Source organism: Drosophila erecta, unplaced genomic scaffold (genome assembly GCF_003286155.1).
Source record: "Drosophila erecta strain 14021-0224.00,06,07 unplaced genomic scaffold, DereRS2 tig00000092-arrow-pilon, whole genome shotgun sequence".
Taxonomy (NCBI): Eukaryota; Metazoa; Arthropoda; class Insecta; order Diptera; family Drosophilidae; genus Drosophila; species Drosophila erecta.
The window spans coordinates 11,859,310-12,413,540 of record NW_020825207.1 but is presented as its reverse complement, the minus strand read 5'-3'; the positions used below and the strand labels follow the sequence as shown (position 1 = coordinate 12,413,540).

Genomic DNA, 554,231 nt, shown 5'->3' with positions numbered 1-554,231 from the left:
CTTTAACAGAAGTGTATGCCAAATAAAACAACGGAGTTCCGCCTGCTTGCCCTTGTATCCTTCACCGCCCCTATTTGTGCCCCTTGCTGCCGATTTCAATACGAAAATCAATATATGTGTACATATAGGGGAATTGCATATTCAAAGCATACAGATTGGGAATGGTAAAATATGAGTTATGGCACCCGTTTGGCCCATTTGGCCCGTTTGGCCCGTTTGCAAGGGGCGTGTCCAGAGCTATGCGAATTTCTTTCGAAAATTGAATTTCAAATGAGTCGTAACATATAGAAATCGCAATTCGGCCAGAATGGTCCATCGGCAATTATATGGCCGGTGTTTCTCTCGGGCCTTTACAGGTTTTTGTGTGGAATTAATTACTTATAAAAAATGCATGGCAATGAAACCCGCATGCAAACAAAGCTCACGTAGTGAAAACATATTGGAGCGGATCGCAAAACAAGCAGATAAAAAATTAGCCACCGCATACAAAGAATTTACAATTGTCTGCGGATTGTGTTCCAACTTGCAGGTGCTGCCGGATATATAGGCAGTTGGGATCTGAATCGTAATCGGGATCAGAAGGGAAGGGGCAGCCGCGGCAGTTGGGGGAATTGGCATTATTGTTGCTCTATTTGTTTAACGCAATTGGCCAATCGAGCGCTTCAATGGCCGGCGCTTAACATACCCCAGGGGCGTTTTGGGGGGTCGTAAGCCCAGTACTGCCCCTCATCACATTCTGGCCACTGCACCCTTTTTTCCCACCGCCCCTGTGTCGACTGTTGTCATTGAGCATAATACCGTTATCTTTCTGTGACAGCAGCGATGTCGCAGCAGGGGACGCTCACACTCACGCACACGCGGCTGTGTGGGTTAAAGCCGGCAAGGATGCCAATGGTCAAGCATATTAAGCGGCCCCAAAAAGTAGGCAACGATTTTTGCGCGCTGCTGTGGACTTTTTATACCCTCTTGCGGATATTTAAGTTTTGCGCTAAAGCTTAAGTATAATGAATTATGAAGCAGGAATCAAGGGTAAGCATGTGTTCCTATATGTTTATATGTTTAGTCATAAATAACTAATTTTAAGTGGCACAAGAAAAATCACAGTTGAATCGTAAAGCCAGACATAGTATCTATTTTTATAGTATGCATGCAGAATAGATTCTCACAGCTTTAACTTGCTTTTGACTTGCCAAAAGGGTATCTAAACGTAAAGCTGCAATCATTGTAGCTACGTTTTGGCTGCTGGCGAGCCGGAAATTGTTAGTCAAATCGAGTTAACGTAGCTTTAGAGGTCAGGCAATTGTGATGCTGATGGCCATAATCTAGACATTTCACTTGTTTATCGAGCCATGTGGCCAACCAACCGATCTAAGCTCATTGGCCGCTTTGCCGTGGCAACCGTTTAACTACCATCCAGTGTCGATATAAAAGCCATTTAACTTATGCTCTCCTGCTTGCCTATACCAAGCTCCCCAACCCATCCGGTGCTCCACAGAATGTCGTGCCCAATTTATTTCGACCGCACCACACCGCGTTTACTTCAACGCTTATTAGGTTTAAATTTATTTTCAATTTGGTCTGTCATTAAATAATAATTTACGAGCATTGTGACAGAGCTACAGCGCAACAGAAGCAACAGAAACACCAAAAGGCGGCAACAATGACAATGGAGCCATTTCCTTGGGCGGCTGCACTCGCTCGGTAGACATTCGGTTTCAATTGCTTTACGTTCAATTTAAAGCCATTTGCTTTGTTGACCTGAACTCGGGATCTGAGACGGCGGGATCCAGGACCCTTGGAATCTCCGCCCCAGCTCCTGGCTGTTGTTCTGTCTGTGGGTACAGCGATTGTTGCTATATCCATTGTTGCTGGATCCTTGGCTATACGTACTATACTGCTTATCGACATCTCCGGCTGATGGCAGCATTTATTTGTCTTCGCCAATTGAATTTACGCGCCTGGCGTGTAGACAATCCCAATTGTGTAACCCAGATGGCAGATAGAAGTGCTCTCAGCCAACACCCCCAAAACGCAGGCCCCCAAAAATGTTTGATTATTTTGGAGCTTTAAAATTACCGCTGAAGGATTTTTTGCGCTTGTTGCCAAATTATAAACGAATTTGTTTTAGATTAATTGCGCGTAAAGTTGCAAACAACAGCGAATGAGGTGGAGTTGAAGAGGTCCTTGTCCTCCTCCGAAACAAGCACGCAAATTTGTTCGTTTTAAATGCGTCCCTGGCTTTCAGCATCAAATGGTATTATTTATTATTTTGCCGAGCATTGCGCCCTAGCCTAGTGTTGTTTTAAGGCTTACTCCACTGACGGTTTCCATCCACTTTTCCGTTTGTTGTCTTTTGTTTTATGTTGCGGAAAATAATCGGAAAATTTTTCCCTTATATAATGTTAATAGTTATCTCGACGCGGCCCCGCTTCTGTAGTATCTTCTCTGCCCAATTTTATTTTTTCCCATCTTGCTGCTATTTTTTGGTCGGTCTTTGCGCTTCAATTGTCCTAGACTGAGGTCCTGTCTCGTTTTATTTGTAATTTATGTAACTATTTCAGTTAATCGAGCGTAATTGATTTTATTTTGAGCTTTATTATGGCGTTTGGCGGTTGGCATTTTTCTCGCTTTTATTTCGCCGGCTTTGATGCGAGTTTAACTTTAGTTTTTGGGCAGCGCACAGAGGACCATTTGTAGTTGATTCACGATACGAGTATTTGACATCGGTTTGGCTTTGATGATTTGCCCGGCGCATTAAAGCAATTGCTGGTTGAATTATGGCATTATAGTGCTCCCTCGGACGGCATCTCTTCCATCTCCGGTTGGCTTCATTTCATAAATCGCCTGCCCAACTGATACTTTGCCCTTTGAACATGCACATGACTTCATATACCCGCTGGGCCATAAATATTTCCGGTTGCACTAAAAGGAAAGCCGTACATAGAAGGTTATTACAATGATTGCAAAAGCCAGCTACTGGTTTGTTATTTCATTTATTTGCTATGTTTAAGCATTTCGTATTTTTAAAGATCCTTTATTCCACTTGTTAGAGGAACATTTTGTTATGTGCACTTTTGGCTCATGTATGTTTCCAGTGTAGAATGCCACACCACTCTTTCCAAGCGGCCACGTCCCCTGTCAATAGAAAGTGCTGGACGCACTTACTGGCCCCCAGGCTGCTTAAATGAAAAGCAACTTGTGGCACTTCCCCACTTCCCCACCTCTCCACTCCCAGCTAACCACCATGGCCCCGACCGATCCGACCAATATCCTTGCTATGCGCAACAGCGTGAACAGTCGAAACAGAATTTGGCATTAGCCCCGTCCAGGTGTCCGTGTGTCCAGCGTCCTGCGTCCTGCGTCCTGCGTCCTGCGACCGGCGTCCTGGTGTCCAGGTGGCAAGTACTTGCCATGGATGTTGCGCCATATTAGCGCCGCGTGTCTGGTAATTTATGAAGCGACGGCGTTGGCCACAGCAGGCTGCCAAGGACTCGGGACCCGTGCTGTAAATATCTTTAAAAGGCGCTGTTAAAACAAATTACTGTCTGGTTGCGTGTGCCGTGTGCCGTGTACCTGTGGGGTTTGGCCACCCACTTGCTACCACCCACCTACCGCCTTTTGCTTGTGCCTCTTTTCGTGGCAAAGTTATTAAGCGAATTTCTGGCAGACGAGGAGGCATGAAAATTCCCGCGGGAATTTTCAACACTCCCCAAACTCCGATGTTGTGTGGATTTTCCGTATTGTTTTTCTTTAAGGGGTTCGGGGCCTTTTTCTTTTTTTCACGTTTGCATGCGTGGCAGGAGAAAGCGTAGAACGCGGAGAAAGTAAGCAATGCAGAGAGGGGTTGAAAGGCCAGACAGACAGCTACTTGACAGTGTTGTCAATTTCATTTTAAAGTTGTCCCATATGCAGCCATATTTTCCAACTGAGATTTTCCTCCATCATTTTCCACGCGGATGTTTTCAAACCCACCCCGGTTGAGGCACTCTGAATGCGGTTTGATTATGTTCCACGTATAGATGAAGTTGCCCCTTAAGCCTCCGGGGGATGGAAGTCTATTAATGGAAGGACAGCAACTTGAACTTGAGCCGCTATCGAGAGTAGTAACTCCTCCCCTCCTTCAGACACAATAAATTTAATGCAAATTACGAATTTGCGCCAAAAATTAAGTTAAATTATGCCAGAGACGCACAAACCCACACAATAAAGAATACCGCAGAATGCGCAGAGGCAACGCCCAGATAACTGCCGTAAAGACAAAGCCTGGAAAAGCCGAGGGAAACGGCAATTTTTTGTTGTTCAAATTCGCTCAAATTGAAAATGAAAAGTCAGAACTTGAAAATGATAATCAACGTCAACAAATTCTCGAAACGTCGGCTGGGAGTAGATGGCACGGCAGCAGTATGTATAATGATCTAATAAATTTCATTACCGCAACAATGACGGGGGCGAGAGCTAGCTTTTTATCTATTAGAGGACCATGTTGGGGGCGTTCATTTTGCGTTCTTGAGAGCAGGTAAGAAAGTTGGGCGCCCCAACTACGCTGCTGCTCACTTGAGAATCAAATTGGCGGCAGCTCCACCCTCGGAAAATGGGAAAAAGCAACGAGAAAAGGAAAATGGAAGTCGCGTTTGCTCACTTCAAACTTGGGAAATTCGCTACTCGGAACTCTGTCATCGAGCCACGAACTTTGTGGACTTGCCAATACCCGTTGTCGTCCTTTGCGTGCTCCTGCTGCATATGTCAGCAGTTTTCCATTTCATTTTTTGGCAAAGGATTCGAAGGTCCTTGCCATCGCCATCTCCGCCACCGCTCTTCAACTTCCTGCAAATGTTTTGTATTCATTTTCGTTATTTGGTTTATTGCGGAAATTTGTAAATTTGCTAAAGGGGTTTTGTTGTTAGTGAAGTGGCTCAGGTAAAAATAGAATATTGATATTGTTATGGGTAGCGAGTGAGTGCTGTCTGCTCTTGGCACTACGGGATATTCAATTGAGATTTCCAGCAGCATTCAAATTTGTTGTGGTGATTGAAGGAAGCAGCGTAGTGACGGTAAATTGTGTCCGATTTGTAAATATTTTATGGTGCTTGTGTCAGCTGCGAGGTATTCCAACGATCCGCTAGATAAATCAACTTTCTTGATTTTCACATCCAGCCGTAAATTCACTTCCGCTTCGAGTTAAGGCCCCTAATTAACCGACAAAACCGAACAAATAATCACTTCCTACCCCTGGCAGTAACTTAGAAAATCCCCCGACTATTTAGAAAATTTGTTGTACCCCGGACCATTAGCTGGAGTTCATAAATACATGGCCAGAAATTCGGGGAAAGGCCTAAAGGCAATTACGTATACTCCAGCTGAAAAAGACCGCCGTGGAGGGTGGGCTCCAGCAGGCCATAAATAATGCCACTTAATTGTTTTACAAAGCATAATTTTATCCTTTCGCAAATCCAGTGTTTTACAAACGCTTTCCAAAAAAAGAAAGTAGCAAAAGGAGTGAGGGAATAAATGTATGGCGACGAATGGCGCCTTTTCTTTTGCCGCGCCAGCTTAAATATGAATTAATGGCCAATAAAGATAATCTTTTACACATTCGCGTACGCAACGCATTAAAAGTTGAATTTATGTATCACACACACAGTTTCGCACTTTCCCCCATTTTACTTTGAGAAACTGCTAGCTGAGCATAGCATTTTTCAAAGAAATTTGTGTCTTTTCAAGCAAACGTAGGGTTCATACTTTCAAATATTTGTTTAAGCTTTCACCACATCACCTTCTGTTCAAGTCGAGTGATTATGCCGTCTGGTCAATAACTTTTCCCTTTCTTTCCGGCATCATTTGCTGCATACTCAATGTTATTGCCCATACGCAGTGTTGTACGCTAGGGAAAAGAGACATGAAAAAAGCCAGAAACCAAAGCCGCTCATTAATATTTCATGTTCGAATGCGAATTATTCAAAACAATGCGGAGAACCCAAATGAACGCGATGAGCATAGCAAAAATCTCAAACCCAGCCCGAAGCCATCAGTATTTTTGGAGTACTTCAAGGGATGTTTTGGTATCATCCTTATACCCATATACCTCCCGGATCCCCATATCTCTGTAAACCTCCCAACCGGCCATCCACTCACTTTGTGGGTCAGCAGAGATGACTTGGAATTGGACCTCGACCGTGGCTGTATCAATATTTGTGTTAATCTGTCATTTTTCGTCGTTTATGAATATTTGAGCTGGTCAGGAGGAGGTCATGAAATTTTCATGTGACTTGCGGATAGGTCTTTTCGAGTGTTTGCGGAAATGTGATGATTATTGGTTGAGCAAATAGAAAGACGGAAACGGCTATATTTTATTTGCACAACCTGGGGGCGGCATTTCGGTTGGGAAAATATCAAATGACCGAGGCCATTTATTAATTTTCGTCGGGCCGATGCTGTCACTGTTTGAAATTCTTGTGGAGCCACCGCACTTACTTATGACAATTTGCCTATCTCAATTTCCTTTCCCCAGATATCAACGCATCTAAAAGCCTAGTGCCACATTAAAATATTTTAGACATTCATTTTCCGCTGGCTGTCGCTTGACCAGACAAAAAGTCGTAAGCGGCCAACGCAAAAATAGAACATGAAAAATGGCCTTAAAAAGGCAACAAAACTAGTTGTTCCCCCAATGAAGCGGCAAGAAAATATTTATTTTATTTGGCAAATGGAGTGTGCAGAGTGGTCTGTCTCAGATTATTTAGTTTGTTTTTTGGGTTGGGCCGCAATGAAAAGGGTTAAGCAGGAGTATAAACAAAGGCAAGAAGGCAACAATTTGCATATTTTTAATATTTTTCTCTTTGCTGGAGCAGGAATATCGCCGAATAAATTTATGTGCATGCGTAGGAAACACTTAACTAAATTACTTTCAGCGTTGGCTCCTCAGAGAATTTTGTATTTAAAGGTAGGTATAGAGAATAAAAATATATCTTTAGTGGGAGCTTGCAAGCTTAATTTGGCAGGATACATTTTTTCATTACACAGAACGGTGTATAACATGTTTAAAAAATCGTCATGTAAATTGCTCACAGTAGTCTTTTAAAAACTACTAAAAACTGCATTCATTAATGTTTCTGTTGATAAAAAATCACACAGCAAGACGTTTTTCACGCTCGATTATGGTCAGCATAAAATTTGGTTGAGATAATATTTAATCAGAGCAAAAACATCGTTACCATGCAATCATATGCACGTGAAATTAAACCATTTAAGTCGTTATGTGCTGATATTTTGCAGCCTAATAAATCCCGCAGAGATGAATGCATAAACTGGCAATATGCAGAATTGATTTTGCAACAATTAAAAAGCGCATCATCAACAATCCAGAACACTTAAATATTTAACCATTTTTTCGGCCACTTATTTTTCAGTGAGTGAGAGCCAACTGTCGCCAGTGGGATTGCCATGGTAGTTTCGTTTCCATTCACTGCCACTTTTTGTGGGCAATAAACAAAAATTATTATGCTCAAATAAGCGTAAATGCGTGCAAAGTGGGCAGCGGAGGGGGAGCCGTGGAAAAAGGGCGGGAAATGGGTGGAAAAGGGCTTGCATTGTTGCCAAAAAGTGTTTGAGTGACGATGATGAAAAATGCAGCAAGGCAGCGACGTCAGCGCCGCATATTATGGGTAAAATGAAATGAAACGGAAGTTGCGAGCACTGAACACGTTTTATTGGCCCGAACCCCCCAACCCACCCACACACACTCCCTGTTGATTTGACAACAAATCGGAAAAACGGGAGGAATGGAAAACCTCGTCATTCGTATAAAAACGGTTGCAATGAATTTTTATAACCGCCAAACGGCGAGCAGGCAAATGAAATCAATCGAATCGAATGCAGTCAACAGTGCCGCAATTGAAATGGAAAATGTTATAAATCGAACGAGGTGTGGTGGGAAAACCCCTGCATGGCTGGGTTTTCCTTACCCACTGTTCATGCTCTCTGACGCCAATCGTTTAGCGCCTTTGTCTGTGATTTTTATTATTGTGCAAACTTGTTCGCCCACCCTCGCGATGTTTTCAGCGCTTGTCAGCACTGAAAACTCAGCTCTCTAATTGAGAAATGCTGATTAATGACGAGCATTCCCGCTTGAAGTGTAGCGTTGTGGCCATTTTTGTCGGCATCCTTAACCCAGAAGCAGCTCCGTCAATCATCAATCACAAATTATGTCTGGCCGCGTCACAAGTTGTAATTTCATTAGTGTTAGTTAGCCGATACTCCATGTCGGCAAGGCCTTCTAATTCAATTTATCAATTCATTACAGAGTGTCGCCGGCAATCAAGTAGACTTTTTAATGGCAACTTAATGCATAATCATTAAGCCGGGCAGCTGTGTTTGCCCAATGCATAAATATTTGCTGATATAATTTTTATGCCTACTCCCCAGTCGATGGCGATGGCCACTGCGGCTGGACATTAATGGACAAGTCGTATATTTCTGGGTATTGCTTCTCGGGCCATATTCAAAGTCACATAATTTTCCAATCAATTAGCTTTTGTATTGACTTTGGCCGGCAGCAACGGCAAAGGCCTGGCCAACGAACCCCCCGAAAAACTCAATTTGTGTTTCGAGCCCGAAAACATGCCGCATGTCGCATGGGCTATCGGAAATTCCTGATTTTCGAGCAACCCATTGACAAGGAGCACAAGGATGCAGGAGCACAACCACATTTGACCAGTGAACCCAGCCTGGATGCCTTGACTCTCGACCTTTTGGCCAGCCCTTTTCCATTTGAATACACCCCGGGGTCAGAAAGAGAGGGAGAGGTGGTGAATCAAAACGTTTTCGGGACATCACTAAGCCAACTGAAACACAAGTCAATAGGGAGACAGAGCGCCTCTAATTAATACTACTTGCCCAATTAATTAATACAGGTTAGCTTTAAGCCAAACATGACATCTGAAACCAACGGTTCGGAATTCGCATATAAATACCTAGCTATAATTGGCCCTCAGTTCGGTTTTCTCGACCACCAAGATGTGGAATTTATGGCCGAGCCCCGTGACACTTGAGCCCGCATCCTTCGTCATCGTTGGGGCAAAAATGGGATGTACAGCACAAGTGGGCGTGGCACTGGCATTGCCATTTTAAAGCCGCCTTCAACTAGCTTTAACGAGCGCCATCCGCCATCCGGCATCCACTTTTCCCCTTCGGCGGCACAGCGAACGCGAACCCAAGCCTCAAGCGTATTGAGTGTCATCGCAGCGAGCCAAATTGCAGAGCGATCGGTTGACAAAGCTGCAAAAGTCGCTCCAAGGACTCAGCTCGGACACCTCGGAAAGCAGAACGGGGTGCTGGGCGGGTCATCCGACCGACCCAGTGAGTGACCTCGGATGCGAATCAAGGTCCACACCCCCTGCCATAAGCTTAATTAACCAGCCGGGCATTTACGTGTTTGCTGCTGTTCTTTTGTGTGTGCGTGCGTTTGTTCCTTGGCTCGTAGTTTAGTTTACCGCAATTACAGCAATTAACACTAAGCAATTAAAGGCAACAACAATGCAAATTACGTGCAACATGCAAGCGCTCAACGAACCAACAGCAAGCACCATAGGAAAAAAACCCGGATGGGAATGCGATCGAAGAGGGAGATGCCCTGGAGTTGCACTAACTCGCAGAAATCAACAAAAAATATTTTGAATATACAAATTATGTACTTTTCATACCAGAAATATATTGTGCAGCCCTTATATTTTATGTGGTAATATACATTGGCTCATATGTGCATAATTAAATCAGAAAGTTTTATATTCCAAATTGTATTTCACATGGAGGTTGCTGTTGAAGAACTATTATATTTTTTGCTCTAAAAGGTAAATAAGGAGTAAGCTTTCAGCATTCAATCGGGTTTGCAGGGTATCAGAGCAAATAAACAGAGTGAAATGTTTGGCTACATCGGAGAGGCAGCCTCCGGCGTTGGCGGAAATAGTTGTATGTAGTTTTAAATTTGTGCCCGCGGAGACAGACAGTCGGGCAGTGAAAAGTGGAAGTGGAAGTGGATGGCGGGGACAGCAGCTGGCCGGGAGTGGGATCCCAAGGCAGGTGGACGGAACCGAGAGCTGGGCGCAGTTGAGGTGAGCTGGGTGGGATTTGCCCGGCGGATGGCGGATGGCGGATTGGGAATGGGGAATGGGTCGAGGACATGGCGAATGGCGCTGCATTAAACGAAGACCGCAAATGCAGCGCAGCGCTCTAATTAAGTTAAACCCAGACACTGGCAAACAGATGCCACACACTCGTGCATGGCTGTGTGTGTACGTGATGGTGGCTCCAATAATTAACTAACTGGCAATATTCAGCGGGGCCAAAATATAAGGCCAAGAACCACCCAAACGGCCAAAACCCACTCGGCAGTGGGAGAGCTGGAAAGAGGTGTTCTCGCAGACTCGACTTTGTTTACTGACAAGGACTTCAAATGGCATTGCACTTGAACTGCTTCTGCATATTTTTATTTCGAATTCCCAGATTGCAGATTGTTTGCATCTCTGTGCGCCTGCAATTTGTTGCCGCCCAGCAAGCAAATTGAATTAAATTTAAACAATTTCATTTTACTTCTGGAGTGTCCGAGAGCAAGTTGTTCGAGCCAAACTTGAGCAGAGACAACATAGTCATGTGGCAGTCGGTGCTGCCGTTGGTAATTTTAATTGCCAGCCCGCCCAATTCAGTTCGGTCTTCAAGTCCCAAAGTGGCAGACAAACATTTTTGCACCAGCTATGTGAAAAATTCCCCAAATAATTTGGATACAGACAACATTCAAACCAAATATATATCCTTACTGCAAAGTTCAGATCAATAAATATACAAATTATATATTGCTTATAGGCTACCAATGAAAACATAAATTGTAAATTTTCTGTCCTCGTTTTTGGAAAATGTCTAAGTTAGTTTTTTCCATTGATTCAAAAGGTATTTGCCGATTTTTTAAATATATTTCTCTTAGTGTGCCAGCAAAGTTAACGAGCTAAAAATATTCAAGAATTCGAATAAATATGAACAAAAGTTGACCGTTTGTTTTGGCTTCAATTGGAAAATGTATTCAGCTTATTTTATATATTGCAAATATTTGGAATCTATTCAGAGTTGTGCCCAGTACCATCTGCATAATACCCGTGTATTAGTGGATTTTGCGCCATAAAAATCCGTCGAAACGTGTGCGGGCATAAAAAAGAACGTTGCCACAATATGACAATCCATTGAATGACCATGGATCTGCCTCATATCACAAACAATAAACAGCCACAAACGCCAGCAACAATGGCACATAAAATTGCAAAAAAAAAAATATACAAAATATATAAAAAATAAAGTAAAGAAGAAAAACTAAAACAATGGCATGAGGGGAAAGCAGTCGGGGAATGGAATGGAAAAGAGTTGGCCAAAAAGTATAAATCGCCTGCCAGCTAAGCAAAATGTCACAGCCATAAATATCATAAAAAATATATTATCAAGCGACCATGATTTCGGAATCGCATGGAGGCAGGGTATACGCAATATAAATATGTGTGTACAGTGCTTCGGAATAAGAATTCTTGTGTTTATACACAGTACAAGTGTATGTGGAAGTGTTGGCTAAAAATTGTGTGTTAACAGGCACTCGGAAAAACTGCAGGCGGGCGAGAAGAAAATATTTTAATACGAGCAATAAAATTAGAACAAAATACGCACTAAAGCTAAATTGAAAAGAAAATCGTTATGGCTGACACAAACTGAAGGCCATAACCAAATAAATAAAACCAAACCAGTGAAGGGATGGATTTGCGGGGAGCGGCGAGGAAAAGCAAACCAAAAACGATTCGAACGCGTTAAGCAAAACGCGTTTTAGTGGCGCACACATACATATGTAATCAGCACGGCGGGAAAACTCTGCGAAAAACACATTTTATATGCTTGTTGTTGGCTTGCTAACTTTGGAACAATTTTCCTATTTTTTATTCGAGATTTCCACTCCGCACCACCCCCTGCTCCACGTTCTCTTACTTTTTAAAATATTTTTTCATGCGAGTTAGGGGAAAATAAAAGTGGCAGCGCAGAAAACTTCTTGGGTTTCCAATAATTTGTTGTAGCGAACTTGTTTTGCATGGTTGTGTGAGTGGGTTAGGATTTTTGTGGGTGTTGGCAGTATTCTTGTTACCCGCTTTACATATATCAAACAGCAGCAAAAACGAGGCGGGCTGGGAAAACTCTAACAATACAGCGGGACAAAAAGGAAAAATCCTAAGCAGTTTCCCAACAGAAGCAGCAGCAACAGCAGTTTGTAAAATATATTTTTATTGCTATTGCGGACACACACGCTTCACACTACAGCACACTACACACAGTTAGCAACAACAGGACCAGCAGGACGACTCCTTTGGCTGGTCGACGTTTTGCCACTGACTTCTTCTCGCCATTAAAGCGCTGCAAAAACCAACAACAAGAACTGCGGAAATGGCGGAGCTGTGGCATGCTTTTTGTCATATTTCACTGGCCGGGGAAAGAAGTAGCTAAAGCAATGGCAAAGCAAAAGCAGCAGCAGCAGGAGCAGGATCAGGACACGCATGTTGCGTACGAGGATGCGAGCACTTCATAAAAAACACTTTCATTACAACTCCAACGGCAACAAGCGCGGCACAGTGGGCATAATAATTTAATACTTAATAAGCTAATAAAATATTCAAAAGCCCAGAATTAGTTAGTTGCATATATTAATCTTACATTGATTAGTCAGAATAAAATTGCATTTTAATCGATTCATTTCAATGAGGCTTTTAATATATACAAATCAAAAAGTTATTTCGGTTGTAGTAGTTAGTTAGGTAGTGGACAAAGGAAATATTTATACGCTTTTTAACATTGCTTTACGCAACCTATTCCATGGTGCGTCATCTGTTTGGGTTCGGTTCCGGCCGGACTACTTACTACTTCAGCTGGCATTATTTCATGTGCGAAAGTCGCTGCGTGTTGTGTTTGCTATTAAAAATGTCAGCCACCGTGTGTGTGTGAGTGGGCTTGGGTGTATTGCCTGCAGCTGTAAAATGGACACTCACACGCACGCACACACACACACATAAGTGTGCTTGAGAACACGCTTTTAACACCGAAATGAACTTGTACGCCATGTTTATGAGCTGATAAAAAACAGTTGACCAACATTTGTGGAAGTGGAAATTGACTTTAACGGTGAAGGGAAGTAAATTAAGGATCTTTTTGGGGGATATGCACGGAGAGCAGTGAAAGCAGTATAATTTCTTAGTTTCGAGTGGCTACTTCCCCAAAGGACTCTCACCTACATCTGGCTGATTTGGCCTATTTACAGTCGCCAGTTAACATTGCCTTACAGTGCCATAAAAAGCTCAGCAAGGCGCCCGAAAATTTGGCACACTTTTTGAGCCCACTTTGCATTTCTCTTAACGAAGAGAGCAAAGCTGTGGGTAGAAGAGAGCGAGTCCTGCTGATTACAGTGCTCTAACAAATAGTTTAGTGACCCAGCTTAAACTATTTATTAAGGGTACTGTAACTATTATGAACTACTTTATTAAAATGAAAGCTGAGTTCATTTTACTCGATTTCGTGTACAGAAGATCTAATATAGCAATTTGATTGATGGATGGAGTCCATATCAACAGGTGGGTCTTTGATTGATAACTGAATGCTGCCGCTGAATGATTGATGGCAAGAATACTGAACGCAGTAGATTTGGCTATTGTTGCATCCGGAAATACATGTCTTAAGGACTGTACATAGAGATATGAACTAAATTAAAAATAAAAATGTGTTTACCTCAATAATTGTACTCATTCAGCACTATCTTTTTTTACATATATTAACTTTGCCTTGAATATAAATTCCTAATCCGCACACTTAAAACCGATGTAAAATTTAGCACAGCCAGCAGCTGATTTTTAGCACAAGCTGCGCCAGAGAAAACACGAGAGAAGCGAAATTGGCCGAGAGAGAAGGGCAGAGAAATGCCGCAGGCTAATTTGAAATGTAAACAAGATTAACCGCTGCCATAATCCAGCTGCAGTGATCTAGTATAGCAGTACATTGCTCTCCAGATGGACATGAATATGCCATACGCTAGCAAATTGAAATTTGGCAAATTATTTATCAGTTTCGTACGGCGGTGTATCCCGAAAAGCAACGGAAACTCCCCCAAAGTGTGCTATAAAATCGAGAGCCGCGCTAACAGAGCGCTGTTAGCGTGCAGCATCCACCACTTCGTGCCACATCTTCGGTCCGTTGAAGTCTCTCGATGTTGCTCTCGGTGCCGCTGCTCTCGGTACCGCCTATTGGGCGGCCGGGAGCGTTTTGGCGCTCGGCTGCTACCGACCCGCTCGGGCAGCATCCGTGCCGAGTGGATGTATTCCGCTCGAGCTTCAGCTGCTCGGCTCCAGCGTGTGTACCATAAAAATCCGTTCAGTGAGAGTTTGCGATCCCGCGGGTACGGTCGGAACTAACGGGACTTGAACGGTGTGCCGCGAGCAGAGTGCGAATGGAATTGCAGTCCGGCCATCTTAGCAAAAACATCCGAAACGCATCCGAAATGCAGCCAAAAATCAAGGCCTGATCCCCAAACCAAGCAGCATCCCAATCGGGCTTTTGTGTTCAAAGTAGATAGTGTGCCGCAAGCGAAACCTAAGTACAATGTGCTTATCCTAGATGTCCTGGATAAAGCCAAACTGAAAAGTGTGGAAAGTGTGTTCAAAGTCGCGGCCAACGAGCAACCAGCAACGCAACTTGTTCGCAATGTAAGCAGCTGTCAAATGTTGTTTCTATACCATTCCTTGCGTTGTCGACAAGCAATTTGTTGCCATGACGCTGAATTCGCGAATCAACGTTTTCCCATTTAAGAGATCTGACTCTGATCTGACTGCAGTGCCCCCACTTTGCTTTCAATGAAAATCATTGCCACGGAACGCCGCGCTATTGAAAAGCGCACGAAGCGCGCGTCATTCTCGTTTTGGATTATTTTGCTAGTTTACTGGGTGTGCGGCTGTATCTCGGTCTATATAGTGCGATTGTGGTTGTGTGTGTGTGTGTGTGTGTGTGTGTATGGTTGTGTTGGTGTGTGTGTGTTTCGTAGAGGAGCCGGCAGATAAAACGGTTTCTCCGCTCAACTGCTCGTTATATCGCCTTTTTCGGATTTCTTTCATTCGCTTGCTGAAATAGTTTTTTGTTGCCCCAAACGAGCTGCCCGTACAAATTGCACGAAAATTGTTATTGTTGAGCATTTTAGTTATTTATATGGTTAGTTCCATCTTTATTTTTTCCTCGCTTTCCCGATGCATGTGCCGACATTTCTCTTGATGTAGTGGCCCTGCAAATGCCATCATATTTCATTTCATGGCACTCGCACATAAGTGCAAAATTGCTGGCCTTTGCCGGCCATTAAGGCCCAGTGAAATGCTATCCATAAACTAATAGATAAATATGCACCACCCTCCCGCGCACAACGCCCAAGTACACATACATTTGTTTAAATTGCTAAATTGCTGAAGTGTGCGTGTAATGAAATTACACAGATGAATGCCACTTCAAAGCAAACTGCTGAGATCTGTGATGGTGGCCAAATTGAATTTGCACGATAAGCTGCAGGGAAAAACATTGATGGACACTGCGGCTGATTAAGATAAGCTGAACATTTGTTTCGGCAGAGGTGTGACTTTCTACTTGAGATTTCCTAACGAACTCACTGGCATAATCAAAATAATCAGATCGAAGCAATCAAATTCAATTAGATCACATAAGACAAGCTTGATGGCTGAACCAATTATTTAAATTATTTTCAATTATTATTGATTTGCAAAATCATAGAATTCTGGAATCATCATCGTGTTATTATTCACATACTTCAGCTTACAGTTAAAACAAATTCAAATATAATTCAGCTTGGTTTCTAATTTGCATAGTTTTGCATAACCATGCTCAAAATAAATAAATACATTTTTAATTGGCCAAATAACACATAATAAAATTACACATATGCTGAAATTCCACAAAAGACCATTGTTTCCATTGCGAACCCAATCCCGTTGTTCTGGTTCCATTCTGGTTCCTAATCAAACTCATTTAGTTGCTGTGCCGAACATTAATTACGAATTCTGACACCAATGCGACAGACTAGCACGCAAACTGAGTAGAACTGAGTAGAACAATGGCCATGCGATTTGGCGACAAAAGCCATCTATAAACGACACACGATGCAACATAAACAAAATAATTGGGGACACCGAAAACAAAGTGCATCAATTCGGAATGGAAATGCGAGCAGAAGTGAATTTTAATATGCAATTAATGCTGCGGACAGCTGGAGACCGAGTGTTTATTTGCATATCAAAACGCTTGCCAAGATTGGTGTGTGGATCTGTGGATCTGTGGGTGGGGGCTCGAGTGTGGGAGCGCCTTGATAAGGAGTGAAGGAGTGTCCTGATGCCTGGTTAATGCTGGCACGCACACAAGCTCACAGGCACACGGGCTCACCCAAGTATGCAGCACAATTAGCAGCCCGAGGATGGGAAACAGCTGTTTGGGGAGGAGGAAAACGGATGATGTTGATGATGGCGCCAAGTGTTGAACGCTCTGATTGCCGCCCAGTACCGCCTCACCCACACACACCCACACATACATAGATTTGTGCTGGCCATTAGAATTTTTAGTATTCATAAAATTGCACTTGAACCCTTGCGAAACGAGGCAGCCAGGCATGGCTTTTTATAGGCTCACTTAGCGCACATAAACCGCGAAAAAAGTGGCAGGGCCAGGTAGTATCCTGCTGCGAGTATCCTGCTGAAGGGCTCTCCTGGTGCACATACACGCGCAACCACTCACACACGTGCACTTATAGATGCTATAATAATATTGTAACTCTGCACTTCAAATTGCATTTTAATGCAAACACACTTCATTACATTACAAAATAAAGGGGGCGAGGGCGAGGGTGAGGGGGAGCGCAAACTTGCATGCCGGAAATGGAAAAACGTCGACACACTTTGCTGCAGCTGCAGCCGGAAAACTCACCGCCACACACACCAACACACACATGCACCCACACAGATGCACACGAACATGCTGGCTTGGCAAGTTTGTAAATTGAAGTGCATGTCGATCGTAGGTGGATGCCTCAATGGCGAAACTGGCACAATGCTCCCTTGCCCTCACACTCACACTCACACTCACACCCACACCCAAACTGAGTCACAGGCACACGGCCATCGAGGTTACGTATACGCAGCGTGTACTGCCTGGGAAAAACCCTTCACCTTCGGCGCTCAGTTTGCATTAGCTAATGTGACTCACATTTTATTGGGAGCGCTTTTTATTGGCTGCACACACAAGTTTTTATCCTTGCATAACCCATTCACTAAACTGATTTGCAAAAGTTTGGCAAGGACGTGGCTAAATGGATTTTGAGTGGCTCATATTTAATTTCGGGTTCGAATGTGTGCCAAACATTAAAGCTACTCTCGATGCGCAATGTACATTTAATAAACCCCACTCAGGCATTTGTTCCTGTTGGTTTTAATAAAAGCTTTCAACTCTCAATTTAATTTAATTAAATTGATCGCCAATCAAAACTTCATCTCGTATGTTGGATATTTTTAGATTCGATTTTCATATGAGCCCTCGATTTGGGGCTTCCGCTATGGAAATAATTTTACTCCTCTTCTGTTCGTGCTATGTTGACTAACGATTTACAAATATTTTCACTTTATCGCAATGGAAATCCATTTGCAGGCCGGGCCGGCAGTGTAAATAAATTTAGACAGATTTATTAAAGCCGCTTTTAAAAAACATGATTAAGTGGGCACTACACTGCTTGTCAGTTGCGGTTGTGAGGTTACAGCACTCAAAATAGTTTTATTTACTTTTTATTCAGGTCGGCAGCCAACTAAATATGAACTTTAGGGCGTAGGCTGTTAACTGAGAGCTGAAATAAAATTAGTGCAGCCAGCTAAAAGCATTTGCCCCCGTGATACTGCCGATAAAAATCCAGCCAGAGCTAGTCAATATATCATAAAAGCACGTCGCATCGAAGCCTCGATTTTGCGGCTGAATTTTAGCGATTTTACAGAGAAAGCAAAATCGGACACATTTCGAAGCATTTAAATAAAAACTTATTAATTAATTGGGAAATATATAACTTTTTAATATGACTTGTTTCGAAACGAAATCAAGTTCTATACATGCTCATTTTCGTCTCATTTCTGGGCAAACCGAGTGCAATGACAACTTATTTCTGCTAGTGTGTGTTTCCTGTGATATTTGAGCCAGTCTGTGTGTAGTCTAGAAACATGAGCGCGTACAGTTTCCGATTTCCGCTTTCCTGTTTATCGTTTATTGGGTTTTCGCAGCGTAAAAGTAAAAGCACTGCCAGACCGAAACGCCGCCGAGCGAGAAGAAATGGGCAAAAAAGAAGGTATCCGAAGAGAAATTCGCACTCGTTAGCTCCTCAGTGGGAAGCGAGTTCTTCTACTGTGGCACAGCCATCATCGTCATATTGAACTTTGATGCTGGCACGTTTCCCTGGCTTTTTGTCGGCATCCTCTGCCGGTTGCGCCCCTCTTAAGGATCTACACGCGCGGGTACATTGGCACATGTTTCGGTATACTAGCATCGTATCCATTCCTCAAGGAGTCCCAAGGAGTCCCAAGGAGCTTCCTCCGCCAGTTGGTCGTCGTGTGTTGTTAGTCATTGTATATGGGGGCACATAAATTATAACAAATATGTACGCAGGCGGCATTCGAAATGATTTCTCACTGTTCACGCGCTCCCGGCTGCGAGTTATAAATAATCTTTAATTAAAAGAGCCTCGCAGCGGAAGACAGAAATATGTTTTAAAATATTGAGGTGTACGTGATGTCGTGCGGTTGACAAAATGGCTAAATGCGTTGTGATTTGTAGCCGTCACGCCAAGACATCTCCAGGCACGGATACATTTAATTGCTTAATTGGTCCAAAGTTACAACTGCGCTGCATTCGATTGCGTAATTCGATTTGAGTCCGCAGCGCGAGCTAACAATGGCAACGATATAAATAACGTCCATTTGCAATTGCCATAAATATTACTACAAACAAATTAAGCCAATAAAATTTGTAAAAATCACATAAATTACATTTGCATGTTTATGTTTCGGAGAGTGCAAGTGTGTTTGCTGCGTGAAAGTGCAATGAATTTGCTTACAAATTTGCCAAACCGAAAATAAAGGCAATTAAATAAATTTCAGCCAGAGCAACGGCATCGAAAAACTGTAATTACCCAAAAATGGCATGGAATTGTATTTTGTTTTATTTTTATGTTGTAGTTTATTTCGTTTGCCTTTGTTTTGCCTTATTTATTGACATGTCAACAAATTCTGCTGACTCTTCCAATACACCATTCTCTGTCTCTCTTCAACTGCCGACTATCTCTCTCTCTCTCTTTGTCTATCTCACTCTTTACAGCGTTTGCGAATTAATTTAAATCGAAATCAAACAAAAATAAATCGCGCGAAAGAACTACATACGAAAATGCTCGCGATGCAAAGTGTGAAGTTCATCTGAGCCGCAAAGTAGGCAACACGAGTGCAGGAGCACCAGGACACCCCGCATTCACTGCCCCCAGAAACCCCCTCGTCCGCCCCTCACCACCCTCACTCTCCGCAGGATCGAGGGCTGGGTCGCCACCATGAGCAGGTCCTCCACCCGCTCGCTCTCCCTGCCGCTCTGCCTGCTCGTCCTGTCCGCGCTAAATGGCCCTGCGGCGGCGGCATCTCGTGTCCGCGTCAGCTCCTCGACCACCATGACCAGGAACATCGAGGAGGAAAACGGTGAGTGCTAGATATAAATATACTAGGATAGAAGCATACTAGGATACTAGGATACCAGGATACTAGGATACTGGATACTAGGATACTAGGATACTTGGCTTCTAGGATACTAGGATACTAGAATACTAGAATACTGGATACTAGGATACTAGGACACTAGAATACTAGAATACTAGAATACTGGATACTAGGATACTAGGATACTAGGATACTAGGATACTAGGATACTAGGATACTAGGATACTAGGATACTAGGATACTAGGATACTAGGATACTAGGATACTAGGATACTAGGATACTAGGATACTAGGACACTAGCATACTAGGATACTAGGATACTAGGATACTAGGATACTAGGATACTAGGATACTAGAATACTGGATACTAGGATACTAGGATAAAAAATATTTGATACCAGGAAATAGATATTCGTCGGAAAGCAAATATTTCAATACATAATACATACCGTAAATCCGATTTAAAATTAAGAATTTCTGCAGAGCCTCACCAATAAATATTTTAAAAAACTTCACTAAGCCCATACTTAAAGTGCAAAAATCAGCTACCCATCAGCATTTCATAATTTGAGTCGTAATTATTACAACATTAATAAACTCCAGAACAATAATTACCAAAATCGTTTATAATGAATAAATTCATTTCGCCTTTTAATCAAATGGTTTTTAAAATACATTTTTTAATTGAGCTTTCCCCAAAAACATTTATGACTGCATACCGGGTAATGATTTGCCAGTTTTATTTTAAGTAAATGTAAATTTAATATTCAAACTGCAGTAATAAAACTATTTTAATTGAGCCAAAAATTTTATGAACAATTTGCGACGGCAATATCGAACTGATAATGTGTCTTTTCCCTTTGAATTCGAAAGTTAATTTAAAATGAAAAGTTTGCTTTCCATTAGGCGTGTCTGTGTGCGTGCGTGTGTTCATTGGTGTGTGAGTGCGTGCTCATGTGTGCGTGGGGCTGACGCAACTTTTATTCAATCAACATAAAGTTTATTGTGTGTAAAGAAAATTGCGTTTGCGTTTGCCTTTGTGGGCTGACAAAGCGACTCTTTTGTCGCTGCATTATTGAGTAAATGAAATTTTCGGTTTTATGCCAGCAAATTATGCCAAATTGTTATGGATTTGAAATTGATTTCAAAGCGTGGCCCCGCAAATCCTTCTAAACGGAGTGCTTAGCAGCTGTTTTCCCGGGATACAAAAATTCCCAAGCTTGGCCACTTGCCTTGGCAAATAATAAAATGTGGCTAATAAATAAGCCCGTGGCAGTGGGTCCACTTCGGGCGCTAAACGAGTGTCGGTGAAAGCCGCAAAAATGCGAAACAAACTTGGAAAACTTTTCGGCCATCGAAAAGTTTCGGGCATAGATTGTACATTAGCATTGAGCCAAGTTCACAGGCCTGTCAGCAGCAAGAAGGAGTGTCCAGGTCCTGGAAATGGTTATCTATTGGTCGGTGCTGTTTCCATCTCAATTAACCCACAAAACAAGTGGGAGCCGTTCTTGAAATCATGCATACGCCATGTCGGCCGTGCCATGAACTGGCCAACCAGTTCCCTGGCCAAGTCAAAGTCAAAGTCCAAGTCAAACAAAATGGCACTGCAGCGGTTTAACGCCCGGGGTCTGGATGCATATTGTTCCACTTGCCTGCTCGGCCTTTTGATGCCAAAGTTTCCAACAGACGCAAATTGCTGGTTCGGGTCTTCATAAATTCAGATTTTATATGTTTTCAATTGAATTTCGTTGTTGCGCCAGCCAGCCAGCCAGCCAACCAGCCAACCAGCCAGCCAGTCAGCCAGCTAGATGAAACTTTCCACTTTGGCATTTTAATGTTTTCCAAGTTAACTTTGCCACACGCCACCACTTCCTCTGGACTACAAACATACGTAGTTCCGGCCGCTTGCCGCTCAAAGCTTGGCTGGTAAAAGTATTTATCGCATTTCTATGAAAACAACCTACTCAACATTTTGGCCAAAAACTTGGGAATTATGTTTGGCTTGCCGCTCCGATTTGCCGCTGTTGTTTTCGGTTTTTGGGCAAAAGTTTGCCAGTTGTTGCCGCAGCGCAGCTCTATAAATGCTTATTTAGAAGCATATCTGATGAGTTAAGTTTCGTCCCAAGTACTGCCAACTTCGATTCAGATGTCTATATCTGAGCTGGTGTTTGCGAACTTCTCGAAAGGATTTAACGCCAGATTTACAAGATTTTCATGTAAGTGCAAGGCAAGTTTGTCTGCATTGAGCAACTAGCGACAAGATATGAAATTGCTTTTCCAACTTCTTTTGAATCTAGTTATTGCAAGCCTAGAAATTATTTAAAACTTATGCTTTATCTTTCCATTGTCTCGATATCGTTTTTATTCCATTTTCCTTATGTATGTTTTTCACCTTAAAGCTAAGCAGGTTTATTTATTTAAAACTTATAAGATGTTTCTTTACTTAATTTCCTCATTGTTATATCACTTTTATTTTATACACATATTATTTTTGCTTTGTTTTCTTACAGCCCTACTTTTACTTTTAGCTGGTAAGTTAATGAACACTTAATTTGTTTTCAAACCCCGTGCCTCGTGCACCCTTAAAGTTATCCAAATATTATTGGGCTTTAAGCTGGGACAGCCCAAACAATTCGCCCATCAGATTGAGCGGGCATAAACGCGAGGGGCGGTGGCAACAGCTGCTGCCACGCCCACAACATGAATACAAACACGAACCACCAGAGTTAAAGGCATCAAAGCAGCTAAAAAAATCAGCTTTTGTAAGGCGAGCCGGGCATGGGAAAAGTCAAGATTTCGAATGGATAGCAATGGGGTCGAGCGGCATAAGCCGAGGAAATAGCAGAAAACCAGAAAACACCGAAAGTAGAAAAAATACCAAAACAACTTTCAGCTGGCCAGGGTCCTGCGTCCTGCGTCCTGCGTCCTTCACAACGTGTGCGTGTAGTTGACCGAAAAAACTTTCCCTCGAAACTTCGCCCGAGAGACTGAAAATTCCAGTGCAGCAGGAAGCGAGCTGACAGCGCGATGAATGACAAGCAGCGCCAGTTCAGTTCAGTTTGTCAAGAGTTTTCTTTTACTTCGCGATGCCGGCTTTTTTCCCTTCCCGTTTTTGGCGATTGGCTGTGAAGTCCTGGCCAAGAAGTCGTGGCCGCTGGTAGAGTGGCCTACTAGTCCGTGAGTCCGTGGAAGTGTTTCTTTGGCGGCTTCAAAGGAAAAACGACTCTCGAAAGATCCCCGAATCATCCCCCTCCATTTGTTGTGATTTTCGGCCTCTGTGCTGTCAGGTTTTCCTTTGCCAGCTGCCCGCCTTTTGTTTGCCCGGAAAACTGTGCCTGTGCCTGTTTGCCTTTGGCCACACATAAATGCGTGGCCATACTTCATTCATTTCATGGCTTGGCAAGGACATTTATCATCTGCCCCTCGAGTGCGTCACAAAAAGGCAGTGGCTGTGGCTGTGGCTGTGGCTGTGACTGTGGCAGATCCCCTTCGGCTCCATCTTGTTGATACTTCTATATTGGCGGGGCAGCAGAAAAGCAAACACCACGGCACTCGCACAACAAAAAATTGCGCAAATTTCAACCGAAATGTTAAATAGAATTCATTTTGCTTACTTTCAGCTCCTTCCCCTGACTTGGGCCGCATTTCCCCTGGCCGTTATTCATGGCACTTTTTATGCCCTCTTATCGCTCGTGTTATTTTTGTATATGAATTTCTGCGGTTACATTGAATAGCAAGGAGCCAGAGGGCAATTGCCGGGGTGAAAAAGTGGAAAATTTTAAGCCTACTTGAAATTTATTTGCACTCATTATGCCTGACAGTTCGCAGATATCAAGGCGGTGCGAAAAGACCGAGATAAATTTATTTCGGCCCGACCAGCAAGCCATTAAAGAGTTGGCACTCATTGTTTGGCTTGGGGTTTAGGCCAACAGAACGGGATCAGACTGTGAGCCTCCAAAGCTACATCTATTTTCAATACAATCCGCCCGCCCGACTCACTAATGAACAAATAAAGCTTAGCGGGCCAAGGAAATAAAACCCAGCCACATTAATAAATCAAACCGAGAAGCGAGAACAGCACAGCACAGAAATAATGCAAATGCCTAGCGACAGACGATAGAAATGACAAAACAGTTTGCCCTGCGAATCTCCATGTCTGACTTAAGAGATTTCCCCGCAAATTCCACTGGCTGCAGAAATGCCTGCGAAATGGAACATCATTTGCTATGTACAGAAGATGAGTTTCCCATATGCTCTTGGCCGACACCAGTTCCCTCCTGCAGCTGCTTCCTTGCCAAGCTGCCAAGTTATGTCTGCACTCCCCCTAAAATCAACACAAAAAATCAGACAACTCCGTTGCCCAGTCCGGTTGGCGAGTTTATTGTCGGCAACTGGCAACTATTATGCCATGCTAATCGGCTTAGCCCGATTCCGGACCAGGTCCGTGAGAAAGCCAAGGGCTCAAGCAAACAAGCTCTTCCAGCCGCCAAAAGATGTTGCCATGTGCCTGCCAGCCTGATTGTTCATTTGCCACACGCACTGCAAGCACAGAAAACAATTGCGGATTAGTGTGCACTTAAGTGTGGCAAAATATATTAGTCAGCATTCCATTGTTAGCCTGTAATTTGCAATTACTTGTTAGCATTAAATAATAACAATAATATTAGTTATTAGGTTGGTTGGTGTTTTAAGATCGGAAAGTAACCTACTCTCACACAGCCCAATCGGTAAATAATAGAAACGCATATATAAAGGCGTTCATTAAGATCTTTATATGTTCTTATGTTTTCCAGCCTGCGTCTTAGAATTTTCTCTTTCCCCGACGGAATACGCATTTTTCCCAGTGCAATTACAAAAACAGCAGCAGGAACTTAGGAGCGAAATACCTGCGAGCTTTGTCTCTGTGTGTGTTTCGTCCTCCGAAATTTGCGGCCTGCCCTCATTTGGCTGACAGCTTAAGACGGCAGCCATCGCAGATGGAACCCCAATTGTAGCCCATCCCTGGTGGCAGGAAAAAATCGCCTTGCCTCCGTGTGGTCGGCTGTTTGGGGGCGTGTGGGGGGCTTTCGTTAGCATTCCGTGTGGAATTTGATACTTGATTATTTGTTGCTGGCCTCAAGCGTGCATAATATATCAAAGTGGCGTCAACGTCAACTGGAGATTCGTATTTGGCCAGGACCAGTGCCTCCAATTCGTTGCCCTTGCTCGACATGTGTAGACATGCTGGGTTGTGCTGGCAGTAGGCCTGGAATCTTGTTATTAGTTACAGTTTAGTGTTGGCCGCATAATAAATAAGTAATGAATAAGCAGTTGACTCAGACGCAGGCTCTCCTTTACCTTCAACTGGGTCTGCCCACGGGCTCCTGTCAGCTCCTTCGTGCATGTCCTGTCTCGTTTCGTATGCTAAAGAGTCTGGCAGCTTTGGTTTTCGGCTCCTTGCTGCCTGGAACCCAAATCAGGACTTGCTCAGGAAAAATTCTCCGAAAAATGCCAAAGTTTTTCATTAATCTTTGGCAGTTGTTGTCACTGCTGAGGATTTGCATATTTAACTTATCACTGACTTTATAAACAGGCCCATTTAAAAGCGCTTTTTATGCCGGCAGACAGCAACAGATGTACAAACTGACCAAAGTATGTTAATATACTTTTAGACTCGGGAGATTGAGTACAAACTGCCACTAATAGCCTATTATTTATGTAGAAAAAAGCTTATTTCTTAGATATATAAATTAAATGAACAAGGCATCGTACTTGCACTTAAAGCCAAACAATATTTTCAATACAGGTACCGAGCTGAGGAAGGTTGTGTAATAGCCACATCACTTCTCATTGAGTTTCTTCGTAATCCCTGTGCACTTACACCAGGGATCCAAAGAAATTCCAGACAATTAGTGCTTGAAAATCCCACTCCTGGCTGCACTAATCATAAAGCTTGTGTCCTGTGCGTTTGCCTGGCGCACACAGATATAGACAAAGGACATGGACAAGGAGCTGCGGAGCTGCGGAGCTGGGGAGCTGGGAGAGTGACAGGAAATAGGCGGAGGAATAGGCCTCCTGCTGGGGGCGATCCTAAGGGCTTAAGGCACCAAAGCCACGTGATGCCATGACAAAGTTCCGCAAATGGCAACTGTAACTTGCAGTTGCACATGTCATGCCTAAAGGACTAAAGCCCTAGGCACACAACCACCCAAGTACACACACTCGCACATTCATAACAATTTGTCGGCCAAGAATGTAGCCAAAAATCTCGTACGCTATCTCAATTGTTATACAACATTTGGGGTCATTTGCATACAAAACCTAAATTAAAATTTGACCGAGCTGAATGGAGCAGCAGCTCGACTGCATATCCTTTTGATGGGGCATCAGAAGCAGGCTGGCCACATTGTACCATATACATGTCCTGGCAGTGCAATCTCGCATCCTGCCATCCCGGCATCCCTGCATCCTGGAATAATGCATCCATCCTGCATCCCAGCTCCCCGGGCCAGCTGATTATTAGATTCAGCAATCTGGCCGACAGTTGTTGCACTTTTCTAATTAGAGGAGCCAGCAGGCGAGGAGTATGGAGTGCGCCAGTCATAACAAAAGTTAATTAAACATGTAATTGTTGGCCCGAGCAGCAGGCAAAGATTTGCTTTGCGAGTAGATTGGATTTTCCGGGATCGAATGTGCAAAATGTTAACACCGCTTCGCTACAGGGTATTGCATAGTTTTGGCAACATTACCCGTCCATTTGAGGTTTCTGGCCGCTGGCTAACTGCTGGAAATTTGATTAAGTTACGTCGAGTGCTGAGTTTTCAATGGCCATTGTTTGGCGGTTCGGGAGAGCCGTGTGAACTAAAACTGAAACTGGAAAACTGAAAACTGGAAAACTGAAAAGCTGGAAAACTGGAAAACTAGAAAACTGTTCAAAGACTCGAGCTAATGGCTGCTAGTCGCTGTGCGGCGGCTCCTCGACAGCACAATAAAAATTTTACAATTCAATTTCGCTTTTATTTCTCAGATATTATGCCCTCGAGCTGCCGCGAGTCCACCCACTTCATATGCTCTCTTTATTTTATTGCTTCAAATTGTTTGTTGCCATTTCGCATTTGTGCCGCCCGGCTGCGCAGAAACATTTAACTTTGTGCAACATGACGATGAGGGAAAAAATGCGGCAGGAGTGCGGCGGAAAATGAAAACATAGCGTAGCAGCAACTAAAACCAACTATACTTAAAAAACTGAAACTAAAACAGCGCGGCGACAGCAAAAAAGTTGTCAACCCTCTTCGCTACCATGGCGTCGAAGTGGGCGGATGTGGCCCAAAAGTGGGCGTGGCGCACGGCTACAGTTTCTGTTCACTTTGAGCCGCAGCCGAAGGAAAGTCAAGTTACGCGTGACACTCTCTGGGCAACGGAACACGACCAAGTAGCTCGGTGCACAGGACATTCTACACTAAGCACAGAAAAAATAAAGGATATATATGTATAGATATATAAGTATGGAGGGATAGAGAACTCCGAAGCGTTGAGTAAAGAGTGGAGAACACCAAAAGCACATTTCAGCTTGAACTCCCACTGAGACCCGAGCGAAATGAAATTGCCAACGTGAAAGTGTAGAAAAATGCAGGCAGCGGGAAATGGGATTGAGGTCCTGGCGGGCGCTGGCCCCAAGGATCCCAGGCCAGCAACAGACCGCTCCTGTCGTGCGTCTGAAACCAGTTAAACTGCAAAGTAAACGGACAAAATGTTAAATCAAAGCCAAACAAAAGAGGCGTAACGGGCCAGCAACAAGGTGCCGCTGAAAAGGAGTTTAGACAGGTGGCAGCAACTTAGCTGCCATGCCCCGTGCCCCGTGCCCCATGCCCCGTTTTCCCGGGAGGCAAGTGGAAAGTTTTGCGTGCACTTTGATAAGTTGAGTGCGAATCGTGGATGCACGGGCTTCAACTACATTTCATCCAATAAATAGATAAGAAACACCAAAGCTTGAAAGCCGTGTATATTTTCCTCATCTTTTATCCTTGTCAAATTTAATTGTCGGAAACCTTAGCAATGAAAATACGAACTTTGCCATTAATTATTAAAATGCCGAATATTGTAATCAATAAGTTTATTATGACCCCAATTTAATCACCTTTGCACTGAACGAGAAAACTTTACAAATTTCATTGCACTTATGCATGTATGGAGTATCGAAATATGTGTCACAAAACGGCCTGCCATTCGCCATATGAATTTTTAACCGAGGAATTAAGGCTACTGTGGCATTATTAATGCGGCTTCATTATGAAATTGCGCAACAAATGATAAATCGATTAAGCAAATATTTGCCGGCACTAAAAGTGTGTATTTTTACAAATGTAGCCGTTGGCTTTTTGTTCCGGTTTCATTTGAGTGGCTGGTTGGGAAAGTAGGGTCTGGGTAACTGGGTATTCCAGTCCAGCCATATGCATTTTTTGTGCGTCATCCATTTTAATATTTCAACAAAACCAGAAATGACGCTGTAAAACCGACGCGGTTATATGTCAAATATTCCCCCCTTCCGAATGCATATGCATATGAATGCATCGCGGTATGGTTGAGTTTTTAAATTTTGCATGTAAATTTCATTGCATACACATGAACATTTATTTTGCTTTCTGCCCCAGAAGAGCAGCCAACTGGGAGCGGCTGTTGTCTGCTGCATTTTAATAAATTTATGATTTTATTTTACAATTTTTTCCACTGGCCAGCCCACCAAATATGTGTCATTCGCCTGACAATTTCCCGTGTACAAAAAGAAATACAAAATTAAAAGTAGAGACAAATAGATGGGCGACCAGCAGAAATCGAGAAAAATAGTAGAAAGGTCCATAAATAACGAAGCATTTTACTTTGTATTTGCTGAATGAGATTTATAAATGCGTTTTTGTTTGCCATCATCGTTGTTTCGCTAAATCGCGTAGAAATTTCAACGCGTTGTGCGGGCCACATTTCATTGAACGAAATGAAAAAATAATTGAAATATTTGCCAATCAGCGGAGCGAATATCGGCAGAGCGCACAGATAAGGCGATGAGCAGAATTTCCCAGGAATTCCCAATTGCTGTCTGCGGCACGTTAATAAGCTCTTTGTTGACACGCACACAAACAAGCATTCAGGACTCGAGTCCTCGGATTCCACGTGAGAGTATGTGTGTACATGCGTGGTGGTCGTAGAAGGGAGCGGATGAGGTTTGGTGTAAGGACCTTGTATTATCTGCGCCCACATTCTGCTGGCCCTTTCAGGCTGTCATCTGTGGCATGGCATGGGTCCTGGCGGGCTGTCGATTATCGAGTCGAGATTATTAACCTGTCAGTTTAGCGCTTTGTCTTCCCACTGCCGTTTGCCAAGCTGGTCCTTTTGGCCTGGCAAACATTGACAGCTGCACGGCATTAATGTAAAATACTTGCTTTGTTGGGTACAACAGTTTCGCCATTTATTTAGCTTCCCACATCTGTGAATTAAAGTGGCTGCTTCACCATTTTGCTCGATTCAATTTAAGTGAACTCCACTTTGATAGAGGCACTTTTACACGGACATGTGGAAGTACTTCGCTAATAATTAAATCAAAGCAATAATGCCAAGTCCGTGTTTACGCCCTACTTTCTTAGATTAAATTTAAAAACCGGGTAATTGTAACTTTTGTTTCGGCCAGAGTTCAGGGAATACTGTTTAAGGCCTTTGCTATACTAGGAATTTGTTAAAATGTTGTATCCGCATTTTTCTCCCGCTGGCTCATTTTAATCGCGTTCGCAAAAAGCATGTTGCGAAACCTCGACATCGCCACTAGCCCATAACAGTAACAGTAACAGTAACGATTGCCGTAACAACGGCAGCAGTTGCAGCCATGGAAGTGGCAGTTGCAGGGGCACAGCTCGTACATGGGTACATTGTAGCCAGGACATGGCGATGGCGATTGCAATTGCAATTGCAATTCCCGCACGAGTGCGGCTGCTTTTAAATTTTAATTAACTCACAGCGAGAAGAGTGGCAAAAACAAATCCGAAGGCCCGCTTGGCCCGCGTTGCCAAAGTCGTGCACAAAAAGTTATTATTTATTTCATGTTATTTCGTGCTGTTTCAACGCGCCATAAACGACAACGGCTGAGGCCACTGACTTGGCCAAAAAAGCAGAGGGCTGCTGGCTGGTTGCTGGCTGGTGGATGGACTGCAACTAGGCTGCTTGCCCATTGCCATGTTCATTTATTTATGAGCATTTTACACAGCCACTGCACACATGCACAACACTCACACACACACAGACGCTTTGAGAAAACTAGTCTGGAAATTATGTAAATTTTTCAGTTATTTTTCGTAAATTCTTGCTGCCGGACCGGGCATGGGTTTGGTTTAGGTTCCATCTCGTTGCCCATGTGCACCCGCCTTGATCCTGATCCTTTCCATTGTCGTGGCGGGGGTCAAAAGTTCAACTGCTGTTTCGTAGGTGGCCCTTGTCAACGCAGCTTTTGTGTCTCTGCCTAGAATATATAACCCATTTTTGGCTTTTCACAACAGCCAGGCAACCAAGCAACCAGGCAACCAGGCAACCAGGCGGCAGCAACAACAAATTGTCCTCGTCCTGTGGTCAGAGCCTCATGCAAAACGTTGCGCCATCCACATCCTGGTGGGCCAGGACCCACATTGTTGTTCAGGCAAGCGAATCCCGACAAGAGTTGACTCAAATTGCATTCGGTGTCCGGTCTTCAACGGCACAGGACCTACAAAAAACCATATCATACATATTTGCAGCACTCAGCAGCAGGATCAACTCAAGTTGAGTTTCATGGGTAGCTAAATTTAGTTAGCATTTTCATAGCCACATGTACCTTTGTACATGTACCTTTATGAGCCGTCAGATATGGGTTTGAAAAACGTGAAAAATGATTGAGTGCCCGCTGTTTGCGTTTCAAGTGAAGGCGGAAACAAATGAGACTTATCGGAAATATTTTCCTATTTGGGGCGCAGTAACTCAGCCTTAACCTTTACCAAAAACCCATGTCAAATCGCACACGCAGCCCCGACCAACGACGTTATCCATTTAATTTGCCTGACTTATTGTCGGGCGATCAAAAATAAATTTGGTTAAATCGAAATTAGAAGCACACAGCCCATAAATCTTCGCTGCCCGACCCGCGTCCATTATCAGCACTTAAACAGAAGGGCATGGCCGGAGTTTGTAAGGAGCTAATCAGGCGAATGCAATCTACACAAACACACACGCACACGCACACACACGCACACACACATGTTTCACGAAGTTCAAATGTGTGGGTTTGGCACACAGACACACCGCCACGAATTATTCATTTTAAATTGCAAAATTGTCTGTGGCCAAATCGGTTTTCATATGCTCTCGCCCCTTTGCATCTATTGCTATTGTTTCTAGAATTTTATTTATTTTTTTCAGCCGGGCAATAATAATAACAAAAACAGTTGTCGTTTATGGCCGTTTATGTGACTTTATTTACGGTCCTGTTGTCTGCCGCTATTTCGGTTTTATAATCTCTGCTTTTTGTGGCATTTTTAATTTGATATTTATCAATTTGGGTTTCATCTGCTCTTTGTGACTATTCTATTTCGGCTCCCACATAAGTATGCTGTCTGATGTTTTTAATGCCAAGCCCATTAATCTATTGGCCTGCTGAAGCAAGAAGTCCAAGAAAGCATCAAGTGCCATTTGACAACACTCGCCAGCATGGATATATTATTTCGAATCTCTTTAAATAACAGAAAAGCGTGTATTAAGGAATCCGTCGAAGTACGCTTTCCGTTCGCTTAACCACAGGCTTAGGTCACATCTTAAAACGCAATCTGGCAGTCGTTCATTGTTTGGCACTAGTTTCGCCCCAAATGTCATTCGGATTAAATTTGGCGTGAAAGTAGCATTTTAAAATTGTACAATATACTTAAGACGGCGCGCGGGAAAGGGATTCCAGGGACCCAGGAGCCAAGGACGTGGCAGGACTCTGTGTGAGCTCGCGCATAACAACGGGAAAGGCGCTCCCAAGCTCCTCGAGCTGTTGTGGCTGACATTAAAAGCAAAAGGCGCGAGTGAAGCAACAGTCAGGCGCAGGACGTGTCATGTAAGGTCCTTCCGTGGGGTGTACGAGTGTGTGAGTGTGTACGCATACCCACATGGATGTTTATGGGAGCCAGCACGTGACGGGCGGAGGAAAAGGGGCTCAGTGGAGCTCAGCGCTGGGGCTCAGTGGCGGGTTTTCCCTTCCGGCTTTTCTTTGTAGCTCACGCACTTTCCCTTAAACAATTGTTTTCACCAGTCGCCTTTTGTCTGAGCCGCTTTTACCCAGCACTTTTCCCTCACGGCCGTTTCGAGCTCAAAAGAAGGTCTCAGTTGGCCCATTTTGTACCTTCGACGTTTGCTTGGCCCAGCGAATCTGTTGTTTGGCCTCACTAACTGGTGCTTTCAGTCTCGGCCGGATCTCTGGTTAAATCTATGCTAAGGATTTAACACCGTTTAGATGTGCTCTCGGAAAAAGTACTTACGGAGTTAGCCAGGCCTAATTAATGCGCTTTTGCCTAATGATCGATTCGATTTACTCAGGGTAAATCACCGTTATGGTCGCCAAAGCAGATTTGCTTCAAATCCTGCCGAAATAAATCCGATCCGATCCGATAGCGAAAAATCTTTCAGGCGGTACACATCAAAGCAGTTGCCTAGTCAACCAAACAGCAGCAGAAAAATGGAATCGTTCCACCCCGTTCCCTTCAATAACCTCGCAGCTTTTCCGTTTTCCATCTGTTGCTGCCGTTGTCCTGACTTCCAGATGCAAATGCCTTTTCGGGGGATAAAGAAAACCCCAACAAATGTGGGGCTACTTTGTGTCTGATTGTCGGGCTGTGGCTGTGGCTGCGGCTGTGTTTGTGTGTGCGTCCGTGTGCTTGCGGGTTTATTTGTCTGCTTTGCGGATTTATTTTTGCGAAAAATAAGATGAAAATATTATGTCACGGCAGCCACCTTTTCCGATAACCATATTTACGAGGGCGTGTCGGCGTCGTTTGGCTCTTTTAAAACAGGCAGGCACGCAGACAGAGAATGCAAAGTATACTCGTTTATACATGAAATATAGGATCATATTTTGGCCAGCCATCAGCATTATTTATGCCGCCCACCGCCTACGTGCATTGTTTGGCTAATAAAGCAAAGGGAAAACAAGTGAAAACTCCCGAACAGGGAAATTTTCTGCCCATAAAGCTTCTGTATACCGGCCATGTTTTTAGAGCCCACCAGGCGGCTCTGGCAATTGATATAGGTCCGCCAATCAATGGCTGTTCGTTCGCAGAAACGCCTTTTCACACCTAAACGAACAAACACACACACACGACCACAACCCATGTTAGTTGTTTTTGGGCCACAACTATAGAATGTCTGCGGATGGATAAATCAAACTATGAAACAATTTTGTTCGAGTGTATACGGGTAAATACGCGAATTCGCAAAAGCAATGGTATCACATTTGTTTTTCTTTGCAGCCAAATCTGATTGCTCAATCATAGGCCACAAAGTGCTGAAATGACTTCTAGCTAAACTAAAAGTCGTATTTGCTCCTCTCTGAAAGCCAAAATGTGGTGCCGTTGAAAAACGCGTGTTGCGATACGCATACTAATGAACGTCGCGGACCGGAAGTGCGTGCCTATACGTGTGTGTGTGGGTGTGTGTGTGGGTGACTGAGCACTGACGACATTAGCGCCATTTTGTCGTAATTAATGTGCGCCATATTAGTTGCTATTTGGCCATTTTTCACACACACACAAGCACAAGCGTAGGCACTCACAAAACAGTTTTGTGGGAGAAAACTTTTGCAATTTTAGTTGAAGAATTTCGCACAGCTGCTTGTTTCCGGTGGCGGGAGTAAACTGTGTGTGTGTGTGTGTGAAAGCAGCTCCAAAAATAGCTAAGCTATCTGTGTGTGTTTGTGTGTGACCCCACATTCATCTTCCTGCTAAAGGGGCCACGCACACATGCCCGGAACATTTTGAGACGAGTTTTTATTGCTGGCATAATTAGCCGAGTTGGAGCAGGAGGCGCCTGGCCAAAAGTCAGAGGAATACGGCAACAAAAAGCCTCCAGACTGTGGTCGGCTGAATGGAATTTCGACGAGAGGTTGCTGTCCTTGAAACGTGTATCTAATTCCCAATATTAGATTGGGCGCCGGCAGATTTGGGCCCACATAAAAGATACGACATGATATGGTAGCGTCTTGTTGAGTGGTGGCACGGAAATTGCTTTCCTTGAAATAAGTTTTCGACTCTATAGTACATATAGGAATATATCCCGAATTAGATTCAATGACTATAAATAAAGTGCATGCTTTAGAGGAAACGCAAATCTAATACTGAAATATCACATTATTAGGCTGTATATTTCTGCATCAGTTTCCTCTAATTTTCCATTTCTGTTAACTTAAAAACCTTATATCTAACGTTTCGGAACCGAGCTGTGTATCTCGTTCAGTTTGCTTGCTGGCGCGGCCTTTCACAAGGTTAGTTAGCCGGTCGTTGGAGCCCTCTTCCGTTGGCCGCTTTCCCTTCTCGTCTGCGTATATTTAAATGATATGCTGCTAATGCGTCTGTTTATGCTTTATGTTGATGTTGATGCTGCCGAGTCTGCGGCTGTTTCTGTGTGCACGGGCCTATCCTATTTGACTTTATGCAGTATTTATTTGTGGCGCACACACACACTCAACACACACTCAGCACACAACACACAACACACAGCATCCATCACTCACACCAACGCCACAGTGTTTATGTTTGAGCAAACACATGAGCAGCAGGGCGAGCAATACCAACATGGGTCACATGTGCGTGGTGCGCATTTAATTTCTATGGCCGGAAGTTGACTAGACAGTTGACTGCCTCCTGTGTCTGCCACACACATACATATGTACAAGCATGTGCGCATATGTACATGTGTAGTATTTGTGTAAGCTGCTTTTTTTCCGTTCCATTTTTCCATCCCGAGCTGGGATTTGGCCTCGATTCCACTGTTCAGTTTATCAATATTTGCTAAAGGGATTTAGGGGTCGTGGAGGAAAACTCGTGCAAGCGGTGAGCTCAGCTAATTGCCACCGAACTCGTATTGGAATTGCATTTTTCCTTAATTCTTTAAGCTGACCGTTAGATTTTTCCCCTCTTTTTTTTCTCGATTTATAGCCACATTTACTGCCATTACTGAAATATGCTGCATCAAAAATTTGGTGACTCTGCCCCACTTCACGCCATAAATCAACGGGCCAAAAGGGAAAACTACTTAAAGCGCCATTACAACAAATTTAAAGCAATTTGAAACTTAGGCCAGCCCCACACGCCCCACACGCCCCCGCGCCCGTCTCCTGGCCACCATCATTTGGTTTCGAAAGTTGTGCCAAATAAAAAGGCCAACTCAGAGTGGAGAAATCCGAAAAGCGAGGACCGGCCGGCCGGACGGGCAAAAAGAAAACAAATGTTTTGGACACTTTATTATGCGCATTATTCACTGCTACAATGTTTTATCCTTTTTTTTTTGTTTTTTGTCCAACGAGAGAGCAGGACTGTTGCTCCCGTTGTGCTGGCGATTTCTAGTCCATTAACTTGACCCAAAGGTCCACTCAACGGGAAGCGCTTTAAGAAATCATTCCGTATAAATGTCAAACCGGGCCCAGGAGGTTTTGCCACTCAAAGTTGTTAGGCCAGCATTAGCAAAGTATTATGACTTGATGGGGCCCAATCCTTTTGTAGCAAGTCATTTGTGCAGCTGAAGGGCTTTTGGGTCGCAAAATGCAAGCGTAACCCGGTTTCCAGCTGAACAAGCCGCCGAGGTCTAGGCCTATCATGTGTAAAATTAGCTTATTCCGTTGGATAACCATAACCATAACCACCAGCTACTTACCAAGGTTCCAGCGACTTACTTTGGTCCCAGCCGCTGGGCACTGAAATAGATTGCTCCTGCCTTGCCTGTGTTGCATAATTCTCGGTGCGCTTAATGCAATTTTTATGTAGCCTGTGCATTAAGTCATAGTCAGGAGCCCGAGGAGGAGGACACATTTCTTTTGCCTGTTGGCGCATTAAATTTATATGGGAATTGCTCCGCCTGCCATATGGGACGCCGGGAAAAAATGTGGAAAAAAGGGGGTAAGCCCACAAACCCTAGCTCGACCACAGCTCCTGCCCATTTTGACTTGCTGCCAAGCATAAATTTTACAAAACTCAACAAATAACCCAGGGGCGGCAGGGATGAGTGGGTTGGCCAGGTGGGTGGAATATGGAAAGGAGCCGGCAGCGAAAATCCTGGACATTGCCAGGTTTTCTTTTCCGACGGCATAGCCATGGCTTTGCTAAATTTATTTTTGTGGGCGTGCAGTTTTCAATTTGGCAGCAGCCCGGAGCCGAAAGAATACGCAGAATGCCTGCCAAAGGCGTGTGCTCAGCAAAATCAATAAAAACACATTTAAAACCGCACCACGACACTAACAGGACACTAAAAACATGGGTCCTGCCCAGTGCTTTTTGTGTCGAGTCAGCGGAAAAAGAAACCGCTGTCCGATTGAGTCCGGTACAATGCTAATTCGGAGCGCGCCAAATCAACACGATTTTCCCAAAAAGGAAACGCTGCTGGGTGGCGTTGGTGCTGGGGAAGTCTCGGCTTTCCATTTCCCTGGCACAAATTACTGCCTGTGGGCGAATGTGGGTTCCATCGAGCTCTTCCACCACTCCACCACTCGCTGTGTTTGTCCAACACGATTGCACTAGGCCTTCCAGCGACTCCATGCCTTTCCGGCCGCACAACGTGGCGTATACGCATTGTCGCAACTTGAGTGGGTGCATATGCACTTAACTTTGGCGCTAAGCCACCCACTTTCGATCTACGTGCCTCGCTTTAAAAGTTGTGTGACCCATTTAGGGACCTGACATTTTAAATGCACTTACTCCCACGAGTTTGGTGCGACTCCCTGGCACACAAATAATAAAAGCATTCTCCATTATATATACGTGTATGCGTTGCAGCAGGGGCTTGCCAGGTATTTATGTTATGTTTGCAATTTAAATGTTTTTCCCCGCTCCGCCAGCTAGCCTTTCATTTGTGCTCATTAACATACTGAAGTATCTGCAGTTGCGACGACTCATTCTTTATCTTCCTGCAAAACTCTCGCTCTCTAGCATAAATACTTTCGTTTGTCTACGACGGATGCGGATGCGAATGCGAATGCGGATGCAGATCCAGATGCAGATGCAGATGCGGATGCGGATGTGTTGCATAGTTCGGAGTGCCATTCAATGGAGTATGCTGAACCACTTCACTTATTTATGCATTCGTGCGCACTTTTTCCCTGCCGCCGCTGACGTTGTAGTGCATTTTAATTTCGTTTGCATATGACAGGTAGTGCTCGGCCCATGCCATGCCATCCAAAGCCCACGGAATGCAGTGAGACTTTTATTCATTTGCCTGACGCTGCTTAAATATGCACGAATTCGAATGCTCAGGACTCACCTGGACCACCCCACCGCCCCACCTCCGAACACCCAGCTTTCCATGTTGGCTGCATGCGAAATTCATCGAATTCATAAAATGGATTTATGAAGAGCGCTCTCGATTCGCTCGACTCCGTCTGGCGTGGCGAAAATTCAAGAGATGCCAAAAACAAACTCGAGTGGATACATTAAGGCCTTGCAAATTTTGTGTAAGCATTCGAGATGCTTTTCCCAGCTTTTCCACATTGCACACACTAAACGTCTGCCGGTGATGGAGAACTCCAATGCTGCCAGCTGCAAATATTATATTTTCCCGATTCATGAGACCCTGTTTTGGACAATCGAATGTCGACTGGGTCAGTGAAGGTCATTCATCTTTTGATTTATTTTGCGCATGCACACACGGCAAACATATGAATTTAATATAATCACTTAAGCAATGGGAGTGAAAGGGAAAGTTTACTGACGTAATTGGGGCAGTATGAATTAATGCAGGCTGATGTAAAAACAGGTTACCTTTAGTACCATCGTTTGAGTATCATAGTTACATTTATTAATATTCTTTATGGCGATTTTTATTTCGCCCCTGAAGCTCAACATTCATCGTTATGATTCCTTAATATACATGGCAGATATAAAGGTTCGAGAGGACCATGACTTTTATAACCTTTTTACAATCTAAGAACCCATCTGGTCAATTATCCATATCGCGGCCCTTGTTAGTCCCAATAAAAATGATGCAAATTAATGAAACATAAGTCAAAACCAGCGTCGCACAGACATAAAATGCCAATCAAAAGCCTATCTGCGAAACGGAACCAGACAGTCGGGCTGCCCAAAAATATCTGTAGGTCCTGGCTGTTTTGCAGACCCCTAAAATGGCCAGGACATTGGCGAGGGGCACTCGAAAAGGCGTCGCAACGTTGCACAGTCAATTTGCGTTCGAGATTTATAACAGTCACAGTGCGTCGTTCTATGGAAACAGTTGACTCGGCACCCGGCCGCCCCCCTTTGGGCCGCCACCCATTTCCAGGACACGACGTGTCCTTGAAGCGGGCGCCCATCGAATCATCAACTGGGCCGCTGGTCTCGCTTCGCCATAAATATTTTTTGCTCGATCAAGTGTACTAATTTAATGTGTTGCCTTGGCTATACATGCTATGTACCTAAATGGGTGTGTGTGTGTGTGTTTATGCAAGCGAATCGATGAGTCGACTGACTTGACTGAGGCCCAAACCCCACCAAACCCCAGCAAACCCCAGCAAACCCCACAAACCCCTCTCTCCATGGCGCTATCAACGCTGGCAGGACATTCAAAACAAGATTTATGACAGGCGTGCGCTTGCTGGAAGATGGCAAGTGGGTGGTCCAGTGGGCGAAGTTGGAGTGGCAGACGGGCAACAATAAAATGAAATCAACGTTACGAAACAAGAGAAATGACAACGTTGCTAAATGGGCTTATCTGAGCGGCAAGCGGGCTGGAACGGGATGGCTCCTCGGACCGTGCAAAGTTTTTCGATTGTCTGCCGAGCCAAACTTGGGGAATTTTTCGGTTGAAAATTTGATTAATGTTTTGCTCCTGTGACTGACGGCTATTAACAAGGAAGGGATATCCAGCCCCAGCGACTGGCACCAGAGTTCATGGCTCTTGAGTGGGTATGTGTGTGTAGGAGGTCATGATTTGCCGGCTGAGATTTATCATTTGGGATCCTATTAAAATGCGAGCAGAGCAACAAGCCATCGGGGTCACTTAAAAGTCGATGATGAGTGTTTGTGGCATTACGGCGGAGAAATGTATTTCGGATTACATTGGGGAAATCGCAAGTGCACATCAATAGCTTCAAATCAGATAGATACATGCAATGTCAGTCGAAATTATGACTACTTCAGGCAGCAAAGTACGTGAACTTATTACCACTGCGCCCGGTTCCGTATCCTTGCGATCCTTTGAGCGCGTTAAATTAAAGCTTCTTTGAATATCCTTTTCTTTGTACGCCGCTCTTATGCAACATCCTTGCATGCAGGCGAGCGGGGGCAGGTGCAGTTCAAAGCAATTTCAGCGCTGAAACAAAAACCCGATGCTCCCAGAGCTCTTTTCCCGTGTTAATTATGTGTCCCGTGCAAGTTTCGCGGAGCATTTGTCTTTATTATGGGCTGAGCTACAGCCAGGGCGCCTGGGCCTCGGGAAAAGATGCCGGCTGACTACCTGGCAGCAAGGACATCTGTCGCAGCTCCTTGCCAGCCCGAGCCTGTCGCCTTTATTATCATTGTTATGCCCCGCTGCCGCTGCCACTGCCGCTGCTGCCATTGTTTTTCTGCGCTGACATTCGGGCGGTATCACATACAATGGCAAGGGGACTTGAGGGCGGGAACGACGGGCAGTGGAGCATAAGCCAGGTGAGCTCAGTGGAATGGAGAGCCAACAATACATCATGTATGCAAAATGATGTATGCATGTAAATGACGACGCCGACGACGACGACTACTGATACTACGACGCACAAGTGTTGCGAATTAGGCCAAGGAGAAGCATTAATAAACGCATTTAGTGGGCGCTGGCGTACGCGTCGTATGCGCAATGCCCAAGAAAAGGCAACATAGTCATGGGCCAGGCAATGGAGGAGCAGGAGCAGAGGAGAAGAGTAAGCTTAGATAATCGCAGGCGCACGAACAAGAACCAGATGATGATGATGATATAGACGACACATGCAGGCTTATAATTTGCACGTGGCAGTTTCCCCATCCTTCTGCCTTTTTTCTGTGTGTGTGTGTGCTTATTGTGTCACTGAGCTTGACATACTTTCCACTCAGGCAGCCCCCACTTTTATTTTCCCCCTTGCAAGTTTATCATTTGCAGCCTTAGTTATGCATAGTGTTGCACACACACACACACACACAAGCACACGCTATCCATGGCCAAGTCATCATTGTCGTCTCTCAAGTTGCTTGCTCAGTTTTCTCCAGCGACTTGAGCCCGGAATACTGCTGAGTCGTAATATGTCAGCCTGTTACTTTTACCCGCCTAGTTTTAAGTCTGCTATGCCCTAAGGAGAGTGTGAATGGGGCGGAGAAAGTACTGAGGGATGTGGAATGTACTCGGGCGATGCGGTCTCATGTGTTTGCCACATTTCACTGCATATCTTAAGGCGCGTTGCAAGCAGTTCATTGCTGCCAGGCGGCATCGTTTTTCAGGCTCATTCCGGACACTTTCTACTGCCGAAAGACCATTATAATTAAGGCTGTTCCCTCCGCCTCCGCCGCCTCATCCTCCCCCAGCGAGTCCTGCGAGTCCTGCGAGTCCCCTCCATTCTGCCACGCATAATTAACGTATAAATTACTTATAGTGTGACGTTAATAATCCGGGCGTTAATAGATTTTTCCTCTGTTTTTCCGGCCCATTTCCATTTGTTTATTCTGGCTAACGCACACGCAGGCGGCCAGCTGTGGCTAAAACGGAACTTGCCGAGGCCTAAATTATCGATAATCAATGAATTTGGCCTTTTATTGTGTTTTCCCAGTGCCAGCCAGTGTGTGTGCGTGGTAAAATAATTGTTTATCGAAATAATGGAAGCATTAATTTCCGCTTTATTGCATTTGGCTTTCTGTTTATACTGGTACCTGGGACTATATGTTATGTCGACCCGGCCCAGCACTACTTAAGCGCAGGGATAATTAAATATTCAAGGACCTCCAGCTCGGCACCCTTCCGAGCTCTTTATTAAGACCCAGATCCCAGATCCCAGCCCACATACGCACACGCATGGGAACTCATTAAAAGTCCTCACTCAAAAGTCGTGTTGCTGCCCTGTCAAACATTTTGTAAACAATTTAAGTGCAAAATCATGCGACAAACTATAAACCAACAAGCCGCAGACCCTCCTCCTGCGCCCTACTCCCTAACTCTATAGAGGGGGCGTGTCCAACGACTAATGAGACCCAGAATAGGGCAGCTCTGCCCCCCTGCTCGCCCAGCCATTGTCGTTCAGCCGTAAGGCATTTGAAAAGCAAACAAATAGACATTAAAAAAGGCAAAACCAACAGCAATAATCAGCTGAAGGTCTGGCACTCGCCCACTCTTCCTGGCTATTCTCACTATTTGTGAACTGAACTGAGCCGAGCTGAACTGAACCCCCGACAAATGGCACAAAATTGTAGAGGTTGACGTTTAATTTGCCACTTTTATTAACAGCGCTCATATTAGGGACTCATTTATCAGGTCCGCTGTCGTGGTTGCTGTTGTTATTCTTGTTGGAGCAACAAAAAACAAAATGACGTAGGGGAGTGGGGATGCTGGGGATTATACCCTCCACCAACAGACATGACACAGTGTAACAGTTGTGGGAATTATTTAATTTAGACACTGCGCCCAGACCTTCTGCAATGCTCTTGGAAATAGGAGGTGGAACGGCACAGTGGAATGTTTCGGTGAAGGCGTGGGAAAATTTGATAAAATTCACAATTTACTACTTACAAGCGGGCTCAGTTTAAGGTGTTCCTTGTGTTAGCTGACTAACCACTTTTGGAAACGGCGCACCTTACTTTTTCCAGCCAATCCTGTGCACTGACAACCCATCGAAGTGCCAAGTGTTTGCCCAAGTTGCGCCGCTGTTGCTGCCATTGTACAAAGAATCCCAGAACTGGGAGCTCCCATTTAACTGGCAAGTTGTTTTTGCACTCTCATGATGCCACTGCTGCAGACAAGGACTAGGATGCTGAGCTCCAACAGGAGGAACAGGCACAGGCACAGGCACAGAACAACTCCTAAGCTATTGCTTTGAGCCCGAGCCGGGCACAAATTAATGACAATGACTCTGAGCGCTGGGGCAGTGGAAGCATGGGATGCGGAATGTGATGTCGGCATCCATGTAGCCACTGATTGTTTGGAGGTTTCACCCACCACCCCAACCAACTGCTGTTGCTTTTCTACTTTTTCAGTGTTTTGTCTGCATTTGCACTGACACATGACAGAGCGTTTCATTTGTTGTGCGAACAGTCGACCATGACACGGAGGAAGTGGGCTTCGATGCCTGGCCAGGATTAGCGGGCGAGGGGTGGGCATTGCATGGCAGAAACCGAGGAGTTCAAGAGGCAGTTATGAAGTGTCGGCCCCACCTATTCCATAGTTAATTAAGAGAGAAGTGGACTGGCCGTCCAGTCACTTAGCCACCTATTAGCCGCTGCAAACGATTTGGCCAAGACACGCGCGCGCTTAAACGTGGTTAACGCTTCATTTATGGGTATCGCAACCTAACCAATGTAATTGGCCATCCGCTCACGTTTGGCTCCAGTATCCACGAACACACATTCGTCATCGCTGAGCAGAGGATGGCTAATTTGCCGACTGGTGTGCATAAATGGTTAGTGGTTGCCGGTGGTGCAACGAGCCGCTAATGCCAATGTGCATGCCAATTGGCTGCGGCCGCTGCTAATCAGCATTAAGCTGCGGCACATGTCGCAAACACAACCGACGATGTGCAAACGTGTGGACTGCGCTCCTTATGCGAATTAAAAATTGAAATTAAAAAACTCCCCCTGCAGCCGCGAAACGAATCGGTTCAATGGCCAAATATTTGCTGCTCGCCAACAGACGCATCATCAAAATGTTTTTCTTGCCGTATTTATGGCTGTGCAATGTAACAAACACATCATAAATGGGGCACAACACATACTTAATGAAATATTTATGTGGCTGCCGTGTGCGTGTGCGTGTGCGTGTGTGTGTGTGTGTGTGTGCAGCAAGCACATATTTGCCATACATTACGCACACATTACGGTCTGCTGTATTTGTGTTTATTTTACTCAGAGGAATGGATATGAATTTTTTTGTCCCTGGTTGGGCGCCAAAAAATGGAAACAAAAGATGTTGGTGGAAAAAAATGTACAGCACACTTTGCTGCGCACTTTGAGGCCAGAGGCCACTGCTCTCTACGGTTACATATTTTTTAATATATTAGCTAGGAAAATATTATATTATATAGAGGGAAGATTCATGCGCAACGGCTGCCTTCGAATGGGCATGTAAATTTTATTTGTTTTTTACGAGCGCATAAATCAAAGAAAATTGTTTTTTACAAAAAATATATGTGCGTTGCCCCTTTCAATGGCCGGACATTTTATACATTTTATGCGGTCGGCGACCCTTTTCTGCAGACATTTTGACAGAAAGGAGAACTCAAATCCCGGAAAATCTGTCCTGAAGCTCCATCAATCCGCAGCCGACCAGCTTTGTATGCATTGAAGCCACCTACGATCAACTGCAGTCGATGGATATCCAATCAATAGTCGAGTATAAAATAAACGCCTTGCGGCGATTTCCATTTGAGAACGTACACGCATCTGGCATTTTCATCTGTGCGGCCTCATTTTGATTTTTCCTTCTTGTTTTTCCAAAAATTGATTTCATTAATTTCTAATGCTATCTCAAAATATACAAGGAACAACACCCGCGGGTCGTTTGCACAATGGTAGAGGAAGAGCGCCAGGAAAACATCAATGGAGTGTAAAAAATACAAGGAGATGGTCTTATATATTTCTTCACAGAAATGAGGGAGAAACGAAAAAAAACGCCGTGCTCAACAAATTATATGAAAACGAAATGAGCAAAAATTATATTAAATATAAAAAGGAAATCTGAGAGATAAAGCATAATTTAGTGAGCAATACATCAGCCGTAACCTACATTTATGTGAGATAATCAATAACGTAATTATTTTAATTGGACTTTAAAGTGAGATAAAAACGGGAAGAATATAAAAAAAAACAGCCTTGTGTATTCGGTTGCACATTTGTTTTTCGACTCGGAAGAACAGGATACACATACAATTAAGAAGTAAGGACGATTCAAAGAATTAAGTATAATAAGATAACCATGCTAAAGATTTCATTTGGAAATTCCGGGCGCAGCAATTACGGAAGAGAATTCATTTTGGGGTTTTCACTAATTTCTTTGTTTCATCCATTTTGCCTCTTCACAGAACCAAATTAATTTAATGCTGTAATTTGCTTGGCTTTTTCATAAAGATACTGCACATCCTTGAAGGCAATTTCCATTTGTTCTCTGCAACGTTTTCATTATATAATTATTTCCACACGCTCACGTCGGCACGTTGAATTACTTTTTTTATCAGATACACCTTCTTTTTTTTTTTTTTTGGGAGCCCAGTAGAAAAACTAAAACTAAACCTTGGCTAAGCATTTGTCGAGTCAGCAACGCATTACCCGATCCCACTTTCAGATAAAAGTGAAACCAGCGACACGTAAATGGTCATGGCCTCATACACAAACACACGCACACAAACGTAGAAACAGGACCGAAGAAACAGGACTCACACACACACTCGCACACAATCACTCTAATACACGCAAAGCGTTGGCACCCCTTTCTTATGCAACAATTTTCGAACGTTAGCTGAAATCACAGACTCTCAGATTTTCCGACGGCACAAAGAGCCGGCATAATGGCTCCGGCGGATTGGGAGAGAATGGTGTCCGGGTAGGTGAACCTGAACCCCGTGGACCCGCATAAAAGGCTCTTGAAATGCAGGCGGCCCTTTTAAGTATCTATAAAATGAAAATGTTTATAGAAAAAGTGCTCAAGTGACTTGATTTGTGCATTAAAGATATGTGTATAGGCTCCACCACCTGACACGGAGTATTTCCTCGGTCATAAAATGCAAGAGATATCACTAAGCCCGGTGCCACGTGCTTGTATCTCGCAGATACTTATGCTCTGTGGCTGGGATAATGTGAATACGAAAAGGGTAGACCAGCACACACACACACACACAATGGCCACTAAAATTCGGCCGTTAAGTATCTTTTAAGGGGCATCGGGACAGGAAGTGAAAGTTTTCCGTAGTCAGTCAGTCTGTTACCCAGCCATTTACTGCATTTTTATGTGACCAGGGGCGGATTGGGACCGGCATATGTAGATTGGCCTGGTCATTGATGGGTTATGTAAGAGCCTGTTGTGCGGCCAAGATCCATTTAATATGCTTTATATATGGAATGTAGAATGAAGAGAACTCTTTTAAGTTGAATTGGTTCTTTGGCCAAGAAATAAAGTGAAAGCCATTCGTTATCTGGATTCATGCGAGTTCTGTTACGATGAAAAAAATATTAAACAAAATTGGTGTTCTATTCTTAAAGGAGGAATTGAATTAACAAGTTAATAAATAACGTTTTCAGCTGAAGAAAGGAGTGATGTAATTACATTGTGTAAACAATTCCCTACATCGGGGATATAAAAACCTAACGATCTCTGAACCGATTTACTTTCCTATTGAGGCGACAGTCCTTTCCGTAATGCCATGGCTTCCCACTTGTGTTAATGGGATAAAAATTAAATTTAATATAAAATTCATTTGCCGAAATCAAGGAGAACAGAAACGACTGCTTGTTACATTTCTCGGACTGGCCGACCACTTTCAATAATTGCCACTTTGGCGCACATTAAAGTCAACTTATGGCGAGAATTGACTGCTGCAACAGCCGAGGCCTATCCCCCCCCTGATGGGCTTTTCTGCCCCGATTTTGCCCCACCTAGAACGCATAATCATTATCGTTACAGTTTATTGCACATTAAAACTGCGCCGAGCCGCCTCCTCCGTCGCTCTCTTGCCTTTATGCCACTTTCTCTGGGCCAAACACTTGGCATTACATAAAGCAAATGGCCATAAAACGGAGCAGGGAACATGGTTAAAAGGACGGGAAGAACAAGTCGAAGGAGCGGACGAGAAACACAGACTTGACCGACTCGTAATTGTCACCCTCAGCGCCTTTTGTTGAAATTTACACATGAATAGTTGCCGGACCTCCTGCCAGTTGGGAATTTAATTTAATTGTGACTGAAATTTGCTTCCATCCTGAGCACTTTTTCTCCATTCCACTCGTTGTGCTTCAATTGCATCTGAAATTTTTATTTGATTTTTATTTCATTTTTAAGTACTGCTCCCAATGGTGCAATTAACAAATGGGCTTTAGAATGATTTGCAGTTAGCTAAGTTTACGAGTTACGGAAACCCTTTGGTTAACTTAAAGTAAAATCCACACGAAACCAAACCCCTAATCCAATAAAACGGGGTTAGAGCTGTCACGCTTATTTTATTTGATAGCCCCATGATTTTAGCAAATTATGCAAATGTTTGCACTTATTTGAAACAACATTTTTGTTACTCATATTGAGTCGCACTCGCACTCGCAGTCGTCCTCCTCTCCCTTCTCCTTCTCTTGCAAATATTGACAAGAGTTTTTTATTTAAATTTGGCTGCCAATTTCTTGGCAGGAGTTTCCGGCAATGTCACAGCGCTGCCCCACCCCTCCAAGCCCACTCGTCTGCCCCTCCAACTGCCACGTTCTGTGCATATTTTTGCCAAATCAGCAAATGTTGCCGTTGTCAACTGAGTTTTCCCCTGCCATGGCTCGATTCGCAGATTCCATTTTTTCCCAACTTTTTTTAGCCGTCTTCTCTTCCGTCGTCAGTGGAGCCGAGCGGAGCAAATGCCACTAATATGAAAGCAAATTTGCATAATAATTTTTGCCAGATTCTTTTCTCGCTGGCTGCCGTCATATTTAAGTTGAAATTCCTCTAGTTTGACATTGGAATATTCCCAGTTCTTCCCCTCGTCTCTTTAATGTTGTTATTTCTGTTGCGGTCAAGCTACTTTGCCACTACTTATTAAATTAATTGAATTTAATGGCATTTAATAGGAAAATTAATTAAAATGCGTTATTTATTATGGCCTATTAAATGGATTTTTTGCCTATTCCGCGGCAAAAAGGAATTTCTTTTTTTGTGAAATTCTATCTGCGGCTGGCGTTTTAAATGTCAACTGTCGGCAAAAAGCAAACTTTTTCTTCGGTTCAACGTGCGTTTGTAATTTGAGAGTTTGTGAAAGTGCACAAAATGCTTGCTTTAAAGTGAAATACAATAATATTATTTGCAGAAAAAATGCGATGTAATTAAATCATTAATACTTTGTTTAAATTAAACACTACTCGTTATTTTTTTAATGAGAGAAAAAAGATGAATTCAACTTGGGGTATTGAAAACAAGTGACACTCACATCGACCGATGTTATAGTTCATTTATTTGCACACCTTACGCCTGTTTGCTCTTGGGGCCATAAAAATAATTGGCAATAAATGCGCTAGGAGGCAAAACAAAATGCCAATTGCCAGAGACCAAGAAGCCAGCCAGTCCGGAGATGAGGAAACCCGGGAAGGAATAAGAAATCAACACATTGCTTTTAATTAATGGAAGCCGCCGAGCACCCACATACGCAGGCAGTCACCGCTGGGTTTTTACGACTTTCCGTCTGGCATCTGGGAAAAGCATGAAAATGGGCGGAAAAATCGGGTGGTGGAAAAGTCACCGTGTCGCTTGTCAGTTTCAAGTGCGTTCAGTTATAATTTTATGTGCAATTAATTTGCCACACTATACATGCGCTTAATGCGATTGCTTGTGTGCACGTGAACCAACTAATGAGGCAACTTTTTCCCTTGCTCAATATTGGTGAGCTACTAAAAATTGTTTAGCTAAAACCAGTTTAATGGTCGCCGTGTTGCGGCCATTAATGTTGATGGCATTTTTATAGTTCCGGGCGCTGCGAGAGAAAAGTTATACTAAACGAAATCAAAGTAGAGCAACTTTCCTGCAACTGGGTTACAATTCATTCGAACACTTTGCATTATTCAGGCCCGGGGTCCGACACACAAATCGAAAACAAGTGGACAAACGTGGCCAAAATGGCAAATTCCGACGCAGATTGCCACGCACAGTATTCTGGCCAATTTCACGATTGATTTTTGCTGTGATGCTGCGAAAGGGGGCAAGTGGATGCTGCGTTTGGTTTTAGCGAAAATCTCTAATTAGCTAATTGCTATAATTAAATGTTTTGCCAATGCTCGCATTTCGTTTAACTCAGCACGGGGCAATGCAAATTCTGAGAGCTGCCACCGCATCGTTGAGGGTGTGCGTCTGTGTGTTTGGGCCACGTCATCATCGTTGCCATCATTGGCAGCATTGTTATTATTGCGGTTGCCCTCGTTCTTTGGCATTGGCTTGCTCCCCACCCCACCCACAGCTCCCTCCCTAATGGCAAATCGAACATATTTGCATATGAAATGAGCGAAAAATCGAAACATGGCGGCAGCCAGACCCGGACCATGTCGTATCCCTGCGGAAAGAACCGGGGAGCCCGGGGAGCCCGGCGATTTCCGGCTTAGACGGCATCACATTTTAAACGACTCTGCATGGAGGCGACCCCATACCGCACAGCCCCAGCTGAATCGAAAGTCAGGCAGCTAAAACCATTTATAATCATTATAAATTATGCATTGCATTATCGCTGCCCGAGCCGTCATGACTCGCTCAGCTTGGCCTTTCCCCAGCTGATTAGCAACTAATTCCGCAGCGACCACGCTGCGTATGAGCAATGTGCGCCGCCTGCAGTTGACTGAGTTTTGATTTGGGTTCACAATTAAATCATCTCTGGCGGTCAGTGCATGAGCGGCACATTTTTTTTTAAACTGTTATAACTTTGTTTGGAGCAGGCGAAATTGTTGAGCCTACGAAATGCAAATGAGTTAACAAGTGAATTTAAATGAGATACAAACAACGGCGGAATTCCGTGACGAGGGACCGAGTGGAATTGGTCGAAAAACTCGTAACTCGTGGGCAGACAAAAAGGGCTAACAAACTTTTGCGAAAGAAAATGCTTTAGAAATTTCATAGAACAGTGAAATTAGACAGGCTCTAGCCCAATCTTATAAAATTTAAATTAAAATCAGACCAAAATACGTTGGTAGAACGGAACCCGGTTGTTTCGGAGGCCGGAACCGAAATAAGCCTGAGCCGAAATTAATGTCAACTTCAAACAGTAATCTCTCGCTTTCTCGTCCCGCGCTTTAAACAAAGGCGGCGAAATATGAGCGCACAAAGCAACTGAGAATAATGAAAAGGCAAACGAATCTTAAGTGCAGGCCAGAAATAACACAAATAAATGCCGAGCAAAAGGGAAATTGTTAAGAGCAAGGACTCGGAAAATAAGCCAAGCCAAAGGACATAACTCAAAAAATGGCTGCAAAAGTAACGCACACACACACAAAAAGACAGCAAAATAATGGAAGGCGGCAAAATGAGGAAGAACAATCCCGTCTTGAAAGCCGAGCGAAATTAGCATAAAAAAAGGATTTGCTCGCTAATTTCACTTTAATGTGAGAAGACGAAGGAAGAAAAAGGCGCAGGACAGCGATGAAGACGTCGCGCCCATTACGTCACTTTTATCTCGCAAAACCCCCTCATCTCCATCCCCTCATTCCGCCATTTTGGCCCGTTCTCTTCGCTTTTATTTATAGCATTATTAGTTGGGCCAAGCGAAAGATCGCAGCGTGCTCCCCGCAACTTGGCTTTTTGGGGGGTCTGGTCCAATAACAAAGTGCTAATGCCCTCGGCTAATTATACATCATTTGTTAGCCAGTTTTTTTACATTTCTGCCACCACTTCCCTGCTGCTCGGGCTGATTCTTTCCGTTTCCGTCTGCTACACAGGAAAAACTGTCGTCATATGTTAACGCAGTCTAAACAATCAGAAAATTCACTCTTATAAACACATTTAATTGCTTGAAAATAAACGAAGAATCTAGAAACTACAACAAGGTTCTAGAATTAGGAAATACAACATATTTAGTTAAAGGTAGCGTATTATCGCATGTAATTTCTTAAGATAATTAAAATTATGTATTACCTTTAAATAAGGATAGATACACCATAAATGGCTCATGATTTTCCCCAGTACATTTCGAATGTGACACCACCTAATCGTTCAAATTTTTTGCAGGACCTCCCGTGCTATCCGAGTCCATAATGGGCACGGTCGGCCGCCTGCCCTGCAACGTCACCCCGCCCATTTACGAGGATCGAGTGGCGCTGGTCATCTGGTACAAAGTTGGCCTGAAGACTCCCATTTACAGGTGAGTGCCGAGCGCTGTTCAATCCATTCTGCGCCCGCATGCGGCTGGTAGGTGGGAATGGTGGGCGGAATTCAAAGGAGGCCCAGAAGTTTGAGTGGCACGGTTCTTTTTTTTAGAGGCGCTCTTAAATCTTTAAGCCGTCGTGTCAAATGCAGAACCACAGGCCGCAGACCCACCTGACCGCAAACATTTCAACCACACACACTCAGACAGACACGTTGGCACGCACGGGTCCATAAATAAACAAAATTGATTACCGCAGACAACTTTTGACGCACTCAACCCGCTCGCCACTCAGCCGGCAGAAGAGCCAGCAACAAACACGCCGACAGATGAGGCGGGAAATTGGATCGGAAAAGCGGGGACGGGGGCGTGGCGGAAAACGGAGACCTGCACATGTCAGTTGCCGTATTTGCGGGCAATTTTCATTCTGATTTAATGGCGGCTAATTAGACATTTCTTTTTTTTCTGTCCTGTCTGTTTTGGGGAGTTCGTCCATCAGGCTGCAGGCCTGAAATTAGCATAACTAGTGAATTATACACAGAGGGCGGGTGGCAGCCACTCAGCCAGGCTTCCAGGCATCCAAAAATCGAGGGAAACTTTCTCGACAATCCCAGCTCGCTGTGCTCCAAGGTTACATTCGGCAGCAAAACTTTTTCAATTATTCATGTCTGACATAATGTCGCAGTGGTTGGTCCTCGGCATTCTAGTTTCGAGTAGCTAGTATCTAGTATCTTGTATCTCGCAGATATACACGACTACATCAAAGGAGTGAAACTTTAATTGGATTCATCCGAGTTCGCCGCATGTGAGCAGCCAGTGCGCCAGAGTCTTGGTGATTAGCTGATTGCCAGGCTGCCAGGCAGCCAGGCAGCCAGTTGGCCAGGCCATTGACATGCGGCCAAAACTAATTGAACTTCGGGCACTTCAAGGACTTGCAAATGACTCGAGCGAAAGTAGTAATTAGCGTTGCATAACGACCGCAGGAGAAAGGGCTCCGACGAGCGGAGCTCAACTCTTGTTTGTAATTAAAAACCACTCAGCAAGTAAATTAATCATAAAAAGAAACCGAGTAGCCAGTGCAAAAACCACGCCCAGTGCGAAAATTAAATTTTCCCCCAGCTCACCGACAGCTCAATTCCGGAATCCGTTCGTTGTTTTTCATTGCCCAGCTGACATCTGATGCCTCGGCGTCATGTTTTCCGCCAGAACCTCATTATCCGGCCCAGTTTCAGTTCGTTCAAGTGTGCCATATGTGGCGAGGAAATCAAAATTTAAATGCAATAAAAAATGCTAGCAGTTGTAGTAGAAGACATATGGACCTGCGGCTAAGATTGACTCATGCGCAAACAAATTTATGGCGCATTGGTACTCGTAAAAGGAAAAGCGATGGTTGTAGATCTAATATAGGTGCCATTGGCTGAGCTGGAACCCAATCGCCAACTCAGTTCGCAAGTCGAAAGCCTAAATGTTTAATTCATAAGTTGTGGCCTATCACTAGGCAAAAACACACAAATCGGGCTTCAAACTTGGCTCCCTCGGGCGAGGATTACTTGGGATCTCAATTAAAAGCGTCTTTCGTTCAGTTAGAGGGACGTAAAGATAGAATATTACGCCGAAACGTGCATAATTAACTATGTGTGCCCAGCTCCCGGACTAAAAATGCCGAGAGGAAAGCTTTAAACCCAATTAACTTCGCCACTTGGCTAAATGTTGACCCAAATCAGGCGCCGCCCGCTTTCGAAACTTTTAAACCCAACTCGGGCGAAATCTCGCGGCTGGGGAGGCAGAGCAGACACTTTAAGACCATTGATTGACCACCAAAATGAGCTCGTTACCCCGAGTATCCGCGGAAAGAAATAATCAATAATCGGAAATTTCAAGCGAAAACAATAAATTACAGCGAAGTGGGCGGGTGTGTATTATTAATTCATTGCTGAACCCAATTACGCTGTTGGCGATACAAAAAACAACTTTCATCGTGGGGCGTGTGGGCGACTTTTGTTTTCCATTGGCTCGAGCTGATACACAGGAATTCTTTTAATTTCCCACTCACACACTGAGAGAAAACCTGAGGCCAACGCAACTTAAGGGGGTTCTTAAGTAAGCTAGGATAGCACAGGATACTATTGATATCCTGCAGTTTCATTTATTTTCGATTTTAGATGCACTTCTCGTAGTGTACGCCTTGATTTTCGTCTGTTTTCCCATTTCAGTGTGGACACACGCGACTCGAACTTCGCCCAGGGAACGCACTGGTCGGATGAGACCTACCGGGAGCGGCTCTCCTTCCACGTGGAAGGACGTGCTGGCACGCTGACCATCAAGTCCACCACGGAGGACGACACGGGCGAGTATCGCTGCCGCGTCGACTTCCAGAAGAGTCCGACTCGCAACTCCAAAGTGAATTTAACTGTCATAAGTAAGTATTGAGCCACTCGCTCCTCTCTCCTTTCTCCTTTCTCCTTTCCCTGTCCTGTCTGTTTGCCCACACTGTGCGGGGTAGCATAATTGAGCAGCTAATTTGTGCAACGACATATCCTTGGTCCGGGTTCGGGTCCGGGTCCGGGTTCTCCAGTCCTCAGTGCTGCTTGGTTCTGGCCCGGCCAACCACGGCACTCAGCTCTTGGACAAACACATTAGTTACAGAATAAGACGCCAACTATATGTTCGGGCTGCCAAGTTTTCGCTTCTTTTTAGCTACTGCCTCCCCTTGTGGCACTCTGCACTCTGCACTTGGCAAACAGATTTTAAAGTGCCAACTTGGCGAGAAGCTTAAACGTGGCTGGTTAAAGCCGCTCAAGGAGGCGAAATGGCAGGCCAGCGAGTGCAGGGTGCAAGTTCAGAATTGAATTCCTTGCCTTTTAAATGGATTTCGGCTGGGAATTGGGTATGCAGGGTATGCGCTGGCAATGTGGGCATTTTGACCGACCAGCAGTACCTCGTAAAAATAGTAGGTAAATATTTAGATACAAACTTCCAGCCGAACAAAAGTACATTTCCATTTGCTGCCATATTTCGAATGCAATAATCTAAGGGGCAGCTTTAACCCGAGCCAGAAGTTTCAATTTGGAGCTTGTTTTTTGCGCAACTCCGAGGGCAATGGGATGTAGGGAAGTAGGGATACCTGTGCATTGAGGCGGGCGCAACTGCAATTTACCATTAAAATTTATATGCGTTTCCAAAGGCGTTTAGCTGAAATATATGGCCGGCGGAGTTGGCCTGGCCGAATATTGTTGGTAAATAGTTGCTGCCGACGTCGCTGCTGCTAGATGAAGCGCAAAGGGCTGGGGGCGGTAGGGGCGGCAGGGGCGTGGCCGTGTTTTACAAACTTCTTGAGCATGTTGAACATGCTCAGTCTGTTAGTGTGTGTGCGTGTGTTTGTCTGTGACATGTGAAGCGTAAAACCATGGCAGGATTTAGAACTTTGTACGTTGGTTGGGAAATTGCAAAAAGGGAAAAAGGAGCCGAGGATAAAACTTTAAAGAAGATATTAGATTAAAAGTTGCCCCAGTCCGGGGTGGACAGTTGGGACAACTTGCCGCTGCTTGTAAAGCTCGGAAGGGGTAGGAAATTCCCAGGACCTGATCGGGCCAAGCAAATTTGCCAGCAAAGCGATGATAATGGGGTTGCTGCCCGGCTCAAAATAGTTGGCCAAGTTGGCTCACCCACATAGCCAAAAATAATAAGGCAAGAGCACTGCAGAGCAGTCAAAACAATGAAAACGCCAGCATGGGTAAGTCCCAAGAAAATGGGAAACAAAAATTAAAGCTCCGCAGGGAAAAAAGTTGAAATTCCTCGCTTAACTTCGACTGCACCTGCCCGAAGTTCGTTCCTTTTATTTTTCACTTTGCAAAGTGGCAACAGCATAAGTAGTACTTTAAAGCAGTGACAGCCAAGCCTTCACGATGAGTTGACAGCCCAAGGAGGCTTTCAGAGTCGATATCGCATATCGCATGTCGCTCGGCGGCGACTTTGTGGGGTGCAAGGTGCAGCCGCAATACTTAAGAGTCTTTATACTTTCCTCATTTCAGTTCCGCCCGAGTCGGTGATTATATTGGACAGCAAGGGTGTGACCATCGAGGATCACACGCTGGGTCCTTACAACGAGGGCTCTGGGATAAACATCACGTGCGTGGCCATCGGCGGTAAGTCCTTGCTGGTTTTTATACCCTACATATAGGTAAGATGTGTGTGCGTGTGTGTGTGGAAAAGTGTTGACGCTGCAACGCTTGTGTCTGACAATTAAAAGTGATGAGCGTGAAAATGCAGGCGAAAGATTTTCACATTTTATTTAATTTCCACCCGCCTGTCGGCTGCACGGACACGAACGCGTACTCAAACAAGGGCTGGAGCTGGAAAAGCAAAGTGCAGACAATCGGTAGCTCGGGAGCTCACACAATGCCCACACAAATTGCATTGAGAGCACTTGAGAATTGCTAAAAGCCAAACAAGACAACAAATGAAACAGCGAAAGGCACTTGAATACACACCCACACACCCACACACGCAGCCCACAGCCCACAAACACCGATTCATATAGACCGCACAGCACATACAAGTATGCCCAGTGAAAGACACTCATCCACTCCTTGCACTTGTGAGCACATAAACAAACAGAGGACCGGCTAAAATGCTAGCAGCTAAACGCAGAGACAACTCCAAGTCTAAGCCGTATGGCAAACATATCAGTTGCACACACAGGCACAGTCACAGCCACACGCACACGCACACGCAGAAGGACACGTTTCCCACAAGCCCGATAATTCTTTCCTTGTCCGGGCGTCTTGTAAAAACTCCCCAATGCTCCTCCGCCTTCCACAGGTCGGCCGCAGCCGAGGGTCACCTGGCTGCACGGCAACACCGTCTACAAGAACGCCAGTGTGGGCCAACCCCTGTCCGAGCGGCGGGTGGGCAATACCCTGTCCCTGCCGCGGCTGGAGCGCCGGAATCTTCACATGCAGCTAACGTGCCGGGCGGAGAACAATAATTTGACAACGCCAATTATCAGCAGCGTCGTCCTGGACATGAACCGTGAGTACGCCCTGGCCCCGGGAGTCCTTGAACACCCCAATCCTCCCCAGCCCAGTTCCCCCGTCCAGTTCGATTTCAGTCCGGGCCTAACTAATTAAATTCTATCGCCTTCAACAGTGCGTCCCTTGATTGTGAAGCTGCAGGGGGAGAATCGAGCTCTGTCGGCGGGCAATTCTTATCAGCTCAGCTGCGTTGTCATCGGAGCACGTCCAGCGCCGACGATTACCTGGTGGAAGGGCAGCACCCCCATGAAGAATACTCATGAGATTGTAAGTGGAAGCGCAGGGCAGCCGACCAAGTTCGACTTGCATGAGGTCCTGTAATGTTTTCTTGGAAGCCACTTGGCTCAAATATCTGTGACAGTTGTCGAGCGCGACTGATTGAATTTCTTTGTATGTGTAGAAGCTGAACTAAACTGATAAGTTGTTTAAAGAATTTTCTGAAAGTAAAAATTTAAATTAAAGTTTATATAAAATATTCAAATTGCCAAAGAGGAGCGGTGTGACGAAGATTGTTTCAAGCTAGTCAGGCTCATCCGTCCGCTACCCTGGGCAAAATGTTTATAAACATGCAAATTTGAAATGCCTGTCAGCCCTGTTAATGGCTGCCCCAGAGTACACTTTCCATTCCCCACCGAGACAGCGCCGTACACATGCTTTGTGGTAATTGAAGTTGCTCGAACGGCAGTCACGTAGCAAGGACCTCAATTAAAAGTCACCCCCTATCCATATGGCAGGACGTGCCAACCCTTTGCGAGTCCTTTGTCTTGGCCAACTGCTCAGCCGCTAACTGATTGCCCCGATCTCTCGCCCAACTCCTCCTCTTATTTAGGCTACACCGGACGGAAATCTTACCACCTCGGTGCTGACATTCACGCCCACCATCGAGGACCGCGGCAAGTTCCTCTCGTGCCGCGCGGAGCAGAGCATGATACCCGAGTCCGGCATGGAGGATGGCTGGAAATTGGACATTTATCGTGAGTTTTGCTTAATATTAATATTTAATTCGAAGGGCCAAAGTTTTTAATGAAACCGAAAGCATAAAGCCGGCGAGCAGCTTTAAAATCGCTGTACGCCACCTCCTCCAAACCTCTGCATTATAAATATACATATATATATATATGTATGTAGTGGTCCATATTTTTCTTCGATTCTCCTCAGCTGCGCAAGTTTTGGCAAATTAATTTCCAGCGGCCGCCGGTGAAACTTTTCCACAAAAACTTGCGAAACTTTTTAACCCGCCACAAGCACCGCAACGCCGCCTGCAAAGTCATCTTTACGCTTTTACAGTTTTCGACCTGTTTGCACAAAATTTAAATGGCAAAGCCACCGCCGCTCCCTTCGTCACTCCAATGAAGAAGGACGAGTTCCGCTTCCTGTTTGCCTTGGGAGTGCGGTTTTGTTGCTTACCTTTTAACTTTGCCACTTTTTGCTGCACAGCCGCCGCCCGAACTCGATTCGATTGAAATATCTGGTTCATACTCCGCGAAACGAGTTCTTCGGAGCGAGGGGTGCACTGTTTGCTCAATTTGATAGATTGCTTAATAAGCTTAATTGATTCGCATTCGCGAGCCAATTTCGAATTAATCAAGTTAAAATGTGGCAAGGCAAACCCACCCACGCGCCACCGCCGAACGCCAATTTGAAGGCCTAATTGCCGAGTTGGCCAACGGAAAAAGTATAATCATAAACAAACAAGCTGGCACGGAAAAAATAGAAGAGCGAGTTGAGCGAAAGTGGGGAGTGCTGAACATTTGAGCAACTTAAATTGGCTAATTTGTGCGGCTTACACAGTAATTACATCTTTGGCCCGGCGCTTGCGGAATTTTATTTGCCTGCCAGGTTTATTACTCATCTGGCCAGGCGATTTAAAGTAATTAGCCACCCCGATGTCATGGCAGCAAAGTCTCCTTTCGTTGGCAGCAAGACACAATGACTTCTATCCAATTTTCACGCTATTTTCATTCGCAGACATACCGGTGGTGAGTCTGGAACTGGGAACCAATTCGCTGAACTCCACTCTGCGCGAGGGAATCGATGTCTTCTTCGAGTGCAACATCAAATCGAATCCTTGGATATACGAAGTTAGCTGGCGGCACAATGTAAGTGACAGACAGATGCCATACTACACGCGATTCACCTTCCATCCCGCAACTTTCGAAAGTAAATTGAACACCCCACTGCTTTTGCCAACTCGCGGCTAATTTAATACGACTTGGGGCACTTTCGGGCCCAGGCAAGCAAGCCTCTTAACAGCAGCAGCGGTATTATTATTATCATTTTCATTATATGCCATACATACATTAGCCTTTGGCGGCTGGCTGATCGAAAGCCCAGAACTCCGGCCGCAATGGAACGCATAATTGTTGCATATTTTAGGGCTGCCAAGGGCCAAAAAACGGGAGTCTACTCTACGCCCACACATAGAAACGAGCACACAATTTATTATTGAATTACTGGGCTGTGAGCGCACTTAACAATTTATGCAGACCGGGCCTAATTTATGCAGCAGCCAGCGGGTCTTCAATCAGCAGTCCCGCCCTCCGGCCGGCGGGGCGTATGCGCAATGTAACGCCACATAAAAGTGTTATTAGCTTTGGGAAATGAAATTTATTTCAATTTAGCAGTTATCGGTAAATTGAATGCAATGCAATAAATTATTGCGCCACACACGAAGGGGCGTGCAATTCGGTATTCGATATTTTCCATTTTCAATTTACCTTTCACTTTTCACTTTTGGCTTTCCATTTCAGGGCAAGATCCTAACCAACAACCCAGCCGAAGGCATCGCCGTCTCCAACCAGAGTCTGGTGCTCCAAAACGCCAGCCGGGCGAGAAGTGGCATCTACACCTGTGTGGGCAGCAATCGGGAGGGCGACGGCGAGAGCAATCCCGTCCAGCTGGACATACGCTGTGAGTAGAATGTCCTTCGTCCTTCGTCCTTCGTCCTTGGCCTTAGCTGCAGTGTGTTAATTTACATAACAGCTTAATTAAAACGAAGTGGATCTTTTGATTGCAATTTGTAACTAACACGTTACACAATGCAATTACAGCAGGACGGACAAGTATCCGTCTGTCCGTCAGTGTCCGTTTGCGACTTATCCTGCCAGAGACAAATTGAATTTTTCCCGTAAATCAGACAAATAAATCAATTAAGCAGCAACAATGCAGCCACAAACGAGGCGACAATGCTGGCATTTGCTTTAAATATTTAATTGTGCAAAATCCAGGAGTGCTCGTCGTTTTCGTCGATTGAAATGCTCCTGCTCCCATCGAGCGAACATCAAGCTCAAGTTGGGCGAATGTTTTTCTTTAATTATGCAGATAGCCATGCAATTGAAAACGATGTCCTGCGCTTTGTCTCCTTGCAGTTGCTCCTGTTTGCCGACCTCGCCAGCGAATCTCCTACAGCTCGGGCCGACATGAAACCGTCAAGGTGGCCTGTGAAATTGATGCCAACCCCGCGGAGGCCACCTACGTTTGGAAATTCAATGCAACTCAGGGCGAAACAGTTGACATACCGGCTTCGCAAGTGGCCGTGGATCGGGGCCGGAGTATTGCCCATTACACGCCCATGACGGAGAATGTAAGTCCACCACATCAGACCCATGTCCATGCCCATTCCCATTCCCATTCCCATACCCATACCCATTCCGAATCCGTATCCTGGTGCACTCCTGGAGGCCATATAAATCAGTCCGTGGCACGCCCTTGAGGGCCAGCACATAATTTTCCAAACGAGTTGCGGTTTTGAATTTTCAATTAAGGTTGAAAAGGTGTGTTGCCAACGGCGTTGCCATCGCCGCAGTGCATGCATAAATTAAGCCAACGAAATGCATTGTCACTCAACCCAGCCCCTTATCCCTGCCCCACCTGCCCCAACTGGACCCCCATGCCGCCGCATCCTTTCACCACCCACACTCGTACTGATGCCGTGTTTGCGATTTCTTCTTTGCATTGCCAGGACTACGGAACGCTGCTCTGCTGGGCCACCAACGAAATTGGCGATCAAAGTGAACCCTGCGTATACACAATATTCCCAGCAGGTGAGTAGCAATCGGGGATGGGTGATTCACCTGTATGCTGGGTTACGTGCCTTGGTGCCGACAGCTTTTGGGTCAGCCAGGGCTTAAAAGGCTTATTCGACACTCAGGGAGGTTTATTATGTAATGTTCCCAATTATTTAAATTGAATTTATTATCAAACGTTTGCCAAAATCCGTCATTTTATTCATATTGAATATCGAAGTACATAATGTTCAGCCACAGGGTATCTGCAGGTCCATCAGCAAAACTTCCAGCCGTGGGCTAGAGCTTTGCTTTCAGCGGTTTCTGTTTTTGTTTATGTTTTGTTTTGGGCCTTGGCAAGTCCCGCTGTGCTGATTTGTCGATGACTTTGGCACTTTGGCGCTCCGCTTTTTCCGGCTGGATTAGGCAAACTTGCGCTGCGAGTTAGCTTATTGATTTTGAAGAGTGTGCGCATGCAAAAGCCGTAGACAAATGCTGGGGGTGCCGACAATTTGTTGCTTGATCTGCCACTAAGTCGGAATAATAAATACCGCCTTCTGCTTCTCCGTCTCCTCGCTTGCAGGCGAGCCGGATCCGTTGCTAAACTGCACGGTGCTCAACCAGACATCCACGGGCTTCCAAATCGAATGCATTGAGGGCTTCAATGGCGGCCTGCAGCAGGACTTTATAATGGAGGTTTACATGAACGGAACGACACGACATCCCAAAATTTCAAAATCAAAGTGAGTACGCCTCGAATGCCGGCACTGTGCAAAAGAAAAAAGGGGGCAAAAACCAGGAAAAAGAGGCGGAATGGACACGGAGCAATCAGAATCACACGCCGTGTGACTTCTGCATTACAACAAGCCCAACGAGCCGTGGCATCGAACAGAACGCATGGCCATGGTTACGTTTGGATCCAGGGATCCATGGCGATGTGAACATCCTGCAGCTGCTGCTCCTTCGCCGAAACCCATTTGTCCTGCTCTTTGCTCTGGCTCCGGCTCCGGCTCTGGCCTTTTTTGCGGTTTCCTCGTTCTTGATTTGGACATTCAAATATCGATTCAACTTCGTTGCAGGCGACCGTACTTTGAGGTAAGCGGACTGGTGCCCGGCATGGGCTACAATGTCTTCCTCATCGCCAACAACAGCAAGGGCCGTAGCAACGCCACTATTTTGCAGGTCTACACGCTGAAGGATCCGGAGAAGCAGACGGGTGAGTTTAATCACACGGGACTCACCCAGCGAGTCTCCCAGTTTCGAGAAGCAAATCCCACCTACATGTGGCCCCAGTGATGCGGGCTGTCCTGCCATTCTCCTCTCTCTCTGTGCGTTTGCAATTTCATGCATGTCCTGGTCCGAGTCCTTGCTCACTGCCTATAAATTAATTGGCAAGGGCCTGCACTTACAGCTGCTTCATTTGTCTCCTAGTTCCGGCTCAAGTTTTGCTAACATTTCTTACCCTTATGCCTTATTTCAAACTGCACGCTCTATTTTAGTTAAAATAACATTCACTAAGTCCTTCCAAGGACTTAGGCCTGCCTATCCCAAATCAAAATCAAAAGCGACAGCGACCACGACCAGCGACTGCGTTTGCGATGAGGATGAGTTCCTAGATCTGGGCAAGGGAATTAGCCACGACGAGGGCACGGACGCTGACCAGCAAGAAGGTAGCGGTGGACTCTCCTTTTCTATAATTTTCTATTAACTATTTACACTTTAATTTGTACTACTGCCTTGTTTGCTTATTACTGTTTGATTTAATATTAGTTCAATGTTATTATTTAAATAAGAATTTTCATTTGAGTTATGATTTGTTGTTATACGTAGTTTTAGTTATTAAATATTTATTTGTGTTTGTTTCCCTTAGCCGTCTGAAATAATATGTTAGTTTTATATTTGCTGTAATTAATTGCCACTTACAAATTTTTCGGTTTATAGCACCATTAATTCACTTTAACAACTTCACCCCACCAAAAAAGCTGCACAAATAAATCCGTATGCCAAATGGTTTTATTTTCCTGTTCCCTTTTTATGTTGGGTCACTAAAAATTCTCGACATGCCGACACGGACTGAGACCGAAATTAGCAACCAGGGGTTGGCGGTGGAAAGCGGGTTGGATTACAACTCGCAGATATGCACAAATACACAAATACACGCACACATGCACCCACACACATGCAGCTCATTAAGGCGGCACTAAATTCAAGGCACGTGCCACAGAAACTGCCACCGACAACAGCAACAACAGCAACAACAGCCACAGGACGAAGACTGGACCAAGAACGGAACGTAGTTAGCAGCTCATAAAACAATGCAGTGTCGCTGGAAGGACGAAGGAGAATGGCGGTGCACAGAGAAAAATCCATAGCTGTCACAAGAACCACTTTGAAAGGTGCCAAAAAGTAGGCGGCACAGAAGATTCGCTGCACTGCAGCATACTTAGGCTCTTTCACTCGCGACTCGATTAAATCACTAAGTCACATGAAGTACAACTCGTTTCAAAGGAGCTGTGCCTGCTCTCCGGTTTTTATCTGTGCACTTAGGGCAGTATGTAAATGGAGGAGCACTTGCTTATCCTCCAATCTCTGGTCTCTTTCCGGTTTCCCCTTTTTTACTTTCCCTCACTCTCTCGCAGACCTCTCGTTGGCCTATGCCCCCGTCATCGAGGACATCCGGCCGTTCCTCGGCATTCTGGCCGGCATCGTGGGCAGCATTTTCCTGGTGGCCCTCATCATTGTGATTGTGGTGCGTGTGCGCGGCTCTTCGGGGCGCGATCGCAATAATTACTCGCATCCGGGAAGCGGCGTCGGCGGCGTGGGCGGCGTGGGCGGCACCACCGGCAACGGCGGTGGGCTGGGCGGCGGTGGCGGCGTCGGCGGAGTGGGCGGCACCACGGCCAACGGGAACGGCAGTCTGGGCCTGCTGGCGAGCAACAACAATGGCAGCCTCGTCATCGGCACGCTGGGCCACAATGGCGGGCAATCAGTGCAGGATATGCATCGCATCGGCCGGGAGACGTGCCATGTGACGAGCAGTCTGGACAGCATCGACAAGAATCCGGACATCATACCGCAAGGTGGGTTGGGTGAGTTTCCACAGGTGGCTTCGATTATAACGGTCGCCGAGCTAATCCCTAATGCCCACGGGGCTGAATCCCATTATCCCTTTCTTATTTTTTTTTCTTGCAGACGGACACGACCTGGACGATGAGTGGACGACAAAGGGTCATGGTCGCACTTACGCCACGGCGGCGTTGGCCGAGCAGAATGCCGTGATAACCTCCGGCACCTATGATCACCTGATGCCCACGTACGCGGTGGTCGACAAGAAGACAGCGCCGCCTCCCGGCCATGGCCAGTACATCCAGTATAATACACTCATTCCCGTTAGCAAAATGGGTGCTTATGCCAATCAACAGCAGCAGCTGCAGCAGCAGCCGCAACAGAAGGTTAGTTAGGGACATGGACCCCGACACCCTAATCCACTTCCTCTGGCGGGCACCGGAGATACCTCGCCTCCATCGCAGCTTTAATTTATGACCCATGGACGGCAGGCCAGGTGGTGGTCACCCCTTATTGTTTCACTTGGTAACAGCCACCACCCACATATTTCTGGTTAGGTGGTTTTTATAGCCAGCAGCTTGTTCCTTTGTCTCTTGGGGTAACGATGAAATAGTTCATGATAATCGCAGCGCAGTCTCTTAAAGGAAGCTCCCACTTGAAAGTTACAGGGATTCTGTTTAGCAGCATCTAACTAATCTTCGGTCGTATTAGAATTAGATAAAAATTAAACATTAAGATACAAATAAGTTGTACAAAAAGCTAATGGGGCTGAAAAGAAAACTATTTGAAACTACCGCACTCTGTCATTGGAGAGCTACAAAATATTGCAACTGACAAAAAAGGAAAAGTTTCTTGTGAAAAACTCCTGAAGGTCGCCAGTGGAAAAAGAAGCGAAACAACAATGGCTCTGATGGGAATAGAACAGCATCATCTGCAGTTGTACGAGAAGCGAGGAAACCAACATAATTTGAAAATCATTTAAGTAGAAATTTCTCTGTGCCAGCCACGCCCCTATTCGCAGGAGCAAGAGGCAGTAAGCGATAGCTGAAGCTCCGAAGGCAGCCGCAGCCGCAGCAGCAGCAGCTGCAGCAATATAAATTTTCCATTTGCGAATTTAATAAAAATAAGTTGCAGGCGTACCCAGCGCCATTCGAGACTGCGGAGCAGCCACCGCTAAGGAGCCAAAGGATGTGCGCATCCTGTTTCCAGCCCCGCCGCCCCTTCGCCGGCAACCTCGAAATGCAATAAACGGCCAAGTGTGTGCACTGCCTCGCCGCTGCTTCTGGCTGGAAAATGACTGCTAGGGGCAGGGCCAGCAGCCGGCAGACACATTACAAACAGGCGCCGGATGTGGGCGGTGTCTGGCCTAAACAAACAGACGGCCAGCAGCAGACATAAAGCAGTCAGAAGCGAGCCGTGAGTTCTGGCTGATGTGTATTAGCTTTAACCTGCCCCAGGTTATTAATGGCATGTCACTTGGCATGTGCTGCTTGGTATTCTCTGGGAAAGCATTTGACAATACCGCAGATTTTTAAATAGCACTGGGATAATCATTGACATTTTCCAGCAGCTTAGTGGTTTGGTTTGCTTTGCTTAGAACGGCAGTTTCGATTTTGACCACAATGAAGATGGCGTATCAAATACAATTTCAGACAAGCTAATAACTAAGATATGCTGATTGAACCTCTCTGTTTTCTGCAAATTTCTCCCCCAGACTGAGCTCAGCTATAGCGAACTAAGCGCTCCTCTGGTCAGCGGCCCGGTGGGCGTCCAGCGGATGGCCCCCTACTGCAGCGCGACCTTGGGACGGCCGGGCAGGCAGGCGGAACTTAAGCGGGCGGAGCCCAACATCTACTCGCAGGTAAATGTGATGATGGACGACGAGATTCTGGCCGACTTGCAGGCGGCCACAGCCTCCGGCAGAAGCTATGTGGCTGGAGCCGTGGTCGACAATGTGGGTGGAGCGCCCAATCTCTACGTTCAAGGCTATGCGACGCGTGTTTAGTTTGTTATGATTTCGTTATTTACCTAGTGATTGGTTGTTCAAAATAAACTTAATTTATGCCACTCATCTGTATGATTTGTGCAGTCTAGTTTAATTACTGCAATATTTGTGGGCAGCCACAGAAACAAATTATCATCCGCCCGATAAAAAGCTGACCAAATCAATAAACCTACGTCCCACGTTTGAACAAAAAAATGTTTCGTCCGGCATGCAAAATATTTATCTTCCATCGAAAAGCAATTTTGGTTATTACACATACGCACCGTAGCACACAGATGAAACCTGGCTTTAGAAGGCACAGAAAATCGGACAGACGTAGAATAATGGCGAAGGAATACCCTCACTGAAAGCGCATAAAATATTTGATGGAATTTGACCAGAAAATTGAGTACCTGGGACTCCGAGCCCAGATTTGCAAAGAACTTGCCTGTGAAAGGTAAATACATAAACTTGACAGATACGACAGCAGAGGAGCACATTTTTCGAATTTGTCTGGCCATGGCAGACAAGTTGTGTTCCGATTTTGTGGCACACTCCCATCGGGACTTTTGCTCTGCCCAGACTAGATCTCTTTGTTTATCCGACCAGCTTTCATTCCCCTCAATTATTGAAAAGACTTGAGTTACGACCAAGTGTAGGTGGCTATATACACATGCAGGCTGGACAGCTAGCAAATGCACTAGAACAGCCATTGTGTTGTAAGAGAACTCGTTCGTTGGGAATACAAACCAAAACAACGATTAATGCAACCACATGAGCGCAGTTCTGGCATCCATTTCACAAAATGACATTGTTTGGGTTTATTGTCATTTATGGACGAGTTTTACACGACATGCTCTTGGCACTCGAGTGCTTTTCCATGCAGTCCAAATAAGCAGCCTTTGATATGCAGCTAATACCTTGGCTATTATTTATTCGAACTATTTTTAGTTGGATTTCTTTCTGTCGCACAAACCCTTAAACGAACCGCGTTATTACATATAACACAATCTTTTGTTACCGCACTTAATTGGATATTTTGAAGTCTATGCCCCACACACTCCACTTTGAATGGAGCAAAAATTAATTCACCAAAATCCCGTTGTGCCCATTAAGAGTGCAACGCCAGCGTGCCCCGCCCGGCAACACGTTAATTACGGAAATAAGCATATAAACATGCGTCGCATGCTCGCGCCCACAAAGCCAGCTCGCAGAAACACGGGCCACCGATGGGCCAATTATTGTAGTAGCTCACCACATAGCCAGCCTCTTGTATGCCACGGCAACCATGTTGGCTAAATAAACGCCTGCCGCGATGTTAACTATCAGCAGCACGGCGAGGGGTAGGTGGGGGCGGTGCAACCGCAGAGTCCGCGACGCCTGCAATATGCGTGGTGAACCACATATACATATTAGCACACAGGCCACTGGCACACTTTTCACATTTACTACACCATGTCATTAAATGGCGGAAAATAATTAATATTATGTTTCAGTCCTGTACAACCAGTTCGTTCAATTTGTGCGCCAGAAAAGATTCATTTTCGTATTGTTTCGCTATGTAAATAAGGACTAGAAGTTTCGAATATTTTAGAAAATTAAGAAAGAGCTGCTGCTAATTAGTTGGCGCCCCACCTGGGACCTGAAGTACCGTGGTTTATATATTAGCTGTATTTAGCTATGCTGCACATTGTCATTTACTCTGGCCATCGATCAATTACCTTTGTTTCAACCTTCGGGCTCGCAACTAACTCGCAGCATATAAATCATCACATGACTAAAACCTCATTACCACTCCTCTGCCCAACCGCCACAGATCGATCTGGCACATCATCCCATGCCCATGTACTCAACGAGCCCGATGTTTGGCACGAACAGCACCATCACCGGAGTCACCATGTCGCATCCATCACAATTGGCCACCTTCTCGCCGACGCCGCCGCCGCCCATCTTCACCCACAGCATGGTGACCACTGGCGATGGGCTCCTGCAGCCGGTGACGTGCATGGGCCTGGTGGCAACATCTTCGGCAGGGGCATCGGTTCCTGGCCCGCTTCCACTGCCCCCGCAGCAGCAACAGCATCAGCATCAGCATCAGCAACAGCAGCAGCAGCAGCAGCAGCTGACAGCGGCCAATGGCGGAAACGGAAGCATCGTCGGCATGGGCATGAGCCTTTATGGCAGCGATGTGGTAAGTGTCAGTTTGATGTACTTCCCCAATTCCTGGACGTTCCAGCTGCTCCTGCTTGATAGCGAACCGGTCGTCAAGGCAACTCTCTCGCCTAATGTCCAAAACGTTGAAAGCATCAATATGCAAAGTGGATTTGGGGGCAAGGATTTTTGGCACTGCTTCTGGCCTGGAAAAGCTGGGGAAACGGTAGCAGGAAACATTTATCTTGGCCCCCGAACCACCAGCACCGCCAGCACCTCGGGGCCATCTTTTGTGCCCAATTTTGTTTTCGTTTTTCCCTTATAAATGGCAGCCGCTGGGGCGGAAAATGGGTTTTTGCGGTTGGACCGATAACTGCTGAAGTGATTGCGACCGCCGAAAGGGTATTCAAATGTAGAAAATTACGAGTGGAAACTGCTCCGCCTGCAGATATTTAACGCCTAAGTGGAACACGACTGAACAACTTCATTTTGGGTCCTAAGAGATCTCCCCTTTTGGTTCGCTTCCTATCACAATATCCCATACATTACGCTCCTTCAATCGATTAGCCCGCCCAGTGCGTCATCGATCAACAGATGACTCACAATCGCCTCATTCCAGTGACACTGCAATTTTCTGGCAATCCATAACCTTTGGTCCCCCAACAGACAACTTTAAACTCGGCTGAAGCGAGAGCGAGCTAGAACTTTGACGTCATTTTCAATGGGTTCAAGGCGGTAAATGACCCCTGAATGTGCTGCAGGATAATAAAAAAATCTAGCCGCCTGCTGTCCCGCTCCAGCCGCCAGTGTCCGCCATTCATTGTCTCTGTCCGCCGCTTTATAAATACCCCATTATGTATACTCCCAACGCAGCAGCGCAGCAGCGCAGCAGTGCGTTCGTCCTGGCCCTCTGCTCCTCGAATTTGCTGCTAGTGGAGCAGGCCAACAGGCCTTGGCCATTGCATTGTCCCTGCCGATGTTCGTTCCAGCAAAAGAATTGCGTTTTTACAACAATATCATGCCAAAAGGACACTGCGGTGTGGCAACTTTTGACTCTAATGATTGCAATTATTATGACCCGAATAAGAAGAAGAGCACCAGGAGGAGATGGAGGGAGTGGAAAAAAGCGGCAGCAAAACAACATCATCATCAAAGGCAGCAGCGACTGAACTCACAATGTTTTATTCCACTGCCATCTCGGGCATTTTTTGCGTTGCCTTTCCTTGAGCTGCTCCTTTCGCTTGTCACTGATGTGGCCCTTGTTTTTCCCGGATTGGGCTCCCAAAGGCGGCCCAAACCAAAACACTTCGGGCCGTGTTGGCCCAGGGGAGTTGGACAAAACAGAGAAAATGGCTGCGAGACTTGTTGGTTTCGTCTTTTTGCGCTTGTCTTGGTTTTGGCAAAACCAAATATTACGCATACGCAGCGTTTTTGCTGGCACACTCTGCTGGGCAGGGTGGCGGGAAACTTGAATTTGTAATAGCTGTGAGTACTCAAATAATGTGCGGCTCATTAATTTTAAAGCAGCGCTCTTTAGGACTTCTTGCCCCGAGCTGTCTCCTGTTATTTACTTGGCTAAATACGGTTTTTGTCTCTGCGGCAAAGTGTCTCATCTCGACCCCAATCTTCCCAATACCATTTCAGGGCAAGCCCCAGCTGCTGAAGACCGTGCCGGAGGAGGTGCACCATCAGCTGAACGGAGAGGACATCCTGATCGCCCAGGATCGCAATCTCGGATCGGGAACTCGCTTCTGACGCTAAACTGTGGGTCGGGAGGAGCAACTAATCTGAAGTCAGAGCCAAACAGGGAATGCAAATCAAAAGCGAGAACTATGAGAAACTACAGAAAAATCGGGGAATAATTGGTAAACAAATTGACTATAAGTTGTATGTGATGAGCCAGAAAAACCGCAATTGAGTTGATTTTAAAGCAGAGGAGAGCTGCCTTAGCTAGCACTCTTTTAAGAAAGCAAATAACATTATACGATGATACCAAATGGAAGGCAAACCCTGTAAAAAGATAACAATAAACTGTGCATGTAAATTGTTCGAGGCAAACGAGAAGCTCAGCAAAAATCCATTAAGCCTAAGAAGACGTGTAAATTACGGAATACAATTAACACTTATAGCTATAATTGGAACTAACATTAAATCGAATTGTTAATATATTTTTAAACAACAGCTTTAAGCGCCAAAAGAGAAACATAAACTTTTAGCTAAGTAAACGAATTCATAATTGTTGTTGACCTTAGTTCGAGTAACCTAACTCCCATTAACATTTAGCTTGTAACTTGAGCGTAACTAAGGCATTTACAACATCTAAATCAAATTCATCTAGCTTTAAGCTCCAACTTAGCATAGTTCAAATTGTAATAAAAAGATCATAAAGAATTTAATGAAACACTAATCCTAAGGTAACCGATTAATGAAGGATTCATAAACGACTTAAATTAGCAAATCCAGTTTGCATTTTATACGTAACAAACTACGAGAAAGGAAATCCGAACAGGTTTGCGAAGAAGCATACAAATCCCTGGGAAAGTAAAATTCTAGTCTAAGGAGAAATGCATAACATAATAAAATTAAAAGGCTAAGCAACTGCATGTAAAATATTTAATTGAGTACTAGGCTAAAGTTAATAAATTAAATTTAATAAAATGTACGAAAACGAAATCGCACGTGTACTGATGGCAATGGGAATCCTCTCAATCCAAGTTAGAACTTTTGAATATATGTATCTATATCCAGAAAGAGTGGCTATCAATGACATTGGAAGGTAGGTGGTAGCTAAATGCAGGTTAGCCAAGATCGCTGACCTCGTCTCCCCTCGACTTCACCGTTTTGGCCACTAACTGGAGCACACAGGATGCTGCAGCAAGCTGATGTTTTCAAACACGAGGGCGTGGCAGCGGGGGGCGGCGCGGGGCGTGTCCTGTGTGCTCGGGACTGCCTTGTAGCCAACGGTAAATATTGACGGGCCGCGTGAGCAAACAAAGGGACAAGCGGAAGTCAAGCCGAGCGACACAACCGCAGAGGAACAATAACAAAGGCAGCCTACAATCTGCATTGAGTACAGCAGCAGCAGCAGCAGCAGCAGCAGCAGCAACAGCAGCAGCAAAGGCAACAGCAGGCGCAGCAGCATCAACTAGTTGAAGCAGCAACATGGCCGATACAGCTCTCAAAAATTGTCGGCCATGTAAATTTTGTATGCGAAAGCACTTAACACTGTTTTCGCTTAAGCAGCGCAAACACCGAACAAGTTAGTGGCGGAACAGGAAACTGAGTTAGATGATAGTCACCGGCATTTATGAGCCGGTAAGCAGGCCTACATGGAAAGCAAATTATGCAAATTTCGACCGCATCGCCGCCGCCGTTGATGACTTGTAAATTTTGCGGTTGTTCCGGAATACCTGTTTAGATAGCGAGATATGCCATACATGCCGAAATCTGGGCATAGGTACACAAGCCAGCAACGCAACGCAACGCATATGTACAGATCAAATATTTGAAGCTCAAGACGCCGGGCCGAAATTGAAGTGGACCACATGTCAGGCCGCAAAGCCACAGAAGGGGTGACCAACATGGCCGTAAAGCCGCCAAATTGAAAACAATTAATCAAAAGCGGCACATAAATTATAAATTAAACGCCTGTTTATGCTCATTTCGGAGCTGAGACCATTTCTATGAGCTCTCAGCCGCTGAAGGCCATCAATCAGGCGATGGCAATAAAGCGGCAATCGAGCGGCTGGAAATCATGCATCCGTTGGCTGAAAAATGACGCTCAATTGTTTCCTAAATCATAAATAAATATTAAAAATCAATTTGAATGCGATTTTTCTACCTCTGCAGCACGGAGAGTTGAAATACAGCCGCAGTCATAAAATAAATAAATACATTTAGAGGCAGACAACAATACTGGGAACACTCCCACCATTGTTGTTGAAATTTTTCGTAAGCAAAAACATGAAAACAAACGAATTCAGTAGCAAGAAACTATTATCGATACTAAAAACTCACTGCGAATATTTTGGCTAAATCCATCCATTGTTCAATACTTTCCAAAAAGTTAGGTTGTTTCCATACCCGTTGATTTTTATTACCTAAATTAAAAGTTCTGACACAAAGAGTTTTTTACTGCCCTTTTGCGACTCCGCGATGATAGATGATGAATAGTTTCGTCACAAAAGAATTCATGTATTTATGCGACATTTGCGTTTAATTGATTGTTCGAAATGACAAACGACTTTTCGTCTGCAACTCGCTTGATTTATGCCCCGACGAGCTAATAAAACTTTACTGCGAGTCGAGTTGTGCCAAATTAAACCAAAATGCCCCGCAATTAAGCGAGTTCCTTTTTTTGCCCCTCGACACACTTAAGCCGCCATTAATGCAGAGTTGCACTGTGTTGTCTGTCTGTCACTGCAGTGGCCTGATTTATAAGCCAACACTTACAACGCAGCAGACAAGGATCCAGATCCGGATGACGATGGGGATGGGCGTGTGAGGATGGCCACCAGGACGAGGACGAGGATGAGAGCGAGGAGTGGACGCTTGCTGACCACAGAAACATTTTCTTACCACTGATTTATTTACATTTAAGCAATTTCGTCGCCATCGTTGTGAAGTTTCCAGACGGAAATTCGCAGCATTGCATCCGGAAATTGGCAACAAAATTGGAGGGGTGCATTGTCCTGACCCCCCTCCCGCTCCTTGCCCCCTTGCCCACATGCGATCCTGCCCCATTTACCATTTACCATACGCGAGGACCAGAGAAGATTAATGCCGGCGCTTTTATTGTTCGGTCAGTCGCGTGACCATTTCGTGCGATTTATATTGTAAATAAAAGTGACGAAGAAAATAAGGAAAATTTAAGCCGATGCTGCGCTGCAGATGTAAATAAACCGCATGAAAGGAATAGTGTAATGTGCACACCTTTTTTTATAGAAAAGCGAGTTACTGCGATTGAAAACGCTGTTAACGAATTGATGGCGGAAACTAAATCCGACACACGCATTGATTTGTTGGCCATACAAATTTCCAAGCCCACGCTCAAAAAGCTGCCACTAAGCCTTGGCCTATAAAGCATAACAAATGTAGGCAAATTTTGGGGCCAACGAATGGCGACACCTTTGGCAGAAAAGGCCTAGGAAGCAGAGCATCGCATTTGAAGGTTAAATAAATTGCTGGATCCAAACATATGCCCCAGGACCATAAATATTTGGGCTACGGAAGTGGGCAAACAAAGAAGGGTTTATGGCAGGCGATGCGGCAGTAACAAATGCGTGTATCCATTTACATAGAAAGTACCTGGCGTCGCACATTTCCTGCCTTACGCCGGATTCAGTCAGCCGGATTCCCGCCTCCGGTTAATATGGCGGCGTCAAAACAACATTAAACTCGAACCCGGGTAACCGTGAACCAGCCACCGGAAGTGTGTATATAACATAACCCACGCCCGCACACACACACACAAACACACGGAACACACGGAACACGGAACACGGTGCGTATACGCAATAAACGTAAAATGTTTGAAATAGGGGGAGGTTTCATGCCTATCCCGTAGCTGTGATTTCCCCTTTGGACGTTCACCTCAGAGGCAGCAAATTATTTTTTTAGTACTTTATTCAATGCGCATTAGGCGCGCAGCCATTCAGTTTTTTCTGCTCTTTTTTGCCCCTGCGAATTTTGGTCGTAAAATGGGTGAAAAGGTGCGTGAGCTCTGGATTTTCCGGCTCCCCGCCAAACTACCAACTAATGTGGACAGACACTTAATTTATGTTGAATTTTTTACAGCTCAGAGTGCCTGCAATGATTATGGAAGAAGTTTGCCTGCGATTTGTCAGGCGGCACGTGCCGAAAAGCTAAGGAAAATGAAATGCTCGACTTCGAAAGGGTAACTCTTTGCTGGCGATTTGGGTTCAGTTGTTGACTAAGGAAATGCAAAAGAATTACCCAAATATATAAAAATCATTGGGAATTGGGCGGCACACGGCGCATTCCATGACATAATTAGATCTGTCGCATAGATTGCCAATTAGTATTCATTATTGTTTATTTAAGTTCTTGAAACACTTTGTCAACTAATTAAAATATTGAATGCCCAAGCCCAAAACCCTTCATTTTCCGATGGTCCGAGTGATAAAATGACAAAGTTTTGACCACAAAGAGGTGGCTTTTTACGTGTGGGCCAATGGACAGCGCATCAAGTGACTAATTGGCAGAGTGGAAAATGATTTTTTTTGTTCATTTTCATTATGGTGATTGAATGTTTTGAACGGCAGCCAATCGTTGATGGTCGGCACTAAATGAAATGCAAATTGCTTCTTTTTTTACCAGCATGCAAACTAATAAACATAATATTTATGGATTTTATCGAATTTGCCGTTTGTGCACGCTTGAAATTTGGTTTATTAAAAAGGGCTTCATAGATAATTAATAAATTGCGCATCATTTGCAAATTGCAACTGGCAGGATCATGCATGGTCAGATAGAAAAGACATTTTATATTGCTGACCAGTTGGCAGACCGCTGTGGTTGAGTTGGTAATTCAAAATGATTTCATTGACATTCATATAATTGCATTTAAGTTTTAGTTTTAATATATATTTAATTATGTTGCGTTGGCCTTTTAAGGGCAGCCAACCAGCGTGAAATGCAGCAGGCAAAAAGCAATGGTTAATTTATGCAAAACTTTCGTTGCTGGAGTCTCGAAATTACAGCGTGTTTTTATTGTCTATAATTACTCGATGTGAAAATGTTTTCGCAATTATGGGAGAAGAGAAACCTTGCAGATATTTTATCGCCCTTCTTAGGTCGAAAGCGAAATGCGTGCTTTTGGCCAAATTACAGACCCAAAAAGTTTCACAGCTGGGCGTGGCGACCTCTAATTGGTTTTTGATTTCGTCTTTGCGAGAATGCCGAGCCGAAAAATGTTTGCGACATTTGCAGCACCGACAACTAAATTGCTTTAGGAGTCTTGCACATGCCTACCATTTGTGGCAAAGTTTTCTAGGCAAATAACAAAATTAACCAGAAAGTGGAGCCAGTGGAGCCACTAGCTTCTTTCCAGCGTAAGTGTGCTTTGGAAACTTGACTACGCTAATATGTCACTTTGTCGTGGGCAAAAGTTAGCATCCCTCCCTCGCACCTGCCCATGCACTTTGGTCCTTTTGGCTCAGTTCAGTTTTGAGCCAGCCGCCTGGATAAGTGTGTGTGAAACCAGCATCCTTGCCGGGAAAGGATGAGGAAGGCAGACACGCTGCGGTTGTTGCCCTGTACCCCGCTTCACATACACGATTCCACATTAAACTTGCAGCAACACAAATTGTCGCTTACCCGAAAAGTCTGCATCCACAGGTAAAAAGTGGCACCTCTAAAAGCTTCAGCTCAAAGACAACAAATAAATTGAATTGAATCCAGACGAGACGCGACGACACGAGCTCAAATGAAATTTTAAGAAATTGTGAGGAATGAGGAATGCTATAAGGGCTGCTTCCTAATGGAAGAAAATGTTGACAAATTAAGGCAAACTCTATGGGAGAGTTGGCCAAAACCAGCTTCAATTTTGAGATCATCAAGCTTACACATCGGCCGCTGTAAATATATTTGTATACTTTTGAATTAAAAACGGTTAGCTACTATGTTATTTAAGTTAAGCTTCTGCACTTGATCCACGAATCCTATTAAACGTATACATTTTTCATTTTGTTCACTCTTACATCTTGGCTGGAAAACGAGTTAACTTCAAACGCTTTCGCTTTTTAAAGCAATTAAAATGAGTTTATTAAACAACGCAGCAGCAATGATATTGTATATTCAATATGGAAAAGCTTTATTGCATCCTTGATTCTTTAAAATGCATTAAATTAAATTGCCAAGCAATCGCTTTTAGTGGCAGGCAGATAACGTCTGAAATCACAAACACCCACACACATGGCCTGAATGAATTTGCAGGCAGCTCCCTTAGGTGTGCAATAGTTTTTGGCCAATCAAGTGCAGCTGGAAACTCAGGGCCTGGCTAAATCACTTTTCTAGCCTTTAAAATGCAAGCAGCGGTTTGTTTATTTATTTTACATGCTTTTCACACCCACATATGTACACACACACACACTCGCACACTTCTGGCACCTTTTTGATTATAATTTACGACTAAATGCTGTTGCCGGTGGGTGGGAGTGGGTGGAATTCTGCAAACTTTTCTCTGGAGAAAGCGACACACAGAGATAGAGATGACGAAGGGACGGGGAAGTGGAGTGGATGTGGAATAACTTCTTCATATTGCAAACACATTTACTCGGCAGTTCTTGCAACTGCCAAAAGGTGTGCCTGTGTCTGTGTGTGTGCGTGTGTGCGCGTGTGTGTGTGCCTGTGCGGTAAAAGTAACTTTTAAAAGGCAAGCAAAAAGTTGCCTTTCCTGGCTTTCGGCTGGCTTGCTTTTATTTTTCGGCAGCCAGACCGCACTGCCTTCCACACCCACCCAATTCCCAACTTGGCTACATTTTATTAGAATTTAAAATACATGCAGACGCCATAAATTTTATGAGTTGATGCGACAAGCGAAAGTTGCAGCAAAGTTGCCGCTGCTGCGCTGCTGCTGCTGCTGCTGCTGCTGCAGCCGTTTTCTGTGCTGTGCATAATTTATGCTCATTAAGCGCAAATGCAATGCTGACCCACATAGGCAATTGACTGCACTTACAGCAGCCCAGTGGCATTCGCATTCCCAGAAAGCCAAGGAAAAGCGGAGAAGAAGGATGCAGGAGCTGCCTGGTTGGGCAAACGGATTCACGCTGGAATAAATGCCTTTTACTGTTTCGGTATGCAAACTTTTTCGCACTCAAATTGCAGCAGCCGCAGCAGCAACGCAGCAGCAGCAGCAGCAGCAGCAGCAGCAGAAGCAACAGCAGCAACTGCAGCAACTTTCACACATTTTCGTCTTCTGCCCTTTTGGCTGGTTGCACATTTGAATGCCTCAAATTGTTTGCTGTTTTGTTGCCGGCCTGGCATTGTTTGAGTGCCGAAGGACGAAAAAGAAAGCTGCAATTTTTTGTGGCTCTTTTCTGTGCCGCTTTTCCAACACCCAACCCCGATGCCAAAACTTGCCTTTGTTTTTTTCCGGCCTTCTTCTATTTTTGTTATATTTTGTCACAGGCAAAAGCGGAAGAGGAGCTGCGCCCGACTCGAATGAATTGCAATGAAATTTTGAGGCTCACTCCAGCCGCCATTGCAGCGAATTGAATTTGCACAGAGATGGGGGTCAAAGGAAAAGGGGCTGAGCGGGGTAAGCACGGGGGATACACTTAAAAAAAGGCAGTTATACACTGAAGAAGTACGAAACGTTCGCAAAAGTGAGCTGAACCTCGTTTCTTATGATAAAGTATGTCTAAATGCAGGAATTTAATTTTTCTAAATTTAATCACACTTTTGTATATTTTTTTAGAGTGCACTGGCTGTTATTTTGGCTGCCTACCAGCCTGCCAGGCAGTCGTCAGTCAGATGGGGAACTTTTGTTGCGGCCTGGCGCCAAGCCAGAACGGAAGTTTGGTGTTAGAAATCGAGCTGCAGACGACTCCAGCGGCCACTCCCCCTTTTTCCGCAGCGCCCGCATCTGTTTTTCTGAAATGCCTGCCATATGCATCGCAGAACGGCAGACGTAATGAATTTTCGGCACTTTCCTTGCTAATTTTCCAAGTAACAGCGGCAAACAGCAGCCGAAAAATGGAAAATTCCTTCTATATTCTTTCTTCTTTTTTTCTGAGCTCCCTCTCCTTCGGTTAAGTTATTAACATGACTATATTAACACTCAATTTGTGGTCATTGGTGAGTTGTGTGTGTGTTATTTTTGGCAACAAGGGGTGCAGTTGCAGCGATTTCATTTTATTTGCACACACAACAGCCAAAAGCCATTCAAGGCACGCAAAGAGTAGAAAAGAAAGAACCCGAAAATGGGGTGAAGTGTTGAAAATTATAGACATGCTGGCATTTGTTTAAATAACTCTGCCACCTCCCCCCATCAATTCCACAAGGCCGCAGAAAATTGGCCACCAAACACCGTTGGAAATTCAGACCTCAGACAGGCTGCGGACATACTATGGAACCCCCATTTGGCCCCGCCCCCTCCCAGCGCCACCTCTGTGCCACTGAGCGGCATGCATTTGTTGCTGTTTTTGTTGGCGGTTTGGAGGTGCCACTGCTTCTGTTGGCGGTTTGCTCTCGCCGGTTTTGCATGCTGCTTTTTGCAGTTTTTAACGGCAGTCAGTTTGCGGCTGACGTCGTCGACGGTTAATCTCGCATGGAAAATGTGGCCATGGAGGTAACATCTGTTGTTCATATCGGTGGGGCAATTCCGTCTCTTAAATGGCAAACATTACTCGTAAAAACAAAGTTTAGCTGGGCAGTTTATCAGGGTGAATATTGCATTGCTGCTAAATTGATCTGCTTAAAGTAATGCAAAATATGCAATAAAATAATTATCTAGAAATCAAGCCCAGACTCTTTGGGCGGCTTTTGTTCGCCAGGGGACAAGTTTTCTTGAATTTCCCTTCCTTTGAGCACTCTCAATTCAATTTTCACGTTAATTACACAGAGTCAAGGCAGCCGCGCTGCTGCTGGGAAAAATAACACAAAAATGTTGCTTCAAGTTGCCACTTAAGTCAGCCAACAACAATCACCAGGGCGCACCTGTCCACCACCCAAAACCACCCAAAACACCCAAAACCATCCAAGTCACCTACTGAGGGCAGCCGGCATCATTGCTTTGTCCATTCATTTCGGAGTTTTGAGTGCCTAAAAGGCATCAAAGCAGCGCTGAAAACTACGGAAAACTAATTGCAACTACACAAACAGAAGAATACACAACAAACCAGCAACAATTATATACAAAATTGAGGCTAAAAAACTTTATTAATTGCAAAAATTCCCCCCAGTTGTATAAAATAGTTGAAATTGAGACAGCGGCAAAGGGTGAAGAATGCGAATGGGGGTAAGTTGGTGTTTGCTGGAGGTGGAAAAAGTTGACAACTTCATTTACAACGTTTGGGTCGCCTTGCCACGCCCCGCATCCCAAGATCGTTCCGGCATTGTTGCTCGCACCTACTTAACTTTTAATTAAAGCAAACAAAAGCCAAGACGGTGAAAAACGGGGGTATGGTATGAAATGGAATGGAATTGGTTGGAGTTGGAGTTGGGGGACGGCGACGTAGAAATATCAAATGACGGCAAGTGACAAAAACCGTAAAACGAAACGTGCAAATAAAATGTTGACTGTTGTAACAAAAGCTGTCTAAATTAAATGAGGCCACCAAAAAAAAGGAGGAAAAATGCAAAAACTCCAGCCGAAATGGAGGAAGGAGGGGTTATAGTGTCCTGGGCTCGGTCATTGTCACTTGTAAGCTTTTGTCTTTGATGTCAGTTCCCATCGCAAGTCTCCCTGCTCAGCAATTTGCATATCATGATATCAGCTAAGACTTACACTTGGGAAATTCAAATGACACCTCCTCACAGCAAACACGTCTGTGTGATAGGTGTTTTTGCTTAAATAGTGTACTAATTTTTCGCTGGGCTAAAACAGCAGACAGAACAGGGGTACAATTAAAGCTTATTATCACAACAATGCGTCAGGGTAAACATTGGCTTAATAAATATTTCGAGCATTGTAAATATAATAACAAAAACATTAAATGATCCTTTGTTTTGGGTTATGTAGAGTAGTCAAGCAATTAAGCTGGGCAAATAAATGCATTTATTAATTGATTAACGAATCAAAATGGAACAAAAACCAAACAGAGCACCCCCTGAAATGGAATCCCATCAATTTCTGCAAATTACAAAATATTAAACATATAATAATGCATTCAATTAAGAACTAATAAGAGAAATTAATATTGCCTGGAGTGCTAATAAGTTAAGCGGTCAGCCGCAAAAACGGGAAACAAAGACTGATAAATAATTTGAAAAGATTAATATTTAAATGCGTTTAATAAACAACTGCTGCTGGGCAAAAGCAATTATAAATTTCTATTTAAGCAAATACCAAACTATATATCAACCATGTATGCACACGAGTATGTATGTGCTTAGCTGCATTTAAGCCCTAAGGTGAATGAATTGTTAAGCAACCAAACCAAAGTTGCCCTGCCATTGATAACATCCCTATTATCAGCCAGGACCCAAAATCATATCGCTTATGAGCTAATTACCCATACGCCATGTAGCACATCACGCAATATTGTCCTCGAAATGTCGAACAAATAACGAAAATGAAAATGGCCAACCGGAGTGCGTTGGTGTGCGTGGGTAACGTGTTTTCTGCCACGAAAACAAAAATTTTGTTTGTCTGCCACATGAAAAGATACGCAGAGCACACAGACACGGAAAAGTTATGGGCGGGGGAAAGCGGAAGATGGAGAGTCACGGCCGCAGTGCATGGAAATTAAATGGCGTGCCATTTCCGTGTCGTGACTGTCATTTCCGCTTCCTGTATTTATACAAATCACAAAGTAAGCCAAAAATACATGCCGAGCACGAAGAGCGTTGTGTGTGGTGTAGTTGTTCTTGGTGCGCTCGCTTTTATGGCAGTCGAAAAGTTGAACAAAATAAATGAACTTTAAATGTCTTTATGGAAAGGACAACGAACGCGCGGGCATGAAACTTAAAACGAATGGAAGTGAAATGGAATCAAATCAGCGACGAACGTGGCCCCAAAGGATACGCATTCCGCAGGACATAAACCAACTGTCAACGTCTTTGACGAACTGAAAATTCGGAGCAACAGTGAGTTGAACTTTACATACACATTTATATTTTATATGCGCATTTTATATGGCGAGGGGAACAACCCAAACGTGTCAAACAAAGCCAACGTGAATATAAAAAGCGAACCGCTTAATTAAATTGTTTGCGGGTATTAAAATGGCAAAAAAATAAAGGGGGAAGGGCGCACGGAATGAAAACTTGAGCTGGCAGAGCATGCGGGTCAAAAAGAGTGGCGTAAAGGGCGCGGAAAATCGCGGAGACACATAGAGATAGAGCAGAAATGGAAGGAAAATGAAAAAGGTCAAAGGCTGTGCGGAAATCTCCATTGTGATGCCTTGGGATTAGCTTGTGACTTTCGAGTGAATTGTAAGCGTGTCAAAGCGTGGCGAAAGGATTAAGCGAAAGGATTATAACATCTCAACTAAGGAGCTGCCGGAGGGGAAACCCCCAAGTAAAGCCCAGAGGAAATTAGCGAGTGCACATCCAGACATATGTTCAGAATTGGCTTCTCTGCCCAATGCGCTATCCAATATTATTTAATAAAAATTTAAATAGGATATGGCATAATTCAATTTAACAGGGAAAACGTTTAAATTAAAATCACGTTAAAATAAGTCATTTAATAATGAATCACATTTTTGTTTTTAATTAAATGTCTCACCTTAGACGCTTAAGCTTTTAACATTATGCATACAAATAAATAATCATATTCAGCAATGTGATATTTTTTAACAACCACCAAAAGCATAATGGGCTTTAAAAAACACAATTAAAAACGGCAGGCTCTGATGAAATACAGAAAATTCAAAGAACTACAGTATTTGCACAGTATTTGCATCAATTAAAGCCAAATAGTTTAAGCTTTATTTCAGCGAATTGAGGTCAGCAAAGGTGCGCGTGTAAAGCGCAGCAATATTCAGCAATTAATTGCATTGACAGCATTATGAAACCTTTGCTCCCGATACAAACTGACAGCTCCAGTAAATGCCCAAAGGCCCAGGCAACACGACGACCCCATATAGTGGGTACTAGTAATGGCCATCACCGGCGGCTTACCCCACCACCCCAACCAATCGTCCTTTGCAGATTCTCCTGTCACATGTTGCTGCGCGGCAATATTGCAATTAGGTTAGCATAAAGCCACAGCGTTCCACTCAAACAATTATGAGAGCTGTTGGACTTTTATTTTAGCCAGAGGCCGACTACCTGGTGATATGCACTAATGTCTTTTTAAATGCTTGTATTCAGGGCTGCGACAGTAATGTCTTTTAGCCAATAGTTCCACTTGAAAAAAGTTAAGGCAGTTTCAGTGCTCCCAAGTAGAGTCTTTTAAAGAAAGTATATTTTACTAGTGCAATAATAGCAATGAAATAGTTACCAATTTGGTAAACAAATAAGAGTAGTTTTAATTAATAATAGGTAATAGATGAAATGCCCTTTAAAATGTACTGCATAATTGCAGAATGCGATTGGCACTTCCCTTGGCATTTCATTGTCGCAGCTTCGTCTTTGATTAAATCAAATGGCTTCGCCTTGCGGTTGCCCCAGGACCTGCGGCCCTTATCCCTGTTAGCCATGTCCTGTCCGTGTATCCTGCTGCTGCATTCCTCGCCACTGGCACCCCACTGCGTATGAGGAATGGCTGGCCACAACTTATTGGCCCAGATAGCGGCAATGGACATGCGATGCTGGCGAAGTGTGGGCGTGGCCGGGCTTAAACCGCAAAAAATAGTCTACAAAAAAGAGGGGGGGATTAAAAAATAAAAAGAAGCAAGCAGTCTCGGGCCGCATAAAAATTGTTAAATGCCAAACGCATCAGTGGAAATCCCTCCAAAACCCCCTCCACTCGCACCTTTCGAATGCGGCAGCAATTTGGCGCAGATATTGTTTAATTTATTGCATTTTACAGCGCTGGCTCCTTTTGCTTTTTCCGCACGTTGTTGTTCTGCTCGGCAGCTGGGCATCAATGGCAAACAATAATGCAAGGAAATGGAGATGATGGGACCCAGGGCGAGGTCAAAGGGCTGCCCGCCTCGCGACTGGCAGTTTAAGCCTTTTGACAAAAGCATTTTCCGCCCAGTTGGGGGGCAGACTGTCCCAAATGTCCTGGATGTCCTGCTACTGCTCCTTCTCCTGCTGCTGATGCAGTTGAGCCGAGCTGGCCGAGCTGTTTGAATTTTTATGAAACTGACAATACGACATCGATCATTGGGGCTTCACAGCACCCAGAAACGACGACCACTGCAACTGTAGGACTCGCGGAGTACAGAACGCAGGACGCAGGACACTGTCAGCATTTACCGCAGCCGCCCCATGGAAGGACATTCGTTATTGTTTTTCATTTGGACTTTTTTGGTAGCCGTGCGTCTGCGGTGCCCGGTTTTTTGCGGACTAGCCTGCCAATGCAGTTATATGGCCATAGTAATTATTCGCACTCGCCTCTCCGCAATTTCAGCTTTGTTTCATGCTTTTTGCCAGTTTTTGTCTTGATTTTTTCAGCTTTCCAGGCGGACAACGCTTGCAACTGCATTTAATGTTAAGTTCAGCGGGTTTATTTTGCACTTTGGTGAACTAGCCAAAAATGTGTGTTAAAAATTCAAACACACATCATTTGGCGCGTTAACTCATGCATTTGTGTGCGTGTGATTTATTGAGTGCTCTCTCAGCCAGTAGCTGACAGGATTTATGGCACTCTTAGCGAGGCCACTCTGTCATAATCCACACACACGAATGCCAGGCAAATGCTCAATGGAGCGGCTCATTAAGTTGATTGAACGCTCCAATGTGGCCCGTACTTATATGCTAATTTCAAGCTGACGCTCGAGCAGTGAGAACAAAAATACCGAAAAACAAACAACAGCTGCAAAAAAACAAAATAAAAGTTGCCTGCGAGGTCGAAGGGCAAGCCAGCGAACAAGCTCATGGTGAAAGTGCCAGGCCGAAAGGAAAGCTAAGGGAAAACACTCTCTCTCGGGGGCACACACACACATACCCATGCATATTCAATTGGACAAGTGCGTGTAATTGACCCAAATTGTGATGAAATTGCGCCAAAGGAGCACTTTCAGTGAGTGCGTTCAGCTCAAGAGCTCGGTCGATTCGATAGCCGAAGGCAGACCAGGAGAAAGTTAAAACTTCCTCAACAAGCAGTTCCAGTTGGTTCTACATCAACTAGACATGAGGATATTTGCCAAGTAAATCAATGCATGTTAAAAGTTGTAATAGGGCTTTTATGCTTACCGATAAAAAGGTTAACTTGAAATAGCCAAATAAAATTAAAAATAAAACAATTTCTAGATTTAAATGCAGATTTTTAGAGAATTGCGACAGAAACATTTAGAGGTATGCCACTTGAAAATCCGATTAAGATAAGTTGAGTTATGGAGTTTAGAACTTCAGTCTTTGGACATTCTTTAATTTATTTGGATTCCTACAACATCATACATCAGAAAAATTACAAAAAAATGTAATACCAAAAATTTTCTAAATTTGGCCAGTTCGATTCGGCTATTACTCCTGATCAAGTATATAATATATAATATATATTTTTTATGGTCGGAAACGCTTCCTTCTGCCTGTTACATACTTTTCAACGAATTGAGTATACCCTTCTACTGCACGAATAAATATGTTAAAACTAATATACTTCTAGCTTTCAATAATTTCTAAATTGTTGGAGATATATTTTGAATTTACTTTTAGAGTAGTGTGGCTAATAAGTCTCGTAACTGTTCAGTGTACAAATCAACAAGAGGATGAACGCAAACAAGTTCGTTTTTAGTCTTATTGTTGGTATTTTTCCATTCTGAGCAGTTGACCAATAATGGCATTTGTTAATCTTTGACTGCCAGTTGGGAAAGTGTACATTGATAATATTACAAAAGTTTAAAGCGAAAACTAAAGCTACTGCTGAGTGGAGGATGCGCCGAGAGGGTCGCCTATGAAATACCCTAACTGCTGATCGATTCAACTCGCGAGCCTTATGATTTCAGAAATCTTTGACTGGGCTTCAGGACTTGCCGGACAGGGCATTTGAAACTTTTGCAAGTTATCAACAATTACGCAATAACAGAAAGTAAACTCAAAGTTGCTGCTGCAGCAGAGCGAGGCAGAAATACAGAAATAAAATAAATAAATGCTGGCAAAGCGAGCGCAAGAAGCAAAGACAAAGGATCTGACGGGCAAAAACTGCAATAAAAAGCAGCTGCAAGTCAGCGACAGAACATTCTGATGCTCACTGTCCGGACTCATTTGCACTCAACTGCAGCTGCCTGGTGGTGCTTTATTTGGGGGCTCGGATGCCCAGAACGGGTTAAATGGGGGGGGGGGGGGGGGGGGGGTGCAGTTTTGGGGACAGCTTAAGCACTGTGACAAGTTTTAAAGCAACTTAAGAGCAAAGTTTTGCCAGCTTTTTCGGCCCGCTGCTCGCAATTTGGAGTTACCTGCAGCAGCTGCGACTACCTGGCAGCTCCTTTTGTTTGAGTTGCTCCTCGGCGCTGAGGATCCAAATGAAAGTATCAAATTAAAATGCGCTCCGGCAGATGAGCAGGATAACAAAATAAAAGTCGAGGCAACGGCTCATGTCTGGGCCTTCTCGTTGTTTGAGTGTATATTGGTGACTGTTGCGCTCGAGCAAGCAGCACAAACTTTTCGCAGTTAAGCTGCTCCATTGTTTGGGACCAACTTAAACAACAAGATACAAAATGCATAGCTACAAATATTCGAATTTCTGTTTTATGCACAATAAAAATTAGGCAGCTATAATACTTCGCCTGCTATCTCGATTTTCTGCCCATTTGCTTGGCATTAATTTTATTTGCAACAAATGGCCAGGCGCATTTTTGACGAGACCAGCCAGAAAATGTTGCATTACCTGAAAGTGCTTTTCCAGCCAAACGGAGCTCAACAATTGTGCAGTGTGGGCTCAGGTTGCGGGGTGTCGCCACATGTGGCATCATTCAGGGCTAACGATCTGGGAAAATAGGGAAAATCTACGGAATGGGCAAAAATTGTGTGACAGACTGTCCGGGAAAACGAGTGATGGTGCAAAAAAGGTGAAGCGCCAGCCGTCAACGAGTCAACAACTAAACGCATTCGGGTTAAAAAAGTGGCGACCGTTGTCCGCTCACCCAGCCCTTTCCCTTTCCTGCCCACTTCCGCCCACTTTTAGGGTCGCGGACTGTTGACACTTGAACGCTGCCCGCTGCAGTTGTCGCATAATCCACACAGTGCCCCTTTTTTCCCAGTGTGAGAGAGTGAGTGAGTGTGTGTGTGTGGCGAGCCATTTCCAGTGGCGCTGCAGTGGTATGCCCCCTGATATCAACACGGATCAAAGCGGCCATCTTTCTTCTGCTGCACACACACACGCACACAGACACACACACACAGACACACACAGACAGCGCCGCACAAACACTGATGCAACAATGGAGCGGGCCACGCGTAAAGCTTATCATCAACGCAATGGCCAACTGGCGAGGAGAGAAGGAGAATACAGGAGCAACAGCAGCAGGAACAACAATCAACAACAGCATTTTGTGCTGTTGACACTTTGGATTCGAGAATTTATGCAACTTAAAAGCGGTCAAGTTACGAATTTATGCATGCCATGCATTCACTCCACCAGACAGAGATGGCAGCAGCGGGCCAGAGAGAGAGGGCTGGCTGCAAGGAGACAGGGACAGACAGAGGCTCGCTCAGCTGGAGGGCTGGCTCGCACACCATATAAATATGTGTTTGCATGCACTTTTTTTTTTCTTTGACGCTGCTGGTACTGCTGATGCATAAATTGAGCAACATCTTCTTGCCAGCCCCGAAAACGCCCCCAAAAATCCACCGGAAAATGCCCCATCCAGACATATAGCCATGCAGCAATCGGGGGAATTGCCCAACTGACACTTGCTGCTTACAGCCGTTTAACCCGCCTTTCAATGGGTTAACGCTCTTTATGAGCGAAATAAAAATTTCGCTGAAATTATTTGCATTTTGTTGCCCTGCATAAATTGCACTTCATTTTTGGGAAAGAAAGCAGCAGAAAACCAAGCGGAAAGCGCCATTAAATGCGGAATTCAAAAAAAAGAAAAATCCCCACAAAGTTGTAAATAGTTAAAGGTTCTCAAAAAAGTTGCCGATGCTTAAAGCGTTGATCTTATTTATAGGGATTATATTTGTAATGGCAGCAGATAGCGCACCGAAATTAGGCCAGGCTAAGAGCCAACCAGTCCGCTCATCTGCGGCTACAGCCACTTGACCACTTGGATGCTGGTCCAATCCTACTCCATGCCACACCCACTGAAGGAAATGCGCCCAAGTGCGGCCGGCGGTGCTCATCGCTCGCATTACATAATAAATTCCCAGCTTATTTGCATAGTTTTCGAGCGGCGGCGGCAAAGAACAATGCCCACAGCCCGCGTTAATGGAATTCCGTAATAAATTTCGCAACTAGCCGGCCAGTGGGGGCCAAAAACACCCGTTTTTTAGCTTGGCCATCCAAGTCGACAGGCTATTCAATGACTCGGCAGCTCTCGTTTTCACCCTTTTGTCTTAGATGGGTTTACGCGGAAGCGCTGCAATTACAACAAGTGCCAAATGCACATCAACAACAGAGCTAAAACCAGCCAGGGAATCCGACTCCGAATCCGTAGCCGTATCCGTATCCGAATCCGAGTCCAAATCCAAGAGTCCTGCGAGCGGGGATGACGCCGCTGAGTTTTCAACAACTCAACGACTGGCGGCTGTCGCCGGAAGCGAAAAAGTTGAGAGCGGGGAAAAGTGCTGCTTCTGTTGGAAAAGCGGAAGCCGGCAGCGCAGTAAAAGTCGCACTACTTCTGCGGTTGTCAGTTGTTTTAACAGCTTTGGGGGGGAGCGGGTTGCTTAGATTGCCACGGAAATGTGCCGTCAATTTACGCCAAGGGCTTTCCACGCTTAAAGCCCCCTCCGCCCGCCAACCCCCCGTCCACAACCCCTTTGATTTGCACTTTAGGTTTACGGCGAACATTTTATAATTGCCAAAAGGTACAGCTGCAAGTCAAGAGATGCTGCAGATTCTATGCTCACTTTTTCCCAATTCCTTTAAGTCTTCAAGCAGCGAATCGAATGGAGAAAATTGAAAATTGAAAAATACTCGTCATCAACTGTCGAAAACTTATCTGATATCATATATATATTTTTTTTACTTCCCGTTCTCCTTTCCGTCGCCAACAAGTTTTAAATTAACTTTTAGCCTGCTGGGGCACAAGTTTTACTTAAGTCATTCCAATTTGATGAGTGTATTGTGAGAATTCTTTGACAGTTCCGACTGCAATTTCAATTTTTGGCATTTCGTACACAGGAAGATATAATGTCGACTATTTGAGTCTAAACTAAATACTATGTTATCCTTGGCTTTGTTTTGAAATCAAAATAAATATTAAATTCTAGTACAAAGATTATGTTACAATTCGCGCTATAGACCTTTTTTTTAGCCATAAATTGTATGTGTTCGTATGGGCTTATTTAGTAAGCAAAATAAATATTATAAAAATTGCATATTTCAATACAAACAGAGTTGGCCTTGTTAGTTATAGTGCACTTCGTTCGCTGGTCATCCTCTCCTATGTTTAGTAAAGATAACCATTTTTAAATCATTTAATTCCTTGAAAATTTGCATACTTAGTGGTGTTGCGTATTATTTATGCCATGTGCTAGTAATGAAAATAAATCGTAAGTAATTTATTCCAAGAAAATTTGCATTGCTGGTTGCAGTGGCCCTCAGGCGCATTTATGGGCTATCCTGCTGGCCGGTTCACATAAACACATCACCTACCTGAGCACCTGAGATGATAAGGCCGCACTAAGTGCACTGACGGGCTTCAAACACTCGGCTGCAGGATGACCCAGACTATGGATGCGAATTATTACAAGTGCCACAGGACGAGGCGACAAAAATTATATACACACACGTGCGGCGCATAGAATGTGGACGACAGCCTGCCTATGCAAACAAAAAGGGGAAAAATTGTTGAGATCCTGAGCGAATGCGAGGCGGAGGCGGGAGGCGGGAGGCGGGTGAAGGAAGCACATCAATCACAAAAGAATTATGTTGGGGTAAACAAAAACATTTGTCATGAAGCGGCAGACAGAGTAGAAGTTGGGGATATGAAAAGCACAGACAAGGGCTTCAAATGCCAACGGATTGAGGACATTAGCTGGCATAGTAGAGGCTGGAGGAGAGGCCAGAGCTCCGGAGATCCCGAGATCCCGAGATGCCAGTAGTGTCAACTGTGGCTGTTGCCCAGGCGGAGGGGAGGAAAAAAGAAATCAACCGGCCACATAAATCTGGTCAGCTCAAAAAGGTGAATATGTGTGTGCCCGAGTTGCTGGGTGGGGCAAAACCTTTTGAGTAATTGCACACATTTAAAATTCTTTTCACACGTTTGATGCCAGCGGCAAGGAACTCGTTGGCCTCGAGCAAAAAGGTTGGGCTCAAGAGTTGCCCAGCTCAGGGGTCAACATTCGCCCACCTATAGCAAATGCAGTATTTATGCATAATTTCACAAAGTGCATCGCCGAGTTCGTTTTGTTTGTGCTCGCCTATTGTGTTTTGCATTAGAGTGTGTGCTGCTACCCTTTCCCCAGGACAAAGGCTAAATACTTGCTGGCAGTTATTAAATTTTATGCATCTGCAGCAAGTAATTTGAGCTGGCGCAATTTGAGCTGGCAGTAGCCGCCACGCCCCGCACGTTTTGGCTAAAAAATTTGCATTTAAATGAGTTTGGCCCAAAGGCAGCGTATCGAAACTAAATATTTTCCATGTTTGCTTGCCAGCCAGTGTGGAGCAGGTTATTTTTACAACTTATGCAACAATGCACACATGTACGCAAATATTTTGCCAGCCCCCAAGAAAGCGAAGCAGTTGAGGCGCATCCTGCAGCTGGGAGGTTATCGTAAGTCCTTTGATGCACCAAGAGCACTTTGGGATGCATCTCGCCTCGAACTTTTCCTCTTAAAGTATTAAAGTGCAATTGCCCCGCAGTCCGCTCTCTGCATTGGCCAGATGGCAAATAAAAGGACACAAATGCAATAAGAAAACATAAAACAAATGAATAAATGTTTACAAGCCAAAGGAGCACTAAGTGAAGACAAATTGTTTTTGGCAATTTGTAGCTCCTTCCTGGGATTTTTCTAATATTTCCACAAATTACGTACACAATTTCTCGGACTTGAGATCCAGATGTTGCCGAAATAACAAAATTATTAAGAATGCACACAAATGAGAGGCAGAGAAAGGGGTCCAAATTGCTTGCGGCCTGTCTGCACTCAAAATTGGCTCGAGTGTGGATTGCAAAAGTGACCAATTTTATTTGCAAGCATACCATACTATATTATGTGGCATGTTGCCGGCAGGAAGTGGGCTTGCAGTCCGTTTACTGTTCCAATGACCTTTCGACATGAGCCAGTCGAGCGGACAGAGGCAGCCAGCCGGAAAGCAACGAAAAGTGGCACAGTACAAAAAACAATGCCAGCGCCGTGCGAGGCGGCTGCGGACTTGCTAATACCTCGTAGAAGCCCTGTTTATGCTTAACACATACCTCCTCATGCAGTGATTCTTATATAAGTTACTAAGTTACTAAAAGTAAGTTATTTAGTTACTAATGTAGCGAGAGCTACAAAACAAGGTCATCAAAAATGCGCTACAATTATGTTCAGTTTTTAAATTTTAGCTTTAGCCGTCTTATCAATGCTAGCCGCAGTTCCAGGAGACCCACATCTTTGGGTCGACAGCATAAACGGCGACCTTTGACTGCCACAGACGATGGTCGTGGGGAGTGGTGGGCGGTGGGCTGTGGCTGAGTGGGCGGAGCTGCTCTATTCATTTGGCCCGACGACTGGGCGCTCTGCGTTGATTTCCGTTTGCTGCATGTAAGAGTGCAACTTGAGCCGGCACTTGCACTCACTTGAGAGTGTGTGGGTGGCTGTGTGGTGAGCGTGTGTGTGGAAACTAAACTGTTGCCATGTGACAAGTGGCAGCTTGACGACAACAACAACAGCTACAGCTACAGCAGCAGCAGCAGCAGCTACAGCAACATCAACGTCAGCATCAATGACGCTCGGTGCGCACTTTGCCGCAAACAAAACGGGGCAGCAACATGCACCTGCTGCAGCAGTAACAGCAGCAGCAGCAGCAGCAGGAGCGAGTGGAAGAAAAATGACGAGGACCATGAGAAGGACTTGACTCACTGTTGTTGTTTCAAGTTAAAAACTGTAGAAAGCGCACTCAAAAATTGCCACAAAAAGGCTGCAGCGGCAAGAGCAGCAGCAAAAGCAGTCACCCATTTTAGCACTCAAGTAATGAGTCGCCGTCTAGTGTTGTTTAACCCATGCCACCGAACTCGGCAGACAGTTGCAGTCAAGGGGGTTAAGTGTTGGAATTTAATACACAATGCAGGCAGTCACCTGTGCGAATGTTTATTGAACCCGTGCAGTCGAAGTTGAACCCAAAGGCTGCTCAAGGCGCATGAAAGCCAAGGAATAGAATCATTTAACACGAAAATCCGATTATGAAGCTCGTACGGACAAAGTCAATATCCTTGTATTTATTGAGTGGAGAGAAAAATATACCACTTCGATTTGGTGAATTGTCAATGCAGCAACAATTGAAAATCATTTGAAGCCTTTCAAACGACACACAAAAGAAATTGATTTCACTTCTTCATTTTCTCTTCATCTTTTTGCCGGCATTGCCTCTTGGTTGCCATGAGATTCGATTTAAATTTACACCAGGACTTGGCATTGACGTCATCACAATTGTGACATCTTGGTCAACGGCTGGGAATAAAATATGCATGGCGAAAAGGGACACCAGTGTCGTAAAGATATTTATGTATCGTACAATTGAACATTCCACAAGGACATGGCTCAAAGGCTGAGGCGTCCGCCCTGATAAGTAGGCAATAAAAAGCATGCATAAGTGTCCCAGGTTGTCAGTTCAAAGGGATATGGTAACCTGCCCGAGAATAATGAGCTCTCCATCCCCTAAAAAGTCGCCGGTCCACCTTTGACCCCATTGGATACATGGGGGGTCACTTCCAGCACATTAACCCTCAAACTGGCTTAACTAATTCTCTTTCGACTCGGCAATTCAATTAGCAGTAAGTCCATGGACACACACGCTCACAAACGCTCACAAACGCTCACAAAAAAAGGACGTTTTAATCGAATTTATGTGGCACAAAACGGAAAGGGGGACAGTTAATAGTTCTGCCTTTGGGCCAACAAAAGGCTTACCTCAAGCCAGCTAGATAGTCAACCAGCCAGCCGTGGGCGGATTTATCTATTCTATTTTGTAATTTTTAATTTCACAACTAATGCGATTATTCACGGCTGACGGACCAGGCTGGCAATAAAAATGGCCAGTGTGTAAGCCACGTTTAACACTCGGTTTATTTTTAGTTAGCCAAACGCTTTCTCCTCCATTCGCCCTTCACATCCTCTGAAAATACGCCAAAACTATTCGCACACGAGCTAGCTCTAAGCTCCAACTTTAAGCCCTGCGATTGCTGCCAAAAAAAATGGACTAGCGATTTTTATACGAAGATTTGGCACCCTTTTGTAAACGAAAAATGGAACTGGAATAATAAAAGTTGTAAAAATACCTGCAGAGCAACAGCGTAAAAGCTTTTAGACTGCGGAAAAAGGATTAATAATGAAAGTCAATATTGTATCTATCTTACCAAAGGTTCTGTAAAAAATCGAGAGCTGTTTCTGGGTTCTTAGCAATACTTAACAAAAATTGCCAGACGTTTTGAGCTAATCATATGAATCTTCTGAACTATTCCACGTGTAGGCTCATTTGCTTGGGTGCGAAAATTGCGACCAAATGCAGCGAGGCGTGCAAATCTCACGGAAAACTATGAAAAAATGGCGAAAGTCCAGCATAAACAGAACTCATCTGGGAGTCAAGCCCCATTCATTGTCGCCGAGACTGCGAATTAAAGCTGTGAGCCGTGCCCGATCTCGGTTATGAGCGCTTAAGGTCGTCCATTCCACGCTTAACATTTAATTAAAAATTTTGTAATTACCGCCGGGGAAGTGGGTTTGCCTTGCTCTGCTCCGCTTTTCACTTTGCTTTGCCGCTGGCCAAAGATGCAGCTGTCTCGAGCGAGTAGGTCCTTTGGTCCGTGGCCCTTGCATCTTCCAGGATGTGAGCCCGCTTCCGCGACTTTGTTTGTCTTGGAGGAGCGATTCACAGCCCAGTGGTTTCGCGAACGGCTCCTAGCTGGCAATGCTTTGAACTTGGCAGCTGACTCTGCTGCTCTCCATTTCAGCTAATTGATAAATGTAAACCACTTAGTGGTTCTATATCCCGAAACGAACGTGGGAAAACTGGTCATTGTCGTTAGAAAGCTTCAGGATTTCGTGCCTTAATTTGTTGCAATGTCTTGGCGAAGTCAAAGTCTCGGCTCAGTTGCAGAAGATGCCTCGGTTATGCTATTGCTACCCCATCGTCTTCCCTTAGCATTTTACGCATTTTTCGAGAAATTCCATTGTGTTGCTGCACGTGCCAAAATGTATTTGGGCGGCATTTGTGGGTGGGCGTGGCATCAAAGTGCATGCAAAATACGTGACATGCATATTGAAGTCAGTTACTATTTATTTTTATTACGCAAAGCAGCCAGAACTTTTTACACATATATTTTCACTAGTTTTCCTTTTGTTGTGGCAACTTTTCCGGAAAGGTATCAGCGGCAACAGCTGAAAAAAGAGGGAAAAGAAACTTCACCAGCTCCCCCTGACATGTTTAATAAATGGCAGTAGCTGTCATAGTAAAGTCAGAGTCTCTTTTGTAACCTTCATTGAAACTTCACTGATGTGAAGGTTCAATACCGCTTTTATGCGAGCTCATTACATTTTAAAAAGTCTGTAATTTGATTACCATTAGGCAAAAATAATGCCAAATTTCTGGAGTCCACAGAATCTGATTTCTTTGCGAACATAGACCTTGTTTCACGTTGCCATGCTGCATGTCGACCTGTGAATTATGCAACTGCTTATCGACCCAAAAACATTTCACATGACTAATTAGCGTTAAAGCCCGTCCAACGGAATCAAATTTTGCCCAGAACAGCGAAACCACGTTTCATGAAAATGCGAAATTCACATTAAGCCTCAAAAATTGATGGGCTGAGAACTAGGAAAAAGCATCGCAATTATGCAGCTGGACTTGACAGGAATAGAAGCGACAGGCCGGGTCAGCCGAGGACACAGTTTAGCACCTAGCTAGGACCATAAAAATTTGTAATTTTCGCCAACACATATTTCCTTTTTGGCAACCGTCCAAAGTATGCAGCGTGAAAGGCAAGAGGGCCAAAAAAAATTGTTCAGGCCGTAAATAACCAAAGTAAACAACGCGACAAGCGGTTTGGCGGAGAAGGAGCTCGCTGGAAAAGAGCAGACAAAGTCCCGGCCGCAAAAGCCAAAACTCACTGCGAATGTGAATATTCTTGGAATTTTCATTTGTTGTCTACAGTTGCATGGGGTTGCATAGTTAGGAATGTCTTTTCTCCAAATAGAAAGCCAAAAAAAGAAACTATACCCAAACCGAGCCGAACCAAACCAAACCAAACCAAACCATTCCAAGCCAAAACCCATTCCCTCCCACTGTCAACGCAATTTGTCGCTTTGTGTTGCTCCTGCCGCTGCAGTTGTCGCTTCATTTTTGCAACAAAAGTGTTGCAAAATATGTTGACAGGAAATGTTATGCGAATTTCACTGCGTACAAAATGAAATTTACGTGGAACTTTACGCTGTGTGTTTAGTTTTGCCGGAAATGCTTTGCTGCCTGGCCTTTTAAATTTGTAAAAGTAAATAATTGCCAATTCAAATCAATCACTGGGCCCGAGCTCAATGCAAGTTGATGCAGCTCCGAGTTTTGAGACTCAATTAAATGCACGACGGATCGTATACCGATCTGATTCATATTGTATCCAGTAACCAGTTGGCCGCAATTAATTAGCCAACTACATACAGATAAGCTAGTTGCCATAAATTAGCCGCTAGCCAGTCTGTATAAAATTCAGAACCGCTTTTCTGCGAGTAACAGTTTATCGTCAGGTGCTACGGTGCTAGGAAAACCCATGTCCGTATTATCTTGAAGCAGATTCTGCGAATTGTTTGATTATGTTCAAGCTAGGATTAATATGTATCTTGGCCGTCAGCGTGGTCTCCATACAGGTAATCAATCCTGAGAACGGTTACCAAAGCAGTTGTTACCAAAGTTTGGTTTTTTTTAGAGTCTCTCACTGCTGGAGGAAACCAACTACGTGTCGGATTGCCTAGCCAGCAATAACATCAGCCAGGCTGAGTTCCAAGAACTCGTAGATCGCAACAGCTCCGAGGAGGAAGATCTCGAGAACACCGAGCGGAGATACAAGTGCTTCATCCATTGCCTAGGGGAAAAGGGAAATCTGCTGGACGCCAATGGCTATTTGGATGTGTCTCGAATCGATGAAATTGAGCAAGTTAGCGATGAACTGCGGGAGATTCTCTACGACTGCAAGAAGATCTACGACGAGGAGAAAGATCACTGCGAATATGCGTTTAGGATGGTGATTTGTGTCACGGATAGCTTCGAGCAGAGCGATGAGGTCAGCGAGGCGGAAAAAAATACAAACAAATTAAACGAATAATCGAGCAAAAACTGGTCAAGCAACTTAAACGCATTTGTTTAAGGCCAGTGGGAAATTCGCAATCAACTATTTAGTTTCATTTCTACAATGTTCATCTACAGACTTGTATTTCTTGCGCCTCTGATATTAATGTTCAGCTTAGCTAAGGTGGGATATATATTTTTATTTGCCTAAGCTTTTCCTTAATTTGTGACAAACTTTATAGGCTCGCCACCCCTTTGATATATTTCACTGGAATTGGAAAGACTTTCAGGAGTGCCTACAAGTTAATAATATTACTATAGGGGAATATGAGAAATACGCGCGACTCGAGACTCTGGATTACCTGCTCAACGAAAAAGTCGACTGGAGGTACAAGTGCAATATTAAATGCCAGCTGGAGAGAGATTCAACGAAGTGGTTGAATGCTGAAGGTAAAATGGACTTGGATTTGATGAATACCACCATTGAGGCATCTAAATCCATTACCAAGTGCATGGAGAAGGCTTCCGAAGAACCTTGTGCCTACAGTTTTAGACTGGTGATGTGTGCATTTAAGGCCGGCCATCCCGTAATGGATTCTGAATAATTGTATTTTATTTGAATTTGTGGCATAATACACGTTCCACACATAACCCACAAAAAATGCGACTATTTGAAACGAATTTGTAGAGTTTTAAATTAACCAAAATTCCACCTCAATCATGAAAAACGCCAGTCAGAATCGACACGTAATTGTTATTCCGAGTTATTTATTTTAAGTGAAGCAAAGTTTTCGCATAATTCAAATGATCTTAAATTATATGTACAAAAACTGAGGAAAACGCATATTACCTAACTAATTATTGATTTATTGATATTGATCCCACAAAATTGTATATACACATGTATAATTTCCAAAAACAGGTCTTTCAAGTTATGGCAATAGTTTTAAATAAGTGGGAAAGTTGATCTGAATCAGTTCAGTCTGAAGCTAACAATGTTTATCACTAGACTTGCCATTTTTGTGCTACTTATCGTTTCGATTAGCCAAGCTAAGGTTAGATACACCAACTAAACAATACTTGATTTACAAATAAATACCTTTTAGGAAAGCCAACCCTTTGACTTCTTCAAAGGAACCTATAACGATTTCACCGATTGTCTAAGAACCAATAATATTACCATTGCGGAGTATGAAAAGTTTGACGATACCAGTAATTTGGATAATGTCCTCAAGGAAAATGTCGAACTGAAGTACAAGTGCAACATCAAGTGCCAACTGGAAAGAGAGCCAACAAAATGGCTAAATGCTCGAGGCGAAGTCGATCTGAAAGCAATGAAAGCAACCAGTAAGGCAGCGGCATCCATATCAAAGTGCATGGAAAAGGCTCCCAATGAATCCTGCGCCTACGTCTACAAATTGGTAATATGTGCATTTAAGGCTGGGCATCCGTCATCCGTCATCAAGTTCGAATCATATGAGCACATAACAGAGGAAACCGCTGGGCTAGCAGCCAACCAGCAGGACTATCTGGATGATTACGATACCCTAGATGTATAAAATCAAATCAGTGTCGCCATAGTCAATACAATATACAATAATTTTAATTTGCGGGCTTATTAGCATAATTAATTAAAATTGCACGAGGCTTGCCGCAGGGCGCTTAAATCAAATCAAACCTATCCGAATGGAATCCAATTAATTGCTTGACCTGAAAACACGCAGCAGGTTAACACATAACAATAATAATTGATTCGTTGCAAATCAGGTAGATTTCTACCATCTGATACCGTGAGCAGAATCTTGCCATAATTCTCAGGACCTGAATCCGATTCGTGTGTGTGATTTTGTTCCGTTCCCGAGCAGGAAAAAACATTTTGCCCCACACAATGCGATTCCGTTACAGTTTTCCACGGGGCGTATGAGTGTTTATTTGTGTGTGACTTTTTGTCGCTTTCCTTTGTGCCGGCAGGCGAATGCAACGGAAGTTGTCATGTTGCATTGTTGCAGCTGCTGTTGATGCCGCTGCCATTGTTATTTCGTGAGCACGGAGCTCCGGGGATCGGGAATCGGGGATCAGGGCTAGGCATCGCCTGAAAGAAAAGACGAGCGTGCAACGCCCACACACTTGACTGCTCCGCTCTGCCACCTCTCGGCTTTCGATTGTCAGCTCAACTTAACGCCCGTCGCCGAGGGGCGTGGCACATTAGTGGCAACAGCACGGCGATACAGAACACAAAAAAAGGGAAAATAAAGCGGAGAACAGAAAAACCAGCGAATACATGATTGTCAACACGCACACTCCCAACGACCGGGGCAGCGACAACACGGCGTATGAGTAATATGTCTGGCTGCCTCGCTGGCGGTGCTGCCTGCACCATGTCAACATGCAAAACAACAATGGGGCGGAAGTGCATTGTAAACGTACCGAAAACTGCGCCCCAAAACTGCCCCCATGTACCGCCAGGAGTTCCCACCTCTCGATGGGTGAGTGCAATTATAATTTGGTAAATCGACGGAAGTTCGGATAAACATACGCAAAACGTTTGCCATCTCTGGCCGACAAGGATGAAAAAGACGAACATGGTTCAGCCCGCAGGCCAATGAGTTTTTCCGTTGATGATGGGAACACGTGAAAATATTTGGTATGAACTTGGTATGTAAAAATATAGGAAAATACCTCAAATTAATTGCAAATGTATCAAATGTATGTGGAAGTTAAGTAAGTGAGCTTGAGTAAATAGATAATGGAGTGGAAAACTTTGAATGAGCTCGAAATTCATCTTTATCATTTACCACCTAACAAAGGTATTGTAAATTGATTTATAGAAACTTTTTTCTAGATGCACAAAAATTTAAAAAATAGTTTTCTTCTTTATCTATCTTGTCCTTTTTAGTTGCCAAAAAGATACATTTCTTGCTCATATTTTTTGATCCTATCAATAGCAGTTGCCGCTTAAAGTTGAGACCCCATCCCCACATGCTCCCGGTGCAAAAAGCAATCTAATCATACCCACAGCTCCCGGCACACATGCCAGAAATTAAATTCAACGGGCAAACTTACACTGTGCTGCATACTTCAGCAACTGCCAATAAAGTGCTTGGCGTGAAGCAGTCCAGAGAAAAAAGCACTGGAAAAACAGCGAGGAAAACTTATACCACCTCTTCCCTGCCTTCAGATTATGCCGCGCTACACTTTCTGTTGCTTCGAATGCGCTTATCAAAAGACACACACGGCACTGACATGCATCCAAAAAAAATTGAAGGGGCAGGGATTCGAATGGAGTGTGAGTGTGAGTGGAAAAGCAAAGAGTCGGAAAGGCGACGAGGCGGGGCGCTTAAGTTTTCCACTTTTTTTAGCTGCGTCTTTACTTTGGGGAAAGCGGGTAAGGACCCTTTGCAAGTTCTGCATATGACTGCAGACACGTCTTGAAGACCCCGCGACACTCATCCCCGAGCCCCCCGCACAAGTGGAGGGTGTAGGTGTGGGAGTGTAAGTTGATTTATGCCACTTTATATAGTCAGCATGCGTATGGGTATGCGTACACAAGGAACAAATCCAACTTGGTATTGCAACAGATACTTTGTCGTAAATTACCAAAAATTACATGGATTTTTCATTGAATATGTGAAAGGAATTTGGTATTACTTTTGAACAATTTATAAAGATGCCTTAGATAGTTATGACACTTCAGTTACTGCATACTTCAAGACACCGTTGTATAACATTTCAAGATTGATTTCCCTTCCAAGCCACCTCACCTTTTCTTCGAGTCAGCCCCATATATTTTTCTCAGTGTCGGTTTGCCGTGCAGTGTGTGCACACGCTGCATAAATGATTTATGGGCAACTCTCGCGACAGTTTCGTTTCGCTTTCGTTTGCAGAGTGCAACAAAGGAGCCGCGGAGACGCAGATAGCCAGAATGGAAACTGTCGCATAATAAATAATTATAATTGTATTTTTCTTTCCGTCTTCCCGGTGGGTTTTGCACGGCTCTTTGTCTTTTGGCTTTATCCTCGTAGGTGCCACACGCGCATTAATAAACTTTATAAATATTTAAGTTGAGTGGAGCGAGGTGACAGTGAGTGGAAGTGCGGGTAATTGAAACCGCCGCAGATGTGGCCCAGATGTCTTCCGAGGTCGGACAGCTGATAATGGGTCAATAGAGAAGGGCAGGCCTGGAGAGCCTGCCGCAGTATCGACTCCGTATATTTCGACCGCTTTCCTTCGGCCGGGTAAATGCTTGGCAACTCGATAGTGGGTCAAAGAGACAACATCAGCCCAACTTCCGGCAACTTCAAAGTTTGAGCTTCCTGCTTAGCCACCCAAAAATCTTTGCTTCCTCAGTTGGCCTTTTTCTGTATTGTCATGAAAGCGAAATGCGCTGACAGGAAACGGGAAGTGCGGCTCATGCAACATTTATGAAGGGTCCACACTCCACACTCCATACTCCCTTAGAAGAAGGACAAAAACTAACAATGGACCGCCCCGAAACAAAAAGATACAGCAGAGAAGTTGACGCGTAAAAATTGTCACAAAGTGTAAATAGAAAATGAAATTGAAATGCCTCGCCGAGATTTAATTAAATTTCTGGCCGGTCGACGAGACAAACAACGAGTGGCCAAAAGCTGCCCACAAATACCCAACACATACTTGTATACTCGTAAATAAAAATAAAATTTGTGTATGCACTTGTGTTAGCCTGGTATAAATATTTGAAAAATCTTCGCACATAAATAATTTCATTTAAATTGCATACATAATTTGCAGGAGGCAAATCGGTAAATATTTCAATATCATCGGCTATGGAAAGGATTTCTCCACACTGACTGTGCCAATCAACAAACAACTTTTGTTAGACGACTTTGAATGCATCCATCTCGGCCAACAAACGAATTTCTTGTGCTATTCGAAGTTTGTATTTTCTGTCATTGAATGCTGATATCAAATGAATTCGTTTATTTGTTAAATTTGATTTCTGGAGTATTAAATTCTGGGAAATCAGTTCGAACAGAACGTAAGTTAGCAGTAAAAGTGCGTGCAGTAAAATATAAAATAAATATGTGAAGAATGTGAAAATAGAAAGCTACGGCCGGGATGTTTAAATAAAATCTCTATTTGCATTTATTATAATCAATTTGTAGTAACCATATAGCATAAAAATTGAAGAAAACTGTTCGATTGCTTTTTTAATCCTATACAGTAAGGCAAACTATTGACTGCGCTCGGCGTCTAACTTAAATATGCCTTTTGACTGCAGCTTGATAAATTGAGCAATCCGTTTCTATGAATTTAATATGCTTGCGGCCTCGCCACGGGTACGGAATATTAAATAAAAACCAATAAACGTTAAAAGCCTTTGCAGTGGGCCGTGGCCATAAGCCACCTGCCAAACCAGGTCGACCAAAACCACGATCCTCCCTGCACCGATGGGGATGGGGATGGGGATGGGGATGGGGCCCAACCACCCCTCGATTCCTGAGGACCGATTCCCCTTCGAGGCTGGCCATGCGCCCGATTAAATGCATTTAAATGTGTTTTCATCATAATTATGCATATGCAAACATGACTCGACCAGTGGCCACTCTATCGCTGAATATACCCGTATACCCCCTGCTCATTCGACTGCCTATAGCGACGGCCATTGGCATATGTCCTGGGTTTTCCGGCAGCTTAAGTGCTTTAATGGCTTTAATTATGTTGCATGCAATTATTGTCCATGTCCCGGCAAGAATGATCTTCATCATCGGCTTAATAATGATGCCGATGCTGCTGTTCGGAAGCTCCTGGCCACGACCAAATGCAGCAAAAATTATATAATTAATATATGAAAAGCGAAATGGATGAAGCTTCTCAATGCCACAACACCAGCATCGTTTTCGCCTGCTGCCTGATGTACGTTTATGTAGCAAGCGGAAAGCAGATGCTGCGCGCTTTGCTTTTGAGCATAAAATTCAATCGCTAAATTATGCAAATATTCCGCAACTGCGACAATCGGCTGGCGCACGTTACGTATACGCAATGCCGGACGGTTGAGTGTGGTTGTTTGCATGCGTAAAGAGGTCGCCGAGTTCATCGATGCCGATTTTACTGCAATTCCGTTTCCGCTAGCCGATTTTTGGCGCAGATGCAAGAAGGCCCCAAAAAACCAACGGGATGAGGTGTGCATACATATAGACGTACAATGCCAGAGGAGTTCAACTCAACAACAAGAACGAAAATAAAAAAGGCTGTCTTTTTCTTAGGAACCCTATACCCATTACTGCAAAAGTGAAATTGTATATTCCAGTGCAGAATATAGTATTTAGCCTCTTCGCTAGTAGGGCTGCAGCAAATTTAAATTAGGTTTTACAAAATGCTTTGCCTTATGGGTAACTTTAACTCAGCGCTGAGTAATGGGTATTGGTTAGTTGAAAGCTGTTGACTAACAGAAGTTTTTTGCGATTTTTTCGCCACCTCTCCGTTTTGCGTAGCCGTCAGCTTTTGGGGTCGCACAGCAATTTTATTTCGGCGACGTGACAAACGCAATCAGCGTCAGTCATATGTGTAAAAATGTTTTCCGCTTTACGCGTGTATCTGCGCTTTGCATGGAAATTGCCGAACCGAAATATGGCCTAAAGTACGAAGTTGTCTGCCAAGGGATATAGCTTCAACTTTGGTGACCAAGAGGGCCTTTAACTGTTACCCACCTTGTCTAGCCCGTTTCGGTGCCCCTCATTAGGTTTGCCATTCATCCGAAACCTAATTTGCAGCACGCCAAACTAACAAAAAATCCATTTACTCTTTGGCTCCATTTGCGCCAGCTCTTGCCACGCAGAAACTATTTTCAAGTCCTGGGTTTTTGGACTGCCTGCCATTTGGCCGCAGGAGTCGCACATTGAGTTAATTAAAGTTGTACATGGTAGGCGCAATCAAGATGAGAACAAAAAACACATGTGGCCGTCTCAGTGTGTGGGTGTGAATGTGAATGTGCATGTGTGTGTGTGTGTGTGAGTGTGTGTGTGTGTGTGTGTGTGGGCAAGGAAAAAGGCCAATACAAATTGCCAAAGTCAGAGAAGCAACGTAGAACTTTTTTTGAGGGCTGAGAGCAAATGGCAATTTATAAAATCCTTTGAAGTGTCGAAAATCAGTAATTGTAGTCAAAGTGCAAATTGATTGCCCGCCTCTCTCCCTCTATCCCACTCTCTCTCTCTTTCTCTCTCACTCTCTTTCTCTTTCTATCCCTTCGACACACCCTCGTGCCCTCCCGCTCTTGTGCGCCCGATTCGTGCCGAAAAATCAGTGTGGCAGACATGTTTTATTGAGTGTAATTTGTAGTTGCAAATTAATGGCCGCACTTCACTTTTAATTAAAATGCATCAAGAAGAGAACTAGAACAAGGCAGCCACGGGACAGCATGAAAAAGTGTGCGATTGTATGCCCCCAGAACAAAATTAGCTTTTAATAAAATTCCTTGGCTACATATGAAAGAAAAGGTTCGGTTTATTTTCTTATAAGCTCACGAAGAATAAACAAGGTATTTTCGGAGAATTTGCTCTCCTAATGGACTTCGTTGCATGATATCCTACAATTTTAATTCCTTACAATTAAGTGTAGGAAGTGTACATAAGAAGTTTATATGAATGCACTTACAAAATGATTTCAGCTTAATGCGACACACAGCGCTGTCGTGAGCCTCAGAAATGAGTAGAAAACCCTTTTTCATTCCAGTTAAAGGACTCCGTTCAATATCTGAATCGTTTCAACTTTTCCAAGATTCCCACGAGAACGCCTGCACTTAATTCCGACCACGTCAATTTCCCTTCATCAACTCCTTTGACGCCTGTTGCACGAACGGGCCGTTAAAGGATGCAACTGCGTCGAAGTTTTGAATAAATTTTCGCCATTTGCCGCCGGCAACAGCGGGAACAACAAGGCAGCTCGACTGCGCTCTTTGCAACGCCGCAAGGACACGGATGCGGATGCGTATGCGGATGCGGACGCGAATGCAGACGGGGACAGCGAGGCATCATCAATTTTGGTTTTCGAGACTCATCAATAAAACATAACAGCAGCAAATGGAGACACATGCGACAATGCACATCCTAGAGTCCAAGGGATATGGATACCGATGCGTCAAGGACCGGCTCTTGATTCCCTCTGCAGCTGCTGCAAGTGCTCAGATAAAAGCTTCGCCCATTGATTTGGTCAACAAGTTTTGCTTTCCTGCTAAGAAAAAAAGTTCAGTTGAAATTTTTACTTTCGCCGAATATATTTTGAAGAGGAGGTTGCTGAACAGGTGAGCATTTCTTTAAGAAACCCTTTTTCCTGGCCCTGACTGCCTAGGAAGCATTTCACTACCTCACGGATCTGACTTCGCATCTGACCCCTTACAGTTTGCTGAAGTATCTTTATTGCCTACATTCAAGTAAGTTAAATGCTGCAAAAAATGTGTGCTTCTAAACTCCAGAAATACTATTTCCCGGGAAGCAATTTAAATTACAAAGTCTATAAATGGAAAACAATATAACATTCGGCTTGGCACCACGAATGGTGGGTATTTAAAGAAAGGCCTGGCAAGCAAAAGGATGATCTCCTTCACACCCTTAGGTCAAACCAAGCATCTTGTCTCGGTTCCAGAGACATTGGCCTCCGCCCAGAAAACTTTCTCGACTTTGAGCAGCGGAATTGAATCTTTATTTCCACTAGAGCTCTATCCCTCAGTCCATGATGATGTTGACTATGGGTATGTGCATCAGCTTAACGGCGAATCCAATCAAGCCCATGATGAGGAATCCCACGCCAATGGCAATGCTAATGCGCTGGAACTCGTGACGATCTGGTTTTGTGCAGCGCTTGTAGAATCGCAGCGAGTTCTTATAGAAATCCGAGGACGGAAGCAACGAGGTCAGCAGATCCTTTATCTTGTGTCCAATGCCTCCCAGAGATTTGCACTTCAAATCAGGTAGGAATTTGCAGACACCCCTGGGGATTTAATAGTTGAGCTCGAAGCTGAGTTAGTATCTTATAACATAGCTACCTCTTGGCACTTTTGATCTTGTATCTGCGGCGACGAGCATACAGTTGCTCCATTTTTAGATTTCCTTGTTTTGCGCCTGACATTTTTTCGTGCGAGCGTTCGAACTAAATCTGAAAGCCTGTTGAGATCGACTTGAAATTCGGTCCTAATAATTGGCAGCTGTTGTGCCGAACATAGCCGCCAGCATTGTTAGCACATGCAAAGTGTAGCAACTTGAAATGGAAAATACTGGCCGGTTTACACACATAATCAAACTTTACGCAAATTGTTTGCCAGCTCTGGACACACAAGTACGAACATTTTCGACTAGTTTTCCTACTCCGGCTGAACAGAGATTGTGGAGCAGCTAGGTGGTTGGGAGGTGGCCGGGTGGCCGGGTGGCGGTGCTGGATGGCAACTTAAATGCTGCAATTTGTTTCACTGCCGAATCGTTGCTGTCTTCACTTCAAGCTTAACTAAATGCAAAGGGAGCCAGTCGGAAAATGCTCCAGCTCCAGCTCCAGCTCCAGCTCTAAGCCAAAAATTGCCCCCCCTTCTGGTCTGCCGTCCCACTTCCTCCTGCATCTGTCTCTATCCATCTCGGTGCGTGGAGAGCTGGTGTGTTGCTACGGTTTGACAGCCTTGGCTTCAGAGATCCCCAGGACAATTCACTGCAAAATTGGTAGACAAAACTGTGCCACAACGGGCTCCGGTCGGACTCCCCTTCGGCTCCACCAAGTATGTATACAATTACACTGCCAAAAATATCAATAAATTGATGAACTGTACTCCAAACTGTCTGTATAATGAATAACACAACAAAGTTATTGAAATTGTGTGCTGATTGCCTCTCGAGCAGGAAAACACAGTCAGCACTGAGAGCAAATATGTGTGGTAATATACAATTATTAAATAATCAGTTCAAATAAATATCTTCTTCGATTTAGGCACCCATTACCTCGCCCTGTGTAAGCATACGGATATGAATGTGGCAGCGCCATCGCCTGTGCGCCTGTGTTTGTGGGTATTTATGATGGTGTGCGTGCTTGCCGGTTCAGGCATTGCCATTGAGATTGAAAAATGTTAAAAATTGCTTTTAAATGCCGCAAAATACAATTTATTATTCAACAGGGGCAAACGCCAAACACTGAGCACAATGTGCGCCCAGGGAGTGGGCGTGCACAGGCGCCCCTTTTCAGGGATTGTTGTGTGTGGCGGGGAAGTGTGGCAGGGGGTCAGGGCGGTCAGGGGGCGGGGCATGGCCAGTGTGCGTAGGAAAGCTCAACAGTGCCGACTGCTTGGCTGTAAATTTAAATAAAGCCCACTTACACACACACATACACGCACACGCACACAAGGACGATTGTTACTGCAGTTGTTTTGTTTATTACGCATACGCACTGTGCGCCGACCATTGAAGTTGGTCATGAAGCGCAGCGAGGCTTGCGGACTTTCTGGGTCCCCGATTACCCCGATTTTGGGATCAGCTGTAAGAGATTTTAAGGCCGCACTTTAAGAGCCAGCACCACAAGGAAATCGAACCGTTCAATTTACGCTCCACACTGCACAGTCAAACCATAAATTCCCACGCAAATTCGTCTCATTTCACTTGTAATCCAAGAGCAGTTAACACACTTTTGTGTAGGACTAATTGTGGATTAGAAATGGCATCTTGGTTGGTAACTTTTTTCGGTTTTTGCTTTTTCTGTTTGCGGTGGCACTTGAACAATTTTCCATGTGCTCCAAAAACTTTGGCAATAAAATTTGTTTCAAATTGCTTTCGAATGGGGACATCGAGGGGAACGAGCACGAGGAAGATGGCCAGCACATCCGGCGTATTCTCTCTCCATAGAGCACCAAAGTTGTCAGCGGGCGAATGACCAAAGTGCACCCAGAGGGCCAAAATAAATATCAAATATATTGAGAGGGCGAGGCAGTCGCGCAAAAGTTAATTACATTGTGTTAACCGGGTGGGCCTGGGTTGGGTTTTTGCGCCGTGCTGGGCTGGGCCAGGGCCTAATTTTGTAATTCTCTTTCTGAATCATTTAACCATGAAATTGCCTGCCCTGCCACGCCCACCGCCGGCCAGCCCATTCCTGGAAAGGACTAACCAAATGATAACCCACAACGCATTTGCTCCTCGTGGATGTCAGTTCAAATGTGCAAAATTAGCCTTTCAACTGCCAGTGCCACGCCCCCTTATCATAGTCCTTCCATCAGGACGCCTTCAAACTCGCTTTTCCGCCCACAACTCCCCACCCGCCCTTGCTCAAATCCATTTCAATTGGCCCTGGGGCAACACCGCCATGTTGACAGCTGGCACGCAATTTATAATGAAAAGTTTCCACTCGCACATTTTGGATTGCGGAGCTCACCTATTCCAAGTCCGATATTTCCCCGATTCGTGTTCATTTTGTATTTAGAAAATCACATTTTTAAACAAATTGATGCAATTATACTTGTGGGCGCTACATTCGCATGCAGGTCAAGGAATTAAGAATGGGCCTGTCTCCCTGATTAATTTTCAGTGTCTTTTGATGTGTTTAAGCCGCTTTTGCCCGAGGCCCTTGTTGAAAATCGGTGGCCGAATGGCAAGAGTAAATAAATTAATTAAGTTTCAACAACTCTTAATCAAACAGAGTTGGAAGGAAGCTGTGCTTAAATTCTTACACTACGAAACGAACTTGAAACGCTCAGTTTCATACATGGGCTCCATACAGCAAATCGATGACATTTTGCGGTTTTGGCCAAACCGAAAACGTATCGGGGATAGAAACCATCATAAAGATATAAAACCTGCGCAATGATTGCCAAAAACGGGACAGCCACAGCCACAGCCATTACCAATTTTTGTGCTTAACGCTTCAGCGAGCAAATCACTGGCACAGACAGATAGACATGGCATAGAGATACGGCTTCGGTTAAAGGATGCAGATGCAGATACAGATACATTTACAGATTCGGATATTCGGAGGCAGTGGCAGTCGCAGGGCAGACTCATAGTTTTAGTTCCGTTTGCCGTCCCTCTACTTATTCCATCAGCATGTCATCATGGCAAATCAGAGGACATGCAACATTGCATAAAGATTTGTCACAGCTCAGGCTCACAGTTTTCCACCCGGGAAAAATGGCAGGCAGGCAGGCTGCTGGCAGCACAACAACCGATGGAAAACTTTTTCAGCCCAGGAAGTGAAAGGCGAACGGGTGGCTTGGGCGCCACGACTCAAATCGCATTTTCGCATGCTCAAATAGGACAAACTGTGCTGAGGACCCGGATGCGAATGCGGATGCCGAATCCTGAGCAACTTGCTGCAAATTCAATTTCGTCTAGCTCGATTGCATTGCGGCGCATTGCTCGAAATTCAACTGGAACTGGAACTCAAACTCCAGCGCTCTGGCTCGAAACACCACTGCTTTCAACTCCAGTCCCATCGATTCGCATTGCATTTCAATATATAAATATTTATACACAGGCGAATTTGTGCACAGCTGAGCTGCCATCCCAATGCACTGCGAGATTTGGTCGCGATAAAGGGCCCAATTCCCCGGGCATTGGTGGTCGATTTTTCACAGTGCAAGTGCTGCTATAATGAAGATATATGAAGCAGTTTCTATTCTCCTTTCACGAACCCCGGAAGAGAAATGGTCATATTGTCCCGTCGATGTAGCTGCATCTGCTGTTCGAGCTTCCCGGAATCGTTTAGTTTCACATTGGCCGTGGTATCTGGTAGCTGGTAGCTGGTATCTGGTAGCTGGTATTTGGGATCCTCGTTCCCTGGGGCATTGCCTAATATCACGACATTTGATGGCTGCCTTGCGCTGTATAAATCATGGCTAAGCCCTTATGACATATGCTAAAATTTAATTCCCCACCAGAAAAGCCCATCCGTTTTGTTTGGCCAACGTGTGACAAAATGATTAAATGGTTAGCCGGAATAAGGGGCTTCCAGCCCTGAGCTTTGGGCCATTGTTGCGGCCGTGACATGGCGAAATTGCTGATGATGTTAACGATGCGATTAGATGAGTGGGTATTTTCCCGAAACGCGTGTGTGCCCAAGACTCAACCTGTGGCAGTCCCTCAAAACTGGCAAAGTGCTTTGCCAAAGTTTAACGAAATTTGAATATTTAATGGGTATAATTTGTGGGCGATTTTTAAGCCATTAGCGAGTTGTGTGTGCACTTTAGAAAGTTTCTATCGAAGATTAACCCACATCAAGTGTCATTAAATGGACCACAAAACAGGCTCGAATTAAATTTAATATAAGCATGAGCCTGCTTTATTTCCGCTTCAGCCTCATGTGCACTACACTGAAGTGCAATTTGTGGTGCACTTAGCCAATTCATATGCTAATTATGGGCTATAAATTTGTTTCCTGGCCGTAAATCGTTCAGCTTGCCGCTACTTTATGTGCTCATAAAAAACACTAGACCATAGAACGCCTCTTGCCTCCTTATTGGTAAAGTTTTTCCAGGTGCTGCTCCGGCCCCAACTATATAGACAGACAATTTCCTTATGAAATGAAAATAAACATGACATTTCTGGGTTTATGTACTTTTGCAGCTGTGTCTTCGACTTGCCTACGGCGGTAGGTTCCTGCTCCTGCTCCTGCTCCTCCTGCTGCTGCTGCTGCTGGTTTCTCCGGCATCTGGCGACTAGGCCAAAGGCCCAAAACCACCAAGAATCCGAGAGCATCCGTGCTACCCGCTCAGCTAGCATGGCTATGACTGCTATAAAATGTCATCTTTTATTATGGCAAAGGCTCAACTGGCGCAGACTGCGCCTAGACCAAGGCGGAATCAGAGATGTTCGTCCCGCTCCTTCGGGCCCCGGAATAGTGGCAAACAATGCTGCCTCCTTCTGCGTCCTCCAGTCCTCCAGACCTCCAATCCTTCGACCACGCCTCCAAATGTCTCTGGCTTTATATCCAGTTTACACGCTTCGCTACACATTTTCCCGCAGACAGAGGCAGAGACAGAGACAGAGACAGCTAGAGGTAGAAAGGGACAGGCATAGGGACGGGGCGATGTGGCAAGCCAAGTCTCATGCTGCGAGTTTCATTTCCGGTGCGACATTTTGTTACAAAACTTTATTTTCAATTTGTGCACATATTACACCCAGCATGCCACGCCCTCTCAACGCCCCCACCGATCCGCTGCTGGCCCACTTATCTGGCTTTTGTTTTTATTTTTAGTGAAATTGTTCTATTTTGGCCATGGCAATTGCCTTGGCCAGCCGGAGATCCGCAAAGCTGCAAGTGTCCGTGTCCAGGTCCGTGTCTACTTATCATCTTCCGGGTGCACAGGGTTCCAGCTCGGTTTTCACCCCAGCTCTGGACTCTGAGCTCTGGGCTCTGGGCTCTGGCTGTTGATTATTATTACAAGCATTATGACCGGATTTCATTGGGAAGGGAATGATGCGGGGAATGGGCATAGCGATGGGGACATAGACAATGTCCTGTCCATGTCGGTGCCAGCTGCTCGTAATGAAATTAGTTTGTCACTCGTCCACGAATGCCAAGGATTCTCGCTGCAAATCCTGCGTCCTCACTCCCTTCGTGCAGTTTATGATTTCAGCTGGAGGCGGGAAAAGTGTCTTCATCAGCAGCTGAGCGCTTTCTTTTTTGATTGCTTTGCTTTGAGGTCAAGTGCATTTATTCCATCATTGTGCTTATAAAATTTAATATTGCAAAAACAAAAGGAATACCCCACTTCCTAAGTTAAATACCAGGGTTTAATATGTATATTTTCCTTTACTTTGGGCTGACCAACATTTAGGCAACACAAAGCAGCTTATGAAACAAATAAGCAAAACACTCTTAGGACAAAAGGCCTTCTTGGAAATTGGCTAGTTACTAAGCGGATTTACCTGAGCAGAGGGAATTAATTAATATATTTTGGCACCCACATCAAAACAGAATGTCAAAACTAATTTGCGCCTGAAAAAAGATGATTAAAAATTAACGAGATTGGGTTTTTGGGGTTTGGGGTTTGAGTAAAAGAACAGTCCAGCTCCCCAGCAAGCCATCAACCCAACCGGATGATGAGCTCACGTAATCAATCAACTTTGATTACGTTCAAGAGGCATAGGCATATGACCCTCATAAGAAGGCCAATCCGAGCGCTTTTTTCCCTTTGGATGGACAGTAGGTTCCTGCTGATTATCGACAGTTGGCTGGCAATGCTTTTCGCCATCCAAGGAGGACAAAAATCAATATGTCTTGATGTCTGATAAAAGTGAAATAAATGGTATGGCCCGCTAGGGAAAGTGTCAAATGACTAGGATTGCTCGCACGCACATTGAGTTGAGCAAATGAAAAGTGAAGATGTATGATGAGGCCAAAGTAGTGATCAATTGGCTAGCTGCTAGCTGAGCCCAGTTTCCCCCATCTGACCAATCGGAATTTGCCGTCTCGGCTTTCCTTTTTATATATATTATTTGTTCCAACCAAGCCCACCTTTAATGCGGGACAATAAATACGCTCTTAAAAGATAAATAAATCCGTAACACTGGCACCAATCACTGTCAAGGACCAGGACCAGGAGTCCTAACCGCATTTCACCCTAGGCAGGATAAGCAGCTTAGCCTCCAGCACGCACCTATGGCACAAGTTTAAAGTCAACAACAACCAGAAAGGAAAACAGCGTCGGAAAAGCCGCAAGTGGAAAAAAGATACCAGAAGGGCGGCATTTTTCCGACTCTCGTTCAGGTGAAGTGAAAATTACCAATGATCGGGAAAGCCGCAATGGAATGGGACAAACGAGAGCAAAGACCACGGATAAGAAGGAAAGCCATGACTGCAGTCACTTCGGCAGAGTGAAAACCTCAAAGAGTTAAAGGACATCGGGATTGGGCAAGACCCAGTGCAACAATGCCATATGGCAACCTGTGCAACCAAAATTTAATTAACTGACCTGCCAAATGGCGGCCAGCCAGCCCAGGAAAGTGTTCACCAACTTTAAATGCTAACTGGAGCTGCATTCTTCACCTCAAATGGAAAGACTGACAGTTTCCGAGAGCATTATCCACTAACTTTGCCTGCACAGGGAAATGTAACTAGTAATTAAAGCATTAAATGCAAAAGCATAAAATAGTTAAAAAACGTGGCCATCTAATTTATTTACACATTCCGCACACAACAAGCTAATGAATTTCCATCATTTTTTAACCTAGGAAAAAACTCAATTTTTTTTTTGCGTAGGTGCTTTAAATTGTTACTACCTTTTATTTATAAGCATTAAAGCGTTATACTGTCCATGTAGACAAGCTTAAAATAGTTTCAATAAATCGCTGTGAAGGGAGCCCATTTAGCTCATTTCCGCATTTTCTCATAAATTTCCCTGCAGATACACCCACTTCACACACTCGTACTCTCACATGCAATACACTCAACTTGGCCGCTCTTCCATGTCGCGAACTTTTATTAACTTGGCCCGTTTGCAGTTGCCCTTTTCGAGCTTGTTTGCACTCGAGCTTTATTGGAAAACGGACAGCGACGGGCGTGTCTACTGGCGGCTCATTAACTCTGATTCGGTTCTGCTGGCGTCGCGGATACAATTGAAACCAAAAATCTCATTTTGAATGCAATCGAGTGATGGAATCGGCTTTTTCGAATTGCCCGGCTTATCAGCGATTGGCCAAATAAAAAGAGTGGCTTCATTAAAACGCAAATATCAAATTTGCAACAATCATTCCGCGTCTACACGCGAATTTCATGTGTACATTGTGCCCTCCAATCAAGAGTTGGGTTTCAATTGCAGCCGCAATTACGCTAAACAAAATTACGTATTTGTAAAATAACAAAATAAAGAGCCGGAGCTCCATTCGCGTTTGTGTGAATTTTCGCAAACCGCAGATATAAATTTGACTGATTTTCATCATCGAGGCCAAAAAAAAGCGGATAAAATTCAATTGATTGGCTGGGCAACAAAATCGACTGCGAAACTCCATAATTCCAAATGCTTTTAATGGTTAAATGCTAGAGTCCTCGAAAATGATACAATCATTTTTGGCAAATATGCGGCAGCTCGCACAACAATTTTGTGAACCACAAGGGGCAAATGGAGTTTACATAAATATTAAATTCGTCTTTCCGGATGAATCAATCCCGCTGAAAAGTGCCCACTTGTTTGGCAACATCTCCACATCGGCCATGCATGCTCAACAGTCCCCATTAGCAGCTTTCCAGGATAGCTACCAAAAAAAAAGTGGGGGATGCACACTACACGGCTAAGCACTCGACATACACACTGTTTTAAGCAGTCCAGCTGCATTCGTATCCTGGCCAAGCCCTTCTTTTTTGACCAGAACAATGGCCTGGAATCCGGAGTACCTCCTGCACCGGTTGGCACTTGCATGAGGCACCCAAAGGACTTCCCCACCAAGTACCAGCCACAGATGCCCCTCCCGTTTCCCGAATTCACGTTCTATCTGCGCATAAAGCAACACTTTTCCAATTTCCGGCTATGCGAAACGACGGGAGTGCAGCCAAAATCGGAGCAGGGAACTGAAATAGCAGCGGCCAAGAAACAGAATGTATGGCCATTTAGCCAGCGGCATTGTAATAATTTCAGAGCTGACAGCGTGATCCAGAACGCGATAGAATCCGATACACAATTAAATCAGTAACTAAGATCCCTCTCGATTTGTAACTTTCCTATGGATATTTTTTAACCTAGAACTAATACACAATAACATGAACTGTAAATAAATGATAGTCCTTAGATACTTTGTATTAAATGTATACAGTTTTCAACACTCCATAGGCCGATGGTGTCATTCAACTCGCGATGAAAATCCGTGACTGCACCATGGCATCGCTGTAATAATGCCCATTTTGGCTCCTTTGTTGGCCAATGGCCGGCGTGGGGCATAATTCACACAGCGCACGAATTCATGGCCAGGATCGCAGTAGAGCTCATTATTAATGAGCTCAGCAATCGAAAATGCGTGTGCACCCTTTTTGCACGTCCACATCCTGGGGATGGCGATGATGCTAGGGATGATGAGGATGGTGAGGATGGTGGTGTTGGGATGGTGATACTGATGGCGATGGCGACTTTCTAACAATATGCAGCACTCTAATGAGCAGCCGCTTGAGCATAAGGAAGCGACGATTCCGCGGATGAGACGAGGCATTCCACCACTTGCGGTAATGGTGCCTCTGCCACTGGAACGCTTGTAAAGTTGTCGAGTAATTAATTTGTTCAATGGCATGCTGGAGGTGTAAGCGAAACCATTTAAAGTTGACGACGCCAACGACGCCGACACTTGAGAATTCAAAAGCAACTACAAAGTGGCAAAGTCCTCAAGGGCTGGCAACCAGGAACGCCAGAGGGATATGGGGAAACTAATACTAGTGTATGCCCAGCAGAGTATGTATCCGGCTACGTAGAATAACGAGGTGGGCTCGAGGAGTTTCGATTGAGGGAAATTCGTGGGGGGATAGGGCTTTTCCTCAGACATCGAATTTGGGAAAGCGACTTCTCTGGATTTCTGTTTCCTTTCGATGTCATAATTTACATACATACATGACATTTTACATGCATGTAAATGTATTTACATTATTATGAAAAATTCATACATAATTTACATACTTTTGTCAGATGAAATACCTTAATTTTAGGAATAATTCCCTAGGTGAATAGGGTGAATTAGTAATAATTCCGACGTTCCTTGTCCATCACTTAATGTATCTGCGTAATGTAACTGCCTCACCCCAAGCCTTTTACTTGTTGTATAACGGAGCCAGCACTTACGAGTAATTAAAGCGAGTACTTGACGACCCACCCTCGTAATATCTAGTACTCAGCCCCCGCCCGTGTGCGTGTGAAATCGGAAGTGGATGCCAGACCCACGCCCCAAGTAGGCAGCCCCACCCGGCTGTCCTGAGTGGAACATCTTCGAGTCGCAGTCACTGGGTTTCCTCGGCTGGGCGACAGGTGCTTCCGCATTTGAATGTCAACGGAAACCGCAACGGTACAACTTAGATAAACGTTTGCTCTTTAAATATGTGCGCAATGGCAAAAGGAGCCTTGGGTGGTGTTTGGAAACGGGGGCCAAGTGGAATTGGGGGCGTGGTGGAGCGGATGTCTGAGGGAAACTGTCCCCGTGTTTGAGCAACTGAACTTATGTGTAAAGCTGGAGCTACATGCGAAGTGCTTGTGGTCCGTGAAATGGGAGCACACATATATTGGATGGGGCATCCGATGGGGAGCAAGTGTGAGCTATGACAGGTGTATGCTTGGATAGATCTTGGCTTGGCTTATTGCTTACTCTCCAGATATACACGAGCATGAGCGAGGGAGTGCTAAGGTGTTTGCTCTTGCAGGAGCTCAGTAAAATTGATTATGGGAAATTGAGATGGATAAGCAAGGACTGTGTCGAAGGCAACCAATGAGGACAACATAGGACAGCTATTGAGATAACCTCAGAAACATAATGTTTTAGCTTTGAGTGCACTTAAAGCCAATAATAGTAATGGAAAATGGTGTAATGAACACTTATAACTGCAAAATTCAAGTGACTAAGCCGCAAAAGTTAAGAAGAACTATCAACATCATTAGTAATCAGCATATCCATCCACCAATCCGAATATTAGTTCGGTGTACCCTAAAGTTTCAAAAGCAAACATGGGATAATAATTATAATGGCCTCTGGAAAACGTACAAATGTGAAATATGAAATATTCATTTGAAGCAACATTCACATTTGTGCTCTGCATGAAAAAGGCTTATTGGCAACTTTTACGAATATTAAATTCGGCATTTGCGACAAGTTGATCCATCAGAAAAAGCATTACATGCTCTCAGCAATGTACACCAAATTATTCAGAAAAATATTGTATCAACCCGCTGATTAAATTATGCCGAACTGATGAATGGAATTCCTGCAGCGACAATCCCTTTTTACGTTTTTGCTGTTGGCTTCTGGCACGCAACATTGACAGTTTCAAAAAAATTGATTAAGTTTTAAATCAATTTTCATTCAATTTAGGCAAATACCAAATAAATTAAATCACGCCCGAATAAATAGCCAAGCACCTGACAGCCCGAAAAAGCACTCCATGCTAAACTGCTAAAAATAAAATCAATTAACAATAAATGCAAGCAATTAAATTCAATGCCGTTTGGGGCAGGATTGACATCGTATGGTTTTTGGGTATGGTGCAGTAAAGAAATGTTTGCCACAGATAAAAACAGGCCACTTAATTAAGCCCCAAACGGGTGTGAGAGTGCGCTTTTGGCCCACATTTACACTGGCCGGCATGTTTTAAGTGCGAAACAGTGTAATTTCATGGTAATCAGTCTGGGACCTGGCCGGCATCTAACTGCCAACTGCTCGTACTACACAACTACACAAATTTCCGGCTGTGTGCACAAAGCCATTGGGAAACCGATGGTAAAGATGGAAAAGGGCCAAAACCGAAGCTGAGCACTTGGGCCAGAAAAATGTCAGTTTGCAATTTTCTATGCCATTTAAAATAAATGAAAATTGCTCTTCATCCGCTGCCCCAACAGCTACTTCTACCTCTACCTCTACGGCATTTCGTATTTTCGGTTGTTTGCCATGGTTTCGGCCATCTAGCGCGTGTTAACGTAAATAAATTACACACACATACGAACAGCGAGGACGAGATACAGATACGCAATCAAGTGGTCAGCGGCATGCAGCTTATAAATCAGCGCCAGCCGCTTGGGCGCAACATCAGCAAACATTTGGAGGATAGATGACCCCGGCATCGCGACCCGACCCGCATTGCGATGGACATGGACAGCTGAATGAATGAACGAATGACCGAGTGAGTGGACGCCCGAATGACTGAATGAATAGATTGAGCGGCCAGCTCCGGATAGATTGCTTGTATAAATGTTCGGCTATTTAGTTTCGGTTTGCTGTGGTTTGACTTTGCTTGTTTTCCCAGTCCCCAACCCCAACCTCCAATCCCCAACTCAATCCAACCCATTCTCATCACCATCCACATTTTTTTGGCCAATGCTTTCCGGGCGGCGGTGCGCAGAAGTTGATGTTGCGCTTTTGTGTTTTAATGTTGTTTCTGGGACAATTGTCAGTCCGGCGAGAGCAGTTGTCCGGGTTGGTTAGCTGAATCACTTTGTTTGACATATCGCAGGGCAATTAGGAATTAACTACCATCTGGTTTGGCCGGTCCTAGGATAGAAGCCGCTTTAAGTGCGTTCCCGGGAAACCAATTGCATCAAAATTTCGAAAGCTCCCATTGGCGCTTGGAAAAAACTTATAAAAATCACAAAACTATTTCCAAATTGAGGTAAAACTAACTTATGACAATTATGATAAGCTCCACCGTTGGGACTACTGAAATAATTAGTTACCAAACTTTGACTAATAACGCAAACGTAGTTAGTAAATGTTCGTTGAGCACTGGAGCATATTTCTAGCCTAAAGCCAACATGGTTAACATTGCGTCCTGACTTTGGGGCACTGACAGCAATTGACTGTCTAAGAATCTGCCACCAGAAGGACCTCCTCTGCCTTTGCCTGCAACGCAAATGCCAACGAAGGATGCCAAGCCTGTGCTTAGGTGAGCGGCAAGTACTTGCATACTTGCAACCGAAAGTAAGAGAGGACTGGCAACAATGCCGCAGGATTGCTGTGTGGCCAACAAGGCGGGCGGATCATCTGCATATATTTATGTACTCGCACAAAGGAGTCGTTGGCCCAAAGAAAACCGCACACATGTGGCGAGGTTGTAGATTAAAGCACTTCTTTATCAACCCGCTCCATTCTTGAGAAATATTGCTATGCAAATATTTGTATTGCATATTTTGGGGCACGCGGCCGAATTCGCGGATTGCAGGGTTGGATAACAAAGTGGTTTGAAAGGGCGTGGTTGCATTCGGAATTTTCTTGAATTCTTAAAATACGTATTTTATCAACTCCAGTTCTTGTAAGTCAGATTAAGTCTTCCACGAAATTGATTTACAAATATTTATCATTATTTTCACTGCAAGCTGCGACCAGTTCGTTTTAAAAGGATATCATCGAATTCAAAATGTATAGTAATAAAACGAATTTCATGGTTATACAAAGTTGAAAGCTCTTCGCCCAACAAAAGGTCTCGTTGCTTATAAATGTTGCTGTGAAAATATTTTGATTGCTCACTTTCAGGCACGCGTCAGAATTTTAGTTCTGTGGGGGATGCACTGTCGGGAAATTCACAAAACCAAAACAAAAACAAGTCTCAGCCAGACGAGATAAGCCTTAGATGGTGGACTACAAAAGCCGTGTTGAAGCCTCAGTTCGCGGTAAATCCAGTTGCTATCGCCATGTCGCAAGTCTCAAAGCTAGCAGTCTATCTGCTCCTAGTCGCAGTTTTCATGGGCGGCAGTCTATCCTACGATGTGCCCAAGGCCACCGTCAAGGTCAACTCACCGAAGGGCTTCGAGGTCTCCATTCCCGACGAGCCGGGCATCTCGCTATTCGCCTTTCACGGCAAGGTCAACGAGGAAATGGACGATCTGTCCGATCAGACCTGGGCCGCCGATGTAGTGAGCTCCCGAAACGGACGCTGGACATTCCGCAACCGGAACCAGCGACTTCAGCCCGGAGATGTTCTGTACTACTGGACGACGGCGCGGTTCAATGGAGTCGACTATCACAACTACAACCAGAGGCATGTGGTTGGGCAGGGGGATTCCCAGAAAATCGACGTGAACGGCTCAAACGGTGGTCACCAGCCGATTGTAGCCAACGGCCATAACACGATCAACATATATGTACAATGAACTATGCTTGAATAAAAGTGTTTATTGTTTTAATCACTCAGCCCAGTCACTAGCATTCTGAAAAGTCAACAAAGTCAGGCTTTCAGGTCCAGTTTTTTTAATAGTATTTTTATTGAGACTTGAAGTCGGAGCTTATTCTATGAATCTTTAATCCCAATATCTTATACCAAAACAGAGAAGTATCAGCTTTGCATTTAAGAATCTATTATATTCCAAGTAGAATAAAGTGATTGAAAAATTCGATTGAAATATGGGACATATTAACAGCTTTGTTGGCAGAATTATGCAGCAACAATGTATTTCCATTGCATTGCATGGTTTTGTTTTTACCCATTAGGGCTATAAATCAGGGAAACACTTTGTCACAGATACGCAAGTAAGTATCCGGATCGTATAAATCATACTGAAAACTTCCCCTGCCCGTTCATCAAGCGTGCTTAAGGTGCGACACCCAAAAAAATGTCCCTATATATCGAAGAGATGCAACCGGGGATACCGCAAAAAATGCTACACGGATTCGGCCAGGTATGAAACCGAACCACCACCCACTTCACCCCCACGTCCATAAGCAACTACACAAAAGGTTGCACTTGGACCATTTAACTTTCCCTCGAGGCTAACAGCAAGCAGATAAAACTTTTTGCCATCTCAGTTCCAGTTGAGCTTCTAGTTATTTGGAAGTTTTCGATTCTGCGTGTGCTGAAAGGTTTTCACTTCCAAGTACCAGATAGGTGTGGCTTAATCGCCCTGAAATTGGCCAGAAGTAAATCCATAGTTCTCCTTCTATGAAGTTACTTTCAGAGAACCAATCCTTCTTCCCTAAAACGAAATGAATATATATAGTGCACATGGACTATTAAATTATTATACCCGTTACTTGGGTAACTCGCCAGTCGGGGAACCCGACTATTGCATTCTATCTTGTTCTAATGTATGATGATGTAGAAATTGAAAAATACTGAAATATACCAGGGTCATTTCGAGTATGTATAGTATGTACATATGTATTTCCAGTCATGTATAGTATTTTTAAAGATGTTAACCATTTTTCTTATCCCACATAACCATTACCTCGTCCGCTCTGTTTTGTGTTGGCCTAGCCTGCCTTGCGCTTGACCTGGCTCGCTGACCGCTTTCAGCCGAGAAAGTTGAGTGCTAACAGATACCTAGGAATTAGAAAATTATATAATATAGCCATTTAGGTGGGGTGCTTAGGTGCTGGCCAAAATACTCGTAAATGGAATGGTAAATATATCATTTTATGCCTGGCCAGGCCATTTGTCACAACTCATTTGCAGTGCATTAAGCATTTATGCGGCGAGGTGCTCGTAAAGCTATTCCACTTTTTTGCAATCACATACCGGTATGTACGAGTATATGCATGTAAATATGTACATATAGCGGCCATATATACAGGTGGACTTGTGTGCATTTATGTGTGGCATGTAGGTAGCGAACTAAGTGACGCTGTCAGCAACATTTGCGGGCAGTTCTGCTCTCATTTTCTCATTTCGCTTGGCGCAAGCTGCCAGCTAGCGGCAAGATTGTGGCAGTTGCAGTTGCACATGCCCCATTCGTTGCACCACCCATTCGCAGCACCCCATCACACGGACATGCTTTATTTAACGCCCATATACACGCCTACATCGGGCAACGTTTTTCACATGGAAGGCGCTAAAATGACTTGTGACGACAACTTAATGCGCCAAGTGGGGGAAAATATATATACACATGTACTTTATATGCCGCTGCAAAGTGACACATACTTTTTTAAAAGACCCAGGTGGAGAGCACTTAATGTAGTACTTAAGCTGCTGATGCTTGTGGCATTTAAGCATTATTGAAATTTTATTGATAACACACAAGTGGATGACGTTATATTAAACGTTATGACTGGAGCGACTTATTAATTTTATTTTATTTTAGTTACTTCTGTTTCACTGGTTTCTTACTGCCTCCGACCAAAACCACTTTCATTTTGTCTGATGCCTCCAGAAACTAATCCTCCTTGATGTTGGGCCAGAGGACCACCTGTCTTACCCCCTTCGATTAGACCGCCTTCAGTGTGATTGTTTGTCAGTTCTTTGCTCCCAATGGGGCCTCCAATGTTTCCTCCAGAAATCAGTCCTTCATGTTGATTGCGGTTGGCAACTGGACCTCCAGTATTACTGCCAAATGTTCCTTGGTTGCTGTTAAAAGGACCTCCGCTATTGGCACCAGAAATAAGTCCACCGCTGGTAAATGAGCTACCAGTTTGGCCAAAGGTTCCTCCACTGCTTCCGCCGGAAACTAGTCCTGCTTCTTGATTGGTAGCAAGTTGGCCTCCAGTTGCGGGCCCGTACTTGCCATAATTAGCCACTCCAGAAATTAATCCTCCTTGTTGACCAGTACTTTCGAAAGGACCTCCTGCCTTTCCACTATTTATCAGTTTATGTTGTTCTCTAAGCCATTCTCGGTATTCAGAGCTATAGTTCCTGTAAATAAGTTGTGCCCAACTTGTTTCAAGCAACAGCATCATCACAAGCAAAAACGACCTCATTGTTAAGCGGTGAAACAGATGACTGATCTGCCTTTTTCTACGATCAGTCAGTGAAAAAACAAAAATAAACCAACCATACAAACAGGGCTTAGCAAACAGCGCAATGATTCAGATAACCCATCAATCAGCAAACGACTTCACAGAATACTTATCAGTTTTGAAGCTTTACTTGAGCTTTTGCTCCCGGACGCCTTAAAATCATCTTTAAATGTCTTGCAAAGATGTTTGTTAAAGAGTAGAGCATTTTTAGAAAAATCAAAAATCATTTAAGCTGGTTTCGTGACCCAAAACTCATTGTGAAATACCCTTTCACCTATAGTTGTCTACATAAACAAACCTTACACAAAGACTTTAGCCATTTGGTGGTTCTTCGCGAGTATACTTGTATTACATTTCAGGCGTCGACCCCCATAAATCGCAATCAGGAAACTTAAAGACAGCGAACGTGTTCGCGTTGAAACTATTTCAGGAAAATGCGGGCGTCATCTAATGGGTAAAATATGAAGCCGCCGCCCAACTCTGGAAAAAGGTTTTCCGGTGCTGGACGAGGAGCCGCGAGTAGGAAAAAAAAGCCGGCAGAGTGGCAAATTAATTATAAAAGATTCCGCTGCCACCAAGTTAAATATTTTTGCTCAACTTCGGTTCAAATTGTGGGCGGTCGCGGGGCGTGGCCGTGGAAAATAAGTTGCCAGTAACTTGACGCACATTTGTCAGGTTTTTCCCGTGCAAAAGGGGTTAGTGGGCGGTGAATTGGGGAGCTGGAATGGGAGCTGCCAGTCTACAGGTGTCTTTTCACAAGCGGAGAGAGTGGAATTTTCCGTGAGGGTTTTTCAGTTTGAGTTGGGTCTGGGGGAGCTGATATATGACTCTTTGAAATTAGTCCAAGTGCAAAATGTCCTGGAAGGAATAAAAAATTGAGCAAAATGGAGAAGAATTGCATAACTTTTTCAGGCTGTTGTCGATGATGTTTTACCTGCGGAAGGTAAATGTGTTCAATCCGGATGTTACCGAGAATCCCATTTTGCATACATCTCTGTCGAAGAGAAACCAAATTCAAACAAAATACCAGCTTAAAATGGGAAATAACATTTGTTGTATACTTAAGGTGATTCTCATTTTGTGTGCTGTTGTTTTGAGTGCTGTTTTTATGACCCAATTAAACCGTATACAAAATTAAAAAGTAATATATTGCAATACAATCAATTCATTAATTCAATGCCTGCTACGTCTTCACTACTTAATCTAAGCCGCCTAAATCTCCAATAAACAGCAAACTATTACTAGCTTCCATCAAATTAGAAACTAATTTATTAGTTTATTGGTTCAAAATGATTGAGCAGATTGCCTTAAAGCTTCCTCTCTACACTCTATCATCAAACAACCAAATTAGGTAGCGTGTAAATAAATTTGCATCTTCAGAATGTAATTTGATGGGTGTACAGTTGAAAACACTCGTGTTGTTGTCCTGGATCATAACAAATATATCTGTGTATAAGTACATATTCGTGGGCTGTGTGCTCAATTAGCATTAATGAATGCTCTTCCACCCTTGCAGGTAATGCCTATAAAGCTCGCCAATAATTGAATTAATGTCGCTTCGCAGAGGCCCACTTTGGCCCAAGTTGTTGTTTACTTATTAGGCTAATTGTGTTCGTTAGGGCCACCTGCCTTGGTGCAAGTACTTTAAACTGGGAATAGCTACCCTTTCTGATTGATCAAATGGACTTTCCGTGTCTTTAGCTCCCCTATCCCCTAGCTCATCTAACACCGTTCTAACAATGGCTCACGTCGCAAGTCATCTGCAGCAGCCCAACATCGTCGTCTGCATTTCAAAATCGCACACAAAACATTTGCCAAATGCGAAAATGCAGTCAAAGTCGTGCAAAATGCAGTGTCCTCTAACCTGGCTCACCCACCCCCAATAGCTAGCACTCTCCTCCCACCAAACTGACAAATGTACACTGCGAAAAATGTTGGAAGCTATATATACGAACTGATATTTTACTGCACCCCTCAGTTTTAAAATCTCTAGAGTGAGTATCTGCAAGGACTAAACTAAATTTCACTTTACGGCAGGATCATTATAAATAGCTTTCTTTAGCTATTAGCTTTTCCCTCCCCTGCATATCATCAATATACATTTATTTAATTTAAATACTCTTAAATTAATTTTTAAATACTTTTAATCAATTATATTCTGTACATACAGGAAATCATTAATTTCAGTGCAGTCGGGATCACCCAGTGAACACATTTTTTTGTGATTGTGCAGTCAGCCGTTGATAGAGACATTGAGGGGCGACAGAGAGCGAACTAGAGGGTTAGAAAGAGAGGGAACGGAAGATAAAAAGAGACGGGGCGACTAACAGAATGAGCGAACAAATACCTCTAGTGCTATTTTCTATTTGTGCTTTGTGGAAATGTTTGCTGTTGCTGGCGCTGCTAACGCTGTGCAATTGTTGTTATATTTAGCATCGCAGACGCAATTTATATAAAGTTTAATTGATTGGAAAATCAAATCGATTCGATTCGCACTGCAGCAGCAGAGCAACAGCATCCACAACGGACGCACATTTGCCTTTGACCAGGCGCAGATTGTTGGGGAATCCCCCGGCGAATCCCCAAAATGGAAACCGACATCCATGGGCCAGCATACTTGTACAAGCCGTATTTCAGACTCAAAGTCGTTTATCTTGCCGCCGTTTGAGTACATTTCTGATCTCGGTTTTGCAGTTGGGCTAATGTAAGGCGCACATAAATTGAATAAAGAACTGGCGTAGGTGGCAATAAAAGCCAGAGCAACACATTTAGGTTAAATTAAGCTGCTTAACCTGCACTTGAGGGCCAGAATTCGATTACAGTCTCGTCGGGTTGGGAAATGCGGATAAGAAAAGGTATCTTACTTTAAAATCCCGAAAGGCTTAGGCGTATTTATGAACTTCTATCTATTTTGTAGTAATTATTTGATAATTAGGATCGATATATTTTGACAGGACTGAAACAATTGGCTCTTCTGACCACCTTACTTGTTCCCAGTGATGGACGAACTTTTTGCAATGACATTTTATTTTCCGCTTTACAATTGCTTTATTTTAACAAAGTGACTCCTTCAACAGTCCACTTTTCCAACTAATCCATGGCCACTCAAAAAGCAGCAACAACGAAACGCTTGTCATTAACAAACAACGCAGTACCTGTTTAATTTTTATTGTGAAACTTGGCTCGCCGAGAGCTTAACTTTCCCGATGCACTGCAGCTTAGATAGCGATGTACATATATACACCCACTCATCCACGGTAAACCCACTCGACGCCGGGGGACAGTGGATAATGTCAATGGCCGGGGATACGAGGTGGGACCGAGCAGTTCCACGATATGTTTAATGGCAGTAGCAATGGAAAAAGTTTTACGTATAGCAAAGCAATTCAATTGAAAATAATTAGAAACGTAGCCACATGGCGAAACTTCTTAATTGCCCGACTATTGTGCGTCTGCACTCAAATAAATGTCTACTTAGTGACTTAATTATTTGCAGAACTTGATTAATGTCAGCTTTATGCAAAAAGGGTTTGGACAAATAAGGTTTTCCAGCTTACATTTCTTACTAGCTTGCGGTATTTCACTGTGAATTTCTTTGAGTGTATTTGACAGTGGTGGCTCGATGGCTTCAATGAGAATTAAAAGAGTGCAAAGAACAGAAAATTGCATTATGCATAAGCCGCTAGAGCTTAAGCCATTATCGAACCCCTCCACGTATCCAAACATGGACAAATAAGATACGAAGAATGCCAAAGAGAGGGGAAGAGAGACAGAGAGAGAGAGAGACTGAAGCAATCCAAGAGATACGATTCGAATAAGAGATAGAGCGCTACTTGGCTATAGGAGCCGTATAAAATAAGTGTGTCCATATAATGCCCCATCATTGGAACTCCTCGGCTTGACCATGTACCTCTGTCAACAACTCTGGGTGCTCTTGCTCTGGCTGTGCTTCGCCTTTCTCAGCGGTGAGTGGTGTTTCCATATCTATATCTGTATCTATTTTTATAATCCCACATTTGTCATTTGTGAAGTTCATGGCGTGCCATGGAAATGGGGACCTTCCTCGAATTCTGGACCCCATGGCGGACCCGCCTGGAATGGCGGCGAAGAGTCCACCGACAATATAGTCATCCATTCGAAAAACAACAAGTGGCGTTACTGATTTTAACCAAGTGGTAGGGCGTGACCACATCCAAGTCACGCTTCATTTTACAGTAAATCTATGAATAATTTTACAACTATTTTGCTTTGCAAACAATTTTTTGTCGAACCGTACTCGACTTTTATGCAAATACTTCATTCATTGTCACACTCAATTAAATATAGTCATTTCAGTTGTATAACTATGTGTCTACGACATATAAATAAACACCTTTACTTTGCTATATGCCCAAAATGGGCACGAGATTAAAAGCCTTGCAATACACATATTCATATGAAGTTTATTTTTATTCCGATTTTGGAGAAGTTACGTGAAAACGAAATAATATGAATATAAAGTTACATTATAAAGGTTCTAAAGCAATGTAAAAAGTTTTTTAAAAATAGTTTGTGTAATAGAACTACAAAAATGATAAGCCATACGGCTTGGTGATAAGTTTTATGGGAATTTTTCAATTTTTCTGTGGCTGAACGTCATAACAAAGTCAGCACGTGCCTTATAATAATTTGTTGCAGTACAATGCAAATAGCACCGCGCCGAAATGTTCAGCTTAGATGGCGAGTACGCGTACTTCTGGCCTGGCTAAAACGACTTCTCGCTCCGGCACACTTCTCACTCTCTCGATCCGCCTAAATCGGGCGTAAATTGGCAAGCCGGTGACGAGGTGACTAAGCCTCTCTGTCGCCCAACCGCAAGTAAACAAAACAAACTCGTCGGTGGCAATTCCCGGCAGACTGCACCGCTGACCTCCTCCGTCTTATCTGTTATTGCGGGAGAGTACTGTCAGTGAGAACCGATCTGAAAGAATATATAGAACGACTAGGCGCGATGAGCCGATATTTGATGGGGTAGTATAAATAGCTGGCTCTACACTTGGCATTGGCATAGTCATTGCAAAATGCCCTCGAACACTGGAGCTTGGATTCTACTGGGCGTGCTGGCCGGCATCGCCTCTCTGGCTAGCGGTAAGTATATATACATAGATACTTTTTTATTGAGATACTTTTTTTTCAGTTGAGATCAGTTGAGATTCAACTCAAAATGGCGTAAAGATATTAAAATACTAATTGTTTTACTTTTATAGCTGCAAATATACAGCGAAATGAAGACCAGACGATTCATCAAAGCAATGGGAACACCTTCCTGTCAAACGGAGCTGGGCAAATCATTCGGGGACCCGATGGCAGAACAGTTTTGATTGGATCCGATGGGCGCAGGATCATCACCGACGCCGACTACAGTGATTATGATATGCCGCGGGATTATGACTACAGTGGAAACTTTAACAACGTTATCATCAACGGTGGCTCGGGATCCAGCGTATTTCAGAACAATGGACATAGCTCCGCCTTTGGAGATTGGAGTCAAGGAAGTTACGTCAGCAGTAATGGACGTACTATAAGGGTCATAAATGGTGCCATGGAGCTGAATGATCACGGACAGGTGTACACATTCAAGCCAAAAGCAGCCGGTGTTAACGAAAAGGAAACTGTCACCATCAACGGACAACCGGCCCAGGTGGAGTACACCAATGGCGATATAGTCGTCGAACTGGCTGATCACACGGTGATTGCCAAGATTGGTGAACGCACTTTTGTGGGCGATCGCGAATCCTTCGACAATCGCGATAAATTAGAGGCGGAGGCAAAGAACTATGCCGCACGTATCCACCAGCAGGTGCAGGACAATATCCGGAAGACCATGGAAGACATTCAGAGAAACCTTCAGGGTTCCATGGGCCATATTTTCTACTAGAGTCCAAGTAATCCTACACGAGTCGCTCGTAATAAAGCGCATTTGCAGCAATTCTCTTGCCTTTAATTCAAATCTGTGCTTACAAGCTAAGATGTTCTAGAAGCTACTGCTCAGAGTGTAATCCAAGTGCAGGAGACCTGAGACATGAGGGGTTTTTGCGCGTAATCTTCCCATTTAACCCACCCGAGGCCACAAACGCGTGGGTGGGTGGGTCAATTACCGGGAAATGCCGCTCCGCATCGGTTATGTGATTGATTAGCGGGAAACTCAGCGCATCGACAGCTTGGGGCTGCCAAATCCAGATGGTTTCTAAGGGCGTGTGGCAATTTGAATACAATTACCTTGCTTGCGGCGGTGTTTATGAACAGTTCTTGGTATTTAAATGAGGGAATTTCCCAAACGAACCTTGGTAAATACGACCCAGCGAACTCTCATACACTTTGTTGGTTTATCCCAAGCTAACTTAATAAATTCTTAATTAATGGCCTTGATCTTTTGTCCGCCGCAAATCGACTAATTGCAGTCATGTATACATTTACCTATTTGTGAAAAATGCTCTTAATTAAATTACGGCTGGCGCAATGAAATTTCCCCGCATTGTGTATTTTAAATGCGTATTTGAAATTCAACCACAGAAACCGTTTAGAGCCTTAAAGTGCAAAAAATACAAATAAATCTAACTTTCTAGAACATAAAATGTCACGCACACGCCTTGAAAAACTTGACATGTTTGTGGACAGATATACATCTAATAGGCTCGTTATACTAACAAAATCGTTTGACCATTGACTTTCTATTGAACTCATTGCGATAAAGAGACAGAAGGAATTCGGACCAGAAGATAGGTCTAAATTTACAGTGTCTATTCCTGCGTTTTCTAATGCCAACCACTGGCGATATTCGGAACAAGATCGCTCGTCAAGATACGAAAATGAGCTTTTCGCTGACCGAACCACAGTGGTCCGCCTGGTGCGCCGCCTTCTACGAGTCTTCGCTGAATCGTCTGGCCCAGAATGTGTGCACCGCCCGGGATCCCATCGCCGTGTGTCTGCGATCGGAGGCGGACTTGGGCTCCGAACCGTCGGGGGTGAAAGCCTGGCAAGAGATCGGACCACAGGGCAAGGCCACCACCGGAGGTCCTGGATGGATTTGCACGGGCCTGGACCTGCTGCGGCAGGAGATGGACAGGAAGCTGCCGCTGCCACTGGACTTTGAACTCTCCGCTGCACATCTGTTTTTCTGGCACAAGTTGGAGCGCTGCAACTACTTCCTGTGGACGGTGGCCGATCTTCTGATGCGCTGCGAGCCGCTGGATGGGCGCTGCTTTCGGAATTTCATGAAGAACGCAGTTCCAGACGGCGGCAACTGGCAGATGTTCGTCAATCTGGTCAGGAAATACGGCGTTATGCCCAAGAAGTGTTACCTCTCCACTCAGCGAACTCAGAGAATGAACCTCATACTCAAGAGTAAGGTGGGTACAGTGGTTTGTACTGAACATTATGTATATTTGCCTCGCTTACAGCTCCGTGAATATGCTAGCATGCTGCATGCCCAGTTCACCTTCAATGGAGACGGCTGCCATCTTCCAGATCTCATTCAAGCCATGATACCGCACCTCTTCAACGTAATATGCATCTGCCTGGGCGAGCCTCCCAAGGTTTTCACCTGGTGCTTCTACGACCACAAGAAGCGCTACCAGTGCCTGAAGGACCTGACATCGGTACATTTTTACGAGGTTATGGTGGCGTGTACGGTCAAACTGGACGCCTTTGTCTGTCTGGGTCACGATCCGCGAAACTCATCGAGCTACCAGAGCAACTACCAGGTCAGCCACAGCTCGAATATGATGGGCGGAGAACCGCATAGGTATAACAACCAGTCCATGGACGTCATCATGCAGATCATAGTGGATTCTCTGGAGGGCGATAAACCCGTTTGGTTGGCCTGCGACCTTCGTAGGGCAATCAGTTCAAAGTCCGCGGCATTCAGTCTGACATCCCATAAATTTGATCTGATATTCGGCTTCCATGTGGGTGGGTCACTCACCAAAGCAGAGAGACTCAAGTACAAGGATTCCCGACGGGATGCAGCCCTGCTGCTCACATCTGTGGGATTGGACTCCATGAAACAGCCCGTACAGTTTCGCACCATTAATGCTTCTGCGGTGGGCGAGTCCTCATCCAGCGGGAGTCTTACTGAACAGGATAGGGACCTGAGGGATACGGAGGCATTAAAGAAGAAGTCGGCCAAGAGCCAGGGTAACAAATTGGACGCCGAATGGTTAAGGGAGTACGCCTTCGAGGTGGTGGTCCACGAGAAATTTGTCCCACCGGGTGTTTTACATGCCGCCAGGATACCCAAATGGAAGGAGCTGCCCGCCTGGGATCCCATGGGCGCATTGCTTAATTAAAACATTGCTCAAAACCAAAAACATATCTTTTATTAGCAGTGCGACACAAACTGCCATTATCTTCTATTTAATATACGTGAACAACTTTTCTATTTCAATTTGCTTACAAAATATATCCGACTTAGGCAAAACTGTCTCTTATTATTATTTGGTAGTTATTTCAAAGTGTTCTAGTAAAGCGGTGAACATTTCTTCAGACTTCGAGCTTTTTAAACATGCCAGCAGGAAATATAACCAGTTATGCACGCTTGCATTTCGTGTTATGTCGAAAATAGTTGTAGTACACGCTGAATTAACATAAGTAGCGAACAATTCAGTACAAGCACTTTTAAAGTGCCCATTTTTGAGTTTCCTGTGAACTCTTGTGCCAGCCACCAATCGCTTGAATAAAATTATTTGAAAAGCCCGCAACGTTGTGTCCTTTGTGGCAGTTGTTGTCATCGTCACCGAGGCGCGACCTTCACTAAGTTTTTCGGGAATCGCTCCTACGTGCCCGGCATCACTAATTAGGCATTAGGGATTTCCCGGGCAGAGTTGTTGGAGTGGCCAGCAAGTCGGCGACTGTTTTCAACTTAAGGGATTTGCTCTAAGGAATTTGCCTTGGCACAAAAAAAATAACAACAAAATTAATCTTTGACTTAAAGGCCAGGCGTCCTAATTTTATTAAATTCAGTTACAACTAGCTTAAAGTACGGTCTACCAGTAGCGACCGCCCTGGTTGTAGTACGGATAGGGCTGGGCATACCCGGGGTACTGCCTTGGAGCCACCTGCTCCACAATCACTGGCTGCACCACCACGGTCTTCGGGCGGAACAGCTTGCTCAGCAGATGACGTGGCCCGCGTAAGCTGTTAGAGATTTGGTCCGCCGATGTCGGCGGATCTGCTGCTGCGGCCAATGGAGCAACATGCTGCATATCAACTGGCACAAGAACACTTTGATCGTCGTTATCAGGAAATGCCACAACCATCGCAATGGTCAGGCTGCACAGCAGAAATATGGCCACGAATTTCATCTCAAAGTGAGTGTGTTGTACGATCTGTAGACAAATGTAAACTGATTCCAGAAAAGCCTGGACTCGCCTTAAATAGGAGGAATTGATGGCACAGGTAGAACAGGTTTTCTGTTCTACCTGTCACAGGATTACGGCCCATCAACCCAGAGCAGCTGCACTAGGCGATTAGCCTGTTGAATTCCCAGTAAATGATACCCTATGGTTTATGGTTATTGGCTTAAGGAAATACGGGTGTGCGTGCTAGTTTTTGGAATGCTCTAAACTACTTTTATTAGCTTCGATGTGGTTTCCAAATACATGCACAAACGCCCAACTTTATGCTTTACATTCCAGTTACTTTAGAGGAGAAACTGTGGTGGTGGTGGAAGGCCATCCGGTGGTGGCGGCATTCCGGGTGGAGCCTGACGACGTTGCTGTCGGATGAGGAACAGTCATGGGTTAAAGATCGCTCCACTTAGTTGGACTGGCGATCTGTACTTACCCTGACCTGCGAAGGTGGCTGATTGTCATCAGTGGCCACGAGGCTGCCCTCCAATGCATTACGAAGGGACTGAAAATATGTTGCAAGTTACACATGAAAGCCCAGATTGATAGATATCCAAGGGTTTTAGACCAATGACTTTGTAAATCACTTTAGAAATATCATACACGGGGTGGTTAAAAGCACATTCACAAGATTCCCTACTTTCATCTACATAATCTCTAGTTTTGATGTAGACTACTCGATTTTACTAAGTTCTTACTCGGAATTTCGGAGGTGGTGGCGGTTCGTGGCCATGCAGGAGGCCGGATTTGATTTCGGGGACATGGCGCCGTGCCTAGAAGTAGGCATTTAGCGAAATTTTGCATAAGGAGGGCTAAATTGTGAATGCGCCGCTAGTGGACTGCCTCCTTGGGATCTAGTTCCTTCATCTGTTCTGGCGCCTTTAGTTTGGGTTTGGGGCCAATAGTCTTAGCAATCACTGGCCTTCAGTTTGACCTCTTCTTTGTGTACTCACCCGCCTGAACAAACCGTCGAACTTTGGTTCCTGCAAGGAGAGACGATTAAGCCTGTTGATAGGTCACTAAACCACCGAATCCTACCTCTGCTCCGCTTGTGGCGAACCCATTACTTGCTTCGACGAGGACCAGTACCACCAAGCAAATAAATAGGAAAACAAAAAACAATAGCTTCATTTCCGAGCTGTCACGTTCTTACGGCTCACTAAAATGGTTTGGCTTTTGCTGCAAGTTGGACTTCTTTATATACCCCGTAAATCTGAGGGCTGAGCTTAATTGCCTTGTTAAAAGCGCTATCCAGAATCTTGTAAAGTTGTGGGCGTACATGTCACGCAATAGAAAAAACACGTTTATAGCGTATTGAATAATTATTGGCCAAGATGCATCATGCACATATGTATGTATATCGAAGCAGACAAAGGTACCGCTTGAGCGGGGAACTTATGTGATAACATGATGAAATAATTCTATTTCACTGAGAGAAGTTATACTTATGCAAAATAAAATGTAATAATAATAATGTAAAATAAATAATAAGTAACGCTTTTAAGTATCTTTAAGTTAAGTAACTTTGATTTAATTGAAAGCAGTGTGTGTAGTAGATTTATCTCTGACATTGTTGCATGTTTTTCTCAGTGCAGTTTTAGATTGCAACCAGTCAAGGTGTTACAGCGAATTCGGTTTACAGCTGCAATCTCCGTGTTCCGGCATTGTTGGCGTTACAACGTTATCCAAGAATCTGGTGCCGCATCCGCTTGGCCACGCCCCTCCTCGCCGCCCACACGAAGGCGACAAATGATGAAGCGTCTCGCGCTATTTTTCATTATTTCCGCTTGTAAACGCCACAATGCGTCCACGTTTGCTAAGCTTTGCATAATTCGGAATTATAACGCGCTTTGATGTCGCCGCTGGGAGCTCGCTGTCCTTGTCCCACGCCGCCTCCCTCTCGCTCGCTCCTTCGTCAAGTCAAACAGAAGTGCAGGCGACAACGCTAAAAAACGTCAACAGGAGGTGATGAATGGGGCGGGGGGAAGTTGCTTGAAAAGAAAGTACAAAAATAAATAAGCGCACTTTTTTCTCATTTCCGTTGCTTACTTTGACGTGTTTAGTTTTTGATGTGAGCACTCGCACATCCTTCGAAGGAAGAAAAAGGAGTGCACTCATAGAAAACAGGTGTGTTGCGCTATTATACAAGATATATCACCTTTAATGCTTGTTTCAATCATATTTTTCAACAGCTAACCAGAATAAACCACAATTAATAAGGTGCTTGGAACAATTTCTTATGCATTTCAAAACTTACATGTTTAAGTGCCAATGTTTTTAAATAAAATAGTTTTCAGATCCAGAGTTGAGAGTTTTTTAAATTCAAAAATGAGGTAAAACATTTTTTGAGTGTGGGAAGGAGATAGAAACAGCAGCGACAAGGCGTCTGATTAAATACAGCAGGAACAGGGATATCGTTCCATCTCTGTTTGTCCTGCAGCACTTATTGTCTCCCTCTCTCTTCCACTCGCGCGCCTGCCATCTCACTCCCTCAAGATATGGCTGTCTCTGTCGCCGGCGCTTCCTCTCTTTGTCTGTGAGGAAACTTTTCTCATTAGAAAACTTTTACTATTTCCGCTACTCAACGCCAAACGCAAACAACAAACGACAAAAATACGAAAAACATAAAAAGTGCCACGTTCGAAAGTCCAAAATGCGTAAATGTGCTGTAAATAAAATGTTTGATGCGCCGCCTAAGGCGCCCAAAACTCGCCAAATGCATATGAAAGCGATCAAAAATGTGAAAATGCAAACGCTCATTTTACACATTTTAAAATTAGCTGTGAGCCAATATGTTTATTAAAGCAGAACAAGCCAAGTAAATGCGATTTGTAGCACTCAAGTTACAAGTGTGTGTGACAGCCGGAGCAAACTATACTCGTACATATACATATACATACATATACATATACATATAGAACAATATCGAGAGCGGAGAGAAATAGAGGCGCCTAAAATTTCACTTTATTCAATTTGCAAAGCCAAGCTGAAAATGCTGCTTGAAAATCAATAAATCAGTTCGCTCGGCAGCTTACCTCAGTTTCAATTGAATCAGGTTTTGTTATTTGATTTTACCTTTTGCCTCCGCCCTGTGGGTACCCCTCCCCAGTCCCCTCCCTGCGCCCACCTCTGCTGGCGCTGCTCTTGTTCTTCCCTCTTCCGGTTTCCTGTGCTTGCAGCGCATTTCCTTCAAGTACTTCGCATTTGCTCTAATTTGATTTTGAGCAGCAGCTTCTTCGCCTCGCTGTCAGCTGTCATCGCGATTTGAAATGCTCACCCGTTTTGAGTTGCGAATATTGATTTCGAACCGATGCTAAATGCTGCACAGGAAGTGCCTCTGTGGGCGAATTTCAGGGCAGTAGCTAATTTCAATTTGTCGGTAATTGTCGGCTGTATGTAAGGGTTTAAGTAATCGGGCGATCTCTAAAAACAATTCGCTTGCTTCTTGATGAATAACGATCAATGCATAATCAGCCAAATCTTACAGATAAATAGGCTTGAGCGCAGCGAATTGCATTCAATTTTCCGTAAATGGAAAATATGTAGAAGTTCGGAAGCACTTTACTATTGCAACATAAATGGCATGAAGGGGACTGAAAAATTCAATTACCACCCAGGCCATTAGTAGCCCATAGATCTGAATGCTGCCATTTAATGCGCCATAAGTAGCCAGTGAAATTAATGCCCCACTGCCCCAATTGACAAAGTGCCTGCCGCCAAGAGGAGGAGGCATTGCGCTAATGCAAAACATAAACCAGCCGCGCTGCGAGTCCCGGTGAAATGTGTTTTAGTTGTCGATGCATATTCGCCAAATAACCAGCTCCCGATGCCCTATTGCAGCAAACCGACTGGGTAATAACTTCAACAGGGCCAGTTCAACTACGGAAAGCTGCATCACGTCGCAGGCAAACGAGGGCATCACGAACCGGATAATGATCAACGAACTGTATACGTTTCCGCAATCGTAGTCAAATCGACAAACATGCACTATGGCAGCGAGTGCAGCTCCTCCAGCTCCTCCAGCTCCTTCAGCTCCTCCAGCTCCGCCAGCTCCGAGCTCCTTGCCTCTTCCTCCTCACCGGTCCCGTTTGGCTCCCACTGCTCCTCCAGCTGCTCCAGCTCCTCCAGCTCTCTATTGCCGCTGTCACTGGGGACTACTCTGCATCGGAATGGCATCGAAGGCCGAGGAGCTTTAGGGATGTTGCCCAAGCGGCTTATGCCGCTTCGCTGGGCAATCGCAGTGCCAACAACTACACTGGATGAGAAATTGTCCGCGAGCAGACAACATAATATCGATATAAATTAGCTCTAATAAAGTGATAAATCATAAACGTTAAAAATAGCGTACAGCAATTGCAACAGTATTTTACTCTCAGATTGACACTCCTTCCTTCTTTTCCGTTTACAATCAAATACAATTTGCATATTCGAACTCGTAAGGAAAACCGTTTGTATTTTAAAGAATTTTTTTTAATTTTGAAATAAGCTCGCTTTTTTGCCCAGTGAGCGGTAAGCGAGTGGGGAACCAGGAGGTGGCCACCGATTCACCCACAACCCCTTCCCAGCTGGGATGTTTTGCATTATTGATAAACTGCTTTCTCGTAGTCCTCATCGTTGTCGTTGTCCTTGTCGGGGCAAGAAATAAAGCAGCGGCAAAGAATATTTATGACACTGCCATGCCCCAGCAAACACTGCGAGAAATACATGCATACTCGTATGCATGCCGGCGACTATTGGCAGCCAGCGGAGCGGACAGACAGCTTAGCACGCCCCAAAGCGCGAAACGTGTGGGGTATTAAGCGTTGAAACGTGTGTAACAGGCTTCCCTGGGAGCACCTTGCGATGATAATGGATCTCAAGCTCCCCATTTCCACCTCCTTCGATGCGAAAACAAATGGCGATGGCAGTCATAACTGATGGATTGATTAAACTATTTATTAGGTATTAGGTATCAACACATTTTGGTCCACTGCGCATCAAACCGGGTACCTGTGATGCTGAAATCACTTCCTTTAAGCCTCAACAACACCCGAAATGTAATCCAAGTGCTTATCCAATCATTATTCTATCTATCCAAAGGATCTGCGTCGGCTTAAAGCTCAGTTTGTGAGATATTCTCTGATCCCGAGACTTAAAGCTCAAAAATCCGGATTTTCAACAAAAAAAACACAATTTTGGCCAAAACAAGCGATTTTATGGTCCAAATGTAGAATGTTATACCTCGTTAAACTCGCAATCACCCGCCTAGTCAATTGGCATTAAAATTTGAACATTTAAATTTTTTTCAAATTTTTGCCAATTTTGATGATGTCCCTTATAAAAAATGCAAAAAATGGCCAAAAAAATATTTCTTGGATTTCGTACAGATTGTGATATGGCTCGTTAGCTTGGATCATTGGCTGTTAAGAAAACACATTTTTTTAGGTTTATGAACGTTTTTGGCCAAGTTATGAATATCTGTCATGGCCATAGCACCGATTTTTCGGTATTTTTGGCCAAAACAAGCGATTTTATGGTCCAAATCTTGAATGTTGTACCTCGTTGAAGTCGCAATTACCTTTCTATTCGATTGGTATACAAATTTGAAAATATGAAATATTTGCAATTTTTTTTTTTCCAATTTTGATGAAGTAACATCTTTAAAAAATGCGAATAAAATTTTCAAAAATTTTTTTTTTCAATTTCGATCACACTGTTAAATGGATCGTTAGCTTGACTGCACGAATTGCCATTAACTTCATTCGTATAATATTAATTTATTTTCAATAAGTACACTTTGAACACCTTTCAATTAGGATGAATTGAGAAAACAAGTCTATTGAAAACTTTGTACTACCGTAAAGCACCAGTTCGAAATTCGATTTTTTGTTTTTGCCATTTTTAGCTACCAAAAAGGAGAGCAGCAAGCCAAAGAACAAGGCGCCAATAGAGCGTTTAACGGCTGCTACGCAATGTTGAGGAAGACAGAAAATTATAAAGGTACCGGGTGCCGGCGTTGCAGAAAAAAGGGGCGCTGGGCGTGGCCGGGGGTGTTCAAAAAGCATTTGCCAGACCAATTTAGCGTGGCTCCAAACTCTCAACTCGGCGCACAGTGAGTGCAAAAAATGTGTGCTCGTTGCGTTGTAATTGCATTTGCTATTGCTTTGTTGTTGCTTGCAAAAAAGCCACCGCAACGAGGCGAGCGGGATCTAGAAAAAGTTAACGAACGGGCACAAAAGACCCCCATACCATACCATAGTATGCCATAGCGTACGACATCGGGGAGACACCGTAGGAATACGGGGATAGACCCAAAAAAAGGGGCGTAGCGCGAGGGCGTGGTCCGTGGACAGTGCGTCTCTGTCTGGTAACGCACACATCACGTAGCGAAGTTGCCGCAACTAAAACTTCATCAATTTGCCTTGTGAATCCTTCGAAACTTTTTGGCCCCATGTCTGCCGTGCGTGAGTGCAAGTATGTGTTTGGGTGGCTATAAGTACGAGTACGTACGGTTGCACTTACAGCTGCTGTTGAAACATTAGTGGAGCACTCCAAGTGATACTGAAGCTAGCATAAACTAGGAATCTATTATCTTATACGCCGTGAGCGAGAATTGTAAGGATATGTAAGTTAACACCTTTAAGCGGCGCCAGAGTGGCATTTAATAAATCAATCCTTCGATTAGAATAGTTGCTTAGACTGCACATCTTATTTGTGGCCATATATGTCATTGGAAAAACTTAATTTGCAATTTCAAATTTAATTCTGATTGTACCTATTTTTGTGAGCACCAACGTATAGCAGGACGTGAATTGCGGCCAGAGCATAAAGCAAATTATATCGGTTGGTTTGAGAGCGAGCTTCATTTTACGCAATTTTCAGACCATCGCATTGCTGTGCCCAGCGTTCCATTTGGCCATTAAGGCCTCGCATTTTATTTATGATTAATTACAGCGTTTAAAAGTGCATAAATTTGCATTGGATAAAAGTGTTTTTACTAACGAAAATAATTAAACACGTCACAGCCACAATGAAAGCGCTGAGTGGATAAAATATGAATTTACATTCCTTTGATTTTAATATCAATTGACTTGATTCCTTTTTACTTCATCATAAATTGCATGCTAAAGCGATAAATATTGTCTTTAAGTTGTTGATTAATAAACTTATCAACACTTGTTTAATTTTATACAACATTGTGATTTGCTGAATGCAGCAATTCTATATTATACATTATTTGTCAACTAAAAGATTAGCTGAAAACCAAATGATCAGATTACAATAGAAAGTTCATAAACAAGGGTTCCAGAAGAGCTTTAAGCTTGGCCCCAAACATTTCATGGTTCGAGGGGTGAACCTATTTATTGTCGTAACTGTTGACCACATGAGCTCCGTCATCCTGTCGATAGCCCAGCCCGTTGTAGACCACGTAGGTCCAGAAGTACAGGGTATCGCCATGGTTGAGCTGTGTCTCTCGATCTCGGAACGTCCAGCGTCCCCGCTTGGCTTTCGGAATATCCCTTGCCCATCGCCCAGCCTCCAGGCCGTCGAACTCCTCGTTCAGCTTGCCATGGAAGGCAAACAGGGAAATACCCTCCGCATCCGGAATGGAGACCTCGAATCCCCTGGGATAGAACACGCGCACCTGAGCCGCAGGTGCCTCGTAGGCGCGGCCAAAACCAGTCGCCACCACCAGGAGCAGAAGCAGGAGCAGCGGAAGTGGTGCCATCACGAATCGGAATGGAACGTGTTGCGGTATCGGACCTCCAAACAGAACTAAACTCGATGAGCGGACCTGCCTTCAAACGCTTATCAAACAAGCCAGCAACTTTGAGCTTTCAGTAATCGGAACTTTTCTTACTCGCACCAGTCGTAAGATCATCAATCATCATCGACTGCTCGATGCAAAATAAAAATAGTGAAATATCTTTCATTTTATTGTAGCTATTTTGCATTACTAAGTGAAGAATTCGATTCGGCCGCTAGCTTCACCGCCCTGAAGCAGTTGAAGAGTCCATACGACAGCTCACACAGATCCCTCTCGTCACCGAATTCTATGCGGCAATTTATCAACTCGAATGCCACATACCGCCAGTCCACAACTCCGGATTTCAAGTACTTGTCGATCTGCACATCCCCGTTTTGATCAACCAGTCCCAAATCCAAGAGGACGCACGTTAGATAGCACTTGTGCGCCCGATCGATTGGGGGATCTGGCCAGCTCTCCATCACTTTGTGGGCTTCAGTCTCCGATAGCGCAGCTTGTGAAGCACACGGATTAAATACTGCAGTATTAGCCTGGTCAAAGAAATAAGCTCAAACATGTCTTAAGATACATCATTCAAAGCATAAGCCTTACAAGAACCTTGCCGCACAGAAAGAGTAGCAATAAATACGGTGTTGGTCGGTCCAGCATACTTGCTATATTCGTAGAGAATCCCTCAAATCGAGTACTTATAACAAACCCAATTGAAGCAATTAAATTGCTATATAATGGATAATCAGATGTGTAATTGCATACACATACAGCGACTTAAATTACCACTATTTAAATTGATAAGTGACTTATTGATAAGCAATACAGCAAATGTAATACAAAGAGAGCACTGTGTGGCAATGGCATATATAGTAGTTTCATAGATTCTTTTGACAATAGATTCTTTTGACAATTCTGGACTTCACACTTTAAATTCCGTATGTTAATTATTAACATGCATTAATTTTGTAAGCCAAAATAAAGTCACAAACTTATGATTTATAGCAATTTTTATGAGCTCATTAATAGTTCTTGTCTTAAGCAATTGAATACAGCGAACATTCGCTCACAAAAATCTTCTTCTTTTCTAAACTCATATCGGCATCGATTTATTTTAGGTGCCACCGCAAACTCATCAATAACCCCGGAATCGTAGTACTTCTCCAAAGTTATTTCGCCAGAGGTGGATACAATGTTGTAATACTGGAAAATGCAGATCACATAGCACTTGTGTGTCCTATTTACGCTGCTCAAACTGAGATATGCGGGCCAGTCCCTGAAAACCGCTTCAGCCTCATCTTCGTCTATTCCATTGGTATGCGGGCACGGATCGTAAAACTCGGAATTACTCTGAAAGGGGGAGTTGTATACAGATTTTCTGAGCAGTACTTATACTTGCAAGCTGATATCTCAACGTAAAAGCTACACAAAGTAGGAGGCTCAAAGACACCTGGCCAGACATCAAACTAGTTGAAGTTATCGTAGGAAACTAAACACTAAACACGTTATACTCTCATGATGGCCTACTAATCAACTTGAATGAATCGCAAAACATTTTAACACAAAGTAAAAGTAATTAAGTTAATTAATTAAAATTATAAAATGCCATCTGATCGTATGGTGTTTTTGTGTACTTAACAAAACGCAGTTTATAAAAATCGGATGTTGCAGAACAAAAAATATTATACAATTGTTAACTTATTTTTCCATACTGTCTATTTCCCCCTTTCACTTTAGAGGAGCACATGATAAACTGATATTGTTGATGTTTCTGGAAACTGGCCGTTTATTTTCATATCATTCAGCAGACTGGCTCAGCACAGCACCTCTTATGGATGGTACTGACCATCCTCGATCTCTCCATGCTCGGACTGGGCGGCCAGTGCCAGACGCTGTGCCTCCTGTTGGCGTCCAATGGCCGCGTGCTCGGCGGCGATCCGCTCGAAGGCGCTCAGATGCTTCTGGGTGGCATGTGCAACGGCGGCGCTGGCATGCGGAGCATTTTCTAGTGCCTACAGAGGTGTGGAAGACAATGCACCATTACAAACGATTTGGGGCCACACCTGTGCACGGAACACTCACAACTTGGCCTGGTGTGTGGTTGGCATGCTCTTGCGCAATTCTATTGTAGGCTGCGAAATGCCTTTGCTTGGCTGCCTGGACGGCGGCACTGTCCTCCAGCTTGTGGCTCAGCTGAGGATGGAAGCCGTGCTCATCCGCCACATACTGCACGGTGCGCACCTGGTTCCTTGGGTCCACATAGGAGAAAGCGCCGCGAATGACACCCGATCCATCAGACACCTCAGTATGCTGGCGGTCCACATGGCCGGGAGCTCGACCAGCCTGGTAGCTGAACACATACGGACTGGCTGGAACCTTCGGTTCCGGGGTGACCAGATGGGACACATCGGCCTTAGCGGCTCCCAACAAGCAAACGACCTTGACATGCAAGCAGGAAGAGTTGTAGTTGAGTAATATGTTGTGTAGTCGCACACTTACCAAAACTATAAACTGCTTCATGGCTGGGTTGTGTTGCCTCTCTACTCAAGTTGCGATTGGTAACTGGCGGTGACTTGGACAACACTTCGGTATTCGCAGTTCGTAAGAGCCAAAAACTGGTATTCGAAGTGCCGAGATGCGCGTTTTATATGCCACTACGATCGGCTAATCCACGAATCCGAAACTTGTTTTTACATTTTGCATTCATAAACAAGGTAATTTGACATTAAATTTGAATTAACTAATTATTTTTCGATAAGTAACATTTTGAGTTTTTGGTTAGTCATCTGAACTTGAGAATTAGCAAGTTATGGGCGTTTAATAAAGCTAATTTACAGAGTTGAAAAGTCTTATACATTAGATTTGTTATTAGTATATATGGGATACGTCATAACTTAAAAGTAGCAGTGGTTTTGACTATTATTTCTATGTAGTAATACAGTTACAGATTAGGCTAGACCAGCTCCTCAATTGTCTGCGATATCCAGTCGTCATAGGCGGAAACTTTAGTGTAAATGCCAGGAAACATGGCGTTTGCGCAGCCGAATCCCCAGGACACAATGCCGTAGAGTTTCAGCTGGCCATCTAAATATGTGACAAGTGGACCTCCCGAGTCTCCCTGGCAGCTATCTCTTCCTCCCATCTGAGTTCCCGCACAGAACATGGTGTGGGTTACGCTGCCAGCTCCCAAATAGTTTTTGGCACACTGATTCTGTTCACTTAGATGGACAACTGTGTAGCGAAGACGATTTTCCGGCTGCATTTGTGAGATGGACTTACTGCCCCACCCGCTTACAAAAAGCTGGGCAGTCGGCATTACGACGTCTTGATTGGTGGCCAAGCTAATGGGTCGTATATCCTGGCTATAGACAAGGGGTTGCTGCAGCTGAACAATGGCAATATCATTGTTCATCCTCGTGGGCTCATGGAACTTGGGATGCGGTATGATCCGTTGGACGCGTATATAGCTGCCGCCCTTGGTCCAATCGCTGGATCCGGCTCGAATCGCGTAATATTGCGGTTTGCTGTACTCCAGCACACAGTGAGCAGCAGTCAAGATGATGGTGGGTGACAAGATGGTCCCACCGCATGCATGGCGGGTGCCCAACTGCAGGGATACTTGGTGCGGGAAGAAGGTGATGTGCGTCTCCCAGCCGCCGACAATGCGGCCGTCCTGTCCGCCGTCCGTGGAGTTTTGGGCAGCCGTCGTCCAGATTAGACATAGAGCAACTGCCAGTCTCAAATCCAAGCTCATCATTTTTTCTTTGCTTGCCAACTGCGATGGAAATCAGTGTAGTTCAGGTCTTTTATACGGGAACTCCAAGTCACACGGCTTATCTTATCGGCAGACCCAACTCTTTTTGGTGGCCCCTGACCTTCTGGGACCTATCTTACGGGATTTATAGATATTTATGGATAGATGGCTTGGGACAAACTAAACTGACGGCGGAGGTCAAGGGGGCTGCTAGTGTCTAGGCTTTTGCTCTTCCAATCATCTTTCCATGGCCGTCACCTGCTCCTTGAGGTAATCCAAGTGGTTGACACTATCCTGCATCACATCGTACTGGTAGCCCACGTGCTGCAGGATCAGTGTCATCTTCTGCAAATTCTGGTGGCTATAATCCGAGACCACGTCAACTTGGGTGAAGTTCTTCAGGGTTTGGTGCATGATCTGTGGGTGGAACTGGTCTATTAGTTTTCCTCATCCAAGAAATACAAGTTGCAGCTCACCTCATTGCTCTTGGAACCTCGGACTACTTGGCGGGCCACAGAACCTATTGATCATCCAAAACATAGACTTCATATCGATTTTACTGAGAAAGCAACATTGCAACTTACCCAAATTATTCACATTCACACCCACGCGGGCACACAATCGCTTCTTGGAGTCGTCGAATAAATGCCGGGCACTTGAACTGGTCGCTGAGGCCATTTTATTTATGGTTAAGCTTTGTTTAAATGTTAATAAACTCGAAAAATGTAAACAAAGTCAAGGTAAAACAGCTGAGATAGATTACACCCAATAACAGCAGTGTGACCAAGGGCACCGTAAGCTGTTAAAGTAAAACATTGCGCTAGCCATCGGTGGAAAGCTGTGCTAAACTGTTAGCGGGGACAGACACCCTAACATTGGGAGACAATTCACGTGGAGAAAAAGTTGTAGAGTTTACAAAACAACGTTGTAGACTTCTAATGCTTCTTTCGGAATAAAATACTTAAATCCAATTCATTAAACTGGAAAATATGCCATTAATATAAATCTATGTTTTCATAGCGTGTTTTTTAGTAATATTTTTATTTATTTTATTTTTATACTTTTTATTCATATTCAATCAAAAATCATTAAAATATTAATATTAAAGTTTTAGTTACACATATTCACCGCTGACACTTATTACTACTATCTTACCAGTGTCAGGAAATATTGTGATGCCCTATTTTATTTTTTGATTTATATTTATTTTACGGGGATTGCGTTCAACAGATTTTCGGAGTTAAAATAATTTCTAGTGATTTCCCATTTAAATAGGCAATTCCTTGGAAGAAACCTTCCTCCACTTGCTGCATGATCCTTGGAGCCGCTCTGCATTCCAGGATCCCGTCGGCAGGATGCTGAAGTCGCGACACACTGACGACAGAGTGGAATGCACTGAACCTGACCCTCCAGTTTATCCTGGCTCTCATTCGGATTACATCCACTCATATACATAGTATGTAGATTTCCCCCAAAAAACTATCCAGAATTCCATGCTGGCTGGCGCCAAAAGGCGTGTCGCTAATTGCCCCTAAACGTCGGCATTAGGCGCCAACTTTAAAAACAGGAAGTAAGTGGTAGGAGTTGGTAGGAGTTGGGGCTGCAACTGCGATATTTCTCCCACATTTGGCCACTTAGTTGCCACATCGTAGCTAATAATAAAAGCTAATTAAGCGATTCTGTGCCAACACCTGTAGTTCATTTCGACCCACCAGCTCCATCTCCATCTGCCCTAATGACAATAAATTGCCGCTAAATGTCAGCAATAGGCATGCGCATCTGCATCACCAAGCGATAGTGATTCCACTCCAGCCTGGACTAGACCGCTTCTAATTAATTTATGATTTTCCTCACCGCATTAATCTCCCTCGGATGGCGGCGTCTCGAGAAAATGTCGCGAGCCCCAAACAAGACAACAGCAAAAAATGGCATGCAGATGTGGCCACAGAAACTGGAAGGAGGGGCATCGGTATCCCCACCATATAGACTGTTTGGGTTATTATGTGGCATTAGGAGGGCTCATGTTCGGGTTAGACATTTGTCATAATTACCTCAAATATATCTCCTGTACATATATACCATCTCATACACGTATGTATATACCATTTCATTTACCTGGCTGTAGAAGCTCTAGCTATAGATCCTAGATTTTAGCAAGCATTTACTCGAAATTAATTTCTTGGAAATTAATTAAAACATATGCTCATGAGTTGGGCCCATAAATCTGCCGCCACAATTATCAGTTTCAATTTGTGCGTAAAACTGTTTGATATCACAGCCCAGACTGCCGATGTCAATTAGTAGAGTCACTAGAGTATCTGCACCCCTTTCGCATTGGGGGATGGGGCCAATTTTCCGCCACTCGAGGGGAGATGCCATCCCATTTGGCTCGTTAAAATGCCGCCACAATTGTTGGAGATCGAGGAGAATCCCATCGATGCGTTGAGGTGGCAACACAGCGCACTCCGCACACTCGAGATACAAATAAAGGCAGAAGATACAGATGCAGCCAGTCTCCAGATCTGTCACTCAGTCCTGAGTAATTACACCAAATTAATTGCCCGTGGTTGTCAGGGCTCACATTGTCTGCTAATTTTTCCAATTGCACTGCTTTTCCTTTAATTGCCGCCATCAGCAGCCCATGAATCCGAATTGATTCAGCATTTGATTCGAAAATAAAAAGAAACCGAAGCACAAATAAAACACTATAAAGGCACGGAAATCCGAGAAGAGCACCGGAATCTGGTTGATAGTGTCGTAAAAAGCGAAACACTCCTATATGATTTAAGCTGCATGTTTTGTAAAAATCTAATTTGATAATTGGTCGTAATTTATGAGTCTTGTCTGCTCGCCTGAAACATAAACACACCACGGAATGACGGAATGACGCCTTTTACTCCTCGAGCTCCTCCCCAAGCATGTTTCTCAGAAAAGTGCACCCAGAACTGGGAACTCACTCACTTCCCATCCCCGAAACTCCGAATTCGAGACGAGCGCACATTAAATTAATAATATGCAGTTCATTCTCTCTCATTTTTTCTTAATTATTATTTATATCTGTCAGTTTATAAGGCGTAGGCTGCTTTTCTGCCTTGCCCGAGCAAGTTTTATGAATGAAATTAACAGCATAAGATGGGCGGAGGGGCTGAAATTCATCACTGATATTTATGGCGGTCTTTTGGCAGGATAATGCAATCTGCATTTAATTTCCGCATTAAGAGATACTCACGAAAATGTTGTAAATTAGTGTTTCGTTTTATAATTGTACAGTTTAGGCCTTAAAATATCAATTGGCACCTTATTCATAAATTATATGTATTTACGCCACCTGTATTGAATGGCTTTTTAAGATTGGCTTTGAAATCTCTTTTCAACGAAGCCCTTCAGTTAAAAGGTTTCATATTTTTACAACTAGCTCTAATAGGTGCTCACACAAATTAGCTTCGAGGCAAACAAATAGACAGCCCAACGAATTAATCAGGATACGATTTCCCAAGGAGTTCAATGCTCGCCCGCAAAAGGAGTCCCAACTTCACCTTTGGCGTAATCCGAAACCACAGGAATATCCGAGAGTCAATGGCGTGGGAGTGTCACCGATCGCCGATCGAGATACAGATACAGATACAGATACAGATGTTAGTCCAGAGCAGCCCGATGATCGATGGGCCAGCGAGGCCGCAGTTAGATGTAGCTAACACCCCGCAGGACTTGATGCATCATTAGCGGGGCGCGATGACAAAAAGAGGGCACAAAAAAGACATCGAGATTCCGGCCGGAGGACGGACTGTTCCACGCGACTGGCAGTGCAACTCCGGCCGTGATTTATGCTGCGTGCGCCTGACAAACACTCGAGAAGTGATGATTTATAATGAAGATGCATGCTCGGTTATTAATTAAATTCTGACGCGACTGCGCTCCATTTAACGTTAAATGCGATCCTCGAGCGAAGCGATCTGGTTAGGCTAAGGTTATGGTTGGCGTCTTATGCAATAGCCGACCAAAGGCCAAAAGATCCTTAATTGACTCGAAATTGCAGTACAAAGGGGTTAAGGAATGCAAAATATGTCATGCAGAGAATCCTAGCGCTTATACATATCTTTAATTTATAATATAGAGCCTTTTTACTAAAGATTGAATATCCAGAAATGTGATTATATTCATTTGGGCAGCTCAATATAGTAACTTAACCCAAAGAGCCTTCTTACCAAAGGTAGAATATAATACTGTATCATTTGCCTTTTTTATTTCCCTAATGATGCTAATGTTCAGTTTGAAGGAAATGCCTTAAGTAAGACTCCATAAATACCCTGGGAAGTTGGCAAGTAAGGTAGCCAACAAATTGGTAAATGCCTAAAAATGACGAAGTCGAAACAAAGTCTGCATTCTGTCTGGCAGTGGAATTTGAAATATGGCAAGCAATAGTCGAATATTCATTAAGCGCAATTATGAAAATTAAGTTGTCATTTTGATTTGAGTGCCCGCGACACTCGGGCATGCGGCCTCATAAGCAGATCTAGATCCCCCCGCATGCGCATCCGAATCCAAACCCGAATCCGCATCCGAATCCCCGCCAGAATTCTCATTAAATTAAATCAAACTGACAGCTCTCGGCCGGCTAAATGGATGCCCTTTCCCCCATTGCTCTCGCATCTCGGCGACTAATTAACGTGTTTTCAGATATTTTGTTCAAATCGCGCCTGAATAATGAAGACGTTATCACGGGGCATCCGCGTCCAGGAACGACACCCTGTAGCCCAGCAGATGACGTGGAGTTGGCTGCTGGCCAATTGGAAACTAGTGTCAGCCAGGCCGCCGGCTAATTTCTCAGATCCTCCCCTCCATTCGGATCCGCAGTGCCCCTTTCCACATTTCCACATTTCCCATACCCCGAGCATCTGAATTATGTGTTCATAATTTCGAATTAATGAAACTTTTACAGGGGGCTTGGGATTGGCATTCATACAAATAAGTTTTAAACTCACAAATGTGAAGGATACTATGAAAAATCTGTAAGGAAACCAATTTCGCAATTCCATTGAATATATTGACTAATATAGTGAGTATATGGATAAGGGGTTTTCAAAGTAAGTATTTTTCAAATTTAAATATTATACCTAATACACTTTAAGAAAGTTTCTCAGGCTAATGGAAACAAATGACTTATTACACCCATTTTTCAGCTACAATCTGTTTGACAAGTTTAGTTTTTTATTTTCTTGATAATCCCAGAAATTGGTTTATTCCAGGAGGATTCTGGGAACATTTGCATAAATGCTTGAAATGCTGCATTGTTTAAATGAATTATCCCACAAGAGGACACGTGTCCGCACACCAAAGCACTAAAACCAAATCCAGTCATTAATCACGTGAATGAAAAATATGTTGGCAAACGTATTAAATATATTTAGCAAGCCATCGAAATATTAAATAGCGCTACTTGTAGACAATTAGCCAAAAATTATGACTTTTAATCACGGGCAAGGCGACAAGAACAATTTCGAAAACGAAGAAGACGGCGAGGAACGTGAGCCACGCCTTCCTCGCCAACATTTCACACATGTTTTAAAAATAAACGAACTTGTGTGCCGTCTGCTGTGAAAATCGGATAAGATGTATCTGTTCCACTCTGTCCTTCTGGTTGGCCATACAATGTGAGCGGTTGAGAGACGGATGATTTTAGGCTCCGCCCCGCCAGGCGATCATCTTGAAAAATCGGCCAGTGAGCAGGATGCTCGGAATATTGAAATTAGTTTTCCGTAAGATCTCGACGCGCGCTGTTGCCTCCAGGACTTGATTGCGAAAGTATCTTTGAAATATAGATCGCTCAAATCGGTGGAAACATGAATTCGCAATCGGCAGTGCGTCGGTATCCACACAGTTTTTCCATCGAACAAATTCTGGCCAAGCCGGAAATGCGTAGCTCCACCTCCTTCGAGGACTCGGTGCAGGATGAAAGTGGCCGCGGTGGCCATTGTGTTGGTCTTTCCCGGGTGTCCAGTCCAGCCACATCGAGTTGCCTGGAGGATAACATGGACGACGGCAAAAGTGATATCGATTTGGCCTCAGATGACGGAAACGGTGCGTATGATCGATATGCTAAACAGAGGAAAAGCAATGAAAACTGACGAGAGTTCTAGTTTTCTTGAATTGGATATGGTATCTAAAAACAATAGAAGAACTATACACTAAAAGATACACTAAAAGATTCATATCACCAGACTTAAGTGGTTTTAAATGCAGAATTATCAAGTATAACTTACAAGCTCTCTTTATTTACGCATTGTAAAAAGTTTCAAACAAGACAGTACTATATAAAAATTCCAAATTTAGACAATTTGCTCTAAGACATCATTTACACCTCGGGAGAATGACCCATAACCAGCTTAGCACCGCCGTTCATTATAAGATATATGCAATATGTTATAAATATGCAATGAGTTTCCCACCTGAACGAATGAGTGCTTATGGCTGAATGATCTCATCTGTCATCCGTGCGATCAAGAAACAAATGATCAGAAATTAGCTTTTGGGTGACAGGGAATGTGCCATCCATAGCCATATCCACATCCTCGTCCACCGCCACCGCCACCAACGCAGTCGACTAATGATGCAAGTGTCACAAGCGGACAAAGAGCGGTGGCGATCTCAGAGGAGATATTCCTCCACCCGTAGAGAAGGAATTTATATGGCTATTTGTTTGCGGTCGGCCAAGAGAATGTATGCCAAAATGGCCAATTAGACGCCTTGGCTAAGTGAAATGCAACAGTCGTATTCGCGACTCAGGGGGTTTGCGGTGCGATGGGGCATCCTGTGTATGCACAACCGTGCCAACGGATCGACAAATTACAATTAGGCGAAAATAGTTGGCACCGCGTGCGCAGGAATGGCCGCTGTCGGTAGCAATAAATGTCTATTCTGGCTTTCGATTTCACACCTTAATTCCATTGCAGGTCTGGGGGATGACCGCAAGAAGCGCCCGAGAACCGCCTTCTCGGCGGCCCAAATCAAGGCGCTGGAAACCGAGTTCGAAAGGGGAAAGTATCTTTCGGTGGCCAAGCGCACGGCCCTGGCCAAGCAGCTGCAGCTCACAGAAACGCAGGTGAGCAGAGGAATCCCTTAAAAATGTAACAAAACTACCAATTGCAAGCTGCACTTAAGGATACAAGTTTGTCAATCCATCCGCAAGAGTTTGATAGCAGCCTAAATCGATCGTATCCAATGGATACATTCTGCTTGCGTCTTGAATAAGAAACCAACTTTTGTTGTACTTTGATTGCAGATCAAGATCTGGTTCCAGAACCGCCGCACCAAGTGGAAGCGCAAGTACACCTCGGACGTGGAGACGTTGGCCTCGCATTATTACGCCCAGCTGGGCATCGGGGGATTGGCCAGGCCCATGGTGGTTGGCGATCGCCTCTGGCTCTTCAGCCAAACGCCCTCGGGTCCCACGCCCATTCAGTCCATCATGCTGAATGGCAGTGGCTCCGCTGCTCCCATGGCCTCGGCAACGGCCACGGTGGCTACCGGCTCACCCATGCGTCCGTATCCGACGAGCGGCGGCATGCCGCCGTTGCCGGGTCCCAGTGTGATGGAAAGTGCCCGTAACGCGATTCTGGCACGTGGACAACCCTTGAACTTCGCCCTGCCCTTCGGCGTGGCCAAGCCACCGGCGGGCGGTGTGCCTTCAGCCAGCTACATCCCTCGCTGCAAGCCGTATTCGCCAGGCTATGTGGACTACGCGGCGTCACTGCCCGCCAACGAAAGCTATCTGCAGATGAAGTACGCGACACTGCCGCCGGAAACGGAAACCGGCACCTCCAATGGGCTGGCCGAACTGGAACGCGTCTTTGGGGATGCCAATGCCAACTTTCTGCAGCAACGCAGCACAGCTCCAGCCGCTGGAGCAGCAACATCCTATGGCCACGAGGGTTTGGGCCAAGCGCAAAGAAGCCGCAGGCCCACGCAATCGGAGTCCGAGTGCAGCGACATTGACTGCGAGCATCTGGACGAGGATGAGGAGCCACCTGCTGCGGAGTGAAACAGCGACTCGTTATCTTTAGAATTTATGTTCCGTACGTCTTTCATACACAAAAATATGCTCATACAAAGGGTAGTCATAGGGGGTAGAGTAGGTTGGGCTGTCTGTGTAGATTCCATTACAACTAGCTGAGAGTGGCACACTTTCAGACCTGGCCGGGATTACTGGGGTACCCCTTGGGGCTCAGCGCTGGTCTAGTTTCTGTTCTGGTTCTAGTACTAGCGCTAGTTATTGCTATTCTATGTTACATTGTGGGTCGGGTATTAAGGGGTATTCACTGACTGGCTCTCAACAATTAATAAATGTTAATTAAATAATCAAAAATCACAAATATTACACGTCTGTTGCCGTTAGAACTCTAGTTGGATCAACTTAATTGCTAGAAATTACACGCTGCGTCTATAACTTAACCATTGCTATAACTATTTGCAATTTAACACGATCAATTGAGAGAGGGGGAAAAAAAGCTGTAACAAAAGCGAACGACACTGACTTATTTACAATTCATTGCGTTGCTCGTGTGGCTTGTGTGCTAGAATGGAACACTTTTGGCTCGTGCCACACACAGTTCGGTTGACTACTATACATAGTGGAGACTCATTTGATTTGATTTTGTTACGCCAACAGTAGGTCCGTAGGCCAGGGATTCAAGACTATCTCCAAGTACTCCTGCCTACGCGATGGCTGTGAACAGCGTCTACTGTTCGGGGAGATTCCGTAGTTACAACTTAGCTAATTGGTCAAATAAAGATTAAACTTCATAGGGCTATTTTTTGGTATTACAAGCACACGGAGCTCGCTGCGTGGTAATGGAGGTGGAGCTGGCGGTATTCCGTCCTTAGCGTCGTTAGCTCCAAGAGAGCTCGTAGCCCTTCCAGTTGGCGTTGGGTGCCAAGTGCACGCGGCGTTTGTTGTAATAGAAGGAGACGATGCCATGGTAGGCTGTCCGGGGAACACCACTCTGTTGGCATTAGGAATCATGCAGTATTAAACACGGTTTCTAGCCAAGAGATTAATTGATCTACCTTGAAATCATCCATGAGCCCCAGCATCTTAGTTGTCCGCTTGTACTGCTCCCTTGTAGTGTATTGAATGCGAACTGGACCCTCAATTCTGTAACATCATTGGAATTATATTGCAATCATAGTGCACCTTCTTTATATAAACTCACCTGATCAGGTTTCGCCGCAGCTCGTCGTACGTAACAATAGGATACGTATAAACGCGCCGCAGAAACGTGTTATCGTAATTGTCCTGAACATGAAAGGGTTGTTAATGCGATGAGGCAACAATGCACTAGTTTACCTACCTTCAGCAAGTAGCTCATATTCATTTTAGTAAACTGCACAAAGTCCTCGCTCAGTTTAATGTGCTTCAGATACTTATCGAAGAACAAACCGCTGTGGAAAAACAAATCATTATAAGCTGACACCTTCCAATCAGTGCTGGTTATCTCTTACTTGGATACGCCTATTTTTCCAAACGTGCGAGTGCGCGATATTTCGGGCCTGATGCACACGCGATCTTTGCGCTGGGCGGGATGACGTATCCAATCATCCCAGAAGCTAGAACAGTTAATGGGCAATTAGCGATCGGCTGGCAAACGGCACAATTGCCCCACTCACGATTTGGGCCATTTGACCGAGAGCTCGGCCCACAGCTCTTTGGTGAGCATCCAGCCGAGACCGGGGAAGAAGTCGGTGCGGTAGAGCAGCTCCGGCTGTGCAGCGTCCACAACAGCAGCCTTGCCGTTGTCATTCCACGCGGACACGCACCACAGGCTGGGGTCCTGCTTGAGCAGCTTGTGCGTGCCCAGGAAGTACTCGAAGAAGTCGGGCGCCACGTTCAGATCGTCCTCGACGATTATGACGAACTCGAAGCCCACGGCGAAGGTGGTGTTCAAGGCCCATCCGTAGTGTCTGGCTATCTTGTAGTAGCCCTTGAACTTCTTCTCCTTCGGCAGCACGGTGATGTCGCTGAGATCAGGCTGCTCGATGAGTGTGACCTGCTTGCCATACGAGAGAATTGTCTCCTTGGTGGGCTCGTCGCCGCAGTCCTGCCGTAGAACATTAGCATAAGAGGGATTTCAATGCGGCAACTATAATGAAGACCAACCTGGGACACGATAATTGGGAACTGCTCAACGCTGGGCCTGTACTGAACCAAGTTGTCGATGCACTTCTTCACCGACACCCGATTGCAGGCGAAGACCAGGACTGGAAAGACGGGCTCGCCATTGGCCAGATATGTTTTCGTTGGAATGCGCGCCGGGGCCACCTTGGCCACATGCTGTTCGGGCAGCTCCGCCGAGATTTCGGCGGCCACGATGCTGATCTGCGGCGTGGATGCCACTGGCGGCGGTTGCTTCGCCAAGTACTTTAGCTTGACGAACTCAAACACGTTCTTGGCCAGATGGTGGCTCTGCAGACTGGCGTCGCGGGCCTGTGAGTTGAGCCTGTAGGCCTGCAGCGCCTGATGCCGGCTGGTGTGGATGCCCGTCTGGCGCAACAGCAGGTAGTAGGTGGCATAGGTCCACGTAACCAGAAACCCAATTACCAACAGCACCTTGCGCGTTCGCATCTTCTTGGGGGGGAATTGGTGGGTGTATGTGGCTTAGGTGGTGCCGTTGGTGCTGGTGGTGGGCGTCTGCTGCGGTGCGTCCCTACCGCTGCAGCGGCATTGGCGATCGGATTTGGATACGGATTCGGTGGGATTGGAAGCCCTCGGCTGCCCTTCCTCTACAGCCGAGCACCCGTGTCGAGCAGCCGTGTCCAACAAGCGTGTCCAGCATCGGGCACGGGCACGGGCCCAGCTGGATACCTCGGCATCTACTGAATATGTATGACTAGCAGTCGCTGGTCACACGTCACACTCCAGCGACCGCCAAGCTGGCAGATTTCGCCGATTCTCGGCAATTCGGATTCTGATTTGGATTTGGATTTGGAATCGGATCGAATCTGTGTGTGCAAATCGAATTGCGGATGTGTTACACGCTCAACGGATACGCTGGAAGTTCGATGGGCTTGTGCGCCGGTTGGAGTGCAGAGGTCGATTGCCTGGCTGCCTGCTCCAGCTTCCACTGACCACCACTGGTTACGTGTTTGGCCGTAATTTGCTTAAATTCAAAATGTAAACCATTTCGTGAAACGCCAGCGTTTTAGAGATGGGGGAAGTGTGGCCCTCTGGCCGATACTATCGGTGTGGCACGAAATAACGCACTAGCGCGTTACAAAGGAAGTCTCAATAGGGGGACTCGCAATTACATTGGCGCACATTTTGAATTTTAATTTATATTATTTTATATTACTTTTTAATTGCATTGTTTGTTGCATATTTGGGCCTACGTTGGAACATTGGGATACTTGGGAATGTGCAACTCCAGTCGCATATGCCTGCGCACTTGGCACTCGAGAAATTCCTGAACATTCCGCATTTCCGGCTGATGGCATTTCTCGGCATCCGCTTTTTTGTACATATCATTACGCAGATCCTTTAGAAAGCGACGGGGTTCTTCAACCAGACGGTTTCTGTTCTTAACAGGCACCCAAGAAAAATCCTTTTGGTAGCCCGTTGAACGGCACTGCGGCTTCAAGGGCTTTTTCGAGTCCATAATGTAGCCTTTCATATAAGAACCATTATTTAATTGCGCTTCAGTAGCTTCCATTGCCAATCTTTGATTTGCAAGCACGATCTGCATGCAGATGTGGGACAGTACACATATCCACCAGATCATTCCAACACTTTTCAGCTTATGCTATAAATTGAACGTAAAGGGCAAAGGTGCATCGATCAGAGTTTCGTTTAATCAATTAATTCGTTTAGTTTAGTCGTTAATTAAATTAGCTTAACAGTTACACTTAGGAGACTAGTAGGTGCTTATGAGTTAGACCGAGCTCTTCAAGTTCTCCAATATATATGCATATTTATATATTTATATGTAAGTGTTTTATGTGTATTTTTATAAGAATCACTGTTGTCTGTCTGTTTCTGTTTCTGTTTCGGTTTCTGTCGCAATGTCGCAATGTCGGCTGCCATAAGTCGTTGAAAACCTACGCTACGCATACATTTAAAGTTAATTACGTTCCGTAAATGGCAGTTACATCAAGTATAGGTATATTTTAGTAGTTAGGTAGTACATTAATATTCCCTCCTTCGTTCATTGCCACTGCACGCAATTCCGCCCTGATTAGCATTCCTCGCACTCGCACGTCGTTCACGCCTTAAGAGATTTACAACTTCTACATCAGCCGCCAACTCAGTGCCCCCAGAATCGTCCACAGAGTCAGCGACAGGCCGTTCGATGCGGCTCCCGTTCCCGATCCGGAACTGAGGTGTCCCAGCTCCCGCTCGTCCACCACAAAGGCGGGCTGGGCACTGGCGAGCGTCTGCTCCATGGCAAAGTTGCCGCGGCTATTCCTGGCCAGGCGTTGGTTGGCCAGCTTCAGCTCCCTGAGCTTCTCCTCCAGCTGCAGGACCTCATCTGGCAATGGAAAGCATTCAATGATTATATGGGTTTTGTGTAGGTAAGTAGCAGAAACCAAAGACATCAGCACATTACTCACTCTTGTTGACACCTTCGATATCCTGGACCTGCAGGAACATGGCCAACGAGATCTCGTAGACCTTGTTCGCCGAGCTGATCTCCCGCTTGCGCCGACCGAAGCCCACCTGGTTGTTGGAGCACTGGGTACCGAGGCACTTGTCCAGACACACGTTGACCGTGGCACGGAATTGCACGTACGACGAGTCGGGGAACTTGAAGGCCTTGAACTTGGCGCTTAAAATGTCGCCGTCAATGGTGTTGAAGTTCTCGAAGAGGTACGGATCCACTGTGCAGCTGAAATGGGCAAAAGGAACATTATTGAAGGCATTCAGTTCAGTGTATTGTTTTGTGCAACACACCCCTTGAAGATCAGCGTTTCCGAAGAGGTATGCGTGTCCGTCACATCCAAGTAGTTCACACCCAGACCATAAACAGGTGCAGAGTCCTCATCCAGATTGATTTCCATTGTCAAAGGTGTGCCCTGTTATGGCGAAAGGTATCAGATATAAGATTAAAGATATCAAGATTAAGTTAGGTGGTATTAGAACACAAGTTTTACCCACCGACTTTACTGTCAAATCCCTGGTGAACTTCTGACCATCCTGGCTGACGCCAATTGAGAGTCGTGGCTCTGGTGCCCGCTTGGTCAGCGACGTGGTGATCTCCAGATCCCTGCAAGCAAATCGATTCAGTGTGTTCCCGATTCGAGGTCTTAATGAGCGGCGGGGAAGGACCCCGCCAATAAGGTAGTAAATCAATGTCGGGCAACGAAAAACAAACATTGTATTCGATCTGGGGATCAGGGGATCAGGGAATCAGGGGATCGGCGGAAGGCAAGTGCTGGCAAAAACCGCAGACCCAAGACTTTGGAGAGGAACCCCGACACGCCCCGCAATTAAATTGACTGTGGGGTATTAACGCATGTGAAGCCGCCGGCGTCGATTTGGCGGCTAATTACCTCCTGGTAATGGCAACTCTTGGAAAAGTCCAAGAATGGAGAGAAAGGGAGAAAGGAACGGGAAAGGAGTGGGAGGAACGGGAGTGGGATAGCTTTGATTTATGGCCCTCGGTTGGGTCTAAGCCTGGGCCGGACTGGGCATTTAATATGCCATAAGCTTTTGCATAGATTGCCCATAAAAATGTGCATAGATGTATTTTGCTTTTATGGGCAATTAAAAGTAGGGGAGAGAGGACGCACTCAAATCCGGAGCGTGCCTGCCGAGGGACTTACTCGGGTTCCTGGAATCCCGCCGGCAGCACATCCCGCTTGACCAGGCCGTGGATGCCGCCGCCACTGGACGTGGAACTGGACCCGGTGGTGGCATTCATCATCACATTATAGGCGGGACTGGCGGTGGTGATGCACTTAACGCTGACAATCTCCTTGCTGCTGGCTGACTCGATGATGATTTTATGGTAATACACCTTTTTGCCCTGGAATGGAATCGAAGACCAAGAACCATAGCTAGGGTATTGCGTCTCAGCAGGAGTGAGTGGCGTTTCCTTACCGTTAGCTGGTTGACCATCCTCGTTACTCCGCACTCGTAAAAGTCACTGAGGGAAAGCCGAAAAACGGCTAGCGATCCATCGATTTGCGGCTGGCATCGCTCATCCGGATATCCCTTCAATCCCTCCAAATAGATCTGAGGAGCACTCTGATCCTTCGATTCCGCATCCGGTAGCCCGATGTCTACCCTCATCTGATCCTCCGAACAGTGCACCTTGTGGGAACCTGAAAAACGAATATGAAACAGAATTGGTTACTTTATGTATATCTATGCAGCCGACATTCCACATTCTGTGTATGAGAGTATATTCTAAAAAGTGGGCTAGCATGTCGTCCAGTAATCGGAGCTGGACTGGAATCTGGGTACTGGACTGGCTAGCCGGACCACGCCCCCTATCATCATCATCGTCGTCGTCGGACGTTGACGAGATGGACCCGGCTAGCAAACACAAAACAATTGCCAAACGTAATTGCCATGCTGTGAGGATCAAGTTTGTGGCTTAAGTCTTTTGTTTTTCCTGCACTACTACACGTGGATAAAATAATAATCAAATTAACCAAATTTTCTCTATAATTGGTCTAAACATACGTTATGATGAAATCATTATTTGCCGTTCTAACTTTCTCTCTTAGTAATAATAATGATGACAAGACTGTATGTCTTTAAGTCTTTAGGAGCAATGAAAAATCTGTAGATTATGTTCACACTTTTTGTTCGTATTTATCTGAGTGTACCGCTCTGCGTTGCCCATTATCGAGGTGGCTTAATAAACCCGCAGGGCTACTTTCTGGGGCCGGCGGAAAGCAAAAACTTGGCATTAGCCCCAGACACACTCACACACTGCTTTGGTTTAGTTTGGTGGTGGGCTTTGACTGTGGCTCTCGCTTTGGCATAATTTTAGTCCGGGCCGGGCAATCAAATTCTTATTACCTTCGAACATGTGTAGTATGCCACGGAATTATCGGCTTAAATGCTTTGCCGACGAAGCCATTTGTTGTGCAGGATTTGGAGCTGCCTGTGGGGCTGCAGCATTGGCATTTGTAGATGGCAAAACTAATTTAAATAATTGACTCTAACTACTTAATCTCATAGTAATGGCCGCGGCAAATTCGCTATTTCTGGGCGGAATCCCATTGGTAATACGAGCCACGGACATGCGATAATTTGGCTTAATTAGCCATTGCGAGAGTGAAATCTTCACTCCAAACAATGAGACCGGGCACTAAATGCGGAACAGCGCTAGCCGAGGCAATTAAAAAGAGCAATGGAACTGCAACGGCCCTCGTTCTCCCAGTCAGCCAATCGCTTCGCCCCTTTCTCCTCCGTTGGGGCAAACGCCTTACATTACTCCGCAGTCTGCGACTGTGTAATCTGAGCAACTGCCTCAAGGTGGGCGTAATGCAAGCGGCGCCCAAAGAAATTAAAATAAGAGTCTGCCTGCCCACAAACGGCAGCTTGACTTCCGCCAAGAAACGAGGTCTGTCTGTCTCTAGAGGATACAAAAAAATAAAAAGAGCGTGAATGGGCTGAAAGACAGGAGGAAAGCCGCCAATAAAACAAATACCACGGCAAGGGCATTAATTGAGTATTAAGGACGCCGGAGATGAGGCGTTGAAATGGTCTGATGGACTCTAAATTACACACAGACATGGCAGCAAGCCATTCAATTCCTCCGAGCGGATGGGATAAGATGCAGAGTGTGACTGGGAATGGTAATGGGAATGGGGATAACTACGGAGTAATTTAGTAGTGGCGAACAGGTTGCTATGTTTCAAGTCGAGTAATCTGTGGCTCCGTAAATATTAGTTATTTCATATATATTCCTAAATTAAAATACGCCTTTGTTCAGTTTCCTCAATTTGAAAATTTGTATAGATTGTTGCTACCAACTGCGGGCAATGCCCCTCTTCAGCTTTGAAAGGAGTGAGGGAACTCCACAAGAAGATGACCAGTCTGGAAAGGTGGAAAGATCCACGGTTAGAGCCAAAGTCATGTCCAATAAAGTTGTACCCTCTTAAAATTGGCTAGTGGGCAATGCGGCAGACTTTGGACTGCAGTCGGAATAATTGAATTTCAGAGTATATTGGCCCTTGCCTGGCTTTTTCGCAACTTCTTTTATTGAATTTTTATTGCTGGCCGCTGATTACAATTTATTTGACACCGTTTTTATGGGGCAAGCCAACTCGTGAGAACCCTAAACCGCTTCGAGACAAAGCCAAGACCTAACCCACATTCGGGAGGAATCGCCGTGGAGCAGTTTTTAGGGGGCATTGCAGCACTTGAAATCAGATTGAGTGCCAGCCAAGTGGGAGTCCGGATCGAAGACTGAGTGAGCGAAGGCATTAGCATTTAACCTGCGAACATGACAAATCAGCAAAACGTGCCACATGGGCCACATGCCCCGCCGCCCAATCATGTAAGCAGCTTGTCGTTGCCGCAACCGTTGAGCGTAGCATAAATTTCCATTAACAATAAATTTAAAAGAAATAACATTACAGCCGAAAATGACCCGTAGCGAAGTTCCCTGGAAAACTGGCATCGAGTATGGGGAGCATGAAATATCACGGCGGAGCAGCGGCAGCAATTCGGGGAGTCATCAACAGGCGAACATGCCTCGAAGGCTCGAAGGCAGATAGACAGGACAGCCAAGTCAGCACCACTCTGCCAAGTGGCTGGCCATCCCATTCCATCGCAAGCTGTATACGTATAGACTCCTATCGCAATCAGCAGCCACGACAATGTTTTTGGCCCCAGCTCTCGGCTCTCCTTCAAACAATTTGGCAACAAATGCGCGCGCACAATCAAATGAATGCACAAATCAATAAGACAACAACTGCTGCAACAGCAAAAGCAAAAGCAACAACTACCGACAATTGCAGCGTGCAAAATCGTTTACAAGCCACGCCAAGTCAACTCGAGCCGATGATTCCAAACGCCGGCGAATAGAACGAAGTTTGGGCCAAAATAACCAAATCATTGCCATGCAAATGGCATCGTTTTGTGGCTGAAGTCATCGCCAGCCTCCCCGGCTTTTCCACTTTTTCCGCCGACGAAGAGTAGTCGTGAAAGGTGGGAAAGACATCTCCTCCTGCCACTGCCTCGAGTGCACTTTGTCCCCACTCAGCTGGCCTACACTGGCAGAAAAGTCTGGGCGGAATTCTAGGCCTTTTACGTAGAAGAGAAGAGAATGAGTTTCTTTCTTGAGTGCATAACTCCAGTTTGAGAAGAGAATACCTTTATTTCCAATTGGCGATATCTAATTTTTTCGCTCAGTGTAGCCTTGGGGCAGGGGCAATGTTGCAACAATTGTTGCCAGGGCCAATGTGTGCATGTGTGTGTGTGCTTCGTCTGGGATTGCAAGTGCAACTGCAATTGCAATCGCAATTGCCATGACCATGGCCACGGCAAGATTATGCAATTGTCTGACTCGGCGTCGTCCCACCCGCACCCTGGTAATCTTCCTCCGCCGCCTGTGTCACTATGGCAGCCCCTGTGTGGGATTCCAGTCACGTTTCTGGCTGCTGGTGGCGGATGAGGATCCGCGGATGAGGATCGGATCTGGGCTGGATCGGAAACTGGAAAACCGTTTTCGGGGCTCCTCCTCGCGAAGAAGTGTTAGGCCTGGAGGCGTCTCTGGCCACTCAGCGGGAAACGCGGGAAGGAAGGCCCATTCAATGGGAGGAATTAAACAAGCGATTTGTCAGGTGGGCTGGAAGGGGCTGGTCCTGGATGGAGTAAAGTGAAAGAGGTGGAGGTGGAGGTGCCATTTGTGACTTTCACATTTATGACAAGACTTCTTCAGTTGATAGCGCAGCGCATTCGGGCCCCACATACACCCGCGTGGTATCTCGTGGAATTACTTGGCCTGAGCCATGCCACTAACTTGACACACACGACGCACGATTATCATCAATCTTGGGCTGGAGCCACAGGAAATACTGGTAATTTTCCCGATGCCCCTGCTCCATGCCATTTCCCCCACCAAGAACTTGGCTTGCAGTTAGCCTCATCATCCTTTTCAGTGACCAATTACACTTAACGGCCATGCATACAAAATAAATTAGAAAACCTCAACTGCAGCTGGGTAATGGCATGGGTAAATGCCATACAGTTGTTGGAGTTCTCCACGAGGTCAGCGCCAGCCGCCTTGCTGGTGGGAGTTGTCCGCTCCTAATGGCTCCCCCAATATGCTAAGCAGTGTCAATGTGTCAATGTTGCCGCGTAAATCCATCAAAATGCGACGGGAACTCAATAAAAATACGGGTTTAGCCATTGCTCATGCACAGCAGGAGGTGTGGTGCTTATGTGGGGGGGTATTCCTCTTTCGAGTGGACACGGACGACAACCTACTGCAAATGTGATAATTGCAAACCATTTAGTTGCAGCATTAGAGATACTCTAGCAGAAGGATCGCCTTCTCTACCAGGAAATCCATTTCGAAGCTCGTGCACTTAGAAAATGTCTTTGGGCATTGGCTTAACTCGTAACTAGATTCTGGTTCTGAAATAAAATTAGTAAAGTTAACAGCTGGCACTCATTGCAATAGGATTATCAAAACAATCTTCTGAAAACCTCATAGACTAATCAGTTTGGAATATTATTACGCCTCCCCTTTCTGTTTTAGTGCTCAAACAATCAATTTGGCTTTTGCTATGTCAAATCTGAAAGGATGGTTTAAACTGTGGAAAGGGTTTTCCTGTGTAGTTTCCCGATCTTGTCGTGGCCACTTCGTGTTACTCCCGTGTGTAGAGTGAATACAGTGGCAGTCAGTCGTATGCGACCGGCGCAAATTGCCATTGGTTCCATCTCTCGAACTCTCTGTCAATGGCGTCGTCTTCGTCATTATCGGCCGGCAACTTTTTGTTTGTTAATTGTTTCCAATGACGCAATTGCTGGCTGCCATTTATAGAACTGCGATTCCGTCAGCTGATTGCGTCAGTCGTGGTCGTCGTCGCCAGCGTTCCACACATCTTGGCCACTTCTGCGCCGGAAACTGTGAGCTCCTCCACACATTAAGGCCAAAGACTCAGCCAATGAGTTGCGCTTCGCGGGCTCCTGTCTCATTTGACCGCTTAAATTAGAGGCCAATCGATCACTGGGCGGACGGAGGTGGGCGCAATAAACATGCCTGACAACTGGCCGCACATTTGGCCATATTTAAAAGATGAGATGCAAAGCGCTACTCCTCCGTCTGCTGGTTGCCAACTTGTTGCTTTTAGCCGATTTGCGGGAACGGTAAATCTTCGGCTACCACAAACTTTGCCTTGCACTTGGCGTGAACATTATGCGCAGCTGGCTAATTAAATTACACAACAGCTTGGACATGACTGCCGAAGCAGCCGGCGGATGAACAGTAAGCAAACCTGGCCATGACTTTGAGTTTGTGCCCAAGGTGGCTAGTGGCTGGTGGCTGGTGGATAGTCGAGGTGGATAAGCCTAATGCTCAGGCGGCGTCAACAGATGTAAATGTAAATGTTGCATGCAAAAAGCTGCGCCATGCTGCCACCTCATGTGGCATTGTGCAGACACACGGAACATGAGGCATGACTGCGCTGCTAGGCCGGATGGATGGGCCAGCTCGCCGGATCTCATCTCGGTTTTGGCCAGCAACATCCAGCGGCTCCTCCATTTCCTTCAGCTTTTGGTTTTTGCTAAACTTATTAATTGCCAAGGTGAGAGGCAGACGGAAAATCAAGTTGGCTGCATCTGCATCATCTTGTTACGCGATGCGGCTTCATGGCCTGGCTCGAATTAATTTGGCCTTGTTAGCCCGGCTTGATGACAAATGCGTGACGTAACTGTAAACACGGTGGGGCCTTGGCTTCGGCTCCCTTTTTTATGTTAAGCTCCCTTGACAATTTGTCGCTGTTTCCCCGTCACGATCGGTGTTCACCTGTGCCCGGGTGCAACCAACCCAGCACAGTGGAGCCTCCTTTGACGGCTGAAAACGTGAGCATGTGCCAAAATCTGTTGCATAGCTTCAGTTTCATGAAATTGCCTGTCTTAGTGCAATTTCAGCTGATAATATTACAAATTATCATTACTTTTAGTTCTCGCCATTCGTACTCGGTAGCAGCATTGCCAACATCCACTGTACTTCAATCTCCAGCCCATTCAGTCATTCTTTCGCTTATTTACACATTTTTCAGTTGGCGGCGCTTCAGCACTTGCTAAATTGTTGGTTTCCGCCTTGGCCGGCACTGTTGGCCAACTCCGCGCCCGCTCCCTCAGCTGCGGTGGTTTAAGCCAAATTGCTGCTGCCAACAACAAGATCAGAAGATCAGAATCAGCTTGGAACTAGAAACGCGGGAAGAACAAGCTGCATTTACCGCTAAGAAGTTTTGAATGAAATCGAGTGGCATTGTTTCTACCCTATTGAGTCATTTTGCTCAGAGATGCAGAATGCGTTTAAGGTCGGGTAAGGGGATAAAACCGGGGTAAGAGTGGGAAAATTCTGGTTAATGGGCCTTTACGTGCAACCGCTACTAACTATGGTAACTGTATAGCGAAGACAAATTAATAAGAAAATACTTAGAAGAGACTCTAATCATACGAATTAATTCAATTGCCAGCACGAGAAAGTGTTGTTCTTGTTGCCGTTGTGATGTGGCTTTTGCTGTTTTTACCATATTAATCGCATGAGATGGCCGAGAGCAACGAGCCGGGAGAAGTTTTCTTTCTTTCAGTGCCCGATGCGGCATTTAATTGCCATTTCTTTTTACGTAATCAGCCCGGAGCCCGATGCATTTTTACGCTTAATTGCCCATAAAAGTTGTTGCCGCTGCCACAAACGAGAGTTTCATTGCCGCAACGCTCAAACTGCAAATCTCATTTATCAAATGAAATTCCATGCGATTCCAATCTGACACATTTCTGTGGGCGATGACACACAAAAATATTTGTTAGTTTTATTCCAGCCGAGCGGCCATTAATCAAACGATCTTGGGCCCAATTGAGGATCGAACAGACGATCGGCAGACAGACACCTATTGAACCCTCCAACCCAATTGCTAATTGTGGACGCGGCCAACAGCTCTCACAATTATCGATGGGGTCAAAACATAAATCTCCTCGGGGGTTAGGCTAATCAACCCGTGCGGCAAAGGTGTCCGTGGCAGCAACGAAATGGAAATACCTTGTAGTTACACTGTGCGAAATGCTATAGCCTTGGTAGCTGCCAAAGAAATGGGGAAATCCAAGATACAATTTTGAACTGAGCAATTATATTCTCTCTATAAAATTATGGAATCCAATGAAGAAAAAATTGAAATTACATTAGAATTTTTATAAACATCCCAAATACTTGAATTTACGAGTATAATCAGCGGTACTCTATGAAATTATATTCTTTTAAGTGTGGGTTGTGAAAGTTTTCCGATATAAAAATGTAGTAAAACTGAAATATTTTTTTTAGCACGCATTCTTTGATTATCGGTCATAAAGCCTCTTCCGTTGAGGCCGCTTCATTGGTACACCTTTTTTACAAGTGTTCCGGCACACTCGCAGATACTCGCACATAGATACATACATACACATATTCATATATGGGACAACCGACTGACCAAGTGACCGCCAGCCAAAATAACAACAACTTGGAAATTTATTGCTGCTGCAGACTGGGAAAGCTGGAGGATAGGAAGTACACATACACACGAGTTTGTAGATGCAGGATGGGCTATTTGAAAGCGGTAATATTTTACTTAGCATGGCAGAGCCTTAATGCCCAAAATCGTTACCCGTGGGCGTTGTCTTGGTCACATTTGGGCATTGGCCACATTTACCAACTGCGCCGGCTGCTGGAGAGGATCGGGCGAGACGGTGTCGTGTTTTGGCCCACACCTGCAATTGACATTATTATTTGGTTGCGTGTGCCGACGACAACTGGATGCATCCAAAGAGCACACACACACAACACAACAAAGGAAACAGAATGCCGAAAAGGGAAGAGTGGGCCAGGCTTGATTTATAATTGTCCAACTGGGTTTTTGGGTAGACATTCCATTCTACGCATCTTGATAAGTGCGTAGTTTATGACCGGACTTGCGGGTTAACTTGCATCTGGCCACGGTCATCGCTTGTCCGCCGCTTGCTACAAACTTGTTGAAAGGCACTTGGCCATGCGGCATGGAGCGTGGTGCATGGTGCATGGTGCATGGAGCATGGAGCATGGAGTACTCCTTACCGGCGGAGATCGCATGCCTGGCCATCTGGCCACGTTAATAACCGTTTTTGACATGCCAAGCGGCATTATTAACAGCATTTTCTTCTCCTTTTATTTATATCTCTCGGCCCATTCGCCTCTTCTTCACTTATTTTGTTTGGATTTGAGTTGGTGTGTTTGTCTGCGGCGCTTTTTAATTGCGGGAACGAAAGGGAGGGAGATGCGGTCTGGGCGACATTTTAATTGAAATTCTACGGAAATACCATGAATGAGTGCTGTGGCAGCTAAGGGTATAGAAGATCTACGGAGAAATCTCTGAAGCTCGTTATCTCTTCGGTTTGGAAGCCCCGCTGTTCAAGGCGAAACCGCAGATGTTATTATGCGTCATCTATCTTCAATCTAAGTACAATTTGCCCTTGAAAAAAAGCGAAACCGTTTCGGGAATGGAATGCAAAATAGCCTGCTTCCTGGATGCTCGAGCATTTGGCAGTTGGGGGGCGAGGCAATTGCTTGATTTGACCGCCGGCTAACTGTCTTCGCCCGCTGCAGCTTCCTGGTGGTTTTATTCCTAATGTACTGGGTACTTTCATTTGCAAAGGGTATATTGCAATCGTGCAATTAAATGCTGCAGCATTACTTGCAGCAGTACTTTTGCATATCTAATGGATTTACGGCACATTAAGTTAACAATTTTGTGCCGTGCAACCTTCCCACACCAGCACATTTAAATAGAGGTTTTATGGCACTAATAACTTTAACAACCACTGATTAACCACTTATTAAATTTGAATGCTGCATCCTCGGTTAATATTTTTAAGAATAAATTTTTGCTTGTTTTCAGTTAGCTGTGTACTATTCAAAGTTACTTATTAGTGGTTATAGTTATTTTTAACTATTACACTATGGGACAGAAAATTGTGCAAACAGCGGGTATCAACAAGTCTAAAAAGGCCGTCCTTGACGACCTAACTTGTTCATTTTTGGGATATGCATCTTGGGCATTTCTTTTCAATTACCAAGCCACCAGCCCATGCGGTAACCGCCCCTCCCCTCACCCCTCCCCCGGCCCCTTAGCTGTGGTTGCGGTTAACTCCCGCTTTGCCATGTAATTTGGACTTCAAACGCATTCACGTGTTGCAGTTGATGCTGTTGTTGATCTTTCCTCCTTTTTTGTGGGCAGCTGCAGGCGCATATCAAAAGACTTGGAACACGAACTGGCTTCTCGTTAGCTGAGGGGCCGAGAAGCCGGGAAGCCGGGAAGCGCTGTTCCTCATCGCTAGCACTCTGCTGTGAGTTTGATCCAGTTCATTTGGCAGTGCGCAATTTTACAGTTGCCCGCCGCATTCGTAAATTGTGTGTTTGGCTCAGATTCGACGGAATGGCATTCAATAAATTAATTAACAACATTTTTTACTGATTTTATCACACCGACACTGTTTTCCATGCACTGATGAGCTCAGGCACTAAAAGCAGAAACGCGGATAATTAAATGGCAACTTTTAATCAGGTTAGCCGAGAGAATCTCAAAGGCGGGCGAGATAAGAAAATAGAAACTACATAATGACATTAAAAAGTCGCCTTATTCTAGTCTTCGCTTTTTAATGCTGTTGTTATTGTTGTCATTAAAAGACAGCCATAACAACAAATACAGCGTTAACTCTCTCTCAGTTAAAATTTTCTGTTTTTTCCTTGCAATGTCATTGACTTTGGTGCGTGCGTGTGCAAATTGTGTTGTGAATTCTGGCGGAGCCACATGCGATGAAAGAGGCACAGGTACAGTGGATACTGGTGAAAAGGAACTCTTCAAGTATGCCGAAAAATTCATTCAAATATTGTAGATAAGCTTAATTTAATATGTATTTAAGGTCATAAATATCAATACTTTTTGTTATTAAATTTATTAGAACTTCACTTTTATTAGATCAATTATTTTTCAACTTTTAATAAGATACAAGTATATGCAGAAGAACAATGTGCCCAAAACTGAATCCGTCACAATTTGATTCACTCAATGGCAGCATATTAGGTAAATTTTTATAAGAACAATATTTGGCTTGATGCTTTTACCCCTTTCGCAGTATTAATAACGCCTTTGAAAGTGCCTGCTTTGCATTTAAAAGAAAGACAGTCGGTCAGTGACTCCCTCACAAAGAGCGACAGCCAAAGGTCCAGGAAAAGAATTCAATTGAAAACATGTAACAAAGAAGTATATAATTTTTTTGTTATAATGCGTTATAATGTGTTATAATGCGAATCTAACCCCAGAACTTTGGGTGATCAATCTTAAAATGCCCGCACTGCAACAGGGTATTAACAAAGAAATGCAGCAACGCAGAGTTGGACAACAAATAAATATGATAAATTTGCCACATGCAGTTAGACATGCAATTTATCATGCGGCGCGAATGGGCGAGCGAGAGGGGAGAACGCTCCCCGTTGTTGCGGGTCAGAGCGTCTAATAGATTAAATAAATTTCGCATAAATTATGCAATTGTGGCAAGCCATAACTCTTGTTGCCCGCCCGCCTGAGGGGCCAGCCAGCTTACGCACTTGGACTCGGCCTATTCGACCATTCTGTTCATACTTGTGTGTTTTTCTTTTCTTTCCTTTTCGCCTTATTAATTTCCATGTGGAGCTGATCCTGTTCTGGCGCTTCTCAAGATGCGGCTCCGTTAGCCCGGTCTGTCGGCTGCGTTTGAAACGCTCGCTACGCAACTTGCATTTTGCATTTCGCATTCGGTAATTAAAAACCCAACGAGCCGCTTGGTGACTCCAACTTGGCTCTAACGGTAAGCGGGCTGCCCACCAGGATTAGCTACAGGTTTTCTTTCTTTCATTGCAGTCGCACTCGCCAATGCGCCTACTACTACCACAACTACTACCACTGGCCATCATTGCGCTGCTCCGGATTTTGCCCCCGGGGCAGCTGAAAATTTACATAATATTTGCTCTAGATTCCATCTTGTCCCCCCGGGCGGCTTTCACACGCATAAACCACAAGTCAGTCCGAGATCGGAGGCATCTGCCCCATCTGCTGGCGGCTTATCAGGCCTCATAAATATGTTTGGCCATGCCTTTGGGCCTGAGACGCTTGACAATTTCTGCAAAGCGTCTCTGTCTCCGTTGTATTTTTATTTTTTTGCGCACTTTTGGTGAGAAATGGGAGCGGAAATTAATGACCGAAGTGCTGGAATCTTTGGCATGCCAGTGGCATCAGGTGGTTTTGCTCTACAGCGTTTTGCGAAAGTGGTTCGCAGATTGAAGAGTGGCCAAAAGATAAGTAGTTGATCAGAGATCTCATGTCGAAAGTGGCTATTTTTATATTTTTCAAGACCTGTTTTACAGAAGTTATACCGCACGGTATACGAGTGTCAATTAATAAACATTTTATTACCTAGACGCGAAAATATCAACTTGATGAGCGGATAAACAGATAAAAACTTGTTGTTAATAAAAGATAGTCGTCCATTAAAATAATAATTAACGTATCAGTATATAAAGTAATAAGCTTTAAGTGCAAAGATGGTGCCAACTTTGTAGTAATTGTTAGAAAAGATTAAATCAAATTTTACAGGAAAAAAATATTCAAGAACTTCATGTGGGAAATAATGATACTTACGGATTTTTGCTCTTGCAAGTAATTACACTTAAGAACACATACACTACACTCACTGCTCGACCGGTAAGAGAGATTACATACAGACATACATACATACATACATACATACGTACATACATACATACATACATACATACATACATACATACATACATACATACGTACATACATACATACATACATACATACATACATACATACATACATACATACATACATACATACATACATACATACATACATACATACATACATACATACATACATACATACATACACTGGTACATACATACATACACTGGTACATACATACATACACTGGTACATACATACATACACCGGTACATACATACATACACCGGTACATACACTACACATACACTACATTCACTGCTCGACCGACAAGAGGATTACTTGGACTACTTTCGACTCGAAATTAGCAGACATGCCTTACCGCCTGCGCTAGAACTAGTTGGGAATTATAGGGCTACAAGACGAAATTTTTCCTGAACAAATATCAAAAGCGGCGATAACTTTGTGTTCCGACAGTAAGTTAAACATTCTTCAGGCTTTAATTAAGACAATTTTTACTACTTTATGCAAGTAACACATACACTACATGCATACATACATACATACATACATACATACATACATACATACATACATACATAGATACATACATACATACATACATACATACATACATTTATTTTTAACATTTATTATTTCAAGTCGACTCGAAGGTCATATAAATATACGACCCCATTACAATTGTAATTTCCTCCCCGTGGTGTTCCCTGGGTACCAAAAAATAAATATATATTTCAGATAATTAATAATAAAAATATTTATATGTAAACGGTAGCTAATTTGAGAATAGATACTAAAGAATATTAAAACAACTTCTTAAAAAAAAATAATAGTCACGGCATCAATTTTTAAATAATATTTAGCTCATATTACAACGAAATTGACCAAAACATTAATCAAATTCGTTTCTTAGATCAAAATTGATTTGGGACCGAAAATCGTCCTCAAGCACAACTATTTTGTTTACTGTTTTCACTCACACAAGCAAAAATAAATAAATAAAAATAAAAAAATAAAATAAAATAAATAAAAATAGAATTTTTTTTATGCTCAATTTTATGCGAGCAATTACTGCCGCTACCAAAAAAGTGGCTGCATAGTGCAAAACCAATGTATGGCCGTTACGCATCTTATTATTGTAGTGTCTTTGGTTAAACTAACCACTAAGACTTATATCTATTTGGTGTCTTCATTATCTTAAAATAAGCAATTGGATAAATATTCAAGAATTTCATGAAGGGAAGTGCTATACCTTATGTGATAGTAAAATTCCTCAGTTAAACTAAGCGCTAAGATTTGGTGCCTTCATATAATTTTAGTATGCGAATCGCACGCCAAGAGCCCAAACTGCCAGAAAGTGTGTTTGGCACTGTGAATCGTCGATATAGTTCTCGTATCGTATTGGACCTCGCTTTGGAGTCTTGATTTCAGTCACATGCCGCAGGCCTTTGTCTGGAGTTCCCATAAAATTATTCAGTTTCGCCTTCTTAGCAGTCATGTCCACATGCAAAACATGCAAATTTGCAGCAGTTGCAGTTGTTTCGCTCGGTTTTATGTGGCCTTAGTTATTTTTTTGTTCTTTTTTTTCTGTTGCAGTTGCTGCATCTTGGCCTAATACAATTAGTCTTGTGTAATACGCATGCCTTATGCGCTGCGAGCGGTTTGCCGGAGGAGTGCCGAACCCGTTAGTGGTCGAGTACATATACAGTTATCGGTTGCACCACCAATGCCGCCTCCCTTTCTCCACTTTACGCAATTCGCGCCACACGCCACACATGTGTTTCGGAGTCGCCACCGATTGGCAATTGCCTTTGGGGAGCGTTGCGCGAATTGATTGTGGCCAAAACGGTGGTCGAAACGGCAGCAAAAGCTGAAAGCCTTTTAGGCCGACTCTTTCTCTCTGTATCGCTGCAGTTGGATTTTGTCAGATTTTGCGTTACTGCTGCAACATGTTGCCAAAATGGTCAGTGGATAACGGTACACTGCAACAACCAACTAAGCTAATTAATGCCAAAAAATAACAACAGAAACTGAAAAACAGAAAAAAAGAGAAAAGCCTCAATTCTGAAATCCCCAAACCCCCAGCCAATGCAAGTGAAGTTGTCTTTGTCTCGTCGCCCCGACAATCCGATTATTATTCAATAAAATGCGCCGGCGAACAAAGAGATGGCCAGCACTTGATGACAAATGCCTGGGCGGCCTGTGTTGGTAACCAAAGGCAGCAACAATGTAAAGAATAAAGGGCGCTCCGCGTACTTGTTGGCCAGGCCAACTAACCAACTTCAATGGGCTGCTCCCAGTTTGATCCTGGATTCTTGGTGGGGCCCTTAAAGCAAGCCGCCTCTATTCGATTTGCTCGTTTTGTTATCGCCAGCTTTTAATCTGCCCATTGCCGCGAAGGTCTTATCCCCAGATCCCCTGCTTCATCTTGGCCACGTTTGCCCCAGAGTTTAGGCCGGGTTCCCCTTTTCTTTTTTCCACCTAAGCCGAAACGGGCAAAGGCATTGTGGGGGGGGGCAACTGCACAAGGCATTGTTACAAAGCCGACGACCTTAACCCCACGTAACCTTGCTGGAATTTGCTATTAAGTAAGGGGATTACTCATAAGTGTTGTAATTGAATTGGTCAAAAGTGCAACATGAATTCACTAATGTGGTAGGCAGAAGACAGAAGTGGAGTTTGAATATAAGTGTCTTGAGGTTTCATTACTCCTTCCTTTATTTTACTTAGATCGCTCACTTCGACCCTTGCCCTTTAAAAATTCCCGAACTCCTTGGTCAGGTTCTCTATTTGATCGACATAGATCATTAATCTCTATTTAAGGCTGCCCATTTAAAGCCACCTCGATTAGATAAACTTGTGGTCGAAATTTCTCTGGGTCAACGGGAGCACCGAGTGCCATTAATGGGTTAAGAGCTCGGTGTGGCTGAGGGACAGGACAGGTTGGTGGGACTCAGACTTAGATTCAGATTGTGGTTCAGGTTCAGGAGCATCAATGCAGCAGACACGAGTCTGCAGCCGAGGCATCGAGGCTCGATTTTATTAGCTTAGCAAAAGGCTTTGATTGTTCTTGTTCCTCGCAATGCTCGGCTGCTGTTATGGCCTGTTGCGCTTGTCTAGACGGGCAATTTTTCACACACACAGTTGTTGCTGGCCGGGCCAAGACACAAGACACAGACATTGGGGAGCTGGACTTGCTCTAAAATTGGCATTTTTCGCACACATAAGGCAAAAATGTAAAGCGAAGTCAAGTCAAGAGACCGGGCCAAAGCCACATCTTCGGCCAAAGTCGAAGACCAAGTCGAAGCGGTTTATTTGCCTTGTGTGGCATCAGCTTCATCATCATCATCAACGTGGTCGTCGTGGTCATCCCATGGACTCCAGCCTTAACTCTCCGAGCCCGAGCGCCCGCTGGCATAATGTGGCGCAGCCTGGACATGGTCATCCATGGAGTCCCGACTCTTTGGTCTGTGGCAAGGCAATTTCTTTATTATTACGAGCGTTTCTGTGGTTGTCCTTTTAGGCCGCCTGTCACAGATCCGCTGATCATTATTGTTGCTCCGTCCGCACAGTACATATTCTGGCCTCCTCCGCCTGCCTACAATGCAATGTCAATGTTTTGTCTTAATGCGACAATGCTCGATCGCTGCCTGGCTGGCTGGCTAAATGTTTGACTCTCTGTCCTGTCTCGCATGTTATTTAAATGCTGAAGGAGGGTTGGGGATTGGCAGCCTCCCGGGTAAACAATTTATTATATTTATATGGCCAGTTCATACGTTCGTTCTGGCAATAAATTAAGCGATCTTCGACTTAATGTGGCGGCAGCACAAGGTCGCGTGTGCTTCTTTTTATTCCCAATCCAGTCAGTCAGCAATTAAGCGGTTAATTGCAGTTCGATGATTTGTCAGCTGCCCCGTAGAGGGTGGTATATGAGTGGAGAATGACTGCCCGCTTGGCTAATCGCCGGGAAGGTCAGTCCCTCGGTTTCATCAGTATGTGCACTCGAGTGCGAAGTTCTCCACTTAAGCGCTGACATCATCCAGTGGCAGTTCCCCGGAATTCTGAGGCCAAGAAAATCATTAGATCAAGCAAATATGTGTAATCACTTCTGAATCCATCTATTTTTAATTTGCATTTTAAATATTAAATAAACGGCATTGAATGAATATTACTAATTGCTTATTATTGTTTTAAACTAAACAAATCTCAGCTCAACAAGACAATGAACTCACTATAGATTGAACGGTTTGGTTGGTTTTTTTTTTGGAGTCTGAGTCAGACTTTTACTTTCCCTAATGCAGACAAACAAAAGTTTCGCTTTAGTTAAGCCAGCCACGCCCCCTCAGCAGCCCCCCAAAGCCCCTTATCATCCACCGCAACTGCTGTGCAAGTTGGCAAGTTATAATTTAGCTTTCAGCTTTGGCTGCCGAAGAACGTTGAGGAGCTGAATCTCGGACTCTCGGTCTCGCTTGGTTCGCCCGTAAATTACAGCCTCGTCTGCACCGTTTCTATATGTATATTTATATATATACATATATATTTATTTGTTTGTTTGTAGTCCAGGAGAGAGAGATGTATTCGAATCGACTTCATGTATTTTTAGGCTGCATCTTAATTCCCAAGACCAGTTCGCCTACACAAGTCGCCGATTGTCGCCCGTTTTGGCTGTATTTCGCCTTTAATTCTTCATTTTTCTCGCGTAATATTTTTTTGCAGTTAATTCTCCTTTCTGATTGCCTTTTAATAAGACAACCCCAGCCGATTCTTGACCAGTTGAGTGTGGGCTTTATGAGTGCTGCCCCTTTTTTCGCTTTGTTTGAGTATTTTTCTCGTCGATATTATCTACTTGGCTGGGCCGTGCTTTGTTTTTTATTTCTTTGTATTATGTTATTTTTTTTTTTATTTTGGCGTGTCATGTTGCCTTCCCAGCACTTGTGTTTGTGTAGGTGTCTTGTTTGGTCTTTTGTTTTTTCGCCGCGCTCGCTTGATAGTTTGTTTAGTCGTTTGTTGTCTTGGCTGTGTAAGGCAACTTGCAGGGGCAGGCAAGTTAATGAGTAATGGGTTAGGGCTTTCGAGGAAAATATCGAGGAATATATGCCTTATACCATTTAGCATTAATATATGGCAGGAAGCGTAAGAACGAGTGAGTGAATCATGACAGGGCTGCGCTGCCAAACATAATTAAGTCGGCGAGTTCGTTGCCTCAGTCTTTAGTTTTTTTTTTTGACAAAAAAAGCTCCAGCACGCCCCCGACAAAACTGAAGATCGTTTTATTCGGCCATCACTCCAAATGGCCACAAATTGTGTGTGTATGTGCACTTCACGACCAAAAACGAGGTCACTTAGTCGGGTTTTCAGCAAAATAGGGAAAAAAATAAATACTTTTTGTGTTTCATTGCGCGAATGACATCATGCTGCGTTGTGGGAGCTTCTCAAGCTTTAAAGCCTTGCACTCCCAGGCCTCAACTCTGATGTTTATATTTAAATTTTTGCATATAGAATTCAAGCAGTGCTTACCTTTGGCATGGGCTAATCCGCAGAAAAAGGCCGCCAGCCACAGAGAGCGCCACATTTGCATTGGGAGCAGCATTTTCCAAAATTTCCGGATCTAATTGGTCGGGGGGTAGAAACGGAAAGACAAACGGCATATTATTACAAGCATTTCGAACGAACTGAAGCAACGGCACATGCTCCACAAGCGGGCCAGCATTTTATTTGTTATTTGTATTCTCGGCCTGGCCTTTTTGACGTTTTCACAGACACAATTCATATAGGTACATATATACAGATATGTACCGCAAACACACACAGCGAGTTATTATGAAACAAAGCCAGAAGAGAATGCCCGTCAAGTGGCTTGCGGCGACCGCTCAACAAATCAAAAACCAATGACAACGGCAAATAAAAAACGAAACGACCCGCGAACCACACACATATCACACAAATTCACACAAAACTCGGAGCGGGTCTTACTTGACGGCTGCAATATGGGGAAACTCGGAAATCGAGACTCGAAACCACACCGAAGAGCACACCACACGTCCAAGCTGTTCGCTAGTCGCCAGGCAACTGAGGCTCAGCTCGGCTGCAACTTCATTAGCTCGGAATTGGGAATGGAATGGCGAATCGAGAGAGCCAGCCTACAGAGATGCTGACTCAATTTCAGGAGAAGTCGGCTTAAATGGCGAAACCTGCAAGCCAGGGGGAAGCACCTTATATTAACCAAATTGTAATAATATAATTACTCAAAACAAATATAAAAAAGAAAAGTATGTATATAATGGGTAGAGCACGTGTTCATTTTTACAAATTATTGTGAATTAAATCTACAAATATATTAATAATTTGATTAGGATGATAATGGTGCATAATTATTTACCACAGTTTTAAAATGTTAGCTATAAACTAGCTAGGAAATCAACTCTCTTAGGCATCAGAGCGTGGACAGTGGGAGAGATGCTAAGGTGCTAGCTATCCCCTGGCTGTTCACAGTGCATAAATAAAGCCGGCAATTACGAAAGTGCTACATTACAATTTATGGTTATATTTGAGTACGTTTAAAAAAGCGGCGCCAAAATAAACAAAGTGCCCACTGTAAGTCGTTCTCTCGCTGTGAGCATCTCTGTCGCGCGGCGAAAAAGAGAGCGACTTTTGCAGGCGAAAAAGCTCAAATCCAAGAGGCTGTAAGATACGGTAAAAGGATCGCTCTCACTTCCTCTCTTTTCCGCTCTCTGGCAGAGATAACAATCAGCCGGTAAGTTTTGCTTTTTTTTTGTACCATGACAAAAACTGAGAAATTGTGGGAGCAAAATCTTACAAGCAATTATGCAATCTCGTCTCCGGATTTTTTGTTTTTGTTGCCATTGTTTTTGTTGCACTCGCTATTGTTGTCAAAACAAACATTTATGTAATTGCGCTCGCTGTCAGCACGAACTGCCGGTTCTCAACAGCCACAGATGAGAACTGGGAAGTAATAGTTTAAACCCAGTTAAATGCAACAGATGTTATGGATATTATTGCTATATATAGCTATACCTATGTACTAACGGTACTTACACTTCCGCCAAAAACAAAACCGTTCTTCTGCTGGTCATCTACTGCATTTTCCAGAGCCCAAGATGCAGCCCGTGATCCCAATTTCACACCTCTTGGTTTCGCGCGTGCTTGGGCATTATTCATGATGCTCCCACTTGTTAGTTTTCCAAACCAATGGCCATCCCATCATTAAACGGATAAGAAACATTTATTTGTACATATACGCTGGCCATGGGCCCTCTTGAAAAACGGTAAATGACGTGCAAAATAAAGGCAACCAGCCGAGCGCACTAATTTAATTTGCTAAATTCACCAAAAAATGTCTTATTGCTACTTAGTTGCACCACTTGTAGGGGAATATTCAGCTCTAGCCTCGTGTAATATAAAGTGAAGCACATATCGTTATAATTAAACACTTGGCACTTGCAAAAAAATTATTCTCCGTTTCTCTTTGCGCTCAATGTACCGATCTGGCAACTCTGTGACCAAGCCAAAAGAGGAATGGAGAAGAACCGTATCAGCTGTCATCTCGCTCGCACATAACGGAATGTGCATTTCCAAGAAAAGTCCAAATTGATTATATAATTTTATGATTTCACAGATATTCAAGTTGAAACACTGGACATTTAAAGGGCGGGAAGTGTGCAATATAGCTAAGAGATCAATACATTGACACACGACCCGTCCTGCAAATATTTGTGTATTTGCAAGACTTTTTGATGTAAGTCCTTGATATTTTCAGGCCGGTGAATGTGCAATATATTCTAACAAGGAAATATTGACGCAGATACCGTCCGAAAAACTATCTAGGGTTAGGGGTTTCAACTGTTTTTACCGCCTATAACAGTATTAGTTTTTATTTAAAATGTTTTGTTTAAAAGTAATCCGGCCGTCTCAAGTGCAATACTAGCTTAAAAAAAATGCAGAATTGCTCCTGGTACGAACCGAAGCGCTTCAAACTTAATTCACATAATCAATTATATAAATATGGTAATTTTTAATATTTGGCAAATGCAAACACTTTCAGGCTGGGGAATGTGCAATACTCAATGTTAAAATCACAGTACTAGCCCACTCCACAGCCGAAAATTGTTGGCTACATCGACTTTGATCAATAGTTTTAAACGACCACTCGCGACGACTTTTGGAATTTAAATGCTGGGGGCAAAGAACGCGAAGAAGATCCCGAAAAATAAAATCACAAAACGGGACAAAGTGGAATGCAGAAGTTTAGAGCGGGATGGCAATAGGCAATAGGGGAGAGAGTAGATGAACTTCAAATTCTCAACACATCGAGAGTTCAGCTGCTGCTGTGCTCTACAACATTCAAGAGAGAGAATATTCAAAATGGCGTCCACGCGGGATATCGAAGGAATTCACAAGATACACATATTTTTGTACATTTTAAAATTTTGTTGATTACGCTTTAACTTAATCTTTCAAACTATACTACATCAGCAATAGAAACGCCTAGATCGCATTGTCCGAAAAATTAAATCCTAAAGCTTTTTCATAAATAAGTTATATAGTAAATTCACAGAAAACACCGTTTTTAGATCATCGGTTAAGTATTTGGAGGTTATGGCAGATTTGATAAAATATCACAATTTTTACAATTAGTTTATTCTTTACAACTAAGGTGTTTGTTTTCTAAAAATACAGTAAGCCGGTTGTGCACATTTTGTCAAACTCACAAAAGTATGCATAACAGACTTAAATATTTTTGGAATACTATAAGTTGGGTGGCGATTTAAGAAGCAGAATCAAAACTTTCCAAACTCTGGCTTTAATACGACATTAAAATAAGTACTAAAGCAAGGAGTGGGGAAAAGCTTGAAGCTGCAGTGCTAGTTTGGTACTCTCCGTAGTCATGTTTCTCAAAGTACCTAGTACCAGTAACGTGTACTTTACCCAAATAAAAATTACACCTGGCTGATACTATGCACTTGGGAAAATCAGGTTCTGGACATTAAGTTACTTACCAGGAGAAATGGGCTCCATCATCGTCGACGGTCAGAAGCGAAAGAACGAACTGTCGAATTCCATTGAACTCGAAATGATATTCAAGTTGAAACACTGGACATTTAAAGAGCGGGAAGTGTGCAATATAGCTAATAGATTTATACATTAACACACGACCCGTCCTGCAAATATTTGTGTATTTGCAAGCGCTTTTTGATGTAAGTCCTTGATATTTTCAGGCTGGTGAATGTGCAATATATTCTAACAAGGAAATATTGACGCAGATACCGTCCGAAAAACTATCTAGGGGTAGGGGTTTCAACTGTTTTTACCACCTATAACTAGTATTAGTTTTTATTTAAAATGTTTTGTTTAAAAGTAATCCGGCCGTCTCAAGTGCAATACTAGCTTAAAAATGCAGAATTGCTCCTGGTACGAACCGAAGCGCTTCAAACTTAATTCACATTATCAATTATATAAATATGGTCATTTTTAATATTTGGCAAATGCAAACACTTTCAGGCTGGGGAATGTGCAATACTCAATGTTAAAATCACAGTACTAGCCCACTCCACAGCCGAAAATTGTTGGCTACATCGACTTTGATCAATAGTTTTAAACGACCACTCGCGACGACTTTTGGAATTTAAATGCTGGGGGCAAAGAACGCGAAGAAGATCCCGAAAAATAAAATCACAAAACGGGACAAAGTGGAATGCAGAAGTTTAGAGCGGGATGGCAATAGGTAATAGGGGAGAGAGTAGATGAACTTCAAATTCTCAACACATCCAAAAATCAGCTGCTGCTGTGCTTTACAACATTCAAGAGAGAATATTCAAAATGGCGTCCACGCGGGATATCGAAGGAATTCACAAGATACACATATTTTTGGCACACTTATGTACTTATTCACATTTTAAAATTTTGATGATTACGCTTTAACTTAATCTTTCAAACAATACTACCTCAGCGATAGAAACGCCTAGATCGCATTGTCGGAAAAATTAAATCCTAAAGCTTCTTCATAAATAAGTTATATAGTAAAATAACAGAAAACACCGTTTTTAGATCATCGGTTAAGTATTTGGATGTTATGGCAGATTTGATAAAATATCACAATTTGTACAATTAGTTTATTCTTTACAACTAAGGTGCTCGTTTTCTAAAAATACATTAAGCCGGTTGTGCAGATTTTGTCAAACTCACAAAACTATGCATAACAGACTTAAATATTTCTGGAAAACTATAAGTTGGGTGGCGATTTAAAAAGCAGAATCAAAACTTTCCAAACTCTGGCTTTAATACGACATTAAAATAAGTACTAAAGCAAGGAGTGGGGAAAAGCTTGAAGCTGCAGTGCTAGTTTGGTATTCTCCGTAGTCATGTTTCTCAAAGTACCTAGTACCAGTAACGTGTACTTTACCCAAATAAAAATTACACCTTGCTGATACTATGCACTTGGGAAAATCAGGTTCTAGACATCTTAACTTATTTACCAGGAGAACTCGGCTCCTTCATCGTCGACAGTTAGAAGAGAAAGAACAAGCTGTCGAATTCCATTGAACTCGAAACCTTTGCGACAGTGTTGCAAAATGACATTTGAAACTATGCGGGAATGGGCCGCACTCAAACCAACGTAGCGAATAAGTGTGTTACTGCGTGTGTGTTAAAGCACTTATTTTGAAGAATACATCCCAAACATAACCTCACTTTGAAGAATAAATTTGTCCTTATTTCATTAATATGTTACTGCAAGCCTCTAGAATTTGTGCAGTTTCTCAAAGAAAATGAAAACCCATTTATACGGAAAAAAGCTTTGTATAAAAATTACATTACAAGGAAGCACTTAAAAGAATTTGGTTTTTTCTTTGATACTAATACCATTCCGGTGATTTGTACTTCTTATTTATGCATGGGTGTGTGTATGCACTCAATTGTAAGAAATCACTCAAAAATATGCATATGTATTGAATCAAAACTTTATTATTACTAGTATGTATGTACATCTGCATATGTACATATTTATGATCGACAATACTAACACCCATTACCCAACAATCTAATATAGCCTGAATTACATATATTTATTTAAACACTTGCTCTTTTGCTTAATTATCATTATAATGATATCTTAACAATCCAGTATAACCCAAAATACGTATATAATACACATTTAAATGTCCTCTTTTTTATTTACAATTTCAATAATACGAATTTATTGATCAATAAATGTACATAAATAAGCACCTACACAAATTTTACCCATGACACACATACATAAATTTGTAAGTACATATGTATGTATGTACACATTTCCATATCAAAGCTTCATTAAGATAATAAATTCATAACGTAATATTATTTGTTTATTGCATTTATGTTTGTCAACAATTATTCATTGTTCTTAATTAGGTCTGGCTTAACCTTATCGTACTGAGACAATTGCTGCTCCATTATAGCACTCAATTTCAGTCGCTCGTCATGAATATTTTGCAGGCGCTCACGATGGGCATTGCTCTTGGCCATAGCAATCTGAAATTTAAATATTTATTAATGTTAGTTTTTACTAATTAGATAACAATTGAGGGACGAGACTCTAAAGGCTTGTACAAAACGTAACAGCATGGAAAATACGATACGAAATATGAATGAAAATGATAAACTATAGAACTGAAACTATTGAACTAAGGAACTGAACGGGTCTTTCTATTTAGGCCGTCAAAATATTGAAGCACTAGTGCAGAGTGCTACCCTTTTTGGTTTTACGGATGAACTGATATTAAAGTTGCACCTCAAGCTCTTTTGCCTGAGAGGCCAGCTGCTGCTCCATGAATTCCAGGCTGAAGTCCAAATATCGCATGCGCAACGGACGAGTGAGTTCATCGGGGGCCGCGGTGTAAAAGTTCCTGTGGAATGCAATATGGTATGTGAAAAGTGAAAATGAATCATATTTGTAAGCTGCGCATGTACCATTCCTTGCCCTCGTAGGCATCAAAATGCTCCTTGAGCATTTCCAAAGTTTGCAGCTTATTTGCCACATCGTTGCTGTCGAAGAAGCATCGGTTCATTTCGACCACAACCTTGGTCATAAGGCTGCGAGTGCGATCTACGATACTTTCGGTGTCCAGAGCAGAGTTTTCGTGCTCCTGGTAAATGGCATCCCACGCTTGCAGATCTGAGCCGCTAAATACAAAACATTTTTAATATTCGTTATCAGTGCAACTATGTCTGCCGCTTACCTTAAGTCGGCGAAGATTTTGTTAATCGCTTCCTCGTAGGCCAGTTTCACCTGGGGTCCAACACTCTCGTGTCGTTTAAATGCGGCTTCTGAGTCCTCCATCAATACTTTGTAAGCAATTTCAAATTGTAAACAAAACAAAAAAATGCCACTTGGGTGTGACCAGTTGCAACTTTCTGCAGAACACCAAGCCGATAATAACTTATGCTGATGGCGACAACCCTGTTATCGAATTATGCGGTATTCGCTGTTATAGCTGTTAGGACGCGCTTGGTACATACTAGAATATATATAGACAACTAAAATAAATAATTTTAAATATATCAATGTCTATGCTAATTCTTGATGTAGTGTTTTGATGTAGTATTGTGTTTTGTCCATTCAAATATAAAATTCTAAAATACTAAGCAACAGTACATCCTAGAAGATTGCATCGCCCTCCAAACACATATATCCAGCAACCCGAATTTAAACCTTACAGACATCTTAAAAATTACTTAAATTTCTGAAAAAAAGCAAACATAATCCATCTACTGAAAACTTTCTCTCGTAGTACAAATAGCAAATCTCCGTAATCCCCCAATTGTTAATCACTGTATATATATTGTAAATAATTGTAAATATTGTTGTAACAAATACTGAAAGTAAATATACTGTTGAAGTCCGGCTGAAAGCCCCAGCAGCTATAGCCGATAATCTATTGAAGCATAAGTTTAAAATTTTTTTCTACAACGTACAAAACAAAAATATTGTGAGCAACAGTATACTGTACAGTAAAGTCAGTGTGAAACCTCCGTCCTCGGTCTGCACATATCGATAGTTAGGTATCGATGACAGGGTGATACGCCATTTTCCAATTCCTCTCTAAAATTTTGTGCATTTTAAGTCAGCTCTCGTGTGTTTGTGCTATACATATTTTGAATAATATTTTACCAGCCAGCGTTTAGTGGCGAACAAAAGCGTGTTGAATACCATTTGGACGGTTAAGTGATTAAGTTTCGCGGCATCAGCGTATTTGCAGCTGAAGAAAAACAAAGGCATCCCGATAGGTGAGTTTTTCTTGTACATTCTTTTTTTTTTGTCTTTTGCCTGGGGGACGCAAATGAAAAGCGAATTTGCGAGGCAAATAAACCAGGCTAAAAGCGGTGTGTGTGTATGCGTGTGTGTGGTCTTGTGTTTTCCTGAATACATATCTGCGAAAAAGATTCCCCAATACATGCCAATTTTTCATAGCATTATAGTGAGACTTTTAACTACACCCCCCAATTCGTTCTTTTGGCTTCGGCGCTTCACTTTTACAGTTTTTTTTTCCTTTTTATTACAACCACCGGGGCGCACAGAAATATTCCTAGCTCTCTCTCGCTCTGCCGCCCGTCCTCTAATTCTCTCTCGCTTGCTCGCACGCATGCCGGCTTTTACTTAAAGTACAGAGTCGCATAGTTGTTGTTTTTATCATTGGCCCCTCCGCTTTGGTCGCTTGTTTTGTTTTTTACATTTGCCTTTTTTTCTTTTTACTTTCTTCCCTTTTTCTTATATCTCCACGCGGTTACACCGGTGCATAAATTTCATTATAATTTGCCGAGATAAAATCAAAACAAAATAGTTTCGTTGCTCCGAAAGTAAAACTCCCACGCTACGAGACGAGTTCAACGCTCGTTGGCTTTTTACAAATAAGGAAAAGGCCTAACCTATATTTTATTCATAGTTTTTAGCATCAATCGATGAGGTACGTAGAAAACGGAGAAGCAGAGGAAATGGCAAAGAGCGGCTAATGAGAGAGACAAATACAACAGCGAGTTCAATGGGAGCTAACTGTTGTCGTTGTTGTTTTGCTTGTCGTCTGGGTGCAGCTTATTACCACCTACTCGCCTCCCCCTCTTCCCAGCCGCTCTTCTCTTTGCCCCCCATTCTTTAACTGATTGGTGTTTGCAGCTTTTTAACAACAGTTCTCTTCTTCCGTCTGCAAATCTTACCAGCAATTCTGCAGGTCGTAAAGACTCGACTTTTGCTTTTCGTTCTTTGGCGATTGTGACGAATCTCCTTTGTCTCTGCTTAGATTTCCAGTTTTGCGCAAAAAATTCGCTTTTATTTGCCTTTTTTGGCCGAGGTATTTTTGTGTTTCTAGCGTTTATTTCGAGTGAAGCAATTCCAAAGATATTTCGCGGTAATTTGCACGCGTTCGTTGACATTGAACTGAATTCTCACGTAAACGGTGCTGCCTTAAAAATCGGTCAGCAAACAAATACTAAATAGTCTTGTTTTATAATTTAAATATGTGTGTATATATGGTATGAAAAAAAGTAGATAATCTTTCGTTGCTAGGTTTTAAAATCACTTCAAAATTTCTTTGACACCAATATTTGACTTGCGATTGGAAGAAATTTCTGTGACACACCTAAATAGTTTGTTTTGTTTATTCTCTTGGTCTCTCTGTACTTTTCAACCCGCAGATTTCTGGCCTTTTAAAATTTGGTCAACAGCCATGGAAATTTCACACATCTCAGCATCATGTTAATGTTGTTTGTTTTTAGTTTTAACTCACAGTAAAACAAGGAAATAATGTCTTGCATAAAATTAGTAGTCTTATCAATTTTTTAGGTACAAAAAATTGAGAAACGTATATTCAGAACGATAGTATATTCATAAAAATAATACGCAAATCATATTTATGAAAGCAAACTTCTCATAATTTAATTGCATATAAGGAGAAGTGTCTTCCACTAATTACAACATTCTGCAGTAAAATGTTTAAATGCAGTAAAATGTGGATGTAATTTGTGTCAGTTTGGCGGTAACATTTTCAGTCTTAAACTTCTATAGTTTTTTTTCCAACTATTATTTAGGTTTCTTCATTAAGTTTATCTATAATTTAACGAGTACGCAAGAATACAGTTTTAAATTTCGTATTGCTTCACCATTTAAAAATAGTTTTACGCATGCGAAAATCGTTGTAATTTTCATTATATTTCATTTGCAGCTTATTTATCGAGGTTTTCAATTTGTCATCGTTAAATAAAGAACATGACAAGTAAGTATCGCTATATTTTTGTTTAATTCAAGATGACAAATAGCGAAAAATCAAATATTTAAATGTAATATATGTTATCCATGTGTGTTGGCCTATATTCTCTACATGAGTGTATATATTTCGCATTTCTTATTGTCATTGGTAGCTTTGCGTTCTAAATCGCTCTCGGAGAATAAAAAATGTATGTTGCTTGCCATATTTTCAATGCAATCAGCCCAGCATGGGCAAACGAAATAAATAAAAAAAATAATATTGTGGAGTTGCAATTGTACAGTAATTGGTTGTCGGATGTAGGTCGCTTTGATGTTGTTGATTTCCCACATGAATCTGTTTCCTGGTACAAATAAGTGCCACAAACATCTCGGTTATGTTGCCCGCATATACATAGGTGAATTCCTAGAATTTATCATCTGTTTATATGGGTTAACTATGCTGGTTGGTTGCCCAGAGAAATGCTTATTTTTGAGCTCACAAGTGTCATTCTTTGGTAAAAACCTTCTCCCTCCTCAATCGCATTCGCAAAACATGTTCCACTCAATGATTTTCGATGGCTTTTGTCTCAAATGACAGACGAAAAATGCTGTAGAGAAGAAGCACAAATATTTTTATGCAAATCGCAGTACAAAAAAAAGAAGAAAAAATTGCCTTAAACACGTTTTGTGTTCAAGCGAGTTTTATTGATTTTCAAACCTTGACGTGAATTTCTATTGCTGCAAGGCAATTCTTATATTTCCAATTAATTAGCCAAGAATGGATTGTCGAGAGATGCAGTTGACAAACGCAGCAATAGATAAAGCCAACGCAATAAGGGAAATAATGAAGTATGGAGCTGCGACTACAATTGGAGTGGGAAGACAGAAAAGTACTTTTCAATCGAAGGCTTTTAATAATGCAACAACTTCAGGGGTTGACCGATTGAGAAGAGGATGGGGAGGGGAGGAGTGCACTGAAAAATATTTTCCCATTTCTCGCAGTAGTTAGAAAATGTGAAAATTGTGCTTTATAGATAATCCTTTACTAGCGATTTGCTAATAAATATGGCTTTTCATTTATGGATTCGGCTATCTTGATTAGCAAACGTAAGTCACAAACTTTTTCTTGTCGTGCACCACCCAAAGACAAGTCGAACTATAGTAATCAGACTGTGGAAGTTGGACGAGAACATAAATGAACGACTGAAGGGAAGCCAGCAGAGCAGGACAGAGCGGACTAGAATAGAATACCATGGGATAGACTGGCGGAGCAGCAACCACTACATGGCACACGCCATAAGCACATTAGTTATTAGCGCAGGGACCAGCTGAACTGAACGCCCCACTATGCCACCGCCTGCGTCCGATTTGTGGGGGCACACGCGATGGGGGAAGTTCAGTCGGGCTGCTCGCTAAGCACGCTGACATGTCCATAAAAGCCTTGAAGTGGACAGGCCACAAAGCACAAACAGGACACACACACATACAAATACACTCGCAGTGCGGGGGCGATGAGAATTGTCAATTGTATGCATTTCCGTCCATGGTGCCCAACTTTCGTGGCCATATCCTCAACCTGATTCCTTCCTCTGGTTCCGGGCTCTGCTTTTCCCTTTTTCCCTATGTTTTTTTTTTTTTTTTTTTTTTTTTTGGTTAGACATGACGTCCATTAGCTGTTTTTCCGCTAAATTATAGAGTTGAAACGCATACACCCAACGCCCAATTACGCTGGCAAAATGCACGGCAGGATGTGGCAGGAGCAAGTACGACTTTAGGCGTGAACACAGAGACACGTGTGTGGATACAAACGTGACATGAATTCCTTCAAATTAATATTACCTATCATATATTTATATTGACTGCTTGTTCGAATCTTTTCTTAAATATATAGTAACTCATCTGTAAATAAAACTAAAAAAATTACTTAAAAGGGCTTAAAACATTGTAAAATTGCTTGGTAGGTGTTTTATTTTGATACATGACACGATAAATGACACGCTAGATACAGCGTACTTAAAGTTTATTGGAATTTATACACATGTAACACACATGTGCCATTTTGAATAACATTTCATAATCCAGGTTAGAGAACAACCATTTATAGGGCTTTAAAAAATTACACGTTGTAACGCTTTAATGAGTTATATTGATCAATTGAGCTTTTGGATCAGGGTATACACTTTTCACTTAGCTGAAATTAACCTTTCTCAGCTTATGTTTCTTGCATTTTGGTGGGTAGCCACAAACCGCGTTTTCGTGTGGACTGCCACGTCTCGCTGGACATAAACTCTCCAGCGGTTCCCCCCGTGCCTTTATCTTCCTACCATTGTAGCTGCTGTGTTTGCGTTTTTGTGGTCAGCCAGCCCACCTGCGTATTAGTGTATTGGCCTGGGGGGAAATATGCACAAAAAAAGGGGAAAAAAGTTCCAAGCACTCACCTGGCCGAGCAACTTAAATTATTGTCGCTTATTGTGGCTGGTGGGTGGCATTTGGGGTGGTGGATGGCGAAGAAGGGTGGCTTATGGGTGTGGGTTGGTTGGTTGGACGCGTGTGCGCTGTCAAAAGCTATTTGAACAGGATGTGGACAGCAATCAAATGATTTTCACATAATTGTGTACCTGTCATTTATGTCACTTTCAGGAATGCGAACAGCTTGCTAACTTTTTGTTCCCTTGCTACCATGCCTCCATTGCAATGTCTGCTCCTGGGAGGCTGCTAGGTGCCCAATTTCTGGCTGGAAAAGTTCTTCTATCGCTCGTCTAACCACACCACACACACACACACACTCGCGCAAACTGCAATCAAAAGGTGCTGATAAGAACGGAAGCAATCTTCGATTCTTTTCCATTTTGAAATTGCTCTTCCGGTCTTAGGGCTGCCAATTGTAAATGGTGCGGTCCAAGTGCTCTGTCACTGAAATTACCCTATAATTAGATTGCCAACCCATTGGGAACGGCTGTTAATACTCCCAGTGCTTCATTGGTTATTACTTTGGGTGGCCCCATTCTTTGTGTGGCACATGAGTCGTTGGGGAGGGGAGTAGTTCATCTTGCAAGGACTGGAGTTTTGAAATTATTGCAATTTACCTGAATAATCCATGTCTATCAGATGCACATGCAAAGTGCAATGAAGGCCCCTCTAATGCCACGTCATCGTGGGCCGCCCACTTAATGATATTTGTCCAGGTCAGCGCAATTTGTTGCATTTCACAGGCATTTAGTCGAGGGACTGGACCCTATATGGCGATTGCTCTATCAATAGTTAAACGATTTGCTATCTTAGACAAACGGGTTCCGCCTCTTATTGCCTCAACTTCGCCAGCTCACTCCACTGATGATCCGTTTATTTAGCCCTTAAAATATGCATAATGTGAAAACATCAGCTGAAGTTCCCTCGAAAAGGCACATATAGCTGCAAGAAAACTGCAGTCCCCTTGCGCCATTTAAACCCCTGGTTATTAGACTAATGTCGAACTTAAAATCCAATACCCAGTCCTCCAACATACATGCATAGAAAATTACTATACAATTTGTGGCTCTATATGATATATAAATACCTTGCGGTTGGGGTAGGAAAGGAACGAAATTTATATAATGAATCCATATCTCACATATGTAAAGTTCCAATAGAGAACTGCACTTTCCTCCCATGATACCAATATTTTGTATCCGTATATAGGGTATTCGCCCCCATTTCGTACATAGGAACTTATCTATTCTATGGTCCGTATAGAGTTTCTGTTATGGTCAGTCCAGTACAATTATCCTGGTTGCCTAGCATCCGGTGTCCAAAAGCGGTAACTTCCCCCGTTTTCGGTATTGTCACTTGATTTGTACGATTTCTATTGGTCGACGATTTCCGCTGTCTATATACGGATCCTATAGCTTCCGATTGGCCAGCCCTTGGGCATTATATGGATGGGTTTTCCGGTATAAATAGCCCCAGTTCTGGTAAATTGAGTTCATTAGTTTTCGTACAGGACTCTCGGGCGGTGCTTTCTGCACTGGCTCTATTCATTTGGTTGGATCCTCAGATCCACGGTGTTATAGCACTAAAAAACCAAGTCTGTGAAAGTGAGAAGCAAATCTATAAGATCTCCGCCAACAATAATTATATTAGTGAAACATTGTGATATTTTTGAAAACAAAAGAAGGTAACTTGGTGTCAAAAACCACTATCATACTTAAGTAGTGCATGGGTTTTCTCATTCTCACCTTATATTTCTGGTGAAAATCTGTCAAATTTAATGGCCAAATTCTACCGATTACGATTGCATCACCCTCCAAAGGCTTGATCAACTCCGATTTGAAGGTGGCTACCATTTCTTTAAGCTCTGCCCACTCACTCTTCAAATAATGTACTACACCACCTGTACTTCAAGTCGAGTCAAATTTTAAGCCGCCTCTTGAGCCCTCGAAAAATTCATTTAATCTTCCGAAGCTGCTGTTTGCTCATTGTTATATCGAACAGATTTTTGACAACTTAACAGCAGCTTGGACAATTGGCGTTTTGACATATGAAACCACAATAAAACCAACAGATGTTGAACTGATTTTTACTCATCGAAGTGAGAATACTCTGCGATCAGAAATAGGTTTAAAATATTTCTTTCGACTCTCTATATGATAAATATCGCAACTTCGACTGAAATCTATAAATGCTTGTGTACAAGCTGAGATACTCAGTTTTAGGGAATGGAAACAAAAAGTTTATATACCTGAGGTCCCTGGAAATAATGAGGGATTTCAACTTATTGCCGTGGGCGGTCCACACAAAGGCGAACAATTGTTGAATCCAACTCTCACCCACTGCCCCCAGCTCCCTTTCCATAAATTTATAATTTTTCGTTACAATTCGTATTGTAGTTGCGCATGTTGGTTTGCTCAATTATGCCAGCATATATAAATCATACATGCAGTGCTACACAAGAATATTTTTATAGAAATACTATATATAGGGGTTTCGTTGGAGCGTTGGTTGTCTGGCATTTCCGCTTACTGGGCTTTTAGGGGGCTGAAGTGCGGCACAGGGCGTATACTTGATGATTGATGCCTCCCAAATTGGAAGTGCAACGCGCGGGCCACCGAGATGAATCGCAGCCAAGTGCAGCTGCGGCACGAACCAGATCGGATCGGCACAGAGCTTAGCTCTGAAATGGAAACTGAATTAAATTGTTATTCAATTGCGGTGGGCAAAAAACGACAACAAACCTGCGACTCACCTCATGCCTTCTCTGAATGTGTTCATCAGTGATGCCAGGTCTTCAAAAGGCCATTATTAATTCGCTAATTTGATAGATATAGCAGTAGTATCATAGATATTCCACAGATTGTTCGTAAGAGATATACTGTTAACCTGCTTACTTTGGAATAAAACAATGGGTTTCTTAGTTTCTCAACTAAACTTCAATATCTAGCCAAATGAACTGGTAGCTAAGCTGACAACTCTGTTCGGCCCACAACGATTTACAGATGCCGAGAGTGGTTGACTCGAGGCAGTGGCAGTTCGATTTTATCTGCCAGTTGAACCGAAACTGGCCAAAGATCAACATAGTTGGCTAAACAATTGCGATATTAATCGAATTCCGAATTCCGCCTTTCCGATTCCAGAGAGACTGAGAATGAAGCGTGAAATGAACGATGCAGGGGAGGGACCACAGGACCAGAAGCGCAATCGCCGCAACGAGGAGACCGTTCGCATACTGATTCCGAGCAGTGTAAGTTAATTGCTGTCAAATAAATTTAAGTGGATTACCTAATGCCTAAAGGCCTTTTTTAACGAACTATTTTATGCAAATTATTTTCTATCTTTTATAATTTAACAGATTGCTGGAGCTGTGATTGGCAAAGGAGGACAGCACATTCAGAAGATGAGGACTCAGGTACTATAATAAACACATGAATCCCATAGTCAGCTCAAAACAAAAAACAAAAAGATAGACAAACAAACAGCATAATTCACTATTGAAGCGTCAAGTATTATTTACAATTGTCTTATTTGTTGCACCACAAATTAGAAACTTACAAGCGAAAGTAACCAAATCGAACCCATGTCCCCAGTGAATCCCGAAAGCCTCTGCCTCTGTCATTGTGTGTCTCTCTAGCGAACTCTGTCTCCCTCTCTCTGTCCAACTCTTTCTCAATTCTCTCGACTTTGCCTCTGTTAGTAGCCGTCCAATTCTCCAGCTCGAAGTGAAGCTGGGAAATTCCCGAAAACCGAACACAAAACCAACACCGAATCCGAAGAGAACCCTGTCTTTTGCATCGGTATGGTCGCCAAATTTCCCCTTCTCTACTTCTCTCTCTTTCTCTCACTTCCCCACTATCTTCGTCTCACGCTCCCTCGATCGATCTCTATGTAGGCGGAGGTCCTGGAGAAACCCAAATCCTAGTCGAATACCAACACGCTTCTCACTAACTCGGGTCCCTGCACTCGACTAACGCTCTTTCTCTAATGCTATCTCTTACTTTCTCTGTTTGGCTTCCGTGTTTCGAATCTCTGTTTCTCTTTATTTATCGTTTCGTTACTGAAAAAAAGGAACATTTGAAATACAATCTTAGGGGAATCTAATCCATGAAGCTTGGATGCAATATGTGTAATATATACTAAAGGCGCTTTATTTAATCAAAATCTGGACAAAAATTCAGTTTTTTATATAACTCAATAAGAAAAGAATATGAAAATAAAACGATAAATTTACACCGCTAATTAACCTTTTAACTAAATGAACAATTTTCTCTCTCTCTCTCTTCTCTCTCTCTCTATTCTTGCGTACACCCCATATGTAACCAACAAATCGATTTTGAATTCGATTTCGATTTGAACAAAACCAATATATACCAAACTGTCGTCGGTTCGCACGTCCAACAAAAATCTTCAAACGCTCATCTGAATCGAATCGAATCGAACCGAATCGAACCGAACCTTATCGATCGAATCGAACCTCAAACCAACCAATCAAACGCCCGCCCGCCCGCACCATCACTCTGCACCGCTGGTCCATGGTCTCTGGTCTATATGTCCCACCCGGGTACTGGGTAACCTCGGATCTATATCTGTATCCGTATCTGAATTCGTATATGAATCCGAATCTGAATCTGAAACTGGCCTGGCCCGATGTCGAAACTTGAACTTGAACTCGAACCCGAACCGAATTGCACCCCCTGTTGCCGTGCACTATGCTACAAAATCTGGCTATAATATACGCCTATATCTATATATATTCAAATATCTGTATATATACGCGTGCGAATTCCCATTTCCATGTGCCATGTGGGTTTGTATCTGTGTGGGTGACCTCCCCCCCTCCCTGTGTGAAATGCCTTTCTATATATGAAAATGAAAACGGCGAATCAATCAACCGATATACAATTACTTATACTAAATCGCCCGTCCATCGACCAACCAATCGCCCGTCCGCCCGCCTATCTGATTGCCCGCCCGCCCGTCCATCGACCGAAACTGATACCGATACCGAACGCCCGCCCGCCCATCAACCGCCCGCCTGCCTGCCCGCCCGTGTCTCCAAATATGTGTGAATAATGTGGGGCACAGTATAAAGCCACTGTGTCTGTCGACGATTCCCAAGGCCCCGAACGGTAAACCACAAAAAACTTTAACCTTTTACCAATTACTAGATTATAATCGCATCTCTTCAATGCATATCCTATACTCGTATATTGTGTGGACCCACAAGCACCGAGCCGAGTGGTACTCGGGTTTCGTGTTTAAACATAGCCTTAGCCCATCTAGATCTCTCTGTACGTCTTGTATGCGCTAGCTGTACCCATCTATAAATAAGTACATGAACATTGTGATGTGTCCTACCCCCACCCTCCCAAAAAAAAGAAAAAAACTAGAAAAATATCAGGCACTAGGTGTCTCAATCCGTATTTGTAGTAGTATTGCAACCAAGCTTGCCGCAGTCTAACTAGCTCCGTCTCTTGATCTCGCTCTCCGGCTTATCCTAATCCTAATCGTATACTAATCCGCAATGCACCTCAACTACCCCGATTAACCCATACCAAAATGCACGGCCTATGGTTATTTTTACCGAAATCGGAAATCAGCCCAGAGCCAAGGGCCAATCCGCTGGCCTGAGATCATCCATTTGTCCATATCGAAATCCCAGCAAGCGTCTTGTGTGTCCTTGTGTGGTATTGTTGTTTTGATACTTGGCAACAGGGACAGAATCTCACTTGCTCGCCCTCTTGTTCTCTCTATCTCACCGAATCTCTCTGCCCAAGTTTGTTTAATGGACCCCGAAGTTAAACAGAAAGAAAGAAAAAGAACACAATGTTAGACCTTAAATAATTTTCACTTAATGTTCTACTCTAATATGCGTTTCCCCTCACTTCTTTCTCTTTTTTCGCCAACACTCACTATAAAAATCAAAAAATCCAAACAAATTTCTATGCACGTTTAATCGCTCGAACAGAACCATCCAAATATCGGCGGATATAGAGTCCACATTGGAGATTATCACCGAAATGCTGAAATACTTTGAAGAGGTAAGCGATGTTTTGCCATTGCATTTGTGCTCAAGATTGATAACCCCCCTAATTGTTCTTCCAACAGCGCGACGAGGACTTTGATGTGCGCCTACTTATCCATCAGAGCTTGGCCGGCTGTGTCATTGGCAAAGGTGGACAGAAGATCAAGGAGATCCGCGATGTGAGTAACCTAATGCAATATCCCTTATCCCATAAACTCTAGTAGATTACTAAGAACTGGGCTTTAATGGCCTGCAACATGGTAATAAGTTTAGGGGAACTAGAAATATAAAAGAATAGCATTCTATATTAGTAATTAGTATTAGATATATGTTTAGGCTGTATAATTATAATGTTACAATTTTTATCGATCGTGTAATTTTCATACGAACCAACTATTACATTGCGGTCTGAGTGAGCCGGACTTTGTTGTGGGAAACGACAGCCGATGGACAGACTGGGGACGTCTATTACAAGACCTGTCACATATTGAGGTCCCCGATCCCAAGGCTCTTGCTGATTACATATTTAGCTCAAGTATTTCCGCTATTTCTGATGTAATTCCCAGTTGTGCCTTCGAATGTGCGGCGTTCACACGACTCTCCATGCCATATAATGCCAGTGTCCTGCGGTCAACTGACATCGCCAGCCAGCCATGACAAATGAAGGCTAACTTAATTGGGCCTATTATGAGCGAATAGTGGGAACGAGGGAGGAGGGACATAAGTGCAGAAGGAGATGGAGGTCAGGACGTGAGGAAGCCCGCATTGTTAGTGGGAATTTGTGACATGTTTTTGACGATCCCGAACGTTTGCGGCAGTCACGTGAAGCCGAAACCCGTCAACATAACTTTGCGCTTGGTTAAATCGAAAACTTTATGCGAGTTATGCTGCTGCGTCCTGGCATCCAGTTTCGCCGGGCTCCGTCCGCACAGGTCCTTGCTCCGTGGCAACGACAGTAGAATGCATTTCCATCAATGAGTGTACGGTTTGGAATGGCGTTCAGTTGGGGAATCTGTTGCTGACGTTTGTGCCAAGGCTTTCATAACGCACTTGTCACTTTGGCAGCCTCTTCACTGGCAAATACCAAACGGCAGGTGCGAAGGGCAGGTGGGTTGAAAACGGTTCCCGGACACGCCAAACGCTTTTCAATTGCGCAATTCGCAATGTGAGGCTCGCTGTGCAGGATTGGGGTCGATTGCGAAGTGTGGGCTGCGATGGAGTGTGAATCAATTGGCGAACTCTTGGGTTTCCTTGCACCTACACCTGCATCTGCCCTTTTTTCCATCCGCAATTTGGCTTGGCTCATTAATTAGCGACGACAGGAGGGGCTGCATTTTAATTGGAACACTATCCTGCCCAAGCCGCCTTGGATTAAAAGTGCCTCCTACTTTCTGTTCTGCGCTTGCATATTCATACTTTTGCGCTGCTGCGCTGTTTTTATGGAGGTCAACAAGTCCGCGGCGGCAAACAAAAAGCTTACGTCTGTATGTTCCACAGCACAGCATCGTGCCCTCTTTTCGTTCTGTTGCCTAAGTTGCTGTATTGTTATTATGAATTTCTTAGACGAGACTCGCAGCTCCTTCGCAGCAGCATCCTTGCAGCTGCCGTCCGCCGCTTTGATGGCCACAGCAGATGATCAGAATGGGCAGAAGAATACTAAGTTTGTGCCTCACCGACTAGCATTTTTTGCCTGTCTTTGAATTTGTACCTTCTTTTTCTTTTTGTATTTGGTCCCCTTTCGGTTGCGTCTTGGCTGAAAAAAGGAAGTCGTCCTCGTTACTTTACTGCCTTCTTCGTTGCGGCAAGAACAACATGGGCAATGGCCACAACTGGCCCTGCAAGCAGCTGTTTCCTTTCCATTTGGCTTTATCCTTCTGCCGTTTCCCGCTCTGAGTTTCTGACGAAGCCGGTTTTCCTCGCTTGGGGTTATCATAATTACTTCCCCAGGCTGAGCTCGTTCTATCTATTTAGTTCGTTTCTCCGCTTAGCTGCGCCTTAGATTAGATTATTTTTAAAACATTTTCCCCCAATCTGGATCCAAAATTGTCGCATTCCTTGGACATGTGTGGCCGATATAGGCTCACGGTTCATAGACAACTGTTTCGTGTTTCATGTTGCTGCCCATTAAAATGTTGTCCTGTGCCAAGGAGGCAGGAGAGGCATCTGTCAGGGTCTCACAATAATGAGCGACAGCTGCTTCTACTTCGACTCCACCAGGCAGGCTGATCCTGCAGCCGTCGTCATCCATTGTGTGTGTGCGTGTGCGTAAATCCGAAATGCCCTAAAATGCATTTGAGGACTGAGCGTGCCATTGGCTTTTGTTTCAGCCCGCTTGCCTGCTTTGCCGTCTGGCTGCCTGCGGCTTACATTTGTTGCTTGCTCGTCTTCGTCTTAATGAATGCCAAACAGGTGCTACCTACACACGTATACCATGCCACTCGGCACTGGGATATAGGGTGCTTCTTTCCATTCGATTTGAATGTAGAACCATATAGGGCTTCATAATATATAATGTTTCGATCTCACTGTTAGTGCATACAGTATTCGATTCTTTGTTGGCGTCCTTAATGCTACTAAATTGGAGCTCTAGACTCTAGTGCCGTTTCTCTACAATTTAATTAAAAAGATAATGACTTTAAATGCGAGTGAATAGCACAATCTTGAATACCTTCCTTGCCATGGTAAGAAAGGGCACCCTTTTCGTAGGCATTCCTTGAATTGCGGCAGCTGAAGCGAACAACGAGTCCTGGCAGCGACATCTGGTTTCCTGATAGTTTCTTATTTTTTTATTTTGGCAGCCAGCGCGATTTGTCGCTTGGGTTTGAGTTGGCTCTGGGCTCCCTTTGATCATTTGATTAATAAGTTCCTAGAGGGAACTTTTGTGGGGCAAACGGAGAGCGGCGGCCGTGGAATTTCGTCAATATCCGGTTCCTTTTTACTGCTTTCAAATTAGTAGTTTGATGCTTCCTTCCGACTTGTTTGCCGCATCCTTGACTGCGCCCCTACATAGAATGCTCAACATTTTCCCGATGGTTTTTTCCCCTGACACCAACAGAAATGTGCAGTAGCTAGGTACTGTGTTAGCTTTCACATATATATGCATATATAAAACAAAGTACAAGTAGAAGATCTAGATTTTGCCTTAAATTTAAACCTATAACTAATATGTAACTGATATCCCTACGGTGAGCGTGGTGCTTCAATTACGTTCGCTTCCTTCTTTGCTTTGCTAGTGCTTCCGTGTGTGCATAGGAACGTAAAAGTTTTTTAATTGCAGTTGTAGTAAGTGAATTTTGATTGCCATTTGCAGTTCTTCTTTCCGAAAGACGCTTTCTATCTTCATCCTCTTGTGCTGGCAGCTCTTAAGCGCTTTACTAAGCTCGCTAGAATCCTTTAATGGAAGAGAATCCTGCTTATAGTGGATGCTGCATATATGATTCGATCCCACTTCTTTCATTTCTGTTCTTCCTTATCAATCGTAGGCGATTTGTTGTTTAATGGTTGCCCTTATTTTCACTCGAAAACTTGCCAATATACACATATGTACGTACATAGTTATGGCGTGTTGTTGGATTATGCTCATAACATTTGCTTTGTTTTTTTTTATTTTTTTCCCATCTGCGCATGCGTTTTGAAAAAAAGAATATAACTTGCCGCAGAGGGTTCTATAGTTTTTATGACCTGTTTGTACAGCAATAAAGTTGAGAATTTAGTTGAGCGGGAAGTTTGACATTATTTCCTGTCGATAGTCTATTATTTCTATACACTTTCCAAAGAAACAATACTCAAGATTGGTATATTATTTGTTTATCTTCTAATTATGTATCTAACATTGGAACTTTTTGATTTAAGAAAAAAAATCTAATCTCTAGAAAATCTCAAGATTTAGTTCTCATATCAAGAGTATGCACACTTCGAGTTTTTGAAGATGGTATCCTTTCCATTTTTATTCCTTTTTGTATATATATATATTTTTTTTTGAATTGAAGAGAGCTGAATACACCGGTTCCGTTTCGCTGCCAGCGGGAGCTGAGCAGCAGCTGTCCCAGCAGCCTGCGTTTCCTTTTTGGCCTGCCGTGACACACACACAACAACAACAAACGCCGCAGCCGCAGGACGAAGGGAAGAAGCAGAGCGAACTCTGCCGCAGTCGCTGCTCTTGCTCTGTGTGTGTGTGTGTGCGTGTGTTTGTGTTCATATTCCTTTCTGCCTTTCATGGAACTGTGGACTCTGTGCCTGTGTGCGAGTGTTTTCATTTTTTTCTCTCTGCCTGCGTCTTCTTCTCCTTACATGGCAACTGGCAATCGTTGAACCCAATTAGTTCGACATTGGCGCTGGTCGGGAACGGTCCTCGTGCTCCTGCTTCTGCTCCTGCTCCTGTGCCAGCTCTCGCATCCAGAGTCCTTAAACTCGCGAAATATATATAAGTTCCCGGCCTGACATAGATGTATGAAATTTCGCGTAATGAAATCAAAGAGCGTTTGGAAACTGTGTACGGTGAATCTTCTCCTTACATGGCGACCATCAAAAATTGGTTTAACGAGTTTCAACGTGGTCGCACGTCGGCTTTTGATGAGCCACGTCCAGGTGCCCCGAAGGATAACGTAACAAAAATCCACGATCTCGCATTGGCAGAAATCGCCCAAAATTAAGGTATATTTTTAAGCAATGGAGAGATCGTACTACAAAAATGATATCGAAAGTTGGTCGCTATTTAATGTAAAGGAAAACTAACCCGAATTAAATGAAATAAGTGCGCGCTAAAAGTGGATAGTTCAAAAGGTATACAACAAAGTGATATTTAAATGTAAAGCAACAAAAACTGGTGAAATTAAACTAACACTTAGTGCCACCATTCAATGGCAGTCCTATACATAATCTACTATTTAGCTCAGTGGCGCCACTAAACGACAGTTTGTCGAAACTCTAGTTGCCCCCCGTTGGGCGCCAAAAATATTAAAAATACTGTTTGTTTATGTGTTGGGGTGAGCTTGCTTTTTTCTTATAGCTGTGAGCCATTCGTTTAGCTTTTTACATTATATTAGCATTTTAGGCGAAGTCCAAAAGTATGCTATATTTCGTGATCCACACGCACACAGCTATAAAGATAAAACGAGGAGCAGATACAGTCCGTTGTCATGTTTAAATTTAATAATTTTTGATTCACTGAATGACCACTGACATGGAACATGGTCGTCCTGTGTGTTTATACACTACCCTGTGTGACTCAACGCAATTCCCCTGGCCATTGAACAGGCCCCAATTGTGGGGCAAAAGGCTGCCGCAGGGAGCGGGGGGTATACTTCAGAATTTTGATGTCGCCATTGTTGTCTGGAGCACACGCAACGAGTTTTGTCGCCAGGGAGAGGGGGGCAACATGACGCAGCCTTTGGTCATTGCCACACCACACTCACACAGCACGCAATGGGCTTAGGAATGATGCAATCATCAGACGGCCAGGCAGAAATAAAAATGGGAAACGCGTCCAGGCGACCGGGGACAATGACGAACTGGAAAGGGTCCAGAGGAAATGGCGGATTCGAAACGGAAGCGGGCCTCCAAACACATGCACTCACACTCGGAAATCAGTGCGAGCCTCTTGTTCGTCCCCTCTTAAGTGGCTATCAAATTTCTCATTTACACTTCCGCCGCAGACAGGGAAAAGAAAGGCAAGACGAGGAGCTGGAGATGGAGAGATATCGGAGAGGATATCAAATATGTAGGGGGGCAAGCACTTCCTGCCACTTTACATGCAGAGCAGGGCAAACAGCTGCCCCGAATCCTGAATCCCTATGCCAGCGCAGGTAGAAACTATGTATGTCCAACATCTGCCGCGTCGTTGCTTCATGCTGGTTATAAGCCATTGCTCGCTGTGCCAGGATGCAGGACACAGAACACACACACACACTTGTGCAGAATTTTGGGTCAGGACCCAGGGGCAATGTCATGGTTAAATTGATTTAGGCTCGGTCTTTACTGGACCTTGACCAGGATTTGCAACGCTCAGTGTGTGTCCTTTTGTTCTAAATTCTGGGAAAATAAAATACTTAGCCATGTAATACTCAGTTTTCAAAATGGCAACAATAATACATTTTTGTTTCGTCCGTAAATCTAGTTTTTCTAGGAATATATTGCTGCTACAGAACACTGCAAACAAAGAACAAGTGTTAGGCACCTGAAATGAATTATGTTAAATTTTTAAAACGTTAGAAATATCCTCTATATATATAATAAGATCACAACTTACATAAAAAGTTTTAATTAGTGTACTAATTTATTTCCTTTCATCGAATTTTACAGCGCATCGGCTGCCGGTTTTTGAAAGTCTTCTCGAATGTGGCACCCCAGAGCACGGACCGTGTGGTGCAGACCGTGGGCAAGCAGAGCCAGGTCATCGATGCGGTGCGGGAGGTGATCACACTCACCCGGGACACTCCCATCAAGGGAGCGATACATAACTATGATCCCATGAATTTCGACCGCGTATATGCGGACGAGTATGGTGGCTATGGCACTGGAAGTGGCAGTACACGGCCCAGCCAGCGTGGAAACAATCGTAACGGCGGAGGAGGAGCCGGAGGTGCTGCCGGCGGAGCAGCAGGAGGCAATGGTGGTGGATTCAATGCTGGCGGAGCACGCGGCAATGCTGGCGGACGTGGCGGAGCTGATCGCTTTGGCGGCGCCGCTGGTGGAGCTGTGGCAGGTGCTGGTATGGGACAACGCGACAATCCGTTCATCAACCCGTGGGCCAATGGCGGTGGCGGTGATGTTGATGGTTTCGGCAACAGCGCTGGTGGTGCTGGCGGATTTGCCGGAAACAGCTTTGGGGGTGGCGCGGGTGGACCTTTCGGTGGCGGTAGCTTTGGCAACAACGGTTTTGGAGGCGGACCCAGCGACTTCGGCGGAAATTCCGGCAACTTTGGACAGACCCAGGGCACAAACAGTCTGCCAAGCCTTGGTAGCTTCAGCCAGAACCAGGGTGGTACCAGCAGTCTGCCCAGTTTGGGCAGCTTTGGTCAGAATCCTGGCGGACCCGGTGGATTAGGCAATGGACTGAGTGGTGGTGCTAACAACGGCGGCGTTGGAGCCTTGGGTGGAGCTAATGGAGCTGGTGGCTTCAATGCTGGCGGTGGAACTAACGGTGGGCCGAATGGCAGTCCAAATACCGCGACAAATGTGCCACAGGGTCATGATCCCAACAACACCACACAGGTCACCATTCCGAAAGAGGTGGGTGTCCATATTTTTAATTTATCGAATCGAACTAATAGGTTTCTTTGCGTTTCAGCTGGCTGGTGCCATTATTGGCAAGGGAGGTGGCCGCATCCGTCGCATCCGCAACGAGTCCAGTGCATACATCACCATCGACGAGCCCCTGCCAAACTCGAACGATCGTATCATCACCATCTCGGGCACGCCCAAGCAAATACAAATGGCCCAGTATCTGCTGCAACAGAGGTTGGTGTCGCAATCAGACTAAGAAGTATGCACCTCCTATCATTTGTCTAACCACCCCCACAATAACACTCTAACACCAACAAAACCTGGCCCTAAACCAATGGCAACGCGTGATTAATTTGGAAAGTGGTGTCTGCATTGTGTCCCAAGTGTTAAATTAAGTGCTTGATCGTAACCCCATCCAAACTCGTTATTAACTAACCGATTGGTCCTCCTGGGAGTGTATTCCGTATGGAAGACTAGTGATTTTGTTGTTTGGTCTTTGGTAATAACAATAAATCCCTTGTCTTCTTACGGCGTGCATTTGTGCTCTTCATTCTATCGATGGTTAACCAATAAAACTAAACCCGGCATTGGAAACTCCTCAACTAAATGCGTTCCGTCACAAAGAAAAAGCATCCATCGCGTATAACTATTTCACCCAAAATCGAAATACCCACTACCATCCCATCCGAAGCCCACCGACATCCACATCCACACCCACACCTACATTCATTTAGCTGTATCTGCTGTTCATTAAAAAGTTCATTAATTATGTTTTCCTTTGGCTTGCTGCCATCCTGCCGCCGACTCTTCTCATTGCAGCGTACACGAGAATGGCAGGCGAAACATTTAAGTGGGCAACGACTTGAACAGCCAGCTGCAACAGCAATAGCAACACCATCGGCAACAACAAATTCAACAACAACTACAACAATAACCATCGAGAAGTGCTGCGTTTCACGTTTAAATTTAAATTTACTAAAAGGAAGAACTGGCGAAAGCCCAGGGCGAGAGAGCATCCTCCAAATACGAAAGAAATTTATGTATTTCTTCTCTAACGTTAAGTGAATATGCCCCAAATGAATAAGAAACTGGAACCGAGTTGCCCCAACCATCAGCGCCTGCATCCCCCCATTCATCCTCGTCGTCACCAGTTTGCTATTTGGGGGAAAGTCAACCTTAAAACTCTGTATGATAAGAAGAATGAACAAATAAAGTAAACATAAACTTGATCCCGTCGATGTTTGCACATTGTACGTTGTGGGTACTGTTTGTATAATAGGGTTTTATTCACATTATAAACGCTTAAACAAAAACATTAAACATTTTAATTCAAGGTCGTATGTAAATTATAAAGTTCATGCATAAGGGGCAACGTTGCGTTTATGTAATAAATTATTAAGCATTATTCGGTAGATGTACAAATTAATTAAGAGCTGATTTTAGGGTTGGTATTACTAGGCATTTTTTAGGACTAATGATTAGAGTCTAGAGTATTTACAAGTTCCGAGTGCTGCCTTGACAAATGATTGAGCAAAATTATAGTCATCATCATTAAGCTTCGCCATGATCAGATTATGTCGTGAATGGCCAGATTGCTGGATCGCCTGGTTTTCTATTAGCACCTGTATTATGGATTTTGTGATGTGGTAAACGTTTGTTAGGTTTCCACTTAAGTGTAGACTATAATTAATATTGCATTTCGTTTGTGTTTGTTTGCGTAGAGTGCCTCCTGCCACACGTTCAGAAAACCATGCCAGCGTCCGGTCTAGCGACTCAATTCCGCTTGGACGAGTTGATTAAGTATTTACAGCAGTGCGTCAACAAATGTTTCTCGCCGGACGAGGATGAGGAGTTGTTATTGTTGTGGTGGTGATGGTGCTGCGGTCCGCCCAATTCACGCGTGTATATGTCCAGACCATACTGACCCTCCTCGGGGAAACTGCGGCAATGGTGGAAGGGAAAGAACGGAGTTGATTGGAATGAGGAGCTATTAAATTTTCCATTTCCCTGTGCACTCACTTAATGATGAACGTGACAATGTCGTCCAGCGTGCTGTGAGTCACATACTTGGCCAGCTTCTTCTCCTCGATGCCATTCTTATGCAGCGTGGCCATAAAATCTGTCAGCGGACGCGACATGCGAAATTGCAGGTCCAGGCTGCGTCCGGCGAAGATAAGAGGATCCTGCAAGCAAACAAGGCACTCGAATCAAATCACCCGGCGCAATAACCAATCACACCCACCTGATGCGTGATGGGTATGAGTCCAAATAGGCGGGTGGCCTTCGTCGGACCCCACTCGCCACTGGCGCAATCCGGCAGTGGCACCATCACCGTTTGCAGCTCCTCGCAGCATATCTGAAAGTAATGGAGCACGTTGATAACTTTATGACTAATGGGAAGTGTACTAGAAATTGATATTTAGGTGATTCCATTCCTTTTATATAGTTTAAAGATGACTTAAAGATCTTGTTGGAAAAGTTAATAATACGCACCTTAAACTTGCACACCGACTTGAACTTCATGGGCTCGCCGGTTAGGTACTCCTGCGGCGTGACCGCATTGGCAAAGATGTCCAGCAGGAAGGCGCCGGAGCATGGGGCATGCACCCGGAAGGCAACGATGTTTCCAATCACCGACTGCATCACGAATCGCTTCAAGGAGACACCATCATAGGAGAGTTCCTCGTCGCTATCATAGAACTTCAGATTGTAGTGGAAGATCAGACAGCTCTGCATATCCGTGGGCATGGCGATGCGCACGGTGGCTGCTCCAGTGTCATCAGTGAACACCACTGCACCATAACCTTCGTCCGCAAAGTGAAGGCCGTACCGGAAGAAAAGCGAGCGGACGAAGGGCAGGTTCTCGAACTCTCTGAGTGTAATGGGGCGTTTCAGCAGCTGCCATTCCTCCTGCAGCGGATAGAACTCGTAGATGAACTCCCGAGGGTCCGTGAGAAAGTAGTGATCGTCGTATTCGTAACTGCAAAGAAATTCATATTTAATATTCGATTGAAAACAGTAAATTATATATTTTATTCACCGCAGACTGTCGTTTTTGCCGCGACCCTGTTTGGGCGCCTCCTTGGCGTTGACCAGGTGACGTGCACCCCAGTTGCACTGAACGAAGCGCCAGGCGCCAGCCACGTAGACCGCATTCCAGGAGTTGCGGAATCGGGAGTCCTGGAACTTGACACCGGGCTGGTAGCCGGCGCTCTTTGAATATCCCTTGATGACGACGCAGTGGAGACCAGCGTAGCTGCACAGTCGCTTGAACAGCACATGGTAGCTCTCTGTGCCGTACTTGATGCCACGGAGCAGACCCATGGGCGTGTCGCCACGCAAATCGTCATCGAAGTGCATGGCGTTGAGGTTCTTCACGGTGATCCAGCGGAAAATCGTGCGGGCCTTTTCAATGTCCGTGGTGCAGCGTCCAACCAGCTGGCGTACCAGGTCTGTGAAAGTCTTTTGGTCCTCCTGGGCCACCGAGATGGCGATGCGATCGACGTCCTCAAACTCAATTGGATCGGTGTAGATCTGGAATTTGCTGACCGCCGGCGGTGCTGGAATCGGAGCATTTAGCGGATACTCGACGGGCACGGCGCCCTCGCTGAACTCATCGTCCAGGAAGATGCTCTCGCTTTGCATGTACTCTGATCGGCGGGCGCTGATCAGCTCCAGCATCTCGCTGGACTGGCGATCCACCAGTGCGGCGGTCTCGTACCGCTCGTGCTCCAGCATCTTGCGGGTGATGCTCTCCTTCTTCTTGCTGCGTCGCAGGGTCATGTTCTTCTCGAGGTCCTCCTTCTGCTGCTCGTGGCGCATCGTCAGGATGTTGGCCTCATCCCGGCTGCGACGTGAGGTGGCCAGTTCCTTCTCGAACTTGTGGGTTAGGCGCTGCAACTCACGCTCCCACTCATCTTGGAACTCGTCCTGGATCTTGCGATCCTCCTCAGCCCGCTTGCTGGCGAACTTGCGGTAAAGGTCGTCCTCCTCCTTGCGATGCTTCATCTCCAGATGAGCCTGCTCCTCGCGAGCCTGTTAGATCGTAGAAAACATGGAGAGTTAAAAGATGTGTTTCAGAGAAAGCTGCAGTTTCGTCGATTGCATTGCTAGCGATTCGTTGTTTTTGCAATGCTTGGCTTGTTAACTTGGCTAATTATAATGCCACGCCTGAGCTGCCACGAGCCCGGCTCAATGTCCGACATTAGGCCCCCAACTCCGACTGCAGTTGCATCTTTTACGGCCCAGCCACCTCCCCTTTTACCCTCCCACACAATCGTTGCACTACGCATTGCGTGCACCTATGGATAATTGCAGCTCTTTGCATCGATAATTGCATATTGCGTTCGACCAACCCGCAGTTTAGCCAAGCATCAAGTCACTGATATATCTATGCTGGGTTCTTTGACCAGTTGAAAAAATAGGTCATAGCCTGTATCATTTTTTGAATATATCCCAAATAAATTATAGTTGATTGAATTTGCTTGAAAAGGTACTTCACAACGCCTTTAGCAAAAGTCCATAAAAGTTACAAGCGTAGATGCAAATCTAAAATAGGTTTTTATGAGCTGAAAATTAAAAACATTTTAATGATTTACCCTCTACTACTGTAGCCAAAGCTGTCTAATTAGCTGCTTTATTTTAGATAGTTCAACTGCTGTTTTAGCTAATTGTGGTAATAGAAGGCTTCGGCGATCGTTAATCTACCCACTGATGGTCTACCATCATCTGAGTCATATGTGTACAATCCATTCAATTTGAATCACCGATCTGCAAGCTGCACTTGTATTCATTTCCCTTGCTTTTGACCCATTCTTTCTGTTGTTCGAGGCACTTTCAAAATTATGATTTCCGCATAGGAATATGTAGCACTCGAAAAGCATTTAGCACCATGCAAACCAACAACAATGTGTAATTAAATACGAAATTTCAATGTCAAGTTCAAACAATAACTAGAAAACAAAGGCTTAAATAGAAGTAATAATAAAGTAAAACAAAACCGAAAAAACAAAATAAAATGAAACACCTGAGACTATACGGTTCAAAGGCCCGGTGACAATGGTCAAATGGGATGTAGCCGGAATTGCGTGAGCGGCTTTGAGCGGATTTTAAATATGACCATAAAAGAAAAGCCAACAGTTATGCGACGCCCACGGTGACAATGGCAACAAAAAAGAGCGAAATATAAACAGACAAGAAATCAAATCAGAGCCAAACGAAAACGAAAGTCCAAAATTGTGGAAATTAATTATTGCGCAAGCGCGGCCACCGACCAAAAATCCCATATACTCGTATATGAATAGAAATAGCAAAGTAACCAAAACAGAAACCAAAACAGTGGCATAAATTGTAAATTGGCAAAACTCCAATCTTTTAGCTATGAGGAAGTGTCTGCGTTTGCGGCTGCGTGAGAGTTTTTATATGGAATTGCGGCGCCAAATTACACGCCGATTACATGGCGTTTAAAAACGCGTGCATTGCATAAGGGCGCCAAAGAGGAGCGTATGGTGGCAGTACCACCGATACCACCACCACCACCACCACCACCATCAGAGATTGGGAGAGCTATAGCTATAGCTTCAGCTCCGCTCCACTCTCCACTAATCAAACAAAAAGCTGCTGCCGCTACTTTCACTGTGCTGCGCATAATTTAGATTTAGCAAACGGCAGCAGCAGAGCAGCCGGAAAAACAAGTGACGCCGCCGGCAATTGTGACGCTGGTGGATCCATTGTCTTGGCCGTGTCTGTGCCGCTGCACTGGCCATGACACAGTCGCGTTCAGCGTAGCAGCACCGAAATATAACCTAACATTTGACTTAAGAGGTACCAGGATCGTAATTTTCGAAATTTGGCATCTTAACTTCTTTTAAAACTTACTGAAGTGCATTTGCCACTCTCAGCGATGGATATGAAATCTGAATCTGAATGGATTTATAATATGTTATTTCCAAAACATAAGACATTAATTAATGGATATACAAGCTTTAAAGAATCTATGTCGAGTTACAGCTCTTACTAAGATCGTGAATTACGACTGTTTCCAAATATGATGCTTCAAAAGTGTCAAAAGTCGCTAAACTATTTCAATCGCACCTGTTTTGGGAGTCAAAACTGCCAATTTTGCGAGGGTGTCGTTTATAGTTCGTGTGCGAGCGAGTGTGAAACATGTACATACGATTTTTAATGATCGCATGCAAGCGGTTTTTCAAATATCTTTCGTGTACGCTGTCTTGCGGCGTCTGTTGCTGCGGTGTGGGCCATCAGACACCTGTTCAGCTGTTCGAAATTTGTTAAATTGAGCGTTGCAATAAAAATAAAAATGTTTGCTGTTGTCTCTGCCCGCGGTGGTGCTACTTGCTACTTGGTGGATTGGTGGTGCTGGGAAGTGGTGCTGGTGTGCTGGTCAGTCGCGTGTGGCATTCTCGAAAGTGAAAGAAAAATCCGTTTTCGGCATTTGCAATGGCAGGCAGTGCGGCGAGTGTGAGTCAAAGAAAAGCAAAACGTGTGCGATTTGAATTTCGTTTTTACGTAAAATGCGATTATAATGCTTTCACCCGAGCATCAGGCGGATAGGAGATTACCATTCCAGTCGAGGCAAGTGCCAAGTCATGGATAAAGATGCGAGCACCGATAAAGACCAGCAGCTTTTGGCCAACCAGTCGGGCTTATAAATTATAATCTGGCCGAGAGATCATCCCATCACATGGCGCGCCACCACTAACTAGATCAATTTGGGTATCACATTTATCCGTCTTAAATTTTCAACTTTGCATGCCAATTTCGAATTTCCCAACCGTTCAAAAAAAAGCACTACAGGTTTTGTTGCAGATGTTCAATAATTCATTTGAATGGCAAAATAAAGCATATATATCTTTTTAACCTGCCGTGACATAATTATAGATCTGATTTTCTATCGTAAGCAAGTAAAGTTTCAAGTAAACTATTCATATTTATCTTTGTTATGGATGTGAATTTTGTGTAATAGTACCGGCAAAACTGTATCTTCAGACTCGGCTACTTGAGCAATCCCACACAGCCAAGTGTAAATAGCACACTAGCCTACATAACCACGGCGGGCAGTGCATTAATTAAGCCCAGGAACATTGCACAACCGCTGAAGCTTGGAGAGAATGGGAGATACACACTTGACCAGCTGGCCCCGCTAGCCACTTAAAATTTCATTAGATGTTCTGCACTAAATATGCTCTTAATTTGCGGCCACTTGGCTCCGCATCTCGGGAGATGGCTCACTTCCTATGATTATTGTTAGTTGTAATCTGAAGGATATTGCTTACCAGGTAGAAGTCAATCGGCTTCTCGCGCGCCTTGTTGTAAGCCTTTTGTATCTCCGTTTGTTTGAGGGCATGGGCGATGTGGAGGGCACTGGCATCGAATCTTCCGTATTTGTAGTCGGAGTCGTTCTGCGACGGAGAGCTGATCTCCCGGCCACCGTAGCCATTCGGCGTGGACTGCCGGGAGCCACCCAGTGGGCCACCTGCCGAATTGCCGCAAGGCCAAACAGTTAGCCAAGTGGCGAGTCCATAACAGCCCCCATACTCACCATCCACCTCGCTCCGTGTGCCCCGGATCTGCTCGTTCACGAACTTGTTGGTGCGCGGCGCATTCAGGGCCTGACGAATGCCCACAGAGGTCTGATCGAGATGGCCGGGTCCGCTCTTTGGTACATGTGAACTGCAATAGACCTAAGGCGTAGGTGGTTTCGAAGATTATTAATGGTTGCACATATCGGTGGGACATTTGATATAGTACAATACTTATCAAAACAATAGTCTTATAAATTAAGAACTTCAAAAAGTGCATTCATTGAAGAAGATTTATAACTCACATTTTTTCCCATTAAACATCGAGAAAGAAGGAAATGCCCTTTTTGAATCTTGTATTTTAAATGCTTCTTTGAAGTCATGGGTTTTCTTAATGAGCACAGATAATTATCTTCAATTAAAGTTTCCTTACACAAAAAGGAATTTTCAGCTGAATCATTTTAGGAATGCATATCTCTAGTGTCCAAACCGAAACACCCCATTAGCCTTATTGGGTTTCGCTTTGAGTGCGTGAGCAGACCTCAAAAGTCAGTCGCTTGCAAATGCAATTTTAGCCACTACACCTACACACAGCAGGTGGCAATAGAATATGAAATAACGAACACGGACCTGAATACAGTGCGTTTGGTGGTTTTAAGACAGGTCAAGGAACCAAATGCATAAATTATATAAACATTGTTGGGAAATACGACATCTGTTCGGCCTTGAATAAAGTTATATTGTGAGTTTTAATAATATCACTATAAATATGACACAATACTTATATTTTTTGGTTTTTAGTTAAATATCATTTAAATAGTTTATATAACATATGTGAGCTGTATGATTCCCACGACTCACTGGCTAACCGCATAGCTGCGAAACGCACTGTACATGAATATACATACATACTACATAAGTGAGTTTATAGGTAAATATTTCATATGAATGACAGACCGCAGTGACACACATTTGCGCCCCGGCAAGGTGCAATAACAAAGTTATTTATTATGCATAGGCACACAAAAAGTGTCGTTCGAACTGCAATTTTGCATCTTGCAGCTGTGCAAATATTTAGACTGACGCGTTCGACGCTTAAGTCTTTCGTTTTTGTCGGTCCGTCTACGTCACTCTCGTTTGCCGCTGCTTGTGGCGATGCTTGTGATGGCACTTACCTCTTTGTCATCCTGCTTGTGCTGATTATTGAAATACGTCTTGAGCGTCAGCTTTGTGCCGCAGTGTACGCATTTGAAGCAACCGGAATGAAAGAATGTGAAATCCTTGAGCGGCCCCACACGATCCACCTGATAGACGGTCTCGCTGCAGCGCAGGCAAGTCGACTCGTAGAAATTTGGCCGATACATAATGTTTTTGCGTCTATGTATTCCTCCTGGATTTTTCTTCTTTTTTGTGGCAGCTTCCGACTGGTTTTCGGTGGACCTGTACCTGTTGAGTTTGTCACTTTTCTTTTCGTCTTTCAATTTCACTTGGCGCGGAATTTACGAGTATATTCTGCTAGTTTTTCGAGTTTGCAGTTGCTGATTCTGGGGGCGACATCATCCGCTCATCCTCGTCATCCGTCCGCAGCTGGCAGAAGCTGTCCAACGAAAATGACCGAAAATGATTACTAGCTGAGTGGGAGATAGAAATTTCCTATTTGGGCTGCGATAAGATTTTTCGGCCACCACCATATCAGGTTTAAAAAACAAAAATTTTGATTCTGCGCAGGCGTTTGTCATCATGCGAGCCAAAACTTTCATTTATTTTGGCCATGGGCAGATTATTAATGAATTTTAATTAACTGGACACGGTGGACAAGAGTTTTTGGCGTTTTTCACCGGCAAAGGGTTAAAGCCGTTTCGCCTTGCCATTGACCTGGCTTGGGAATTCGAGCTTGAGATTGCCTCAAACGTGCCACAATTGAACTTGAGTTGCTGCATTTGCTGAGCAACTCGCTCGTGCAGCTTGCAACTGCCGCCTGGCAGCGGCACAAAAGTTGCATTTTCCATTTGATTAATTGACGCGATTGTTACTGGCAGGTTTCCTTTCGGTTTTTGTCTAGCTACAACAATTAAATTGAAGTGGAAAAGCAGACTGTGTGAAGGTAAGTGTGTGCGAGCAAGTGCATGTTACTTTAATTGAAATCATTGTTGTTGCAGCGCCTGTTGCTCTGACCAAAATTAAAACAAATGCGGCTCAGTTGCGCAGACAAAGCCAAAAGCCGCAGTCGAACTCAAAGTCATCGTTTTGCTTTCTTTTCAAGTTTAATGAACGTTGAGTCCGGGCGATGAATGGTGGGTGTGTTGGGGATGAGGGGTGGCAAGGCCTTATGATTAGCACCAGTTGCGGCATCGAAGGTTGGTGATCTGTGGATTGCATGCCCCATCGCAGCTGCAGCACTAATGGAAAATGGTAAGAAATTGAAATGGAAAAGGGGGAAATGCCAATGCAAATGCGGCGAAGGCCGCCAAGAGATTTTGTAACACAAAATTATTTTGATTGGCTGTGAATTAAATTTTGTTCCGCTTATGAGGTCTGCCTGTGATCGACCACAGCGAATGTGAGGCAACAAATTGATGTGTGAATCGAGAGGGAGATTTGTGCCCTTAAAGACCATAAACTCCACCGATGAGTAACCTGTCGATAATCTCGTCTACCTCTTTGGCCACAGCCCCCGCATCAATTCGAATATCAATCAACAACGCCCACATCGAATGCGACAAAAACGGCAGTTTGATCTCTTGATGCGATCATAATCGGTGTGATTGAATGGTCCAATTACGCTTAGCGTCTGACATAATTAGCGTGTAATGATAATTATAATGGACAGGGTTACATGGATAGGCGAGAAGACCCTGCAAATGGGATGGGACGGCTTTGACAAAACGCCTCTTGCGACTTACATCACCATATCACAACATCACAATATCTTTCCATCATCCCATCATGCCACCATGGCCACTTGGGTGTGACTAAGAAGCTATGGAGTGCAGGTAACCCGAGAAGCCGCATAGAATTTCGCACACATGCCTGTGCTCCGTGCCAGTTTTGGGTTTCTTTTCCACCTCAATGCGGACGAAACGCCATGCGAATAGATTATAAACATAAAAAATGAAATGACAAATGACAAAGCGGTCACAAAAACGAAAGTTGCTCTGCATGGGCAATTGTTTGGAATAGAAACATTTAAATAAATTGATAAGCAGTCGGAAGCATTTGCATCGGGCGAACAAGTTCGTTGCCTAAGTCTTAAGTTTTGATGTCGTATCTCTGTTGTTGTTTCTTCTATCGCTGGTATTGCTTAACGAAACGCTAACAATGACAATTAAATAAATACCAATAATAACAGTAAACTGCTGCAGCAACAACACAACTATAATGAACTTGAATTGGCATAATTGCCACCGCTAATCACATTAAAGCCAGATACAAAGATTTGATAAATGCAAAGAAACAACAGCCAAGCAGCAAACAACACGACAAACAGCAACTGGTTATTCAGCCTGGCAGTGAAACAATCATAGGAATTAAAATAAAATGCAAATGATTGCGTCACTTTGGTTCACTGCAGAGCAGCGATATGAGGAGAAATATCAATGTAAAATGTGACAATGAAGCTAATGTGAATAACTAACAAGTCGAACAGACGAAAGGTTCCCTTTTTTAGATTACTGAAATAAAAATAGATATTTGAATTACCCAAGTATAGGTATTTTAATCATTTGAAATTACGAATAATAGAAGGATTGTCGCTGTACTTTCATGCGAATTATTAGAACTACACAAATGTAAGTACTTGTCAGATACGTTAGACTGTTTTCGAAAATTGTGAGAATTGCTTGGGCAAATTTGAGATAAATCAAGTACATACTTGCTTTTCTGTGCCAATTTCAAAGTCGCTAATTGAATGGAACAATGAATTGCTTTTAGAAATCGCCCATTTCGCTGGCAATAAATTAGAAGCACAAACACCAAAAATAATTTATGAGCTAGTCACAATAATTGGAAGCCACATACGAAACCCGTGTAGTTAAAAGGGATGGAGGGAGGGTGCAACCAGCGTCCATGACAGGTGGTGTCGCCTCACCTCACCCCACCCCCCGCCTTTGAGCCACCCACCCCGCCCATTTGCGTTTGTATTGGCCCATGTGTGTGTTTATGCCGTGACGCAGGCGCAGCTTGGAATTCAAACGTCAGCCTGCAATCTTTCACTTTTTTTCGTGTCTGCAGCGGCGGCGTCGGTTGTTCCAGTTTTTCCGTAGATTGTTTCCCCAGCATCGCTATTATTTTTGTTATTTTCGCCTAGATTATACACACGCGATGCATGGAGTGCTTATTCTGGGCCCTTTTTGACACACTTCTTTGCCGTTTATGTGTATTTCTATTACTTTTACGCATATATGCTAAACAACTTTCTTCTGCTGGTTGCAAAGGGGCGCGCTTTGTGCAAAAGTATTTATCATAAATTTTACACACACGCAGGCGCACACCAACACACACACAGAGCGATAGCCCCAACGAGATCCAAGCGCACACATTGCATACACACACAAAAACACACGCATACACAGACGTACAAAAAGGGGAGAGCAGATTGTTCAGTTCGCAAGGTCCGGGAATCCGGAATTCCAATTCTGCGCTTTATCACATTTTCGGCATTTCTTGTTGAGCCTCCAAAAGTCTCTTCTTCAAACAGCAGGTTTCGAATATTGGGCATGTAACGAAATTCATTACCAAACACACACACACATGCACGACGACACACACGTTCGCGTTCACTCACACTAGCACAGGTTTCGAGCCGCTTTTCTGTTTTTCCGTTCCTTTTCCGTTCGGTTCGAGCGCGATCACGATCGATTTGAGACTAGTCGCTTTGCTATTCGCGGAATGGAATCCGCTCTGAGCCGAGCTTTACTGGGGAAAGCTTTTGCATAGCTCAAAAAAGCTCGCATCGCAAAGACAACTGCGCATGCCCACCACTGCTATCGATAGCTGACTAGGGCTCAGCTTTTGTATGACCGTAATCCAGCTAGTTCTATCGTAGAAAATATTTTACATAGAACACCGTTGGAAAATCAATCATTTTGAGCTGAAATAGTTTTGTATAATGTACACTTTCTAGCTACAGCTATCGTTTCAGCCTAGCTTTTTATGTTTTTCCAATTTTTAAAAAAACTATCTGCAGCGATATATCGATAGTTTGTATATCGTGGTATTTCCACCATCTTCACCTGCGGTCTTACTGGCTGCAACAACTATCGAAAAACGATAAGCCCCGATAGGTTGAAATTAATAACAAAAGAGGGCAAAAGGGAAAACGCAAAAAGTTATGGGGAACCAATTGGCAATACAAATGAATAGCGATGAAGACGACGAGCTTGACTCTTCGGACAACGAGCTGGACTTTAATGTGATCAACTTTACAGTGAACGCCATGGACATGGAACTGCGCACCGATTATTGCAGCAACGACATGCCAGTAATAAGAAGCAAGCCCGATATAGTTAAATTTCAGGTAACCATGAAATACCCCAGACAGCCAGATAACAATTGAAAGTAATTGGTGGCTCACGCAACTTTCCAGAAAACTGATATGTACAAGGAGATCCGGGCATCGAGTGGTTTAGTGAGCAATCCGGATAATCGCTGGAACCTGGTGCACGCCCTTCAGCAGCGTGAAAATGGGATGGCATCGCCACACAGCGCCTCGTTCTCCAACAACCAGCAGCGCTACATTTCCAATCTATACATACCAAACAAGAAGGCCACGCGCCTGATGTCGCTGGAATCAAAAATCTATGTGACTAAGTTCAATCGCACGGGCAGCAAGTTGCTGACCGCTTGTCAAGGTCAGCATTCATGGTTAACGTTTTGGGTAGCATCAAACACGATTTTAACAACTTCCAGATGGCTTTGTGCGCATCTACGATGGCGCCAAGGGCACATACCACCTGCTGAATCGCATCCGAGCCCGCGATGTCGAGTGGAGCATCATGGATGCGGATTTTAGTCCGAATGGCGAGCACTTTGCCTACAGCACCTGGTCCCGCTCATGTAGGTAGTCCGCCAGATCTGCTTATCCACACTAAGTTGTTTTCCCCTTCAGTTTTCATCATGCCCGTTAATGGGGGGGAAGACGACTGCCAGTGGATCGATGTCAATGGACTGCCAAACCATCGGTTGGCTATCTTCTCGCTGCGCTATTCACCAACGGGCGACAAAATCATAGGGGGCAGCAATAATGCCACGGTCATCGTGACCGACATTCGCACAAGAACCACGCAGATCCTGCGTACCCACCGCATGCCCGGCAACGATGTTAATTCGGTGTGCTTCCTACACGATAAGGATCCAAATGTGATAATCGCCGGTTGCGACGACGGCCTCCTAAAGGTCTACGACCTGCGCACCTCCTTCCGTTCACGGGACCTGTCCAAGTCTGTAGCCTCTTTCATCGGTCACTACGATGGCATCACCTACATCGATTCGCGAAACGACGGCTTCCATGTGCTGTCCAACTCCAAAGACCAAAGCATCAAGATCTGGGACATGAGGCAGCCCAGTAATCTGCGAAATCGCAACCGCGCCAGGCAGCAGCATCTCGATCTCACCATGTGGGATTACCGATGGAACCGCGTTCCGCGGGAGTGTAAGCTCTGGTCCTTTTGTTCTCGGTGAATTCTTAATGCTCACGTATCTTGCTTGCAGTTTACAATCCCCATAAGGCACTAGATGGGGACACCAGCATAATGACCTATCGCGGTCATCGAGTTACCAAAACACTGTTGCGGGCGAAGTTTTCGCCCATGGAGCAGACAGGCCAACGTTACATTTACACAGGCTGTGCCACAGGACGTATTATAAGTGAGTTGATACCTTTGACATGCAGTGTTTCTCTGATTTTCTTTTACAAGGCTAAAACACATTTTCTAGCCAGTAAAATCGTTAAGTATTTTTAGAAGTTCTCTATCTATGAAAAATTTGGTTGTGAAACCAAATGCCATTTTAGCATTTCCGACTTCAACGATAAATAAACATAAACCATATAATTCCATATTCTTCCAGTTTACGATGTACTTACTGGTAAGATTAAAGAGGCTATTGAAGGTCATAGGACTGTGATAAGAGATCTGGACTGGCATCCAGAACGCTCAGAAATCGTGTCTGGTTCGGTAAGCTGCTAGTGAAGAATTTTTCCTTTGAATGCCCAATAATGCATAACGAATTCCCTGCGCAGTGGGATTCCCATGTTCACCTGAACAACTTCAGTCGGAGCAACGCCAATCGACCGGTAAAGCGATCCCATAGCTCGGATCAGGACAAGAGGCCATTGAGACGATCACGCCGCTTGGCGAATCGCAATGTAACACCAGACTAGTTGTAATTGCATTACATTATAAGCTAGTAAGATCCCCTTGATATTACATTTCGTTACATTCATTCATAGTGGCTTGCGTAAGCGACGGAAAAGAATATTCACCACAGTCGGGCCGGATATTGGTTCTATTAATAAGACTGAAGAATATGTCACTCACTTGAAATGTATAGTTCAGTTTAATTAGTAAAAGTGTTATACATTACTTTAAAATGTAAACCATGAAGCTTACCAACTACCTACTTAAGTTGTTTATGTACAAAACAATCATAATAAGAATCACGTTGAAATATATTTCGTTTGCTACAACTAAATTCCTTGAAATGCCGTTCTCTTCTTTACCGCTCGAATGCTAGTTTTTTGCACTCTTACCGGATATTTTATATGCTTTTCACTTTTAAAATTCTCAACGGCTTTATTTTTCCAAAGGTTACGGATGCGCTTTTCATCGCTAAGACAATTCACCACATTCAGCTCGACGTTTTCGCTCATTCCGTAGCCCGCGATCTCGCCAAGCGTCGAGTTGTTAAATGCGCTCATGTCAAATAAGTAGAATTGGTCTGCACAGAATTTAGAGATATTAAAATAATTAAATGATTTTAGTTTTTCGTGGATCTCTTCCAGGGATAAGAGGTTTTTAGGCAGGACTTCATCGGCTGACTCAACGCTTTTATCGCCGGACATATTATTCTCAGCACTTACGTCGTCCCCATCTTCTCCTCCAGAGTCCTTGGAATTTCCGACAGCCGCCTGCACGGCGAGCGCAAGTGAGCTAATCTCCAGCTTAGCCAAGGGCTCCTTGGAGGCATTTGATTTTCTTTTATTTTTGGTTTTTTTTTCAGTGGCTTCTTCAGTGGTTGGAGGTGTTTCTACTGAATCTTTCTCATCGGTATCCTTGCTTCTCTTCTCCTCGTTGGACTTTTTTTTCTTTTTAGTAGGAGCTTCGTCTGTCAAATCTATAGTAATTTCTTCCCGCCTTTGGCTGGCTTCTTCAGTGCTATTAGATTTAATTTTCTTTTTGCTAGCATTTTCATTCGCAGCTTCCGATTCATTATTCCCGCGTAAGACATCATCAATTATAATTACTTCTTCGGTTTTCTTCGACTTTTTCTTTTTTTTCGCAGCTGGTTCTTCTAACAAATCTTCTGAAATTTCTTTGTTTTTATCTTTCTTCCTTTTCTTTTTTTTGTCACTTTCTTCGGCTTGTTCATTAATTTGTATTTCTTCTGCTGCTTCCTCCTTTTTTTTAGACTTCTTCCTTTTTGAGGAAGTGTGTTCACTTTGTTCAGTGATTTCCTCCAACTCAACACAGATATTGTCAGATTTCTCAGTTTCATCTAGGGACTCTTTCTTTGATTTCTTCTTTTTCTTAATTTCTGGAGCGCCCTGCTCCATTTTTTCCTCTGCAATTGGTGATTCATCAGTCCCTTCTTCGCTCTTAACTAATTTCTCCTCAGCGAAGTTGTTCCTCGATTGCTCCGTTTCATCCTGAGATGATTGCTTTGATTTCTTCTTTTTCTTAAGTTTGGGAGCATCCTGCTCTATTTCTTCTACCGCAGTTGGTGGCTCGTCAGTTTTTTCAACGCTTTCAGTTTCGTCCGGAGACGAGTGCTTTGATTTCTTCTTTTTCTTAGGCTTGGGAGCAACTTGCTCTAGTTCTTCCACTGCAGTTGGTGACTCTTCTGTTCTTTCCTTGTCCTTCTTTTTTTTCTTTTTCTTGGTATGCAATTCATCGTTCTCTGCTGAAGTCTGTTCGAGCTTCTCATCATGTCCATTGGTCTGTGGCTCATTACTGTCTTCAACTTGAGAGCTAGCCCCTTTCTTTAGTCTATTTTTCATGGCCTCCATTTTCTGCTTAAAATAATCAGTAGTCGACAGGCCAGTGATAATTGTTTGCACGCCAGCGAAGTTGGGATTTTCCTCTTTTTGTTCCTCGGGTTGCACAACAAGTACGGGTTCTGGATATCTCTCGACATCCTCCGTTGGCTTTTTGCCGAATATATTGGCTAGATCCTTTTCGCTGTACTGGGCCAGGTCTTTGCCTCGAGTGAACTTCTTGTAGTGTACTCGAGCCCTGCTCTGTTTTGAGCGTTCCTCCAGCGACATTCCACTGGTGTTCTCCTTGAGTTTCTTCTTTGAGGGCTCCTCCGGTTCTACGGCTTTAAAGCCAAAACCCATTGGCCTGGCTTCCTCTTCGGATTCCGGCTCTTTATCATTAGCACCGCTATCATCGCCATTTAGCGCCTTTAGCAGTCCATTGAATCCATCCTCGTGAACAGTCCACTGGTCATCTCGCTGCTCGAAACCCAATCCTTCTGCGTCGTTCTTGAAGCGAATGCGCACAAAATCCTTTTCGCCGCTCAGATTGGCGCCCAAGCCACTGCCCTTCGTCCAGCCCATCTTCTCCAGCATTTTGGTACCGAAACGATTTTCATCTGGAAATTTCAAGAATTTTGAAATCACCATCCACATTTGAATTTGATATGCATACCTTCATAGAGAGCCTTGCCACGCGGACACAAATTGTACCTTTTGCGCCGTCGTGGTTCAGCCAGCATAGCCATTTTTATTTAAAATTGCTTTTATTCCACGTTGTTTTAAATATAATTTTGTAAAATTAACAAAGATACAATTCGTAAAATGCGACTGCCAACACGTGCTATCAAATATCGATAACAAATCCAAGCAAGATATATCGATAGCGATTGTCCAAACAGCTGCTCGGCAGGGCTAGGGATGAGAGTACGCTATACGCAAGTAACAGGTGATTAACTATCGCTCATCGCTATCGGGTGTCATTTATAAATTTATTATTGTTGCTCTTGTTTAATTGTTATTATTTGCTAATCCTCGAGTTTTCAGTGTACTGATAATGGATATAAGCGCGGATGTGGATCAGATAATAGCCCAGGCTCCGGACTGGACCTTTGCGGGCGACTGTGCTCTCCTGGCGCTGATGAAGCGCATTTCCCAGGTCAGTTTTACATGCATACATAGATAACAATCCAATTTGATAAAATTCTTGCAACAGAATCTGGAAGAAAGGGGCGAAAAGACCAGCCGCAATCTGAAGGACTTTGAGACGAGTGTGAAGCAAGTGGATATCTCGCTGAACAATGCCACCAACAGCCTGCGATCCCTGCAATTTGGAAATCAGTTCGTGGAGTATCGGGTGGAGGAGGTGGATGACGCTGATTTGGCCATGCCGGAAGAGAAGAAAAAGAAGGTGCAATAGGCGATGGAATTTACCACACTGCTGTGTGCTGTGTTTTTACAGATATTAATATGCTTGCAGCCAGAGCTGCCGCCTAAGAGTTCCGAGGAAATGGCCAAGGAGTTTCTGGAAAACAACCTGCGCATGTTTCGCAAAAACTACGAGCCGGTGACCATAGAAGTGCCCGATTCAGATGATGAGGATGGCCCCGTTCACTCAACGTAAGTAACTCACTTCACTTGTGCTCCATACTAAAACCACTTTTCACAGAACCGTTTTCCGGGCTAAGAATCCCTATGATGCGATACCCCTGCCCTATATTATCGGCACAAAAGAGTGGCAGGAACACAAATATGCCGGACTATATGACAGTAAAGAGAATAGTGAAGATGACAGATCCGAGGAATTCTCGTCTAGCTCATCGGACGAGAGAGAAACCGAGTCCAAAAAAATAGCAATGCCATCGAACAAATTAGAGGAACATCATCTATCGGACTCCTCTTCCCTAGCCTCGTTTGCCAGGGAGCCAGCAATTGTGTCGCCAGTCATTAAGCCTGCTGTTCAGGTAGCAGAGCCTGCCATCAGAACGCAACCCCGTCCTATTATAAATAGTCAAAGGAACACCCATGAAAGGGACATGTTTGCTGCACTCCGGCAATCGCCGCCTAGCGATGATCCACCATCCACATCATCTTCGCCTACATCTTCACCAGCCTTTAGGAATCCATCGAGTCGCCTTCCAATCGCGTCTACTGCATCGCTTAGTTCCAGTAGCAGTAGTCCTGCCCAACAGCCTCCAAGGCTTTTCGACGAAGCTGTATCAAACCAAGCTCCAAAGGAAACTGAGCTCAAGCCAAGCCAAACTAAGCGCATGCCAGTTAATCTTTTTAATGACGACGAGTTTAAATCATTCATGTCCGAAATCGTAGACAAAGTCCAGTCAAAAACAACTAGCAGCTCCGGATCCCCAGCAACGACAATTTCAACGAAAGAGCCACCCAAAACTATAAAACCAATTGAACAATATCCAAAACCAGCGGCTCCAAAGCAGATTGTTGAGCAATCAGTTTCGAAACGTGTTAACCTTTTCGACGACAGTCCCCCATTGAGTCCAACTCCAAGGTCAGAGCCTGTCCCTAATAAAACTGGAGCAACTGGTGCCATCCCAAAACAGAGTTCAGTCGATGAAGATAACTCGCTTTTTGGCAGTTCTTCGCCCATGCCGAAAGAAAATCCATCTAAGAAGCCAACGAAACCGGTTACTAAATCTCTATTTGATGATGACTTGGAGGACGACGACTTCTTAAGCTCCTTTACACCCAAAGCAAAGCCACCAGAACAAAAACTGCTCTCTAAACCAAAGCCCTCTTTATTTGATGATGATGATTTGGATATCGATGATATATTTACGAAACCATCTGCTCAGCCGAAAATGCTCTCTGAAAAAGTAGCTGGAAAGACCAGTTTGTTTGAAGACGATGATCAAGACGATGTCACTGATTTGTTTGCCTCAAAAAAGACAAAGGAAATTCAGAAGGAGACGTCTTCAGGAGTTTCACCCGCCAAAAAGCTCGAAACACCTGTAGCTTCAAAGAAAAGTCTGTTTGATGATATGGAAGATGAGGATTTGTTTGGAACCCCAAAGGCTAAGAATTTAATTAGAAGTGAACAATATAACGATCCTGAGCGAATTGAACGTAGCGGAGCTTCAATAGGAAAAGATAAGACACAAAATGAGATTGTACAACAGAAATCCAAGAATGTGGAAACTAAAGAAAAGCAGCTTCCACTAATAGCAGAAGATGCATCTGTGCCTATTCTAAGAGATTCACCTCCTCCCATGGAAGTTAAAGAACAAAAGGCTGCTGGAAAAGAATGGAGGCCGGTTGAAGATGCTACATCAGCTCCAAATAGTCATATAATTAAAGATTTGTTTAGTGAAGATTTAACCGACGATGAGTCATTCCCTAGTCCTTCAAATAATATGGCTGAGCCCAAAAGTGCTAGTGAATCTAAAGAATTTAACAAGCCAATTGAAGAAAATACGTCGGAATATAAGGAATATGTATCCCCAGTGAATCCTCCTACAATATTATCTACCAAACAAATCGATTTGTTTAACGAAGATTTTAGCGATGATGATACATTTCTGAGTGCATCCATGTCTAAGAATAAGCCAGTAGGTGCTACAGAAACCGATGAAATTAAAAAGCCATCTGCGGACCAGTTGGTGAATGAGATTAAGCCAGAAGAATTAGCACAGCAACTGCCAGAGAACAAAATAGATGATACAACAGTCGTCGATGAAAATGATGAACTTATGCCTGAAGTGCTAGGCAAGTCTGAATTAGATGAGCCAGTTTCCGAAAGTCCTCCACCAGACGATCATCAAAGCAACGAAGATCCCATTATATCGATGGTGGCCGACGTCACTAACAAAACATCAGCTGATACAACATTTACCCCGAGAAAGCCAGCGGATTTGGCTGCCGCGCAGCAAATCATGCAGACTTATTCGAACCTCTTTTCCGACGAGCCGCCGGATGACAGCGAATTCTTCCAAACGCTCGGCAGCAGCGGCCTCAGCAGCTTAAGTGCCTCAAAAATCTTTGACAGCGAGCACGACTTCTTCGAACCCGCTCTTCCAAGCATTCCCAGTGCGACAAAGCCATCTCCAGTGACGCCTGGAGATCAACCATCTTCGTCATCCGACTACGGTGCCATGTGCTTATTTAGTGATGTGCCACCCGAAGATAACGATCATGGTGAAGAAGCGCAGAATCAAGCTGAACCTCAGAAAGACGAATTCGCGTCCACCACCCGAATACACACAATCTTCTACGATGATTTTAGTGAGACTGCAAGGGCAGGAGCAGTGCAGCCAGCACCCAAACGGTTCACTTTTGATGATGAGCCACCGCAAGCGGATGAACCTGATCGTAGTCAAGTTGAGGAGAGTCCTGAGTTGCGAAATCCCACTTCTCCCGTTAAAAAGCTTAAAATGCCTAACATTAACATCAATGTTCATGCCTTACTTCCCGGATCTGGAGGCGCGTCAAAGCTGCTCAGGAAAACAGAATCATCGAGTTCCGAAAGAGACGAACCTCAAGTCCCATTACAGATTGAGGTGTCGGCACCAAGTTCTGCACAAACCACTGTGCCTTCTCTAGACGGTGCCCTGCAGCATGTGAACAAATCTCGCGCTCGTGGACCTGCTAAAAGGCGACCTTCGACCAGGAAGGGAAGAAAGGAAAACTATGCCAAAAGCTTATTGGATGCTGGACACGATGAAGGCCCAACAGCATCGACCTCGATTCAAAGGAGGACCTCTAAAGATACCCCGGAAGTGGAACACTCTGAGCCCAGTTCCATTAGGGCACCTCTTCCTCAGCCTGTTAAGCCTGAAACGTTGTTTTCAACTCCAGCACAGCAGATTCAGCCACAGCTCCAAAGACCGCCGCCATCTACTGTAGGTGGCTCATTTTTGGACAGCCCTGATGAAGATGATTCCTTCTTTAATTCAGTTCCGACAAAGACGATTGAGGGAAAGCAGGGTTCTGACCCGCCTAAGTCATATCGGTCGTTTTTGGACAGCCCTGATGCAGATGATCATCTTTTTAATGATTTTGAAAATAACATTGCTGAAGAGCGGCCGGCGGCATCACAAACAGTTTCTAATGAGCCACAAGTAGATAGGCGGAAGTTGGAGAAGGCCTTGCCGCCGCCAAAGATGGCAAATTCTTTTTTGGACAGTCCAGATGAAGATGATTTCCTATTTAATTCAGTCAAACCAAAGGCAACTCCTATAGCCCAAAAATCACTTGCCCCTGCAGCAGAAATCGTGAATGCTTCTCAAAAAGTCACAACTGCTCCTACAAAACCAACAAATGCCAAGTTGGCTGCAAAAGAACAAATTAAACCCAAGTCACAGGCTGCGCCTAAACTGTTTGATGATAGCGATGATGATGATGATCTGTTTGCCAATGCTGCTGCGTTACCTCCTAGTATCCAACCCGCCAGCAAGCCAACCCAAACTAAACAACAACCCAAACCAGCGGCGACTTCCCTTTTCAGCAGCGATGATGATGAAGCCGAAGTGCCCGCGAAGAAGTTGCCTGTTAAGAAGTTGCCAGTAAAACCAAGCAAAAGCCTCTTTAGCGACGACGACGACGATGATGACCTGTTCGGAGGAAGCTCCACGTCCAAAGAAGGTGCTACCAAAAAGTCCAAACCCGTGACCAGGACAGCAACTAAACCAGCAGCCAGTAAAACCGCCACGTCTACTGCTACCATTCCCTCAAACTCCGGTGATAATCCATTGGCCGATCTGCTTGATTTCAAGTAAAAACAGTTACGCCTTTTATTACAAGTATGTACAGTTTTTGATCTGTGGATGGTTAGACTGTCGATCAGAGTATTGTTATCCGTATTCCTATTAACTATGTATAATAAACAATGAATGTCAATGTCCATTTGTGGTCGATTCTTAGAACTAGACTTGGGTATTCGTTGTAACCAATACGCGAACATTTACTTTATACGCCTGCTCTTTGCTTTTGGATATTTGTTTGCTTTAGAAATATCCATTTCTACATTTGAGAAGTTCGATACTATTACAGTTTTATTCATTTTCTGTTTTTATTTGCAAATCAAATTATATCCCCACGGAGTCTCCTATTTAGTAAATTTTAATTGCAAATAGGTCGCGTTATTATTCATTTAGCAAATAACAACTGAATGCAGACCCATTTTAGCTACATATTGACTTGCGTATAAACTTGCTATACGATTCTCCCAGTGTAACGTTAGTCTACGAACTGAAACTGAGTTAGTTTGTGGCTCTTTGGTCGTTATTCCGAGGAATCTCATTCTAGATCGAGCATGTCCTACAACTAGTGAGCTTAACCTAAACGCTGACTGATGATCGATTGGGATCCGGAACCAAATCGGACTCAAAGAGCCACATCGCGGTACTTCCGGTAGTCGTCGGATTCGTTGCCCAGCGACAACTTGCTGTTGGCCGTGATGTACGGATTGGCGTAGTTGGCATAGCCGAAGCCCCCATAATACTGCATCTGCTGGCTGTGCGTGGAGCCACGTCTCTGTATTGGTTGGGCCAGCACGGTGCCTGCGAATCCGCCAGTGGAACTGCAATTGGATGGCCTGCGGTAGATGCCGCCTGGCTGTTGGTGGTGCAACTGCTGCTGCTGCTGCTGGTGCAGCAGCATGGCCAGGTAGTACTGCTGCTGTTGCGTGTAGTTCTGGAGGAGATTGTTCCCGTAGGCGGTCAGATCGTTCTGCACCTTGCTGATCCCATCGAGGTTTTCCAAGGAGACGCAATTCCGGGACAGTTTACCCGGTGGTGGCTGTTTGTGTGTGCCGCGTGGACGATGATGGCTCCTCTGCTGCGCTGGTGGCGGCGTCAACTGCTTGGGTTCGATGGAACAATATATGGGATCGTTGCTGGTGGAACCAATCAGGGAAGGCGGCGATGGTCGGTGCGAGTCCTGCAGATTGTTCTTCAAATCATCGATGGTGATGTTGAAGTACTTGGCGTTTTTGTCCTCCGTATCGAGCACATGTCGTGGATTGTACATTCCGGGTAGAGTGCAGCGCAGATCCATCAGCGACTGGGCTCGATGACCACCACTTGCTCCACCAGATCCGCCGCGTTGCATCAGTGTGGCATTGTTGAACTGCTGCGCCAAAGCGGGTGCAAACATGCTGGCATTGAATTCGTTCTGCGAGCCAAATGCCTGACTGCCCCCACACTGGTTGTTCATACCCAAGCCCATTCCTGGTCCCAGTGGCAACTTGGAAGCTGTTTCATCGCACAGCTGGTAGCCGGCATTCTCGAATCCACTCAGTCGCTGGCTGGAACGTCGGGAGTCCGCCTTGGTTATGGGTACACTGGGTGCTGGTGTTTGCAGGGAAAGCCTGGTTGCCAATCCCTGTAGCTGACTCAACACCTGAGTCTCTCGTCGCCACCTGATGCCCGTGGGAATAACACAGATCAGAGCGAAGCAGTTGATGATGAGGCGAATCAGATAAGAGGTAAGCTCCGTCAGTCCGTGCACAGATTGCAGTCCCTGGTGTTGATGTGATTGAAATATTATAATCGTATTTAAAACGGTTTAAATTTTAGGATTTATAAATTAGTGGCTTATAAACATCGCAATAACATGGGACGCTTAATGTTACTTTAAGAATTCGTTGTGCTTAAAACTAACCTTTTAACGGTGTAAGGATTAGCCAAAAATTCCACTTACCCAGTGCTGTGTGGTCATGATCATGACAAAGACCAGCTCTGGAATCGAGAGCAGACCGATGATGCCCGACCACGCGAACAATGGCCAGCAGAGTCCGCTGACCAGGCCGTGGATGAGGATCGTGGTGGCCACGAACATGACGAAGTAGAGCGAGCAGAGCGTGTAGGCGGCGAAGGGCAGTTCGCCGTGGGCCTCCAGTATCCAAGAGACCTCACACGAGAAGGCACCCAGATAGACGATCTGTGGGTAAGCGAGATCGCAATGGGAAGAGAAATGGAAATTAGCCGAGATTCGCAGAAGAAAAGCGAAAACATAAATCAGGCGATGGCAGCCAGAGATGTAGATGCACAAAAAACATAAACATAAAAAACCGGAGACAACTTTGCTCCGCAACCATCCATCAATCAATTAATGAGCTCCCACCTCTCCTCCCTCATCGAATTGGCCGGCTGTCTGGCCTGTCAACTTGGTCAGCAACAAAAAGAGATGAAATTTTTACATTTGCGCAAAAGACGATTTCATTTCATTTTCACTTAATGGAGCAACAAAGTTTTCACGCTGATAACGGTAACGGACAGTCGGTCCGACGGACGGACGGACGGACGATGATGTACTTGTAGTCGGATGGAGAGATGGAGGCGATATGGTGATAGTACCTGAAGATATACTTACCAGCAATAGAACCGCCACCACGCAGCAGATAATGAATAGATTCGCCTTTATGAAGCGCTCCATAATGCGATCGTTCCAAAAGTTTTGTATGCTATTGCCGCTGCCCGGCGGCCGCTTCTTCAATGAGGACGGCGACTGCTTTTCACTGGTCTTCTGATAATTCATTATTCGTGTTATTCGGTTGCGGTTGTGGTGTAGGAAATGTGTGAATGCGGTTTTTCGAGAGAAATTATGCTGCAAGCGGAAGGGGTGGTCTTGGTTCCCCTTTTGAAAGGAGGAGGAGGCCAGTGGTGCGATACGATGCGATGCGATGCGATGTGTTCTAGTTCTTGGTTTATGTTCGAATGGGTTTCGAGTCCAGACCTCTTGTGGGTTGAATGAAAGCGTTAAGCGGCCCAATTGAGCGGTGTCATGCTAGGTTGGTGCTGAAATGAGAATTCCGAGATGAAATGCGATGAGATGCGTCCAGTTCGATAGAGCACGGAACAAAAGACATAGGCAACGAACTTGTTTTGGCTGCTACACATATGTACGCTCATACAAACCAAGACACTAACAAGCAAACAAACCACCACAGTGTAGCACTCTCAGTCAGTCGACTAACGGACTGTGCTATATAATTTAGAAGATTTTCACTTTTCTACACGGCCAGTTCGTGGTCCAACTCTTTTGTTTGTTCGGCCGAGCAAATATCTGACCCTAAACAAATGGTGTCGCGTGCTAGGAAGGAAGCTTCTGGTTAAGCGCTGACTGAAACTGTTTACCCTGTTGCCAGTTACAAGTCGCCTTATGTCATGACAACTGAATTCACAAGCTCGGCATTAGCAAACCTATTAATCAATTACACTGTGCTGCTAAATTTATTTTTACGACCTAGTCGCTTAAATTAGCCAACTAAACTTAAATTAAAACTTTAAGCTACTTAGCAAGGATGTTAAAAGCAAATGAAAAATTGAAAGTGAAATGCATTAAATGAATCGTAATGGGAAATGTGAGACAATTAGCAACTGGAAGGTATTCGAATGATTTATTTCAACTCATTAAGAAAGCCGATTCAGTGGGCACTTGTAATGAAAAAAACCAGACCAATTATTCCATTGCCTGGCCCACGAAATCGTGTTGTTGAGTGTAAACAATTGAGATGCCTCGCCAACACATCACCCAGAGGCGCGGAGCCCAGTTATCCGCTTATTGGGATACGGTAATCCGCCCATAATAGACAGCGTCATCAAAATAGAGGCGACGAACTTGTCGGCTCAATGTCGTCAGCACGCAGGTGCGCCGAGCTCATCGTGCTCATCATGGTCTGCGATTATGATGATGATGAGGATCATAGTCATCGAAGGCGTATCCATGGGTTTGGCTGTGTGCTCTTGGTCTTGCGTCCCAAAAAAGGAGCGACGCACCGGATATGCGCACCTTAAGTTTTGGGGCGGCAACTTGCCCCATTGACATTCCGCCGACGTTGCATGCCAAGAGCCCGATCACCAGCTTTTTCCTGAGCTACTGTGGATGTGGGTATGGCTCTAGCTGTGGCTGTGACTTTCTTCAATGGCCGGAAAGAATTGCAAGCCAAGTTTGTTTTATTGCTAATTAGCTGGACACACTGATTCTCGCTGGGCTGTCCGGTTTTTCGGGGGCATTGCTGTAGTAATATTTTAAAACGGGTTTTCGGCGGCGTTCGAACACCATTTATTAGCACTCAGCGCCGGGAAAAGGTGGCAAGCGATTTCGCAGCGCCCTTGACTGAGTGCCACACCCATGCGTCGAGGATTACGAAATTATGCAGATACAACATAATTTCAGTGAACCCGCTGGGAGCGAAAAAATGCGAGCAACATTTCAAAATATTTTGCATTGTCTACCCCGCGTCTCGGCCAATTAAATTAATTTCATTTCATTTCGTTATTGTTAACCATGCGAGTTCAATAGCATAAGTGCAACAATGAACAACAGTGTATGCGAATGCATGAACAGGCAACAATGCAGCGGTAAAGTTATGCAAATTGTTATTATGAAGTCGCAGCAAAATCGAAATGGAATCGAAATGAAAAGGCAATCCAATGCGTTGCCGTTATGCTGCGCCAGTGCGTTTCAAAATGCAATCATCTATTATGTGTTTATAATATGGGTATGGATATGGACATGGATATCCAGCAAATGTATCGATGCGCTGTAAAATGTACCTTTCACTTCGCATTTTGATTGTTATTGCAAGCGATCCATCCATCCATCCCAAGCAGTTACAACAGGCACAAGAAATACCAAAAACTAAATGAACAATAAGCGCGGCTCGTAGAAATTATCAGTCAAGCAAGAAATGTTTTCTCAGCGACGCACTCACACACGCGGCCAACGAAATCGTTCAGCGTTGAGTCACCACAGCGTAGTATAAATTTTTAAAAGATTCGAAGCTGTCGCTCATGCAAATTGCGTCGCCCGACCGACGACGACTTTAATGGGGCACGTAAAGCCACACACAACAAAATCACCGCCACCACCAACTAGCTAGTGATTCTTGGCACTTTTACTGCGCGCACAAATTAATTAAAGAGCGCAGAACTCGTTTGTCAGCGTTTGTCTCATCGCAAAAGCGAAATGTGCTCGCATGCAATTATATTTTGATTGTTATTTAATTGTACAACGGTTAGGCCACCAGCACCAGGTCAAGTCAGAGTTGAGGGACGTGAGAATGGTCGATGTCTGTGGGTCACTCACTCCGTAACGTGCCGCGCTAACGGTACGGGTCGGCTACACTTTAAGTTGGCGCGCTTGCAAACGGTTAAAAGTGAAATTCGAAAGACTGAGGAAACGAACTTCGCTCGCCGAACGACTCTGCGAGCACTGCGTCGGCTACGGCGGCTGTTTGGCAACTGAAGAGCACAACAGCGCTTCCAGCACAGAGCTCTGGAGTTTTGCTCCGGCCTGTCGTTTGTTGATTTACATTTTTCTGTTGGTTTCGTTTGTTTTCGCTGCCGCGGCTGTTATTGCTGCTGTGCAGCAAGCTTAGTCGCCCTGACTCTTGTTCCAACAATTAAAACTTAATTCCAAACTGGCAATGATGCTGTCGGCGGGCTGGGGAATCCGGCCATTTGCATAATTTGATGCCAAAGCCCAGACGAAAATGAGGCCTAACGGTCATACTTTTGTTTGCGCCAGCTTTTACGCCCGATAACTGATGGTTACTGGCCGCCGGAACAGCAGCTTGTTCTAATTAAAGCCCGCTGGGGTTTCTTTTTCTCTCGTTTTCGTTTATTCAAAATTCAATTTGTGTGTGTTTGTATTACTAGCTATTGTGCCGTTGATATATGTATCTTGTATAATTCCTTTCACGAGGGTAAATTAAATTAAAATAAAAGTATTCCAAAGGCAACTAAAATTATTTTCAATTCCACTCAGTCTCTGGCTATCTAGGTATGAAAACTAATAACATTCATGGAAAACATTATTAAATGCCTAGCTAATAGATAATAGCTTCATGATTGTTTCGGGGTATTTCAAATGAGTTACACTAGTACAGCCTGTTTCAGCTAAAACTATGCTTACAAAATAGTGTTGATTTAAGGCTTAATGCTCGGCAGTGGATCCATTGTGGATCGGCTCATTGGGAGCACAACCATCAAGAACGCCGCCCAGCTGGCCAATCCGTTTGATTTGGTCCATTAGCTCTGCAATTTCCGGAGTGCAGTTGCGGAATTTCCTTAAATATGAGTAGCCGCGCAGCATCTCATTGTCCAAAACGCATCTGTAAAGTATTTTAGAAAAGATGTTTAAAAATGTATTTGAAGTTTACATTTAGTCACTTACATCAGCGCTGCCGCCGCAAAGTTGCCTGTCCCCTCCAGATGCTCGAGCCACTTGTTAATTATGGTTTTGATCAGGGGATCCGTTGCCGGCAAGCAGATGCGCGCATGCACAAGGGCCTCTTTATAGTACTCGTTGGCCAGGAACAGATTGATGGCTTCTGACTGCATTCCCAGGCTAAAAAGATACGTAGCTGCGTGCATGATGAAGCCCTTTTCCTCCATCTGCTTGGCATAGGCGCGACAGCAGTCCTGCCAAAGTCTGCAAAAAATAACGACTAAAGCGAAACAGATTTTTAATAAAAGCGCGAATTCTTACGTAAAAGACACAGAGGGAGCCACCGAGAGATGCCATTCGGTGAGCGTCTTGTTGGCCATATGTTGCTCAAGCTCCTCGCGCAATTTGAACGTGGACATGGCCAGGCAAAGTGGAGCTATATCTTTGGTATTTGAATGCTTCAGATTGGTCACTAAAACAATTTATATACATGTCGTTAGAATTTTAAATGCTACAAGTTAGTGGGCTAACTCACACTCGGTTGCAATTAGCTCCTTGGCCATCACCTTGGTGCTAAACAGCTTCGACATGAGCACCGACTTGTCAATCTTGGCAGCGTCTTCCGTAAGAACAATGGCGAGCTTCTCAAGGGCGCTTTTGTTGAGCTCCTTCTGGGTAAGGTAAAGACAGGTGCGGCTATGCTGTGGGTAAAAACGTCGTTGGGTTTCAGTCACTTCAGGACCTTATTGATAACTTACTGTCAGGAAACTGTCAGGTGTCTGTTCGGTCTCCAGCTCCTTACATTTTGGGCACCCCTTGGTATTTCTATTCTTTTGTTCTTTGTCCAAGCTGAGTGCTTCTAGCATCTCTTCTACGGGAGTTTCGTTCAGGCATTTATCATTGGGGGTATTATCAATAGCTGCAGTTACAGACTCTAGGATTTTCTTCTGATCCTTGATAGCTCCGTCAGCTTGGAGTTTCATCGCTGCTTTGCGCTGATCCCGCCGCTGTCGTTTCTTTTCAGCCGCTGTGAGAACTGGAGCGTAAGGCTGAGTCAGCGATTTGCTGGCCCACTTAACGTTTAACAGAGCATCCACCTTGGGGCAGATGCTTTTCTCATCGCCTTCCAAGGCGTCCTTGATGTCAATTAGCTCCACGGAGAGTGCTTTTCCCGAGCACATAATGATATTCTCGTTGGTAGGCAAAAGCATTCCACACCACATGGGGCAGTGGTAGGTGATGGTTAGCGGCGGCTTCTCCGGCGCGTTGCAGTTCCACAGGCACACCTTTCCCTCGATGTGGAAGCTAAGCAGCAAGTGCTTCTGGGTATGGCTCCACTTGAGCGAGGTAATCGACGCCTTCTCCGTGTTTGCCGTAAATGTGTGAAGCGTTTTCCAGTTGAGCTCCGTGGGCTGGAACTCCATCACGAAGACGGATTTATCATTGCCTGACACTGCAAACTTATTGCTGTCCAGCGGGCACCAGGCTATATCGGTTACATACCGTGGAAATAATGCGGATTGGCGGATAAATGGTGTCCACGACTTCTCCATTCCCGAATCTCGCTCATGAAGCTGCAGTAGGCCATCATCGGTGCCAACAAAAAGGAACGAATCGCGAAAGCTGAGGTAACTTGGTCGAGAAATGCAGTTCACAACTGTGGCCTCTGTAAGAAAATAAGAGTGGTATATTTTGTAATTAATTTTCAAATATACTTACAACTCTGTTCGAAGAAAATGGGCGATCTTTGATTAGAATTACTTTCAAACCAGTTGAAGTTTACTTAAACAACAATTAAATCTGGTCAGAATGACGAAAAACTGTTCTTGTGGTCTTTTAGGTCCGAACTCAATTGTATGACCATTGTATTGAATTGTGGGAAACAATCAAAACAAGAATGCTATAGTCGAGTTCCCCGTTTATCAGATACCCCTTACTCAGCTAGTGGAAGTGCAAACGAGAGATTTCAACATTTTTTTGAAATATCGGTAGAAATTGGGGAAAAAATAATAAAATAATAAAGGAAATTAAATAATTTTTTATAAAGATATTGAATGAGATCGAGGCGTTCATACGGACAGATCCACTCGGCTATTGATCCTGATCAATAATATATGTATATACATACATACTTTTTATGGTTATACTTTTTTTTAAATTTTGTTGACTTTCTACATAATAACATCAAAAAATTTACAAAAAAAAAATAAAAAATATATATTTCCAAATTTTAATGCAGATGTTTAGAGAATTGTGCCAGAAACATTTAGAGGTATTCCACTTCAAAGTCCGATTAAGATAAGTTGAGTTATGGAGTTTAAAACTTCAGCCTTGGGACATTTCTTAACATTCTTGAATTTCTACATCATGACATCAGAAAAATTACAAAAATATTAAAAAAAAAAATAGATTTCTAAATTTGAATGCAAATTTGTAGAGAATTGCGCCAGAAACATTTAGAGGTATGCCACTTCAAAATCCGACTAAGATAAGTTGAGTTATGGAGTTTAGAACTTCAGCCTTAGGACATTTCTAAATTTTTTTGGGCGGTAAAGTGGGCGTGGCAAATCGATAGAAATTTGCAAGACTAATAAAAAATTAAAAAATATCCAAATATTTTGCAAAAATTTGGGCGTGGCAGTTTTGGGCGGTTTGTGGGTTTTACTCTACGTGTAACGGGTATAACAAGCTTAAAGGTCTCAGAAATTAAAAGCTCAATGGCATGTGTAATTTGCGCTACTTTAAGAAAAAGAAATCGATTAGGCGTAGCCAAGGGCAACAAATATAACAAGTATCAAAAACTTAGCAAGCAATCACGTTACACACTTCCTTTCATCGAAATAAATTAAATTGTTCTGTTTTTTAAAATGCCGCGGCACAAAACTCTAGTGAGCATTGGTCATCGCCTTATGAAGCGCTTCAATCAGTTGGATCTGCGGGTCGACAAGGAGTTCATCATATACATGGTTCATCTGCTGGCGAGAGATCGGCGCAAAGGTCTCATTAAGTGCAACCTCAATAAGCCCACCGCCTGTGCCATTGAGTCTTTCGTAAATACAATTGTGGATAGCTATGTCAATTCGAAAGATTGTACTATGGCCAACATGAAGATGGCTTGGGTGATGAAGAAGGGAGTGACCATAGACCTTGAATACGTCAAGAAGCAGTATGAGGAAAAGTTCCAAACGGAGCTGCAGCTGCTCATCAAGGATATACTTCAGTATCCAGAGACTTGCAGTAAATTGCAGTTGGACCAGCTCTTCGCAAAGATGCAGGTCTTCATAGTGGTCTGCTACAACCTGGGCTCACCCAAGAACCATGTTCTGCTTAAACTTACTGCCCAGGGTCTCAACAGCGTCATCGGTCGAAGCGACCTGCAGAATTATGTGCTGAAGAAGAAGTACCATCGGCTGGAGTATCTTCAACGCTTGTCGGCCACCGTGGGCGGCATTGTAATCTATAACAACGATGGTCCAGATGGAGATCGGGAGAATGTAAGAAGTGGTACGTGCATATAGGGGAAACCAATACAGATTGCAGTCTTTAATTCCTAATTCTGTATACTTCTTAGTGGTTGATGACCTGGAAATGGCCCAAAAAAACACGGAAGCCGCCTTTGCGGCCAGTATGGGGAAGGCGGTAAAGATGCAGTCCACTTGCCAGGCGGCCCTTGATGAATTCATACATATAGATCATAAGGATGAGACCTTGACCTACCGACTGCCCCTCGAGCACCTAGATCGGCTTAACCAGTTTTCGGTGACCTACTTTATGCTGCACCGCTGTCTGACGACTTTGAACGAACATTACCAGAAGACAGTGTACCTAATTGAAGTGGAGCAAAAGCGTTATCAATGCGTGATCTGCAAGATTGACGATACCCTATCCATGCGCACCGCCATTGATTCGGAACTCATATTTGTAAGTGATGTATTCATTTCTATAAGAATAGCTCTAATTTCGTTACGCTTTCAGCCGCACTTTGTGTACCTCTCTCAGGTGTGGGGCAATCTGAACAACTTCCTGAACCACATTGTCGAACTAAACAAGCTTAGAGAGCAGGTGGAGGCATTGGTTGTCGACGACTTGATGACCTTGGCAAAGGCAACAATTGCCGAGCTGCAGGCGCTTAATAAGCGAATAAAAAAGCCTAAGGTCTGCACATTTGAGGAGCGCATGGATGCCGTGAAGGAACTGCAGACCGATGGCAACTTTTGCAAGCTCAACAAGGCAGATATAAAGGAGTTTTGCTCTCTAGCCATGTGCATTACCAACGGCCTGCTTATGCCGGCCCAGGTGACCAGAAAACTCTGCTCCAACGTGGACATTACTTTTGGTTTTCGGGACCCAAGATACGCTCGATTCGCGGAGCTACGATTTGAGCCTTTCATAGCCGCCTTCAGAAAAGTGGTTTTCAACAATGCTAACCTAGCCCTGCTGTTCAAACTGGACGATGCGCTGATAGAGCAGGAACTGCAGGATGTGATTATGGAGCCACCAAAGCAGACAGACTTTGAGTGTCAAACAGAAATGGTCGTCACCAACGACTTATCGCCTGCCAACTGGATAAACGTAACATGGAATGCGTGGGATTATCACCGGGAGACAATCCACTTGGCCAATATACGTAAGCAGCAGACCAACGACTCGCAGACGAATATTAGTTACGGAAGGCGCAACGCACAGAATCAAACCTACAATTGTCGGCAACATAAGTAATTGGGTACAAAACATATACTCACCGGTTTTGGATTTGCTCAAGTCGAAAAACCCTAAAACACGATTCACGATAAAGTATATAAAGTGGTCCTGCCACACCAGGGAGTAGACTTCTTTCTTGTGCGGCGTCCGTAAGTGGGTCTTCACTTTCATGCGCTCCACATCAAGGATGCCAACCTGTTGTTGAGTTAGGTATTTAGTTTCAGTAGCTAATAAAACCGATATACTCAAAGCCATACCGTTCCATCGAATGTGCCAAAGGCCAGTTCCAAGCAGTTTGGACTCCAAGCCAGGCAGTAGACGTTGCTGGACACATAAACGCTGTCGATGGGCAGGCAGCTGGTGGAAAGCTTCGATATATCAAAGAAGGCCACGCGGCGATCCGAACAACCCAAAGCAATTCTAATCGAGATACAGTTCAATAACATCTGAGCTGAGATTATAATCACATTAGCTTACTTGTTCATATCATCTGGGCACTCGGCCATCGCTCGCACTCCAAATGCCACTGTCCCGTAAAAGGCAGCCAACCGGCCCGTTTGAGGATCCATCATTCCAATCTGGCGATTGTTTCTGCACAGCCATATCATCTCTTTCCTAGAGTCACAGGCAAAGGATACAATATCTTGCAAATGGCAGCTGTGGGATTTGTCCTTGCTGATCTTGTAGCGAAGCATCTTGCGGTCAAACTCCACTGACCAAAAGAATAACTGATGGCGGCTCAGGGAAACAATGACCTGGTCGTTCAGCCAGTAGACGTTGTTAAGCTTGCCTGAAAAGATCACAGTCAAATGATTACTTTCAATGGTTGTTCCCTTCCACTTACCTGCCGCCTTGCTTTTGCTGTAGTTCTTGCCAGCATGCGCTCCCGTATTGGTATTCCAGATCATCATCACCTCATCTCCATCAATGGACACGAGCAGCGTTTCCAGGCGAGCGCTGTTCACGGAAGTCGAGCTTATGGTCTCCGTGCTGATGGCCGGCACCACATGGAGATTACTCTGGGGCTCAGACTTGGTCTGCGGTGTTCCTGATGCATGCACCTCAGCCTGGTGGTAGATGTGATGCAGCACTTCTCTTTTGGGCTTTGCTGACTCGCCATCGACGATCACGGCATCATCACTGGACGAGCTATACTGGATGACTTCGAGGCTGCCCTCGGTTGAGTCACTCGCATCGTTCTTGTTGCTAATGGTGCTAGCATCGCTTAATGGACCCGTGGGCTTTGTGGGCTCGCAGTCCTTCAGGGTGACCTCCACGTGCTGCGTTTTGTCCTCCTGGCGACTGGCCAAGAGATCCGCTTTCACACTCTCGCAGGCTTCAACGAAATCCAATACAGCGGCACCGGCTGGCTTCTCTAGGCCCACAAATCCGCCGCCGGAATCTTCAGAGGACTTTCGGCGGTCAGGTATAGGTGCTCCAAACTCACACTCTAAATGGTCAAAGTTGTATATGTCGAAGGGGTCGTCGGATTCGGCAGCCTTGGATTTGGTCAGTGGTGGTGGCTTTGACTTGGGTTTCTCCTTCTGGTCCCCATTGCGGCTTCGCCACTCTTCGGCTCTGGATGCCAGATCGTTGATGTGCTCGTCCTGGGGAGCAGGCACCTCCCGCCAGGTCAAGCCACAGATGGGCGCTTTGTGGCCGTGAAACTTGTAGACGATGTTCATCTTGCGCAGATCGCAGACCAGCACATTGCCCATTGCCGTTCCCACGGCAAACAAATTGTCGTTGTAGGGGGAACAGCGCACCATTGTGAGCTGATGATTTCGGGGCGAGATGAAAGTGGGACGACGGCAGTAGGTGTTGGATGCCACACAATAGATGACCAGGTCGCTGGCGTCCATGGATAGAATGTTACCGTTGGCCAGGTAGCTCATCAGCACGGAATTAGTAGTGTGGTGCACGCCACGCACATCCCGCGCCTCGTGCTGGTGCTGATGAGCCTTGTGCCCGATGACGGCTTCGCCCAATCCGCAGTCCCACACCTGAACACTTAAATCGTCGCCCACCATGGCGAATGGCTTGGCCGGACCGCCGTTGGCCACGCCCCACATGGGACTAACGTCCAGGGCCAGGATGTTGATCCGCGTCGACATGGTCACCACTTGGGGCTGCTCTCCGTTTGCCGGAGGAGCGGATATGTAGTTGATGCAGCGAATGCCGGCGTACAGCAAACCGCCGTCGGGAGCGGCGGCCGCTAAAGATACGTTGCCCGGCGGCGTGGGCACATTGTGGTACATCACCTGTGAGTTCATGGCGAGGAATAAGGACTTGGCATCGGCAGGATGAAGGAATATTTCCCGCTAACAGTTGGCGTCGTTAGGGGAAAAAAATTCGCCCAAGTTCGTAGTGTTAGAAAGCTTCGATAGCTTTGCCAGCGCTGCCACCTTTTTGAAGAGGAGCATGCACGGAAGTGAAGTGAATTATATTATTAGAAATACAATTTGTTTTAAGCTATATAATTAAAATATAACTCTGTTACTTGTGAACTTAAATTTGTAACACAAACGTAGATCTGATTTATAAAGGTAATTAAATACTATAAATAAATACTTAATGCTGCAGAGCCTAAAAGCAGAGGGAATACTTTAGCTTTAGTATATTTAAATTACCCGCTTAAATTACGCTTTCTGTCTATCTGGTAACTCTGCTAGACTCCATTCCCTGTGAATGGCCACCAGCAGGTAGAGAAGAAGAAGACGCACAATAACAACGCAAAAAAAAAAGGTAGAAAAATCTAGCAAATTGTAAAAGTAGCCGTGAAAATAAAATATAGCCAGCAACAATGGAAGCAAAGCGCGAGAGAAAGTCATCCCTGGTACGTACATTGAAAATATACTCGAAGAAGATAGAAATCCCTCATAGGAGTGCGATTTTCAGGCCCCACTTTCGCCGTGTCCCATTCCGGATATAACCGATGACGATTTGGTGAGCATTTCGGTGAGGGATCTCAACCGGACCCTGAAGATGCGTGGTCTGAACCGCGAGGAGATCGTCCGGATGAAGCAGCGCCGGAGAACTTTAAAGAATCGCGGATATGCCGCCAGCTGCCGCATCAAGAGAATCGAGCAGAAGGACGAACTGGAGACAAAAAAGACCTACGAGTGGACGGAACTGGAGCAGATGCACGAGGACAATGAGCAGGTGCGCCGTGAGGTCTCCAACTGGAAGAACAAGTACAAGGCGCTGCTGCAGTTCGCCATTCAAAACGAGATTCCCATTCCAAGCGAGCTGGAGGGCTGCTGAACGGAACGATTGCCCAGTCACATTCCTGTTTCTGTCAAAATTTCAATAAACCCCAAATGAAAACACCTGTAACTAAAGTACAATAGCTGGCAAATACCCTTTTATAATAAAAGCAATCTGAGGAAGAAGCCTTGTATATCGTTCGTTGAAGCACCCTGTATTCAGCATAAACAAAACTCGTGTCGGCGCTCACTGCGAATGCCAAAAGATCCGGAGCGCACAAGGAACTCGGCAAAAGGCTGGTTATGTATTCATCTCGATAGCTCCACGCTCCAACCAGTTCATCCATGGCATTTCGCTTCTTTGGCAAGTCCTTGCTGTACGCCCTGCCCCTGGGCGTCACTTTCCTGGACTGCGTTGGCTATGTGGCCAGGGTGGATGGTGAGTCGTCCGCAGTTCATCCGATCTAGTGTCGATAACCCATCCCCACGACTTTCCTCAGGCATCTCTATGCAGCCCGCTCTCAATCCAGTGCCGGATGAAAAGGACTATGTGTTCCTGCTCCGCTGGGGCACCCACAATAGTCAGGTGGAGCGCGGCGACATAATATCGCTCATTTCACCCAAGGATCCCGCCCAGAAGATTATCAAGCGCGTGGTTGGGCTGCAGGGCGACGTGGTTTCCACGCTGGGCTACAAGCACGAGATCGTCCGCGTTCCCGAGGGTCATTGTTGGGTGGAGGGCGACCACACGGGTCACTCCATGGACAGCAATACCTTTGGGCCCGTCGCCCTCGGCCTGATGTCCGCGCGGGCAGTGGCCATTGTGTGGCCACCAGAACGCTGGCGAGTGCTGGAGAACGAGCTGCCACGGCGCAGGAGGCCCATACAGGCCTCTAAGAACACTAGCAACTACTACAACTAGACTGACCATCTGACGGAGAGCCTGCGCCGAAGATAGTTCCAAGTGTGTACATACAGAAATAACCATATATTTTATAATCAATTGTTGTGTTTCCGCATGCAAAGCGAAGTAGGATGTTCCAAAGTAAAAATTAAAGTTAAAAGCCAAAGAAACTGGATTACTTTTTAAACGAAACAATTATAATTTATTTGGATAGCTACTAAAGTATCTTTCGCGCCCGGATGCCGAACTCCTCCATTAGGCTGAGCGTGGGCTTTAGAGCGACTCCGGCCCGCACAATTTCAAAGTAGCCAGGAGTGGCCAGATCAATGACCGTGGAGGCCAGTCGCCGCTCCTCGGTCAGTCCGATCTGACCGGCATCAAAGACGGCGCCCAATTGGGGCCAAAGTGAGCGGAACTCGGACACCTGTAGACTGCTGGGTGCACTGGAGCGATTGGCGCTGGTGAGGGCTAGGGGTTGTTCGTGCCACACGGCGCACAGGTCGCGCATGAAGTTGAAGTCCGGAATGCGTATGCCGATCTTGGAGGTGCTGGGATTAAGGAACCTGTTGCTCAGCTGGGCCGTTCGCTCGATCACGATGGTCAGGGGGCCCGGGAGCAAACGAGTTAGCAGCTCGTCGCTGAGATGGACAGCCTGACCAAAGCGTCGCAACGCCTCGATGTTGTGAACGCAGATGGCCACGGGCTTGTGTTCATCCCGGCCTTTAATCTCGTAGAGCCGCTGGATGGCTGTCTCGTTATTGGCATCGCAGGCCAGGCCATACACGGTATCGGTGGGCAGGGCAATCACCTGTCCACTCAGCAGGCACTGACGGGCCAACCGGAGAGCAGCTTCGTCTCCCACCGGGCAAACTGGAGTCCTCAGCTCGCTCGCTTGGTGCTGCATCCTGCTGGATGTGTGGTGATGTCTGGATGCGTGGACAAGACGAAGGAGGTGCTTTTGAAGGCGGCTCATTAGTCTCGCCAGGTGTGGTTGCACTCGTGGTTGCAGCACTTGTAGAACGTGGTCATGGGCTCATCCGCCGACCGCGTCTGCATTTGCATAAAGTACGCCCGCTTATGGCTGCACGTTGGACACTCTGCGTCCGTGGAGTCCACGTTTTCCCACGCCGCCTTACCGCCCAGAACGTGATCCACCTCCTGCAAACACAAAACGACCCAGATATTATCACAAACACAGCAAATTGCATCATCCAGTGGATACCGATCTTACCTTGAGGCGAGGAAAGGTTTTCGCGGAGATCTTGCGCCTGATCTTCGATATGTACGGGCACGTGTTGCACGTGAAGCGGTGGCAATTGGTGTCCTCCTCAATAATCAATATATTTCCGCACGACGGGCAAAAAAACAACATAGTTTCGGAGAATCCGAATCCGCGTTGTTTAGTTTTATTTGATTTGAACACGTTGAGTTCTCAGTGTGGCCGTAACGAAGTTTAAGTATACCAAATCAAATACAGCAAATATACTGCAACATTTTAGCGGTTTTAGTTAATTAAAATTGGTTTGTTTTAAGACAAGCGAAAAAGAATACAAGTTTATTATAATTTATAAATCATTTGGAAACACTGTTCACATTAGTGGCAATTTTCATTTTATACATTTATTGTGTTGCCAGCGCCTATTACGTAGCCCTAGAATATACTAAATGCCGGCGTTAAAGTTATGGTATTTTTAATGTTGAAATGTACGTATTTTCCAGCTTCCTGTTTACGGCCATACTAATAGCATCTTTTAAGAAATTTTGGCCGTTTTGCGACAAACTGTTAAAATAAACATTTTTTGCAAGACATTTGAGTAGAAGTTTCTTATTAATTAAGAGTAATACATCATGTCGGCCGATGTGCGCGATATTCTGGACATGGAGCGTGCCAACACGCCCGAGGTGACGAGGGATTCCTTTCTGGCCACCAAGAAGCGCAACTTTGAGCGGTAAACAAATGCAATCAAATGAGTGTTATTCCTTTATCAACAAGGTTTTCTATCATGTCAGGACCAAGACTGCATCCCGTCGTCCGGAGGGAATGCATAGGGAGGTGTTTGCCCTGCTCTACACAGACAAGAAAGACGCTCCGCCTCTCCTGCCCACGGATACCGCTCTGGGGATCGGAGCAGGCTATAAGCAGACGAAGGCCCGCCTGGGAATGAAGAAGGTGCGCAAGTGGGAGTGGGCGCCGTTCTCGAATCCAGCGCGCAACGATTCAGCGGTTTTTCACCACTGGAAACGGGTCACGGACAATTCCACCGACTATCCGTTCGCCAAGTTCAACAAGCAGCTGGAGGTGCCCTCGTACACGATAACGGAGTACAATGCCCACTTGCGGAACAATATCAACAACTGGAGCAAGGTGCAGACAGATCACCTGTTCGACCTGGCTAGACGGTAGACTCCTCAACCCATATTTAGTAGCAAAAATTGTAAGCCATTTGATTTGTAGGTTCGATCTTCGCTTCATTGTGATGGCAGATCGCTGGAATCGTCAGCAACATGGAGCCAAAACGGTAGAGGAGCTCAAAGAACGCTACTATGAGGTGATAGCACTGCTCGCCAAAGCCAAGAATCAGACGAGTGAGAAGAAAGTATTTGTTTATGACGCCGAACACGAACGGCGCCGCAAGGAGCAACTGGAGAAGCTGTTCAAACGTACGACACAACAGGTAGAGGAGGAGCAAATGCTGATCAACGAGATGAAGAAGATCGAGGCGCGTAAAAAGGAACGCGAGCGCAAGACACAGGACCTGCAAAAGCTCATTTCACAAGCGGATCAGCAGAATGAGCACGCATCGAATACGCCAAGCACTCGAAAATACGAGAAGAAGCTGCACAAAAAGAAGGTTCACCAGCAGCCGCGTCCCTCCAAGGTGGACTCGGTGGTGAACGCCATAGAGATCGGTAGCAGCGGCATCAAGTTCGCCGACCTGCGTGGTTCCGGCGTTTCTCTGCGCTCGCAAAAGATGAAGCTGCCGGCAAATATCGGCCAACGCAAGGTGAAAGCCCTCGAACAGGCCATTCAGGAGTTTAAAGTTGGTGAGTTAAAGCGTTATAAGACTCGCTGGCTGGCGCTAATTGGCTTTTTCTTTGTAGATCCCGCTCCGCCGCCCACGGAGGACATTTGTACCTCCTTCAACGAGCTTCGTTCCGATATGGTATTGCTCTGCGAGCTTCGCACCGCCCTGTCCACCTGCGTCTACGAAATGGAGAGCCTCAAGCACCAATACGAAGCCGCCTGTCCGGGCAAGGTAAGTCTCCAGACTACAGTAATGGCACCTGAACCAAGGTGGCTAATTGGTTTTCCCCTAATCAATGCAGACACTGAACATACCGCCCTCACTGGTGCCCATCAAGACCGAAGCCCTGGACAATAGCACAAATTAATTAAGTTAACGCGGCCCGTTTCCACTCAGATTCCCCAGACGCCGAAGTGTGTGCGGCGTGCTAATCATTGTAACCCGTTTTCCACTGTCCATATTTGTGCATTTGCGCTACTCCCAGTCCGCATGGGGAAATAAATGGATAAACAAGAAAATTGTTTTGCGGCACACTCAATGTGAAAATCAAATAGCCCACGGCCAACGATGGCCAAGCAGATGCCATGTCGAGTGTGAGAACTTTTTCCCCAGTGGTTGATTTATTTTCCAGCCAAGAAATGCTCGCTTAGTGGCTCTTATTTGGGTTAGGCCAGCAACAACACGGTATGCGATCTTTGGCGAGCCGAAAAAGAGAACCGAGCCATGTTCAATTCGACAATGCCCGATGCACGATGCCTCATGCCCGATGCTCGATTCCTGATGACTGCCCACACAATTCGGATGTAGATGCAGAGGCGGAGGCGGCAGTCCATTCATCGGACCAGTATTTGTGAATGAACCGACTGCGAAGGCAAACACAACACCCAGACGAACCAAAAAACGAGAAGCGGAGAGGAAAACGCATATGAAATCATTCTGTTGGCGGCTCGACCTGCCTTACCTGAGCGTAGGCCGCTCAGTCGAGTTTCAGACGTCGTCGGGACCAGTTCGTGGCTGTTGATTGCTCCTACCGTTTTTGTGCTTGCCGCATGCAACTCGAAGAGTACGGCTCTGTGAAAATGCTAATTTAACCAAATACTCAAGTGGTCGTTGGTGACGTCGGTCGGTGGAATTGGATTGTCCGCCAAGCGCTACCTGTTCGTCTTCATCATCATCGTCCCTATCCCAGTCGCCTAAAACTCTGGGAATCCTGCCGGGGGCAAGACAAATAACGCATCCGTTTCCGGTTCTTTCTGTTGATTGTTACCTACATATACATACGTACATTCGTACATACCTGTCTGCAGTCCCTGTCGTTTTTCATGAATGAAATTTTAATTTCGTGTGTGCGCGAGTGTGTTTGTGTGAGCGGCAAGTCCAGCTTGAGCCCGAACTCCAGCGGTGTCAACTGACGGCCCACCGATCGCATTGTCATCAGTGCACCGTAAAGATCTTTATCGCATTTTGAGTTGAGTACAAACGTTCTGGAGCACAGGGCGAGACCCGTCTGTCGGTTATCAGGTAGAAAACGGAAACGTTGCCCCGGCCAGGTTAATGCGGCTTATTGTTCTATGAACGCTGCCGGCACCATCGCTCTGTTTAAGTTTCGCACGCTGATAAAGAGGACCTCGCCCATAATGCGGCCAAAGCTCAGGTGAGTCGTGTCGCTGGTCTCTGCGTTAATTTGATGGCAAATAAACATTTATGTCGCTCCATATAGACAGACGCCCACAACGATTTATGCGATAGAAATCAAAGTGGTCTGAATACATACCATATTACTTTGTGACGAATTTTTAAACTCTCTCTAACAGAAATTAGCACCTTTTAATCTAATAATAGCCGCGGACTCGAACGCAGGCTAATCGCGAACTTGATTCAGCTGCGGGCTCATAATAAACTCGTATTAAAATTCAGAGATATAATGATTTCGATCAGCTCAAAGTCATTTACCGCCGCCCAACGCATGGCACTTCCGTTGTGTGCGTTTGTCTCAAATTTCGTATAACTTCACGGGCTAATGTTTTCTCAATTCACCTGAGAAGCCCATGCAGTTCGAGAGCTCAAGAGGAGCGAGACAATCGAGGAAACCCACACACGGAGGCTCCACTGTTTTCCCCGCTCAGTTTACGCGCAATTAGCGCTTTGTTGTTGCTTCTCCAACCTCTTCTAATTTTATATAACTCATCATTTTCACAGCGGGCAGCTCTGGATGTTCGCGTTCAACTTACGGCGACAATGAAATAGGCAAAGGAAAAGACTTTTTTATTTACATTTCATTTTCGAACGCCCACAATAATAACGAAAGCGGAGGGAAGACAAAAAAAAGATTGCTCATAATTAATGTTTATATAATTTTTTTTACTGCTTTACATGCGGCTCATTAGCCGCCTGGCTTAGGCTTTGGAATCCACACACTCGGTTTCTGTTCTTCTTGGCTTGACATGGCAAGTTCGTTGCCTAAGTCTTTTGTTTCGCCAACCGTGGGCGACCGCTTGATGCGGGACAAAAAATGTATATATCTCTATGTATATATATATATATAAAGCCAAGGAAAAGAGATAAAATAAGAGACATTTGTGCTACTTACTTGCTGCTGCTGCTGTTGCTGTTGCTCCACAACCAGTTGCCAAATTTGGCAATGGGAGCGCAACGACAGCTGCCTACTGCCCACTTACTTTTTGTGCTCAAAGTGTGTCGCTGTCATCTGACGATCCAATGAGCTAATGTTTTTGGGCCCCCACATCTCCACCAGCAGACAAGGGAAAGAGATGATGATGCTCTGCTGACTAAGAATGTATGTTATGATCTTAGGGTTTCGCTGCTTTTTCTAGCAGTGCATGCATATCTTATACAGCCATTCACTTAGCATACTCCTCCGCAGCATCCGAGCAATTTCTTGCCATACAACTTTGGTCTGTCTGGCATTTGCATTCGTGTGTGGGCAGCTAGCTGTTGGTGTGGGCTAGACCAAGATCTCCGGCGGTATCTATCAGCCAACTGATGTCGCATAATATATTTAATTTAGTTTATTTCGAGCTAAATTTCATGCCATGTCGGCTTTCTTCTCCTTCAATATTTTCCCCAACATTTTTATTGAGTTTTGATATCGCGCCAGCAGCGATTTCCATTTTATTGGCTTGCTGTCTCTGAAGACTGTGTGTTTTGGCTCGACTTGTCACGGCTTTCCAAATGTCGCAATTAACAGTCGATTTAGCATTATGCACATGCGTTGGCGGCCTTCTCGTGTCTCAACTGGCTCTCTGAGGTTTGCGTGGGCTGTGAACTTGGTTTCTGAGGTACGTTGTTGTCTCGGATGCGAAGTTTTTCGGGGGAATGCCGAGGAAAGTTACAAAAGAGCCCCAGGTTTTGGGTGGCACGTATCTCTATGGACATGGTATTTACACCTATTCATATTTTTTGTTGAATTAAGTTTCGCTTGCACTCAATTACAAAGCGGCATGCTTGTCTGTTATAAATAAATCACTGACTTTAATTGGCTGCTCAATTCTTGGTGCTTTCCTTTGAAGGAATATGAATTTGAGCTTAATGATTTATTCCCCTCCTTTCTGATAATATGATGTTTCAGTTTATTATATGGCATGCCGAACGTTAAAAATATAAAAATGCTCTTATAAGCATTAAGTAAATGAAGCACCGGCAAGTGAAATGAGCTGCAGGAGCGAACGGACCAGAGCCCAAACAATGTCCATAAATTTTGAGCTCAAATTGCTTTTAGTTGTTCGCAGCGGCTGCCGTCGGCCATATTCATATGCAAATGGCATACAAAACAAAAAAAAAAAAGAAAAAACAGGCATACTCGGATTTAAAGACATTTTGGGCCAGAACGGGGCAACAAAAATCCAATTTCATTTAAATTAAACACAGCCTGCTCCAAGTTCATTCATGTTCATGTTCAGACGGAGGCTGCGAGGCCATAAAGTGCAAGATTTGGTAAATAAAATAAAAATGCAAGCCGACAAAACCCGGCTTAAGCCATTCCGAATGGTTTGTTTACCTTGCCCCAGGGGAAATCGCTTCGCTTCGTATCGGATCGGATGGGATCGGATTAGCCAACTGTTCGTCCCCGACGGATTACCCATATTATTTTATTGTTTAGCATTTTGTTTTATTTCACATATTGGCCTCATCTGGCTGAACAAAAGAATCAACTTGCAGCCACTGCTGTCACTTATTGGTTACTTTGTCCGCGATTTGGTTAATTGTTCGAGTCTCGGCACTTTGCCGACCAGCTACCAGCTGCCCACGTGTATGTGTTCAATTAAAAAGTAATTTGCCCAGCACAGGCAGCTCGACAAACAAAGGCTGAAACGGCAAAAACAGCCAAAACCAGAGACGACAGCCAACCAACCAACCAACCAAACAGCCAGCCACCCACACGTTTCCGTTGACTTGTCGTCGGCCCACTCTTAAAAAATAATACTCACTAATTTTTCTCGGATTTGTTGCTTTTGTTAGCGCCCCTCCATTTTTTTGTCGCTTACAACTGAAACAAGTTTGTCAGACCTGTGATTTGCAGTTCGCTTTGACAATATTACCAGCTATTTGAAAATACCAGCGAGCTAACATTAAGACAGATGTTGCTGGAAGAGAACATTTTTTTAGGCCTTGGTGCTTAAACTATTTTTAAACTATTATTTTGCTTTCTAGTAAAATAATAATAAATTTGATTTCTTTGATGTTTTGTTAGCTTTCATGTACACAGAATTTTAGCCCAGGTTGAGCAAATAATATTATATATTGGTGTATATGCAAGCCTCAATTTATAATTATCAGCTCAGATTAAAAGCCGACAGCTTTTGCCACCGCATGAAACGAATGTCAAATAAACTGAAATGAAAAGACTGATAAAGCTTTGAGTGCAATTATTCGAGTATTGACTCAAAAATACGAATGGAAATTTAATATTTGAGATCCTCGTTCGAATGCCAACAGCATCCGTTTCCGTCTTAATAGAGAGACGCTGGACTCTTTAGTCATTTAGGGACTGGTTTTTGGGTCCTTGAAAGGGGAATGGGATTTGGGACCACGATACCAGGACACCAGGATAGGCATCACAATTAAATCCCTTTTGCGGCCTTCTCCACACAATTTGAGTTTTCTGTTTCCTGTCCTTTTGTGTCTACTCATTTTTACCTTTTTTGGCATGCTAAATACCAGGCAGACCACAATTGTTGATGCTGGTGTGGCTACTTCAGTTTCGAAAGCAGCTGTTTCGGTTTTCCAATTTTATTTCTTTCATTTTTCAGACCTCACGTCTGTGGCTGCCACTTTTGCGTGACATTTTGACCTTTGGCTGGCTTTTGCAGCAACTTTTACTATTTTCATGCTAGGCATAAATTTCATTTGCCACACACATACACACTCATTCAGTGTGTGCCTCATTTCGATGCGCTTTCAACACTCGAACAATGCCCCAGCAGGTTGATATTCAATATGCCCCAAACCAAGCCGAAATAAAATAGGAAAGAAATAAAATAAAATAATAAAAAAAGGCAAATTACTAATTTCGCCTTTGGCCTAAGCAACATGTTGCAGTCATTATGATTAGCTACATGTTGCCCAATTTGCTGGCCGCAACAGTTGCTGCTGTTTTTTTGCTCGCTCGTTTGCGGTTAAGGAGTCTTAAAAAATAAAATATATTACGAATAAATAATTAGGCAACACAATTGCAGCTGTCGCCAAATTGCGCTCCACACTTTGCTACACAGGAAAAAATATAGCTTGCTCTACGATGCATTTTCCACAACAAAACTTAATAAAAGCTATTGATTATTATTTTTTGGTATTAACATTTAGCTGTATAATTACCTACGAAGCTCTAAGAGCAACTACCATTCGTTATCTACCTACCTACAATTACTTTTAATCTTTTTTTTCGGTTTTTTTTTCCCATCTATGGCCAAAGAAGGCGAGTTAACGAAAAACGCGTTTTTAATTGTTCAGTGGCTTATCGCATGTTTTGGCCTTTTTGGGAGCTGAAAAATGTTTGGCAATGGTGAGAGGAATAAATACAAGAAACAAAATAATAACATTGCTGGTGTGCCAGTTAAGCCTCAAATTATGTGCAAAATAAATAAGAATCGTTTTTTGTTACGATCCGCGGCCGGCCAGCAAACGACTGAGATTTCCAATCAGCTTCGAAGTTTGCGGCAAGTTTTCAGCGTCAGCTGCACTCACACCCATTTCGCGGCATCATTATCATATGGCTGTATCTCTCGATCTTCATGCAGCATCATCAGGCAGCTCAGGCGTTCCGTTCCACAGAAAACGTTGCAATGCCGTTACCAACGCAATCCATTTCCAACCATTTGGCCGTGCTTACACCCATATACCATGCCATATACCATACAGCATACACATTATACCATCCCATGTGTATACCAGAGGGTTTATTTCCGTTGACGTGCCTTAATTTCAGTCAGTTTGGGTCTGGCTCTTGCCGCATTTCAGTTGTTCCTGGTGCTCGGCTCTCTGTTTTGGGCTCCGATGATGATAATGGCCATGTTGATGACTATGGCGCTATGAACCGAGCGCCTACACAGCGAGCAGCGCTGATTTCGAGCTCGCAGTCGAGCGGGTTTCTCAGCTAGGATGGCTTGGCACTAAATTAAGGCAAAATGTTGCTAACCAAAAACTGGATTCTTCTCTAATGTGCTGATGTTTATTCTGCTTAGCCCAATCAAAGCAAATATAATACAAATGAAATCAGTTGCAAGCTAGCCCGATTGATTCTTAGAGTGCATTTCGAATTCGCCTACAGCCCGCAGGCGATGCGGATGTGTGGGAGCTGACAGCTCTGGGTCCAAATGAACAATCAGCCCGAACTGGCGTCTCCAGTCTGCACACATGGAGGTGATGGCGCCGGAGGGGCTCAACTGGTTGAGGCGGCTTGATTAGCGAGTCCGTGCTAAGTCTGAAGCTAAACAGACGGCAAGTTGGCCCGTGGATCTCGGCAGACGGATATGGGATGTGTTTTGATTCGAGGCAGTGTCCAATGCTCCTGCTGAGTCACTGGCGACAGGTCAGCGATGGGATCTCCGGGTTCCACGATCATCGGAGGGAGGTGGGCGGCGTGGGGCGTGGCATTTTATGCATAATTAGCCACACTGAGGACGGGTAGGAAACCAACAGAATCTGGCTGGGGGACAGCGGAAATTAAAGGCACTCAAACGTTTCGAATCGTTGACCAGTTAGCGTGACAGAGGTGGAGTTGTGCTGAGCTGCATTTTAAAATATTTTTATTGTTGAGGATGTTGCCGGTGTATACGCAATGGTCAACACAACACTTGACTTGCTGTCGCTGCACAGAAAGAAATGCTTATGTACTATTTATGACAAACAAACAAGTTAGGTTTAAGAACAGCCAAGATAATATATATTCAATTATATCACCCTTTGTCACCCATTTGAGGACAAGTAATTCCCATTTACTTTCACATTACGAGAAATATCCTGATTATTGTTCTCGGTGTGTAATTGAAACAGCAAAACTCGGATTTATGTTGACCACGTACATATGCAAAGCGCATTCTAATGGAACCGGCGAGCCAATGTTTCCTCTGGTTATGTTTGGCCATTGTGGTACAAAGTTACGCTCTGATTTTTGAGCCTCCACCTGTTATTGTTTGCCCTGGGCTTTGCACGGTTCCCTGATGATCCAATGGTGATGCCCTGCGGTGCGTTGGCAATTGTTGGCCAGAAACGGAAACGCCGCCTTTTGTTGAGCGGAAATGCAAAATGATATTGTTCGCCGGGCGGCGGCGAGAACCCTACTTGATATGATTGACTTTGAATGGTATGGCATGGTATCGGGTTGCAGTCTGTTGCACTGCAGCTCTAGACTATCAATTACCACCCAGTTGCAGTCGCAGATGTCATTGGAAAGTGCCATCTAGATCCCAACGCCCAAACAAAATGCCAGGTCGCCCACTTGGCAGCCCTCAGTCTCCGACTTGCGCTGTATGTGTGGGCATCAGCCAAGAAATGCAACTCCGACCAAGCAATTATGCAAAGCATTTATGTACATGTACACAGTTCGTTTAAGTTAGATGTTCAAGTAGCACATAGGAACCCCTATTCAGCCCGTGATGAATCCACGGGCTGATCGCAGCGGAGACAGGCTGCGCAGGTTGCAAGCCACGCGGAGATTGGGCAGATTCTGAGGATTGCGGCAGAAGCGATCCCAGCCCTTCCAGTATTTGAAGCCCTCCCGTTCCTGAATCATTCTGGCGCAGGCGATGTCGTCGCTTATGTCATCATTGGAGAAGTCTGCCAAAAAGGGAGGATTAGTGAACTTCTTATAGGAAGCAGGAACCAATTTTCCGAAATATAATGAAATTTAAGATACATACAGGGTAACCAAATGAAAATTGATTGATTGAAAATGTGCAATTGCTTCCATCTGTTTACATAATGAATTATTATTGTGCTATAATGTAATCTTACCTTCACATTTCATGTTGCACTGCCCTCCTTTTCGTCCTTCGGTGCAATAATCCCGGTTGTTGATTTGGAAGAGGCCATAGTTCTTGCTTTCGTTTCCCTTTTTCGTTACTTTTGTGGTGTCCAGGTAACTTTCGTGTTCTACCAGACAGATCCCTGACAAAAATCGTACTTAATTCAATCGGTTTCATCTTGGAAATCACTTACAGTTCGAAATGAAAGTCTTGTCGAAGTTGTAGTTCTCCACTAGAACTCTTGTTAGCTCGCAGCGCTGGTATTTTTTGGATTCTACTTCCTCAATTCCCAGCTGCAGTAGGATCAGCACTGGTACTATCCACAAGATAGAAGTTTTCATGTTTAACAGATCTACAAGGAGAAGGCAACATCGATTTTACTGTAGTTTTCAGTGTAGTTGACTGCGTTTTATGTATGATCCTCATTATTTATGGACATACTTAACTCCTCACCCAAGCAGTTCAAAGAGTTCTGCTGTTCGTATAAATTTATTGTTTTTATATATGCCCTTGCCCATTCCAAAGCTATATGTAGCTGATTTCGGTTTGATTATTTAAGAATCTTTGAAAGTGTTGAAAAAGCAATGGCCAGTTGGCATTCTTAGTGCAGATGTTTTCACATGGCATTTCTTCTATTTAACACCAATCATTATGTCTAATAAAGAGCGCTCACAAATTACCATTATACACGCATTTGCTTACTCACACGCGATTTCAAAGCCTTAATTTTTTTGTATCTTTATAATTTTTATCGGTGTGTACACAAAAATTTCAGCCATTCTATCTGAAGATATGTCTATTACGTTTGTTTACGTAAAAGAGATTTATAAAGTTAATACGTATTTAGTTATCAAAAGATTTACATCACTTGTTGTCAATTTTCATGGAAATCATATTTATATTATAATTTGTGGCTTAATATATGAATATTACCTGTTTTCTTTTTAATTAACAACAATTTTGCCATAAATTAGTATTTTTTAATGGACTTTTCTGTTTCAGTAGAATTGCCATGCTGATTACGTGTAAGTCAAGTCATTAAAGTAAGGGAAATTATGACATTTGTATGTAAATAATTAAAAGTATGATTTATTCACAACAGTTAAGCTTGTCAAGGTTACAGAGAACCCGAAAAAACTCGAAATAAATTCAACGAAGTTTTAAGTCCTCCTTCATATAGAAAACCCACTGTAACCACGTTTCACTTTTTATTGAGATTTTCATGCATGCAAATGTAATAATGAGTTTGAGTTACTTCCTCTGGCAAAACACTTTTACTTCAGCAAACAGTTTGTTTACTTTGTTTACCTAATTAAATCAGAACAACAGAGTTCTCGGCAGCAGGAAACGAGTTTGTGAGGGGAGCGCGAGTATCTGTATCTGTATCTGTATCTGCGTCGTCTTACCGCGTTTCGTTTTGGGATGGCGTGCTTTCAAACGCATGTGTCTGTATGATTTGCACACCCGATCGGATCCGATGAGAAGCTAGCCCGCCGGTGTGGCGCTGCTGACCCGAGAATAAGTACTGAACGCCCAAGTATTTCTCAGATACAATTGCGGCTCAGTTCGCTTTCGAGTCGCGGTAGTTCTCTCCCAAAATCGCCGATCGCAGAGCACCAAACCAACGAAATGAATTTGCGCGGCAGTCTGATACTGCTGATAAGGTGCTCGCTTGTCACGGTTGATATGCCTCCTGAACTCTCTGGCAAATCAAGTGATTTCGAAAGCATCGGAGAGGGTTTTGGGTGGGTCCGTATGTCAAAAACCCATCGCAATAATTATGAATGAAAGAGTTCATCAATCGAAGAAGCCTGAGTTCGATGATCCATACATATGCGTAATTTCCCTTTAAAAGATACTACAGCGTTTTATGAACGTGATCTAGCTAGCTACTATGTTTATTTTATGAGATTAAAAGGCAAACGAAACTTATTAACAAGTATTGTGAAGAACTTTTGAAGGTAAAAGGGACATCCACAGTTGATTTGTCTTTTATCAGTAAAAAAAATAGTATAAAATTTCCTTATTCCCTTAATACACATATAAATATGAATATTCTATTAATATTCGAATTTTGCCAAGGGTGATTGATTAAAACATTGGAAAAACACAATTTTGCGATTGCATCGTGCTGCCGCTGGTAGCGGGAATTCCTGGAAATGCTTTAATCACGCGATTCGGAAAATAAATACACCTTATTAAAAGGGATTGACTTAGGCTTTATGTGAAACTTTAGCAGCTATGAGTAGAGTTAGTTAAGGCTAAGAGCGAGTCGAAGGCAGTCCTAGCATCGCGAGACATCGGGCAGCGTGCGCCCACGACATTTGCTCATCCATCCGGGCCAGGCCTGAAATCCATGGCGGTTGAAGATCTGCATGGCACATCGTGAGTCATCCGAGATCTCATCATTGAGGAACTCTGCAGCGGACGGGAGGGGTGACCATAGTTATCCGCACATTATATATGTGGGTGTTTTGGGGAATGCGGACTCACCTTCGCATTTGATGTTGCAGATTCCTCCACGACGACCTTTGCGACACCAGTTTTTGCTGTTAATCTGCGAAATTGCGGATCAGCGCCGAGCGCTCTAAAACATGTATATTCGATAAGGAACTTGAGTTGACCCACCTGGAATAGTCCATAGCTGACGCTCTGGTTGGGCAGCTGCATGGATTTGGATGTACTGCGTCCACTCTCCGCTTCCACCAGGCAAACCCCTTTGGGGAATTTCAAATGGTCATTCATATGCCTCCTTATTCACTTAATTGAGATACATTTACTTACAGTTTGATAGATAACTGCGGGGAAAGTCATGACGCAACAGCTCCTTGGCCAATTGACAACGTGTCAGCAGCTTGGACTCGGTCTCCCACTGCGAAAGCAGGAGAAGATTGAGCACCAGGACGAGCGCACCACCTTTGGGCAAGTGACTGGCCATGCTGGGTTATGAGGGGCTTGGACTGATGGGGACCACTGCTAATCCTTTTGGGTTCGTGGGATTGTAGAGCGCTTCCCTCCGCGGCAACTGCGAGCACTGGGCACTTTGCTGCGGAATTATTTCTACGGCACTGGATGCGTAGCGCCCGAAATCTGGGTTTTTAAAGCCTCGCACGCAGTTTTTGTTTTCTTCTGGAAGTGGGAGGCGACATTCGGGAGCGGTCTGGTGACATGGAAAAATTGTGCGGGTTACTCATCAATAGGGATACTCGCCAGTTTCAATATAAACCATGTTTGTACAAATTTTGCTTGGCTGTCTCGAAATTTTCTTCCTGTTTGGGTGCTTAAAATATATGAGTTTATATTTTATAAGCAGGTAAGATTAGTAAAAAGCGGCCTAGTTTAGCTCTCAGTGCATTCAATAAATCGCTTTGATTGCGTTAAGCTGTAAATTGGCAAATTGTCTTGCAGAGATAACAATGGGAATCTTTAGCCCGAAACGCATCCACTGGATACTGGACACAGATGCACTGTGTGGGTGTTTGTGTGTCAGAGTGTCAGTGACAACTGCGGCTTGACCTAAAAACGCATGATCTGTTCATGTGCGAGGAGAGCAAGTGCATCCCGCCCAGCAGCCAGGCAGCCAAGCATCCAAGTGTTTTCGTTTTTCAATGCTCGTCCGACTAATTTCCATGAACATTTTTCCACTTACAGTCCCATTCTCATGCTCTTGCTGCTGGGCACTTTGGCAGCGGCCAATGACCTCAAGGATCTGCTAGAGGACAGCACCACCAGTTCCAGCAGCAGCACCACCACCACCACTACCACCACCACCAGCACCAGCACCACCCCCTCTCCACTTTCCTCGCCCACCACGCCCACCGCCTATGTAGTTTCAGCGGCGGCGGTTCCCGCCCTTGTTTCCTCGAGAGGCAAGTCCAAGTCCACATCCGGAAAGTATGTGAACAAGAGCTCGCCGAGGAAGCGCAAGGCGGAGCAGGTGTCCTCGCTGCCGCTGCCCGTGGACGATGCCCTCATGGAGTGGAAGTGCCCCAACATCACGGGCACCCGGAACGCGGAACTCGAGTGCGGATGCGACCTGCCCCACACACTTCGGTGCAACATTGATCTGCACGGCTTGATGGTAAGAGATTCTTTGCAATTTTCTATTTCTACAGTTAAATTGTATATGATTATCGCCGTAATGCCCATGAAACCCTTCTGTTCTTATTGTAAATTGTATCGATAGTACAGCAGGATTTCTTCTATTGTTCGTATTGGATTTAGTTAGCGTGCTATCTTGAAATTCTTAGTTGTATATTTACCTGTGATTTCAGATTCGAATGCACCTATCTTATCAGTATTTCTAATAATATTTTTGAACTATACTTGGATGTAACTAATTTAAAATCACGTATAGGCAGTGGAATCTTCAATTGACTCCGTGGCGCAACGGTAGCGCGTCTGACTCCAGATCAGAAGGTTGCGTGTTCAAATCACGTCGGGGTCAAAAAGTTGATCATTTTTTGTAGAAACACATAGCATAGGAATATGAATGAAAAGGCGGAAAGTCTGTGCAAAATATGATATTTTCAATACATTTCATTATAGATGCAAGCTTTAAATATTTTCAGAATGCATGTGAAATATATCACCTTTGACCCCGACGTGATTTGAACACGCAACCTTCTGATCTGGAGTCAGACGCGCTACCGTTGCGCCACGGAGTCTAGTTAGGCTTATTTTCTAAATATCGCTTAATAAATAACTATTCTTATAATATAAGTAATATACTAGTATTTATAGGGCACTGATAGGACACCCCCCTTTTTTAACCGTGTTTCTAACACCATTTCACCTTTTACAGCTGCTGGCGGACCGGCTACGTACCTCTCCCTACTCCATATCATTGCTGGACTGTTCCCTGCGCAACGTGACCTTCCTGAGCGACGCGAAAATCTTCGACAATGTGTCGCTTCACGGACTAGTAATCTCGTCCGGAGAGATCAAGCGGGTGCACAAGTCCGCCTTCCTGGGCATCCGAGGACCTCTGCAGGCACTCGGTCTGCCCGGAAATGCTTTGATGAGCGTGCCCTGGAACGCCTTGTCCACGCTGAGCGCCTTGGAGCGTTTGGATCTGGCCAATAACAAGATCAAGGCCCTGGGAACGGCGGACTTTGTGGGATTGACCAGCTTGGTGTATCTGGAGCTGAGCAACAACCAAATCTCAAGCATATCCCAACGCACGTTTGTAAATCTTCGAAAGCTGGAGGTGCTGAAGCTGGGCGGGAATCGATTGGGTGACTATGCCCAAAGCTTGAGGTCCCTGAGTCAGTGCCTCAGTCTGCGACAACTGGATTTGCAGGCCAATAACCTGAATGGACCACTGAGTGAGCAAACGCTACCCGGAATGAGGAACCTCGAGACCTTGAATCTTAATCGGAATCTGATCAAGAGCATCCAGAACAAGGCTTTGGCCAATTTCTCGAGACTGGTGAGCCTCTCGCTGCGTCACAACCAGATCGATGTGCTGCAGGATCACGCCTTCTTCGGGCTGGGTGCGCTGGACAGCTTGGATCTCAGCTACAACGGCATCGTGGCCATCTCCAGTGCCTCGCTGCAACATCTGTCCCGTCTGACCGTACTGGACCTTACCCATAACTTCCTGCGAGCACTGACCTCGGATTTGATAGCACCGCTACCATCTCTCAGGGAGTTGCGATTGGCGGGCAATGACATATCGATTGTGGCGAGAAACGCCATGGACGGAGCCAGGGAACTGGAGAGCCTACTGATGCAGGAGAATCCCCTGTCCTGTGACTGCAGCATTCGTCCCTTCGCCGAGTGGCTGCAGGAGTCGCAGCTCCATTCCAGTCTGAGTGCCTCCTGTGTGACGCCGCCGAGACTGGAGGGAGCTCCTCTTCTCCAGGTGCCCGTGGAGACGCTCAGCTGCGACATGGACAACGTGGAGAAGGATAACGCCAACATCATGCAGCACCTGGAAACGTTGGCCAAGCCGAATCAGACATCGCCTATCAAGGATTTGTCTGAAGAGGTCAGTATTATTATTTTGTACTCTTTACTTCATTGACTAACGAAATCACCACAGATTATTCTACATGAGCTGCACTTCTCGACGGACTATGGACTGATCCTTACATGGCTACTCAATCTGAGCAAAAAGGACTATATGTGCGATGCAATCTTTGTTTATAAGGAGGAACACATTAACGAAATTCTAATAGACAACTCACCGGTAATTAGTGTGGATAAGCCAAACACCAAGAATCTTTTCTGATTCCATAATATGATTCCTTGCAGATCCATTGCGAGAGTAAAGTGGTCAATGGCCAGAACACAGTCAGCGTCATAGTGCCGGACAGTTCCTCCCTGGAAATAGGCGAGAGGTGAGTTGTTCGCCGACCAATAACCATATGAAATGACTAATGCTGTGCATGTTCCGTGTAGCTATCGCTTTTGTTTGGTCATGATCCAGGAGAACAAGCCAGAGGCGGAACTAAACATCGGCTGCTCCAATATCACCCAGCTCGAGAGGAGCAGTCCAGGCGCCGTTCCCGTATCCCGACAGTACCAGCGACGTCCCTACTACACCGCCAATGAGCTTAAGCCCGAGGTGGTGCACGAAGCTGGCGAGGATTACCAGGTGAATCAACGCCGCTTCAATTCGGTGTTAGGAAGTCAACCGCAACAAACGCAGCAATCGACTTTGCTGCACAGCTACACAGTCATTGATTCCCTGAATAAGAGCTTCTTGCCCGGATTGGGTCTTGGCGTGCTGGTCACCTCCGTGCTGGTCCTGATCTGGGGAGCCACGCGAATCCGTCAGAATGGCGGAAGCAATGGAGGCAATGGCAGGAACAGCGATAGCATCGACAGCAACAGCAGCAGCATGCACAACAATAACAATAACAGCAGACCGGGCACTCCGACGGCCACCACCTGTTACGCCGCCTCCGATCACATAGCCCGCCTGGCGGATGCGGAAAATGGGACGCGCTACCTCAAGCTCCAGGCCACGACGAGCCTGTGAGGCGGCACGAATCCAGATGCAGCAGGATGTTGCTCCTGCCCACTCAATAAACCATGTGATAGTACAGTACCGACTGTACCGACTCTTGAGTAGTTGTAAACGATATATGTTATATTTACGTAGACCTAAGCTACACTGCACTAATCCCAATAGTTGGCCCACACTAACCCACTTGTGCCATAAGCTAATCGATACGCATCCCTAAATTCCCATATATCTATGGAATAGTTACAGTTGCGACCAAATGAATAGTTAAAGTAAAGTGAAATCCGTATTGAAATATATTTAAAAGATGTTAAATTAGGTAAATCTAGAATTTTAATAAATATATTGATTCTTATTGTGAATCGGTTGTCTACTTTTGACCTCTACTGTAACTAACTCCGCAATCGACGACCCTTTACGTCTCATCCAGAACTAGTGTTAACTTAGTGTTACGCCTCCTTTATGTTAGCAATGAAACTCGTAAGTCATGGCCCTTTACAATTAGGGCTTTAATAATTTATTAACAAATTCAAAGCACACAGTAGGAAAGAAAAACATAACATCAAGTAAATAAACGTGAAATGAGAAATGAAAGCCAATTGCAATGGAATTGGATTGGGGTTTCTAAGGTCAGTTGGGCAATTTTTGAGGCTTCTATTTTTGGGCAGGTTACAGCCAAAAGGCCGAATAATGCTAAGTGGGCTATTAACCCCACAACCGTGACGTCATGTATGGCACGAACTTCCATATGCGTGGTGGAGAGAACCGCCGTCAGCGGAATTAGTTAATTCCCATTCAAATGAGCTCATAGCTGGCCACATCCCACATCCCACACCCATGGCCATGGTTCTTGGGGGAGTACAACTCCACCGGGCGCATGCATACAGGGTTCTCTGCATGGCTCCTTATCAATCAGTGCTGAATTTATCGACATACTCGTATATGGAATTTTTAATGCTTATCCAGAAATCAAAGTTGACAGGGAAAAAGCTGGACTGTGAATGCCCCCATCCTCCATCCTCCATTCTCCATCGCACTGTTTCTGTTGTGGCCATCCGCTGATATGGCGACGGTCCCTCGGCAGCGTCGCTCCGACTTTCAGGCTGGCTGGCTAGTTGGGTCAGTTGTTCCGCGCCAGCCGTCGGGCGACAACAATGACCACTCGACGACGACGCCAACGTGACAGCATTTATCGATTTTCGACAGTCCCAGTGGAGGAGCGCTAGGAGCAGTAGTCAAGAAAAAGTCCTGCCTCGCAGACCCACTGGGTCGGATTAACGGCCTTCACATGAGCATGCTAGGATTTGTCTACCTGGTTCTCATCCTGGGCTGGATACTGATCGTCTTGTTCCTCAAGTGCAAAAAGTCCTTGGCCGCTCCATTTCGGTTTGGCGAAAACTACACCGATGCCATCGCCGATACGGGTAGGGTGCTTCATTTAATAGACGGCTAATACTATATACGAGTAGGAAACGCATTTGGTAGCCAGAAAATCATTAGTGGCATCAGATTAGCCGATATAATTGAAACTACAATTCATTACGTTATCGAATAGGTAAAATGACTGATATATTGTCTGTCTGTTAGAACGTCGACCATCGGTCCACGTTATCCAGTTGCAGCACGATGATGTGGAACGCGAGGATCACTATATGAACAATTTTCATCAAAACACGGAGAATCTGCAGCGGTACTCGCATCGCTCGCAACGGTCTACGTTGGAGGAGCGCACGATCGAGAGGACATATCCCACGGATGCGGTAATAAATCCTGCCTATATGCACGACGAGGACTACGTGATCAATGGTGAGCTCATATCCTTTTCCGCTTTTCCCGCTAGTAAGTAACCATATGCTATGTATTTAAAGCACCTCCGCCGTCCTACGAGGAAGTAATGCGCCAGCCGCAGGTGTATCCACAGGTGCGCCACAACAACCACAAGATCAGCGATGCTGACATATAGCCTAGTTAACCCGATTATCATAATAGCATAATTGCAAATATGCGCACTTTGTCTTGGTCAGCTGTGATTTACATATTTGTTTGGTTTTTTATTTCATTTGCACCTAAAAAACATAATCAATTGGATTGATTCAACATAGGTGGCCTGCGCCCTCTTGCACTGCGAATAATAGTAGTTTTACATAAAAAATGTACAAAATGATTTTACATAAGTATGATTAATAGTTATGATTATGATTAATGATTACAAACAAACAGTCAGTCCACGTGTGCAGTTGTTACAGATTGTAATTGTAAATAAATTAAGAGTGAAATATACTTAATAAAATGTGTACAAAAAATAAAACATTCACCTTTGCATTCTTGTTGCTAAGTTAAGTCGCTAAATTCGATATATATCGTACATACAGACACCAAAGCTTGTACATATGGATATATAAATGTGTTCCAACGTGGCTTATTGTATTCACAGTTCTAATTACTTCAGTTACGGCTCATGCCTTTGACTATCTACGGCAGCACCTTGTGCACGCTGTGCATCTGTATAAAGGCCTCCAGCTGGGTGGGTATCAGACCCTTGAAGTTTAGCCTGTTGGTGGCAATGGAGCGTGCGGACAGGCACTTGAGGCTAGTGTGGGCATTCTGATTGGCGTGCAGTCGATTGGCCAAGATAGCTGCAAGTCAAATTTTCAGTAATGGGGTCAAGTGAGATCCAATTGTTATACTTACGCAGCTTGCAGGCCGTGGCCGCTGTCTGCCCAGCCGCATTCACTGCATCCAAATGGGCTCCTGCCTCAACGAACAGTTGCAGAATGCGTGCCATCTCCGCCTGGCGATCCTGAGAGGTGTTTACCTTGGTCACTAGGATGTGTAGAGGGGTGTTTCGAGCCGAATCCACTGCGACCACGGAGGCGCCGCAGTGTACTAGAACCAGAGCAGTGGCATAGCAGGGAAATCTGTGGTGGCAACGAGTAGTATAGTCAAACATTCCAAGGAAGTCCCTTTGTCAATCTAAACCCTACCTGCACAGTTCATTCGTGTAGAACTCGTCTACGGGCATCACTCCATTGACTGCGATGTGCAGCAATGTCTGTCCATCCTGCAGGCGAGTGTCGTTCTGTATGAACTTGCGTACGACCAGGAATAGCTGCTGGATGTGTTCCTCGTCAATGTTTTGATCCTTCTTGCGTCGCGCCAAATGGGTAACGATTTTGATTAGATAGAGCGCAGTAATGCAGTTCTGATTGTTTTGATCCTGCCATAGACTGGGGCAAGTGTTGGGCTTGGCTTCCTTAATTTTAAACTTATTGTTCTCGATCTCCTGCTGGCACTTGGCCAAAACTGGCAGAACGTGATCCAACGTAAGATTGTGGTTCTCCGCACGCAAAATCTGAGCGAAAAGCTGGGCGAACCGTAAGAGGTCCCGATCTACCGATACCTAGAAAAAAGAAAACAAAGATCAATCGTATAAACAAAGACCGGAGTTCATGAAGGTCAAACTTACATTATTGCGCATTCGCAGATCAATGGCATAGTTCCAAAGCACCTGGCACTGGTAAAATCTGCCCTGATCCGCCATCACAGCTCCTCGATAGATAATTGCCTGAGGCAACTCCGGATTATTGCGGCCCAGTATGCGTTCCCTAATGGCCAACGACTCCATGTGGATGGAGTGGTGATTAAGTTTGATGGCATACAATTCGGGCAGGTTTTCAGTCTCAAGCCAATTGTCGTACGCGGGCACTGTGGGCAGCACTTTCTTGCGGATAACACCGCGTGGATTGCTGTACCGCAGCTGCATAGCTCTCAGTAGATAGCAATAGGCCTTATTCACGTCGTACTTGGTTTTGTCATTCGCATAGGTGGCTCCTAGAAGCTCCAACGCTGTAATCTGCTCCTCTAGGCTCATCAGTCCTGGGCGTTCGATGAACGCTTCCAGGACATCCTCATGGAGACGTTCGGCAGCCTGCAAGGCGGGCGTGATTCCCAGCTCATTCTTCTTAAGTGTGGCTCCATGGTCCAGCAGGGCTACCACCACGTCCAGATGACCGCTTTCCGCCGCATAGTGCAAGGCAGTGGCACCACACAGCGCCTGATCATTGGCCCTCGATCCATTCTGAAGCAGAGTCTTTACCACCAAGTGGTGACCCTTGTAGGCGGCAATCATAAGCGTGTTGTTGTTAAACAAATTCGTGGCGTTCACGTCAGCGCCATTATCAATTAGGAATTCAACGATGTCCAATCGACCTGTGGAAATATTCCAGTTAGTATCACTTCCATATTAATGTATGAAATATACGGAAGAAATTCATTATTCTTAGCACATCCGTATTGTGAGATTTTTGATGCTAACCCTCATAACAGGCCGCTCTCAGCGGCGACGACTGCGCCTTGGTATTATGATTGATGGCCGCTCCCGCTTGGACGAGCATTTTGACTATCTGCAGATGCCCCATTCCGGCAGCCACCCACAGAGCGGTGGCTCCGTAGACCACCATTCCGTCGAAGATGACATTGCACTCCCGCTCCAAGTCCACGTCGTAGTGCGACAGCAGGGTCTTGACGAATTTCACATTGCCCGACATCGCGGCCATGGTCAGCGGGGTTAGCGATTGTCCATCCGGCTGATCGAAATTCTGGCGAGGAAAATATAGAAAATATAATATTGGAGGGGCCAAGGAAAACTTTTGATGTGCGTGCGCAGCCGTTTCACAGTCAAGGTTGGACGAAAATAGTGCGTCGCAAGTGAAAAACGTGAGGAATAAGATCTCTGACTAGACCATGCACACTTTCATTGTTCTTTGTGCTTTAAATGGGCGAAATTCGACTTGGGAAAATCCGCAATGCAGGCCAAAGTCCATATACTTGGCTACTGCGTTGCGACACGGAAACAGCAACATCTGGATGTGGGTCAAGAAACTGCTGGCCCGGGACACTCACCGCCGGATACGTGATGTAGTTCGTCACGGGCAGCGTGTCGTTGGCTCCTCGCCAGAATCCTGCTCCTGGCCAAGCGGATTCATACCAGCGCTTGCGAGTGCTGCAATTAGTTTGTGAAAAGCCATTTGATTCGGAATCAATTCCAGCTAGATCTTGGGCATAAAACCCCTCTATTACCGATACAGCTCCGCGTGCATGGCCTGGAATGTCAATTTTAACTGACAGCTGCCTGGGCAGTGGAGTTCCGAGCACCGAAAAACTCGATAAAACTTCGTCAGGCTCACGATTCCATTCTCAACCCTAAGTTTGCATACGATTCACGCATTTTTGGGGTTGAATCGCAGGGAGAGGCACCGATAGATCCTGCGCAGGGCCAAACAGCTGTTCAAGGAGAGAGGTCCTTGAGGGTTTGTTTACCGCCCGCAGCTGTTTGCCTGCATTCCTGCAATCCATTGCAGCTCGAGGGAGAGAGAGAGAGAGGATAGGGCTATAAAAGAGGGGGTGGAAGCAAAGTCAACCGCAGTGCTACACTGGACAAAAAAAAACTTGGTCCATCGGCACTCTATTTATAAAAAGGGCGCTTCTAGCTTTTATAGTTTCTGAGATCTCAACGTTTCTACGGACGGATCAAGTGATCAAGAATGTACATATGTATATACTTTATAAGGTCGGAAACGCTTCCTTCTACCTTTAACATACATTGTTGAAGTATCCCAGCATCAAAAGGAAAACAATTGAGGTATTCTACACCATTCTTTTTCAAAAGATCTTCTAACCTATCTACTGACCTACTAAATCTCTAGTAGTTGGAAAAAGTGAAGGTTAATCAATTCCTTTTCAATTACTTATCTTTTCTTGTACTTAACATACTTATCAAAAACAATGTGCAATAAAAGTGTACTCCATTGAACTATTTATGGAATCCATGGCTTTCCCACAAAGTTCGATTAGATTACAACGCAACACAAAGGTGTTGAAAATATTTTGTTAATGAACAAATTAATAAACGCACATTTCAAACAGACGATTTCAGGAAACTGCAAAGCATTTGGATTGGCAGTAGGCCAATTCCGTGTCCAGATAGCCACGCCATTCCTGAGTAATTGGGTAACGATGGACCGAGTGTCATCCACTGATATCCAATTAATTGCGACAGTGACTTTCGGTGCCTTAAATAGGATTTTGATCTGTATTGTTCGGTCATTAATTGAAAAACTTGCACCATATACTGTTGATTTCGCTTGTGATTTGTTTGTCTTTTTGGCAGGCAGTAAAGTTATAAACACAACAGTGGACACTCGCATACAATACAGACCCAGAAATTTCTTGAATTTTAAAAATTTACACATGAGTATATGAAAATAAAAGTGTATCGATTAATTCCTTTTTTGCGTTCTATTCAAGAATGTTTATTTATTGAAGTTTTGTGGGAATTCCCGAATAATGTTTCGAAAGTTCAAATTTGTTAGTCTCGAGCTTAAAGGCTTGGTAGTTGAAAGAACCTAATATCAAGTTCTCCGTGTTAGCGGGTGTTACCTGTGGCTACCTTTCTCTCACTCTCTCCCTTGTTCTCTCTCATAAACAATGACAAACCAAGTAAATACCGAAAGCAAAAAACCAGCGATGGAGCGTATAGATTCGCTCTATGCGGCAGCAGATTTGTTTTTACATATAAACCGAATAATACATATACGTGCGGCGGCAATTTTCATTAATGACGCAGTAGTAAACTCTGGCAATTACGCAAAAAGCCGTTCCATCCCATCGAGTACTCACTGTATTCACCAGGTGGGTCTGCACCGCCCTGCAGCTAACAGAATTCAAGATCTCGACGAAGCTCAACATCTGGCCACTGCGGGCCGCCAGGTGAAGGTTGTTCAGCTGGGAGAACCGCAGACGCGGCTCTTGGGGGAACTTGGCCCGGATCTCCTCGGATATCTCCACTAGCATTCCGTGGGCCATGTTAAAGTATCCAAAATCGGGCGGATAACCGTCGTATATGGACGTGTGCTCCTCGTCAAGAGGCGCCTCTTCTGCGGGATCGACCTCCATTCTGGCCGAGAAGTAGTAGATGTTGCACTGATCGGTGATCACTGATCACCAGGTATAAAAGCAATCCACTAGCGCACTCTTTCCAGGCCAGGCGGCAATATGGTCACACTTAGCGGTGCACCTGCGAAAAGGAAAACAGTGACTACGCGATAGGCCGACCATTATTTACTATCGTTCGTTTATTCGCGCGTTTTTGCGGATATTACATTTGTTTGTTGACTGTAAATATGAAACATATATGAAATACAGCTTGAAATAGTGAGTTACATCTACCACCCCTTATTATTGAATGTGCGAGTAAGGTATTGAATATGTTTTGTGCGTGCGTGTGCGTGCGTGCGTTCGGTTAACTGTTTAGATTGCTATATTTTGTATATTCGTGCATTTTTCTTAGCTTCAATGTGAAAGTTTTCTACATTGGACACGGCCTGGATTTGTCTTGTGTTAAATTTATAGTGTGGTTTGACAGGCCTGTCCAATGGAAAATTTTCATCGAGGCGTTTCTTTGGATCATATTTTTCCAATCGCCCATTCTGGTGCGACTTTGTGCATCGCTTCGCATGGAAAACTATGCCTAAACGCAGCAGCCAGTTCCTCATTGTACATCATATCCTTCTTCTCCATCATTATTTCTTGCATATCAGCTGCAATGTGTGGATATATGGTCTTGCAGCATCCTCCTTATACTGCACAATGTAGTTTTCAAACGTCTCGATTAACAATTCACTCGTTTCAAAAGTGGCAATAGAAGCTGTGTCATCACTATTCAACAGTCACTGTTTACGTCACAGTGACGTTCACTCACACTATCGATCACTAACGTGCTCGTGAGTTTTGTGTGCGTGTGGTGTTCAATTCCTAAATTCCGCGTTGTGTTCACTAGAAATTTGCTTCCACTGGAATTTTAAGCTTGTCTGCACTAGATCTTCAAAAAGGAAAAAAGTTCGTATGTTGTATTTTATATCTTCATTCCTCGCCCTTGTCTTCTTGTGTTTTGATCATCCATTTTTCGATATACTGAAAAGACAAAATGTTAGTTAGGAAACTCAATCCCGAAATTCCTAAAGCTTTTAGAAAAGCGCCGATTCCAATGATTAGCTTAAGCGTTGAAAATTTATAATTCTTCATTTTGATTATATGTATGTAAAAAATTCATTAAAAATACAAGCAAGTGTATGCAATTCATAAAATTAATCAACAATCTACATGAGAGCTTGGCCCTCGTTTAACTACAAAGCAAATAGCAGAGGCTTCTCTACCAGGTATTTACTTTACGGATCCACCAGAGCTGGATTTTAGTTGGAGGCCGTGATGGCCACCGGTGTTGGTGAGGGTTGTGCCACGACCGGGGTTACGGCAGGTGGAGCGGTATTGTTGAGCTCAGACTTGGAGGAGGATATATCAGCCGCCACCTTGAGCCCATTAGGGGTCGCCCCTAAGCTTTGACGCGAGTTGCGCTTACGCTGCGTACGAGACTTGTTTGGCGATGGAGTCTTGGTTGTAGAGTCTGGCACCGAGGAAACGCTACGCGACTTGTCGCCTCCTGCTCCAAACTCGGCACTAGCCGAACGGGAGCTGGATGGCATAGCGTTCTTGACTGTCTGGCCGGCATTGCGTCGATTGCGGCGACGATTGCTGGTGCTGTTTGCCTTGACAACCGGCTTTAAGGTGGTCTTCTTGGGATCAAAATAGCTGTCCAGAAGCTCGAGCAGCTCCGCCTTGTCCTCGCTCTTCAGCCTGCCAATCGACTGCAGGGCCATGTCCAGGCCCTCTGTGGCATTGTCTTCCCAAATGGCACTTAGTGTGTTCAAATCGAAGCCATTCTCGGCCAGCACAATGCGGAACTTCACGGCACGCACGCGATGGTACAGAGTGGTCTTAAAGTAGTTTAGGAACACCGGACGGAAGGAGTTTTGGCGCTCCAAATTCTCGTTCTGTGTATCCAGCTCCTGGACATCGGAGCCCACCAACTTGGCAAATGGCCGTATGGCATTAAACATATTCTCCAACGACTCTGAGCATTTCGGTTCCAGTTTGCGGTCCGAGTTGCTCAGCTGAAGGGCCACATCGAAGGCTAATTTGGCACGAACACTGGCATTGCCATCAAACAGATCTCGTTCGACCTGAGCGCCGTTCTTGCCAGATTGCTTGTTGCTACCATCAATCACAGTGCTGTCCCTGGGGGATATCGATGCCGAATCAGACACTGTACTAGATCCGGATCCCGATCCAGATGTGGACGCAGAACAAGCCGCGTCGTCCTCCTTGGTCCTGGACAACATATTGTAAAGCTTGCGCAGACTGTAGTGCTTGATGTTGGCATCGCCCAAAGAAGCCTTGGCCAGGTTGATGCCGTTTGCGAAGGCCTTCACCGACTTGGTAAAGCGCTCCAGCAGGCTGTACTTCTTCAACGACTCCAGGATCATGTAGGGAATGAACTTGCGCTCTTCGTGATAGATAAGCACAATCCCGTCCGAGCTGGGACCCGCCTTGGCCTTCAGTTGCTCAAGCCAGTTGAGGAAGTCCTTGAGGGCAGCGATCTCAGACTTGGATTTGATGATCTGTAAGGATATTGTGTGCGGTTTCGTTAGTACTGCTTTCCGACTACGCATGTCACTATTTATTGGACTTGACTCACCTTGTAAGTCTGCATCGACTTCAGCATACGATAAAAGCCAATCGAAATAACACGAACTTGATGGCGCTGACGCGCAGCTGGATTCAGATTCATATATGGCATGATGTACTGCTCGAAGTGGTCGGTGGGTGTATAGGCGGCCAGCTGGACAATCTGTGGGGTTTAACGGAAGTGGGGTTAGGACCGAACGACGGGTTGCACGGCAGGCGGAGGCACGCAATTTACATACCTCATCCATTAGACGACGTCCAGTGGTGTCTATGTCCACGCCCACCACGATGTAATTGCCGGCCGGCAGTTCTTCCTTAAGGTCGACAGGCGATGAGGATTGATCGGCGACGGCAATGGCCACTCCGGCATCGATATTATCGGCAACCATTTTCTTATATGATCTGCGGAAAGCAATCTTGAAAAATCGAAAATTAAAATTAGCTGACTCACTTAAGAAATTTTCAAGGAATTGATTTCCTTTGCAAATCGCGAACCGCTTTCACTAGATTTTCGCTACGAAGTGAAGGGCAATGCATTTTCGGGAGTCTATTAAACCCGAGCTTCTGGAAGAACTAACGGTCTTCTTCCAGAAGCGCCATCTTTAGCACACACATGTGTATGTGTGCATACATATATATATATTCTTTCCACCACACTTTGGCACTTTTCTTTTGCACTCACCTTTATTGAACTCCTTCTTCGTGCTGGTTTCGATGGGCTCTTTCGCTTTTTACGAACTTTTTCCTTTATTTTTCAAAAGGTTAAAGCGAAATTTGCTTCTGTTCGACGAGCTTTCACAAATAAGAAACAATTCGTACGACTAACTAAAACGTAATGAATTATTTGCTGATGCACCCGACGGCCTAGGAAAATTGCGCAAATTTGACATATGCACAGCCTGCTAATCGAAATTTTTGACTTAAGTACGATGGGTTAAGCAGTTGCAACTTGGGGACATCTTGCCACAGTGCCCACTGTGCACGCTTTATTTTTCTGCAAAATATTTGTACCCTTTCTATAATGAACAATTGTATTTCAGCAAGTTGATATGGTTTTTATAATAATTAAGCCGGCGAAATTAGTGCACAAACAACAAATATTTGGACTAAAGCGCAGACAAGAACTGATAAGATGCTCAGGGCTGACAAATTTCAAATGTTTGCGGCAGATAAGCCATCGATATCACTATCGATATATCGATACCTGCAAAGCAGTGGCTACCCTGCAGCCCTGGTCGGCACACAAACAATAATCAGCTGATGCCATTGCTTATTTCCAACAACTTGCACCGAAAAAGTGAACAATTACCAAGAAAACAACGCACACGGTGACCGAATTATGCTGCTGTAACCACCCACGGAAGCAGAAACACAACGCTCAAGATAAAACCAGGCGAGATAACACAACGCACAGGTGCCAAACATGCTGTCCTACATAAAGCGCAAGCTCTCCGAATCCGACGGCGGCGCCAGCTCGGTCGCAACAGTGACGTCGTCGTGCGGCGGCGATAGTGGGAGTGCCGGCGGAACGGGCGGAAGAGGAAGCGGTACGGGCAGCAGCAGCAGCAGCGCCAGTATCAGTAGCAGCGGGCGCAGCCAGAACGCCGACGAGTTAGTGCGCAAAACAAGCCAGATGTCGATGGATGATGAGGCTATTGCCTTCGGGGAGGACGCACTGCTCCATGAGCTGGGCTACAAGAATTCGACGGAGCTGCAGGAAACCATCTATGGTTCGATATTTAAGGGCAATTTTATTCTGACAGAGTTATGTAATTCCCCATGTCGTTACACAGATCTGTTGCGCGGCATTCGCGATCCCGAGAAACCGTGCACTTTGGAGGACCTGAACGTTGTCTATGAGGATGGAATCTTTGTGATGCCTCCCACGCGCTCGAATGTCTCAGTTGTACGTTATTCGATGTCTTCAACTTAAGCCATAATCTAATAATTACTATTTATAATATATTAATTATTATTTTATCATATTTGTTCTGGCGAATTACAACTCTGTTTACATATTTTGAAAGCATAACGACTTAGCTTCAAATTGCCCCTAAAATTAATCTCATTGCTTAAAGTCGTATAGACTTATAAAGACTTATAAATAGTCATAAATCTGTTGTATAGGAATCACTTTTAATGAATTAAATATACCTTTTAAATTATTCAGGTACGCATCGAGTTTAACCCCACAGTGCCACATTGCTCGTTGGCCACTCTGATTGGACTCTGTATACGCGTGAAAGTGGAACGTGGACTTCCGCACAACATAAAACTAGACATATACATCAAAAAGGGTGCCCATCAAACCGAGGAAGAGAGTAAGTTAGACAAGCTAGATACTATCATCTTATATGTTTTAATTAAACTTTTTACGTTTCCCTAGTTAACAAGCAAATCAATGACAAGGAGCGCATCGCTGCGGCCATGGAGAACCCCAATCTGCGGGATTTGGTCGAGAACTGCATCAAGGATGAGGAGTAGCTCTCTTTGCCATAAATTTCTGTAGTTTAGGAATTTTTTGAGGAATGTCTAGGATTAAGTATACCATTAAGTAGCATCAGGGAGTGTGTGCTTAGCATTAAAGCCCTTTAAATCTGTTAATCGCTGGTGCGTTGTGATTCCACCATCGATTGCTCAACGTCCTATCTATTTTCCCGCGTATGTTTACTGATAAGGTTCCCGGGGCCCAACAACTCTCATTGTTTACATTCGGCCGGAACGATATGGCCGTCGGACATTCGGCCAAAAGAAAACCGTGTGCACAACGGTGTCATGGCGGGTGAATGAATCGAATTCGGATCGATGGACCGGCCATGTTGGGCACAAGCAAGCGTGCACGTCACACGGACTTATCAGCTCCAGAAGAGTAGAAAATGTTTGGGGCGTAACGCAGGGCAATCACCTGTCGTTGGCGCTGTTCAGTTGAGTGCATGACACACATTCGACTCGGCTAATTTCTTTGCAACTCTCCGGTTTCAGTGAGCACTTTGTTGCCATGACTGTCGCTGTTTCTGCTCCAATTTGCATTTCCGGGGTTTTCCATTTGTTAAATTGCACTGCACTTCCGCTCACACCGCTTCACCCCGCTCCCCCCCAAAAGGGCAAGCCATAAATATTAAGCAATATCAATTAGTTGCTTGGCCTCGCGCTCAGATGCTTTAAACTAATTTCCAAAGACTTAGGCAAAAAAACATCCCCACCAGCAATTAAAACCATCTGGCGCAGCGAACTTTTTGCCATGACACCGCCGGCCAATATTCACGGAATGGAAGCTGGGCGAGACCCTTCGTGTCCCTTAGGCGTGCTGCTGTCTCAGAAAGCGAGGGAAATATAATAAAAATGAATGCGCAGACAAAAGCATATTGCGAATATTACGCTAATTGGCGACTGCAATCAAAGCGGGCCTCGGCCCGGACACGTTGGCCGGAGAAATAGGAGTGTCAGCCACTGGCAGATGGCTCCTTCGAGCCTCCCAGCTCCGTGTCGCCAGCGTGACCATGACCGAAGCCACCGGAGCACGCTCTGCCCCCAGCTCAGAGATTTCAGGTGAGCAGTAATTGGAAGCAGACTGGTCTGCCACTTATTTTATAACTATGTGTATATAGGATTTTGCTCCGATCGAAGAATATCCGCTTAGCTTAAATACAAAGGATCGATTTGAAATAACTAATCATTAGAGCATGGTTTACTTATGCACATTTTAATTTCCCTTACTTGATTCTATTTGAAATCATAGAATGGCTAAGAGCCATGTGATGTGGGTAAGACATTTAATAACCACAAGGTACACGTGAGCAGAAACTTGGGACAGAGTCATAATGACTCAGTTCGAGTGTCAACTGGGAAGGAACTGTCCCAGGAAGGAAAGTCATGGGGATGCCGACTGCGACAGAATTTTATGTGCGAAAAATGCATAATTTATTATGTTAATGCATATGCATTTAAGCCAAGCCAACAACTGCAGCAATTCCCCAGGATTTGCTGACCGGCAATTGTCATTTGTGCAGCGGTCAAAGTGACCCATTTAATCCGGTCTGCAGTGCCCTCCCAGTGCCACGCCCACCGCTCCCGGGTCGAGTACATAAGTAGGCAAATGCAATGAGTCCGACTCCAAGTCACAGTGGCCCGAAGACGAGAGGCACAGATTGCGGCCACCGAGATTTCCTTCCGATACGCAATGCTGTTAAATTGTGTGCCATTATTATGATTGCCATCGTGACGGCGGGCATCCGGACGGAGTGCACAGGATGAGGATGCCGGAGCCACGGCCGGCTGTGGAGTTGCATTCACACATTGTTCGCCCGATCCGGGTCTCCGCATATGCCATGTATTTCATTATGGGTCCCACAAACCCATTTCATGCCCCCCGGCTCCTTGGATTGCAGCAGGTTGCCTGTGCGGGTATGCCGTCTCCTCAGTCCAGAGCTGAATTCGCAATCTGAATCAGCTCAAATGAATTGAACTTTCTTAAATCATAGTGCAGCCGGTGTGTATCGCAAATCATATTACGGAAATATTATCCTCTTTAATACAAAATCGCCACTTAGTGCCAACACTGAAATCCATATAAGGAGTACTACGTGGTCGATTCTGCTCACATCGCAGTTCCTGTTTTTATTTTTCAGGTGGCGCACAGCTCGCGTTGTTGCAACCAATTGTTGTAATGGTTCTGGCCAAAGCTGTTGGGGCGCAGCTCCTTGAAACCGGAAGTAACACTCAATGGCGAACAACCGCCTACGGGCTTACGGGGCGTATGCGCATTATGCAAAGTCCTGGTCAGTGGTGAAGCCCCTGCCACAGCCAGAAGCAGCCGCAAATGTCTGCGGGTGGGTGGGTGCTGGCACGTTGGCCATTCAGCAGCTGACAACTTACGCATCAGCAGAGACAGCCACGAGCATGGGGATGGGGATGGGGATGGAGGTGGCATGATTCCTGCTTTCGGCCATCCAGGCACCGGGTGAGCTCCGTCTGAGCCGGAGAAGGTGGCGCAGAAGGGGATTTTCTTGTTTGCACTGCTATTAATTTCTGCTGCACTCGACTCGCCATTTATTTTGGGCGCACAATGTGCCAGCCCTATGAGTTGTCCTCCTGCTGCCTTCTGAGTGAGGTTTGCTTAACCCACTGGTTCTTAAATTTATATTGCGTTAACATTGTTAACAGTGCTGCCAAACTAAGTGAACCTGGAAAATAGTTTTGAAATCATTAACGCATCTTGTGAAGTATATAATAATGGTTCGATTTTTAGTATAAATTGCTTGACTTGACCCTAGTTGGTGCTTCGTGGGTTAAAGACGAGGGCCGGAAGGGCCATCGAGGATGAAGCGCCTGCCAAGCGGAAGTGGTCGCGTGCGTTGCATCCTGTCGGCAATTATGCCGCAGCAGCAGCAGCAGCAGCAACAATTACAGTTACAGCTGTTACCGCTACCCGACTGCCCCGCCACACCCGGCAAGCCAAAACCCCTTGTTCGCCCGGTTGTAAGCCATTTTAATTGCTTGTCTCTTTTTAATTTTCAGCTCTTTTGTTGCACTTCACCCTTCGGCCGCACATCCCACCTGGCATGCATTTATCCCCATTCCAGACTATATATACCTATATATACCTACATATATGTGTGTATAAAGCCTTTGTCTGAGTCCTTTCTTGGCCTCAAGTTGACATTTTTGCTGGCCGTGCTGACTTCTGGCCAAGAGGTCGCCGCTCTTTGGATCCCAGCTGCCGAGGGCTTTTTGCTGTTGACCATTTGCCATTTGCCGGAGCTAACGAACTAATGTTAAATGCACGGCAAGTGCCATTTGAGCTTCCGCCAGCTCATTGGCCTGAAGACGCCTGCAACAGCAATTAACAAAGGTGCAGGACCTCCACCTGCTCCACCTGATCCCTCTGCTCCTCCTGCTGCCCCTGCTGCCCCTGCTCATGCTGCTCCCCCTTCTCTCCTTGCAGCGGACAATTGTTCCGGATCCGGATTCGGAATGGTGTCCGATGGCAACTAAAACGTGTGTAATCAGAGCATAATTGTCTAAAATAGCTCCACATTGGCCGGCTCCCATGGAATGCAGCATTTGCTTGCCTGCTCGAACACATCGAAAATCGATTAGGTTCTTGGGCGAAATGGAGCTCAAATCGTTCCGAATAATTATTCATTGATGGGTTTGCCTTGGACAAATTGACATTTAATGTTTAAACTTAAAGATGCATTTAAGTGTATATAGATTTTTTCATATTTACATGTTTGTTCAATTTCTATTGCCAATTTTAAAAAGGAATTTTTAAATTCTTGTTTTAAATTGAAAATGTAATTAAACCATAAATCAGGCAAGTAAATTCTTTAATTACGTTTTTACTCTGGTTACTCACCTAATTAAGGGCTTTATGGTTTCAAATTAATTGTGGCTTTATATAACAAGCTTTTTAAAGCACGAAGAAATTTTTTAACAAAAATATTTAACTTGTAATATTTTGTCCAAAATGTTTATAGAACTGAAAAACCATTTATATGCGCTTTTTCGCTGGGTATATTTAAATTTTGGTTCGCAATATGTGAGTAATTGGAGTTTGAAAACCTTTGAACTGATTTCTATTCCCATTGGTACTATCGCACAACCAATGTGATGGCCAAATTGTTTAATCTAAATTCATAACGTGACACAAACAGGGAACACAAAACAACAGAGCACAGATTTGGCTGACATTTTGCCTAAATAATTGATTTCGAGCCGAAAGCAGAAAGAATTGCAGCCGGTTTTCGCTGCCATGGACGATGAAAGCTGCTCGCTAAGTGGCGTGGCAAATAAAATGATTTAAATATTCAAAACAGCACTCCGCAGCCCGCAACCCCGCAATGCCCCACAAACTGTCATTCGACATGCAACAATTTTTTGTACGCATCGTAAAAAAAGCAGAGCGAAAAGTTAAAATTTCTTTTACGGCCCAAAACCGACTCTAATCCACTTTGGCCAACAATTTTCGGCCGACCGCAGGCGAAAAATAAATGAAATCATGAAATAATAAACTAAATTAGGTGCGAATTGTGTTTGGCCAGTCTGACCTGTATTGCCCCCATATATACAAGCATATATATATAAATTCAAATTTACATATTTTCCACACTTCCTGCTTTACTTGCATGCCACTAAAACAATTTCGCAGTGAAAGATGCGAAAAATTGAATTTCAAATGCATAAAAGTGTGAAAAACATGTAAGTGTTGCGGGCCACGAGACGCACAGATATTCCTGCAATTATAACTAAGTAATTAAATAATTAAATGCCAGCCTGGGCGACTGGAACTGTAACAAGTTCTTCAGCAAAAAGGCAGCAGTCAAACCGAAACAACAACGAAACTAGGCTACTCCTCCTGCAATTGACTCCTGGATTTCATAGCTCCTCCCTTTGGGGGGCTGGCTTGGAAATTATTATTGTGGCATTTGTATGCCAACCTCAGGCTCGTATATAACTTTCAGTATGTTGTTCCGCTCACACACAAACTTTTATAATAATTTGCGCAACAAATTTGAAATTGTAATGCCGACTCATTAGAAAGTTTTTCATTCGAATTTGTTGCCTTTGCGGCGACTGCCATCGTCTCTCCTACCCGCCCTTCCCTTCGCTTTTCTTCCTTCCTTTTTTTTCATTGCTGTCCTGTTGTTTTTCCATATTATTTCTGTATAATTTTTTACTCTAACACACTCTATAAAATTGGTTACACCATGGAAAAGGCAAAGGACGAGTGTGTTTGTGGGTTGGAAACCGAATCTGTGCCAGGATGCGCTACAAAAATTCGGCTTATCAGTTTCTTATGCTTAACGTTCACTAACTACATTTTTACAAAATTTCAATACCAATAGTTTTTATGGTGTAGCTGCTGCTATTCCCTAAAGTTATAAAATATTAACAAAAAACAACAATGTTGCGAAATGTAATATTTAAATTCCATTACTTTTATTCTCCGTGAAGAAGAATGCTGTATATAAAATTATGAACTCCTATTAACTTTTTACAATATTTGTATCAGCTTGTCAGGCAATTCCAAAGTCCCCAACAAAATGTAGGGCACTCTGCTCATTGTTTTCTCTGCCTGGGGATTAGTGTCAAGTTATGCCTATGCAACTTTTCGATATTTGGGCAATTGCATACGTATTTGATTGGCCTTGGCCTTGAAAACGGGTTTTGAGTTCTGCATTTGTTATGCAGATTGAACCCGACATGTTTTAGAATGGCCAACATTCGACCAACTATTTGCCCGGCAATCGAGTCGCTTCCTGAATGAACAGGCATTCGCTTTCGGGGATTGACAGTAGTCAGTTGTCGGTTCGTTTTCTAGTTAATAAAATTGTAATTAGTTGAAACTGCATCTACGACGGCGAGGATGCCGCATTTGCACACCTGTTTGTAACATATGTATGTGCATTTGTAGGCAAATATGGGTGTGTGATTTTAATTACGGGAGGCTCATTAGCATTTTTCACTTGTTTACTTGTTTGTTTTCGTGGCTGCCGACGAGACAAACTTCCTCTGACGCTATGTGAAATCCTACTCATTGCATTGACATTGCCGAAATGCAGCGTAAAACGAGGAGGAATGGCGTGGTCGGGAGTCTCGACTATCAGATACCCGCTAAACAATATCCAAGCGCGTAGGTATCTGCGGAATCTGTATTTATATTCGCCCAAAGACTCGATTACCTCCTATTCCATTTCGCTTCCGTTTATTTTTTGGATTAAAATATGAGATATATCAGTTTGCTGCAAAAGAATATATTTACATAGTGAGAAAAATGGTACGTAATGGGTTTACAATGAGAAAATCCCTCAGAGAAATCCCAGTTATGAATTTCCAAGTTATTAATTTGGGAAATGCAATCACTGAGCCCTTTGCTTAAGTAGTCCATTAACGGCTAATTGAACTCCTCGAACTCATCCATTTCGAGTTCATATCTGCGGAATATATGTACAGATGCCGATACAGACGTACGAATACCGTGGAAAAATCGCCGTGCCACCATCGCCAACGCCATCAGCGGAAAAGTTCAAATAAACAAAATGTTATTGCAAGGAGGAGCAATGCGCAATGCAGTGGCTGAGCAAAGAGGCGCGGTGCAAAAGGGGTCGAGAGGGGCTCAAAGTACTCTTACAGTTGGCATACAAAATTAGCAACTTTTTTCAGCAGCGCCAGTTGCGCGAAGACGAGGCGGAAGATGGAGCAAGGGCATAGTTTTAATATGAATTTGCATGTAAGATTAACGATGGCAGTGGCGCAGGATTCTCGAGGGAATCCCCCAGCTGCCTGGTGGCTCCTTGGCTTCAGCCTCCATTCATCTCGTGTTCATCTTGTGTGTTTTTGTTCCTCGGCTAATTGAGTTCTTGAACTTGGCGGCTGTTGTTGCCATGCTGGCTGTTGTTTACGCCATTACAGACCCACTTATTATGAAATTGAGTTGCTCGAAATGGCAGCCGCACATGCGACAGCCCATGAATAATGCAATTATTGTTGCAGATGCCGGGCTGTTGCAGCACCACCAACACCTGCTTAATTAACTATTAATGTGGGCGTCTGCACCTGTGATGCCCAAGCCTGGCTTTGACAAATGGTCATGTCACGCGTCTCGGCCTGCAATCTCTGGCCAGCTCCAGGATCCACCGCCAAGAGCCATGAGTAGCCATGAGTTGCCATGAGAAATGGCAAATTCATTTACGCGACGCTGCATTTCCCACGCTGCTAAACGGAAAATGCAAAATGAACGGGTGCCAGGCACCCGGAGTTTCTGGGTTGGATTGCAGAAGGCAGAAAAAAAAATAACCGCTGGCATGTACGTGGGGCAACATCAGCTCTAACAAGTGACAACACCCAACTCATTGCGCCAGGACCGCCGAAAAGGAGAGGAAATGCCTGGAAAATTGCATTTTGAGTGCAAATATTAATTTCAGCTGCCGCCACAGCAACATACAAAGGCTGAGGCAACATCAGCAGCAGCAAAGCAACATCGCAACCAGCAACATCACACTGGCAGAATTCAATTGCAAAAAACATTATTGTGGCAAATAAAATAAAATAATAAATAGATTGGTGTGAACTCCTGACTTTAACAATTTCGTTAAATTCTAACATCAATTTGTACAAATATATTAGTAAAGTGAAATTCCATCAGTTTAATCTTTATTCGGAAGTGCTTATCTACTGGATCGTGTATTTTGTATGTGTAGCTGGAAAAATTGTTGCACCATCAGCAGTTTTGGTGAGAAGTTGGTGGCGCCTTCAAAGCAATGTCCGGGCAGCAGTTCCATCTCCGTCTCCTGGTATTTGTGTTATGTAATTTTGAAAGCGTGGCCAACATTTGCTAAAACGCATTCCGCAATGACAAATGCATTGCATATCCTGCAGCGAGCACAGGATCCTTCTTCCTCGCACGGCACTTAGCTTAATGGAGCAGAGCTGCTCGGACATGTGGCACTGTGAGGCGAGTGCGGCATCCTTTTTCACATTTCCTCCGGGTGCGGCACGCATCTCCAGCTTAAACGAATTAAAATGAAAGGCGCCAGAAGCATAAGTCACATGCAAAGCTTGACCAAGTGTGGCGGCATCTGGTGGGGGAAAATGGCTCAAGGACAGCTGTGACCCACATTTAATGGCTGAACTAGTCCTTAGACAAATGCTGGCTTCAATTTCCCGCCGGATTTCGCTTTCGAAACGAACAAAACAACAATATTTTTTCAATATTTATACTGCCTTAAATGCGGCATTGCACATTGTTAGCTTCAAGTTATTAATATTAACTAAATGCATTTGCGGTTCCCATGCAAAATATCAATTGAATCAAAGCCAAAATCAGACCACAATCCGCAACAAAAGCTGGTGTTAATGGTGTAATGTTTTTCAGCACAACTGAATTGCCTTGAATACAACTGCGCAAAGTTATCCAGCATCTAGATTTCATTAGTTGAACTCCTCCTGCACACATTTGGTCCAACTGGCGTCATCTTGGCTGGGATTCAATTAAAGACGACTTAGACCACACGCACCCGCAGTGGCATCCACTTGGGGTCCCTTTGGAGGACATGGCCAGGCGTGTTGCAAATTGCATGCCGGCTTGCTCTGCAACAGATTTGCGCGGTGCAGCACACATTTTCGCTTGCAGCGTGCTCAATGTTGCGCATACGCAACGTGTGCCAGATGTTGCTGCAAAAGTTTAGGACTGCCGCCAAAGGCGAAAGGTGGGGAGTGGCAGTCGTTGAGAACTACTCGTTAGACGTTGACACAAAATGTTATTTCACTTCAATTAAATGGAGGCGAGTGCGCGAGCTCCCAAAGGATGGCGTCTAAGCCATTATGCGAACTTTGTGTCGGTGAATATGCTCCTAAATGCGCTTGTGCATTGTCTGTCAATTTGGCAAGTGCCAGAACCGCGAAACTTTCTTAGCGCAGCTTTGCAGCTTGTTGCGTATGTATACAAGCACTTTTGTTGTCTGCAAAAGCATGTTATTCTATCTGATGCCACCCGCTTACGTAATTACGTACGGGAGCCGGAAAGTTTTGAGCGCAGCATGCGCTTTCAATTTCCGCATTCCGAAATTGTTTGCCAAAATCAAATTCAAATTACAAAACGATTTTCGCTTCTGCTGCTGGCACTTTGCTCTGTTTCTATTTGCGGGCCCACTGCCACACCTGACTTCTCCATTGATTTCGGCGCAGACATCCGGCGGATGTGTTAATCTCAGATTTTCCCCATCTCCGGGTCGTAGCTCCGGGTTTGGCGCTCAGAAATTATTCCTAAACAGCTCAACGGCATTTTAAAGCTGCGCCTGCAGCGGCGACAAAATGCGGTCTCCTCGTCGGATTGCAATCGAATTAGCCACGCCGACTTGTCGCTTTGTCGACTCTGATCGCATTTTGTGCGAAACACGCATGGCAAACTGCAGCGCCAGTTGGCATCCTTTGGGGATACACTGGGAGAAATCATAGAGCGGACTTCAACTAACAAAAATGTATCTACATTTTATTTATTTGAATATCTGTCTAAATATTGAAGCTCGAAGAGCAGGCTCTATTTATTTAGGCAGCTACAATTTCTTAACCTGTTGAAGACATATAGTAATTGCATTTATCCCACTTTTTTTAGCGTGCATTGGGCGGGTAATGCCGCGATTTGCCCGCCTATATGCGATATATATAGTATTGGGTACCATGCATTCTGACATCTGGCCAATTACTCTGAATTTTTGGGCGAAGGCTTTGTTTGGTTCATGGTCTGGGTTAAGCGGGTTTGATTTGGTTTGGCCGCTACTAAGCCAACTGATTTCCATGGTCCGCATGTGTGGAGCTTATATGCGTTTGGCTTGCAAGGAAACCAATTGGCAAATCACAATATGGGCAGTTAAATTAAAGCGCTCTTTCAACCAAATGCATTAAATCAACGCTTTATTGATTGCTGATTGGGTGTATAGTTTCTCGCACTCGGCTTCGAATATAAATAGAATCAAAAGGCCTCTTAAATTGGACACATGGAAATCCAATCTATTTTGCCAAGCATTGAACTCAGCGTTGAAACTGCCAAAAAATATTTTGTATATATCTACATTAAATACATTTTATACTAGTCATCTGAAAAATGAATCTGTGCTTGTGCAGTGTTTCAAGGAAACTGGCACAAAGTGGCGCAATTAGAGTACGAATTTGGAGGTAACTTGCTCCAGGGAACATATTAAAGGCCTGCTTTTAAATTGCTTGACAAAATGGCTGGCCAAAAGTGGCCTTAACCCCTAACCTTTTCATGCATTTTTCGCCCAGCAAGCAGCACAAAATGCTCATAATTTGCTTGTTCCTTTGCACTTGAATTAGACGTGCATGTGTGTTATTTTCGAGCCATGTCCTTGCAGCTGCGCGGCTTGAAAAGTCGTTTGCTTGGACTGTGCAAACAAAATGAGCGAGCAGCGGAGACTAGTAAATGCATTAATGGATGGAAAAATGTCCCACCTGGACCGCTCCTTTGGCTCCTTTGCCGCTTTATCTCCTTGCCACGTGTGAGTGGGCCAGGTGCTCTTGACATTGCCCCGAGTGAAAGGAGGAGGCTTCAGTGTTTACGCTGCCACATGGCGAATGCTTCAGCCTGGAGAGTTCTCCTTCTCGTGCTCGTCGTCTTTGATTGCGTGCTCGTCTCGCTGGGATCAGATATGTATGTATATAAAGCATATACAGTGGAAGACTCGTCTTGGGCTCGTTAAGTGTCGCCCCCTTATGGCATTTCATGCTATTTTAAATGCATTTGAATAAATAAACACTAGCACGCTCGTAAAATGTTTATTACGTGGGCAAATGTTTGTGTCTGGCCTCATTAGGAATGGAAGCCCAGCGGTGTGGGCCCAATGCGAATGCAGCAACTACAGTTCGCACTTAATGCATTTTTAATTTAAAGCCCCGACACCGTAACGCACATCCCTGAGACGTTACAATTGCATCGGAATTGCTTTAATTGAGTGGATTTGCATGCAAAATTCGAGAGGCAAACACAAACCGATTCAATGCGTCCCCAAAGGCAATTCACTATGGCCCCGAAGTGATTTCACCTCAAGTTGTGGCCAGAACGCGGCAGCACAACTCTTTTCACGGGAGTGCGAGAGTGAGCTTTAATTGATTACCCATCAATTATGCACATTTCGCGGCGAACGTGTCGTATACGCGATATTTTAGTTGGTCGTTGATTAACTCGCCGTTGCAAATATTTGGCGGCAATTCTGTTCAATTGCTTGACTCCCACTCCCCCAAAACTGCAACCGAAGTTACTGAATTTGCATACGAATCCTTTGTCTCCTTCCTCCTATGGCGCTGTCAAATGCTGAGCAAACAACATGGCCAAGATTCATGTATCTCAACTTCTGCTTGACACTTTAAGTGGAAGTTATGCAAATAAATAAATACGGATTGACAGGGAGATAAATGTAATATATAGAGATAGCATGACACACGACGCTTTCGATGGAGTGTGAGCAAACAGACAAAGGCAATTAAAGAGTGTTCAAACACACAAAGCTATTGACAAAACGCCTCGAGATGCCCGATTCCCTTTATAAAGTCAGAGTGTGTGTCAGCCCGCTGGGTCGCATAATTATAATGAATCCTTTTGTCAGCCAACTTAACCCTAATTTGTGCCAGCTCACACTATCCATTATCTCTGGCTGTAAACACATTGCGTTCGCCATTTATGCCATTGTGATCCGCATGCAGGTGCGAAAACAGCTAGAGTGGCTCATACAAAAAAGTCGGCGCCAGCTACGTCTGCTAATTAAGCTCCGAAATGCACAAATTCAGAAAGCCGAGGTGAAAAACTCAACTCGACTATTTCTGCATTGTTGCTGCGACTTTTGTGCGCAAAACCGAAGCAGATGCTGCCCGAGCTTCAGATTCATCCTCATCCACAACCACATCGCCATACTCATTTTAGTTTTTTTTTTTATTTTTTTACATTTTTTCTAGCTGATGCGGGCTGCTCGCGAGTTGTGAAAGCTTCAGCCCTGACCACATTTTAATTGGGCTAAGCACACGCCATGTGCTGCATGTGTGACGTGCTATTAGTGAAACTTTTAAATGAGTTAGTTAAGTAAAGCGGGTTACGTTATTATGAGTTTTTGGTTCGGACATTACAAAAGCTTGTCAGCTCTGCCAGCTATGCCAGCTATGCCAGCTCTGCTCTGCTGGTGCTTCTACACTCTGCCATTCTTCGGCTGCAACAATATGCACGGGGGGCGGTATCCTTGTCGTGGGGCAGAAAGGAACTTGCAGCATGTACTTTAGTTGGGTTGTGGGATTATGCACACCTCGAAGTTGTATGGCTTCTTGTAAAACCGAGGGAAGTTGCTATGCGATGCAGAACAAGTTGGTGCATCATCCGGCTTACACATTTTTGCTAATGAAATTGTTTTTCTCCAGCCTTTTCTATTGTCTTATTTTTGTAAATTTAATGCACTACGTAATAAAGGTACTTAAGCCAAATTATGTGGCGACGAAGCTACTGAAACGTATAACTGCAAGAGGGACGATTGTCCCAGAATCCTTTTCTAATTATGCCAATGCTAAATATCTTTTTCATGCCGTTTTTAACTTGCGAAATGTACGAATACTATTCCCAATACAATGCTAAATGTTCAGCGGCACAGCGCACTCGATGTTTTTATTGGTGAAATCATTCTGGTAATTATATGTCCAAAGTGGGTGCAATCAATTTTCAATTAGTCGCATGCAATAATTCCGCCAACATTTCTTGAAAGGCAAAAACGTTCCGGATTGCCATTGGTAATTATTGCAAATTATATGGTGCTCCGGACATTTGTGTATAAATGCGCATGTACTTATACAGGAAGGATCGCAGTCATGCCAATCGAAAATACTTGAATACGGCAAAGGAATGCGGCGGATGGAGAGCGAAAAAATATTATTCAATTACGCACCATATCCAGGACAATGGTTACGACGAGCATAAAAGCAGCCTTCCCATAAATACACAAAGTCTCCCTTTTCAGCCGGCCGCCAATGTGCTGGCCATAAATCGACGAGGTAATAACATTCGAGAATACTCATAATAGTTTCGTTCCCAAGCGAGTGAGTGTTTCAACTATGATTTTCGAAATGAAATCAATGTACAAGTCCGTCTCACCAAATGAAACAGTGGGCCTGGAAATGATTTCCGCCTTGGCATAATCGATACGAGCCGCATGCCTCCCCCAATTAGCTGGGTGACTCCCCAAGAGACTTTCACCTGGGCTTGGACTGCAGTGATAAAACAGCCGACGCCCCCCTGAAGGAAATTTACATAAAATTCAAATAAAATAAAACGACAAACGTAATAATCATTAGTCGGCTCTCCTGGGTGCAGTCGACACAGGACTCTGGGCACTGGACACTGGACACCGGGAACTGGACACAAGATGGCTGCATCTGGGGGCTTGGAGGAGGAGATGCTGACTTATTTATGGAGTTTCCATGTTAACGAGCCACTCGCAGTAAATTAATTTAGTTCCTGATAAATATTACCTATGGGTCGACCGTAAATTGGAGACACTTTAAGATATCTAAGGTTCCCCAACAGCTATGCCGAAATTTGCTGTGTATTGGTTTATTATAAATATTTTGTTGGTGTTTTAGGCCTAGAAGAAAATGGGTTTGCCATCATAAACGATAGTATCTGTATTGGAAATGTCGCAAGTATCTTGAAGCAGTAAACTCCGACTGTAGCACTTAGAATCCAATCCATTCCTGCAGGGCAATCTTCTGCTGTTCGATTTGCTCGCCCATCTTTTGGGTCATGGCGAATTGGATGAGGATAAGCAGGTAATTGACCAGAATCGATGTAAACTGTTTAAATACAAGTAATTAGGGTTTCGATTAACAAGTTCTGCATGCTACCCACCAAGCCGATAACTTTGCGGTCGAGCACAACATCTAGGCCACTGGTGAATTGAATCTTGGCCTGCATCCGCCACGACATTAGGGACTCGACCAAGGGTCGCAGCGAGGACTTTTGGGGGTACCAGTCATCCAGCTTCTCGACGAGCCGCAGACATCTCCTTGCCTCGTAAATGGTTCGATCGCAATAGAATGGAGCTATCAGGAGCTTGTAGAGCGGTGGGATCATACACAGGGCCACATATCCGAGCATTCGATAGCTACTGCTGTTCTCCTCCTCATCCTGCTGGCCCATGCCCACGGACTGACCAAACAGGATGTACAGCTCACTGGTGCTGATGGCCAAGTCGTGGGCCATGGCTACCCACAGACTGAGGGCGTACACCCTGTTGATCTCCTGGACGAGATAGTGCAGCTCCTGGATCATGGACACCACCTGGCGTATGCGTAACTCCTGTACTTGCACCTGCGGAAATCGCCAGTTGAGAAATTCCGGTTGGAGCAGTTGCTGGAGCAACCGCAAACGGATGCCCAGCATTTCGGCCAGGGTCATGTGCACATAGCCCGTAAAGTGGGGTCCTCCGGTGACTATAATATAGCAGAAGGCGAAAAGCAGGAAGAGGGCTCGATGACCGCTGGCCACTTGGAAGGCGGCACTGATGATGGATATCAAATAAATAATGGTCACTATGCCCAGCAGGGCTATGTTCTTCCTCAGCATTTTTCTATAGTTCAGATTAGCGCCAAAGTCGCTCATAAGCCTGGCATCCAAGGCAGCCAATCTTTGATAGATACCCAAGTGTCGGCGTGCAAATACTTGCAGGGATATCACAGTGACCACAAAGACCAAGGTGGACATTACCAACTCCATGACGGAAATGCTCAGAACCAGATCGTCGGCCTTTGCCAGACGTTCTCGTACATCTTCGGCTGCCAAAAGGGCACTCAGGGATCCAAAGAGACAGACCAACGCTGCCATGGCCACCGACATGGAATAGATTCTGCTTGCCCGACTAATCCTAAAGTTTGATCCCCGTATGCCGAACCCATTGCATCCCATAAGGAACTGCAGCACGCAAATGAATCCGGCACAATCGAAAACGGTTTCCGGTTCGCGGAAGAAGTACAACACGGCCATCGCACTCAGTTTTTGAAGCAGAACTAATGACAATTCCATTCCGGAAAAGCCCAGATAATATCCACAAGATAAGGTACTTCAAAAATCCAAGCAGCACAAGCTACGCGGTACAAAAGTGCACCTAAAGAAAATCTTTTACCAACTTTATTTAAAAAGCAGAATCCGAGTAAAATAATTTACTTTTATTCAGACATACATATTTTTATTGCACATAAACAAGTTTTACCATCCAAATATAATTCGTTCTATGTCGAATTTCCCAACATTTTTATGCCCTACATACAATAAGCTAATGACGAGTACTTAGTATTAGCTATTTTTATAAATGAGTGGCAGCCATTAAAGCAATTCAGTAATTAACTTGATTACTTTTGTGATAGCTTTTGACAAGTGCTTTCCCAATTTACAAATAAAATTGAGTTGTTTTCTGGTAGACGCGGTAAACAAAATAAACGTGCTATAGGAAGGAACTTAATATTTCTGTTTTGCACTCTTTGAAAATGAGTAGTCCGTTGAGTTGCATCCATTTGCAACCACTTGATGCCACAGGAGTTCCCACAATTAGTTACCACATGACAAGGAAAAATCATTTCTAAGATTTCTCAATTGAAGAATAAATGTTTCATTTGATTTGAGGTTGCGGCCAGTTGGTATTTTTATAAATATGTTCAAATTATGTGAGTTGCTACAACACGAGTAATTTAATTTCTGCACATTCGAGAAACGGGTGGAAGAGCTGTCAGATTAAATGCCATAATCCTATGGATTATGGCCAAGCTGGAAAAGTTGTTAATACCCGGTGACAGAGCTCAACCCTTCGAACTGGGACAGTTCGGTGATGTATATGTACGAGTATGGCATGATTTACAGCCTTCGGAGGAAGGTGAAATTAAGCGAGATGGGGGCCAGAAGATGCAGGTGGGCTTTTTGTTGCCTTTAATTAATAAAACTTGATTAACGGAAATTTTTATGATTGTCCAAACGGTAGCAGGTGGCAATCAATCATCGCCTTCGCGCCCGTTCACTCTCACTTCTCTTAATTATTTTGCATTAAATATTTATGAAATTCCCGAAAGAAAGTCGCGCAAAGGACAATTCGGTGGGGAAGAAGTGTAAAATTAATTAGTCAGTGGCCGGTTGGAAAAACGTCAAATGCTTTGCAAATGACAACCAAACGGCATGGAGTCAGTTAATAAATTGTTTGCTGCACATTTGTGGTTCAGCGCACAGGGACACATATGTACATAAATGAATTCGAACACAGAATTATTTATGCGCAACTGTTGATTTTCTGGCTGATTAACCTCTGGGCGGCTTAACTAGGAAATAAATCGTATAAATGAAATGCACCATCAAGGGCCAAATGATGCTCGAATGCTCTGCATTGAATGTGATCAAAATCCATACTATAAACTATATCCACCAGTCGGGGAGTCCTTGCATTGCTGGCTAGAGTATTTCCCTGTAATTAGTTCTGTTTTTTTGCAATTTATATTTATTATTTATCAACTTTCGGCTCAGTGCTCCGCCAGTGCAGCCACATTTGCATTAAGAACAGCAATTACCAAATCCAATCGCATCCAATTGAATTAAATTGACTTGGCTCGAGGGCCGTGGTCCAGTAACTTTTAGGCTTTTGCCCACACTTTTCTACTCATTTGTCCTTGTCAGGACTTCCACACACTCGTATCCTGACAGCTGGTTGCCTGAGTGATGGAGCTCCGGATTGACTCGCCGAAATGTCCAAAAGTAAAACAACACGAGCACCAGTCACAAAAAGGGAAATCAAATCTCCGCCCATATGGATTCAATTAACGCTAATTTAAAATGCCAACATATCTGGAGAGGTTTTCACAGAGGCGAACAAATAGAAAATTCCCCGTCAGTTTTCCACATGACCCCCGTCAAAATTTCGGGTTTGACACTCCAAAGGGCAAAATCGACAACAACAGAAAGGACAACCTTTCGCTTGATCGAGGGCAATAAATGAGTCAAATCAAATTTAGATTTTAGGATGTGTTAAAAATGTATACGATAAGGTGTTGCGAAAAATTCAGTTCTACCCAACACCAGTTAAATATGTGTTGGTTTCATGTTTAGAATTGGTATAGGTACAGATTTATTATACCCGTTACTCGTAGAGTAAAAGGGTATACTAGATTCGTTGAAAAGTATGTAACAGACAGAAGGAAGCGTTTCCGACCATATAAATTATATATATTCTTGATCAGGATCAATAGCCGAGTCGAACTGGCCATGTCCGTCTGTCCGTATGAACGCCTCGATCTCAGGAACTACAAAAGCTAGAATGTTAAGACTGAGCTTTCAGCTTCTTTCCAAAGATATTTTTTTAATTTTTTTGTTAGTTTTGTTCATTTCTATCGATTTGCCAAAAATAGCGTTGCCACGCCCACTCTAAAGCCCACAAACCACCCTAAACTGTCACGCCCACCCTTTATAACAATTTTTTTTTTAATTTCTTAATTGTATTCGCAATTTTTACCGATGTTTCAGAAAATAATGAAAATTCTCTTTCGCACTTCCACCAGCTGAGTTACGAGTATCTGATAGTCGGGGAACTCGACTATAGCATTCTATCTATTTTTTAAAATTTTTTGTAATTTTTTTGATGTGATGTTGAGAAATTCAAAAATATTAAAAAATGTCCCAAGGCTGAAGTTCTGAACTCCATAACTCAACTTATCTTTATCGGATTTTGAAGTGGCATACCTCTAAATGTTTCTGGTGCAATTCTCTAAAAGTCTGCATTCAAATTTAGAAATTAATTTTTTTTTTTAATTTTTTGTAATTTTTTTGATGTCATGATGTTGAGAAATTCAAAAATATTAAAAAATGTCCCAAGGCTGAAGTTCTGAACTCCATAACTCAACTTATCTTTATCGGATTTTGAAGTGGCATACCTCTAAATGTTTCTGGTGCAATTCTCTAAAAGTCTGCATTCAAATTTAGAAATTTATTTTTTTTTTAATTTTTTGTAATTTTTTTGATGTCATGATGTTGAGAAATTCAAAAATATTAAAAAATGTCCCAAGGCTGAAGTTCTGAACTCCATAACTCAACTTATTTTAACCGGATTTTGAAGTGGCATACCTCTAAATGTTTCTGGTGCAATTCTCTAAAAGTCTGCATTCAAATTTAGAAATTTATTTTTTTTTTAATTTTTTGTAATTTTTTTGATGTCATGATGTTGAGAAATTCAAAAATATTAAAAAATGTCCCAAGGCTGAAGTTCTGAACTCCATAACTCAACTTATCTTTATCGGATTTTGAAGTGGCATACCTCTAAATGTTTCTGGTGCAATTCTCTAAAAGTCTGCATTCAAATTTAGAAATTAATTTTTTTTATAATTTTTTGTAATTTTTTTGATGTCATGATGTTGAGAAATTCAAAAATATTAAAAAATGTCCCAAGGCTGAAGTTCTGAACTCCATAACTCAACTTATCTTTATCGGATTTTGAAGTGGCATACCTCTAAATGTTTCTGGTGCAATTCTCTAAATGTCTGCATTCAAATTTAGAAATTTATTTTTTTTTTAATTTTTTGTAATTTTTTTGATGTCATGATGTTGAGAAATTCAAAAATATTAAAAAATGTCCCAAGGCTGAAGTTCTGAACTCCATAACTCAACTTATCTTTATCGGATTTTGAAGTGACATACCTCTAAATGTTTCTGGTGCAATTCTCTAAAAGTCTGCATTCAAATTTAGAAATTTATTTTTTTTTAAATTTTTTGTAATTTTTTTGATGTCATGATGTTGAGAAATCCAAAAAAATGAAAAAATGTCCCAATGCTGAAGTTTTATACTCCATAACTCAACTTATCTTAATCGGATTTTGAAGTGGCATACCTCTAAATGTTTCTGGTGCAATCCTCTAAAGATCTGCATTCAAATTTAGAAATTTATTTTTTTTTAATATATTTGTAATTTTTTTGATGTGGTGATGTGTAGAAATTCAACAAAGTTATGATATGTCCCAAGGCTGAAGTTCTGAACTCCATAACTCAACTTATCTTTATCGGATTTTGAAGTGGCATACCTCTAAATGTTTCTGGTGCAATTCTCTAAAAGTCTGCATTCAAATTTAGAAATTTATTTTTTTTATAATTTTTTGTAATTTTTTTGATGTCATGATGTTGAGAAATTCAAAAATATTAAAAAATGTCCTAATGCTGAAGTTCTATACTCCAAAACTCAACTTATCTTTATCGGATTTTGAAGTGGCATACCTCTAAATGTTTCTGGTGCAATTCTCTAAAAGTCTGCATTCAAATTTAGAAATTTATTTTTATTTTTAATTTTTGTTGATGCTATGATCTTGTTTTTCGTTGCATTGCTTACTTAATTTAAGTTTGTTTTAATAAGAAAAAACAACACGTTTTGGATAACTTTGAAAGTTGTAGTGATTCCCAGAATTTAATTTCTCGGACTGATTTTGAGTTGCCTATCAGTTTAAAAGGTGGCAGGCGAGTTGGCATGACGACGTAGCGATTTGTAGGCACTTGCTCGACTGAGTGGGTCCTAATGCCGCTCACAATTAAATTAAATAACACCATAATTAATTACTACCCACGCACACACCCCGCCCTCGCTCCCGCACTCGAAGGACTTGATTTGCTGGCCAAGAAGGTGCTAATGTCCTGGCCCATTCATTGTGGACTGGATGGTGTGATGGTGTGCGTGAGTGAAATAAAGAATGATTTATGGCGGTAAGCTAACTAACGTTCAGCACCACGCATGTTCTTGTTCTCACAATTAGACGCTGACCCCCAGTTGAGAAAAGTGGGCGGGGTCTGGCTTGGTTGGGGGTTGGGGCTTGCCCCTTTGAGAAGGGGCCATAAATCGCATCGTAAATAAAGCAGCAGCATCACAATGGAGCCATCAACTTTTGATGCAACTTATAACCGTATTTGGCCATAACGGCGCCAATGGGCCTGCATTGATTGGATAAATCGAGCATCCTTAACCGCGCCCCATCAGCCATCGCTCGAATGTCCGCCCATCAAGGAGCAGTGATAACGTGTAAGTTCCTGGTCGTCCTTGGTCCTCCTTGGTCCTTCAGCACAGCGACGTTTAATGTTAACGAGCGAATGGCCGTGGAATAAGTGCACTCCTTTCCTGACGCCTTTATAAATTGTGTTATGCATAAAGTTTATGCGAACATAATACGTTGAAATATAAGTATATATACATAATATATATTTTTATAGTCAAGGGTTATCATCGCGGCTGCTTTATCTCGCTCAACTGCTGAAATATGCGCCTCTTCCTTGCGCCCGCAATCTGTGGCACATCTTTTCCATCTTTTTCAGGCTGCATGTTCATTTGAGGCGGTCGAACTCCTGCTGCACAGCATAAAATCCACCCAGCCATGCCACATAAAACCAGCGAAAAGCGCTGAAATTATGGTGCCCACTCATTGTGTTGCAGCTTCTCACCTCTCCGAGCGAATGAGTGAATCTGCAACGCCGCAAAGTTGCACAGATGCCCCGCATTCCATTCCATTTTTTTCCATGTCAGAGGGGCTGCTCCGACATCGGTTTATTAGTACGCAATATAAAAATATTTTTACAAGGCCTTCGACTAAGCCTGAATGACTAAAAAAAGTACAGAGATGAAAATAATTAATTTATTGCAAATTCTAAACTAAACTAACTAAATTATGATAAATTGAAGATTTATAAAAATGCTGATGATAATTAAACATTTTTGTCATTTTTAACTATAAACTTTCTATACTATTCATAAAATCGACTATGTTAGTACTATTCTTAGTAAAAAAACAATATACTTTTTTTTGTATTGTTTTAATTGAGAATGATAGTGTCCAATTGAAATAGTTTTGCAGCTCTAATAAAAACGCATAAATCGTATTGCAAAATAATACTATACTAGACACGGCTTTCAAAATGTGCACGTTTCTGTTTGGAATAAAAATAAAATTAATTATTTATTTAGGCATTTATCGCTAATCCGTATTACAAAATAATTGGAAGCTTTGTATAAAAATGCTGTAATTATATGAAATTAGAAAATCGCCACTTGCAACGCGGGTACCAATTATTATACAAATCCCGCGGTTGGCGCTCCGTTCCCGAAGAGATGCCTCCAGGGCAGGCAATCCGATTATGTTGCACGTTCCAGGGCGGCCGGGTGGAACTTTACTTGCCACATGACGACTTTGCAGCCGGAGCCCGACGTGCGTCAGAACTGATTAATGAGCTGCAAATGATGTTATGCGCAACGGCCGCTCTGCCAGGGCGTAAATCAGGAATAATCGGGCGTGCCCCAACAGGAGTGGATTCCGTGTGGCACTGCCACTATACCACTGCGTACTATATGGGGTGGCGGCCCTCAAAATGATGCTAATGATGGTGGTGATGCGGCATTGTTCGCGTGCGCAGACAGCTTGACATTCATCGCTTGCATCTCACTTGTTGCAATGCAACAGCTGCTTCAGCTGCATCAGCTGCTCGGTGAGGAGTGAAGAGTGAAGGAGGGCAGCTCCATTATATCTTCGGAAGCTAAACTCGCAGCCACCAAAGGGACAGAGCCACACACTTGCCCGTCAATTGGCAGCTGTCGGCTTTAAGCCATTTTAAAAAGAAAATGTCTGACAAAGCTGCAACTAAAACTTTTTATGCCCCACTTTGCTGGGCCATTCACAACTTGTACGTGGCAAATAAAAGTGCACCCGGGGACCGGCTGCGTATCGCTTGCCAAATGGGATAGACAACACTCCCTTCCCGGATCCGAAATCCGAAATCCGAATCTGGCTTGGCCTGGAAACAGATTTAAGTATGCAGTTGTAAGCCATAAAATCAGCTTAATACTTCCGTTGAGCCACCAAATCTGAATTTATGGTCGACACAAGAAAAGCGCGCAAAATGGCAGTTCGGTGGCAGAAGTCGTTTCGTGAGATATCTTATCTAATAATAATAATTTAAGGCGGATATTTAATATAATATGTAAATGATAAATTATGAAATTTATATATATATTTTGAGATAACATAATAATCTTATAAATAGGGTATTTTCTCAGCTCAGCTTAAACTAAAATGCCCCGTGATACCCTATCGAGGGTGAAAGGCTTACACACGAAATCTGAGTTCTAATGGGAAGCAAAGTCATCTACTGGGTTACATAAGATATTTTCTGGGTTCATATGGTAGAGAGCACCTTGTGACACGGTTCGATTAGCAGGTCAGATGGCCACGAGAACCTCTGTTGTTGTTTCGCCTTGCGGAACTCAAACCACGGCGACCTGCCATCCAGCCTGCTTTCTTTGCCTCTTTGTCGCTCGTTTGCCAAGTTTCCACATTCATATTCATATCAACCAAAGTGAAAGTGCTTGATTAGCAGAAAAAATAAAGAAATCACCCTGCTGATGGGTGTATCCAGGCATGGGCATGTGGGTACATCTGAAATGACTGATTGCCTTGCCTCTTGTCAGTGATTAGTGTTTATGTTTATGCAAATCAGTTCTAAAGACCTGGCCCGGGCATAAATATAAATCAATGCTGAGCTCAGACCAACTCAAGTTACCTGCAGCAAGATGAGCAGCAGCCACAAGTGGACGAGGTTGCTCCTAATGGGCCTGATTGCACTTTTGAGTCGCAGTGCCAGCGCCTCGGGTATCTATGAGGAGCTACACTAACATAGTCCATTACCTAATGAATTTTTATGCAGCCAAACAGGTGGCACTGAGACCCCTGGCATCAGCAGAGGTTCGAGCTCTGGAGAACTCGATGGCCAAGGGGCGATCGGTAGTCAGTGGCCTGGCTGGCCTCACCGGCTTCGTCCTGGGCTTGGGAAAGGCCCTCACTGGGGTCTTCATCTACGATGTCATTACGGCCAATATCACCGAATCAGATGACACCAAAGTCTCATCGAACAGTGGTTCCTTTAGGGAAGTTTGCTTCAGCACTGGCAGCTCTAATTCGGATATGACCTGCCTAGTTTACTATACACATAACGGAAACTAATAAATAATTACTACGAACTTTTTAAGTTGGGATAATCAAAAATGGCCTGAATTTATTATTAATTCATTGTAATTTCGATCACCACGTTGTCTGCGTTATTAAGTCGTAGTAGACACGAGCCCTTTGCAAAATGATTCTGTTAATGGATCTTTTAAAACCTGTTTGGGGTCGCGGCGCTGCCAAGGGTCAAATGGTTTTATTTTCGGCGGAATTTGGGGGAATTTGCATATGCGAAGCTCGAAGAAACTTTCTTTGCTTCTCGTCACAGATAAAAGTGAAGCAGAACCCGTCGGCCGTTTCAGTTGGATTTCTACGCGATTACGCGAAAGATCTTTGAGAAGATGAAGTCGTTTGGGAACTTGACCTTTGGCCTACTCGTCATCCTTATGGCATGCCTTACTGTTCGCTCGGAGGGTGAGTTGTGAAAGTGTGTTTTTTGGAATTTACTTGATCACTACTCCGGAATTCAAAGAACCGAATTGACCGAAAATAAACCGTACCCTGCCTGATTTTTAGCTCGTCGCCTGGCTCTGCGTCCACTGACAGGAAGGGAACTGAGAAGGGCTCTTAGAGAATCCGGATTCGATGTGGATTCCGCAGCTGGAAGATCAGTGGCATCCGCTTTGACCGGACTCAGTGGATTCGCCCTGGGCATCACAAAGGGCATAGGTGGCTCGATTCTGTTCGATGTGGTCACCTCGAACGTGACCATTGATTACATCACCAGTCTGCTGAACTCCACTGCCTCTTCATCGTCCTCAAGCAGCAGTGGAACCGCCCAGGAGATCTGTTTCAACAGTCGCAGTGTCGACGGAGAGGTCATTAACGGCAGGAGTAATGGCTATAATGGCATGGATGATGACGCAGAACCTAATGGCGAGTGGAGGCAGACCGATGGCTCTGTAACTTCCGTTAGCTCTGGCACTAGTACTGCTCCTGGTACTGGCGCTGGTACTGCTCCTGGTACTGGCACTGGTACTGCTCCTGGTACTGGCACTGGTACTGGCACAGGTACTGGTACTGGCACTGGTACTGGCACTGGTACTGGCACTGGTACTGGCACTGGTACTGGCACTGGTACTGGTCCTGGCCCTGGCAATGGCCTCACATGCATTGTCCTGAGCAAGGAGGGTTCCCGTCGCCGGCGTCAGTTGCGGATCCGTCCAGGAACCTTGAGATCTGTGTATCCGGAACGCCATCGGCAGTCACTGAAAAAGTACAGCAGGCAACGGGTTTAGGGCATAGGCCCTAAACTTACTTTAAGCTAACTTATTTATTGATTTCGATTAGTTTATTAAATTTTAATTGCTCCGCATTCCATGGGCCTGGGTGGGCTGGCTTCATTAATGGCCGAATGACTTGGGGAAATCTTGGATTGACACATTTATGATTTGCTGACATGCACTCTGGGTTTTCGTCCGAAAACATTTTACAGGGAAAGTGGACTCGCCGACGAGCAGCGAACATTCATATGTGACACACAGGCGGGCGCACTGAACGAAAAGGGGGCTAACTTGGTTGAGATGAGAGTTATTGGTTTGTTTGCAGGGTATATTAAGCCTGCTGTATAATTTTAAGTATTTATGTGTTTCCTTATCTCTAGTTTGGTATTTCTCTTCTGTTGTATAAACATAAAAAACGTATGTATTTTTCTTGGTGCTGCCATTTGCTGCGTCACGCGTATCGCGGTGGCAGAATGGTTATTAATACAAGCTGAAAGGCACGCAGCATGCCACACCCACTCCGAGTCCCCCCTTCCCGTCCTCTTACCACCTTCCCAACGCCTTTGGTCCTTATGTAAACATTGAAATGTCATTGACGTCGAGGGCAGCCGCCCGGCCACATAAATCCTCCTTGGCCACAATTTATTAACTTTAACACTGGCCAATGTCAACGGCCTCCCCTGTCCCCCGTATCCACCCGCCTCCCCCGCCTTCGCCTATTGATTTGGATGCGGAATTTATGTGGATAAAGGACCTCAGCCCCGCACTTCCTCCAGCGAACTATTAACTTTGAATCTTCTTTCACGTCGAGTAAATTGCAGTGTTTATGTTATTGTCTGATCCTTGGTCCTGGCGATGTGTCTGTCATTGCCTAGGCAGGAATTGCATTAGGGACCATTTATTATTTATGTAAATGCGTAGAACTTCTGTCATGGCCTGGAAAAAGTGCCCTTAGTGATTAAAGTGCGGCGAGTGTCTGGCAGCAGCAAACTATTTCTCGAAGAAAATCAAACTCAAATTACCATATCTCTGCCCCTTTTAAAAGACCATTCAGACTCTCTCTGTGCGTACATATGCCATGGACAGTAGAACGTCTATAAGGTGAACTCAAGTCTGAGGGAAAGGATAAAAGTCGAACTGCAGTTAAGATGTGCTTTAGATGAATGCAAGCCTTATAATTGTGCCTCAACTCTAAAATTGGATAGAAATATATATATTTGTGTATGTAAATTCAACACTTGCAAACACGACTGTGTGTTTGTATATTCATGAACGAATCAGCAGCAAACTACAATTATTGTGCACTTTAGTATCGCAGAGAAAGCCAGCCTAATGACCGAGGCCGTGACCCCAGAAGGGCAGTTGCTCCCCTCGAAGCCCCGGAATCCCCGGCTGGAATTGCGTACTAAATGCGCTAAATTACTAACTAAATGCCGCAAGTGCCGCCCCTGGGCATGGCTAGAATTTCACAAATGAACGCCCTTTTTGGGTGTTGGCGGCGGGGGGTGGGAAAATGGCCGGAGGGGTGCTTTTCCAAAGCCGAAAAACTGAAGTCAAAGCAACAGCAACAGCAAAAGCAAAAGCAATAGCGAGAGCCGACAGTCGATGACATTTGAGCGATAAGGGAAACTGTTGTGTGGCTTACTTGCTGGCACCCCAGTGATTTTCTATACCATCTAATGGGGAGTTGGGCGTTGGGCCTGGGGGGTCAGAGGTCGAGGGCAAATGTGCTGCTTCTTGTGGTTGTTGCTGGCATTAAGTATGCAGGCGTGTGAATCGTGAAGGCGGCTATACAAATAGTAAATGCTAGCCGTCCTTTGAAGGCATCCACAGCGCTACACTTGCTTTTTACAACATTGAAAATTGTTTTAAATGTTAATGCCGATGCTGTTGGGCTGATACTAAAACCGGGAGGTGTGGGCGCGGTGTGCCAGAGTCAACAAATAATTGAGATGTTTTCCAGAGTGTCATCGCACACGCACGCTTTTTTATCCACCACCACCGCCCCCAGAGGCCATCCAAAGTGGGTGGTGCTCCCCGGTGGTCGAGAGTCAGCTGTTCCGAGTGCGCGCACTTGTGTTAAATTATGCGGGTTTGATTTTTATTGCACAGCCGCTCATTTCATTCTTTTCCCTTTTGTTTTTTCCCATTTGTTTTCCTTGCTTTGGTTTCCTTTGTTTTATAGGTTTCCCCCAAGAGGGTGTGGGCCGCAGGATGCCCACACCCACTGCCAAAATCAAAACCATCTCGAAAGTATAAACAAGTTGGAGGAGCCCAGCGGAGTGCCGAGCACGCGTGTGTGTGCGGCTGTAATTTGGTCATGCCTCGTTGCCCCAACGAGCTGTTGCTTGGCATTTCAATTAATGGCACTTGCCACCCTTGTATCTCCTCCCATCCCAGCCCAATCCTGCCCTCCGAGGGGTCAGCTCTTCCGACGCTGCACTCCTAATGAAGCCGTCTGAAGCCAGCGCCAGCTCCAGCTCCAGCTCCAGCTCCAGTTTCATCAGGAAACCAGCCGCAACCCCATATCTGCCACGAAGTTGAAGGTCTCGCCCCTTTTGGGTTGTTGTCAATGGGCGTCGAGATATATCTAACCACTACAAGAAAACGATACCGTGTTGTATATGATTAAAGATTACAATAATAGTTACGCATGGGTTGCTGTACTTCAGTTGCCATGACCACTTAAATATACGTGAATCACTCTAGCTGTGACTATAATTTTTAAGGATAACTGGAGCGTAGTGTTACAGACCTCTTTTTGTTTGGGGAAACGACTACATTCATTTTTTTGCGTGTACAACTGCAACTCCGCGGCGACACGTGACCGCAAGGACATTTGTTGAGCCTGGATGTGCCGCATCGCACGTCTTAATAGATTTTTGATTTGTTTGCTCACCCCCAGCTGGCAACTTAGCCTTCCCCATTCCGAGCCCAAGCCCGGATCCATATCCGAATCCGAATCCAAATCCAATTGTGAGGCGGGCGTGCGTCTCTGATTGGAATAATGATTTGGCAAGCGAAGATTGAACATAAAGCGAGCCAGATTTGTCGAGTTTTTGGGGAGTTACTTGTTTTTGTCAATATAGAAAATCAATAACGAGTATTTACCCATTGTTTTTGCAGCTACCGTTCGGTTAAATCGGACGAGGGTAATTCAATAAAGAAATCACGCAGGATGGCAAGAATTTGGTAAAATGGAACTCTCAAAAAAGGAAGATTAAAAGCGAGACCTGAAAGTTTGTCTATTCTTTATTTCTGGCCAAGAACAGGGGATGTTATTGGGCAACATTTTACAAATTGTTTCAATTAAAAAGTTTACTGATTTTGCTTTTTCGCCTTTTACTTTAGCTTTAAGCGGCTTGCGTTTGACACGTGCCTTCACCGCCACGCCCCACGCCTCTTTCGGTTATCGAATGGAAGTAATCGCTTTTTGGGGCGCTAATTGCGGCGACCTTGCTTGTGGGGTATTTATAAGTCCGCAAGTTGATTGCATAATACTGGCAATATCTGTACGACTTTGGGCAGCGGGCCAGTCGTAAGCTGGGAAAGCCAAAAGCTGGGCCAATCAATTAAAAATAATCAGGCGGAAAAGTTGTGGCCAATCTGCACAAATACATATTTCACAGTCGTTAATTAATTTAATTGATTTAAACGCTTCGGCTCGACCAGTCGCAGGGGCAGTTGGTGGGGTTGGGGCTGCTATCGAGTGCATTTGATCTGTTTGTTTGCACAAAATTAAATTGACTTGTAATTAAAAGTTTCGCAATTGATTGAAATTCTCGTGTGTGCTTTTCCTTTGTGTTCGCTGGGTGGCTGTGACTAAAACCGCTTGAGGGAACTCGCAGGAAATAAACAAAAAAAAAAAAAAAAATGTGGGAAAAAACACTGAAAAGTGCTAATTAGGAGCATTAATTAAAAATGCATTTTTTGCTGCTCAATTGAACTGCAGAGAACGTGGAAGTGAAACTGTCTTCACACACAGGACATTTTCTCTTTATGCTTGCGGTGTATAAGAGCGGATGTATAAGAGTATTCTTAACTGACCTATGGCAGGACATTTTTACGCGTTTTGTTTAGTAACTTAATGGGAGTGGGTTTGAATAAATGTTCTATTAAAAACAAAAAACCAGTTTTATTTAATCCCAATATGTAAAAATAAACTGAATTTTTAAACAAATTATATTATATTATATTATATTTTAAATGTTACCTGTCAACGAGCAAGAAAACCATTTGTATTAGACAGTATCACAAAGCTGCTCAAGTAGAAATATCTGTGAAATGTTCCATTTGATTCATTCTGCAAATGCGAAATTAGCTTACATAGTAAAACAATTGTTTACAAGTATTTCAATGCAGTGGCAATAGTGCTTTACTACCTGCCGTAAACAAACAAAGCATCTTAATGGCTGCAATCCAAAGTTGCTTGGTAATTTCGTGCTCCAATAATCCGGCTGAAGAGAGCGGCCCTGCAACGGCAGCTCTCTTTGCTCTTAGCCGCCAAAGAAAAAAAGGGCAGCTCTCTGTGAAAGCGGCCCGAGTGCCGAAGTGAGCCGAAGGCAAGGCGTTCGTTATGTGGCCATAGACGCCCGACCACCGATTACCAGTCAGTTCCATCCTGCGACTCGAAGGCGAAGCACGCGTTGCTTGATTTATGTGCGCGGGTTGTAGTCCCAGTTAATTCCTGTTCAGATATAGTCCTGTGTGGAGGGTTCCGAAAAAAAGGGCCTAATGAGTCCGGACTTTCGTGTTAATGGCGAATTAATGACGGGCGATTAAAATGCAGTAGCCACATGCATGGGGCGCCGTAATGAGCTGAACCGAGCGACTGAGTACAGTGAAACAGTGCCATAAATTAGAGGCCCCCCAGAAAGTGTAGCCTACTTAGCGGCTTTTGGGCTTACGATCTGTTTGAAGTGTTCGTAGACCGTTAAAACCTTTTACCCGCCAAACACACACACACACACCGCCCACAAGAAAAGTTGTTGTGCAAAGCTCATTTCGCAGCAGATTAAAAAAATAAAACAAAACCAAAAAAAAAAAAGGGCAACTCTCAGTGAAAACGAACCAAAAATAGGGCCAGGCGGAGAAAGTACTTTCATTGCTCCCCAGGCAGAGCTTAACCGAGAGTTTTGCCGGGCTCTAATTTGACGGAATCGTTAGTTGACCAGTGACGTTCAACCCCCAACACCTCCCCACCCCCGGAATCCGTTTGGCCGGATCCGGATCGCGTGCCGACTACAAGCGTAATAACAATAAACTTGCGGATAACAACCACAGATACAGATACAGCAGCAAAATGTCCCTGCCATCCAGAGCCAATTTCGGATTACTCAACTGGCTCATCGGCTGGCTGCTGCTGCTGTCGATGGTTTTGTTCAGAGGTGAGTTGTGCGTCGGGCTTTTTAATTAAATAATCCAATTTATTTTCATTTAATTTCTAATTAAATTTAATTTGTTTGCGCCGCGCTCTGGCCCATCCAATTGCCCCCATGCCCGGCTGTAACCCGAAGATTTTCCTTTGTCGCCTAGGATTTCCCGTCTAATTTCCGGAAAACGAGCGAGTTTCGGTGGCTGGGGAAGCGCGAGAACGCGAATTGAAAATTCTTTAATTTTTGTGCTAAGAATTTTAATTTCGCCACAGCGTCGGCAAAAGTTTTTCCTTTTGTCTCTGGCGCAAGTCGAAAGGTGAACCATTTAATGCCCATCTGTGTGTGACCCCCAAAGGTGGGGAGCCCACAAAATGAAACATTATACAGAGAGAAAAACCGCTTTTCTTTTTAATGCACCTATAATATATGTGTGAAACACTCTTTTTGTTTCTATAGAATAAGATGTTGCATTTTTATTTGAGTGAACAAAGTCACACTTTAAGTCTATTACTCTTTTATTCATTGATGTCAAAATATTTTAACCAAACTTTCAAAATATTTGTAAAAAACTTTAAATGCTATCATTGTTCTCATTCAGTAGTCAGTAGTACATATAAAATCACATACTAGAGCAGTTAGAAAACGCTGAGAAGACTAGTCTTTTACAAAAAGTTATTTACAAAAGAAGATATATGCACTTAAGTACTCCGGCTATTTGATTTTCGGTGCAATAGTGACCACTCCTGGCCAGAGTCGCAGTGTTGTCCATAGTGTGGGTCCTAGTCCTAGTTTCGCAGCCATCAAGGTTGGTCCAGAGACCAGCTGAAGGGCAGGAGGATGAATGGCGAATGGCGAATGGCCGCAGAGTGCGAATGCCACATGCAACGTGTGGGATGGGCAAACGGTTTTATATAATAGTTGCAACAGTGGGGCAGCAGTTTCACTTTCAATGCGTCAAATGAGAAGCACGCGCATGGGATGCCCAGCGCCACACAGATAGAAATGTGGGAAAATAAAAAGTAAATATGAAAAATAACACATACTAACGAGCGGCAGACACTTGGAAAATGCTGTTGAAGCTTGGTCATGGCCGAAATGCTTCTGGCTGCAGTTGCTGTTGCTGTTGATGTTGTTGCTGCTGGTGCAGCAGTAGCAGCTGCGTTGCATGTGGCATGTTGCAGTTGACACACGAAACTATTGCCATTGGGCTTGGCTTTCTGGATTTTAGTTTTTGGTTTTATACGACTTTTTGCTGGTTTTAAGTTTGCACTTTTTAGCTTTCAGCTAGCAATTTTCTAGTTTCCGTTTTCAGCTCGCCGTTTGTCATCTCTGAAAACAGTAAATTGCATTTTTATACAATTTTCCATCATTTGACTTGGCAGTTGTTCGTCTGGGCTTTGTAATTTTCAAATGAAATACTTTCCGAGTGCAATTCACTTTTGAGCAAATTGTTTCCTTCGCTCTGCTTTCCTTTGACTTGGCTGCTCCTTCGTCTTTTACCCGCCTATCTTGTTTGCCCATTGGCATCTGTCTGGCTATTTCATTTGGCTAAAAGCTACTTGACGTTGGTTAAGCGCAGACAAACAGACGAAATATCTCATCTTGGCAATTGCAAAAGAACCTGCAAAAAAGGCAAGCAATCAAAAAAGATTCCTATCGAATTACTGGGCTGCATTCTTTTTCACAAGATTTTTATTGGTCTTGCTCTTTTTTTATTTCTGACAAAGGTGGTGATTATTACTGGTCATGATAGTTATTTCAAATGCAATATTTAAATTAGAATTAAAATTAATTTATATTAATGTGGATTAAAATGAGCATAAAGGGCTGGCTAAAATGCCAAAAGCTAAAATGTGATTTCTCTCTATTTTAGCACGGAAAACTTGACAATTGGGCATATTCATTTTTTTAAGTAGCAATATTTTAAAAGTGAATTTTCATATTTCTGATTATTTTTATTGAAAAAAATATATGGTATGCATATTGGAATTTATTGAGGCAAGTTTTGCGGAACGCTGGGTGGCCGTTTGATTCGTTTTTCTTAAATTAATTGACAGGGAAAAACGCGATAAATGCATGCGCATATTTTCATAATGAATTCATAAAACTTTCGATCGTGTCCTTTCGCGGGCTCCTGTTATTTGGTTTGCTGGTTTATTAATAAATAAATTCTACCCTTGCGGTTTGGCTGTTTGTGTGTGCGTGTCATCCTGTATGCAAAATTGCAGTTATTTGCACAGCTGTTTTGCCATTTAAGCCAAACAAACGATTTTGCCCTTTTTCACCAACATTTCACTAGCTCGCATGTGCCGTGTTTTTTCCCCAGCCACTATTAAGTATTTTTGTAAATATTTTCCATGTCGCCAAAAAGGAAAAACAAAATGAATCAATGGCAAAAAAATGATAATAGTCGACGTGATTTTCCGTTGAGTACAGTTAATACAGAAGCAATGCCGATTTACCAAAAAGAAATATATATGTATATAATTGCTTGTGGGGTTACTCGACGTTGGCACATTATTCAGCGGTGTCAGACTGATGAATGAACCGACGCATTGGCCCAGACAAACACCTAGAACACGCAATGCCAATCCATCCCACTGCCATCCAAAACCATCCATTTCAGTCGCTATTATCCGATGAAAAACTCAGGAGGCGGCGCCTCGAAGTATGCAAAGCACATACTCAAGGGTTCGCAGGATCTGTTTGCCGGCGGGTACAGGTTATTCACACAGGCAACGGCGTGAAAACCCGCCGGATTTTTCGAGGCCAACCAACCAGATTTTTTCTTTATCTTTTTTTATGCGTATAAATATAAACATACTTGTTTTTTTTGGCCCGAAAGCAGCTTGAAGGAACAAACTTTGCCTGTTGTTGATTTTAATGGCATATGGCTTTAGAGGAATTTGTGATGAATGCGTGGTTAAAAGTTCCACCGGAAGGGCACTAGACTATGTTTTGCAGAAGATGTTTAGAGGAAAACTCAAAGGGCGTCATTAATCATTTAATAGACCACGGTCCTTACTTGAGGATGGTCAGGGATTGCAGAAATCTGGAAGTCATTTATTAAAGTAATTTATTTACGTTACAAAGTAAAATGTAATTGATGCATAAAACCTATTTAAAGCCTTGCTCAACTTGAGAAACTTTGATAAGTCCAAAATCATATGCTAACTAGAGCATGAACAACTTACTTTAAAATACGATTAGGTGCCTTAAATAATTATAATTCGAATGTCGGTAGCATGACATTCACGAATAAATACGTATTCGTTGTCAAGCGAGTTTCAGTAGTTAAGCAATTAGGCTAAGTATTGTCAAATAGTTTCTTCATTAAGCGGCTGCCTCAAAGTTTTTTCGGGCCAACAGATGAAAAGTTGCGCAAGTCGTTGACAAGGAGGGTATATTTTTTTTTAGCCAAATCCACAGCTTTTTCTATTATGATTCCGTTTCTAGGCAGGTCAAACCGACATTATTTTTTACCGCTGCCTTCGTAACACTTATGGATTTGACATTTATATGACAGCCAAGGTTTTCCTGTGTGCAAGATTGTTGTTTCTGCTGCTCGAGCCCCTTGAGTGTGTGCTTTGTTTTTTTTGAGGTATTCGTCAGGAAAATAATATATATAAATGAAAATTGTTTTTATTTTTACTCAATGGGAGCGGGCGCTTCCCGGTGGGTTGGCATCCATGTGCGTAGATACATACATGGAGCATTATTTTTTGATTCACTTGGCACAGCGCTTTCTTGCAAACTCAACTATTTCGGTCACGTAACTTTGGAGCACAGTGGAGAAAACTGAATCAGCCAAGAAAGAGCAAAATTTATGCATTTGATTTCAGCTAATTTTCAGAGTCCGAGCATGGCTGCGAATGGCTCTATTTTGTTTATCGCTGGCCAAATTATATTCTGACATAAATTAGCCAAAACTAGAGTGCTTTCTCTTCCCCCCTTCAACCAATTTCATTGTGGGCCTGGTTTTATGAACGCCAAAACAGCCTTGAGCCAGAAGGCGTGGCTATTAAAAACCACTCCACAATCGAAAACTCTTTAGCAGCTGTGCTGTCTCCCAGCTCTCGGCTCGATTTTAAAGCCTTTTGGCCAAAGTGCCAACCCAAATTGCACAGAAGCACTCGCAGACAGACAGACAAGTGTCGTAAAAAGGATATACACGCTATAAGTTTCAAGAGCGAGGGGTCTGCGGCACCGAAGTTGTCGATAAATCCACAGGAGCACAATAAACCAGTTGCGCGGCTCTAAAAATCGTGTAGGCCTCAATGGTTTTCCGAGGAAAATTCGTTTTATTAACACCGGGACACGTCACACGTGCTGGGGACAAAGTTTTCACCACTGCTGTTTTGGGCTGTTGCTGTTTTTCCCGGGGCGTGCCAGTAACCTACATGGGATGTTGCCTTACTTTGAGCCGCCTTAGCTTGAGCCTCGGTCCTGTCTTAGCCGCTTTTATTAAAAATTCCTCACACAATCGAGCCGGGGGATTGGGGATACAGGGCTATGGGTGTAATGGGTGTAATGGTGGGCACCGCTTGCTTGGGAGATGCCGAAATAAGCATGTTTAAGGCAACCAACTAGCAGGAAACAACCAACAATTGTCTATGCTGCCGCTGGTGTTGCTTCTGGTGTTGCTGCCACTTCGTGCTTCCTCCGATGTAGCAGTTTTATTGCTTTGTCATTCCAACATATTTCACACAGACACATCAGCAGCGGCAAAAGACGTTGGCGGCATCGTCGACATTTCGCAAAACTGAGCCGCATTGGTTGCTTATCCTTTCGCCGCTGTATTTTCGGTGATACCCTGCAGCCAGACGATGGGTTAGCTGTGGGTATATGCAATAGTTGGGTGTTATATTTAATTCTTATAGTATTGTTTTAGTAATGCAATCGCATTTCCGTGAGCTTAACTTCCACTTAAAATAAGTAAATTTATCGCGTATTTGTAAGCACTTTAACTATTTTTTGTATTCGCTGTAAGCTGCAATAAACTGCTGGTAATAAATTTCCAGTTGAGTTTACAGAGTAGTAATTTCAATAAATTGCGCTGGCGCAATTTATGATTATAAAAGTTTATCGATCATGACTTACCAACATAATAGTTATGAATTTGCAAAGCACAAATATGACTTAATTGCGTTGAATTTATATTTAACAAATAACGTGTTCACGAACAGTTGCTTTTGAATTGTTATATTTATTCAATGAATTGAGACATAGCTTTTCACACTAGCGGCATTTGCTTAGGTGGTCCACAACTTTAAGGGGTATCAAATAGGCCACATTCTTAGTGCGGGTCCGCTCTACTTGTCCCTTATTTATTTGCTGTACATGTCTGCCTCAGTGGATTGTTATTGTTGCTGCAGCCTTAGTAATGTTGCTTTTGTCAACAGCCTTTGGCGCCCGAGGAGGGACTGACGCATTTCTCATGCGCTCGCGCGTGTCATATTTATTTATTTCGCCTTGAATCGTCCCTTTTGGGTTTTTTTTTTTTTTTTTTTTTTTTTTGTGCCGCACATACGAACCGTTTGCAATTGTGTTGATGTGTCATTTCCTTTTTTGAACTCTTATATAGTCAAAGCGTTTTTCATTTCCCGTTTCCTTAGCCATTGTTGGCCAAAAGTTTAGCACGCCTCTCCAGTTGATTTCGAGTCCTTTGATATCCAGGAGTGGGTGAGTGGGGCATCCGCCTCGAATTGATTTGCTCCACTCGAGGAGCTGGTGGGGAAGTAGGGCGGTGGGAAAGTACAGCCCACTTAATTAAACCAGCCGAAAAGCGGGCCAAAAACTTCACCCGTTTATCCAGCTGCGAACACGAATTGACAGCCAACTAACATTTATGGGCGCTTGTCATGTTCTACATTTTTATGGCTCGGTCTCGGCAATTATGCGCATTTGCTTTTCCTGAAAAGCGGAACTCACTCTCACACACACACACACACGTTCGTTCCAAAAAATAAAAAATATAAAAAAGGAATTAATGAAAATACAAGCAAGCAGCCAACCAACAACTGTTCCATATTTGGTTCACTGAACTCAAGCATTTGCCTTAATTTTGTGGTGTCCTTTGGCGAAAAATGGAAACCCGAGTGGTAGGCTAACTGGGATACCTCAAGACGACTCCTTGCTTACTCTTCAAAACGCAACTTTGCGTTTGGTTATTATTTAGTACTCATTTCCGGCTAAATTTAAGAGGTTGCCAAAAGTACTAAATTTTTTTAAGATTAGTGAATTAATAAGAGATAATAGCAGTTATTTATATTTTAGGATATGATTGCAGAAGACATTTTTGGGCAGGCCTCCTAGAGCGTAATACACCTTTTCCGAGGGTATCGACCTGCAGTGCTTGTGAATATGCAACACTGCAACTGCGTGCAGCTGTGTGTGCTGTGTGTATTCGAGTGCATTGGCAAGTGGCCAACAGTGGCAAAAACAACAACATAGTAACAATTGGGTGGGCTGTTAAAAACAGCAGAAAGCAATTAAACTTGGTCACGAAAAAAGCGAGCGAGCGAAAGACGCTGCGTATACGTAATAAATGATGCTTAAAAGTAGGCAAAGGTTGCCACTGCACCAACATTAAGCTCTCCAAATGCCGAGAGTAACAAGTCGAGGGTATGAGGCAGTCTGGAGCAATTACAACTTTGGTGCTGCAACAAGAGATTATGGGGCCAACTTTCGCACTGCCAGCTCGATGACCCCGAAAATTTGCTCAATTCTTTGCCAGCCCATAAACATTTGAATTTCATATCGTGTTACCCCGGACTATATAGGCTATATAGGCTATATGCCAGCGTTCTTTCTCATTGACATTCATGGCCGCCCATCTATTGAACTTTTAAGGCTCGCTGGCAAAATGGCCTTTTATGTGCGTTTGCTTGCTGTCGCCCGGCATTTTGTGCACTTGGCCATCTTGTTTGCCGGGTGTTTTGGGCCATCACGCTGCCTGGTCGCAGTAATTAAGCCGCCTCGATGGCTGATCAAAATGGCATCGCTCGCAGACATTTTCAGTCCCGCCTGAACGCGACAATTTGTTGGTCTCTTTTTTTTTATACCTTTTTTTTGTGGCATTTTGGGGCAATGTTTGCTTTGGGCTGAATTCCCATAACGGCCGGCCGTTTTTGGGTTTTCTCTCTCGTTTGCGGTTCCCGTGAATATTAAGCTACAATACGTGGCAGTTTTGGCGGCTTTGTTATCTGAAACTGCTGTGCTTTGACAGCTCTCTGAATAATTCCGAAAAATGGAGCTAACCATTTAAAAAATTTACAACTCTGCCAGCTATGCGTGTAATTAAAGCATGCCCGAAAAGGAAATGGCCTTTATCATTGGCCTACGTCCAATGGGTGCGGCAGAACCTGCAAATTATTAGAGTAAATATTGGCAGGACTGCGCAAATATGGAATGTTGCCGCCTGACTTTTGATATTAATTGCACAAACAACTAATGACCTAGGCGAACGATTGGCCGTAGGCGTCTTGCTTTTGCCGGAACCTCAATTTGGTTTCAATTTGTTGCCACGCAATGCGGCCTCAGTTCCGACTCAGTCAGGCCACAATAAATTACGGCATTAAATAAAGTTTGTCAAAAGGAATACATACTTGGGAAGAATGCTTTGGTCCGCATGTAGCAGCTCCTCCGCCCTCCGCCCTCCAGCTGCTCTCAATCTGATTATCCCTTGGGCCCGATGGGCGTCGCTGAATGTGCGAGTGTGCGTGCGACCTGAAAAATTGCACAATTTCCAAATACACAGGACACACACTTACAAATTGGGGCACATATGTTAAATTTCACAGGGCCCAGCGGAAGGCAGGGCGCCCGGCTACGTGCGGACATTAGATGGCTCTCCCAGGACGACCTCTGGGCGATCCCCCAAGTCCAGGACAGTGCGTAGGATGGATTTGATAATTTGCTGGCCGGGCCATAAGCAAAGCTTAGCTAAAAGCCAAGCGAATGGCCCCTGGAACGGCCTATGATGTACAGCCCGAGCTGTATGTGTGCCAGCCCTTCTGTCCAAACTTAGAGCGACAATCTAAAATAATTTCAGCTTCAGCTGGCCAAGGGGATGGTGGAAGCTGCCCCTTTTGCTAAATGGTTGTCCTTGTCCATGTAGCACTTAAGCCGCATTCCATTATCAGAGCCCAGAATTGTCTACACGTGTTGCAGGCTCAAGCCGCTCGCAGGAATAGGGGACTGGTTCCCAAAGGAACTGGTTTTAATTATATTTTGGTTTGATTCCGGAATGTGTGATTAAGAGTGCCACGAGTTCTTCAAATAAAGCAAAAGTCATCCACTGCATTTTGGATTGGTGTGAAATTCGAAAATCTGAACGGATACTCAACACATCGTAACATGCTCATGACTTTGTTAGGTACCACATGGCGTATGCTTAATGATTGCCCGCAATACTGTGCCACACGGGAAAAAGGGAAGTCGCAATTGCTATTATTACGCAGTTGCAGGAGTCCTGGATGCAATACGTTCCATACACTGGAAAAAACATGCATTGAAAGGCTGTTTTTGCTAATAAAATCGAATCTAATTGATTTACTTGTGGGAAATTTGTTAGGAACCTATGAAATATATACAAATAATAATTAGTTGGAGTCATTTCAGCAACAATCATGTTTTTTGGACACACACAATAAGTGTCATACCTCCTGTTCCAGTTATTACAAAAGTGTCAAAGTAAGATTTTTAACTCATATTTAAGATGTGTACATCGTGAGCCAGAACCAGAACTTAATAGTGTGCTTGGCCAGTGCCTTTTGCTCTGTGCATACGCCACAATGGCTGCTGTGGAGAAATCTGCAAAGAAATGACAGGACTGTGCAGCAGGAGCTGTCAGCTCCTTTTTGGCTCGTATGTGCAGTTATTAATTTTACTGCAACGACTACGTTGGGTATGCCATTGGGCATCTGAGAGAAGGTGGGACTTTAGACGCAGTTACAGTTTCATATACCCGGCAGGTCCTTGCATTCGGTAGTTCTTGCTGCTGTTTGCCGCCATGGTCGCAATTATTTTTAATTATTTCTGCTGGCAACCACAAGCTCGTTGCAGGTGCAGCTGCAGCTGCAGATGGAGCTGGAGCTGGATCAGCTCTGATGTATGCTGCAAAAGTTGTCAGGCAGTTAATAAGCTGACTCTTTTGTGGTAGCTGGTAGTAGCTCAGTAGCTGTTGCAGCCGAGAGGCAATTTGCAGTTGGCTTAACATGCCTCGATGGCTGTTGGTTTCATGTTCTTCTGGCTGCGGCTGCAGTTGATTCTGGCCTGAAAGTTAATTTGTGTGTGCGAAAGTTTGCTAAGCAAATGTTGACAGTCTCTTTATTTCTCATTCGTGCCTTCCCTTATTTCTGTAGTTTATTTTTCCTTTTGCTAGCAAGGCACAGACGTCACAGTTATGTGTGGATCATTTAATAACCTTCTGAAATAAAAATCCAATATGGGACCGCAGACTAATCCCACTTTGGCTTTTAGCTGCCACAAAAGTCGCTTAATGCGCGGGCAGGGAATCGCGCTGAGTCTGCTGACAGCTTTTGCAGCGGCAAAAGTTTTGCATACTTTTCGGCGCATTATATATTAATGATACATTTGCCAACTGTCTGGGTCCGCGGGGGGCTGCCATAACTGGAGGAATGACAAAAAATTGCGACCATCGCTGCTGACTTGTCTCTTTTGGCCGGCTCATTTCGCAGTCCTGCATCAGTCAGTCAGTGGCACATTTTATAATCCACAATGATTGATATCACAGTGTGTTTGTGCTTCTGCGGGGCTGAAGGATATGGGAGGCTCGCATTATGTGCACTCACTTGACGGAAGCAGCGAGACAAACGAGAAAACAAAGAGCCAGCGCCTAAAAGCCAGAAGCACGAAAAATATCGCCACAGTTAAAATGTCACAGTAAATTCATATTCATTCATTATGTTAAAATCCCCCACGGGACAAGCACAAAAGGTCCACGGAAAGTGCACAAAAACACAGGCGCAGGACGAGTAGGACCCGCACACCAACACACATCCACACACACCCATGTGCATAACATAGATTGTATATGACAAAAGTGTTGAGCCAGAGTCGGAAGAGCGCTGCGAGTGTCGCATTCATTTTCATTAACCCGTTTTTAGGCCTGGCCCGGGCCACTCCCCTTGCGGGCTCATCCCTTCTCCATTCTCCCCCGCCCGCCTCCACCAGCTGATGAATCACTTGCCTAAATCTCCGGCATTCCTGGCAGCAGCATTTTGTTGCTGCTTTTGTCATGTAGATGCATACTTATACACTCATTGAAAGCAAAATCCCCACCTAAATTTGGCACAATTTAAATGTGTGCTACTAAGAACGGTAGTCCTTTCATATTATTTATCATTTGTGGCCACAAAACACAGATCAATTCCTTAATAAGGCGACTAAAGTTTGATACAACATTTGTTTAATCTAGGCGTGTTCTTGGCGCAGCAATTAAAAACTGCTGTTGGGCAGCACAAAAACAATGTTTTTTTACTGATTGGTAGGGGGAAGTAGGGAAAATCCTGTTCCTTGTGTGCATTAGGTGGAGGGAAACACGTCGGCAGGCGAGTTTTCCCGTTTAGCATGCCTGAGAGTGTGACAAGTGTGCCATGTTGCAGATAATTGCTGGCTGTGTGTGCGTGTGACACGATTTCGTTAATTCCATATTCGAGTAGTGAAGGAATCGATGGGTTGGGCATCGATTTATTGATCCCTCTTAAAGCAACATTCAATTGCTATGCCTAAGGCTGGAAGCCGAATAATTGAAATGCAGTGAAGCAGCGAAACGTCGAGTTGTGTGAGTGTTTGCTTAGCTTAATCATCTGGCGGGCATCTCTCTGTGTGTGCTCCGCATTTGTGTGTACTTTTGACTTGGGCACACACCTAATTGCTAAGCAGATACTCAGATACACACAGACTTAGGCACGGGCGGAGAAAGTCGCAGCTGCCATTAACCAATCAAGCGCAAATTTGCCAAGGCACTCGGGCATTGAGATCCTCATTGAGCTGTGTGCGGATGTCAGGTGGTTGCCGTTGCCGTTGCCGTTAATTAAATCGCTCAGATAGAAAATTAAAGCAACAGATGGTGGGCTTTATGCCGGCGAACAGATCGAAATTGTATGCGACAGTGCAGCTAATTAACATTTTATACTGCAAATAAGAAACAAATGAATCTCTGTTGATTTGCGGCTCTCATTGAAGTCGAGTATACGCGGCGTATACGTGATGTGGCCACAGTCGCCCCCAACTGTCAGCGTAAATATTTAATATGCTAATAAACAACCATATGGCATTTCATTAAATACATTATCATAAAAAAAATTCCACACGCACTCTCATAATTTCATTATCACTCCGTAAGAGTTTTTGCTCGAGAAATTCTGTTTAAAAGCAGAAACAGAAAAACAGAAAAAGCTGGGCGAAGAAAGCTGTGCAAACAGAACCGTCAGAATAAAAGATGGAGGTGGCATAATAAAAGGAGGAGAACCCCCTCTTAGCCACATCACAAGCGTGTTGGAATTTAATTCCACTTAATGTTGTTGAGCGAGTCAGATTTAGGAGTTCGCAAAGGGGCTGCATTGAATGTGGTGAAATATTATTCATTTTTTGGGTTAGCCTTTGCATTGAATTAGCATAGATTGTTCATTCCGGCACAGGAAGTGACCCAACTGTAGTGGATTCAAAGGAATCCGCCACTCACACGCGCCGATGGAAGAGTATCCCATCTTTTGTTCCCCCCGCAAGTATGCAAATAATAAGCTGGATAAGGGGAGTGGGAAAAGCGGCGGCAGTGGAAAGGAGAAAAGCCTCTCAGTGGCAGCTTTAAACAGCATTTTCAAATAATTTTCCAGGAATGAGGCGCCCAGCAACCAGCGACAAAGAAAGATCCGTTTTACACATCCTACACTTGTAATCATATTTTTTTTTATATTTTTTTTTTATTATAACTCGCCCTTCCGCGCTCAAAAAGGATTTATTCTCGTGCTTAACTTGGCTTAGCTGACGGTTTTAAATGTAATTAGTATGCATGTTTGCATTTCGTTAGCGCCACCGACCGACGACTGTGAACTTTTCATTATAAATCACGCTCGCATAGCCACGAGCAAAGGATACTCCAGTGTATCCTTGTATCTTGGTATCCTTGCAGGCATAATGATTGCCAACAAAAAAATGTATTTAAATAAATTTTAATTAAAGCCGCTACGCAATCTAGAATAAATAAAAGTAAAGCGAAATAAGGCGAAAGTGAAAGTAAGACTTTGGATCTCAGACCGAGGCGAATTTTCTGGTTTGCTAAGAGGCGAGAGGCGTGCGATCTTGGGCAGGAGCAGGGGGCGTGGCAGTGGCAATGGTTGCTCTGTTGTTCTACTTACTTTGACTGATGAAGATTTATGCGGCAAAGTCGAGGTTATTGCTGTGGTTGCCAAGGTGCACAAACCCCAGACGAGTCAAGACGAGACATACAGGATGTGGCAATTTGTTTCGAGTGCCTCTCCCTGTCTCATTGGCAACCAGGTGGGCTGGGCAGGGCAGGTGCAGCTGGCTGGTTTGGGAGCAGCTGTCAGCCACTTACTGCCAACAAACCGCGACAGTGACAAATTCAAAATAATTTCATTTTCTCTTTATTTGCACTCGATTATTCATGGGCCCGACCGAAAGTGGCGTTTAATTAAATTTGACAGCATCTACAAATTTCCATTTGCCAGTTATGAGTTCACAGCCAGCTTGCCTATGCTCACATCCTTGAGTCCTTCCAGTTTATCGTTTTACAAGCTTTATTCCTCGATCGAGTGCACTTACGAATTGTGGCCAGTTATTTTGGGCACATATTATTTAATATTGTTTAAGTGGCGTTAATTGTAATAATCAAGTTAATGCTGCTTTTTATTCTCATTCCCCATACAGCAGTTAAGTGGTCATGGTTCTGCATGGTATGTGGCTGAAATAATCAAACGCATAGTCTGAAAAAATAATTATAAATTGAATAAAAATATGCATTTTTTCTTACATTTTTTTGAATGGTTCAGCTCATGTTCAAACATGCGAATACCTGGCATTATTTGCCTACTTGTGCAGCTACTGTTAAGAAATAAATACAACATTAATATTTGTTTGATATAAAACGTCTCTTACCTAAATATAATTTATATATACCCATTGGGAAATGGTTGGATGTTAAGTAGTACACTGCTTAACCCGTTGTTGTGTAACATAAGCGAAAAGCGCACTCGATACCGGAAAAGTGTTGGCCAAGCAATTTGCCATTTGGCATCGGTTGTTTCCACCCTTTTTTTTGCTTCTTTTGGCGTTTTTCTCTTTTCTCGATTTTTGCTTGCCCGCTGCAAATTGCAATTTGTTTGTTTTGCCTGTTTTGGTATAACCGGCAGTTCTCTAGGGTTTCGCCCTAATGAATCCAGATTATTAATGTGCTCTCGTATTTCTTCACTTGATTATACATGTAATTTGCGCCCAGCTTTCGCTTCGTCCATTTGGGTCCTTTTGGTGGCTCTCCTTTGCTGTTTACTTATGTTTTCCTTTGGTTTACATTTCATGATTTCCCATTGTCAGTATCCGCATCCTGTCGCTCCTCCGACCCCATGCCCGCTTCGTCCTGTCGTGTCCTGTTTGCCAGAATGTAAACAAAAACTCGGCATCAGAAACAAAGTGGACACCGACAGCAGCTTATAAATTAGTGACTGACTCAATTAATGAATGGGCCAAATGAATGGAACTTCTGCTCCACTGGGGCGGTCCAAAATCCTGAAATGGCAACAAAAAAAAAAAAAAAATAATATATAGTGAAATAGAAACGGCTCAGGCGGAAAGTAAGACTCACTTAAAGACGTTCCAGTTTTACAAATTAAAACGCTTCCGAGAACCATTTAATTGACTTTGGGGGCCAGTATTTCTACGCAGTCCCAATGAAATTTCATGAAAATTTTAAATCGCTTCTCGCTTAGCCTTCCGGCAGAAGTCTGTTGCAAGTCCTTGCACAGAAAAAAAATACTTAATCATTTAAATTGCATCAAGAGCCAGCCAGCCGGGCAATCCAAATGTATTTAGCCACAGAAAGTATGCCACAGCGAATTCCGTCCGTTGGCCATAAAAAACACAGTGCAATTCAAATAGCCGCAAGGATGAAGGAACCAAAGCCAAGGAAGCCAAGGAACCGGAGTCAGAGAGATAAGTAAATCATGCAACCAGAGGCAACTAAAGAGAGAAAACAAGGATAAAGGCAAAAATGTATATAAATAAGTTTTCTATTAATCATAGAAATAGCCGGCAACAATGTGCCTGCTAATGGCGAAAATTTTATGGCTGCCCTCCTAAAAGTATGCAACATTTGCGGGCGAAGGGTAGCTAAAAAGGACTCCAAAAGGTGTTTTAAGTGCAACGCGCTGCTGGCTAAAAGTGTTATTACATTTTCTGCTCAAAAAGCCAAGTAATTAGTTTGGATATTCAACCCTGGGGCAGTGACTCGAGTTTCCTGGACGCACTTGCACGTTATCCTTTCGAAAGAGTGGACTCCGTAGTATCCTTTTAGTGCTTCGACCAGGCTAATGAATAAGAATGTGTCTGGCCCTGTGAAGGCGATAAACGTTTGCTGTGATTATTTGATTGGAAAGACATAAAAACCCGGGACCAGGATGCGAGGATACGTCTGCATGTGAACACATCCATTACACACACACTCGCATCCCTCGACAGGCATTTAATGGTCACTTTTATGGATACGCACTGCATCGCACACTGCCTGTCATTGATCGCCCTTTTCGTCAGTCATTAAAATGTTTATGCTCCTGTCCGTCGTGGCCTAATTGAAGAACTCTCGAGTTGGCCTTCAGTTCGGTTCGCTGGCCTTAATTAGGTTGTAAAACTTTAATTACGACTCGGCGCAATCAGCGCAAATCATTTGGAATTTATACCTATGGCCCAGCTCCCAAATCTAATTTGAATGGCCATGGACTGAGTGACAATCATCAGTCCCTGTCCGCGGATTAATGAAATATTCAATTCCATGGTCAGTTTCTACGGGGCTCTGAGTGATGAGCAGTGCTTAAAGTTGCCAAATGTGTTACTATTAAAGCCCGGTGCTCCATCAGGGCGTAAAATCGATTTCGTGATATATTAGACACACACATCAACGTTCTAGACACTGGATCATGTGGAGTTTCGATAGTCGTAGTCAGACGGAAAAAGCCGTGGGCATAAATTGGATGTGTGCCCAATGCTCGGCGAAACTCATCAAAATGCAAAACAAAATACGCAAAAGTAATTCCCATCTACATGTAGTTATTTATTTTCTCATATTGCCACAAGATGTTCCATCCTAGCATCATTTACTTTAATTGAGCTGAAGGCAGAGGAGGCGGCAACTCGAATAAGTTTGATGGACCAAGTTTACTGGTCCCACATCCCATATCGCGGGTATTAGCTAATTTTTGTGGGACTTTGATTGCTTTGGAAACTGCGATTTAAATGATGTCCCGGAATTTTCAAATTTTCCAGCGCGCATGGCTTTCATGTGGCTGCTGGCAATCGAGTGCTTGACAACGGGAGCAGAAGTGTAGTGACAGTATTCACCGTGGCACTGTCCACCGCAGAACGTTTTTGGATTACATATAATTAAGTAAACTATTCAAATATGACGCATACGCCATGTGGTTATGCATCAATTAGCGGCGCCGACTGCAGTCAAGCATACATAAATCAGACATCGCGCATACGCCACGTTGTCACGACTGATTTAAGTTCCCTGTCATGACGCTTAACCACCGAACAATAAAAGCGGGTGAGTTGGCATCACGAAATCGCGAATCGAAACTTTCCTACTTTCAGTTGGCCCACTTTGCATTGCAGTTTCGGCCAAGGACGGTGTTCGCGTAAATTGACTGGGCTTGACTTTAATCCCTCGTTTGCGCTCAATTACTTTGGCCAAGTTAAATTGGTTTTGTGTCAGACAGCCAACTAAGTAAGGCTCAGAGCGGCTTTGTTTCTGCGGCTTCTTTAAATTTGGATTTTAGCAGTTTGGATCGCAAAAATTAGCTATTTAGCATGCAAGGCACTCATTTAATCAATTATTAAATGTGTTGATATTCATAATTTGTGGAAGCCTGCAAACTTAAATTGATTATCTCAAAACTAGTGCACTTTGCCCGAGTTTGATGAACATTAAAATGAGCAACGCACCTGATTAAGCTCACAATTTATAAATTATTGGACTAATTGATGGAGTGTGCTCAGTCATAATAAGTTTGTGCCGTATTTTGGCGCAAACTGTAAACAAAAATGGTTAAATGTGTTCAGTAGAAAAGCAAAGTTGCTCCGACGAGTATGATTACAAGTTTCTAGTTCAGTGAAACCATAAAGATACAACCACGACAATAGCTGTAAGTACAAAATCAGGTTTGGGTCTTACGCTTCCTTGGGTTAAATGAGGCTTTTCTCCTTAACTAACAAATCTGGTAAAGAACTTCAATTAGTGGCCATAACAAATGAGTTGCACTCGCCCATGGTTGTTGCTCCTGCCGTAGTAGTTTTCGTGGTTTTGGGGTTATACAATACATAAGTTTTCTGCAGATGAAGGACGAACGCGGGCGGCACAGGGTGCTAATTTCCAACTCCCGGGGCATATTAGTTGCTGCCCCATCGCCGTTGTTGCCAGGGAAATGATGTGGAAAATTATGCGGAGCATGCCTCATGCAAATTATGATTGTGTTGATTATGACGCATTAAAGCTAAACGAAGCAGGGACTTTGTTTTGCAGCCCGGCAGCAGGAATTAGCATACAGATTTTCATTGGCGACACGTAGCCCTATTTGAAGACTTAAAGTTTTCCATTCCATTCCGCTTTCCTTTGTCCTGTGCTTTGGTGTTGATGTCGCAGGCCAGGCATAAAATTACAAAGGCCTCCTGGAATGGCACACTTTCAGGCGCTTTTATGGTTGCTAACAAGCTCATGGAGCTCATAGAGCAGACCATTCCATTCCCATTCCCATTCCCGGCCAGACGGACCATGGACCGAGCAACACCAAAGTGAAGACATTAGCAGTGAGCCGGGCAAAGTAACCCAAAAATGAAGTAGATCCCGGTACAAAGGAATCTACGAGCGAACTCTGAACCGAAACTAGAAAAAAGGAAACAGCTGTGCAAAAAAGCAAAAAAATACACTAAAAAACTGTTCGAATCTAATTTCTAAGTATAGGACGCAAAAATATGTTCATTTGGGTTAAATACTACAAAATGTTATGATATGCTTTTAAAGTTTGTTTAAATTTGTTTGTACTTATCGAATTTCGTAATATTTTTCTCTGTGCAGAAAGCTAAAACACACCACTCACTCCATTCCCAGGATGGAGAAAAAATGCCGTCATTTGCATGCATTGTCAGGCGCAGGTTTTTGGGGCTGGTGGGATCGGAGGAAAAAAAAGGTCAACTTGGGTCCCCAAATTGGCACAATAGTTGCGTAGGTGTTGAATTTGTGACCGGACTATGAATAAGCTTCTTGGCCGACAGTTTTTCCTGTTTTTTTCCTGTTTTTTCCTGACTCTCCTCCAGCAAACATATTTATTTCCACACTTTCATTCGTTCGAGGCGCAATGCGTTCATTGTGTAGTATATAGTGTATAGGGTGTGACCCAGGGACGAGGCGAAAACAACAATGACACTCAATGCAAATTGAATAGAAGACATGAGCAAGGACGAAGCACCAAGGACTAAGCATCAGACCAGACCCTTCGGACGTGGCGGGATGAACGGAGGCCAACTTGTTGACTTTTAAGCCCAACAGAGTCGACCATTAACTTGAGAGTTTTGTAAGTAGATATATTTACGTGGCATTTCGCCTCTCTTGGCCTTAAAGTGCCGCCTCATTGTGGCGGAATATTTAGGAGGAGATTTCCACCGAATGACGAAGCAGTCAGTTCCGACCATTGAAAAACACACACGAATATGTAAAGTAGCTGTGGCGATAGACGAAGTACAAATCAATTTGCATTTACATTCGTCTGATTCCCATGGAAGGCCTAGCAACGCGATTATTTTCCGAGAATCATTGCCAGAATATTTCTATAGAAATGAAAGAGTAACATCTGCGTGAGCTAACAATTAATAATTTCCAACGAATTACAAGCAGTAAAATCAGGCTAAAGTAACACCCTGTACAGGTATATTTTAAATTTAGCGTGAAAATTCAGCCTTTAATTTCCGAGCTTAAAATATCTTCAAATATGCCTACTAATTACAATATATTTTTGTATATATTTTTAAACTTTACCTAGCAATTAAGTTACATTGCTTGGCGTCAAGCAATAAACTCCAAAATTATGGCTGTCATTTACAAGCACTTTTCCCGCTTCGCGACAATTTTTCTGTAATCCCGCTTTCCTTAGAAATTTATTTCGCTTTCACTCTGGCCAAGCGGCGGTAAAAATTTCAATAAACGCTTGTGCCATTCATTACAATTTATTCGCGGGATTTTGTTATTATTTTTGCAGGCAAAGGAATTTCAGAAGCACCGACGTACATTTCTTTTGCATTTGAGCAGAAAGATCCGCCTGTTCAGTCAGCTGACAGATATTCAGCGTGTGCAAATTCAAGCCGCACACTAAACGAATCAGGGACGTGGCCGCAGGAATCCTTCGGGGAATCCTTCGTGGAACCCTTCAAGCTGTCTTAAGTCGGGCTGAGTCTATTGTTTCGCAAAGAGGATGTCACCGACAGAGCCATGCGAACTGCAAGCGCAGTAAATCCATTTTCAGTCGTATGTAAGACGAGAAAAGAGTGCGGAAAAACCAAAAGAAGTACAGAAAATCAAGTTGGGATGGGTGGATGGGTGGATGGGTACCCAAGGAAAACCTACCGATTTCCCCCATCGTTGCCAGTTGCAGCTGAATATTTTACGCACTGATTAAAGCAAACGAAAGTTTGGCATTGCCATTTGCATTCCCCCCATTCGCGACTCGCAGGGGACTTTTCCCTTCGCGTGCATATTAAATGAGATTTTCGCCGCTTTTCTTTCGCTGATGCAGCATCTCGTTGTAAGTTGTTTACTTTGTCGGCGAAAACTTTTCCAGTGTTAATGTGCCTAACAGTTCGGGGCGACAAAGGGTTCATAAACATCGCGTGCTAATGAGCAGCACTCGTGGCATCCCAAAGATGCACGAGAAAGTCTAGACGAGGATATATATTGGGCATAGACTAATATTGAGCCGCAGTCCCACGGACCAAATAAAAACGCCATAAAAATCACTCATACGCTGTGCTGTAGCCCAATATTATGTGGGCACAAACGACGCACACAACCTACGTCAGATGTCCTGGCAGTGGGCAAGGAAGGAACACAGCGAGAAATTCGTGAAAAAATTCCAACAGCTAATGTTTCCTACTATAAAGCTGGTACTTAAATTGAAATTAAATTTAGAGTAAAACTGCAATTTATTTCCATGATATTTTCCATGCACTCTTAAACAATGCCTAAATTTAATTTGGTATTTTACCATTGATTCGATTTCAACGTAAATGCATTGTTTAAACCTAGCCCAAACGTTTGCCAAACATATTTATACAATATTGTGTACCATCAGTGCAACAACTCATTGTGACCAATTTAAAGCACAAATTAGAGGAATAACCAATCACTACTACAGTGCTCGTGTGCACGACTGACTGGTCTTATCGACCAGGCGAAAGCGGCTAATAAAATGTGTTAAATTATGACAGGACACTGCCGCAGCGAGTGAGATAGAGAAAAGCGCGGCTCACAGAGATACAGCACTCGCATAGGAATTGACCAAATGGCAGGGGCCAGAGGGCCAAAGATCCTTGCTGGCGGCATTTTGTTAAATTAAATCAGAGCGGCTGGCAAAAACGCCCGCCCTATATAGTATGTGGTGTTGGCCCCCCTCCGCAATGAGGCAAATAATCATGAAAAAGTCAGCCATGGCAAGGACAACAAGGACAACAAGGACAACAACAATGGCAGCGAGCAGAGATAACCATAAAAGCGTCGCCCAAAAGTCTGCAGTACTTTTTGTGTGCGACTAAATGTGTGTGTTTTGTTTTCTGTGTCCTGCCGCCTGCCCTAACTTTTGGCCTCCAACTAACACACACTCACACACAGAGAGTCCTGTAATAGTGGCCCGCATTGTATTGTTTCCTCGTTGGCAGTTTCACTTGGGGAAAACTCGGCAAAGTTCAATGCCTCCATACAATGCGATTCGGTATTGGCCCTCCTCCACCAGAAACTAGAAACCACCTTCCGACCACCAACCATTGCTATACTTGAGTGGGCCACTAGTTGTGAATGTCATTTTTGCATTTCTGCTTTGAAGTTAACCGGACAATTTTCAAGGCAAACTCGTACTTATTTTGGCCAACTTAAAGGCAATAGAAAAATACGGAGAGGGATCGCTGTGCCATGGAAATGGAAAGTCTGCCAAGATAGAAATCAATGCCAGGACTTGTTTATTGTTCAGTCAGAACACTTTGTTCGGCTGACTTGGTTTTGCAATGGAACTTGGATTTGGCCTGGCAAAACTGGGGAAGCAGAAACTATGTCATTGCCGGGTTAAGTTAAAGTTGCTTCATCTTCTACCATTGGCACTGTGTGGTTTCATATTGGCTCCACTTGGAGCTGATTGCTTTGAGCTCGATTTGCGGGTTCAATCAGAACGCAATTAGCTCCATTAGACTAAACCTGTCTCTGTGTGTTGGCTTATCGGCGGGCAACTAATCAACACGATATCCAAGAGGGTCGTTCTATAGGTTTTGGACTTACGACTTTGTGTTTTTCTCGAATTTCCAGTCAGAAAGACATTTCAAGGAGCACATACTAAATGCGGGACATGCAAGCAATGAAATGACATTTTTGTGTATTCTCTGACATTTATTTCCCAGTTAGATATGACCAGTTTATATGTCCTGCAAAACATTATTGTGCATGGTCCATACATGTAGACAAGAATTGATTGAATTTATATGGCAGCTTCTTCTGTCGAATTTATTTGTATTGAATTCGGGAAAATATTTAGTTTTTAATGTATGGAGCATAAATAGCAGTGCTTAAAGTAAAAGTTATCATGGCCCGTTTCATAGCATTATGCTACATAGTTTGCACATCAGTTCTCTGTATGATTGCCTAAGATTCCTGTGTATCAACTCTCGTTACTCATACGCCACGTTGTTCAATTATGGCCGCCATCCGCCATCTCTCCGCTCCCCGACTCCAGCTCTTTCTGCCCTTCTCATTGGCATTCGGAAGCATAATTTATGGGTTGGCAAAGCGTCTAGGCCATAAATTAATTGTCGCGCCTAAGTGCGCACAATGTCGTCTGAGCACTCGGATCGACAGAATGGAGGCAAACTAAATAGAAAATTGCCAGCAGTGGAGGACGGACATGGCCAGTAGGAGAACGAGAATGAGAACCAGGAGGTTTCGTTGCAGGGACAAGGTGAAATATGGTTGCGTTTGCCAGCTATATGGCAAACTGCAATATGCCAATGATAATTGCTTGAACATTACGCATACGCCGTGTGGTCAGGCTTTATGGTTTTATCTTCGCCATTAAGTGTAATCAATTTTTCGAAAGGCGTTGGCCAGCGAGGCAACAACAACAGCTCGCATTCCTTGTCGGTTAACCAATATAGGATTTCATTCGCAGACAATAAAGCAGCTGAAATTGTTTTTACAATTGCTTTCCCTTGCGATTGCACTTGCCAATGCGAAACGGAAAACGGAGTCAAATCGATTCCGATCATAAAGTGTGTGCCCTGGAGTGTGGCATGTAAACAGACCAAACCCAACCAGAAGATTCTCAGCTCCGATTAATGTCTGTATTTAAGTGAAGCACACTTTGAGGCGAATCTTGCTGAGCTCAGCTGCGGAGCTCCGACGTGGGAACTTGCCAACGCCAGCAGTTGTGGCCCTAGAAAATGATTATGTGTGCTGGTGGCGTTGTCAACACGCTCAAGGGTGCAGCATGTGGTCTCCAGAAGGAGCTATCTGCTCACCTCTGGAGCCTTAAACCAATTTCAGATAATTTCTGACTTTTATTTTTCATTTGCTCAACGATATCGCCCCTTGACGAAGCATTTACGACGACACATCCGTCACTTGTCGCCGCATTCAGCGGGCGTTATCTGATTTCGTTTCCGATTTTTTCCGCAATCTTCTTTTCTTTTTGTTGCAAATTTTTCGGGTTTTTCTGCGTGACATGTGATGCGCATGCAAATGCGAAAACGGGCGGTTTTTAAATGAGGCACGCAGTCGCTTTTTTGGTGGCTTGGTGGGTGGCTCGGCGGTTCATCATTGCAACATTTTCATGGGATTTTGCGCTCATTGAAATGCGACAATGTCGACAGCGCTGTCTAACGAAATTCTTTCCGTTTTCCACGAGCTGCCAAGAGTCACAGTTTTCCACACACACTTTGGCCCAAAATGTCGCCGCGCTCACTTATCGTGCCTCATTGTGAGTCATGACCGCCTGCCTGCTTTTATAGTTTGGCCCGATTTGTATGCGTATTTGTATTTAAGCATTCATATGACCACATTAGCCGGCCGGCAGGAGGGGGGGAAACCGAAAGCGAAAGAAATATAATCATAAATTCCAAATGCGGCACTTATAATGCCAACTGAGTGATGAAATGGCTGGGCGGAGCTAAGGAAAGTGGGCTAAAGCAGACATTGCTGGCCATAAAAATGGCGACATGCGCGAAAAAACGTTGTCGGCCAAGACTAACAAGCTTCAAGTTTATATAAAAAAGAAAGGTCCCACAAAAACCGCTCTGCTGAAATAATATGCCCAAATGAACTCGTTGCCTTTGACTTTTGGTTACTTTGTGCATATTCAAATATAGTTTCCCCCTCTCGCTCTGATTTTATAGCCAATATTTTTCTGTCGAATTTCATTTGGATTTAATTTGTGCTGGCAAATAGAGTGGCAAAGTGTCAGGAGCAATTTGCTGCACAAATATTTTGCCATATCCACTCGCTCGAAGCAAAGCGGAAACACTTTGCCAGCATAATCGATAGTTGAGCATATTTAAAGGAGCTCAGCCTGCATCCTCGCCGCTCCACACATTTGTGAGCCAACTGGTGGATGAGGAGGAGCCCCGTCAAGTGTATCGACTGCCACTCAATGCTTCAGTGCGATGTCAGTGCAACTTAACCTTAAGTGCTCGGGATCATGGACAATCCAAGGCTGCCTCGCTACTCCACGAGGAGTCCTGACTTTCGTCTCCTGTCCGCTTCAGCACACACGATGATGTCGGGCTCCAGTTGGGATTAACTAGGCCAAAGATATTGTCTTTGTCTAGTCAATAAGTTGCTGTCGTTTCAATACAAACATTTGGAATTTCTTAATTACACTAAGCAGCGTTTTTCAGCTGATAATGTAGATTTAGGTAAATTGAAAATGATTTCAGCTTATATGCTGTAATAGCTAATTTTCTTTGGATGCCTTCTAGCAATCTCACGCTAAATTAGGCCGGGTTACATTTAATAGTTGGGCCATCGATTTTCGCTAATTTTGATTTATCCTCAAGTAAAATAGCCCCCATAAATATGCATATGTCGTGCTACGACCCCACACAACCGCAAATATTTTCCACCACATTTGCTAATTTTCGGGTTGAAAAGTCGGCAAATATTTTTGGTCCTTTAACCGCAGCTCAGGGATTTTCGGGATGACAGTTTCGAGAGAGCCGAGTGCCCAACCCATGCATCATGTTAATTTGCTGGCGCCGAGCGTTTTTGATTAAGCGCACGCTTTAAGGCTAAAACCAAAATCTGACAGCCGCCAGCTGCCGTTTGGTTCCGCTGTTATCGATGGCCAAAGTGGGCCAAAACGACGGGACAAACAAACAGGCTAACAACAAATTGGAGGCATCGACAAGTTGGACCCGGCATTTCCTGGCGGCCGCATCGTTAATTTTCACAGCGTGAGCAAATTTTCCATGCATAAACTTAAAATTAGCACAGGGTTCCCTATCGCACGCAAAAATGAGTGGTGGAAATGCTGTGTGGTTGGGGCCCAAAAATTGTGTGAAAATCTTCTCGCAGCTGCCCATAAATTGCATGCTCGCTGATAAACAATAAATTAAGTTCTGTTTCAGACCGGCCTTTCTTCTTTCCCCAGCGCATTTTCCGCTTTCCGAATTTCCCACGCTTTTCCACGCCATTTATGCGCCACGCACGCATACGTGCAACATTTCTAAGCTAATTTTCGCCAGCTTTTGATACCCTGTTACCTATCTGTGTGGATTGCGGGAGGGGTGCCGTGCTTTAGGGTATTACTGGGTAATTAGCCTGTGTAACCAATTTGAATGTATATCTATTTCGTTTACTAATCAACTAATGTTTTGCAATTCTTTTTTTAACATTTCATTATTAATATTTTTGGGTCTGATAGGATGTAATTTTTCGAAAGAAATATATCAGAACTATAATTGGTAACCCTGCGTTTGTGGAAAACGAGGAAGGCCGACGTAATCCTAATAAAAAGCTGCTGCTTTTAATCTTCTTATGTTGATTAACTTTTCCTGCATCAAATTATCTTCTTGTTTTTTAAGAGCAACTCCGCTTCGATTAACGAACGAAACTTTTCGCCAACGTTCCTCTTACATTATTATCTATCCTGAAATGTTTTGCATATTGCCCGAAGATGGAAAGCCGCACGTACGCAAATGTTGCGGGTGCGCATTAAATTTAACTTTGTGTTCGAAATTTTTCAAAAAGTAAATCGTAAAATTTGTCATGTCCCGGCAGCCACCAAAACCATCCAGGCCACCCAAGCCACTCGAACCACCCAAACCACCCAAACCACGCAAACCACCCAACCACCCAAACCACCCAACCACCGAACCACCGTCAATGCGGTGGAGTCGATTCATGTTTTCACGTTGCTACGCATGTGAAAAGTTTGCGTAGGTCTTTTAGCTGCCTTTGGTGAAAGAGTGTGCGTGCCCCGGCGAAAGTTTTCACTTGATTTTCTTCTTTTCCTTTTTTTTTTGGCGCGTGCGGAAACGGAAATGTGCAACAGCAGTTTTCCTCCGACTTTGGGCGATGGATGGAGGCATTTGATTCCTGGCTGCCAGTTAGAGTTCAGCTTGGAGTTCGATAAACTGGCGCCAGCAGGAGTTCGCCTCGTATCGCCTCATTCAATTATTCGTATTCCAGTTGGCTGCATGCGATCTGCGCCGATTTGTACAGGGCTTTGATGTGCAAAAAGTTTGTGCCAGCTTTTCTTCCTTTGATTCCTTTAAGACCCATCTGCCTCCGCGTTGCGTATTGATGAACTTAGTTCCACCGTTCCCGGTCTCCCCAACGACGTTATCTAACTTGGCTCTTACTGCTAGCTGGACACAACTTTTGCCCAGCTTTGACATATTTAGTGGGCCAACTTCTCCCTGACCATAAACTTGTCAAAGCGTGCTGATGACCGGAAAACATTTTTACCATCATAATTAGCATCTTTGCGCTTGGCGGAGAACAAATGGGCACATAATTGCTCACATACTTTGTCCGAGCGATATTTTGTGACAAGAAAAGGAGTCTTCTGCGTACAGAGATTATCAAAATAAACGAATTGGCATTAATTTTCTGTTTCAATTACCCCTATAAACTAAGTAAAGGTAGAAATATGCATAAATTGATTAAATTAGGAAGCCGATCGAGGCTTGGCTTCAGTTGGAACTCCCAAAGGACTTGACATACTTCATTTTCCATCCAATACAGTCTCAAACACTCACGCACCAGCAAACAAATGCCGAAAGAAATAAAAAAGGGAATGTACAAGTATAATTGTTTGTTGGGGATTTTTGGTGCCACACACATATGTAGGTTGTATCCCTCACAGGCAGCGTTCGTTTATTTGTTTTTCTGCTTCGTTTTGAGCACAATTTTTATGCGAATTTTATTACTTTTCAGTTTCAGTTAGGGCTTTGGCAGCCACCAAAAGTTGCGGCTATGCTGGCAGCTCGGGGCATTTGAATGCCGCGCTAAAACCAACAATACGTCGCTGCGTATGTGCAAATGAAAATGAAAATAAATTTCCATTTGGCACAAGTTTTTACGCCGCCGCGTTGTTCGCACCATTCCACTGACCTCCATCCCGTTTCTCCTCTTTTTTCCTCCCTTTTCTAGGCTACAGCGCCGCGTTGGCCCCCACGCCGCCCACCACGTCGACAACTACCATCTCGCCCTCCAATCTGCTGCCCTACTTCGACTTTGATGTGCCGCGCAACTTGACCGTAACCGTTGGCCAGACCGGCTTCCTCCACTGCCGCGTGGAGCGGCTCGGCGATAAGGACGTAAGTAGAAAGTGGCAAGTTTGCTGGAATCGGGGATTCCGATGCCTATTTTAAATGCTCTTTCGGGCAATTGTTTAATTTTTGCTAAACTAACAAGCCCAGCCAAACAAGTCAACCCATTAATGATACCAAGCAATTACACTGGCCATTACAATTTAAAAATATTTCACAATTAATTGCAGCACATAGGAGCTATAAAAATAAGTTCTGTCTTAAACAAATATTTCCGGCATTACATCATTGCATTGGGTAATTGAAAAGTTAGCAGCGTGCGTATTTTTCGATAATCCTTAGGCATTTTAAATGTTTATTGCGCTAATTGCAGCAAGCAGCTAAGTAAATTAAGCTGCATATTTAGCATGCCTAAATATACAGTTTGTAATTAAACAAAAACCGTGGCGAATACAAAAAAATATTTATCAAAAACCCAACAACTCGAATTAATTAGCTTTTAGTGCACGTGCATTTGTGGGCCAATGGCATACATATCTGATAAAAAAGGCGAAAAGCAGGGTGCCAAAGTCAATGGCTTAACATATGGAAATTGTGCGAAATAAATGAAAATTCCGTTTGGGATTTGCAGGCACTCAATCATTCTGCTCCGTGATTGCCAAACCATTGGGGTCCGGTTCCCTTCGTTCCGTTTCGTTTCGGTTCATTTTTTTCAGCCTAGTCCATAGCCAAATAAATGATTGAAGGTCGCAGTGGGTTGTTAACCCGTTGCCAAATATGGCCCATACGCAAACGAGCCGGAGGTTGGAGTGCCTGGCCTAATATGTCAACTTCAATGGCACATTACGTGGGCGGCCAGCTCGCATCTCTTAGCCAGGATTAGCCCTTTTTTGGCCAGTCGCAGGGCCCTACTACATACAGTGACCCCGAGTGGTGACAGATAGTCCAATCACTCAAAATTTAGGCACTACGCCGGGTCCTCGAACCAGTGTGCATTAGCCAGCAGGACTCGGCCTGTTATTAAATGGTATGCCTGGGCAAGGGGAGGATACGGGGGGCTTAGACCAAATTACCGGGTGATTTCGAGGCTGCACTCGAGACTGGGAGAAAAATGGCCAAACAAGACAGGCGACAACCGAGCTACGTCCTGTGGGAGTTGTCTTCCTTAACGAGTGCTGCATTTCCCCTGCTGCCCCCTGGAAAATACACGCCCACACGCTGCCAAATAGGCTGGGTGGCTCGCTCTAGCAAAATGACTAATTTATGAGCCATCAATCACGTGACTGGCTCAGCCATCATCCTGGTGCGTCCGTGTTATCAGCTTTAATATACCCGCTTTAAGGTGGCCGAGGTGGGAGGGAAGTGAGCCCAGGCCGGAAACCGGAAGTTGTGCGCCTTGGAGGAAGCAGCCAAAGTGCTGGCACGAACCGGAGAACAGGAAAACAAGAGCACGAGTTCCTCCAACGGTTCCACCTAGGGAGATCATTATCATCATCATCATCATCGTCCTCATGATGGGGCCACTCACTCAAGTTTACCCATTTATTTCGAGCTCTCATCGAGAGAGTTAATTTGTGGCATTGAAACTACATTAAACAAATGACAAGCAAACAACGTAAGCCCAGCTAAATCCTTGTTCTTGAGTCTTAATTACTCGCCCAGACCTTTCTCCATGCTATCCATCCTGATCCCCTCGAGACCCAGTCCAGTGCTCGTCATTGCCCTTTCAGTTGCCGCCATCCGGTTGCCGTTGTTGCTGTTGCAACTGATGCTGCTGCTGCTGCTCCTCGTCCTGTTTGTCACTCTCGCGGGCACTGGCGTCAGCAATGGACTCCACGGTGGCCGCCACCACTGCGGCCAGGACCTCGCTGTCCAGCCGCGTGCCCCATTTGTGGGCCAACTTATCCTCCGCCTCCTCCTCGCTGGAGGTGATCACGATGGCCGGCGAGGAGCTGGGCACTGGTGCTTCCTGCTGATCGTGGTGGGTAAACATGGAGGCTGTCGTCGAGGCCGTCTCCAAGTGGAATGGCCGCAGGAAGCGGCTTGGGTTGGGAAACGGTCGTCGGTTCTCCAGGATAAGTTTTATGTCCCGCGCAGACTGCCACCAGCTAAATGGGTTAAAAAAACACATAACACATGGGCTCATAATTATTTGTGAAAATAAAATAGGGATCTATTATCTTACCGATACCAAGGAGTCAGCTGGGACTTGATCAGCATGTAAATGTTGGCGAAGTAAACGGTGATCTGGGGGCGGTCACATGAGATAAGATAAAGCGGAGCAACTGGCTGCCTGTCTACTACCGTCATGAACAGGAAGAACAGCATCCAGGACTTGGTCCACAGCTTACTCAGTCCCCAGGAGTGGGTGTGCAGGGCGTAGTACTGGATGCCCACCAGCAGGGTCCCAATAATTCCAAAGGCCACCAGCGTCAGCAGCGAGAACATCTGGCAGTCCTCCTGCAACGCCCTGCGACTCATGGCCCTCGAGTACCACAGGCGCAGCGACTGCAGACAGGTGTACCTGCAACGGAATCTGGAAAGGTGCACAGTCCGCCGAGCAACACAAAGCCGCTAACAAAGCTGTGCTGGCAATTAGGAGGAGTTGCTGCCACGGAGCACGGAGCACGGAGCACTGGCACATTGAGCCACTAAGCCAACTCAGCTGATTAAAAAGATGAGAGCCGCAGGCGTCTTTTATCCGCTGCCGCTTCGAGTGGCAGCTACCAAACAGCCATCTGCTTAGTACACTCGCGAAAAATACCTCATCAAATCGAAAATTATTTTGATAATGAAATCACTTTGTGGCCGCGCAGCCCTATGAATTATTTAAGCGAACTCGGAGGGGATTTTGCTGGCATGTAGCGACTATATGAGGATTTCTGCGAGTGTGCTACTTGACTTACCGCAGAGTCTGCTCCGTATTGTACTGGAACTGGCACAACTCGCAGGTGGTGCAGCGCGATGTGCTAATCCAACACTCCAGGCAGTGCACATGGACATATGTCAGCGAGCCCTTGCACAAACACGGCGACACGAGTCTGCAAACAAATCGGGGGCGGAAAAGTCGGAAGTTTCAGTGGGCGGGTGTGGCAGAGTGGGTGGCAGGCAGTGGCAACAATGAAAAATCAGGGGATTAAAGTGACAGCCAACCAGATAATCAGGGATAAAGTGCTCGATGGGGCGACTGGGGGGAAATGGGAAATGGAAAACTGGGGCGAGCTGGTGGCGCTGTCTGCAGTGTTCGTTTTAATTATTAATATAAATAAATGCATTCGCTCGCGGGATCTCTACTAAATGCATTAAATGTCGTGCAATTAATTTCCTGCACAATTTGCGGCTGCACGTGCGTAATTAAATGGAAGTTACAGCACCCTGAAAAACGATATTCAAATGGTATACATATACGCGTATGTATATTCAGTGCCAATTGGGGATTATTTTAATTTTCTCATTTATGAAAAATTGGAGACGGATCTTTGATACAAGTTTACTTTTTGTTAAAACCCATAATAGCAAACTGTAAATTATGCATGCATTTAATCTGCTAGTAGTGTTTGGTCATAAAAGGAATATCGTTCTACGGGTAAACTGACTTATCCTGGCATCTGAAATGTTACTCACTGTTCGGGATTATCGGCATTGTGACAAATGCGGCACACCAGCGATCCCACCGAGGGCATCGACTCATTGGATGCGGACTCGTAGTTCAGGTTGTTGCACTGGGTGGTTCCATCGACGCAGTGGCGCAACGTGGCAATGGAGTCCGTGGCCACGGGCTTGGTTAAGGATGTGGAATAGGCGGAGCAGGAGGCGGCGGCCAGGGCGGCCTCGGTGCTGGCCAGAGGATGATTTGGGTGTGAAAGCTTCTGGAACTGGACGTTTGGCTTTAGGTCCAGGGAGCAGGCTGGCAGCTGAGGATCCTCCGCATCCGTAGTTGTTCCATCCTTGCACTCAAAGCACTGCACCTTTGGCCAGGAACTGATGCGGGTCTCTACCACGATCATACCCGGAGGAGTGTCATCGGCACTACTGGAGGACAGTGCCTCCTCAATCTCCATCTCCAGGGTGGTTTCTGGCTTAAGGTCCGCAAGACTCTTTGTCGGATTAAGCCTTTGGCCACCGGCATTGGCGGTGATATCTGCTGGAGATCATTGAAATGGATGCACTTGTCATCTGCACTTGGGATCCTACACACTAACCACATATTTCGCACTCCATTCTTTGATCGGTTCGACGGTTTTTGAACATTGGGGTACCGAAATTAACCAAAAATTTTAATACATCTTTCGTAGAATATTGAAGTAGCTTTTGCTTTTCTTTTGATTTGTTTTGGATGGAATAGGTATGGTTGTCAATTGTTTCAAGGAGTACTTGCTTGTATTATCAAATATTTTGCTACGGATTATTTAAAGCACTTTATATTATTTAAATTTAATATTTCGCAGTTCTGGCTGCCATTGAACTTAATCGATTTTCAGTTCGATGAAATTTGTAGACTATTTTTTAATGAAAGATGCATGCCGTAATGGAGGCAGTTAAGCATGCGCTGGCTGGAAAACAAACTTGTCCCGCAGCCGAGTTGCCCACATTAATTGTAATTGACAGACTGGAACCGCGCTGTCAGTGCCCACGCAAAAACTGGCTTCCACGGGCAGCCCGCACCAAGTGGTGCTCCTCCTCCGTAACCTCCTGCGCCTCCAGTGCAGCCATAAACTCAAAATTGAAAGTGTAACAGTTACGGCAAATAACTTTGCCGGCGCTTGGCTTCCATTATGCGCCACTCCACGCGGAGGAGCAGGAATCCTCGGGTAATTTATGCCCCTGCCGTTAGTTCGTTAACCGTGAGTTTTCCGGGCAGGATGGGTGCCATTTCCATATCAGCTGACACTGCCGTCGCCTCTCGCCTCTCGCTTTTCGCTGTTCGCTTTTTGTGTGCCATGTTCCACCAAACTCAAGGATACACTTGAATCCTGGCTGAATCCTGTAAAATGAATTAAGTATTTAACAGCGAAAAATAGTTTATATCTAAAAGTTTTCGCTGCCTTAAAGATAAACTCTGGAGTAACATGCTATTCCTTCTGTCGAAATGTGGCTCCAAAAAACTGAGTACAAACTTCTGTAATTGGCTGAAGATATAAAGCGTTCTTTTGAGATCTGCAGGGTATTGAAAGCTATATTCAGCACTAATTGAGCAATAAATACCAGGGTATTTAAGTCTTCGGTCCACAATGGCAGCATTCTGTACTTGATTTTCAACTGCCCCTGCCGGAAGCTGCCGTGGAATCCGCTTGTTCAACTTGACTTCACAGGATTGTCCGTTCACTGTTGATTTATTACGCGCCGAGTGCCGGCAACGTTTTCATAAACGCTTTTCCACGGCTACATCGGCGAACATGAGCACAAGCAATTTACTCGTGTAATACCAGCGGCATCGAGCGGGCTGAACAAAAAAAAAGAAGTATATTAAGCAAAGTTTTAGGCTTTGTGAAAAGGCAGCGAACCCTTTTTAATGGCGACCTTCGTTCGCCGAATTCGGAGGCGAAAAAAAAGGAGAAGAATCAAAATCTGTTTACAACTTTGTTTACAAAATGCTGCCATTGAAGTCTTCATTTGTTTATTGTCCTGGTCGCAAGAACAACAATTTAATTTGGCTCAACTTCATTAAGTGCAGACCCAGTAATTTGCGAATTTAGGAATTGGATCACGCTTTCCGCTGGGCTTAATGTAACTTTTCACGCCATTTCCTAAGCTCGGACAAAGCCAGTGTGGCAACAAACTTACAACTGCAACAGCAAAAGCAGAAGCAAAGGCAAAAGCTATAGCCATTGCAAGTGCAACTATTTTTGGCTCCGTCGAGTTTGGCCAAGTCTAAAGTCTCTCTTGGTTAGAGACGCAGAAAATGCGTCAGCAAAGTTTTTAATGTATTTTCGCCAAGTTTTCCACACGCTCGCACATACACACACCACACATACACACATACACACATACACACACCACACACACTCACACACAGACTGTGGCAACCTCAGCTGAAACTTCTTTCATTTGGCATTTTCCTGTAAGATGACAGAAAAACAAAAAGGGAAAGTAATGGCTGAGGAGGTGAGTAGTGGTGCACGTAGAGTGAAAGTTTCCGGCCGCAGCGAACGCAAAGTGTTAAATAATATAAAACTATGCTTGTGGTATTTATTTAAACCTAAAGACATTACGAAAATTATACCCAGCAAAGTTTCAACACTCACGGGACTGCTCTGCAGCAACCTGTCGTCCCTCGGTGGAGATTTCCTGGGATTGGGACAACTTCTTGACAGGGGATATGGCTGAGAATCGGGTCGAGAGTCGTCTTGGCTGGCGCTGCACAACTTTTCACTTTTGACTTTCGCCGCCTTCAGCTTTGGAATTAAATATTAAAGCGCTGGCCTGGAATATCTAATTGAGCAACTCCGACTCGGGCGCTATAAAGCTGCCATTCGGATAGTTATTTTATTTTTGCCGCCTGTCGCGTCTACAGTTCCATTTGATTTCGCTTTACGGCGTGCAGAATCACAATTGCCTTGCTCGGAGGCCAACACGGCATTACTCATACGCACTGTGTGCCGGCGACAATAACGAACGGGTAAATCGCTCTCAATGTTGCCGAGATTTGACCTTTTCCCTCCTGCTGCCATCGAACGGTTTAATTTACATTTAGCCCAGACAATTCGCCAATGAAAATGGGGGGCGTAAAAGCGGCAGTAGCTCATAAAAGTTTTACAAGCGAATGATTTTTATTTTTACGTATTACGTGACCGCTTCCAATAGGCTGTGCCCCGATTTAAGTCCCGAATCGAATGAATTTATTAGATGGCCGCTAGTTTGTTACTATAAACACCCATTACTGTTTTTCAAATCAAAAGCCCAGGGGCTGAACAATTAAAATTATTAACGAGGTAGCATATTTTGTACTTTAATGTTGACAGTCGGCAACATTTAAAGTTTCCGTGCGCTGGAGTGGGGCCGAAAACTTTTTCCATGTAATTAAAATTGAGTATCACAATAGCCGGGAACAACCAGAGAAACTAAGGTCGTCAAATAAATTGGAAACAATGTGCCAAAAAGGGCACAAAGTGTGTGGGCGGTGGGCTGTTAGGAAATCACAGGCCGCTTTATTTGGGACAGAAGCGGAGACACAAAATCATGGTTAATGACTTTCCCCAAAAGATTTTCCAGCCAAGGACGAAGGCCAATGCGAAGGCAAAGGCGCTAGGCAATCAAATGAAAATGTAATTCAAGCAATAATAAAAATGCTACCAAATAAAGGCTGAAAATGGCGTCAAAGCTGTCTCATTGCCCGTTCGAAAAGGATTGAAGGCTATTTGAAACAATTGGAAATCGCGCTGAGCAAGCAGCTTTCTCGAAATTGGACCGACCTACTGACCTACGACCAGACTGGCTTAAAGAGTTTCGCAATTGTCAAGGGCCATTTGTATGAGAATCTTTCATTTCCTAGCAACGGGGCGTATACGTAACATTGGCCATTTCACGCTCAAATGTATACGGCTTAAGCGTGCGAACTTTTTCTTGTTTTTCACCGCCACGACTGCGCTTTGTTTGTTTGCTGATTAAATGGCAGTAACAAAAAGCAAAATGTTAAAGATTAACCAGCACCGGAACACCAAAAGAAAGTAAAAGGAAAGTAAACTTTGCGCTTTGTCTTCCATTGTGCCACCTCATCCACCTCATCCTCCCAAACCCCTGGGAGTGTTTGGGAATAACAGCAGACAAAACACGTTTAACTCACTTGCGAGAAAAAACTTTTAAGTGCGGAATTTGTAATGCTCCCGAAACTTTTGCCACGCGGCAGCGGTCCAACTGAGAAAAACACTTCATTCCGATCCCCTTTCCGTGTTTTCTTGTAGGTCTCCTGGATACGCAAACGTGATCTGCATATACTCACCGCCGGTGGCACAACCTACACATCCGATCAGCGTTTTCAGGTAAGACAGAATCCCCATCCCCATCGCCCCCAACCGGTTGGAAACTTAAAGTTTTCCGTGTCCTCGCCGCAGGTTCTGCGACCCGATGGCTCCGCCAATTGGACACTGCAAATCAAGTATCCGCAGCCACGTGACTCCGGCGTCTACGAGTGCCAAATCAACACGGAGCCCAAGATGTCCCTGTCGTACACCTTCAACGTTGTGGGTGAGTAATGGCCACGGTTCTTTAGCTTTCTTTGGACGGGGTAAACAACTTAATTTTCATTTTCCTCGGACCGTTGCACAATGTCTTACAACAAATAGTTTTTTTGTTTACAGGACACAGCACTTTTATTTTGACCTAATGTAATTGGTCTTCTGGATGTAATATTTATGTAGCTCACTTTGTGGCTTCATTTTTACCTCACAAGCTGGGTCGGCTGAAGCATAGTTTGAGTAATAAAAGTTTAACTGCAGTTGTAAATAACATTTAATCCCCAGAACTTGGGCTCATCTAGCTTAGAGATGTGCAACAGCTTGTGCTATCTCATAACCATTACCAATGATTCACCTCCGGAGCCTGATAATCAAAATTTCGACCATTATCCGGCACTGCAAAGTAGGCCAATCGAAACGGAAGGAGAGGGGAAAAGAAGACTGGCTTGAAATTGGTCACAAGCCACCGAAGTGATTACCTTTATGGGCTAAGCTATTGAAGCTCTCCAGCAGTTTTGAGCAAGCTATGCAGGCTTCCAGGAGCTTAGGCAAGCCATACAATATGCATGTTATTTTGCCAGGACCTCCTCCGGAACGTGTGAGCGCCGCTTGGAGCCATTCGGGCCACCCGTCGAGCGACTCAGCCAGCTTCCTTCCAGCATAAGAATGCTGCTCGAGATTATACAATTTTCAATTCGATTATGTGCAAATTGGCTTGCTGAGCAGAACAATTTGGTGGCTAAACGTGGGCGGGTGCTTGCTGCTTACCTCTTTTCCTTGCCAATTGGTCGGGTAATTAGTGTGCACTTGGGTCAGAAGCGAGCGAACCCTTGTCACACATCAGAAACTGGGTTGTGAAAGACGTTATCCTTGGCAGCACACTCGCCCGGCCGAAATATGTGTAAGCCTTGTTTGTGGGTTTTCGGCTTCGTTCCTGTTCGGTGCATTTTTATCGCATTTAATATTAGCAAAATGCATTTGGCTAAAAGCCTCTGGTGCGGAAGAATGCTCTCAATGAGCTTATTTGATCTCTGATTTGCACGCCCCCCCCACCCCACCCCACTCCAAAACGCTCGCCCGCTTGTTTTAGCCACACCACATGGCCAAGCGACTTTTGGCCAGTTTAAAATGCTTCGGTCAGGGCCCGACTCGGTTATGAATCTTTTAGTGAGTCCGGGAACGAGAGCTTTGAATATATGTTTACACGCATGCTGGACCAGGCACACTACCACTATCTACACGTATGTGAGCAAACTTGACAGGCTGACAAGTCAGCTTCAAACACTCACAGAGCCACATAGACAGACACATAGAGTCATAAATATTACATTTGCGGAAATGCAAATGACTGCGAGGCGGCTGCATATAACCGGCCACGCCCACACAACGCCCAGCAGCCTGGGATCCTGGAACTCATTTGAATGCCCAAAAAGAAATGTGCATATAAAATATTCGACATGCCACTCACGCGGAAACAGCAAACAGCAAACAGAAAACAGCAGGCCAGTGCGCACAGTGAAGTGAAAAGCATTAAAGCCACAAAATGTCTATTGCCAACATGGTAGTTCTGCAGCTGCATGAGCAAAAGTGGTATGAAATTATCACTTAGGTGTAATAAAAGAGGCCAAGTAATTTAAAAGTAAACGCTTACTCATTTTTCACACTTAAGCCATTTACGTTCGCGTTATGGTGTCTCCACTGTGCTGGGCTATGCCGTCATTGTCGCTGCAAACAAGTTTGTTGTTATGCCAGAATTTTTATGCGCTTATGCAAATAAAAAATTGTGCACTAAAAATTCCATAAATTTATGTTTTTTCTCCCACGGCTGCTGTTTCTTTTCGAAGCCAGTGAAAATTCTATTACACGCCATCCCGGCGAAAATAAAAGAGAAATGAAAGTGGAGAACGCGGCGAATGATAAACAAAACAGCGCCAAGTTGACCAGCGGCATCATAAACATAAATCGCCTTCGGTCTGGGCCATGCCTTCCGCCCACCATTCCACCTCCGCCCACTTAAAACCACCCACATGGCAACACTTCCCCCAACCCACAGACTTCCGCCTTGGCCGCAATATTTTTGACATTTTAATGCTGCAGCAGCCGCTCCAATTGCTTAAATTACCAACTTTATGTACTCCAGAAAAATGTAGCTTGGCCACCACCCAGTAGGTGTCAAAAGTGGGAGCATGTTTATATGCACATAGATAGCTCCGCACTCCAGACTCCAGACCCGACTCGATTTAATTTTGAATTTAAGGCAAATTACCAAACACGCTGATAAAGCGAGCAAATTGTAAATTAAATTATGTGTCCCTGTCCCACTCAAGCCGAGTGACAACAAGAGAACAGGACCCAACTGACAGCCCAAGGACGAGCAGCAGGATAAGTGCTGCTGGGGCGAAGAAAATAAATCGAGGGAGCCGAGGAACCGCAGCGGACCGACTTTGCCACACTCTTGCCCATACTATCATAATCTCATTATGCATAGGATATATCTCCGGCCTTCTAACATATATGGTCCCATTTTACTATTGAAATCTTAAGATTAGTTGGAGAGATTTTAAAAGAATTGAAGCATATACACTCTTGCCCATAATAACGACTCATTATGCATAGGATATATCTACCAGTCTTCTAAGATATATGGTTCCATTTTACTATTGAAATCTTAAGATTAGTTGTACAGATTTTAAGAGAATGGAAGCATATGAGGAAAACGATTGCGTGAAACCCAAGTACCCCGCGGGTAGCGCATAATAAGAAAGGTGTTGTTGATGCTTCTGGAAAAATTTGTTTACCAGCGTGAATGTAATCAAGCGTAAACGCTACCTTTCTTAGTCGAGGGGCTGGAAAAAGGGGGAGTGGAGAACAAATTGCACAGCCAGCGGAAGAGCTGCAGCCAGCCGAAGGATCTAAGGATGGGAGATCTGGGGAGCAGGAATTGGAGGTAATTTGAATGCGTAGCTGACAAGATGGAGATGCCAAGTAGATGGCTCATTTTGGGCACCATAAACCAACACTTTGCCTCGCTGATGCTGTTGACATTAGCAGCCAGCAAATTGCATGCAATCAAGCGCAAATAATAATCCAAAGCATAAGCAACAGCAACTCGAGAGCAATAAACAAATTCTGTCTGCAGGACTTCATCCCTTTTAGAACGGCGTTTAAAACTCACATTTACCCTAGGGGAAGATACAAATTAACTTTAATTGCCAAAGGAATAAGACAGATTATTAATGGGTTTTAAGTTCTATTCGGTTAGGAAACATATTAAAATCTTAGCTATAATCCATTTATTTGATTGAAAATCACAGCCCTTAAAGTATTAAATTTTAGTTACTTTTAATAAATTGTTCAAAGAAAAACCCTGAAAATTCACAAACTCTTGACACTGAAACGTCGAACAACTAAACCGATAATAACTTCCACTGGGACACTTTCTTGGGAAGTGGCTTTTATTATTTGGTTTTTCCTCAAGCGGCACTAAATTAGTTTCAGCTCGGGGAGTTTTCTTTGGCAGCTTCAATGGAAAAATAATTGTGTGCCCCAAAAATCCATTAACGTGGCCTTGCCAAAAACAAAGAAATCGTTATAAGCCAGAGTTTGCAGTAATACTCTAGAGCAGAAGTTCGGCTCTGCCACCCAATTGTTTTCTGGGGTTAATAGACGAAAGCCAAGAAAATGTTGGCAATTATGATGCACATTGATTGCTCAAGAAGCGAGCACTTGAGCCGGCTTAAAAGTTAAGCGATTCTCATTGTCTTTCCAACGCCAAAATGTTGTTGCATTGTCTTGGGCCTGACCCAAATCGCTTGCAAATTGCGAAAACATTTAACATTTGCTTAGGGTGCACAACAAATGGCCAGGTGAGCAAGTGTCCGTGCGAATAGAGTGAAAGAAATAAGTTTTTATAAGGACGAGATAGCAAGGACTCGGCCCAATTTGCCCGGCAATCAAATGTTTTGCTTCCCATTTCGTTCATTTGCCGCTCAAATTACATTCTACAGCGAATGCCTAGACCAAAAAATGCCCTAATGATAAATTACTCAGATATTGCCGAGAAATAGGATAGGCGAGCTGTGGGGGCGGGGGAAATGATTAATGTCTCTGCAGCAATGTCGAATTATTAATAATAATAATAATCACAACAATGGAGACTACTGAAAAGGCCGAAATTTGGGACTTCGTAGGCAATGATGATGTTTTGGCATTTTCATTTCGCCGTTTTTTTGTGGAATGAGGGTTCTTGAATGGCACGGCCATTCTGACAGGCAAATGGAAATGGAACTGACGGGGGGCGGAGTACTTCATCAATTGTGCTGGCAATGCGGCTGACTTTTACAAATTGAATTTGTTTATTTGATTTGACAATTAATTCCGAGCAATTGCACGTCCACGTCCGATTAATTGTCGGCCCAAAACCTTAAAGAGCACGGCCCACTTTGATATTGTTTTCCGTGCAATAAATACCGAGAAGTTGCTACATGTGTGCAAACATGCATCAACACAGGCGAAGGGTAATAAATTTTTACAGCTCTGCTCCGCAAACGAGAGAGCAGAAGGATTCCGCAGCAGGCTGCTGCGATGCAGCGGCCCCAAAAAGTATGCCATGTTTTGTGCCGGGCCCACAGCAAAGTTCATCGCTCCAAATGTTTATGGCCATATAGGCTTATGCGCATTTTATGCACGAAATCAAGAAAAATGAAAATGCATTTCCCGGACCCCGGACCCCAGACCCAATGCCCACGCCCAATCCCTGCTTGCCTCGCTTGCAACTTTCTGCTGCGGCTGCACAAAATTCTCCACTGTCTGAGCCCGAGCTGGCTGTGTGTAAACAAGGCTCGGCAAGGACTTTGTTTGCCAGGATAGTGCTGGGTGGGACGGGCGGGCAAAGGACGACGCGGGCGTTGTGACTTTGGCTTGCGGCCAGGAGTAGACTTTGCAACTTTTCGGGCTGGGTCAACAGCGACCAGGTCTAATGAAAACTTCAAATAGCCGTGTGGGTTGACTGACTGCCTCGTCTTCCATCTCGTCTCCCATCTCATCCAAATGCAGCTTGCCAATTGCCCGGCCCACTTAATCTAATTATAGTTAAATAACCAATTTTCCAGAGGACCTCCTCTCGAAGCGATTCCCATTTATTCCGACTGTCATGCGGGTTCGCACCTGGGCGAAACTAAGATCCTTTGGAAACCCCCACCCTGTGGGAACCACAGGCGCTTTGTCAGCTGCATGTGTCTTTGTCTGTGTGTGAGTGTGAGTGTGTGTGTGTGTGAGTCTGGGAGGCAATAATTTTCGCAGGCACGGCTCCTTGCACTGCGAGGTTGGCAAAAGTCATAGACGGTTAGCTTTCGCTGCCACAATTGTTTTGCCAGGTACACACACATCCGTACATATGTACAGGCTATAGAGTACAACAACGGCCATCAGCGGCAACAACATGCCTCACTCGGCACTTTTGCCACCTTTTTCCACTTTTCTCGCTTTCCTCGGAACCCTGGGACCTAGATATATATGTGCGGGTCTATAAAACACCCAGATAATCGCCCAGCATGTTCGAATTCCATTTGGGGTTGGCACTGCTGCCTCTTTGTTTTGGGGATGTATATTACTTTTTCTACTTGGCATTTCATTTAGATTAACATTTTTGGAACGCACACCTCTGCAACTGATTTAAGGACCGACTTAAAGCTTGGCTGCCGAAGGAGTTATGGAAAAATCATCAGGCTCACACTTTTTGCCACTGCTTTTTGGAGCATTCAAATTTCGTTTTGTTCGCTTTTTGCCACACGATTGAATGGCAGGCAGCTCGCCGCAAAGCTTAGCCACATCAATGGGAATAAGAGTGTGTGTTTCAGCTCGATACAGATGTTCCAGTTGCAATGCGCCCCCTCCTGTTTTGGCTGCAATTTATTTCACTGGCTCTGCGGTTGTTTAGGGCCTCAAAAGTTCTCCTTTCCAGCAGTTTACGACGGGGAAAGTGGAGCAGAAGCGAAAGAGTTGGCGCTCACTTTGGGGAAAAGCTGGATTTTGAGTTTGAGGCAAGAGCGATTGGGAACGCGATCCATTAGGCCGACTGTCAGCCATCATAAGCTTTAAGTACAAATCACATTTAGCGGCTGCCCATGATGATGTTACTCAATTGAAATCATTGACGCTGCGACAACAAAAGGCACTTCAATGGTTGACATTTTGATTTCGCGGTCCAAACGGAAGGCAGAAAATTCTTTCCAATCTGCCAGGCTTTTGTCTTTTTTTTTTTCATTTATTTTTTTGCCAATTCCGCTGAGAGCGGTGCCGGAAAAATCAGCTAGCTAGCTGCAGGTATCAGCGCAGTGCCCGACTGCCTTTTATATGGCATAACAAAAGCTTATCGCCAGCATAATAGAGACACGCGTCTGTGTAATAAAGTAGGGACCAGGCTCGGCAGTACCCACACTTGTACACTGGCAGACAAACGTGCACTTGGACGTTATCATTAACATTATTATTATTATCATTGTTACGGCAAAGAGGGAAGAGAGTGGGCTTTGTGTACTGGCAGCCAAAGTGACTTTTTCTTTTCTCGTTTATTTTGTTTCATTTTCTTTGCAGAACTCAAAGCGGAAATCTTCGGGCCCAGCGATCTGATGGTTAAGACCGGCAGTGACATAAACCTAACATGTAAAATTATGCAAGGACCCCACGAGCTGGGCAACATATTCTGGTACAAAGGTGCGTATGCGTAATGAACTTCGCCGGCCTGCACCTTGGCCCATTTTGGCGCACCTCCACCTCATTTACGCAATTCAATTTGCTACTCTTCGCATTACAGGCAGCGAAATGCTCGATGGCAAGAGCGAGAATGAAATCGACAGCTCCCTGGCCCGGATTCGCGTCGAGGATGATTGGACTGACGGCCTGACTTCCAGGTATGTAACGACTCAACATTCCACCATTCCACCATTCAGCCATTCAGCCATTACGCTATTCCGGCATTCCGCTTGGCAAACGTGCAAATGTGTGCCGAGCATTTCAGTTATTTCGCATTAAAATACCGCCTCACTTAATTAAGGACAGGTACCCACCACTCGGCATAGGGTAGTTTAAAGCCCAGTCGAGCTGGTTTGTTATAGGCTGCAGTCCTGCAGCCATGTCCTCACCAGCCGGCTGGGGAAACACGGACCACGACTTTGAATGACATTTTGAGGCCAAAGCGAAGGACGAGTCTCGGCCAGAGGACCAAACGGCAGTCTGGCTCTGGAGAGCATCGAGGAGAATCTGTGCAGGGATATCCTTACTTCTCTTTAGAGTGGTTGGTACTCCTTAGAGAGTACCTTTCTTAGAAATGAGTTTATTACAAATAGGTAACCATTACAACACATAGCTTTATAGTTACGATTGACCTCTTGCAGTGTGGTATCATCTGGTCCCATCACTCCACTCCTTAAGCTCATCCCTTCGCTGTGTGTCTGAGTTGTCCGTGTGCGACTTTTAATTTGCTTTCGTTAAAGTCACAGCTAAGTCAAAGCCGGATTTGAGCCCGGAGTCTGTGGCCGATGTAGCTATTTGCCCAGTTTTAGTTTCCGCCACGCGATCATTGCCCATTTATGCTGTTAACTAACGACGCAGACGACCATAAAATGCAGGTGCCGTCGACGGAGATGGAAAGGGATTAGAAAACGTTCTTGGAAAGAACTGCACTGTCAACAATTCCTTAACCTTTTAATAAAATGTTTAATATAGTGTTTGGCTAAGAAATTGATTAAAAATCTGGCTAGCTCATAAATGGATTTATTTATGATATCCATGTTAACAATTTGTACTGTTCTAAAAGATTTTGACATGTCAGAAGATAGAAAACAAATGTGCAGAAAATGCTGCTACCTGAACGAACTCAATGAAGTGACAGCCACTAATTAAGCTAATGCATGATAACTTTTAAACATTAAATTAACCAACAAAATATTTTCCCTCAATGCAAGTAACTTTGAAATAGAGTCAGTGGTGGAGGCAGCTCGGTACACATTTTGCTATCGCATAAAGTAGCAAAAGTTTTGTGCTTTTTGTTGAAGTTTTTTTGGCTCTGGCCGTTTGGCTGTGCTCCCCACCTTCCGTGCACTGCCATTTCCATTTCAGCCACTGCATTTCACTTTCTCTATGCTTTCTCTTCCCGGTGCTCCACCCTGCTCCACCCGGCTCCACCCTGCTCCATGGCACAGATTAAAAATCAAGCGCGCCATGCCCGGCGATACCGGCAACTACACCTGTGTGCCGACGGTGGCAAAAACCTCGAGCGTCTATGTGCACGTAATTATTGGTAAGTAAGGAGTGGCAGTGCAACAACGGGCTTAGTCCTGCTGGTGTTTGTGTGCTGTCAGGGAGTTTTGCATGTTTATGACGGGAAGTGGAAGTTGCCTGTTAGCAGCGGCACATTCGCAATTTGTAATGCCAAGTGCAACGGGGGGAGTGGCCGCGCAGTAATTGCATTGCACCAGACTCGGCGAGAAATTGCTGTTCGCTTTTTATTTTTTAGATTTTTTTTTGTTTTTTTTTCGTTGCCTTTTCCACATGTTTGTATTTGTGCAGCAGCACGGAAATTATTTCTAGTTGCCGCTGCAGCAAGGAAGTTTTGCTGCAGGCCAATAACACGGGCCATGTGTGCAAAGTCGGCTGAAAAGGGGGTTCGGGGATTTATGGCAGCAGCTTGTGTGCTCGAGAGATCATCGAGAACTTTAACAACTTTGGCTGCCAATGTTTTTCTTTGGCTCTAACGGAAAGTGCATGCATGCCAGCTAAGTGCTATTATTATAACTGACGAAGAAAAGCCCAAACAAAGCCAATCAGTGATTGTTTCGAACCAATTAATAGATGAACATATAGACTACGTGCTATTCCATTCGTCGAGTTGAGCATTCTGTCAAGTGAAAGCTAAAGGCAATCAATATCGATTGTCAACAGATTTTTTGCTCAAGCATCCAGTAGAGTTGCATTCTTTTGCTTTAAGCTCCAGTAACTCGAGTAATGTACTGAAATATTCCAGGAACGTGTGTTGTAGGAAATATTCCGCCATCCCTAATTGCCTTTTTGATTCTGCTCTCCAACAGGCGAACATCCTGCGGCCATGCAACACAATTCGAGTAGCAATAGCAACAGCTTCTACTGCGGCATCTGCTGCATGCTGCTGAGCATTGTGTCCTGCTGCCTACAGCACTTTTATGAAACGGGGTGTGGATATCTTCATGCCACGGCAGCGGTGGCAAAATCCGCGGGAATGGGGCCCCCGAAGCGAGGAACGCTAACGACCAGCGAAATAGGAATAAATGCAGCAAAAGCTGCAGCAGCAGCATCAGCAGCCTCAGCAGCAGCCGCATCTGCAGCAGCAGCAGCATCCACATTAGCAACGTGCAACATGTTGAGAGAACGCCCAGCGGCAATTCGGTGTCTGAGATGAAGGAATAATCAACACGCAGCGAAACACTAAAAAGGCAAAAACACAATTACTCACACACACAACATTGACACACATATTCAAGGTGATTTAAGTTTTCTATGTATCGCATGGGGGGCTCAACCATAAGTATTATATTTACGTACTTGTAAGGATTGCACTTAGTGGAAAAGCAAACATATTATCTGATAAGCGAACCAGTATATAACAACGTTATATCACAAAGAGTGACAGCTAATCCCTGGAAAACTGAGAAAACCTATGCATTTTCGTGGGGAATCATACTCTACGTGATCTCCGACTTAGAGGAACAAAGGCTACTTAATTTACATTGTTTTGAATTGGTCCATTAACCAATCGAATAAAAGGACGCCCCAAAATCACATATTATTACCAAACTTGTTTGACTCCTGGACTGCCTTACAATGTCTAGAGAAATGGGTGAAAAACGATTGATCAAAACCAAACATCCGTCTTCTAACCATATTCAAGTGTAAGTTGTCTGTAAAACTCATTCCTGCTACCCAATATTGACTGCACACCCATAGCAAAACCCTACACACCTCTTCATTATGAAATAAGACTTACTAGCTATAAATACCCCGAACAGTCGGATTATCGACCAGAGAGCCAGTACTTTGGAATCACAATAACCCCACTTCTATGCAATCTTTTACTGCCAACTAACTCGCACTCCACAGTAGCCCATTGCATCAAGTTGTTCGATGGAAATTTGCTGTAAATAATTGCCATTCAGGAGAAATTTACTCAAGAGTACTTGGAGCCATGTGTAAGCCCAGCCAATTGAGAACAAAAGATCGTTCTGTGTTCTATTGCTTTGCACATTTATCAGTTTTAGTTATTAGCTATGTTTAAGTACGATAATGGATGTATGTATAGCCGATAAGCGGATAAATTACGGGAGCGGATGCTGAATTTCATCCATCAGTTCTCAAAAGTTGGGGATTAACCTATTTGTGTCTGACCCAATTGTGGGTGAAGCTCGTTTAATTGTACATAATTAGTTTTGGCTAGAAACAAACAAACGAAAGAAACAAATATAAATGAGGGGGAAATTTAATATTAAATGCAATTTATAATTGTGCTTATCGATATAATTGATATGAATGCATTGCGAGTGTGCAGGCACTGTAAATAAATTCATTAGTAGACGAAATTGTAATTTTAATTAACTCTTAAACGATATAAACAGATAAAACCGATAAATGCGATTCGCAGGCTGGGAACCGCCCTAGTTGGTAAGCCGCACACTGAGGCAAAATTGGCAAAACTCACACGCAAACCAAATTAACTAAACCACACTAAGCATAACACAATTCAAATAATAGTAAAAGCTAGTTAAATTTAACACGGAGCCCAGGACTCAGAGCCCGCATCTTGTAAATAGAGTGAATGGATAGTGAATTATTCGGAATTAATCGGAATTAATCGGCAGGCGATTAACTAAGCTAAATCCGTTGAGTGTCAAGTATTACTGTCGGCTCCAGTTGATGGAAAATGAAAAAAAATCATTAAAACAATAACGAAACCCTAGCAAATACGTTATGTACAATTGTATGTCACAGCAGTGCAGCTAACAAGTATACATACATATATAAGCCAGGTACTCTCAAATCATTTATATGTGTGCGTATCCATAGGTACCCTACTTATGCATATACAGATAGGATTGTTTAAACGCCACATCAAAAACACGGACACTGCAGGCGAGAGTTTTGTGAAATGAAACCGAATCGATTCAATAAAATTATAATTTAGAAAATTTAAAATCCCTCGTTATCCTGTGTGGGTCGGGCATGGAGCTATCATTTCGTCACTCATGGAAAATACATCAGAATTATCATTACCATTATTCAACACTTTCTTAATTTCATCTGACTGCTTGTTTATGTGAGCCACAGACTACACTAAATTGTGGAATTAGAATGAATTATATTTATTTCATTTGCATTCCCATGCTCCCTTTCGAGAATCAAACACATATTAAGAAACTAGAACCAGATCGCTTTTGACAGCTGAGTTCGCCAGAAAAACCAGTTTGTCATAGTTTTGGGGGGAATGCTAGTAATGCGTTCATTGACTCTCGGCATAATGTATTCAAATGGAATCATTGGTTAGATGTCGCAAACGCTGATGTTGATGTGATGGGTGCCGTCCAAAATTGATTTAATTGCAATTCGTCTCCAAATGTGGCGGGATTGATGAACCGTTCGTTTCTTATTCGCCTTGATATTAATATTAGCGAAAGGTATAAATAAAACCAGAACTGGGTAGACGCATTTCAGTCCGTTATTGTCCAGGTCTAAGAACATGCTGCAGATGTCACTATCGCTGCTGCTGTTTCTGGCGCTTTTTGCCAGCTTGGAAACAGGTGGGTTCTTTTCCCAGCACAAAAGCTTATTCTAAACAATACGAGTATATGTCACAGCACCACCTTCCCCATCTTCATCTGGAGTTAAGCAGGAGCAATATGTGCGGGTATATGAAATCAATGAAGACCAGTACCAGCGGGTCTTGCAGCTGACCAATGGCAAGAATGTTATATCTGAGGCCCGGCTGATCAACGGAGGCTTTGCCACCGTGAGTGATACCTTGAGTTCCGGATGGAACTCTCTCCTGCGGATCGTGGGCCTCACCACCCTCAGCAAGCCCGACGAGGCCGAGAAAGTGGAGTTCGATGGTCAGCCCCTGTGTGTGATCAAATCCCGAGAGGGAGAGGGCAGGGATGAGGATGCGACCTCCGCTAGAAGCTCGGCCAGGGACATCGAAGACGACGAAGAAGATTCTGCCATCCACTGCATAGTGGTGCTCAAGAAGGATGGCGAGCTTGAGCTCCCCACCCAGGATCCTTACCCAAATTACGCCCACTATTGGAACAAAGCTGAGACGTCTAACCCAGCAGAGGAATCCCCTCTTCTCAAGCAGTCCTTGGAAGTTAGTAAGGAGAAAGAGGCAGTGGAGACCAGGACACCAGCTCCATTAAAAAAAAAGAAGGTCAACAAAAGCACCTATCCAAGGGCGGGCACTTTGAGGGACGACTCTGATGGTTTCCGGCAATATGGTTACCCTCCACTGCCGCCCCAATATGGAACTCCCTATCCGCCACCTCCCTCCTATGGCGGCTATCCCTACAGTCCCTATCCAAGTCCTCTGCCATATGGACCCCAACTTCCGTATGGACCATCCCCATATGGACAAGCTCCGTATGGACCCCAACAACCCTATGGACCCCAGCCCCCCATTGGTCCCTACAGTCCGCAGCCCTATGGACCCTATGGATATCCCTACTTGGATCAGAACCTGTTGGCTCAAGTCAATGCCATTGAGGAATTAGAGAAACTCGAGGCCGAAGATGACCTGGAGGAAGATGAAGGCTCCTACGAGACTGAAGATGAAGATGACTATCGCTATAAGAACCGTTTATACCCCTACAATCCTGTGTACCTCCAAAAATCTTATCATAACTAATAAACAAGACAAAGTAAATACACATTTTGGCTTTATTATCCAAGTAAAGAGACAAGTCTGGGACTCACTTTAGTTAGGCGTTTCTTAGAATATATCTTCTTGAGTATCTATGAGTAATTTCTCTGTAGTATCGGTCTCCTTTGCAAGCTCGAAAAAAGAAATTATGTTATCATTCAATCAGCAAAACTAGCATAGCTTGTCGTGTTTGGGTAGAAAACTCATTAATTAAACGAGTTTTGGGCAGGGCGAGATCATGATGAAGAACTGGGTCAACGCGTAAATTATGGAGATTGGAGTCGATTAGTGCAAAGCGCTAACTGTATATGAGCAGTTTGGGTTGATCCATTTAAATAACAATGCCGAAAGGGAATTTCGGTTCGTCAAGTCGTCAAGTCGTCAACTTGTCGGCAGAGAAAGACTTTTGAAATATATAAGCAAGGGAACAGAGCAAAATAAGCTTATTCGCAATCGCCATGAAGTTCTTAACAGTTCTGGCGGTGATCGTTCTCTGCGCAGCTGCGGCCCAAGCTGGTGAGGTTTTCAGATACTTAATCCTGGCAAAAGGATGCTAATGATCTCTAATGATCCACATGACAGGCTCGAGTCGTCCGCAGCTGGTGCGTCTGCATCAGGTGACTCGGCAGGAGTACAAAGAGCTGCTCCGGCTCGCCCAGGGCAAGGAGGAGGTATCGGAGGCCCGTTTGCTCAGCAGCTCGATTGCCGGCATCAAGGGATTGGCGTCTGGCCTCGCCGCTGGCAACTTCATTCCAGCTATCTTCAGTTCCGGCTCCAGGGATCAGCCCAAGAAGGGACGTCCGCTCTGCGTGATCTCCACCAATGACCTGGACCAGGATCAGGAGCGGCGCTTGGGTCGTGTGGTGAGCATTGAGTATGAGCCCAATACCGACTCCAGCTCCGGATCGGGATCGAGCAGTGGAAGTGGCAGTGGTAGTGGAAGTGGTCATGGCGGACACGGTGGTGGTCACGGCAGTGGCCATGGAAGCGGACACGGCAGTGGCCATGGAAGCGGACACGGCAGTGGTCATGGCAGTGGTAGTGGAAGTGGAAGTGGTAATGGAAGTGGCAGCGATGACGACGACGATGATGCGACCACTGTCAACTGCATTCTTGTGGTCAATGGCACCGACTTCACTACCACCACAACTACGCGAAAACCAGCTCACGGAAATGGACAAGGGAACGGTCATGGTAGCGGACATGGTAGCGGATATGGTAGCGGATATGGTAGTGGATATGGCAGCGGACCCAGGCCAGGTGGGTATTACCCACCACCTCCTCCGTTCTATCCCCCCTACTACGGCTACCCACCGTACTATCCACCCTACCCCTACCCACCACCATCTCCAGGATCCCAGAAGCCACCGCAAACCGGCGGAAACAGGCGATCCGTGGACGACGATGAGGAAGCGGGTCGTCTTATCGATGCCTACAACGGATTCTACCAGCCTGAGGGATTTAGTCCCAGGAGTGGAAAGTACTCGAAGGTCAGCCAGGATACCTCGGCCTATCAGCCAGCCAGCTATCCCCAGCAGGAGTATGCCAATACCTATCCCAAAGTGGTGCGCAACTACGGACTGACCCATCCGTCTCCTGTCTACGTGCGATCGCCACAATTCGAACAGCAGCAGTAGAACAAGTTGCACTTTTGAATAAAATGAGCTAAATTATTAATTACGAAAGCGTTTCCATTGAAAGTTGGGCTCATATTTACACGCATTTTTTATAGAGTGTATAGAGTGCCCTCAGCTGTAGTGATACTTGTGGATTAAAGATGCTTTAATCGAGTCAAACGCATACATGTGTAGGTTTTGAACACATTGCAATGCATTGCTGGTGGGGCAGAGAGCCATCAATAGCAGACGCATGTGCCTTCATAATTGGACTCCGAATTGAGTGGCAGTATCGCTCATTTGTTGCATGTTTGTGAGAGATGTCCCACACACATAGTACGTGCGTGTTTGATCAAAAGTGTTACAAGGTCCTGCCACTAACAATGCCAGAAAGAAACGTTGATCTAGGCAACACAACAGAGCCACCGTGTAAACAAGCAGCATTACACTTTCCTCTGCCAAACAAACACACGCACATAGGAGTATTGGGGCACAACGACAATTGAAAGTGTAACACATCGTTGCCTTTTGTAGAGCTGCTGCTGCTGCTACCTCTTTGCTGCAGTTGCACGGGAAAAAAATAAAAAATATTGTCTTGGCAAATGGAAACAGCTGTCCAAATAAAACAGATCAGTTCTGCAGCTTTAAGCGCCATGCGCACATTGAAAAGAGTGCATGTTATTTGAGTTTGAACTGATTTTTTTCGGTGCACAAACTGATAGTCGGATAGTGACACACAGTCATGCGCTGGCGAAGGACAACTAACGCACAGGCATAAAAGAGAATAAATTAAAGAACAACTCAAAATAACCGCGGGGCAATTGGCAGTGGGGCATCGCATGTGGGCGGAATGGGCGTGGCGATTTGAACGCCCGTTCGTGAGTGCATCGATGGCAGTGGGGGATAGTGGGTGGTGGAATAGGGTGATACGGTCGCCTTTGGCTTCATTGCGATTTTAGCCTGAGCCTGTCAGGCCGCAACGACGCCACGCCACGCCCACTGTGCTGCCTACGCCCAGCCACACAGTGTTGTGTCTATGCACTGCAAAATAATTACTTTCATATCCTGCGGCAATTAAATTCATTTAGTTTGCCACCAATCTCCCCAGCACTCTGATTAAGACATTCATCCCGCTCCGCATTCAACGGCTTACGCTTGTGGCTTTTGAACCCAGCTCATAGTCGCCACCAACCACCCGTTGGCCACCCGTTTTGGCCACTCCTCCACGCTCCTCCAGTTCGGCCTTCGTCTGACCAAGCAACTCTAAACTATGTCAACTGTTAACTTTTCCTTTCTATTTTTGCTATTTGTTGCGCGCTCGTTGTTTTTGCAGCCGCTGGCATTCCGCTCCTTTGGCCTGCATGTTTTTCAAGGACTCTACATAGTTTATCCAGCAACATCAAGCGCACCCACGCACACACACACACACGCACACATAAAGGACGAAAATGCTTGTAGCTGCCATTTTGGACATGGCTGAGTTGAATGTAAGCAAATTGCTAAGAGCCCTGCAAGTGTGCTGCTCAGACAGATACAAAACCAGAACGGAATGGCCCTAAAATTGCTGTCCTCAAAAATGCAGTAAAGTGTTGCCAAAGAAGTTGTTAACGCCAATGGAAAATCGAGGCATGCGTGACCGATTAGACGTGGCCTAAAGTAAGGGGTAATGTTGTGGAATTGAAAGCAAAATAAAATTGGCCTTGATTCAAGTGGAATTTGTTCAATAGTAGATTTTAATTATTGATAATATAAAGAAAAAGAACTGCAACTATTGATATCAATTGTTTATATTCGATCTCAGACACAAATATCTATAGTCGAATAATTTGGTGATGTTGAAGTTATATTTAAACCAATTTGAATTTCAATATTTATTATCTCTCATTTATATTCAAAGGGTCTTCCAAGCCAAAGTTTGCTTAATGCACGGCTGTATTTATATTTGTGTTTGGTTTTGGTTTTGGACCTCTACAAGTGTCTATTGCATTGATGAAGATGAATTAGGTCTTGAATAATTTCTGGTGGCAAAAGTCAGGCGGCGTCCTCAGCGCCTCGTAATCATCTTCATCGTGTAAATGTCAATTTAACGGAATATTAATGCAAGTACGCCATTGCAAAGAAACACCCACACCCGCTCACACACACAAACACAACCACCCACACCCACCCACACATGGACAAGCATACGTCTTCGACAGCAGCGGAAGTGCGCACACAAATACACGCTCGAGTGCCATTTTGTTAAGGCGCAAAAATTGATAAGTGCCTTGTGGTTACTGCGGTCTTTGGTGGCCATTAACATGACGCAGGGGCATGAGGTGTGTACACTGTGCACCCAACATGGCACGGCACCCACACAAGGATAATAAAATGTGCTCCATGAGAGGCTGCATGAGCAGAAGGGCGTTATTTGCACGTCAATCAAACATGGCGTCAAATAATCATTAACAAACTCACGCACACACGCACAAACAATGGTGTGATTTAAGGATTTTTAAGGAGTGGCTTGCATGTGATAAGTGTGTGTGCTCACGTGTGTGCGTGTGTGCGTGTGTGTTTGTGTTTGCTGTCATGTAGTTGTCCCTGACATTGGTTTTGCTTGCTGTTGATTTGGTGGCTTAACTGATTTGTGGTTGCCGAGGCTTCGGGGAAGCCGCCGCATCTGGATTTGCAGATAAATGCCACATTGGTTGGCATTCAACAGCGGAAAAGGGCCATAACCGCTTGAATAAGGCCTTGAAATTGCGTTAGCACATATACTGCAATTAAGAACGAGAGATACGAAATGTTTGCTGTATCACTTTTGAAAATAAATCTATTTTTTCATACCTTTTAGCACATTTTAAAGTTCGTCGAACAAAAGGCCTACCATTCGTACTAAACTGAAACACAATTTGAAATTTTTTGAAGAACACACTGGTTTTTGGTGGCTGCACGCCTGCCGTTGGCATTTAATAATCACTTGTCAACTTGCGCAAGCTGAAAGCCCCGATTGGCAATTTGGTATCGATTCCCCATGCCTTCCTCGGCCCTTTTTGGAGCACTAACCAGTTCACCTGGCCCACCTCGAGCTCGAGATGGAGCTGAAAACCTGAAACGTATGTTCGCAGCACTAACGAGCTGTGATTTTTCTTGCCATCAGCAGGGCCTGAATGGAGTGACTGCAAGTCAATGCGATTGGCGTCAATTAAGTGCCATAAGCGACACAATAAGCCGTCAGTCAGTACGTCGGTCCTTTGGTCCTTTGGTCCTTCAGTCCGCCATCCGGCCGGAGTTTAACGCTCTTCAGCTCACTCCGGCTTAGTTGGGCCTCGGCTTTTGACACACTTTCGAGCGGCAGCAGTGGCAGAAGCAGTAGATTGATTGGCGCCACTCAATTGGCAACCTTTTTGGCCTGGTCTCTTATAGTATGGTATGGTATAGTACGGTATGGTGTGGTATGGTGTGGTATGGAGTGGTATGGTGTAGTATGGCATGGTGTACCCGCTTTGGTTTACCGATGACTTCATGTGCAGCATCGTTACACGCATCGCTTACCATCATCCATCGGCTTGCTTTTTCCTCCGACAAGCGATTAGAATAAATTGCAACAAGCTGGCAAAACGACAGGCCTCCAGATTGGGTGTTCGATGGTTTCTGGTCCTGATTCCAATACCGATTCGCATTCGCACTCGGAGTCCGATGCCGATGCCGATTCCGATTCGAACTCAACGGTATGCATTTGACACGAGTGCCGATTTCTGCCTCAATAATTTACCCAATATCTCAATGTGTATCTCAAAAGTTCTCGAAACTCGAGTGCGTCAGCATGGGCGGGTGAGTGTAATCAATTTTAGTGGCAACGCAAAGTTTTTCAATGCGCTGCCATTCAATTAAAAATTTGTGCAGAACTTTATTTTGCTGTTAAGTGGCAATCTACATGCATTCCCTCACTCTTCATCATATCCACTATACGTGTATATAAATGGGTGTGTACTACTGGGGGTTTACCAAACGAATATGTATATCGTTTGCTGGTTTTCTGCATCGCACATCGCGCACATCTGTAAATACAACTATAAATGGCTTTGAAGAGTTTCTCTTTTCGGCTTTCTTTTTTATGGTTTTGTTTGGGTTGATTTATGTGTACATGCCAGTCAAATTGATGAATTGCCTTTGAAAGACGATCAAATAAAATCACAAGCGTTGCGAAAGGGGCAAAGGACCCAGCCCTATAAGTTGTGCGATAAATTTCAGTTTCAAAATTTAAGCAATTAATTCCATTGCAACATTGCCAATTCTATGAAGATTGCCTAGTTTTATATTTATTGGTTGAGTTTAAGTAATAGCTTTTCACCCTGCTGACATGAAAAAAGTTCAATTTCGTTTGTGGAAATGAGCCATAGCTGGTGTCTGTTGTTTTGAAGACAACAAATGTGATATTCTATGCATAAGTTAATCAAAATTTGTTTAGCAATGCACAAGACCAGCTCGCACACACATAAGCCTCTTGAAAAATGACATCAAACCGAGATAACCTGGATAAGAAGCAATAGCAGCAGATGACGACGAAATTGAAAAATAATAACAAAAAGTTACCCTGGCAGCCGTCGTTGTATCTCGGTATCTCAGTATCTTGGCATCTCGGCTCTAATTTAATGCGATGAGTTCTCGTTGTACTTTTTGTTTTTAATTTATCCTGCAGCCCGCAGCACTTTCCCCACCTGCCATTTCCCCATTGACTTTCCCCATTTTCCTGGAGCACCTGTCTCCATTCGAGCTGCTGCCATTATTCAATCTGTTGGCCGTCATAGTTGCTGATTCTACTGCTGCTGCTGTTGGTGCTGTTGGTGTTTTTGCTGTCGGGATCTTGTTTGTGTTTATGTTTTAATAAAACAGTGCCATCCCCCTGGTCCTCACATCACCCATCACCCATCACCCATCACCCATCACCCATTGCCCAATCCCATCCCGCCCACAGATGCTGGCAAAGTCAAGAGTAAGTCATGAGTAAATCTTATTATTTTATCCTTTGTTATTGCATTCTCGATGGCTTTTCCCGTGCAGGCTTAGGATTTGGTCCCTGGTTCTTGGTAGTTGGTACTTGGTGCTTGGTGCTTGGTACGACCCCTTATCCTTATCCTTATCCTTTTCCCAACCCGCCCCCTGCCGCTGTTATCATAAATCTGCATGCTGGCGAGGCATGTTTCGACTGCTCCGAGTTCGGCTCTCAATCCGATCCCGATGCAAACAACGTCATATGTCAACTGCATCAATATTTGCATTTTGATTGAAACTTACAAGGAGGCAAAAGTCTGTCCCAATTTGCATATCCTTCCCTGCCAATCTGGCTCCAGCTCGAGTGCTCTCTGCCAACATTTCGTCCCTAATCCCCGGCCAACAAGCAGCTTAAATGGCTTTAAGATACGACTGCTGGTCGAAAGGGCGACTAGTCGTTGGCTATTTATGTCTAAATTGGCAAATAGCAAATGGTCAAATGGTGATGGCCGAAATGCAGTTTTGCTGTTAATTTCACTTACAACGCACATTAAATGCAGACACTGCAGCCGGAGCAGCGGCAGGAACATGCTGCATCCTCAATCCTGCAGCAAAGCCACCCACAGGAGCCAACAAAAAGCTGTTTGTCCATAATCAGTGCAAAGTGCAGTTGCAGTCGAATTCGCATGGCGTGCGAATGGGGGAGTCCCCAACTTTTGGCCATTTCGGTTTTGCCTGCCAGTCGTCGCCATCGCAATCGCCATCGCCATCGTCATCGCTATCGTAGTTGTAGATGTCGTGTCGCTCCCATTGCCGTTGTTGTGCCAAATTAGGTCAAAATGCGTTCAATTCCGCACGAAATGTCAAAATAAACAAGTTAGCCAACGGCTAAATAGCCTGCTTCCCATACATCCGACCAAGAACCCCATCGGTTATTCGCTTTTCCGGAAAAATCTGCAATCCAATTGTAGCACAGTGCACAGGCACAGGAAGATAACTGAACTGATAACCGAAGTTAAAGATGGTGGAGAAAGACTATTAACGTAAAATGGTTTAAGAACAATTATTATGAACAACTATGGATAGAACTTAGAACTCATACTTGAATCATTACCAATTATACGGGCTCTCCACTCAATCGAATTCAGCCTCTCTCGATCACCAGAGTGGCTTGCTTAATGGCCAGATCGGATTACGCAGCTGCAGTGAAACTGTATTCAGGGTTCTTGGCCAATGAGCAGGTATTGCAATTAATTGGCACTTGCATTTGGCAGGCATTCAAATGCCCAAGTCGCACAGCCTGGAGGAGAATTGTGCAAAGTGGGCGCATTTTGGAGGATGAGACAGACACATGGCCAACAATAGTGCTATAATTTCGTTTAATTAAGCCTGGGTCAAGTCCCTGTGCCCCCAGTGCCTGTGTGTGTTCAAGTGTGTGTGGGGGTGTGCGTGTGTGTGTGAGTGCGTATTGCATAATGCCAGGACAAGGGCAAAGGGGAGGAGGTTTAATTTGGGAAGGCAAATGCCGGGACAACAACAGCAGCAGCTGCATTTCATTACAATTTTTCAATTACTATTAACTTGATGCGGCCTCATTACAGGACTCTGCGTCGCGTCCTTTCCCTTTGGCTGGTTTATCGTAATTAATTTTGCGGCTTCTGCTTGTCTCCTGCTTCCCTCCCCCTCTTCATTCCCTACCCCCTACCCGCTACCCTCTACCCCAGTGCTCCTTGGCCTTGGGCAGACATTTCATTAGGAAAATTGTTTATTAAAAAATAAATAGAATTAAACAATAAGCAAGAAGCAAATGGCCAGGACGACGCTGTCGTCGCTCCAACTTTTGCCTTGCATGCAAAGTCACGCCCCCTCCGCCGCCGCACGCCCCTTTTTCAGCCTCTAAGTTGCGCTTATCACGGAGCATAATCATAAAAAGTTATGCGCTCGCTAATTTGATTAATGGCATTTCCTTGGCCGCAATCCAAATTCATAATGACTGTGCTCGGGCTAGGAAATTATTATTACTTCTAATTACAACGAGACAACTTCATTAGGACAGTGTTACTGCCCCGCCCCCGGGAAATCCAGGAAAAAAAACCAACGAGTATCCGTATCCGGCTGGACATTAAACCAATCGCATCTGGAAATCAACGGACGTAAATCATGAAATACAATTACCGTCACAAGCCGCTGTTTACTAGCTGCAAAATCAAATCCAACTTTCGCGGCTTTAATTGTTTCATCGCCCGCCATCGCGGATAGGTAACTCAATTAAACTCAAACAATCACTACCGTCGAAAGCCTGTGGCCATCGTAAATTCAAACAAATAGGCACACAATCGAGTTAAATTTCGCTTCGAACTCCGTTCATACATTACATTGGATTGCATCGAACAATTCCAAAAAATGTGCGCACAAACTGTACTTTTCATAAATTTGTGCAAACACTGGGCAAAATAATCACCAACAGCTTACTTTCAGTATGTTTAAATAGTCGAGTTTAAATATTTCGATTTCATTTCATCGACATTCCATTCGATTTTTATTTCCGCTCTATAGTTTGGAAAAATAAATACAATTATTTTTAGCTGTGGAGAATGTGAAATTGTTTTTTATCAAAAGTTTAACAAAGTTAACTCACAGTTTGATTAAAACAACTTTATTGTTTATTTGTTAGTACCAACCGAGCGGCTGAACTTAAACGAAATAAATATCCTTTGTAAATATAGGAAATAATATTGGGTTTGCTTATGTGCTTATCGCGTGCTTATCGAAATCACTATTTAGAAAGTCAATTTCGTAATTGGGCAGGAAAAACCTTTTAGCTGATATTAATTATAATTCATATATTGCGCCCCAATTGGAGCCACGCAACACCACAAATGTCTAATAGCATTTGAATTCCCGCTAAGAGCTCAAGCGGAACAAAGTGTTGCAGCAAACAATTGCTAAGTTTTGTGTCATTTCCGGTGATTGGATCAGCAAATATTTGCATGCAACGCTACATGTCCACACAACTACTGCTCGTCCCGCAATCCCTTGGCCATATATTAAACATGAGGGTAGGTCGCCTAAAATAGCCCCAAATTGATTTTAATTTTTTTTGGGATATAACCAAAATATTGATCTTCCTTTGGGTGGCGGTCTAAAGTTGTTCATGTTCGCCGTATTCATCCTTGGAGGATAGTAGCTTGAAATTATTCAGCTGTACAGTGAAGCACCCTACCCAACCGAATGTGCGTTACTTCAGGAGCAGAAGGCGAGTGCTGACAAAAGCTGATTATTATGGCAATGACAAGCATATTGGTCACGTTAGCACGAATGGCCAGTGTGCGGAATGGCTGGAATGGACAGTGGCATGCACTTTACAGGCTGCCCGGTCCCGTTAATAACTGAAACGTGCCTCAAAAAGACCGTGCGGCATTATGGCCTCGATACTCCCGGCTCGCCTCTATTTGCCTGCCGGCTGCGATTGTCAGTGACCATCATTGTGACTCTATTTGGAGGGGTGGTGTGGTCACTGGTCAGTGGGCGGTTAAACAGGAAACTTCAGTTTTTTGTTTCCTTTTTTGTGCTCCTTGCGATTTGCGTGCGAATTCCTAGTCCCCAGTCTTGGGCTCCTCTCACGTTTCCCCACTTACTCGCCGTCGGCCGAACAGCCGTGATTATAAGTATATAAGTATTCCGCATACGCCCTGTGTACTACACAACGTGCACTTAATTGAATGCCGCCCTTAAGTTCCATTTCATTCCGCCCTTCTTCGCCGCTAATTGCATGCATGACTATTGAATAAGTGTTCCGATGGCGTTACGCTTCGCCGGCCAAGTCGGGATCTAGATGCTGATTGATGCGCTGGAGCAGCCCAGCGGGGCACATAATAGCATCAGCCATAAACCCCAAAGCCAGCTGGGGGACAAGCAGCACGGAACCGATGGCAAAATTGCATAATTAATCATGCGCGCATAAAAATGTCCTCTGCTGGGGGCTGGGGGCTAAAGGCAGGGGGAAAGCGTGAAAAGCGGCAACATGTTGCTGCTGTCCACCCACTAAGCGCCCACCAAACATCCACCGCCACTGATTTCCCCCATTTCCCAGGCGATCAGGGCGAAAAGGGCGGGGAAAAAGTGCAAGTTTGGCTTGGCTGGGGTAGCATTGCAACGTCGAACATTTACAAACAAATCAAATTTGCATCAGAATTTCATTTATCTTGTTTTGCTACTATTGTGTGGATTTTGTGCTCACAGTCACTGGAGGATCAGGATGCGGGGCAATCGGGATCGAAGGAATGGCTGGCAACTCGAAGCACTGGAGGCGAGCTACAGCATAAAAGTGAAATTGCATTTGGCCAGTTGCAAAATCAGGAATAACAAGTGCAATTGCTGTGCCAAAGCAAATCCGACTTCTGCAATGACCTGTAAAATAGTTTGGTACATTGAATATGAGTTGAATTTTACATAACTGCATGGTGCGCTAATATACCCCATTTTCTGAACCGCACTTGTATAGGTATCAAGACTTGCCGAACTTTAACGATTTCTTCCCAGTTCCCAAGCTTTAGGGCCAACCCCATGTACTCGCCCACTGGCCGGCCATTTATTAATGTCAAATGTTGTTTCTTTGCATAGGGAACAATGGGAAAGTGGCAGTGGGATATGCAAAAAACTCACATAATAAATTGAGCCAGTGTCCAGAAATGACTTTAATGAAATAAAACACTGTGCGCCGCATCCGGACTGGTTTTTCTATTCTATTTGTGTGCAACAAAGTTAATAACCGTTTTATGAGTCTATTAAAAAGGGATAATCGCTGGGTTCAGACGGATGTCTGGGCCTTGTGCATGGCACTTATGTAAATGGTTCCACAAACACAGAGAAGTGAAAACAGAAACTGAGGCCCCCATTCCACATACAAACATCATCAAGTAGAGCTACGGACTCTAATCGCTTACCCTACCCATATGAGATCCTCTTATTACCAGGCCGAAGTAACCTTTCCTCCTTTGAACCCTGGGCCCGAAGAACCAGCTAAAATAAATAAACAAGTTAAGCGGTCAAACCCTTCGGGGAGGGCAACTAAAAAATTGTTTTTTATCCGCCGTCCGAGCCTTTTTAATGATTATACACTGTGTAAATCAAACCGCTTGTGAAAGGGACCGAAAATTATGTAGATTAAGCAGCTACATAAAAAAGGGTTCCACTACATAGTATAGTATGTGGTTTTATACATATCCGTGCCTGTGTGTACGGGATAGATATTATTTATGGTGATATGCGCCCGACCAACTGGCAGCATAATAAATTATGAAAATGCCACAAAATCTACATCGAACTTTTATTTTATTATTTTTATTTTTGGCCAGTTACAGGTGGAGCTTGTTGTGGTCTAGGTAAATGGCCTTTGTTAATCCTATCTACCCTAACTGCCCGGCAGAGGAGAAATCAATAATCGTGTGGACAGCAAACAAGGGAGCATTTAATTAATTGTGTGCCTTATAAATGGCCCTCGAAAACGGATGCATGTGCAGCAGCATGCGGCAAGTGCCAAAAACATCCGCTCCCCAATCCCGTTCTACTGGTTGCGGCGGAAAAGTTCTTAAATCTAACGGCTACCAAGCCAACATCCCCTTCCGCTGGGCATAAATAACAGCAAAAGTCGTTGCCCGTTCTGCCAGCGGCAATTGAGCAACACGCATACGCCGCGTACGCCCAAAACTTTGCACCAGCTGCCACTAAATATTATACATAAATATGCACGTATGTATGTACGTACGCAGAGCGCTATATCTTTGCGGCCATACATCTGCATATGCATGGTGTAATCGGAGAGGAGGGCCCAGGACACAAACAGGACCCTCAGACACTTCCGCCAGCAGCAGGAGCGGCAAACTCCGGACTAAGTTGGTAACCACTTGGCTTCTGCCTAGCGAGGGTGGCCACGAGGCAAGCCAATATCGCTACACATGAACAAAATGACTGCTCCAATCGGTAAAAATTGGAAAGAAAACCATTTTCATAACTTTATTGATTAGGGAAAACAGGTTATTTACAGATCATTTTTATCACGAAGAATTTAAGGAGAATCACTGCACTTAAACATCACCAATCAATTATTAAAACTTAGTAAGCACAATAATGTTTTTTAATTTACTTGAATTTTAGTGTAGGAAGACGTATCTTGGAATTTCAGCATACAAAAGACCCGGCCTAATTAAGTTCCTACTATTTTTCGAGTGCAGATTTCATAACTCCAGCCCGCCCTGTGTGCATATGTTTATGTTTATCTGTTCTGGGGCCCGGACCGCAACGTATGCTGATGTGAAAAATATTACTTCCGCCACTGGGTTTTGGAATTTTTCATGCCTCAGCCACTGGGGTCAACACGAAGCCAGCGAGCACGAGCGACCAGGATCTTCATTTGATAACCGGAAATGAGGACTGCAGACGGGCTGATGCCTGATTCCATTAAAAAGCCCCGGCTCAAGGATTCAAGCATTCGGAGAATTGGGGGACTTGAGGTCTTAACCCTCGCTTGCGGAGCCTGTTCCGGAATTACCTGCTCTGCGTAATTAAGAACGGTTCGACAGTGTCCATTTGCTGTGAGCATGGGGTTACATGTCAATATGTCGGCAGCTGCAAGTGCTCAGAATGCGGCTAGACAACATAAATCTGGCCAATTGCAGGGCCAACAGCTGCAACTGCAGCTCCTCTACTGACTTTGCCCCGTTTGGCCCGTTTGCACATGCCAAATGGTTGTGTTTGGTGGGATATGTGTGCTAGTCCTGCCAGCAGGCGAAATGGGTCTGCCTCAGCTGGGCCATGTTGGAAAACAAATATTGCAGTTGGCAGCGGAAAACAGGGGAAACAAGCGAGTTCCGTTCCCAGTTTGGCAAGTGGCTGGAAGTTGAGTTGTGTTGGGTGCTGCCAACCAAAAGTGACTGGGAATCCATAATGCCAACGCTCGGCTAGCGTCACACATCCAATCAACCAATTAGATCGAAATGCCCCCGGACTGAAGTGGCAATTTCCTCGTTTAATGCTCTGATTAATTTGGAAGTGGAAATCGTTTTGCCCATTCGATTGAATCAAATGTTTGTGGATTATCTATTTGGATTTGCAAATTCATCAAATTGGCAGCCATTCGCCGGCCGTCCGTTTCATTTGCGGCCCACTCTGTGGTCACTCGGGCATGTCCGAAATGCATGGCGTCCACTTTGCGGCAGCCAATTAAATATGCAACTTTTTGCTGCCACCTAGACGCCGAAATGCACACGCACACAGCGATAGCTCGATATATTCACGCTGACAATGTGGCACGCACTAAATTGCTAATTGACATGTAAACGCATCGATTGCACATCAGCTGTGGCAGCAAATTGATAAAAACACAGGCTGCAGCAGCGGCAGTGGCAGTGGCAGTTGCAGCTGCAGCTGCAGCAGCATCATCAACCATAACGACAACGGCGACCAAACAATAACAATGAAAAGTGGATATAGAAAATTTAAAATTCAATTGTTGTGCAAATTGATTTCAAATGTCATATAAACGTCAAACTTTTGCGCAACTATGATGCTATTTTTTATACTCCATCCCTACATCTGTGTGTCAGTGGTTTTGCAGCCCCCGTCCGACCGACCACCCAAATTCCTTGCCTGGCCATTTGACCAGTGGCCACTCACTAACAAGCTCCTGACCTACGGTTATAGTTGGATAAATGGTTCGACCGGGAGCTAGTGTAGCCATGAATTTGGCCGAGCACCAATCAATAATCACGTTTGCTCCGGGTCTCCGCATCCAGCTTCCAGCATGGCAACATGAAAAATGACGAATGCCGATCGAAGGTGGCAGGAAACTCCCGCAGGAGAGGATGGGCCAGCAGCCAATGGCCAGATGACTTTGATTTACTTGCCCGGCACCGACAGTTTGACACAAATCCCATAGGACGGGCTTTTTATAAAATCCATCCCATTGCGAAGGTGAAATTTTGTTCGAGCTTAGGCCCGTTTCAGCTTTACTCCTTTAGGTTGTTATAGAGCAATAACAAAAAGATGTGACTTATTTTAAACTTCTAGAATCCGACTTAAATTTTTAATTGTTTAGCTTGCTTAGGACTGAAAGAAAAGTACATGGCTTACTGCATAAATGAGGCTGCCGGGTAAACAGAATGTCATAGAATACCTTTTTTATTTGGGAAACTTTGGGGAGCCCCTAGATGGCCAGTCTATGCAATCTTAACAAAGTGGGCAGGATTCCTGGATGCCACGATGTTTTTTTAATTTTTCTGATGTATTATGTTGAAGAAATTCAAGAAAAATTAAAAACTGTCCCAAGCCTGAAGTTCTATACTCCATAACTCAACTTATCTTAATCGGATTTTGAAGTGGCATACCTTTAAATGTTTCTGGCGCAATCCTCTAAAAATCTGCATTCAAATTTAGAAATTTATTTTTTTTTAATATTTTTGTAATTTTTTTGATGTGGTGATGTGTAGAAATTCAACAAAGTTATGATATGTCCCAAGGCTAAAGTTCAAAACTCCATAACTCAACTTATCTTAATCGGATTTTAAAGTGGCATACCTCTAAATGTTTCTGACGCAATCCTCTAAAAATCTGTATTCAAATCTAAAAATTTTTTTTTTTTTAATTTTTTTTTGTAAATTTTCCGATGTATGATTTTGTAGAAATCCAATAAAACGAAAATATGTCCCAAGGCTGAAGTTCTATACTCCATAACTCAACTTATCTTGATCCGATTTTGAAGTGGCATACCTCTAAATGTTTCTGGCGCAATTCTCTAAAAATCTGCATTCAAATTTAGAATTTTTTTTTTTTTTAATTTTTTCTTGTAAATTTTCCGATGTAGAAATCCAATAAAACGAAAATATGTCCCAAGGCTGAAGTTCTATACTCCAAAACTCAACTTATCTTGAGGGGATTTTGAAGTGGCATACCTCTAAATGTTTCTGGCGCAATTCTCTAAAAATCTACATTCAAATTTAGAATTTTTTTTTTTTTAATATTTTTGTAATTTTTTTTGATGTGGTGATGTGTAGAAATTCAACAAAGTTATGATATGTCCCAAGGCTAAAGTTCAAAACTCCATAACTCAACTTATCTTAATCGGAATTTGATGTGGCATACCTCTAAATGTTTCTGGCGCAATTCTCTTAAAATCTGCATTCAAATTTAAAAAAATTTTTTTTTTAAATTTTTTTTTGTAAATTTTCCGATGTATGATTTTGTAGAAATCCAATAAAACGAAAATATGTCCCAAGGCTGAAGTTCTATACTCCATAACTCAACTTATCTTGATCGGATTTTGAAGTGGCATACCTCTAAATGTTTCTGGCGCTATTCTCTAAAAATCTGCATTCAAATTTAGAATTTTTTTTTTTTTTAATTTTTTTTTGTAAATTTTCCGATGTAGAAATCCAATAAAACGAAAATATGTCCCAAGGCTGAAGTTCTATACTCCAAAACTCAACTTATCTTGAGCGGATTTTGAAGTGGCATACCTCTAAATGTTTCTGGCGCAATCCTCTAAAAATCTGCATTCAAATTTAGAAATTTATTTTTTTTTAATATTTTTGTAATTTTTTTGATGTGGTGATGTGTAGAAATTCAACAAAGTTATGATATGTCCCAAGCCTAAAGTTCAAAACTCCATAACTCAACTTATCTTAATCGGATTTTGAAGTGGCATACCTCTAAATGTTTCTGGCGCAATCCTCTAAAAATCTGCATTCAAATTTAGAAATTCATTTTTTTTTAATATTTTTGTAATTTTTTTGATGTGGTGATGTGTAGAAATTCAACAAAGTTATGATATGTCCCAAGGCTAAAGTTCAAAACTCCATAACTCAACTTATCTTAATCGGATTTTGAAGTGGCATACCTCTAAATGTTTCTGGCGCAATCCTCTAAAAATCTGCATTCAAATTTAGAAATTTATTTTTTTTTGATATTTTTGTAATTTTTTTGATGTGGTGATGTGTAGAAATTCAACAAAGTTATAATATGTTCCAAGGCTAAAGTTCAAAACTCCATAACTCAACTTATCTTAATCGGATTTTGAAGTGACATACCTCTAAATGTTTCTGGCGCAATCCTCTAAAAATCTGCATTCAAATCTAAAAATTTTTTTTTTTTAAATTTTTTTTTGTAAATTTTCCGATGTATGATTTTGTAGAAATCCAATAAAACGAAAATATGTCCCAAGGCTGAAGTTCTATACTCCATAACTCAACTTATCCTAATCGGATTTTGAAGTGGCATACCTTTAAATGTTTCTGGTGCAATCCTCTAAAAATCTGCATTCAAATTTAGAAATTTATTTTTTTTTAATATTTTTGTAATTTTTTTGATGTATGATTTTGTAGAAGTCCAAAAAAACGAAAATATGTTCCAAGGCTGAAGTTCTATACTCCATAACTCAACTTATCTTAATCGGATTTTGAAGTGGCATACCTCTAAATGTTTCTGGTGCAAGCCTCTAAAAATCTGCATTCAAATTTAGAAATTTATTTTTTTTTAATATTTTTGTAATGTTTTTTGATGTGGTGATGTGTAGAAATTCAACAAAGTTATGATATGTCCCAAGGCTAAAGTTCAAAACTCCATAACTCAACTTATCTTAATCGGATTTTGAAGTGGCATACCTCTAAATGTTTCTGGTGCAATTCTCTAAAAGTCTGCATTCAAATTTAGAAATTTATTTTTTTTTTAATTTTTTGTAATTTTTTTGATGTCATGATGTTGAAAAATTCAAAAAAATGAAAAAATGTCCCAAGGCTAAAGTTCAAAACTCCATAACTCAACTTATCTTAATCGGATTTTGAAGTGGCATACCTCTAAATGTTTCTGGCGCAATCCTCTAAAAATCTGCATTCAAATCTAAAAATTTTTTTTTTTTAATTTTTTTTTGTAAATTTTCCGATGTATGATTTTGTAGAAATCCAATAAAACGAAAATATGTCCCAAGGCTGAAGTTCTATACTCCATAACTCAACTTATCCTAATCGGATTTTGAAGTGGCATACCTTTAAATGTTTCTGGTGCAATCCTCTAAAAATCTGCATTCAAATTTAGAAATTTATTTTTTTTTAATATTTTTGTAATTTTTTTGATGTATGATTTTGTAGAAGTCCAAAAAAACGAAAATATGTCCCAAGGCTGAAGTTCTATACTCCATAACTCAACTTATCTTAATCGGATTTTGAAGTGGCATACCTTTAAATGTTTCTGGCGAAATTCTCTAAAGATCTGCATCCAAATATAGTTTTTTTTTGTAAATTGTAATTTTTATTTTTAATTATGTTGTAGAAATCGATCCTTTTTTTGAACGAGCTAAGGCCGTTTCAGCTTTACTAGCTTAGGTTTTTATAGAGCAATAACAAAAAATATGTAACTTATGTAACTTAATATGCAACTTTCAGAATCCGTGTCAAATTTTTAATTGTTTGGCCTCACTTGCTCAGGCCTAAGAAAAAAGACTTACTGGCTTTCTGCATAAATGAGGTTGCCGGGTAAACGGAATGTCATAGAATACCTTTTTTATTTGGGGAAACTTTGGGGAGCCCCTAGATGGCCAGTGTTTGCAATCATAACAAAGTGGGCTGGATGCCTGGGTGCCTGGATGCCACGATGTCTACCTGTCGGGAATAACAAAAATCTGGCAAACTTTCATTTTGCGACCGGAGTCAATGTCGCATGGCGCACTTAATCGTTATTAACGCCAACATTTTGGGCACACGTGTGTGAAAAAAATCATCATAAATCTGGGTGTATACATATATGTGAGTGCGCTGTGCCTCGAAAGGGCAGCCAAAAATTGAAACTGAATGGGAGCGAAGTGAAGTGAAGTGGGGCAGCATTGCAGATGAGCGGAATCACGTGCCGCAGATTTTCCGTCGCACGTTGACAGTATCCGGAGTTTGCAGGACTCGGATCTTTTGTCTTCACCGCGGGGACTGCTAAGCAGCAATTGGCTTTCATTAGAGCTACTAGACGCTGACGGGATTTGTCAGACATTTGTCAACTTCGGGGCATATCAAACTTCTGGCAGCACATCAGATTTCCCTGCTCCTGGCAACGAACTTTCCTTTTGTCTGCCTTTCAACTGCTCGCCATAGGAAAGTGAAATTCGCGATAAATTTGCGGTCCACATACGCACACGTGGCCAGGTGAAATTCAGGGGTGTGGTTGCGCCCAAATTGTCCCGCCATGGTTACTTTTTCGGCAACCGGACCAACCAAAGAACAGTGGTTCGAAGTCAGATTGGGTTGACCTTACCATTTTGCCAAAAGCGTACTTCATAGGGCTGAGAAACATAAAGTAAATGAAAAAAAAGATAAAATAAAAAGAAATACAATATATATATAAAAAAAAACCATTGTTTTTAATTCGGTTAGTTTGGATAACAGCAAAATAATAAGTGTAAATGAACGTACTTTTTGTTTTGTTCTTATAACTTGTTATGATCTACTCATTGCAGTACATATTCATTTGCTACTGGCGCGCTTCGTTACTACGCAAGACAGGCCGTTTTCAATGACTTAAAATTATTTCAATTTTTTTCAGATTTGCAGAACTAAAAAACACAACATAAAATATACAACTAATTAAAAAAGCAGATGAAAGAAAAACTTGTAATGTGCGATAAAAGTTATAGTTTTAACAACGCAATCCGTTACAAAAGTAGATCACAAGGGACATTAATTCCTAATTATGGAAATGATTTCTGCTCGAGTGTCTCTAAACCCACGGTTCCGGGTTTTGTGGTTGACTTTAGTTGGCTTTCGTGTCATTGGGCGAGTGTGAGCCGGTGTGAGCCGTTGTGATTGTGATTGTGTTTGCGAATGTGGGTGTGAGCCGCGGCGACAACTTCATCACTCAGTGGACGCGGTCGCAGCTTGCGATGACAGTTACAAATTATGATTGATTGGGGACAAATTCACCCGTTCCTCCACCGATCGGACCTCCTTCGGCCGATTTCCCTTTTGGACAGTCGCTGTTCCCCGTTGCCGCCATAAATACGCATTAGAATTGGGTTGCATAAATTCTGGTATGGAAATCTGTTGGAATTTATTGCAAGCGTTTTAAATAAATTTAGAGCATCACTTCATAAATAACACAGCTCGACATTATTTTGCTCCGAGACGAGACTATTAAAATGTAATGCCCAAACGGGGCATTTATTAAAACGAGTACTCCTGCTCCACCTCCAATAAGCCAGCCCGGGCTGAGCAATCATAAATCATCTGACCAGCTTCTTCAATACAGCACAAGACAGTGGACCAAAAGGTAAAGGAAAAAATATGGCAACACAACACGAGGAAGGAAGCTGCAGACTAAAAGATACCGGGCAAAAAAAGTGCCACAAATCTTTTGTCTAGAATTAGGTAATTTGACCCAAGTACAGTATAAATGTTTCGCTCCTTAAAGCCGTTTTAAAGTTGGTGTAAGTGCTATCATTTGAAATATTATTTAAATTTCTTGGCCCCCTGCTAGCACACAATACAGTATAATACAGTATACCCGGGCATTTTTCGATTTCCGAGAATGAAAAGAAGTCAACTGGCTGCGAGCCCATTACACGCTCGCTTGCTTAGATAATTGACAACGGCGATACAAGGGCGTCAAATTTGGCTGGATGGTGTGTCTTATCCTGCCGCTGGTTTAATCACCCCGAAAAAGGAATTTGCAGCGCAATAAATCAAGCTGAAATAGTTCTCAGTCAGAAAGGACGGATGTTTCAGGGAGCGCCGAGCTGCTGGCCAAATACCCAATAGGGGCCAATCGCATTACAGAGCTCGACGCTGCTGATAATTCTCAATAATTAAAATCATTTAAGTTTAAGAAATCCTTTTAGCTGACTTAACGGACTCCGGCACGGGGCACAAATTGAGTTTCGCACGTTGTTAATAAATCATAAATTGCCCCGGCAGACAATGCTCTTGCCTGCTGCTCCAGCTGATTGCGAAAGTTAAATGAACTTAAAGTTTCTGCCCGTTTTTGTGTTCTTTGTGTTTTTAAGCCGCTTAGTGGGGCGTTCGACTTGGCCCAAAACTTGGGCTTTGCATATTGATGCCGCATTAGGCGGCAAAAGTTGTGGTTGTGCTGTAGCAACAAGTTCTGCGGATATACATAACTATAGAATGCTGCGGCAAGACGATAAACTGTAACGCGCATACGCACTGTGTGCCGCCTTGGGGCAGGCTGCACATTGGCATTCAGAAGGCGTCTGTCGCAGATACAGATACAGATACAGATAATGATTCGGATACAGATACTGGAGGGGGTGTGGGCAGAATAGATAAATAATGGAACGGCCAGGGGGGAGACTTTTATGCCGGACATAAAATTGCCGCCTGCATTTCGGTTTCGATATGTTTGGCCATTAGCTTTGTGTTGTTTTATTAGCCATCGAATCCGTGCCACTGTGACTACTGCCATTCCTGACATGGTTCTGTTTGCTAACAATTGTTCTTTCGCTAAATCAAAGTGTCGTTTGTTTGCAGCATGCAAAGGCCACGCTGCAAATCAAACACAATTTATTCGCCACAAAGGGGGAAAGTTTATCGGCACTTTGATTCAGATTCCGGCTTGGAATCGCATTTTTATGGCTTCATTTTGGCTTTTGCATAACAATTAGCTGGTCGACTACAAATCGGATGCCTCTGCTCAATGTGCGGAAAGTGGAAAAGGAAAATGATCAGAGGCGAATAAAAGGCATGTTTATCCTTTAATAAAAATCATTCATCGATGAACACTGGCATCAAATGCGTGGTATTTTTTTAGGTAATTATGATCGTGAATTTTAGGTGACGCAAAAGGCAATGGGAATATTTATTTGGCGCATGAACAAATTCAGTTCAGGCTTGAAAATATAAAGGATATTTATAAAAATTGTGTCTAAACATGCATGATAATGCTTTTATTGTTTGCAAGTGCTAACAAAAACATACTTTAAATACTTAAATTAAGTTTTTGCGAATTATTGTTAGCTGTGTACTATTTTAAATATATATCTAGCAATAATAGAGAAACAAATAAGAAGAAACAATCATAAATATTATTTTTATTGTACCACAACAATGGTGTGTTTTATTATCAATGAAATCACCATATTTGCCAATACCCAAACGAATCGAATACACGATTGCAGCCAAAAACACTCAGATTCACTTCAAAGGGGATTCCCCCACCGAAAAGTCCTGTTAGACGGTTGGAGTACCTTATCGAGGGATATATTCAGGGAGAAATACAAATATCAAATAAACGACAGCGCAGTGAACCGCGAATGCTGCAAAATGTGCAAAAGCACACAAAGAAAATTGCAATAACAATTGGGTGCAGACGAAAGCTGGTAAGAGAAAAAAAATAATGCACAATAAAATAGAATTATTTAACGAAAAACAGTTGAATTTCGGGTGCTTTTTCTGCTTTTCTCCGTTCTCGCTGCATGGCATTTGCATAGAAAAATTCAAATTAAGCGAAAATGTGCAAAATACTGTGAATGTATCTCAGTGCGTCTCCCTCCCCCGCCCATATGACTGTCTCTTTCGCTCCCGCTCCCCCCAATTATTTGGTCAGGCAAATGCAACAAATGAATGGTCAAATAAGAGCTGCACAAAGAAATGGCCAGCTGGAAATGAGCAGCCGAAGCAAAGCAGTTGACAGAGAAGGAGATAACATGGCGCGAGCGGGACGGGGCATGGACTAGAGCGAGATGGCCTGAGATAAATAGCGCAGTCGAGTGCCTAAAGTGTTCGTCTAATGACAAAGCAAATTGTGTGCATTTGCTGGCACAACAGCAGTGGCAACAGTAAAAAGTGCAACCGAACACAATGTAGCAACTTGAATTCGAATTGGGAAAGTTTAAAGTTTGCTGTAATTATCAAACTGCAATTTCGATTGAATAAGCCTCTTCCGTAAGCCAGCCACAAGTGCGAGTGGTGTATTCTCTCCCGCTTGCATGCTCTGTCCCTTTCGCCCTCGTCCTCTCACCCAGGACACGGCAAAAATAACAATCAACATCGCTTGAGTTGCATCTCGGCTAATTGTTGTTGCCGTTTGAGCTGCTTAATTAAGACGTCGACGACAGTAGCTCCTCTTCTGACCTTCTCTCTCCCACTACACTGCAAAATAAGTCACTGCGATTGCTCATATCTCAAAGTAAAGTAATTTGGCATTTTAACAACACATTTCTGAACTTGCGCTTCTACACAGGGCTTTAAAATTAAGATCGAACTAGGTTTCTTATTTTCCTATAAACGAAGTGCTGAAATATTATTTTCGGTGCCCTGTGCGTTTTTTACTCTGGCTATCCGCTTAACGTGCACGGCCTTTCATTGTTTTTATTTGCGTAGGCCAGCTCCGCAACCCCATGCACATCCTCATCCGCATCTGCATCCGCATCCGCATCTCCATCCGCAAGGCAAGTGTCTGATGCAAGGCATTTCAACGTTAACGGATATGTCATCGCTTTCTTTGGCCCTCGACCCGATTGAAGATTCAAAAGTGCCACTCAGCTCCTGTGGGAGTGGTATTGTAACTGCATCTGTTTGACACACTTCGAATTCAACCGTCGATGCAATTTCTTTTCGGGCTTATTCTTTTACAAGGTCCATCGCAGTTCAATCGCATTATCGCCACGGTTCCCTTATTATATCACTCATTTGCATAAAATCCGAAGCGGCTCAAATTGCATTTAGACCGAAAATCGGGCCAAAAAGCTACTGTGGCTTACACTGCTATTTAAAGGGGCTTAATATATCAATTTAGTATATGAAGTGAAAGATCAACTAATTGCTGAAAGTGGATAAGCACGATCTACAAAAGTGGGTCAACACCTACATTTTCCAAACAGTTTTTCGCAGCGCACTTAGACTGAAGGAGCCAAGCTGTATCAGCAGTTTTCCCCAGCTCGCTCTCTCTTACCGACCTTCCTTCACATGCCAGCACAATTGCCTTTGTCCATCTTGGCCGGTTGTCATCTGGCTTTTTTCGCATTTCCCTGTCTGCTGGCCGTTTTTGCCCAGCTCTCGATTCCGTTTGCATTACGTACCGGGCACTTGGTGCTCCGTTTTTCTGCGGCCTGCATTGTTCGAATGTAAATTCCGCTGGCTTGAGTCCGCTCAGAGTTTACGGTTCGAAGAACTAAATGTCAACAGTTTTCATAAATCTGCCACTGGTGGTGGACATCGTCAGCTCAGCTCGGGCTCCACCAGCCACGCCCCCAATACCCATTCCCATATCCATTTCCAGTCCCGTCGTCCGGAGTTCGGACTTGGTCTACTCAAAGTTATCTTAAGTGCTCCGAGTGGAAACTGTCAGCCGTTCTGTTCTGTGCTTGTTTGCTCGCTGTTTGTTTACTGCTAGCTGACTCTTGGTCAACTGTTTTTGACAAGCTCTTTAATATAAATCACTTTGCCGAATGGTTTTTCGAATTAAATTTTCAATTTTACCCAGAGCGATTCCCATGCTTTTCCTAAGCAGCTAAATGCTCTAGCCATGCATAAATCTGTGTGTCTTGGTGCTTGATGTCCTTTGCCAGCAAGTCGCTCTTATTATAACTTTGTTTTCAAGTTTTTCTTTATTTTTTATAAAGGTGTTATGGACGTACTAAATAGATAAAAAAAATTGTATCCTGTCCAAACAGTTTAGTGTCAATGAGGTTGATCGATCAGCTTAATGAGAATGATTTATACTTTTTTAAAGAAAATCAGCATTTTTAATTAATTGTTTTAGCCGAACCTTGGGAACTTAAGAATATTTCAAAATCAATGAGGGCTTGTTTTGCATACTCCGGAATTTCTTGGCAATTACTTTCCATTAGCTGGGCATTGTAATGCTAACCACAACTTTCAACTTTCGCTGCTTTTGGCCCAGCCGCCGAAAACACAATTTGGCCAAGGCTCGACCGAGGTGGCACTACAATGATATTTTATGGCACAGCATTAACTTGGCCATTGACAGGTCCAAGTCTACACCATTGTGTCTTGGCCAAAGCCAAAAGTGCCGTTGCTCGGAATTCGATTCCGGGAAACCAGTTCTCAACGACAGTGAACCATCCATTCCATGTCCATAAGATGTTTGTTTTTAATCGCGTCGAGCATCGATGGGGTTCACTGTGTTTTCACATTCCTAGAACATTGCCAAACATGAATCGTCAATGCAAATTAGTTGCGGAGTGACCCAAATCGGTTGGCCATAAAATTGGTCGAGAGGTCCAAAATCGGTTTAGTCGTAGCCAACGCCTAAAATATGTATTAGCTAGAATGAAGCTGCCACTGCTGCTGTTGCTAATCCAGTCTTGTGCCCTTGTGGCCAGAGGTAAGCCCCGGAACTAGTAGTGTTTAAGTGAAAGTACAGTGCACACTCACCCCCAACGAACCCGTTTCCGCAGCCACTCCTGCCAGGCACTGGCGTCGTGCACCCGCCCATGGAGTCTTCAATGTGGATGTCTATGCCTACAACAAGCCTCGGATGAACTTGGTCCGTCGCCAGGCCAGCGGGAGTCGATCCACTCAGGATGCTCCTCCACTGGATCACATGCTGCAGCAGATCTCCCACCACAGCAGACGATCCTCCGAGCAGAGGTCCCACTACAGGAACCTGGACGAGGACACGCAGGTCCTGCCGATGCCACTTGCCAGCGAGCTGAACAAAACAATTGAGAGCCCGGCCATAAACATGCAATTAATGCCTCTGCAAATGAACTCGGCATTGCACGCACGGGAGAATTTATACTCGAACGAGTTCCATGTGCAGAGTGTAGGGACCAAGAAGATAGTGCAATTGAATACCCTGACCAGCGACCATGAGCGTAAACCAGTCGTCGAAGAAGTTATGGCCCAGAAGCAGCAGGAGCAGGAGCAGGAGCAGGAGCCGCTGAAGGTGAAGCTGACACTGCCAGAGCTGCCCGAGAACAATGCAGAAGAAATCGAAGTCCTTCCTGGCAGGAGCAAAGTTGGAGAAGTAAACGCCGCGGGGACAGCTCCTGCGGGGGAATCGGTGACAAGTGTGAAGAAACCCATGGCCCCGAGTGAGACAATTATCGATAAGCCATCGACAGGAATGCAGCAGGTTGTCAGTCCGACGACAGAGGAGAATGCCGGTGACACTGGCACAATGGCCCAGTCCGGCCAGATAAAGAAGGACGAACCGAAAGCCAGGCCACCTCGTCCTAAGAGCAAGCGGAAGCAAAAGCCAACAGGAGCACCAACGTCTAATGAAACTGAAGTAAAGATGACAGCGAACCGAGTTGTCACTGCTCCAGTTCCTGGTGCTGTTCGTCCTGGAACTAACCCCATCAGGGGACCAGGCTCCGGCCCTTTAAATGCGAAGCAGCCGGCGAAGGAATTGGAAACACAATCACTATCGCCGGAAATCAGCACGCATCGTCCTTTGACAACGAAGAGTAGGGGCAACGGCAAAGGCAAAGGCAAGGGTAAGGGCAAGGATAAACGTCGCCAGGGCTCCCAGAGACGTCCTGCAATCGCTGGCGTAATGGAGGAGGAAATTGAAACTACGACAAATTGGTGGCAGATTCTCCCATATGCGGAAATTAGAAAATTTTTGAATACAATTTACGATACCATCGCCGATGATGGCGACGACGAACGTGCCACGCTTGATGTGTGACACCAGAGTATTCGTTTCGACTTCGTTGGACTTGGGGTTTATAGGGGTTCCCCTTTTAGTGTTTATGGAGGGTCCGACCTAGTGACGAATTGAATTTCCGCTAAGACTAAGCTTGAAGTACTGATCAAATAGCAAGTAAGTCCAGCTGTAACTTGATTAGATTCGATTGGAATAACTAGAAAGTAAAGAGAAAACAGAAAATAAAGATTTTTGAATCCATTAGAGGTGCTGTACAATAACTATCCAGCCACTTCATTGATTTCCCCACCTTTTACCAACTTTCCCTTTTGATGCAAATCTCTGCCCCCATTAATCATCATAACCATCATTTCACAGTCATCAAAGCCACCATTTAATGCGGCGTGATGGGTCAACAAAGATGACTTAATTAAAAGTCCCCCGATCAGAAACAATAACTCGGCTGGGCACTTAAAAACCCATCCATTCATATCTGAATAAACAAATAGAGAACTTCAGAGCCCAGTCGGCATACTTCTAGCCAAACAACGCGCAGACAGCTTAATGGGCATTAGACCCCAGACCTGTGGCATTGCGGGTTAAAGTTGAAAGTGGTCGAACGGCTTCCATGCTCAGGCCAAAGAGTTCACGGCAGGTAAAGCGTGAATCGAGTCGACATTAATGAGCTGCGAATTTTTTTATGACGGCGAAATGAATTTCACAGTCTGGCTGCCTGCGTCCAGTGAGTCAGCCTCAATAAATCTTGGCCGCTGATTGATTGAGCCTAATGAGAGATGATTATATAAGTGATTAAAGCACATTTATTCATTTCGGATATTTATTGAACGACCAGCAAGATAAATTTCTGTTTACTCGAGTGATTAAAAGTGGCTCGTCGCCAAAGTTTTCTTTTTCTCCTCAATCTGCGTCTGGACTTGGGCTCAATCTCTGCCAGAATAAACAGCTGTGCTCCACTGACTTTGTGGTTCAATTCAAACATTTTCTGACCAGCCGTTGGAAGTGGTGGTGCTCGGGTGGTGGTGCTTTCCATTGTCTGTGCAAGGGGCACACTGAATGCGTGGCCTTCGTAGAGATGCAGTTGCCAGTCACACAGATTCGGAGTCAGGCTGCACTTCACGGTGGAGTTGGACGCAATGAGATTCGCCTGGGTCACATTCATCTGACTGAGTTGCTGCAGTGCCTCATTTTGATGCACTGGGGCACCTTCGCACCAGCGCAAGAAAGCGCATAATTGGAGTACAATAATCCACGGGTTCGAGCGAAAGAACTGGACGGAGCTCATTTCAATTTCACCTACCACTTGTTCAGGAAGCCAAACTTGGACTGGTCTTACAAAAATTGATCAGGTGGAGTGGAGCAACTGAAACCAGTTTGCTTGAATAGGTCCGCTTGGAATGTTGTCATCTTTGTCATGTCAAATGATTTATCAATAAAGTTTATCTTCGGGTAATTTTTGACCTCAGGCAAATGAATGATGTGAATTTTTGCTATTACATTTGTGTATCTAAAATGTTTTTTTCCTGTAGACTGTGTATATATACTCGTATAAAAACAACTTGTTTTTCTTTCATAAATTATAAAGAAGAGTAAAATTGTTACCATCTTTTATTGAGGCTTATTTTAAGGAGTGTAATTTAAAGTCACAAACATTATTAATGGTTTCTACGTTTATTTTTTGAAGGATTTTCTTCTACTGCACTTATTAGGAGCAAAGGCCTTCCATTTTCATCCGACAATCTTACGAATTGAGCTTCTTCGGGCTTCGTGCACAGGCGCGGATAATAGAAGCAAAGAGAGGTGACTGAGTGGGGCACAGTTTCAATCGATAGCTTCTTTTCCGGATATAACACGTTACTGGACTTGTTTACTAGGTGCACTGATTTGCTAACTTGGCATATTGGAAGTTGAGGGAACGTTGAGCATATAGAAGGCTCTGTTGTTGGCTCCGTTGTTGTGTCTGTTGTAGAATCTGTTGCTTCAGCCGTTGTGGTTTCAATTGTTGGCACCGTGGTTGCAATGGTAGTTGTATCGGTTGGCGATTCTGTTGTTTCTTCAGTTGTTGCTTCAGTTGTTGTTTCTTCCGGCGGTTTTGTAGTCGTTGGTGGGTTTGTTGGTGGGTTTGTTGGTGGTTTTGTTGGTGGGTTTGTTGGTGCCTTTGTTGGTGGCCTCGTTGGAGGATTAGTTGGTCGATGTGTCGGTGGATGTATTGGTGGTTTGTTTGGTGGCACATAAGGTGGGTATGGGTAAAAAGGTGGCGGTGGGTAAGCCAAGGGATCATAGTATCCATGTAACGGTGGCCAAAAATCTTCAGGAACAGGTCGTTCTTTCTTTTTTTGATAACTGACATGGCCCGTGGTGGAGGTGGTGACTCTTTTTATAAGTCCTGCAACATCCCATATTGGAATCCGCACTTGAACCTGAAAGCCGGTGGCGCACGTGGAAAGCCAATTAGGTCCTGGTGCGGCCAGGCAGACCCAGATTATTAAACCTCCAAACAGCTTCATGATTGCAGAATACTGAGGTGGAGCGTTGTAGGTGTAGAGTCTTTATATATTCTATGATGTTCCATAGAAGTTGTGGATTAATAATTACTGACCGCTTTCAAATACGAGTATAAGATAAACAAATCGAGCTCTGTTCTTTATTTTACTTTCGGTAGTGATAAGCTCGAGATGTATCAGATGGCTCCACTAACGACATTAATTATTTACTACATGCTTGTCTTGGACGTAATCTTCGAATCTATCTTGTAATTGATTTTTTCTCAGTCATTACCTATTCGTGTCAGATTTGATTTTGCTGCATGGCTGTCTTCAACGATTTGAATCTGGAACGGATTCTTCTAGGTATGGATGGTACTGATAAAATAAACTAAAGCGTGTTAATCGGTTTTTTCTTAATAACCTAAATTCAATGAAAAGTTTAATATTATTTTATGGTTACATATTATATATGGCTACCATACAATAAATAATAAGAACAACCATTCTTACACTTTCCGTTTAATACGAATTTTTGTTCGCGTTTTGTAAAAATAAGTCAATTTCATCCGCATTTACTTAAAAATGCTACTTATTATTATGGGTTCTACTTATAGCACGCCACAAAGCAGGCAGCTTTTGAGAGTAAGCGGCTCGTCCCTCGAATGACGAAATCAACAATAAGGGTTTTCCATATTCATCGGCCAGACGTACAAATTGGGCCTCCTCCGGTTTCAAGCACAGGCGTGGATAAAAGTGGCACAGCGAAGTAACGGACTGAGGCATTGATGTAATCTGCAGTTTCTGCCACAGTTTCAGCGATTCTGTGGTTGGTGGAATAGCTGTGGATGTCGTTATACCGATTGTTGTGGACGTCGGAATTGCTGTGGAGGTTGACGCAGAGGACGTAGTCGTAAAGTCCGATGTGGAGGATGTTGGGATCGCAGTAGATGTTGTAGTACTTTCGGTTATTGTTGTGGGAGTTGAAGTACTTTCGGTTGATGTGGACGTTGGAATTGCCGTAGATGTTGTAGCTGAAGCAGTAGATGAACTTGTGGTGTACGAAGTAGTAGAGTCCGATGTTGAGGATGTTGGGATCGCGATTGATGTTGTAGTACTCGCAGTTGTTGTTGTGGTTGTTAAAGTACTTTCGGTTGATGTGGACGTGGGAATCGCTGTAGAGGTTGTCGTTAAATCTGATGTACTTGCAGTGGATGTAATCGAAGAGTCTGATGTGGAAGATGTTGGGATCGCGGTAGATGTTGTAGTACTTTCTTCTGTTTTTGTGGATGTTGAAGTACTTTCGGTTGTTGTGGATGCTGGAAATGCCGTAGATGTTGTAGTTGACGCAGTAGATGAACTTGTGGTATACGGAGTCGTAGAGTCCGATGTTGAGGATGATGAGATCGCGGTTGATGTTGTAGTACTCGCAGTTGTTGTTGTGGTTGTTGAAGTACTTTCGGTTGATGTGGACGTGGGAATCGCTGTAGAGGTTGTCGTTAAATCTGATGTACTTGCAGTGGATGTAATCGAAGAGTCTGATGTGGAAGATGTTGGGATCGCGGTAGATGTTGTAGTACTTTCTTCTGTTTTTGTGGATGTTGAAGTACTTTCGGTTGTTGTGGATGCTGGAAATGCCGTAGATGTTGTAGTTGACGCAGTAGATGAACTTGTGGTATACGGAGTCGTAGAGTCCGATGTTGAGGATGATGGGATCGCGGTTGATGTTGTAGTACTCGCAGTTGTTGTTGTGGTTGTTAAAGTACTTTCGGTTGATGTGGACGTCAGAATTGCTGTGGAAGTTGTGGTTGAATCTGATGTACTTGCAGTGGACGTAGTCGAAGGGTTGGATGTTGGTATGGCGGAGGTTGCTGTACTTGTTGATGTTTGACAGGATGGGAGATTAGGGAAGAATACACAAAGTGATGTGGATGTTGTGGTACTTTCCGTTGTTGTTGTGGACGTAGGGGTGGATGTGGATGTTGTCGTCGACTCCGTTGCCGAACTTGTAATCAACGTTGTCGTAGAGTCTGATGTTGGGATCTCAGTGGAAGTAGAAGTAGTTCCGGTTGTTGTGGACGTCGGAATTTCTGTTGAAGTTGTCGTTGAAGATAATGGACTTGCAGTGGATGTCGTAGGGTTGGATGTTGAGATGGTGGTGGATGTTGTAGTTGTTGATGTCTGACATGCTGGAAGATTAGGGTCGTCTACACAAAGTGAAATGGATGTTGTGGTACTTTCAGTTGTTGTTGTGGACGTAGGAGTGGATGTGGATGTTGTCGTTGACTCCGTTGACGAAATCGTAGTGGACGTTGTCGTAGAGTCCGATGTTGGGATCGCGGTGGAAGTTGAAGTAGTTCCGGTTGTTGTGGACGTCGGAATTTCTGTTGAAGTTGTCGTTGAAGATAATGGACTTGCAGTGGACGTAGTCGTAGGGTTTGATGTTGGGATGGCGGTGGATGTTGTAGTTGTTGATGTCTGACATGCTGGAAGATTAGGGTCGTCTACACAAGGTGTTGTGGATGTGGTGGTACTTTCAGTTGTTGTTGTGGACGTAGGGGTGGATGTGGATGTTGTCGTCGACTCCGTTGCCGAACTTGTAATCAACGTTGTCGTAGAGTCTGTTGTTGGGATCTCAGTGGAAGTTGAAGTAGTTCCGGTTGGTGTGGACGTCGGAATTGCTGTTGAAGTTGTCGTTGAAGATAATGGACTTGCAGTGGACGTAGTTGTAGGGTTGGTTGTTGGGAGGGCGGTGGATGTTTGAGTTGTTGATGTTTGACAGGCTGCGAGATTTGGGAAGACTACACAAAGTGATGTGGATGTTGTGGTACTTTCGGTTGTTGTTGTGGACGTGGGAATCGCAGTGGATGTTGTCGTCGACTCCGTTGACGAACTTGTAATGGACGTTGTCGTAGAGTCAGATGTTGGGATCGCGGTGGAAGTTGAAGTAGTACCGGTTGTTGTGGACGGCGGAATTGCTGTGGAAGTTGTCGTTGAATCTAATGGACTTGCAGTGGACGTAGTCGAAGGGTTGGATGTTGGTATGGCGGAGGTTGCTGTACTTGTTGATGTTTGACAGGCTAGGAGATTAGGGAAGAATACACAAAGTGATGTGGATGTTGTGGAACTTTCGGTTGTTGTTGTGGACGTGGGAATCGCAGTAGATGTTGTCGTCGACTCCGTTGACGAACTTGTAATGGACGTTGTCGTAGAGTCCGATGTTGGGATCGCGGTGGAAGTTGAAGTAGTTCCGTCTGTTGTGGACGTCGGAATTGCTGTGGAAGTTGTGGTTGAATCTAATGAACTTGCAGTGGACGTAGTCGTAGGGTTGGATGTTGGGATGGCGGTGGATGTTGTATTTGTTGATGTCTGACATGCTGGAAGATTAGGGACGTCTACACAAGGTGATGTGGATGCTGTGGTACTTTCAGTTGTTGTTGTCGACGTGGGAATCGCAGTAGATGTTGTCGTCGACTCCGTTGACGAACTTGTAATGGACGTTGTCGTAGAGTCCGATGTTGGGATCGCGGTGGAACTTGAAGTAGTTCCGGTTGTTGTGGACGTCGGAATTACTGTTGAAGTTGTCGTTGAAGATAATGGACTTGCAGTGGACGTAGTTGTAGGGTTGGTTGTTGGGAGGGCGGTGGATGTTTTAGTTGTTGATGTTTGACAGCCTGGGAGATTTGGGAAGACTATACAAAGTGATGTGGATGTTGTGGTATTTTCCGTTGTTGTTGTGGACGTGGGAATCGCAGTAGATGTTGTCGTCGACTCCGTTGACGAACTTGTAGTGGACGTTGTCGTAGAGTCAGATGTTGGGATCGCGGTGGAAGTTGAAGTAGTTCCTGCTGTTGTAGACGTCGGAATTGCTGTGGAAGTTGTGGTTGAATCTAATGGACTTGCAGTGGACATAGTCGTCGGGTTGGATGTTGGGATGGCGGTGGATGTTGTAGTTATTGATATCTGACACGCTGGAAGATTAGGGTCGTCTACACAAGGTGATGTGGATGTTGTGGTACTTTCAGTTGTTGTTGTGGACGTAGGAATCGCAGTGGATGTTGTCATTGACTCCGTTGATGAACTTGTAATCGACGTTGTCGTAGAGTCCGATGTTGGGATCGCGGTGGAAGTTGAAGTAGTTCCGGCTGTTGTGGACGTCGGAATTGCTGTGGAAGTTGTGGTTGAATCTAATGGACTTGCAGTGGACGTAGTCGTAGGGTTGGATGTTGGGATGGCGGTGGATGTTTTAGTTGTGGATGTTTGACAGCCTGGGAGATTAGGGAAGAATACACAAAGTGATGTGGATGTTGTGGTACTTTCGGTTGTAGTTGTCGACGTGGGAATCGCAGTAGATGTTGTCGTCGACTCCGTTGACGAACTTGTAATCGACGTTGTCGTAGAGTCCGATGTTGGGATCGCGGTGGAAGTTGAAGTAGTTCCGGCTGTTGTGGACGTCGGAATTGCTGTGGAAGTTGTGGTTGAATCTAATGGACTTGCAGTGGACGTAGTCGTAGGGTTGGATGTTGGGATGGCGGTGGATGTTTTAGTTGTGGATGTTTGACAGCCTGGGAGATTAGGGAAGAATACACAAAGTGATGTGGATGTTGTGGTACTTTCGGTTGTTGTTGTCGACGTGGGAATCGCAGTAGATGTTGTCGTCGACTCCGTTGACGAACTTGTAATGGACGTTGTCGTAGAGTCCGATGTTGGGATCGCGGTGGAACTTGAAGTAGTTCCGGTTGTTGTGGACGTCGGAATTGCAGTGGAAGTTGTGGTTGAATCTAATGGACTTGCAGTGGACGTAGTCGTAGGGTTGGATGTTGGGATGGCGGTGGATGTTGTAGTTGTTGATATCTGACACGCTGGAAGATTAGGGTCGTCTACACAAGGTGATGTGGATGTGGTGGTACTTTCAGTTGTTGTTGTGGACGTAGGAATCGCAGTGGATGTTGTCATTGACTCCGTTGATGAACTTGTAATCGACGTTGTCGTAGAGTCCGATGTTGGGATCGCGGTGGAAGTTGAAGTAGTTCCGGTTGTTGTGGACGTCGGAATTGCTGTTGAAGTTGTCGTTGAATCTAATGGACTTGCAGTGGACGTAGTCGTAGGGTCCGATGTTGAGGATGTTGTAATTGTGGATATGGTAGTTGTTGATGTTTGACACGCTGGAAGTTGGGGAAAGACTGCACAAATCGGTGTTTCAGTTGTCGTCGAAATAACCGATGTCGTAGGAGGCTCTGTTGTCGTTGGAGCGATTGAAGTTGATGTCTGTGTGACTGACGGTGTTGTTGGAGCTTGGAATGGACCTGGATCATAAGACCCGAAAGGTCCGTACGGGCTATAATATCCATATGCATAACGGTCATAATTAGCTATGTTTTGGAATGCACTCGCCCAATAGCTATTATAATAGTTATTCAGATAATCGTTGTATTCGACATTCTGTTGATTGTTATTCTGCTGGTGAGATGGGCTTTGACTATTAGTGTTTTCTGAGTTGGTTCCGATTCCAGTGAGCCTTGAAAATATTGTGGAAGCATCCCACACTGGTATCTTTATCCTTATTGATTGGCCCCATGCCTGACTGACTAGAATGAGTAAAAAGCTGGTGGTATTTAATATCATTCCGAACTGGATTTAGCGGGCACTCTGGCTAGCCTAGTACTGAAATGTTAGAGACTAAGCACCTGGCGTTTTATACAGAAGACTGATGTCGTAAAATTAAATTTACAGCATATGCAAACAAAGGAATAGATAAAACTAATTTTATAAATTGAATGTCTTTTAGAATTCGTAAGATCATGCCTATGCTTAATAAAACTTCTAAGCTAACGGTCGATGCTCGGTGGCGCAAATGCTAATTAGTTCTTATAAGTACCTCTTACCCGCATTTATTATGTGGCTCTCATTTGTGTTGTGCTTTTAGTATGTGAAAAAACCATTCGCGGATTCTTGAATCAATTATGTAGCAAAAGAAGTCCATTAGTAGTGCGGCTAAATTTGTTTTGATTTTATTCAATAAATTAAATGTTGTTTGTGTGAAATACACCAAAGTTCGTTATCTATTTCTTTCCCTCGTAGTCGAAGTAAGGAGATGGAGGAGCCCTGCGGTAAATGTTGGGATATGGAATATATATAGGCTCAGACTGCGCCTCAGATGATGCCACTGCGGAGCCACGGACGTAGATCGGATTGGAACTGATGTGGTGCAGATCGTAGGGATTGACCAGAGGGCTGTGCACATAGCGGAAGGGCAGAGGAGTGGTTTGAATCCGCCTAGTCTGCACCGCCGTTGAAGTGGTGTCCGTGTCTGGGGGTGGCACAGCAGTGGAAGTGGATAGAGGTCCCGGTGGTGTGGGTTGGGTGGACACGGCGGTCGAGGTGGTATCGGATCCTGGAGGAGTACCCACTGCTGTGGAGGTGGATGGAGCAGCAGTAGATGTAGGAAGGGCGGTCGATGTCGTTGGAGCTCCCGTAGAAGTAGGAATGGCGGTCGATGTGGTTGGGGTTCCCGTAGAGGTAGGAATGGCCGTGGAGGTCGCAGGCGTGGGCAACGTAGTGATGGGAGCGGCAGTGGTCGAAGTCACTTGATTGTTGTTAAGGCTGGCTAAGTAAAGGCTATACAAATACGCGTTGTAAGCCGCCTGAGCTTCGTAGTACTGCTGCCATTGGCTGCTGTAATACTGATTCAGGTAAGCTTGGTACTCCGCTTGAGCATTGCTGTTGCTTGAGGAACCAGGACGTGAGCCACCTCCTCCACCTCCTCCTCCACCACCGAAAGCGCCACCACCGAAACCGCCACCACCGCCTCCTGTTAGGGCCGACACTATGCTTCCCACGGTGTATACAGGAAAGCTGATGGACTGACCCCAGGCTTGGCCAGTCAGCAGCAAAACCAATCCTATGGCTTTAAAGAACATTATGAAGAGAGTTCCTACGGTGCTCCGGTTAGTTCAGAACTAAAGTGAAGGCTCCATGATGCGCACAGTTTTATACAGTCCGTCGGCTGTCATAAATTGGATGGCGACTGAGACCTACATAGGATTGGCCTGAAACACGATCTTCAGATCAAAATTCGATATGGGCTTGGTGAAGACCCAAAGCAGTCATTTGAATTTTTATGGTTTTGGGCAGCGAATTCACAGAAGTGAACTGAAAGCGTATTTCACATAACTTAGAAGACTAATGGGCTATCATAATCAGCAAAGTTCTACATAATTGACCTACTGCAAGACAAAGCAATCTTACAAGCCATCTTTCCCTATGATTATTATTTTCTTTATCGATAATCACCGGTTAATAATAGTAATCTAGGCAACTCGATAATAATATGGCGTAGTGCCATATATAGGTCTATAGTAAACGTGTCTAGGTGGAGGTCTATAATAAAGGGCCGTGCTTTGCTGCGGATTCGGAGCCGGACGGTTGGTAGTCCGCTGCAGAATTTTATTAGCCGGCTGCTCGACATCATCCAAATCGTATTTGATGCGCGACCCGTTCTTGAAGTCTATGTAGTCAACGTCCTCATCGGTATCAACTCCATCGGCATCTTTTTCAACTGCAGGCTTTCGAGTGGTTGTACTGGCCTGAGCAATAAAGTCTGACAGAACAGCGGGCGAAAGTGTGGCGGATCCTGGCTGCTGTAAGCCCAGAAGAATTCCTTGCAGGAACTGCTCTCGTACCTCGTTGTTGGATTGCTCAGAGTTGGGTATCTCATCGGACTGGGGCTGCGTTATGATGGCACTGTTCGCAATGGCCGGTGTCTCATCTTGAGGTCTTAGGAGGGGTATCTGCGGCTGGCCTGCCGATAGCCCCAGAAGATATAGCCAGGGTAGCACTGTTCGAGTCTGCTCCTGCTCTGGGTTCACATCACTTGCATTTGCCAGAATGCTGGCCGCGGCCATTGAACACAGGAGAAATCCGATGTGTTTCATATCGAAACACGGTTGAGTCCAAACTAAGTTGGTCTGCGCATTGGGCTTACATATTTAGCAAATGTCTGTACCGCAAGATATAGAAATGCTAATTTGGGTTCATTAATAAGTGGGCGATCAGAGAAATCGATCGCGTCTCTCTTAGTTTTCTTTATTTTCGTTGCTCTGTTTATCTTTTTTATTTATTTACTGTCGCTCAATTTGAGCTGAATTAACAGAAAAGATATATTTGTGCTTTTAAGTGGGCCTGTTTCGTTATCAAATCTGATTTTATGTTTTGCTTTTGCACTGATGAGTATAAAATCTTTAATCTAAAGAAATGTACATGAAATTTCCGGTTTTAGATTCTATACTAAATGATATCATTGTACGATATTTTTTAGCCATAATATTGGTTGTAGGCGGCTTGAGCCAGATATAACTGCTGCTATTGATTGCTGTATTTATTAATGCTGCTGGATTGATGAGGATGAGAGTTAAGAGCGCTTCTTGAGATTTGAAGGACCAAATCTTGAAGATCTATACGCAATATAAAAAGTAGGCCGACTGTTTTAATCGATTTTTTATGTTTAATTTTTTAATTCATTTTATTTATATTTTTGTTTGGTCTTCATTTTTTTGTTGTTCATATTTTGTTATTCAGCAGAACCGCAAGAGATTTCGGGCCTGAAGCCAGCTCAATATTTTACGTATGCCGGGTTATACTAAAATAAAATAAAAATTAAAACCCATCAATTGAACTGTTATAGAGCTCGCTTACCAGCAAGTCATTCTCAAAAACCGGGATCCTGTAAGACTGCAAATTGGTCGTCTGGGATTGGGTGGTCAGCAGATTCCGTACCAAAATCCGGCGTGGAACACCCTGTCGCATAGCCTTAACTCGTGTCCCGGGCAAAACCACTGGAGTCGCAAAGGACCGATAGGCATTTCGGTATTGAGGCTCCTGGGAGACGTCGTTGAAGGCTCTGGAATTCAGGTTCACAAACTGGACATTTGGCTGGCGACCAAACAGAGACCTTAAGAAATTCCGAAGAGGAGTGTTGCCTGAATTTCCGTTGCTCAAGTTACTGACAAGTTGGAAATCCTGGCTGGTTGCGTTCGCACTGATCGTGAAATTCCGTTGAAATCCGTTGCGAAAGAAATGTCTTCCGTCGAGTACTTGAACCTGGGACGAGGACGGGTATATTACTTGTAAGCCCGGTGCTCCATAAACTTGGTAATCTTGTCCTGCAATCGTGTAAGCTTGGAGCAGCAGAGTGAGACCAATCAAAGTGGCTAACATGACGGAGAGCTTCGATACGCCTTCCTAGTTCCAGAGTTAAATTTCAGATTCTGCCAGGCAATGTTGGTTGCCAGCTCTTATATAATCAAGGGCAAACACTTATCTAAATTGTAATTAATGGATCGATATTTGGGGTCGAACGCTTATAAATTGAAGTCGATTTGGCTGCCCAAGAAATATATCCAGGTGTCATCTTGTATCTAGAAGACATATATTCTGACCACGAAAACCTTAAAGATAAAGTTTTTGCGGCAACTATTTGTAAGTGACCTCTCTCATGAAGAGAACGTTTACCTGTCCGCTTGGTAACCAAATGATGTATATGATAACATTTTTTCTCTTTAAAGTATCGCCCTCTATAGTTGTAAACAACTTTCTTTGGATCATTTATGTTTGACATGTTTTTATTGCGCGTATTTTCATCGGCACCAGTGAAGTTTATTCAAACATCTGCCACAAAGTAATAAAATAGACTTAATCGCTTTTGAGATGGACAGTTGGCTTTATGCCAACAAAAATGCTGAACCGTTAGCTGGCTAACCCATAATGCCGATCTCAAAAAAAAAGATAGCAACTTGTTGGGCGTGTTCTGAGCTGATTTAAATAGCTAAACTAATTTACATGCTAACTTGGCAGAAGCGGTGACTAGACATTTTCGCAAAAGATTGGACTTTTTACCAAAAAATCATTTGAAAACGTTTGAGAACTGGGTTAATGTTAAACGGAATGCCTTTCGCATTTCTTTGGACAATGTGGCAAGTATAAAAGCTCAGCTGATGGCATCTGTCAATCAGTTCAAAGTGAACACCCTCTCCATCATGAGCACCAAACTGGTACTCTTCCTGTGCGTGGCGCTCTGCGGAGCCATGGCAATGGCTGTTCCCATGAGGGAGAATCTTCAGGTGGAGGACAGCCAGGAGCTAACCAGCGTGGAGGAGAACGACGCCGAGACATATCCATCGACGTGGGGCAAGATCTTTGACGGCGAAGGCAGCGCGGGAAACCTCATCATCTCGTTCCCCCACACCACCAGTACCACCACCAAGAAGCCTAAAACGAGCAAGCGGCCGAGCTCCTCGTATCCATCCAAGTACCCGTCCTACTCGCCTTATCCACAATACTCACCGTATCCATACTCCGGCTTCTATGGACCTCCCCCACCACCGTATCCGTATCCATATCCGTATCCGTATCCCGGATTTGGCGGACATGGCGGACACGGCGGTCAAGGCGGACAAGGCGGACAGGGCGGACAAACCGGCGGACAAACCGGCGGACAAACCGGCGGACAAACCGGCGGACAAACCGGCGGACAAACCGGCGGACAAACCGGCGGACAAACCGGCGGACAAACCGGCGGACAAACCGGCGGACAAACCGGCGGACAAACCGGCGGACAAACCGGTGGACAAACCGGCGGACAAACCGGCGGACAAACCGGCGGACAAACGGGCGGACAAACCGGCGGACAAACCGGCGGACAAACCGGCGGACAAACCGGCGGACAAACGGGCGGACAAACCGGCGGACAAACCGGCGGACAAACCGGCGGACATTCCGGAGGACATTCCGGCGGCCATCACGGTGGAAATCCCGGGTTCCCATTCTACCCACCCTACTACCCGCCCTTCCCATACTACCCACCCCCACCACCACTACCACCACCGAGCGATGACTCCGGTGAATCCAGCGAGACTCCCACCAAGATCTGCAAGAAGATCCTCGGCATTGGACTCGTCTGCACGTAGTCGATAGATCTTTAAACCGACATTTAAAACCAGCTCAATATTTATTTATTCATAATTTATTAATCGAATAAACCAATTGGCAAACACTCAACTTGTTTCAGTGGGATTGAAAATGTTCTTTTTAAAAAACACTTTTCTCAAAAGAAACCAAGAGAACCATTTCCTATAAAGGGTAAGAGGTGCTTAAGACTTGCAACTGAATTGAAATATTAAAAGAATATATGCTCAATAAAACAACATTTTCATAGAGTTTACATCTCAAATGGCTTATTAAAGTTGATTGCAACTAAATTTTGAACATCAATGTAACATGCCCCGCGATATTTCACGCTTGTCAACTTGAAGACGTATTAATTTAGAATTATCCCACGGGATTTATTCGAATTGTTACAAAATCTGCATAAATATGGATAGGCTGTCAGTGGGTTCAACGTTTCGTGTCGCCACAGGTGCCGTCGAGATTGGTTCCTAATTGACAGCGACAGCCTCATTAACATGATTGTCAGCCAACGACGTATCTGAGTTTAAGCTTTTATTTGGCTGGCGATGAGTATTTTCCATTCCCCCGAGACATTCTTTACACATTCAAATTCCATTCAGTGGGCCAGCAAAGTGAGATGAAGTCGTAAGCAGGCCGGCTGATGACTTCATTGCCAGTTAAAGGTGGTCGCGCTCATTATAAAGATACAGATAAGGTTCGAACCTATTGTTCGTTGACGTCTGTCATCTAATAGTCGGCTTATTTATCGGGATCTTGTGCGCCGACTTTCTGGCGACACTAATTAAATGTCCGCCAGCCATTACCAAACCAAAACAGATCCCAGGCAGGACAAACAAAACATCCAGAAGATGGCGATAGAAGGGCCAGACTAGTTAACCAGTTCCACAGCTCCTCATCTCTCAGTGTTGCGTGTTCCGAAAATCGTAAATTTCGGATGTTGTTAAAAAAGTTTTGGCAGCGGCATAAATCTGCGGCCAACAGGACAACAGCTTCCACGGCGAAGTCAGTTCACTAACGAGCCAAAATCGTTCACTGGAAATCCTTGAGTACAGAAATAATGCCTATAAATATGCCGAAGCAGTTGTTGTCTGTGCCCGGCCGTGCCCTTTTGTGAGATTCAATTGAGTCAAAGGCAAAACTTTTGCCCAGCCATCCAACCAACCAGCCATTGGAAGGTCAACAGAGCAATTTGTTTTCCCGAATATGTTGTGGATAGAGCTCCGATGGAGGAGCAGTCCAGGCACCGAGGTGGCCCACAATTATGAGTGTTTGCGATGACTCGGGGCTATCCATCCATCCCTGCCAATCGAAGAATTATAGTTATGAAGTGCCCAGCACAGCCGGGCACAGCCTGATTGTTTAAACAATGTGCGTAATTACGAATTTCTATTGGCGAGTAGTAGGTATGGCAATTACACGCAGATTACCACGTAATTTATGAAATATGCAGGGACAAATAAAATACTATGAAACACGTACCTCGGACCCCATAAATAAGCCAACCAGCCAGCCAGGCTTAGCCAGCTGCCCATAAACTATACGTTTTCCGGGCTCGTTTCGCCTTTCAAATGTAAATATGTATATTGTATGTGTATGGCACCCTGGTGGCCATAGTATCTCGGCCAAGTGGCAGTTCCATCTTGACTGCGAACCACTCGTTTGAGCTTGGCAACCGACGGAAGTACTTGGAGCGGCGGAAATACAAATGAAGTTAGCCATATCAGTGGAGCTTACTTAGCCAGCATTTTTATGGCGTTTGGCATTGTTAGGAGAACTTTTCGGCTCAAAAGGAAAACTCAGGACTGGCGCATTTTATGCTCTTACAGGCAGTTATTAAAAATGTCCTCTTTCCAGAAGCCCCGAAACGTTCTTCAATTAAATGCCCTCCAAACCGGACATGGAACTTGCGGGCACAATTACAGAAATTATATACATTTATTTAAAACAAATTCGTTCGGCTGCACCAGTTTGCTCGGTTTATATATCCTATGTATGAATGTACGTTTGTATTTCAAATTTAATTTGCACTCAACAAATAAATCGACCGACTCTCCTTCAGCCAACCCTCATCTCATCTTGGCCATTGTTCCCGACAATAGACGTCTGCGTATGGCTTTTCACTTTAATTGTGTGAAATTATTTTGAAAAAGTGTTTCGCATTTCATTTTGTCCTCACCGCCGTTTTTGTTTTTTTAATGCTTTTTTGCTTCCAGTTTTTGTTAACGATTCGTTTAGCACAAGGCCATATTTATTTGAACGGCAGCCTTTTAATGTCGATTTTTATTGTGCGTTATATAGACACAAATTGCCTACCCAAATGAGACAGAGAAAAACAATTTATGGATACATATACGTTTTTCATAGATATATGCCCGGTATATCAACATGAAGATTGATCGAAAATCTCATCAAGTACAATTCAAATTTGGCCAGTGCTCTAAAAGGCAATTGAAGCTTTAATTATGCCCCAACGCCGAATGGCGAATAGGTGAACGTTAATTAATTTTGCCGCCCTGATCCAATCATCTTGTTATTCTCCCGCCCAAGGCAGTGTTTTATACACGTTGGCCATCCTTGTGGACCATTAGGCCTATTTTCGGTGGCCGAATTTGAGTCAAAAGTGATTGTAATGAGTTTTTGATATTCCCTCGTTGGCGTAAATTCCCCTTCTTTCTCTTCTTGTCAATTTGAAAAAAGCCTCCGCTCCTTCCAGCGTCGGAATGTCCAACATTCTGTCGAAATGTCAGGCTCGGCCACAGTTGGCTGTCAAATGGCAACAAGAATATACAGTTCTGCCAGTTGCTGTCGATGTAATCAAAATGTGGCCGAGAAATCAAAGTCATCTCGGATAAATACTGAATTAAGTATCAGCTGAATATCCTGCCGATGGGGTGGCAAATTAAAGGGCCGTTCAAGCCCATTGGCTTGAGAGCTCCACACCAAATGGTTTCTTACGCGAGACAATCGAGTATTTTAGAAAACACGGCGCTTTGGGGTTTTGTTTTTGCTCAGGACTCGTGGCACCGAAAACAAAAACCAAAGTGCGGCAAAGGCGCCAAAGCGAAAGGCACACACACACACACACACACATAGACTTGTGCACATCTAGCAGCACGCACACAAAAACACACTCAAGGTCCTTAATGCCGCGTGGTTTTCCTCTTCTTCACTTTCACTAGGGCCCTGCTGCTTCTTTTTTTAATTTCTTTAAGAGCTAAACAGAAATGGCGAAATAAGCATAATTTCAAGCGCCATAAAAACAAAGGCAGGAAAAAAATAAATTCACACAATTTGAAAAACGCAAACACTCAACACGCCAGCCAGGCCAGACTTCAGCTGCTCAGCTCCATATCTCCATAGCTCCAGCTCCATCGGCTGCTCCTTTTGTAACCTACACGCAAAGAAACAAAGTTACAAAAATGCTCTCCAATTTGGTGTACAATTTAACAGGTATGTTTGCCAGCTACTCTTAGTTGAATCTCGCACATTTTCTATGTAGCTTCATATATATTTCATATATTTCCTCTTTAATATCTAAAATTTGAATGAAGATATACTTTTTTCTGAGTGCAGACAGTGCTCCTGCAGCTGCTTAATGGCTTTCGCCCTCTGAGTGTAGGTGTAGGTGTAAGCGTGATGGTGTGTGCTTGTGTGTGGTTGATGGCCAACATTCTTGGTTTCCCTCCAAGTTTTGGATGAGAATGAATTAAAAAATGTTTACGACTCGACCGCTTGATTTTCAGCACATTGGTGAAATGGCTGGTCAAGAGAAAAGCGGAAAAATTCTGAAAACTGGATAACTGGAAAACTGAAACACAACAACAACGCAGCCAGTGCCATAACCAAAAGAATGCGCAAGGGCACACCTCTCCATTAAAGCCCAATCTGCTGCGAGGATACCAAACCGACCGAACGAAACCCAAACCATTGCAAGTGTGTAAGTGTTTGTGGTGACGGTTTTTGGGGCTACGCTCAAATTTCCCCATCAACTGGACAGCTGGGGTTCGGTAGCGGAAATTAATTGAATTGGCTACGGTTCGCTCTCAATTAGAAGTGTCTAAAAATATTTGAAGCCACTAAAAGACAACTCAAACAACCCACATGAAGTGGAATAAATTCGAGATAAATGTGGCAATTTTAATTATTATTTTTGAAGAATCTTAAGTGCGGCCCGAAAACCTCTCAATTGAATCAACTGCTCTTCAGTTTCGATCCAAATACTCAACAGTTTTTATTGTTTCGTGCTCATCGCTCAGCTTGCGACTTTCTTTTTACTTTCTAGCCGCCGTAAAGTTTTAATTATTTCATGGCACACTTGAGGGCAGCGGCCGAATGGCCAGCATGTGCGGTAAATGAGGCTAGAATTTCCAGCTAGGAAAACAATTCAATAATTGGCAATCAGAGGGGGAGATAAATGGGATAAGCCTGAAAATTAATATTGAGTAACTTCGATGGCTGCCACACGAACTCGATAAACAAGCTAATTAGTTTCTGCTCTTTGCCAATGAGATTGTAATTAGCGGTCTGCGCTACTGCGACTCTATGGGGTCCAAGTGAGTAAATGGATGCAGTGCTGCTGGCAGAACTCTGAGGCAAGGATGCTTAACAAAAGTACCCGCAACCAATAAACGGTCACATAGACCCACCATGCGTCCTATTGGAAGCCGCCCACTTTGCCCACAGAATGGTGAATCGTGTTGCAAGTGCAACTTAATTGAGCGAATTGGGCTGTTGGGGAATCGGGATAATCGGCTGGCTTAAAGGGGTGGCGCCTCCAAGACCGCCAAACAAAACGATACAAAATGCACCTCTATAAATTGCGAGGCCCACATGCCGCCCCCTGCGGCAGTTGACAAATTATTAGCGAGTTTTACGAGCCATGCGTGCGGCTTTGGCTTAAATTTATGCGGCATGCGGCGTTACAGGTAACTGCTCTTCAGTCTATTAAATCAGTGGCGGAAAAGAACTGAACGAATTATTTATGGCGCGCATTTAGGCAGTGATAAAATATGATAAATGCCAAGATCCTAGTGCCACTGCAGCGTCTCACCGCCATTATCTGCGCCCCTCAGCTACCTGCCACATGCATAATTTAAGACAAATTGACTATAAATCAGGACGCCGAACATTTTCGGTTCGCTTTGCCACCTTAAACGAATAATACGCAAAAAATGTGGCAGCCGGAATATAGAAATCGACATCGGCCCGAAAGCCAGCAGCATCTGGACACAGGTGGCACAACAACAGCCACATTGGGTCGGGAGGATGCGGCATCAGGAGGTGGCAGGATGCGGCATGGCCATTGTGATGCCGCAAAACAAGCGCAGACGGTCAGACAATTCATTCGAAAATGTTTTTATAAACACAATGCTCTAAGCTAAATGCAGGGTTCGTCGGTTTCCGCAAATGAAAATAATTAAATACTTGTGTAATTGAAAACGTAATTGTCTTTTGAGCGGAAAAGACCGGCAATTAATCTAATAGAAGTTCATCCTTAACCGCTTTAATAACATTATATTTTAGAAATGTATTTTCAACCATAAAAAGTCACTTGAACCACATTTAATATAACTCTTAGGTGTCCAGAAAAAATGTTCAACTTTAAAGTATCTTTTTTGTGGGGATACATATATTTATGAGCCCTAAAAACTCAAAAGTGAAGTCCTACTTCGTTGCAGGTTAGCTGAGTGCCATATCGACACTGCAGGGGTAAAACCATTTAGAGCAGGTCCTTTATTGATATAACGAATACATACGAGTATTTATATTGATTTCGCGATGTGCAATTTAGATTTATTTTAAGGCAATTTGATGGCCTATGAAGATTTTATAGTTCTGTGCGCTGCACTCCTTGTTTGCCGTTTTTGCTTGTAATTGCTGTGAAAAAACGTATAAATCTGCCGAAAAATACGTGGAAAAATGATTTTTCAGAGCGAGGCACGTGTGTGTGTCATGTTTTCCCGGAGCCTCCCCCTCGGGAATTCCGCAACACCCGCCGGAGGCCGCAGCAGCTGTCCCCTGCACGCAATTAATCACCTGGCAACTGGCGACCCCGCAGGACGACAAGCGCTGCCCCGAAATTCAATTTCCTAGTCCTCGTACCGATTCACCTGCATTGCACCATGGGAAAAGCCGGCGAAATTCCGCAGCACTCCCCAGATTTATGCTGAACTCCATCTTGATGTAGCAAGCCGATTGAATAGCATTTTACTAGTAATTATTATTCATTAAAATTATTCCTTGACAATGGAAATGAATTTAACTTTAAATAAATAGCCAAATAGATAAATACGTTGAATTCATGTAAATTGAACTGCAGAATTCACTCGATTAAATTGCAGGAATATCAAATATCTTCATTTCCGCTTGATGGATTTTTTCCTTATTTAAAAAAAACTCTAGAGCATACTGGTGCACTCCTGTCAACACGAAATGTTTGCCCCATCAACACATTTATGCCCGATTCCATAGTCCATAGTTGGTTGATGCAGTCGAGCCGAGGGCCACGGAGGTGGGTAGGGGAAGGAAGCTTGACTCGTTTGCCTTTCAGAGTCTGCAAATGTCTAAAGCCGCTAAATATGAGCACAGTTCCTCCAGCTTCTCGGCCACTCGAGCGGGTGAAGCACCTTTTAGACAGCAGCCAGGCACTTAATTTTGCGCACTTTTTAGCAGTTGCCAAGCAGGGCCAAAAGGAGAAGACCTGGCCCAAACCAGCAACCAAACCGGCCAAGAAGCTGGCGCGTCAGTCAAAGTGCAAGTGGCACTTGTTGCCACTCCAAACGTGCGGGCGCAAAACGGAAGCCGCTGCCAGAGGAAACGTTCTTCTACGGAATTTTCCCGCCATACCCAGCAGCCGCCCACTGGGCCACTTTTTATTCTCCAGTTCTTCAGACCCGCCAGTGGAAAACTAACCCTAATTGCATCTACGCTGCATGGCCGACATTCAGTTGTGGCGAACTGGGGCTGGAAAAACAGAGAAGCGAATATATTTTCGGTTTTCCCAGAGGTAAGTTTGGCTCACACACAGATATTGTGAATTGTAAATAACAAACATCTCGTGTGGCACGGCAATTATTTGCACAAAAAAACATTCAAACAGGAAAATCATATGAGCTTTTTGCTGACAAGCCAAGGGGAAAGATGGACGCTCAAGATACTTCCTTATATAGCGTCTGGTTACTCTACAAATTAAAAGTTCTGGCCTCGTTGTGGCTCCCCAAAAACACTGTATGTTCACTCAGCGAAAATTTGTACAAATTTCAGGGAAAAGCTACATTTGACATCCGAATAAAGTACATATTTTTTGGTGCGATTGGCTGAAAATACATTTTGTTTTATAATTTTGTAGCAATAAGTAAATCCAAAAATGTAGCTCAAGACAGTTTCTGCTCTACTGGCATTTCGGTTGTAATTTTTCCGTTCCCTGAAAGCATTTTTCATTCTGTTCAAATGGTTTTAACTAGGAATTCTGATGGCCACAAAACCCATGGCAATTTGGTATCGTCCTTGAGTCCCCGACATATATTTCAGGCATGGGTATTGGACGAAGGCCATGGAGCGGCGAAGAGTTCATAGGCCTGCCTCCACAGAATCAGCATTGTGTGCAAGGATATTCTGCAGCAGAGTGTCCATGTGTTTGTGCAATTTCCCAGGGGAAATTTATGTAAATAAAATAACGAATAAAATTTACAATATTACAATCATGTGCAGTATATTCGAGCCTGCATTCAGAGCCCGGCCTCCCCTTTCCGACTTCCATTCATTCATTCGTTCATTTGATTTCGTTACGATTCACTGGAAATTGTGCATTGCAAGAGCGCCCCTTTTCACTGCTTCATGTATACTAAATGCGAGTGGGTGTATGGGTCCCAATTGGTTTGCTTTCTCGAGGGAAAGCGTGGGAAATCTTACGCCAAGGTCGCCCAAAGGATGGTAGTCAATATCTGTAAGTGGGTGTAGGAATAGTAAAGCCAAGTCAATGTGTACTGGAGTCCCGTCTAGACGGTGACCTTAAGACTGGGTAGCAATAGTTATGCAATCAGTTTGATGGCCCAAAGAACAAACTTTAATTGCTCCGAGGCAGGAAAAGTTTTTTAATCATGATTTTGCGCATTTTACAGATGTGCGTGCGGGTATATTTTTAGACAACACCACCCACATGAGTCGAGGACTAGGAAAATTTCACACCCAACTAGATTTGTAATAAGTAAAAGCATGAGCATCGCTCTTTCCCTCGAACGCCCGTCCAAATGGATTAGAAACAACTTTGTCTGCGCCAGAGAGTATGCAAAATTATTGAAATTGAGCATTCAATTTATTTGCAAATGGCTTGCCATATATATTCATCCAAACGAACAGCTTTTGCCTTGTTTTCCGTTTGCAGGACTCTGCTTTTTACCGCACACAAACACACACATACAAGTGCGCTGGCAGCACGGAAAAGTTTAAGGATAACTGAAATGTACGCACGAAGGCGCCAACATCTATTAAGCTCCGATGGAGAAAATAATACATTATACATATCCAATATATATACACATATATTTGCCCACAACCTAAGGCTCCGTGTGTGTGTGTAAGCGCGCGGGCAATACAATCAATAATTATTTCCATATCATTAGATGCCAGATCGCAAAATGAAATGCAAAAGCAAAGTGTACGAGCCAAACAAAAAGTCGTAGATTCCTCTTTTATATTGGTTATCGAATCACGGCGCAGGGCTAACTGGTCTCCTCTAAAGTTGAAAATTATATTTTTCTTCTTGTCGGTTCCGCCAGCTGTTCATATATTCCGGCCGGAAAAGCTAAAAACAATCACTGGAATTTGTTGGCCAAATTGTTTCTATTAATTTTTCGAAGTAAGCTGAGTGCGTTTTTTCCAAGGATCCACATCGATAGGGGTCCCGACTTTTGTTTATAGCCTTCAGACTAATGCCTCACACATGTGTGGCCGTCGTCAAAGTTGGAAATTTAAATGAACCGACAAAATTAGGTTCGTTTCCAATTAAGCCAAATGCAACCAAAAGCCAAGAAAGAAAGCCCGCAAACAAAGGGAAGAAAATAACTTGATTTTGGAAAGCGACAGTGGAAATACCACTTGTTGAATGTCTAAACATTATTTATTTTTAATTATTTCAATTACATTATTTGGTGTTAATTGTGCAAGACAATTGAGGCAAGACAACTTTAAATGTAAGCAAGTCAGAAACTAATCCAGAGTGCAAGCTAACCATGTGCAGTAAATAGATCAGAAAACGAACATAAAAACGATATCCCTGCAATCTCTAAAAGTACCTCATACAAAGAGACGAGAAAACTCTGGGAAAACCCATAAAAACCAGTGAGGAAAGCACGTGGCAACCGCCAGCGAGAAAAACAATCTTAAAAAAGGTGAATATTTTCAGAGATTGCGTGCGAGTGTGTGTATTTGACTCTCTTGAGGCGACAAAAGTGCGGAAAAGCACATACATTTGCGCACATGTTGATACATTTAAGCTGATTTTGCAGATGATTAAAATTGAATGGCCGAGAGCGAAGCACTCAAGCAAAAGGTATTTACAAACAAAAGACACATGGCGTATACGTAATCTTGCGCACGGTTCGCAACCGATAATTAATAAACGAAACCATTTTCTTCGCGGGGCAGTGCGCTTTGACCCCGATTAATCAAGTTTGACTTATGAGGCAGCTGTAAGGTGCAGCGAGCACTTGGCTTACGGCCAGTCATCCAGTCACATTTAATTGGGCCAGGCCAAGAGAGCCATTTGCCGTTCAGCGAAAGGAAAGCCAAAAAAAGAAAAACAAAAAAACAGGGCACACAAAAAAGGCTGGCAATTGCACTTCGCTCTCCAGCCCGATTAAGGATCATTGGCAGCAGGCAGCAGTCAGCAGGAAACTGGCAACTGGCAACTGGCAACAGGACACGAGTTCCCGCCAGCAAAGGTAGAAGAATAATTGTATGTATAAATAATTGATGGCAATAAACGGAACGGAGAAAAGTGCAGAACGACCGCAAATGAGCGCCATCGAGTGTCGATGTGGCAATTGTTTCGCATTTGCTTTAATGCCCCCACACAAAGAGGGCCCCATTAAGGGGATAATACAGTGCAGATTCGCTAAGAGGTGCCCCTATCAAATGCCCGAATGGCCCTCGGCACCTATCGAGCCTTCACTCCCGGCATAAACAATGCATTGAACCCAGTTTGCTTTAATTGACAACATCGTTTGCAGCTCGTATTCGAAATTATTTATGTATGTGCAGCTTTTGTGCTGTAATTACATTGTAAATTAAACGTTCCGAAAACCAAAGTTTTGTGCAGATGGTGCAAGTACATTTTAATGTCAATGAAGTACAATTGAGGGCACAGCGATGGGCCACACAATGCAATACTTCACATTGGTTGTAGGTTAATGGCCAACAGGATGGACACATATGAGCCTTTCGAAGTGCATGTTTAAATAAGAAAATATATATATCAAAAGCCTATCTTGAGCTCCGTTGGTAATATCTTCTATATATGCCTTTGAAAAACAATTCGAATCAATATACCCTGGTGCGTAGAACCCCACGAGTAAAATCAAGGGGGAGTCGCAAGTTTACAACTCCACTTGACTTGCTTGTAAGAAGCTGTTTGCGACATGCTTGTAAAACTGTTAACACACCAAGGCAATAACAAAGCCGGAACCAGACACACACGCACACACAGATACACACCGGATACACACCCAGCACAAAGACACAGGCACCGCCCACCATTTATGGCGCGTGGGCGTGGTCGTGTCATTAGAGACGCTCAATCTCTGTGGCCTGTTTGCTCACGAGACGCAACACAAACACTTTGATTCAATTTCACTGAGGCGACGGCAACTCTGTGCAACTGCAACTGCAACATCAACTTTGCAACACCCAACCACCACCCACACAAGGCCACCAAAGGCAAAGAGCGCCCACGCCACCCACTGTTCGGAAAATCGGGAAAAGTTTCGGGTGGCACTAATGCAAAATTTAAGAGAGCATAAAATGCCAGCGAACGGCACGCACAAGTTAACAATCATTTAATTTCCATGTTTCAAATAACTATTTCGCCGGCGCAAACTTTCGCCTGCCTGATAAACTGCCATTGCCACCAACTTCTAATTACGAATGCAAAATAATTGGTCTGAACCAATGGCTATGCACTCGGGTTTAAGCCACCGGCAATTCGGTGGTCTGAACAGGTTCTATGCCCAGAATTCTGATCAATGGAGCTTTCTTTTCCAGCAGAATCGGCCAGCGAAATAGTTCAGCGCAATTCTCTAGTTCCATTGTTATGTGGGAACTGTTGCCCGAATTCCAATAGCCCAAACTTTACAATAGCGATTTGCACGAAAATATGGTTACAATTGCGTAAAAGTATGCATGATTAGTTATAAGAGTAATTAGTAACTTACACAAACTACCCAGCAAATTCCAGATTTTTAAAACCGTATTAAATACTTATTGTGCATACTACCCATGTAATTATAGCGAACTTAAAACTTGACAAACTCTTTTGGAATATTTAAGAGGCCCCTTGATTAAAATCAACTTGTAACACGCTCTAGCCTGGCATACCCGCACAAGTACCCATTAGGCGCTATACCGCGCACAAAACACAGCAAAATCGAATCCATCTCCATGTAATTGCATTGAATACTCAGCACTTTATTTGCTCAGCCCCCCGTCCAGTTCATTATGGATACCGATGTGGATTTTCATTGCCTCTGCACTATTTTTATTTGGCTGATGGTCCAATGGGCCAATGGGCCGAGGGCATTCATTTCGGTTGATGTGGCCACAGTGCGGAACATACTTCTACAAGCCAGATAAATACTTATTGCGATAATGAAGCCGAACAGCACGAACAGCACAACGAAAATGTTTAAATAATTGCACCATAAATTGGAGAAATATAAATTTCGCAGCTTTTGTATGAAATGATGATACATTGGAATAGGGAAACGGACATGGCCCGCATATCTCCATCAATTAGGACAAAGCATTCAAATATACACCGCTTCCCGATGATTATTATTATTTTTATTGGAATGGTTATGGGGCCATAAGCAGAACATGCTGCACATTCAATCCGGAATCGGGCGATGGTTCATTGGATTGCCCAACTTTGGCATGGGATATTCGAATTTAGTAACTGATACGCAGGCCCGCAAAAATGGCCACATAACCCGGGTCCAGTTATAGCAACAGGGCCCAAAAGAAAGCCATAACGGGGCAAAAGAGAATCGTTTCTTGGCGAAATTGCCACAATAAATGCTAAAATGTGATTGTGCTTTAATAGTGCCGCCTTTGTCTGTGACTTTCACAGCCACCAGGGACATATCTACACACCATATGCAATATAGAGCACATATGGCGGTGTGTGGTGTGTGGTGCTCCATATGAGCCTGCACTAGACAGCACGTGCCAAACCAAGAAAAAATATCAGAGAACTCGTCGTGGCTAAAAAACTTGTCTGACTCCTTTGAGTTTGCTTGTCACTGACCGAATCGTTGGCGCCTACATATGTATACAAGCCACTGCCAACATTTTGCCGTCTTAAACTTTTATTCGCTTGCGAGTGGGCGGAATGCGTATGCAACTTTAATAGACCATCCGTCCAAAGGAATTCGAGCCAGCATGGAGCATTGCCTGATCCTGGGACAGCTGTCCTTCACCGTTAGCTTTGACACAAGGTTTTGTGCTGGCACATGCAAAGGGAATTCCTAGCTGTGGCTAAAACTGTAAAAGCCGTATTGGCTAGCAGAAATTATTGCAAGAGCTCCGATAAATTATTTACCCAGACTAATTTTCGTAAATATTGAGAAATTGGCTAGAGTGCTGCACTATTTTGGTGCTTGATTTCTGTGATAGAAAACGAAATTACATATTTACTAATAGACTTTCTGCAGAAAGAGGTACACAACTAGAAGCTGTGGCATATATACATCTGTAAATATTTGCTATACATGATTTATTGTTTGCTTTGTTAAATTGTTAAATTGCATTTCATATTCAGAAAGTAGAGCATTCGGTATAGGCTAGATTCTGGCCCGTTCTGGCTTTTCTCAGGGCATCATCCTCTATATGAATGTCGGCTGTCAATAACCATTGTGGTGTTCATACATCGCTCTTGTCTAGCAAATTGGTTCAGTGGATTAGTGGTGCGGGTATACGAGTATATCTGTCGTTCTGAGTGCGAGTGTGTCTGTCATGGTGCTGGGATATTGGGACATGCCTCTGACAGCGCCACAAAATGGCGATCCACTCCCACTCCCACTCCCACTTCCAGTGCCCGAATCCCTGGCTGGATATCATAAGCTCGGCTAAAGGCTCTCCGTTTATTCTTTTAAGTGGCAATGGCAAAAAGGAAATAATTGGGCAAGCCAACACTCCCCAGAAGCCACATCTTTCAAAATCTATCAAAATCTCGCTTGTGTGCACAATGACTCAGGCTGACTTTGGCTTTAAAAGGTCTTGGGGAGTGAAACGAAATCGGGTATTTGGTTCACGCTCCATTCCATTTGCACAATTCACACACAGCCGTGTTAATCCGCACTAATTTGTTGGCCATAATTCACTGGGCCGGCTGAAGGCGAAAGCCAAATCCGTATTCCCTGTCGAATAGCTGAGCCATTTTCAAGTTGCCCATCCTCAGCTCCAGCCGCTCAGTGTTTAGTTTGCCATTTACAGTGTGATGGATATCATGGAAATTATCCTTTTTAATTGACAGCTGTTATGTGGATTTGGCCAGCCTCAGCATAAAACCCTGATTACGCGCTAAATTTATTTTTTGGCCAGTCCCCAGCCAGCCCGTGAAATGTAACCGGACTCGGCAGGACTGCGGGGGTTGCTCATTTTTATGAGCGTAACTTCTTGTTCTTGGATGTGGTTTCCAGCCAGCGCCGAATATCCTTCGGAGCGCATTAGGCTGGCCATTCCTCTTGTTTCACTTCTTCACAGGCGATACTATCGCCGGCATAATGAAGGACCTACACCCCCCTCCTCCCGCCAGTACCCCCCGCATAAATAAGGACCTAGTAGCCATGGAGAAAGCGGAACGAACGACTGGGAATCGGGCAGCTCGGTGGTTCGGCAAGGATACAGGCGAGGCGACGGCGAAGGACAACAATGGAGACAACGCCGGGGATAACTAAGCCGGGCGGCCTTACGTGCGCAGGATTTAATCGATGGACTTAGTTTATTGTTTTCAAATTGAAATTGCAAATTCAAAACGCAACCCGCGACACTTGCCAACCTGCCACCCCCCGCAATAAATTGTGTAGCCTGTCCCCAGCGAGGCGAATGTAGCCAGCCCCCATAAATATTTCGCATTTGCCTCATCGCTGGGTTATTAAATTCTCTAAAACTGAAGTTTGAAATTGAATCCTTTTAATAAAAAGTCCAAGGGGGCGGTAGGGGAAAAAACAACGGAGAACACGATGTAATTCAATTCCAATCCGAAGCCGAATCTTGTGCCTGATTCTGCTTTATGGCATCCCGGCCTTTTCCGGCCCACAAACTCATGCCAACATCGTTGCTTTTGGGCGCCCGTGGCACACCTTTTACTTTTATGGCAAAACAAGAAACTTTGCTGCTTCACCAGAAATATTTTTGGCACAAATTTCGAATGTTGCATAAAAACTTTGGCTATTAAATGAAAATAGAAATTGCCTGCCTGTAAAATCAACTTTTTCCGAGCATTCATTTAGTAACAACATGTTGTTACTGGAAGCTGTGCTCTAAATAACCAAACTATATAGCACCAACTCCGCATAACTTTCCTTGGCAGCGAAGTCTGTGGTTGACTGACCCCTGACGACGGTGTGAACCAACGAAGTACAAACTTACTCTGAAATTTGTCTTGTTTGATCATCAAATTCCAAGCTAAGAACTTATAAGTTTCCCCTAGGGTCCATATCAAGTTTAAATTTAAGTCATCAATAGTATCTTTGTTAACATGTGTCATATAATAGCAGGTCAGAAGGCAAAGCCTCCGGTGTAGGCACATTATCCATGTAAGCTCATAATATTTTACTGAGAATTTAATAAGCTCAATATAATCACTCAAAACGAGCAGTACATTCTTAGTTTCTGACGACATCAATCGGTATTTGGGTGATTACGGCCAGTGTGTGTTGGCCAATACCACCATGATGGGAAATTCGACTAATAAATGTTGTGATTACCATTTGTCTTGTGTCAGTTTCATAGATTTCGAGAAACACAAAATATTTGTCGCTTGACGGCACAAAAGGATATTCCCTTTGCGTGTGTGTGGGTGGGCCTTAACAATTTATGGCCTAGTGATATTTCAATTTGCCACAATATATGTGGCTACATTAATTTTGCTTTGTTTCCGATTGCAACTTTGTATTCAATTATCGCAAACGGCAGACCAAAGCATTTTTCGATGCGAAGAGAAAATTTCCCAGCTCCTAAGGACTTCACTCGCTCTTTGCAGCTGCGCAACTTTCAAGGACTCGACTCTTACGTGGCTTTGAACAAATGAGCTTAACTAATTTCAATGCACATTTATTACCTGCCTCGGGGTAATTACAAATACCAAGGGTGTCGTTGGGTTCCGACCAAGTTGTGTCCTTGAAGTCCGAACCTTCATGGTTCTGGACAGGCTTCTGCCAAAAAAAAAGCCGAAGAAAACTTTTACATTATTCTATCAGTTTTTGCAAGGAAGTGTCCCAGGTACGGAAAAAGGCTATATGTGAGCGCCTCGGGGCAGCATTGACGACGAAAGTTTGCCACAAAAAAGAGCATACTTTTTTGCCGAATCGAACTCTGTTCGCCTCAAGGCTCCGCCTGATGACAGACTTAACAAGCATACGCACTGGTGACCACGACACCTTCCACGCTGGCTACGTGTGCAAAATTTAGAGCTTAGTGCGACATGACCTTAAGTGTCAATTCATTGAAAATTTATAATTCTCCAGTCGACCATGAGCCATGTGAGTGTGTTTAACGTGGAATTGCACGGAGGAAAACGTCAGAAAAATAAAAAAAATCTTCCTATTGAAGTTTGCTTAAGTATGAGCTGTTAATTCTTTTGTTCTATTTCAATATTAGAGTAGTTTCTTTTTTCTGTTCTAAACCTACTGGTAATCAAGGCATGTGAACTCAAGGAGAAAAATGTTGCTTTCACATTGTGATTGTTTTCAAATAATAGATTTGTCTTATGCAGCATTTTGAACCATTTCAGGCAATATTTTATTTTCAATTTAAAATAAAACTGATGCTATATTTTGTGTGAATTTTCATTGGCAATTCATGGCGTATGATTGAAGTGCTTTCTATTCGAATTTATTCACTTGTTTATTTCTGTGGCTTACGCTCAATTATGAATGGCCTTTTAAAAATTCCTTCTAATTTGTTTAGCTCTGAATTGGATTTATTGATACAGCTCGCAAAGATACAGCTGGCAACCAATCAAATGCAAATGGAAATGTTCAACATCTCAAACAGCTCATGATTTTCCCGTAACATTTGTCACATCCTTTGCCGCCTGGGATGAGCGCCAGAAAATTACCCAGTGCAAAAAGAGCCGGGTAAATATTTTATATACCGAATACTTCCACTCAAGCACTGTTCCGTCTTTATCTGCATCTCATATCGGGTTCCACGCCCACGAGTCTTCACCTGAAGCGCCCACAACTATGCATCGCAGGTCGCGATGACAAAGGCGCAGGATTCGCGGGCCGAAGGATGCAGGCGTCCTGGAGCGCTGAGCAAAAAAAATGGGAAAAAATCCAACCTGCACGGGGCAACGTTTTGCGGCATTTGTGCTGTGTCTGCTGGCTTGCCAGTGCAACTTATGCAAATTTATTGGAAAATACTTCGTTATTTTTTATTCCTCAGTTCTTTTCTCGCTTCACTTTGCTGCCGAGAGAGGCGTTTCTCTTTTTGCGGCATAACTTTTGATACCCTTTCCGCAGAAAGTATGTGAGCTTTCTTGGCCGTTGAAAACTTGGATAGAATCCTATAATCCTTATCCCTGCCTGCAGGTTGCTGTAATTTAATTTTCATAATGTACTCTAAATTTATAAAAGATAAGATTAGATAACCATTAGCCAAGGCTCCTGCTGAATGCGTTTCCATTTAGCTTTAATTGAAACATTGGCAGGTGCCAATTATTCAAGGGAATAAAAATGTCACCTTCTGAATCGACGGCCCTTCAATGCACTTATTCTCCCAGCGTTATTCTGCATTTTATTTGTACATATCTGACGTCTTTTGCAGTTCGTCTTCAATTTTATTGTGGGGAACCGAACCGAATTGTGGGCGTCTTACATTTATTTTCCATTTGGAATGCAAGTTATTTCGCCACGCAAGACAAAGGCAGCAGCCATTTCTTACGAAACGGCTTTCCGTCCCCGTGGAAAAGGTGAACTAATGGGCGGAGGGCAGCCAAGTTTTCACTTTGACTTTATGCAACTGCACTTGCAAAAGCATCTGCATCTGCTCTGCATCTGTATCTGCATCTAGATCTGCATACAAATTCGCTTCTAAGCCAACCTAAGGCAATTAATCAAGTTGATCTGGACTTTGCAGAGCATCTAGCTCCTCATTTGCTCCGCTCATTGTTCTGTGCTGTGCCATCATTAATTTGTTGGCCAATTGTTTGCTCTGCTTCTGTTGCTGCGCTACGATTTTCCTCCGATTTTCCCCCTTTTCCTCCGACGCCACCGCAGAATTGTTTACAGCATTTTGCCTTTGTCATTCTGGCCATTTTCCGCACGACCGAGCAAACTATTTGTGCGGCCTTTTTATTTCACTTTCTAATATGAATTGTTCTGCCTTAAGCTGCTTAAGCGGCTGAGATAGAAATGGACTCGACGATCGAGGATTGTTCGAGGTGGATGGATTCGCCGGGTGTTCGGCGTAATTAATTATAGCACAATTCATTTATTTCCCTTTTATATGCGCCTTAAATCTAGGCAACATCTTAGAAATGCTGTCAACAATTTCTCTCGCAGTTGCAACTTTTAGATGGTCGTTAATTAATGTGAAGTGGTGGCGCGCATACAACTTTTGCGAACATCATTTGGTCTAATGTGAAAAAGTTTGAGCCAAAGGCAGTGAAAGTGGCTTTATAACTGCTAAAAGTGTTCGAAATTTGAGTACTAGTAGCATGTTCCTGTGTAGTAGAAACATACATTTCTGAATTAACTATTAGATTAAGTTCTGGTTCCAGCTTTTCTGTAATCTAGTTTCTGTTCATCCAGTTTCACGTGTATTTCTTAATTGTGTGTATGTATATTTTAATTAGGTGCACTCGTAGATCCATTGGCGGGAATTCCTCTCCCAGATAAATCTCGAACCCTTCCAAAAGGACTCTACCCAATTTGCTTTCTCTGCCTACTTATCAAATCCCTCATTGACCTCAAACTTAGTAAATTACCGCATTTTGAGGTGATGCAGGACAACGAAGGATGGAAATTTGGGGCTTGAGCTGTGTGGATTGCCCCTACACCCACCGCCATAGACGAGGACATGGAGACGGTAATTTGCATAAAGTCGGAGCCGGCAGATGGAGTGAATGTTGTAATTTAATTAGCTGCCACTTCCACTTCACTCAGTGGTTGGTATCAGTTGTTGCAGCCTAATTGAAATTGCCTGCACTAATAAAGAAGAGCACAGGTGACTGCATTTTGTTTGCCGTAGATCTTCGATTGAAATTCCTCAAAAAAGATATGCAGTAAGTGAGTTGCCAAGTTCTGACAAACAAAATTGGAAAATAGCTTTTGACTGCGCGCGGCATCAATCAAACGTTTGGCAAGTAAATCAATCGATACGTCCATTGTCTGTGTATGGGAGCATAGAAGCGCTAAATCACGTATACGACGGGTTGTACCATGTTACCATCGCCGTTCAGTTGCGAAACAATTCATCAAAGGGCTGGCCAAGTATTCGCCAATTGCCAGAACTGTCGACTCTCTTTTGGCAATTAGTTCTTCAGCAGCTCGAGCTGGATTCCCAAGCGACGAAGTGCCCATTAAATTATCATAGAAATTCAATTAGAGCCCGCGGTGCGAAGCGAAGCGGAGGTTCCCTTTAAACGATTTCGTTGGGGGAAAACCGGGAAATATATTTTAATGATCCGCTCATAAACATTCGAGGCATCCGGCCAGGTAAGCAATCGATCATAATACAACTTTTTGGTATCGCTGTTAAGCTCTTACCGGGCATAAAACTCACATTATACTAAATATCTAATGACCAGAAGGTATGCAAACCGAAATTTATACGCTTGCGGACGCCTCAAAATTGCTGCAGCGTGCTCCATTAGCGAATAATATGAATGCACCGCCAAGCGCTAAACTTCCATCGCAAGAAGCTCAGCTTTGAGTGCCCAGAAGTATGCTATTAAAATTATACCTTGCTAAAGGGCGAAATTACAAGCAAGCTAACAAGAGCGACGGCCACATAAAAGTTTTCCATATTAATGAGCTTTACCGCACCCAAAAAAATAAACCGCGACGAACACTGAACGCGTTAAAATTGCTGAAGTGGAGGAGAAATGATGGTTTTCCCGGTTGGTCACCATTCCAAGGGGATGTCATTGACTGAGCCGGGTAATGGAGTTGAGTGAGTTTTCATAAGCCATTTAACGGTCTACAAAGCCGCTGTCGGCGCAATTTGCCAGCGAAGAATTGGCCAAGAGACGCGGCAATGTTGATTGGATCTGAATGGGGTCATCAACATATCGGAATGGCATAAAGCTGGCCGCGAGCTACACGAATTTATGGTTCAACTGAAGGTAGCTAGGTAGCTATTAGGTGAATGAACGAAATTGCCAGTTTATGTAGATAATTTACATTTTTAGGAAAAGTATTTGCAAGTTTTTGATCCGTCTAGTAGTAACAACAAATTGTTTGTTAAATTAGCAGTGGCTAAACAAAATGCGTTTTAAATAGAAACTTCTGTTGTTTTAGTCCTTATTCCCAAAAATATAAAAGGTATGACTTGCCCACACATACCTATTTCAACATATCTGTCGCTCTCTTTTGATAAATAAAAAAAATGGTTGGTAAACGTCTGATATCCATTTTACTTAAATAAGTACATTTGCAAATGGGTAAGTTCGGCCCTAAGCTATGGGAATATTAATAATTACACAAATGGAACACTAGACTTTGCTCGTCCAGTTTTTCCTTTATTTACCTACGGTTTTCGGCCAACTCAGGGGAAAATTTGACAAGCAGTAAGAAAATGAATTTTATTTCACAAGCAGCGTCCACATGCAAATTAAGGCCGATGTAGATGTATATGCATCGCCCGATATGTATATTGAATATAAAATGCCGTCAAGGTTGCCCTTGCTCCGATTTCAGAGGATGGAAAAGGCACTATCCTGACCTCATACGTTGGCTGCTATTTAAGCAACGTAACTTAAAATAATCGCACTCATATATAATCCGAGGCATGCAACTTTCAGTTCCCGTGCCAATGCCACACACACACACCCACACAGCCATCCGTAAGGATGTACACACACACACACAGTTGTGGGTGAGAGGGAGGCTGCTCCTCCTTAGCATAAGTAATAAATGTACTACGCCGCATGAGAGAAATCGCTTGGAATGGCAGGAAAATAAATTATCGAACTTCGATTTCACTACTCGTCCTTTTCCCGGCCATTTCCCGCTCTATTTTCAATTTGTATTTTATGATTTTGTACGCTTTTCGGTCTAAGGTTGTAAAATTGATACGTAAAGAGAAAGGCGAAATTTCAGCTGAGCTGATAGTTTAAAGGATATTTAGCTTGAATAACACACATGTCTGGGAATTTAATGTGTGTAACCAGATATTCCATCGCCAGATCTGGGCTATGTTTGCCAGTTGAGGGCCTTTCAGGTTAGGCAAATATTATTATTTTCCCTCGCATTGGATTTCAATTTCTGTGCGGTCCGGCAAGGTCACATCGCCAAGCATTTAGAAGTCTTGTAGTATTTTTCACAAATTGAACAATTGGACCTGGGATCCAGCTCAAGGCTAACAAATTGAGCGATGTCGCCTGCACTCGAGTCGGATTCAATTTGTGCTGCACACTAATGCGAATATGCTCGCTTGTGTGATGCTGGTATCCTTTGTGTGTGTGTGTTTGAGTGTGTGTGTGTGTGTGTGTGTGTTCGGGGTCATGTCAAGCTAACGTTCAACACCGTCTCATTAATCATGCTGGCCACACACTCACACAATCCTACTCGCACACAGACAACATGTGGCCTCTTTCTTTGTGTGTCTGTGGGCTGCAGCTTTTCCCGCTTTCCCGCTTTCCCGCTTTCCCGCTCCACTTTCCACTTTCCATTTTTTTTCTTTTTGATTAAAATTCAACTTTTGACTCCTGCATTGTAATGGCTGACATCATTTGCTTGCCACTGCTGACCACCTGTGTCCGCTTTCCACTCGCAGACAGACACACAAAGTGTTGGCCTGTGGGCGGTGGCACGGACTTTGTGTAACTTCTCAGTTTGGTAATCTTTCAACACAAACATGGATTAGGCACTGCATGGGTGGACTCGCAAATACACTTACTTTGATCCGATTTTGTAAAACTGGATGAATTAACTGTATTGGTATTTTCCCAAATGGAATGCCTAAATAAGTTTTGTTTTGTGATTCGTGCCAAAATTTGTTGCTTCTCTTTGTATTTAGTCACTACAAAATATTCACTTATTTCTTTATACCATTTAAGCGTTTCTGAGTCCAACCACACTGTAAATATATCTGTGGTTGTGTTGTATAATAAATCATAACATTTCATTCAAATAAACCTGATACAGACAGCAAAATCCCATCCATTTCGTTTTCAAACTCGAAGGGTGAGCAGTTGGCTTATTAAATGATTTTTATTTAATCCATGTTGAGTAAACGCACCACCTAAAATCCAATCAATTACTCACACGCTTCGCCTTATAGCTAATGCACCCGTCCTGGTGAGGAGCATCTAAAACAGCCGGTTGGCCCAGCTTTCCATTTGATTTGCTCTATTCTTTTTGTTGTTACGGGGCGCAATTTTAACTTTCCGCCTGCCGTGTGATATTTTCGGGACTTGGCGAATTCATTTATTTAAAAAAAGAAGACCTTTTCGCATAAAGAATTCATTTCGGCTGCCTACTTCTGGGGTCGCGGTGGGTCCGGCATTGTTCAGCTGTCACGTCCGTCATCAGCATCAGCATCAGCTGTCGGGACCCGGACTGGAACTCGAACTCCAGGCCGTCCTCGGATCCGGATGCGGATCCTGACCATGTTTTCAGGCCCTCCTTCTGGACTGGTGGCCTGGTGGCCTGCTGGAGTGGCCTACGTGCTGCGAACACTCCGGGTGTTTGTGTTTATGTGCGGTTCTAATGTTTTGTTAGCCTTCATTACATGCATTCATTTCTGGCCAGGCCGTCGGCTCACTCAAATTGCCATCAGGAACGGACGAGATTGTGTGCCGTTTGCATTTGACAAATGACAAACTCCAGCGGCCTTCGTGCCACTGGACCCCCAAACACGATGCCCACCGCCCAGGCAAAATACTGCTAATGATGTCATTAATTTTGCACAATTTTTAATGCATTTGCAATTGATTTTCGTCTTTTTTGGTATGTCCATGCTACGCTAAAAGCCTCTCCAAATGTTTGTGATAGGAATTGCACAAAAAGGATTCGCTTCTGGGTATTTTAGTTTTCCAAACAGTGTGGGCAAACGAAAGAAATGCATTTGCCAAGCAAATACAAGGCAGCAATGCAAATGCAGCAACAGCAGCTTCCTGACTGCCACTTGCCCCCGGACTAACGACTTTGCCCCTTCTGACACTGCGGCAATGCCAATGGCAATGGCAATGGCAGCCGCAAAATATTTGCGCTAATTGAGATAAAATACAATTTAATGGGTGTGCAAATGTGGAAGCAGAAGTGTGTGGGTAGCTTCCCTGCCTCAAGGGGCACTTTTCTAAAAGTGGAATATTAGTTGAGCTAATTAATCCCGCCTAAAAAGGATAACCACAATGGGGAATCTTTTAGTATCAGGTTACTGGTATATAATATATTAGAAGCTGCACATTTTTGCGGCTATTAGGAAGATATTTAAATTTTGAAACAATTTACCTTTAATAATCAAGCCGCAACAAACACATTATGCTGCAAGTATATCGCTTGCAATGGACACAAATACCATCCTAACAATGCACAGACAACACATTGTTCCTCAGACCCAGATAATTAAGCTGAAATGTCGATGGCTGCATTATAGAGCCAGGAACTTAATATATTTTGCTATCACTTGCCAATTGAGCATCCCGCTCCCGTTGCCCAATCTCTTGGCCACATTAACCAAACCTCATCGCTCAATGTGTCAATTTCGGATGCAGGACACTGGGAATATGAGGGGGAATTCGCAGATGTTGATGTAGCCACTGCAACCAGCTGTGGCAAAACAAAAGGCAACATCAGACACAGTTTGCCAATGACAAGCAAGCCGAAGACAACACAGCACAACTCAACACAACACAACGGAAAATTGACTGCATTTTCCCCACTTTTGTTTGCACAACTTTCAATATGCATTTTCTGAGCTGCTGATGTAAAAATTCAAAAAACAAAAAAAAAAAAGAAAGAAAACGAATCCAGAGCAGAGCAGAGAAAGACAACAATAAACAGAGAGTTGAGCAACAATGAAGCTGTTCGGTTGTCGTGCTTCATATCTCAGCCAAACTGTGGCAAACATAACGAATGCCCCTCGATTCCCGGCTTCACTTAACCGCAATGCTAAAAACTGACAAAACGAATGGCAAAACCAATTGCTGCGAATTGCGGTCAACAGTTTTGATTGTTTTTGCGGCCAAGCCAAGGGTGCTCAGCCTATAACAACCATCCCCTGCTAACTGACGTCTTTCGCTGGCTTCCGATAGATAAACACTGGCAGCGAAATACTCAGATTCGGGCAGCTGGTGCTCGACATTCGACATTCGACACTCGGCATTTGGCATTTGGCAGCCCAGGAGCCAAGTGAAACATTCGGTGGAGACTCACCAGTTTTGCGTTATGCACTTACAATCAATTTGTGGCCATAAATTCAACTGCCACGCCCAGCCAAAAAGAAAAAAAGGAGAAAGGGACCTCCGCCCCCCAGTTTTGACGCATCTTGTGCACGTCTGTGCGAGGGAAATAAAAAAATAAATCCAGGACGAGTCGAACCCAAAAAATAGCAAACATAATGGCGACGCTTTACAACCCTTTGCTGCAACAAATAAAAATTTATGACTCTGCCCGGAGTGAAGCCAAAGTAATGCGTATGCTTATGTGTGTGTAAGAAATGGTGCGAAATAAAATATTGGCTAATAATCGCATGATAATGCCCAAGGATTTGGACGTCAGCCTGCGGCAGAAGTTCTCACTCGTGGGACACGCTGCGTATACGCAATCCATTCTCCCCCTTTTTCGGACAGTTAATAATGCTTTGGTTTATTGCAAGTGTGTGGCAGCAGGGCGGCATTAATAATGACAACTCGTTTATGGCCGCATCAAAATGGAGCCCAAAGCCCAGCACTCAAAGTCGCCCTTCGCGCTTTATCCTAATTGCACTGGAGTCCCTGAAGCCTGCGAAAAGCTCGCATGTGTGCATGTGTGCATGTGTGCGTGCGTGTTTGTTGGTATAGGTGTCGGCGAGTCTGTGTGAGTGTTTGCTTGGGCCGGCGGCAAAAGTCTGATAAGCTGGTAGTTCGCAAGAGAGGGGGAAGGGAAGCGGGTGTAAGGAAAACATTGCAGGAGTTGCATTTAAGTGCAGTTCTCACATCCTGCATGTCCTTGGCTTCAAAGGGGGATGTTCGAGTAAGTGCCTATGGTAACTGCAGCCAGTAAGTGGAGTGCCCGTAAAAACTTATCCCAGGCCTTATTAGCTACCAGATAGGGCATGCCCCTCTGAGTAATCATTACTTGAGCGAGCCCGAAGCTTCTGCTCCTTGAACTATTTTCTTTATGCGTCTATTAATTACCTATTTTCAACATCACAAGCCAGTGCCATAAAGTTTCTGGGAATTGTGCTTGCTGCATTTAAAGCGCTTTAAATTGAGTTGTTTATAATTAAATAGGACTTGTATAATCTACTTTCAGAGCCATTTGCGAAGTACTTCCACTCTAGATTCATTCCAGTTCTGACAGGGTAACTTGGCTTCGTTGTGCTGCAATTGTTGTGACACCCTGATTGCCGTTGTTGCATCATCATTGTTGCACCGGCGGCGCTTCGGAGGTGCAACTTTCGCCCAACTAACAACTTTTAACGCTTTTAGCTGTTGATAGTAGTCAGGAAAGTTTTGGGCCAACTGTTATCGCCGCGTGGCCGCCCAGAGCACGTGCAAAGGCCCTAATTATGACACAAGAACCAGTTCCCACTTCGCCAACGCCAACTCCAGCTCCAGCTCCAGCTCCAACTGCAACTCCAGCGTCAACTACAACTATCTATTTGCAGGAAGTGCCCGCCCGCAAACAATTTAGCCCGCAACTTTTCCTTTTGTGTTTTTTGTTTTGTGTTTTTTGGTTTTTGTCAGAAATCGTTTGTTTACGCTTCACTTGCTTCACTTGCCAGCTTCCTCCTCGCCTTCCATGCGTGTTTTCCTTTTCCACCCTTCACTTTTCCTCCGGCTATGCATTTTTCATGGCATTTGTCTGGAGCATTTTCATTCCTGCACGGTCGCTGTTGCTGTTTGGGCACTTTAAAGTCGCTGGGGAAAGGAAAATCGGAGAAGAAAGGACGGCATAGCGAGCACATTTCAAAAACATAAACGCACAAAATGTGTCAACCGCAATATGCTCGCTGTGTAAACAGGGCCGAGACGGCCACATGCGGAAATCACTAAAGGCACTTCCTGCACCAGCAACAAATGCCATAAAAATCATGAAAGCACCTCCCTACATAGCACCTCCACCACTCCCCCAAAACGCTACTACTCACCTACAGCATGCACTCATAGATAAGCCGGCACGATAAACGAGCGTTAGACTGGAACCGAGGTCAATGGGTCGTTCCCGTCGGTCCCGCCGGTCCCGTCGGTGCCGTACGTCGATGTCCTGCGAGCCAGGGATGATCTCGTGATACTGGTGACACCGAACTATATGATTTAAATGATATCATGGGATAGCTTCAGTAAGCAGGTATGTGGAATTTAAATATAATAAAGAAATTAAATTCAGTTTACGAGTGGCAGTATAGCATGACTACAATGCCCCTTAAACTATCAGCTCAAAAACATATATTTCGTGCCCGGTTCTTCCCAGCGACTAGGTCCTTGTGCACCTCTGTGTGCGCTCCTTTTTCCCTCACAAATGTCACCCATAGTTGTCATAATACGAGCACAAACATATGAGAAGGCATCAAATGCCGCAACACTTTGGATCAGAGCCGGGCATTCCGCATGCCGCAAACAAACCCGACATAAACACACACACACATAAGCATGCGAGGCCAGGACTCAAGATTCCCCATTTCAATGCGCACATGTGTGTGTCACTTCAATGGGAGCACGCACACATACGCGCACATCCACGAACGGCATAGCATCTTCTCTCATTCCGGGCTCAGCCATGCAAAATATGCCAGCATTATAAAACTTTAATCTACTCTAAAGAACTTGTTTATGCCTGATTCGGATATCGACAGCCATGGAAAACTGAACGAGGGGACTGGTGAGTGGAAGCCGGGATATGGAACAGGACTCAAAAGGATATGGAGCAGGCTCGCTTTTTGTGACATCTAACGCACTTTGCATAGCATACATTTCAGATGCCCGGCACGAATAGTTGGAAGTCGCAAGTGCGATAAGAAATATTAACTGATTCGGTTGGCTGGCCCGCAAAGCCTGTAAATCCGGAACCAACTCCTCATATTTGGGATTTTTATTTACCGTACAGTATTTGGGATTATGTTATAATTAAATAGGTGAAACCACTCGTCGAACATCGAACGCAAAATTTCCGCCCATTTGACTTTATTCACAAGCTGCCCAACGGTTAGTTTTGCCTGTTTTAAAATATCATGGGCTCCCAGACTTAAATCCACAGCGGCTTGCCACTTACCACTTACCACATGGAATCGCACTGCTCAAACAACACACTCTAAGCTCTGATTTTCCATGCTCGATAAAGTGCGCTAGTGTCAGAGTGTGTGGATATCTGTGGATTTGCACGCCAAACTGGTGATCGGTGCTGTATTTGCTTTTGTATATTTTCATTTCAGCCGAAGCTGTGTGCGAATAGCCATGGACTACATGGAGTACATGGAGTACACGGAGTAACATTGCCGACAGTCGGACGAGGATGAAAATGTGCAGTGGAAGTGTGTCCAAGCAAAGTAAGCGTGTTCTACTGCTGCGAAACACATCTAATGCCGTGCACAAAAGAAATACTGTGGGCCAAGCTATTCGTGAAAACACAACACATTTGAGTGCAAAGCAGGAAGGCTGAATATAGGGCTAAAGCCTTGTTTTGGTCACTGCTTTGTTGAAGGATTTGATGTTGAATTATTTTCATCGTGTTTTAGGAAGAAACATTGTTTGGCTCTAACAATTACAGGTTACATTCACAAAATCATGAAGCATTAGCTCGAAACTGACACTAAGTACCCACAAATTATTAGACACATCTTGATTTTATTTTAGCAACATATTTGTAACTGCATTGTAAGCAAGGTGGCTTTAAAAATCTTACACTAAACTTAATAATAACTCCAAACATTGGTGAGAAGCGTAAATACATCCATTCGTAAGATATACATATATAATACAATGTTATAAAATATACAAGTAATTGCTTGGAGTACAGAAGAAATAAATACTTCGAATTTCTGTATCATTTTATTTGGCACAAAGGACTTCTCTACAGCTAAGGAATTTTCCGAGTTTTTGGTTTTTAAGTTGCCAGCCGTATGGGGTTAGGTTAAGGATTTTTTGCGAAAATATTTACAAGAATGCAAAATGTCAAGCTTGCATTTGCATCAACTGAAAGATAAAATAAATCTGGCTGCCGAGTGAAACAGTGCTTTAAGAGCATTTTTGTTATAAGCACACAAGAATGCCAAAAGTTGCCTTGGCAGCAGATGAAAAGAAGAATAACTAAACAAAAATTGTATTCCTATTTATTTGGCATCTCGCTCCGCCTCTCCGTTTGTTTAGTTTGCCTGAGTGGAAATATAAAAATTACTTCGTTTACATCCAGCAGCAAGGATACGGCAAGGATAAGCGACTGGGGAGCGAGTCCAAACGGGTCACGCAACATTCTAGACAAAGTAATAACACTTGACGCACGTCTGAGTTTCCGGCTTGTGTCCGGCCGGAGAACGTGTCCACACAGAGAGAAAGCAGTGGTTACTTTTGATTCGTCTGAAGTAGCATTAAACAATTTATCACAAAGCCTTGCAGTTTCATCGGAAAAAAGTCAAAGCTTGTACTAATTTTAGCCGGTTCGCTTGATTAAGATATAGAAGCTAATATCAACATATCAATTATCAGTAACATGACATTCAACTTGGTTCTCCATTTATCTCTGTGCAGCTCCACAAGATTTGGGAACACCCCATCTCTGCTCAGGTGGTGAAAACTAGACGAAACTCTCCTGACGTGTCAAATTGAATTTGAGCAGCGGCGACGAGGACGATTTGGCCTTGGTTTTGCTGCCGGAGCTGGACATGCCACTGGAATTGGTCTGGGTTTGTGCCTCGGGCGTCTGATTGCCACTGGAGAAGGATCCGCCTGGCACTGGAGTGGCCACCAGCAGCTGCTGTTCCTGTCCATGGGCGCCGAGCAGTTGTCGCGCCAACTGGGAGATGTCTCCGCCGTAGCTGCTGTCCAGGTGCTGCTGCTGCCGCTGCTGCTGCTGCTGCTGCGGATTGGCGGGCTTGAGGGCCAGGGATTGACGCAGCAGATCCGGCAGATGCCACTGCTCCAGGAGCTCCGCTCCGAGGGTCGGCGAATCGCTGGCCAGCCGGGTCAGAGTGTGCAGAATGGTCTTGATGGTGTGGCGCTGGGCATCGCTCTCCGCACGTGAGCCGTAGGTTTGGTAGAATTCCGTTTGGTACACGGACGTGATGAAATTTATGATGACGCCGTTGGCCAAGTGGCTGTGGCACTTCTTGTTCAGCGACATGTTGTGCAGCATCCCAACGATCTGCTCCTGTGCGGATGAAATGAAACAGAGGGCGAAAATGTTGATGAGCAAAAAATAAGCAACGCAAAGTGGTCTCTGTGTATGTACGTTTATTTCTATATGTACATTGCGGAATGAAAAATCGTGGCCAAGATTGCAAAAAAATTGCTTTGCAAATGCACAAATAAATTTTACGAGCCACGGCCCGAAGAAGCTTTCAATAAAATTGGCCAAAAAATCTACAGGAAATCGATCCGGGGTGAAACAACCCAAGGTCAGGTTCGCTTCTGAGCCAAAAACAATATATATAGTTCGGATGTTTGGCAACCCGATACGCTGGGTGTTTCAATAAAGCAATGCTTGATTAGCAGTTAAATTGTTAGATAGTTACTTTAATGAGTACTAAATGTTCTATTAGCATGTTCTGGAATCTAGAATCTAGATACTTACATAGAGAAAGACGCTTGTGCCGCAGGCCTGCTGTTCCAGGGTGTCGATCAGCCGGAAGATGGCCTCGTTGGACATGATGGAGTAGTGGGAAGTGGCCTCCATCCGGCTCAAGTTGTTGAGCGCAGCGGCGCAGAGGAGCAGCGTTTGGGTGCAGCACTCCGGCTGCAAGAGGGCGGCCAATCCGGCTACCAATCGCTCCGCGCAATCCCTCAGACCCGGAACCCTGTGCTCCGATCCGTGCCAAGCGGCGGTAATCTGGACCAGCAGCGAAACTGCCTCCCTGCGCTCGATGGGTCCTCTCTCGCCGGCAGCTTCCACCTGCAGGATGTCCCTCACAATTTCAATGCCACCACAACTGCCCAGTTGATTAATCGCCTGAGGGGCACAGCACAAAGTGGCCAACGCCCGGAGTGCCAAGGCCCTCACGGAGCTCTGCTTGTGATCCAGCACCACCAGGAGAAGGGTGCGCACTGCCTCGTTTTGGATGAAGGCATCGGATAACGAGGCAAATCCATCATAGTCAATGTTCATCAGGGTAGCAACCATATTTATGTTGGCCCGCAACAGGAGATCACATTGACTCTGCTCAATGCTGATCACCAGCACACGAACCAATCGCTCAAAGATCAGGCGCAGGGTGATCAGGGTGTGCCTCTTCAGGAGCTGCACATCATCCAGCAGGGATTCGAGATTGATGTAGTGCTGTCGCTCCAGAGAGTACCTCGTGTCCTTGCTCACCGTGCGAATTTGCTCCAAGTGCTGCTCATAGCGTCTCCTCTCGATCTTGGCATCGTTGAAGAACACTCCTCGTCGCTCTAGAGTGGCGGTGAAGTCGTCCAGGTGGGACAGCAGCTGGGTGGCTCCGGCAAGGGCTTCCGGCAGAGAACTGGCCTGCAGTCCGCTGAGAACCCGCTCGCTCCGCTCGAAGTGAACTTGGAGCGACAGAGCCTGCTGCTGCAGCTGTCTGACCAACTTGCAAACTGCACTGGTGGTGATGGTGTAGTTCTTGTATGCCTCCTGGGCAATCGATTTGTGCTGCAGGGTGCACATCACCTCCGGCTCGCCGGCCCAACGCTGCTCCGACATCCAGCTGGCCACGGGTTCCGGGTGCTTCTTGCCCCTCTTCGCAATCTTTGAGCCACTTTTGGGTGTGCTGGTGCTAGCTGTGAACCGCAAGGCTCTGACTCTCAGGGGGGAAGGTTGCAGCTGGAGGGTTTCGTCCTGCTCGGTGGCTCCAAAGGTGACTGTTTCATTGTTGTACGGCGGTGGCGCCTCACCCAAGTAAACAGTTTCATTATTGTACGGCGGCGGTGGTGGTGCTATGACCACTTCCTCCTCCTCGCTGGCCGAAGCCTCTTCCGGTTCCGGCATGGCCTTACGCATTAGTCGCCTGCGGCGTCTTATGGACGGACGCGGTGGTGAATCCTCCTCCGCCTCCGCCTCTGCCTCTGCCTCTCCATCGTCCAGTTTCATGCTGTCCAGCTGGTCGAACAAACGACTACGACTAGCCTCCAGCTCCGCTTCCACGGCATCCTCATCCTCCGACCTCGCCTTGGGCGTAATCTGGCCGCTGGTGAAGGAAATTCGACGTGTGACACTGATCAGCGGCGAGTAGAACGACGAGTTGCCCACCCGGCGCACCACCGTCGGGGGCGTGGCCACCGAATGTACGGATGTGGGCGTGGCCGCGGGCGTTTGCTGCTTGTCGGCTTGGGGCGATGGCGGGGATAGGTGCTGTTGATGCTGCAACTGATGCGATTCCTCATTATCCGAGAAGCCCGAGTCCTGCAAATCACCCGGAGAAAGACATGACCATTAGCGCACAGAACTCGAACTGGTTAAAGGTGTTAATTAATATCAGTAGACACTAAACCATATCTCATTACGAATTTGTATTCAGCAAATATAATTAGATTTTCATTTGATGCATACACTCTGATGATATCTATGGGCACTCCACCACTACATTACTTGCTACAATAAAAGGTCCATAATGTAAGACCGACTACTAGCCAAATTGAAATGGCCCAGTGGGCTCAGGGTATCAAATGGCGTACCATCGACATGCTCACCTGACTGCGCAGACTGCCGGGGCTATCGTGCTTGTGCCAGGATAGCTTGGAGCTGTTCTGCTCGTCCTCCACCTCCTGGATGCAGGACAGATTGCCCAGGGGGCCGAGGGATGCGGGCTGTCTTTGTGGGAAGTTGGATGTGCTGGATGTGCTGCTCCCACTGCTGAAGCTCGAGTAGAAGCCGCCGCTGGTCAGGGAGGACTGCTCGGATCCCCACCAGACCTTGCTGTAGCTGCGCTGAAAGGACATGCCTGAAATGGAGAAACGGAGTCGGGCAATCAGTAGTGTCCATCATTTAAATAAATTGAACTCATTCGTTTAACAGGCTTAAATTCATTAAATTTAATGCAATTGCCGCTCTGGGTGGTTCGAATGGAATGGATTCATTGCCAATACACAGATACCCATTCTGACCATTCGTTCGGGTCTTTCAGGGGTCATCGCCCCCTTTTTGGCGGGCGGAAAGGGGCGGGGCACTGCACACACATGCCTGAACATTGGCTTAATATCCGTTACGAAAAAATTAAATTTCCGCCAGGCGATACAAATCATTATTTTAATCAATGAAATTTCCACCCAGCGACCTTGTGAAACCCAGTGTACATTTCTCAGTGTACGTAAAATACAATTTAGCTTTTTGGAACAATTTAAGAAGCCCCAAGTTTTGGGCGGCCATCAAAATGACATTTGGCATATGGCCCAGTATACATTAGTGTGCAATAATTTCTAAATAATTGATGTGAATGCCCCAAATTGTGGGCATTTATGCAGATTTTACAGACCGAATCTGTTGAGTTATAGTACAGGCATTGGCTTACAAAAGGGGCGGAACCACCTGCCCGATGTTGCTGGAAATGCAAATGATTTTTGGCAGCGGGTGGTGGAGGTGGTGGTGGAGGGGGAGGGGTAGGGGGAGGGTTTTTTGGAAATGAACAAAACATTTGGTGTGCGGCATTCGGGGCTCTATTATGCAAATGGAATAAACTAATTATGCTGCTAAACAATTTTCGTGTGACATTGCAAACCGAAGTCGTGTTTTATTTTGTTTAATTTCTCGTGGTTTTTGCACTTTGCAGCTTACATATTTATTATACTTTGTTGTATTCGCCATAATTACATAATATACCATTCAGCAAGGGGAGTGCACTTGTTGGTGGCAACTGTTTGCGTTATGCATGAGTGGGAAAGTTTATTTTTCAGTTATGCATGCCCGCTGAACTCTGACCTCTGAGCTCTGACCCCCCTCACCCCGATGCAGTGCCAGTCGGACCCTCAAATGGCATTTGGTCAACTGGCATGGTGACTCCTTCCACTGCAGAGCAAATATTGACAAAGTGCTTGTTTCAAGTAAACAAATTGAAATAAATAAATGACGAAACACTTTTTACTCCAGCACTTTCGCACACATTAACACACTCACACTTCGGCACTCACATATTTATTGAATTCATTAAGCAATTAATTAAAATTATATTCAATTAGCATAAAAGGCATGGCCATAAAAAAGCCCACAAATATTTGCGGCCTATTTACAGTTGAATGTGCAATTTTTAATGTTTCTAACGCCTTTCATAATATTATCATTTTTTCCATGCCTTTGTATTGAATTACATATTTGAGTCCTGTGCTCATGATTTCTCATATTTAACAATTTACGTTTGTAAAAGTTTATACAAATTGATAAATTCCTTTGAATGTTGAACGCAAGCATTTTGTACATTTCCAACATGCTTGGTAATTATTCTCATTTTACAACAGTCAGCATGGGCACTTCAATTGCATTAATTGTGCCCATAAAGCCCCATCAAGATGCCGAATTAAAGGGTACACAATTTAAAACCACTGTCCATAGGACGCGGGCTAATTAATGGAGAGCTCTGGCATCCTCCATCCCCCGTTTAAATCGCCTGCCCGCGGCTGAGTCCTGGGAAATCCTTTCGAATGGACAATAAATATTGCATTCGATGGCTGAAAGAGGCTTAACAATGCAGCAAGGCGATAAAAATTAACGGCACTTAATAGCAACATTGAAATCATTAAGTGATTTATGTTCAGCCACGGGCAGAGCTCCAGCAAACGTCAGCGCCCGCTGGTCCCCAAGGACTCGCGTCCTTTTGGGCAAAAATGCGAGTGCACATCGATATAAGTATTTATTCTCGTTCCTTTATTTACATGAGCATCTTAGAATACGTAAACGCACTTTATAATACAGCAACATACACAATTAGTAGACAAAAACTGAGTTTTCACACGGTGTCTTCTCCAACCCTTATCCCCATTTCGATTCAGCTATTGGCTCCTCGTGCACAACAATTTCAAAAATTAAAACAAACTTCAGCTAAGGCAACACGCAAACAACACGCAAAGTTTCAACCGAAAAGAAGCGAAATAATAATTATAATTTCGAGTAGGCAAGGTGATACCCTAGCAGTGTACATGTGTGTGAGAGTGGGGGTGTCTGGTTGGCAGTCAATTAGCACGGGCGCCACATAAATTTCAATATCGAATACGTATTCGCTTTTCGGTTTTGTGTTTAATCAAGATAAACGAGCTCGTTTTCAGAATTTCACTTTTTGGGCGTGGTAGTGGCGCTTTCACCTTGCAGACACACATACACATTGGGCTATATACATGTTCCTGCTGCTGCTCAGCATTCCTTTCATATCCCGCCGAATCCCGCTCAGAAAATCAACGCGGCAGATCGTTGAGCACGAGCGTGGACGTGTAGCTGGGCGCCTGGATGTGGGCCGTCTTTGTCGTTGTCAGCATGGTGGTGGTCGTCATGGTGGTCTTGCCGTTGGCATCTGCGTGGACCACATCCTGCGCGCCCTTCGGCGGAGAGTCCACCCCCTCCACGTATCCCACCGTCGTGACCTGAACACTCGTCTTTGTTAGCCGATGGGTGCGCAGCTTGGGCAACCGCGAGCTCAGATCCGTTCCCGTGGACTCGTCGTCGCTGTAGTCGCTGGTCAAGGCGCTTCCTGTTCGCCCGGAACTGTCGTACGAGTATTGAGTGTGATAGGTGCTGCTGGGCTCTCCGCTGCCGCCCCTCGTGCTGCTTCCCTCCCTGAGGGCCACCTCCGTCTCGCCCCGATTGTTATTCGACTGATTGCTGCTCCTCTGCTGCTGGAGCGAGCTAGTGGAAGCCGCGGTTATGTCCTCCTCCGAAATGTCATCAAAGGCTGGCGGCGGTGTCGACATACCCGACAACGTCATGATCGGCTGACGAACTGCACTTGTTGGTGTACTCAATGACGGTAGACGCGATGCAGGCGAGCGCAGTTGCGTCGTCGAGGTCTTGCGCTTGGAGGGGGAATGTTTCAGTGGAAATGTGGGCGTCTTCTTGAACACCTGCTTGCCCATGGCATCCTGGAAGCGCTTGGCGTAAAATGATGGCCGGCAGACGGACACCGTGTCTCCGTTGTACAGAATGCTTTTGAATGTGTGCTCCAGCTTCTTTTCCAAGCGATACGACTGCAAAATGTCAATGATGCCGATGTACAGGATTAATCGTTCATCGTTTTCAGACCGAGCCGGGATGCCGCCGGCGGGTACGTCCTCGTCCTCCTCGAGCGGAACATCCATATCAGCCGTAATAGACTCCAGAGCCGTGGAATGAGCCACTAAACGCTGACGATTCATACTGCGCGTTCGATTCAGTGCCGCTCCAGCCGAAGTTCCCGGTATGGAGGCGTATGAGGCCACCGCTTGGAGCTGGTTCTGATCCGCTTCCGGAGCATCGTCATCCGGATTCAAGGAGGGAGGACCCTGAGCGGCGCTTTCCTTCCGCTGCAGCTTGGCTCGCGCATTTAGGATCCGCTCCTCACGTTTCTCCTTGGCCGCCAGGTCTAGGTTGTGAATTCCTACCAGCAGCGAGTAGTCCATGATCTGAAAACTCTCCAGCACCATGCAGTCCCGCTTGATGGTGCTCATCAGCGCATTGTACTTGTCCGTCTCCAGAAATATGCCATTCGGATGGTGCTCGGCAAAGTCGAGGTCCTTGAACGTGGGACTTGCCTTCTGTCGCTCAGCCTTGGAGGCCTTACGACGGAAGGAAGACCCCTTCAGATCGTACTTGCAGTGCATCTTAATGTCGGAGGGCAACAGGTTGTTCATGGCCACCAACCGCACGTTCTTCGAGTTGTAGTGGAAGCAATACAGTCCGAAGAACTTGGGCAGGAGCGTCCGAGGGTTCTGCGATAGATTCATGTAGTAACCGGGCAGAAGTTTCTGCAGGAACTCGCACTCCTTCTTTTGCACCGTCTTTATTATGAACTCGTCGTCGGTCGTCAGGTAAAATATGGAACCAGAGGCACCAGGATTGGAAAGCTCCCTAAGGGGAGACGCACACATGGACATGAGGAAGTCATCTGGAGCGATTCCGAACAGATCCCGGAAGTAGCGAAAGGCTATGGGTGCGTAGACCTTGAATCGGAAGTCGTTGTAGTGATGGGCAGGTGTTATGGAGGAACCATCTGGCGGAAACGCAATCGTTTCCATTTCCCAGAAGTCGTTCATTAGCAGATCACGCTTGGGCTTACTGGCCAGGCTGCCCACCGTATGCTGAATGCCCAGCTGAATGGAGCCCATGATTTGCTTGGACTGGATCTTCTTGTAGGTCACCTCACCGCCCTCCGCCACTCTCCGGTGGCCCAGTTTCTTCTCGTGCTTCCCGCCCGTGGTGGAGGGATTCCGGGAAATACTGGCATCCAGCGTGGAGCTGGCGCTTCTGAGCTTCGAGGCCGGCGTTTGGTTGGCGGCTATGCTGTTCAGCTCCTGCTGCAGCAGGGATGTGGTCTCCTGACCTCCGTGCGCCATGGCGGCCTCCCTGAAGAGCTGCCGAGAAGTTCCCGGCTGCAGGCTCATGGGTGGTGGGGTAACGGGCTCGGAACTTGCGGTCTGAGCCGGGGGAATCTTGGCCGGCGTGAGCAGGCTCTTCTGCTCCAGCTCCAGCTGGTTTTCCAGCGGTTCCTTCTCATCCTCCGGCTGCTCCTTTGGCCGATCCTGGTTGCCAACCGGCGCCAGTTCGAGTTCCACGCGGGTGTCCATTTCCCTCTGGGGATTTCCGCTCTCTGCGGAGGAGAAAACCACTTATTGCAGTGCCGCTCAAACAGTACAAAAGGCATTCAATTGCAGCTCGATTAATGGGCGAGTGTGTGTATGTGTGTGGGCGTGTGTGTGGGGTGTGTGAGTGGATGAGTAAGTGGGCTTGAGTGGGTGAGTAATCGATTAAGCCAGAGGCAACAATTGTCACGTTCGCACACACACATTTCGCAGTAACACTACGTACAACTCTCTATGTGGCAACTCGAGACTTTGGAGCACCTGTTGCTTATCTTTTGTTTACCCAAATGAAGAGCGGCTACAGCTAAAACAACAAGATCCACCAGCTAGAAGGCAAAAGTAATTGGCCCATGGTCAATTAAAAGCCGCGGACTCTAAAACTGTAAGTTCTTGGCAATAAAGATAAAATCACAATTGCGTGAAACCGTATGCAATCGCTCGAAATGGCTAAATGCACCTGAAAACTGGTAAGTAGACAGCCGAACCGTAATTTCGATTGTTTGCATATGGGAATCCCAAATAACCGGCAGACACGTTCAAATGCATAAATAAACGTACAACTGCACTGGGAAAAAGTCTTAATCATTGTCATAGCAGCTATGAATACAATACAAAACACAGACGTTTTAATTGATTTAATTCGTAGTACAATACAGTACATTTCAAAGCGCTGATAGCCATATTCATAATTAGGCTTTCATATCTAACAGCAGTATATGACAATCTGATAATATTGTCCGTGGCTAATCTATTTCTTTTGCAAACACTTCTCTAGCCGAAGAAACAAAATATTTTCCCTCTGTGCACGAACGAATGGGAAACGTTTGCTGAAAACACAAACAATTAAGGCCGAAATCCACAAAATTATTATAGGAAAGTCATTATTTTGTGTGTGGCTTGTTGTATTTTGAAAAATTGAAAATGAAACAAAAACATGGCCATGATGGGCGTGATGGGCGTGGCAGGGGGCGCATCATAAGTGGGCGGGGGCGGTGGGCGGTGGGAGGCCATTCAGCTGGCTCGTGTGTGTTTATTTTCGTAGACTTTTAGATTGTCGCTCGGCGGATATGTCGGCGGCATCTCCTATATATCTTTCCTCGTGTCTGTTTTTTTTTTTAATATTTATCGTACGCATGACACGCCAAATAAAAGAATAACAACAATATTCGTACGTTAACAACGGAAAGTTTTGCCAAATTCAGTGAATGGAACTAAACTAACTGAAATACTCGTATGCGAGGCTAGTTGCTTTATTAGCAATAACGTTGGATCTCATTTAAATGAACTGAAGAAGTCCTTCTAGAGTTAATAACTTGCCACTTGACCCTGGTTGTGGTTGTTGTTGTTGTTGTTGCTGTGGCTGCTTCTGCCTTGGGACCAATTTTTGTGAATTATGAGCTTGCAATTATAGCGTTTTGCAGTCTTTATTTGTAATTTTATTAGCGTACTTACACAGAAATGCTCGAGGGAATAGTTGCTAGAGGTCAAAAACAAAAGATATCCAGCGAGAAAAGATAATTATTTGTTCTCTCTTCCCCTCTCTTTCTCTCTCTCTCTGTCTGTCTATCTCTTTCGCTCTCTTGTGTATTCGCTGATCTGCGCGTTTATCTGTAGCGCTCTCTCTGTCGCTCCACCGCCGTCGCGGTTGTTGTTTGTGGCGTACTTCCTCCTTTTGCTTCTCCTTTTATCCAGCTCTTTCGATTTCCCTTTTCCGCTTGATAAATTGCTTTCATAATTTACAACGATATCTCAACGAATTTGAATTCTCCGTGCACACCTGGTTTATTGTGTCTGTGTGCGTGTGTGTTTGTGACTGAGGATGACGTCGTCGTGCGGCAATCGTGGAAATTCCTCTTCAAAGTGCCGCATTCGCATTTTCCAACTTGAATCGGCGATTGCCGCCTGCCAACAGTTAACCCGATTTTCGAACGCCTACCGCTGCAATGTATCCACTCCGCGAACTTAGAAACCAGACGAAAATGAAATATTTCTCGGGAAGAGAAAACTGTTGATGAGTCGTTCGCGCAGAAGTTTTTACGTTTTACGTTTACGTTTACGCTATCGTTTATCGTTTACGCTGGCGTTAGTGAATTATTCGGGTGCGCGGTATATTTTGCGGTATTATTTTAAGTGACTGTTAATGTTACGCGATCTGGGGGTCTCCGCTAAAAGCATCCAAGTTTTCCACCAGCGAGAGAGTCTTTGCTGATCAGCCACAGAATTCAGTGTAGTATGGCACACTTGCCATAAAAACGTTTAAAGCCTGCTATAAAATCAGTTGCAATTCAAACTACTTGGCTTAAAATTAAGATTAGTAGTTATTAAATTAATTATTTTGACTACAAATATATAAAAGAAACGGTTTTTAATACTATTTAATGGTTTAACAACTACACCTTGTTGCATTTCAAGACGGTTTATTTAAGATTTAAGATCGAAAGACAAGTCGTGCGATTCTTACTATATTTGGAAGAGAAATGTGTGGATATCTTGGCGAAATAATAATTCCATTTTTTTCTCATCAATTCCCTTGTGCCGGACCAACGCCAATCTAATTAGGAACACCTACAAAGGCGATTTCCCTGCCGACGGCGCAATTCTAATTGGATTAGTGAACGAAGCCGGCTAAGAAGGCATTTCAGGACCCTCTGCCCTTGACCCTTGAATTTTCTCTGGTTCTGTGCCTCATTGCCACTTCCCCTGCCACCGCAGACCACCGTTTAAATTGATTGAAAAACCGCCCCTTAATCGATATTTATATCTCTGGCCAGTCATGAGTAATTCTAATAGACGCTGCTCATTAGCAGGCAAAGGCACGGCAAAGGCAAAGTAATGTAAAAAATGTTTAGCTAACAATCCGGTTTCCTCGAGGAGAAATAGCCGCGATGCGATGAGTCCGCCGCCTCATTACAAATGCCCCAGAGCACAACCAAGTCACAAATTGCACTTGGTTGGGTGTGTTGCATAGTGTAATAATTGATGTACATTAAAAGCGTGGCTGAGAAAATGAATTTTCGGAGTTCGTTGTGCTTTTGCCGGCCAATTAGGCACAAAAGGCAGTCGAAATTCATATGCAAATGCCTAATAGAGTTGTCAGCAAACAAGTTTGCGGCCAAATGGAATTCTAAAGTCTGTGACAATCCGCCAATTCATTTAAAAACAGAGACAGAATAATTTATGCAGTTCAATCTCACAAGAAACAGAAAGAAAACAACGGAACTCTTTGCCATATCGCATGAAGATATGATAATGGTTCGTTATCGAAAGCATTTCATAATAAATAAATCTAAAAAAGAACAAAAAAAAAACAACGGAAAGACCAAAAAGCGAGGGAAGCGTGTTGAATAATAAATTGAAGTTCTGGCCAATTTAAATGGTCTCCATAATAAGAATTGCATCGCAAAATTCAACTGAGAGCGGCGAGCGAGAAAACAGAAATTACACTGAAAATGTTAATCATGATAATTAAGTTAATATGCGGGGTGGTTAAGTGTTAACTGAACTTGGCTCATTGGGGTCAGCCGAACAGCCAAACAACCAAACAGCCAAACAGTCGAACAACCGAACAAATTGAACACAAGGTGAAATGGGGGAAAGTTGGAACAGCAGTAGTGGGGTGGTGGGGGTAACTCGTAACCCCACTCGTAACCCCGATTAATTAACCAAAAGTTGCGGCCAACCTGATTCAAATCGATTGCACAAAGGCCAGAGCATTGATTAATCCGGCATCCAGAATAATTATTTTAATAGTTTTGACATTTAAGCGACAAATTAAAATTGAATAAATGCAAAATAAGCGTAATAAATTTTAATTGCTTGCCACGCCCCTTGCGCCCCTTGCCTGTCTTTCCTGCCATCCCTGTCTTCACTCTTTGCCGCCCACTGGCAGCTGTTGCATTGATTATAATGAAATTATTATTTATTTATATCGCATCTTTTCGCTATTGTATAATTAATTGCCGTCGTTCGAGTGGCAAACAATTAAATAATAAATCAGTTTTAAACAATCATTTAATTATGTAAAAAACCAAACCAAATCATCGAGTTCAATGCGTTTCGCATTAAAACTGAGCAATTATTCAAGTCTCAACAGCCATAATCCGTTCAATAGAATCGGCCATTGTTGCAAAATGTCAACCTGCCACATGACGCATGAGGAGCAAAACACAAAGAGCAGCAAATGGATTACCAATGCAATCGAAATGCTCCATTTGCGGCCTTCCCTGACATTTAATTCAACTCTTCGATGGAAAATCAATCAGCTAAGCCTAATTAAACGTAATCCCACTCAATTGGACAATCATCATTGCCCTGGCATTTCCCATCTAACGGTAGCCACGTATCGAACTAGTATTACTATAAACTACACTACACACATCCAGCTGCTGCCGCCGTCGACACCAATTGTCAATGATATCGATCGATCTCTTTGCCGCAACAGGTGAGTGACTTCCAGTCTACAGACCCCAGACCCCAGACTCCAGATTCCAGACCCGACTGGTTTCCACGTCCAGGTAATAACACCTCTCCTGGTGACCGCGGTAATGGCCGGTGTTTAGCGCTCTAATGGAGCCATCGAAACCGCAGAAACACTCTTAAACTGGAACTAGATCAGTGAGATTATGCGCTGCTCCCTTGATGGTTGCAATTTGGCTTGGCCAAAGTGAAATTAGCGAAATCTCGCCAGCGGCTGAGTGCGGCGAGATTGAAATCGGGGTGGCGAAAGCCGACTTCTTCGAATGCATAAACTGATTAAGGTGTTTACAGCAGTATTCTATCAAGCTGGATATATTCGGCGGCATGAATGATCGTAACCTTGAATCGCATATGATAGTTATAGCACACATTGTTAGTAGAGTACATTACTGGGTATTATGATGTTTTTAAGGGGTGTTGGATGTTATTCACACCCGCATTAAAGGTGACTCTTTCCTAGCAAGCAGACTAACTCATCTATGCACACACATTTCTTTGCCCAACCCAATTATGTTATCCAAAGCTGGAAGATTAGTCACCAGCACCCCCAGCACATTTCATTCCATTCATACCATCAACCTGATACCTGATCAGTCACCTCAGCCCACTGCCTCCCCAATTAAACTTATACTCCAGCAGCTACATATGTATCCACTTGGTATCCCCAAGCGCCAAGCTCCGAGCTCCAAGCTAGCGGGTGACTCACTTGGGGGATCTACGTTATAAAGAACATTCAGAGAAACCGAACGCGATGACGGCGGAAAGAAATCATTTTGCGGTCTGACGACTTTGGGAGGCTCCTGAGTCATAAAACGCAGCTTAGCGAGGTCCTCGAAAGAAGCGAAAATACAAATAAATGGAATTTACTTCAATAAATGGGCGGGGGGCACCTACAGCTTGAGTGTGTGAATTAAGGCATGTGGAATTACGAGGGGCGTATGCGGTATGTTATTAAATATTTGTGTTTATTGATAAGCTTATTGGGGTCAAAGGGGGCCATAAACAGTTATCTCCTCCGCTTCCACATTCCAAATGTGCTTTACGGTTTATTGTGGCCAAAACTTACCGCTTTCTTGTATAAACAATGCCCAGGTAATCCCAAGTTTGGCTTATGCTTTTGTTGTTCCTTTGGCCGCCACTGATGGATAGTAAAATGTGTATTTCAAGCACGTGTCATTTGATTGCTTTTGGTCACCACTAAACTTGACAGTGCGTATGTATGTAGTGGGTCACTGGGTGGGGGTGGGTGGTGCTGCACCCACAAGAAAAAGCGTAAGTAGTTGAACACTGCCCAACGGTAAACACAAGGCGACACTACACACTTAACGAACGTGTTAACCCGACGATACGAAAACGATGATCGAGCACAAATATCTCGCGACGATCGCAGCAACTGCGTCTGCGTGCTTCGACTGCTGGAAATCGAATGAGCGGCTGCATTTATCGCCTGAGACTCAGACACAGACACCGGGAGTGAGAGAGCAGTAAGCTGGAGAGTCGGAGAGTCGGAGTCAAATTACCTGGGTGAGCAAGGTAGGCAGTGCTGGCAGCTTGGCTACTTTATGGCTAAGGGTATTACAAGAAATGTAGCAATTAAATGGAAAACCTTAATTCAAAGTATTAATATGTACTATTATCAGTTGCCATTTTTTTCAGTGATCATCATAAGCTATCACTACCAAATCGAATGAATACCTGCATTTTCTAGCTGTTTTAATTGTACAGCTAGTTAACTTTTGACTACTTTCAAGCTGTATTGTCAACATTGTGCGCTCTCACCTTACTCTCTCTTACTCTCACTATTTGCCTAATAATAATGAGCATAATGAAGAGCATTGTTCGCTTTGTCGCGCTCGTTGTTGTAGTAGTTGGTGGTGGTTTATGCGTTTTTGCCCTTTCTTATCACTCGCTCCATTCCTCTCTCTCTCTCTCCCTCTCACTCTCCTTCTCTTGGGCCAGCTGTTCGGTAGCATTCTCAAAGGTGCGATCTCTCGCTATCTCTTTCATCTGCTACGCATGCGCAGCTGCCTGAGATTTTGGATTTTTGATTAGGCTCGCTTGTTATTGTTGCTGTGAATAGTGCGAATTTTGGGCGCAATTTTAAGGCAGCTATCTTTTCCACCCCTTTGGAATTTCCGTTTCAAAATTTGTTTGACGACTTGCGCAAGTTTGAGCACTTCTGGGTGATAAGATTACCAGAAACTGTTAAATGTCCAGTAAATAACGCTCATTCATGAACGATCAGGGGCCATATAACGGAAATATGACACAAACTCGCAATGCTACACTGAAATTATGAGCAATCGACAGCAATTAAGCAATTGAACAACTGGTGCAAGCACTATTAAAGCCATAAGAGTTCGATCGCCCACCCGTTCGACGGAGAAAATAATTAAGAGGAACCCACGATGTGTTTGCTGTTTTCACTATTGCCAATTCGAGTTAATTTCCAAATTGCCAAACTAACTGAAACAAGAGGCGTAAACATAGACGAGGGGCGGAGGAGGTAGAAAGCCAAGTAAGCAAATTAAATCCACAAACAACTAATGAACGCTGTGCACTGAAACGAAAAACTGAATACAATGTAGTATGTTTAAAGCTGTTTCGCTTGTGCAGGATCGAAATTCATAAAATAAAACCAGTCAATCTCGTTTAACATGTGTATGTTACTGACACCTTTAAACAAATTTTTACAACGCGCAGAAAAAATCCACAATAAATATCATTTTCAAATAGCAATACAAATAAATCGCATTGAAACAAAACCATTTAAATCAACAACACTATGTAAACAAAATCTGCTTCGACTAATAATGGTTTGAGTTAGAACATTGAAAAGTACAATCACTTGTCATTTATTGGCAGTTGTTTATTTTATTTGTTTGCTGACAGCTATGCCTAACTCTTTTGTTTATATGAAATGTCATGGTACATATATGGCATTGACTCTCAAACTTTTCAGTGTGGAGCCTCACAAAATGAGACAGTTTTGTGGAGCAAAAGGAGTTCAGAGTGCACACGAATGGAATTTACCCCCATTCGTTGTCAATGTAATTTGTCAGTTCAAAGACCCCGTGCGACACAAGGACTCCGACTCCAGCTACAACTCGTTGTCGTTCCATCTAGCCAGGATGCAAAAGGACCCCGGATCCTACGTGCAAGATGTTTACATGGCGACGTTGCCCTGACAAATGTGCCAAGTGTGCGGACGTGCGGCCAGGTTTCCAGCTCCAAGTTTGCAGCTCCCAGTCACCAGATCCCAGATCCCAGCTCCTAGAGCCCAAAAACGCAGATCCCGAGTCGAGTGCAGCTAAAAAATGTAATCAATGTATTTTTGTCACGTTAACGAAATGCACGAGCCTCGCAGCTCAGCTCAGTTCAGTTCAGCCGGCACAGCTGCCATAAAAGGGCACTGAAAGAAATGCTCCCTCTTTTACTAAAAGCACCTATCTTTCGTTTCTAATTTAGTATTGAGAAACAATAGTTGTGGCATTCATATTGACCATTTTAAGCAAAAATTCATTCTTGAATTAAAGGCTCATATCTAGAAGAACTGTTTCCGAAGCTAGAACTCATAGGACTTAGATTTTTTTTCCCAGTGTGGCCTCACTTCCTTCGTCACCGCTCGACAAACATAAATTGTGTCTGTCTTTCAGTCTGTTTGTCGAGCTGCCTGAATTTGCACGGCATGACAACAACAACGAGAACAACAGTAAGTACTAGTACGACTGCAACTACAACGGAGCTACAGATGACGGAGAAGAATGAGTCCAAATGCCGGGCAGAATGCACAAAGGATTGTCAGGGAGAAATGTCACGTCGTTTGGCAGCAATTATCCCCAGAGCCGAATGAGCATTGACTGAGCGAGTGAGTCCTGCTTCTGCGAAGGATTCCGGTTGAGATTTGGGTTCTGAGACTAAGGCGGAGAATGAGCCCCGAACTCCAGACGGCAGCTGTCAGACTTTGGCGCGAGCTACAATGCAATTGCCGTACAGTGAGCACTCGCTAAGGTTGCAGCTGCTGTGATTTACCTGAGCGACAGTGCTGTTTCCCCTTCGGTTTAAGGTGATGGTTTAGACGAGTATTTAAATGGATGTTTATGCTACTCATTTGTAGACACAACTTTCTTTCAGTTAAGGATATTTGCCACAGTTCCTTGAGTTATGCCTGTTCCTAGCTCAGTCGCATATAGCACATCCGTACGGGTACTACACACCCCTGGATACGCTCTCTTTTCGGTGGCAGTGATGTGTGCCTTATGCCACGACTTCCTCCCCGAAAAAGCAGAGCCCTGAGCGAAGAAAACTTAAGTGCATTTGTGCCACTGCGAGTCGCGTCGTCTGCCAGCTGTCTGCACCCCTGCATTCCTACCCCCATGTGTAATTAAGTCGAGCATTATTCGATATGCTGCACTGGTGAAATTTATGGCCACATGCATTTGCCGGCTATTTATAGACCGAACTAATGGCGCAGCGCTTCTGGAGAGCCCGGGTTCATAACCTCACCTATGCATAACTTCGTTTGCCCATAGCCGAGTGTTATCGAACTGGCACAAGGGATATGTAGATTGCGATACTGCTCAGTGGGCCAGTGTCGAAAGAAGTCTGGATTTATTTTGACAAATGGGGCTTCCATAGGTTTTTCGTGTGTGCTGTTGACGATTAATGGGGCAAACCAACTTGAGTGGCATTTAACTATCGCTGTTATCTTGGGAGTACTCAAATCGGCTAGTCAAAAGGCTCACAAAACTAGTAGATAACGTGTTCTAATTGCTGCATGCAGAATTGCAGAGCCCTATGGGTGCAAGTATGCTGATAGTGCCGTCGTAACTCAGCTGTGCCCTTCGTGATAGTCAGCAAACGTTCAGAAGTTATGCAACTGATTAAAAAACTTGTATATACCAAAATTTAAAGCTCTAATGAAAAGAAAGGTTTTAAGTTTCAACAATTTGGAAGAGAACGAGATGCATCGAACCAAAAAAAGAGATCACTTAAACGCCAAATTCTAATACACAGAGAGTCAGCTGAGCTCGACTTTCTGCGGCATATTTGCAGCATGAGTTCGAAGAGTTGGTCGTATCTCTGGAAAGTAAACAATAAGCAACACACTCGGATGTCGTGAGTCACCGGCGAAGTGTTGGTGTGTCAGCGCGAAAGAGCGACGCAGATCGGCAAGTGATTAACTTCTGTATCTGACAGTCTGAAATTCACCTTTCGAAGTGCCAACTTTGCGGAAATCGTCAGCATAAGGAGCATTGGGAAATGCTCGATAGCTCGGATCGAAGCGGAAACCCGACGCCTCCGCAGGCGCCTCAAGTTGCACTTGGCGCTGGCTCAGCTTTTTGTGGAGCTGCTTTCCTTATCGCCGCGTCTGTGTCATCAGAAGGCAGCGTAAAGAGCACGCGGCAGCAGTAAAGAAAATAATTTAACGACAGCCAGCGAAATCGCGACTGGCAAAGCAAGATAGAAGATAGCAACAAGTCGCTGGGAGCCCGCTTGTTTACCTTGAGTTGGATGTTCGTGGCAGCGGAACCAGCAGAAACTCTAAACTTGCAGCTGCAACGCTTATCAGCTGCACAGTGCATTGACATTGTTGCACTTGCTGCTGCTGCTGCTGTTGCTGCTGTTGCTGCTGCTGTTGCAGTTGCTGCGGTTCTATTGAGAGCGTGGTCAAAGGCTTTTCAAAGACTTTGCAGCAAACAAGCATTAGCTAATTCATCTGATTCAACTTTGAATGGGGGGTCCGTGAACTGGTAAATATCAAGGCGTTAGTATCTTTGACTTCAAGTTATTTACTTTAGCTTTGTGTTGAATGAGTAGTACTTTGATAAGTACTTTGGATATATAAGCCGGAATTTACTAGCTGTGTGATTTCTGCGAGTTAGTGTAGGGATTTGTTTTACGCTATGAGATTCCACAGAGCTGCTTAAGCACTTGGTTAACAGCTTAATAACCCTATTGTTTGTCCCTTAAGCTTACATTTTTTAACAAGAGCTTTCTGTCGCACATGCCACCTTTCTCTGACTGGACCACAGCCTGTTTATCCGCTTTAGCCCTCTCGTTTCGCAAATTGTGGGATTACCATGGATGTCCTTGCCAGCGAGTGGGCTGCTTATTAAGTCATAGCCAATGCTGAGGGCAAAGTTCAAAGGCACTTGGCGCCCACATAAGTATGCAACGCGCTCATGTTTGTCTTGAGCGGTGGATCCTGGCGGTACATCCTGGCCGCTCGTTGTTGTTCTTGCTGCAGCTGCTGCGGCTGCCCTTGTGTGCACTCTCATAATTTACTATTTTAGTAGCTTACACGCACACATAGACAGTGGAGGAGCGGCTTTGTTGACTTTTGTTTTAACGCCTCACACACACACACACTGGCACTCTCAGGACGAAGGACTCGCACTCATGCACATGCTTCACTTGACGCACATTGTTGTTTAACTGGCGCTGGGGGTAAATCACACAATTTATAAGTGTGGACCAACAGAGCGGAGCTGGCCTATCTGCAAGAACAACAATGCGGCGATGGCGCCTGCCTTATATTAACAAGCCAAAAGAATGGAAGACCGCGAAAAGTGGAAGGATATAGGCTGGGGGCGGCGGTTGGCGGCGGGTGGACGGAATAAAACTGTTGACAGCGCCGCAAAACAAGCGAAAAAACATTGCATAAGCTGGGCCGCACGCATCCCGAATGAGTAAGTGAGATGGCTGTGCGGCGAAAGAGATAGAGATGTTGTGGGTGCGCGACGGTGAAAGGATAAATGGGGCTCGGGAACGGCGAACACTTAACAAAGTCTACGTTCTGTCCAGTGTGGGAAGTGAAATAAAATAAGCAGAAAATTCTAACAAATGCCTATAATTCCCAAGTTGTTACTCGTGCAGTGCATGGCAACTAAGTGTCAACGGCTAAACATAAGCTATTTAAATAACATTTAAAACTGGAAGCGATTTTAAATACATTTTTGGAGCCCCCACTACTTTAAAGTGTACAAATGGATTTATGCTGTGGCATGTAATACCATGGCAGCGCGCGAGTTGGCGCTTCAAGAAGGCCGCCGAAAGCAAAACTCTTTTCACTTTGCCATTATGTGGCTGCTGGGCGGTGGCAAGGGGCAGTGGGGAGATTGTGGGCGATGTCGGGTGGGGGGTTTTTTGGGGAGGGGGTCAGAGCAGAGCAGAGGTTCTGTGCAATAACATATGTTTTTGGAGGCAGCGAGGATTATGTAACAACTCGCTGCATTTGAACAATGTTTACCCCCAGAATCCCATTCCTTCTGTTGTTCGGTCCAGCAGCGAAAAGAAAAGCGGCACCAGGGGGGTTTGGGGGCGGAAAAGGGCTGGGGGGGCGGTACTGGGTGTGCTTGTGTGCGTGGCAAAGCCAAAATATTTGAACAATTTGCGCTGCAGATTTCTTTGGCAGCCGCAAAAGCGAAGCTAACAGCCTTCGCTTTACATGTGTGTGTGTGTGTGTGTGTATTAGTGTGAGTGTGAGTGTCGCATCCTTTGGCCTCTCTCTCGCTCCATCTGGCCCTCTCTGTCGCACTCACTCACTCACACACACACACACACGCACAGACTGCACTCGTTTAGCATCGTTAAGCTTTCCACTTTCCGCTTTTGTATGCCGGGCCACATTTTTCGTGCTAATATCGTTAAAATGTTATTACAACGTAGTTTTTGCTTTAAACTTCCCCCCTGCGCCACTGACATCCTGCCGCTCTCGTCCTTTCTGTTGGAAAATTATCGTTAGTTCCCCGTTCCAGGCGCCCGCCGCCTCCTGGATATTCTTTCATGTTTCTGGGCTGGATTTTCGCTACATCGTGTAAAATTAATTGAATGTAGCTGCAGCACTGAGCAACTCCAACCAGATGGCCAGAAGCGGATGTAAGCCAGGATCTGGCCAGCCAGCAATCCAGTGGGCCATGTAATTTAGATGCTCTGCTGCCAAACCAACTTAAGTGCAGCAGTAGTCAACCCTGCCGAACTGCCTTACATCGGCGGATCGAGAATTGTGTGTTTTCGATAAAAAAAACTTAATATCATATTAAATATGGTTTCTTCATATATATACTGTGTTACTCGCGTACAAGTTTTACCAAATTGTATTGATATAAAAATCATTTTTTGTATTAATTCAACCATTTACAGGCATTGTTATTATTTTAAATTGCCACTAAAGTCTAAATGTGCTCAAAACTTTTATAGCACTTTATTCATTTCCTGCTTAAAAACAGAAGGCGAGGAATTGCATTTTTTTGGTAAACAGTTTATTGGTCGATTGGCTACTATATTTTTAGGTTACACTAACCTATTAACTGATCAAAAAGTTATTTACAAAATACTATTTTCCAGCAGTTTAACACCGACAGATGAACACAAAAAAAAAAAAAATGGAAATCGAATACGATGCTGTTACCAGTAATGAAAATGTAATTTTTATTGGGTGAAAATGAATTAAAGTTGTGCACACGTTTTATGCCCTTTTTATTTCACTTTCTACCGCGAGTCATCGCAATCAGAAAGTTATTATAGATTAAATAGGGAAAAAACTGGTTTCCCACGTTCTCTTTTATGCAGGCTGCAATAAAAATGCAATTCCTTTTTGCCGCGTTGCCCCTCGCGATGAAAAAATATGTTTGGTGCTAGCAAATAAAAATTAATGGAGAATAGGGCTTAATTTCCATACAAGACCGTCTGGCTCTGCATACCTAAAATATTTGTTTGAGGAGTTCATTTGTAACGCATTCAGCTTCGAGGGCTTAATGCCTTATCAGACGGCCCCGATTGTTTGCCCAACTCGAACTCCACCTGGCCCATCTTATCAGCCAGCTCCAAAAACCCCTCCTCTTTCATAATTTTATATTTTTAAGTCCGCTACATTCCCGTATGCGATTAAGAGCCCCGCTGGATGCGATGGGCTCCCCATTTGCTGTGACAAATATTGATTTATGCTTTAAGCTTTCAACATTTGCCGTGCTGCATCGCAGGGCTCTGGAGCATGTCAAATATTTGCTTAAATACAGCAAAAGCAAGCTTATTTTTCTGCGAGCAAATGAACTAAGCTGCGTCCGGAATTGGTGGGCGTGGCAGGGGCGTTTGTTTTTCCCTCGCATTGCAAGACAAACATGGCAGCAATAAGGAGTGTTCTATGAAAATTTCGCTCCTTTCAACAGCCTTGGTCCACGGCAGGATAAATGATTTCCCCAACATTTTCTGCTGCGGCGGCTCCTTCTCATATTTTTCTTCTCAGACGTAATTTAATGATGAATTTCCCTGATACACAGAAAGTACAGTTCAAGGACTCCCCTCAAAAGACATTGTTACTCAGGGAGTCCTGCTAAGAGTACCTGAGAGTCCTGAGTAATAACTCATTTTATTAATTACCACAAAAGCCCAACATGTTTATACTTGTTTTTCAATGCATGCTTAGCTTAAAGGAATGCATATTTATTTTTTATGGTGTAAACTTTGGCCCAATCGTGGGCGTTTGTGGGCGCGCGATTGCGTGTCTTCAGAAATTATAATCCATACACAAGGAGAGAATAAACTGGTGGCCGAGAGGCAAATGGGAAAAGGGGCTGCAGGGCGGCAGGGTTGGCTCTGCTATTCGTGAATGCTTATTTATATATTTCCCTATCTGCGATGAAAAGTGAACTATTATTCAGTGGGCCCTGACCAAGAAGCGCTCAACTGAGACGCCAGCGGCGTGTGCCAAGACCATCGCGCCACTCCACCCCCAAGGAGCAAGGACCACGTGCAACCCTTATCCTGGCACCTAGGATCCCAAGGATCCCACCCCTCCGCCTGCCATGTCCTGCGTAGGCGCCGCGAAGCGTGGCCAGACAGACGGCTGGCAGGCGTTAGGACACGCGTCCTTTTTCCCAACTACCGTATACCACCGATACTGATGTTGCCCTCTTTCTGCTCCCATTCAGGACAAGAAAGTTTTCCGGTTGTAGGCTTCCTGTCCCAAGGAAATTATGGCCAGCACAACAGCTGTAGATCCTCACGTCGGTCGTCCGACGAAATCATTAGTACGGAAATTCCAGACATCACCAACTTCATTTTTATACACGTTACTCGTAGAGTAAAAGCAAAGACACTAGAATAATAAGATGCGTAACGGCCATACATTGGTTTTGCACTATGCAGCCACTTTTTTGGTGGCGGCAGTAATTGCGCTCTAAAAATAGAATTCACTTGCTTGTGTGACTGAAAACAGTAAACAAAAAAGTTGTGCTAGAAGACGATTTTCGGTCCGAAATCAATTTTGATCTAAGAAACTAATTTGATTAATGTTTTGGTCAATTTCGTTGTAATATGAGCTAAATATTATTTAAAAATTGATGCCGTGACTATTATTTTCTTTTAAGAAGTTGTTTTAATATTCTTTAGTTAAAATCGCCGCTCGAATTAGCTACCGTTTACATATAAATATTTTTATTATTAATTATCTGTAATATAATTATATTAGTTTGACAAATATCTCCCTTCCCCCCTTTTGTCTTTTGAATTTCGCGGCTAGGTACAAAGCGCTACAGAGCTCATATCTGGCAATACTATACATAATTTAAAAGGTCTTGACATAACCTACAAAACGACGCTATGCATGATTAGTTTGGATATTGCGTTCAACAGTTATAGACGTGTAAACATGGAGTTCACTAACGCCGAAATTCGCGCTATTTTAAAGTTTTCCTTCGTTAAAGGCAAATCCGCCAGAGAAACGTTCCGTGAGATTAATGGTGTTTTGGGGGATGGTACTCTATCACTTCGAACCGCGGAGGAATGGTTTCGACGATTCAGAGCCGGTGAAAACGACACCATGGATAAGCCAGCCGGCGGAAGACCTGTGACGACAAATACCGATCAAATCATGGAATACATCGAGTTAGACTGGCATGTGGCATCTCGTGACATCGCCCAGGAGATGGGAGTTAGTCACCAAACCATTTTAAACCATCTGCAGAAGGCTGGATACAAAAAAAAGCTTGATGTTTGGGTGCCGCATGATTTGACGCAAAAAAACCTTCTGGACCGAATCAACGCCTGCGATATGCTGCTGAAACGGAACGAACTCGACCCATTCTTGAAGCGGATGGTGACTAGCGACGAAGAATGGATCACATACGACAATATCAAGCGAAAACGGTCGTGGTCGAAGGCCGGTGAATCGTCCCAAACAGTGGCCAAGCCGGTATTGACGGCCAGGAAGGTTTTGCTGTGTGTTTGGTGGGATTGGAAGGGAATCATCCACTATGAGCTGCTCCCATTTGGCCAGACGCTTAATTCTACCATCTACTGCGAACAACTGGACCGCTTGAAGCAGGCGATCGACCAGAAGCGTCCAGAATTGGCCAACAAGAAGGGTGTAGTGCTCCACCAGGACAACGCCAGACCACACACTTCGTTGATGACTCGTCAGAAGCTACGGGAGCTCGGATGGGTGGTTTTATCGCATCCACCATATAGCCCGGACATAGCGCCAAGTGATTACCACCTGTTCCTGTCCATGGCGAATGCCCTTGGTGGTGTAAAGTTGAACTCCAAAGGGGGTTGTGAAAAGTGGCTGTCCGAGTTCTTCGCAAATAAGGAGGGGGGCTTCTACGAGGGAGGTATTATGAAGTTGCCATCTAGATGGAAACAGATTATCGAACAAAACGGCGCATATTTAAACTAAATCCGATCACTGTAAAACTTTTTATAAGGCATTGAATAAAGAGCAAAAAAGCGGAAGGGAGATATTTTCCAACCTATTATGTATTTTTTGGTACCCAGGGAACACCACGGGGAGGACATTACAATTGTAATGGGGTCGTATATTTATATGACCTTCGAGTCGACTTGAAATAATAAATGTTAAACATAAATGTATGTATGTATGTATGTATGTATGTATGTATGTATGTATGTATGTATGTATGTATGTATGTATGTATGTATGTATGTATGTATGTATGTATGTACGTATGTATGTACGTATGTATGTATGTATGTATGAATGTAGTGAATGTGTTCCTTGCACAAAGTAGTAAAAATTGTCTTAATTAAAGCCTGAAGAATGTTTAACTTACTGTCGGAACACAAAGTTATTGCCGCTTTTGATATTTGTTCAGGAAAAATTTCTTCTTGTAGCCCTATAATTCCCAACTAGTTCTAGCGAGGACGGTAAGGCATGTCTTCAAATTCACAGTCGCAAAGTAGTTCAAGTCGAGCAGCGAGTGTATGTGTGTGTGTATGTGTAGTGTACTTGTAGTGTACGTACGTATATATGTATGTATGTATGTATGTATGTATGTATGTATGTATGTATGTATGTATGTATGTATGTATGCATGCATGCATGTATGTATGTATGTATGTATGTATGTATGTATGTATGTATGTATGTATGTATGTATGTATGTGCGTATGTATGTATGTATGTATGTATGTATGCATGTACGTATGTACGTATGTATGTGTTACTTGCACAAAGTAGTAAAAATATCTGATATCTGATATATATGACTATAGCATTCTATCTTCTTTTTGTCTTTTTGCTCTGCGCATTTCCGATTCTGTGTACGCTAATAATAAATATTGCAAATATTTATTACAGAAAATGCTTTAATTACATTTGCATTATCAAACAATAAGTCAGTTGAATATTATTTAACGATGTTCAATAATCAAACTTCGTTTTATTGTAGAGCATTTCCAGTTCCTCATTGATATTCTTACATTTTTGAAAATGTTTTGCTTGGCTTATCTAATCCAGGAAGCGAACGCGCATTAAATACTTTGGGATGCACCTTTTCCATTCAAAATCTTATCAACTCTACTTTTGTCACAGCAACACACAAAATGTACACGAATTATCGATTCTATTGTGTGAGGATAAGTTTCGTGTTTATCTTTTGGGGCCCGCAGCTTTCGCATTGAATCCGATTGTAATACAAGTATTATGTGTTTTTGCCGTTTTCGGGGATTTCAAGAGCCTTGGAAAAGCCCTCAACTTCCGAGCCAGCATCTTTCACTGGCTCCCCCTATATGCACAGAAAACTTTTAAGCAATGACAAGTGAAAATGTTGTTACATTTCGCAAAAATAGCACTTCATTAAAGCACTACCATAGTAACCATCTGTAATATACAATTCTTTATTGATATAATATTGCAAAAATTACCACTTCCTCCTTTTCTTACTGTGTGGGGGGTATTTTTCACACATCCTCTGCCATCAATCAAAACTGCGTGAAATCAAGAATTTATGCCTCATTGGCAGCCGGGGCACGCTCGAGCGCATTGAGCAGATAAAGGCAGCAGCCGCCGCAGGTCGACACCGGGAAATGGCATAAGAATGCTCCACAAAGGGCGGCTAATGTATGCGCAGTGTGGGCGTGGCAGGGGCAGAGGCATAGGCAACCGCAAGGCACACAAGCACACATTTTATTAACCGACAAACATGGGCGCGATGTCCCTGACCAGCGGCAGGACGACACATCCCACACTTGGGCCACTCGGACTTCGGGGAATCCTGCCCGGTGAGCGACCACAACTCAGATGCACGTGTAGGCCCATCGCCGGGATTTGGGCGGTGGGTGGTGAGTAAAAATGGGCGGGGCATAAAAATTGCATGGACCCGAAGTTGATTTGAATGTGGCCCCTGAGTCGGACCTCTGAGCTGTGCTAACTTAGTTAAATATTACCCCACCGCAGAGCATTTGCAATGCATCCACCCATATCCCGAGCACACCTACTGTGGTTTTCTAGGCGCTGTTGCACGTGTCAGGCGCAACTTCGGTGGTGTCAAATTTTAGTGTAGGTAAACAGGGCAGCTTTAAAACATTAAATTTGCTCTTAGAGTTCTCTAGGAATGGAACTGCATACTCATAGCTGATCAGTCGTAATTGCTCCGAAATACATTGTTATCACACCATCCAATCAACATGATAAAAACAAGTTTTTAATTTCATTTGCAGCGACGTAAGGCTTGTGCCCGTAGACTTCCCAACTCCCATAGGCCAGGTGCACAGTGAGTGGCAACGAAAGTAACGGCCCTTTGCCCAACTGCTGTGTGCCACCAATAGTTGCCACCACTGTGAGCTGGGCAAACATTTCAACCCTCCGAGGAGGCGAAATCAACGCACGGCAGATGTGCGAGAGTTCGGCGATCGAGGCACAGGACATGTTCGGTGGCGCAGGACATATGCGGGATATCCCGTGAGCGTGGCTCGCCCTTTGTAGATCCACCCTGGCCAACACCGAAAATGTGTGTTTGATTACCAGCCAGCGTGGAGAGGGAACAAACTTATCTAAATTCCGAGCTCGGTCGAACGGAGTGGGTTTTGAGCGGGTTGGTGTTGTTGCACTTTCTGTACAGTTATTGTTTGTTATGTGGTTGCTACTGTTTGCATATTTCCATATGCTGCACGTTTCCTTGATGAAAATTTAAAACATAGATTTCAGCTTTTTGTTTCATGGCACTGTTTGCCAAGTGCAAAAGGCAAATAAAATGTGCTGCATATTACAATGCACATTTTTGCCATGTTTACCCGATGGTTAAATGCATTCGCCACTGCGGTTGCAGTTGCCTAGCAATTGTCATTGAAATATTTGGTACCTTTAAATGGGTAGAATTTGACTGCTATCTCTGGCAGAGAAAAGCATTTCCAATCGAACACCACTTCTTTATGTCAACTGATAGATTTAGCCAAGCTAATCTTTTTCCACTTCTTAAATTAGGAAATGGGATACACAGCTGGAGTACTGCACTTAATTTATGTAAATCGTTTATGTTCTAGTTACGTGTGGTTTGTGGAATTCCAGAAGAGCCGAATCCTCCGAAATCAGGCAACGAAAGAGGCTTAGAAGACAGGGATGCTGACCTCCTTTGCTTTATCCCCTAAGCGGAAATAGTTAAGCAACTCACTTGCCCTTAGCGCGTCCATTCACTTACCCATTCATTCACTCACCGACTTACTCTTGCCTTGATTCATTCAGTTATTCGTTGGTCATGCAAATCCCTGGCACACAAATTTACACCTTGGGTGCAGTTTGCAAAGCCCCGGGATAATCCGCATTAGTTGCAGGATGCAGACGGCCACAGACTCGGATTCGGCTTCGTACTCGGACTCGGAATGAGACCGGACCAGGAGGCCAAAACCCACCCGATCCGATCCGATCCGACAGGACCATGTGGCTATATGGCTTAGTTCCCCTCCGCCCCTAACTGGTCCTACTACGCTGTTTCTGTAACTCGTGTGGAAGGGGCAAAGGCAAATTGAATCGTGTTTTGTCGAGCATTTCATTTCGGAATTTGTCAAATGTCGAAAATGTGCAGACTGGCTTCGATTCCAAAAGTCCTAAAAACCCCAAACAGAAACAGAAACCAATAAAATATGTATGTTTTGTCCATCACCCCATTGCCCACTGCCCACTGCCCACCGCCCATTGCCCCATGCATATTGCAATTTTAATTTTTCAATTCATTTTATGTTGAATATCTGACCGAGTCGATGTTTTTACGCCCCTGCAACTGGAGTCGCAGCCGCAGGGGTGCCACAAATAACAAATTGCTTGTCATTGGCATTGCCAATGGGACCCACTATCTCCCCCATACACCTGCCGAGTCCAAGTCCAAGTCCCCTTCCTCGAGAGCCTTTTAGACAGGGCTTTTACAATTTGAATCTCGATTGGAATTCATTGAGTTGCCGACATTAGTTGGCCAGCAGCCTCTAAGCAAGCACAGTGGATCGATGTTGAGAGTACAGAGTACAATCTAGAAAATGCACACAAATATAAAATGCTTTTAAAGTTTTATATCAAGGAAGCCATTACGTGATTTTGAGTTAACCGAAGCACTTAAAAACAAGTGATAACCATGTTTTATTGAGCTTCAATTTCGAGCTGCTTTACGAGGGCCAGGACCTTGCGCCTCTGCAGCTTATCATTGGGTGTTTTTGGCAGACTGTCTATGAAATACACACCTCCCCGGATGTGGTAGGCTCCGCTCAAGTTGCGTTCTACAATGCTTCGGATGTGATCCGCCGCAAGGCGCTCCCCCTCCGGACTTTTGGTGCGGACCACGGCGCAGGCAGTGAGATTGGTAGACACTTCGTCGGGAATGCCGAAGACACAGGCCTCACTCACGCCGGGCAACCGCAGGATGAACTCCTCGATCTGCTCGGGATAGATCTGGAAGTTGTTGAACTTGAAGACATCGGTGTCACGGGTCTGGATGTACAGGTAGCCCTCGCTGTCAAGGTAACCGATGTCCCCCGTGCGGAACCACAATCCGTCCGAGCTGAGGGCTCTCCTCGTGGCCTCCGGGTTTCGGTAGTAACCCTCCCACTTGAAACGCAGACGGGCGTAGATGATGCCCACTTCATTGATGCCGAGTGGCATCTTCAGTTTGTCCAGCACCCTCAGCTCCACATTTCGCATGACCTTGCCCTCGCAACCCACTGGTCCACCCATGTTTTTGGTCAGTCCTCCCATCTCAGACAGGCCGTAGCCCACTACGAATCTCTGGTTACCAATCAACTCGTACATTCTGCGAGACACCGCCTTACACACTTTGGATCCAGCTCCAATCAGCACCCGAATGGACTGGAGCTGGGCCCTCAGTTCCATCACATCACTGTCATGTTTGGAGAGCAGTGCAATCTGATGGGAGGCCAGGAACAGGAAGGTCACCTTGTGACTGGCCACCAGTTGGAGGAGGTACTCCACACTGTATGGCCGACTAGTGATTATCCGACGGCAGCCGTTGAGGAGTGAGGCCAGCAGAATTATGGTTCCCGATATCCAGTAGAGGGGACTGAACGACAGCAGCACGCTATCCCTGGTGTAGGTGTTCGGACTGTAATGCAATTGCGAATATTAATAATAATTAGACATCGTAATCGGATCACCATCCATAAAGGTATGTCACAAAGCATTCCAAATCATGGATAATATTTTGCTTGACGGTGGTAACTGAACGAATACATACTTTTTGCAATTGCAGAGCAAACTGCGATGGGATCGGGTAACGCCTTTTGGCATTCCCGTAGTGCCCGAGGAGCACACAATGAATGCGGTGTGATCGCCATGTAGTTTTGGACAAGGTACGTACCTAAGATAAGGAATATCAATTAGCATTGATTTAGTGCATCACGAAATACACAGAAACTTACGCGGCTGCTGCAATGCAATCATCGTCATTTAGCAGCACGCTTATATCCAGCACTCCCTCTAATTTTCCATTGACCAGATAAATCCTGGCTGGGTTTCTTAATCTCCCATTGACCGACTTTATTACATGGTAGTTCTCTATATCGCAAAAGATTAGCTTAGGCTCGGTAATGTCATACATGTATTTGACAGTCTCTGCAAGGGAATTGAAGAACATGAAATACATCTCAACTTTGGGAGCCCTTTGGCCTTACCTTCAGTAAACTCCGGATGCAGTGGATTGATGGGCACGCCGCGGAGCAGAGCCGCAATTATCACACTGGTTAGATACGTCGAGTTATTGGCCGATATACCAACGACATCGCCCCTCCGCAGTCCCAATCTCTTGAAGGCCTGTGCGATGCGGGCACTCAGCTGAGCCAGCTGGGCACCGGTGAGCTCCTGACCCGTGGTATCGCAGGTTTGAATCACCTGATCGGCGTAGATCTGCAGCACGCGCATGATGACCTCGCCCAGGGTCATCTCCGGACCATAGAAGTCCTTGCCACGCGGGCCGAACCAGGTCCGCGAAGCGGCATCGTAGTGCACCTCACAGCTCATAGTGCTATCCAACGGCTGGCGATCGAATAAGTGGTTTATTGCGCCTCATTTGGGTTTTATATGGCTCCGGGAGTACGGAAAACAAAGTAGAGCTGCTAATTAGTCGGACACGGCCAGACATCGATGCTTGTCGCCAGTGTCAACTAAAATAGATGCTGATTTACTGATTTACTCATTGGCATGTCGGACCCGCTTCTGCATCCCGCTAATCAAAGCCAGCAGTCCAGCAAACATGGAAACTTTTTAATTTTATTGACAGTTCTTCTGGTGATTCACTGTGTTTATATTTATGAAACACAAGCAAGTTTACAAGAATCTTATCTCACAGATGCGTGGTTGCCTCACTCAACTGCGACCAGATTTTCCTGCGCTGCACCTTACTGTTCTGCGTCTTTGGCAGAGTGTCCACAAAGAAGACTCCTCCGCGAATGTGGAAGGCATCGCTCAGATGTTGGGCCACAACTTCCTTGACATCCGCCTCGGTGAGCTGAGCACCCAGCTCGTTCTCATCCCGGACCACGGCGCAGGCAGTGAGATTGGTGGACACCTCGTCGGGTATTCCGAAGACAGCCACTTCGTGGACTCCGGGCAGATGGAGGATAACGTCCTCGATCTGCTTAGGATAAATGGGAAAGTGATTGTACTTGAAGACATCGGTGTCCCGGGACTGGTAGTGCAGGCATCCCTCATCGTCAAAGTATCCATGATCGCCGGTGAGCAGCCACTTTCCATCAGGCGTGACGGACACCTGGGTCTCCTGCGGATTGTGATAGTAGCCGCCCCAGCGAAGGTTGAGCCTCACCAGGATCTGGCCCGTCTGGTTGGGGCCCAAGGACTGACCGTGTGGGTCCACCAGACGCACCTGGACATTTCGCAGCAGCTTGCCCTCACTGCCCAGTGGACCTCCCACGTTCTTGGAGATTCCTCCGATCTCGGTGAGACCGTAGAGCACGGAAAATCTGTTCGCACCCAGTAGCTCGTACAATTGCCGCCAGATGCCCAGCGGAACCTTTGAGCCACTGCACACGAAGGACTGGACGGACTGCATCTTGGCTGCCAGCTCCTGTCTCTCCGGGCTCTTGGCCAGCAGAGCCATCTGGTGGGGCACTGTGAGCACGAAGCTGACCTGGTGCCGTTCCACGAGGTCTGCAACGTACTCCACGCTGAAAGGACGATTGGTGATGATCCTGCGACATCCATTGACCAGCGAAGCCAGCAGGGTGAAGATGCAGCTGATCCAATAGAGCGGACTGATGCAGAACAGAACTGTATCCGAGGTGAAGAGCTGGGGGCTGTTAAATATCCTATAGGGGTCATAGTTTTGAAATGGCATGGCCACATTTTACTCACATTTTGGCACTGTTCAGCAAACTGCGATGCGAACGGGTTACGCCCTTTGGCAAACCGGTTACACCGGAGGAGGTTATGATGAAGGCCGTATCATCGCCACTCAAATGCGGGCAGGCAAAGCTGCAGGATCAGAACTGGCTTGAGGGTTCTTATTTTGAACTTCTGCTTAAGATCTACCTACAGGGTTTTCTCATCGTATCCAGTGCAGCCATCTGCGAGCAGATCCTGAATGTTACGCACTCCGGGCAGAGTTCCAGTGAGCAGGATAATCTCCGTCTTGAACTTGATGCTGCTTTTGACCGCGCTCAAGGTCTGGTAGTTGTCCAGGTCGCAGAAGATCACCTTGGGCTTGGTGATCTCGAACATGTAGGCCGTGGTTTCTGGGCACAAAGTTGAACATTTCACAAGTTATGCAATTTTATATCTGGTTTCACCTACCGGCATCAAAGTCCGGATGCAGTGGGTTGATGGGTGTTCCATTCAGCAGGGCCGCGATGACCACTTCAGTAAGATACGTGCTGTTCTTGGCCGAAATGCCGACCACATCGCCGCGTTGCAGCTTCAATCGTTGAAAGGCGTGGGCCAACCGACGACTCTGCTCCAGCAACTGACCACCAGTGAGCTCCTCGCCCGTGGGATCATACACCTGCATCACCTTGTCCGAGTAGAGACGCAGGATGATCAGTGCCACTTCGCCCAGGCTCATATCCGGACCGTAATACTCCTTGTCCTTTGGCCCAGACCATATCTTCTCGAAGCTGTCGTACTTGGTGGCCGCCATTTGGCTTTCTCTGGGTTCTGGGTTCTGGATTCCTTTTAGCCGTTCGATGGGACAAAACACAACTTCCGTACACATCAACTGAGTTGCGGCGAGAGTGGCCCGGCCTATATATACAGTCGGCACTCGGGAGGTGCTAGAACTAGATGTTCGATCTGCTAATTAGTTCAACACGTTCTCCATACCCACATACACATGCCTTCTGGCCACTTCTATGGACAGCGCTTTTAATGAACTTTGGCGCCGGCTGGCGCTGCCAAATTATCAGGTGAGTTGGGCCAGATTTGCTGGGACTGTTCTAAAAAGGATGTCTTAGGACGCCATTGCAGCTTTAGAAAAACGGACTTGCAAGTTGATTCGAGTAGATGCGGTCTAATATCCTGAATCATTTGTTACTCTCAGGAAATAGCGAAGATCCGTAGTCTTCTGGATTCGTTCGATTTCAAATAGTTTCGAACCACTGTGCCAGTTGGGACCCAGTCCATGGCAGTTGCACGGCAATTGCATAATTTCCACGATTAAACACGGCTTGAGCTCCGTTCACTTTTGCCCATCTCTGCACCCTGACTGCTCCCGCTCCATTTGCAATATCCTTGCCGTTTCTCTGCGGTTGTCTCCACGTGCCACGAGTCCTGCTCCTTGTTGCGTCTATCCGTCTGGCCAGGCGGATATATACGCATCGCAGCCGTACTCGTACAACTGCCATGTGCAACCGCAGAGAGATAGAGTCGCATCCTTGATGGGCACACGCTTCATTTGCGTGCTTAGTTGGGGAATCAAGCGTATGGCTGCAGGACAAGTGGGCGGAATGGCGGTGATGGCGGTGACGGGCGGCACTTAACATGCAAGGTGCATCCACCAGGTGGGTGGTGGCTTAAACTTCGATTCGTGGCCGGGACTAAAAGTTTCCCAACATCGGCGGACGGAAGTTCCGGGGCGGTGGAGATAGTTCGCCAGGCTGAGTGAAAAACTCGGATTTTGCCTGCCGCAGCTGGATTCATTGATTTCACTTAAATTCTTGTGATTCAAGAATAAACTAAATTAATTACACGGCCGGCAGAAATGTGCAACAAACCAGCGTTAGCTGAAGAGGTGCAAAAGTTTTTTATGGCCCTTTCATGACCTAAACTCGTCTTGGGAGCAAAACAGGGCTATTCTGCTGCAAGCAACTTGGTCCACATTTAACTAACTTCAAATCTCGGCAATTAGCTGAAAGTCACCAGACGCGGCCGGGGAGCTAGAGACTTGGCAAATGTAATCAGGCCCAACATTATAATTAACCGCAAAATGCAGTTACGAGTTTTTTTTCCCCCAGCTAGCTAGAGACTCCATTCCGCCGGCCGTCTATTAAAACTTTTACGACAAGTAGGCGAAAAAAATTACTTAATTAAAATGATTGACTAAACAGAAAAGTTTGTGCGAAATCATTTTTGCTTTTTTTCCTCCGCCAACATCATCCGCAACTAGCTGGGCATACTTTTCCGGAACAATAGTTTCTTCCGGTTGTGGTGTGCTCTATATATACGTAGGTACGTACGTACAGCGCGCCATCCCGCTCGCACAGTAGCCCTTGCTCTTTTGCGCTTATTTATTGTTTGCCGTTTGCCCGGAGGCTGAGAAATTTTTTCTGTAGGAAATGTTTGGAGTGGAGGTCTCCGCGCAAAAACCTTAGAGATGCGACAGCAGCTTGTTGTTCATCTAACAAATTAACGAACGCCTCGAGTGTTGTTGCGTGCTATCCCCCTCTCTTTCGCCCGACAACTCCCCATCTCTTTCTATTCCCTTTCGACTGGGGCAGAAAACTTTGAAGTGTTAATGAATTGAGCGGGATGGCGAGATGGCGAGATGGGTGGGTAAAAAAAGGGGGCTCTTTTGGCCAGAGTAATGACCGTTGGTCGCTTTTGTGGTCGATTTTCTGGTAATTGAAATTATGATTTAATTTAATTTACCGCAAAATGGTTGACAGTTAGATAAGAATCAAGAGTGAAAGTTGAGAAAAGTACAACAAGAAAACAACCTGAAAGGAAGTAAACTTGATATCCTTCAGAGTAAGGACATTATTAAAATCCTTTAGTCAACGCATCAAGTAAAAAGTAAATGTATGTCACTCAAATTAACAAAATCTGAACTTATGTAAGTAAGATTTAAATTGAATTGCTTAAGATGATGCTAACAGATTTAGATATCATTTAAGTGTTTTAAACGTCGTACCTTTAAACTCACGACTCGAACGTCATTAAGCATGTAATTAAATTAATTATCTCAAAATCCCTTTTAGCTGCGATGTATGCAAATTATAATGAAGGTGGTAATCGGCAGTACAGCTGATTCGAGGACTGGCTGAATAATTCAAATGGAATTATGCAACGTGGCATTTAATAATTCACAAGTGAGAGATGTGTTTTAGGCGTCATTACAAATCGTTACAGCACTAATAATCCGTCCAAATGACTCATTAACAATTAATTAGAGCGCCTTATAGATGCTCTCAAGTGTTTTTGTCTGCCCACATGTACGCACACTCACACTTGTCCGTAGACAAACTCACACACCCATATGCATAATGAATGTCCTGGAAAACGGAGGTCCTATTTTACTGCACTTTCCAAGTCGCCAGCTTGTGTTTGTGTGTGCTGGCCACAAAACCAATTACACACTCGATTCGAAAGCGTTTCGCTATGGGCCCAAATCGGTGTAAGGAGCAGGGGGCGGGAGGCGTGGCGGGCCAACACTTAACCCTGAGGAAACTACGCATCTGCTTAATGGAGTCAGCCGGATGAAAAGGACCCTCCATCCAAACTGCATGTGTGTGGTCCCCCAAGTCACATAAAGAGCATTTAATTTAAGCGTTGTTCTAATGTCTTTTATGGCAATAGAAGAAACTACTACTTATGTATTTTAGATGGGGTTTTAAACCCGCTAATTCTTATTTGATTCTATGAATCCCAAAAGAAAATCTTCTTAGATGCTAGACTAGCTCCAAGTTTGCCCTTCCTAACAGCCATTTATGTTTTATTCCACTGCACAGTTGACTGTTTACCAGAGTTCATTAAAGGATTGAAGCTTAGGATCTACCCATTTATTTCAGCAAGCCCATATGTGTTTAGTTGCATGCAGCACTACTTACCTGCTATAAAGCAGGATGTGCTTATCACAAGTGAGACCCACCTGCAATTATAGTTTATCGCAGTCTTTTATTGTTCCCCACGATGCTCCCCACGTGCATTTTAATTTCACTTCCCAGAGCACTCACAAACTGGTGTTAACTACTGATTTCTCACTCGCTTTAACGCCTCAGCCAACCCATTGTGCGATTTGCACCTGCTCGCCGCTGCCTCGGCCACGGAAAATGAGTTGCCAAAAATTTTAATTAGAAAATTCGCACATATGCACCTAATGTGCCCGTTAATGTCGGCCTCCATCGGAAGTTAGCAGAGCAGCCAAACGAGGATGGGAAATCACCACTTCCGATTAGACTCCTGCCCAGGACCAACGTGCGATTGTTGCCCGGCAACCGTGCCACCTGGTCCATCGACAAAAGCCATTCACAGTTGTCGCCGCTTTTTGAATTGCAGCGCGGAGGCGCCTCTTTATGCGCACAGCAGTGTCCAGAATTCTAGAAGCAGGCGCAATGGGCATTTTTCCCACCTTTCCCACCTGTTGAAAGCTTACAGATATAGCCAAGTGTTAGTATCTGCACTTTTCAAGTTCAGAGTAGGAAATCACAAAGTAACTTCTGACATATTGAACGCTGCTGTTCACCTGCGTAGGTGTGTGCACGTGTCCTCTGAAGCCACTTAAAATGTTCATTTTGGCGGATTTTCTTTGTTTTAGCAGCTCGGCAGGCTTGTATGCCACTGCCAATTGATGGCTCATAATTGCTCATTAGCCCAACAAAAGGACGGCGAACAATTGCATTTTAATTACCGCGCACTTGAATTGAAACCAAATGGCTAATAGGAGAAGTTCCATAACATTTAAAAACATTTCCCTTGAAGGTGTTCTCTGGTTTTATTCAATTTGCATCTTTTAATGTAATTTGTAACTTTTACTCGTACTGAATCTCTATTTTTGGATCTTTGATCTTTGACTCGTTCCGGAGCAATTGAGCTGACAACGAAAACACTTTGCCGGCTATTTAAGCCGACAGACAGGCGAGCAAAAGAATACTTTAATTTACTTGCAGTTGGTTTTTTCCTCGGACTTTCTGCATTCCCGTTGGCCTTTTCATTCCTGTCTGTGCGGCACATAAAACATAATAAAAGCAAATACAGCAAAAGCAGCAAGGCTCCTTTACACATACAAACACACACAAGAAAAAAATTAATTTTCCGCAAACTAAAACCTTAGAAAATTTATGCTCCGCCTGCATAAACAAAAGCACATAACGAAAAGCGGAGAGCAAAAAACAAAATACAAGGCAACAATTCAATTCATTGGCAGCACAAGATGCAGACATGGACGTGGTCAAAACGCACTGCTGACCAGAGGACAAACTTTTTGCAGGCAGCAGAATACGAGGGAAGAGAAGTCAGCAGCACAAGGAAGAGTCCTGCTGGCCAGGAGCAATTCCTGCGTCCTGAAGACGACGTTGCAGCTAACCGCAGGCATTCAATTCAACTAGAAAATACAACTTGCTCCTACTGCTGATGCTGCTGCGTTTTTATTAGCCCAGACACAATGCAAAAAGCCTCTGACTGCCAGGACCTGCGTATAAATAATGAATACAGAGCAACACAGAGCAACTCGGAGCAACTCGACTGGCAACATCCTTACGCAGCATTAACAGCCAAAGAAAAATACTGCGAAAGTAATTCTGCCAGATGAAAAAAGGAGCGTAGAAAGCAGGAAACTTGACTTGCCTCGGGTCGAATCTGTTTGTATCCTGACTGAACAACTGGCATGTACTTCCCAGATAAAGTATATAATTATCCTTAATTATATCCCAAGACAGCAACGCAGACTTCTGTCAACTTCAACTCCTTTGCAGAATCAAATAGCCAAATTCAAATTATTTTATTCAATTACATACCATTTTCCAAAATTAATAACTGCGTTTTCACTCCCAACATGGCATATGTCACAACTACTTCCCTTTTAGCACTCCCCTGATTTTCAGTTTCCAGGGTAGGGCGGTGAAAAAAACGCATTTAAAGTTGCCGAAGCAATTGGAGCAGAGCTCAAAAGTTTTTACTACTACGGCTGTCAGTGGGTTAAGTGCACACCACAAAACAGCCAGGTCCTGCCACATCCTGCCACATCCTCCCACATGCACCGCCAATGCACATAGTCATGCAGCACATTCGATCCATTGGAACCATCATTAATCAGGCAGTGCAACTAAGGAAATTCTTATCCGAAACTGAAAGACACGGCTGGCCATCCATACTCTTCATTAGGACTCCCCTTTCTTAGCATTGCAAATGACGCAGTGTTTTCGAACGAAATTTAAGGCAAATGTTGATCTTAAATTGAAATTCTAATTTGAGAATCAGTGAAAAAGCCGGCACTTTTATAAAGAAAAGAAAACTTTGTTGCTCCCTCCCTTTCCGCTCTAAGAAATGTGCCTCTCCGCCGGATACCCGATATGGCATAGACCTTTTTTACCAGAAATTTCTCATCCCGGTCCAGACCACATCTTAATACCCGTGCTGACTATTGTCCTTGAAATAGGAAACAAGCCGCCTCCTTGAAATACCTGTTTTTTAAGCGTTGATGGCTCGCCAAGCCAGCGAGGTTGGCTTGTGGAGTTTGCCGGACGGAGAGCGAGTGGGTGAATGTGTCACAGTCGCGTGGCCCAGGGTGTCCTTGTCGCTATTACGTCCTTGCGTGAGTCGCATGTGCGCCATGTCCTTGCGCCCGCCAACGAGTTATGGCTTACTCCCACCTGACCCACCACCCACCTGCAAATCCCCTCATATCCTTCGCATCGCCTGAGTGCGAGTGTGTGGGTGGTGCAATTTATTTTGCGCTCTACTGCTCGACGACGACTGCGTTCTACTCCTGATGTAATTAGCGAAGTTTACCGTTGTGTATTTTTATAATACTATTTCCCCGGTTCAATCCCCGTCCTGGGTTAACAAATTGAGCGCTCGAAGGAGGATTTACTTTCATTAGCGTTTGATTAACGCTTCCCATTCCGCTCGCAGCTATAACTCAACCCCTCTCCAGCCCTCGGGATATATGAATATGCAGGTGTAGTGCTGGCTAAGCTTGTGCTCTATTTTTCCAAGCAGGGTATAACGATTTCAGGTGAAAGGTGGAACACTTTAAAAACGATTGAAAAATTCAAATTAATTCTGAAGCTAATTGCCTGTTACTAAACACTTTCATTGCGTTACTTAAAGTTAAGCGGGTACCGTTGTAGGCAAATAAAATAGAAATAAAAATAAAATGGATGCAATAAAGTGGACGGATATAACTAAGAGATATTACCTAGGAAATCCAGTGCCCAACACTGTTCGTTGTCTTTCCGGCCCTGGAAGTGAGTGGAAAATTGTATGTCAATTGAATGGCCAGAAATCACTGTTTAAATTTGCATGCATTTGCAAGGGCAATCGGGCGAAAGGACAAAGGACGCAGGACGCAGGACACGCGACACTGGAGAAGAGGAAGCCGGTCAGCGGTACAACAAAGATCGGCAAACGGTCGACTATGGGAACCGGTAACTGCAGTGGCAGCAACGGCAACGGTTAACGCGCAGTTGCCGCATGCATAAAACATAAGGATAACGACACACAGACACACAATCACAATCGCAGACAAAGACAGAGACAAAGACAGAGACAAGTTGCAGATACGGTGCAGGACCTGCCGGAGGCATTGTATAATTAAAATTGCATTCAGATGCAAATGCAAATGCGAGTGTAAGCTACAAAAGCGTAAGGCGAGCACTCGCAGATTAGACAACTTCCTCGACCTGGCCGCTCCATTCATGCCACGGCATCCAGGATCCCCGACTCACAGCCAAGTCCAGCACTGGGTTTTGGCAATCCTATTAGCCGTGCGTAGGCCCCGTTCAATAGGCCATGAGGAACACATTAGGGCCGGGGATTTACACGTACTTTGTCCAGTTAAGGCCAGCTAGGTCCTGGCTGATTGTGCGGCTGTTCGGCTGGAAAACAACGCACATCCTGTGCACTGGCTACCTGATGAACTTCCGCCTCCTTGCCTAATGTTTGCCTCCTCATTGCCAGTGCAGTTTTAGCCGCTCGAATGCTTTGCATGCCTTCTGATATATTTCAATATGCGGAATAACTTCAAGCGGGCACATCGAAATGCTTTCCCATCCCATTCAAATCCCTGGCTAAGCGGCACATGCCAGGCATTTGAATGAATACCCATTGATGCTGGGCATATTTTCCGAGTCCATTGCATTTTCGCACCTTGGATTAAGTCACCGCCGGAAGGGGTGGGAAAAAACCAGCACGTTACCTCTTTTACACCGACTTACCCGCCTTTCCACCTCTCCACCTCTCTGCCCAGGGCGGATTAATGCACACGTGTCCCGGGCAACAGGTAACAATTGTTGCACTGCCCGCAGGTCGTGTGCCGCTTAACTTGGCCAGGCACGCGCTCCTTCGCCAGGTGACTACTTCCACTTGGCCGCATCCGGGCCAGGATGGGGGACTCACATGCCCCTAATTGAAATGCAATGCGAGTGCTAGAGGGGTACTCTGAATACGGGTCAAGATACACCTTTGACTTGAGGGGCTTAAGTCCAGAAACACCCAATTGAACACTTGTTTTAAGAGTCATATTTTATAATATGTTCAACAAAGATCAGGATTTGACATACTTAATTCTCTAGAAAGAACGATAAATCTAGGGTGAACAATCCTTTACCTTTGCATATGATTAGGGGTTTATAAGATTTTTTCTGATTGTTCAGTCAAGTAGATGGAGAGCTCCTCCAGCGCCGCGAACATAGCTCAACTCATAATGCGATTACATTTGACAAATCCAATTTCAATGACACTCGCTAGCACAACATTAATGAACTGCAAATATTTGTCCTGCCCCATCGTCCTTGCCCTTTGCTAAACCTCTATTCGCTGTGTGGCACGTGGCTTGCGTTTCAATATTTGCATGTAAATTTAAGCTCGCCCAATCGAGTGCAACAAATCGCAGCTCAAGAGCATATCATACTTTGCATATTAATGCCACCAGCAGCAAAGGATTCCAGCGACTGGCGATGTCGTCCTGGGCAAAAAGCACTCCACGGTGGATGCGGATCCACCGCATCGGATCGGGATGTCACAACCACTGCACCATGGGAGAAGTTTCCAATCAGCTGGCGATTAATGAAGTGGTTACAAACTAGAAGGTCAATTGTTGATGGCTTTGTTCATGGTGCCGCACAGGGTGAATATCATAGTCGTGCTAAGGATTCCTCTAAATTTGGGCTAGGATCTCCGAGTTTGAGGCTACTGTATGTACTTTTCCTTATAAAATAGTATTTCAATGAGCCGCCAAGACCAATAATTTAACAATATTCTGACAAAATACTTTCCAAATTGATCACTATTCCCACTGTGAACCGCCAAGGGCAATCGTAAAGCGAATCGCAAAACCATCAGCTCCAGAGCAAATGCTGCAAATGAAAGTAGGAAAATTATTTGTTTTCCTCATTGAAAATCGCGCAGAGTCCGCTCGAGGAAAAACTAGTGCACTAGAAAAAATGAGAGAATTGCTGAATAAAATGTAAATGAAATTTTGTTGGTATTGCAAATGGTAATGTTGGGGTGGGAGAGGCCAAGATTGCGAATTGATTGGCGCAGATTGCAAAAGTGAAATTTCCATGATATTTTAGCTGGCAGATTTTTAATCGCACTCCGCTGGCAAACGGAATTGTTCAATAGGGAGCACCATAAAGTTTTGAACTTCAAATATTTGTTTAATCTGACAAATCTATGGCCATAACCTTAAGGATAAAGTGTAACCTCTTCCAGACACTCTTGTGCATTTTTTAGACTTCACTTCTGAACCTCGGCTGTTTCAACGGCTGGCACTCAAATTGAGTGTCTCTTTGGACCCCTTTTATGTTTTGACACATTATTTTCGCTTTGGCACTTCCCGAATGCTCCCCGGCCAGAGATCCAAGGATCCAACAGCTGGCAAGGTTGGAAGGCGCATTTAGGACCCATTACCATTAGAGGACACTTTGGTTTGCTCGAAATCGACCATAAGCTGGGCCGGAACGGGACGGGGACGGGGCTGGCCTGGCATCCTTTGGCCAGGACATTTGCATGATTTTTGCAAGAGTAATAAACGTGGCTAGCGAAAAGATGGAAAAAAGCGAGAGGCAGCACCCTGACAATACTTAATGTCAGTCACGTAGCACAGGGACAGGGACACTTTGCGTCCATTGACATGACCAGTTTACCAGCTCACCCGTTGGCCAGCTCCTTGCCACGCCACGCTGCATACCTCACTCTGCAAGATCTCCGGGCTGGCAGTTGTCCGGGAGTCATCGACGGACTGCTGGACTCGTGTCCTGGCATAACTGCCCTTTGCAGGATGGCTCAGTTAGCTGGCTTGGCTGGCAAAGTGCTTTGTGCCACGATTTTGTACCTTTTCACTTGCCATTGATTTGCAGTCAGTTATGCACAGAAACAAAATTAGATGAACCTTACTAAAGGCCAGGTAATTGGGCTTTCAATTATACTCTAAACAAAACACTACATCAGCAAGTGCCTTATGCAATCAGGCAATCATGTTTGCAATTGAAAACTTATCGAAATTTGTTTCGAAACTGATTTACAAAAACTTAAATGCTTGCGAAGAGATTAAAACTTAAACGTGACTTTAATTCAGCTTAAAGTTTAGTGATTTGACATTCGTTATCCACTCCCTTGCGACCTTATCCACAGCATAGACAAATGAAACACAGCAGTGGCATAAACACGGCTGCCACTTAGCTCACCTCTTCGGTTTCCCACGTCGCAGGAGCAATTCGATAAGCTCGGCTTAAGAATAGCCATAGCTCCAATGATTCGATACACTTTTAATAGTTTTTGCTGCTGCAGCTTACCAAAGAAGATGGAGGCGGCGGTGGAGGGGGAGGGGGAAAAGTTGTCCGAAACTTTGCAGCTTCCATCGCAAACTTTTGCGCTTCGATAAACAACAACAAAGGGTCGGGGGAGCGGTAAAGGAAGTGCTCGATTCGAATCCCGGGGCTCGAGTCAAAGGCAATGTGTTGACAGCTTGGTGCGACACACACAGCCACACACCCACACACCCACACACTCGCAGAGCGGAGGGTACAGGATCTGGGGATCTCGGAAGGACCCTGAACTTTGGACAGCTCGAATGCATTGTATACAAATGCAGTTTCCATTTTCTCAACTGCAGGCCAAGTTTTGCTTTTCAATTTCGAGAGCCGAGAGCCGAGAGCCGAGAGCAGGGCAAAAAAACACACATATGGTATGGAAAGTACAAAGTTTCGAGCAGCACAAAAGCATGTCTCGACAAAGTTATGTCCCCACTCTCTTTGGGGTATTATTAGAAATTGAATTAGATTTCATTTGGCAGCAGGCAGAACAATCCCCGATCCACTTAAGGTGCAAAAAATTGCTTGGGTGGGGCCTTCAATAAGTTGCAGGCATCTTCATTTCGCAACGCAAAAAATAAATGCACTGCAATCACACTGAAAGTTTGCAATCAAAAAACTTTGCTTGCTGGCCAAATTTGCGTGCCGAAAAAATAACCGTAGCACTAAATAGACTGCAAAGTTGCTTTTGGCCCGCTTACCCCGCCCTTTCGCTAATCCTTTTAATTTTGAACTTCAACTTTCGCCGGCGAGCTGGGAAAGTAAGTAGGAAAATAACCGAGTAGCTGCGGAACCAAACATGCGACGCACTCGGCGAAAGTTTTTTAATAACAAGTCCTGTGAAAGGACGAAGGCAGATCCATCGCAGTTATCAGCAAAAGGGCAAAAGGAGCTCAAATTTCGCCCTGCACACTACGTACACTGCATGCCTTGACTTTTGTTGCCCCCAAAAACGGGAAAACCCAAAACGAAAATGAAAACTTTCGGCTTGCAATGTGCCCGAGGCGTTCAAGGAACCCTTCCTCGTCTCATTCGCCAAAGTCCAGCCAGCGAAATGCAAATACAAGTTATAATAATTTCTTTTCAATTTCCAAGCACAGCAAGCACTTAAGGGGATTTTAGTTACAGAGCTGCAATGCAACTGGCCAAAATGGCAGGACACACAAGGATACCATGGGTGTGGGTCGGTTTGGGGGCGTGTTTGTCATTTGGCCTCATCACTTCAGTGATTGCGCTGAAATTTGCATAATTCCAAGTAAACAAGCAATTTCATTGAGAGGTGCTGCGATGGAAGCGGGGCGGATTTCGGGATTAATAAATCTTTGCAGCCGAAATTAGATACCATTCGCCAGTCTGAAGGCCGCGCAGCTAGGACATTTTCCTTGGAAGCGAAATGAGACAAAACGCTAATCAAACACCGAGGACAAGAGCTCAAGAGGTGCACTTGAAGAAAGTTTTGACAGCTTGCTGAAAGTTTGAATAGAGCAGCTTGTTTGGCTCGCCAGTTTTTCCCAGTGCAGCACGTGAACAGAAATTTCGCACGCCAGCCATGAAATTATTGTCAAATTGAAACTCTCACTATTTTGCGTTCGATTGTTTCCTGCTAAAAGTGCAAATACCTGGCTGAAGCACCCGAATTCCACGATATCGCATTGATTTGCTAATTCCGCTGGAGCGAGGAAGCCAAGTAAGTTTCCAACTCGCAAAATCGGGCACTACACTCGACCGGGAAAGTTTTGCCTCGCCAGCGATAAAAGTTGCCTCAATATGCGTATTTCTGCCCGGCAAGTGAAAATAAGTGGGGCGATAAATTCGTTATTATGTTCCTACTTATGTCAACTCGCCTGGCTGCAGCGATATTTGTGTATTGCCGTGTCAAAAGTTATCGCCAGCGCGAGCTGAACACAGCCCCACTTTCCCAGTTCCCCACTTTCCCCCCAAAACGCCAATGACGAGCGTTGGGTGGCACGCAAAGGAAAGCTGCCTCATGGGGCAATAATATCCGTTCGTTTTTGTGTGCCTGCCATGGTCTCAATTTAATTACTGGGCAGCAGTTAATATTGACAGTAGCCACAGGTCGTCGTAAAAGCGTTTCAGCTGAGCATAAACCCATAAGCCTGTCATGGCCAGGACTCTTTAAAAGGTGTGTCCTGCATGTCCTGTTCCCAAACAACCTTGCCTACGACCACAACAAACGATGCCTGTATTAGAAACGAGCCCCATAAACGTAGGGGGGGTCTCTATTTAAATTCGAAAGCTTAAAATATTTGTTCAGCTTAAAGTACTGGACTAGAAAGTGGCCTGCTTGTATTCAGCGTTTTTTTGGTGGATCCGAAACGAAGTATGCTGGCTGCACATTTTATATGGCTCTTTAGAGCACAACCTGTCGGGCATTTGGAAGCGGTCGAAACTCGAAAATCCTTCCTGCCAACGATGCTGCTGGCAATAGATGATTATTTTATGGGAGCCAGAGCCAAGACCAAAATCCCAATGCAATTTCACTTCTTCGGCTTGCTCTCCTTGGAGACTTGGCAACTTTTAATGGCCTCACTAATACATTTAAGACTCTGCATAAGCTCACACACACAAGCACAAGGAGCGACGGATTCGAGTCCCGTATACAAATAATTACATGGCAAAATATTTACATTTTGGTTTTGGCTTATGCACCAAATAGGCCAACGCAGACGCCAGGGGTTTCGGTGGGGTTTCGGTGGGGTTTTGCTGGGGCAGCAACTTTTTGGCCACTTCATATTTCATAAAAACATTCATTATGACTATTTTATGAAGCACGCGCCGAGAACTTTGGCAGTCAAGACGCAGCACCACCCAGGAGTCCTGTCTCTGCTAGGTATTTATTCGAGTTGCCCAGCCTGTGAGTCCTGTGACTCCTGCGTGTCTGTGTGTGTGTCTGTGTGTGCGCCCGTGCCTCTGTGTTTGTGTGTTTGAGTGTCCTAGCACAAAGCCCCATAAACCGACATCGTTGTGTGTCCCCTGTCCTTGTCGTGGGCCTATCTGCTTTATGGCTCACCGCTTCCAGTGCATCCAACGTGGTGGCCCAAACAAAAGGATCCCACATTCATGGCCTGTAGGGGTCACAATTTCATGAGCCCTGAAACTGAATGGCTCACTTTGGGGCAACAAAACTTGGGCAAAGCCGAGCCTCGGACGCACACGGTCGTAAATGTGCCAGTTAGAAGTGTAACTGACCTATCCTTGCAAATTAATAATCCGAACCACTTCGAGTGGCCGGCCATCGGGCATGCAAGATGCCCGGCCAACAATCGAGCACTGCACCTGACTGGCCCAGTTCTCCAAGCTTTGATTTGATTAGGCTCGTGCCCAGTATAGATTTCTCAAAGTGACGGGCTCCGTGCAGATTCCAGCCTCCTGAGTAATTAATAAATAGGTGCGTGAAGCAATGAGGCATATAATTCAGATGCCAAACAAAGCATTGAATCAAAGCCCTGGCCAGGTGATTTCCAAAACATCCGAGCTTCAAGTGCTGGCGAGCATGGGGGCATAATTAAGTCTCTAGTCCAGTCATTAAGCAAGTAACACATATCCTTGCCTTTAAGACATAATATATAAGAACATGAATGAAAGGATTATTTTGCCATTGAATATAGACCACAGATTTATCCCACAGTTATCCACTTTCACGTCCTGACTGACATTTTCAATTAACTTGTCACACCTGCATAATGTTGGTACCAATGATTGACTTCGTTTGGCTGACGTTCATCAGAGCTTTTGCCTTGGTAATGCAGCTGGCGGAGGATTCGAGGACCATCATGATGCTGGTCAGCTGCACGATGGCCGTGGCCTTCATTCTGAATGTTCATTCGGGAAGAACTATCTTTCGGGATGTGGTCAACACAGTGGCCAACAGGAGACTTAAATCCAGGCTGGACCAACAGCCGTCGCCAATTGATATACCAAGGAACACGGTGATCAAACGGCAAATAAGGCATCCCTTGGAATGGACGCACTACGAGGATCTTCCAATGGCGACCGTACTGGAAAACAACGGAAGCACTGTGGTCATGCGGATATACACGGCGACCAACTCTATGCCCCAGCTCAGTGGAGCTGAGTTGCTGGGTAGATACCACTTCGTGGAGGCGATCTTCAAGTGGGGCAGCCTGAAATCCGAGCACTCGATTGGCAAGCAGCAATTTAGCCTGGAGATACAGGCCCTTCATCGTTGCAACCAGCTCAAGGGCAATTTGGAATACCTCACCTTGTCCTACTTATTTGCGCTGAGTTCCGTCAAGAACGAGCCGCTCAACGAGATCTCTGATCAGCTCAGGTGGATCCTGCAGCCAGGCTCTTCGATTGAACTCCCACCCTTCCATTTGGCGTCACTACTTCGGCCATTCGGAGCTGGTCACTACTCCTACCACGGCACCTACGACAATGGAGACGTCGCTCTGCCCACCACCTGGCTGATCAACCCGGACATATCCATGGTCAGCTCGCGTCAGTTGGCCCAGTTTAAGGTGATGTACGGAAAGGATGGCAGCAGGAACTGCAGCAATGGTCGTCAGGAACAGCCCCTGGGCAGTCGTAAAGTCTACCTTAATATCTGAGCGATTGAATATGTTTGTAAAAACTATATCACAACCATCACTACTACTACTTTCAACCACTTTTAAACGGCAATATTAGGCAAAGGGTTTCTTGGTGCAAATATATGTGTGTTGTCAACTGAAGGTCCTAAATTTAAAATTCGTTACGCAGACTGAAGATAAGAGTCAACTTTTTCGTCCAGTTGCCAATAAAGCACCTGATTTTTCATGCATTACCTTTCCAAGATTAAACTTTAGCGCCGTGCGACGTGCATGGAAATGCGGTGAGCTCGAGAGTCCTTTCTCCTCGAGGAGCAGTTAAGCAATTCGGTTCGTGATTCGCACCCCATGAGCAGTCAGCCAGTGCATCTGCCTTTGAGTTTGAGCCGGATTCTGGCCAGCTAGTTGCCCTGTTGACCGACTGTCTGCAGGTGCAGCCAGGCAAATAGTCAAAGTGCAGGGGGAGAATCCTGGGCAGGACGAGCCAAACTGGGGAATTTGTTCATTTCGTTTCGGGCTGGGAAAGAAGAATCGGAGTTTGCCTCGCAGCTGCAATTGCTAAAACAGTTGCGAAAATTGTCGAAATTAATTTTCAATAAACGCCCGCTGGCCAAAAGGAGGGAATCAAATACTGATTGGCTAAAAGTTGCGCTAAAGCTCACTTTGAATGGTTAGCGGGGCAACCTGAAACTGAACGATTTGGCCCAAAAGCGAATCGCAAAATTCCGTATTTGGGTGTGGGATGGGATGGGGTGAGTTGGGAATCTGGAGGCTGGAGGATGGAGGGACTCGCTTATTGACTTGGCCAACATCACCCACTTCCACCGCAAAAGTAGCCCCACTGAACTAGAAGGGCAGCATAGTTGGCTACTTCAAAAGCGGCGCAAATTGTTCCTGCGTAGCCAGGAATTCCTTCGCACGAATATCAAAAGGATTAGCTTGGGCCACAGAGGTCCTGGCGGCAGGAATATAAATGTATATACTCGTACCTTGTCGCCGGCAGACATTTTCAACTGGCAACTCCTATTACGATTTATTTCAGGCGTAAAACCAGCTAAGGAAATACTTGCGGCGAAAGTTTAAAATAATTGTTGATGTAACGAACCATATAGAGGCGGCGTTGCTGGTGGGCGTGGCACAAAGCATAGCAATAGGCCAGCAAAAGGAGCGGTTTCAGTGGCTGCAACAGGACAACCAAATAGTTTTCGCTTGGCAAATTGTTTCAAGTTGCGCCAGCCATCGTGCACTTAACCATGTCTATGTGTATATATATATATTTGTTTAAATAAATATGAACTGTTGCTCTCGAGTGGCTGGCGCTGCAGCTCAAATCGCAAATCCAGCCATCCATTCAGCCCAGTTCTGCCCATCTTGGCCGCTTAGCCGTCAGCAGTTTGCAAGTCAAGCAATTAAAACAAGTTGCAAACAATTTCCATTTAGATACAAATAACAAGTTGGACGCATACTACCAGTTGCACATGACTGCATGAAAGCGATGAGTGTGAATTTGCAACAAGAGCAGATTCGATGTCAATCAGACTCTGCTGGTGTTCTGGAAAAAATCAAGAAGAGCTCACAGTTTGTTTGTTTTACGATAATTACCAGTAATTGGCACGTGGCAAACACTCACTAGACTTGTTTACGAAAGCCAATCGGAGAGTTCAAACACTCTTTAAATACCTGTTTTTACACGTGCTTTTTTAACGAATTTTGTACCAGCAGGCTTTTAATATCCGTTTTTAAAAAACGTTGCAAAGGGAAAGAGTAGTGTTTTATAACTAGTATCAACTCAAGGGATTCTTGTTTTTCCAAATTTTGTTGTTTTTTTTATAACTTTTTAAGCCTTAAAATAAAAATGCCTTACATTTGATTATAAAAGCTGATTAAGCATGCATCAAAATTATAACTTGACTTTTAAATATTATTATTATTACTCTTTTGATGACGAAATTTGTGCTCATTACCAATAGTCTCATTAGAATTTTCCACATTTTATATCAACGAAATGTATTATTACTTTAATGCATTCCTTCTTCACTCCCACATCATCGGCCATATTAATTTAGTAGTAAATAATAAAATCAAGTTCAGGTAATTTAGTTTTTATTCAAAAGTCCAAATGGGTAGGCGAATGTGCAACATAGTTCTCCAATCCTAGCCAGTGCGGATGTACTGGGTGTTGTCGGTCTGGATGAGCACGGTTCCAGCTGTATTACATTGAATTAATTAATATGGCTTTAATCTATAATGGGTTGCAATTCAACACTTACGCTGGGGAACGGGCTCAGCGTTGGCCAGGGCAGCGAACATGGCCAAGAGAAGGGCGGCGGCTTGGAAGAACTTCATGTTGATTCCTGAGGTGTGGAGGTTGCTGGTCAGCTTGGTAGTACTGGGTAGACTGGGTTACTGATGCCCCACCAAAGTGCCGGAGCTCTTTTATAGCGGATCGATTGGGCAGAGATCTGGGCGATTCCACGCTGGGGGATTGCACGGGTTAAAAGATCGTCTTAATCTCTTCGCTCGTCAATCAGAGATTCATTTGTTCGTCGTTTGCAACGTCGTTCATGCAATGCGATTCATGTGAAGCGAAAACCTGAAAACCTGTCGGGGTTTTCTACGCAATTCAATAAATGACACTCAACTATTAGAATAACTGGAACTGGGCGCGAACAGCGCAGTATGCAATCCAGTTTGATTTGTTTACCATACCCTCTATGAGGAGTTTCTCCTGGAAAAGGTCGTTAATGCTTTTTACTCGGAACTCGTCGTTTTTATATCTTCAACAATGAAAAGATATAAAAGAGACAAATTGTATTAGATGTGGTTTTCCGCACAGTTGTACGTCTTTGATTCATAGTAGCATTTGGCATCGACTTCTTAGTCGTTGTGGAAGGTCAGGATCAATTTGCTTTACATTAGACTTCGATTAGTGATTCCCTATTTTCAGTGATATTAATGTGTTTTCCAAGAAATCTAACTGATTACCTTTTATTACAAATTTTATTGCATTCGCACATGGAAAAGTACATTAATAATCATTTTCAAATGTATCAAGTTATCAAAAATCTATATAGGAAAAACCATTTGCATGCAACTATTTATTCATTTGAAGTAAGAAATCATAGTTTTTGCTAGGGTACTAAGAAAAGATGCTCTGTGATCTTTATGCTACGGCTGAAAAGTACACATCAGCCCAATCTAAATCTAAATTTACACCTTTATCTCGAGACAGTGCACTTAGTAGTATTCCCTCGTACCAGCTACACGCGCATTATCAGCTCAGAGCGCGCTCAATTTCCGATCGTGACCCTGGGGAATTTGTTACCCCTTTGGAAATTCCTACTTTACAAGCCACAGCTGGCGCTCAGTGCAGCGGATGGGGCTATATAAGCACGGCCTCCCCGGATCGCTAATCAAAGTAGAACCTGAATCCACTCCGTAAACATGAACTGTCTGAAGATCTGCGGCTTTTTCTTCGCGCTGATTGCGGCTTTGGCAACGGCGGAGGCTGGTGAGTGCATTTAAAAGCAATCTTTTAAATCGTTTTTCACTTATCAGCAATTTAATTGTATTAGGCACCCAAGTCATTAATGCTGGCGGACATACGTTGATTCAAACTGATCGCACGCAGTATATTCGCAAAAACTGAAATCAAACTCAAATTATTGATTAAGGAAATAAAAATGTTTTAAAACAGAAATGCTACATTTATTGTTGAGCACATCAATTTGAAAAGTGCGCGCACTCAGTGGGAAGGGGTCACACTGGGCAAATATACTAGATTGCTGGCCCTTATTGCTGGCCTGTTCTGCTGTGCACACACTGAAAATGATCTCAGCTGATCAGCTGTTTAAGAAACACAAATATATTTTAGTTTAAAAGCCGGCATACAATGTGCACAATTGTGAAGAATTTCAGCAGCTTAATATAAATAGGGGTGTACTTTTAGCAGCAAAGAAGCAAGTCGACATATGGTATTTATTTATAAAAGGCAGTGGAATAGTATATTAAAAGTGAACATGGTTTCAAGAATAAGGAGCATTCTTTAAATGATCCTTTGAGAGTCATTCACATTAAGTAAATATAACATTCACAAAAGAACAAATGTGGTCTTAAATATTTAAGGAAATATCCGTAGCTGATGCAACATATATTGTCCTGTAAGGACTTTTACACAAGAAATGCAAAAGGACTTCGCAGGACCTCAAAGAATTGTAAGTAGGTTAGCTTATTTAGAAAGCACTTTACTTATTTACCTTCATATCTCTGCTTTTTAGGTGTTAAATTGCAACATGTATTCCCTGCGCATTTTCTCTACATTTCCCTGAAAAAGCTTTAAACGTGCACTTTACGTATTTTATCAGCGCTCGGCGACCTGACTTTTAAACCGGCGACGACTTCCCGGCTGCTGCGTCTTATCGCCGGCCAATAAATGTGCATCAATGCGCCCACGACAGGACACATAGCGAGGAGGGGCGGTGGAGCAAGGAGCGGCAGCCGCAGAAACAGAAACAATAACAATCGCAAAGCCGCAGGACTCGACCACAACAAGCCACAATCGGCAATCATCAACACTGGCGCGCCGCAGACCGAGCAGACCGAACAGAAGGGGTCAGGGCGCAGGGCTCAGAGGTCGGAGCTTGGAGTTTGGAGGAGAAGGCGCTCTCTGACGGCGCCAGTTGCATTTTGACAACGACAACGAACCAAAAACACCCGCGCACAGGCCATGGCAGCCCAACGACGGCCCCGCTCCCCGGGAGTGGGGCAAAAACTGAAGCTACAGCCACAGTGGATGGCCAAGAATCTGCACGCCCTGCTGGATCTGCCCGCGGCGATGGAACTGCGCCAAATTGAGTTGATCTATCGGGCGGAGGGTAATGCAAATTTGGTGCTCGCCCTGCCGCAATTTAAAAAAGTTTTACGTTTGCCAAAAATGATATCCAGCAGACTGCGCCAGGCGGTGCACCAGCGGCCTGAGCTGGCGGATGAGGTTGCCCGGCCGGAAGGGCAGCGTGTCGCATCGGAAAAAGCTGGGACTGAAAGAGGTTCGTATACACGAGCAGTAAAAATGGAACCCTCGTGTTCGAACTTAGTTCGTGTATTGGGTATACTCACTTTAAACAATATGTGCTGTTAAATTGCAACTGAATTCAATAACTCTCCTCTAGTCACATGCGCGAAAAACATAAAGAATTCCCAAGTTAATCATATATTTCTCCAAGTGCCAGGGCCAGCCTGTTATTGTTAGCTTTCCTTTTTTGTTGGACCGGAAATGGTTGCGTGCAACTTCAAACACCCAGACAAGCTGCCGCTCCATCTCCTGGCCACTTTGAGCATTGTGCTCCGGTTATTGCCTGCCTGGCTGGACTTAGACCCACCGCCAACCGCCACCCACTTCCTTTTCCGTTGCCCTTTGCCCTTTTGGGTATCTCTCTATCTCTATGCATCTTTTGGCCATTGCATCAAATGTGTTTATTTCATTTATCCACATCTCTCTTCCCATGTTGCCTCGTGCTCCGGCTGGTTCCTCGCCTCCACCTCCGACTCAATCTGCAGCTGGCGACTTGACAATGCCGGATTTTATGGCTTATATCGGGATAATGCGCCGTCTATTAGGAAATGAGTTTGTCTGCGGAGCGGATATTGTTGCCATACCAAAGGAAGACGATAGATTCTGGATAAATGAGCACATACGCGACCAAAGACCGGGTAAGTGCACTGTGCAAAAAGTACTATCTTCATTTTTCCATGGCATCTCGAGCTAATGCACTTGTTGACTTAAACACTGCAGCATTAACATGCTCATTTTATTAAATTTGTAAAAAAATTACAAGCTGAATAGTTTTCCATCCAAGATGATTACATTGTGATGTACTTATTCGCGATCCCAAATCATTACTATTTACTTTCAGTGCAGATATAGGGTTTGGTAAACCGAAAAAGTATTCACAAATGGAGCGTTTCCAAGCGGATCTCCACTGTGGCATTTTGCATGAGCGCCGTACCGCTGTGGTAGCAATTTTGTATCTGAGCAGCTTTTGCTGCAGTGCCTCCCTTTGGCCTTTGCCATTGCATTTGCGCTGCAGCCGCCCTTTTCATCCTGGCCGCCATCCAAAGCCTTTTAGAGCCACTGCAATCAATCATAAACGAGCGTTTTAGTGCCGCATCCCACATCCCCACTGCCAGTTCCTTTCACTGACGCTCACGGTGGATTGAGGGATCCTTTGCTCCAGTTTTAGTTTCAGTTTCAGTTTCAGTTGCAGTTGGTGGCGCACCAGCCCGTCCACATGGGACTGATTAGTGGCGGACGCCGTAGTCGTGGCCATATATCAAAATCGGGTTTATGCCCGGCAGCCAGCAACAGGCTGCCTGCTGCAAAGCTGCAGAGCTGGCCAGCGATTTATCATTCACCTTCGTATTCTAACCCACCACCATCGGCGTCTATATATCAATAATCGCCGGATGCTGGCGCTTGCACTTTACATTCATTCGGCTATGGCCGTCCCATGCCCCAATTTTTCGGACTTTTCCGCCTTTCACTCCTCCGTCTGTGTTTTCCAACCCGTTGCAGTTTCGCGTCTGGATAAGGAATTTGTGGGGCCATTCGGCCTGCTGCTGCCAGATGTGACCCAATTGCCTGCCACGTTCGATGTTTTACTTGCCCATTTACAGGTGAGTTGGTCGTCGTCAGCTGCTCCAGCTCTTGATATAGATCCTGTTCATGCTCCTGCTGCTCCTGCTCCTTTCCCCTGGCAACGGAATGCTGAGGCTGCTGTTTTCGGGGGGAGTCGTGTGGCTGCTCCTGCTCCTGCTGCTGTCCAAATAAATTGTGTATTTTGTACAAGGACAATATTGGCATTTTTGGCCATATGTGCTGGACACGTTAGCCAAAGCTGCCGCGTTCCACTGCTCCTGCTGCGACGTAGTTTGCCTTTGTGCCGAGGCATCGGAGGCTAACAAACCCACGAGTGCCACCTCCATCGCCATCCAAATTCGTAGCTAAACCCTGGTCGAGGCCCATAAATCAGCGGTTCTTTGTTTTGAATTAAAGTGGGCAACAGTGTAAACACTTTGTTGGCGTTACTTGCGACCGCGCTCCATCCAATAGCCACTGGCCAATTCGATTCGTTTCGTTTCGATTCGTTTGGGTTCTGGGTTCTGGGTTTTGAGTTTTTGGGCTTGTGCGGTTATAAAAGATGCCGAAATTGCTTTGAAAGTGCCGCCATAGCTGCAAGTTTTATTATATGCCCCATGTTACATCGGGTAGCTTAGCTAGTAGGGGGCACACGTGGTGGTCGGTTGCTCACCCCTAATAGGACTTTAGGGTACTGCCCGGTTCGATCATCTGCCGGCCGGCATGGCTTATTTTTTTGCAATTTTTTGGCTATTTGTTCGCCGTGCTCGGTGGGTACATATTGAATTTATGGCTTTGGTGCCAAAGCATTGACCGAAATAAAATTGCCAGCAAAGGAAACAAACAGCCAGTGGAGCAGGGGCAGCTAAAAAAAGAGGCCATAGAAAGTGGTACATATGTATATAAAACGTGGCCATAACTAAGGCCATATTGTGTGTTCCATCGCACACAGCGCATTGCGGGCGGCTGAAAATAAGGTGAAAAAGGTAAGCGCTGGAAAAAACCTTTAATTGCGGCTTTAAATGTTAATTTTCAATTTCAAGTTGGGAAGCGCGAATGGAGAACTCCGTCTGTGCCGTGCCGGCCGTCGGCTTCATAACTCATCATACAATCAGCGCAACAACTTTTGTTTTATGTCACAACAGCAGCAGCAACAGCAACAAGAGCAGTAACAGGAGCAGGAGTTGGAGCAGGAGCAGCGATAACCTGGCCAAGGACCCCGATCCCAACCCGTGCGAAACCGTGGTAGCTTTATTCATGATGGTTGCTTCCCTGCTTTTTTCCCTTTTTTTGTTCGTGCTGCGCTCGTCGCTGCATTTTCAAGTCAAAATGGCATCAACGACGGGGCAAAAGTTCGCGGTACACGGCAGGCATAATATTTCATGGCAGGACATGCCGGCACCTTCCTTTTACTCCATTTCGTCGGGGTGGGGATCGGGCTCGGCATCGGGATCGGGATCAGGGGAACGTGGCAAAGAGGCAAGAGCAAATAAGCGAAACGATATAATTTTGCAGGCAAAGGGCAAAACAGGAGATGAAACCGGAGCAGCAGCGGGAGGAGAGGGAAGCACGAGAAACAGGAGCGCTGTCCGTCGTCTGGGCGATACATATGCCATCGAAATAAAACCCAAACAAGGCTGGCTCCAGTTGGCAAGTGATGTCAACGATTTATTTGATTTAATGCCATCGGGGGCAGCGACAAAGCCAAAGGACACGCCCCACAATCAGGCGGAGAAGGACAAGTGCTGGTGTCGCTTTTGCAGCATGCAACTGCTGAAGGTGAGTGAGTGGGCGGGTGGGCCAGTACATAGGTCTTCTAAGTTACTCATTCGCTACCTTCGACAGCTGCACAATGGGAAAATCAAACGTTTGGGCCACTACTGTCCGCTGGATCTATTCTCTGGGTATGTCAGCGAACCCAGCCACCAACCACCAGCCACCAGGAACCAGGAACCCACCGTGCTGGGCACAATGAACAGGCAGCTGAAGGCTGCTCCTTTGGCACGAACATCGAGTCATAAATTTCAATCTGCTCCATTTGCGTGTCCTGTCGTGCTTCATAATTCCAACACTTTCGGTTACTGTTTGCCACTCCTTCTGCTTTAGTGCCCAGGTTTTTTTTCTCTCTTTTTCATTGTTCTTTCTTGTATCCTTTTGGACACTGAATGCTCCGGACGTTCCTGGGTCCACTTCAATTGCAATCCCAGCTCCAGTCCGCGCCCCACTCATTCGTTTATTTGCGGCCCGCTGTTTCAAGTCATGCGTGCATCCGTGCACAAAATTCAATTTGCTTGCGCTTTCATTCCGGTTTACCGCTTTACTCCGCGTCCGCCGTGGACTCCGTCCCGGATTTTATGGATCTGGCGGCCTCCTTGCCCCGTGACCCCTCGAAAATTGTTGCCAATTCGCTTGCCTTTGTTTCGGGCGCAACATCTTCCATATATTCCATATGCATATACATCAGTTTTAAAAGTAATATTCAGAGGTACAGCACGCGACGAAACTGGATGGCCTGCTCAGCTGAGAGCGATGTTTAAGCTTACTAATGCTGTTAATGTTGTTGATGCTTAACTTAAGATGACATTTTTTTAGTCAGAGCAACCTTGATCGCTTAAAACTTAAATCGTTTTGCCCAGATTTACCTGTACCTCTCGTATGCCTTATAGCTATTAACCTTACTGTACCAGAGTCATGTCCGCTGATGTATTTTCATTGGTTATTTTCCCTGCTTTTAGTACACCCAGTCGTATGCTCGATGCCTTGGATGCACTTCTCGCCTGCCCGCAAAATAATTTACGTGTGTTTCAGAACAGCAATTTAATTTATGGCGATCACGCGAATTCGATTTCCTTCGATGAATTGAGCTCGCGTGTCTTTCCCGGGTAAGTCAGTTGCGCTTTTCAATAAAATCGAATTGCCTGCACCGAAAATAAGATACAGATGTGGCCTAGTCTCGCTTGGGATGATGATTCCTGCGATTTCTTAGATGGCCAGAGGGAATATGTGTCTGGCTTTCATTTCTCTTGAATTCAATTCGTTTGCGCCAAATTGTACGCCATTTTGAGCCATTCAAAAGGCTCTTATAATTACTTTCTATTCGAGACACTCCTTTTTGGACATTAATTTTCATGAGCAGCGGAAGAAAACTGTGAACCATTCGGCCACACGCAAATATTCAATAAATAATGCAAGAAGCAACAGCCAAACACAAATTCTCGAGTGCCAAATGCCAACATCGCCATTTTCCGGGCTGCAGCCTCCCCAGCCCCCTCTCTGTCCGCCAGCCCACAGGTCGATCCACCTGGTTTTCAACTTTTCCTCAACACCACCTCTCTCACTATGTTTTTCCGTGGCCGTGTCGCTTCAACACCTTGTGGCGCCACGTTGACAACGCCGACAACGACCACACGAAATGGGAATGCGCATTGAAAACGCTAACAAACAAAATTCAACCAATGCCAACGCCAACGCCATCGCCATCGCCATCGCCATCGCCATCGCCATCGCCATGGCCATAAAATCTCTGAAATTCTCCAGTGAAATTATGGTGCTTATAAAACATTTGCTGGTGGCCTGCCTGCTAAGGGAATACGAGGTAAGGGGCACTGGAAAAATAGCCTTAGTTTCAGTAAAATATATCATACGAATGCTGTTCAGCGCAGACTTAAATGAATAAATATAAACTAAATTGTACCTTCCTAAATATTCGCTTAGAATACTTAATAGAACCACTCTTAATTGTTAAATGTAGCCGTATTAATGATAACATTGCTGTGCATTTATTGTTCTGAGTGCTGGTTCAATAATAGAGCTGTTATTTTCCTTTGAAAGTGAACAAACAATATGCTATCATTAAAGTTGAAATAAGGAGCTTATGTTTATGCTTCGATTTTTCTCCGTGCAGGATCCGGAATCCAAACGAGCAGAGAGCTCCAATCAGAGCCAGAAGCAGCCGGAGCCGGAGCCGGAGCAGGAGCAGGAGCAGCTGAATCAGAGTCGCGTTTCGATTGCGGCGAAGGAGACAAAGGTTGGAGCTGCTGGAATTGGCGCCGCTAATGTTGTCCTGCCACGCGGAGGCAGGGCGGCCGCCCCTGTTGTCACTGCCGCTCAATTTTCGACGAGGACAAGAGCAGCTGCTGCAACTGCCACGACCCAAAGGTACACAAAAGTGGCCAGAATGGAAACAACAATAACTGGACCGGCAGCCACCTCGGTGGCAGGGGCAGCATCGGGCAGCCAACTGTCCGGCAATGTGTTGGCAACGGCAATGGCAATGGCAACTGCAGCTCGAACGGAAACAAAAACGGAACCGGAAACTCGGGCTGAGGCTGCTAGTACGACAAGTCGCAACGTGAATCAGAATGAATGCCAAAAACTGAATCGGAATGAGCCTGCGAATCAAACTCAAGCACAAGACAACAAAGCGGAAATATTTCGCTTACCAAAAAATTGTGTGCTGCAAAAAATTTTGAATTTGCAATTGCTGGTAAAGGTAAGCCAACCAATCAAACTGCTGCCTCCACTCCTCAGTCTTTGTCCGTTTGGCTTTGTTTATTTTTCCTGCCCCCGGAGAACCTTGGCATTTGCAGATGGATCGAGTTGGTTTCTGATGCCCTAACAGGTGGAGCACTTTGCTCCAACGCTTTAAGCAGACTGCTTGTTCAGACTATTGGAAATATCTTGTATCTTGTATATTTAAACTACTTTGTAATCAGTGCGTTACTAGGCACAAGCTACTTGGTAGCATAACAATATACTTAAGGCGTATCTGTTAGGTAGAGTATCCAAGCATCTGGGCCAGAGACCTGAACTTCGTTCCTCGACTTCATTTTTTCCAAATGCCCAGGTGGGCAGGAAGCTGTAAGTTCGGTCGAAGTGGCGGCTAAATGGGCAATGGATGGCGGCCAAGTGGCTTTGTGCAGTGCGAGTAACGATTCTTGGCAATTGCAGCGCCACTTCGACTTCATGTGGCAGTCCGGCTACGCCGACCACTCCCGACCCACTTACAACTCGCTCCGGGGTCTCTTGGCCGCAGTCGAGGACGGAGTGGAGGCGGAACTCGAGCCGGATGAGGAGCAGGCTTATATGGTCGGAGCTACGGCGCTGGATTGCTCGATTATGTTGACGTTTCAGGAAATCGAAATCAAATGCGAAACCGATTGCCCGGCTGACCAGAGGTAAGTAGTACGATCCGCACAATGCCGCATTCCCGCTGCTCTCGTTGCTAATCAAATTCCCAATCTCTAGCTGGGATGCGGCACTGCAGCCTTGGTGCGTCTCCCTGCTGGGTCATCACTTTCTAACCAAGCTCTGCGTCCTGGATTTGGATCCCAAGCCCGACAGTCACTTTCATAAATTCATAGCGCAGACACGTGAAATTGAAAAGTGCCGTCGAGCATTAAATTAATTAATAAACTTTACACCCAACTAAAAGCAGCACGCGTCGACTGTGTAGCTCAGAAAACTGTGCTACAGTTTCCTCTTCAATACAAATTTAGCTGCTTTTTTGCGTTGCAGCTTTGGCAGTTCTTTCGAATGGTATGGGTATGTTGAATGGTATGTTGACTTCGTGCGAGTGTTTGCAGCTGAAAGGCAAAGGGTTTGGCTATTAGCCGCTTAAAGTGTAAACTGTCAGACATTTCGACTGGAATCTGACATGTTGCTGGCTTAAATCTGCTTAATTGGCCAAAGTCGGAGCCAAATCCGAGGTTTTACTGATGACTTCAAAGATTTGAAGCAATCGATTAACTTTTCTGCATGCCTTGTGACCTAAAACGTGTAGAAAATCGATTTAATTTCTAAGCATATCTTAGTGTGATACAGTTACACAGCAAGCAATAATTCGAGTATTACTAGTTACTAGTTATAGTGATCAGGGATTAGCAGGTACTTTCCATTCGTTAGAGCGGTAGAGTTGGCTTAGTTTTTCCGTATTTTTCCACGGACCTCACTGGGGCGCACCTCTAAAAACGGCTTTTGCCGCAGCTTGACAGCTCAAAAGAGCAGGAGGGGCAAAAAACCGCAGGATACACGGCGCTGGCCTGCGAAAGCTACATGGTAACTGTGTAGTTATGGGCCCGATGGGGGAGTGGGAAGTAAGGTGGGAGTGGCGGTCCTGAACACTCCTTAATTAATTTCCATGCGAATGCGGGCGCCATACTCTGGTCAGGCGCCGCAGGATGTGTACCAAGTCGTGGAGCCGTGGTGCTATGCAAAGTTATGGCGCTGGGAGTTGGGTCACAGTCGGCGGCAGTGTCAGTTGCCATTCACGCTTGGGACTAACCGGTTTGGCCGGCAGCTACGCAAAAAAGCAAACCAATCCAAGCGGATTCAAGCCAGAGCACGAACGAACCGAACCCAACTGGCTGGCGAGTAACGATGGGCAACAAAGTTGTGACATTTACGGAGCAGGAATTGGATGACTACCAGGTGAGCGATCAATCAGATGAAGTGAACCCAGAGCTAATTTCTCTTCATGCATTGCCGCTCCGCAAATCGGAAAGGATTGCACGTTCTTCACGCGCAAGGAGATCCTGCGGTAGGCCATTTGTATTCCCTTAATAAGACAAAACTATTCCATTTCATATGGCGGCAGACAAAGCACCATTGTTTGCAGCCTCCCATTGTTTGCCTCTCGGTGGCAACAAAAAGCGGGAAACACAAGAAAACACACATGCGGCAGCCCACGGACAGACACTCAGGACACAAAGCCCATCATCTCCCCGCCCTTTGACCCCGCCAACACATCACATTCCATACCCTTTCCCAGGATTACCACTTTGGCCAGTATATCCACATTATTGACCAGCTGCCTCGCGCGAGTGGCCCTACTTTTGAAACCAAATATCATTATAGTAAACTCTGATTAAAATCATTAACTGACCAAAGCAGTGCATTAATATAAATGAATATACATTTGATATAACGTGTCCAAGTTCGATGAAAGAAGCTTCTGAACGAAAAGGTATTCAGCATTCATATAGGCACACAATAAGCTGAGCTTACTCAAAGGGATTTTATGAAAACCGCCGGATACTGAAATATTGCTTTTCAATTAGTTTGAGTTGTTGCTGCGCGAGACAGGCCCAACTGGACAGGGTATCCCCGGCTTCGGTCCGCGCAGATAGTCCTTTATCCTTGTGTCTGCTTTCCTTACAGGGTTCACAAGCGATTCCGAGAGCTGCGGCCGGATCTGGTGCCTCGCCAGATGACCGAAGGTCAGGCCTCGAGTGTTAAGGTGCCCTGCGAATGCATTGAGAAGATGCCCGAGTTGCGTGAGAATCCCTTTCGCCGGAGAATATGTGCGTAACAATGGCCAATGGCTGCATAAGCAAAGCCCAGCAATCCCATGCCAAAACCCGGCCAAAACCGGACTACAGCAATTTTCCACTTTTTGCAGGCGAGGCCTTCTCACGCGATGGCCAGGGCAATTTATCCTTTGAGGACTTTCTGGACGCCCTCTCCGTTTTCAGCGAGCAGGCGCCGAGGGACATTAAAGTTTTCTACGCTTTCAAAATTTATGGTAAGTTCGCGTTGGCCACACGTTCAGTTGTTGTGGTCAGTGATGGTAAGAGACAATGCTTGCTGCCTTATAAACTAAGCTATTTAAACTATCAGCACGGGATTTCGAAATATAACAGTCTAGTTGCCTAGACATTACGTATACGACTAGTTAAACGTTCTAGGCTCAATATTTTTATTAACGAACTAGCAACGAAAATGGAATCTTCACATATATACAAAAAACTAAGACTTTCTTTTAAGACTTGGTTCTCTTTAAGACTGGCTCTCAAGTACTGAAGTACTGCCATCACTGAACTCCATCTTAATTGCAGCTGCAGCTGGTGGCCAGCATTTTGAGCCTTTGTTTATGCATTTCCGCAGCCCGTGTTTATTGCCTTTGGCGAACTTGCCCTCGTTGTGTGCGTGTGTGTGTGTGTGGGCCCTCTTTGCATTTGGCCTTTACTATGGCCGAAATGAAGGAGGGGAGCATGTGGAAGATGGCCATGGCCGCCAAACGTGGCACACAACTCGTGGTGACTCGCGGTCGTGCAATTTGTGGCGCCGTTCCAGGCAGCAGCTATTGTTGCTGCTGGGGGGCCAAAGTTCAAGTACAGCCATAAATTCTAATAAGCATTTTAATTGAAATTTAAATTAGAATCCCGAAAAATGCCACCATAAATGGAGCAAAAGTTTCGTGCAAATTGATTGTGCACTTGACACACGAAATTAATGGGCCAAAGTCGGCAATAGTCAATAGGATGCAAAGTATCTCTTAGGTCGAGTGCAACTGCAAACTAGTTGCGAAACTCAAGTTATGGTGAGCGGTGAGCCAGCTAGGCTGCACTTTATTTCAATGTGCGTTATTAGATTGACACAAATTGAAACGTGCAGCAGGCGATTACCTGTGGGGCAGAAGGAGCTCCAGCCGACGTGGCTGACTGTTGGGCAAACTCAGTTTGGCACACATCACTTGACTTTTGTGCAAGAAAATGTCAAGTTTTGTGAGCCATCCTTTTGCCCAACCTCCCAGTTCACCCACTCCGGGCACTTGTGTGTGTACTTACTATACGTCTGGCATAACTTTGCAGATTTCGATCAGGACGGCTTCATCGGGCACGCCGACCTCATGTCCTGCCTGACAACAATGACCAAGAACGAGCTGAGTCCGGAGGAGCACCAGCAGATTGCCGACAAGGTAATCGAGGAGGCCGACGTCGATGGCGATGGCAAGTTATCAATTTTGGAGTTCGAGCACGTCATACTCCGGGCGCCCGACTTCCTCTCCACCTTTCACATCAGAATATGAAACCGTCTTTCGCCAGTGGTGCACTCTGAGAAAATATCGCCAGTAGGGCGGCTATAGTGTTCAATAAAGTAGCAATATATCAATAGCAAACCTTGGGTAAGAATGCACCTTGAAGCTATCCATTGCATGCAATTACAATGCACAAAAATGTAATATTAGTTATGTGCTCTGCAGTATAAAATATTATATTAAAAAGCCCAGCTTCTAATACTTAATATTAGTTCATATCCCATGCCCACCGACATGGCTCAGTGTTTTTTCTATTTTATTAAATTGTTTATGTGCGCTTTGGCATCAAATATACATACCCGAACATATTCCGTAACAGTGCCATCAGTGTGATTAAGCTGCCTGCCCAGCTGGAGAGCCTGTGGGTTTAGGATTCCGGTGTTCGATTCCGCTTCTGCTTACGGGTTACGGGCTATGGCAACTGGGCACTGGGCACTGGCGATGGGTTGGCAATGCCAATGCTACTGCTACTAGTACTGGTGGTGCAGACTCCACAGGCCAATTGTCGTGACAATGTGCATGTCAAATGTCAGGGAGCATTATAAAATTTATAAGCCCATGGATGCAGTCGGGTCGAGTTGCGACCTGCACTCCTGCCCCATTTCGACCCCAATCAGTGGGAGTCACTGCGAATGGAAATGGGCCTGGCCCCAGGACACACACTCTCGTAAAGCAGACTCTTATCAGCGTGGGCGTGTGTGTGCACACTGTCAAAGTTTTATAAATTTTGGCAATTTTCAGCTTAAACTTGTTTGACATTTGAGCATCTGCCTGTCGCCCCAATCCTATTCAATTATTGTAATTGCATCTGCAAGGGTTCAGGGGGCACAACGAGCCCGAGTTTGTGGCAAGTGGACACTCGTCCGACAATTTCCGAATTATGAAAAATAAGGAAATACTGAACTCTCAGTCGAAATCTCAACACTCATCTGACAGAGTTATTTGATAAGCACAGTCAACAAGAAAGTGGAAAACGGACAAATTTGAAGTCGGTAACTACCGATTTACTGCTGCAATCCAAATATGCATAAGGTATTTACCTACTGGCATTGACTTTTGACTGCTTTTACTATCGTTTGTATGATTTTAGATGTTGTGGCCATGTCGATCTATCGATCTATCTACCTATCTGTTGTGATAGTAATCAAAGCCATAGTTGTTTAGATACTCATTAGACAATTGGTAATCCACTCGATGCGAGCACGAAGTGAGCCACTTTATGAACAAGTTTTTCATTTCGAGACCTCCATGTCACTGGTATGCAAACCACGTTCAGATTTAATTTAGTTTACTATTTAATAATACGCATAATTACATACAGAGTAATTGTGTTTTGTTTTTTGTTTTAGTTGGATTTAAATTTAGGCTTAAACGATACAAGAAAGTCTATTACAAGTATGCCATGTACGCATGTATATATAGTGGTATTTGTAATTGTATAATTTGTAATTGGTAATCGTAAAAGTAATCCATTGGATGCGTGCACTCTGAATCGGTCTTCGGTTTTCGGTTTTGCTATGAGAGACTTGAGCTGCGATTTTGGTTAATCTGGTTTCAGTGTCAGTTACAGTTTGCTATAGTCGGGGCTGCTCGTTCGATATGCTATGGGTTGTATCGTATGGTTAGATCGAGAGATAGCAACGGAAGTATACTGTCTATACACAAAAACAACAACACTTACATGAGAATAGATCTACTTACATACACTCCTAAACAATTAGGCGTAATTATGCTTAAGTACGAACTAAGCGCGAGTTCCGCGGAATTCGGCTGGCCAAAAATTATTGTGACGCCACGAGGATACTTTTCGATCCATCCTCGCCGGCGATCCAGTTTATACAGCTGTCGTATACGGCAAATGTTAATTTAATTCTAGGTCTACAATTCATGCGGGAGTAGTTTCATAGTTTGCTTAGGTCCTAGCTTCGAATAAATCGTTAGTGCTCTCGCAAGCTTCGTTTCTCGTATACATGGTTTACATTCATCATAGTCTTTTAAGTTTAGTCTGGAAATCATGAAACAAATAATGCAAACACATAAATTGTACAATGCCCTAAGCGTAGGCCTAAGTTTTGGTTATCTTATAACGCGTCGCTGGCGCAGCCTCGCAATTTGAATTCCCAACGGTCGGCTTTTCACCCGTAATCCGAAAAGCTTTCGAAGCTTTTCAACAAATTTCAGTAGACCGAGTTCGAATTCGAATTGTAGTGTTCGTAGTTGTGTGGCGCCATCTGTAGGTAGGAGGGAATCGCATTTAGTTCCGACGCCCGCCGCCGCAGCGCTGCGATGCTGTGAAGTGTGTCGTTGGCGCCATCTGACGGCGACTGCATGGACTGCGGTAGCTGCTGTTGTTGCTGTGTGGGCGTTGGTGGCGCCATCGGATGGTGTTGGTGAGTTTGCTGTTGCTGATGTTGGTGAGACTGTTGTTGTTGCTGTTGGTGCAGCGGCTGTTAAATAACATAAATGGATTAACATTTTGTGTTGATACGCTTAATATGTTTTATAATTTAAAGCCTTTTGAAGTCTTAGCGTTCGAACAACTTTCTATTTTGATGATTTGGTATTTTTGGTGTTATATCATTGTTGAAGTAATAACGCTGAACGCATTATAAATTGAGCTAATATACATAACTCAACTACAACTCATTTTATGACACAAAACCAGTTAGTTTTCTTTCCGCTTGCACTTGACTTGATTTTAAATCTGTGTCATAAATTAGTTAAACTAATATTGTACCCATTCATCTGTGAACTGCTTCATACATGTTGTGGGCACAACATACATTTGGGGCACTCACCATGGGCTCGCCGTTCAGCTCGTTCTGGCTGGAGTTCGGCTGCGCGGAAAGTGGCGGCGGGGTCACCGAGGAGCAGCTGTTCATGTTCGGCGGGGTGGTGGCGCTCGGCGAACCACTGGGCCCACAACTGACCCCGCCCACACTGTGCTGGTACATCATGGAGTCGCCTGCGGGGAAAATTACGAGACACATAATTAATAAGCGGCCTTTGAAATTTCACAGTTAAAAGCTAAGTCATTGGCTTATACGAATTTAAAAACTGAAAGGCTTTTGGGTATGGTGATGTATGTTAATCAGAAAAGAAATATTGGATGCAAAATTCTGCGACTTAAATTTAAATTATATCAACGGAACATTGATTTATAAAAAGAAGCTTAGTTACGTGGTTTGTTAAAACTTGATTGATAAGACTTTGACATCTTGTTGATCTCTTCATATATGTATGTATGTATAGCAACTTTTTTGGTGTCATTATGTGATGTCACCCATGCGGGGCACAAAAAATGTAAAATCCTCAACAAAAAGTGTAACAATGAAAACTTTGCTGACGGTAGCAAGAGCCGAAAAATAAAAAGTCGACATGAACATGTCTCCAAAATGTCAATTAGCACAACTATACGAAACCAAATAACGAAGATGAAAAAATGACTTTGGGTATTCCTGAAAATTAAACGGCTGCCTGTTAATTGATCGAGCAAACAGGCTGTTCGGGGCATTATAAATGATACGATATGCATATGTTTTTGGGGCTACCGAAAACCGTAAACCGAAAACCGAAAACCGAAAAAAGTGTGATGAGTTCAAAGAAATGAGAGACACAGCGGACTCAGCGTCGTGTTTGGTCAATTGTCGGCAGAACTGGAACTGAAACTGGAATTGGAACCCGATGGCATCGAAAGCAAAGCAAATAAATCCCTCGAGGCAAATATGCGACTAAACAAAGCCCCCCGATAAATAAAATCATGCCAGGCGAAAAAGTGTCAACGCTAGGCCTTTGTCGTCAGCATGCAGATGGAAAATTTTCGGGCATGTGATCATCAGGGTGGGGGCTTCGTTTGGGGGCCTGACACCCAGCCCACAACCTACCTAGAGCATTCAGACCGTAGTGCTGATAGCTGCCCGCTCCCAAGGCGGAACCCATGTTAATGCCCGAGTTTAGGCCGCTGTTCAGCGAGGACGAGAGTGGCGACGACTGATTCAGCTGGCCAAAGCCTGAGCCCATTTGGTTTCCGGAGGAGCAGCAGTTAGTAGGCGAAATGGCAGCAGTTAGTAGGGGATTGTTAGTTAGCAGGGCTCCCTGGGATCACTCACCTGCCGTCATCGGATTAACACCCACGCTCCAGCGATCTCCGCCAAACATTCCCGTGCCGCAGAGACCATCGCCCATGGCGATATTGGTTATATTGGCCCCAAACGGCGGAAGTCCATGGGAGGGCAGCAGGGCACCCGGGGTGCGGAACACGTTGGTGGTCTTCTTGCGCTTCTTCCACTTGGCCCGGCGGTTCTGGAACCAGACCTGTAAGGATAAAGACGAACGGAGCTATAACAACTGTGTCTACGTTGTGCATACTACTACTTCAACTACTTGATCGCTGGCACTCAAACTAATATTTCTATTTGGGCCAAAACCAAAGGATTAAAGGTAGTAGCATATTTATCTTTAAGGGTTTCCACGGCCTAATCCTTGAGCCGCTGACAGCCCTGCGAGTGTGTGCGTGTTTTGGCTCCATGTTGGGCAAGCTCAGCCCAACCCCTCGGGGTCTTCCGAAGTTGCTGCCTCCTACAAACATGGTCTTAATCGAGATCAATTACCGCCGTGACAGTCAAAACATGTCTCGACACAGCACACACACAGATTTCCATGTGCATAAATTCGATATGTAAATTCCTCGGCCAATATGGGTAGCTGCCCACCCACCAGCCGGGCAATTTGGCATCTTTGACCAGCGAGTCCTGGCCGTACCTTCGATATGCTTTTGTCTTAGGGTCGGAGAGGTCGAGGCCCGTGTCGGATGTGCCCGCTTCAAATTGGCATTTCCATATGCATAAGAACAGCGGAGCCGAACAAGGTAGACACGTTGAGGTTTTGACATTTACAAGGCAGCACACAAGCACTCCCCACATCTCCTTTTGCACCACGCCCCCCACACCCCACAACACCCCAGTCCACCACAGCCCCCCACTCACCCACACACTTGGATAGCTAAGCTCGAGGAGTGGGGGCCAAAAAGGGTTGCCTACATTTAGGGGCAGGCTATGCGCTGTATCCGCTGGCTGTGCAGATTGCACGGTCTTCTCAGCTCACGGCACTCAGCTTTCAGCCAATGCTTTGCTTTCGGAATTGGTAGCGTTTTATTTAGCTGCCTTCTTCGAGTTGCGCTTAAAAAACATAAAAACAAAGTGCCTGCCGGTGAATGACTAGTGACATGGAAACGATTTTGCCAGGCCATCAGGCTTTCGCATCCACATCACTCGTAGTCGGGTTGACAACTTAACCGTTATGCACAACCAACCAACCAACCACCCACACAGGCACTTTCTGACACTCAGACACACACACACACATGTACCAATATACCTAGGTATATGGCTATATAGTATTTATAAATCCCAGCATTTCGTGGCAAATCTTGAGCTGTCACCGACTGTCGGCGTCGACTGTTTCTGTCTGAGTGCGCCAGACTAATGGCAAAGGAATACGGCCAAAACAGCGGGCCAAGAGCGAGAAAGCGGGGAGTAGTCGTGCCTGGAAGAGCCAGAAAGAAAAATGGCAAGTTTCGAGCAAAGTAACTTTGCTTGTAAGGCCTTCTGATGGCCTGATGGTCCCCAGTGGGTTCGTCATATGTCGGACAACAACAGGCAGAACCAGAACCTAAACCAAAGCCCAACCAGTGCGGGCAGAGGAATAATCGATCTGAGCTCAAAAATAAAAGTGTTGCTTTCAAATATTTATACAGATAAAAAAATCCTCAGATATATGGATAGTTCTTGCAAGGAAATAGTTTAGGTGGACACATGCCAATTTTTATTACGGAGAGAAAGGATGCAGGAAGTATGAATCTTCCAGATTTTAGAGAATTAGCTTACACCCTATTTTTCAAGGGGGAGTTGCTGAATTGTTTTCACAATTATATAGCTTTGGAGTTGGCTACTATTATCTCCCTGTGTACGCATCCCAACCGAACAGAACTGGAACTATCGCAGGTTGTTCAGGTCGGAATATCACCCGTTTTCTGGATGTTACACCAGGGACGCTAATGTGCCAGATTGTGCAAGGGATAATGGACGGAGAAAGGGTGGGATAATGGGGTGTACAAGTATATACACACAGATATTGTTGTATATTTATGCCGGGGGGTTGGGCTGTGCCGGCGACCTTGACTTGTTTATGTTTTTTACGTGCTTATGCGTCGCTCTATTCATTAACTTTTAATTCAATAATTTAAGACAATGTCTGACTGTCTGGCCTCCGTTCTCGCCTTCTCTCTCCCTCTCCCTCTCTCTATCTCTCTCTCTCGCCTTCCCCCATCCGTGTTGCCATCTCCTTCTGGCTTATTGGGTTCGGTAAATTTAATTTAGCTTGCTGTTTTATTTTGCTAGCCACATTCGTGTGAGAGCATTTCCCTATTCGACCGCACAGACACACCCACCCATACAAGGAGTGCGAACGGAAGTAGGTGGAAGAAGAAGAGCGCGGCGGAAGAGGAAGAGAAAGCCAAAAGTCATTGCCTGCTTTTTTGGTCTAAGGCTGCGAGCCATTAAATTGGCATAACGTGCATGACGTGCGCGGCACGTAAATAGGCGTTAAAATGTCGGTTAAACAAAACATTTATTTTTTATGTCTGCCCGAAAAGTGTTCGTATGTATTTGCATTTTTTGGTGGTGTGTGTGCCAGGCAATCCCGGCTTGTGTGTGTGTGTGTGTGTGTGTGTATTTCCCCAATGATTTGTTTCTACTCCCGCCTTCCTTCTGCCGGCGCGTTCCTTCAGTTGCACCCAATTTGAACCGTAACCCAAACAAAACATAAAAAATAGCTCCTTATGTCGCGTTAAATTGTGTGTCTAACGGTAATTTTTTAAGCTTCACCCTTATGCATAAATTATCAGCCGTTGAGTGGCTGACTTCCAGTCGAAATTCAAATCATACGCCTTCTTTACGGCCTTTTAGGCAGGCATTTTCCAAAGAGAAAGCAATGCATTTTGGATATTTTGCCAGCTTACTGAGAGACCTTTGATAGGTAATCAAACCTATATTGTTTTATGATAATACAACATTAATGATTTATACGACAATATTTGAAAGACTTTCTAGCAGCTTTCTTTAAATGGCTAGAAATTTGAAAAGATACCTTTTACTATGAAACATTAAACTTTGTATTACAAAGCAAATACTCAGCAACTTTTATCTTTCTTTTCGATTAAAAAACCTAGTTTAGTCTGCAGACTGCATCGCCAGACTCACAAAAAATGAGAACCAAAACAAGGTGGTGGTCCAAATAAAAATTTCAGCCATATGTTCCATACGAAAGCATTTCCATGTTTGGACTTTTAATTTTCACTTCTCGACTGACACAAACAAAAGCAGTCACAAAGGCAGAGAAGACACCACCAGCAGCAGAAGGCAAAAGGCAAAAGGCAGAAGGCAAACAAACAACTGAAAGCGGCGACAGGGAGGGCAACTGTTGCAAATAATAAATGAGTCAAGTTCATGAAAAGGCAATTTCTTGTGGCAGGCCGCAGATATTAGCACCCAGTGCCCAAAAGCCAGGGAGTAGATCCAGAAATGGCCACGAGGGGCGAGCGAATGGAAGCAGAAGTCAGGAATTAAGTATCGGCCAAATTACACGGATGGGGGAGGAAGTGCGGCTGCAAATGGGATAACAAGTGATTTGCTTTGATTTTATGGGCTGGTGGATGGTGTCCTGCCCTTCCGGGGTGGCTGGATCTGGCTCTGTATCTCGATGTATATCCTACTATGAGGGGGTGGGTGGCGCAGGAGCAGCGCCTTTTTATTATGAACCTGTCTGTTTATTGGGCCACTGTCATCCTGACCCTCAGCTTATGATTGCAGTTGCGTGCCATAATGGTATGTCATCTATGTGATCCCCTCGTTGCCGACTTGTTTACGATATCTGCGCGGTTCGTTATGCAACATTAATTGCACATTATGCCTAATGGCCGATTTAACAGCTGTAAGGATAATCAGAGCGAACTTGCGTCGGATTTTTACGTTTGCCCGTGATTTCCGTGATTTGCATGTTTCACAGAGTGCCCACATCGATGTCGACATAGAAAAGCACTTTGCCGCACAGCAGGCCGCACTTGAAAAGCCAATTTCAAAATTATCAGCCAGTTGAAGCGGGAAAGCGTCGCAGTTGTGCAGTTGTGAGAGCTGCAGAGAAATGCAATCAAAATTCGATTAGCCCCAATGCAAATATTATTTGCGGGGCTAGTTGCAACGGATGGAAATCGAAGGACAGGTGGAGAGCATCTCTTAATAAACGCTTGATTGGCAAAAGCCAGAAAGTGCAATAATATTTTTCGGCTCGTTTGCGTTGACAATTTTTGCTGGCCAGCATTCTGGCATCCTGGCATCCTGGCATCCTGTAGATTGGTTATTGCCTCGCTCTCAGCTCTTGTCGCTCTCGCCGCTGCCGGATTTGTTGGGGCATAATCAAAAATCAATTGGCCAGGATATTGCTTTTCCTTCAGCCCACTCCACTCTACACTCCCCGCACTCCACACTCCCCACACTCCACTCTCCCCCCTTGGGGCTGCCAAGCAACCGAAATACGAAATATAAAATGGCCACTCAACAAAGTCCACACAAACTGTCCCCTGGCTGCCGGCCTTTGAAGTCGCCCTTGTTTTTCTTGGCTTGGCTTTGTCTTCAGCTCGAGCATCTTTTTATTATCATTATTGGTCCTATCTGCGCTTTCATATCCTGCGAGTGCGAGTGCGAGTGCGACTGCGGCTCTGAGTGGTTTATGGAAATCGCTTTTCGGCCAATATCTTTTCATTCCTGAGCGTATAAAAAATGCGTATAAATTCATAAAATGCCGACTCGACTTCTGCTCCCCTTGGCCCCGCACACACACAAATACGAGTCGATTTATTTTATGTTATCCTTTAAATCCTGCTTTACGAGTCAGCCCCAACAACACTTGCCGCTACCCCAGGAAGACGCTCACCCACCCAACCAGCCTGCCTAGCCAAACCACCCACCCAGCTCGGAATTCCCCAGGGATTGGAGCTCCAACCCGCCGAGTCCGAGTTCACTATGGCCGTCTCTCTCCCACACTCCCGCAGCCCACTCTAGCCGTCTCTTTCGGGGAAATGTGTCCTTTGACAGACATCATCAAAGCGATTCCTTGGCCTCTTTGGGGTTGTGGAGACCGAGTTCTGAACTTACTGATTTATGAAATAGTTTTGCATATATATTTTTCCAGTTTTTTTTGGGACTTGCCTTTTTCATTTCGGCCATTCATTTTGTGGGTTGCCGGGGCAACTGCAGCCTCTTACGGCCCTCAGATTGGGCTTCAGATTCGGGGATTGGGGTTCGGGACGCCGGGCTCCGGGGAATGGTGTCCAATGCAACCCCCGAAAATGTTACGCTGCATTCGTGGAGCATGCGCAGCTCCAGGATGCTGCCCTCGGATTCGTTTTGTTCCAGCTTTACAAAGTTTTTCAGCCTTTTTGCTTCTTTTTTTGTTTTTTTTTTTGTTTGGGTCGTGGGGACTCTTGTCATTCTATCAATGGCAGCAGCATTTGGAGCAGCTTATCCCAGAAAATACCCCCAATCTGGCGCCCATCCCGCAAAGTCCGTCCGGCACTTTGGCACGCCATTTTCACACAAACATTTCAATGAAAAGTATCAACGAAATTGCTTTTGGAATTGCTTCATATGCCATAAACAGAATGCGTGCCAGATTTCCTTGATGCTCTTTATGTGCATTTTATGGAGAATGCGCCGCAGACCGCCGCCCCTCCGCCCACTTTCCGAGTTGGGGGTTTCATTTTAAAGCTCTTGCTAAATTTAGCCCGTCCACTTATTTGGCATGGCCCCCAACTCGCGGCTACCACTTTTCCTTTTCCTCTTCGGTTGCATATTTTCGTTTTTGGTATTTCAATTAAAGTTTAATTAAAATTTGCGATGCCATGGTTATACAGACGCGACCCAGTCGCCTTTGAAGCGACTTGGAGTGCTTCGCTGAAAAATATTCGCCATTTTACAGTGTCCCCTTGTCCCCTTGTCTCCTTGACCCCGTGCATCCCTGCCCCGCATTCCCGCCCCATTGCAGCCGGGCTTTTAATAAAGATACTCTCTTTTTATGAGAATATTTCGTCTAATTTTTGTCGAAAGACTCGCATATTGGCCCGCAGTCACAGAGATATAGCTGATATGCCCAGAATCTCGAGCAGTCGGGGAACGGCTATTAGAGGGGCATTAGGCGGCTCAGCAAATAAATTAGTTCTGTCTGAAGTCGAGGCAATAATTTATCAGTGCTCAGAGTGGGAAGGTCCCAGAGTTCCGTCACTCTGGATGGGCATGGGCACTCGTCCACCTTGCGGAGCACAATCGATATTCCCCATTCCTGCTGAGTCACAAATGGTTAAAGTTGCTTGCAGGGAACACACGAGTGCAGAAATACAAATAATACCAAACTTAAATGTTAAAATCTCATGGATATGCGGACATTAGTTTCCCAAGGCATTAAACTACAGTACGATATTTGAAATAAGCGACAATACGCATTCCATTGTTGCTTAAATAAAATCCATTTCTAATTCATTGAAAACCACTTGGGAAACTACGATGAACTTGTGCCAGAGCTGCTATGTGAAGGATTCACTAAGTTCGCATTGGTTATGAGATGGTTGCCAGGTAAATTATTAGTTTTCCCAATCTCTTCCTGCATTCACCACATTCCCCGCGAACTTTCAGGAGAACTGGCCTTTCGTGGCCCAGGTTGCCGGGCAAATTAATCACGTGAGAAATTCATTTAGTGCACCGGCACACACCCACCAACACAGACACGTGCTGTGCCGCCGCTCGACCTGCCCCCTGACCCACACCACCCCACCCCCTGGTGTTGCAACAATTTAATAAACAAACCAATAAATGTTGCAGCCTTCGAGACAAAGCCGAAACAACGGTGCTGTTGACAATGCCAGATCATGATAAGTCAATTTGGTGGGCCATCTTCTTGGTCACCCCCGTGGAAAGCCCCACCCAGCCAAAAAGCTGCCCCCCGCGAGGATGTCACGTGTGACAAACAGATTGTCCTTTGCAAATTGTGCACAGTGTGAAAACACAAATTAACAATTGCCGGGTTGCCGCCCGCTGCTCTCGGCTATTCTAATTTGGCCCAAAACTGGGAAAATCCGATTAGGGAATGCGTGGGGGCAGCTGCTTAACGGCGACTTTTATTTTTATTAAATTATATTCACCATAAATGTTGCTCCTTTGTAGCCCGCACGTATGAGTTTTCCGCTCAGCCACTACGCACTACGTGAGCTTCATAACTTATGCACCTGCTGAAGCCCAGGAAGATATCCTTGTGCTTCCACACACGCACAACTTGGACTTGATTTTCGGTGGCTAATATGGACAAGCGTTTTCGGGCATTTATCTGCATGGGACGGGGGGGGAGGGCTGTCTTTATGCCGTCATTAACTGCAAATCCTTGTAGATTGATTTAGGGCCAGGCGTGTGTGTGCATATCGAATGAAGGGCCGACCTCAGCGCTCGCATTGCCGTGAAAGTGTGAAATTTTCGATGCTCTAAATATTTTATTTCGCCTTCGACTGCGAACTTAATTTATATGCTAATTTTATTAAACAGCAATCCCAAAACTAATCCAATGGCCTGACATCCTCTAAGCCGCAACGACAACGCAAAATCAAGCATTAAAACAGCAGGACTACAACAACAACGGCAACGTGGCCGGGAGAGCGAAAAAAGAAAGCCATGTGAAAGCCGACGGCAGTTCTAACTGAACATCCTGAACATCCTCCAGACTCACCCCGCATCCCCCCCCTGCTGACTTTACCCCCTGGCAGGTGATTGCATTGTCCTTTCGGACAACCGGATCCCGGGGCTGGCGAAGTGGTTGGAAAAAAGCATTAACGGGCAACACTGATACGCAATTATTAAAACAATTTATCAAAGTAGGACACATCCGGCGGCGGGCAGGATGTGGGCAGGATCATCATGAAGGTGTCGCCGCCGCTGAGTTGCTCACTCATGGCTAATTGTTTTAGCTAGAGCAGTAGTTGTAGTCCGAAAGCCCAAAGTTTTTGGCATTCATTTACACCGCAGGAGCAATTCCCGCACATTGCGGAGCACAAATCCCTGGCAATGAGCAAAAGCAAGCAGTGAAAGCGGAAACGGAAGCTTAAACACAAATTTAATGAAGCAGTAAATTCGATTGTCGCATAAACAAAGCCCGCCCGCATGCAAAAAGGACCTTCGCGGAGCTGGGATTGGGGCTTCGGTGGCGAACGGGAGCGAGACAAGGATAATGGCAGCTGCACAGGGGAGTTGTGCCCGCCACAAAAGGATAATGCCCATTGTGTGTGTGTATGCTGGTGCCAGTGTGCGTGTGTGTGTGTGTGTGTGGCACAAACTTTGCAGGCAAAAAGGAAGAGCATCCTGCTCAGAGACTGCTTGTGTGTGGGTGTGGCTGAATGCCCGACTAAATGTGACTTTATGTGCTTTAATAAAGTATAATTTTGGGCGCTTAAATGGCGTTCGGCGGCGACTTTCAGCCCAGAGCCTCGTAAACTGTTGCAAGCTGGCAGAAGGATGCCCTCCTCCTCGCCATCCCAAATCCAAATGTCCGTTGCGGTTGTGTGCAACACAAGTGAAATGTCATGTCGCTCCAAAAACGAACTGAGCCCGATATCCCGACAGCTACGACCACTGACAACTGTCGAGCCGCAGGACAAACCACGCAAAGTTAGTTGGTACAGAGTAAGAAAAGACGGTTACCCCGGTAGTAGCAATGTACGCAAAATTACTCACAACTGCTGATTACAACTGTGGGATTACAGGAAATTTAACAATTACAGCTAAATGGTCAAAGGAGCAGTATTTTTTTGGCTTTAGTAAGAATACAACTATTTAAAAAGTGTTTAAAAAGATTTAATCATATCAAATATATATGTAGGTAGGTTTTCTTTATGTAAAAGTCTAAACTAATGGAAAAGTGAGTATTAATAGTATTAATAGTGTCAGTCTGCATAAGTCCTTTTATAGGCAAAGCTGCACCGGCGGTACTGTTTATCTAAATAAAATCCCGATAGAGATTGAGCTACCTAATAAACACAGCCACATGTAAGTCTTAATCATATTTTGAGGAGATTGGGCCCTTCTTCCCGCCACTATTCCTGTCAAGAGCAGGATTTCTCTGTGGGATTAACTCACCTGGACGCGGGACTCAGTGAGGCCGATCCGCATGGCGATCTCCTCGCGCATGAAGATGTCCGGATAGTGGGTCTTCGAGAAGCAGCGCTCCAGCTCGTTCAGCTGGGCGGGCGTGAAGCGGGTGCGGTGGCGCTTCTGCTTGTTTTTGTCCAGGTGCTGGAAGACAGACACGGCGAAGGCGAAAGGGCAATGAGTGGATGGGCTGGACGGGCGGGTCTTACAACAGTGACGAACTACCACACTACAAATGCAAGCTACGCACTACGTTAGGGTATACGGATTACGGTCTACAGAAGTTACAGTTAGACTAGGTAGTAGTTCTACGGTTAGGAGTTCTACGGTTCTAAGTATGAAAATCAAAGTACACTTACTTTTGTTTATAGTTTACGTATATGATTCATAAGATACGAATATGATTCATGGCACATTTAATTAGGTTCATTACACAATTCAGAACACACACATTCACGTTTTTGGAAACAGATTTTCATTTGCATTTTCGTTTCAGATTTCGAATTTCGGATCGGATCGGATCGAATTGGATTGTATTTGATTTTGGATTTTGTGGCATAGCAGAGTAGAATTTGAAGGAAAAATAAACATCGAAAAGAACATGGATTATTAAAAAAGTTTCGTATCAACTAGGCGCTATGACGCATCTTCTCTCCTGCCACAAGGACACTCTCCCTCTCCCGCTCTCTCGCTCTCGCTCTCTATGTAGCGCTGGCCTGCTCACCTGATCCTGTTGCTGCATACTGTTGTTGTTGTTGTTGCCGTTGCCGTTGCCGTTGTTGTTGCCGTTGCCGCTGCCACTGCTTCCGTTGCCGCCGTTCAGCGCATTGGAGTTGTCGCACAGTCCGCCGGAAATGTGCAGGCGTGCCACGCCCCCGCCCACTGGCACTCCGCCGGAGGATCCACCGCCTCCCGCTCCGCCGCCAAGATCGGCCAAGTTGGGGCCGACAGGCAGTTGGCCAAAACTATTGACGCCCGCGTGCAGTGCTGTCAACGCGGCCTTGGGCAGATCACAATCCTTGGGGCCTGGAATGGAGGAAGGTAGCTTATAGCGATTGACAGAAAACTACTACAGAAACTGTTTATAAGGCTTTTCTTCTAATGCAGTGAGTCAAAAAACTATGTACCAGGGCGGCCAAGAAGCAGATTTCGATTTATTCAATATTGATTTATATGTTTAAGCTCAAAATTCCATGACCGGCGGCTTTTCACGCTCACTTATTATCAAATAAATAAATCATAAAGAAATCTAATGACTTAGAAAAAAGTACCAAGTAGTTAGCCCCTTTTATTCAACATCATATACGCCCTGAGTTCCTAATCAATCACTTTAGTTCTCGACTTCAGCTGGCTTGGACAAATATCTCAAAAAATCTAATAAGTCCTTACTAAACGCGCTCGATTTATATATTTTCACTGAATAATGATTTTCTACGTATCGGTTTGGTTTCTGAATCTGATTTCAGCCCCCTTACACTGGCTGGCTTGGAATCTATTGAAGTTGCTTCTGCTGCAATTTGTCATTATTCCACCGATTTTGGCCATTACATACATTTGGGGTCAACAGACGCGACGCACTGGAAGTTATTCCCTATTAAACGGATACAACTTGCGCCGCAAAAGAGCAGAGGAGCTTGCAAATCGTCCAATGCCGAATGTGAATGTAAGTGGTTTCTGATTGGCTTAATTATTTGATATACATTGTATATATCCACAACAATTCACAGGCTGTAGGTCAAGACTAAAGCTTGAATGTCACCGAAGCACACACGCACACGAAGTTTCTAAATGTTTAATATCAAAAATGTTTCACTGAACTCCGCATTCACACTTGCCGCTCAAACGGAAAACATTTGTCTTTTAATTAATTTCGATTGGCGACCGCCGAGCTAACGAACTAGAGGATTGCTCGAAACGAACTGCGGCGATCGGATTGAATTTTTCAACAACCTGTCATTCAGAAGGCGAAAGATGCCAAAACAGTAACAAACGTGAGAGAGGTGCGAGATATACACAGATATGGCCAGAAGTTGAGATACACATACGGGCGCAGTTCCAGATACAGATACAGGTACAGATACCATATACCAGATACAGATACAAACGCGAGAGAGAGCCGCCAAGTGCTAACCCCTTTTCTACCTTCAGTCCTCACTTGACTACGTAACGTATTTTTATTTTGTTTCCATATTATTTGTACGTGTATATCGCTGGATGGCACTGGATTGGCAGTGGAAAGGGTTCGGGGTCCGGGGTCCGGGATTCACGGGAGAGTCATCTTCATCGAACGCCTGGAATTTTTAACATGTACGTGCGAGAGAGACTCCGGCCCAACTCTTTCCGCCCGATTCCCTTTGTGGCCCGGACTCAACTGTTGCTGCAAGTCAAACATTTACTCATCGCCGGTTGATGCGAACTCTCGTCCCCGAGTTGTAACCTTTGGGGGACGGAACCCCTGCGCGATGTTGTCATGATGGCCATTCGATTGGGCCCAAAGTGAAGGTGTAGGCGGCCTACGGCAACTGGCCAGTTTCCGCTGAAAGCGAGTCCGAAATGCAAATCCCAACTAAGCGGAAAAAACGACCTCCTCCGCCAGCTTCCCAATCCTTTCCAGTTGCAATACATTTCAATTTCTCAAGCGGACAACACAGCACTCTCGATTGCCGACTTTGATGTTGGCGGTGGCGGGAATGGCGGCTCTCAATGATTTTTATTGTTTTCGAGATGGACTTGTTAAAATTTCGGCATACATCACAGACTCACGTACGTCGGAAATGCGGAGCGATACAAGATATTCGAAGCCAGCGATGCCAGCGATGCCAGCTCACTATCACAAGCGGTGGCCAACAGGTGAACGAGTTCAGAGCGTCGAGAGACGCCACATAAAACCATAAATATAAATATCAACAAATAAAAGATATGGAGTTCCTTCAAGCGACATTCCCTGAAGCAGGCCTTTTGTAGTTGTTGCGTTTTAAAACGCTGCCCGGAAAGTGCTAATTTTTACACATACACCCAGTGCGGCTACTGTTCATTAGCGATTTTCAGATGGTGACGTCCCCAATCGGGACCAAACCCCTCCGCCTTTCGAAACTGCCAGCCCCAAAGAGTTTCCAATCCGGGCGGGGCTGAGACACTGCAATTGTGGCAAACTGTAGCAGAGATACACGAAAGTATCTGAAGCTGCCAGCTCACTGACACATATTTTTAGGGCATTACGCAGCACGCATCGAATGGCGTTTAAACTTCAAACTCTCTGCTCGTGATTAGTAAATTTAAGGCGCGGTGTTAGGTGCGATATCTCCATCGAGTTGGATGCTCAATCCCTCAGCTGGAAATTCACGCTCGATGGCAACATCTCAAACATGTATCTGCTGCGAGCAGATAGATACTCGTGTGCATATCTACAGATACATCGCCGTTGGTCCGTTGCTCCAAAGAAGTGCGACTTTTAACATCCAACTGTTCCCGCTTCCTTCTGTTTTCTCAAATCGAATTTCAAATATTGTGCCTACATACGATACATTTATGAGTATACTCGTATGTATGTGTGTGTTTGGGCCACGTTTGGGAGCCATAAAATAGCGCCACTTCTCGAAATCGCACTTTGCCGGCTGAGACGCGGCCCGGCTTGGCTAGTTAGTTAGTTGGTCTAACTTTGATTTTTTCACCTCGCCTTTTACAGTTGTAACACATAAATATTAAAAAGAAGCAGCCCTAACTGTTCATTGTGTATGCAGATCAAGATGACGCAGTAGTCTCATTCAGGGCTAAAGTTTCTGGATTCTGAAGCTGGCCTTGTGTGGCAGCCCCACAGCTTAACCCGCTTACATTTTCATTATAAAGGAAGTTAATAAAATGTTCAAATCAAAGTAATAATAAAATGAGTTAAAATATAAGATCAATTAAATGATCAAATGAACTCAATGAAAATTCCAATCCCCCATTGGCTATACTTTCAAAAAGTAAATACTGTGGTTTCAATTTATTTCACTCCCAAACCCATTACCAAATTGCCATTGAACATAAGAAAGCTGACAAATATTATCCGAAATATGTGTGTAAACCGCAAAACTGACATAAAAACCAATGCATGTTCCCAAATCATTAGGACGCGTGCTAATAGGGCATAATTTTGTTATCTATCATCGTAATTTAGTTTGGTCCTCCATTTGCCACCTGGCCGAAATTGCAATAGCGTTAATACGAAACTGTAAACATTGCAGCGGCAACATGCGCGCAGATACAGATGCAGATACAAACACTCGGACCCAGATACATTTACATCTGGCCTGAAGCGAACATTTTAGTTGGTCCGGCGAGAAAGAGGAGCGAAACGAAATGAAAACCGCACAAAGCGATTAATTAATTAAAATTGGCAAACATGAATTTATCGCGCAAGCAATTTGCACAATTTGCGCAAATCAGTTTGCCTGTTTTTGGGAGCGAACGACGCGATTTCTCCCGCAAAATATATGGACCTGGCCGGAATGGCCAGCCGAATGGCCAGAAACGCACTTTCATGGCAGAGCACTTGCATCCAGTTGCATCCATTCGCCGTCAGTTGCATGTGCATTCTGCAATGTGCATAATTATTGAAATTTGGAAATTGTGCGGTTTTTAGCAGGACATAGGCTTTGGCCTCCACTTGGGCAAACTACGTTGCAGATCGCTCCGAACGGATTGGATTGGATTGGAATGGCATGGCCTGGAATCTGGGCTGCTCCAACAACTAACCGCAACTGGGAACAGAATCCGCAGCAACCGCAAAACATTTCAATGCAAAGCGGATGTGGGAGCTGGGGTCCTGTGGGTGTCTAGTGGGGCAGCGGGGGGCTAAGCGGTGTTCGGCGGGGCTCGGCGGTATCAAGCACACATATTTCACTAGCCTAGGCCACCGCAAAAATGCCGAACGCACAAAGCGAAGCACACGCAGATATTTCGGGGCTGCAACGGGCGGTGGGGGAAAACCTGAAGGGGTCTGTGCAAATTACAAATGCAATCATGAAATTAATTTAATTAATGCGAGGCTCACGAAAAAAGCGCCCAAGCCAACGCCATTCGAGCTTCTTTCGCTGCATGCAAATGAAGCATTAGTTGGGTAGACAATACGGGGAAAGTTCTGCCATTTCTTTGCATGCAAATTGCTCTTAATTGTAAGGGGGGAGCATCCACTTTGCCCCTCTCGACCACGCACCCAGTATGCAAATGTTTTTTGGCCTCTCTGTTGTGCGGAACTCGGAAAAAGGCTCACGAAATTTATTATGGCCGACTCCAGCACTGCGGGCAGGATTTGGCCAAAGGATTCCGCACTGCGATACATTGAAATTTATAGTTTTCCATGGGGAAGCGGAGCAGGCGCAACTTGAATCCGGCGAAAACTTTAAAGGCCAACTTTGACAGTCGCAATCCATAACAGATCCATAACAGATAGCACCCAGTCAGATCAGTTTCGGGGCTGCGAACTCCTCGTAGCCTTTAATTAAACTCCCGTCTTCAATGGCAACTATGGACATTACGCATACGCCGCGTGGACCAAGCGGCGTGGACAATTGGCGCGTGAAAAATGGCAATAAATTAATAAAAGTAATTAATGGCAACGTTCCGAAGGACGCAAGGATGCTGGCAATAAAAATTGAATAAAAACGCGAGCCATAACTCATCCATGGCTGCAGTTGCAGTTGCAGTTGCAATTGCAATTGCAATTTCACTTGCAAACTGTATTTTCTGGTAGTGTTGGCCGGCTAACAACAAATTGATTGCCAAAATTGAAAGTGCTTGAACCGTTGATCAACAGTGTGGTAAAAATAATTTATTCGCCCGCACACACGTACATATGCACATATGTATGAGTGCGTGTACTCGGATTTATTAATATATTAATATGAGGACACAAGTACAGTTTGATAATTATGTGCGTGCGCCGAGTGAATGTGTGAATGTAATTCACAATTTGCGGCATATTTAAAAGAGCAATTATATCAATTAACACAAACACACCCACACCCACACCCACACTCGATTGGGAATGGGAATGAGCATGGGAATCGGAGAAGGTTTGCCGAGTTAGTTAAATACACAACTTAATTATTGCTAAATGCACGCGACACCTGGCGCCATCTGGTTAGACGTCTCAATTATAGGCCATTTAGCAGACATGGCAGACATGGGAGACATGGGAGATGCGATGGCAATCGCAAGATCGGAAGTACGAGTAACTACCCCCCGATCTTTTGGGCTTGTGGGTGTGCTCAAGAAATTAGTTTAATTATGGCCAGCCGGATCGGAAGCCATGGATTAATACACACGTTATTATACATTAGCGCAATTCACTTGCCGATCTTAATTGCAACATTATACGCAGCCCCCGTAGCCCCCCGTAGCCACCCATCAGGAGTTGGTGGAAAAACTTACCCAGCACATTGGCCCCAAGATTGTTCAGCATGTTTGCCGAGAAGTTGCGGATCGACAGAGTCGACAGTTTGTCGCTGTTTCTGATTGCTGCTCCAAAAGTTAAGATTCGGGATCCAATTTGATTGAATCGGGAATCGATATCGACTGGTGGCGGAATCCCAATGGGAATTCCTGCTCGTATACTCGTCTATCACAGAACGTTGAAGTTCAAGTTCACCTGCGGTGCAAATTACATCTCAATTGTTCGGTGGAAATGGGTGCGGCTGTAAGTAAACAGATTTGTTATTTTGGATGGGTGCTTTCTGCTCAACTCAAATATAGATATAAGTTGATTTTTGTGCTTGTTAATTTTCAATACTACAACTTGTTTGTATTATTAATTACTATTATTCATTAAACTGCCTTACAAATTTTACGATTTCACTACAATGTATCAGTTTTATAAATGAATGTCTGAGTTTTTGTCTTTTTCAACTTTTGAATAATGTGCCAAAGCTAATATTTTCTTGGCAAAACATTTAAGAATACTAATTGCTTGTGTGTTGTAAATAATTCGTCCTCTCTTGAACTTTGACCTCTGTCAAATGTCCAGCTATTTGCGTAATTTAACTATTGTGCGATTTACCAGAAAACTAAATCCATTTCACTTTCCTTAACCGCAGAAACTTCTGCCAAAGTTCGATTGTGTGGGTATTTGCATTGAGTTTTATTGCTCATTTGGCCAAGGACTCACCTGGCTCCTCCTACTTCTCGTCCTGGTCCGCCTCCTTGTTTTGTGTATGCCACAGGGTTATGGGCTGGGGTCAGAGTTCAGACCAGCAGACGATCAAATTGCCATAGTAAAATTAATTAAATGCCTTGACCATAAAAAAGCCAAAGAAATTAAATCCAAGTCACTTGGCCGGAAGTTGAAAAGTTTCCTTAGCTCCCACACACACACACACACGCAGCTGGCACACACACACAGGCACTCACACACACACACAGGGACACGCAGACATGCACAGCTTAGGGACACGCAATGAAACGGAAGTCGTAATCGTTTATTGATGAACTGTTTGACCAACTGACAGCCGGACACTGTCCGCCGGAGGACACGGCTTGCTTCCACCACCGGGTGTGGTCACTCGTCCTTGTTTCTACTGTTTAATTGATAGCTTTTCGCACTTCGGGCACATTTTCACTTAGTTATTCCTTGGCATTTCCCAGCCAGATCAATTCGGTTAATGGAGTCTCTGCTTGCGACGGCTTTGTAGGCACTGACAAACGGAAACGGATCGAATTGGATCGCAGTATCGTATCGCATGGGAGCTGTACGCCGTATACGTAGCGCTGCTCGCTTGCATTTGAGGGCAGTGCGAAAAAATCAAAGCGAATTGACTACGGGCCCTGATAACTTCGACAACAACGACTGCGCACTGGCGTCCCATTCAATCGCCACCCCCTCGCACAATTGACGGTTAAGTCAAGCGTTATCTCTGCCAGCGGGCTGCTTATCTCCCGCATTGATTTGCAAAAATCGCAAAGAGAACACACCGCTTCCAAGGGCCTTGGGCGGTTGAGGAAAAGAGACAGCTACCTGAGCCCACAGCCATCTTGCTTTCGAGCCAAGCGTGCGGACTCGCTCGCGCCTGCTCTGCAAAGTGGTTGCTAGAGCGGGCTGGCTACACTCGCTGTGCGTAGGCCAGGCCACGCCCCCAATGCAGGCCAACGAATGAGGGAACTCGGGGGTTTGTTGGGCCAGAACGATAGCGCTTTTTGGCGCCCTCTGCGATAACAGGTCCTGCCGCCTATCGATAGACGGGCCATCGATGCCGAAACAGGCTCGATTCCCCTCGAAAAACTTCAACTTTACTCCACAGCTGGTCGCTTTGGCAACCGGCGCTTGGGCCACAGTTATTGCCGAAAGTCCACTCCCCCAAAAATGCGCCTTGAGTTCTGAATTCTTATTCAGCGTTGTTGATGCCACGTGTCAGCTTTCAGCCTCACCTGTTGTCGTTTATTAGTTTCTGTGTCCGTTATTTTTTTCCCCCGTCTTTTGCTACCTGCGACATTCGGCGGAATTTTATAATATTTTGCATGCTGCACAAACGTTGAATTAGCCAGACAACGGAATGCCGAGCGAAATAAGAGTTTGTCATGGCAACCGCAATTCAAAGGATTCCATCCCACTGCCTACACCCATTTCAAAGTCCTCCCAACGCCCCTCAAAGTCTACACTTTATGCTGGCCTCCTCCTTCCAACCAATACATACAGCTTAATCGGGGGCGTTGATTAAAAACTGTAGGTACCAATTAAAACCACAAGAAAACTGCACAAAAACGCAGCATTTGTAGTTCGTTTTTCAGTGAGCACAATGCAAGCTTCACACTTGTGCGGCGCCAAATATTCTTAAATAATAATAATTGTATATATGAATATTCATACTTGTATAGATGCTATAAAAACTAGGCTTGTGAAATACTTATGACAGCACGGAGTAAATGCCTAAATCGTAAACATCAAACATGAATTTTTCGGTTAGTGTATTATAAAGTAAACAAGCCGAATAAATCGTGATAACATCTCAATTCAGTGTTGGGCTCACTTATTAGAGCTTCTGCATCACTTTTCATTTTTTTCCTTTTCTCACATATGGCAAATATAAAAACATCGAGCGTGTTAATTAATCAAAGCGGTTTTCGGAGTTCTAAACGGCATCGGCAGCAAGTGGAAAAATAAATTTATGGGAAATGGGATGTGTGGCGTAGACTTGTTGAATTTCGCCATATTAGCCAAGGATTAATCGCCTAAGGAGTCTCAATTAGACCGCATTTTGAATGCCTGGCATGAGCATGTCGTAAATCACTTTGGCCAAATCCGGGTAGCAGATAGTGACTGTGACCAGGACAGCTGCGAAATCCTTGAGCTGCCGGGACCGGCATAGCAAGAAGTCTGGCGAAAAAAGCGAAAAAAAAGCGCAGCTCAAATGCAAAGGATTCCGTATCCTTCGGCATGCACGACGCTCTTTTGACTTTGTTTGGCAATCGTTTAAGCCCGGAAAGACGATGATGGGTCTTTCGGGGGAGGGGGGGCAATGTGTGGAGGACCAGAACAAGTACGTGCAGTCAAACAGATTTCCAGTTAGCAGCTCACAACAATTCGCTTTTAAGCCAGCGCATAAATCAACCTCAAAAGATATCCCCAATTTTTTGGGGTCAGGGGGATGCGGCAGGCAAAAGCGTTAAATTTCGAGGGGGTAAAAGTTTTTTTTGGCTGCCGGTCCGCGGCATTTTATTGAAAGGATAATCGATTGCAGCAAAAGCTGGCAAGGCATTAAAGGATTCGACTTTGGGCAACTTTAAAAACTTAACCCAAGGCGATGTCGACGAACTGAGCGATGCGAAATGCGGCTCTTTGCGGTCAATTTAATTGAATGATGAATTGCGTTGGACACTTGGGAGGTGGGGCTCGGATGCCGCAGAAAATTCTTCAGTTGTCACGGGTACTTGTGCCGAAGGATGAGATGCGAAGGACGAGACGGGCACTTGGGGCGGCGAGAGGAAGAAGCCGGGGGAAGGGGCTACGACAAAGACGAATACGCATAATCAGTCAAAATTTATGACAAGCTCGAACCCGAAAGTCAGCTTAAGCATTTAATTGGCCCAGGTCCGGTTGGCCGTCCCCCAGGACAGTCCTAATTAGCATGGGCATTCATGTACATGATGGAGTCCATTTTTTGTCGCCTCGCCCCGCTTGCTCCTAGGCTCCCATGCGTTCCGGGAATCCGGGAACCCAAAGAGATTTTTACTGTTCCTCGACTCTGACTGATGACTGCGCTGGAGAGCCCGGGTGTCATTTGTCTAGGCCAAAAAGGGATTCTGGCCTCCTTGACTGGCAAAGAGCGAGTGGAGTTCAAAGTTGCTGCTACAAAAAACATCCTTTTGTCGCCGCCTTTCATTTGATTCGCGCTGCAAGGAGGCGCATAAAAGATAGATAAATAAGAAAAAACTCTGAGGAGTGTAAAACCCAAAATGTTCAGCTTAGTGCAGTTTCGTGTAACGCATTATTCTTGCTTAACATTTGTCGGGTTCGTTTCTTTCCTTTGTTTCGCTCTTACCGCTGTAAGCCAGATTCAATACAGAATCAAGTTGCACAGAAAATTGGCATAATGGCTGAATCCTCTTGAAACTAAAAACGAAACTACAAGCTTATAACTCAAATAATACATTAAAGGCTTAGAGTTGTGCAGGTGCAGAGATTGATACCTCATAATGTGCAGGCTTAATACTGTTGATCAAATTAGCCAAAAATATATCAAAAATTGAGTTACATCATATCGTTAGTGGCTAAAGTATCTGTCATTTATCTGTCATTTATCTGTCATTTGCTGAGTAAGCAAATGTCGTGCATTAATTTAATATAAATTTATTTGCCAGTTTAAATTGAGCTGCAGATGTACGAATAAATTTGAAATCATCTACAGTGCCCTGGCTTTTGAAATCATAATGTTATATAATTTAATGTCAAATAGAACTTTATTTTATTTCATTTTAAAATCGTACGCTTTGGTTGTTGTACTGAATAAAAGCTTTCTGTAGACTTAATACTTCTACATGACACACTTTTGAACGCACTGCAGCGCCATCTATCGGCAAGGCGACACCTATCCGTGTTTGTAGAAACCGCGGGGACCACTCTACGGACGACAGATGGCGCCAGTGCAATCTCTGAAAGAAATAAAAAAAGTTAATGTCAAAATGTAGTTAGTAGTTGTTTGTATCTGAATAAAAGAAAATAAGAAGATACCCATCCTATAGATTAGTTTTACAAATTAAGCATACAGTGTACAATAAGAAGATCCGATTCCTTATATAGATGATCCCCATCTTTTTATTCTCTAGCCGAAATCGAAAAAGGAACTTTTAAATACTTAATGAATTCAATTAAAAGACTGAAGGCAGTGCTGTGAAATTGGCTAGATCGATCGATAGTAATCAAAATTAGCCAACATCCGATGGCAATCTACCGATTTGCTTTCCACTTTCAACCCCCGACCGCTTTCCATCCCTGTGCATCCTATAGGCGTTCTTCTGTTCCTGTACATGCCACTGATACTATTATTTAATGGATCGCTCTCGCAGGAACCTCTTGTTCCACTCGGGAAGCCAACAAAAGCGGATGGGAAGTGCACGCTTTGGAAAGAAGAGTGTCTTTCAGGCTGAAACAAGGACATTATACAGCCGGGCAAGTAGCAAACATTGTCAACAACGCAAGCAAAACACGTCAACGCCCCTAAGCTGCTAATGAGGGCAACTGTGGCTAGGAGGCTGTGAAAACAACACAGGAGTAGTGAAAGGACGCATGCTGCGATAAGGATCAGGATCACATTCGCAGGCAGCTGAGAGGCGGAGAGCGCAGAAGAGAGGTAGAGTAAAACATACAGTAGCAACATGGCCGCAAAACGATCGATCTTGAAGAATGTCCTTGCGGTTTCGGCAGAGAAGACACTCTCACAGGCGTTGTTCATTTAACAATCACACAGGACAAGCGATAATCCCGACCCTCCGAATGTATTCCACAGCGGCTGAGAGATACAAAGGACTAAGCGGATTGGCCAAACAAAGTTGAGTGCCCTAAATACCTCGTCCTGATCCCTCGCCTGCGCCGTGTTTGATGTCCTGCGGCGCATATTAACAGTATCAGCTGTGTGCTGTGCGATGTGCAATGTGTGCAAAAGAGATGGCCGCCGAAGTGAAGAAAATCCCACTAGACAATGCTATCGGAGCCAAAGTAATTGTCTCGTCCGTGTCCGGGCATCCGAATAATGTGTGAAAATTTACACCGAATTTACACCGGAGGCCCCCGCTGCGCTCGACAGCCAAGGACATTCTTCCTCTGTCGCCGCAGTAATCGGCAAATGTGGTTAAGTGATTTAAGAGGATATTATCGAGCCGTGCAGCAGACAAATCAATCGAATTCAAAGTGAGACCAATTTCGTTTGCATTATCCCGCGGCCAAAGGCAACGTGATTGTGTGATGCGTTTTTCCTCGCCTCCCATTTCGCGTCGCTTTAACAAAGTTTCCCCGACCGGAAACGGAAATTTCCTTTGCATGTTTTCTGTGCCACAGAGTGTTGCAGATGCAGTCGTCGACATTTGCGTATCTATTGAACAAAATTCTTGGGTCTTTATTATTTCTTTATTATTTCATTATTATATTACGATGTCTGAAATTTAAAGCACGCCTAGGATTCCTAGGATTGCAGTAGTAAAATGTAATAGTGTATTACTATTATATTAATTATAAGCTGAATGTGGCAGTGATTTATGGAAGTCGATCAAACAAATTCGGACCACTTAAATAGAGTCCTTGTGCCGGATATAAAAACGCAGTAACCAAAACAAACATTGTGTAATGTGACAAGCAACCCCTGAACCGAATCTGCAGCCTCAATTAACCCTAAGCGACCATAAAAATCGAGTCATTCGGTCACAAATGAAAACAACTGCCTGGAGGCCTGGTTACTCAAAAATGGTTATGATTGTTATTCCGTTATTTTTGTATTTTGTTATTTTGGCACCCTCTGGCAGGACTCGGCTAACGATGTTAGTGTTTCCGTTTATGCCACATGCTTACCCGTCAATTTGCGTGTAACTCGCTTGCCCCAGGCCACGTTCATATCCATGTACACCACGGCTACTACGAGTGCCACCCGGACACCCGGGCACCCGGACACCCGGACACCCGGACACCCGGACTCCCGAGCACTCTGGCAGCTGAGAGGAGGTCCTGCGAGGTACAGGGCACGGACAATTTGTAACATTTGGCAGACGTCAACGCCCTGCACAAGTGCAGGAAAATGAAATCAAATCAAAGCCCAGCGAATTGATCAGAAAAATGTCATAATTGAATCGCAGTGGGAACCCACCCCGCATAACATCGAACGGGGGGCGTGGCCGTCCTTTGATAACTTTATGCTAATCAGAGATGGCCGAGAAGTCTCGAATTTCACAGGCCATAAGTCAAAAGTGTGACTAGGGTCTACACGTAGAGAAAATTAGTGCTTTAGGGGGTCAGACATTGGAAATTAGAATTTGATATTTCTCAGTTTTCATCAGAACATCCAACAAGCTAAGCGACTATTTAAAATTGTATGCTTTTTATTGACACATCATGGATTTTTTCCGATATACCAATATAATCTATTAACAGGCTTACATAGCATATGACCACTTTAAAAATCGAAAGGATTTCTTTTTACCTGTGCAGTTCCTGCCGCGGTACAAAGTGTGCTGGTGTGCTGGAAATAATTTCCGTTTGGCTCCTAGTGCTCATTTCGCCTATTTTGTACATACAAAACTAATTAATTTCCCAAAATGCAACATAGAAGAGTTGGGGGGTGGCGGGAGGAGCCGGGAGGGTCCACGCAGGAGCGGCACAGGATATTTGTGCAAGCAATTTCCGCCGCCGAAGAGAGTTTTGTGCGTAATTAATTTATGCAAAATACAAATGCAAACAAATTGCAAATGTTTTCGCACAAATTTGCTGTGCGCCCAATTTGTTTTCCAAAATAATTAACTTTTCAGCGGGTTTAATTAGAAATTTTCTCAATTTCAGCGCTGAACCAGGAGGGCCAGTGCTTGGCTGTCAACCAATGGAGTTATCATTTCCCAGCAAGTTTTCCCGAGTGGATTCTACTTAGAAACTACTTAGTGGTGATGAAGGGATGCCTCACCTGTGGTCTGCTGAACTACCTATGGTGCTGGCTGGAGGACTTATCCTGTCGACTCCAGGACAACAATCTTCTCAAGCTGATCCTGGCCATCTGTGTGGCCCTGTTGGTGCTGTTCAATGTTTACACGGGATTCAGCTTGGCCAATAGATGTGACGAGGGATCGGAAGATGGATGCGCAGATGCTGGCGGGGATCAGTCCACATGCTCCTCTACTTACTTGAACTGCACAGCCCGGGGTTCTCCGGAATCCTACAACTACGCCTGGGACCGGGGGCCTCATACATGGAACACTCCGTGCAACAACCAGAGCCCCATTAACATCGAGCGGAACTGTTTGGATATAAACTACTTTGAATCGCCGTTGATATGGTCGCATTACAATAACATACCGTTGGGCATTCGCCTGGAGAACACCGGTCACACACTGATCCTGCGTGCAGCTTTTCCAGGACGAACGCCCTCCATCGACGGCGGGGATCTACTTGGGCGCTTCGACTTCCGTGAGATCTCCTTTCGCTGGGGCTGGGAAAACTCATCGGGCTCGGAGCACACAGTGGACCATCGTCACAGCCCGCTGGAGATGCAGTGCCTCCACACAGATGACGATGGTTGCAATAGCTGCTCCTCCAGCCAGGGCGTCCTGATGATTTCCTACTTGTTCGACCTGTCCGAGCACAATCCGTTCCTCGATGTCCTCATCCAGCATCTCGCGGCTGTTCAGCAGGCCGGCCAGGTGGTGGAAGTGCCCCCCTTTCCACTTAGTTACCTCATGTCCCCCTTCTACGACAAGTTCTACAGCTACAACGGATCCCTAACCGAGCCCCCCTGCCATCGCGGGGCTGAGTGGCTAATACACCCCGAGTCCTTGGCCATCAGCGAGCGCCAGCTGAATGAGTTCCGGCTGTTGAGGGACAGGCGCGGCGCCAGGATCGGACGCAATGCGCGTCCAGTTCAGGCCATCGACGATCGGAAGGTCTACCTTAATCGCTTCAGAACGGGGTTTTAAATCAGATTGACTAAAGTGTATGTGTAGGATCTTTTACTATTAAATTGATTTAATGGCCTTTATGATGGTACTATTCGGTGTAGTGTATCTTGAAGTAAAAATATTGTCTAAACAGATAACGATAAAGGCTGCAAACAAACTCATAATTACCCAATGATCACAATAGGTGTGAGGTATTGAACTTAGTTTTAGTATATCTAACGATAGAGAGTAAGTTCCATAACTTTTCTAAATGGCACTGAACTCCATTGCGATATAACTTTGAACAACCATTATTGCCCACGTTCAGATAGTAAATACTTGTCGAAACCGCTTACCAAAATCCAATCCATTACATAATCCTGGTGGCCTGTCAATCAGGACTCCATGTACTTCCAGGCCGGCTCTAATTGGTCCTGGTTTCCGCTGTATTTCTGATTCGGGGTCCTGGTGGTCAGTCTTCCGCACAATTTGCTCTTGGGTAGCCGTTTGCTGGGCAAATAGTGTGCTTATATAGTAATTCACTAATTAGTCGCTCAAAGAGCATTAGCATTAGCATTAGCATTAGCATTAGCATTAGCCGTTGCAGGGTCCCGAGGTCCTGAGCCTGTTCCGCATCCTGTGCGCACAATCGCCGCAGGACACGGCGATGCGATTGTGTGCGTGTGAGTCTGCGTCTGTAATTTCGTTAGTGCAGCGGAAACTGTTGCGGACATGTTTGCCCTGCGATTGGGATTGGTATTGAGATTGGCAATGGGAATGGGATCCGAGTGGGATGGGCATAGGCATGGGCATGGCCATGGTATTGGGTTTTTGGCCCTCCTGCGGCGAAGCACCCTCATCTCCTGTCCTCCTCCTCCTCCTCCTCCTGCTCCTTTTCATCCTCTTCCCCTCCCTGCATTACAGCTGCTGCTTGGCAATCAGTGAGTTCCAGTTTCCAGGCTTATAATTATCAGTTGGCGCCTAACCATACATAGGTACATACATAGATGGAAATTCGACCAGGCCGACCAATGGGCCGTAATTAGTTTTTAATCCAGAGATGGGTTGGCATCGAGCATCGGATCCAATTCGATTTGAGGCCTGCAACGTCGACTTGTTTAATCAATGACAGGCCAAGTGCATTTTACTGCAATTGCATTTGCTGCAAATCAACGCTAATGAAATTATACAAACAAGTTTCGGTACGCTTTTATTGCTCCGTGCTGCGTCAATATTTGTGCTGTGCGCCCATTCGCAATTTGCATGTTTTGAAAACTTAATTGGATTGCAATTTCCACAAATAAAGCTTAATTTTTCCGTCGCACTTTTCATTTTCGAAATACGGACTTCGCAGCCATGTCCACCACGTGCGACAAAACAATTTATTTTTCGGCCAAAAACTAAAACTTTTGTCTGCGAAATGCAATTAAAAACGGATAATTCCATTTATTAATGCTTGATATGCAAATTGATTGCGCACAAAATGTTCAATTAATATGAAAATGTTTGTTAGAAAATTAATGAAATTTTCCCATGCTTGTGGAAGGATGTTGGTTTGTTTATGTTAAATTAGATGGAAATGAAACACTAAAATGCAAATAATATGCAATTAATTAGATGGAAAATCCATTTACCCGTCAAAGTAAACAAGCGTCATTTTAGAAATTATTAAAAGCAAACTTGTTAAGGCGGGAAGTTGAAGGCTTACAAAGTTTAAAGGAAAACAACCTTTGCGGTTCTGCGTATTTGTTGAATCCAATTTATAATACTTATATTTTTACTGATCGGCATTCCGAAGTTTTAAGCCTTTGGCCTTAAAGCCAGCAATTGGTTTTTCTACATCAATTTAGCTTCTTGTCGCAATCCATTAAATACACAAGCAGCGCACAAACAAAACCAGAACGCATATCCCATCCAAATCGTAAACCCCATCGAATCACTCACAGCAGAACAAACATATCAATCAACATGTTTAATTGAAACTAATTAGAATAAAGCAGGCACACTGCCAGAATCAAACTCCTCTAGTAGCTGAATAAGGCGAAGCCAGTTTGGCCAAAGGAGCCGAGGAAAACATCATTCCACCCACTTTCCCCAGCAGTTTGTGCAGGAAAATGAAATTAGACGAATAGAATGACGATGTAAGTGCCATGAAAAGACGTTAAGACGCTCTAAGCCAAGACGCTGGCTCGTTGGGCGGGAAAATGAGAGCGACGGAGAGTTGGCTGCTGGTAAAATTGAGGCAAATTGCATTTAAGTGTTGCCGTTTTCATTTAGCCGCATGAATATGTATGGAGGATGCTCCGCAGATCCTTGTGGATGGTGGGCGGAGGAGGGAGAGCTAAGCTTCCTTGGCTCTTGCTTTTGTGGCATACAAAATTGAATGAATAATTGAGAAAACGAGCGCATGATGGCATTAGTGTGTGATTGTGAAAGTCCTTGCTAGTGTGTCACTGTGTGGGTAAGTGAGATTGTGTGTGCGAGTGTAAGTGTGTTTGCAGCTAATGAATTTTAATTGCTTTTATTAAGGCACAAAGAGGTTGACGTTGCCTGACTGCAGTGTCTGCATCAAAAATCCCTGTTCAATGTTAATTGTTAATCATTAAATATTGTTGCTGGCAAAATCAATATGGCGGCTGACGATTAATCAACGCCATTTTGTAATTATCTCGCTGGAATATTTAATTCAATTAACTTTGCGGGTGAGCAAACTGAACAATGCTCTCTCTCCCCCTCCCCCTCGCCAACCTACTTTTTTTCAGGCAATGCAAACAAATAAATTGAATGGAAATTGTTATTGCAACAGTAACCGCACCAAAAGTAGAAAAAAATATATAGATGACATAAAAAAGAAAACAATAACAGGACGTACCCACACCCCTTTGAATGCAAAGAGATGGAGAGGCAGACACACACATGAAATTAATTTGATGGAAAACTCGGTCCTTGCAGAGCCCTTTTTCCTCAGTCTGCTGTCTCTGTCGCTCAGCCCTTTGGCGCACTTCCTTTTTCAATTAAACGCCACCATTTTCCATTAACGAATTTGCATGTGTGTCTGTGAGCGTGTGAGGCACACACACACTGCCACACAAGTAAAAGGCTCTCCCTTAGCCTCTCACACACACACACACACAAATACACGTCTGTATTTCTATAATAAAATTAAATTAGAAGACCAGAAAATTAAATCATCAAAGCTTGACGTCTGCCGGCAGCGACGGCTGCTGTTTCCTCCTGTCTACATACGTGTGCTTGTGTATTTCTGTGTATCTGTGTATGTGTATGCACGATAGTGTGAGTGCGAGTCCTGCAAACCCATGCACAGATAGACACACCGACACTCCACACTCTCAGAGCCCAATTTGCAAAAGCGACAGTTACGAGTTCATTAATTTTTCTTCTTTTTACCCTCGCTCTCTCTCCCCGCCTCTTGTGCTCTGCGGTTTTTTGGCTCCCTCCCTCTCTTTCGCCCTCTCTATCGCCATCTCTTTCGAGGCTGCTCGCCTTTCTTGATGGTGTGAGCAGCATCATAAATTAAATTCTTCATCAACTCAAACTCGTTAAGCGCCAATAAAGTGACAGAGAGTTATTTTCATCACTTTTTCAATGGTCTACCACAAGGCACGTCGGTGTATCTCCATGCGTGTGTATAAGTGGGCTGAATGCGCCGAAGCGCTCACGCACACACACGCAACTGGAGAGTGTGAGAGAGAGAGACTGGTTGAGGCCACGCCCCCAACAAAGAGAGCCAGAATTTGAATGGGAACAGGGCGAAAAAAGGTCGCCCAACAAACTGGTTCTTTATTTCAGCAGCAGAATCCTCTTCGCCTTTTTTAAGACTTTTACGCATGCGCAGCATGATTTTAGATTTTAGAGGGTATTCCCCTGATAAGAGGATTCAACTAAGTGCACTTCAGCCACAGCTGCCAGAGGAGCGAGATGATATCAGCAGTGCCCACTCAGAAGCATCAATTAGTCGCTGCCCCTGCCCACCAGGCGTATGCTTAATTTGGCCAAAATTAACAGTTCACTTCTCTTTGGGCGCACAATTCATGCGAAAGTTAACTGCTTAACGATAAAAGCAAACTAATTAAATCCGGGGAAAGAAGGAGAAATTGCCACATAATAAAGCAAATTAAAAGCAAATTAATTTAAAACAAAAAGCGGCAAGCGGGGAAGTCGGCACAAGCTGAGGAGTGGCAGCAGCGAGCAGCGAGTTAACGTTGCGGATGTGGCGTAAATGAAAAGGATAAGTGGATACACAGGAACACACGCGTTCATGCTCAGCAGAAGGATGTGCCCGAGATACCCGTCGCTCCACTTCAATTAAGCATCGCGCCAACATGGCAGCCTCTCACAGATACGCAGACACACACCCACACACACAGCGAAAGGCAGGACGAGAGAGCACAGGGTCCCACTAACATTCACACCAACACAGGCACACACGCACACACAGATACACCCACACATCCCTTGGACGTAATTACGTTTGGCAAGCTCGTTATGCGTAAGAATAAACGCGCATTAAGAGCTCATTAGTTGGCACAAATCGAATCGCTGGGCCAAAAGGAGGGTCCGAACCAAAATGTCAGGAGGCGGGGTGGAAAATGGGAAAATGGGGAAAATGGGGAAAATGGGTGGGCCGTGTGCCTGGTTATCTGGCATTTTCATTTAACGTGTAATGGAAGATAGCGTAAGCGGACAAATTGAACCGAAGCCAAAAGAGAGACTGAACGAACTGGACTGAAATGAAATACTCGAGCTCTAGGGAAAAACCACAACTCATGACAACAGGTAAGCTGCGAAATGCCGGCTAAATGTAAATGGTAGTGGTATTGGCCACGCTTAATGGCTGGCTGACTGCGTCTATTACCCGGCTGACAATCAAGTGTCGGAAGTGGGATGTGGCCTTCCAGGGCATCCACCTTCAATGACCAATGCAATATTTTTGGAAAATATTCAGTCAACGACACAAACTTGTCTCGCAACTAAAGCATTTAAGGCTGACTTCCCACAGCAAATAAGTAGCTTTTTACTTACATGATTTGTTGGAAATTTCCAGTTTAATTTGAAGAGTATCCACTCATGGATATCAACTATGGCGTTATCAACTAAAGTTCAAATTATTAATTAACTCTAAATATTTATTTTTAAATAATAATTTTAAAATAATTTAAAAATACTCTACTGAAAAGACTTATGTTCCATTATAACTAAGTTAAATAAAGTTCCATCTTTCAGTTAACAGTAATATTTATTTAGGGCTTTATAAAAGTTAGAACTACAAACAATGATTCTGATTATCTGAAGAAAAATCAATGCACTTCAGCAAAGTGGCAGCCCATTACCCAACTTGCAATGACATAATAAGGATAATTGTGTGCCCAACACATTCCCAAACCTCAACTGCCTTGAAGTTTATTTCCTTGACAAATGACGCTTGCCGCAATCAGCTTGCAAATTTGTAACAATAGCAGGATATTAACGAAATCCACTTATGTATCCGTTTTAGGTTTCACGCTCCTTGGGAAAACGCGTGGAGCGTGAAGGAAATGCCGATGCACAGAGAGCGGCATAGAGAGACACACACTTTGTGGCCTAAGCCCAAAATGGTTTTCCGATGCAATTGTGGTCGAAAAATCTGTGGCACCAAAGTCATATATTTTTTGGGGCGGAAAAGCGCAGGGTCTCCGTTCTCCGTTCAGCATTTCCCTTCGAGGACATCTGGGCGTAGGGCAGTAAGTGCAGTTAGTTTATTTTATTACGAAGCCGACAAACAAGCCTCTTGGCAGGAGTCGGGCCATCCCAAATACCCATTGTTACACTGGATTCCGGATCGCCTGGATTCGGAAGTCCATGTCCTGTGCCGTGCCGTGCCGTGCCGAGCCGGAGCTGAACGGACAGCCACCCCGCGAGTCCTGCGCACTCTCTCCCGCTCTCGCAACGCTCTCCCGAGCTGACTCCGCCCCCTGGCTCACACACACGCACACACTGCAGCAGTGTGTATATATAGGTGCGGTGAGCTCAACCGGTTTCCAATTCGATTTGGAAACTCGACTCGTCAGCGGGCCACAGTCGCTGCCTTCGAGTTTATTGCCAACTCTGCCTTGGCCCGGTGCGCAACGGTTTCGGTAGTTGGTAGTGCATAGTTGGTATATTCCGAGCTGAACTCTGCCCGCTTGTGACTGAAAAATGCTTGACATTTAGCCAGAGGAAAACTCAGTGTGAAGAAAATTCAAAGAGCGATTAAATACAATTTCTGTGACTGTGTGTGTTTGTGTGTGTGCGTGTGTGTGCTTTGGTGGTGCCTCAACTGTGATCAATCATATCATTGCCGATTTAAGTACTCTTGCTGTTCGCCATCGAATGGATATCAAAGCCTCGACGCCACCTGCCCTCGAAGTGGCTCCTGGCCAGCCCGGATCGCCCGCCGGAAAGCCGGCAGCGATCTCCGGCGCAATGCCCGGTCCAGGTGGAGTGGCCAACTCGTCCTCCTCCGCGGCGGCCAGCAACACCGCCGCCACATTCCAGCACATCTTCGAGCAGCTGGTGCAGCAGGGCGGCGGGAACCACAAGCTGCCGCCCAAGCAACTGGAGCAACTGCGTCACCTGCTCGGCAACGTGAGGGACGCCAAGAATCTGCAGATGATCGTGGAGAAGTTCAAGAACCTGGAGCAGTTCCACGAGCACTATGCCGCCCACCTGGCCAACAACAACACTGTGATCTCAACGGAAGGTGAGCTGCACTTCCGTCGGCAAATTTCAGTAGAAAATAGTGATCAGTTCGGAATAAAAGCAAGCTTGGATTTATTTGTCTAAAATCGGTTTTCCTCTTTTATAAGAGTGTCGGCTTTAACTTCAATTCAAGGTTTTAGAAAGCTTCAACAGGAAGAACTATCCTTACAATTAGATTGATTCGAAGCTAAATGGTATTTTACAGAAATTAGTTGAATCTTGTGTGCCAATTAGGCTGCATATTAAACTTATTGAACAAAAAATTGAAAACTGTGAGGTCTTTTGCAAATATGTTAATTGATCTGGAAGAACGTTGTCAGATATGCATCACTACCAAACATATTAGGCTGCGTTAGTTAAAATTCTGAAGCAAATTTTTTCACGTGTGGCCTTAGCCGGAAAAGCCTTGCAATTGTTTGATTATAGATTTAATTAACACAAATTGCTGCCGGACACGGACATTCCGGAGTGATCGCTGAATGGCTGAGTGTGTGCGTGTTCACAGCAATGTTTTTTAGTGCATTAACATGCACAGCGGAAAATTTGAGAGAAAATAATAAGCTAATTGCGAGACGAGGCAATTAAGTCGCTTTAAATCCCGCCGCACTTTGCGCCGCTTTCACTCGCCACTTGGCACAGTTTGTTTTAATTTCGTTAAAAATGCATAAAGCCATCAGGCAACATGTTGCCTACTTTCCAGCATGCCGTCGTGACAACTGGCCATTTTATGTGGACGAGGGCATCGCGAGGGGGCGGTTGCAATTACAGCTTTTAGCTCGTTAAAATCGCAAATAAAGTTGTGTGTGTGCGGCGGACTGGACTAAATTTTAATACTTTCGAAATTGCTGACAAATTTGCATAGGGTCGCGCAGCGCTGTCGTGCGCCTAATTGACTTTGGCAAACTGTTGGCAAACAGGCTTTTAACTCGGTTCTCTTGTTTTTTTTTTGGTTTGTGCTTTATTTCATGCCCCGCAGATAGCAACGACTTGGTTAAGGATAATGCCAGGAAGTACGGATCTGGTGGACAGACGCTAACGCCCCGCCACACAATCGATGCCATACTGGGCCTGAAGAATCGCAATGGCGCTGGGAATGGCAGTGGCAGTAGAAACCCGGAAACGGTCAGCGATGGTAAGTCACAACCCGGCATTATTTGGCCATTAGCCGTGATCAGTGGGCCCTGTCAGGGAAAATGGCAAATCGATTTCAATTACCCGCTCGCAGTCCATGGAATCAACAAACACAATCGCAAAATTGTATTAGCCTTGACAGGCAGTGGTGGTTTTGGGTGGTTTGGGTGCTTTTGGGTGGCTTGGGTGGGTGGTGGCGTCGAGACTTGCACTTTGGCAACGCCTCGAGATGCACGACAGCTGATAAGCAATCAGTCAGCGGTAATCGCTCGCGAAGAAAACGAAACGAAGACCTAACAAAAAAAAAAAAAGAAAAACGCACAGCAAAAAGGAAGTCATATTTAGATGGGATTAGAAACCCTCCTCAGTTGGCCAATTTAAACTTGTTTCAGTGGCGCGGGGGGAGTGAGCACTTTTGAAGGCTTTTTAACTGGATTATAGTGGGGATTTGCGGTGCCAGCTGGCGACGACTCCCCACATCCATCTGGGTGCCAAAAATAGTCTTCTGCACGTCATTTATAATTCATTTGGCTTCTGTTTTGATTGCCGGCAAGCGATTGTCGCTCTCGCGTCTCGACCACGCCCACCGCACACCGCCCACCGCCCATGCCACCAAATTGGCAGCAAGTTGCGAAAAAAGGGTCGGCACTGATATTGCCGCGATTATGGTTATGGCCATAACACCACAAGCCTGAGTCCTTGGATCATCCAAACCACCAGGTGAGAAATGAAGGAGTTGGAATTGCCATTTAACGCAGGAATAGTGTGCTTTTGGAGCGTATTTGGTTAATAGGCAGTTACTAAAAGGATATGGTTTCTGAAAAAAATGTTTTTAATTTATGACATACCATTTATGTAAACATCATCAAAACTCAACACCACAATACATCCTTCATTTTCCCATTCTCCGATTGACAAAAACAATCAGAAATTGTTCACATTGCGCACTTATCGGTTTTCAACTGGCCATTAGAAAGCCAAAACAATTAGCAGTAGGTATCTCTGCAATTAATTCAATTAAGTGGTTTCATAAACACTCAAAACAGACAACGCCATCGATGGTAAAAGGGCTCCTAAAGCGAATGGACGACCAAAAACAACAAGGTGATGAACAAATTGACAACAACACCGAGTGCAAATCAAAATGGCGCCGAGCGACAACAACAAGAGCACAGGTTAAATGGCCGCAAATTAATTAGAAACAGGCTAATTAACTGTGGGTGAATAAATCGAGGGGGCGGCAGGTGGCAAGGGGCTCAGCTACATGGCGAGCTCAAGCGTTTCGCATTTAAGCCATAATTAAACTGGCGGCCAGACACAAGCCGTCAAAAAGCATTTAATCTGACAGCTGGCGGCAACGGTGGCGTCCCAGAAAGCAGAAAGAGACAGCTACAGTGCAGCAGACAGGGATGGAGCGAGAGATGTAAAATTGAGATGTAAACAATCATTAAAGGCGCAGGAGGCACAAGTGCATTTGGCCAAGAAGCGAACAAACTGGCTTCGCAACATTAAGATCTAGATAGGCTAAGAGAATGGGCGAAAGAGTGGGGCATACCTGATTAGAAAGAGACGGGCGATGAGCGAGCTCTGAGGCAATCGAAGTGATCCCCTTCACGATCCATCTACACGAGATCTGTTCAGCAGTTGACGCGGCATTAAATTGAGCATTAAGGCGTCTTAATGATTTTAATGCGTGTCTGCGTCGGCGTCGTCTTATTAGCCGCCTTTGTGGCTTCTACCACTTTGTATGGAAGTCCCCCCGCATACCACGCTTCCAACAAGCACTTGTGATTGACAGTTTTGTTTATGGCTTGTTTCGCTTTTTGATATGAGTCCGATATCGCATCTCATCTGGCTGCAAAGATCTTCCGGCGAACAAGAAACCAGCCGAAATGTGCATTTCCTTTCGGCCCCTACCTGTTCTGGCCATGACTTTTAGAAAACGCGCTGCGGCTAATAACATATCAATTAGGCCGCCTAATGGCCAAGTATTGGCCCAACAATGGGAATCTGTCAAATCATCATTAGGATTAGACACCGGGTAGCGGGCAGAGAGCTAGTGACGCGATTAACGTCAATTTGTCCCTCAGAATTGGGATGGATTCATCGGAAACACAGGCCAAATTAGAGCAAAATGTCGGGAAGAGTGTACATTCTAATCTAATAGCATCTTGCTAAACGAAACTTTCTCGACAACTGCCCAACATTACTGAGTTAAAAGTCATAATCAAATTTCATTGCGCTAACGACCGACAAATTTCCAGACGCCAACTCGAAATCATTTCTTAATTGATGTGTCGATCAATCGAAATTGAGTGAATGGGCAGTGGCCTAAGAACCTGGTTCATTCACCACTAGAATTGTAGGATGTGAACTGGATTTTGAATGAGTTTTGAGATTGTTACAAACAGGTATTACTATTCACAGAGTTGTCCTTAAAATGGAGAAGTTATTGAGTTATCCCATAGAAATTCGCAGGACATAAATCATGTTCCTACATTGGAATTGATTTCTGGCATATTACTTCTTGATTTACGTCACCTTTTAACAAATTCCCCATGATATACGAGCTTATCCATCACATCATTCACACTTTGGGCAATTGCTTAGGAAAGACCCCCTCCTTCCACCCCGAAAAGGTAGAACAACTTTTGTTTTAACCTTTTATATTTCGCTGCTCACGCAATTAACTCACGCACTCCGTGTGGCAACTCGGCGGTGTATTTTTATCGTGATTTTTTGGTTGGATTGATGTGGATTGTGGGTCGAGGTAGGAGGAGAGGGGATCGGCTACTGTCTATCGCCTCATGTGGCTCCCATTCACATCTTTTGTGCTACTTCATTTGCAGAGGCTTTCAAAAGCGATTTTCGTAGTTAATTTCATTAGCACCACAGTGGCTCAAAATAAAATGCATGCTGGGCGTGTAAATTTCGATTGATTGGTGAAAACGCTCGCAGAGGTTAATGCGGGCCATTTACAATCTTCGTTCGGCTGCTGTTTAAAGTTAATTAGCCAAAATACTGACCCAATTAATCGAACTGTGGCGAATCGGAACGATGTGGCGCATAATTACATTAGGCAATCGACTAAACGAAACGCATTCGCAGCGGACTTACATCGAAAAGCAATTATCCAAAAGACTATCAAATAATTACAGATACTCTCGAGCGGCAACTTCCCAGACTGACTGCGTAATTGGTTTTGTTTCCAATTGTCCCGCCCCGAAAGCCAATTTGCCATAGAAATTGAATTCGGCTACCCAAAATCCCGTCGAGAACAGCCAAGAACTGAAACCTAAACCCAACATACCAGTATAAAGCCTGGCGCTTCGAAAACTAATGACTTCCTTGCATGTCACGTGATATGAACAAGCGCTAGTCGGAACGCCCATTAGGGACCAATGCCGCCTCATCTGGAACTCCTCCTCTGTTTTCTGGGAATTTTTTATTGCCTCACATTGTAAATACCTGGCGTCTAATTGAAAGCCGTTTATTAGTGGGTGGGCGGCCAACAGGTTTGACCCGCCGCCGCGGGTCGAAGGCTTCCATTTCTCGCCACCCCCTGCTCAGCGGCCAAATTAAATAACACGTTGTTATTAGCCGGGTTGTTCAAGGCTTTTAGCCAGCGAGTTGGCAAACAGCTTTATGACTTCCCTTCCCGCCTCGCTGAGCATACTAATTAAAATCTAATCAGGTGCCTGAATGCGTGGGCGCTGGAAGCTCGAGCCCCATTTCCTAGTATTAGCAATTGATCGCGCTCAATTAATTGCACACGAAATAATGGTTTCTATTAATATCATTTGTGGGTGCCAGAGATTTCAGAACTTCGATTGAAACGTTTTGGAAAAAACTATTCTTACTCCTCGCCATTTATTATTTATTATTTCCTGTAACCTTTGATCTCGTTTTCAGGCGCCGTTGACCCCTCCCTGGGCGACGAGGATGCCACTGACCTGCGCTGTGGCATGACCCTGACGCAGTTGCGCAGCATGGACAATCACATGGCCAGCATGCTGCAGCAGCACGCCAAGAACGGAGCAGCCTTGCCCTACGGCCCCCCAACTCCGCCGGGGGGTCAGCAGCCGCAGGTGCCGAATGCGACGCCACTGCACCATGGTCAGCAGATGGGCGGCCAGCCGCATCCCGGACATGGTCATCCCACGCATCATGGGCATGCGCCCTTTGGCTATCATAATGCATTTGGCTTTGGCCAGGCACATGGCTATGGGCACCAGGAGGAGGCGGCGGGCAATTACCTCAATTCGATGCACCAGATGGTCGAGGCCAATCAATTGCAGACCGGAGCCAATGGGGCCACCAATGCTCCTCCCGCTCCGTTGCCGCCCAGCTCCTTTGGCAGTCATCAGCAGCACTTGGCCGCCTTGGCTGCTCAGGCGCAGGAGCAGCAGAATCAGCAGAATCAGCACGGCAAATACGCCAAGTCATCGCCCACTGGAGCGGGTCCTCCTCCGCCACCGGGTGCCTACTATATGGAATCTCAGACGGCGCCTGTTGCCCCACAGTCGCAGATCAACTACGACGAGCGTTCAATGTCCTCGGCCAGCGATTTGGAGGAGGACGACGATGATGCGGCAAAGCTGCAGCTCGACGTGACCTCGCCGCCCACTCCGGCGCCACGTGGTCCGCTGGCCGCCAAGCGCAAGTCCGCCGGCGTCTTCTGTGATGATAATGAGCCAAAATTAGCCAACGGCCAGTTGCCAGGCGGCAATTACGGCATTCGGCCGCATCATCAGCAGCAGTCGCACCACCAACAACAGCAGCAGCAGCAGCAGCAGCATCAGCAACTGCAACAGCAGCAGGGCTTTCAGCACGACTTTCGTAACAGCGGGAGTGGCAATCCCAACGGCAACAGCAACTCCAACGATCATGGCGAGCGCTTAAATGCGGACAGCGACAGTTTGGTCAACGGCAGCTGCGCCTCCAGCGAGGAGCTCAACCAGACCAACAGCAGCGAGCAGGGCGAGAAGATCACATCCGGCAGCGACGACGAGGGTGGGTACAATCCTTTCATAAAAGATCCTTTCGGCAAAGCACTTACAAATCATAGTCCTCCAAAGTCACCTGGAACTGATTACTTGTAGATGTTTTAGTGGCATAAGATACAAGTATCTGAACATACACGTATCTTATTTCCAACTGTACTCTTAGCCCTAATGTTAAACAATTTTCAATGACCCTCTATGGAATTCTCCGCAAATATCTGTATTGGCAGGCCAGGATGATAACTGCGCCAAGAAGAAACACCGTCGCAACCGGACCACCTTCACCACCTACCAGCTCCATGAACTTGAGAGGGCCTTCGAGAAGTCCCACTACCCCGATGTCTACTCCCGCGAGGAGCTGGCCATGAAGGTGAACCTGCCCGAGGTCCGCGTCCAGGTGAGTCACCTCCAGTACCTCCCATATCAGCAGTATCTCCCGTATCTCTTGTGTCTGCAAGTGATTTACACCCGAGCCTCCACTAATTGGGAAATCAACGTGTCTGCAGCTGGAGTAACCGCCAGCCAGGCTCCGGAAATTAAACAATTTCCGTTTGCTATTTATTTTAACGAAATTAAGTTGTACCCGCTCTCTATCATCCCCTTGCATCTAAAACTCTTGTGAATGCAAGGTGCTAGAAGTGCATACATTTGGAATTGCTGGCAGGGATTTATGGCCGGAGATCCTTAATGAGAGGAGAACTGCATATTTGCATTATTTAATTGACTAGCAAGCCGATTGGTAGTACCATGCCCTACCTTATCCCTCAAATTGCAAAAGAAAAGGATCTTGCATAGTTATTTCTTACTTACAATGAATTCAAATCAGTTGAATTGGTCGCCTACATTTACATATTCGAATTAAACTTCTTTATTTTGCCATAACTCTTTGAGCCATTCACCGATGTTTTTGGGACTTGATTTCCCCTCGAGAGCGATAATAATTGTCAAACTTTGCGCATAACTTGGCTCCGAGTGCATGAAACAATTTATGTCTCAATAGGAAAATGACAGCGCCGAAAGAGTTCGCAAGTTTGTCGGTGGCCCATTGAATGGGTTTCCTTTTCTTCCGCGGAGAGAATTATGCATTTTATGCGACTATGCGCTTTTATGCTCCACGACTTTGGGGCACTGCCAGTGCGGCGATGTGGCAATGTGGCAATGTGGCGATATGGCGGGATGCCATGTCTGGCAGCCATTCGTTTCGGGTGGCAAATTGTGACGTGAACGGGCAGGGCGCCTCGTAAATTCCATTCACAGCGGTGTAGCATAAAAAAACGCTTAAGCAGCAACAACTATCGATGGGTGACAGTGGGTGTTGCACAAACAAAAATTCACGATGGGCATTTAATACAAATGTATGTATAGTTAGGCAAGGAAAACTTAACAGATTCTTTCTCAAACCAAATGCTAAAATGTTATTTTATGCACACCACAAAACACTGCCACATAGATTGTTTATAAAGTAGCTTCCTATATTTTTCTGTGTAGTCCTGTATCCTGTGGCTGCTGCAAGCTCTGGAGTGGACCAGGCAGTTGGCATAGTTTTCCGACCGCAAAAGTGGGTGTAGCACTGCCCCCCACCCGGTAAATGCAAAGGACATATCAAATTTCACGATTTCGTTTCGTTTCCTCGGCCGACAAATCATTTTTATTGACTAAACATTATCGTGCCCACAGCCAGAGTTGGCGACACTGTCGTCGGCGTCTCCAACACAACACAGGACATAAATAAATAAACAAATACCGAAAATGCCGTATGTATTTATGGTTGTATCTATAGCCCCGGCTATATAGCCGCCGCACAAACGAAATACAAAGGTAATGAAGCGAAATCGCATAAAAATTTCTCCTTCTGAGCCTTCTCAGCCTTCTGGCCCTCATGTGTCACTTTGTCAAATTGACACGAATTCAAATTATGCCAGCAGGAACCGAAACGAGCTATGGCCATAGAGTATTGTCGTCCTCCAACCCTTTGACTCGTTTTTTCGATTTAGTGGGCTGCATTGGGCCACCCCATCCTGATCCTGTGTGTTTGTAATCGTATTTGCGGTTAGTTTGCATGAAGTTCTAGTTATCGTTTTTACTCCTTTGCTACCAAATTTTTCCTCCTTTTTTAGGTTTTTTCTTTTTGCTCTTTGACTGGGCCTGGGAAATTGCTTGGTGTGCAACTCGTTGAAGGTGGAAATTTGTTTTGATTAAGTTTGCTGGCACACACACACACACACACACACACACACTCTATAGGCTGGGTAAAAAAAAAAAAATGAAAGGAAATGTAACCAAAGTTGACTGAGTTGTTTCTTTGCAAACCCAACCAGCCATCCACCAAATAGAATTTCTCGTTTAGATGAGTTCATTTCAGGGTTTTGCATTGGTCGCCCACTTTTCGTCGGTTTCTTTTTGCTCGGTTGCTGTCATTGCATTGTAATAGATTTGTTAAATGTTTGTTTAAAAAGTTTGATTGGATTTTGCATTTTGTGTATGCCAACGGAATGAATTTCTCTGTGGCTTGTTTGATTGTTGTTTAAATGGCAATATACGTTGACAGACGAGTTGCCGAACTATACAATACAAGTTCAATTGAAATTGTGTCATTTTGTGGTCTACCCCCAGTCGAAAGAAATCTAAACCAGGCTAAGGACGGCAACCGCAGCCATTAAGCAGGGGTTTGAGTGGCCTAAGCCCGGGGATTATCGCTGATGGTAACCAAAACAAAACGCGTTAAGCCAGCAAATTAAACGGTAGATTAACGCGAGCAAAAAAAAAGCCGGGCTAGACGATCATTAACACTTGCCGTGGCAATGTATCGTCGCTTCCCCCAAAAAGGACACCAAAAAACCCTGAGAGCAGCAACATATGTCCTGGGAGATGACAATTACTTTTGTTTGGATTACTCACGGACAGGGCTGAGTGCGGCTTTTTCGTCCTTTGGGAGGGTTGTCTGGCGCCCAGTGAAGGGTTAAAGCCGCCAGTCGACTCAATCATACGCCGCATTAAACCGTCGCCCAAAAGAGTTTAATTAAAACTTAATTTGCGATGCAGAGCGCAGAGAATCGAATACAGATGGGATTGGATCAATGGAGAAAGACATGGCTTCTAAACGAGGAAATTTGGGAAAGTATTTCTACTGCATGTCTTTATTTAGTTAGTATGATAAACATGGATATTTTCATGTGCAACGAGCACCTTTATTGGGTTTATTAGCAGAAAAATAAACAAATATAAGGTCGGAGGCAAAAGTTTGTGTCAATTATTTTGCATAGTCAAATGATTAAATATCGTAAACCTGTCAAAATATCCTGCGCCAAAGTAAATAATAATCCTGTGTAATAGTTTATTTATCTGCATATATTGCTCATACGACATGTGTGACGTGACACAGACAGCCCGAAGCGCTCTTTATATCCGTGTCTATCTATCCAATGTGAATGTGAATGTGCATGTGTGTGGCTGTGAATGTGAATGTGGATGTGCATAAACAGCAAACAAATAAAAATGTCATTTCACTAACAAATAAAATAGATTTTTATTGCATTCCACTTGGCCTGCGTCTTTGCCCTCGCCTTTCGGATTTGAGCCGGAGCTTGAATTCGGATTTGCCCCCTCGACATTTCCACATTTTTATGCTCATTTCGTTGTGCGCTCCGTTCTGGTTTCTGCTTCGATTATTTTTTATTGAATATTTACTTCAACTTTGGCATTCGTTTGCTTGCATGACCGTTTTATCGACAACTAACTGCCCACCCACCCACAACGCTTTCGTTTTCGTTTCCACATGCCATAATAATAATGCATATTAGCTTCATTTGTTTAGACCCGCTCCGTGCCCCCAGCGCCATGAAATCCTATACAAATCTAATAATGAAAACGATCGCTTGCCCAAATGCCAAACAAGCTCGTTCATCGCCATCATTCGGCAACTTGAATGTCCTGTGCGGGTCATCAAATCGCTTGAATAAAGCCATTGAATGCTTAAGTAGGCTGGTCCCACTGGGTGTTGGCAGTGCGAGGAGAAAAAGCTTTAGAAACTTATTTAACTCATTGTCATGCGGAGGTCCCTGCAGGACCTCTAAAGTCTCAATGGGCAGTTTTGGGGAGTGGCCGGCACTTTTAAGGCCATTTATTGGCACTTGTCCTGATTTGTGTCCGTCGGTGTTCAGTCAGTGTGGCCAGAGCAGTTAATGAGCATTTGCATTTCGCTTTTTTGAAGCACTCCCGCCTTCATAATTAAATGGCTATGAAATATGCATAGGACTCGGGCTGCAGCTGTGGACTAAGAGCGGGTGGCGTAGGTCGGTTTAGGTTGGTGTAGGGTGGGTGTGGGCAGAGCAATTAACATATTATGCCACCTTGGCAAAACAATAATAAAAAGCGAAGGGAGAGGGAGAGGGAGAAGGGGTGAACGAGGGCCAGGCAAACAAAACCACCGCGCAAGGGTAAATAAATGTCAGGTCACAAAGGGCAGTCGAGGATAGGGGGTGGCTGTTCCATCCGGAACTTGGGCTTATAATATATTTAGGCAGGGTCTGTGCTCATGCCTGCATGCGCCTGGCTTACACATCTGCCGTTTATTAAAATGTATTTTGATCAACTGTCAACTAAAACAAAGCGCACTACTTGAGCGAAACTTTCAGGCACTTGACATGAGACGGCCAATTTAGGTAACACAACTGGGTAAAACAAATACTCGCCAAAAGGGTATACAATATGCTCTGAAAACGTATTCCGCTGACTACGTACTGCGATTATGTAAATTCAGATTTCCTATTTCGCCCCAATAAAGCGTCTTAACGCACCTCCAATGGGGCACCGAATTATGGTTAATTACGACTCAATTCCGATTCGAAGACAGTTGACTAGGGATGCGCGGGGCAGCGCTCTACAGAAGTTTGCCGCTTTCAATTAACCCTCATTAGAAGCGCTTTTCGGGCGAGCAGAAGAAAGCCCTCTGCGATCGAGACACGCCCACGCAGAATCCGTGTCGCAATTAATTAAACTTGAAAGCCAAAGCGCAGATAGCAAGATAGCAAGGATAGCAGGAGCTGCAGATAGCTGGTGAGCCGGGAAGGGGGATTGGGATTGGGATTGGGATTGGGAAGATGACGACGCAGTTGCCGCGCGGCTCAAAGGAATTTCCGATGTTGGAGGGAGTCTGCGGCGGAGATGCCGAAGGATCTGGCAGGGAGCACAATGTCGGCATCGTTTGTGTTTGTTTGCGATGGCATCCAATTTCATTCTTTTATGCGACTTATTGAGTTTGCTCTGCGCCGCTCCTGCTCCGCTGTGTGTCCTTAAGGTCCTGGTAGGGTTCGACTGTGATGTCCCGATGTCCTGGCCCGGCCAAAGGGTGTTGTTGTCTCCAGTTTGCGAGCCCGAGGCAAAGTTTAAAGGCAGCCAGCCTACTTCGCGTCCGCCTCTCATGCGCATCCTTTCCAGCGCTTAAGCCACGAAACGTGTCCTTGTGCGCGCTATTTACTTTGCCAGGACTCGGGCTATGATTGCGCTTTTCTGCACACCACCCACCTGATGGCTAATACAATGCGCGGCGAACGTGTAGTTGGAGTTCAGCCACGTGCGGGGGATTTGTTTTAGTTTGGGATCGGTTGTCTCAAATTCACCGTAGCCTGTCAACACATTTTAATATAAATGCATAAATCAAACGGAATGAAATTATAAATCATACACATGACCCCCGGCTTCACCCTCAATCGAGGGGGTTGCAACCCCCGAACCCAGCTCACCCAGCTCACCCAGCCCACTTGACATCACGGATTGCCTCGCCGTCGACATTGTCACTCCATTTGTTTGGCTTAGAGCGAAATAAAATATAAACCAATGTAATCAAGCGAAGACAATTACAATTACAATGAAATTATTTCGCATTTTGTCGGGGCTTTTTTAATGGTAAATTGCTTTTGCCAAAATATTCTTGGATCTCTGAGAAAACAGCCAGCCGAGCAGCTGTTAATACGACCCTAAACTCCTCGAGTGTCAAGTGGAAAAGTGGAACGTGCAAAGGGGGAGTGGACGTAATCGGAAGGTGGGTGGTTTGTTTGGAGAGGCCATCACACCCCTCGCTGATGGGAACGTTATGAATATTATTCAATTTGTACGCCTAAATGCTCTGTAATGAGTTGCACATCTGTTCGCTTCAGCGCGTGTTTTATACATTCTTTGCCTCTCGGAGTCAAAAGGCAACAGGATAAAGGATAAAGGATAAAGTGCGGGTGCTTTCGAGCATTTAGCTTTTATTGCATTACAGCCCTGCCCTGTCCGCTGTCAGATGTCAAGGATGCACTCAAACCAGTTCACAGTTTCGAGCGCGATTCAATTATGACTTTGATTTCGGATTGTGTAATCTGGTTCGGGGATTGATGAACCTTGTATCCCCTGTAAGCTTTCCCCACTGCGCATCCAAAATACTTGGATGCCTCAGGGCTGTCAGTTTAAATGAGCATTGGGCTTAAGTTGTCAAATTAGCGGCAACAATACAATTTCAATTTCGATCCACAGTCAATCAAAATAATGCCCAGGCCAGAAATAAAATGTAGAGGGAATTTCCAAAGGTAGAAAGGTGAGGGGCATGCATGCGATACGTAAAATTGACTTAATCAGCTTTATATAAATGCTTATTTTGACAATAACGCTGCGTTGAGCCCCCACATATGTACGCTAATTATGTGGGGCCCAAGCGGCTTATTATAATTTCAGACATCATGTTTATGGGTCTGAAAAAAAAGAAAGGGAAATGAACAAAAAACAGAAATCAAGAAATCAAGAAAAGCAACTCCTTTGCACTCCGAATTCCGTTCTCTGGTCGCTTTTCCGCTTTTAATTAATTCCCGCTGCCTGCTAATTGGTTTTATGCGTTTCCCAAACGAATTCCTCCCGCCGACTGCATAAATCACAAAACACTTAAACAATTTTCCGAGCTCTGGCCTCGGCGGCTCGTTCACGTTGATTACGTGCTAATTAATCACCTAAACAAATTTCGCTTCGGCTGGCAGGTGGAATAACTATAATAACGATATTATTATTTTCGAGAGCACGCAAATTATAATTAAGTTATCAGGGGACAAACTTTGGATACGACAGCGCCCGAAAACTATGGCGCGCTGCACTGAGAGAAATGTCTAGCTTACTTACGCTCTAATTGTGCCTTTAAGATTTTAATTGAGATATTTACTACAAATGGTTTTTGTATCTTTGACTGATACCTTCGTATTGATACAGGTAAATGGTAGCACGTAAACTTGGTCTAGGGATATATAATTTTTTACAGGTTTTCTGTTTGCAGTGCACCCCAATGCATGCATGTGCCCCAAAAATTATTCAAATTGAGCGTGGCAACTGCTTAGAACCGGTCCGAATCTGATGGGCGGAGTTTCCCTCGGGCCCTCGAATGTTGCAAATTAAAAGTGCGTCAACAGAAATTTGTCCCTGTGACTGTGTGCTGTGCCTGGGAAGTGGCAAGGACTCGGCCACGTTTCCCAGTGACAGTCGGGCTAAGCAACCCCGAAAGGAGCCTGGTATTTGTAGTCCTTTGTAGCCGATTTAACTGCTTATTAACTGTGCGTGCGCCCGTTCCTTTCGCTCGGAATGCTGCCCGGCATGTCAGCGAGTAAATAAATAGCTAATTAAATACAGGGTGCCACGTGGCGGCGAGCAAACACGCCCCGGCAAACAATCCGCCCCCGCTCCTGCATCTGCTCCTGATTCCTTTTATGAGCCACGGCCAAAGTCATTTCGAAGGGTAACAATTGAAATGCCAGGGAAATCCGAGTCCTGATCGAGTGGGTGTCGGATTGGCGCTTTCCTCGGCTTTTCTCATGGCGAAATTCGAGGCGGAGTCGCTGGCCGAGTCTGCGGCTGTCAGAAAATCAAGATTTGTCGCGTGTTCGGCCTTCGATTACAGGGCTCGCGACGGAAAAGTTAGACTGCAATTAGCCAGGTTGAGGGGAAGTGTGAAAAGCTGAAAAGGCCCAGCCGAAAGTGGGTTACTACCCAAGAATAGTTGCGATTTCTCACCCTTTGTGTTCATACAGAAGTGAGTTTTAATATATACGATGGAGAAAATCTTCTAGAATCTCTTACTGAAATACCACAGCTTACACTTCTCCGTTTCCCGGCATTTTCAAACGGCGGCACCGAGTGTAAATCAATACGCTTGTCGGCTCCTAAACTAATTAAAACATCTTGCGGATTGTGGCCGTCGTCAAAGCTTTTGTCTCTGCTTTAATGGGTCCTGCATGGCACAAAGCGAAACCGAAACAGGATGCCCGAGCTTCGGCTTCTTGGGCAGACTGAGAGGTTCGATTGAGAGGGTCCTGGGCCGGAACTAAAAGCCAACAATGGCATAAAAAACATGTCATAAACTAGCAGGGCCAGGACTCCACGCTGCGGCATTGTCCCAAAAAAATTATGACAGGCCACTGAAAGAATTGAATCGGACTGCTGAATGCTTCGTGTCTGTCGCTGTCTGGAACTGGGACAGCCCTATAATTAGGCTCCCCCTGGCAGGATTTGAGGATTTTTTAATTGAATTAAAGCTTGCGCGAGGAGCGGCCAGAGTTCCCATGCAATTCGCATTCGGGGTTATTACCTTAGGCGCCGCTATCAATATCCTTGAACGCAACGGGTTGTCCTGTCCCGACTGCCCCGGCTGCCCCGACTGCCCGACTTTCGAATCATTGCCCCTGGGGTCGGCTCTCTAATTGCAGGACAAGCTGGGGCAAAATTATTTTGCTGCCATGCAATTAGTTCGCCTAACGCCGTACGAGAACGAGCTCAAACAAAGTGCATTCGATGGCATCGAGTTTTCAATCAATTTGATTGAATTGCATGACAAACCGGCGGCACTGGGATAATTATAGTCCTGTTGACGGCATAATGCTTATGCCATAGTTGGGCACTGAGTTGTAAGTAGATCGCACCAACTGATACCCAGTGCCCCCCATGGGGAGAGATAAAAGGTTTCACTCTTTCTAAATGAACCTTTAACCAGCTTGTTTCTGGGAAATTCAGCAGTTACTGAAATCGATTTTGCTTGTTCTTTTTTAACAGAAACCCCTCAACGAAAAAAGTACCAACCTATTTACACCTATTTTACACATATTTATAAGCCCCATGTGCTGGCTTGTGGTCAATCTAAAGTCCCCCATTATGCACTTCATCAAACCAATACAATGGTTTTGAGATATAAGTTACCCCAGTATCCTTCGCCGCACTAAGGAACAGCCTACCGAAAACGGAAGTATGAATATTCCAACAACAAGTCCTTTCTGTGTAATATCTAGTCGAACTGCAACAATTGAACCACCACTCCGGGCCGCCCACCCCCTGCTACGCCCAACCCCCACGTTCTCTACAAGTTGCAAACAGTTTTATTAAGCTGCTGAAGCTCTTGTGTGTTAAAAGTCAATTTTCCAATTTGCAAACTGTCAGAAACATTCGAAAAGCAATTTCTGCCACACAGCGACTGAAAGAGAGGGCTGCATTGCCCGTTAGCGAATGTGAGAGAGAGATAGATAGAGAGAGAGACAGAGAGAGAGAGAGAGGGAGAGGGAGAGTGAGCGCACATTGCGTATACGCCTGGTATGCTGTGTGAGTTACTTCAACATCTATGTGGGGCTTTTGCCCATTTTTGTTTCTTTCTTTTTTCCTTTTTTGGGTGGAACGACACTTTGCGGCACAAGTTTTCCAATAAAACGGCAAAACTTTGCTGCGAACAAAATTAAAGAAGACGACAAGGAAAATGGTAGAATGACATTGCCAGAGGAAGAGCAAGATGATGATGTTAAAAGGGGGGGTTGGGCTTTGGGTTTTGGGTGGTCGCAAATTGTTTGCTGCCAATGTGAAGTTTATGAAAAAGATTAAAGTTGAAAAGTGGTTGCCTGATGGCTGGCAGAGGGGGGGGCCCCCACCACTGGGGGCGGCAGAGAGGGCGTTCTTGTGGTGAGTCGCGTGCTCCACATGAATGCCAAATTGCTGCAGGCCTGCTCGATAGGTGGGTGGGTGGTTGAGTGGGTGGTGGGTGCTGGGTGTTGGGTGCTTTTGAGGACACAGCCGTCTAAATGTAGCAAAATTGAAAATGGCTGAAAATGGGGATGCCTGCGAGTGTGTGTGTGTGTGTGTGTGCCCGCCTGTTTGTATTTGTGTCTATGGGGTGGAAAATTGAGTTTGGTCCCTGTCATGGCAAAGAGGGGGGCGCGGTGGGCAGTGGGTGGTGGTTCAGCATCAACGGCCAAAGATGAAAGCAGACAATTTTGCCAGCTTTCGGGTGGATGAGCGTGGTGATGGCTAAAGGTCATTATGATGTTTGTGGGCGTGCCACCACCCGCCAGCTGACTGCGAGAGAGAAAGCTTTCTCCTGTCTCCATCTCGCTTGCTCGTTTTGAGGCTTGTATGGCGGATTTTCATTATGGCGCGCCATGAATGGAAATTACAAAATTGATTTTGATGATTTAATTAAAATGAAGAAGCACAAACTCAAATTATAACAGCCAGCAAGAGGCCCTCTCTTTCTTCCAGCTTCCAGACCTCTCTTTCCCTCCCCAATTGAGTGTGTGTCTGGGTGTGTGTGGGTGTGTGTTTGCTTGAGTGTGGGGAGCTGAATGTGGCCTAAAGCTGCTAACTTTAATTTATTTTCCTCGTACAGATTTGAGAGACAGGAAATTAGACTTTCTAAATGGGATTTCAATTTGCTTGAGTAGGGAATGGAAATGGCGGAGGGGTAAGGGGGAAGATGAGGAGGGAAAGCGGAGCCAACGGCATTAGCCATTTTGTTATTGTTGCCTGTCTGCTCTGCTAATTGATATCCGACAGATATTCAAAGATAATCAAGGCACAACTCTAATTGGAACGGATTTGATTGGCTTTTGATTAGCATGAAATGAGTTTTCGATAGTTACAAATAAAATGGTGCTTTGGAAGTTTTCAAATATTTTCGAAAAAAGTTTTTGCACGCCAAGCTCATTTATAAAACCAATGCTAAAAATAATATGACTAAATAATATTAACTTAAATTATTATTTCAAAATCCAAACATATAAGTAAAGTGTTGTCTTATTTAACTTTGCGAAGATATTTGTCAGCTTAGATTGAATTTGTAACGCAGTAAATATTCAGGCGTTTACATAAAATGCCCTAGATAACTTGCCTTAACCCTCGTTTTACATTTTTTCCCTCTCGCTGCAAAGTGTATTTTTAATTAAGCCATTTCAAATTGCATTTTCCGACTGGCAAATTTGTTTTGCAAATCACTTTCGGGGCAACGAAAATAATTTTACGCACCATTATCCTTAATTAAATAGCCGCAAAGCGACTGAAACCCGAACGCACAAGCACATGCATACATACATACACACCTATAGATGCCTGTTTATGTATGTCCTTGTGGCAGGAGCGGCAACCAAAAACAGCAACGACTACAGCAACAACAACATTATTTCATGGTAATGAAATTTTCATCAGAAATAATTTCTTATTAATTTGCGCAAATTGCATTTAATTACTTTGAGCGTGGCAGGAACAGAAAGTGGGCGCAGGAGGAGCCAAAGGGGGTGGTAATAACCAGCCGGGGGGCAATGAAAACTTTCCCTAGATGGCTTTTATCCCCCTCTCTCTCTCTCGATCTCTCTCTCTCTCTCTCTCTCTCTCTCTCTCACTCTAATCCGCTGTCGCTGTCTCCTTTCCTCTCTGCCACTAATTAGACAGCCACACTAATACACACTCATTGTTGCGATAATTCTAATTAGAGCCAAGGCAACTAATTGAATTTTATTTTATTTCCTTCGCTACTTTGGCTGTGTGCGTGTAGGTGTGCGTGTGCGAGTGTTTGTGCTTGTGCTTGTGGGTGCTGCTCAGCCATTTTGTTGGGTCGCTTTTATGGCTGTGTGTGTGCATGAGTGGATATATCTCTGCTGGCATCTCTGTGAGTGTGTGTGTGTGTGTGTGTGTGCTTTCATTAACAATTTTGTGTTGGCCGCCATTTTGCTTTTTGTCTTGTGAGACTCGCTCTCTCTTTTGGAACTGCAGCTCTCTTTGTGGAGCTCTTTCGCTGCTGCTTTTCATTTCCGCTGTCTAATTAGTAGGTATTCTCTTCTTTACGAAATGAAAATATCTTTCGCTTAGTACTTGCCGCATAACGCCCGACTAACTCAGCGCGTTTCTTGTCAAGCGATTAATTTAATTGCTCCAGCCAGCAACCCAATTATCTAATCCTTCCCCTCTTTGTTTTCCAGGTGTGGTTCCAGAATCGTCGCGCCAAGTGGCGTCGCCAGGAGAAATCGGAGAGCCTTCGCCTGGGTCTGACCCACTTCACCCAGCTGCCCCATCGCCTGGGATGCGGTGCCTCCGGACTGCCCGTGGATCCCTGGCTATCGCCACCACTGCTGAGTGCCCTGCCAGGTAGGAGTCTTCACATGATCTGCTCTGAGAAATACTATCACAAATATTTATATACTTGGCAGTAAATGTAAATAGATTCCCAGAAGTTTCTAGAGTTTAATTGCACAGTACAGAAAGATAAATCAAAATTCCTAACCAGTTAATATTTGATAAACCTTTCCACCCGAAAGAGAAACTTAATTATTGAATTGTAAAATGCAGATGTGTGCTGCAGCTTAAGATGAACAAAATGTTTAGCATTTCTTTTCTGACCCTCCGATTTTATCCGCCCGCAGGCTTTCTCTCGCATCCGCAGACGGTGTACCCCAGCTATCTGACGCCGCCGCTGAGCCTGGCGCCCGGAAACCTGACCATGAGCAGTCTGGCGGCCATGGGCCATCACCACGCCCACAATGGGCCGCCGCCCCCGCACGTGGGACACGGGGGTCATGGTCAGCCGCAGCCACCGCCACCGCCGCCACCCCACGGAGTGCCCCACCCCCACGGCAGCCACCATGTGGTACCCCTTTCTCACCTCTCGCCGCACCTGTCACGCATGTCGCCGCATGCGACGTCCATGGGCTCGCCCCACCACGGAGTGACCCCCCTCGGCACGCCGCTGCACAGCAGCCTGCCGCCCAGTTCGACAGCAACGACCGTGGCCGTCTCATCCTCGCAGTCGTCCTCCTCCTCCGCCTCGCTGGAGTGCAGCGGCCCGGATGTCTGCATGTCGCCGCAGAACCTGAGCATCGGGAATGCCGATTCGAATGGGGATGGACGCGACCTGAGCAGCGACCTTGATGCCGGAAGCACCAGCAGCAATCCCGGCAGCAGTCTGGACAAGTGCGCGGCCAGCGCCAACATAGAGCTGCTCGATGTGGGTCGCGATAGCCCGCCACCTCCGCCCACTCCTACTGGCAAGGGTTCCAGCACGCCGCCGACGGACATGCGGAGCAACTCGATCGCCACCCTAAGGATCAAGGCCAAGGAGCACCTGGACAACCTGAACAAGGGAATGGTCTCCATTGTCTAGCCCCAGTCGGTTCCTAGCTAAGTGCACCTCCAATCGCAAGCAGTTCCCATTCCCCCGTATCAACTTTTAGGTGTGTTCTAAGTTTAGTGAATTTCGTGTTGTAAGTACTTATTTCCGAGGCAGTTTCTTATATGGTAAACTCAACATGTGCAAAGTGTATTTGTAAAATTTTAATTACTTCAATGAAAACGGCTGAAGAAGAAGTCTATTCCTAATGCATATTAGCACAAAATAAATATGACAAGTTTTAGCTCAATATATATGTGTTTTTCTTGCCGGGATGGGGATAATTTATGACACAGGATAATCATGTTCGTATATATGTAGAAAAACATTGTCATTTGATACATTATTAATATACATAAAATATATACATAGGTAACGTTCTTATTTTAGGATTTTTGTAAGTTTCTGGAAAGGTGTTCAATTAGCAGGGGAGCTAATCAGCGAATTAATCAGTCATCAGTAATACAACTTTTCGGGCCAATTATGAATGCTTATCTGCCCCACTAATCGGCTGTGCAAGGCTACTTAATGACTTGATTAATAAGAAAATCGGGAGACATTGAGCAGAAAATGCTGACGAGCAGTAATTAAATGCAATTAAAAAGGACTAAATGCACTGCAAACAAAGGACTCATGTGGGAATGGGCTGAAACAGGTGCAGTAGCCGCTGTTGAATCTAATAAAGTAACGAATACAATTATAATTGATTAACGCCGCGGGCAATTAAAATGCAAGCATGTTGCCCACTCCAGGGGGTAGCAATATGAATGTGTTTTCAGAACTTGCAGCTAGCATGAACTATGGACTTCATGAAATAAAAAGCATATCCCACATGAGCGTCACAATTTGCTCAAAGGACCTCGGCGCAATGATAATTGCCCGCAATTACATCAGGGCGCTTATCACACGCACAACATCTAGCCGGAAAATCTCACCCAATATGCATATGAAGCGCAAAACATGGGAATAAAACACTGAGCTTGCGGGAAAATTGTTTAGGGAAATGGAATTGGTGGCCACTTAGCAGTGGGTGAGCGTTTAGGGCCAGGAAAAGTTGACAATCGCCGATACAAGGTTTTTCAGTTGGGTACAAGCATGTCGTGCCATAACTAAAAATGATTTTACAAAAATCCAATTAAATTAAAAACTTGCTCCAGCAAATGGAAATGCACGTAGATATAGAATGTATGTATATATATATATAATTAAACATTGTTCAAATACCTGGTGCCTAATAAATGATCTATAATTTCATTATATTTAGCGTTTCCAACTCAAATAATTTTTTTAATTAGTAAAAATATGTTCTTTAATAAAAAGTATGTTTACAACAAAAAATATAAATTAAAATTGTATATATTTAATTTACATACTAAAGTTCGTATTCAATACAAAGACGGTTGCAACATCGATATATTTAGTACATTTAAATCGGTTCGCGTCCTCGCTTACTCAGAACTCCACCTGGCCAGCCAGTTGAAGCACTAGCTGCAGTGGCTTGCGTCTCCGCTACAGATCTAAAAACCTACATATGTATTACAAATTGACAGAACCTATTTAAATATAGCTTGTATTATATTCATACGTATGAGTATTTCGTAAATATTCACTTATGTACTTTGAATTTTAAAATTAAGCAATTGAGCTGACAAATTCAATAATTTTACATTTGAAAACACTCCTTGACATTAAATCAGCCGTAAAGGTGGCGCCAGATAAATTATCAAGGACATTTACCCTAAAATTCTAAACTCTGAGGTCCTTGAAAATATCTTATTTGCTTAATCTTAGGATAAATGGAAATAGTGATTCGAAAAGTTGTGAGAAGTCATCAGGCACATCGTAATTCGACTGCATCCGGGGCATTGCACTTCCACTTGCACATGCACTGCAGCGCATAACTAATATACATTTATAGATCACTCACTGATTGAGTGATAGCCACATTGAGAGATGGTCGAGCGCCTTCCGAGGGGAATAAATGCGAAAGACAGAGATCGGGAGGCGAATGAATCATCTAGATGGGCGAAGAAATACCGAAAATACCCCAGTGCTGGGGCGAGTAGGTGCCAAGTACACGCCATATATGGCATAAATGCCAGCCGAGGAATCACATGTGTGCCGCCCTCCTCAAGAATGGGACTGGGAATGGGTGCCCACGAAGTGCTGGGGCGGTGACGAACCAAAAATACATTACAAATGAAATAAAACTGTGATGCACGCCAAGTGCAAGACAAAGTCCAACCGAATTGAACTTGAATATAGAGTGCATGCATGTACACAGGCACTCTGCTCGTGACGACTGAAGAAGTCGAATTAAAATTCCTACATGATTTGCCGAGGGTTCGCTGCTGCTTTTGGAGCAGACAAGCGACAAGTGTTCCACGGCCACCCTCCGAAACGGAGGGGCAGCTCTATAAATAGGATTTGTCAAAAACCACCGAGTCCAAGTCCGAGTGGATGCCACATAGCTGAGATAGCACCAATCATGATGGGGGCTGCTAATGAAGATGCTTTCCCATGGCCATGAGTGGTCGGAGCGGAAGCTGAATGGCCATGGGGCAGCGCATAGATATTTCCTCCAATTTCTCTGTATCTCTGTTGTACTTTAATTAAAAGCACATCCCACCCACACACACACACCGCTCCGACCCAGGAATATGTTCGATCCGCCCAGAGATATATCGCATATTGACGACATACAGCTGATCGTGCCCGTTTGGTCGATGATGAAAGCGTTGGCGCTATTTTGCTGGTTGCTCTTTTTTCATCCTCATCCTCTAGTTTTCTACATTTTTTCAATATATACATACATATATATTTTTGTTTTTCCTATGCGCTTGCTGCTTCTATTTCGTGTATATATAAAATAACAACGTTAAAAATAAGTCCATCCAAACGAAATGAAACCAGTGGCCAGAACCGAAATTATTGAACAACATTTTCCCCCGATTATGATTGTTGTTGTTGCCCGGAGTGTGCCAGTGTGTGCGAGTGTGCCGATTTCAGTGTGTTGGTACGCTGCAAACCGAACAGAAATCAGTTTTTCACATTGAGAGCACACCATAAATGTCCGCGTCACTTTTGGTTGTTATTGCTCTCCTCCCTCATATAGGCACTCTATTTGGGTGAACCCGAGGCATCCAAGGTATCCATCAAAGTCCTAAGGTCACCGGGGAAATATCCTTGAACAAACCGCCTAAGGAAGTAACATCGCAATGTTCCATGAATATATTGTATATTACTTATTACCGTATAGATACATGAGCTTACACTTTATAAAGACAACACTTGTACCATAAAGGCTTCCATAGATATTCTTCCTATTATCGGAACATTTGGTACACAGCTGTGTTTGGTCCACCCCAATCTACTTTAGACATTCAAAAGGAGAACATATATGCGGATTGCCGTCGAATCCGCTTTATCTTGGCCACTACGCTCTGTTCTTGAATATTTCTGTTCGCCCTGGAGGCGTACAGTGCGGCAGACAGAGACTAGGCCGACCTATAGAATCGAGAAACAATACTCGACGGAACGCATATCCGAAAGTATTTCGGTCTGGCCAGTGGACAGAGATATATGCGGATTTCGCACAGATTTTTTCGATCTGCCATATACGAATTGCCACTTGTCTGGCCGCCGATTGCAGGCAGCACGTGAATGACTAAATATTAAGTTATGACTGGAATGGTATGGGGTAATGTTTGGGCTGAAATACGATAGGATTTGCCCATTGTTGCCCATGGAAAATTCCATCTCCAGGCAATCTGCAGCTCCCCATGTGTGTATCCATTGCGGGCCCCTAAAAATAAACCTCGCCTGCACTCCGAACCCTAACAAACGGGAAATCTTTTCTTTTTCCCATTAACACAAATTAATGCATACCAGATATCACAATCTGAATCCAAATGGTGTGTTTATATGCGTTCGCCTGACCCGATTTCAAACCATTCAAATGAGCCGGGGGTGGGAAAGACAGCCAAGTGGCAGATGAGTTTGTGGCAGCTGGACAGTGGTCAATACTGGATCGTACTACTGCTAATGCGCTAAACAAATCACCGGCCATCATCGATTGTGTTGATTAGGCCTATTAAGGGATTGTGGCAACCCTTTCCATTCAGAATCCGAACCCCTTCTTCGCCTGCCCCCTGCGTGTGTTTGAGCGCCTGCGAAAATCCAATAAATCCCGAAATGCATGTGGCAAACTAATTTGAAATTAATTCACACAGAAATCAAGGGAAATATTCAGCCGCTCCCGCAATTGCCCAGCCACTTTGATCAACTCTGTCAATTGCCAAATTGGCAACTTAATAAAAATTCCATCGAAATTCATGAGAATCCCAGGCATTTTTAGCCAAGCCAAAGTGGGGGTGGTGCCTGGTCCTCGGGCGACTTTTCCCAGCCGCACAGCCAACCAGCAGTATATCCTTTATCCTCAACTCCGTAGCCATGTAGCCCCTTGTTACCTTGGCTTTGGGCAAAACCCCCTTTTATCCTCGTCGTCATCGTCTGTGTGCATTCCGCTTGAGCTGTCAAATGCGCATCGCGACTGTATCCCTCCCGAATCCGAATTCGAATCCCAGTCCCAGTCCTAGTCCCGGTCCCGAGTCGAGTTCCCAATCCTCATTCTGCGTCGTGGTGGCCACTTTTTGTCACCCATCCTTTGCCGGCTCAATTGCAATTTGTTTTCGTTGATTCCCAGCCTTCGACCTCAGCTCGCTGTTTGTTTAGGATGAGGATGGGGGTGTGGATGTGGATGTGGTTGTGGATGGAGGTGTCCTGGCGGGGGAACTACATTTTTGGCAATGGATAATTCACAAATGAATCCCTTTAGTGTCGGCAATTGGCGCACGTGCGCTAAAACAACAAGGTGAAATCGCTGCCAGGATACGTGATCATTATTAAAATTCCTTGGACCTGCCACTACTGGTGACATCCGGACCTCCCATTTATCCTTCGCTCCAGCGACTTCACTTCTCGCTGGGCTTTATTAAATTTTGATTTAGCCATTTATATAATCTATTTGCAATTGGCTTTATTTTCGTTACACCAACGGCCAACGACCAAGTTTGGCTTTGCCATTTGACTGCCGATGCCTTCAGGGTCCTTCGGTGGTGTGGTGGTTGCTGGGTTAAAATGTCACATAGTGAATTACTTTTCTCATACTTTTAATTAACTCGGCATTAACAGTCGAGCTGTTTCACGCGATTAAAATAAAAAAGGGCCTTTGTGGATGGTGGTCAAACACAGCCGCCGAGGAAAATGTCATTAAATAAAAGTAATGATTTTAAGTAAAATCAAAGTGAAATTATAATAAAAGTGAAACAATTTAAAATTCATAAAAAATCGTTTTTCTATACTCGGAAAGAAGAATTTACTGGTGTCATTGTTCGGATTTTATAAGAATATTTAAAAAAGTAGTGGGATCACAAAAGGCTTAAGTTTTAATATTAAAACAGGTACATAATTAGACAAAGTATCTTATTTACGATAAAATAAAAATTTGCACGATAAGTAAACATATCCTAAAAAAATTAAAAAATTAGTAACGACTGAAAAAGTTTTTAAGGCATTGAAAATATATAAAAAAAAACAACTAAAAATTTGCAGACTTTTAAAAGCTAGTGTATATAAAGAAACAATTATTATAATTTTATAATACATTTTATATTAATTATTAAGGCGGTAATCATAATTTGAATATGTGCCCTACTTGTCTCTCTGGCAACTCTGGAGGAATACCTTGCTTGTTGTCATTTTGTCTATATTTAGAAACGGCTAAAAATAATCGAAAATAATCCTATTCGAACTAGACCGATTCTTTTGATAAATTAATTTTGGCAATTTAGGTTAAGGGATTAGTCATTCAGTTCTCGGGAACCTGGAACTCAACCTTATTGGTATTATGTATCCAAAGCTACATATACGTGCGAAAATACACGTTTTATAGTGAAGAGCATGGGAATGAATATGCATGGGGCCCCAAATCTAATTTAGCGACATCCATTTGTTTTTCCATGTAGTATAGCAACCGAACCGCGCTACATATACCTCTGTATCCACGTATTTGAATACACCAAGAATTGGGTAAAATGTGTGGAGAGTGAGGAGGATCCACAGAAACGATTGGCCTCACCGGATTGTGCCATAAAACGTAAACATGCCCCACTTAGTTGCAGCCCAAAAATAGATTGCACCGAACCCAATTTAAATGGGTACCCTGCAAAGCCGGCATGTAACGGCTAAGCTAAGTCCCATGCTATACCTTCTTAGCCCCCCATGCCCCATGCCCCACGTCCCTCTTTCAGCCCGATTCGTAAATAAACAATTAGTTGAATTAATGCTCATTACATGAGGGGCGTGGGCGTGGATCTTGGACGAGAGCGCAATGAGAAATATGACCAAAAATAGAAACGAAAGGCATGAAGGTGCAAAGGCTGGGAAATGATAGAGATGCGATTTGACTACCGCTGCGTGTATGTGTAGTTATCGAAAATAGAAAATGAATTTATTACGACATGAGAAAAACACGAAAGTTATGAAAACAACGAGCAGTACGAGAAAATAGAAGCCAGCAACAAAGCAAATACCCATCCCACCCCCCAAACCGAACCGAACCGAAGCGACCCAAAAAGTATCTAAACCGAACCGAACCGCTACGCAGATATAGTAGCTATAGCAGCTACAGCAGATATGGCAGCTATAGCAGATATGGCAGATATAGCCGATATGGCCGATATAGTGGGAGAACAGGAGAGAGCGAGAGTCGCTGAGAGCGAGCGAGTGCGAGTGTGAGTGTGAGTGCGCTGGAGGCGCCTCCTTGCCTTATACGGCACTTTTTGACTGCGGACGATCGTGAGCAGCCGATCGTGCCCGTACCCGATCCCGTAGCGATCCCGATCCCAGCCGATACGATCTCCACGCTCGATCACGCCGAACTATACCATACTATATGGTATACGTATAGGAATACGTGCACGTATACGTACACCGTGCCATCCATGCTGTGCCTCTCGCTCGCGCGCCTTATGTTTTCCAAAGAGCCCCCTATGCTGAAGGATCTATTTTTAGGCGGATCGGCCGGTGGGCAGCATTATCGCATTCATGAGCATATTTCCTCGCTGAGTTTTGAGTTTTTGGGATCGGGTCAGGGGCGGGGGCGGTGGCGGTGGCGGCGGCGGCGGGGGGCATGGCGGCGGCGCTTCTTGGACGAGATGGCATTTCGGCGGCGGTATAAAACCCGAGTACCAACGCGGCGATACTTTAGTCAGTCAGTTGTGTTCCAAGCCGTACACACCGTAACTCTTGATTTAATTCACCCGTGGTGCCGTAAAAAAAAACAAACTAAAACAAAATGTGTGACGATGAAGTTGCTGCTCTGGTCGTTGACAATGGTGCGTATTCCCCATCGAACGGATTATCGTCTTGGCTTTTGCTAAAAAGAAATAGACAAAGGACCCAACAGCGAAAGGATATTCCCGCATCTAGTGCTAAAGTGATCGCAAAGTGAACGACTTTTGAGTTGTGATAAACTCACCCATCCTTCGGGACACAATCTATTAGCAATTTGAAAATTTAATGAAATATCCCAATACCTTGGATGATTTCAAGAAAAATATTTTAATGATTAGTTATTGAGCAATAATTTCAAATTCAATCAAAGAATCTTAAACATTCAGTCAAGTCTCTAGACGAAAAGCTAAAAATTATAATTTATACAGAATCGAATTCGCATATGTTTCATAAAGAAATATCTGCCAGAATCTGCTCCATTAGCTTTGATGCTTGAAAGCTTTTCAAGAGATCATGGTATTAGAAAAGAGGAAATCACCATTTCAGAAATCATATTTCTACGTTATTTCTCTATACAGAGAGCAAAACAGATCACATTTGTCTTGAGAGAATTTTCCTCTCCGGCCCAGACTTTTCCAGTTTTTCAGACCTAGTCCCCAGACTTTTCACGCTGTCCGTTAGAGCAATTGTCAGACACCCACCATGTGGGAAAACCCGTAGCACTTGAGCGCCCACTAATGGACCCCCGTCCGATTGTGTTATCCTGCAGGCTCCGGCATGTGCAAGGCCGGTTTCGCCGGTGATGACGCTCCCCGTGCCGTCTTCCCCTCCATCGTCGGTCGTCCACGCCACCAGGGTGTGATGGTCGGTATGGGCCAGAAGGACTCGTACGTCGGTGATGAGGCCCAGTCCAAGCGTGGTATCCTCACCCTGAAGTACCCCATTGAGCACGGTATCATCACCAACTGGGATGATATGGAGAAGATCTGGCACCACACCTTCTACAACGAGCTGCGCGTTGCCCCCGAGGAGCACCCCGTCCTGCTGACTGAGGCCCCCCTGAACCCCAAGGCTAACCGCGAGAAGATGACCCAGATCATGTTTGAGACCTTCAACTCTCCCGCCATGTACGTCGCCATCCAGGCCGTGCTCTCCCTGTACGCTTCCGGCCGTACCACCGGTATCGTTCTGGACTCCGGTGATGGTGTCTCCCACACCGTGCCCATCTATGAGGGTTATGCTCTGCCCCATGCCATCCTCCGTCTGGATCTGGCTGGTCGCGATTTGACCGACTACCTGATGAAGATCCTGACCGAGCGCGGCTACTCTTTCACCACCACCGCTGAGCGTGAAATTGTCCGTGACATCAAGGAGAAGTTGTGCTATGTTGCCCTGGACTTCGAGCAGGAGATGGCCACCGCCGCCGCCTCCACCTCCCTGGAGAAGTCGTACGAGCTTCCCGACGGACAGGTGATCACCATCGGCAACGAGCGTTTCCGTTGCCCCGAGTCCCTGTTCCAGCCTTCCTTCCTGGGAATGGAATCCTGCGGCATCCACGAGACCGTCTACAACTCCATCATGAAGTGCGATGTGGATATCCGTAAGGACCTGTACGCCAACATTGTCATGTCCGGTGGCACCACCATGTACCCCGGTATTGCCGATCGCATGCAGAAGGAGATCACCTCCCTGGCCCCATCCACCATCAAGATCAAGATCATTGCTCCCCCAGAGCGCAAATACTCCGTCTGGATCGGTGGTTCCATCCTGGCTTCCCTGTCCACCTTCCAGCAGATGTGGATCTCCAAGGAGGAGTACGACGAGTCCGGCCCTGGCATCGTCCACCGCAAGTGCTTCTAAGCAGTTGCAGTTGCCTAGCACCACCACTAGCACCACCCGGTCTAGTCACCTGCCTCCTGCTCATCTGGTCCTGCTATTCGTGGTGGTTCTGGGTTTGTGGGCGGCTGGTGCTCCACCGGCAAAAACAACAAACACCACCACCATACAACCATTTGTTTTTGAATGTCATTATTTACCAACGTGTCATCCTTGGTTCGAGAATACTCTTTTGTACTGACTGAACACAACACCATCAATCAAAATGAATTGTCAATCTAATGCCACGGACCGCGATCCCCATCCACTTGTTAATCGCTCGCGGCTCCCATAAATGTTGATCGCCATTTGATTGTTTTACGAATGAACCGACACCCTCATGTATTTTGTACAGAACCTAACAACTTCCCCGATGGAGCGGATGGGGTCTATTGACTACGAAATGTAAAATAATCTCATGATTGTAATATTAATTAAAACAATTTATAATTATTTATAAATAAAAACGATTTTTTAGATTTAATTTTTTCTAAAAACATAAAGATTTTGGAAAAAATTGGGGAGGGGGATGGGGAAGCTGACTACACAGTATCTAGCCGAAAAAGTCAATCCTCTCCGAAGCTTTCCATCGATCAAGTAGTTCAAGATATATACATTTATGGATCTGTGCGATGTGTGAGCTTTTTTCACCTCCAGACGGGGCGTTTCAAATTTCCCGCATACCAACCCAAAAGCTTTCTATTCCCAAAATATTTCTGGTACACGCGGGGATTTCGAAACGGTTTTCGGGTATTTTTAGACGCATTCCAAAATGGGTGAGGCGGACAGGCGAATGTTTGTTTATACCATGGGGAAATACGATAGGAGATGACGCAAGTCGGATGATCAAAGGCGGCAGCCAAAACAAATTGCCAATGTCAATTTGTTGCCGCTTTCACCAAACTGATTAACCAGAAATGCATTTCACTTCGAGGAATAACGGATGGAATATATATGGCGGCCGTGCCAGAGACAAATGTTCTCGCCGAGATTGCCAAGACAATTAGTCAAGATGGCGTTGGGCCGTTTAATTAGAACTCGATGTGCATTATGAATGAAATTTGTATTCGCGGTCGCGTCGCCTGTTGCAATTTCAATTGCAGCCACATACAAATGGGTAATTAATGGGCCTAAATCGCTGGCACTTGGCCAAAAAGGGGCGACAGATGCCGCTAATGAGTTGCACGATGAGATGGGCAAAAATGGGCGCAACTTGCCCGTCCGGAATTCACTTTCTCAAGCGAATCACTTTACGCCGCGCTGCACAACAACAAACAGGATGCGGAATCGGGAATCAGGAATCGGAAAACAAATGCCGGAATGAGAACTTACCAACCCCCGACTTAACCGGGCTTAACCCACTAATCAATTTGCACAAAAACAAAAATAAACACGTACACAATATCGTCGACGTCGTCGTCATCGTCATAATGCAATTTTCAGTTCTTAATTTCCATACAAATTCGATTTAAAATTCATAATAAAGAGCGCAAATATTCGGAATCGAGTAAGGCACATAAGTACCTCCGCCCATGTACGATTGCGACTTGAAGTATGCCGCACAAAACGGCCCATATGGTCAATTAGTATAGCTGCTCCGACTGCCAGCCAACAATGAGGGCATCCAGTTCTTCAAGGCGCTTCCATGTACCCGGGCTCGGAATCGCACTCGAATCCTTATCCATATTATATGGAGACATCGCACACACCCCAGAGCACACACATTGTTTTCACTTCAATTACTATCGATGAAGCTGCAAAGCGACCAAAAATCCATGTACTATACAATCCAAACTTGTGCCCAGCGAAGCGGAAAGTGTTGGAAGCTCTGAGATTCGAGAAGCGTTTCTTGAAAAGCGAATCCTGATTCACTATGTACACGGTAAGAAATTAAGCCCGACTATATAAAAGTATATCCAAATACATATGTGGTAATAACAATAGTATGTAATATTTTTAAATTTGTAGCTGTACTTAAAAACAAGAAAAACTAGAAGAAGTGCAAACGAGAAATTTCATAATTTTCTGGAAAATCGATAGAAATTGGAAAAAAAAATATAAAGAAAAAAAATTACAATGTTTTCGCAAATCTATAGACAAGTTATATAAAAAAGTGAAAAAATACCACAACATTTTTCAAAAGTGTGGGAGTGACAGTTATGGGCGTTAGAGTGGGCGGAGAATTACGCTAGAAACATTTAGAGGTATGCCACTTCCAAATCCGATTAAGATAAGTTGAGTTATGGAGTACAGAAGTTCAGCCTTGGGGCATTTTTTAATTTTTTTGGATTTCTTCAACATCATACATCAGAAAAATTACAAAAAAATTAAAAAAAAATAAATTTCTAAATTTGAATGCAGATTTTTAGAGAATTGTGCCAGAAACATTTAGAGGTATGCCACTTCAAAATCCGATTAAGATAAGTTGAGTTATGGAGTTTAGAACTTCAGCCTTAGGACATTTTTTCATTTTATTGGATCTATAAAATCAAACATCGGAAAATTTACAAAAAAAATTAAAAAAAAATAAATTTTTAAATTTTTAATGCAGATTTTTAGAGAATTGCGCCAAAAACATTTAGAGGTATGCCACTTTAAAATCCGATTAAGATAAGTTGAGTTATGGAGTATAGAAGTTCAGCCTTGGGGCATTTTTTTAAATTTCTTCAAAATCATACATCAGAAAAATTACAAAAAAATTTGAAAAAAAATAAATTTCAAAATTTGAATGCAGATTTTTAGAGAATTGCGCCAGAAACATTTAAAGGTATGCCACTTCAAAATCCGATTAAGATAAGTTGAGTTATGGAGTATAGAAGTTCAAAAAAGTTTGAATGGCACTGTGCTCACCTAAAAGTATGAAATTTTTTTATTACCGTCGATTTAGAGACATTACCACATAAAAAATAGAAATCGAGTGAAATTATTAAAGCAGATTTCCCACACAAAGTGAATAGGATACAATTTAGTTTAATCCCAATTAATTTAGCTCTCAAAGGCCAGCGAAAATGATTTAAAATCAAGCAAGTCGATTTTATTTGATTGATTTAAATATCTGTCAATCCCTCTGCCATTTGCGAAGCCCCGCTTGACTGGCTGAAAATATATAAATCGCGAGGATAATGAAAAGCGTCACATTTGATTGCATTTTTTGTGTGAAATTGGGCTGACAATGTTCGCTTTTGCTGACCAAATAAAAAATAAACGATAAGGGAGCGGAGGAAAGCCGGCTCACAGCTCACTCACACAGCCATAGGGGGTGATGGTGATGCATTCACACACACACACACATAGCAAGGACACTTATTGGGGGGTGATTGCCGTTTACGAACAGGCAAAAGGGTGCAGCCCATTGGAACACGGGAACACGGGAACACCAAGAGCAAGAGCAACAGCAACAGAAACAGGACCTCTGGCCGAGGAAGCCAGGACCTCGACGAGGCCGTGTAAACGTGTTAGGGCAGAACAAAAAACGCAAAACAAAAATGTGCACTTTACGCAATTTATGTGCAAATTTTTCAATGACTTTAAAGCGATGCAGGAGGGCTGATTGAAATGGGGGATGGACGACCGGCCAGTGAATATAATCGCTCGCTAATTGACTCTAATAGACCTGGTTCCATCTGGGGTGTGCTGGTTATCCTGCTGACCGCCCCAAAATCCAAGAGCATACGACCGCCGTGCAGGAGGATTACCTTTTTGGATTGGCAACGAAACGAAGTAGTATTATCTCAAGTACTTTGCCAGTTTCTGAAGCGTTGGCTCAGCGCGATCTTTGGCTTAAGAAGCACTTTAGCACGCAGCACGTATTATGTGTGAAAAGTAGCCATTAGAAAATTGCCCACAAATTAGCACAAATAAGGCGAGCATTTAGCAATTTGAATAAGCTGCCGCATTCGAAAACCCCTCGAATCCCACACACATTCGCATTGCTTATCCCCTCGACCTTTCACCTTTTCACATGTCCTAAGCCCGCTCACACACACACATGCACACACGTGAGTCCTGGTAATTATGCGCCTGATTTAACTCTACTTTCCACTGCACAAATGACAGTTTCACACTGCTTTATTGTTCCACTGGGCCTTTCTCTCCTAGATACTTCTCTGTTATTTCAAGTGCCGCGCACTTGAATTCTCGGTCATGTCCTTGAAACTGCTCATGCAGAAAGCGGCAAAAAAATAAAACCAAAATCCTCGGCAGGACGAAGCTGAAAAAAATGGCTCCGCTCATCGAAATATGAGTTCATGAATGCGAACGGCTATTCAAACAAAGGACTTTCGCGCCAAGCCACGCCTCATTTTTTTATACTTATATTCGCAGCCGTTGCAGGCTGAGGAAATGGCCGAGGAAATTCGCATTTATTATAAACGCAAGGAAATGCGAAGAGTGCAAAGAAAATTGCTGCCAATTTCCCGCCGCAGAATGCTAGAATCGAAGATGAAATTAATTTTCCCGAGCGCCCAGGAGAGCCGAGTGCTGCTGCTCAAACTTTGCAATTTGCGGCGCGTTTCCGTTTCCGGTGGGTTTAGCGTGAATGAGGCTCCTTCGGCAGACGAGACGAGACAGAAGATGCCGGATGGAAGTGAAGACTGAATGACTGGCTGCTGCTCGACTTGGTGAGCTGGAGCTGGAGCTGGAGCTGGAGCTGGAGCTGGAGCTCCAATTGTCATCCATTCCGTTTGAAGTGTCGCACAATTTTATTTCCATTTCGCCATCCACTGGCCTTTTTTCGTTGCCCGAAACGATTAGCAGCCACTTAGAGCAGTTAAGAGCCCCATTGAGTTTATTAAATCAGGCGTAATAATTGGCACACACACACAATGAACTGCGCGCCAGGCGAAAAGGGAAATCGAGTAGAATAGACAGTCGAATGGCGGAATCAATGTATCGAACATCTATATCGATTCCCAGGCAGGCACTGCCTTCCCCGTCAGATCGCGTTTCCACTCGCACAAAAACACACTTTTCGTTTCAATAGGAAAACAAATTCAAAACAGACTAAATTTCGGGCACCTTCAGCATGGCAGACATGGAGGAATACAACCATCCATTGGCAAAAATAACCTCTGTATCCGAGGAACTGGGTGAGGACTATTAAATTGCTATATTATTCAAAAGGGTTTCACGGGATTAGATGGCTTTCAATGAAAAATAGGTGATAATATTGTTAAATTATAACATTAGTAACATAGCATCAAAGAAATCCTGCTTTGCTGGATTACAAATATTCCATGTGATTAAAAGATCAATCAAGATAGGGTTCAATTCATCGTAGATAGAAACTATTATCAATATTTTCTTTTTGTTTTTTGAAGCAAGCCCTTTTAAGTACCCAAAATATTCCATTTCAGAAAGAACTCATCTGGCCCGCGTGCCGCAGGTCCTGCAGCGATTGGAGGACATCCGGGAGCCGGAGGACGAAATGCTGCTAGCTGAAGGCAGTCGACTGGGGAAAAAACTCATTTTGGAGGACTACTAGGAATCGTCGAAATTTTCACGTCACAAACGTAACGAGTGACACCTGCCCGAGGTGCCAAGGAGCCAAGGAGCCATGAAACGAAGGTGTTGGCCTGGCAATTAATGACTGGCTGAACTTTTCACATTCACATGCTCGAGCTGGGCAAACAAAGCTGAGGGCGACAACAGGAGCACGCAAGCCCAAGGACTCGGGCTGAAAAGCACACAAACAAATTGTGACAAAGTTGCGGAAATTTAATTAAAATCAAATACTGTAGAAGCGGCTAAGCAAAAGGGGTAGCGAATTGGCAGTCAGGTGTGACCCGATATAGTTGGTAACACGCTTCCAACTTGCTTCGAATGTCGCTAGTTTTCCGCGTCGCTTAATAAACAAAATGTAAACAATGTTTAACAGCAATGACACACATGGGTCCACCACCCCCTGGTACTCTCGTGGTTGTTCTTGTTGTTGCTATTGCCTTTTCCATTGCCTTTTTATTAATATAATTTATGAGCCTGTGGTCGTGAGCGGGAAACGCCAGCGGCAAGGTGGAAATGCAAGCAATCCGATTGCCAGCAGCTGGCTAATTTCACAGCGCACACATTTGATTAACTTAATTTAATAGTATTCCTTTTTCCGACGTTATCCGAGCTCTGGGCTCGTTTTGATATATTTGTTTGTTTATTTAATTTATTATTATAGTTACGACTATGCGCTCTGGTTAACAGCTATAAATGCGATTATATAGCTATCGATCATTTCGGCTCGTTGGGTTTTTCTTTTCAATTTCTATGTTATTTCATTATTAGTTTTCGACTGTAACTTAATCGAACTTGTTTGCCTTTTTAAATAACTGTGTAATGTACAATGGTTAAAATAAAATGGTGACTTGCCGGAGCACAAAGTACTGGGCATACAACTGTCACAACAATTGGTCGAGGTAGACCATTGGCTAATGAGGACACAATTGGCTGCCGGACTCAAACCAGCTGTCTCTATAAGGCGACTTCTACCTGAACTGCCCAGAGTTCGCATCAGACAAATCGGGCATGAAACCATTATGGCTAGAATCGGCAAACAAAAACCACGGGGCACTGCTCTTTCTTTAATCGCGGCCAAAGAGACGAGTCGTTTGCCAGCGATTGGCAGTCGATAAAATTAGGCACAGCTTAGCCACATTTGGAAGTCAGCAGGCCGGAATCCTCGGCAGAATGTGCTCACCTTTCTGAGGAGTCTCAGCTGGAAAGATGTTGGGTCGGCTCGCTTTGAAATACTTAGCTGGAGCGGGAGCAGTTGACACAAAAGTATCGGGTTTCCCAGTTGTCGCCAGCATACTTAGTATCCTTAATATCCTGTCGGAAATGTTTTCGTTCGCAATTGCATGTTGCGGTGTGTTGGCAATTTATACATAGTTTGTTTTCCCTTCGATTTTTGAAAGATTTTTAAAAGGAAGATCGCCGATCGACGGACACTTGATACTTCCCAGACAATTTGTCGGTACACGTCCTCTTAAGTGGTCACAAATTACAGCAATTAGACAGCGCCCTTGTGTCCTTTTTTGTGCGGCATTTGGCAGTAAATGCCATGAAAATGGCGCTCATTAGGCATATACCTTGTGCAATCTTCCCACCCACAGAAAGCCAGACAATCTGCGTAATTACTTCGCTGACAACTTTTGATGAATTAAATGCGAAATAAATTTTTTAAGTGCGCGTAACGAGCATTCCGAATGCTGTGCCAAATGAAATGAAAATACGGCGGCAAACAGGACGAACAGGACGCACAGGACGAACAGAGCGAATGCTGCGATTCTCCGCAGCGAGGTGAATTCTTTCTTAAGCGTCTGTTGAGCGGATTTAACTTGTTTAATTACCGCTGTATTCACTGCATCATCAACTGTCGCTCATTACGCCGGGATTTCATACTTATATACACGTATAATGTATATATATCCCCTATATATATTTACTTATATGTAAACACGGGTCGGAAATGCTGGCAGTTTTTCAAGAGCACCGCCCACCGTCAGCATCTCATATCGCGTCCACTTGCTTTCGGTTTTGCGTAACTGTTACCATTTTAATGCGCTCGAGTGTCGAGGACGAAATTGATTTTCGTTTACCATTGTGTTGGGCATTTTGAAGAGCATTTGGGCATCGTAAAGCATCGTAAAAAATTTGTGCCAACACAAGGTGAAATTGCACTGAGCCGAGCGCAAATAAAATGGAGGGATTGGAGGGCTGGGTCCTCGACACTCAATTTCGTAGAGCCACAAATGCGAAACTCGAAGGGCCACTTGATAAATTTCATATATTTATAGCCCGCAGAGTGATGCGCTGCATTTGCACACTGAATGAAATTCCATGGGCACACACACATACACACACACACACACACATGCGCACACACAAGGACATTTTGGGTGGCCCGAATCGTCGATGGGCGGCTTACCCCGCCCACTTTTTTGCCACCCACCACTGCTTCTTGGCCAAACACTTGCACAAATAAAAGATCTACTTCAACTTATTGAATTTTCGTTGATAGAAACAAGATGAAAGGCGACTGCAAGTACTGTGCCAATTGAATACTCTTCTGCGTATTCATTTTTAAGTATTTACATGTTGTATAAGCGCCTTGCTGTTGATCATTATAGTTAATGTTGAAAAGCAAATCGGTAAAATGGATACAGTCTTTGAAACAGAATGTAAATTGGTGTATCGCACCAAGAACATATATAAATACCTTAAGTCCCCATATTTTACAGACACATGCGATTGTGTTTAACCACTACTCCTATATTAAAGTTTTAATATTTTTGAAAAATCATTATATATTGATCGCCGTTTTGGACTCAGATGGGTAAGGGTATGACTATCCCGGCAGGACCTTCCATTCGCCGGATGTCTTCTGCTACCTTGTACACAAAGGACGGCCACAAAAGGCAATTGCATATGAGTTTTATGAGAGCTTCTTTTGACGTCGTCGTGCTGACTGGTCCTGGGTGCCTCGTCCTTTTGGGCATATCCTTTTGACTGCGACAAATCCGTTAAGTCGCGCATTTCGCTCATTATTATTTGTGCAGGGAATTTGGCTCTGACCTCGCCCATGCCCAAAACACTGAGAGTGGTAAGTGTAATCAAATTGCAACCCGAATGCGAATCCGAATCTCAGTGCGAATCTAGACAGAACCGAAACAGGATGAACAGGAACTTGACGGCGTTTTATTATTAAATTTGAGGCCATCGCGCACACAATGCGATATCCTGCAGCGAGGACGAGCGCTGTGCGAAATTATTAAAAAGTAATTATGGCACAAATTACGAGATATCAATATAGCATTTAGCTCTGCATGCGGCCTCGAATGAAAGGACTTGGTCTGGTTCCTGTGCAGCCACCACCACTTGAGTTCGGTGCAAATCCTTCGGCTCACACATCCAGCCCATAGAACTGCATTTCCTCTACGGCTGTCTGGCACAATGCGATAGATTCCTTCTGGATTCCCATTGTTTTCCGGCTCCTTGGGCTCCTGAGCTCCTTGGGCTGCTGCTCTTCACATGTTATGCAACATTTCCTGCGCTCGGCAATTTGACATAATATCGAGATTATTATACGATTTGAACTCTGGCCCTTTCCATTGTCGGGGTAGGTCGTCGAATATGCCCGATATTCGGCCCAAGATCGCTTTCATTTGACTCTGGCAAAAGGAAAGGTCGAGTCGAGTTTGTACACAATTAATTGTAGCATTTGAGCGATTTATAATGGGACTTTGTAGGGTCATAAGCCCTACTTAAGGTACACAACTTTCAGCGATTAATTTGCAGCGCGGCGGGGAGAGCGGTGTATGTTGTGGAAAATTATAAAGGTGCTTCGGTTAACGGAAGTTAACCTGGAGATTAGTTTTGGCATTGAACATCAAAATATTGCAAACAAGGCAAGGACTGTACTTAAGAAACGCAAACCTAAGATCTCTGAAGTGAGATCTTAATAATAAACTAATAAAAACGTATCCTTCAAAACTTTGCGACACTTTAACTATTTATGTAGTTCTATTTGGAGCAGAAGTTATTAATACCATATTCTTCCATTTAGAATATGTTCTGTTAAATTTAGCCATGTTCCATCCACTTATTGAATCATTGATCATTCACTTGAAAGTGTTCATATCCGCTACTTAACCCACCAACACAATGCAAACCAATTTCTTTTCATATCGTTTATTTCTCGACAGTTTTCCTTAGTGGATAGACTACCATTATGCACGCCCAAAGGCCGCTTACAGATAGATAATTCTTTAGGTGTTACAACTACGTTAACTTTGGCAATAGACAAAGCTGCAGATATCTTACAGTGCAGGGCTATGTGACCATGAATAAAACTAGAAGTATCTACAAGTACATAAGTGTATCTATATATGTACATAACGAATCCAAATATCACGGAACAGCGTTCAGTCCTCGCCCTTGGTGACCACGGAAACGGGAGTGGAGGCGTTGCTGCTGGCTCCTGCCGCGCTGCTGGGCGATTGGGCGGCCGTCGAGATCAGTCCGCCCGCGAGCAGTCCACCGCCCCCGCTGCCGGCCGCTGGGGGCGTGGCATGGGGCGGCGTGGGATGAGGCACTAGCTTGGGACTCTCGCGCGGACTGCTGTTGCTGCAGGGCGGGCTCACCTGGCTCATCGCGGAGAGTCCGGCGTGCAGCGAAAGGTTCTGCGGATAGCCGGCGGATGCTGCCGCCGCCGCTGCAGCTGCGCCCGCTCCAAAGATCCCGTTCAGATTGCTCAGGCCCATGTACTGGGAGAGCAGGGTGTGGAAGTTGGGCAGCTTGTAGTGGGGCGCCATCAGGTGCTGGGGCAGCAAGCCGGCGGCAGCGGCTGCAGCGGGATTAAAGTGCTGGTGGAGGGCAAAGTGCGGGGGCCAGAACTCCGACTGCATCGAGCCCGGATGACCCGGAAGTCCATGTGGCGGCAGGGGAATGCCCAGCGGAAACTCTGGCAGACCTGAAAGCGGAAGGCAAAGGGCGATTTCGTTAGTCGCAAGTCTGAGAGAGAGGGTGGTGGTGGTGGTGTTGGCGACACAAGCGACATAATTCCTAATTATGTTGCACACGTAATTTGGCAATTTGCGGACAAATCAAATGCGTATCGCTGGGCGGGTGGTGGCTGGGTTTTGATGGGGTGGACTCGTGAGATGGGGTGGTTAACTCACCTTGTTCGGGCAGAAGGTAGCCGGCCTTGTCCTGATTCATAAACTTCTCACGTTTGCGCCATTTAGCCCGACGGTTCTGGAACCACACCTGCAAGTGCACGAAAAGAAGGGAGTTTAGAGATGGAGTTGTAGGTATGCAAATTTGGTGCCCTCGAATCTGGGGTATCATAAGCTAGCCCTTGGATAGCGTTATCTAAGATATTAGATATAGCAGAAATAGCATCTAGAGAGGAATTTCCTTTTATGACCTGATTTTTGAGTTAAAATGTAGATTAGTTTCCAAGCACCCCAACTTTTCTAAAGGGTAACACTCCATCTAAACTTGATTAGTTCTACCAAACTAGCGCCTTGGCAAGCGACTTGTAATTGCTTTGACTTTGACCAAAACCCGAACAATTTCCCAATCTATCAATCTGTGAGTTCGGAAAGTTGGAAGCACTTGGTCCTTGGATGGCTCCTTCTGCCTCCTCCAGCCTCGAGTGTCTGAGCCAAAGGACTTGAGCGTCGAGGAGGGGGAGGTCAAATACAATGGCATCCAATCGGAAGTGTTCTGCTCTGATTTGCAACGCTCTCTGTCTGTCTGTCTCTCTGTCTCACTCTTCGGGCAAAAGGGTGTCTTATGCATTTTTCGACACTTACTTGGGTTTGGGGTGGACCAAACTGCCAGCCACCCAAATGTCACCCCTATGCAAATTTGCCCCCTAGGCGAAACGCAAAATAGGCGTTGGCTGCACATACATTTCCGCCTTTTTGGGGCGATGAATTTTCCGTCCGAGCCGAGGCTCTCGTTTTTGATGGCAAAATTAATTGTTTGTAAATTGAAATCACTTGACAACTGTCTGTACCGAGCACAGATGAATTCGAGACAATAGAGGAGGCTCTGCAATTATAGACACCCTGTATTTAGATGAAACCCCCTTCTTTCAGCCGCCCAGAATCTGCAACAATGTGTGCAGTTGAGCGAGTAGTAAATTAGCAACGATTTCCTTGCTATAATTGCTGCCAATTATTGTCCTGTGTCCTGTGTCCTGTGTGTGTCTGCTGGGAAAATGCCACCAGCCACACGCCACCCGCCGCCCACCGCCCCATTCCCCTTTAAGTGCTGTGTGTGTGTGCGATTTTGTGGGCTTTTTAATTGTCAGTTGGCAGCAATTATTATGGCAACAACTTAAACCACTGTGCCAGAGCAGCCAGGCAGTAAAAGTTGAATTGCGGATATCCGTTCAGCATTTATCACACATGTGCGATCAAAACGAGAGAAGAAACGGTCGCAAAACTGTTTCTAAACTCAAAAATGATGTACCTTAAAAAATTGTGTGAGCAGATGTCTCATCATTATTTTGGAGTATCAGAAATGGAATTTGCTGTTGTTCGTTCAGATTAATAGGGATTGCAAACCTTTGCAAATTCATACAAATTCGCGTTGGATATTTGAATGTGATACCCCAACTCGACAATACAAATTTGACTTAAACCGGGAGTTAAGTCGCTGGTTACTCCTTTTTTCAAAATGCCCCACACAGCGTGCATGCAAATCCGAAAATAATTGCCCACTTACCAACCCCAAAACGAGCGGGGATTACGCATTGGATACTTTGTATCTATCACTAGCTCAGCAAAAAAAAACAAAAAAACCAAAAAAACGTATTGCAATCGGGCAGCTCTAAGTCGGTTACTATTCAAGTACCCGAAACGCTCTGCATATGCGAATCAATGACCAATTACAGTTAATCTGCTAACAGATACGAATAAGTGCAAGGACGCGCAGGATGAGGATGCGGATATGCGGATGTGAGGATGCGGATGACGACCGTGAAACGGACAATTTGTATTCGAAGCGGGTAATCCCTATGTGAGTGCTTAGGTCAAGTTGTTTCACATTCACATTCTCTTCACATTTTTTTTATTTTCTGTACCAGGCGATACTTTTCCCTCTTTTTTGCTGTCAGCAAACAGCATCGAAATTGAGCGAAGCGCTCAATCAGATGTGAAGTGTTTGAAAGCGTTTCACAACTGAAATCAAATCGTATGCGATTCGGAGCGAAAGGACACCCTAATTACATGTGTAGTCGGGTGTATTTAGCCGCGTGTCCTGCCGACAGCCAGCACCCAAAGCCACTTTAATTGTTTACCCGAAAGTAGAGTTAATAAAAATACCAACACCATGTGAGCGCGGCCAATTTAATCATTTGGAAAATCACAATATCTAATGTCCTTGGGCCAACCCCTATGAAAAAGGACCGTCACCCGTATTCAACCCTCCTCCGACTAGATCTAAGCGTGTTTGTATACAAAGTGGGGCTTAAGTGTTTCAAAGACCATTTACAAATTGGGTTCGGCGATTGTTTCGCCAGTTCTTATCTAGCCATTCAAGTTCCCATACCCTGAAAGTGGTTTATTCGCTTATTAGCGAACGCTGCGATGGCAATATTTAAACGTGGAATTCGTTAGATGGCAGATACAGATACATTGGCGCACTGGAGTTGAACTTAATTCGAAAATAATTGCGTGAATCGAAGACCAATTTCAATTACCTGCACGCGTGCTTCGCTCAAATCCAATCGCATGGCCAGATCCTCCCTTGTGAACACATCGGGATACTGGGTCTTCTCGAAGGCTCGCTCCAGCTGATGCAATTGAAATGTTGTAAATGTTGTGCGAGATCTGTGAAAAATCAGTGGAAAGGCAAGGGCGGCACGTTAGATGGTTGCGATGCCATAGGATGGATGGATAAGAGTTTCCCCTTTGTTGGCATGTTTTTTAATAGCCCGACAATGGGTAAACACGATTTGATCTGCTAAGCGGATTGTCGCTGCACTCACCTTCGAACTTTTCGCGGCCTCTCCATATCGCTGAGATCATGGCCATTGTTCAGACTGGAGGACAGCTCGTCGTCGTTATCCACGTCCAGGCCGCCGTCCGTATTCGTTGGGGAGTCCTCTCGCTTGGCCTGAACCTGCAATTGTTGCTGCTGCTGCGAGTGGTGTTGCTGTTGCGAGTGGTGCTGCTGCTGCTGCTGCTGAAGCTGCTGCTGCTGCTGATGCGACAAGTGATTGCTGCCGCTGCTGTTGCTGTTGCTGCTGTGCAAATGATGGATGTGATGCGGATGACCGTGGTGGGGATGCGTAATCAGCACTTCGCTGGGAGTATCTGCGGCAAAAGTGGCAGGGAAATAAAGTTAAACAATTTCGAATTGAACTCGAGAGTGGGGAAACAAAAAAGTTTCGCGTTTGACTTCGAGCATCGAAAGCCAAACGGCAGCTGCTGAAATTGAGGTTCATTCAATTGTGGCTGAAGTAGTTATATCCTGAATTTTAACCCCCTTTTTTTGTATGGCAGCCTCGAACAAAATTCAAATCCCTCAAGTGCTCGAAAGCTACGCAAATTGATTTGGCAATCAATAACAAATAAATATAAAGCCAGAATAAGTTTTACCCCCTACTCCCTACTCCCAGCACCGGCCATATAAATATCCTTTCACACGAAACATCAAGGAAAATGATTTTGTGAATACCCAAAACGGTTTCTTTTCGAGCCCAGCCAGAACGTGTAATCAAACTTTAATGAACCTCAAATTAATCGGATTCACAATGGCACCAGGACACGTCCCCGCTCAGCAGGACGCCCGTGTCCTGGTTGTATCCTTATCGTATTTCGTAACATTTACGCAGCCCCTTGTGGCAAGAAGGTAATTTCCAGCGAGCATCAAATTACGAGGCTCACAGGATGCAGTGTCCTGCGGTGCGCACGCCGCTCGTTGTCGCCAAATTGCAACCTGGACCAATGGGTGCCGTGATTCCAGTGAGTCCTGCCAGGCAATTTCGAGCCTCCACCCTCCACCTCTCTTCCTCCGAGGACTTCAATCTAATTACGGGTCTAATGACGCAATTGCTCTTCCCCGCTCTCCATGCAATATATCCGGCCAGATATGTTTTGATACAGTGTTTTTTTTATTCTCGAGCAGATCCTTGGGCGAACTGCCTCCTGCAGCTTGGCCACGCCCACAACAAGAGTTCCGACATGCCGAACACCTCCCATTGTCATGATATGTTTTCTTTTTGCTCTCTGGGTGGAGTCCGTGTTCGGTGTTTGCCGGAAAGTTTTGCCCTGCCCTCACTTGCCAACTATGATAAAATGTCCCTTGCGAGCAATTTGCATATGATATGGATGGCAATGTCATTCTACCTCTCCACTGCTCCGGCTCCTTTGCGAAAGGACCTTTTTGATGTGGTCAGTGGAGCAGGAGGGGTCGGCTTTTGGAGCACCAAATTGGGGGAGCTCATTGGCTTTGCATAAAGTCTAACGTGATATTTTCCCAGCTGGTGGTAAGTTGTACCGTTTTCAGGATGTTTTCATTACGTTTAAGATGTGCGTGATGAATGTTTAAAAGCTATAATTAAGAAGATATTCTGACTAAATAACTCTAATCTATTCAAATTTATAAGTATCCCACTTTATTTACACACACTTAAGAACGGAACACTATACTTTATACACTTGTATACTATCTTTGTGTGTTCTTTAAGCCTCAGTAGAAACTTTATGCCAAATGTATCTTGGAAGTGTTTCCATTCAAGCTTTAAATGTGATACGTTTAGAAAGCTATTGCAGATCGCCGACGGCAATCGATGACTTTTGTAAAAAGAAACCTACTACTTTTACAATCCGGTGGGCTATCCCCAATTTATATTTTGAACTATGAACTCACCACTGCGCTTGATCTGGTGCTGATTTCCCAGGATCTGATCGATGCTGTAGACGGCGCGGGGGCGTGAGACAGGACTCTCCTGAACGGGGGCGGGGCGCATGGCTGGCGGCATGATTGGGTGGTGCTGGTGGTGCTGCGAGGTCGTCGTGGTCATCATAGCTCCACCGGGAGAGCTGCTCGCGAACCGTGCGGATTTCAGATGGTTTACTTCACTTGCTCGGCGCTGATATTCTTTTTTTTTCTGCGATGTTACAGATTTTCGGTTTGGCAACTTTTGTTTATTGTCACAATGTTAAATGAGCACGCTTTGAAATTGGCTTAATTAATTAATTATCGGGTAAATTAGTCGATTAGACGATTTGAATTTGATTCGCAACTCACAGCCCCTGCGACGAACTACAATGAGCTGAATCGAGTGAATTAAGTGCGAGTAGTGTTCGTGACGATCAACAACCACCGACTGAGTGCGATTCCTGCGGCCCGTAGGTTTAAATACGTTGCCTGTTTTCCGCTTGCAAGTGAAATGGGCGAGGCTCGCTCTCGAATCCGAATCCGAGTCCCAGTTCCAATCCTTCGCTTTCGCCCATGTCCTGCCATGCCAGCCGTCTCTTTCCCTCGCGCACTCTCTCTCCCTCTCGCGCTTGCTGTAGGGGTAGTTTCCCCCTGTATCTCAGTGTCTCAGTGCCGTGTATCTGTGTGTTGGGTTGGCTCGTTTGGTGTGCGTGAGTTTGGGTTGCAGGTAGCTTTTTGTTTCGGCTTAGGGGTGTTGGCCTCCCTCTCTCTTCCTCTCTCTCTCTCTCTCTCTCTTATCAAATCTCTCTAGTGCTTTCCCTTGACACCTTACTCTTTCATACCCTTTCGTACAATCTCTTTCGGTAGTTGTAACTAACATGGTTTGCTCATTAATTGTGTTTATTTCACAAATTTCGCTTGTTAAAAACTATTTCGCCCACCCCTCTCACTCTATATATATATATCTCTCTCTCTCAGTATATTTCTCTCCCTCCCGTTTCCCGGCTCATCCACAAATCACAAAACAGGTTGAACCACTCGCCGGATTGCCAGCCTGGTACCTGAATCAAGTCGGCCATTTGCCAGGACCTCTTTTATTAGTTCCGCTTCCCTCTCGGCGATAGATTTACGGCTAGGATCCCCGCGATCTTGAGAATGAGCCCGTGGTTTCATTGAACAAGCCAAACGATCAATGAATCCCTTTACTTAGCAAGGAGTTGTGGCCGGATCCGACCCTAAGTTCATTGATTAAACTGATCTCATCTCGCAGGATCTCAGCCGTATTGAATTTCGTTAACAGGTACAGTGCGGAACTGATTTCACTAATGAGTATTGAACTTATTATTGCAAAGAATAACTAATATATATATAATGTTATCTGCAGAATTCGAAAATATAGTATGTTCACTCAACTAGTATTAGTAGTGAAGCTACGTCCCATTTTCTGTATGCTCCCTTTTAGTGATGAAAATGTAATGTTGTAAATAATACTAGCCAAAAGGGATCTATAATATGTAGGGCCCGGTTTTGCTACGATTAAATAAGCGATAGCCTAAATAGCTCAGCCTTGTTTAAATCACCCACTTAGATCTGGGATTTGTGTTGAGCTTCAGTTCAGACAGGGCTCTGCATCCAAGATTTAGGCTAGAACCCTGGTCCACCCACAGGTTGCATAACAAAGGGCTGCCAAAAATGGCCAAAAGTGGTTCCCGAAAAAACCATCTAATGCCCGAAGGATATGTGGTGAGCTAAAACGCCGGCTTCTATAATAACAAAGCAGGGACAGGGATTTATCTTCTCTAATTTGTCGAAACTTACACAATTCCTTTGTGCCCCGAACCCAAACAAAGCCAAGGATCGCGGCACCTTCAGCCGGGAAAATCGGGAAAAGTGCACACGTAATTTCCGCGAAAACTGTGAACAAGT

At 44.4% G+C, this 554,231-nt stretch overlaps 73 protein-coding genes and 2 non-coding genes across 95 annotated transcripts; 35 read left to right on the top strand and 40 right to left on the bottom strand.

Moving 5' to 3' along the window:
* Nucleotides 1-50,153: 50,153 nt before the first annotated feature.
* LOC6547590 lies at nt 50,154-69,108 on the top strand. The gene is made up of 18 exons (XM_026980881.1): nt 50,154-50,281; nt 52,498-52,703; nt 54,316-54,429; nt 55,106-55,315; nt 55,433-55,584; nt 56,147-56,291; nt 57,286-57,416; nt 58,068-58,227; nt 58,686-58,900; nt 59,279-59,360; nt 59,905-60,064; nt 60,401-60,537; nt 60,821-60,991; nt 61,961-62,401; nt 62,514-62,773; nt 64,102-64,248; nt 66,188-66,562; nt 68,167-69,108. The coding sequence occupies exons 1-18, from the start codon at nt 50,175-50,177 to the stop codon at nt 68,275-68,277; spliced, it is 3,324 nt and encodes a 1,107-aa protein (XP_026836682.1). The 5' UTR covers nt 50,154-50,174; the 3' UTR covers nt 68,278-69,108.
* Nucleotides 69,109-93,342: 24,234 nt separating this feature from the next.
* On the top strand, nt 93,343-94,007 carry LOC6547591 (general odorant-binding protein 57c). The gene is made up of 2 exons (XM_001974870.3): nt 93,343-93,486; nt 93,546-94,007. The coding sequence occupies exons 1-2, from the start codon at nt 93,433-93,435 to the stop codon at nt 93,939-93,941; spliced, it is 450 nt and encodes a 149-aa protein (XP_001974906.1). The 5' UTR covers nt 93,343-93,432; the 3' UTR covers nt 93,942-94,007.
* Nucleotides 94,008-94,019: 12 nt separating this feature from the next.
* LOC6547523 (general odorant-binding protein 57b) lies at nt 94,020-94,585 on the top strand. Its single transcript, XM_001974871.3, has 2 exons — nt 94,020-94,088; nt 94,147-94,585. The coding sequence occupies exons 1-2, from the start codon at nt 94,029-94,031 to the stop codon at nt 94,507-94,509; spliced, it is 423 nt and encodes a 140-aa protein (XP_001974907.1). The 5' UTR covers nt 94,020-94,028; the 3' UTR covers nt 94,510-94,585.
* Nucleotides 94,586-94,800: 215 nt separating this feature from the next.
* On the top strand, nt 94,801-95,510 carry LOC6547524 (general odorant-binding protein 57a). The gene is made up of 2 exons (XM_001974872.3): nt 94,801-94,959; nt 95,011-95,510. The coding sequence occupies exons 1-2, from the start codon at nt 94,900-94,902 to the stop codon at nt 95,461-95,463; spliced, it is 513 nt and encodes a 170-aa protein (XP_001974908.1). The 5' UTR covers nt 94,801-94,899; the 3' UTR covers nt 95,464-95,510.
* A 7,057-nt stretch (nt 95,511-102,567) lies between these two features.
* Nucleotides 102,568-103,032, bottom strand: LOC6547525. The gene is made up of 2 exons (XM_001974873.3): nt 102,924-103,032; nt 102,568-102,868 (listed from the first exon to the last, which is right to left on the bottom strand). Exons 1-2 carry the CDS (start codon nt 103,004-103,006, stop codon nt 102,604-102,606), a joined length of 348 nt encoding a protein of 115 aa, XP_001974909.2. The 5' UTR covers nt 103,007-103,032; the 3' UTR covers nt 102,568-102,603.
* A 13,135-nt stretch (nt 103,033-116,167) lies between these two features.
* Nucleotides 116,168-116,699, top strand: LOC6547526 (gram-negative bacteria-binding protein 3). Its single transcript, XM_001974874.3, has one exon. It carries the CDS (start codon nt 116,205-116,207, stop codon nt 116,661-116,663), a length of 459 nt encoding a protein of 152 aa, XP_001974910.1. The 5' UTR covers nt 116,168-116,204; the 3' UTR covers nt 116,664-116,699.
* Nucleotides 116,700-118,492: 1,793 nt separating this feature from the next.
* On the bottom strand, nt 118,493-119,250 carry LOC6547527 (uncharacterized transmembrane protein DDB_G0289901). Its single transcript, XM_001974875.3, has one exon. The coding sequence runs from the start codon at nt 119,200-119,202 to the stop codon at nt 118,612-118,614; it is 591 nt and encodes a 196-aa protein (XP_001974911.1). The 5' UTR covers nt 119,203-119,250; the 3' UTR covers nt 118,493-118,611.
* A 3,876-nt stretch (nt 119,251-123,126) lies between these two features.
* On the top strand, nt 123,127-123,675 carry LOC6547528. The gene is made up of 2 exons (XM_001974876.3): nt 123,127-123,206; nt 123,273-123,675. Exons 1-2 carry the CDS (start codon nt 123,146-123,148, stop codon nt 123,401-123,403), a joined length of 192 nt encoding a protein of 63 aa, XP_001974912.1. The 5' UTR covers nt 123,127-123,145; the 3' UTR covers nt 123,404-123,675.
* Nucleotides 123,676-124,257: 582 nt separating this feature from the next.
* On the top strand, nt 124,258-125,210 carry LOC6547529. The gene is made up of 2 exons (XM_001974877.3): nt 124,258-124,368; nt 124,488-125,210. The coding sequence occupies exons 1-2, from the start codon at nt 124,302-124,304 to the stop codon at nt 125,156-125,158; spliced, it is 738 nt and encodes a 245-aa protein (XP_001974913.1). The 5' UTR covers nt 124,258-124,301; the 3' UTR covers nt 125,159-125,210.
* A 650-nt stretch (nt 125,211-125,860) lies between these two features.
* On the top strand, nt 125,861-127,570 carry LOC6547530 (bleomycin hydrolase). The gene is made up of 2 exons (XM_001974878.3): nt 125,861-126,629; nt 126,681-127,570. The coding sequence occupies exons 1-2, from the start codon at nt 126,039-126,041 to the stop codon at nt 127,566-127,568; spliced, it is 1,479 nt and encodes a 492-aa protein (XP_001974914.2). The 5' UTR covers nt 125,861-126,038; the 3' UTR covers nt 127,569-127,570.
* A 624-nt stretch (nt 127,571-128,194) lies between these two features.
* Nucleotides 128,195-128,657, bottom strand: LOC6547531. Its single transcript, XM_001974879.3, has one exon. The coding sequence runs from the start codon at nt 128,580-128,582 to the stop codon at nt 128,265-128,267; it is 318 nt and encodes a 105-aa protein (XP_001974915.1). The 5' UTR covers nt 128,583-128,657; the 3' UTR covers nt 128,195-128,264.
* Nucleotides 128,658-128,822: 165 nt separating this feature from the next.
* On the bottom strand, nt 128,823-129,795 carry LOC6547532. Of its 2 annotated transcripts, XM_026980144.1 has the most exons (5): nt 129,666-129,795; nt 129,581-129,610; nt 129,326-129,400; nt 129,064-129,132; nt 128,823-128,995 (listed from the first exon to the last, which is right to left on the bottom strand). In XM_026980144.1, exons 1-5 carry the CDS (start codon nt 129,756-129,758, stop codon nt 128,921-128,923), a joined length of 342 nt encoding a protein of 113 aa, XP_026835945.1. In that variant the 5' UTR covers nt 129,759-129,795; the 3' UTR covers nt 128,823-128,920. The 2 variants fall into 2 exon arrangements, with proteins under 2 accessions (XP_026835945.1, XP_026835946.1); XM_026980145.1 differs by lacking the exon at nt 129,326-129,400.
* Nucleotides 129,796-135,578: 5,783 nt separating this feature from the next.
* LOC6547466 (gram-negative bacteria-binding protein 3) lies at nt 135,579-136,387 on the bottom strand. The gene has a single exon (XM_001974882.3). The coding sequence runs from the start codon at nt 136,333-136,335 to the stop codon at nt 135,964-135,966; it is 372 nt and encodes a 123-aa protein (XP_001974918.1). The 5' UTR covers nt 136,336-136,387; the 3' UTR covers nt 135,579-135,963.
* Nucleotides 136,388-136,550: 163 nt separating this feature from the next.
* LOC6547467 (general odorant-binding protein 57e) lies at nt 136,551-137,071 on the bottom strand. The gene is made up of 2 exons (XM_001974883.2): nt 136,966-137,071; nt 136,551-136,904 (listed from the first exon to the last, which is right to left on the bottom strand). The coding sequence occupies exons 1-2, from the start codon at nt 137,020-137,022 to the stop codon at nt 136,551-136,553; spliced, it is 411 nt and encodes a 136-aa protein (XP_001974919.1). The 5' UTR covers nt 137,023-137,071.
* A 31-nt stretch (nt 137,072-137,102) lies between these two features.
* Nucleotides 137,103-137,917, bottom strand: LOC26526438 (general odorant-binding protein 57d). The gene is made up of 2 exons (XM_026980233.1): nt 137,890-137,917; nt 137,103-137,750 (listed from the first exon to the last, which is right to left on the bottom strand). The coding sequence occupies exons 1-2, from the start codon at nt 137,915-137,917 to the stop codon at nt 137,374-137,376; spliced, it is 405 nt and encodes a 134-aa protein (XP_026836034.1). The 3' UTR covers nt 137,103-137,373.
* A 207-nt stretch (nt 137,918-138,124) lies between these two features.
* LOC6547468 (cuticle protein 8) lies at nt 138,125-139,053 on the bottom strand. The gene is made up of 3 exons (XM_001974884.3): nt 138,862-139,053; nt 138,445-138,801; nt 138,125-138,374 (listed from the first exon to the last, which is right to left on the bottom strand). The coding sequence occupies exons 1-3, from the start codon at nt 138,880-138,882 to the stop codon at nt 138,192-138,194; spliced, it is 561 nt and encodes a 186-aa protein (XP_001974920.1). The 5' UTR covers nt 138,883-139,053; the 3' UTR covers nt 138,125-138,191.
* A 27-nt stretch (nt 139,054-139,080) lies between these two features.
* LOC6547469 (trypsin 3A1) lies at nt 139,081-140,896 on the bottom strand. Its single transcript, XM_001974885.3, has 3 exons — nt 140,701-140,896; nt 140,593-140,636; nt 139,081-140,533 (listed from the first exon to the last, which is right to left on the bottom strand). The coding sequence occupies exon 3, from the start codon at nt 140,117-140,119 to the stop codon at nt 139,316-139,318; it is 804 nt and encodes a 267-aa protein (XP_001974921.1). The 5' UTR covers nt 140,120-140,533; nt 140,593-140,636; nt 140,701-140,896; the 3' UTR covers nt 139,081-139,315.
* On the bottom strand, nt 139,645-140,896 carry LOC6547470. The gene is made up of 3 exons (XM_026980146.1): nt 140,701-140,896; nt 140,593-140,636; nt 139,645-140,533 (listed from the first exon to the last, which is right to left on the bottom strand). Exons 1-3 carry the CDS (start codon nt 140,792-140,794, stop codon nt 140,354-140,356), a joined length of 318 nt encoding a protein of 105 aa, XP_026835947.1. The 5' UTR covers nt 140,795-140,896; the 3' UTR covers nt 139,645-140,353.
* A 4,966-nt stretch (nt 140,897-145,862) lies between these two features.
* LOC6547471 (ventral anterior homeobox 2b) lies at nt 145,863-148,482 on the top strand. Its single transcript, XM_001974887.3, has 3 exons — nt 145,863-146,194; nt 147,067-147,215; nt 147,396-148,482. Exons 1-3 carry the CDS (start codon nt 145,957-145,959, stop codon nt 148,152-148,154), a joined length of 1,146 nt encoding a protein of 381 aa, XP_001974923.3. The 5' UTR covers nt 145,863-145,956; the 3' UTR covers nt 148,155-148,482.
* A 432-nt stretch (nt 148,483-148,914) lies between these two features.
* LOC6547472 (alpha-1,3-mannosyl-glycoprotein 2-beta-N-acetylglucosaminyltransferase) lies at nt 148,915-151,362 on the bottom strand. Its single transcript, XM_001974888.3, has 7 exons — nt 150,270-151,362; nt 149,780-150,210; nt 149,615-149,719; nt 149,464-149,554; nt 149,326-149,408; nt 149,180-149,267; nt 148,915-149,115 (listed from the first exon to the last, which is right to left on the bottom strand). The coding sequence occupies exons 1-7, from the start codon at nt 150,732-150,734 to the stop codon at nt 149,002-149,004; spliced, it is 1,377 nt and encodes a 458-aa protein (XP_001974924.1). The 5' UTR covers nt 150,735-151,362; the 3' UTR covers nt 148,915-149,001.
* Nucleotides 151,363-151,485: 123 nt separating this feature from the next.
* LOC6547473 lies at nt 151,486-151,894 on the bottom strand. The gene has a single exon (XM_001974889.3). The coding sequence runs from the start codon at nt 151,885-151,887 to the stop codon at nt 151,495-151,497; it is 393 nt and encodes a 130-aa protein (XP_001974925.3). The 5' UTR covers nt 151,888-151,894; the 3' UTR covers nt 151,486-151,494.
* A 356-nt stretch (nt 151,895-152,250) lies between these two features.
* Nucleotides 152,251-172,179, bottom strand: LOC6547387. The gene is made up of 8 exons (XM_001974890.3): nt 172,052-172,179; nt 171,596-171,686; nt 154,206-154,429; nt 153,929-154,131; nt 153,261-153,369; nt 153,057-153,178; nt 152,717-152,991; nt 152,251-152,634 (listed from the first exon to the last, which is right to left on the bottom strand). The coding sequence occupies exons 2-8, from the start codon at nt 171,666-171,668 to the stop codon at nt 152,393-152,395; spliced, it is 1,248 nt and encodes a 415-aa protein (XP_001974926.1). The 5' UTR covers nt 171,669-171,686; nt 172,052-172,179; the 3' UTR covers nt 152,251-152,392.
* A 5,243-nt stretch (nt 172,180-177,422) lies between these two features.
* LOC6547396 lies at nt 177,423-178,523 on the bottom strand. Its single transcript, XM_001974891.3, has 4 exons — nt 178,315-178,523; nt 178,046-178,258; nt 177,867-177,981; nt 177,423-177,607 (listed from the first exon to the last, which is right to left on the bottom strand). The coding sequence occupies exons 1-4, from the start codon at nt 178,413-178,415 to the stop codon at nt 177,467-177,469; spliced, it is 570 nt and encodes a 189-aa protein (XP_001974927.1). The 5' UTR covers nt 178,416-178,523; the 3' UTR covers nt 177,423-177,466.
* Nucleotides 178,524-179,116: 593 nt separating this feature from the next.
* On the top strand, nt 179,117-198,260 carry LOC6547397 (heterogeneous nuclear ribonucleoprotein K). 6 transcript variants are annotated; one of them, XM_001974892.3, is made up of 9 exons: nt 179,120-179,362; nt 186,923-187,029; nt 187,138-187,194; nt 188,868-188,911; nt 189,751-189,823; nt 189,891-189,986; nt 196,108-197,037; nt 197,096-197,265; nt 197,851-198,260. In XM_001974892.3, exons 2-9 carry the CDS (start codon nt 186,934-186,936, stop codon nt 197,879-197,881), a joined length of 1,497 nt encoding a protein of 498 aa, XP_001974928.1. In that variant the 5' UTR covers nt 179,120-179,362; nt 186,923-186,933; the 3' UTR covers nt 197,882-198,260. The 6 variants fall into 6 exon arrangements, with proteins under 6 accessions (XP_015012197.1, XP_001974928.1, XP_015012199.1 ...); XM_015156713.2 differs by having other exon boundaries at nt 197,096-197,290; XM_026980871.1 differs by lacking the exon at nt 179,120-179,362 and adding an exon at nt 181,296-181,341.
* A 33-nt stretch (nt 198,261-198,293) lies between these two features.
* On the bottom strand, nt 198,294-209,574 carry LOC6547090 (hillarin). 3 transcript variants are annotated; one of them, XM_015156334.2, is made up of 9 exons: nt 209,307-209,574; nt 205,748-206,169; nt 204,593-204,734; nt 204,327-204,526; nt 200,072-201,066; nt 199,525-200,011; nt 199,274-199,387; nt 199,051-199,214; nt 198,294-198,970 (listed from the first exon to the last, which is right to left on the bottom strand). In XM_015156334.2, the coding sequence occupies exons 2-9, from the start codon at nt 205,934-205,936 to the stop codon at nt 198,805-198,807; spliced, it is 2,457 nt and encodes an 818-aa protein (XP_015011820.1). In that variant the 5' UTR covers nt 205,937-206,169; nt 209,307-209,574; the 3' UTR covers nt 198,294-198,804. The 3 variants fall into 3 exon arrangements, with proteins under 3 accessions (XP_015011820.1, XP_001974929.1, XP_026836671.1); XM_001974893.3 differs by having other exon boundaries at nt 209,356-209,574; XM_026980870.1 differs by lacking the exon at nt 209,307-209,574 and adding an exon at nt 209,150-209,300 and having other exon boundaries at nt 198,415-198,970.
* A 175-nt stretch (nt 209,575-209,749) lies between these two features.
* LOC6547091 (DDB1- and CUL4-associated factor 11) lies at nt 209,750-212,271 on the top strand. The gene is made up of 7 exons (XM_001974894.3): nt 209,750-210,087; nt 210,157-210,421; nt 210,480-210,626; nt 210,679-211,221; nt 211,281-211,436; nt 211,638-211,744; nt 211,810-212,271. Exons 1-7 carry the CDS (start codon nt 209,902-209,904, stop codon nt 211,948-211,950), a joined length of 1,545 nt encoding a protein of 514 aa, XP_001974930.1. The 5' UTR covers nt 209,750-209,901; the 3' UTR covers nt 211,951-212,271.
* LOC6547092 (triadin) lies at nt 212,239-214,660 on the bottom strand. Of its 2 annotated transcripts, XM_026981231.1 has the most exons (3): nt 214,439-214,660; nt 212,650-214,382; nt 212,413-212,507 (listed from the first exon to the last, which is right to left on the bottom strand). In XM_026981231.1, the coding sequence occupies exons 1-3, from the start codon at nt 214,509-214,511 to the stop codon at nt 212,484-212,486; spliced, it is 1,830 nt and encodes a 609-aa protein (XP_026837032.1). In that variant the 5' UTR covers nt 214,512-214,660; the 3' UTR covers nt 212,413-212,483. The 2 variants fall into 2 exon arrangements, with proteins under 2 accessions (XP_001974931.1, XP_026837032.1); XM_001974895.3 differs by having other exon boundaries at nt 212,239-214,382.
* On the top strand, nt 214,661-219,512 carry LOC6547093 (WASH complex subunit 2). Its single transcript, XM_001974896.3, has 5 exons — nt 214,661-214,711; nt 214,810-214,921; nt 214,979-215,173; nt 215,243-215,382; nt 215,432-219,512. The coding sequence occupies exons 2-5, from the start codon at nt 214,820-214,822 to the stop codon at nt 219,504-219,506; spliced, it is 4,512 nt and encodes a 1,503-aa protein (XP_001974932.1). The 5' UTR covers nt 214,661-214,711; nt 214,810-214,819; the 3' UTR covers nt 219,507-219,512.
* LOC6547094 lies at nt 219,493-225,024 on the bottom strand. 2 transcript variants are annotated; one of them, XM_015156333.2, is made up of 4 exons: nt 224,289-225,024; nt 222,103-222,527; nt 221,431-221,670; nt 219,493-221,250 (listed from the first exon to the last, which is right to left on the bottom strand). In XM_015156333.2, the coding sequence occupies exons 2-4, from the start codon at nt 222,265-222,267 to the stop codon at nt 220,114-220,116; spliced, it is 1,542 nt and encodes a 513-aa protein (XP_015011819.1). In that variant the 5' UTR covers nt 222,268-222,527; nt 224,289-225,024; the 3' UTR covers nt 219,493-220,113. The 2 variants fall into 2 exon arrangements, with proteins under 2 accessions (XP_015011819.1, XP_015011818.1); XM_015156332.2 differs by having other exon boundaries at nt 224,821-225,022.
* Nucleotides 225,025-225,332: 308 nt separating this feature from the next.
* On the bottom strand, nt 225,333-233,054 carry LOC6547095 (protein rigor mortis). Its single transcript, XM_001974898.3, has 9 exons — nt 231,449-233,054; nt 231,082-231,394; nt 230,862-231,024; nt 230,646-230,799; nt 226,662-227,569; nt 226,439-226,604; nt 226,225-226,375; nt 225,910-226,167; nt 225,333-225,847 (listed from the first exon to the last, which is right to left on the bottom strand). The coding sequence occupies exons 1-9, from the start codon at nt 232,875-232,877 to the stop codon at nt 225,670-225,672; spliced, it is 3,720 nt and encodes a 1,239-aa protein (XP_001974934.1). The 5' UTR covers nt 232,878-233,054; the 3' UTR covers nt 225,333-225,669.
* Nucleotides 228,586-230,724, top strand: LOC6547096 (cilia- and flagella-associated protein 206). Its single transcript, XM_001974899.3, has 3 exons — nt 228,586-229,407; nt 229,475-229,824; nt 229,879-230,724. Exons 1-3 carry the CDS (start codon nt 228,771-228,773, stop codon nt 230,620-230,622), a joined length of 1,731 nt encoding a protein of 576 aa, XP_001974935.1. The 5' UTR covers nt 228,586-228,770; the 3' UTR covers nt 230,623-230,724.
* A 212-nt stretch (nt 233,055-233,266) lies between the features above and the next one.
* LOC6547781 (transcription factor MafK) lies at nt 233,267-233,993 on the top strand. Its single transcript, XM_001974900.3, has 2 exons — nt 233,267-233,440; nt 233,503-233,993. The coding sequence occupies exons 1-2, from the start codon at nt 233,408-233,410 to the stop codon at nt 233,866-233,868; spliced, it is 399 nt and encodes a 132-aa protein (XP_001974936.1). The 5' UTR covers nt 233,267-233,407; the 3' UTR covers nt 233,869-233,993.
* A 72-nt stretch (nt 233,994-234,065) lies between these two features.
* LOC6547782 (mitochondrial inner membrane protease subunit 2) lies at nt 234,066-234,884 on the top strand. The gene is made up of 2 exons (XM_001974901.3): nt 234,066-234,249; nt 234,311-234,884. Exons 1-2 carry the CDS (start codon nt 234,156-234,158, stop codon nt 234,730-234,732), a joined length of 516 nt encoding a protein of 171 aa, XP_001974937.1. The 5' UTR covers nt 234,066-234,155; the 3' UTR covers nt 234,733-234,884.
* Nucleotides 234,885-234,899: 15 nt separating this feature from the next.
* On the bottom strand, nt 234,900-235,708 carry LOC6547783 (yrdC domain-containing protein, mitochondrial). Its single transcript, XM_001974902.3, has one exon. It carries the CDS (start codon nt 235,685-235,687, stop codon nt 234,932-234,934), a length of 756 nt encoding a protein of 251 aa, XP_001974938.1. The 5' UTR covers nt 235,688-235,708; the 3' UTR covers nt 234,900-234,931.
* LOC6547784 (DNA-directed RNA polymerase III subunit RPC10) lies at nt 235,628-236,182 on the bottom strand. Its single transcript, XM_001974903.3, has 2 exons — nt 235,946-236,182; nt 235,628-235,872 (listed from the first exon to the last, which is right to left on the bottom strand). The coding sequence occupies exons 1-2, from the start codon at nt 236,084-236,086 to the stop codon at nt 235,687-235,689; spliced, it is 327 nt and encodes a 108-aa protein (XP_001974939.1). The 5' UTR covers nt 236,087-236,182; the 3' UTR covers nt 235,628-235,686.
* Nucleotides 236,183-236,413: 231 nt separating this feature from the next.
* Nucleotides 236,414-239,050, top strand: LOC6547785 (DNA methyltransferase 1-associated protein 1). Its single transcript, XM_001974904.3, has 5 exons — nt 236,414-236,663; nt 236,725-237,114; nt 237,170-237,759; nt 237,817-237,971; nt 238,042-239,050. The coding sequence occupies exons 1-5, from the start codon at nt 236,563-236,565 to the stop codon at nt 238,105-238,107; spliced, it is 1,302 nt and encodes a 433-aa protein (XP_001974940.1). The 5' UTR covers nt 236,414-236,562; the 3' UTR covers nt 238,108-239,050.
* Nucleotides 239,051-239,151: 101 nt separating this feature from the next.
* LOC6547788 (slit homolog 3 protein) lies at nt 239,152-253,787 on the top strand. Its single transcript, XM_001974907.3, has 6 exons — nt 239,152-239,394; nt 249,872-250,301; nt 251,025-252,212; nt 252,267-252,413; nt 252,479-252,564; nt 252,626-253,787. The coding sequence occupies exons 1-6, from the start codon at nt 239,312-239,314 to the stop codon at nt 253,206-253,208; spliced, it is 2,517 nt and encodes an 838-aa protein (XP_001974943.2). The 5' UTR covers nt 239,152-239,311; the 3' UTR covers nt 253,209-253,787.
* On the bottom strand, nt 245,765-247,753 carry LOC6547786 (lysozyme c-1). The gene is made up of 4 exons (XM_001974905.3): nt 247,627-247,753; nt 246,414-246,572; nt 246,210-246,362; nt 245,765-246,032 (listed from the first exon to the last, which is right to left on the bottom strand). Exons 1-4 carry the CDS (start codon nt 247,661-247,663, stop codon nt 245,842-245,844), a joined length of 540 nt encoding a protein of 179 aa, XP_001974941.1. The 5' UTR covers nt 247,664-247,753; the 3' UTR covers nt 245,765-245,841.
* On the bottom strand, nt 248,419-252,469 carry LOC6547787 (lysozyme). Of its 2 annotated transcripts, XM_026980843.1 has the most exons (5): nt 252,412-252,469; nt 249,005-249,380; nt 248,849-248,937; nt 248,714-248,777; nt 248,419-248,638 (listed from the first exon to the last, which is right to left on the bottom strand). In XM_026980843.1, the coding sequence occupies exons 2-5, from the start codon at nt 249,156-249,158 to the stop codon at nt 248,505-248,507; spliced, it is 441 nt and encodes a 146-aa protein (XP_026836644.1). In that variant the 5' UTR covers nt 249,159-249,380; nt 252,412-252,469; the 3' UTR covers nt 248,419-248,504. The 2 variants fall into 2 exon arrangements, with proteins under 2 accessions (XP_026836644.1, XP_001974942.1); XM_001974906.3 differs by lacking the exon at nt 252,412-252,469 and having other exon boundaries at nt 249,005-249,402.
* Trnaw-cca lies at nt 250,596-250,667 on the top strand. Its single transcript has one exon. It is a non-coding gene; the product is annotated as a tRNA-Trp (tRNA).
* On the bottom strand, nt 250,816-250,887 carry Trnaw-cca. Its single transcript has one exon. It is a non-coding gene; the product is annotated as a tRNA-Trp (tRNA).
* A 508-nt stretch (nt 253,788-254,295) lies between the features above and the next one.
* On the top strand, nt 254,296-255,332 carry LOC6547730. The gene is made up of 3 exons (XM_001974908.3): nt 254,296-254,617; nt 254,781-254,999; nt 255,062-255,332. The coding sequence occupies exons 1-3, from the start codon at nt 254,482-254,484 to the stop codon at nt 255,154-255,156; spliced, it is 450 nt and encodes a 149-aa protein (XP_001974944.1). The 5' UTR covers nt 254,296-254,481; the 3' UTR covers nt 255,157-255,332.
* LOC6547731 (protein fem-1 homolog B) lies at nt 255,208-260,270 on the bottom strand. 2 transcript variants are annotated; one of them, XM_015156330.2, is made up of 7 exons: nt 258,273-258,389; nt 258,096-258,195; nt 257,509-257,791; nt 256,660-257,402; nt 256,178-256,593; nt 255,885-256,111; nt 255,208-255,829 (listed from the first exon to the last, which is right to left on the bottom strand). In XM_015156330.2, the coding sequence occupies exons 1-7, from the start codon at nt 258,290-258,292 to the stop codon at nt 255,666-255,668; spliced, it is 1,953 nt and encodes a 650-aa protein (XP_015011816.1). In that variant the 5' UTR covers nt 258,293-258,389; the 3' UTR covers nt 255,208-255,665. The 2 variants fall into 2 exon arrangements, with proteins under 2 accessions (XP_015011816.1, XP_001974945.2); XM_001974909.3 differs by lacking the exons at nt 258,096-258,195; nt 258,273-258,389 and adding an exon at nt 259,872-260,270.
* Nucleotides 260,271-260,482: 212 nt separating this feature from the next.
* LOC6547732 (maternal protein exuperantia) lies at nt 260,483-263,943 on the bottom strand. Of its 2 annotated transcripts, none has more exons than XM_001974910.3 (5): nt 263,458-263,943; nt 263,015-263,191; nt 262,786-262,938; nt 261,418-262,708; nt 260,483-261,164 (listed from the first exon to the last, which is right to left on the bottom strand). In XM_001974910.3, exons 2-4 carry the CDS (start codon nt 263,162-263,164, stop codon nt 261,443-261,445), a joined length of 1,569 nt encoding a protein of 522 aa, XP_001974946.1. In that variant the 5' UTR covers nt 263,165-263,191; nt 263,458-263,943; the 3' UTR covers nt 260,483-261,164; nt 261,418-261,442. The 2 variants fall into 2 exon arrangements, with proteins under 2 accessions (XP_001974946.1, XP_026836643.1); XM_026980842.1 differs by lacking the exon at nt 263,458-263,943 and adding an exon at nt 263,227-263,364 and having other exon boundaries at nt 263,015-263,177.
* Nucleotides 263,944-263,985: 42 nt separating this feature from the next.
* Nucleotides 263,986-265,416, top strand: LOC6547733 (MIP18 family protein galla-1). The gene is made up of 4 exons (XM_001974911.3): nt 263,986-264,505; nt 264,569-264,681; nt 264,946-265,096; nt 265,162-265,416. Exons 1-4 carry the CDS (start codon nt 264,199-264,201, stop codon nt 265,257-265,259), a joined length of 669 nt encoding a protein of 222 aa, XP_001974947.1. The 5' UTR covers nt 263,986-264,198; the 3' UTR covers nt 265,260-265,416.
* Nucleotides 265,417-278,999: 13,583 nt separating this feature from the next.
* Nucleotides 279,000-280,305, bottom strand: LOC6547734 (putative gustatory receptor 57a). Its single transcript, XM_001974912.1, has 2 exons — nt 279,172-280,305; nt 279,000-279,116 (listed from the first exon to the last, which is right to left on the bottom strand). The coding sequence occupies exons 1-2, from the start codon at nt 280,303-280,305 to the stop codon at nt 279,000-279,002; spliced, it is 1,251 nt and encodes a 416-aa protein (XP_001974948.1).
* Nucleotides 280,306-287,884: 7,579 nt separating this feature from the next.
* LOC113564264 lies at nt 287,885-288,314 on the top strand. Its single transcript, XM_026980232.1, has 2 exons — nt 287,885-287,963; nt 288,019-288,314. The coding sequence occupies exons 1-2, from the start codon at nt 287,885-287,887 to the stop codon at nt 288,312-288,314; spliced, it is 375 nt and encodes a 124-aa protein (XP_026836033.1).
* Nucleotides 288,315-288,618: 304 nt separating this feature from the next.
* LOC6547736 (jacalin-related lectin 34) lies at nt 288,619-289,552 on the top strand. The gene is made up of 3 exons (XM_001974914.3): nt 288,619-288,728; nt 288,831-289,211; nt 289,326-289,552. Exons 1-3 carry the CDS (start codon nt 288,656-288,658, stop codon nt 289,550-289,552), a joined length of 681 nt encoding a protein of 226 aa, XP_001974950.2. The 5' UTR covers nt 288,619-288,655.
* Nucleotides 289,553-294,839: 5,287 nt separating this feature from the next.
* Nucleotides 294,840-339,858, top strand: LOC6547737 (zwei Ig domain protein zig-8). Its single transcript, XM_001974915.3, has 8 exons — nt 294,840-294,924; nt 321,065-321,231; nt 329,085-329,162; nt 329,235-329,367; nt 335,952-336,071; nt 336,172-336,268; nt 337,559-337,656; nt 338,444-339,858. The coding sequence occupies exons 1-8, from the start codon at nt 294,840-294,842 to the stop codon at nt 338,788-338,790; spliced, it is 1,125 nt and encodes a 374-aa protein (XP_001974951.1). The 3' UTR covers nt 338,791-339,858.
* Nucleotides 322,690-325,535, bottom strand: LOC6547635 (E3 ubiquitin-protein ligase MARCH4). Of its 2 annotated transcripts, none has more exons than XM_026980918.1 (6): nt 325,386-325,535; nt 324,808-325,327; nt 324,090-324,224; nt 323,488-323,707; nt 323,369-323,430; nt 322,690-323,291 (listed from the first exon to the last, which is right to left on the bottom strand). In XM_026980918.1, exons 1-6 carry the CDS (start codon nt 325,432-325,434, stop codon nt 322,910-322,912), a joined length of 1,368 nt encoding a protein of 455 aa, XP_026836719.1. In that variant the 5' UTR covers nt 325,435-325,535; the 3' UTR covers nt 322,690-322,909. The 2 variants fall into 2 exon arrangements, with proteins under 2 accessions (XP_026836719.1, XP_001974952.2); XM_001974916.3 differs by having other exon boundaries at nt 324,808-325,324.
* Nucleotides 339,859-341,118: 1,260 nt separating the features above from the next.
* Nucleotides 341,119-342,276, top strand: LOC6547636 (histone-lysine N-methyltransferase SETD1A). Its single transcript, XM_001974917.1, has 2 exons — nt 341,119-341,179; nt 341,237-342,276. The coding sequence occupies exons 1-2, from the start codon at nt 341,119-341,121 to the stop codon at nt 342,274-342,276; spliced, it is 1,101 nt and encodes a 366-aa protein (XP_001974953.1).
* Nucleotides 342,277-342,736: 460 nt separating this feature from the next.
* On the top strand, nt 342,737-343,928 carry LOC6547637 (serine, glycine, tyrosine and glutamine-rich protein). The gene is made up of 2 exons (XM_026980230.1): nt 342,737-342,807; nt 342,874-343,928. Exons 1-2 carry the CDS (start codon nt 342,750-342,752, stop codon nt 343,926-343,928), a joined length of 1,113 nt encoding a protein of 370 aa, XP_026836031.1. The 5' UTR covers nt 342,737-342,749.
* A 23,204-nt stretch (nt 343,929-367,132) lies between these two features.
* Nucleotides 367,133-368,791, top strand: LOC6547638. Its single transcript, XM_001974919.3, has 2 exons — nt 367,133-367,217; nt 367,291-368,791. The coding sequence occupies exons 1-2, from the start codon at nt 367,163-367,165 to the stop codon at nt 368,526-368,528; spliced, it is 1,293 nt and encodes a 430-aa protein (XP_001974955.1). The 5' UTR covers nt 367,133-367,162; the 3' UTR covers nt 368,529-368,791.
* Nucleotides 368,792-369,310: 519 nt separating this feature from the next.
* On the bottom strand, nt 369,311-369,835 carry LOC26526045. Its single transcript, XM_015157240.2, has one exon. It carries the CDS (start codon nt 369,787-369,789, stop codon nt 369,325-369,327), a length of 465 nt encoding a protein of 154 aa, XP_015012726.1. The 5' UTR covers nt 369,790-369,835; the 3' UTR covers nt 369,311-369,324.
* A 324-nt stretch (nt 369,836-370,159) lies between these two features.
* LOC26526485 (pollen-specific leucine-rich repeat extensin-like protein 2) lies at nt 370,160-371,011 on the bottom strand. Its single transcript, XM_026980229.1, has one exon. The coding sequence runs from the start codon at nt 371,009-371,011 to the stop codon at nt 370,160-370,162; it is 852 nt and encodes a 283-aa protein (XP_026836030.1).
* Nucleotides 371,012-371,684: 673 nt separating this feature from the next.
* Nucleotides 371,685-376,344, bottom strand: LOC113564263 (putative uncharacterized protein DDB_G0282133). The gene is made up of 11 exons (XM_026980227.1): nt 376,269-376,344; nt 375,575-375,841; nt 375,278-375,450; nt 375,027-375,182; nt 374,773-374,856; nt 374,476-374,588; nt 374,116-374,364; nt 373,942-374,067; nt 373,245-373,649; nt 373,068-373,176; nt 371,685-372,863 (listed from the first exon to the last, which is right to left on the bottom strand). Exons 1-11 carry the CDS (start codon nt 376,342-376,344, stop codon nt 371,685-371,687), a joined length of 2,937 nt encoding a protein of 978 aa, XP_026836028.1.
* Nucleotides 376,345-377,049: 705 nt separating this feature from the next.
* LOC6547641 (hepatitis A virus cellular receptor 1) lies at nt 377,050-377,967 on the bottom strand. Its single transcript, XM_001974922.2, has one exon. The coding sequence runs from the start codon at nt 377,905-377,907 to the stop codon at nt 377,050-377,052; it is 858 nt and encodes a 285-aa protein (XP_001974958.1). The 5' UTR covers nt 377,908-377,967.
* A 330-nt stretch (nt 377,968-378,297) lies between these two features.
* Nucleotides 378,298-378,921, bottom strand: LOC6547642. Its single transcript, XM_001974923.2, has one exon. The coding sequence runs from the start codon at nt 378,919-378,921 to the stop codon at nt 378,298-378,300; it is 624 nt and encodes a 207-aa protein (XP_001974959.2).
* Nucleotides 378,922-379,539: 618 nt separating this feature from the next.
* Nucleotides 379,540-380,252, bottom strand: LOC26527031. The gene is made up of 2 exons (XM_015157415.2): nt 379,682-380,252; nt 379,540-379,625 (listed from the first exon to the last, which is right to left on the bottom strand). The coding sequence occupies exons 1-2, from the start codon at nt 380,201-380,203 to the stop codon at nt 379,599-379,601; spliced, it is 549 nt and encodes a 182-aa protein (XP_015012901.1). The 5' UTR covers nt 380,204-380,252; the 3' UTR covers nt 379,540-379,598.
* A 746-nt stretch (nt 380,253-380,998) lies between these two features.
* On the top strand, nt 380,999-381,951 carry LOC6547643 (uncharacterized protein DDB_G0284671). Its single transcript, XM_026980223.1, has 2 exons — nt 380,999-381,427; nt 381,458-381,951. The coding sequence occupies exons 1-2, from the start codon at nt 381,022-381,024 to the stop codon at nt 381,949-381,951; spliced, it is 900 nt and encodes a 299-aa protein (XP_026836024.1). The 5' UTR covers nt 380,999-381,021.
* A 27,645-nt stretch (nt 381,952-409,596) lies between these two features.
* LOC6547601 lies at nt 409,597-424,312 on the bottom strand. The gene is made up of 4 exons (XM_001974925.3): nt 424,225-424,312; nt 413,619-413,869; nt 411,547-413,331; nt 409,597-411,123 (listed from the first exon to the last, which is right to left on the bottom strand). Exons 2-4 carry the CDS (start codon nt 413,865-413,867, stop codon nt 410,551-410,553), a joined length of 2,607 nt encoding a protein of 868 aa, XP_001974961.1. The 5' UTR covers nt 413,868-413,869; nt 424,225-424,312; the 3' UTR covers nt 409,597-410,550.
* On the bottom strand, nt 415,754-424,589 carry LOC6547602 (phosphatidylinositol 4-phosphate 5-kinase type-1 alpha). Of its 2 annotated transcripts, none has more exons than XM_026979966.1 (2): nt 424,225-424,589; nt 415,754-418,690 (listed from the first exon to the last, which is right to left on the bottom strand). In XM_026979966.1, the coding sequence occupies exon 2, from the start codon at nt 418,665-418,667 to the stop codon at nt 416,307-416,309; it is 2,361 nt and encodes a 786-aa protein (XP_026835767.1). In that variant the 5' UTR covers nt 418,668-418,690; nt 424,225-424,589; the 3' UTR covers nt 415,754-416,306. The 2 variants fall into 2 exon arrangements, with proteins under 2 accessions (XP_026835767.1, XP_001974962.1); XM_001974926.3 differs by lacking the exon at nt 424,225-424,589 and adding an exon at nt 420,135-420,790.
* A 14,380-nt stretch (nt 424,590-438,969) lies between these two features.
* LOC6547604 (4-coumarate--CoA ligase 1) lies at nt 438,970-440,946 on the bottom strand. The gene is made up of 4 exons (XM_001974928.3): nt 440,568-440,946; nt 440,316-440,508; nt 440,132-440,254; nt 438,970-439,999 (listed from the first exon to the last, which is right to left on the bottom strand). Exons 1-4 carry the CDS (start codon nt 440,911-440,913, stop codon nt 439,024-439,026), a joined length of 1,638 nt encoding a protein of 545 aa, XP_001974964.1. The 5' UTR covers nt 440,914-440,946; the 3' UTR covers nt 438,970-439,023.
* Nucleotides 440,947-441,142: 196 nt separating this feature from the next.
* On the bottom strand, nt 441,143-443,123 carry LOC6547605 (probable 4-coumarate--CoA ligase 3). Its single transcript, XM_001974929.3, has 4 exons — nt 442,702-443,123; nt 442,445-442,643; nt 442,264-442,383; nt 441,143-442,205 (listed from the first exon to the last, which is right to left on the bottom strand). Exons 1-4 carry the CDS (start codon nt 443,117-443,119, stop codon nt 441,236-441,238), a joined length of 1,707 nt encoding a protein of 568 aa, XP_001974965.2. The 5' UTR covers nt 443,120-443,123; the 3' UTR covers nt 441,143-441,235.
* A 13,673-nt stretch (nt 443,124-456,796) lies between these two features.
* Nucleotides 456,797-457,684, top strand: LOC6547606 (carbonic anhydrase 1). The gene has a single exon (XM_001974930.3). The coding sequence runs from the start codon at nt 456,797-456,799 to the stop codon at nt 457,682-457,684; it is 888 nt and encodes a 295-aa protein (XP_001974966.1).
* Nucleotides 457,685-459,653: 1,969 nt separating this feature from the next.
* Nucleotides 459,654-460,103, bottom strand: LOC6547607 (immune-induced peptide 4). Its single transcript, XM_001974931.3, has 2 exons — nt 459,934-460,103; nt 459,654-459,870 (listed from the first exon to the last, which is right to left on the bottom strand). The coding sequence occupies exons 1-2, from the start codon at nt 460,007-460,009 to the stop codon at nt 459,818-459,820; spliced, it is 129 nt and encodes a 42-aa protein (XP_001974967.1). The 5' UTR covers nt 460,010-460,103; the 3' UTR covers nt 459,654-459,817.
* A 951-nt stretch (nt 460,104-461,054) lies between these two features.
* LOC26526188 (immune-induced peptide 14) lies at nt 461,055-461,363 on the top strand. The gene is made up of 2 exons (XM_026980730.1): nt 461,055-461,174; nt 461,239-461,363. The coding sequence occupies exons 1-2, from the start codon at nt 461,108-461,110 to the stop codon at nt 461,310-461,312; spliced, it is 141 nt and encodes a 46-aa protein (XP_026836531.1). The 5' UTR covers nt 461,055-461,107; the 3' UTR covers nt 461,313-461,363.
* A 100-nt stretch (nt 461,364-461,463) lies between these two features.
* LOC6547608 (inositol-pentakisphosphate 2-kinase) lies at nt 461,464-469,780 on the top strand. Of its 2 annotated transcripts, XM_001974932.3 has the most exons (12): nt 461,464-461,637; nt 461,789-461,877; nt 461,941-462,708; nt 463,220-463,372; nt 464,235-464,335; nt 465,813-466,076; nt 466,143-466,201; nt 467,033-467,179; nt 467,835-467,892; nt 468,202-468,789; nt 469,248-469,474; nt 469,545-469,780. In XM_001974932.3, the coding sequence occupies exons 3-12, from the start codon at nt 462,390-462,392 to the stop codon at nt 469,702-469,704; spliced, it is 2,076 nt and encodes a 691-aa protein (XP_001974968.2). In that variant the 5' UTR covers nt 461,464-461,637; nt 461,789-461,877; nt 461,941-462,389; the 3' UTR covers nt 469,705-469,780. The 2 variants fall into 2 exon arrangements, with proteins under 2 accessions (XP_001974968.2, XP_026836661.1); XM_026980860.1 differs by lacking the exons at nt 461,464-461,637; nt 461,789-461,877; nt 461,941-462,708; ... (1 more) ...; nt 465,813-466,076; nt 466,143-466,201 and having other exon boundaries at nt 463,346-463,372; nt 469,545-469,776.
* Nucleotides 469,781-470,404: 624 nt separating this feature from the next.
* LOC6547609 (calcium and integrin-binding family member 2) lies at nt 470,405-473,409 on the top strand. Of its 2 annotated transcripts, XM_001974933.3 has the most exons (5): nt 470,405-470,726; nt 470,801-470,835; nt 471,456-471,598; nt 471,697-471,819; nt 472,889-473,409. In XM_001974933.3, exons 1-5 carry the CDS (start codon nt 470,676-470,678, stop codon nt 473,104-473,106), a joined length of 570 nt encoding a protein of 189 aa, XP_001974969.2. In that variant the 5' UTR covers nt 470,405-470,675; the 3' UTR covers nt 473,107-473,409. The 2 variants fall into 2 exon arrangements, with proteins under 2 accessions (XP_001974969.2, XP_015012204.1); XM_015156718.2 differs by lacking the exon at nt 470,801-470,835 and having other exon boundaries at nt 470,658-470,726.
* Nucleotides 473,410-475,292: 1,883 nt separating this feature from the next.
* LOC6547822 (homeobox protein orthopedia) lies at nt 475,293-494,212 on the bottom strand. 4 transcript variants are annotated; one of them, XM_001974934.3, is made up of 8 exons: nt 493,501-494,212; nt 492,768-493,030; nt 487,078-487,379; nt 486,342-486,476; nt 477,225-477,429; nt 477,000-477,125; nt 475,914-476,080; nt 475,293-475,562 (listed from the first exon to the last, which is right to left on the bottom strand). In XM_001974934.3, the coding sequence occupies exons 2-8, from the start codon at nt 492,796-492,798 to the stop codon at nt 475,293-475,295; spliced, it is 1,236 nt and encodes a 411-aa protein (XP_001974970.2). In that variant the 5' UTR covers nt 492,799-493,030; nt 493,501-494,212. The 4 variants fall into 4 exon arrangements, with proteins under 4 accessions (XP_001974970.2, XP_026836727.1, XP_026836725.1 ...); XM_026980926.1 differs by lacking the exon at nt 477,000-477,125; XM_026980924.1 differs by lacking the exon at nt 493,501-494,212 and having other exon boundaries at nt 486,342-486,497; nt 492,768-492,798.
* Nucleotides 494,213-500,408: 6,196 nt separating this feature from the next.
* Nucleotides 500,409-501,543, top strand: LOC6547823 (carbonic anhydrase 1). The gene has a single exon (XM_001974935.3). The coding sequence runs from the start codon at nt 500,469-500,471 to the stop codon at nt 501,489-501,491; it is 1,023 nt and encodes a 340-aa protein (XP_001974971.1). The 5' UTR covers nt 500,409-500,468; the 3' UTR covers nt 501,492-501,543.
* Nucleotides 501,544-507,495: 5,952 nt separating this feature from the next.
* On the top strand, nt 507,496-527,989 carry LOC6547824 (retinal homeobox protein Rx). The gene is made up of 6 exons (XM_001974936.3): nt 507,496-508,191; nt 509,167-509,322; nt 513,234-514,334; nt 514,555-514,721; nt 526,567-526,732; nt 527,008-527,989. Exons 1-6 carry the CDS (start codon nt 507,822-507,824, stop codon nt 527,742-527,744), a joined length of 2,697 nt encoding a protein of 898 aa, XP_001974972.1. The 5' UTR covers nt 507,496-507,821; the 3' UTR covers nt 527,745-527,989.
* Nucleotides 527,990-534,984: 6,995 nt separating this feature from the next.
* On the top strand, nt 534,985-537,260 carry LOC6547825 (actin-57B). The gene is made up of 2 exons (XM_001974937.3): nt 534,985-535,147; nt 535,816-537,260. Exons 1-2 carry the CDS (start codon nt 535,108-535,110, stop codon nt 536,904-536,906), a joined length of 1,131 nt encoding a protein of 376 aa, XP_001974973.1. The 5' UTR covers nt 534,985-535,107; the 3' UTR covers nt 536,907-537,260.
* A 4,559-nt stretch (nt 537,261-541,819) lies between these two features.
* Nucleotides 541,820-542,788, top strand: LOC6547827. The gene is made up of 2 exons (XM_001974938.3): nt 541,820-542,008; nt 542,276-542,788. Exons 1-2 carry the CDS (start codon nt 541,945-541,947, stop codon nt 542,401-542,403), a joined length of 192 nt encoding a protein of 63 aa, XP_001974974.1. The 5' UTR covers nt 541,820-541,944; the 3' UTR covers nt 542,404-542,788.
* A 3,794-nt stretch (nt 542,789-546,582) lies between these two features.
* On the bottom strand, nt 546,583-552,841 carry LOC6547828 (aristaless-related homeobox protein). The gene is made up of 5 exons (XM_001974939.3): nt 552,294-552,841; nt 550,408-550,735; nt 550,120-550,249; nt 547,586-547,673; nt 546,583-547,377 (listed from the first exon to the last, which is right to left on the bottom strand). Exons 1-5 carry the CDS (start codon nt 552,448-552,450, stop codon nt 546,830-546,832), a joined length of 1,251 nt encoding a protein of 416 aa, XP_001974975.1. The 5' UTR covers nt 552,451-552,841; the 3' UTR covers nt 546,583-546,829.
* Between the last annotated feature and the right edge of the window lie 1,390 nt (nt 552,842-554,231).

Bases quoted from the DNA above. Each gene is read 5' to 3' on its own strand.
- LOC6547092 (XM_001974895.3), bottom strand. From the start codon at position 214,511: ATGGCTATGCTGGCTGAACCACGACGGCGCAAAAGGTACAATTTGTGT. The intron at 214,383-214,438 runs GTATGCATATCA...TGAAATTTCCAG, and splicing joins TGGCAAGGCTCTCTATGAAG to ATGAAAATCGTTTCGGTACC.
- LOC6547601 (XM_001974925.3), bottom strand. From the start codon at position 413,867: ATGTCCTTTCAGCGCAGCTACAGCAAGGTCTGGTGGGGATCCGAGCAG. The intron at 413,332-413,618 runs GTGAGCATGTCG...GGTGATTTGCAG, and splicing joins CCGGCAGTCTGCGCAGTCAG to GACTCGGGCTTCTCGGATAA. The intron at 411,124-411,546 runs GTAAGTATCTAG...TCATCCGCACAG, and splicing joins GCACAAGCGTCTTTCTCTAT to GAGCAGATCGTTGGGATGCT.
- LOC6547784 (XM_001974903.3), bottom strand. From the start codon at position 236,086: ATGTTGTTTTTTTGCCCGTCGTGCGGAAATATATTGATTATTGAGGAG. The intron at 235,873-235,945 runs GTAAGATCGGTA...TTGTGTTTGCAG, and splicing joins AAACCTTTCCTCGCCTCAAG to GAGGTGGATCACGTTCTGGG.
- LOC6547468 (XM_001974884.3), bottom strand. From the start codon at position 138,882: ATGAAGCAGTTTATAGTTTTG. The intron at 138,802-138,861 runs GTAAGTGTGCGA...TTGCATGTCAAG, and splicing joins TGAAGCAGTTTATAGTTTTG to GTCGTTTGCTTGTTGGGAGC. The intron at 138,375-138,444 runs GTGAGTGTTCCG...ACACCTCTGTAG, and splicing joins ACCACACACCAGGCCAAGTT to GCACTAGAAAATGCTCCGCA.
- LOC6547635 (XM_026980918.1), bottom strand. From the start codon at position 325,434: ATGTTCAAAAACCGTCGAACCGATCAAAGAATGGAGTGCGAAATATGT. The intron at 325,328-325,385 runs GTTAGTGTGTAG...AATGATCTCCAG, and splicing joins AATGGAGTGCGAAATATGTG to CAGATATCACCGCCAATGCC. The intron at 324,225-324,807 runs GTGAGTAACATT...ATTTGTTTGCAG, and splicing joins AATGCCGATAATCCCGAACA to ACTCGTGTCGCCGTGTTTGT.
- LOC6547091 (XM_001974894.3), top strand. From the start codon at position 209,902: ATGGGGAACCAATTGGCAATACAAATGAATAGCGATGAAGACGACGAG. The intron at 210,422-210,479 runs GTCAGCATTCAT...AACAACTTCCAG, and splicing joins GTTGCTGACCGCTTGTCAAG to ATGGCTTTGTGCGCATCTAC. The intron at 210,627-210,678 runs GTAGGTAGTCCG...TTTCCCCTTCAG, and splicing joins CAGCACCTGGTCCCGCTCAT to TTTTCATCATGCCCGTTAAT.
- LOC26526188 (XM_026980730.1), top strand. From the start codon at position 461,108: ATGAACTGTCTGAAGATCTGCGGCTTTTTCTTCGCGCTGATTGCGGCT. The intron at 461,175-461,238 runs GTGAGTGCATTT...TAATTGTATTAG, and splicing joins TTTGGCAACGGCGGAGGCTG to GCACCCAAGTCATTAATGCT.
- LOC6547606 (XM_001974930.3), top strand. From the start codon at position 456,797: ATGTTGGTACCAATGATTGACTTCGTTTGGCTGACGTTCATCAGAGCT.
- LOC6547609 (XM_001974933.3), top strand. From the start codon at position 470,676: ATGGGCAACAAAGTTGTGACATTTACGGAGCAGGAATTGGATGACTAC. The intron at 470,836-471,455 runs GTAGGCCATTTG...CTTTCCTTACAG, and splicing joins ACGCGCAAGGAGATCCTGCG to GGTTCACAAGCGATTCCGAG. The intron at 471,820-472,888 runs GTAAGTTCGCGT...ATAACTTTGCAG, and splicing joins CTACGCTTTCAAAATTTATG to ATTTCGATCAGGACGGCTTC.
- LOC6547466 (XM_001974882.3), bottom strand. From the start codon at position 136,335: ATGGCACCACTTCCGCTGCTCCTGCTTCTGCTCCTGGTGGTGGCGACT.
- LOC6547827 (XM_001974938.3), top strand. From the start codon at position 541,945: ATGGCAGACATGGAGGAATACAACCATCCATTGGCAAAAATAACCTCT. The intron at 542,009-542,275 runs GTGAGGACTATT...ATTCCATTTCAG, and splicing joins CTCTGTATCCGAGGAACTGG to AAAGAACTCATCTGGCCCGC.
- LOC6547732 (XM_001974910.3), bottom strand. From the start codon at position 263,164: ATGGTTGCCGATAATATCGATGCCGGAGTGGCCATTGCCGTCGCCGAT. The intron at 262,939-263,014 runs GTATGTAAATTG...TAAACCCCACAG, and splicing joins GACGTCGTCTAATGGATGAG to ATTGTCCAGCTGGCCGCCTA. The intron at 262,709-262,785 runs GTGAGTCAAGTC...ATATCCTTACAG, and splicing joins AGTCGATGCAGACTTACAAG to ATCATCAAATCCAAGTCTGA.
- LOC6547823 (XM_001974935.3), top strand. From the start codon at position 500,469: ATGAAGGGATGCCTCACCTGTGGTCTGCTGAACTACCTATGGTGCTGG.
- LOC6547471 (XM_001974887.3), top strand. From the start codon at position 145,957: ATGAATTCGCAATCGGCAGTGCGTCGGTATCCACACAGTTTTTCCATC. The intron at 146,195-147,066 runs GTGCGTATGATC...ATTCCATTGCAG, and splicing joins GGCCTCAGATGACGGAAACG to GTCTGGGGGATGACCGCAAG. The intron at 147,216-147,395 runs GTGAGCAGAGGA...CTTTGATTGCAG, and splicing joins TGCAGCTCACAGAAACGCAG to ATCAAGATCTGGTTCCAGAA.
- LOC6547730 (XM_001974908.3), top strand. From the start codon at position 254,482: ATGAGCATGCTAGGATTTGTCTACCTGGTTCTCATCCTGGGCTGGATA. The intron at 254,618-254,780 runs GTAGGGTGCTTC...TCTGTCTGTTAG, and splicing joins CGATGCCATCGCCGATACGG to AACGTCGACCATCGGTCCAC. The intron at 255,000-255,061 runs GTGAGCTCATAT...ATGTATTTAAAG, and splicing joins CGAGGACTACGTGATCAATG to CACCTCCGCCGTCCTACGAG.
- LOC6547524 (XM_001974872.3), top strand. From the start codon at position 94,900: ATGTTTATCACTAGACTTGCCATTTTTGTGCTACTTATCGTTTCGATT. The intron at 94,960-95,010 runs GTTAGATACACC...AATACCTTTTAG, and splicing joins TTTCGATTAGCCAAGCTAAG to GAAAGCCAACCCTTTGACTT.
- LOC6547523 (XM_001974871.3), top strand. From the start codon at position 94,029: ATGTTCATCTACAGACTTGTATTTCTTGCGCCTCTGATATTAATGTTC. The intron at 94,089-94,146 runs GTGGGATATATA...CAAACTTTATAG, and splicing joins TAATGTTCAGCTTAGCTAAG to GCTCGCCACCCCTTTGATAT.
- LOC6547396 (XM_001974891.3), bottom strand. From the start codon at position 178,415: ATGGAGGACTCAGAAGCCGCATTTAAACGACACGAGAGTGTTGGACCC. The intron at 178,259-178,314 runs GTAAGCGGCAGA...TTTTGTATTTAG, and splicing joins AAAATCTTCGCCGACTTAAG to CGGCTCAGATCTGCAAGCGT. The intron at 177,608-177,866 runs GTGCAACTTTAA...TTTAAATTTCAG, and splicing joins CTCAGGCAAAAGAGCTTGAG to ATTGCTATGGCCAAGAGCAA.
- LOC6547529 (XM_001974877.3), top strand. From the start codon at position 124,302: ATGCCCTCGAACACTGGAGCTTGGATTCTACTGGGCGTGCTGGCCGGC. The intron at 124,369-124,487 runs GTAAGTATATAT...TTACTTTTATAG, and splicing joins CATCGCCTCTCTGGCTAGCG to CTGCAAATATACAGCGAAAT.
- LOC6547526 (XM_001974874.3), top strand. From the start codon at position 116,205: ATGTCGCAAGTCTCAAAGCTAGCAGTCTATCTGCTCCTAGTCGCAGTT.
- LOC6547824 (XM_001974936.3), top strand. From the start codon at position 507,822: ATGGATATCAAAGCCTCGACGCCACCTGCCCTCGAAGTGGCTCCTGGC. The intron at 509,323-513,233 runs GTAAGTCACAAC...TCTCGTTTTCAG, and splicing joins CCCGGAAACGGTCAGCGATG to GCGCCGTTGACCCCTCCCTG. The intron at 514,722-526,566 runs GTGAGTCACCTC...TTTGTTTTCCAG, and splicing joins TGCCCGAGGTCCGCGTCCAG to GTGTGGTTCCAGAATCGTCG.
- LOC6547591 (XM_001974870.3), top strand. From the start codon at position 93,433: ATGTTCAAGCTAGGATTAATATGTATCTTGGCCGTCAGCGTGGTCTCC. The intron at 93,487-93,545 runs GTAATCAATCCT...GGTTTTTTTTAG, and splicing joins TCAGCGTGGTCTCCATACAG to AGTCTCTCACTGCTGGAGGA.
- LOC6547093 (XM_001974896.3), top strand. From the start codon at position 214,820: ATGGATATAAGCGCGGATGTGGATCAGATAATAGCCCAGGCTCCGGAC. The intron at 214,922-214,978 runs GTCAGTTTTACA...TTCTTGCAACAG, and splicing joins TGATGAAGCGCATTTCCCAG to AATCTGGAAGAAAGGGGCGA. The intron at 215,174-215,242 runs GTGCAATAGGCG...ATATGCTTGCAG, and splicing joins CGGAAGAGAAGAAAAAGAAG to CCAGAGCTGCCGCCTAAGAG.
- LOC6547785 (XM_001974904.3), top strand. From the start codon at position 236,563: ATGTCGGCCGATGTGCGCGATATTCTGGACATGGAGCGTGCCAACACG. The intron at 236,664-236,724 runs GTAAACAAATGC...CTATCATGTCAG, and splicing joins AAGAAGCGCAACTTTGAGCG to GACCAAGACTGCATCCCGTC. The intron at 237,972-238,041 runs GTAAGTCTCCAG...TAATCAATGCAG, and splicing joins AAGCCGCCTGTCCGGGCAAG to ACACTGAACATACCGCCCTC.
- LOC6547470 (XM_026980146.1), bottom strand. From the start codon at position 140,794: ATGGCCTCAGCGACCAGTTCAAGTGCCCGGCATTTATTCGACGACTCC. The intron at 140,637-140,700 runs GTAAGTTGCAAT...GATGATCAATAG, and splicing joins TGTGAATGTGAATAATTTGG to GTTCTGTGGCCCGCCAAGTA. The intron at 140,534-140,592 runs GTGAGCTGCAAC...TTCCACCCACAG, and splicing joins GAGGTTCCAAGAGCAATGAG to ATCATGCACCAAACCCTGAA.
- LOC113564263 (XM_026980227.1), bottom strand. From the start codon at position 376,344: ATGCATATGGATATTATAGCCCGTACGGACCTTTCGGGTCTTATGATC. The intron at 375,842-376,268 runs GTCAGTCACACA...CCAGCGTGTCAG, and splicing joins TTCCAAGCTCCAACAACACC to ATATCAACAACTACAACATC. The intron at 373,650-373,941 runs GTACTACTTCAA...GACGTCCACACC, and splicing joins TCCGCCGTCCACAACAACCG to AACCGGAACTACTTCAACTT.
- LOC6547822 (XM_026980924.1), bottom strand. From the start codon at position 492,798: ATGCTGAACAATCTTGGGGCCAATGTGCTGG. The intron at 477,126-477,224 runs GTGAGTGATCCC...AAATGGGCTCAG, and splicing joins TGTTAATCCGATGACGGCAG to GCTTTGGCCAGCTGAATCAG. The intron at 476,081-476,999 runs GTAGGTTGTGGG...TTTTCCCCGCAG, and splicing joins CTACGGTCTGAATGCTCTAG to GCGACTCCATGATGTACCAG.
- LOC6547604 (XM_001974928.3), bottom strand. From the start codon at position 440,913: ATGAGCTGTGAGGTGCACTACGATGCCGCTTCGCGGACCTGGTTCGGC. The intron at 440,509-440,567 runs GTAAGGCCAAAG...ATTCCCTTGCAG, and splicing joins GCATCCGGAGTTTACTGAAG to AGACTGTCAAATACATGTAT. The intron at 440,255-440,315 runs GTAAGTTTCTGT...TCCTTATCTTAG, and splicing joins GATTGCATTGCAGCAGCCGC to GTACGTACCTTGTCCAAAAC.
- LOC6547528 (XM_001974876.3), top strand. From the start codon at position 123,146: ATGTACCTCTGTCAACAACTCTGGGTGCTCTTGCTCTGGCTGTGCTTC. The intron at 123,207-123,272 runs GTGAGTGGTGTT...TCATTTGTGAAG, and splicing joins GTGCTTCGCCTTTCTCAGCG to TTCATGGCGTGCCATGGAAA.
- LOC6547607 (XM_001974931.3), bottom strand. From the start codon at position 460,009: ATGAAGTTCTTCCAAGCCGCCGCCCTTCTCTTGGCCATGTTCGCTGCC. The intron at 459,871-459,933 runs GTAAGTGTTGAA...AATGTAATACAG, and splicing joins CGCTGAGCCCGTTCCCCAGC to CTGGAACCGTGCTCATCCAG.
- LOC26526438 (XM_026980233.1), bottom strand. From the start codon at position 137,917: ATGTTTTGCGATTCATTCAAGTTGATTA. The intron at 137,751-137,889 runs GTAGGCCATCAT...TGCAAGTATAAG, and splicing joins CGATTCATTCAAGTTGATTA to TACTGCTCAGAAAATCTGTA.
- LOC6547608 (XM_001974932.3), top strand. From the start codon at position 462,390: ATGGCAGCCCAACGACGGCCCCGCTCCCCGGGAGTGGGGCAAAAACTG. The intron at 462,709-463,219 runs GTTCGTATACAC...CTCAATCTGCAG, and splicing joins AAAAGCTGGGACTGAAAGAG to CTGGCGACTTGACAATGCCG. The intron at 467,180-467,834 runs GTAAGTCAGTTG...GAAATTCTCCAG, and splicing joins AGCTCGCGTGTCTTTCCCGG to TGAAATTATGGTGCTTATAA.
- LOC6547472 (XM_001974888.3), bottom strand. From the start codon at position 150,734: ATGCGAACGCGCAAGGTGCTGTTGGTAATTGGGTTTCTGGTTACGTGG. The intron at 149,555-149,614 runs GTAAGAGATAAC...GTTTTTCCACAG, and splicing joins GGAAAAATAGGCGTATCCAA to CGGTTTGTTCTTCGATAAGT. The intron at 149,409-149,463 runs GTAGGTAAACTA...TTTCATGTTCAG, and splicing joins ATATGAGCTACTTGCTGAAG to GACAATTACGATAACACGTT.
- LOC6547094 (XM_015156333.2), bottom strand. From the start codon at position 222,267: ATGAATTATCAGAAGACCAGTGAAAAGCAGTCGCCGTCCTCATTGAAG. The intron at 221,671-222,102 runs GTAAGTATATCT...GCTTACCCACAG, and splicing joins TGGTGGCGGTTCTATTGCTG to ATCGTCTATCTGGGTGCCTT. The intron at 221,251-221,430 runs GTAAGTGGAATT...CATCAACACCAG, and splicing joins TCATGACCACACAGCACTGG to GGACTGCAATCTGTGCACGG.
- LOC6547602 (XM_026979966.1), bottom strand. From the start codon at position 418,667: ATGGACACCCGCGTGGAACTCGAACTGGCGCCGGTTGGCAACCAGGAT.
- LOC6547527 (XM_001974875.3), bottom strand. From the start codon at position 119,202: ATGAGGTCGTTTTTGCTTGTGATGATGCTGTTGCTTGAAACAAGTTGG.
- LOC6547090 (XM_015156334.2), bottom strand. From the start codon at position 205,936: ATGTATCGGCCAAATTTCTACGAGTCGACTTGCCTGCGCTGCAGCGAG. The intron at 204,527-204,592 runs GTGAGTATGGGG...GCAATTCGGCAG, and splicing joins CACACGGAGCGAGGTGGATG to GTGGCCCACTGGGTGGCTCC. The intron at 199,388-199,524 runs GTGCGTATTATT...CATTACTTTCAG, and splicing joins AGTCGGTGTGCAAGTTTAAG to ATATGCTGCGAGGAGCTGCA.
- LOC6547825 (XM_001974937.3), top strand. From the start codon at position 535,108: ATGTGTGACGATGAAGTTGCTGCTCTGGTCGTTGACAATG. The intron at 535,148-535,815 runs GTGCGTATTCCC...GTTATCCTGCAG, and splicing joins TGCTCTGGTCGTTGACAATG to GCTCCGGCATGTGCAAGGCC.
- LOC6547638 (XM_001974919.3), top strand. From the start codon at position 367,163: ATGAAGCTGCCACTGCTGCTGTTGCTAATCCAGTCTTGTGCCCTTGTG. The intron at 367,218-367,290 runs GTAAGCCCCGGA...CCGTTTCCGCAG, and splicing joins TTGTGCCCTTGTGGCCAGAG to CCACTCCTGCCAGGCACTGG.
- LOC6547590 (XM_026980881.1), top strand. From the start codon at position 50,175: ATGGGCACGGTCGGCCGCCTGCCCTGCAACGTCACCCCGCCCATTTAC. The intron at 50,282-52,497 runs GTGAGTGCCGAG...TTCCCATTTCAG, and splicing joins CTGAAGACTCCCATTTACAG to TGTGGACACACGCGACTCGA. The intron at 66,563-68,166 runs GTAAGTGTCAGT...ATACCATTTCAG, and splicing joins GCCTTTATGGCAGCGATGTG to GGCAAGCCCCAGCTGCTGAA.
- LOC6547734 (XM_001974912.1), bottom strand. From the start codon at position 280,305: ATGGCCGTGTTGTACTTCTTCCGCGAACCGGAAACCGTTTTCGATTGT. The intron at 279,117-279,171 runs GTGGGTAGCATG...GTATTTAAACAG, and splicing joins ACCGCAAAGTTATCGGCTTG to TTTACATCGATTCTGGTCAA.
- LOC6547736 (XM_001974914.3), top strand. From the start codon at position 288,656: ATGAAGTCGTTTGGGAACTTGACCTTTGGCCTACTCGTCATCCTTATG. The intron at 288,729-288,830 runs GTGAGTTGTGAA...CCTGATTTTTAG, and splicing joins CCTTACTGTTCGCTCGGAGG to CTCGTCGCCTGGCTCTGCGT. The intron at 289,212-289,325 runs GCTCTGTAACTT...GTACTGGCACAG, and splicing joins CGAGTGGAGGCAGACCGATG to GTACTGGTACTGGCACTGGT.
- LOC6547473 (XM_001974889.3), bottom strand. From the start codon at position 151,887: ATGATCTGGTGGATATGTGTACTGTCCCACATCTGCATGCAGATCGTG.
- LOC6547786 (XM_001974905.3), bottom strand. From the start codon at position 247,663: ATGCGTTTGAAAGCACGCCATCCCAAAACGAAACGCG. The intron at 246,363-246,413 runs GTAAGTGATTTC...GATTTTTGTCAG, and splicing joins CAAGACTTTCATTTCGAACT to GGATCTGTCTGGTAGAACAC. The intron at 246,033-246,209 runs GTAAGATTACAT...CCTTTTTGGCAG, and splicing joins GTGCAACATGAAATGTGAAG to ACTTCTCCAATGATGACATA.
- LOC6547731 (XM_001974909.3), bottom strand. From the start codon at position 260,147: ATGGAGGTCGATCCCGCAGAAGAGGCGCCTCTTGACGAGGAGCACACG. The intron at 257,792-259,871 runs GTGAGTACTCGA...TTTCCTCGCCAG, and splicing joins AGACCCACCTGGTGAATACA to AATTTCGATCAGCCGGATGG. The intron at 256,112-256,177 runs GTAGGGTTTAGA...TTGCCACCACAG, and splicing joins TACACGAATGAACTGTGCAG to ATTTCCCTGCTATGCCACTG.
- LOC6547737 (XM_001974915.3), top strand. From the start codon at position 294,840: ATGTCCCTGCCATCCAGAGCCAATTTCGGATTACTCAACTGGCTCATC. The intron at 294,925-321,064 runs GTGAGTTGTGCG...TCCCTTTTCTAG, and splicing joins GTCGATGGTTTTGTTCAGAG to GCTACAGCGCCGCGTTGGCC. The intron at 329,163-329,234 runs GTAAGACAGAAT...TCCTCGCCGCAG, and splicing joins CATCCGATCAGCGTTTTCAG to GTTCTGCGACCCGATGGCTC.
- LOC6547637 (XM_026980230.1), top strand. From the start codon at position 342,750: ATGAAGTTCTTAACAGTTCTGGCGGTGATCGTTCTCTGCGCAGCTGCG. The intron at 342,808-342,873 runs GTGAGGTTTTCA...TCCACATGACAG, and splicing joins CGCAGCTGCGGCCCAAGCTG to GCTCGAGTCGTCCGCAGCTG.
- LOC6547781 (XM_001974900.3), top strand. From the start codon at position 233,408: ATGGAAGCAAAGCGCGAGAGAAAGTCATCCCTG. The intron at 233,441-233,502 runs GTACGTACATTG...TGCGATTTTCAG, and splicing joins GCGAGAGAAAGTCATCCCTG to GCCCCACTTTCGCCGTGTCC.
- LOC6547642 (XM_001974923.2), bottom strand. From the start codon at position 378,921: ATGAAACACATCGGATTTCTCCTGTGTTCAATGGCCGCGGCCAGCATT.
- LOC6547787 (XM_026980843.1), bottom strand. From the start codon at position 249,158: ATGGCCAGTCACTTGCCCAAAGGTGGTGCGCTCGTCCTGGTGCTCAAT. The intron at 248,938-249,004 runs GTAAGTAAATGT...AATTCCCCAAAG, and splicing joins CCGCAGTTATCTATCAAACT to GGGTTTGCCTGGTGGAAGCG. The intron at 248,639-248,713 runs GTGAGTCCGCAT...CGTCCGCTGCAG, and splicing joins CTGCAACATCAAATGCGAAG to AGTTCCTCAATGATGAGATC.
- LOC6547532 (XM_026980144.1), bottom strand. From the start codon at position 129,758: ATGAAGCTATTGTTTTTTGTTTTCCTATTTATTTGCTTGGTGGTACTG. The intron at 129,133-129,325 runs GTAAGAACTTAG...ACATATTTTCAG, and splicing joins CACCACCTCCGAAATTCCGA to TCCCTTCGTAATGCATTGGA. The intron at 128,996-129,063 runs GTAAGTACAGAT...CTCATCCGACAG, and splicing joins AGCCACCTTCGCAGGTCAGG to CAACGTCGTCAGGCTCCACC.
- LOC6547525 (XM_001974873.3), bottom strand. From the start codon at position 103,006: ATGTCAGGCGCAAAACAAGGAAATCTAAAAATGGAGCAACTGTATGCT. The intron at 102,869-102,923 runs GTAGCTATGTTA...TTAAATCCCCAG, and splicing joins AAGATCAAAAGTGCCAAGAG to GGGTGTCTGCAAATTCCTAC.
- LOC26527031 (XM_015157415.2), bottom strand. From the start codon at position 380,203: ATGTTAGCCACTTTGATTGGTCTCACTCTGCTGCTCCAAGCTTACACG. The intron at 379,626-379,681 runs GTAAGCGAGCTC...ATTTTATTTTAG, and splicing joins TTTTTGAGAATGACTTGCTG to TATAACCCGGCATACGTAAA.
- LOC6547530 (XM_001974878.3), top strand. From the start codon at position 126,039: ATGCCAACCACTGGCGATATTCGGAACAAGATCGCTCGTCAAGATACG. The intron at 126,630-126,680 runs GTGGGTACAGTG...CCTCGCTTACAG, and splicing joins ACCTCATACTCAAGAGTAAG to CTCCGTGAATATGCTAGCAT.
- LOC6547397 (XM_026980871.1), top strand. The intron at 197,038-197,095 runs GTGGGTGTCCAT...TTTGCGTTTCAG, and splicing joins AGGTCACCATTCCGAAAGAG to CTGGCTGGTGCCATTATTGG. The intron at 197,266-197,850 runs GTTGGTGTCGCA...TTCTCATTGCAG, and splicing joins CAGTATCTGCTGCAACAGAG to CGTACACGAGAATGGCAGGC.
- LOC6547387 (XM_001974890.3), bottom strand. From the start codon at position 171,668: ATGCTGCTCCCAATGCAAATGTGGCGCTCTCTGTGGCTGGCGGCCTTT. The intron at 153,370-153,928 runs GTAAGTCCCTCG...ATTTGCTTGCAG, and splicing joins GCGGGATTCCAGGAACCCGA to GGATCTGGAGATCACCACGT. The intron at 153,179-153,260 runs GTGGGTAAAACT...TCGCCATAACAG, and splicing joins GGGATTTGACAGTAAAGTCG to GGCACACCTTTGACAATGGA.
- LOC26526045 (XM_015157240.2), bottom strand. From the start codon at position 369,789: ATGAGCTCCGTCCAGTTCTTTCGCTCGAACCCGTGGATTATTGTACTC.
- LOC6547605 (XM_001974929.3), bottom strand. From the start codon at position 443,119: ATGTGTACGGAAGTTGTGTTTTGTCCCATCGAACGGCTAAAAGGAATC. The intron at 442,644-442,701 runs GTAGGTGAAACC...CTTTGTGCCCAG, and splicing joins GCATCCGGACTTTGATGCCG to AAACCACGGCCTACATGTTC. The intron at 442,206-442,263 runs GTGAGTAAAATG...GATATTTAACAG, and splicing joins TTGCTGAACAGTGCCAAAAT to CCCCCAGCTCTTCACCTCGG.
- LOC6547531 (XM_001974879.3), bottom strand. From the start codon at position 128,582: ATGAAATTCGTGGCCATATTTCTGCTGTGCAGCCTGACCATTGCGATG.
- LOC6547467 (XM_001974883.2), bottom strand. From the start codon at position 137,022: ATGCTGGACCGACCAACACCGTATTTATTGCTACTCTTTCTGTGCGGC. The intron at 136,905-136,965 runs GTAAGGCTTATG...TTCTTTGACCAG, and splicing joins TTCTGTGCGGCAAGGTTCTT to GCTAATACTGCAGTATTTAA.
- LOC6547788 (XM_001974907.3), top strand. From the start codon at position 239,312: ATGAACGCTGCCGGCACCATCGCTCTGTTTAAGTTTCGCACGCTGATA. The intron at 239,395-249,871 runs GTGAGTCGTGTC...TTCCACTTACAG, and splicing joins ATAATGCGGCCAAAGCTCAG to TCCCATTCTCATGCTCTTGC. The intron at 252,414-252,478 runs GTAATTAGTGTG...GATTCCTTGCAG, and splicing joins TTCTAATAGACAACTCACCG to ATCCATTGCGAGAGTAAAGT.
- LOC6547096 (XM_001974899.3), top strand. From the start codon at position 228,771: ATGCCGCGGCACAAAACTCTAGTGAGCATTGGTCATCGCCTTATGAAG. The intron at 229,408-229,474 runs GTACGTGCATAT...TATACTTCTTAG, and splicing joins TCGGGAGAATGTAAGAAGTG to TGGTTGATGACCTGGAAATG. The intron at 229,825-229,878 runs GTAAGTGATGTA...TTACGCTTTCAG, and splicing joins TTGATTCGGAACTCATATTT to CCGCACTTTGTGTACCTCTC.
- LOC113564264 (XM_026980232.1), top strand. From the start codon at position 287,885: ATGAGCAGCAGCCACAAGTGGACGAGGTTGCTCCTAATGGGCCTGATT. The intron at 287,964-288,018 runs GTATCTATGAGG...ATTTTTATGCAG, and splicing joins TCGCAGTGCCAGCGCCTCGG to CCAAACAGGTGGCACTGAGA.
- LOC6547641 (XM_001974922.2), bottom strand. From the start codon at position 377,907: ATGTTCTTTAAAGCCATAGGATTGGTTTTGCTGCTGACTGGCCAAGCC.
- LOC6547095 (XM_001974898.3), bottom strand. From the start codon at position 232,877: ATGAACTCACAGGTGATGTACCACAATGTGCCCACGCCGCCGGGCAAC. The intron at 230,800-230,861 runs GTATGGCTTTGA...ACTCAACAACAG, and splicing joins TTGGCACATTCGATGGAACG to GTTGGCATCCTTGATGTGGA. The intron at 227,570-230,645 runs GTGAGTATATGT...ATTTTCTTACAG, and splicing joins CTTGAGCAAATCCAAAACCG to AGGCCACAGTTGTGAACTGC.
- LOC6547733 (XM_001974911.3), top strand. From the start codon at position 264,199: ATGCTGTCCTACATAAAGCGCAAGCTCTCCGAATCCGACGGCGGCGCC. The intron at 264,506-264,568 runs GTTCGATATTTA...GTCGTTACACAG, and splicing joins GCTGCAGGAAACCATCTATG to ATCTGTTGCGCGGCATTCGC. The intron at 264,682-264,945 runs GTACGTTATTCG...TAAATTATTCAG, and splicing joins CGCGCTCGAATGTCTCAGTT to GTACGCATCGAGTTTAACCC.
- LOC6547643 (XM_026980223.1), top strand. From the start codon at position 381,022: ATGAGCACCAAACTGGTACTCTTCCTGTGCGTGGCGCTCTGCGGAGCC. The intron at 381,428-381,457 runs GTCAAGGCGGAC...GACAGGGCGGAC, and splicing joins CGGACATGGCGGACACGGCG to AAACCGGCGGACAAACCGGC.
- LOC6547469 (XM_001974885.3), bottom strand. From the start codon at position 140,119: ATGATGAGCTTGGATTTGAGACTGGCAGTTGCTCTATGTCTAATCTGG.
- LOC6547782 (XM_001974901.3), top strand. From the start codon at position 234,156: ATGGCATTTCGCTTCTTTGGCAAGTCCTTGCTGTACGCCCTGCCCCTG. The intron at 234,250-234,310 runs GTGAGTCGTCCG...GACTTTCCTCAG, and splicing joins CTATGTGGCCAGGGTGGATG to GCATCTCTATGCAGCCCGCT.
- LOC6547783 (XM_001974902.3), bottom strand. From the start codon at position 235,687: ATGAGCCGCCTTCAAAAGCACCTCCTTCGTCTTGTCCACGCATCCAGA.
- LOC26526485 (XM_026980229.1), bottom strand. From the start codon at position 371,011: ATGAAGCTGTTTGGAGGTTTAATAATCTGGGTCTGCCTGGCCGCACCA.
- LOC6547828 (XM_001974939.3), bottom strand. From the start codon at position 552,450: ATGATGACCACGACGACCTCGCAGCACCACCAGCACCACCCAATCATG. The intron at 550,250-550,407 runs GTGAGTGCAGCG...GATTTTTCACAG, and splicing joins AGGCCGCGAAAAGTTCGAAG to ATCTCGCACAACATTTACAA. The intron at 547,378-547,585 runs GTGAGTTAACCA...TTCCGCTTTCAG, and splicing joins CTACCTTCTGCCCGAACAAG to GTCTGCCAGAGTTTCCGCTG.
- LOC6547636 (XM_001974917.1), top strand. From the start codon at position 341,119: ATGCTGCAGATGTCACTATCGCTGCTGCTGTTTCTGGCGCTTTTTGCC. The intron at 341,180-341,236 runs GTGGGTTCTTTT...TATATGTCACAG, and splicing joins TTTTGCCAGCTTGGAAACAG to CACCACCTTCCCCATCTTCA.